At 47.9% G+C, this 545,173-nt stretch overlaps 8 protein-coding genes and 1 long non-coding RNA gene across 56 annotated transcripts; 3 read left to right on the top strand and 6 right to left on the bottom strand.

Annotated features, from left to right (window-relative positions):
• Window positions 1-4,140: 4,140 nt before the first annotated feature.
• On the bottom strand, window positions 4,141-35,791 carry UBTF (upstream binding transcription factor). Of its 9 annotated transcripts, none has more exons than XR_005591605.1 (22): window positions 35,148-35,534; window positions 29,934-30,075; window positions 23,820-23,995; window positions 23,228-23,311; window positions 22,089-22,244; window positions 20,616-20,680; window positions 19,830-19,950; window positions 19,283-19,393; window positions 18,801-18,931; window positions 17,589-17,730; window positions 17,024-17,065; window positions 15,316-15,429; window positions 14,857-15,012; window positions 13,429-13,584; window positions 12,901-13,011; window positions 12,560-12,648; window positions 11,576-11,765; window positions 10,894-10,941; window positions 10,386-10,454; window positions 9,729-9,878; window positions 7,464-8,745; window positions 4,141-7,170 (listed from the first exon to the last, which is right to left on the bottom strand). XR_005591605.1 is itself a non-coding variant. In XM_039516666.1 (22 exons), the coding sequence occupies exons 3-22, from the start codon at window positions 29,989-29,991 to the stop codon at window positions 8,632-8,634; spliced, it is 2,283 nt and encodes a 760-aa protein (XP_039372600.1). In that variant the 5' UTR covers window positions 29,992-30,075; window positions 35,148-35,406; window positions 35,630-35,791; the 3' UTR covers window positions 4,141-8,631. The 9 variants fall into 9 exon arrangements, 8 of the variants coding, with proteins under 8 accessions (XP_039372600.1, XP_039372599.1, XP_039372601.1 ...); XM_039516666.1 differs by adding an exon at window positions 35,630-35,791 and having other exon boundaries at window positions 4,141-8,745; window positions 35,148-35,406; XM_039516665.1 differs by having other exon boundaries at window positions 4,141-8,745.
• A 16,797-nt stretch (window positions 35,792-52,588) lies between these two features.
• Window positions 52,589-97,570, bottom strand: SLC4A1 (solute carrier family 4 member 1 (Diego blood group)). Of its 2 annotated transcripts, none has more exons than XM_039516350.1 (20): window positions 97,425-97,570; window positions 91,143-91,250; window positions 87,859-87,955; window positions 78,782-78,867; window positions 74,443-74,620; window positions 73,422-73,557; window positions 72,679-72,820; window positions 72,140-72,221; window positions 71,495-71,679; window positions 69,736-69,946; window positions 68,810-69,016; window positions 68,516-68,664; window positions 67,605-67,799; window positions 62,517-62,669; window positions 60,860-60,952; window positions 59,820-59,986; window positions 58,884-59,137; window positions 58,161-58,330; window positions 57,108-57,281; window positions 52,589-56,821 (listed from the first exon to the last, which is right to left on the bottom strand). In XM_039516350.1, exons 2-20 carry the CDS (start codon window positions 91,158-91,160, stop codon window positions 56,741-56,743), a joined length of 2,778 nt encoding a protein of 925 aa, XP_039372284.1. In that variant the 5' UTR covers window positions 91,161-91,250; window positions 97,425-97,570; the 3' UTR covers window positions 52,589-56,740. The 2 variants fall into 2 exon arrangements, with proteins under 2 accessions (XP_039372284.1, XP_039372283.1); XM_039516349.1 differs by having other exon boundaries at window positions 97,429-97,570.
• Window positions 97,571-102,579: 5,009 nt separating this feature from the next.
• On the top strand, window positions 102,580-130,126 carry RUNDC3A (RUN domain containing 3A). 4 transcript variants are annotated; one of them, XM_039516628.1, is made up of 11 exons: window positions 102,580-102,845; window positions 113,130-113,245; window positions 113,717-113,850; window positions 114,259-114,344; window positions 114,987-115,076; window positions 119,995-120,075; window positions 121,909-122,074; window positions 122,617-122,774; window positions 123,191-123,319; window positions 125,913-126,019; window positions 126,812-130,126. In XM_039516628.1, the coding sequence occupies exons 3-11, from the start codon at window positions 113,821-113,823 to the stop codon at window positions 126,952-126,954; spliced, it is 990 nt and encodes a 329-aa protein (XP_039372562.1). In that variant the 5' UTR covers window positions 102,580-102,845; window positions 113,130-113,245; window positions 113,717-113,820; the 3' UTR covers window positions 126,955-130,126. The 4 variants fall into 4 exon arrangements, 3 of the variants coding, with proteins under 3 accessions (XP_039372562.1, XP_039372560.1, XP_039372561.1); XM_039516626.1 differs by lacking the exon at window positions 102,580-102,845 and adding an exon at window positions 106,717-106,889; XM_039516627.1 differs by lacking the exons at window positions 102,580-102,845; window positions 123,191-123,319 and adding an exon at window positions 106,717-106,889.
• A 782-nt stretch (window positions 130,127-130,908) lies between these two features.
• On the bottom strand, window positions 130,909-149,426 carry SLC25A39 (solute carrier family 25 member 39). 5 transcript variants are annotated; one of them, XM_039516629.1, is made up of 12 exons: window positions 149,232-149,426; window positions 142,172-142,280; window positions 141,423-141,482; window positions 139,420-139,464; window positions 137,327-137,436; window positions 136,381-136,448; window positions 135,109-135,233; window positions 134,221-134,394; window positions 133,541-133,650; window positions 132,876-132,957; window positions 132,468-132,548; window positions 130,909-132,355 (listed from the first exon to the last, which is right to left on the bottom strand). In XM_039516629.1, exons 1-12 carry the CDS (start codon window positions 149,262-149,264, stop codon window positions 132,237-132,239), a joined length of 1,116 nt encoding a protein of 371 aa, XP_039372563.1. In that variant the 5' UTR covers window positions 149,265-149,426; the 3' UTR covers window positions 130,909-132,236. The 5 variants fall into 5 exon arrangements, with proteins under 5 accessions (XP_039372563.1, XP_039372565.1, XP_039372566.1 ...); XM_039516631.1 differs by having other exon boundaries at window positions 149,239-149,426; XM_039516632.1 differs by lacking the exon at window positions 149,232-149,426 and adding an exon at window positions 143,219-143,301.
• LOC120392119 lies at window positions 135,682-157,077 on the top strand. The gene is made up of 3 exons (XR_005591601.1): window positions 135,682-135,868; window positions 151,170-151,314; window positions 156,955-157,077. It is a non-coding gene; the product is annotated as an uncharacterized LOC120392119 (long non-coding RNA).
• A 7,848-nt stretch (window positions 157,078-164,925) lies between these two features.
• MAPT (microtubule associated protein tau) lies at window positions 164,926-255,500 on the top strand. Of its 22 annotated transcripts, XM_039516302.1 has the most exons (16): window positions 167,108-167,552; window positions 176,390-176,491; window positions 209,078-209,167; window positions 213,385-213,471; window positions 217,632-217,718; window positions 221,011-221,076; window positions 225,551-225,640; window positions 229,564-229,619; window positions 231,186-231,383; window positions 233,219-233,348; window positions 234,710-234,763; window positions 235,914-236,179; window positions 241,149-241,241; window positions 244,977-245,058; window positions 245,502-245,614; window positions 250,858-255,500. In XM_039516302.1, exons 3-16 carry the CDS (start codon window positions 209,095-209,097, stop codon window positions 251,071-251,073), a joined length of 1,611 nt encoding a protein of 536 aa, XP_039372236.1. In that variant the 5' UTR covers window positions 167,108-167,552; window positions 176,390-176,491; window positions 209,078-209,094; the 3' UTR covers window positions 251,074-255,500. The 22 variants fall into 22 exon arrangements, with proteins under 22 accessions (XP_039372233.1, XP_039372242.1, XP_039372241.1 ...); XM_039516299.1 differs by lacking the exons at window positions 167,108-167,552; window positions 176,390-176,491 and adding an exon at window positions 164,926-164,971; XM_039516301.1 differs by lacking the exon at window positions 176,390-176,491 and having other exon boundaries at window positions 167,107-167,552.
• A 4,079-nt stretch (window positions 255,501-259,579) lies between these two features.
• Window positions 259,580-439,374, bottom strand: KANSL1 (KAT8 regulatory NSL complex subunit 1). 6 transcript variants are annotated; one of them, XM_039516588.1, is made up of 16 exons: window positions 439,262-439,374; window positions 428,636-428,754; window positions 396,823-398,212; window positions 309,395-309,536; window positions 292,223-292,327; window positions 285,607-285,722; window positions 282,467-282,662; window positions 278,859-279,024; window positions 273,442-273,624; window positions 272,839-273,000; window positions 272,419-272,570; window positions 268,323-268,441; window positions 265,639-265,696; window positions 264,822-264,934; window positions 262,739-262,973; window positions 259,580-261,740 (listed from the first exon to the last, which is right to left on the bottom strand). In XM_039516588.1, the coding sequence occupies exons 3-16, from the start codon at window positions 398,127-398,129 to the stop codon at window positions 261,498-261,500; spliced, it is 3,297 nt and encodes a 1,098-aa protein (XP_039372522.1). In that variant the 5' UTR covers window positions 398,130-398,212; window positions 428,636-428,754; window positions 439,262-439,374; the 3' UTR covers window positions 259,580-261,497. The 6 variants fall into 6 exon arrangements, with proteins under 6 accessions (XP_039372522.1, XP_039372524.1, XP_039372525.1 ...); XM_039516590.1 differs by lacking the exons at window positions 428,636-428,754; window positions 439,262-439,374 and adding an exon at window positions 413,084-413,159; XM_039516591.1 differs by lacking the exons at window positions 428,636-428,754; window positions 439,262-439,374 and adding an exon at window positions 412,347-412,796 and having other exon boundaries at window positions 268,323-268,438.
• Window positions 439,375-443,657: 4,283 nt separating this feature from the next.
• Window positions 443,658-496,235, bottom strand: CDC27 (cell division cycle 27). Of its 6 annotated transcripts, none has more exons than XM_039516704.1 (20): window positions 496,050-496,234; window positions 486,873-486,948; window positions 482,480-482,627; window positions 479,363-479,488; window positions 476,201-476,298; window positions 474,952-475,106; window positions 474,630-474,844; window positions 473,678-473,792; window positions 468,316-468,449; window positions 467,144-467,243; window positions 465,223-465,430; window positions 463,723-463,895; window positions 460,976-461,128; window positions 459,199-459,407; window positions 454,607-454,724; window positions 453,249-453,377; window positions 451,484-451,558; window positions 449,500-449,680; window positions 444,756-447,086; window positions 443,658-444,442 (listed from the first exon to the last, which is right to left on the bottom strand). In XM_039516704.1, the coding sequence occupies exons 1-19, from the start codon at window positions 496,074-496,076 to the stop codon at window positions 447,004-447,006; spliced, it is 2,523 nt and encodes an 840-aa protein (XP_039372638.1). In that variant the 5' UTR covers window positions 496,077-496,234; the 3' UTR covers window positions 443,658-444,442; window positions 444,756-447,003. The 6 variants fall into 6 exon arrangements, with proteins under 6 accessions (XP_039372638.1, XP_039372639.1, XP_039372641.1 ...); XM_039516705.1 differs by having other exon boundaries at window positions 463,723-463,892; XM_039516707.1 differs by having other exon boundaries at window positions 443,659-444,442; window positions 463,723-463,892; window positions 468,316-468,431.
• Window positions 496,236-505,706: 9,471 nt separating this feature from the next.
• Window positions 505,707-516,118, bottom strand: LOC120392005. The gene is made up of 6 exons (XM_039516275.1): window positions 515,178-516,118; window positions 514,371-514,520; window positions 510,594-510,767; window positions 509,874-509,951; window positions 507,657-507,701; window positions 505,707-505,986 (listed from the first exon to the last, which is right to left on the bottom strand). The coding sequence occupies exons 1-5, from the start codon at window positions 515,914-515,916 to the stop codon at window positions 507,673-507,675; spliced, it is 1,170 nt and encodes a 389-aa protein (XP_039372209.1). The 5' UTR covers window positions 515,917-516,118; the 3' UTR covers window positions 505,707-505,986; window positions 507,657-507,672.
• Window positions 516,119-545,173: the final 29,055 nt, after the last annotated feature.

Raw genomic sequence — 545,173 nt, 5'->3', positions numbered from 1 at the left:
TAGGGGATCCTCCTAAAACCAATTTGCCTGCCCCTCTCTCCAAGGGATCTCCCCCCCTCCAGTGTCCCCCTAGAAAAGGCACACACCCTTCTAACCAACTCCCCTGCTGCTGGGTCTTCCAGGCTATGATTTGCAGTGAGATCTCTCTTTGCTGGGTCCTCCCCTCCCAGCACCCCTGCAAAAAGCAAGCTCCCTGTATAACAGCGACACAGTTTCATTCACCTTGCCGGGTAAGAGTTCTTCATGGCTCTAACAAGGTGCCCAGGAGAACTCCAATGACATCAGGAATCATAATATTAAAAAACGAATAGGAGAACACTTCAACCTCTCTGGTCACTCAGTAACAGACTTAAAGGTGGCAATTTTTCAACAGAAAAGCTTCAAAAACAGACTCCAATGAGAAACCGATGAGCTAAAATTAATTTGCAAACTAGATACCATTAACTTGGGCTTGAATAGAGACTGGGAGTGGCTGGGTCATTACACAAATTGAATCTAATTCCCCATGTTAAGTATCCTCACACCTGCTTGTCAACTGTCTGGAATGGGCCATCTTGATTATCACTACAATTTTTTTTTCTCCTGCCGATAAAGCTCATCTTAGTTAATTAGCTTCAACTCCCACCTTTTTATGTGTTCTGCATGTATATATATCTTCTTACTATATGTTCCATTCTATGCATCCGATGAAGTGGGCTGTAGCCCACGAAAGCTTATGCTCAAATAAATGTGTTAGTCTCTAAGGTGCCACGAGTCCTCCTGTTCTCTTTGCAGATACAGACTAACACGGCTGCTACTCTGAAACCATTGACCATTGTAAGTTACAGTGGGCTAGGATAATAAATGCCTGGGGCCCGATTCTGCACTGCCCTGCACCATCTGCAGTCATTTACCTCAATGCACTACTGGTGGGAAATGCCACCATCCTACTCCAGTGTTTCACGCTCCCTTTGCACTGCTGCAGAGGACCGGATAAGAGGCAGGGCCAGGGGGAAGCTGGCCCCTGGTGTATGCTGAACAACAGGCAGGCAGGCAGGGCAAGGTACACTTTACCACAGGGATTGGATCCTCCTCTGAAGGTTCACCTCTTCCACCGCTTAGCAGGGCTGATTGCACCTTTCGCCATGAGCAGCCTCACCTTAGTGCCCAGAGCTGCACTTCATCCAAGCGAGATCTCCCCCAGGAGCTGCCCACCATCAGGGAAGGAGAAATTCAGTGCTCGGGAAAGTGAGGAACTGGTAGAAACTCTTCGGTAGCTGTGACCTGCTAGGTAGGGCACAAGCTTCCCCCTTTCATCCTGACCTACAGCACCCCCCAATTCCAGTCCTGCCTCCCACCCAGCTCAGTTGTGGTCCCTCATTCCTGACCTGCAGCTGCCTTTGTTCTTCCAGCCTTGGTCCTCTCCTGAGCACAGACTCTGGGGGCAGCCAGCCACTCAGCAGGCCAATTCTGTACCAGTGGAAGCGGGTCTTACCCTAGCAACTGTTGCTAGGCAGCCCATAGCAGAAAGGGTGATTCTGCTCTGAAAAGTGATTCTGAAAGTCGCGTTCCAGGTTTGGGTCTCAGTCCCTCCAGAGCCACAGTGCACAGCTGTCACGGAAAGATGCTTTTGCTAACTGCCACCTCTGCAGACTCCTCCTGGGATCTGGGAGTCAGGCTGGGTTCTTTCCTCCATGCTCATCATCACCAAGAGCAGAGCTTCTGTCCTTAGTAACACCTGTGCAGCCCCCAGACTCTGGGTATAAACACAGAGGAATAATTTCATTTACTGTGGAAATGCAACCACCTCTGGGTTGGAGCCTGGCCGCGGTTTAACAGCACACGGCCATTCTGTGTAACAGTTTAGGGTAAGAAATAACAATTCTCGTATTAAATTGCTAATGCAGGGGGAATTCAGCAGGTGCAACGCAGTCACCTGTTCTGGAATTTGGGCAGGCTTCTGGTTTAACACCCTGACCCTTGCCGGAAGTCCCACAGGAACTTCAATTGTCATAAGTGGCCAGGGGGGAGGGATAGCTCATTGGTTTGAGCATGGGCCTGCTAAACCCAGGGTTGTGAGTTCAATCCTTGAGGGGGCCATTTGGGGATTGGTCCTGCTTTGAGCAGGGGGTGGGACTAGATGATCTCCTAAGGTTCTTTTCCAACCCTAATGATTCTATGACCTTTGTTTAAAGCTCCTCCAAAAAGCCAATGGGCTAAATTATGTGTTGCCCTGCACCATGTATAGCTACTCACATCTGTGCAGAGTCAACATACAACAGGACCAGGTCAGAGGGGGAGTTTTATACACCCTCTTTGCTTACACAGCACAGGAGAATGGAGACCCAAACCCAGCCTCTGGAGTAGCACAGCACCTTACACCTTATGGAAGGCCAGGACAAAGCATCCCGTATGGGTTTTGGAACCCATATGAACTGGTTGGCGTATTTAAGTCTGCAGCTGCGAGGTATTTCACAGCATGCTAAGGAGTTAGAACCTTTCTCTAATCTTAAAACAGTCCTGGATTGGCCGACAGCTGTTTTACCTTGCTGAAAAGCAGAGGCTCCCCTGGGTATCAGCATTCCAGGGATGCCCAGTTTGAAAATCATTTGCCTAGTCCAGTGGGTCTCAACCTTCCCAGACTGCTGGACTCCTTTCAGGAGTCTGATTTGTCTTGCATATCCCAAGTTTGACCTCACTTAAAAACCACTTGCTTACGAAATCAGACATAAACAGACAAAAGTGTCACAGCCCCACTAGTACTGAAAAATTGCTGCCTTTCATTTTCTCTGTATGAAATGTTAGTAGATACCCACTTCGCTAGTGCTTTTTCTGTAGCCTGTTGTAAAATTAGCCAAATCTCTCGAGGAGCTGATGTACCCCTTGGAAGAAATGAGGATCAGGGCCCCGTTGTGCAAACACACAGAAGAGAATCGTTTGACTTCACAGGGGCTGCTTACATGCTTCAACATCCACAAGTGTTTGTAGAATGAGGGCCTTGTACTGTAAATTCTTTGGGACAGGGGCTGTCTCTTATTAAGGTCTTAATTACGCAAAGATGCATGTCCTTAGTTTTAAGGTCGGGACCAAGTGATCAGAGGCAATCGGGGGTGGGGTAGGCACTGAACATTGAATTACAATCTACAGCAAAGAAAATCTCGCTTTCCCCACACGCTTTCCCCTTCAAGGTCAAGTGTTCTCCGGCCACCAATCGAAACACACACACACACACACACATAGTATACAGGCTTAGCACTGATACACTTTTTACTCTTATAGTAAATGTTCAGTCACAATTTGGTTTTTCACTTCAAAGGAGGAGTCATCAATCTGAAAAGGTTGAGACATGATCTAATCTGATCTTCATAAAAGCCACAGAATTTCACATATTCAAACCTCTCAAGAACAAATTGGGAGAGTCCAGCAGAAGGCAATGCAAATGATCAGGGGGCTGGGGCACATGACCTATGAGGAGAGGCTGAGGGAACTGGGCTTATTTAGTCTGCAGAAGAGTGAGGTGGGATTTGATAGCTGCCTTCAACTACCTGAAGGAGGTTCCAAAGAGGATGGAGCTCGGCTGTTCTCAGTGGTGGCAGATGACAGAACAAGGAGCAATGGTCTCAAGTTGCAGTGGGGGAGGTCTAGGTTGGATATTAGGAAACATTATTTCACTAGGAGGTGGTGACTCACTGGAATGGGTTCCCTAGGGAGGTGGTGGAATCTCCATCCTTAGAGGTTTTCAAGGCCCAGCTTGACAAAGCCCTGGGTGGGATGATTTAGTTGGGGTTGGTCCTGCTTTGAGCAGGGGGTTGGACTAGATACCTCCTGAGGTCCCTTCCAACCCTGAGATTCTAGGATTCTAAGTATTTTCAAATCTTTTGCTAGATTGGCGTCTGTCCAGACCCCATCTCTGAATGCTAGTGTAAAACAAACAGTAATAGGGAATTATGAAGTTCAACAAAGTCAGAACACGGGAAAAACCACCTCTTACACAGTTTTTTTTTTCCCTAAAGTTTTTTTTTTTTTTAATAGTAATGACATGAGAACAGAAACATTATTTTTCACTTCATTATACGAACCCCACCCCTCCCAAAAAAAAAACAACCCCAAAAAACCCTCCACAGTTTTAAGTCTGTCCAGGCTTGATTGCTAAGTCCACTGAGCAATACAAATTGAAGTTGGGTTTTGTTTGTTTTCATTTTTTTTTTTGAAACCTACAAAAACACTCTTTAAATATTAGAAAAAAAAATGATTTTTTTTTTTGTAATTCACAAGAACGTCCATCTAAAGTATCACTGGTTTTTGTGGCAGTGCAAAAATGCACTCAGCTTCAATTCTCTTACAGTACAAACCACTTTTCCCTCCCCTGTGACTTTTAAAAAAAAAAAACTGTCAGTACTGTAAGAATTTTTCATTTTTATTTTTTTTTAAACAGAAAAATTTTTTTGTATTTTTTTTTTTGTACTAAAAACCACATCCACTAAAATACAACAGCGCTGGGTACAATCAGCAAAATGAAATCAGTTTCCCCACTGGGGGAAAAAAGAAAACAGAAAAACAAAAAGGAGTTGGGGGAGGGTCGGGAAACAGGGCCAAGGACAGACAGACGGATACAAAACAGCAGGCAGGAGGTGTGGGGGATGAGACATCATGGGCACGTTGCATCAGCACACGCCCAGTGAGAGGGGTGGAGGGGCAGGAAGAGGGGGTGAAGAACCCTACATTTTCATCAGCACTTCACTCCCTTTGCTAGACCTACAAGGATTGTCTGTTACTCTTTGGGGAGGGCATCCTGTGAGCTGGCTGAATGACACCCCCCAGCAAGGACCTCCCCAAGATCTCACTCTCACCCTACTCAAGTCAATAGCATGACTTCCCATTGGGACTTGGGAGCCCCAGGACAGTTTCAACTCGGATGGGGAAACCCGCTGCACCCGGCTAGAAATGGGGATCTTTTAATCCTAAGAACCCTCTGGCTCCAATTCAGAAAAAGCACTCGCTTAAACCCCATTGAAATGAAACGTGTGCTTTCCTGAATTGGGAAAATTCAAACAAGGAACCCGGGCGAAGGGGGGTTTGGAGAACTATTCAGTTCAAACACACCCTGGCATTGTAAAAAGGCAGCGTTAAAATAGACTGGGCCCGATCCTGCAGCCCATACCTGCGAGTGTCACCTAAGCAAGGACTCTAGCACTCTGGCCCAGAAAGCATCGTCTGTGTCGAATCCCTAGCAGAAAGGGAGGGAGGGTGTCTTCTGTTGGGCACAGACCCACTTAGGGTGGCCACGGGTCCCCTTCCTATGCTGTGACTCACTTGATTATACCCACGCTGGGCGTTCTGTCCCCGTTTCCATATAAAGCCCCCCCACCCAGTGGAGACCTGATTCGACACACACAACCCACGGCAGCTGCCCTCTCTTCACAGGGCGTGGGGGGGCGGTTAGGGGTGGTGTCACCATCTCCACCCTGAACCGTTGTGGAATCCAAATCCTACCGCACAGGATAGTTGAGGAGCCCCACGCACGCCGTACTGGGGGGCAAGAGGGGGACAGACAGGCCTAAAGTCAACCAAGAGGGGGCTCACCCCACCCCCATGCTCATCTGGGAGAAGCGGGGGAGGGAGCAGGGCTGCGATGGAAAACAGGGGGATGAGTCATGTGGATACAGTCCAAGGAGCAGCAACCTCAACCAGTTCCCCCAAATCTGCTCCAACTCTCCCCCCCCTGCGGCTAGATATCCAGGCCTCCCAAATCCAGCCATTCCCTGCTCTGCCCACACCCCTCTGTGGCCCCCAAACCTGACACCCCTCCCAACACATGCTGCTAAAATCCATACCCGCTGCCTGCCACAACCCCCACTGACACCCTGCTGGGAGCTTCACCCCTCTGAGGCTGCACTAATTTTCTCTACAACAAACTCATCACATTTGTGGGCCCCACCTCCAGCCCCTCAATTCAGACTGTGACGAGGGAGAAGAGACTCCCTAATACTCTGTTGAGATTTGGCTATGCCCGATACAAAACACGGGGGAAGGGCTCCCTAAATCCTTGAAACATACGGACAGGAAAGGAAGTGAGAGCCCAGAATTCCTGTTCCACGCGGCCTCACTTTCCATGCTCACCGGAGCTTTGCTTTGGGAGCAGGCGGCGCGTCAGGGGAGAACGTGCCCTTGGAGGGGGAAAAAAACGTGACAGCAACACACCGACCCGCTGCTTGGATCTGTTACTGCTCAATACTGTCACCGTCGCCCTGCCTGGTGCTGGGGAGAGGAAGTGGTAAAGAGTTGTTGGGTGAGGAGGGAAGGGCAGGGCTTTAAGCGGGGTGGGGGGAGTAATGGAGACCCAGTTTTGTTTTCCTCAAGTGTCTCTTAGTAAGTTGGGCTCCCCAGTCTACATTGCGGGGTGGGGGGGCCAGAATGCAGCAAGATGAGAGATGAAATTGCTGGTGCTGTGAATGCATAAAGGGCGAGGGGTGAAGGAGGGGGAGTCTAGTCCCAGAAACACTGTCCTTGCATTCACTGGCCGTAACAAAAACCTGGCAGGAACAAAATCCCAGAAACTGAGCCATCTCTTCCAATCAGTGGTGGATTTTGCAGAAAGGGGGCAGGAGCAAGGGTCGGGGAGGGCAGATGGCCTGGACGCCTGCTGCCCAAATGTATCCACCCCTCACGGTGAGGGGGGAAAGGGTTTAAAAAAAAAAAAAAAAGACACCAACATTATTTAAACACTGGATTTTTCTTCCCCCGTCTCAGTCACTTTCTACTCCCACGCTCTCTGGGTGAAAGCGCCCCAGCCTCGCCCAACCCAGTGGAAAGGTGCAAGAAACTGGGACCCCCTGGCATGTGGGGGCAAGGTCACTCTCTGATCTGTAACAGCCAGTGACCCAGAGAATGGACGCGGAAGGCAGCAGGGCCTTTGTGGTGACACACACACACGCATGGGTTATTTACAGAACCACTTACACACCCGTTTAAAAACCTCCTACAGACAGGGATGAAACGCTAGTCACAGCTCTCCACCGGAAAGGGGATATTGATACCAGTCTATATATTCATATATAGCCCGTTATATACTAATATAGATATATGTGTAGCTGAGAATCCTGTCCTAGAAGCCGCAGCTTCCTGGTAGCTCAGATCTCAGCCGCTTGGGTCTACGGATAGGTTTTTCTGGATCAAGTTTCCCCAATGTTCCTTAAAAAAATAATAATAATAATAATAATCTGAGCCGTATCATCGGAGCTGGTAGCAAAACAGATTGGGCAGATGGGCCCCGGAGGTGTGAGATGGGTGGGCGTGGCCCCACCTCTATCACAACCAATGTGGCAGCCCGGCTTTGGAACGGGATGGCACAGCTGGGCTCCTTTGGCAAGCACCGTCCCGCCCCTATTGCAGACACACGCTTCTCTAGGCAGGGCTGATGCCCGCTGGGAAGTTTGTGCCAATCGCGCCCACCTCCCCCCCCAAAAAACAATCTGCACACCGACCTGACGTTGGCGCCGCTCACGTTGGGGGGGCGGGGTGGAGGGGGGTGCGAAGCCAAGCCGTGCAGCTAGCCAGAGACAGAGATTTTGATTATAAAAAGATGCATCTTTCTTGCTTTATAAAAGAAAAAAAAATAATACAACACGACAACCAGCGACACAGATGATCTCTCCCTGCAGCCGAACCCTGCTCCCGTGCCCGCCCCCTCCCAGCTGACAAATGCCCCGTTCCAGTACAATAATTGGTCACTTCATTGTAAAAAAAAAAAAAAAAAAAAAAAAAAATTCAAATCTGGGATCCGCCTGCCACCATCTTTGCCCAAATGCTGGTTGAATACGCCGGATCAACCATGTTTCCTTTGGGCGATGCAATGATCAGCTCCCAATGGTATGCTCTGTAACAGTCCCCTAACTCCCCCAACCCAGTGCCAGCCCTTCCCGCCCCTGAAACTGGGCAACATCTTTTTAAACTCCCCCCACCCCACCCAACCCCAAACACACACACACAAAAAATTTCTCCCCCGTCCCCAGAGGGAAATGCTGCGTGGTAAGTTCATTCCAGGAGCTCTTAAGTGCAGTGGGACTTTGCTCTCCAGGAGCTCCGGGTGCAGCTTCAGACTGTACAAGGCCGTCCCCCTCCTCCGGCTGGAGAGGCAAAGGGGGAGATCGTCCCGACGGCCGAGTCCTGAGCCGCTCGGCCCGCGCGCCGCCGGAACAACGCTCTGCGCCTCTTGCCACAACATTTTTGTCGCTGTTTTGTTGTTGTTTTAAAAAGGATTTTTGTGGGGTGGGGGGGTTGTATAAAGTCCGGAGGGGGTAGCTGGAAGTTGAAGGGGAAGGCGGGGGCAGCTGGGGGGCTCTGAGGGGTAAAAATCCCCCTCCTTCTCCAAAAAACAAAAATAAAATAAAGAATCGAATGCAAACTCTATGGGGAAAAACAACACAGAATATCCCCTTCTTTCCCCCGTAAAACAAAGCCTTTTATCAGCTGCCCCCCACCCCCCATTAGTGTGAAATTCTTTAAGAGGGAGGGGGAAAAAAAATTAGCCACAGTGATTTTCCCATCCCCCTCCCTGCAACCATCAACCCAGATCTCCAGCCGGGATATTCCTGGTCAGGGTGGGGTGGGGAATTACTGAAAGTCCGGCAAGAAGGTGGCGCTGTGGGCGTTTCAGTTGGAGTCCGAGTCGGAGGAATCGCCCGAGGAAGAGGAGGAGCTGCTGCTGCCCTCGGAGTCATTGTCATCTTCCTCTTCGTCGTCGTCCTCTTCGTCGTCGTCCTCATTCTGGGGCGAAAGGCGAAGAAAGGGTTAAGAGTCTGGGGAGAGGGGTGGCTGGGGAATGGCAGGGTCTGTCTGTGCTGGGGAGACAGGCCCTGGGACGGTGCCTTGTGGCCAAACCCCACCGCACACGGGTTCCCCACGCCAGCGCCGCACACAGATGGAACCGCTGTTGCATAAAGTCCCACCCAAAAGACGGCAGTACAGCGGCCCGTAGGTCCATCACGCCACGGCTTGCATGCCAGCAGCCTTGCCCCGCTCAGCCCGCGGAAGCGGATGGCACGGCAGGAGGAGGGATGGCCGTTTGCAGCACTGGAATGCTGTCCTGCCGCAGGTCACCCTTTACAAGCTGGTTTGACTGAAACCTGGCCCATGAAGTCGAAAGAATAAATAAGATTTCACAGCAAGCAGGCTGCCTGTTATTTGGAAGTGGGGACTGGAAAACCCACGCTGCAAGATTCGGTTTTGCTGCTGCTGGTCACTAGATCTCTGAGCTCTCAAACGGCGGGAGGGAGCGAGGTTAAGAATCGGGGACAGGCAGCACGGACCCCTGGGGTCCAAACCCAGCCCTGGCACCATTGACCAGATTCGGACTTCATGGCCGCTGGTGTAAATCCAGAGTAACTCCATTGACTCACTCCATGTTTACACCAGTGGGACGGAGATCAGAATCAGGCCAGATATCTTCAGCAGAAGACACAGTTAAGACATTGTAAATGGTTCTCTAGGGAGAGAACACGGCATGGAATGTGCTGCGGGTCGGGGCGGTGGGAAGCAACGGGCATAGCCCTGGCCCCTTGGCTTGCCCCGAACTCTGTGTCCTGGGGGTGTAGCTCCCTGCGCTGCGGACGCAGGTCAAACCTAAGGCCAGATACCCAGCCACTGTGAATGGGTGCAGCTCTTCTGACCTCAGCGCAGCTACGTGTGTGTGTGAAGTGAGCAGCATGGCACAGACGCAGCATCCCGCAGCGTGCCTCAGGCAGCCTCACCTCATCCCCATCCTCGCTCTCCTCCTCGCTGCTTGACTCTGATGAGTCCCCGCCTTCCTCGGACGAGTCCCCGTTGTCGTCATCGTCGTCGTCGTCGTCATCCTCTTCCTCCTCCTCCTCCTCCTCATCGTCATCCTCCTCCTCGGACTCCTGGGGGTCAGACGGATGTGGTGGGCGGATCTGGCCAGGCCTCGTGGCCCCCACCCCTCCCTGGAATCCCCACAATGGCAGAGTCCCAGGCCACGGAAAAGCAGGGCCTTCGGCTAATGGGTTAGGGCCCTCAGTGCAATAGATTCAAGACACCCAGGGATTACCCAGTGCCTCATGGGATCTGTAGTTTGGGTGCCACGTGTTACCATTCTCCACTCCAGGCTCAGCTCCCTGGCTGGACTACATCTCCCAGGATGCACAGGCTCCCTGCATGAGTACCATGGTGCATCATGGGAGATGTAGTCCTACCACAGAGTAGGAAGCACCTGAACTGCAATTCCCAGACTGCACCATGGTGGCATTTCTAAAAACGTTTCCGTCTTTTGCTCTTGTTCTCCAAGCAACCCTCTTCGGCCCCTCCAGGTGGCAGAAACACACCAGGAAGTTGCCGGGGCCCAGGGAGGAGTCATGCTACTGGCCCAACCGGGGGAGGACGAGGGCACTTACCAATTTGATTTGCATGGCGGGCTTCATTTTGGGGTTCGGTCCCCGCACCTTTCCCATGCTCTTGCGCTTCTGTGGCAGAGGGAGGGAAAGAGGAAGAGTCAAAGGGGCCACTCGGGAGGCTCCTCAGTCCCTCCCAGGAGGTCGGAGGTTAAAGAGTCCATGACCATCACTCACACCCACAGAAAGACCTTGGGTGGGGGGGACAGCCTTTATAGTCTATTCCCAGCTCTGACCCTGCCCTGCTGGCTACCCTTGGGCCAAGTAGCTTCCCCTTCTGTGAGCTCCGTTTCCTCCCCCGCCCTTGGTTCCCTGTGTCTATTTAGGCTGGAAGATCTGTGGGCCAGGAGTCTCCCTTACGAGGCATATGGACAGCCCCTAGCAGGGTTCAGGCCTCACGCTGCTACTGGAACATAACCAATTATGGACTTTGTTCCCTCAAACGAAGGCTTTTTAAACCATCAAGGAGAGCTCACACCCCCCACTCTCCCCCCGTCGCAGGGGTACTCACATTTGAGGTGTGCTCTTTGTAGGCAGCTCGCTCCTGCGGTGACAGGCTCTGCCGAGACAGGAGACTAAAATAACCACCTGGAGGAAGGCCAGGGGGACGGAGCTACGTGACTGCGGGGGCGTTCCCAGCTCCAGGAAGGGGAGTTGTGCCGGAAAGGGGATGTGGGTGGAAAGCGAAGACCCCTGTGCCGTTGGGAGTGCAACGGCACCGCCCCTCTGTCCAGAGGGGGAATTTCCTTAGCCTCCTCTGCTTGGAAAGCATGACAGGGAGTTGGGGGACCAGAGTTACAGCTGGATCTGGAGCCACGGCCACTCTGAAATCTCTCTCGGGCTCCCGTGCTGGGAGAGGGGAAGCGACCTTGACCCCAGGGATAGCATCTGTCATAGCCACAGACATGCGCCCTATGGCACGAATGTTGGGGGGTTGGTCTGGGTGCACAATGTACAGAGAGAAGCTAAATGAGGGACACCTGAAGCCTCATTTCCCAGCGGTGAGGGGTGAAGAAAGACCCAAGACACTTGGGAACAGAGAAGGGGAAGGGTCAGTGGGGGACACCAGGGATGGGGTACCACAAAGGCCACGTACCCCGAAAGCATGAGGACTGGACATCCCAGGGGCGGGGGCGGGGACAGGAAGCCATGCATGGAGTCAGAGCAGTTCTGCCCCCTGCCCAGCTGCTCACCTTGAGCCAGATTTCCAGGTGCATCTTGTACTGCTTCTGCTGCTCCTCAGCCATCTTCTTGTAATAGTCCTTCTGGCCCGGGGAGATGCGCTGCCAGCGGCTGCCGATCTCCACCATCCGCTCCTTCAGCGGCAGGTGGTTGAGCTCGCCGTTCGATAGCAGCTCCTGGGAGAACTTCTGGTAACCGTTCCTGGGGAGAGGGAGAGCAGGGTCAGAGAGCGGCCAGCCCCCCACCCAGCGAGGGCCCATCCCAAGCAGAGCCGGGAGCAGCCAGGCAGGAAGAGGACCACACCCAGAGTCCTGACCCCACATCCTTTTACTCTGCTCACTAGACCCCACACTCGTCTCCCAGAGCCAGAAACAGAACCCGAGGATCCTGACTACCCCCCGTCCCTCTCTTCCGACCACCAGACCCCACCCCACATCTGAGCCAGGAACAGAACCCAAGAGTCCTGACCCCCAATCCCTCCTCTCTGATCACTGGACCCCACAGTCCCCTCCTAGAGCCAGGAACAGAACCCAAAGATCCTGACCCCTTGTCCCTCTTCTCCAACCACCAGACCCCACCCCGCAGCCGAGCCAGGAATGGAACCCAGGAGTCCTGTGCTTCTGCTCTCATCCCCAGAATCTACCCACTCCCAAAGGTGGGACCAGGACCCAGGCGTCCCAACTCCTGTTCTGCTGCGCTAGCCATGAGCCCGCTCCCTCCCCTGAGATCCAGGAACAGATCCCAGGACTCCCTGCCCTACCCTGCTCTAACTATTAGACAACACTTCCCTCTCAGTTACCTGGCACTTGACTTTGCTCCACAATGAGCTACGAGCCCCTGGCAGGGTCGAGCTCTGTCCCCTTCCAGCTGTCTGAGCCCCAGCTTTGCCCCCCCTGGGCTGGTCTCTCATGCAGTGGCAGGACGACTGGCCCGTTTTCCACGTTGTGTGGAAGCAAGATGCCCCCCACACTCCCCCGGGAAGGATCGATACTCACATGGGGGGTTTCTTTGGCTCTCCCTGGAATTTCATCTTCTTTGAGGCGTTTGCAGAGCACGGGGGGGCCCTCATCTCACTCAGCTCTCTCTGGAGGAGGAACAGAGAAGGACAAGGTGAGGCCAATCACCGGCTCAGCATACACCTCTCCCCCACCCACCCTCCAAGATGAAAACTTCAGGCAACAAGGCGGTGGGTGGATCCAGCCACTGGGGCAACCCCCTGCCTGAGATACAGGAGTCAGGGATGCAGAGTATCAGAGGTGGAGTAACAGCCCCAGAGGAACCCCACCGCCCTGGCCGCAGAACAGATTCCCTGACCCCGGGGAGCGCAGGGATGCACCTCGTAGCGCTTCTGGTCCTCGGCCGCCTTCTTTATCCACATCAGCTTCTCCTTCTTCTCCATGTTGTTCCAAGTGGCCTCCATGGCCTTCAACGCCTTCCCCCGGTCGTTCTGCGGCACAGGGAGACCCGGCAACGCTCGGGTTACGCACCGGACTCTGCTCGACTCGGTCACCGAGCGCAGGCAAGTCGCTTCCTTCCCCCGACCCCACAACATGGCGATGTTTACGCCTCCAGGGGACTGATATTTCTAGGGGCTGTACAATGCAGCACAGGGCCGGTTCTCCTCCATACAACCCCCCACCCCCATCTCCTTTGCTACCGAGCACCCCGGAGCACCCAACCCTGTTACGAATCGCCGCGGCTAAACCTATGCCCGTCCCAGAGGGGTCAGATCTAGCAGGCTGCCCCGAGACAGAGCCCGCAATCAGGGAATGTCCTGTTCCTTCTCCAGCAGGGGGGCGTGGAGGGTGGGGGTGTCCCTGTCTCCTCTCTCTCTAATCCCCCCCCCGCCCCCCAAGTGCCTCACCTTGAAGCGAGCCAGGTAGTCTCCGATGACGCTCTGCTGCCAGATCTCCTCGGCCGTCTTGGGGGACTCGGGCAGCTTGGCGCGCTCCTCCTTGTCGGAGCCGTGCTTCTTCTCCGACTGCGCCTTCATGGCCGCCTCCCGGGCTTTGTACTTGGCCTGGGCAGACACACAGAAGGGTGGTGTTTAAGGCCCAGGTCTCTCCAGCACAGTCCCCCGGCCTGGCTCCCCCCTCGGCAAACGCCTGCCCCTCCCCCTGCCGTCCTAGCTATGAAATAACCTGGGTGCCTGTGAGCTGGACCCCCCTGTACTCCCATCCCCCCCTCACTGAGACGAGAGGGGGAGCGGTGTCTGGGCTATTAGATCTGTGGGGGGCTCCCCGGGAGCGGGGGGGGTTTCCCAGCGCTGTTCGAGCAGCAGCCTGGTTGGAACTGGCAGTGGAGGGTGTTTTCAGCATAGGGGGCGGGGGGAAGGGGTGTCACACAGACCAGTAGGTAACTGCCCCTTTTCTCCTCTCCCCTTCGCTGTGCCAGGCGCCAGAACACATGTCCACACGCCTTCCCCAGGCAGTCTGCACAGAGCAGCGGTCCCCAAACTTTTGACCTGTCAACCACCCCCCTGGAGCTAGGGCCAGGAATGGAGCCATGGCTCGGGAGAGAGGAGAGGGGGTAAGGGGGCCGAGGCTGGGGGCAGGCTTGGGACTGGCAGCTGGGGCCCGGGCATGGCCTGGAAGCCGGGGTCAGCAGCTGGGGCCAGGAGCAAAGCTGGGTGTCGCTCCCTCTCCCCAGTTCTGCCCCCCCCAATGTTCCTCTGTGCCCACCTAGGGGGCGCGCCCCATCGTTTGGCCACCTCTGGCATAGAGAAAAATCAATCCCACGCTCAATAACCCTTCCCCTCCCACACACACACACACACACACAAATCTTCCAGCCAAAGCGTAACTTCCGACACACACACCCTTGGGCTGTGAGCTAACCCCCCTGGGGCCGGATGGACCACCACTCCACTCCCCCTGCCTCCCCCCGGCCAGGCTTTTAAATCCAGGCTCAAGACCTCTCCGGGTTTAATCCCGGCAAGTTCTCATCTCTTTGAGCTGCTTGTTTAGTTCTGGTGTCTCATTCCACACAGCGGGTCCCGGGCTGCATGGAATCAAAGGCGCTCCCGAGAGAGGCGAGGACCCCACTGCTGAGGAGCGGGGCAGCCGCCAGGACCCATTCGTTTGTGCCACCCGCTGGAGCCTTGATTGTCACGGTGGAGAAAATCACAACAGCATACAGCCAGGTAGGGAGTGACCAGGGCCTGAACTGCTGGCGTCCCCTAGAGGGGATGGATGCTACCGGCATCCTCTGGGGCTCTTGAGAGAGGCGAATTAGCTAGAGGTGCCGGTTGGTAAAACAAGGCATCTAACGAGCGTGTCATTGATTTAACAACCTTCTTCTTCTCTGAAAGGTCGTTCCACATCCGCGCCAGCAGCCGGGTCAGTTCGCTCTCGGAAAGTTCGGGTCGCTCTTCCTGCAGCTGCTTTCGCTTCTCCTCCGAGAAGATAAACATAGCAGAAATGGGCCGTTTGGGTTTCTCAGAACCTGCCTGTTGAAGAGCACAAAGGGTCTTGGTGTGGGGTTGAGTTAAAAAAAAAATTATATAGAATATGAAAAAAAAAAAAGGGGGGGGTACAAAAAATCCCGCAGCAGCTTCCAATAGTCAAAAAAAAATATCTGAATTTCTTTATGTTCTTTATTTTATTGGTTTAATTTTTCCCTGCTGGCTCAGCAGTTACTATCCAGAAGTCTTGAAGCTGGTTTAGAAGTAACTGGCTCTGTCCCTCTATTCTCACGACACGCACACGCACCCCCTGCACCGCAGCCTGCCTGCGCCAAAGCCAGCCCTCACCTTGCCAGTATCCGGCGATGACTTTTTGGAAGCTGGGCTGGTGGCACCTTTCTTGTTCGCTCCCAGCATCTTCTCTTCCCCCAGCACCCTCTGCTGTTCCTCCTCGGGCAGGCTCTGCGTGGCAAGCAAAGGCAGGTGGGTCAGAGAGAGCACCAAAGAGGCGCGGGCGAGTTTTCAAAGGAGGAACAATCCAACCAAAAGGGAATGGAATGACAACAATGCTGCTGCTTTAATCTTACTAACGCCTTTGAGGATTTCAAACCACATGGGCCTCAGATTCTCCTGCTCCAGAATCTGCCTACTAGAGAATCTCCATTAGCTGTACTGGGCCTATGACACAGTGCGGGATTTCCAGTCATATCCACTAGAGGGCAGTGGTGCACATAGTTAAATGTATATGCCCATTTTAGAGCTGGGGAAACAGAGGTACAGAGAGGATGTGACTTGCCCAAGGACACCCAGCGAATCTGTGGCACAGACACAAACAGATCCCAGGAGTCCTGACTCCTGGGCCTGTGATTTAGCCACTAGACAACGCTTCCCTTTTATGACTCCACGGATAGAGGGGAAAAGGACACCCCCACCTGAAATGTTTGGTGCTATAGGTACCATTTTCCAAATGCTTTGGCACCTTCCTAGAGCACCGGGTTTTAAACCAGCGAACGTGTCCAGAGATTGGTTAAAACACCATGTGACAAAATGGACCCATCCTGAGACAGCTCAGCACAGCACTTCGGGGTGCTGGGCTCTCCCACAGCACGGACAGATACCAGCCCCGACCTGAGGCAGTCCCTGTCCCACCTACTCAGACAAAGAGGGACCTTCTCTCCTCCCCCAGAGAGAGGAAGCTTTATCCTGGGGGAAGTGGGTGGGGAAACAGACCTGTTGGTTTTTGCAAACAAAATCATTGCGTCCATCCAGACACAACACAGGGGCTAGCAACTCCCAGATGTTTTGGAAAAAGTAGCACCCGGGTCAAAACAAGGCCAGGCCCTGCCCTGCCCTGCCCTCCCCCACCAGCTGAATGAAGGCTAAATCCCCACATGCTGTGAAGATGGTGGAAACATGGTGGGGGAGCCGGAAGGGGGAGGGGACCACCCCCATCCCCCCGGATTCTCTGTCCGCTCACACCCATTTACATTGGAGCAGCTCCTCTCACTCCGCTAAAGCTCCTCTGTGCAGGAGCCGGTGCTTTCTCCGGAGCTGGTCAGAGACTGGGGAATGAACGGCCATCCCTAGAGCAGCCTGGACATTCACCAGAACAAAACCCTACCAAAACAAACCCTCCACTGCCCACACCATCCTCCCCCAGGAACAAACCACACGTGACAACTGTTAATCAAGTTGCTTCACGCATGACTGGAAGGGGCTGGGATACTGCAGTGATAGGGGGTGGGATAAGACCCAATATATAAAGGAACAGACTTCTGATTTACATCCGCCCCAGCGAAAGGAGACAGCTGGAGCTGCACCTGGGGAATACTGGGATACCACCGTGCCGTGCCTGCCTCTTTAGCCCGTGCTGCAGAGAAAGACAGGCCCTCGCACACACAAAGCGCTCCCCCCACCCCACCCCAATTGTGCAACACGATTAGTTGCCCACACAAAACAAAACAGACGAGCCGCGTAATGAAATGCCAAGGGAAGGCTGGCCGGGGCCCCCTCCCGGAATGAGCTGGGCCACCCGCCGCGTCCCAGGCGCACCCACCTCCAGGAAGCGAAAGAGTTCGATTTCGTAATCTTTCTTCCTCTGTTGGAAAAAGCAGCAGGAGGGGAGAGAGAGAGAGAGAGAGAGAGACGGTTACTAAGAGACATCACCTCCATCCCCACGCACCAATCGAACACCCAGCAAAATCACAGGGGATCTGTGCCTTGGCGTCAGAGCCAGCGCCGCACAGCGAGAGCGCCGATTCCCTCGGCCCGAGTCTCCGGCACCGACCTCGCCCACAGTCAATGCTCGGGGCTTCTAATCCCATCTCCCAGCTGGAGGATCTCTAAGCACTTCACAACTCTAATCACTCCTTGCTTAAATCTGAGGCTCGGAGAGGGCACGGGACTTGCCCGGCGTCATGGGCAGAACCCAGGCGTCCGGTTTCTCCCGCTACACTCCGTTCAAAAGGGCAGCACCCACGGCAGGTGGGGCTCAAACCCAGATCAAGGATTTAACGCGGCCACTCGAACTGCCAATACAGCTGCAGAAACCGGCCGTTTCTAGCTGTTCTCCCCTTCCCCAAACTCAGCTCCGCTGACGTGCGAGCCCCCGGCCTGTTCACCTGATCACACTTTTTGTGGTACGCGTCCTTCTCCTTCTGGGAAAGCAGCTTCCACTGCTGGCTGCACAGCACCATCCGCTCCGTGCTGGGGACGTCCTTCATGTTGGCCATCAGCTCCGCACAGTACAGAGAGTAGCTGTTCCTGTGAAGCAACAGTGGCTGTGAGTCGCTCGGGGTCGCCACCCCTTCCCCGCCCCCACGTTTCAGATGAGAGTCCTGCCCACACATGGCCATTGAAAATTCCCCAGCAGCGCTCCCTCTGGGGAACAACTTGAGGGATTCCAGCCTGCTTCCTCAGGTTCACCTCCTGTCCCAGCCTGCCGTGCAGCATTGCTGTGCACTGTTCAACAGCTGCCGTGCTCAACTCCAGAGGAGGCTGCATTTCAGTGGTGCAGCGAAAGAGAAGGGAAGCAATAATCCCAGCCATACTGGCCTCCAAAATCTGGAGCAGCCAGTGTGTCAATTCACTTGGGACTGGCTGGATGCTGCGAAGTCAGTGCCACTGAAGGCCAGATACAGGCCCATGCCCAGGAGTCACGTGATTACTCAGAATCCGAGAGTACGTCTACACTACAGGCGCTATGCCACAGCTGTGCCATTGCAGTGCAGGCGCGTCCTACTTGATTTTCCGTCCACTGCAGTTAATCCACCTCCCCAAGCAGCGGCAGCTAGGTCGACGGGAGAACTATTTCATACACCTAGCTGCAGCTAGATTTTTTTCTACATCCCTGAGTGATACTCAGGTCGATCTAAATGTTAAGTACAGAGCAAGGCTGAGCTCTCGTTTAAAAAAATAAATAAATAAGGCTAGTCCTCGTGGTTGTGAAGAAAAACTTGAAACTGTGATCCGAGCGCAACATCCGCCTGAATCTGCAGAGAGCCTGGAACAATAGCTCAGAGGAGGAGCTCAATGGGGTGTTAACTCCAGGACTCACCGCCCTGGAGCACCCTGCCAGTGCCCACCCAGCAGAGGGCTCTGCAGGTAGGAGGAGAGCACAGGGAGCCCAACGGTCCCCCCAAGCAGATACATCCAGGTGCTGGAGTGAGGAAGGGCCCAGTGGGGCCAAGCCACGGAGGGTGGGGCCATGAGTACGAAGCCAGGAGGGGTGTGCTTAGGGTCCCAGATTGCCTTCTTCCAGTCTTGCTTTCCCAGGAAAACCCCAGATCTCCCCCTTCCCCATCAGCCCCACCCCTGAACTGCGCGGGACTTACGGAGGGGGCTTGGTGGGTCGCCCGTCAAACTTGTCCTTGAGCTGGCGTTCTGCCTTGGTGAGGGTGGAGCGCGTGACGCCTTCCTCGAGGTTCATCTCCGGGTGCTTCTGGATGTAATCCCGCATGATCTCCTGTGGACGGCAAAGCAGCCGGCGGGTTAAGGGGGCCGAGTCGACGCCCGCCAGCACGGGAAGGGGAGGAGGAGAGAAGCCAGTCACCTCCCTACGCCTTTGCCCACCTGCCCTCGCTTTCGAGAGGCGACGGATCCCAAGCTCTGCGGTGGAAGGCTCTGAGCTACCTGGGCTGTGGGCTAGCCCCACGATGAGTGGAAGGAGAGGGGCCTGCATCCCTCAACAGCAACCCCTCAGGCTGATTACAGAGAGAGGCTGGCCGGCTCCGGGAACGCCCCTCGGCCGGTGGCCGGGAGGTGGCGCCCGTCGGGCCGGGGAGAAGATGGAGGGGAACTGGTGACTGTTCCCTACCTCGTACTCCTTTCGCTGTTCCAGGGCCTTATGAATCCATTTCAGCCTCTTTTTGTCGGAGAGTTGAGACCACTGCTTGCCCAACGCGTCCTTCACCTCCTTCGTGGTGGCCTGAAAACCCAAAGCCAGAGGTGAGGGCACAGGGGTGAAATGGGACGGCGGGGCAGCGAGCCGAGCTCGCGGGGACGTGGGAGGGGAGTCGCCTTTGCGCTGGGGATCTCACTGCTTTGGGTCGTGCAACGGGCCTCGGCACTTCTCTGAGCCCTGGGAAACAGAGCAATCCTGGGTTTGCTCACTGCACTATCTTACCCCTACGCGCTGCGTCCCTTCCCTAGCCACAGCGAAACCAGAGCTCTGCCCTCTCTCTCGGGCACTGGGTCTGCTCCCAGACACACGGCGCCTCTTCCTTACCTCTGTCCGGACAGCACAGGCCTTCTGCTTGGTGCCTCTTCCTTCAGGCCCCCTCCCATCCCCGGCTTCTCTCCCCCCCCTTCCCATGGTGTAAAGACACATACACACACAGGCCGCATAGCCCCCAGGAACTCACATCCGGGCGCACTTTCAGGTAGATTTTCTTCTCGTGATTGTACCACAGCTGCTGTGGGGTCTTGGGTTTCTCCGGGATGTCCGACTTCTTGGCGTTCTGGATAAGATCTGGGTGGTCTTCCCTTCACGCAGCAGGGACAAGAAGAGGGGGGGCGAGCGTCAGAGGCAGTGAAAGGAGGAGACAGACCATAAGACTCTGATCAGCTGGGTTCCACCCTGGAACATGTTGGCCCGGAACCTAAGACGGCTACACACCGAGGCCTAGAACCTCAGAGGTATTTAGGGTCCTCGCATCCATTGATTTGAATGGAAGTTAGCAGTCTAAATGCCTTTGAGGATCAGGGCCCTAGCAGCTTAGGAGAAGAGCCCAAGAAGAGAGTCAAGGGGGCACAGGAACTGGAGCTAGAAGAGATCGTGTCCATACTGCAGTGGGGAGCCAACGTAGGATCCCTTTAATGTATTTAAGGACCTCATCAACTTGGCCCCCACCGTTCTCTTGGAGGGAGATGGATCCATAGGTGGTTCCCCAATGTCTGCACTCTAGGGCGGCTTTGTCCGAGAAAGCCCGGGCCTTGGTCTGCGTCCCCCCAGCTTGGGAGTCAATGAAACCATTCAGATCCAGCCTTCCTTTCCCTTTGTTCACCCCCGTCCTGTTCCTCCTCGTTGTTCCCCCCACAAAGGGCTCCTCCCTCTGTGGGTGTTACATGTACACGCTCATCATCTCCCATTCGTCGGGACGAACACGGCTAGAGATCGCCCCGGGAGACGTGGCCGGTGGGTGTCCTACCTGAATCTTGCCAGGTTCCGCTCAAACTCCTGCTTCTCCCGCTGGAAGTCCTGGATGTATTTCGTCTGGGAGGGACAAAGGAGCCGGGGCGTTAACAGGGGAGGGGAGCCAGCGGAGTCCTATGTTCAGCTGCCCAGCAGAGGAAGGGGAGTCCCGTGTGCTGGGAGGCTGGCGCCCAGTCATCTCGGCCAGCCCTGAAGATGAAGTGTTTGACCCCAGCAAGGTGCTGAGCACCCTGGCTTCCACTGGGGTCCATAGGAGTTCAGGGCTCGCAGCTCCCTGCAGGATCGGGTCCGGAAACGGCAGCTAGGGGCTGAGATTTTCCAAGCTGCCTAAGGGGGTTAGAGGCACAATTCCCATTCATCCCCTAGGCAGCTACAGAGAGATCCCAACCTGGCCGTTGTCTAGAGCAAGGCAGACCGGCCTGGTTTCAGCCCAGAAGGCCCTGGCGCCAGGTAGTCGGAGGGGACGTTTATCGCTGTCCCACGTCACGTCGATACGCGGTTTAGCGCCGAGACCTCTGCGGGGACGGGCGAGGGCTTAAACATAAAGCGAACGGCGCATGCAGCTGCCGCTCCGATGGAAAGTCTGACCCAGCCGGGTGGGCGGCCACTGGGTTGTGGCATGGGATGGATTGAGCTGGGGCTGGATAGAACCAACATTTCACGTGAAGATCTGAAACTGTCCCAGCAACGGCTCAGTCCCTAACCTCTTCCGACTGCAAGGAAAACCTTCCCCAGGGGACTAGAGCAGGGCAGTGTCACGGAGCCCACAGATGGGCAGCCTAGACCCAGAGCTCTGGCCGAGGCGTGCCGGGCGCACATTTATCTTACTACGCAGCTGACCCTGAAGCCTGAAGAGGATCAATCAACGTTGTAACCGTTTTGCTGCCGACCATTTCAGTGGAAAAATTACGGGTGGAGCTTGGATACCACCCATCTCCCCGCCATACACCCCACCCCATACCTCAACAGATCCCAATCGCTAGGAAATAGAGTGCAGGGGTGTGTGGAGAGAATCTTAAGAGCTCAACACATTTAAATATATAATACCAGCCAGCTCTTTTTATAGTGCTTTTCATTCAGTGATCTCAAAGTGCTTTACAAAGGAGGTCAGTGTCATTATCCCCCAGATGGAGGAAACTGAGGCACAGAGCAGTGACGTGACTTGCCCAAGGTCATCCAGCAGGCCAGTGGCTGAGCCAGGAATAGAACCCGCGGCTCCCGTGCCTCAGTCCAGTATTCTGTCCATCAGATCGCACTGCCTCCCTGAACACGCCCTGTCCTAAGGACTTGTTGCCCACCTGAACCCTGATCCTGCATGGGCAGATTCCAGAGCCCGCCCAGCACCCCCCTTCGCAACTGCCTACCCGGGGATCTGGCTGCATGGAGCACAAGATCAGAGCCTAAGTTGGGGGTGTGTGCATGCGAGGGAGAGAAGCTCCCAAATCCCCCATTCTATAGCTCCACGTACCTTTTTCTTTTCGGGGAGCTCCTTGTATTTCTTGGACAGGATTTTGGTCAGATCCAGGTTGCTCATTTCAGGGTGCAGCTTGGCGTACTTGGCTCGCTTCTCCATGAAGAAGCGGAAGTAGGGTGTCAGGGGCTTCTTGGGGAAATCGGGGTGTTTCTGAGGGAAAGAGGACAATTACAAACACACATCCCTATGCACAGCACGTCCCTGGAAGGGGACCGATGGCCCAGCGGTTCGGGCCCCAGCCTGGGACTTGGGAGACCTGCTTCTGCCACAAACTCCTTGTGCGACCTGGGGCAAGTCACTTAGCCTGTCTGTGCTTCAGTTCCCCATCTGTGACCAGGGCGGGGAGAACAGCACTGCCCTGCCTCACGGGGGTTGTGAGGATACACACACAGCAGGCTGTGAGGTGCTCCGTGCTATGGTAATGGGACCCATACGAGCATCTAAGGCAGATAAATAACAATCCTTCAGATTTATCAAGGCCACAAAGGGGGCTCCTCTAGGCTCCCCAAAACCATTTACACACAGTAATTAGGCCTCCCGGCCCCTCTCGTGAGGAGGGTCCTAGTGTCATTTTGAAGATGGGGAAAGGGAAACTGAGGCACAAAACGGGGACAGTGGCTTGACTCATGCCGAGAGTCTTGACTCCCATCTTGTGTTGTAGCCACTAGACCACGTTGCCTCCCCGAGCCAATTCGCGGCCCCCCTGCCCTGAACTGAAGACACGGGTTCTCAATAACAGACCCATGCCTGTTGTGCCTAGTTCACACGGTCGTTATACATGGCTAGTACCCAGAGCTCTCCACCTCCAAGGTGCTTTACGAACGTGAGCTAACTGATCCTTAGCAGCCTTGGGAAGCACGTCAGTGTTGTCACCGGGCAGGATGAAGCCAAGTGTCCCCCACTGAGTTAGCCCTGGAATGGCCCATTAGATCAGTTAGTCTATTTCCCTGCCAGAGAATATCCCAGACGGGAGACGTGACGTGTGATGCATCTTCCTGGCCTCCAGTACGGAAGACAACTCCCGCTCCTCCCAATGATGGTTAAGGCAATTCTGCTGCCCCCTGCTGAGATCCCCCAGCCTGGACAGGGTGGGACACGAGACCCCATTTGTTGGCCCCGTCCCTATCACCTACCTTGAGCTTTTTGCCCTTGTAAGGATTCTTTACGTGTTCCTCAGCATCCATGATCAGCTCCGTCAGCGTTCGGAATTTCCTCACCTGCAAGAACAGGCGGGGATCAGTCCCGAGGACAGATCGAACAGCACCATGGTGATAACAGAGGGACAGATCACAAGCCGGGGGAGGGAAGGGAGCTTTGAGATCTGTTCAGCGCCAGACGCTTCGAGGCTAAACCCTACAACGCTCGACACTTCAATAGCAATGCTGTGGCTCACCGTCTGAGCCCTCCCCCAAGCAGGGGGAGACAGGTCAGTGTCACCCCCATTGTGCAGAGGGGTATAGGGCAAAGAGTGGGGGAAGGGACTTGCCACTGGCTGAGCCAGAGCTGGGGGAGAAAGTTAACAGAGATGATTGAAAAACCCAAACCTTACGGTCGGGTAATCAGACTTTGGCTGTTTAGGTAGGGGAGGAAGGGGACTCGGGAATTCCTGGCTCCCACACCCCTGCTCAGACCACTCACTCCCCAGCGCTACACGAAGCCATGGCCGGATAGCACCGAGCTTCAGGCGAGAGCCCAAGGTCGTCGCGTTGAACGCGCGGAGGTTACCTCGGTGGAGATCTCCATCCACTTCATCTTGCACATCTCGCCTGAGAAGTCCTTGAAGGCCACTTTGTCCCAGTCCAGATGGGACTCGGTGGTTTTGAATTTGCTGCCGTCGTTGGAGGGCAGGTTGCCTTTCATGCACTCCAGCAGGGTCAGCATGTCCTCCTGGGACCACAGGTCTGAGCAGGGAAGAAAACAAAGGATTGAAACCACATAGCAGCCAGCTGGCCCTCCCTGAGGCTGGAGGACACGCCGCTCTGCGTGGAGGCATTTTACTGAGCTCCCGCGGAACGACAGCCCTTTAACCCAACGCAGCCACAAGCAGGACAGCACCGCAGCACCCAGACTTGCAACCAGCATCACCTTTATTAGAGCAGTGCAGCATGCGGAGACGCCAGATCCCAGCATGAAATTCTCCACTGGGAGGCAGACAGACTGGTCTGGGTGATTAGGGTGATCACCAGCTATATTTCCATCCTCTTCTACAGGCCAAAACTTCCCAGCTCAGGCAGAAATTTCACTCAGCATGCGCCAGAGGGTTCGGTGGTGGTTGTTTTTTTAAAAGCAACAGTAGACAAGCTGGTAGCTACTGCGCTGCAAGTGCTGAGGGCTGTTTCTTTGACGCAATAAGGCAGGAGCTGTTGAGTTTACCTGATGGCCGTTCTCTTTCTGAGGGATGTTTTTATCTCTCTCTGCACGGCAGGCTGGCAAACCTGGGAAGCCCCCCCCCCCCCACCCCCCATTAAAAAGGGATGCCATGGGGCACCGGAAATCCGTGGGTCCAGAACTTCCATAGGCTCAGAAAAGCTCAGTTTATGCCACCCTAGAGCCTAGCAGAGGTCCACAGTAGCAGATGAAGGACCTTTGGGCTGGCGGGATGGGGCTGCGGGACAGGCAGCTGGCACCCGCTGAATGCCCCCCGTGCAGGGAGCCCCTATGGCTGGAGCAGGGGCCGTTCTGGAGTGGGTCAGCTAGAGGGGCGCCGGGGCCCTGGCATTCTCACAACCCGGCTACTCTGCCCCCTGGCAAAGCTCCAGAGACGCCAGTTAGCGCAACCAGAACCAGCCCCTGCAGCCTTCTGAACAGGGGAGGCACAAACCGCTCCTCTCTGCCCCCCGGGCAGAGATAGATCCCCCCACTAAGAGTGTCTAAGGGCCAGCCCCGTTGCTCTGTGGTTACTGCATTGCCAGGCAGATGCTCAGTAGCTGCCAGCCGGCCTATGGGGGCAATCAGCAACCCTGCATGCCGCCCACTGGAAGCTCCCAGGGAGGGAGGCGAAGGGAGCAGCCGAGCGGCAGGGCAGAGCCTGGAAGGTTTGTTTCTAACGCTCCCCCAGCACCTGGGCTGACAGAAGTCAGAGCCAAAGGGGGGAAGAGACCCACGTAATGCAGGTCCCTGGGGAACACGGCTCTGGGTCACCGAGATCGAATTATTTACGGCTTTTCTTCCTGACCTTCAGCCCACATTTTCCTTTGCTCGGTTTTGTCCCATCCCCCCCCCTCCCCTCCCCGGGCCCTGAAAAGAGGCCGGCAAATACTTACTTGAAAAATCTACGCAGTGTAGGGTTATCCCAGCTGAGCGCCCCAGAGAGCAGGGGGGGAGGGAAACATCAACATTAAGGGGCTACAATGCACAGCCTCAGAAGTCAGTAGATGAAGAGCTGCCCTGTGTGCTGCGGGGAGCAGGACCCCTCCCTCCCCCCGAATGCAACAGGGGACTCGCTCATCCACATCTGCAGAGAGCAGCGTGTTACACACCAACCCGCGTGCTTTAAAGCAACTGGTTTAAGAGTGACTGTTTCCATTCTAACTCCTGCTTTCGTGAACGCTGACCCTCGAGGCCGCCTGCACACCCCACATGCCATTCACAAGAAGGCCGGCTTGGACTCAGAGCTTGAAGTTAGGACGTACGTGAATGAAAACTGGGAGAGACTGCACCCTGGAGAAGCAGACAGCTAAACGTCATTATCTTCCTTGGTGGTTTCTCTCAGCAATCAACACACGCACAGAACTCCTGGGTTAGGCAGGAGATCTGACCACATGATCAGAAGGGTCCCTTTGGATCTTAGAATCTATGGAGAGATCTCTAAATCTGGCTGAAGAGATTGAGTAATTCTTCTGCTCTGCTCAACCCTGCTAAGGCCTCAACTGGGATATTTCTGGGCATCACACTTTGGGAAAGATGTGGACAAATCAGAGAAAATCCAGAGGCAACAAAAATGATAAGAGGTCTAGAAAACAGGACCTATGAGGAAAGACTGAAAAAATGGGGTTTGTTTACTCTGGAAAAGGAAAGGGGGGGGGGCATGGTCAGTCTTTAAGTACGCAAAAGGTTATTATAAAGAGGAGGGTGATAAATTGTTCTTCTTAACCACTGAGGACAGGACAAGAAGCAACGGGCTTAAATCGCAGCAAGCGACATTTAGAAGTTAAGAAGTTTTTCCTAAAATCTAACGGTCAGGGTGGTTAAGCATTGGAACAAATTACCTAAGGAGGTTGCTGAATCTCCGTCATTGGAGGTTTTTAAGAACAGGCTAGACAAATCCGTCGGGGATGGTCTAGCTCAGGGGTAGGCAACCTACGGCACGCGTGTCAAAGGCGGCACGCGAGCTGATTTTCAGTGGCACTCACACTGCCCAGGTCCTGGCAACTGGACCGAGGGGGGCTCAGCATTTTAATTTTATTTTAAATGAAGTTTCTTAAATATTTTTTAAAAACCTTATTTACTTTACATATAACAACGGTTCAGTTATGTATTATAGACTTACAGAAAGAGACCTTCTAAAAACATTAAAATGTATGACCGGCACGCGAAACCTTACATCCGAGTGAATAAATGAAGACTCGGCACCCCACTTCCGAAAGGCTGCCGACCCCTGATCTAGAGCAGCCGTTCCACCAGGAGTCCGAGGCCCCCAGGGGGGCCACCAAGGACGGCCAGCATGAGACTCATTGGGGCCCAGGGCAGAAAGCCGAAGCCCTGCTATCCCAAGCCCCACCACCTGGGGGTGAAGCTGAAGCCTGAGCAACTTAGCTTTGTGGGGCCCTCGGTGGCGTAGAGCCCAGGAAATTCCCCCGTTTGCTACCCCCTAACGCCGGCCCTGGCTTTTATACGCAGAAAAACAGTTGCTGTGGCATAGGTGGGCCATGAAGTTTTTACAGCATGTTGGGGAGGTCACAGAAAGGAAAAAGGCTGAGAACCTCACGTCTACATAATACACAGTCCTGCCTCAGTGCAGGGGACTGGACTAGATGACCTACTGAGATCCCTTTCCAGTCCTACATTTCCAGGAATTTGATCTGGGCAGCCAAGTGGCAAACAAACCCAATATATATATTCACATACAGTAAAGTTAAACAGACTAAACGCAATGAGTAAATGGAAGCTTCCCCACCTAACAATACTTAGCCTTTACATACCAGTGTTTCCTCCCCACATTCCTCCCACTGCTTCTTTTTAAACTTCCTTCCCCTCCTTTGTTAAAATCCTTGAGTCACTAGGGGAACCCACAGGTGCATAATTCTGGGACATCACAGCTACTGGAAATCTTATGGAAGTCCCACTTTGTCCACAAAGTTGCATTCTCGGGCAAGCCAAGCAAGTCCTAGAGGAGTCTGGATTTTTACAAAGGGGGCAAGGAAAGAAATAAAAACAAACACAGGGTTTTGGTATTTCGCTGCCAAGTCGTCTATATTGTTTCTATATTCTACAGATTTGTACTTCGGGTCTGACTCAAAGCCTGCGGGGAAGCTGCCTATCGATTTCAGTTAAAGTTTGATCAGACCCTCAATTCAAAACCACCTTTCAAAGGCTTTTGATTTTAAGTGAAGGGTTGCAGAATTTTAACCCCCAACATGGGATAAACCTGAGGTTTGCAAAGCTCCGTATGGGATAAGGACACCTAATTCCCATGAAAATTAACGGGAATTACAAAGTTCAGAGCTCCTAAGATTTTCAGAGCTGGCCATCCTGAACATTTGCTGTTGGGGTTTTTTCTTTTCCCCAAGTTAAAAACAATCTGATCTCTTTAGCATTTGGAAAATTAACAGCTGGGAATTTTGTCTACCATTTTAATCAATTACATGTTAAAAATATATTGGTTAGACTCCAAATTCCAGATCAAAGTAACATTTACATTCATATGCTGCTTTCAATCCGCACACACCGTTCCCATCAGCGTCAAGAGTTTTATGCGAAGAGCCAACCACGGTCCTTAATATCACGCAGCAGCCGTTAACAGGACAACAGTGAGGCCTAAGCTGACCCCATGTGTACCGCTTGCTTCCGGGTTTCGGGGTGCACCGTAATGGATTTCCCTGCTCCATTCTCGGGAACAGCCAGTTTATGGAAACTACAAAAATCCTGCACTCCTCTCAACAACCCAAGTCACATGGACACAATGCCACTGAAATCAATGCACCTGATTCTACTAGGGCATTGAAATAAACTTACCTGACTATACCAGGGCATATTTGGTTCAGAAAGCAGGGTCTCTGTACGTCCCCAAGTCCCTGCATGCCTTAGATTTGTTGCTGCAGAATCTCCCGTTAGACTCCATTCACCAACCACCTCCATTTTGGAGGCACACCGAGCGGGAGGAGGGCTGTGTGTGTATGTGATTTTAAGGTAGGCTAAATTCTGTCTGTCAAATCTTGACAAGTTCCCTTTCACAGCCTCACTATACCTGTTACAGTCGATCAAATGAGCTACCTGACAGACCTGCATGGCTCATTAATATGCATTTTGTGTAGCTACGTTATCAGATCCACACACACCCCGCCCCCCGAGCAAACTGTGCAGTCATCGCCTGGGGTCTCTGGCCTGTGACTGCACCCTATACCAGATGCTTCAAAGGAATGCAGCTGCCAACTAAGCAATGATGTACATGGGTTACCGGGGGCGGGGGGATTTCTGCTGCTCCCTCCAGGTGCTGATCCACACCCTGAAGCATGGTATGTGATCTTCCATGTCGTTAGCTTAGTTTGCACAGCTACGACTTCTGGGCTCCGATCTGGCAAATCTTCGAGTCCCCCAGGATTCAATGGGAGAAGTCAATGGGAGCCTTGGGCATGTATGCAAGAAGTGGACGGGAAAAAGTTCTTTTATCCTTCATGGTGGGTGTGGGTCCGGTATTGGTCTTTATGTTTTTCCAAGGACTTTTTAAAGCGCCTCAAGGCAGCCATTTGCAGGGCAAAATTAACACAGGAAGCCTGATTTTGACCTTATCAGTGAGAATTATTACTATTTCTTTGCAGTATCGTAGCATCCAGGAGCGCTAGTCCTGGCCAAGGCTCATGTTGTGCTAAGGTCTATACAAACACGGGGCGGGGAAGCACCTTTTTCTAGTCAGATTTGTACGTGTGTGGGGCTAAAACCACTTTAAAAATAAAAAAAAAAGAAAATTGGATGATCTAGGAGGTGGAGGCCTGAGTCAATCCAGCTCCAGTGCAAACAGTTGCAAGGTTTTTTACCCACGAAAGCTTGTGCCCAAATAAATCTGTTAGTCTTTAAGGTGCCACCGGACTCCTTGCTGTTTTTGTGGATACAGACGAACACGGCTGCTCCCTGATACTGAACTCCAACAAAGTCAATGAAGCTGCACCCGATCAGGTCAGGTATGGATCTGATCCCATGTTTTGTTCGAATGTTACAACCATGACACAAACCAATAGAAGTTGGCCTCGATTTTGAATTTCCTGGCTGGCATCCATAAATTAGTCAGCCAGGCCCGTTTCTACAACCACACCTGCATGGAGTGGGGCTGGAGCATCAGCTTTAACTCTGCCGGCTCTAGCGGCCACTTTAAACGTTCAATAATTTTAGTGAGCGTCCCCAGGAAAGGACTCGCAGAACGCAGGGTCTGAAGGTCAAATCCATGTACAGATTAGGTGCAGTCTATTACATCACAACCAAGGCACCTCTCTCATTTTTAAACGTTGTTGCACAGACTCGCCCGAGTGCTTAACTACACACACACACACACACGTAAGTCGTCTCATTGGGATTACTCATATGCTTAGATCCTTGCAGGATTTTGGGGGGTGGGTACACGGAGAGGATCTCAAAGCACAGATCCCTTTCAGATGGGGAAAACCTGGGCTACAGGGCTGCTCTCACCTTGGTTCTTGGGAGCTGTCATTTCCAAGTCTGTAGGGCAATCTGCTTCTCCGTTCATTCTCCACCTGTCTGACCCAAGGGCGATCCCTTTTGGGTCTCTCCTGCTGTCTCTCAATCTACCTTAAATCAACCACGCTTCACTCTAAAAGCAAACAGAAACCGGAGCTATAAACTCTGGTTGCAGAAAACCTGTCCCCCCTGGCCACTGGACCAGCCCAACGGTGGAGCTGAAACCTCTTCTCTGAATTAAAATGGGACGCTTCTCCCAATCACACCAGAGCCAGGAGAACTCGGCTAACTGCACCCCCTTTACCTGTTGCACCACTGAAAAATTGCAGCCTGGTGCCAAAGGACTGGGTAGGTTAGGGGTGGGGTAAGGGGTGCAAGGGCCACTCCAGCGGAGAGGGAGGAAGTGGGAGTGGGACGTGCAAGAGCATGGAGGAGTGGGACTGCGACCCCCACCCTCCAGTAGACTCCTCCCATGTCTGGCACTGAACTCCTGACCTCTTCCTCCTCTCCCCTGTGGGAAGAGGGACCCAGAAGGCCAACCCCAGAGACAGGGGGAAACAATGGGAGCCCGACCCCTTTTTACAGACCCATAAATCGGAGAGCCCAGAAACTCCTCCCAACATATGGGGAGTGGGAGCTGGATCAGGGGCATGGGAGAGATCCGCACGTATGGGGGTCAGAAGGATGGGGGAGCTGAGATCGAGGGAGGGGGCTGGGCTGTGATGAGGCAGCAGAGGGACCCCCAGGCAAGGGGAGGGAGAGGGCTGGGCTGGGATTGTGGGGGAGAGGAAGGGGCCAGGGTGGAGGAAGGAGCAGGAGGGGAAAGACAGACACAGCCAGGCAAGGGCCAGGATCACGTTGGGGGGGCAGAGGGATCCCCTGGCGGAGGGGGGGCAGAGAAAGCAGAGGGCTCCCCAGGCTGGAGGAGGAGCAAGCTAGGATGGCAGAAGGATCCCCAGACTGGGAGGAGGGGCTGGAATGGGATGGGGGGAGGACGGACGGATCCCCAGATAGAGGAGCAGGAGCAGACCAGGATGGGGGAGAGTAAAGGGAATCTCAAGCAAGAGAGTTGGGGCTGGGCCAGGATCATGGGAGGGGGACACCAGAGGGCTCCCCAGGCAGGGGGAGGGGCAGACCAAGAGAAGGGGGAAATCCTCAGGGGCAGATCCCTAGGCGCGGGGAGAGCAGGCCAGGAGGCAGGGCAGATCCCGGGGGGGGAAAGCAGGCCAGGATGGGGCAGGGGGCAGATCCCCAGGATGGGAGTGGGTGAGGAGCAGGCCGGGAGGGACAGATCCCGGGCGTGGGGAGGAGATCCCGGGATGGGAGGGGCAGGAGCAGGCTGGGAAGGGGGCGGAGCAGGCCGGGCAGATCCTCAAGTGGGGAAGAGCATGCGGGGGCAGATCGGGGGAGGAGCTGGCTGGGAGGGAGAGGGGCAGATCCCTGGGATGGGAGAGGGAAGGAGCAGGCTGGGAGGAGCAGAACCCCGGAGGGGGTGCAGGCGGGAGGGCAGATCCCCGGGTGGGAGGGGAGGAGCACGGGGCAGAGCCCCAGGATGGGAGGGGGAGGAGCAGGCCAGGAAGGGGGGCAGATCCCCACGCAGGTGGAGGAGCAGGCCGGGAGGGGGAGAGCAGGCCGAGAGGGGGAACAGATCCCGGGATGGGAGGAGGAGCAGGCCGGGGGTAAATCCCCGGTGGGGAGGAGCAAGTGGGGGGGAGAGCAGGCGGGGGGGCAGATCCTGGGCAGGGGGGGAGGAGCAGGCTGGGCGGGGGCAGATCCCAGACAGGGGAGGAGCAGGCGGGGGCAGATCCCCAGGATGGGAGGGGAAGGAGCAGGGTCCAGGGCGCGGGGAGGAGCAGGCGGGGAGGGAAGATCCCTGGGATGGGAGAGGGAGGAGCAGGCCGCAGGGGAGGAGCAGGCTGGGAGGGGACTGATCCCAGGCAGGGGAGGAGCAGGTGGGGCAGATCCCCGGGTGAGGGGAAAGAAGCAGGCCGGGAGATCCCCAGGGTGAGGGGAAGAAGCAGGCGGGGGAGATCCTGGGATGGGAGGGGAGGAGCAGGCCGGGAGGGGGGCAGATCCCCGGGATGGGAGGGGAGGAGCAGGCCGGGAGGGGGCTGATCCCCGGGGAGGAGCAGGCCGGGAGGGGGCAGATCCCCGGGATGGGAGGGGCAGGAGCAGGCTGGGAGGGGGCAGATCCCCCGCGGGGAGGAGCGGACGGGGAGGGGGCAGATCCCCCGCGGGGAGGAGGAGCAGGCCGGGATGGGAGGAGGAGGAGCAGGCCTGGAGGGGGCAGATCCCGGGATGGGAGGGGAGGAGCAGGCCGGGAGGGGGCAGATCCCGGGATGGGAGGGGAGGAGCAGGCCGGGAGGGGGCAGATCCCCGGGATGGGAGGGGAGGAGCAGGCCGGGAGGGGGCAGATCCCCGGGCAGGGGAGGAGGAGCAGGCCGGGAGGGGGCAGATCCCCGGGCAGGGGAGGAGGAGCAGATCCCCGGGCAGGGGAGGAGGAGCAGGCCGGGAGGGGGCAGATCCCCGGGCAGGGGAGGAGGAGCAGGCCGGGAGGGGGCAGATCCCCGGGCAGGGAGGAGCAGGCCGGGGGCAGATCCCGGGATGGGAGGGGAGGAGCAGGCCGGGAGGGGGCAGATCCCGGCGGGGAGGAGCGGACGGGGCAGATCCCCGGGATGGGAGGGGAGGAGCAGGCCTGGAGGGGGCAGATCCCGGGATGGGAGGGCAGGAGCAGGCTGGGAGGGGGGAGATCCCCGGCGGGGGAGAGCGGACGGGGAGGGGGCAGATCGGAGGAGCAGGCCGGGATGGGAGGAGGAGGAGCAGGCCTGGAGGGGGGGCAGATCCCGGGATGGGAGGGGAGGAGCAGGCCGGGAGGGGGCAGATCCCGGGATGGGAGGGGAGGAGCAGGCCGGGAGGGGGAGCAGATCCCCGGGATGGGAGGGGGAGGAGCAGGCCGGGAGGGGGGCAGATCTCCGGGCAGGGGAGGAGGAGCAGGCCGGGAGGGGGCAGATCCCCGGGCAGGGGAGGAGGAGCAGGCCGGGAGGGGGCAGATCCCCGGGCAGGGGGAGGAGGAGCAGGCCGGGAGGGGGCAGATGGGAGGAGCAGGCCGGGGCAGATCCCGGGATGGGAGGGGAGGAGCAGGCCGGGAGGGGCAGATCCCGGGATGGGAGGGGAGGAGCAGGCCTGGAGGGGGCAGATCCCCGGGATGGGAGGGGGAGGAGCAGGCCGGGAGGGGGGGGGCAGATCCCCGGGATGGGAGGGGGAGGAGCAGGCCGGGGGGGGCAGATCCCCCGGCGGGGGGAGGAGCGGACGGGGGGGGGCAGATCCCCACGTGCCCTGCGCAGCCCCTGCCCAAGCGCAGCTCAGGCCAGCGCCAGTCTCCTCCTCTTCCAGGCAGCGGCAGCCGGGCGGGACCGACGCGCGAGCAGCTGCGCCTCCCTCCCCCACCCCCTCCGGGGAGAGCAGGCGGCCTCCTGCGCCGGGCGCTGCGGCGTCACCCCCGCCGCCTGCCGGCGCCGCCGCGGCCCGAAGCGGGGCCCGCTCCCGACCCCGCAGGACCGCGGCCGCCTCGGAGCCGCTCACCGGGCACAGCGCGGCTCGACCCCGTCTCCCGCTCGGCTGCGGAGCGGCGCCGCCCGCGGCTGGGTCCCGCCTCGCCCGGCGCCCGCCAGGCGGGGAGACCCGGGGCCGTTCGGCCCGCGCCCCGATCGGACCGGACCGGACCCCGCCGCCCCGCTCCGGCCCCCCGCCCGGACTCCGCAGCCCCGCTCCCCGCCGGGACCCCGCCGCCCCGGTCCTCCGCCCCGCTCCCCGACCGGTCCCCACCCCGGAGGCTCGGGCCCTCCCGGGACGCCTCGACTCCGACCTCCGCCCCCCTTCCCCGGCCGCTGCCTGGGCCCCCGCGCCGCTCTCCCCGCCCGCCTGGTTACCGGGCTCCCCGCGCGGCGGGCTCCGGCAGACAATGGCTGGCTCCGCCCGCCGGCTCCGCGGCTCGCCCCGCTCCGGCCCCGAGCGCGCCGCCGAAGCCGCCACGGACCCACCTCCCGAGGCTCCAGGGCAGGGGGGCGGGGGAAGGACTCGCCGGAGCCGCTGCAGCCGCAGCCTCGCCGGAGCCGCTGGGGGCAGGGGAGGAGGAGGCGGGGAAGCGCCGCCACCGCGCTGGATGCCCGGCTGGGGGCGTCCGGGCAGCTGCGCGTCCTTCCCCGCACCGACCCCCGGGGAGCGCCTCTCCTCCGCCCAGCCCACCCGCCGGCGTGCGCCGGAGCCCAGAACCACCCACCCCAGCGGGGGGCCGGAGCCCCGCGCCCGGCCGGCGGGGAGGGGAACCAGCCTGGGCACGCACCGCCCGCCGGATGGCGGCCCGGGCGGGGATGGCGACCTCTCCAGCCCCGGCGCGGAACTAACCGCCTCGGGGAGGGGAAAAATCAACCGCCCGGCCCTGGGAGCCTGGCCCCGAAACCCAGCCGCCCCCCGAGCGGGGCCACCCGGCCACCCCACGTGCGGTCCCCCCCTGCACGCGGAGCGGCGCCGCCGGGCTGCAGCGCGCACGAGGCGGCGGCGCCGGGTTCCCCCTCCCCTACCGCCGCGGCGGCTGCTGCTCCAGGGGGGTCCGGTTCTGCAGCAGCCCGGAGCGGTAGGAACCCGGTTTCCACCCCGCTTTGTAAGCGCCGATGCCCGGGCAAGCCCAGGCTCATGGAGCCGCCGCTTCCTGCATGGCGATCCCCGGGCCTCTCCCTGCTTGCGAGCGCGTGGAAAATCCGCCTCGATCTGCCCATGCAGCCAGCACAAAAATCTCCCCGCTTCACCACACACACAAAAAAAACCCCAAAATAAACCCCCCAGCCCCGGTACCTTCTCTGCCCCCCGAACCGTCTTCTCCTTACCGAGTCAGCCGGCCACCAGCCGAGTCTGCAACCGAGGGGGGAGCAGCAGCTGCAGCCAACCGCCGCCGGAGCCTGTGGAGGAAACAAAGCGCCTCCTCCAGCCCCAGATGGCGAACCAGAGCGTCGGCTAATGGCGAGCTCCACATGCGCTCCTGCTGCAGCAAAGCAGCCCGGTGCAGCAAGCGTTGCCTCGGATCGTGCCTTCTCCCCCCTCCCCCTGATCCGTCTCTCCCACCCACCCTCCCTTGCAACAGGGGGCTGCATCGGGCGCGGTGACTGCTGGAGATCGTGGGTTGCTTCTTTTTTTCCAAAATGCACCTACCTGCAAATCAGCCAGGCTGAAGAAGGAACTTGGGGGCTGCTTTTTTTGGGTGCTTTTAGCTGGGGAGCGCTGGTTGAATGCTGGCCAGCTCTGCAGCGCTGGCCCCGGGCGTGGACTCGCTCCAGTCCCCGCAGAGAGATTGCACTTCCCCCGCCTCCATCTCTCTGCTTTTTTCTTCCAATCAGCCGGGCTCTTTTCGCTCCTGGATCCTTAGCCAACCTCACAGCCCTTCACAAGTCTCCACTTTTCCATCTGCTCCCTAAACGGAATTGTCAGAGAAACCGTTCTCCTCTCCTCTCTTTTAACTCTCTCTTCTGGCTCTTACGGGGCTGTGGGTCTGTCTGTCTGTGTGTGTGTGTGTGTGTGTGTGTGTGCGCGTTTATTGCTCTTTGCTTTTGCAACACTGTAGCCAAAAGAAGAGGAGGAGGAGGAGGGAAAAGGAGAGACAGGGAAAGAGAAGGGAGGGAAAAAAAACAGCTTACATTTGCAACAATCCTCTTCTGACGTTTGCAACAACAGCACCAAAAATTCAAATGGTCGATTTCCTACAACCCATCTCGAATAGCACGAAAAAAGAGGGTTGTTGGTTTTTTTTTTTAAAGTTCCACCTAGGCACAAAAATAAAATTCAGATTTTCTTTGTAAAGTTCCCAGGGAGGGGACAGACATTTGCACCAACGCAAAAGAAGGAACCTGAACTAAACTGCAAGTGGCTGCGTTGTAAACAGGCTCGCGGGGAAGAAGGAGACGGAAAAAAAAATGGGGAGTTTTGTTGTGTGTCTCTTGCACCAGGAAATGCACAATCGAGAGTGAGATTCACACTTTCCTCCCGGACCGGGTGAACCGGTGGATTTGTTAACGCTACCGTGAAATTGACACTCTTGTATATTTCAGAGCCTGAGTGGGGCGGGTGAAGGGAGAGTTTTTCATCCCCCCCCCCCCCAATTTTTTTTAATCTAATTTTTCCAACTCCACCTTTGTTGTTATGGGCGTCATCTGCTGCTAGCCAATCCCCTGTCTGGGATCTGCCTGTCAAATTAATGGCAATCCCAATAAGCAAGCGGCTCCTACAGACCAAAAAAAAAAAAAATTGCAATTAAGTGTTGCCAGCTCTCTTAGGGGAAAAGGGTGGGTGGACCTGCTGTTAGGCCCATAAACGTGAAACGAGGAGGGTGCTAGATGGTTTTGCTTTGGCTACCAGGGATTCCCATAACAGGATCTGCAATTGCTTTTCTGCCCCGTTGCAGCAGATACTTTATATAGTATGGGGAATGTAAAGGGGATGTCAGCACTGCTGAGTTTTGTTATCGCAGATTAATGTAGATTCGTTTTAACGTGGTGGTAGCCAGGGAAGAGTTAAAATACATTGATGTAAGCCAGAGAGAAGTAGGTGAGGTAATATCTTTTATTAGATCAACTTCTGTTGGTGGAAGATACAAGCTTTCGAGTTACACAGAACTCTAGGTTTGGGAAAGGAACCAAAATATAAATAGTATATTTAGGCCTTGTCTTCACTAAGGAATTTAGAATAAAAATCTTACCCTTGTTAACACCACACTGGTGGGGGAAAAAATAAATTCTACAATTCCTTGGTGTAAAATACTGCCATCGGTTTTCAGCATTCACTTCCTGCTCTAAAACTGTCATGTCCTGTCACTGAGGTGCTGCTGTGTTTCACCCAGAGGCCTTTCAAAGTGATCATTTTGGGTGAAACCTTAAAAACGTAGGTCTTGTCTGTTCTGCACAGGGCAGGCCAAAATTTAAAATGAGGCAAAGGCCTAACCCCTTTCTTGGTGGATGCCACTTGTGTAAACACACATGAACCTGCTCGTGTGTCTGTGTGTGTGTGCACCTATAGATGAAGAATGGCAGACGCACATCTTAATTGATACCAGAGCTGGTCTGGAGATGGGCTTCCCATTCATGATCGGTTTAGAAGCTTTAAAAAAAATTCCATTCACAAACTGGGAAGAAAAGTCAACCTCAATTTTCATAAACCAATAATCTAAAAAAAAAAATGGATCAGATAAATTGAAACATGTTATTTCACTTTAAACCTTTTTTAGTCTTTTTAAACTTTTTTAGTATAACTGAAATTTCTAACTGAAAAATCATTTGGAGACAAAATGGAACCTTTACATTTAGAAATTGTCGAAACAGAACATTTTGTCAATGTCTAAACTTTATTCAAAAATGTTTGGATTTGTGAAATTCATCAAAATCCCACAAACAGCTTCAATTCCCACAAACTGAAAATTTCTGACATCTGACACCAGAGTTCATTATAGGCATGAAAATGTGAGTGCATGATATGTACTAGCAAAAAGAGGCCAGGCCACTGAAAATTTGGCCCTAAAAATGCCGTGGAACTTCAGTTAAAACAGAGAATTCCACACAATATCCTTTGGTCAAAATTTCCCCTTCTTCCACAGTTTTGCTGCATGTTACAACGAAGTTGGCTGGTGGCTGCATTTTAGTAGCGCTCTCTCTACCTATAGATAGATAGCTATGCAAAGAAAGTTGCCACAGGAATGTAAGATTCATTTCATTTCTTGAGTATTTTTAAAAAACTACCAGTTTAAAAAGCATTTTCACACTCATTTCGGCCATTATGCTGGCAGGTGATAAATGGTTGTGGATACTGATGTAGAGCCTGATTAAAAATATGGCAAAACCAGCACCATTTTCCATCATAGACTACTAGGCCGGTACCTAAATCAGCCAGATCCAGGGCCCCCATCCTGTACAGAGCTTCAAGCTTCATAGGACTCCCCCATGCAGAGCTCACTACAGGGTCAGGGCCAAGAGTTTTTACTTTTGGTGTCCATAACTCCACTGCTGCAGAATGGATCATGGTGGGCCATGGTGCCCCAGGCCCTGCAGGGGCCCCCACGAGAATATAGTATTCTATAGTATTGCAACTTTATTTTATGGAAGGGGCCCCCGAAATTGCTTTGCCCCAGGCCCCCTGAATCCTCTGGGCAGCCCTGATGGTGGGTGAATCTAGCTCAGAACCAAGAAACTCCATAGTGCGATTATCTTTGTTGCCTGTGGACGGCAGAGAACTAAACTACCAAAACTTTGTGTCGTGGGAAAGTGGTTCTTACTACAGGGAGACAAGGCCCTCAGAGTATTGATTGGGGAATTACTTAATATTTGTACAGTGCTTCGAGAATGCAAAGTCCTATATAAATACTCCATTTACCGGGGAAAGGAAGAGCTGAAATTGCTTGAGGCAGATACTGTGTATTGTGGTAGCACCCAGGACCCCAAGCCATGTACAATCATAGAACAAAAAGATGCTCCCTGCGCCAAAAGAAAATCATGCGAAACTTCAGATACTCACGTGGTTGCTTAAAATCTGTAACATGTTAAGGAAGTTTCGTAAGCTTGTCGCCACAGGTCTCTTTTGAGGATATAGGCCTACTGTTCCTAGACCGTTTGATCAGTGTGGGTATTAGCGTAACTGCTGTCTGCGAAACTTTACTGCTTTTCTTAATTAAACGTGAGGGTAGCATGGCCTAGTGGATAATGCAGTGAAATAGGAGGCAGGCTACCTGGCTTCTGTTTAAAACTGCCACTTTCCCCACTATGCAGCCTTGGGCACGTTACGTCCTCGTGCCTCTCTTTCCCCTTCCACTCTTAGCCTGTCTTGTCTCTTGAGACTGTGAGCTCTTCAGAGCAGGTTGTCTCTCTGAGTATGTGTTTATTTGGTGCAGAGCACAACAGGCCCCGGTCTTCCTGGGAGCCGCTGGGTGCAACCGAAATATAAATATTTATAACAATAACTTTTGTACCCAGCATTATGTTGTAGGCTGGTAAGGACTAGCCCTTGCTACTACCGATAAAGCGTCCATTTGTACACCCGCAATATTAGAACATAAGAACGGCCACTCTGCGTTAGACCAATGATCCCTCTAGCCCAGTACCCTGTCTTCTGACAGTGAGCAATGCCAGGTGCTTAAGAGGGAAAGAACAGAAAAGGCAAACACTGAGTGATCCAACCCCTGTTGTCCACTCCCAACTTCTGGCAATCAGCGGTTAGGGACACTCAGAGCCTGGGGTTGCATCCCAGCCCATCCTGGCTAATAGTTCTTTTTTGAACTTTGTTATTGTTTTCTCCTTCACAACATCCCCAGGCAATGAGTTCCACAGGTTGACTTTGTGTTGTGTGAAGAAATACTTCCTTCTGCTTGTTTTATGGGGTGACACCTAGTTCTTGTGCTATGTGAAGGAGTAAATAACACTTCCCTGTTCACTTTCTCCACACCAGTCAATATTTTATAGACCTCTATCATACCCCTCCTTAGCCATCTCTTTTCCAAGCTGAAAAGTCCCAGTCCTTTTAATATCTCCTCATCTGGAAGCCATTTCATACCCCAATCATTTTTGTTACCCTTCTCTGCACCTTTTCCAAGTCTAACCTGTCCAATTCTAAGGGTTCCTACATTACTCATATATTATATTACCCATATATTGTACTGTTCCTACACAATTGTAAACAAAGGACTGATCCTGCAATTTGATCCATGCTATTGGACTCCAGAACCCATGTGGCGTTCTACTGACTTCTTGGGGGCTACCTGTTGGCCCAAGGCTCTACCCATTTGGCTCCATTTATAAGATCAGGGCCAAAATTTGGCCAGAACTATCATCCAGTTTGGCAAACATGTATGTACATGGCTAACTTTATTTATGTGAGCTGTTCCTAGAGTGACCAGATGTTCTGATTTTATAGGGACAGTCCCGATTTTTGGGTCTTTTTCTTATATAGGCTCCTATTACTCCCCACCCCCATCCCGATTTTTCAGACTTGCTGTCTGGTCACCCTAGCTGTTCCACAGGGTTCACTGGCACTGTTCATGTGTGTACATTTACTCCTACGCGTATGTGTTTGCATGATGGAGGCCTATGGGTTCAAATAGGGTGACCAGCTGTCCCGATTTTATAGGGACAGTCCTGATTTTTGGGTCTTTTTCTTATATAGGCTCCTATTACCCCCCACCTCTTGTCTTGACTTTTCACATTTGCTGTCTGGTCACCGTAGGTTCAAAACACGACTCACCTAAAGCCATCCTATTTCAGTCTTTGTGGAAACAGCTCGTTATACATAACATCGAGGCCAACGTCAACATTGCTTTATGGCAACCCCCAACTACTTGGATTTCAGCTCTGTGTTTCATTGAACATTAGAACAGCCACACCGGGTCAGACCAAAGGTCCATCTAGCCCAGTGTCCTGTCTTCCAACAGCGGCCAATGCCAGGTGCCCCAGGGGGAATGAACAGAACAGGGAATCAAGTGATGCAAAGTGACTGAGTATCAGCAGAGGTCGTGTCAGTGAGTACAACATTGATACTGTATTTGCTTTATATATTCATTTTATGCAGTCTTGGGGCTGATTTCCCCTTGCCCTTTAAATTCCGCTGAGAGCATAACAAATCTGGGCCCTACGTAGTTGTTCCATTTTGCATTGTTTGCTCTCCTTTTGGTTCGATGCCATAATCCTGCTACAGCACAGAGATGCCTACATTTTGCCCAGCTGCGGGCACATCAGTCGCTCCTCAAATCCAAAGCGACTTTGCATAAACCAAAGCAGGCTGCAGCCACCCTGCGATTTAATACGAGAGCGCTTGGCGCAAGATGGAGCCATACACGCTTGGAATGGTCGTCTACAATCACAGCAGGAAAGGTCACGCAGCGGTTTATCCTGTGACATTACACGGCAATGACTTTATCACTTCGCTTTGTACTAGAGGGAACCGCCTGAAGCTGAACAGATTACTGGATGGCGGGGCCCCCATTTACAGATGACATTAAAAAAAAAAATCTAAAGCTAGTGGATTTATAGAAACATACCACATGTCTCAAATCCTCCACGCTTTTGTGAATCGGCTGCTTTCTGACTGAGGGAAGCAGGGGAATGAACTGATTTTCCAAGCCATTCAGAAAGCGGCTTGATTCTACAACAAATGAAGCAAGCAGGCTGTCTCGGTATTGTACCAGCGGGCATCAGACGAAACGACAGGGCCTGCATCCTGAATTGCTTGGTACAAGGGAGAGCAAATGCTGGAAAGGAGGATGTTGTCACGGGGGGGAGGGGGCATAAAAAGGCTCTTGGAAACACATGACAAGGGGAATCATGGCAGCTGAATGCCAGGAAGCTGACAAAGGCATTGTAAATACTAGTGTATATGACGATGATGGACATCAACGGCTACTTCCAAAAGCGAATAGCTTTGTCGGATAACTCCTGCAAGACTTCCTTCTTCTAAAGAAGGAGGGGCTTGTGGTTAAGCCACTGGACTGTGACTCAGAATTTGCGGCACGTCGTCTTTCTGGGACTCGGTTCTATAAAGTGGAGCAGCTAAGACTGCAGCTGGCTGTCTCGTCGAATTCGATTGTAAGCACTTTGAGGCAATGGGCTGTCTCTGACCACAGGGTACCAAGCACAGCGGGCTCTGATTTTGGTTGGGCCCTCCCGCTGGGCTACTAAATGATAATTCATAAAACATGTGACCTAGCTGGCCAATCACACCTCAGAAGACCTCGGGAGCAACTCATTTGCAAATCGTTCATTGGCTAATGATTTGTAGACCTTTTTGTGGCGAGATACTATGGGCCCGATTCATCGTTGCCCGGCACCTTTGTGTGGTCACGTACAGCAGGGCAAAAGGGGTGTCGAATGGAACGTAGGGCTGGAAGGGAGCTCCTGGGTCATAGGGTCCGATCTGGTAACATTTCGCACTCGCTTTGTACTGCTGGAAATGACAAGGGGGAGATAGAGACCATTACAAATAGACTAAAGGGGAAAAAAACACAATTCGAGTGTAAGAATAAAGTCCAAGGGTTTGTCTGCACTAGAAAGTTGTACCTTTTGAGGACAATTCCTGTGCTTTTACCAGGGACTCCACGGCTCTTTTTCCACCAAGTACATTATTGGAAGGACAAAAAAGCAGACAGAAAACACGCACAAACCAAGCCAAGTTCCTAGAGGCATGCTGCAGCCTTCGCCCAGGTTGGCATCAGTCTTATGGGGTCCTCGCCGGCCAAAGTCTTTCCAACTCTTCTGCAGGGGTTGGGGCCTCTCTTGGGACAGAGAGTCCTGCCCGTCTGCTGCATCAGAAGGGAAGCCCCCTGCTCAAGGCCAGCTTTTTAGACCCCAAGCCCTGTCTTTGCTGGAGTCTCTGGAAAACCCAGTGTGGGCCAGTTTAGGAGCGGTGCTTCTCCAGAGCTGTTGACTCTCCCCAAGGTAACCATAAGGCCCCACAGATCTAGAGCCCACTGCCCTTGGCCTGCTGTGGATACCGACCATGGGAAGTCCTGCCTCAAAGGGTCTGACAGGCAGCAGCCCCATGGCTCCTGATTGGCTCCCTGACCTATATAAACCCAAGGGCATTCCAGGAAGTGTCCACAGTGTGGTTCTCTTGTAGCTGCCATGACGGCTCCTGCTGTGGGACTCCTGGCTTGGAGCTCAGCTTATTCTGGACTTTGAATCCTGACCCGGACCCTGAAATCTGACTTGGACTCTGACCCTTGGTACCAACCCTAGCCTGGAACCTGACTATGAACTTCTCTGCTACGCCCAGCCTCAGGTTTGACCGTCCGTCCTGACTGCTCTTGTTAGGATCCTGATAGTAATCCCCCACCCCCTTGTATTTAGTCCCTGGAAGAGCTGTGAAAGCCCTCCCCCGTGGAGTAGAACACAGTCACTGTATTTTTCACTCCAGGCATCCGATGAAGTAGGTTTTAGCCCACGCAATCTTATGCCCACATACATTTGTTAGTCTCTAAGGTGCCACAAGGACTCCTCGTTGTTTTAGTCATACTGAAACCATTCCTAAATGCCATACAGCGGTCCCCAAAGATATGCCATGGGATTGCAATAGTCGTCACACTAGTTATATTGGCATAAAGGGGCTTTATACGGGTATTGCCCAGTCCCACAGGGAATAACTTCACCAGTACAAGTCACCTTTTATATCAGTATAACGGCTTCCCGGCTAGGGGCTGGAATAACTGTTCTGTTTGGTTTTTTTTAAAATGCCCTATCCATAATAGTTACACTGGTAAAACTTCAGTGTAAACGAAGCTTTTATCTAGCTTCATCTCTTCTGGAATTTGATTGTGAGCTTTCTAAATTCCCGTAGAATGGAATAGAGAATAACATCCCTTCTCCCAGAGGTTAAAAAGAAGAGAGGACATTCTTTATTTGTGTTACTGGAGCCCTAGTCATGGACCAGACCCCCACAGTGCTAGTCACTGGACCAACACAGAATGAAAATGCATACAGGGCCAGGTTCTCTGCTCCCCCGCATCAGACGTGGTCAGTTACACTAGTCTAAAAACCCCACTATCCTTTTTTACGCGTACTTGACACCGGAACTAATAATCGCTGTGATAGACCCAGGCCAGCTGGGAACAGCAGAGTGGTAGAAGGGAGATCTACTGGCCACTGGATAAGCAGTTTTCTGTTCTCTGAGTGACCAGAGCAGGGGCTGCTCCAGGCTAATGAGAACACCTGACTCCAATTAACCTGCTAAGAGTCAGGTGAGGCTGTTAAGCACCTGACTCTAATGAAGGCCCCTCTGATGCTATAAAAGGGCTCACTCCAGTCAGGCCAAGGGAGAGCTACAGGAGAGGAAGTGTGTGTGTGTGTGTAGCAAGAGGCGTGCAAGAAGCTGAGAGTGAGCAGGGATCCTGCTGGAGGACTGAGGAGTACAAGCGTTATCAGACATCAGGAGGAAGGTCCGGTGGTGAGGATAAAGAAGGTGTTGGGAGGAGGCCATGGGGAAGTAGCCCAGGGAGTTGTAGCTGTTGCACAACTGAACCAGGAGGCACTCTAGACAGCTGCAGTCCACAGGGCCCTGGGCTGGAACCCGGGTTCCCCCCCAAACCTCCGAACGCCTGATCAAACACAGGAGGAATTGACCTGGACTGTGGCTTCTACCAGAGGGGAAGGTCTCTGGGCTGTTTCCCGACCCACGGGGTGAATCTATGAGGCAGGCAAATCTACCAGTAAGCGCAGGACCCACCAAGGTAGAGGAGGAACTTGGTCACACTGCACACAGGGCTGGGCAGTGAAGAATTGGGCCCTGTATGATTGTGATGCAGTTTTCATAGAGCCCTTTTGGTTGCATCATTATTAAAGCTCTTTTCTATAAGAGAAGTTGGATCAGTGATAAACTAAGACCAGCAGATCATTGGCTGAAAAAACATCCGTCAACGCCAAGTGATTTGTTGAATAACAAAGTAGTAAAAATCTTGCCCTGTTTGTGGATAGTCTGGTCACAAAAAAAGGCTAAATACACCGAATGGATTAACAGCAGGATTTGATCTCAGGAGAATGCCAAGCAGCACCAGTCAGGATCCAAACCCTATTGTGCTAGGGTCCATCTAGATGAAGTCTCTGCCTGAAAAGCTTACAACCTACAAATGTGAATGGCATAGAAGGGGTTGAAGAGAATCAATTATTTCCTGCAAATAATTGACCCTGCCCTAGTACAAAGTGGTGAGACAAGACATGGAGCTCGCTGTGGGATCTGCGACACGGGGAGGAGACTCTCCCTGGGGTAAAGGAGTTCTGGCTGTTATGATTAATTATCTGTGATCTGCCAAGCAACCATTCTTCCCACTCCTCTTGCAAGGCTCCTTCCTACCTTCCCCTCCTGGCCAGTAATCTCTCCCCCGCCACCTCCCTTTCTCTGAAGGATTGTCCCACGTCGCCTTTGCCTTTCGTGTGCATTGCCTCTTGTCCCACTCACAGCCCCGTCCCTGCAACCTGATCTGCTTCTGCTAGCCTGGACTAGGGGCCAGGGGAGCAGATTGGATAACGGGATCAGCGCTGGGGCCGTAGCTGGAGCTAAAACAGTGTTTCTCAAACGATTGTACTGGTGACCCCTTTCGCAGCCTCTTGGTGCGACCCCCCCCCTTATAAATTAAAAACACTTGTTTATATATTTAACGCTATTATAAATGCGGGAGGTAAAGCGGGGTTTGGGGTGGAGGCTGACAGCTCACGACCCCCCCTCCTGTAATAACCTCCCGACCCCCAGTTTGAGACCCCCTGAGCAGAGCATTGATGGCACTGGGCAAGGAGCTGAAATGTTGTTAATGGGCGATTCTGCCAGCAGGGGGGGTTCAGCCTCCCCCCATCAAATGGCTGAAAGTCTCCTGCCTTTCACAGCCTTTCTAATGGCAGTGGCAGGACTTAGTTCTTCTGGCACCGCTGAACTCCTGCCTGGTCTGCACAGAGAGGCAGCGTCCGCCTCCCCCTTTCCTGCCCCAGCTGCTTCCCTCCCTCCTCTGGCTCCCTTCCTGACAGCACGAGAGAGATCCTCCTACTCCCTGCCTGGCTGCTCTCATCCGTCAGCTGGCCTGCAGGGCTCCATGCCAACTTCGCCCCAGGCTCCGCTGCACATGCGTGCCACCCACCCTCCTGCTGGGCCCCAATGGGAGGGCTGGGTGGGACCTGGCAGCAGACAGGAGGTGGAGCACAGAGCCAGGAGGCAGGGGCATTCTGGTCTGGCTGGCAGAGCAGAGCCAGCGCTAGGCATGAGCAGATGAAGCAATTGCTTAGGGCTCCAAGCAGCTCAAGGGGGCCCCCTATTAATTATTACTGCATTGTGTGGGGGGGGTGGAAATATTCCTGTTAGGGTCCCCAGTGGGCTAGTCCCATATCTTCTGGCTGCTGCAGGCAAATGTCCCCACCTGGCCTCACGTTCCAGATCTTCTCCGTCAAGGTGCCCTCTGTAGGACCAGGAAACTCCCCGGAGCTTAGGTGACCTCCAGCCGGACATGAGCTGGCCTCTGAAGGGTGGATTGGCTTCTGCTGCTGGCAAGGGTCAGAGAGACATCACTTCCCGGGGAAGGGCGCGCTGGCGAGTCTGACTGTTAGGAGGAGAGAGAGAAGCAGACACAGGGATTTCTGGTGGGGGGAGCGGGGGAGACACTGACAAGCATCTGAATCGATACACAGTGGTCTCGATGGGGAACAGCCTGGCTCTCTGGTCACAGATTGGGTCTGACCCAAGGTCCATTTAGCCTTGCAATATCCCAGCTCTGAGAGTGGCCAGCAGCGGCTGCTTCAGAGGAAGGTGTATGAGAGAGTCTGCCCCTGAGCTTAATTTTATCCTGCTCTCTACTAGTTAGAGATCGGCTTAAGCCCTGACGCACAAAGTTGAATACCCCTTCCAGAACTGTTATCGTTAAAATGGTGGGTAGAGGAACAGGTCAGCTCTGGGACAAGAAAGGTGCTAATTCAAAACAAACAACAACCCCTCTCTGAAAAGACAACCGGACGGTTGCTGGGTGTAGAGATGGAGAAATTCTACTTCACGCCGATGATCATTACAATAGTGTCTAGAGCTCCGTGGTGCCCGGCGCTGTACGGGCACCTAGTGAGAGACCACCCCTGCCTTGAAGATCTTACAGTCTAAATAGTCAAGCTGGACAAAGGCAGTAGTATTATCCCTGTTCTACACCGGGGGAGCTGAGGCACAGACAGAACAAGATCCTGCTCCCGCCAAGAGGCTCGTGTGGCTGGACCCCAAGCACGGAAGGTGACTTCATGGTAACGAAGGCAGGGTCTGTGCTGACCAGCCCGAGGCGCGCGCTGCCCGCTTGGCTCTGCATCTGCTCTTCTCGGCTGATGAATTCGGACTCCAGAGGGCCGCCCCTGCATGGCCCAGGCGGCGGGGCCTGCAGACCGGTGCAGGGGTTTGGCAGAGAGGCTGAGGCTTGGGGGATACCCCAGGCAGAGCCCCTGGCCCCAAGGGGGATGGAACGCAGCAGCCGGAGCTGGAGGCAGCCCCAGATCCAGGCTGACCTCCTTGGGCTTTGGCGGGAGTCCAGCGTGGAGGGACATAATTAAGCAAAGTCTGTGCGGTAGAGAGGCCGGGGGGCTGCATGAGCTCCCAGTGCAGGGGAGAGAGGCGCTCGCTCGCTGGCTCGCTCTTTCTAGGTCAAGGTTGAAGGAAATAGCTGGAGCGTTGGAGAGGGTGGGGGACAGCTCCGAGCGCATCTGTCGGCTGTATGCAAGCCGGCCTCCACCGCCGCCAGCCTCCGACACCCACGGGGAGTTGCCAGACCCCAGCCAGAACCTGCCCCCCTCCCGCCTGCCTGTGATGCCTGCCGCAGAGGCCAGGGGGAGGGGCGCAGTAGGAAACCCTGAGAGACACGAAAAGGTCCGAGCCGGAGAGGTGCTGAGCTGCTGTGTCTCCTGTTGAAGTTAGGGCGAGCTCAGCACTTTTCAGGATGAAGCCCAGGCCTATTAAAACTCCAGGGTCCCTTCCCCTTCTAAAATACACAACCGCCCCTGGGCTCCTTGGTCCTTTTTTTTTTTTTTCCTGCTCCGAAACCTCCCTTCCTTAGATTCCCCCCACCCCAGCCCCCTTTGATCTTCCCTTCTCAGTTCCCGCCTCCTTCTCTCCCTTGCACCAACATTGGACTCGACTTCCCCCGACTCTCTGAGTCTCACTGCTGCGTCGCGTCCCCCCCCAGAACTCGAGGCCTCAGGCACCACTGGATGTGTATAAAGCCACGGGTGGGCGTCCTTCCCTCTAGCCAGGGGGAGCCCCACAGGAGGCGAGGAGGGTTAAGGGGCTGGGATAAAGGCAGACCCTTGTTTGATGCCTGCCTCAGGCACCCCAGCCCTGTCTGACTTTGGACAAGTCACCGACAGGCCCTCTCAGAGGGCCAGAGAAGCCCGGGGCCACTTCCAGCTTTCGAGGCCCCCTCGCCATAATAAACATTAAAAATGACGACACGTGAAAACAAAATAAGGCACCAACAAAAGAGTGAGACCTAATTTGAATATTTTTGTATTTAACACCTGCTTTTCTAGCCTTTTTCTGTGCAAATGCACTAATTATTGAGGCCCAATCTAGCTGTCGTGCAATGTCACCGTTGATCTTAAGCATGGCGAGCCCATTCAAACGCTCCTGTCCCATAGCTGAACGGTGACAGTTCTTTACCTGCTTCAACACGTCGACGGTGCATTCACCTGAAGCCACTGATGCAGGCAAAGTGACAAAAATACGCCATATTTATGAACATTTTTAACTCTTTAATGTGACAAAATCTATATCCGTTAACACAAAAATGATGTCTTTTACCAAATCGCCTCTCTTACTTGCTTAAATTTCCGGCTCTAAGCTGAGAGCGCGTGTCGCATTTTGGTCCGAGAGGGATGCGCATAAAAACAAGTGGCGAAACTTGTCAAATGCCAAAAAATGAACAAGTCTAAATAGGAGGCCCCCCCTTTGAGCTGGAGGCCCAGGCCAAATGGCCCTCCCGGTCCCCCCCTCTGGTTGGCCCTGGTCACCAAAGGTCACATTTTCCCAAAATGACCTTGGCATTTAGGACTTGATCTAGTCGCCTAAGTCACTTATGGAAATGGGAAAATCATTTAGCCCTTGGCTACGCGCCAAATGCTTGGCTGGTGTAGCTGTCCTGGCAGAGTCCCCTGCTGTAGACACACTTGTATGCAGAGAGAGGGAGTTTTTCTGCTGGCAGAGTAACACCCCCGCACCTCCCGCAGCTGATGTTAAGCTATGTGGCCAGAAGCATTCTTCTGCCAGCATAGCTGTGTCTACTCCAGGGTGCTGCTGGGTTGGCTGGGGTGGGGGGTGGAAGTTGCACAGTGGAGTGTAGACTTGGCCTTAGGAATTTTTGACTATTTTATCCTTAATTTGTCTGTGCCTAAGCTCCTTGTTTGAAAGATTTTGGGGTAATAAACTCTGCCTCTCCTGCTCTGTCTGGTCACACAGATTTTGTACTGGTATAACTATCTCTGCGAGGCGCATGGCGGTGTTTACCACTAGAGTTATGCCGGTATAAGGTATGACCTCTGGTGTGGACGCGTTAAGTTGGTATAACGGAGTCCTAGACCCGTTTAGCTCAGTCCCCTTCCCATACAGGAACCGCTATCCTGATATAAGCACCTTTATACCACAATAACTTCGTCCACACGAGGGGTGTTCTATGGCTTAAACGAAACTGGACTAGTTAAAGCTGTTCATGTTCGGTGTGTGGACAAGCTGTAACCGGGTCGGCCGCCACCTGTGCTCCCCCTCACGGCCTGGAGTCACTACGGGCAGCCTGCCTCAGTTTCCCCTCTTGGACTGTTCAAAAAAACTTCATCCAGCCTTTTCTCTTATTTATTTTGAAAGTCAGAAATATCCTTCCTTGGGAACTGGGTTTATTAATATAACATAAACTCCAGATGAAACTCACAAACCCCCAGCCAAAAGTCCGCACGAAGCGAAGGTTTCTCTCCCTCCTTCCTGCCTGAGGCCTTTCCTGCTTTGGCAGGCCTCGGTCCTGCTTGGCCGGAGTCCCTATCCTAAGTCCCAGGACTCTCTGCTAGAACATGCTCACCCCTAGCAATCTGAGCCCTGAGAATCCCCCCCAGTTCTTGTGTTTCACAACGAAGCAGGCTCCCTTGATGTCCCCGCCAAGCACGGGACCCCATAGATAATTCAAGAATTACAATCGTTCACCTTTCCCGTTATCCTTAAAGACATGCGGTGTTGCTTTTTGTTGGTAGGGCTCCATTTCCTGATGTTCTTACTAGGCCTTGCAGCAAATGTTTTTCTAGCGAAGGCCTCTACGTTTTTAATGTGAATAGCCCCTTTGAATGGGTGCACACTGCGTTCCCTAAGGAGATGACCAACCGTTTCTTGGACCTTACACATTCCATATAATCTATCTTCATGTTTGTTCATTAGAAACAAATGATTACTTAAGCCACGATGGCCGGTTACAATTTGAAATAAAGCCACTTTGCGCCGTCTCTCGTGGCCTGGGAGTAGATGAGCATTTTCCCTTCCCTTGCAGCGTCCAGCTGCTTTGTGATCACTCTGACAGAATATACCCCTGTGTTCACGCTCAACAGGCTAGTTTAATAATCTTTGTAGAAATTAGGCCTTGTAAGATATCATTTGAAAACTCATAACTGGCTGGTCTGTGTTGTCCTGGTGAAATGTGTGGCCACATTGTATGGGAAGACATAGGCACCGACAAAACCCACCGGCAGTCCCCCTATCGGAACCTCTCCCTCACCCCAGCACCTCCTGCCCGCCGGCGAGCCCTGCCGATCAGCGCCTTCCCGTCCCTCCCTGTGCCTCCTGCCCGCCACAATCAGCTGCTTCACGGCGTGCAGGAGGCTGCGGGGCGGAGGAACGAGGATGGGGCGTGCTTGGGAGAGGGGGTGGGAAGAGGCGGGGTGGGGGCGGAGTGTGGGGCAGAGCCAGGGGGCAAGCACCCTCCGGCACATTGTAAAGTCGGCGCCTGTGTGGGAAGATATAAGGTTCCCCTGTGGGATATTAAGACGTTCCAAACCCCACAGCCCTGTCCAGGGAGAAGTCAGGTTTGTGCCAAACAAAGGAAGGAATGTGTGCTTGCCTTAATTTGCATTTAAACAGTAAATTGATCAAACAGGGAGGGAAAACAAAGGAAATTCAAACAAGTGAGAAAAAACGGCAGGGAACATCCTTCCAGGTAGACTTTGTCTCCTGGGTCTCAGCTGGAAATGTTTTTCAAGTGGGGGGGGGCTGAAACTGTAAAAAGGAGGGACAACCCCCCCCCCCATGATGCTCTTCCTGCCTATCACATTCCCTGCCGCTGAGAAGACAAAAGGGAATAGCTGTTGGACTCTGGGGGCAGGGTCCTGATGTTGAGAATTCGGTCCGTAATCTGCTTGAGCGTGCGGTGAGACAGTTTGCTTTGCAACTAAGAGTTTCTTAAGTAGATCCCAGTAAATGTTTTATCTTTATTGTTCTGACTTTTATGCCTCATTCCTTAGACTCACCTCAAATCTCTTTGTAGTTAATACATTGGTTTGACTGTTTTGTCTGATCCAGTGTGTCTAAACTGGAGTGTCTGGGTATTGTATTTAAAATAATAAGGTGGCATATTATTCCCTTAAAGAAATAAGGGACTTTGTACTGTCCAGGAGAGGGCCGGGCAGCAGAGACGTACATTGCTGGGGGAAGTTCTGGGACTGGGGGCATGCGGGGGTTACCCTGCAGCATAACCCAGGCTGGTAAGTGACTTGCGTGCTGTTTGTGAGCAGTCCCGGTGGGAGGCTCTGCAGCAAGGCACTGTAACAGGGTTACAGAGCAGGGGTGACACAGTTATTCGTGAGTCACACTCTAAGGTATGTGTCACACTCCTTAGTAATCAGGGTTGGCTGGTCCCAGGCCTTTCAGCCTCTAGGGGCAAGACACCCTGTTATACAAGCCCGTGGGCTCAAAGTCCCAAATAAATTTGCTCCCCCAAATAAATATGCTCAAATAAATGTGTTAGTCTCTAAGGTGCCACAAATACTCCTGTTCTTTTTGTGGATACAGACTAACACGGCTGCTACTCTGAGTCCCATGGAAGTTAGGCATCTAAATACCTTTGAGGGCTGGGCTAAGCATTTCAGGACAGGAACTGTCTCTCACTAACACCACGTTTATTCTAGGAGCCCTTTACCGTGGCAGGGATACCAGCATACTGCATTGGCCAATCTCTCCTACTGCCATGACAGCTATGCCAGTAAAACTGTGCTCTGTACGCAGCGTGACCGGATGTCCCCATTTTATAGGGACAGTCCCAATATTTGGGTTTTTTTTTCTTATATAGACGCCTATTACCCTCCACCCCCGTCCCGATTTTTCACCCTCTCTGTGCAGGTCTAGTTAAACCCACGCCCCCATGAGCAAAACAAGTTAAACTCATAAAACAGCAGCTCTGTTCTGTCGGTCAGGGATCACCCCTCTGCACTGAGCTACGCCGGCAGAGGTCTGTAATGCAGACGTAACCGAAGTCTGTGCCCAGCGCTCAGCACAACAGGGCCTTGGTCTCGTTTGGAGCCTGCGGGTGCTGCTATCAAGTAAATAACATTGTGGTGGAGAAAATCCTACGATGGAGGGTCTGCAGCCCCAGAGACAGAGAGCTGCCAGGGCCCCGGGAAGTTAGGAATTAAAGCAGGTGATTATCTTTGTGCAAGTATTAAGCTGTTTTATTTGCACAGAATAAGCTCCTTAAGAATGAACTGTTTTTGTTCCGTGTTTTGTACAACACCTGGCCTGATTCCTGGCTGGAGTTTCTAGGAGCTATCGCAATACTGTTAATTTTTATTACAAATAAGAGAATCTGATGGTAAATGCAAAAAAATGTTTTTTCTCCGGGTGGTTTTTTCATTCAAATTTATTTTTTTTTCAAAGCATCATACAGAGGGCGCATTATTTTTAATTTCATGAAAAACAAAAGCACGCAACAGTCTGTTCAGTTCTGACATACAGGTGACAAGGCTACAGAATAATCCCAACACAATATATCTCAGGGTAGGTTTGGTTTGGGCCACACGGGCCAGACAACAATGGTCCCAGTGAGGTACCGTGCAGGCCGGATTCTCACACTAAAGTCAGCTTCGTCATACGTTCCCTTTCTAGCCTTTTTTTTTTTTTTTTTTTTAAACAAGGGGCAAAGCCTCCGCTCATGGTCTAATCAATGTTAAATAGACAGAATTCTGTCACGTGCACAGACGCACAATCTCTTTCTCACACGCAAATACATTCCCACACATGATCACCATTTCCTCTCTCTCCCTCTCTCACGCACACGCTGCTCAGTTCCAGATCTGGCTCGCATACTGCCACTTAGACATCTGAGCCAACCGGGCTCACTTGCCACCTTACAGAGGTGTCTAAGCAACTAATTGCCTGTTCAAGAAGCCAAATGTAGAACCGAGAGCACCTTAGTTGAGTTTATCCAGTTTGAAAATCGGACTTACATTTAGTATCTCTTGCTACCAGAGCCAGGCAGCAACAATCCTGCAAAACCCCCTTCCCCGCGTGGAAAAGACTGTAACATGCACACGCTCTAAGCCCTTTAGTGAGTTCCAGTCACATGATTTATTGCGCAGCTCTGGGATCTTTGGGCCTGACTCCAGTTCCAAGCCAGCGTGACTCTTGATTTCAGTGGCATTACACAGGGTGAAGCTGGAGTTACACAGAGCAGAATCAGACCCTTGCTCTCATTCTTTTTTTTTAAACACAATTCATGTCCAAGTGTCTCTTTTAAAAAATGTGCCAAAGATCCAGAATTCTTAGTGACTCCAGCATTTAATAAACGAGGTAGGTGGTGCTGCCACATTCGCCTCACACCCTTACTTGTCCCCACTCCTTCTTCCAGTGCATGGAGGGGCTTCTCCTCCAAAGAGGACAATCCCCCCAGAGGCCATTTAAAAACAAGGCGCCTGAGTCTCCATTTCCTTACCAAGTTTTATGCTTACATAACTCTGCCGACTTCAGCAGTTATTCCCGCTTTAAACCAGAGCAAGGGAGAGGAGTGTCAGGACTGAGAACTATCGGCTGGAGTCTGCAAGGTGCTATCAGGCGTTGCTCAGCACTTTGCACGGTCCAGCCCTATAAAGGAGGCACCATCTGGTTTAAAAAAAATAAATCATAGAGGATGTGATCCAACACCCAGCAAAGTCAATGGAGAGACTCCTATTGGCTTCAATGGGCTTTGGGTCATGCTCGTCATTTCTAAAGCACAAATTTCTTCTTTATGTTCCCAATAACCCCTGAGATGATTCTGCCTGAAAGAATTTTCACCACTTATCTCTATTTATGCTCTTTTTTGTTGTTGTTTTGATTTGGTTTTTGCATTTTGTGAGTGAAATTCACAAACAGCCAACTCCTTAGTTTAACCTCATTTCTTCTAGTCAATTTCACTTCCTGGTTCTCATGCCCTAGCAACTGGGCTGCGGGGTCAGCTTCTAATCTCATTGGCACTGGTAAAAATCCAGTTCATCTCTACTGATGTCAAAGGAGTTGCTCCAGATTTGTGTTGGTCTAACAGATCAGAATCTGACCGGGTTGCAGTCGCAGCAGGGGAACGTTTCAATGAAAACAAAATGGAATTTAAAAAAGTATATTAATATTAGTTTAAGAACAATAAAGTGGACATGGTGGTCCCTAAATCTGTCTCTACAACTATCCTTTAAAAAAGCCTTTCTAGACTATCAATTGGTACCCGCAACTTTCTGCAAGGGGGATTCTTGCAAGCATGCACATACACCCTTCCTCATCCCCTATCATTCGTTTACAAGGCAGAAGCACAATCAGCATATCTTTAAATACATTTTAAAAAAATAAATTACAAACATCCTTTATCACTAGTGTAAAAAATACAGGTCATTTCAGCCAATCATTTTTTTTTCTTCCTTTTTTTGCTTTTTACATAGACTCTAACTACAAAAGCAACACAAAACTCTTTTTTTTTTTAGATCTGTTTTATCATTATTTTCTTAATGCCAAATAGACAAATTTATCCTCTTCCTATTTACATACTGAATTCCCTGGGACAGACGATAAATTAATACAAACAAACGAAAACCAGCTGGGATCCCTATAGTCAGTGAAGCGCTGATGATTTAGATCTGCTGAAGATTTGGCCTGAAGTCTTTATTCTACACTACCTAAATCATACAAACAAAGGTTGGGAAGCTTGTGCTGTTTCGCAGACTGAGGGCCCGGTTCAGACCTGCCTTAGTCAGGTCTGATTGGCAGAGTTACAAGGATGCAAAATTGGAGGGGGGCACTCAGAAACGGGCTCTTAGCACACTGAAGGGCTTGACTCTGGGCGGGATGCTGAGAAAGGGCAGAGCAGGTGCATTGCTCTGCACAGCTGGAAAAGGATCTGAACAGGGGCTGGATCCCGTAAGGTGCTGAGCACCCTCGACTCACACTGTGCTTGTCGGAGGCTTAGAGCCCTTCTTGGGACGTCCCACCCACGCCACTGTCCAGATGATTTTTGCTGCAGTAAGGAAAAGCAGCACCCGTGTCAGGTTATGTTAGGGATCCAATCCAGCGCTGGTGTAAGTGAACACGACTCTAGCGGCAGCTGCACCTGCTTACACCCCACAGCACTTGGCCCAAGGTCAGCGATGTTATATTGTGTCAGTCAGAGGGAGCCGCATTCTGGGGGATTTGAACACAGCTTAGTAACTTGGCAGCATGGGCCAGGCTACGGATTCAGCATCTGCCTGGAGCTAGTGGTCGCTTCCCTTCCCTTCCTTGGGAGACCTATGGGGCCTGGGGGTGAGGACGTTGGAGCACCTGGGACTGGCCTCATGATTTATACCCAGCCCTACACTGACTGCAAAGAGGTTCGTTAAAGTAACGTGTTATAGGAGCTAATTACAAGCCATCCGTGATGACAGCGCAGAATTCTAACCCCCGGAGCTGGATACGGTGCCAGCCACAGCCGCACTTCACCTGCATGCAGGGGATCCTAGGGCCAAAGGCGAACGCTTTGTCCCCCTCCAGTAACATTTTTTTTCAGTCCTGGCTGCACAGTGAACCCTGAACCAGAGGAGCCTGGTTCAGTTCCCAAGCAAGTGCCCCAGAGGCCACGGAAATGAGTATAAAGGAGGAACATGAACAGCGCTCTGAGTCCTGTCTGAGAAGAGTCCTCAGACCAGTTAGCACCAAAGTTTGCTCGGGAAAGGGCTTGGAAGCTGGTGGGAGGGAAGGTCGGGGAGGATTCACCCCAGTCTCAGGCTTCTGGGCAAAACCTGCCTGACTTCCCCTCTCACCCATCCCCGCCCTCCCTGTGCAGAAGGCTGCAGGATGGATCCCAGGATCACTCGGCTAGCCCCATCCCTCCACCGTGGCAACCTGGATTCTGTTAGCCCAAAGCCACCCCGGATCGATGGGCACCAGTGATGTCTGTGATGCTGGTGATTCTCCCACGTCCTTGGCAAGCTTGTTCCTTCCCATCAGCACTGGTACCCGGTGCTCCCTCAGTTCCATGGTCACAAGGCGATTCTAAAGGCTTGTCCTCACTTGCCTTCTTCCTTGGTCTCTTTTGGAGCCAGCTTCTTCATCTGGGAGGAGAAGCAGCCCTTCCTAGCCGTCTCCTCCTGCTCTGGCCGAGTGCTCCCAGCTTTGCTGTGTATGCTCTGGGCTACATACACCAGCACGAGGGTCTGCAAAGAGCCCTGCCAGCGGGATTAACTCTTCAGTAGTCTGTAAAAAAAAATAATCTGGCAGGATCTCATTACTACCCGGGGGCTGAGGCAAAGGGGAGCACCAGACCACATGCACGGCCAGGTGAGCAGATAAGAACCAAGATTCCCTCTTCCCCAGAGAGTCGGTGCTTTATCCCAGCTGGTGGATACAACTGATCAAGCCATCAAAAGAAAACAAAACAAAAAAAGAAATATATTCCTGGGTTACTTAGCTGCAGAACCAGTGCTGAGTGGAGTCCACATGTCAGGTTCCCGTCTCTAACAGTCTGGATGCAGCTTGGAAGCATGATTTGTCCTCAAGGTCTGGTTTCGGAGTCTTGTCGAGTTGCTTTGTGGTCCTACAGAATCTGAAGCGGATCTAATGCGTGTGTATAGCTACATAGATTCCTTGGCATGTGTGTGTGTGTGTGTGTGTGGGCATGTGCCCACATGCATGTGTGCTTGTGCATACAGTACATACACACACACACACACACTCATTTCTTTGAACCCAGACTCTGGGCTCTCTGAAAAGCCTGAGAAAGGAATCCCCTGTTCCTTATATGGAGGACACAAGGCAGCAGGTGCTCAGATCGGCATCTGCACTTCATGGTACACATCCCGGCCTTCCGTCTCATCGAAGGTCACGTCGGCATCGTCTGCGTCCAGCTGGAAGGAAGCAGGGATACCATTAGGGCTCTCGTGGGATGGGGGGTAGGACGGAGAGAACCAGGAAGCCCTGACGGCCTGCCCGGTTGCGTGGCTATCTTCTCAGGGCATGGCAATGGGACTCACATCTTGGGTGCTGGAGAATGGGAATGGAAGATCAAGTGCTGTCCAGAAAGGAATTGGGACGCGCCCTCCTCTCTGATGATCCTCTGCATGCTCCCCACCCCCATGTCCTCCCCTTCCCCCTTGGAGCAAAGGCTTGGGGTGCAGGCCAATGGATACCTACACACTTGAGCTCGATGTCCTTGAAGATCTTGGGGAGCAGAAAGCGGCGCAGGGGCACCGTCAGGATGAGGAGGAAAGGCAACGCCAAGGAGGCCGGGGTGGACTTCACCGCCCACAGCGTGGCCAGGCACACGATCTGGGTGAGCGTGAAGATGTGCATCCGCCAGGTCTTGACCTTGAAGGCAAAAGCCGGGAAGAGTCAGAGATGTCCCGGTGGCCCTCACCCCTGAGACAGCACCCACCCCCCACACACGTGGGCAGAGCCGCGACCCACTTGATGCACAGGACCCCACGAACCAGCAGGAGAGTCTAGCACCAGGAGCAAGCACCTCCCCTCTCTGCATGCCCCACACTCAAGAGCCATGCCCTGGAGAGGAATGGGGTGTCTCCCTCCTGCTCCCCAGACCTGGGGAAGCGGGGGGCATCTGCAGCCTGGGACGGGGGAGGTGAGGGTCTCTGGGGACAGGAGGAGAGAGGAAGGGTTTCCGTGCGGGTGATCTGGAAAGGGAGGTCCCAAGTGGGAGAGGGAGGATCTTTCCTCCTTTCAGATAAGGCAGTGCTGTGATCCCAGCAGCGGGCCTCGAGGCTGGCCTGGCCAATGCGCCGCCCCCCACCGCACTGTCAGTTAGCGCACGAGGGGCTGGCTCAGATCATGCCCCCTTACGCTCTACATTCAAACAGGAAGGGCCACAGCCAGCCGCTGCAAGACTTCTCCAGCCGCCAGGCCCTGTGTGGGGAGCTAGGTTCCGTCGGGCCCTGTGGGATCCAGGCACAGTTTGTTATGGCTCGTTAGGGACCCCCAAGCCCTGGGGCCTCCTGGGAAATTTTCCCTGTAGTCACATAAGCCTGCAGAGCTGCAACCAAATATGAGCTCGGGGCGAAACAGGCCAGAGCGGTGCGGCACCGACACCCCTCTTGCCTGCAACGCACCTGAGAGTGGACAGCATGGGAGGACCTGCCCCCCCTGCCCTTCCTCAGCTGGGAGAGCCTGTCCCCACCCCACCCGGCCAAGGAAACCCCCCCACAATGAAGGAGAGAGGAGCAGCGCCCTCACCCGTTTGACGTAGGGCTCGTCGGGGTGGTACTTGGGTGGCATCAGCAGGAGGAGGATGCGGTCGTAGAGCTGGATCCCGTTCAAGGAGGTGACCCCCATGTAGAGGAAGATCCCGAAGAGCACAGCCAGCGGGATCAGCTTCAGGATGGGCTCCATGAGGATCGAGAGACCTGCCGGGGAGAGAGGCGTCCCTGTGAGAACGGAGTGGCCTAGGAACGCCAGCTTGGCTGGAGGGTGAGCCCTCCCTTCATGGGCCAGCTAGAGAGCTGCCGAGAGCCCAGGCCGGGCCTCAGGGCCAGCACCGGCCCAGCGTTCCTCTGCATTGTCCCGTTTCTCACGTGCGTAGGGAAAGGTCCCAAGAGACGCCTTGTGAGCCACAGAAGAGGCTGCAGGAAAGCAAGTCTCCTTTGCCCCCCCCCAGCATCACCCTCATCCCTGCCCTGGCAAGTTCTAGCCGCAGCCAGTCCGTCCTTGGCTGCTTGCTTGAGAGGGAGGCCATCCGTGGCTGTAGTTTTTGCACTGCAGATGCTGGTCCTTCTAGGAACACGGCCACGACCCATTGGAAACCATCTCCGCAAACACAGCCATGCTCACCGCCCACAGGGGCTGAATCTAAACAAGCCACCTAGAGGGGCCGTGCTCCATTATCCTATTCCCAGCCCGCTTGAGCCATCCAGGCTGCTGGGATGGTGCCCTCCTGAAAGCCCGTTTAGAAGGACTCACCTACAAGGACGGACACCAGGAGCCCACTGATCCTCTGCTCCTTGACCTCCTGGACTTGGGCCTTCTCCCCAGGGGTGGTGGTCTTGGCCATCACCGTCAGGGCGTTGGCGTGAGTGATGGTCCTCACCGTGGTGGCACTGAGCCAGGGCATGCCAAATTGCGCGGCGATGCCTCCCATGCCGACAATCAGCAGCAGGTCCAGATGGAAGCCCGAGCCCTTCACCAGCTTCCTCTCGGGCTTGCTCACAATCAGCCTGGGGGAGAGGGTGAAATAGCATCCGCTGTAATCCAAGGATTGCGCCCATCCGTCCCTCCTCCCCCTGCCAGCCTCCCTGCTCTGACCTCCCCCTGAAGCAGCAGAAGAGAGGACAACCCTTCCTATCCTCAGCTCTGCAGAGGGATGGAGCCCCCACGGTCTCTTCAGCAGCCCCCATGGGCTCTTCTCTTTCTTTTCTTCTGCCGCTCCATCCCTTCTTTTCTTCCTCTTTCCCATCCCTTCCTCCTTTCCCTTTCACTTGCTCTGCAGTGTCTCCATCTCTCCACCACTCCTGTTCGCAGCCCCAGTCTCCAGGTCTCCCTCTCCCACCCCTCCAGTCCCTTACGTCAGAGGTTCTCAACCTTTTTCTTTCTGAGGCTGTCCCCCAACATGCTATAAAAACTCCACGGCCCACCTGTGCCACCACAACTGTTTTTCTGCATATAAAAGCCACAGCCAGCTTAGGGCAGTTGCAGGCAGGACAGTTGCCCAGGGCCCCACGCCACAGGGGACCCCGCAAGGCTCAGGCTTCGGCTTCAGCCCTGGGTGGCAGGACTTGGGGCACCAGGCTTCAGCCCCATGTGGTCGGGCTTCAGCTTTCTGCCTTTGGCCCCAACAAATCTAATGCCAGAGCTGCTTGGCGGACCCCCTGGGACTCTGGCTGAGAGCCACGGCCTTACGTTGTGATCTGCGACTCCAGGAAAATGAGGATAAAGACCAAGAGGGCAGGAAGGGCGGCACCGAACATCATCCAGATTGGGAAGTCTCTGTTTTTCCCCAGTGGATGGATGAACCATCCCCGGGCCGTCGTATTGGAGACCTCAAGGCCTTTAGGAACGCTAAGTTTCTGGAAGAGAGACGGAGAGAGATGAATGATCCAAATGCCCGAATCCGGAGCCAGGCAGTGGCAGAAGGGACAGAGCACCTGGGAGTCTACAGCAGAGGCTGAACTTTGCAAAGGGCCCTGAGAGGTCACCAGCATGGAGTGGAGACTCCTCTAATGCCTTTCATCTGAGGACCAAAACGCACCCTGCAGAGCAGTTAATTAATGCAACCTCATTAGCTCAGCCCTTGGAGGTTGGTACCAAGAGGTGAAATGACTCACCGATGATCACATGGCCAGCTGGCGGCAGACATAGGAATAGAACCCAGAAGTCCTCACTCCCAGTCCCCTGCTGTAGCCATGAGGGCCTGAACTGCACTAAAAATTTAGGTCAGCGTAGATCTGTCAGTCAGGGGCTTGAAAAAATCTACCACCACCACCCCCGAGCACCATAGCTACGTTGACCTACGCAGACACAGCAAGGTTGACAGAAAACCGCTTCTGTTGATCTACCTATCATTGTTCGGGGAGGTGTTGTTCCCACAGCACTGGAGAAAACCCTTCTGTTCCTGTAGGCTGTGTCTACACAACGGGGTTATCCCAGCATAGCAGCGGCGCTGGAGCTATGCTGGTATAGCTCCCCCTTCATCATACTCCTTTCTCAGACACAGGCTTAGAAGCCAGGAGTCCTGAGGGCCTGTCTCCCGCTCTAACCACTAGCCCGCCCCCTGTCTACCGTCAGTGAAGTCTGCAAAGTGGATGGAAGGAACGACACATCCAGACGTGAGATCCTGAGCATTCTCAGGCCAATACCGACCACTCACGCCGAGTCTCGCCCCCGCAAAAAGCCATGGCCGCATGCATCGGTGCACCCGCCCCCCTTCTCCGCTCCCTCACCTGGGTGTCTGTGGTGTCCTTGATGAAGAAGTCGGCCAGCGCCATGATGAAGATGGAAATGGGGACCCCAAAGTCACCAATCACACGCCGGAGCTAGGGAAAAACAGCCATGCGAATCCAACAACCACCACGTCGCTGCTGGGGGCAGGGGCTGGGATACAGGGCATTTCACCTCTGGGGGGAACTGGTTCCAATCTGGCCCCAGGCGTGGGGGGACTGGCTCGCCCAGGGGGGCCTAGGAGATTGTACGCAAGGCTTCTCACTTCCTTGAGACTAATCTGGGAGCAGCTCAAGGGGGCTGGCTGGCTCACAGTGGGTTTAGGAATGGGTCTTGGGGGGCTTTTGCCTGTAGGTTCAGCCCAAGTTGGTGAACTGGCGGCACTAGGGAATGGAATAATGAGCCTTTCACCTTGAGGTCAGGGGTTCAGATCCGATAAATCCTCCTTTGCCTGCACCTATCTGGTGGGGGACCGTGGCGGCTGCCACCCAAGCCCTGGCCATGACTTGCTGGGAAGGCAGCCTGTATGTCCCTGCTGACGAAAGCCAGGCAGGAGGGAACTACTCGGTGTGAGAGGGGTCTGTGAGTGGAGTCCCTCAGGAAGGAGATCAGAAAGCTACAGGAGGAGGCGGCTTGTCTGCGTAGCATCCTGGAGCGTGAGGACCATGGAGATGTCTGGGATGGAGGATGCTGGCCAAGTACAGATGAGGGCAGAAGCACCAGAAGAAGGAGGGGAACTGGCTGCTCTGGGAGAAGGAGACAGAGACTGGCTGCTTTCGGGTACGAGGCAGTGGACCACCTCCCACCCAGCTCCTTTGTCCGTCGAGGTGAAGAACCAGCCCATGCTGTACTGCGACAGGAGGCGAGGAGCAGACCCCACGGGCAGAGGAGGAGCCATTCGCCCCCCAGGCTCCCAGGGGAGTGGACGCATCCATCTGCAGACCTGACCCAGGGCCTCTGTGAACTTTTAAGCGTCTCTGGCGGCTGGGTGAAATGGGTGTGGTGGGCCTCAGGGTCATGCCCTGATCCCAGGACATACCCCGGCTCAGCCTCCTGGCTGGCAGGCTGAGCAGAGAGGCTGAGGACTGAACGGGGCCTGGGCTGTGACTCATGGGTGGAGGATACAGACAGGCACCCTGGAGATCGCCATGGAAACGCCCGGCTGGGGATGCCCGCAGGTGGCAAGCTGGCCTGGCTGCAGTGAATACGATCTCCCCAGCAGCATGGCTGCACTAGGGAGAGACCTGACATCACCAATGCCCATCTCCTGGCCACAAAGGCTCCATGCCACTTTAAACCCAAACCAGCTTGGTTAGTCCCAAATCCTGCCTCCTCCCAAGCAGCTGGGCTGGGCATGGCGGGGACCCTGGGGCGAGGGAGGGATCCTTCCCGTCTGGTGATGGAATCTCTCTGCAAACCGACACTAGTGCAGCGGGGGGGCATCAGGTGTAACCCACTCCTCAGGTTAAGAAGTCCCAGCTGAGGCCTTGGCCTTCAGGCCAAGTCTCAGTGACTTTTTGCACTGGGAGTCCCAAGTTCCAGCCCCACAGTTGGCCGATGGGGGTGGGTGGGGCTCCCCCAGGGGCCGTGGGGCTCCCCCAGGGGCCGTACGAAGGAGCCACGGCAGGAGGCCGGGCCGGGCCGGGCGCTGAGACCCACCTTGCCGGGCAGGAAGGCGCTGTTCTTGAACTTGCGCAGGAAGAAGGCGATGAAGAAAGTGCCGGCCATGAGGACCAGGGAGAGCAGGGCTGTGTTGGGTTTCGGTTCGTCGGCCGACCCGTAAACCTTCCGCAGGGGGTGCTTCTGGAAGATCTGGGGAGGGAGCCGGTGGGTCAGGGAGGCAGGACGGAGAGCAGGTGGCAATCGCAGGATGGTCCTGAGTCCATTTGTCTAGAGGCCCCCCCACCCTGAGCCCTGCTCCCCTTTCAGCCCATCCATAGGGCAGTGGCACCCTCCCCTTCCGGGGCTCTGTGCCAACAGCATCCTCCTCACTGCCAGGAAAGGGCAGGGGAGTGACAGTGCCACCCAGTGGCGGGGTTGGGTTATTCCCAGAGCATGAGCCCTTTGGGGCATGAACCCCAGCCCCTCTTTCCTGCCTAGAGCTGACACTGTCAGCACCCCGATTTCTGGGCATCCCCGGGGGATGGCTCACAGGCTCCATGTTCTCTTGATGCCCGTGGGGTTGCGATGCAGGGGAGGGGAGCTGTCCCAGACAGTCAGGGGGTGTGGGAAGGGCTTGATGGGGGAAAGAAGGGGAAGTGAAATCCCAAAGGAAGAGGCATGAGAGAGATTGGACTCTCCCCGCTTGACCTGCCTTCGCTGCCCCCGTGGCAGGGATGAGACCCCGCAGCCGCCGAGGAGACAGGAGGCTGTTATGACATGGGGGCAGGGAGGGGACTGCGAGCGGAGGGAGGGTTTAGAGGGGGGTCCCATTCCCACGCCTCCCCCGCCCCTGGCTCCCTCTCCCCCACCCCAGCCCTTCTCGGGGTTTTATTCCAGGAGCCCGTTCCTCCCCCAGCGTTAAAGGAGCCCAACAGCGTGGAGCGGAGCGTGGCTCAGGGCCCAGCTGCACTGTCCCGGGTTCAGCGCTGCTGCTGGCGTCCCCGATGCCCCTCGTGGGCTGGCCACCTGCCAGCTGGCTGCGCGCCGTGAGCCGCGCCTGAACGCAGCACGGGCAGCCGCAGCCAGCATCAGACTTAGGAGGAAAAAATCAAACGCCCGGCTGGGGTTTCCACATAACCCTCCTCCGGCAAATGCTGTTGAAATTAAACTGGAGCGGGGCACCTAACTCCCCTGGGCCCATCGAAAATCCCAGCTGTCGGGCATAGCTAAGTGGTGACCAAGAGAGGGGGCTTAATACCTGTCCCCGTGCACCTGCAGGGCCAGAACGCACGGAGGGGTGGAGCTGGTGGGGAGGGGGGTAACTAGAAAGGATGAGATGAAACCAAGCAATGTAACCAGGAAACCCTTCCTGACAGCGAGCTCCCTAAATCCGTGGAATTGCCACCCTCCGGGGAAGTGGGGGAGCCCCATTGCATGGGCTGATGGAGAATGCAGGGCCAGAGATAATCCTGTCCCAGTAAGGAGGGTGGCCTAGCTGTGTCCCTCTGTATCTCCCTCCTCTCCCATCTGTAGGGCGCTCTGACACACAGCTGCATTGTGCTGCTGCTTGTGTTTTAGGAGCACTCCTCTCGGGTGTCTGATGCACTAGCCCTGCTCCCGCAGGAGGGACCGGCCTGTCAGGGTGTGGGCCATGGGAACGCCGAGGGAACGGCAGCAGCTGGCAGCGTGGAAGGATGGGAAAGGGGCGTTATTTTTAGCATCAATATCCTCCTTGTTTCTTTTGAAACAAAGCTCCAGTGAATGGGAAACCAAAGGGACAGTGACGGCTGTGAGTGTGTGGGTTTGTGTGTGTCACTGTGTGTCCATGTGCTCTGTGTGTGTGTCCGTGTGCTCTGTGTGACTGTGCCCATCTGAGTGTCTGAGAGTGGTGGGTGACTGTGTGTGTCCATGTGATGTGTGTGTGTCTGTGTGTGTCCAGGTGATGTGTGTGTGTCTGTGTGTGTCCGTGTGTTGTGTGACTGTGCCCATCTGAGTGTCTGAGAGTGGTGGGTATCTGTTTGATTTGTCTGTGTGCGTCCAGATGATGTGTGTGTGTCTCTATGTGTCCAGGTGATGTGTGTGTGTGTGCGCACACGTGTGTTGTGTGACTGTGACTGTGCCCATCTGACTGTCTGAGCATGGTGGGTATCTGCGTGATTTGTCTGTGTGTCTATGTGCTGTGTGTGTGTCTGTGTGTGTCCAGGTGATGTGTGTGTGTCCATGTGTTCTGTGACTGTGCCCATCTGTCTCTGAGTTGTGCAATTTCTCGGTGTGATATGTGTGTGTGTGTAAATGTGAAAAGAGCCTCCTCTCTGGGAATCAGCCGCGGCCTCAGGGGGCAGCCAACAAGGACAAGCTGCCACAGCTGGCTCCCTCTCTTCCCCTGCCCGCTGCGGTTTCCAGCCATCGCCGGCTCTGCCCAAACAGACCGAAAAGCCCGATCTCAGGCCCGTCGGCCGTGCAGCACCGGCTGCTGTGGGGTGGGGGGTTCTGAGACCCTGGGGGACTTGGCTGCTCTGGAGACCCAATAAATTCCTGGGCGGGGGGTGTGTGTGTGTCTCCCACAGCATAAACGGGAGCTGGGGTTTATACGTTGCAGCCTAGAACTAGCATCCCTGGGAGAAACCCAGGCACAGAATGGCGGCGGCGGCGGAAAAGCAGCTTATCAGATGGGCTCCATCTCCATCTCTCGCCTAGTTCCCCCTCTTGTTGTATCTTTCTCTCTCCTCCATTCGCTCACTGTTGCTCTCTCTCTCTGGGTTTCTATGGAAACTGTGTCTATGTGACCTCACTTCCTGTCACCAAATTATTTTTTTTGAACGGGTCAGTAAAATGTGGCGAAGATGCCAGCAAAGCTTCATAGAATCACAGCAAAGAATCCTGTGGCACCTTATAGACTAACAGATGTTTTGCAGCATGAGCTTTCGTGGGTGAATACCCACTTCTTCGGATGCAAGCAGTGGACACAGAATCACAGAATATCAGGGTTGGAAGGGACCTCAGGAGGTATCTAGTCCAACCCGCTGCTCAAAGCCGGACCAATCCCCAACTAAATCATCCAGGTGCAGGGTTTCAAAAAGGGCTTCTCTAGAGCAGGAAAACGAGCGGTCACTTAGCGCCTGCAGCCGGCAAGGGCCGTCCCGGTTAACGACGTGGCCGAGAGGCTAGGGTGATCACAGCCAGCTAACGTGGTTAAACACGACTAGCACTGTCTACACAAGGCAGTACGCTGTTTTGGTGATAACATGTTAGCTGGCATGTGTAAAAAGCCCCTGACTACATGCAAATACCAGGCAAACATGCATATATGCTTCACAGACACTACCAGCATGCCGGTCTGTTACACACTCATACGCCCAGACCTTATACATGAATGCATTACATGCTCACACATGCAATCTGCAAACACACTACGCACATGCCCACAGCCATGTTGTAGCCACACGATCACATCCGGGTCTGTTACACATCCCTAGAGACGTGCGCATCCCTCCACCCACCCACCCATAGACAGACCCAGCAATCACAAGTAATCCTGTCCACCAACACAATTGTTACAAGGAGGAGGGAGAAGAATTGTTCTTCTTAACCTCTCAGGATAGAACAAGAAGCAATGGGCTTAAATTGCAGCAAGGGCGGTTTAGGTTGAACATTAAGAAAAACTTTCTAACTGTCAGGGTGGTTAAGCACTGGAATAAATTGCCTAGGGAGGTTGTGGAATCTCCATCATTGGGGATTTTTAAGAGCAGGTTAGACAAACACCTGTCAGGGATGGTCTAGATATTACTATGTGATAGACCCAGGCCAGTTGGGAACAGCAGAATAGTCGAAGGGAGATGTACTGGCCACTGGATAAGCAGTTTTCTGTTCCCTGAGTGACCAGAGCAGGGGCTGCTCCAGGCTAATGAGAACACCTGACTCCAATTAACCTGCTAAGAGTCAGGTGAGGCTGTTAAGCACCTGACTCTAATGAAGGCCCCTCTGATGCTATAAAAGGGCTCACTCCAGTCAGGCCAAGGGAGAGCTAGAGGACAGGAAGTGTGTGTGAGAGAAAGGATGTGGTAGCAAGAGGTGTGCAAGAAGCTGAGAGTGAGCAGGCATCCTGCTGGAGGACTGAGAAGTACAAGCGTTATCAGACATCAGGAGGAAGGTCCTGTGGTGAGGACAAAGAAGGTGTTGGGAGGAGGCCATGGGGAAGTAGCCCAGGGAGTTGTCGCTGTTGCACAGCTGTTACAGGAGGCGCTCTAGACAGCTGCAGTCCACAGGGCCCTGGGCTGGAACCCGGAGTAGAGGGTGGGCCCTGGTTCCCCCCAAACCTCCCAACTCCTGATCAGACACAGGAGGAATTGACCTGGACTGTGGCTCCTACCAGAGGGGAAGGTCTCTGGGTTGTTTCCTGACCCACAGGGTGATCTGTGAGGTGAGCAAATCCGCCAATAAGCGCAGGACCCACCAAGGTAGAGGAGGAGCTTTGTCACAACCTAGTCCTGCCCTGAGTGCAGGGGACGGGACTAGATGGCCTCTCGAGGTCCCTTCCAGTCCTATGATGCTATGAATTATATCCACATGTGTGTAACTCCACCCCAAATCCCACAACCATGCACCCCACCCCATATTTCATACGTGCACAATCAGCCACTCACCTATGCACCAGAGCAAAACATTGCAACAGCTTCTCAACACACCTGCAATCACATATGGCTTAAGTATGCGTGCACACACACACACACACACATGACACATGCAGACATTCCCCACCCCCACCTGAACTTAGCCATGCGGACCCTATTGCCAACACAAGCTCCTTACCCACCCAGTCTCACACTCATGTGCGCACACATGTGCAATGAATGTAAACATCATCTCCTATCCCATGCACTAGTGCGTGCATATTGCCTGATGCACCATCGCCCATGTGACACACATGCAAATAACTCTGGGGAAAATGGTGCCCAGCTCTGGGAGCAACGAGAAGGGGGGCAGAGGTGGCATAGCCCGATGGAGCAACCTGCCACCAGGCTGGGGATGGACACAGCGGACAAGGGGACTCAACCCGCTCAGGAGAACCACCCTGGGTAGGTGAGATACAGCAGGGTCTGCCTCTTGGAACTGAGCTGCGCTGTGGCCTCCCTGCCCCGCCGTTACCGTGATGAGCTTGGCGAAGGTCTCGTAGATGAAGATGAGGGAGATGAGGAAGGAGAAGATCTCCTGGGTGTAGCGGGAGATGTAGCGCACCAGGAAACTGCCCTCGAAGGCCACCACCAGCAGCACCAGGAGGATGAGCCAGAAGCCGATCCAGACTCGGCCCACGATGTACTCCATGCCGTAGCTCTCACAGAACTGGGGGCGAGGGGAAAGGGGGAAGCAAAGCAGGCCTTGAGTCTCCTGGGGTCCTTTTTCTTCCCCTCCCGCGGCCCACCCAGCTGGCCTCATCTCTGCTTCTACCCGAGCCCAGACAGGGCCCAGGCCCACCATCCCCGCCCCCATAAAATCCTTCACACTCTTCTTCCCACTCCCGATCCCCAAGAGACTCTGTCCCCCCCTGCCCCTTCACCCCAGCTCCTGCCAGCAGCCCAGCTCAGCCCGGACAGACCAGCCCCTCCTGAGCATTCTTCCCACCCCATGCCCTCCTGCCATCCAGCCTGGGACCCTGCAGCTCCATTGACCCCGGCTGGGCAGCACGGCCATGGGCACTGCTGGGCTTTGCTTTGTACATGGGCTCATGGCTCCGGTGGTGCCGGGGATGGGGGCTGCCCCAGAGAGGGAGGGGCAGCGCCTCCTGCTGGGAAGGGTGGGTTTGTGCTCCATCAGGCTGGAGTGAGCCTCAGGCAGGGGGAGCAGGTATGAAGGTGGAAGGTGGAGTCACGGGTCACCCACTCCCCGGGCGCTGGGGAGCGGGTCTCTGGGAAGGTCTCTGACGCAGGGGACGGGCTGTGTAAGGCAGCTGGGGGGAGAGCTGGCCTTGCCACACCTTTCCCTGCAAAGCCACATGGAGGATCAAGCTGCGAGGGGGGGGGAGCACATGCAGGGCTAAAGGAGGCAACCAGGGCATCTACCTTAAAAAAGGCTTCTTCAAAGACCAGCAGGGGACCCGAAAAGCCGACCACCAGCAGGGGCTGAGCGCCGAGGAGGCAGAAGATGATGCCCTGTGCAGCTGTGGAGACCAGCAGCTCCGAGACCCCGATCAGGTTGCCTGTCTTTTCCCCTAGAAACAACAGCGCAAGTCAGCAGAGAGAGACGGGGACCCTGACCCCACCGGGGCACTCTCCAGAGGGGGCCTGGGGCTGCCTGACAGGGCTCCAGGGAGCCATCCTGATTCCCTGGGCGGCCCGCAGCTGGGTCCCACTTACCCAGCAGGCCCCCGAAGGTGATGGCGGGGGAGAGGGCTGCGAAATAAATGAAGATGACGGCGGCCAGGCACTGGGGATTGAGGGCGTCCTTGATGTCGCTGAGGTATTTGGGGTAGCGGCGCTTGATGTCCCGCACCAGGCCTCCGAAGGGCCGGCCGGTCCGCCGCAGGGGGTCCTCCTCCTCCTCCTTGTCTGCCAGGCCTAGATCTGCAGGGAGACAAAGGCACCGGTGGCCAGGTTGGGGTGGGGAGGTGACGCCTGGAGTGAGGGGGAAATTCAGCCTCGGTCTTCACTCTCTCCTCGCTTCCCCCAGTGAGCCCCCAAACGTGACCCACCACTGGGCTGAGAGGGGGTGTTGGTCCCTGATGACCACTTGCTGGCAGGCTCACCTGGCCCCAAGATGCCACCATCTCCAGAGCAATCGGGCTCAGCTCCATGTTCACTCAGCACCAGCCTGCAAATCCTGACCTCCAGGTGCTGCCCTCTCCTAGGTGGATAATGGGGCTCCCCCCCACATGTCCTCGGTATCAGGCTCCCCCACCACCCTGCCCCCCACAATGCACCACCAAACCTGACCCTGGGCCCTGCCCCGGGTGGACACTGGGATTCAGCATCCATGTTTCCTCAGTCCTGGGTTCCTTCCACGCTGCTCCCCAGTAAACCACCCCCTCCACCCCAGCGCTGCTCCATTCATGCATCACCCTCCCAAAGGATCCTTCCCATGGCCTGGCAGGACCATCGCGGGCAGGGACCAAGGCTGGTGGCTTTGGTCTGCAGGAGTTAGAACAACCTCCATTGTCCTACTCAGGGGTCCCGTTGCTTTTATTTTCAATAGCAGCCATTCCCAGCGGGGCACAGGCCTCAGGAGCTAGAACAAGAGGCTTCTCCAGAACCCACATGCTGCCCCCAGACGGTGCCCTACATACCCACGTCCTTTAAGGTCTCCATTTCCGGCTTCTTCTTGTCCGGCAGGTACCTCGTCCGCAGCAGCTCCTTCTGCATGGGCACCAGGCTCCTGAGGAGCTGCTCGTTCTGGATCTCACAGGGCGGGAGGACGATGCTGCAATCCAGAAACTCCTCCATGCCCTTTATCAGGTCCTGGCGCCCCTCCGCCAGGTAGGCGTCCCTACGGAACCCCTGCCAGGGGAGAGGGAGGCTCAGGAGGGCAGCGAGACTCCCCGCACGGGCACCGCCTTCGCCTACTGCAGACCCCTGGGACCGCCCCATCAGAGTGGGGCACCCTTCTGAACCATCCGGCCAGCTGGGCTCCCTGTTGCCCTATATCCCATTACAGCAGCTCAGGGCAGGTCAACGCTGAAAACGCTGTGCTGGTGCAGCTAACGCTTCAGGGAAAACTCTGCCGCCGACGGGAGGGCTTTTCCCATCGGTTAACCCGCCTCTGCGAGAGGCAGCTGCTGTGTCGGCGGGAGGAGCCTGCCTGCGACAGAGCGCTGTCTACACCAGGGTTAGGTCGGTCTAGCTGCATCCTCAGGGGTGCGGATTTTTCCCACCCCAAGCGACGTCGTTATACGTTTATAGTGCAGACCTGGCCTCAGGCCAGAGGGCCTGGAGCAGCTGGTTAGATCCACGCTTGGCGTGCTGGGGCCTGGAGCCGCCCCTGCAAGTGGGGCAATTTGCCCCGGGCCCCACAGGGGCCCCCACGAGAATATAGTGTTCTATAATATTGCAACTTTTTTTTATGGAAGGGGCCCCCGAAATTGCTTTGCCCCAGGCCCCCTGAATCCTCTGGGTGGCCCTGCCTAGACCGGGCAGACGGCCCCTGCAGCGGAGAGGGGCAGCCAGGCTCGAGAGGTGACAAACCCCCCTGGGTTAGGAACTGGAGTGAGAACTGGGCTCGGGCAGTCTGGAAAAGCTCTCCTGGGAGAGACCCCGGACAAGGCAGAACGACTGAGAGGCTGGGTAGGAAGGGGCCCAGAGAAAACCACAGCTTAGGCAGAGGAACAGACCTGGCTGTTCCGTACGCGGCCCTGGGCCAGAGCCCAGCGTAGGGGGGGAGGTTGGGTTCCTCTCCCGGCCCCGAGGCAGAGGGGGACACAGGCCCACTGCAGGGGTGACGGAGCCCAGCAAGCCCAAGACAGGCCGGGGAAGAGTCCCAGCGAGGGGGGAGCGTTTCTGTTTCTGTTTGTGTTTAAAGACATTTTTGAGGCTTTTCGTTTTGCTGCCTGGGCTCCCGGAAGGGCGGGTCTGAAGCTGGTGACCCGGCCGGAGGGCTGAGCGATGGACAGAGAGACGGCCGCAGTGCCGGCCTGCCCATCGTCTGGGGGCGCTAGCCCAGCCAGAGAGCTGCTACCCCACAGCCGGCCTGGGCCACAGCACCCAGCACCTCCCGGCGGCGCTGTCCCGAAGTCTATTGCAGCGGATGGAAAGACCCCCGCTGACTTCCATGAGCTTGGGATCAGGCTCCTCGCTCCAACTCCGAAAGGGCAGGAGGCAAAGTCTCTTCCCTCCAGCGCTGCAATGCCTCCCCCTGGCTAGGATGGAGGCATCACCCTGAGCAGGGAGGCCAAAGGCCATTAACATGCGTGTTTGAGACGGGGCCCGATGTGGCTGCCGGGGAGCAGGATGAAGGGCACTGATATCCTATTCTGGATGTAGATGGGGGGGAGGAGCCGCTGCCTGGGGGTGCCATGGGCAGCGATCCCCAGGCCCCGGGAGGCCGCCTACCCTTTCTGCCATCATGGTGGAGACGGCCCGTCCGATCTCGTGGTAACTGATGTGCGGGGAGTCGGGTCCCAGCACCATGAAGAGGAACCTCACGGGGACGGGCACCTGCAGGACCAAGTCCAGCTCCACCGCTTCCCTCAGGCGCACGAAGGCCAAGGTGGGGTGATCCAGGAAGGCGGCGCGGCCTGGAGAGAGGACGGGATGGCGGGGGGGTCACTGGCGGGGCTCGGCACAGAGGGCAGGCAGAGGGGGCTGGAGGGTGGGGGCGGGGCAAGGGAACAAAACGGAGAGGATGAAAGAGAGCAGGAGGGGAAAGAGAGGGAGGGAGAGAGAGAGAGACGGCGCAAAGTGAGCAAAGTTACATCAAGCCAGACACGCAAGCAAAACAGCGTTTCAGCTGGGCACAGAGAGAGCTGCCCAAGCGCACGAGACAGCAAAAGCCAGAACGTGGGACCTCCCCGCCCGCCGAGGCCGCCCGCCGAGGCCAGCCCCCCTCCCTTGGAGCTGCCCAGCTCCAAGCAACTCTGGTTCCAGAGCAGCCACCTGGATCTCGCCTCCGGCTCAGCCCTCTTCCCGTGGTGGAGAGCAAGGGGCATGTGGCAGGGCTCAGGAGCCACAGGGGACGCAGGAGAGGGTCGTGCTCACCTACGAGGACCAGCGTGGCCTCAGCGTCCTCTGGGATCTTCTCGAGGAGCTGCTTCCTGAAGGTGTGCCCCCGGGGCCCTTCCTGCAGAGACGCAAATTCAGAGATTCTCATCCCGCCAGGGGCCACCCCCGCCAGGGCACGGGTGTGTCGTCAGCCGTGTTTCTCTCCATCGCGCTGCTGAGCCCACCTGTGGCCATGCCCACGGCTCGCGTCCCAGCTGGACCAACAACAGCACTGAGAGCAACCCCCCTTGAGATGCCCTCATGCCAGAAGCTGTGGCCTCTATCTGCACATGGCAGGTTCCTACTGTGCTTGCGTGTCAGCCTCAGGTTCTTGGGGTCCCTTGCTGCTCCTTCACTCCACACACCCAGTTCCCTCCTGGTGGGACTTCACCAGCTGCAACCTGGGATGATGCATGAGGCCCTTCAGATGCATGATGTTGGTGGGTCCCTCTGCCCCCTGCTGCTCCACCCCTCCCCCCCATAAATGGCTGTTCTGAGATTCTCAAGCTGGAGGCCCGTTCCCACCGTCTTCTTGCCTGTTCTGTGCCCGTGAGCGTCTGCATCTCAATCTGGTGATATTCCTCCATGAGAGGTTGGGACGTGACCTCGTCCTTGGTGTCCTTTCGTTCCAGTTGGCCTGGGGAAAGGGTCTCCATGGATTCAGACCCATCTGGGTGGCTGCAGAAAGGAGGAGGAAAAAACCCAGACCTTATCACACTGGGCGAGACACTGCCCAGGCAGATGGAGGGGTTTGTTCTACCCCCGGCCACCCCCCGCGTCCCATTGACCAAATTATTGTTAATTATCCTCATTAATATTGATTATTTCATTGCAAAGGAACCTCCAATACTACAAACACCTCTTAGGATTTGGCCCCAGGAATCACTTCACCAGCTACTGCAATGCATCCACCTCTGGGATGGGACATGGCGGCTGATTAACAGCACCCAGTAGTGCTGCACGGTTTAGCAAAGGAAGCAGAAGACGACTGTTGTATCTTGGGATGTGTGGCCAGGCAAAGCCCCCCCAATTCCTCTCCCCCGCCCGTCTTCCCACAATCTTGCACGTTGCATCGTCATTTGCACCTGCGTAAGTGGGACTGGCACTTGTGCACAGGGGCTTGCAGGATGAAACACTCCCCATCGGAATAGCCAGGGTGCTGGGATTCCCCTAGCGCCCCTCCCCTCCTCCGACTCCCTCCTTTCCCAGCTCCCCCAGAAAGAAGTCAAGGCCACAGCTCATCCCCTCGCGGCCCTCCGGGCGGCAGGGGACCCAGTACCTGTGCTGCAGCAGCAGGGTTCTCAGGATCGCCTCTCTGTCCTGTGGTTTGAGCTGCCCTTCATAGATCATTTGGTCTATCAGCTGATTGGTGATGCCTGCCAGGAACTTCTCAGGCAGGTCCAGAAGGATAGTGCCTGGGGGAGATGGGCAGAGGTCACTAGGGCTGAAGTCCTCCCTCCCTGCTCAAGCCGTTAGTCATTGCCTCACCCAGGGCATGGGATTCCCCGTCTCTGTCCACCCCCCTGAAGTCCTCCTTCCCCTCCCGCTTTGTTTCTTCTCTCACGTTGCGTCTCACACGCTCTCTGTTCCCCCTGTCTCCGATTCTGCACCGGCAGCAAAGGAGGTGTGATGCTGGGGTGCCTCCGGTAGCACTTTGCCCGGGAGCAGGGGAGGACGGAGGTGCAGGGAGCGACAGCATCAAGCCCTCTGGGTCGATCCTTTCTTGGCTCTGTTCTCTTCTTTCACTCCATAGTCTCTCTCTTTCCTTTCCAGTTCCCACCGCTCTCCGGCGTACCAAACCGTTGTATCTATCTCACCCACAACATGTTCCACCCGCCTGCTTCAGGGCACAAGCCAACTACTGGCCAATGAGGGTCAGGAAGGAATTTCCCAGCTTATTCCAGATTCCGTGACTGGAGCCTTTGCACTTCCCTTGGAAGCAGCTGGCGCTAGCCCCTGGTGGAGGCAGGATATTGGGCTCACTGGCCAACTGGGTGCAACATTTCCTATCAACGGGGCCAAACTGGCTGCTGGTGTAAGCATGTGTCTCTCCAGTGCAATAGGTGTCGGGCTTCTCGCTTACGGCACTGACAAATATCATCCGGATGCTACCCCTAATATTAAACCAAAGGGCCAAGATCCGGCTCACTCTTCCTAGGTCACCCCTGCTCCATTCTCTCGCTCCTTCCCTTGTTCTTGGCTCTTTATTATCTTCCTCTCACTGGCTCACTGTCCATTTCGCCCCTACACCCCTGCCGCTCTGTACTGTTGTTTCTGATCACCGCTGCCCCTCTCCTCACCTTTCGTGAAGGCCTTGCGAACCTCCAGCAGGCTGCGGAATGTCAGGTATGAGAGGTGCGGCCTCCCCCAGTGCCCCGCCTCCTCAAAGTCCTCCTCCAGCTTGATCCAGTGGCCGGCCTCCATCCAGCGCAGCTCGTTGTTTCTGTCCATGACCAGTTCTTGTAACTCCACATATGCCTGGGAAGGGAAGAGTGGATGGGACACAGCCCTTGGAGAGCAGGCTGGGATTCGGTCCTGGGGTGGGAAGCCAGCGAGGTGGCCACAACATCCCCAATAAGCCAGTGGCGATGAGTGTGAGTGTGGTGATTGATGCCTGCCTGAGTATGCAGAGAGCCTGAAACAATAGCTCTGAGAGGGAGGATTGCAAAGTTCTGCCAGGCGCCACCCACAGCCCAATCTCCACCTGCTAAAGCTGTCAAAATGAGAGGCCAGTAGCATAGATTGTGGACATCTTGTGCAATCTCTGGGTTCTGCAGCTGGGATGTCCCATTCTCCTCCTTGGGGGTGGCTCCCTGGTGTGGGACTCAGTCTAGTCCCACTTAGTTTATCGCTTCTTATGGCTGCTTATGTATGCAGCCTGGCTCAGTTGTCCCACTCCCTCCTTCGCCCCCACCCCCACCCCCACCCCCTAATGGGCCCCACTGTAGCACTCCATGGGGCTCCCTTTCCTGGGCCACTTCTCACGGGCATCAGTGCATAAGGCTGACTCTAGCTAAGCAATGCCAGTGGCTGACTGAGTCCTCATGGTCCTGGCAGCCTTGGGCAGATTTGGGGTCCCACACATGGGATGCCCCTCCGCCCCTGCCCTGCTCCGCAACAGGAGCAGAGCAAAGGGGATCTTTCCAAAGGAGAGTCAGATGCCCGATTCCCATGGACGGCCAAGGGGAGTTGGGTGCCTTCAAGCAGCTGCATCAAGGGGATGCAATGATCCATCTCCCTTCCCCACTTGCCCTAGGAACTCGAGGTCCCATGAACCTCTAAGCTGCAGCGAGGTCTAGCTGTAGGGGTGTGGGGCAGGGAGGTTAGCACCACAAGGACATGGACCAGACAGTAACACGTCCTCTAAACGAGGGGACAAGCTTACAAAGACTCTAATCCCCCCATCCCCGGCAGTGCTGAGAAGTGCCCATGCTACACACTCACCCCAAGCTGTGCCCACCCAGGCCTTGGGAGGTGATCAACTTCCCTAAACACCAGTGCACCCCTCGCCTCGGAGTCCACAGCAAATCAGCCCCAGGAACCCAGTGGCTTCTGGGCTCATGGCGTTAGTCCAGTGTATGGATTCATTTGCAGCGGGAGGCCAGCCTGGACTTTCCCAGGCCCCTGTTGCTCCCAGGATCAAGCCAGAAAGGTGGAAGGCACAGAGCTCTCCTTAGAATTCAATCCCTGGCTGATTTGATCCCCCATAAGATCAACAACCCAGGGTCCAGCATTCCCTCAGCTGGGTTTAGGCAAGTGACAGTGGGCGATTTAATTGATGGCTCCGGGAACTAGCAATGCAATAAGGCTGGGGTGGAAATTCTGAATGAGATGGACCCATGAAGAGCCCCTGGGGAGACAAGTCTGGCTAATGATTATGTTACGCAGGCTTTGGTGGCTTTGATAGGTCCGCCGGGATAGCCAGGGCGGATTTGTCTAAGAGCCAATGGCCAGTAGTGGCTCCAGGCAAAGGCGCAAGAAACTCCCTAGTTGATTGTCGTGAGATAACCTGCCCAAGGTTCTTCCCAATCCCCAAGCAGTTCGGGCCAGATTTTCAAATCAGCTGAGCAGAGGTGCATGCTGGGTGGTGAGAACTTTGTAAACTTTGGCTCTTATTTAGGTGCCTATGTGGGAGCGGAGCGCTTAGGAAAGCCCTGAGCTCTTTGGAAAATGTGGCCTTAGTGGCTGGCTCTGGCTTGAAGCAGGAGCGTTGGCACCCTGTGTCCATGTGTAACGTAAGGGTGCATCATGCTCTTGTTATCCATAGAAATGGCTGGTGCCTTTGGAACTCCCAGCAAGTTCTTGGCCTCAGGGACATCTGGTGGCAGTCAGTTCCACAGGTGAGTTAGGCCTTGTGTTAATTTAAAATGTGTTGCCTTTCAGCTTTGTTGGAAGGCAGAGCGAGGAGCTAGGTGGGGAACCACCACCCTGGACGCATGGCGGGGAGAAAGATCTGCTGCCTGTTTCAGAGTGAGTGAGAGGAGCAGACATGATTGAAGTAGGAGGAAGGCTCAGCAAGAAGGTGGGGGTGTTCCCCCATCCCCAGTGGTATCATCTCTCCCCTCCCCCAGGTCTGATGCAAACTCTCTGGACCTGATCCTCAGCTGAGAATCAGGCTGTGTACTCCTGCAGCCCCTCGGAGGCGCTCTGACCCCTCTGCTGTAGGGTAGGACCCAGAGTACGGGGCTCCCCACTGAACGCCTAGGAAAGCAAGAGGCGGGAGTCGCTGCAGAGTGGTATTGCTGGTCTATTCCCAGCATGCTCCCTGACTCCCATCACCAAGGCAGCGTCACCGAGTTTTCGTTGTTCTGTCTAACTCTCTCTAAATCCCTTCCATTTTCTTATTTTTCCTTGGGCAGGGAATTAGACGTGATTTCCTGCTGGGCTGGGCTGAATATACAGGGGATTTTTTTATGCAGCTGCTGGACCCAGACAGACCCTGTGGTTCACTCTGGCTTTCCAGCTCCCAGCCTGGCCTGCCCAGCGTTCATGCAGAGGATTTCTCTATGGCCTGGCCTGGCCTGGCGTCTGCACTCCTGGAAGGGATGGCTGAGCGCACTAAATCCCAGTGACGATCCTCCCAAGTCTGATCAGAACCTCTTGGTTCTTCAGCTCAGGCCCAGAAATGGAAGGAGAAAAAGGGGAGAGAAAGGGGTGAAATCTCCCCACCCCCAACGCAGTTCACCTGCCCCCCACCACCCTCAAGTGCTGGCAGAGCTCTACCTTGCTGGCTGCCGCATAAGCAAAGCGGCGTCCCATTCCAGGCAGGGCATGAGCCCCCATCACCAGCACCCACCAAGCAAACCCAGCTCTGGCAGTCAGTCAAACTGGGGGACTGGTGCTGCCTGCGCCCTCCCCAGACTGGCTGCCTCCAGCTCCGTGGGCACAGGGGCAGTTCAGACCAGTCTGAAAGTGCCTCAGTAACTGGAAATGAACTGTCCCAGCTGCCCAGGAAAAAAGGGCTTTGAACTGTCATGAAGCGGCTGAGTGATGGCTGGGAAAGCAGCTGTCCCAGAGCTGCACCGGGTGTGTTTATAAAGCAAACAAGGCCTTGGACTCCTTCCTGCTCCGCCTGTTCCCCAGGGAGGGTCTCCCTCCTGCTCCGCCTGTTCCCTGGGGAGGGTCTCCCTACTGCTCTGACTGTTGCAGGGGAGGGTCTCCCTCCTGCTCCGCCTGTTCCCCAGGGAGGGTCTCCCTCCTGCTCCGCCTGTTCCCTTGGGAGGGTCTCCCTCCTGCTCAGCCTGTTCCCTGGGGAGGGTCTCCCCACCTGCTCCACCTGTTCCCCAGGGAGGGTCTCCCTCCTGCTCCGCCTGTTCCCTGGGGAGGGTCTCCCTCCTGCTCCACCTGTTCCCTTGGGAGGGTCTCCCTACTGCTCCGCCTGTTCCCCGGGGAGGGTCTCCCTCCTGCTCTGCCTGTTCCCTAGGGAGGGTCTCCCTCCTGCTCCGCCTGTTCCCCGGGGAGGGTCTCCCTCCTGCTCTGCCTGTTCCCCAGGGAGGGTCTCCCCCCCGCTCTGCCTGTTCCCCGGGGAGGGTCTCCCTCCTGCTCTGCCTGTTCCCTAGGGAGGGTCTCTCTCCTGCTCCGCCTGTTCCCCAGGGAGGGTCTCTCTCCTGCTCCGCCTGTTCTCTAGGGAGGGTCTCCCTACTGCTCCGCCTGTTCCCCGGGGAGGGTCTCTCTCCTGCTCTGCCTGTTCCCTAGGGAGGGTCTCTCTCCTGCTCCGCCTGTTCCCCAGGGAGGGTCTCTCTCCTGCTCCGCCTGTTCCCTAGGGAGGGTTTCCCTACTGCTCCGCCTGTTCCCCGGGGAGGGTCTCTCTCCTGCTCTGCCTGTTCCCTAGGGAGGGTCTCCCTCCTGCTCCGCCTGTTCCCTGGGGAGGATCTCCACCCTGTTCCACCTGTTCCCCGGGGAGGGTCTCCCCTCTGCTCTGCATGTTCCCTGGGAAGGTCCTTGGGATCTCGCTCTCTCTCTTCCCACCCCAATCCCACCCTCTCCTCTCCCTCCTTCTTCCTGGCTCCCAGAGCGTCCTTCCCGCTGGGTTCAGATCAGAACAGGGTCTAATCTCTCCCCATGGGGCCGGACTGGACGACGGCCCTGGCCCCCCAAGGAGCAGCACCGCACAGGATCCCAGCATGGCAGGCCACTCACCTCATGTGTCCTCCGGCTGGAGGTGGATGGGTGGCCAGCCCCCGCTCTCTCTGACGCCTCCCGGGTCTGATCCAACGAGGAGGAACCTGAGTGTGGAACAATCTCACAGTTAGCCAGGCCCCGAGCCACTCACCCGCCTCGGCGGGAGGTGGTGTCACCCCACCTTGCCCCCCGCCCCCATCACAGGGGGCCTGTTTTCCTGTCTCTGGTGCCTCTGGTTTCCCACTCGTGCCGGGCAGACAGAGCCAGAGCAGGTGTGGATGCCGAGCTGTGCTTTCCCGGTCACAGCAGCGACTGGGGCACGGGCTGAGAGGAGAGGGCTTTGGTGCAGAGGTGCGTTCGAGGAGCGCCCAGGACACGGGCTCCCCCAACACGTGCCTGTACCCCGAGAGGGATGCCCTGAGCCTGCCGCCGGGGAGATCCAATATCACAGCAATACGAGGAGCGAGGATGGAGATGCCCCAGCAGGACCAGATCACATTCTCCAGCGCCCCGGCGAGGCGAGCTCCAACCCACGGGAGTCTCCCTCCGTTCTTCTTGGGGAGACAATGCCAGAGCCGCACAGATCTCCCCAAACTACAGTTCCCCTGGCTTGGTTCCCTCCTGCCCTCCCTTAGACCAGACCCCGTGGGCACCTGGGCGCTCCCTCCACACCTTCTCCCCCACCTGAGATGTGCTGGGCCAGTTCCCGCGTACCCCTGAGTCACTGCCCCGGGTGTGTACAGGTGAGAGGAGGCCTTGCAGCGCGTTTGGGAGATCCCACCTACCTGAGATCTCAGCGCCCCCCCGGCCACCATCCAGGCGGAGAGAAGGGACAGGCTCCCCGCGCTTCCATTCTATAAACCTCTGCCCCCGTCTCGCTGGGACGGGACGCCCTCCGGCCCCGCCCCCGAATTCCTGTCCCAAGTGACTCTTGTGTTCATAGTAAATTGAAAAGCACTCTGGCTGTGCTGACAGTAAACACGGGGCCCCGTGGCGCCCTCCTGGGGAGGGGGGATCGGCCCCCGGGCCTGGAGCAGTTTAACCCTCAATGGGAGCTCCTTGTTCCTGAGGGACCTGTGGGGCTGGGACCGAATTCGCCATACATCTCCCGTTTACCCTCCCCGGTCCTGCTTTGGAGCCCGTCCCCCACCAGACAATAGGGGGCTCTGTGGAACGCCACCCCTGCCACCCTTGTCACGCCTCAGCCAAGCTGCCGTCGCCCCCGGTGGGAAGCTCTGAGTTCGAGTTTTGCCCCGGACCCCTGCGAGGCAGAGTCCCACGCGTTAGGCCAGCCCTGCAGGAGAGCTGCTGAGGCCTGCTAGATGGCTGTGCACCCTGCCCTCACTTAATGCCCCCCCATTTATATCCCTGCCCCCCAGCTGACAGATGTTCTCGCACGGCGGGGTGACCGTACAGGCCGGTAACCGAGGGGGAAGCTGCTGACACCTGCAAGTCCACCCAGCTTCCCTCCCTGTGGCGAGTCCAGAGCAGAGGGTGCGACATGAGCCCCCAGGGCAAACCCTCCATGCGTGGAGCCCTCTCGCCCCTGTGGTCGGGGATTCACAGCACTCGCCCCCCGTCATGATGCCACGGGCCACAGCCGGTGGCTGACGCGTCATGGACGCCAGCCTGGGGCTGCCTCCTGCTCCAGCTGGGTTGGTGGAAGGACGGGGTTAGGGAGTCAGAGCCCTTTGCACTAACCAGCCACCCCCAGCCCTCTGTTCAGAACCCCCTCGGGCAATATTGCAATTGCTCGGCTCCCTCTAAATACACTGCAGTCACACACAGCTCACACCCGCACAGAGACACACAGCTCATACACACCTCACACAGAGAGACACACAGCTCACACCCCACACACAGCTCACACCCCATATACAGCTCACACCCACACAGAGACATATAGCTCACAGATCACACCCAAACCAAGACACGCAGCTTACATCCACACACCTTACACACAGCTCACACCCACACAGAAACACACAGCTCACACCCACACAGAGAGACACAGCTCACACCCACACACAGCTCACACAGAGAGACACACAGCTCACACCCACACAGAGGCACACAGCTCACACCCCACACACAGCTCACACCCACACAGAGACACGCAGCTTACATCCACACACCTTACAAACAGAGACACACAGCTCACACCCACACAGAGACACACAGATCACACCCACACAGAGACACACAGCTCACATCCGCACAGACACGTAGCTTACATCCACACACCTTACACACAGAGACACACAGATCACACCCACACAGAGACACACAGCTTACATCCACACACCTTACACACAGACACACAGATCACACCCACACAGAGACACACAGCTTACATCCACACACCTTACACACAGAGACACACAGATCACACCCACACAGAGACACACAGCTTACATCCACACACCTTACACACAGAGACACACAGATCACATCCACACAGAGACACGCCGTTCACACCCACAGAGAGACCCACAGTTCACAACCATGCACACCTCACACACAGGGATGCACAGCGAACACCCCTGCCAAGACACACATCTCACACACAGCTTACATCCCCACACCTTACACACAGACACACAGCTCGCACCCACCCACGCCTCACTGAGACAGAGAGACACTGGGATGGGCATCCACACGGGCACATGCACAGTCACACAACTCCCACAGAGTGGCTGGCAGCCACACAGATATTCACGACGACGCAGGGACACGCACCCGCACAGCTCCCATGGACGCATATAGCCATTCACACATCCCTCCTTCAAAGGGAGCCGCGTGGTTCACCACCTGAAACTCAGCTCCCAACGCACACAGGCCACACACAAATACACTCCCAAAGAGGCGCACGCTTGCATAATCGAACACACCCATCGACCTGGAAGCTGCCTCTCGCTGGCTGGTGACAGTAACAGGTCAGCCACAAGTGGCTTCTGTCTTTAGTTAAAACAAGCCTTTTATTTATCATCAATAACCAGGCAATTATAGGGAAACTGACAGCGATACCTCCCTGGGTCATTGCCTGGCAGGGAGAAACTCACACCAGGCGGTTCCAGGAGCCACCGCAAGGTCCCTCGGGACAGTTTTAGGCTTTGCGAGATCAGCTCAGAGGCTGGGGCTGGGAGGGGAGATTGAGCCGTTGCGCTTGGAAAACCCAGGCCGGGTGATAAAGGCAACACGAACTCCTGCAGGCCAGGGTGCAGGGTGGTGCTGGGCGAGGATGTCACTAAGGTACCGGGTAGCGATGGATGGAGACGGTATTGGAATAGTGCCACCCTGGTGCAAAACGGCGATGGATGGGGCTGGCACTAGGATGCCAGCAGCCGGGTGCAGAGTGGCAATGGAAGGGGATGGTGCCAGGGTGAGCGTTCTCTTGGTACTGGGCAAACCTAACACAGGCAGGATAAGCGACTGCATTACCTGATCTCCCTCTTTCCTCCCATACGGGTGCCTCACCATTTTCAGGCCCCCGAGCCTCTGCCGCTCTGGGAAGATACGAGTGGGTTTGGGAGACCCCCTGTTTGGCCTCAGCCAAAGCCCATGTGTGCTTTATGAGAGCTGAATCCAGAGCGCAGAGTTCGGCTCCAGAGCCGAACTTCCCCAGAGCAAGCGGGAGGTTCGAACCCGGGTTTTGGCTCCATTAGAGAGGGTGATAGCGGGGCAGTCACAAAGTCTGGATGTGGATCAGGATCAGTCACTTCCCCACAAGTCTGGGGCAATCAAATCAAAGGTGTGTGCCCCACACACCTGTCCCATCCACAATTCTACACCCATTCAGGCATCTTGCGCACACAACCACACACGCAAGGGAGCTTTCGAGGCCGTCTTGGTGCACCCCCAGCTGCTGTGGAGGGAGTCGGAGGAGATGCCTCCCATCAGTGCAGGATCTGATTCCAGGACCAGCCTGGACTTTAACCAAGGGCTTTGATATCTGGCTCCCTTTTGTTTCATGGTCTGGGATTCAGACAGTGTCCCTGCTTGTGTAACCCACTGGTGAGGTTGGGTTGCAGGTCCCGCTCTGTGTCGTCTGCACAGGGCTTGCGTCGGTCACAGCTGTAGCAGCTCATGGTTTTAGCTCTGGAGAGCCCTGGTGTGTCGGCACTGATGGCAGATGTCCTACTTATAAAATGCCAGGCCCTGTCCCTCTTCTCTGGAGCCCTTTGCCCATGGCTGAGTGACTGCTTCAGGCTGGGAAACTTATCAACAGGGACAGCTGCAAGCACCTGCGAATGTGGTCTAGTGATCTGAGCACGGAGCTGGCAACCAAAAGCTCCTCGCCGGGCTAAGCTCATCTCTGCCACTGACTTGCTCTGTGCCCTTGGGCAAATCACTTCACCTCTCCGCCTCAGCCTGCAGAATGACAAGCTGCCTCTGTCAGGAGAGCTTTGAAGGTTAATTATGCCTGACCCTGAACAGTTCACTTCCCCTTGCTGCGCCTCGGTGTCCCTTCCCACCCTTTCTCTTGTCCACAGACGATAAATTCTGACTCTTACTCCGTGTATGTACTGTGCCTAGCACAATGGGGCCCTGACGCTGGCTGGGGCCACTAGATCCTACCACAGGGGTAGGCGACCTATGGCATGTGTGCCAAAGGCGCCATGCAAACTCATTTTCAGTGGCACTCACGCTGCCCGGGTCCTGGCCACCGGTCTGGGGGGGGCTCTGCATTGTCATTTAATTTTAAATGACGCTTCTCAAACAGTTTAAAAACCCTATTTACTTTACATACAACAATCGTTTAGTTCTATATTATGGACTTATAGAAAGAGACCTTCTAAAAACATTAACATGTATCACCGGCACACAAAAGCTTAAATCAGAGTGAATAAATGAAGACCCGGCACCCCGCTCTGAAAGGTTGCCAACCCCTGGGCTACCGCAATGCCGGTGAAGAATCGTACTAGGGATGAACAGAGCTGCTGCGGCGAGCCCCCAACAGATGGCACTGTGGAGATTTAACCGGTGGGGCCGGTTTCACCGTCTAGGCAAAGCTTGCTGGGCCCTGCGTTTGAGTGTATTTGTGGAGGAGGGGGTGCTTGGCAGTGAAACTACAAAAACTCCTGGCTGCCTCCGCGACCTGCCCCAGCCTTTGCCTGGCACCCAGGAGCGAGCCGGAGAAAGTAGTGGGAGAGGTGGGAATCATTCAGGCCCCACGTTCTCACCGGGCCAGCAGAGCTCAGACTGAAGCCCCGGCCCGTTAGGTCTCCATTCTTGTGGCCAGCTGAATTATTGTCCTCCCGAGACGGGAGCACATTCGAAAGCTCATAAATACTGTCTGCGTGAGGAAACAAGGACGGCGCCCAGCAGCCGCCGGTGCCAGCGCGTCGTCACCGATATTTAACGGCCAAAGAGGCCTGTGAGCGATGATTCCAGCTGTTTGAACTGAAGACGGGGCAGGGCGTTAATTTAGAAATGGCCTGGACGGAGCAATTGAACTGTAGCATCCATTAAATAGGACTTAATGTGCCCCAGGGTTTTGTTCACTGCGGGCTCATTACAGGCCTAAGAAGGAAGTGCTGGCGATTTCGTTACTCTAGAATTAGAATTGGAAAAGGGGCAGAGACTAAAAAGAGTGGGACTGTTCGGCTTAGAAAAGAGATGACTGGGGTGGGGGGGGGCATAGGCGCCAACTCCGGGGCTGCTCCAAAAAAAGAAAATTGTAGGTGCTCAGCACCCACCAGCCAGCTGCCGATCAGCTGTTTGGTGGTGGGTGGGAGGTGCTGGGGGGGCGGGAAGAGGCGGAGAAAAGGTGGGGCTTTGGGGGAAGGGTTAAAGTGGGGGCGGGGCAGAAGGGGGTGGAGCACCCACCCGGAAAGAAGCAAGTCGGTGCCTGTGAAGGGAGGGGGATATGATAGAGGGCTATAAAATCGTGACTGGTGTGGAGATAGTGACCAGGGAAGTGTTATTTACCCCTTCACCCACCACAAGAACAATGAAATTCACAGGCAGCAGGATTAAAACAAACATTAAGCGAGTCCTTCGCACAACGCACCGTCAACCTGTGGAACTCCTCGCCAGGGGATGTTGTGAAGGCCAAAAGTATAACAGGTTTCAAAAAAGAACTAGATAAGCTCATAGAGGCTAGGCCCCTCAATGGCTCTTAGCCAAGACAGTCAGGGATGCAACCCATGCTCCAAGTGTCCCTAAGCCTCCAACTCTCAGAAGCTGGGGCTGGTCGACAGGGGATGGATCACTCGAAATTGCCCTGTTCTGTTCATTCCTTCTGAAGCATCTGGCGCTGGCCATTGTCAGAGGCAGGATACTGGATACATTGTCTGACCCAGTCTGGCCACTCGTACGTAACACTGTGCCCTTGGCCTTTCATTGAACGACCACAAAGTGCTTTACAGCTGTTAATTAATTATAAACCTTGTGACATTCCTAGGCATCTTTCCACCCACCATAAGAGTGCAGCCACCTCTGGGGCGGAACACAGCCGCTGATTAGCTCTGTGCAACAGTCGAGGACCAGAAGTGATGACGAGCCCTGTATCCAACAACAAACAGCTGCAGGAAATGGTGAGTAAATGTAATCGCCCAGGCTAGTGTGCAGAATACGCCTTAAGGAAGGTGCCAGGGGATCATTAATGAGCACAAAGGGGCAGGAGTCCAGTTTTATGTCTCATATAAAAGATGGTCCCTCCAGCACACGCTGACATCACGCTTGGATATTGGCTCCAGCACTGCCTACTGGACTCATCAAGCCACTTCCTGCAGGTCTCCCATCCAAGTACTGAGCCAGCCTGGCTCGACTTATCCTGGGAGATCTGACTCAGTGTCAGCACAGGGAGGCGAAGCTACGCAGCTAAGAGGCAGAACAAGCAGCTGGATTTGCTTGCAGCATCACTTCTGCCCAAAGGGTACGTCCCAGGACCTGCCTAGCACAGAGCTTGTTGCCGCTCCCGGAGCAATTCAACTGCCGAGTTCCTAGGCTGCAAGGAAGGAGCCTGGCAGCTCTGCAGAGTGAAAGCCATTGACCCCAGGAATAACGTCAGAGCTGCAAACGGAGCGTGTTGTTGACATAACAGCTGGGAATTACGGCTTTCCCATGCCAAGCAACTAGTCGTTACAAATCCGAATATACACCTCTCTCTAGGGACGCGGAGGACCCTCCTCAGCCCAGGATCTGAGCATCCCCGCTGGATTCCATCCTCCCAGTTTACAGGAAGTCTGTGACCAGGCTGGGAAAGTCTCCTGAGCCCTAATCTATGCTCTGTCCACTAGACTATCCTGCCTTCCTCTCCCTCTCTGTTTGTACACACTCACCCAGATGTAGTAACAATCTCCTGACTGACTGCATTAATCACGCCCCGGCGATCGCCTCCCCTGCACTCTGTCCACCAATTCAGCTCTGCCTTGGCTATTTCTAACCCTCCCGCTCTTTACGCCCATCTATATGGTCCCTACAACGGAGTTATTATCCACATCGATTAATACATCGATTGCACAGGTAGAGCTGGCCAAATTCTTCTTTGTGGATTTGTGCAACATTCCTTGTGAATGTAACACTTTTTTCTGCAACATCTCTATATCGGGGACTATGCCAGACAGGGAGAGCAGGGGGGGACCACTTGAGACTGCAGGGATAGGAAACCGCAAGGCAGGGAGGCTGGGTGGTGGACAGGCAAAGGGAGGAGAAAGAGAACCACCAGCCCTGTGTATACACACGAAAATGATAAAAGATTTAGGAAATCTGATCTCTGAGGAAAGGGTAAAAAACTGGGCATGTTTCGTCTTGAGAAAAGAAGATCGCGGGGGGGAACCTGACAACATATTTGCAGGCTATCGAGAGGACCAGATCAATTGTTCTCCACATCCACTGAAGGTAGGACAAGAAGGAATGGGCTTAATCTGCATCGAGGGAGGTTTCAGTTAGATATAAGGGAAAACGCTCTCACGGTCAGGGTAGCTGAGCTCTGGAACAGGCTTCCAAGAGAGATTGTTGGAATCCCCGTCACTGGAGCCGGTTTTTAAGAACAAACCCGTGCCGGGAATGGTCTGGGTTTACATGGCCCATCCTCAGCTCAGGGGCCTGCACTGGACGACTTCTCAAGGGCCTCTCCAGCCTCACGTTTTGTGCTTCTGTTATGCTCGCTCTGTGTACAGTGTCTTCTCAAACAATACACACAACCTCAGAACCAGAGCCATATACACTGAGGGCTAGTCTACACTTACCTGCCGGGTCGACGCGGTGAGTTCGACTTCTCGGAGTTCGAACTATCGCGTCTAATCTGGACGCGATCGTTCGAACTCCCCGCGCGCTCCGGTCGACTCCGGTACTCCAGCACTGCAAACGGCGGTGGCGGAGTCGACCTTGGAGCCGCGGACTTCGATCCCGCGGCGTCTGGACGGGTAAGTAGTTCGAACTAGGGTACTTCGAGTTCAGCTATGCTATTCACGTAGCTGAACTTGCGTACCCTAGTTCGACCCCCGCCCTTAGTGTAGACCTGCCCTGAGTATACAGCATGTCATAAACCTTATACCCTGAGGTATATATGCTGCTGATGCACTATGCAGAGCCCTCTACTCTGATATATATACAGCATATCATAACCCTGTACCCTGAGATACCGGCGCCCACGCCACCATAACAGACACAGTCCCAAGGAATGTAAGATTTCCCAGATACTTGATTGAACCATTGCTCACTCTAGCTTGAGATCCCATCTCCAGCGGTAGCCAGGGCCCGATGCGTTGGTGCCCTCCACAACGCACCTAGCTCACTGGTGTCCCGGAGTTCACCACCCCTGCTGGACACGGCCCCCGGCAGTGCAGGATATTCCTAGCACAGCTGGCCCGTCGAGCTGGGCACCCCAGGTCCAGCAGTGGCCATGAGGGCATCAGAACCTTTCACAGTTCACTGAGCTAATGGGGTGACATGGGAGGGCTGGGAATTCCTTCCTGATCTCACCCCGGGGTCGCCCTGAAGCATGTGCCCTGGCGACCCTCCCTTACGTCATCACCTCAAGCTGCATTGCTACAAACAGCTGTCAGTGATGCTGAGAATGTCCCATCGCAAGGGAACCCTAACCCTCCGTTAACCCTTAATGAACTGTGAGTCTTCGGGTTACTCACTGCCTTGTTCATCGAGTGACATCTCTGATTGCTTCAGCTCGGGGTCCCTGTAGCCCTCTTCATCCAGCCTGCGCCTCATCTCAGCTTCATAATCCTCCTAAGGGGAGGAAGGAGAACGCGCTTCATGGTCACTAGCCGAGCCCGTGTTGGGCAGCACAGCCTGGGCGGCTGCAGCCCTGGGCACCAGCTCCGAGACACAGTGTGGGACCGGTGCCAGATCTATTCTGGGCTACAGAGGGATGCTCTGATGTGATTCCCCACAGGGGATGGTAGCACGGTGTGAAGCAGGGTGTCCGTGCAGGGATTCCCCACGGGGGATGGTAGCAGGGTGTGAAGCAGGGTGTCTGTGCAGGGATTCCCCATGGGGGATGGTAGCACAGTGTGAAGCAGGGTGTCCGTTCAGGGATTCCCCGTGGGGGATGGTAGCAGGGTGTGAAGCAGGGTGTCCGTGCAGGGATTCCCCGTGGGGGATGGTAGCAGGGTGTGAAGCAGGGTGTCCGTGCAGGGATTCCCCATGGGGGATGGTAGCACGGTGTGAAGCAGGGTGTCCGTGCAGGGATTCCCCGTGGGGGATGGTAGCAGGGTGTGAAGCAGGGTGTCCGTGCAGGGATTCCCCACGGGGGATGGTAGCACGGTGTGAAGCAGGGTGTCCGAGCAGGGAGTCCCGCGGGGATGGTAGCAGGGTGAAGCAGGGTGTCCGTGCAGGATTCCCGTGGGGATGGTAGCAGGGTGTGAAGCAGGGTGTCCGTGCAGGGATTCCCCGTGGGGGATGGTAGCACGGTGTGAAGCAGGGTGTCCGTGCAGGGATTCCCCACAGGGGATGGTAGCACGGTGTGAAGCAGGGTGTCTGTGCAGAGATTCCCCGCGGGGGATGGTAGCAGGGTGTGAAGCAGGGTGTCGGTGCAGGGATTCCCCATGGGGGATGGTAGCATGGTGTGAAGCAGGGTGTCCGTGCAGGGATTCCCCACGGGGGATGGTAGCACGGTGTGAAGCAGGGTGTCCGTGCAGGGATTCCCCACGGGGGATGGTAGCACGGTGTGAAGCAGGGTGTCCGTGCAGGGATTCCCCATGGGGGATGGTAGCACGGTGTGAAGCAGGGTGTCCGTGCAGGGATTCCCCGTGGGGGATGGTAGCAGGGTGTGAAGCAGGGTGTCCGTGCAGGGATTCCCCGTGGGGGATGGTAGCAGGGTGTGAAGCAGGGTGTTCGTGCAGGGATTCCCCGTGGGGGATGGTAGCAGGGTGTGAAGCAGGGTGTCCATGCAGGGATTCCCCACGGGGGATGGTAGCGCGGTGTGAAGCAGGGTGTCCGTGCAGGGATTCCCCACGGGGGATGGTAGCACAGTGTGAAGCAGGGTGTCCGTGCAGGGATTCCCCGTGGGGGATGGTAGCACGGTGTGAAGCAGGGTGTCCGTGCAGGGATTCCCCGCGGGGGATGGTAGCAGGGTGTGAAGCAGGGTGTCGGTGCAGGGATTCACCACGGGGGATGGTAGCAGGGTGTGAAGCAGGGTGTCCGTGCAGGGATTCCCCGTGGGGGATGGTAGCAGGGTGTGAAGCAGGGTGTCCGTGCAGGGATTGCCCGTGGGGGATGGTAGCACGGTGTGAAGCAGGGTGTCCGTGCAGGGATTCCCCACAGGGGATGGTAGCACGGTGTGAAGCAGGGTGTCTGTGCAGAGATTCCCCGCGGGGGATGGTAGCAGGGTGTGAAGCAGGGTGTCGGTGCAGGGATTCCCCATGGGGGATGGTAGCAGGGTGTGAAGCAGGGTGTCCGTGCAGGGATTCCCCACGGGGGATGGTAGCAGGGTGTGAAGCAGGGTGTCCGTGCAGGGATTCCCCGCGGGGGATGGTAGCACGGTGTGAAGCAGGGTGTCCGCGCAGGGATTCCCCACGGGGGATGGTAGCACGGTGTGAAGCAGGGTGTCCGTGCAGGGATTCCCCGTGGGGGATGGTAGCAGGGTGTGAAGCAGGGTGTCCGTGCAGGGATTCCCCGTGGGGGATGGTAGCAGGGTGTGAAGCAGGGTGTCCGTGCAGGGATTCCCCGGGGGGGATGGTAGCAGGGTGTGAAGCAGGGTGTCCATGCAGGGATTCCCCACGGGGGATGGTAGCGCGGTGTGAAGCAGGGTGTCCGTGCAGGGATTCCCCACGGGGGATGGTAGCACAGTGTGAAGCAGGGTGTCCGTGCAGGGATTCCCCGTGGGGGATGGTAGCACGGTGTGAAGCAGGGTGTCCGTGCAGGGATTCCCCACGGGGGATGGTAGCAGGGTGTGAAGCAGGGTGTCCGTGCAGGGATTCCCCGTGGGGGATGGTAGCAGGGTGTGAAGCAGGGTGTCCGTGCAGGGATTCCCCGTGGGGGATGGTAGCAGGGTGTGAAGCAGGGTGTCCGTGCAGGGATTCCCCGTGCGGGATGGTAGCAGGGTGTGAAGCAGGGTGTCCGTGCAGGGATTCCCCATGGGGGATGGTAGCAGCATGTGAAGCAGGGTGTCCGTGCATGGATTCCCCACAGGGGATGATAGCAGGGTGTGAAGCAGGGTGTCGGTGCAGGGATTCCCCATGGGGGATGGTAGCATGGTGCGAAGCAGGGTGTCCGCGCAGGGATTCCCTGTGGGGGATGGTAGCGCGGTGCGAAGCAGGGTGTCCGTGCAGGGATTCCCCATGGGGGATGGTAGCACGGTGCGAAGCAGGGTGTCCGCGCAGGGATTCCCTGTGGGGGATGGTAGCATGGTGTGAAGCAGGGTGTCCGTGCAGGGATTCCCCGTGGGGGATGGTAGCAGGGTGTGAAGCAGGGTGTCCGTGCAGGAATTCCCCGCGGGGGATGGTAGCACGGTGTGAAGCAGGGTGTCCGTGCAGGGATTCCCCATGCGGGATGGTAGCAGGGTGTCAAGCAGGGTGTCCGTGCAGGGATTCCCCGTGGGGGATGGTAGCACGGTGTGAAGCAGGGTGTCCGTGCAGGGATTCCCCGTGGGGGATGGTAGCACGGTGTGAAGCAGGGTGTCCGTGCAGGGATTCCCCGTGGGGGATGGTAGCAGGGTGTGAAGCAGGGTGTCCGTGCAGGGATTCCCCGTGGGGGATGGTAGCACGGTGTGAAGCAGGGTGTCCGTTCAGGGATTCCCCGTGCGGGATGGTAGCACAGTGTGAAGCAGGGTGTCTGCTCAGGGATTCCCCATGGGAGATGGTAGCAGGGTGTGAAGCAGGGTCTCTGCAGGGTTTGCCCTGAGGAAGGCAGGGAGCAGCGGGGCAGGTTGGACTGACTGGGGCCGTGACCTAATCTGGCTCTGAGTTTCCACTACCTGGCCTGGATCCTCCATGGCTTTTTTGCTTATTGTCCCTCTCCCGGCGTCCCTTGCTCTGTCCCAGCAATCAGCCCGGAGGCAGCATCACCCGATCGGCCCCAATCTCTGAAAAGGCAAAGGGGAGACACGCATGTCAGGAAAGGCAGGAACAACGTGGGGTAGGCCTGGTGTGGTAGCTCCTGCCAGGACCCCCCCGCTGCCCCTGCAGAATACCGGATTGCAGGGATCGTTTATGGCAGCCCCTGCTCCCCATAGACACGGCTTACCCCGGGATCTCCTGGCCCTCTCTGCAGCATCCCAGAGCATAGGCACAGTCGTGGATCCATGCCTGTTCTGCAGGTGCCTGGCTGGCTTTGGGAGGAGGGGCGCTATTGTGGATCAGGCACTGAGCTGGGACTCAGGAGAGTGGGGGGTCCGTGCCTGGCAAAACCCCATAGGGCCATGTTTTCCAAAAGTGCTGTGCACCCCACCCAGCGGAAATCCGGCCCTTCATCTCCCTGGGCCTCCATTCCCCACCTGTGCAGTAATAATCCATTATCTGCCTGGTCTCGTGAGAATGTCAGGCCCAGATCTTCAAAGCTATTGAGGTGCCTAATTCCCAGTGATTTCTATGGGAGTTAGGCACCGAAATACTTTTGAGGATCTGAGACTAAGCTCCGTCTCTCAATCCGCCTGTGCAGCGCCTGGCACGTCGGGCCCTGGTCTCAGGTGGAGCCTCAGAGGATTCGTGTACTAACGCTCTGAATCCTTTGTCAGGGCTGGCGGTGTGTGCCGTAGGAAGCGTCTCTATCCCTGGTGCCAGCTGTCCAGCCCCGCTGACGGCCACCCCCGTGCAGATGGTGTTTGTGTTTCCATCTGAGCTTTCCGGGCTTCTGGAAACTGTTTATTTTGAGGTTTGCGATTAGCACATTTGGGGGTGTCATGTCCCTATGCCCTCCTCCCCCTTAGCACAGAGTCGCACGCAGGAGTCACTCCCTCCCGTGACACAGCCCCGCTCCCAAATGCCAGGAGTTTGCTACGCTGATGTTTAAGGGAATAACAGGGGAAATGAGGCGCAGTGGTTTGCTCAGGGTCACTCAGTGAGCTCCCAGTAGAGGTAAGAGCAGCATACCAACCCACAGCTCCCCAGCAGGAACCCACCTTGGGCCGCAGGGGGATTGAGTGCACCCAGGCAATGGGTTTAGGCCGTGTCTGCACTGACCTCCGGACCAGGGGCCAACGAGGGCTTGGTTATATGCAGAGTGGCACTGGTTTAACTTAAAATGGGGTTTGAAACCAAGCTTGAAACCCAAAGGCTGTGTGGACGCTCCAACTTTGGTTTAAACCAGGCTTATTTGATTTCGTTTAAGCTGATCAGGAACAGGTTCAAGCTAAACCAAAATAACCCACAGGTGTGCACCAGTTTTAAAAAGCGTTTAAATTAAACTGCTGCAACCTCTGTGTGTTGAGAAAGCCTTAAAGACCTGCCCAAACCAGCCTGTGGAACCGCAAACCCTGAACTACAAGGGAGTCGGGATTCAAACCCAGCTCTCTCATTCCCTACCAGAACTGCCTGTAATAGAAGGGGGAGGAGAGCCAGAGCATGGGGCCAGATCCAGTAGCAAATATCAGGACTCCAGCTCATTTCTCTAACAACCCCAGATGCAGCACATCCACAGGCCTCTCCCGCCTCCCCCCGCAAAAAAACAGGGAGAGTTCATATCCCAAATGCTGATCTAACCTTGGGTCCTCGGCACATCGTAATCCCGGCTAAACTGGTTTGCAGCAGGTCTTAGCCAGCCAGCAAGCACCAAGGCTACAGCGTACAGTGATGGTCTGTTTCTACGCACTACATAGGGTGCGCCTGTTTCCTGGCTGATCGATACATTTTGTGAATGTCGGTTTCTAACGCCGCTTTGGCCCCATGCAAACTGGCTGCCTGGCCTGTCTTTGAAGCCGGTTTCTCAACACAGCCGCACCTGGTTCAGCCAACAAGCTGCAGCCAGGCACACCCTGCTCATGAGTGAGATTCAAACCTGGGACCACCCAGCACCAGACGGACGGCGCAGCCTGAGCGAAAAGCGGAGTCCTGGAAGCAGCAGGCGGGCGCAGTAGCGGGGGTCAGCCACTAGAAGGCGACACAATCACACACCAACCCACTGTCTCACCCTTGCCTGAAGGCAGAATCTTGCCTCCCCTTTTGCCCTTGGCCTCGGTCCATCCTTTGCCAGATGTACTCAGGCCACTTGCAGAGCTCCTGGGAGCGGCCCGCCGGGCCGGCGCTAAGGGTCTGGGCCCCAGCTAGGCTGGCGTTACCCGTTCCAAGCGTTAGTTGCTCCCGCCTGTCTCGGAGACGCAGGAGCAGAGGGTGGAACTGGGCTGTGTCCGAGATGAATTTTCAGAGCCCCTCCCCGGCACTGCAAGGGCCCGTCGATTCCCTGTATGGCGGTGCCTGGCTCTGGGAAACCCCCAGTATATGGCCTGGGTCAGATAACTGGGCTTCCCCGTGCCGGCTCTGGCTACCAGCCAATAGGAAGGAGTTGCCCATGGGATCAGTGTAGGGGGGAGACTGGAGGGTCCCTGTCACAGGATGATGCAAGATCACTGCAACCTCATAGGGGATGGGGCGACAGGGGAAACACAGGATAAATATCCCGGGGAAATCACTGAAGACGTGGCCAGCCTGGTAGGTGGCTGGTGAGCTAGAGGGAGAAAGGCGTAGGGAAGCATTTGAAGTCCAGCCTGTATTGCCTGCCGGGATAACCGTAACCCCAGCAGCTCCATGTGCCGCTGGGGATCTGTCACGTGTGTGCAGACAGGACCTGGGTCATAGTGCATGGCGTGAGCTCACGCGGTGACACAGGGTCTACACCCAGGGAGCCTGTCAGCTCATGAGCGCTGCAGGGCCGGCAGGGCGAGGCAGCATCCTCTTGGGCCGCGCTTTGTGGCTAAGCTTAGAAATCCCCAGGGCTTGCAGGGAGTCCACCCAGCCGATGGCCCCTTGCCGTCTGAGCCAGCGCCCGTGCTGGGCGCTAGCGGGTGCTGCGCGGCTGGAGATGCCGCATCAAATCTGGCCCGGGGTGATCGTTGACGATGCCCTGACACGTTTTCTTTTTGCGAGAGCGGGCGGTTTGAGCCCACTGCCCCACTTCTGACTGTGACACGCTAGACGCCCACAGATCCTTCTGTCTTTGCCCTGAAGCTCTCACGTGGCCTGGCTGTGCACAGTAGAACAGCTCCATGCCCCACCCCAGAGCTGGCTGCATTTCAGCAGTGGGTTTGCAAAATGCTTTGGAATAAAAGACGTTCCAGGCACTTGGGGGGTGGGGGGGGCTGATGTGTTTTGCACCATGCTGATAGTCCATCTGTGCAGTCAACCCCCACTCCCCTCCCTCCCCTTCCCAGTGTGTACCTGGGTCCTTCCCTAGTTATTGGCAATGTCCTCGTTAGCCCGTTAGTAGCCCAGCTCCAGGAATCCCCAAAGGAGGGGCAGCTTCGTGCCAGCCCCCCCCCCCCCGTCCCCGGGAGACACGCCAGTTAAACCACAGCATGAGCTGTGCCCAGCCAGAGCCCTGATTGGGTCATGGGTGAAACAGCACAAAACGAACCGACAGCAGGAAAGGGCGGAGAAGAGGGGGGGAGAAGGGAATGGGGGAGATGGGGGGGGCTATCTCTCCCCCTCAGCAGGGCTCAGGTGCTGGAATGATTGACATCCCTTGACTCAGCAAATTACACTGATGCCACAGTGTATAACAGTGACCCACAGTACAGAGTCTGTACCCCCTGCCTCTGGCCCCAATATGGCACTGAGACCCCCCCTGCTGCAGTATAGAGCCCTGTGACCCACAGTATAGAATCTATACCCCCAGTGCCACAGCATAGAGCCCTGTGACCACAGTATAGAAGCTATACCCCCAGTGCCACAGTATAGAGCCCTGTGACCCACGGTATAGAATCTATACCCCCAGTGCCACAGCATAGAGCCCTGTGACCCACAGTATAGAATCTATACCCCCAGTGCCACAGTATAGAGCCCTGTGACCCACGGTATAGAATCTATACCCCCAGTGCCACAGCATAGAGCCCTGTGACCCACAGTATAGAATCTATACCCCCAGTGCCACAGTATAGAGCCCTGTGACCCACGGTATAGAATCTATACCCCCAGTGCCACCATATAGAGCCCTGTGACCCACGGTATAGAATCTATACCCCCAGTGCCACAGCATAGAGCCCTGTGACCCACGGTATAGAATCTATACCCCCAGTGCCACAGCATAGAGCCCTGTGACCCACAGTATAGAATCTATATCCCCAGTGCCACAGCATAGAGCCCTGTGACCCACAGTATAGAATCTATACCCCCAGTGCCACAGTATAGAGCCCTGTGACCCACGGTATAGAATCTATACCCCCAGTGCCACAGCATAGAGCCCTGTGACCACAGTATAGAAGCTATACCCCCAGTGCCACCATATAGAGCCCTGTGACCCACGGTATAGAATCTATACCCCCAGTGCCACAGCATGGAGCCCTGTGACCACAGTATAGAAGCTATACCCCCAGTGCCACCATATAGAGCCCTGTGACCCACGGTATAGAATCTATACCCCCAGTGCCACAGCATAGAGCCCTGTGACCACAGTATAGAATCTATACCCCCAGTGCCACAGCATAGAGCCCTGTGACCACAGTATAGAAGCTATACCCCCAGTGCCACCATATAGAGCCCTGTGACCCACGGTATAGAAGCTATACCCCCAGTGCCACAGCATAGAGCCCTGTGACCCACAGTATAGAAGCTATACCCCCAGTGCCACCATATAGAGCCCTGTGACCCACGGTATAGAATCTATACCCCCAGTGCCACAGCATAGAGCCCTGTGACCACAGTATAGAATCTATACCCCCAGTGCCACCATATAGAGCCCTGTGACCCACAGTATAGAATCTATACCCCCAGTGCCACAGTATAGAGCCCTGTGACCCACGGTATAGAATCTATACCTCCAGTGCCACTGCATAGATCCCTGTGACCCACAGTATAGATTCTATACCCCCAGTGTCACAGTATAGAGCCCTGCGATGGCTCCTGCCTCTCAGCCTGTGCCCTTCTGGGCACTTCACAAGCAACAGCCATTGAACAATCAACATCCTCATGGAGAAAACGCACCAAGGTGGCTTCCCCCTCCCGCCAAGCCCTGGCACGGGGCTGGGGCGGCTGCCAGAGAACCGGGTCTCCATGCAAGCTAAGCCGAGCTGGGGTGATTCGCAGCTTCCCCCCAGCTCTGGGCTTCGAAGCCAGAGCCACGAGGTGTGTCAGCCAACCAGCCCCTCCGACCCCCAAGCCCCAGGGGGAAGGCCGGGCCGCAGGAGCTCAGCAGTTGGCTGGTTTGGGATGAAGGCAACAGCAGGCCACTGGGAATGCTCAACTTCCCCCGTTCTCCTGCTGAACCCCAGCCCCGGCCCCGCAACTCCAGCAGGACCCTCCGTCAGCCCCGGGAAGGGCATCAGGGACTCCAGGCCCAGGCAGGCTGACCAGCCAATTCCGCTTCTGTGGTTCCCCTCCCTCCCCTGCTGGCCTGAGCTCTTGGCAGGGCTCTGGGACCAGCCCCCCAATTTCTTTACACACCAAGGGGCAGACTCGGGTCTCAGTGACCCAGGCACAGCCCCCATGTTCATAAAGTCACGGCTGGGGTGACCAGCTAGCACGTGTGAAAAATCGGGACTGGGGTGGGGAGTAATAGTCGCCCATATAAGAAAAAGCTCCCAGTATAATTGGGACAGTCCCTATAAAATCGGGACATCTGGTCACTGGAGTCACAGCCAGCACCGTCACTGAAGGGCAGCTGCCTGAAAGACGCACCAGCGGGGAACCCCGTATCCAACAGGAAATATGGGGGAAGGATCTGAGAGGGGGGAATGGCCCCGCTTGGCCTCTGACTCGGATTAGGGGCTAACACTAGCCAGGCTGGTAATTGGTGCTGTGAATCTACGGCCAAGGACTTCTAAGCAGCCTCCAAACCCCACAGCATTCCCGGGGTGAAGGCGCCACACAGACTTTCCGACCTCTGAGCAGATCATCTCCTTAGCCGATCTCAACCCCCCAAAGAAACCTCTGCCAGCCCAGCTCCCTCCGGAGATACCAGTGAGCTGCCCTCCTGGCCCTTCTCCCCCCTAAGCTCCCCCAGGTGAAGACACCAACACCCCTCTCCGCCCTCTTCCCCCCCCCGACTCCACCCACTCAGCCACGCTCCCCAAACAGCTCCGTCCCCAGGGCGAGCGAATGAGCGAACTGACCTACCGGTGCCCGGTGGGATCCTGAGACGCCTCCAAAGCCCACCAGCTGGGTTCTCCTCCTGGAGCCCCTGGCTCAGCTGTGGTCACCTGCTGCCCAGGGAGATGGTAAAGAGACGCACAATCTAGCTGGAGGCGCTTCAAACTCCTGAGTCATGCTCACCTCCCTAATCTCTCTGACCCACCAGCCCGGCGCGCTCCCCTGCCCCTTAGAGATTCACCCTCACTGCGGGCCCGTAAACAGCGCTATCTGGAGAGACCATCTTGCAGAACCTAGCCTTCTCCTCCTGGCCACGGCCGCCACCTTGCCCAGCCCCCGGCCGTGAGCCTCCAGCTCTCTCGCCCGCTACTAACTTCATTGACTTTTTCAATTAGGTTTAATGCACTTTTTTTTTTTGGTGGGTCGTGTTGATGGCCTGGCTCATGTCCTTGCAATATCTTGTTTACCAAATTCTGGGGATTCCCTTTGGGGAAAGCCCTGGGTGGAACCCGTCTCGAATTTTGTTGATTTAAAAAAAAAATTGCTTCTGGTGAGGCATCTCCCCGGCTGACGTTACGGGAGGCATTTGAAGCCAGGGCTCCGGTCCTGCAGATTTCACTGCACAGGTGTCTGTATTTACTGGCCCTGTCCATACCACGGTGATCCATGAGTAGCCCAGTGGCATAGCATGCGCCCAGTGCGCTTGGCATTACACCCGGTGTTTGGATGTGCAGTGCTCAGTAGCCCACTCAGGGCCTGGCCTGTTAACATCGAAGGAAACACTCTCATTGACTTCACTGGGCTTTGAGGGCAGGTTCCAGGCACATTCTCCATGGATGCATTTGAAACATTCACTGGCACAACAGGGTTGTTCTACCTGGATGTACCGGCTCTGCAGCCACAGGTTCTAGGTATGTCAAGGCAGAATGTACCCAATGTATTGCCAAATAGCACATCCTGGTAGAGCTCACCTGTCATGCTGCTGAATGGCCCAGCCGCATCCAGGTAGGACACACCGGCCAAGCGTTCTAGATGTGTTTTACCTGCCTGTATGGTAGCGCAGAGCGCGTGATCTACCAGGATGTGCCTGGAGAATGTCCATCATCATGGCCGGCGTGTTCTACCCGGATGGATCTAGAACCAGAGCCTTGTGTCATCTCTGATTTTGCAACCTGGAATCTGCCATGGGAGCCACCCTACACTGCAGGTGTAGGCTGTGAGCTTTCATTTCTTCTTCCTGAATCACCTTTCCAGCCCTTGTGGTTGTGAGAAACTCGAGAGCAACCCGTGTAGAGATGGCCGAGCTGCCAGCTCTCCCCACAGTGCAGTTATGGGTGCTGAACTACAAAATCTGTGGCATGCTCACAGTGTCGGGGAAGAGCAACAGGAACTGTATTTAATCTGAAAATGAATAACAAGAGATCAGGCTGCTGATCCCATCCTTTATTTGCATGTTCAGTTCAGCAGAAACCTGCACAGAATGTCCAGCCCGCTGCAAAATCCAGGGTTCCTCGCCACAGTCCGCAGCCCTTCTTGCTGCAGAGAGCGCTGGGCATTGCTGAGACCATGCAGCAGCATGGCAGGGGCATTACAATCTGATGTACCCAGAACGCTCCACTGCACAGCCGGTGTGGACTGCCCACACGTACCCAGAATGCTCCACTGCACAGCCGGTGTGGGCTGCCCGCACGTACCCAGAACGCTCAGCTGCACAGCCGGGGTGGGCTGCCCACATGTACCCAGCATGCTCCACTGCACAGCCGGGGTGGGCTGCCCACATGTACCCAGCATGCTCCACTGCACAGCCGGGGTGGGCTGCCCGCACGTACCCAGAATGCTCCGCTGCACAGCCGGTGTGGGCTGCCCGCATGTACCCAGCATGCTCCACTGCACAACCGGTGTGGGCTGCCCGCATGTACCCAGCATGCTCCGCTGCACAGCCGGTGTGGGCTACCCGCACGTACCCAGCATGCTCCACTGCACAGCCGGGGTGGGCTGCCCGCACGTACCCAGCATGCTCAGCTGCACGGCCGGTGTGGGCTGCCCGCACGTACCCAGCATGCTCCGCTGCACAGCCAGTGTGGGCTACCCGCACGTACCCAGCATGCTCCACTGCACAGCCGGGGTGGGCTGCCCGCACGTACCCAGCATGCTCAGCTGCACGGCCGGTGTGGGCTGCCCAGAACTACCCAGAATGCTCAGCTGCATCCCTCCAACTGGCATCTCAGCAGAGACCTTGTGGACCCCAAATGGCCAAAGCATCAATGCGCCGTAGCGCTCATTCCCAGCGCCTGCCTTTTCGGCCCTTCTCGCAGCAATAGCCGAGTGATACAAACCCCACCCAGCCCTCCTCGCCAGTAACGCCAACCACTAGGTTCTCTCCATGCCACCGTGGCCAGGGGACATGGCATTATAGGCAGAGGAAGAGGCTTCTCCAGCTCTGCCATTGACTGACTAGGGAACCTTGGGATGCTTCTCAGAGGGATCAAGTTGCCTTTTCTGTTGATTCCAGGCTATTAGCCTCCCTGGGTGTCTATTCCAGATCTGTGACATGCCTGGGGCTGGTGTGTGGTCCATGCTTGGGCATCTGACTATGGATCATGCCTAGGGTGAGAGAGGCAGCATGGTGGCCCCAACAGGGCGCTGGCCTAGTACTCCACTCATAGAATCACAGAATCTCAGGGCTGGAAGAGACCTCAGGAGGTATCTAGTCCAACCCCCTGCTCAAAGCAGGACCAACCCCAACTAAATCATCCCAGCCAGGGCTTTGTCAAGCCTGACCTTAAAACCTCTAGGGATGGAGATTCCACCACCCCCCTAGGGAACCCATTCCAGTGCTTCACCACCCTCCTAGTGAAATAGTGTTTCTTAATATCCAACCTAGACCTCCCGCACTGCAACTTGAGACCATTGCTCCTTGTTCTGTCATCTGCTACCACTGAGAACAGCCGACCTCCATCCTCTTTGGAACCCCCCTTCAGGTAGTTGAAGGCTGCTATCAAATCCCCCCTCACTCTTCTCTTCTGCAGACTAAATAACCCCAGTTCCCTCAGCCTCTCCTCGTAAGTCATGTGCCCCAGCCCCCTAATCATTTTCATTGCCCTCTGCTGGACTCTCTCCAATTTGTAGTGGGGGGGACCAAAACTGGATGCAATACTCCAGGTGTGGTCTCACCAGTGCCGAATAGAGGGGAATAATCACGTCCCCCGATCTGCTGGCAACGCTCCTACTAATACAGCCCAATATGCCATTGGCCTTCTTGGCAACGAGGGGACACTGCTGACTCATATCCAGCTTCTCGTCCACTGTCATCCCCAGGTCCATTCCCATCTGTGCCCTGTGTCACCTTGGGAAAATCACATCCCTCTTTTCCGTGCCTCAGTTTCCCCACCTGTAAAACAGGGTCAGCCCCTCCCCACCTCTGCACACCCCTTTGAGGCTGGTGATTGAAAAGCACAGGAGCACGTCAGTGCAAATTGTTCTAGATTTCGCAGGCTGCCCTGGAGTGGACGCACCTCGGAGGCACAAGACACTGCAGGAAAAACATGCTTCAGCCAGCAGCTGATGCCAAATCGAACGGAACCTGGCCAGCGGGATGCTACTCTGCACAGACTGGTTTTGCACCATCCATTTATTTTAAGCCGCATGGACAACCTGAGTCTGTGAAACACGTAACAAAGGCTACAAAGCAGCTGTCTGCTTTCTGTGCAGCCCCTTGCGGGAGCTGAGTTCCAGTGACGCCCCAACCCCTCGTTCTATCTCTTACAGACAGGAGAACAAGCCAGGATTGATACGGCGCCTTTCCGACAGCTTGGCAGGGGAGAGGTGGGTGGAATGTGGGTGAGCTCTGTGCCTGCGCTGCCTGGGCGTGGGGGCCGGGTGGGTGTGGCAGGGCTGTGCACCCATGCCGTGCCTTTGTGCGGGCAGGAGATTGTGAGCTAGCGTGTCAGGCTACGGGGACCGGTGACTCGTTAGTGTGAGTGACCTGGTGTGAGGGTGTGCGTCGGGGGCGTCCACACGTGGGTGTGTGTGTGGCTGTGGGTGCCGGGGGGTGAACGAATGGGGGTGAGTGAACAGACCTCCCCTGAAATCAAGAGAGTCCCAGTGCACCCCAATATCACTGAGCTTATTGCCAGCCCCAGCCCAGCCCCCTGCAACTGCAGTTCTCTCGCGTCCCCTCAAAGTGGGTTTTGTTGCACAGCGCTAGGCATAAGCAGACGAAGCAAATGCTTAGGGCCCGGAGCGGCTCCAGGGGGCCCCCATTCACTTTTGTAGTATGTGCTGTATGTGGGGCAGCCCCCCCAAAATATGGACTAGCACCGCCTCTGCGTCAGCGACTGGCTGTCACCTGGGTCCAGTGCACCGTGTGAGCCACCTCTCCGCCCTGGCTTGAGTCTGAGGAGGAGAGCACGGGGTGTATGCCTCCCAGCTGAAAGGGCAGAGCGCAGGAAACAGAGAGGAGCAGAGATCGGGCACGGAGGGACAGCGGCAGGACAACCCCAGTGCCACGAAACTGTACAGGAAACAGGAAACCGCTCGGAGCCCTGCGTGTTACAACCCACACCATAGTGCCGAGGAATAGGGTCTGGCTCATACACATGGGTCTTTGGGACCCAGCTGCTTTCTTTCCATTCCATCGGGGTGCAAAGGATGGGAGAGACGACATGCCCACAAAGGGTTAAGTCAGTGCAGACACCCCATCGGGCATCGCCAGTGTCACCCTGGCCCATTTGGCTCCGGGGGTATCAATACACGTGTCAGCATGATCAGCCGGCTGGTCGAAGGTGCAGTGAATCAACAGCCTGCTCAGGACAGGCCCGGACGGTGCAGTGGGAAAAGCCCCAGCTGGCGTCGGAGCCTTGTCTTCACTAGAGCACGGATACCACGGGGGTGTCCGCGTGGGCATGCGACGGCCGGGGTACTCGCAGGAAATACCCCGCGGAGACAAGGCACCAGGCGCACAGAGGGAGGGGTGCTCTGTCTGCAGGATCCACCCCTGCCTAGGGATGTTTGCCCCAGTGTAAATACATCTCGGTGGTGCAGTGGGTCCTGCCACAGGCTGGCTGGCCCTTTAAGGGGAGCCGATTCAGCCCCACCTGTAGCAGATACTTCCCTTGCCCGCAGGTCGAGAAAATAGGCCATGTGACTCAATCAGGCCTCTGGGATAAATAAGAGAGAGAGCGAGAGGGCAGGGCTGGGTCCTGAGAGAAGCTTGCTGAAAAGAGGAAGGGGCCTGTAGCATTGTCCATGTTCGGCATCAGCCCTGAGAGCAGGAGTCTGTTGAAGTGGGCTGGGAGGTTTGCTCCTGGATGCCGTGTAAACACACCCTGCAAGACCAGAGAGCAGCAGGTTGGGTTTGCCTGTTGAGCTCTCTGAGCCAAAGAGAAGGTGGCCCTGGGGCGAGGCAAGAGTCCAGGCAGGCCAGAGGACAGCCTGACCTCCAGGTAAGAGGGACTGGGTAGATGCGCTGTTATTTTTGAGTTCCCTTTTGGCTGTGGTTACCCGAGAAGGTGCAGCCTTCTAGCTAATGACTCTGGTGGTGGGCCAAGCTGCAAGTCTCTGTAGCTGAGGAAGGATGGTGGAGAAAAGAAGGCTGGAGAGGAAGGCTGGGCGGGTGGTTAGGGTGTTAGTCTAGGATGTCTAAGACCTGGGTTCAAATCCCTGGTCTGCCAGAGACTCCCCATGTAACCCTGGGTGGATCCCTTGGCTTTTGCCTGGGTTATGTAGGAGGTGAGACTGGATGATTAAGAATAGTCCAGTCTGGCTTTCAATCTATGAAGCCAGGCTGAAATGTGGAAACTGAGGCAGGGCTTCTATGGAGTCCCCCTTGGCCACAAAGGGATTCCCTGGAGCTAGCAGCCCTCTCACAGATACAGATGTTTGTGCTGAAGTAAACTACTGGGGTGAGCTTAAATGATCAGATGGCTCTGTGACGGCTGCCAGATTAATTCAGGGGAGTCCTATGGCCTGTGTGAGGCAGAGGCCAGACTGCAGGGTCACAGTGGTCCCTTCTGGCTTTGTAACCTCTGAACTTCCATGAGTTGTGGTTTTGGGGGGTTTCTTAAAGTCCCCAACTCATGAGTCATGTTTACATGAGAAACTCGGCCATCACTTTTTTTTCTTTACCAAATAAGATTCTAGCCTAGCCCCCTGCCCCTCCCCAGCTATGGAGAAAAGCTTGCAATGCCGGGCTGCAAACAATTCTGACCTTGCTCATCACTTAAAACATCACAACTTTAAGTTGCTCTTGTGCTTTTTGAAGGGCTGACTCCTGACTTGTTTTGGATGCTTGGGGTGATGATGCCGGGTGTCTGCAGCAGAGACTTGCACGCACAGTCACAAGCCTGCTGCTACTTAAGATCGGTGGGAGGGAAAGACAGAGGGAGGGGGCAGGAGAGAGGATGTTGGTGCTCCAGCCCTCTCCGTTTGGCAGCTCAGAGGGGCACCGGGGAGGGGGTTGTGTGTACATGCACTCAGTGCCCATCTGACTGTTTCACAGCTGGGCTTGGAGGCTGCATCAGGAAATCGAGGGGAACAGAAACCGGCCTGCAGTGTGGGAGAAATGGTGACTGAGCCGAAGGGAGGTGGGGAGGGGTGTGTGTGTGTGTCTCTCTCACATGAAATGGATGCAGAGGAAGAGACAGATCTGGTCACACAGGACATGTGCATTCCGAGACCTGCTCCTGTACTCGTGCCATGGGAGGGGAGCCCTGTGCTCGCAGGGTTGGGGGAATGACTAGGGAGGTGGCAGGTGGCACTAGGCAATGTGCAGCCTGCCCTAGAGGGGGGGTCCATGTTACCACAGAGGAAAGTGCTCTGGCAAATCAAAGTTGTTTCTGGGTTTTCTAAAAATGCAATTCTCTCCCCCACCCCCTGGGGGGGGGATGCTTCCGTAGTGCTAACCACTAGAGACCCTTCCTTCCCAGAGATGGGTATAGAACCCAGGAGGCCTGATCCTGCCTCTAACCACTAGGCCCCACTCTCTGTAGTCTCTCCAGACCCCATGCCATGGCAGGTGTAAGAACCCGCTGCCAGGCCCTTCTGGAGCCCTGGGTTTCAAATGACAGGCACCTGCATCCAGTCCCTGATCGCCAAGCTAAACCAAGGGCTGCCACTGGATAGATTCATTGGCTGAGCCTGGCTGCGGGAAATTGCACCTTTCCTGCGGGGAGGTGGACAAACTCCCTGCCCATGGGCTGGTGGCCAGGCCAGGCGGTGAGGCTTGCTGGGTGGGGGGGCTGACTGCCTTGTGCTGCAGAGACAGACAGAGCTCTGCGATTAGCTTTATCTGTGGGGAGAGTCCAGGGATCCTAGCTTATCTCTGCGCTACCAACCTCCCCACTCCCTCCATGTCACCAGGGACTCTGCCAGGTCTTTAAAAAGGACGGGGAGACCTGGCAAGTGCTGCTAGGGATGGTAACACTCCGTTAACCCTTGCTGTGCCGTGCTGCCCTCCCACACCCAGCCGGGATCATCCCTTGAAAGCCTTGAGACAGCAAAGCCCTTAAGCACCTGCCTACATCCCATTGATTAAGGCCCTTGTTCAGCGCCTCACTAGAAAGGGGCACATGGGGCTCCCCTTGTGGTGCCTAGAAACTAGGTTTGAATTTGGGAGAGCGGGGGATGAAGAAACTCTGTGCCCACTGTGGCGCCTCTCTGCAATGTGTTCTCAGCGCCCTGTTGAGCGCCAAGGGGCTTTGGAGCGTTGATCTCTCCCTAGGGTCCTACTGGCTGCTCTGAAAGCTGAGCACTGCCCAAGTTCTAATGCGCCGATCCTCCCGACATCCCCGTGACGTAGGGAGAGCAGCGCTGCTAGCCCCGTGTTCTAGATGGGAAACTGAGGCACCAAGAGGCTAAGACTTGCCCAAGGTGTTGCAGGAAGAATCCATAGCAGAATACCCCGCTCCCAAGTGTCTCACCGAAAAACCCCTTAAAGAGACGCACCCATTTGATTTCTCTTGGGCGAATGGCAGCCACTAGCCCTTTGCCTGGCCCACCCTCGCTCCCACTGGGCAAACCTCCCTGGGAGTCAAGGGGCACCAGAATCAGGCCCATCACACACAATGTGCTGTGCCCACTCTGAGCAGCAGGGGGCAGAAGCTTCTCAATTGCTGTTGTAGTCACCTTATTCTTTGTATGGCATTCACAGGCCCCGACTGAGATCAGCGCTCCAGCGTGCTAGGTGCACACAGTGAAAGACCCTGCTCTGAAGAGTTTCCAAAGAAAGACCTGGCGAAGGAGTATTAAGAGCAGGGATAGTCTTTTTGTTCCATTTGTACAGTGGCTAGCGCAGTGGGGCCGGATCCAGGACTGGGGCTCCTAGGGGCTAGAATACTTAGTAACTGTCTGTTTCACAGATGGGGAAGGGACTGTCCCAGGGAGCTTGGCATGGCACCCACAGGGCCTGGGTTCCAGGCTACTCCTGAATGGCAGTTCATTTTCTCTTGGTCTGAAAAGCTTTGGTGACTCAGCTCGGTCTGAAGTTTTGGTGATGTAATCGAAGCTTGGGAACTGGAGCCTGCGTCCTATCCATCCTGTGAGTGAGGAACCCTTGGGCATAATCCACGCATTTGCTGAGGTGCAGAGGGTGAGCGGGTGGAGGCCATTTCTGGCTGCTGCAGCTTAATCTCCAGCTCAGCCGTCCCGGTGTTGGAGAATCTCCTGCTCTCCATGCCACGCAGACCCCCAGGCCCTCTTGTTCAGCCACGTGCATGTCAAAAAACGGGATTTGCCCCCCTGCAGAATTTGGATTTCTTAGTCATTCCCTCCATGGTGTCAAGGTGGGCCGAGTCTCCAGAATCTTGACCCCCTTAATCAAATCCACTAGGAGTCGAGACCTGAGCCTGCCGGATCCTGGCTCCTAAAGGATCGCTCAGGCCGTTGGCCTGGCCCTGAGCCTGGAGAACACACAGATGGGCTCCATTTACCTACCTCCCACTCCCCATTCACGAATAAAAAACTCTTCTTGAGCAACAAAAGAGACACATTCTCATTCCTTTGATGGACACCCCCCACCCACCCTTCCGGAGAGTGGATCCTGCTCCCCTGAAAGTCTGGGCTCGGGGGGCTGATCCCTTCCATCCTGGGGAAAGGGCCTGATGGAGCCTGGAGCCTGCCCCTGCCTGGGGGCTGGCCCTCCCTACCAGCGCGTCATGGGAAGGGGGCTGGACAGGGGGAGGGCTGCTTGGAGCATCAGCACCAGGGAGAGCTCCCTTTCCTTGGGTTTTGTGATTCACGCCATCAGCAGGGGGTGGAGCCGCTTTTCGGGAGGAGGTGGGGGGAGAGGGGGAAATAGACCCCAGCCATCAGGGGTGGGTGGAGGTGGGGGGCCCCGCGCCGGTGATCTGGGGGCAGAGGAGGGGGGCTTGGCTGACGGATTGGATGGAATCGAGCTGTATCCAGTCTGCCAGGGCTCTCGGCCTCTCCTCCAAGAAAGCCTCTTCCAGGAACATCGCCGTGGAGAGGAAGAATCTCATCACGGTCTGCAGGTGGGGGGGCTGCTGGAGGGGAGGGAGGGGACCCCTGGGCAGCTTCAGGTGCGGGGATGATGGGGAGGGAAGAGGTGGAGCTGGGGTGGGGGTGAGATGGGGATTGGGGTGGGGTGGGATCATCCCAGGTGCAGCTTGGAGGCAGAAATATGCTCCCTGGGTGGCTGATTTATTTATTTTTGGAGGGGGGGGTGAAAGAACGGGCGAGAAGGGAGGGGCTGAGGAGGATGCAGACGACTGGCTGGAGGGGGGGTGATGCTGGCTGGGAACTGTCCCTGTGGGGACAGCGCTGGGCCATCACATTAAGCATCAGTGTGTTACTGAGCAGTATTCTGGGAGGGGGATGTTGCAATGGGGGGGCTGCAGCTGGTGGGGGAGGTGAGGGGGTGCTAACAGGCTGTGCAGTGCTGTGTATTAAGCTATTAACTCCTAGGCACTGGGGGGGTGATGATTGATCATTACTAATTATGGGGGGAGGGGATGATCCAGGATGAACAAGGGAGAAAAGCAGCTTGTAGGAGGAATGGAGGTGGGGGGCACTTGCTGTCCTGTACCCCCCCACCCCAATGGCTGGGCTGGGTGAAGCTGGGACCCAGGCTGGCCAGGTGTGGGCTCCAGGAAGTGACGTCATGGCAGGCCGGGCTCAAGCAGGTGGGGGAGGGGGTTGTCATAGCAACACCCTTTCTGGAGCAAGGACTCTGGGCTGAGGGGGCAGTGCCCCCCCAGACCCCAGCGGGCTGTTTGGGGGGTGGCAGGTGTTACTGCCCCGCAGCCCTTGCTCTGGCACGAGTGAAATATCCGTGTGGGAAAGAGGGAGGGATGTGGCCTGCTAATGGGCCGCACCCTGGGCTCTGCCCCCACCCCAGCCTGTGCTGGGCTATGGGCTGGCCTCTGCCCCCCCCCCAGCTGGGCCCTGGGCTATGATCTGGTCTGTAACGAGTCCCAGTTTGGCTTCAGGGCGAAGTGACCCACCTCTATCCCCGAAGGGGGAGGGGGTACAACGTTCTCCACTCAGAGCCCCCTGAAAGCGCCTCCCGCCCAATGCGTGGTGCTGGGTGACCCTGAAGACCTTCATTCACATCCATCGCCATTTCCCCCCCTACCCCCCCCACACATCCCGCTGCGGGAGCTCACAGCTGGCGCTCTGGGTCAGCAGCCCGTCAGGCCTGGAGAGCAGGATGGTCCCTGCCATGCTCCGGCTGCTGCACGGGAAAGGGCTGTCCCCTCCGAGGCCATTCCCCAGGCCAGGCTCCCCTTGTCTTCCGCGGGAGCTCTGGGTCTGCAGTCATTCCTCCAACAGCGTGGGGGCTGGTCCCTGGGGGAGAGATGGGGCCCAACCGCACCTCTCACAGTGGACCCCCGCACTTGGTAAAGGGGACAGGAAAAGCTTTGAAGCAGTCAGGGCCCCACTGATTCAAGCACTTCTTTTGCGTGTGCCCGCCCTGAAGAAGGGATGTCTCTGTGAGCAGCAGGGTGGGGGGACTTTTTCTCCCCCTGGCCGCAACAGTGCTGCTGGTAGCTGGTCTTGTTGGCTTTTTCCAGGAGCAGAACCACCCAACCCTTCTCTGGGAGTCCGTGGGGGCAGTTTCACTGTCACTGGGGAAGGGTTCTGCCTGTTGGCACTGTGGTAGGTGAGTCCCTCAAGCTTTACTGGTCCCTGTCAGGCTGGGCAGGGCTGTTCTCCTCATCGTAAAGATGGAGGCAGTGAGCGGCTAAGTGACATGCCCAAGGCACAGGGAAGCTGCAGCAGAGCCGCAAAACAAACCCGGCTCTCCCAGGTCCCAGGTTAGTCCCCTCACACCGGGACCATCTTTCTTGCTCCCTCCCTGCCAACCCCACCGCATTTTCAAGCTGGGCCTCCCACTTGACTGGCAGCTGCTTTGACAGGCAACTGCCCCTGTCAAATAACAGGAATGGCACAACTGCTGGACTGAGATGTCTTGCCTGGGGAATGCTGCGATCATTAACAAAGGGAGTATCAATGTGGATGCTCCTGAATTCCAGTCCAGGATCTGGCCCTGCTGGGGGACCTCGACTCATCTGTAAAATGGGGATAATAAAACCTCTGTCTCCCAGGCCTACAGAACTCAACACTTGGGTCCCGGTGCACTAGGAGGCATCAGGGTTAGAGTCCAGCAGGGTGTGATCCTTGCGGTTCGATGGCTTTCCCAGGTAGTTGCCTCTTTGCAAAATGTGTACGTCTGGTGGTAGATTTCGTCTGAAGTGATTATCTGATGGCTGCTGAAGAGGAGAGGGGAGTATCAGTCTAGTTCCTGCTGAGCCAGGGACCTATGGCCAAGACAACCACTGCATTGGCTTTTAATGGGTCCTCATGTGGGCCGTGGGTTGGGTGGGTCGCCAGGCTGAGCCCTGCTTTCTTACTGGGGCTCCTTTGCGGTCACATGGGTGGGTGTCCTATGTTGTACCCTACTGGGCTCAATAGAGGAGGGCACCCCCCAGAGCGATCAGCCTGGCACTGAATTAACTGACAGCATATGAGAAAGGAGAGAGGGAAGCCATCTGGCTCCCCCAAGTCATAAGACTCAGAAGTAGGTTCCTTCTCTGGGATGCTAAAGAGGCTGTTTGAGATCTGCTTGGATTGGCGTGGAGAGGCTACCAAGCGAACATTGATAGGATCTGTAAGAAATAGTGTAGCTCGTCGAAGAAGAGACCAGGAGCCCTTATAATAGATGTGATAGTAACATCGCTGTGGTCCAGTGAATGGGATACTGGCCTGCTGGCAGCCGGAAGAACTGGCTTCTATTCCCAGCTCTGCTACTGTCTGTTGTGTGACCTTGGGCAAGTCACTCCCACCCTGTGTCTGTAAAATCCCACCCTGGGGCCAGGGGATGGATTGTCTCTTACCAACACCATGCACTGGGATTCTGATTAGGGTCGCCCAGTGCTATTGAGGAGAGAGCGGGAGAGGATGGATGTATGTACGACCGTTGAATGTTTGAGTTCAACAGCACGGGACCCAGGCCAGAACTTCCAGGCTGCCACTGTTAACCTTTGCCCAGGATGAAAACTGGCCCCTCATTCCGGTTCCGCTTTCTGCCTCTGCAAGCAGTGCTAATACCTCGCCTCTCACTCCATGACACCCCGTTGAGAGGGGCCTTGTCCAAGGCCTTTTGAAAGCCTACATCAATTAGGGGCAACCAGTTCTCCTCTCTCCACTGCTTTTATTAACACAGTCGAAGGACTCTAAGATGAGTCAGACCCACTTTTCTTTTTGCAGAAACGGTGCTGGTGAGCTCCAGCCAAGCAATTCCCTCGACTCATGCGGACTGTCCCATTGACATCAATGGGGTTACTCGCAGGCTAGAAATTAAGTGCTTACTTAAGTACTTTGCTGGGTCAGGGCCTAAATCACTCATCCTGCAACTAGATCCATGCAGCTGCCTCCAGGGCACCCCACTGCCACCAACAGGGCCCATGTGGGCGCGGGTGTCTAAATTACTCCATTCCCTGGGAGGGACTAGCAGGATGTTCTCTGCAGGGCTGTGCACTCCTGCAGCTCTGATGTGTAATTACAGGCTACCGCTACCAGTCACTTAATGTTGCATCCAGCTCCTTGGAGAAGTGGCACCTTTATTTTGCTGCTTTTACTAATGTCAGTTTCTCTCTATAACTGTGAGCACCATTTTCCCCCTTTCCTCCCCCCCACCATGAGCACTAGAGAATTGGTTTGATCAGCTCAGGCCTGGGCTCCTTGGGGGGCTGGTGTCACAAAGGATGCCCTGATTCAGCAACACAAGCGGCTGCCTCCAGCAGCGTGGCCAAGCAGACCGAGATGAAAAGCTCCATTGTCCAATCCTGTTAGTGTCTTTGTTCCCCCGCGATGTATTCTAGCTCCGGTGAAAGGCGGCCTGATGTCCTTAGGCTGGAGTGGGGGCAGGGGAGCGATAGGAGGGGGCTCTCGTGGGGTAGGAAAGCCCAGCCTCCCTGTGAGATCAGGATGATGCTATGCAGCACCCTAAGGAAAAGCACAAGGCCATGAGACTCAGCAAAGGGTGGGTCAAGTGGGCTGGGCTAAGGAGAGCTGGGTTCGGGTCCCAGCTCTGCACAGCCTCCCTGGGTGACCTTGGGGGAGTCACTCCACCTCTCTGTGCCTCGGTTTCTCCATCTGTAAAATGGAGATTAAAACCACTCCCCAGTCTGTGAGCTCATTAGGGCAGGGCCTGTCTCTCCGTTTAGGTCTATACAGCACCTAGCACAACATGGCCCTGATCTCCCCTGGAGCCTCCAGGTGCTACCAGAATATAAATAATCATTTTCCATAGGCAACTGTGTGTGAAGGGGAGAGGCTGGGATGGGTGGTAGGTCACTTATTTGCAGTTTACAAACTACAGATTTCCAGTAGGTAAAATGGCCTAGTTTAACATGGTGCATGATTAGCCTTTGGAACTCACTGCTACAAGATGTCGTCTAGGTCAGTAACTTAGTAAGAAGGGCTTTTAAATGAGTGAGAGCTGCATTGGCAGGACAGTAGCCAACAGCAAAATGGCAGTTATGGCACTAGGTACAGCCCTTCGACAGCACACGAGAGAGCCTGAAGCACAAAATAAGCCTCAAGCTCCTTAGCACGTGGGTCACTTTTACTGTCCCCATCTGCAAATGGGGAAACCAAGGCATAGAATGAGGAAGCGACTTGCCTAGGTTCATACAGGGGCAGAGTGGAGACTGGAACCCAGGAGTCCTGATCCCAGCCCCCTAGTCTCCCCACCAAAGCATATTTTCCCAGAGCTGGAAACAGAACCTAAATCGCTTGACTTCCAGTCTCCGGTTCCGATCACTAGACCATGCTCCCTTCCAAAGCTAGGGCCAGACCCTCGGCATCCCAATTTCCAGTCTCCTGCTCTATTTTCCCCACCGGCCTCCCTCCCACACTGTGTCTGTGTCCGTCTCCCACTCCCAATGTCACTTTGATTCAGTGTCTAACTGACAGCAGTCTAGCAAAAGCCCTTTGCAGGGTTTGAAATGTCGATGATGCCATCTGAAACCAGGAACAACTCCTCCCTGCCCTGCTCCTCCGCTCCCCTCAGGGCACTCGGGTGGGATTCCACTTGCTCTGTGCTGAAAAACAGGGCCCTAAGAAGGCCGGAGGATAGCTGGGTGCGTAGGTGTCTGAAGAGCTGTCTGGAAACAGCAGATGCCTCAGTGCCGCGAGAAGAGGCAAACAGCGTGATGGGGAAGGAGAGAGCGCTCCTGCTGGCAGACCATTGGCATCCATTTGCAGGTGCCCACAAAGAGTGGGTTGATGACAGGGTGGCCCATACTAATCATAGATGTGAGTGGAAAGCAAATGTCTTGGATGCAGGACTCCTGGGTTCTAGTCTGGGCCCTGAAGGGGAGCCTGACGCAGTGATGGGGAGAGGGGTGCAGGACTCCTGAGTTCCCTTCTTCACCCTCAGTGACTTCTCCTGTTCTGTGCCTCAGTTTCCCTATCTGTTAAATAGACCTCTTTAATTGGAGGCCTAATTCACTTGTGACTAAAGCACTTTGCTGAGTGATCCTGAGCTGGAGACGGGCATGGGCTTCTCCTATCTGTCCACAGGAGAGCATGCTGCCTCTGTCCACGTGCAGATGCTGTGTAACAGCTTCCTCCACCAGGGAATTGCACCACAGATCATGAAATCACATCATGGCAACGATGGATACGCAAGGAGGAGGGTGTGTGGAGCTGGTGTCCCCAGGCGGATGCTCCCAATTGGAGATGGTGAATCAGTGTTCTGCAGGGCTCCATCGTGCCAGGAGCTGTACATGCACATATTGGGAGAGACCCACCCTCAAAGCGCTTTCAGGCAAAATAGACACGGCAAAGGGAGAAGCAATAGTAGCCCCTAGTTCTTATATCACACTTTTCATCAGTAGAGCTCCAAGTGCTTTACAAAGGAGGTCAGTATCATTACCCCCATTTCGCAGATGGGGACACTGAGGCACAGGGAACAACTTGCCCAAGCTCACCCAACAGCCCTGGGATTGAACCCAGCTCCCACGACCCCCAGTGGGGTGTCTTATCCACTAGGTCACACTGCCTCACCCAAGGTCATACAACAGGCTTAGTGGCAAAACTAGGAATAGCCCCCAACTGTCCTGAGTCCCAGGGCAGTGCTGGAGCCTCCAGACCACACTTCCTTACTAGCTTTCAGAGATTCTCCCCGAGGGTCCCCCACAGGAAACTCTTGTCTGCCTCCCCTGCATACCTGTCTGTGATTTTTTTCCCCCCTCCCCCGGTAGATTTTCCGTAAAGACCCTGCTGGAGAAATACACCACGGAGCCCATTGACGATTCGTCGGAGGAGTTCATCAACTTTGCTGCCATTCTAGAGCAGATCCTGAGTCACCGTTTCAAAGGTAACGGTGCGTGTGCTCGCGTGGACTGGCTGGGCTCCCTGCAGGGCATTCGGGGGGGGGGGTGCGCACGTGTGTCTGTGCATGCATCATATTTACACACTTCTGCGATGGGAGACATGCTTATGGTAGGTGTGTCCACAGGCAGAAGTTTGTACATGTCCACTTCCGTGCGTGTTTGTGCACATCCGTTGCGTGCATGTGTGTGCAACTGTTGGACGCATATTTGTGTGCAATTGTCTGCATCCAGGTGGGCAGATGTCTACTCCTATTGACACTGTGTGTGTGTGTGTGTGTGTGTGTGTGTGTGTGTGTGTGTGTGTGTGTGTGTGTGTGCAACTGTTGTGTGCATGCATCTGCTACGGAGGATGTCTGGAGCCTCCAGCATTGGCCAATGTTTAAGGCAGGCTGGCCCCCTGGACTCCAGGGACCTCTCCTGGTCACAGCCCCGCCATCTCCTCTTCTCTGCCCCAGGTCCCGTCAGTTGGTTCAGCTCCGATGGGCAGCGCGGCTTCTGGGATTACATCCGCCTGGCCTGCAGCAAGGTCCCCAACAACTGCGTCAGCAGCATCGAGAACATGGAGAACATCAGCACTTCTAGGGCCAAGGTCAGCCAGGGCCCCCGCTGTCTAAGCCAACAAGCTGGGCAGGTCCTGTCAAGGGAGGGGCAAAGCAGCAGACACAAGGGAAGAGCAGAGAGCCCATCTCAGTGGGCCTAGCAGGGTCGCTGGGCCAAAGGGCCCCTGCCACCCTTAGGCGACCTGGAAAGGGGCACCAGCTAATGGGGCAACAACCTCTGTGCCCATCCTTCCCAGAGGGGTGTCTGCCTGCTGCATTGGAAGGGGACGGTCACAAGACAGTAGCTAGTGCCCAGAGACTACAGTGATGGGCACCCTGTGCTGGATGGATGGGTGGGCGTCCGTGAGAATGGATAGATTAGGTGGGTGGATGGATGGGTGTCGACACTAGCGGCAGGTGCCCCTAACCACCCAGTGCCGTGGGCTCGTCTGTCGCAGGGCCGGGCCTGGATCCGCGTGGCGCTGATGGAGAAACGCATGTCGGAATACATCACCACGGCCCTGAGGGACACCAGAACCACCAGGTGAGCGGCTTCCGCACACAGCAGTGCGCCATCCCGCTGGCGGGGTGCAGACAGGCCGCTTCTCCCACAGCCGGGGCGAGACCGAGGGAGCCCAGTGTTTGCCCGTCTTGGGGCTGCGTTGGTAGGAAGAGCCTACGGGCCACATCCACAGACCACTGTAGCAGGAGAGGCTACTAATCCCCATCGTACGTTGCTGCTCCTTGACTCACGTTTCCCAGCCCCTGGGGCAAAGGAGGACCCCATCCCTACTCCTCCTTGCCCCTCACTGGCTCGGTCCACTCGCCTCCTGAATGGGAGCGCGGGAGCCCGTGAAAATGCCCAGGTGAGATGCAGGCACCTCGCCCTGTGCCTCAGACACATGCAGCACAGGCCTCCCCGGGGGCACGGCGTAGTAAGAGCAGCACCTTTCGCATTTGCGATGGATTTCACGAGCCAGCGCAGGGGCACAGGCATGTGAGTGTGATCCCTGGGCTTTGTATGGCAGCGCTTGGCTGGGTCTCCATGGCAAGGCTGCGTGAGTGTGAACGGACCCCGTGGAGCTCGTAGCAGTGGGCAGGCATGGCTGTGTGGGAGCATGTGTGGTGGTGCTGGGTGTTCGGAAGCCCCCTCCCCAGGGGTAACGGTGTCTGTCCTTCCCTGCAGAAGGTTTTACGACGACGGGGCTATCATGCTGCGAGAGGAGTCTACCGTGCTCACTGGGATGCTGATCGGCCTCAGCGCCATTGACTTCAGGTAGGAGGAGCCTGAGAACAGTTCCTCTTGAAGGGGGGTATGATGGAGGGTTATCAAATCATGACTGGTGTGGAGACAGTGACTAAGGAAGCGTTATTGACCCCTTCACGCAACACAAGAACAATGAAATAAATAGGCAGCAGGTTTAAAACAAACATAAGGAAGTGCTTCTTCACACAATGCACAGTCAACCTGTGGAACTCCTCACCAGGCAATGTTGTGAAGGCCAAAAGTACAACTGGGTTCAAAAAAGAATTCCCCATCAATGGACCTATCCTCCATGTGCTTATTAGCCAAGATGGTCAGGGACACAACCCCAGGCTCTGGGTGTCCCTTAACCTCCAACTGCCAGAAGCTGAGATTGGACAACAGGGGATGGATCATTCAATTGGCTGCTCTGTTCATTCCCTCTAAAGCATCTGGCACCAGCCACTGTCAGAAGACAAGATACTGGGCTAGATGGACCATTGATCTGGCTCAGCATGGCTGTTCTTACGTTGAATCAAAATCTGAGGTATTTTTAAAGCACCCATTGCGCAATACCTAGAGCAGGGCTGAATGACCACCTTAGAAAACGCAGAGGGAGACAGACCGACCGACAGGGGCAATGCACATTTCTCATATCGAGATCCAGGCACTCTGTTTTTTGTAATTCTAATGAAATCCCTTGTTCAGTGTTTGTAGAAAGTGGGTCTGTGTGCGATTCTTTAGCCCTGATAGAGGAGCCCTGGTTGGCTATGAGCACAATCAGCCCAAAACCTACATTAAAAGAATGTTATTAAGGTGGCAAAGAAGTTAGGAAATGCCAGAATTAAGATTGCCTGTTTAACCTTAGTTCAGCCCTTTTGTGTGTACGTATTATGGTCGTCTTTAATGATGTGATCTCACACTATTTTTCCCACAGGACCCCGGCTCATTCAGTGAGCGCCAATCAGCTATTTTGTTTTCTGACATCCACGTACTGCATCCTATTCAAACCCCGCTCTGAAGACAGCATTATTCATTTCCTCCTGGGTGTTTTGCCACTAACGCCTCCGAGCGCTTCACGAGTGTGATCCTGGCAACACCCAGGTGGGATGAAGGGTGTTGTTTTCCCTGTATTACAGCTGAGGAACTGCAGCACACAAATTTTCCAGTCGTTTTGGGTGCCCACTTTGAGACACCTACGATGTGATTCTTTTTGGAGTATTTGGCATTAGATCGCACTTTACATGTTCACAGCGCAGCTCCCACTGCCTTCCGTTGCAGCTGATAATGTCCAGCATTTCTGTAACTCAAGCCCCAGGGTTCTGAGTCAGGCCCCTGCAAAAACACGAGGATCTCATACTTAAACCCAGCTTTTCATTAATTAACTCACTCAGCATCACACCGGAAACAGGGCAGAGGAAGGGACAGAATCTAATTCTCCAGAGCAACATTCACCTGCCTTTAACCAGACCATCTTTTCCCTTCCTGCAGTCCCCTGCCTCCTTCACTACCCACCTTCCAACTTCTGCAACCAATGAGGCAGGGCCCCTATACACCATAGCCTCCTTTGCTGAAAAACTCTGGTTCAACCCCAGAGCAGGCCCCGTGCACTGGAGAAAACAGCGTGATCATCTAATTAAAAACAGCAGCATCACGCGTGTGTCCAAGTGGGCTGAACGAAGGTTGCACAGGCAACCTGAATTCTGGCATTGCCTAATATTGGAGTGCTTGACTTTGTAACTTTAATAATGGTGCTCCCGGTGGAGAGAGAAACCGGGAGTGGAAGTTGGCGTGGAGGACAGAGACTGGTACTGGGGGGCAGAGGAGGAAAACTGGGACTGCTTGGGAAAGCGACTAGGAACCAGTGGGGCAGAGGGAAGGAGTTGATGTGGGGAGACAGATCTGACACCCCCACGAGCCATCAGCAAGTGGGAACCTTTAGATCCACCACAGATCTCTGCAACTTGAGTTACCAGCGTAACTGACAGCAATAGTAGGTTGTTATCCTCTCTGTATAGCTGCACTATAGTGAGATGGAATAATTTCCCAGTGGGTTTCACAGATATTTGCTGACAATGGAGGAATGGTGGGTCTCTGGGATCTTGGGTTCCATTCCAGGCCCTGGAGGGCAGTGTGCTCTAATGGCAGTGTGCTCTTCTGCCTCTCCTCCTCCCAAGCATGACTCCATCTGCCCTGTCCTCTCCAACATGGCCCTGTCCTGCCTGTTCCCCACCCCAGCTCCTTCTCTCTGTCCCATTCTCCTCCCTGAGCCAGTCTGTCTCCGCTCCTCAGGGTTTCCATCCCAGCCCCAGTCTTCCTGCCTAGCACGTCCTAGTCTCACCCCTCCAGGTTCTTCACCCCAGTCCCAGTCTCTCCCGCACTCCCAGTGCCTGTCTCCTTACCCAGCCGTTCCCAGTTTCCTCCCCCAGTTCCTTCTGTGCAGTGCGTTTGCCCAGCCAGTCCCAATTCCCTCCCTCCCAGCCCCTCATCTGATCTCTCCCACCCACCCCCCGGGCTCCAGTCACTGCCACCCTCCCCCACGTTCCGAGTCCCCACTGGCTCCCAACCTTCCTCCCTGAGCTCCTTGTCTAATCTGTGTCCTGCCCTCCCCGCCCTCAGCTCCTTGGCCCTGTCTCTTTGCCCAGCCAGTCCCAGTTCTCCCCCTTCACCTCAGATCCCTGTCAGATCTGCCTCCCCACCTCACCTCCTTCCCTCTGCCCCACTGGTTCCCAGTCTCCGTCCTCTGGCTCCCAGTCTCTGCCCCGCCCCTCCAACTTCCTGGTTTCTCTCTCCCACACAACCAGCCAGGTTCCTCGTCCCCAAGCTCCTGGTCCCAATCCACTCCACCCATCCCCGCCCTGCTCGTCTGGTTCTTGTCCCGCAACGTGCTCCTCTATGCCTGGGGCCAAGCAGGACGGTCTCTGAGAGCCTGGCTCCCTGCTCTCAGTTCAGAGATTCCATGGCCAGATGGGACCATCTCATCTGACCCCCTGCATAACACAAGCCAGGGAGCTTCCCCGAAATAATCCCTAGAGCATAGGCCTGGCCTGGACCCACAGCTGCAAGGGCGAGGAAAGTCCTGCGTCCCTGCCATGCCCAGCACGGATGGAATCTCTGTGGAATTGAGCTGCTCAGATCTAATCATTCTGTACGCCGCATTTGTGAACTGCACTTCGTCAAAGGCTTATCACTGGGCCAAATCTGGACGGCTTTTCACCAAAGGGGCAAAAGATCCATCCCTGCCACCTGGGCCCATGGCCCGGCTGCATTTCGTGTCCCTGCACCAAAGTACGGGGTTGCAAGAGCTTTTCAAAGAGGTCACCAGAATTTTTTAACAGTGGCAAAACCAACATATTTTCTCCTGGCCTCATTCTTGGAAATGGCTGAACTGGTCTGGCTAGACCCTTCCAGCCCCACTCCTGCCTGGCTTCCTGCTCCGGACTAAGGACACGGTATGTGTGTCCTCACCTACACTGTCTTCTATTGCACACCCTGCTAGGGAATGTTGGTACTGGAGCAGCAGGGATCTCCCCCCACAGCCAGTGCTCCTGCACCCCACCCCTCCCATAGCACCCCCTGCTGGGAGAGGCTGAGAATGGAGCAGCAGGGATCTCCCCCCACAGCCAGCACTCCTGCCCCATCCCTACAGCGCCCCATGCTGGGAGAGGCTGGTACTACAGTAGCTGGGAACTCCCCCCACCATTCAGCGTTCTTGCACCATCCTCCACAGTGGGAGAGGTTTGGGTAGGTTGCACAGAGGCCTGTTGGTACCGATGGGCAAAAGCTCTGCTGTTCTCTACAAGCAGTTCCTGTCCCAGACCTGACACACTCACTATACCTAATACACCACTTTCATGGTATTTATCCAAGAAGGGTAGCGTGTGAGGTCTCCACTGAAAGCTTGTGACTTGTCAAGACTCATAATCATTGTGAGTTGCATGTATGGGTTCCACCCTTAAGGAATGATATAGCTACATTGAAAACTATGCCTTATCATCAGCGGGGAATCCTATGTGACGGCCCATTCAAGCAGGAGGGGGTTGTCACCCATCCCTGGTCAGCCGGAGCCATAATGCAAGGTTCAGTTGTCTATCCTTGCCTAGAGCAATCAATGGAAAGCCACCAAAGACAACTACAAACAACCCAGGCCCCCATGGAGGTAAAAAGAAACATTAGAGCAGATGGGATCATGGTGCCTGTCAGTAAAGACAAAAGGCTGGTTTGGTGTTTCACAGAGTGGACAAAGACCCTCCGCATCCTTTCACTGAGGAGACCCCTTCTTGAGCGGAGTGTTTCACAAAAGATTGGCTTGTGGGTCCTGGGAAGCCAGCCAGCTCTGCGGCAGACTGAACTTTGGGATGGGGCGGGGGGGAACCTATTGTATTAACCAGGAAAGGAAGCGATTCATAAGTGTAGGCCCTAGTGCATGTTCTGTGATTTGTTATGTATTGTAACCCTTTTTCTCTCTCTCCCGCTCTTGTTCCCTGGTGGAACCTCTAGTCTTTCTTAAATAAACCTTCTTTGGTTTTGTTATATGTGCTGCATGCCATACAAGAGCAACGATCTAAGGTTAAACCGGGGTACACTGTTCTCTTGGGGGCAGATCTGGGATTTCTGTGAGTAACCCGGGGCTGGGTGTCCCAGGAACGCCTCAAGGGGGCTCAGGGGCTGGGATGCACTTCTTGTGATCTTGCCAGGCAAAGACAGGGCTGGGATACACCAGAGGAGAGGGCTTGAGTGGCTGACCGGCTGGTGATATTAGGCAGCTGATGCCCAGCCAGGCCCAGGCATCAGGGAAAAAGAAGGTGACTCTCAGTCCTGGGTACCCCAAGAACGGTGTCAGGGTAGTTAGATCCACAGGAAAATGTTTCCAGCTCTGACCCCAGGAGTTCTGGGGCAATGTCGATCGATCGGTTTTGCCTGAACTCCTTTTTCTCATTGTGTCTTTCAGTTTCTGCTTGAAAGGGGAAGTAATGGACGGGAAAACCCCTGTGGTCATTGACTACACCCCGTATCTGAAGTTTACACAGAGGTAACAGCTACTGTATCATCCACCCAATGAGCCAGCCACTGTCAATGTGGGGGGCCCAGCACCCTGGAGTTCCGCTCAGCTCCCATTAGTGGCACCGACAGACCCCAACCACGGTCAGTGCCCCAGGGTGCTGGGTGCTGCACCCTGCCCCAAGGAGCTTACAATCAAACAGACAAGTGGTGGGAGGGGAAAGTGGAGGCCCAGTGAGTGGAAGTGACTTGCCCACAGCAGATCTGGGCAAGGAACCCAGGTCTCCTGAGTCCCAGATGGTGGTGGTAGGCACTGGACCATGATGTCTGTCTTATGGGAGGTTAGTCAGCTGGGTGCTAAGACCAGCCTCCCTCTCCTATTGGCTCCAGGTCGCTTTGTTGTTATGTAGATAGATTTTTACAGCCCTTTGCCCCTCCCACTGTGCATCACTGCACACGGAGGGGATGCTGCGTCCTGACGCCCGTAGTTATCACAGCCGAAACCCCCCGCCAGGAGGGTCTGCAACTGCGTAACTGCATCATGCAACTAAGAACCCCCAGGCTTGTATTTCCAAGCCGATAGCTACCCTGTCACTAAGGATTCTGGGTAAATGTAGTCCCGTTTCCTGTACGAAGCACCACAAACGCTCTCGCTAGGGGGCCATGAGAAGACCCTGTGCCCGTTGCTACGGCGCCATCACATACATCCACCCAGCACCTAGGAGAGGCGCTGAAGAGCAGGTCAGTGAGTATTGCAAACCGAGAGGAGGTGCAGAGAAATAGTCCCAAGGGGTCAAGAGAGAGAACAGTTGGATTTCAGCTTGGAAAAACAAGAGCTGGCACGTTCCGGGGGAAACGATCGAAGGCTGACGTTCAGTGGCCGGGGGAACCGTGGGAAAGAGCGATGCAGAGAGAGCACTAGGGGGCGACAGAGAGCAACGGGCGAATCAGGAGATTCAAAGCCCTGTGACAGCCAATACGCTCTTTGGGACAGGGACTTTCTCTGTGTTTGTACAGCCCCTAACGCAAGGGGCCCCGTCACGGCCGGTCCTTAGGCACAGTGCGGTTAATAATCAGGCCAGTGCTGTTTTCAGGGTGTCTCGAGGCAGGAAGGCGATTAGTGCCTTGCTGGAGCGACGTTGCTGGGCACCCAGCTCTGAGCACTCCATAGGCTAGAGCCACGGCAGGGATTCGACGGGCCAGAGGGAGCGATTTAGGGGCAAGGCTGAACTATTGGGTTACATTTCTGTCTCTCCAGAGCTCCCAGAGTGCTTCACATGGCACTGGGCTGAGGGAACCCGCCCACCACTCAGCACAGGCCTGGGGGAGGAAGGAAGCAAAAACGCCCCCAGGGACAATGGGGCAAACATTAGGAAACAGCGGCACGAGATCTTTCCCGAGTGGACAGGGCCGTCGGGACGCCCTGGACAGCTCCCCGTGCAGCACAGCGAAGGGAGCTCAGTCCGGCCTCTGCAGGATGGCAAAGTGCCAGGCTCTGACCCTATTACCGTGATTCCATTTGCTGCACTAAATCTGGGCTGGAACCCAGGGGTTCGGGGATTTGGCTCCAAACCCCAGCTCTGATCTGCTTGCCACAGTGGAGAGCTCTTATTAGCTGGCAACAGTGCCATGTTCTTTAGCGTCTCCAACGCTTTCACTCACTCCCCAGTCCTTGCCAAGCCGTCCAGTCAGGCAAAATCAGCCCAGACAACAATGACTCGGAGCTGTGCCGTCCTGTGGGTTTCGTGCCCCAGTCCACTCGCTGAGCCTCACTCCTGCTCCCAGGACCCCCCTGACCCTCCCCGCCAAGTCGGGGCAGACAGGGAGCTAACTTCTCCCGCTGAGCCCCTGGTTCTCTGGGCAGCTACGATTACCTGAGCGACGAGGAGGACCGGAGGAGCATGGAGAGCAGCACGAGCGAGGAGAGCTCCCCCGAGCACCCCTACCAGCTGCTGGTCACCGACGAGGACAGCTGGTACAACAAGTGGCGTAAGATGGAGCAGAAGTTCCGCATCGTGTATGCGCAGAAGGTACCCGGGCATCAGGCTGTGAGGGGTGCGGATTAGGGGTGGGGGTGGGGGGTTTTGAGCCTCACTCCTAGATATGTGGGGCTAGAAGGGACCTCGGGAGGTCATCGCGTCCAGCCCCCGGTGTTGAAGCAGAGACAAGTAACCCCGGGGGAGCCCTGCTGCTTCCTGCACAGCATCTCCTACGCCCAGCAGCACCAGTGACCCTGGCCGGCCCCCGCACCCACCTGCTCCCTCCCCAGCAGAATGGTGCTCCCGCTTCCCCTCCGGGCATGCTGCTGGGGGGTACGGCCCCAGCCCTGCTGCCTGGGGTGGAGGCTGCTGCTCCAGGAGTGCAGCAGCCTCCACGAGGGTGGTCCTGGCGTGCATCCTCTATCGGTCCGTGCCGCCAGATCCCTCCCCTGGCAGAGCTGGCCTGGGCACAGTGTGCCATGCCCACAGTTGTGCATCCCCAGGCCCAGCCCCCACCAGCGAGCTCACTCCTCACTGCAGCCAGTGCAAGGCCTGCCCTGCCCCGCCGGGCCTGATCCCTGCCTGTGCCCCAGGGGTACCTGGAGGAGCTGGTGCGGCTTCGGGAATCCCAGCTGAAGGACCTGGAGGCAGAGAACAAGCGTCTGCAGATGAGGCTGGAGGAGGTGAAGGTGCAGAACCAGCTGGAGAAGAGGGAGCTGGAGGGCGTCATCTTGGAACTGCAGGAGCAACTGTGAGTCCATCAGAAAAACCTTGCCCCATGCAGGGAGGGGCACTCTCCTCCCCTCCCCCCAAGCTCCCTGTGCCCCACACTGGGAGAGGCTCTCTCCACCCCTCAAGCTCCCTGTGCCCCACACGGGGAGGGGCTCTCCCCCCACCCCCATCAGCTCCTCCTGGCCCACTGGGGGAGGGGCTCTCTCCTCCCCTTGCTCCCCCCAAGCTCCCTCTGCCCCACGCGGGCAGGGGCTCTCTCCTTTCCTCCCCCCATCAGTTCTCTCTGCCCCAGAGTTCCCTCCCTGCCATGTTGTATGTGGCTGCTAGCCCTGCTGGGAGGTGAGTAGGGCTCTGTGTTCCTGGCCCCATCTCTTGGGGCAGGCCCTGGCCCACTGCGCATCACATCCTCCCCTCCTCCTCCTCCTCTGCCTCCAGGACGGGCCTGATCCCCTGTGAGAACACCCAGCTCTCCAAGGAGATGGCCACGCCGCTGGCGAACCAGTGGCCGTCGCTGGGGACCCTCAATGGGAACGAGAGCGGGTCAGACGCCAAGCTGTACAGGAGGTGAATCCCCAGGGAGGAGACACCGAGGAGCCGGGCCCGGGTCCGGGTGGGGGGCAGCGTGCAGGGCAGCAAGAGGAGACGCTCAGGGAGGCAGGGGCTGGTCCCTATGAACCTCCCACCTTCAGATGCTGCTCTGAGCCGTCTGCCAAGGCTGCATGGGGGTGCAGGGTTCCCGAGGAGAGGGGGGTGTGTGTCCATGCAGGGGAAAGGGGGGAGTAGCTCACCATGCAGAACAGTGAGGAGGAGGGAAGAGCTGGACGTTCTCTGAAACCAGCCACAGCTCCAGTGCTGGGATCTGGGCTCCGTTTCGGAGGAACCTTCAGGCTGGTTCGGGTTTTATCCGACTCCATGGCCCTGAAGCTTATGTAAAACCCTGCTCCCCTGGGAAGGGATAGGGGAGTTGGGTGGTGGGTATAGCCCAGAGCCAGCAACCCCATCTCCTGCCAGCAGAGGAGAGAAGTGGGGCCTGGCAGGTGTATTCCAACATCCTTCCCAGCCCGGGGGTAACTCGGGGGCTGGTCTAGTCATCCAGGGATGGAGGCCAAGGGGCCTGAGGCCTGACAAACACCAGGGAGAGCCTCCGAGACTGTTAGGCCAGATGGGACCATTATGACCATTTAGCCTGACCTCCTGCAGGACATGAGACCCTCGCCCTGTCATCAAGCCCCTATCTGGTGTCTGAGCTGGAGCAGAGCTTTTAGAAAGATCTCCCGGTTTGAGAATCCAACATGTCCCCTGATAAGTTGTTCCAGTGGTTAATTAACTCTGTGTGTGTGTGTGTGTGTGTGTGTGTTGTCTAGATGGTTAGACAGAGAGGAGCCTAGATGGATGGATGGTCAGATGGAGGGAGGAGCCTGGAAGGATGGAGGGTCAGACAGGGAGGGAGGAGCCTAGATCAGTGGGTCTCAAACTTTTTTACTGACGATGCCTTTCATATCGCAAGCCTCTGAGTGCGACCCCCCCCCCCCACCAGGGGCAGCTCTGTGTCTGCCGCCGAATTGCCGCCAAAACCACGGGACTGGCGGACCTCCTGCAGACATGCTGCCGAAGGCAGCCTGACTGCCGCCCTCACGCGCTTGGTGTGCTGGTGCCTGGAGCCGCCCCTGCCCCCCCTTATAAATTAAAAACACTTGTTTATATATTTAACACCATAATAAATGCTGGAGGCAAGCGGGGTTTGGGGTGGAGGTTGACAGCTCGCGACCCCTCATGTAATGACCTCGCGACCCCCTGAGGGGTCCCGACCCCCAGTTTGAGAACCCCAGGCCTAGACGGATGGAAGGATGGAGGGTCAGATGGAGCGAGGGGCCTGGAAGGATGGAGGGTCAGACAGGGAGGGAGGGGCCTAGACGGATGGAAGTGTTGCCGGCACAAAGGCCTGAGGCGACAGCAACAGTGGTTCGTTGCCCGGAGTGCCTCGCTCCAATTAGACACACCAAGGTGGAGAAGCAAAAACCAGGTTTATTTGAGCCCAGATAAGGTGCAAGGGAGACAGCAATCTCAAATCCTGCACACCGATACAAGCGGTTTCCCTCTCTTTATACATAACTTCAGCTAAGCATTCCCATTACCCCCACACTCCTCCTCTCCCCCCACCTTTCATTCCCATGCAGCAAATACACTTTGCAATAGCAATCACATGAAGCAGTTAAGTCATACTTGGCAAAAAAACCACCTTAGCTCGTTAGCAACTCTTCTGTGATCAGTTATCTGTACTTTCCCACCGTGGGGGCTACGTTCTCATGCATATAACTTTAATTACAGCACCTGCTTTCCGCCTATCTTATTTAGTATTGGCTACATCTAGTATCAAGCAACCTTGCCACTGCCAGTAATTAGCACATAACACAAAAGGTTACAAAAGTTTAGTAAGGCTAACAAAAGCACTTTACATAAAGGTACTTTGGGTCACATAGGCCCAAAGCCATCCTCCCGAGTTACCTAGATTTATGCCTAGTGACACCAACAGAAGGATGGAGGGTCAGATGGGGAGGGAGGAGCCTAGACAGAGGTGTGGTTGGATGGACAGATGTGGGGTGAATAGGGTAAGATACCCAGCTCGGGATGTCTCCCTTCCAGGACTCCTCATCCTCCCCACCCCAGCGGTGTGTTGCATTGCCTCTCGGGCAGGCTGCGAGCTGTCTGCTGGGGGCAGTGGGCTCGGGAGATTGATAATCTCACCCTCTGGACAGATGTGTTTCCACTCCTAGTTAGCAGAGACCAGGCAATAGGGCCCAGCTGCTGTGCGGTGACTTACTGCCTGAGAGCCGCCCCGCTGCAGCCATGCGTAAAGTGAAGCGTGTGCTTGCCCGGATCAGGGCCTAGGTCTTGGTTCCCAGGCTGCTCCCGGAACAATGCGACCCCGCCAGGCGCAGTGGGGCCCCCCAGCCTGTGGCCGGGGAGACTCCAGAGGCACCCAGCTCCCCAGCGCACAGGGCTCCAGGAGAATTTGCAGCGCACCGTGGGAACTGAAAGACCCTCTGACACGGTCACCAGCAGCCGCAGGAACTCCCGGGGGGGATGCGCCGGCGGCGGGGTTTTGAATGCTGCTCAGGCTCCTCCGGGCCGGGAATAACGGCGCTGTCTCTCGCAGGCACAGCTTCATGAGCACGGATCAGCTGTCGGCGGAGATCAGCCTGAGCTCGGATTCCCAGAGGCTGGGGGAAGGCAAGCAAGAAGGAGAGCCCTGGGGGCCATTGGGTAAGCCCACGGGCCTGGGGAGCGGGTCGGTGGGGGGAAAGGCAAGCCAGGGCTGGGAGGGAGAAGTTACCTATTAGTAGACACCTGGGTTTGGAGCACCTGTCTGCAAGAGGGAGGGGCTGGTACGAGAGGCCTGGGAATTTAGAGGTGAACCTGGAAATGGAACCCCGGCATCCTGCCTCCCAGCTCCTTGATCTAACCCCCAGCCTGCATTCTGCGGTGATCAGCCACAATGGAGCTGGAGCAATTTACACGGGAAACAAGGCGTACGTTTAGGGTAATTCTCCACTGGAACAACTTACCAAGGGTGGTGGTGGATTCTCCATCCCTGGCGATACTTATATCCAGACTGGATGTGGTTCTAAACCCTCTGCTCTTGGAATTCCTTGGGAGGAGTTCTCTGGCCTGCGTCACGCAGCTCGGGCAAAGTGATCGCAATGGTCCCTTCTGGCCTTGGACTCTAGGAATCTGTGTTCCTGTAGGAAGCTGGCTTGGGGCAGTTCCTGTAGGATGTAGAGGTTAGAGCCAGGGGAATTGGGAGCCAGGCCTTGCGGGAGGGTTCCCTGGCTTTCAGAGGGAGTGGGATCTAGTGGTGAGAGCAGGAGACTGGGAATCGGGGCTCCTGAGTTCTAGTCCTGGCTCCGCTACTGACTTCCAGTAGGACTTTGGACAAGTCATTTAGCACCTTGTCCACTCTCCACCAGGAAAAGCGCGCAGGGATTTTTGAACGGCCTGGGTTGGGCAGGGCCCCTGCTCTGACCTGCCCTCTTTCAATTCCCCTCTGCCCTCCAGGGAAGGACCCCACCCCATCCATGCTGGGGCTCTGCGGCTCCCTGGCCTCCCTCCCAAGCTGCAGGTCCCTGGCCAGCCTGAAATCTAACGAGTGCCTGGTGAGTGACAGCAACGAAGCCAGCCCCACCCACAGCCCCAGTTGAGACGCTGGGCGGCGCCACTTGTCCTGGGATCGGCGGGTCCCACCGGGGAGCCAAGAGGCGAACCAAGGAGCCGCCACCATCTCAAACCAACGGGACCAAAGCGACAGGCAAATGGACCTTACTGAACTTCTTGAGGGGCTGGGGTAACCAGCCCCACCCTGGCTGATTCGCTGCATCCTTACAGACGCGGGCCCCATTCCTACCGAGGGACGCTTAACCGAGTACTTAATATCCTACGCGCGTACGGAGCCGGAAGGATCCCGACGTGCTTTGTGAAATGTGCTGCAGAAAAGCAGCCACCTCTGGGGTGGACCAAGGCAGCCGTTTAACCGCCGTGCTGCACAGCAGCTGAAGGACAGGGCGTGAAGAAGGATCCTGCACCTGACTGAAATTGCAAAAGTGGGAGGAGTTGGGGGGGGCAGGACATAAATCCTGCACCTGGAGCTTTCGCTTGGCTGGAAAGGGTGAAGCGTGGAGGCGGGGTGGGGCACTGTCACACGGCCATGGCCTCCCCTTGGGGCACGCCCTGGCCAGCGTCCCACCCTGGGGACTTTATCACTGCTCTGGAACCAGCTGATTGGGGCCGAGATGCCTCCTCCCAGCAGGACGCTGTGTGGCCCCCCTAGGCACGTGAGACACCCAGAGCAGGGAGCTGGGGGGCTGGGAAGGGGAGGAACTGTCAGCTCGTACCTGCTTCCCTCAGCCCGGCATCACAGCCATGGACTCTTGTGCCCTTCTGCCACAGGCCGGATGCTTTGACAAAGTGGCTTTGCAGCCCAGGGGGCTGCCTGCCCCGTGGAGGTGAGACCCCCAGACAGCTCCCTCCTCCGGTTTTGCGTGCCCCGTCATGCCCAGCAACCATCCCCGCCTCGGTGGGGGGAGGGGATTCTGCCTCCTCCACCACCCATGTCCTGTGTGTAGGAACCTGCTGCTGCCATGCGTGTCTCGCTCCTGAGCGCCCCCAGCCGGGGCATGTCGTGCACCCTCTGACGGGGAGAATCGCCCCAGTGCCCCCCTGACGTTTTCTAGCCCCGGCTCGGGGGAGGCCGTCGAAGCAAACAGACAATAAATGCAGATATGAGCTGGGTCTGATTTGGAGTGAGGGGGGGCTAAGCCGGTGCCACGGTCAGTCTCCCATTGTTTTCAATGTAGATGTAACCCCCCGGGCCGGGCATTGTAGGGGCCCCTCAGTGCCCCCCCTGCAGACACATGCGTCTCTTACAACCCCAGATAGACGCGTTCTTTAGCTCAGGCTAAGAGCAGGTGCTTGGAGCTCTGGGTCAATCCTGGGCTATTTGCCAGCTGGCGGTCAGTGCAGATAGAGCGAAACACCCACACAAAATGCCCTGGCACCCGCTGGGGCTCCTGTAGCTGATGGAAACTGGCTCCCTAACGAGGGAGTTGCGGGGGGACGTTACGGTGAGACTGAGTCATGACAATTCAGGCAGGGTGCCCCAGGGGTCATGGAGGTAGGCGCATGCACCCACCCTCCAAGCCTGGCGCAAGGGTGCCCAGCTCCTCCGCCACTAGCCACCGCGCCCCTCTCCATCACAGCCAAGCCATTCAGCTGCAGCCCCTGATTTTAGAAGCCCCCCACAAGGTACCTTGTGGCCTGATTTTCAGAGAGCGCTGAGCCCCCGTGCGACTGCTCGCAAATGCCTGCAGTCAATGGGAGCTAGCGGTGCTGAGCACCAATGCAACCCGGGTTCCCCGTGAGCTCTCACGCTGGGTCCCTGCAGCCAGCAGCCATTGGGGGGGGGTGTTGCAGCAGCCTGCGGAGGTACAGGTGCAGCTGCCCTCATGCCTAACCCTAGCGCTACACCGCTGGGCGCCATCCTCCCGGGGTTAAGCGGACGTCTGCTCAAGCTGTCCCGGAAAGACCTCAGCCAGACCCGCGCGCCTGGCTCTGCACTGAAGCCGGCTGCAAACAGCGCTGGGCCTGCTAGGGGCATGTCCGAGCGAGGGGCCCATGATGCCGTTGGAGCACAGGGAGAGGCCTGAGGACCTGGGCACGTTCGTGCTTGAAGGCAAGGAGCTGAGGCGCTCGCCGTGTCAGGTCAGGGGCTTCACCGACCCAGGCTCCCTCTCTGGGGTTTTCTCTGATCCACCCCAGCCTTAGGGTGGGGCCTCTCCTGCCCGGGTGCCCACGGCATTCCTGCAAGGGGGGGTTTGGCTCGTCTGCCGCCTAGCGCAGCTGGGGGCACTAACGGAGGCTCTTTGGTGGAGGATGCTCTGGGAGGCAGCTGGGGTGAGGGGATGAGCCCCGGAGGCTCAGGGCCTGTTAACCGCTGGCTGCTCTGCGAGGCTCAGGCACAGCGTACTGGCAAGGGGGGGAAGGAGAGGGCCGACCCTGGGGCAGCAGCCTTCAACCCCCTTTGTTAGCAGGGCCGAGCAGGGCGCTGCTGAGAGGAAGGCGTTTGCAGAGAGCCAGGATTCCTCTTGCTGTGTGCGGGGTGGGGTGGGGGGTGAGCCCCTCGCATTACTCTCACCTCAGGCAGGAAGTAATGGAGGTGAGGTCCGTGTAGATACAGCAGAGCGGCAGGTCAGGACTCCAGCGACCAGGCACCGCAGGGATAACCATGGGACAAGGTAGGGGCATCACTGCTCCACGTTCCCCAGTGCCAGCTGACCGGGGGAGGCAGCTGAAAAGGAGCCACGCTGCATCTACAGCTGAGCAGGGGCCACAACAGGAACGCACCCAGGGCAGAGAGCAGCCCAGCTCTGGGCTTGGGACTCCTGCTTTTCGGCCAAGCACTCCCCCGGCCTAGCCCCTTCCCCTCCAGGGTCTCAAGGCACTTCCCAGCGCTCAGGTGACTGGCAGTCTCTCCTGTGAGACCAGGCGGTATCACCCCACTCACTACAGCAGGGAAACTGAGGCACACAGGGAGGCTGGGGCAGAGCTGAGATGACAACCAAGATCCCCTGAATCCCATCCCAGTGCCTTAACCACAAGCTGGGCCGCCTTCTCCTACAGATGCCTGTGTGTAAAGGGCCCGAGGTGTGTTTGCCCCTTGGAAAGCAGCCTCAGCCCCAGCAGGATTGTGGCCCCCTCCAGGTCTGAACCCCACCACAGGGTGGGGGCGTGCGTGGCAGTATCACAGCTTTGCTGCTGAACCTCGTTTGGCTGGAGGCAGGGTAGGGTAAGGCTGGGGGAAGCAGGCACTGATCCAAGTCTGGCCCTGGAAAAGGGGAGAGGCTTGCTCCACTGAAGGTAGAAAGCCCCCCCCGTGGAGAACCAGGGGGTGGGGCGTTGGTTTATTCACCCTCCCGGATTTCCTCATAACTCTGACAACAGCTTGAGAACCCACAGGCAGGGCGGGCAACAGCTCCCCCCGCCCCCCCACCGAACAGGCAGGGAAGGGCATGGCATTGCCACCCTCACGAGTGGGGCTGTCTTGCAGGACACACACACACACCCCCGCTTCCCATGCATCATGGCAGCAGAAAACAGGTGGTGCTGGGTTGTGTCCTGCTCCACAGCCCCTTCCCCCACCAGTGCAGGCACAAACACCCCTCGTGTCCCCCGCCCACCCATTGGCAGTTTCTTACAAAAATGCTCTCAGTCCCACCCCACTGAGCTGGCTGGAGGATGGGACGGCCCCCAGACCCCACAGCGCAGCCTGTGCAGAAGGGCTCTCTGGGCCCCAAGGCCAGGTGAGGAGAGAGCGAGGGACGGGGGGCTTTGGAGTTCCCCTCTTTGGGGCACAGGCAGGATGCAGACACCCCAGCAGGGAGCCTCTTGGCTAATGAAGGGCCAGAGATTAACCAATCAATTCCCACCCTGCAGACACTGTGACAGGAAGTACCCCCCCCAAATCACACCATGATGCAAACAAGCCCTCCCCAGCAGAGATCAATGGCTGCTCATTGCAGGAGGCCAAATCCTAGCCCCCCCCAGCAGCTGAGGTGATGGAGGGAGAAGAGGCAGGTGGGGCGAGGGTTTTCAGGCACAAATTTCACATAAAATGTCCTTTATTGAATGAAGTCGGCACGAATCCCCACTCCTGCAACCAGCCAGCAGGCACGTGCGTTACCAACAGGAAGGAGGATGGCTACTTGTCCGGCTACTGACCCTAAGAGGAGGGGGGCGCTTTGGCAGGGAATCTCTGCCCTGGAGATTTCATACCTTTGTCAACAGCAGGGAGGAGGTGGAGCCCTGGAGGGGCCCAGTGGGTGGCGTCCATTACCAGCAGCGAGACAGAGCATGGGCCGCCTGGGGGGCTGAGCCCCAGAGCTCTGCCTTCCAGGGGGCAGACAGGAATGGGGAAGTCCTGAGTGGAAGACGCCACGGTGCTACCTAGGGGGGACTGGCCTGGAGTCCAGGGCCCAACTGTCCTTTGTATTGCTGCCCCGCAGGAGGCGGCCTAGGGGAATGGGGTGTACGGAGAGGGCAGGAGGTGGGTTAGGACCCAACCCAGCCAGCAGCGCTGTGGAGAGACGCCGAGCAGGAGGGGCCGTTGCCCTTCCTGCCCCAGTCGCTCTAAGTCTTTGGAAGAGAAAGGCTCTTGGTCCTTGGCAGGGCGTGGCCTGGGGAGCCAGTCAATTCACACAGGGGATCCCCTCGCTTGGGCTGATCTGCTCCCCACCAGGCTGGGCAGGGAGGGGGGCCTCTGCCTTCGCCAGAGGACAACTCCCTCGCTCCCACTACAGCTGATTTCTGCCCCCCTCAAGGGGCCAGCGCAATCAGATGCCAGGAGCAGGGCACCCGCCGCTGGGGGGGCTCGTCACAGGCTGGAGAGCGGCCCCCGGCAGCGTCCAAACCATGAACGTGTCAGTTGGGAAGGGAGGGTGGAGGTGAGATGTTGGCAAAGGCAAACAGGCCTGACCCTTCTCAGCTGGGAAGCACCACGGTGCCCACGCTGCTCTGACAGCCTCTCTAGCTCGCCCCCGAGGGAGGCAGATGGGAAACCTGCCGAGGTGGATGCAGGAAACACAAGGAGCGAGCGAGACTAGAAGGCACTTGGACGCTGCATATCCCGGCACAGGACATGTTGGGGGGAGAAGCTGTTGCTAGCAGGGAGGTCCGTTCCCAGTGGATCTCAGCAGGAGCTGAGAGGTAGGGAGGCAGAACCGCCCCTGTGGCCCCCAGGAAAGGGGGCTGGATGAAATGAAAGGCCCTGGCTTCGGCAGCTGAATCCCGGCACTGATCTCTGCAGTCACCTCCCGCTTGCTACCTCTGGGGAACTCCCCCACCAGCCAGGGGCTGGCTCCTCTGCCTGGCCCTGGCCCACGGTGTCCTTAGTTTGGAGGCCGCACTGCGGGGGCGCTGCCCGCCCTGGCGCTCACAGGCTGCTGAGCTGTCGCTCCTGGTTCAGCTTCTGGAAGAAGGTCTTGCCGAACTCGTAGGTGCTGATCATGATGGCGCAGGCCGGGGCCACCTTGATGACGCGGGGCAGGAAGCCTGCGGGAGGCAGAGAGAGCAGCGTTACCCGCTCCCGCTAGCGGGCAGCCCTGGAAATGCGGTTGCTCCCCACCCCTCATCCTACAGCCGGCCCGGCTGCCGTTCTAGTTACCTGCGAAGAGCCCACGGGTGCCAGACTCAGCTCGGATCCTCCTCAGCAGCAGCCAGGTGGATGAGGACTTGGAGGCAGCCACTGCGGGGCAAAGGCAAAGCGGAGGTATGAGGGGAAGGGGGTGCTGGTACCCCCCACTCACCCTAGGGAAGGGTCTGCCCCGCCCTCCAATGCTTCCCCCCAGGGCATGAGCAGCAGCTGGACACTGGGTGTCTGCTCCAGAGGAGCCACCGCTCCCTCCTGCCTCTGTCCTGTGTGTGCGGAATCACAGCTCCCCCGCTGGGCAGCGAAAGGAGCCAGCCCCCCGGATGGGCCGTTCCAGACGGATTTTCCGCTGGAGCCAAAGGCTGAGGCTGCTCAGAGTCCCACGTTCCCGGGCTCCCGCCGGGCTCCCCAGGAGCCCCTCACCTCGGAGCGTCTCCATGTCCCCCAGCTCAATCTGTCGCTGGGTCTTCACCACGTCGAAGGGCAGCGTCAGCACGGCAGCCACCTGGAGGAAGGGGAGAAGCTGCCCATCACTCCCAAGCCCCATCTGGGGACCCCAGTGTCTCCCCCTACAGCACTTCTCCCTCATGCCAAGAGCCGCTGAAATCAGCCTCTACCATCCGCCCCTTGAGCGCTCAGCCCTCCTCCACCCATTGTCCTAAGCAGGTTAGAACCTCCGCCCACGAGGGGCCGAGTCTCCTGGCCTCTGGTGTAACAACAACCCCCCGGCTCCCACTGCATCCCCCTACTCCAGGCTGGTCCCTGCGCAGACATTCCTCTGGGGCAGGTCCTGCCTGTGCCTTGTGCAGGGGCAGGCAAAGGCATCCGAAAACCAGTAATGGTCTATCTGGACCCAAGCTGGCCAAGGCTGCTGGATCCGAGGTCCCTGCATTTCAAGGAGGGGAACAGCTGACCCCCAAATAAACTGCACCCAAATAAAATGCCCTGAAACCCTTCTGCTTCCAGCAGGGCTGTTTCCCCTGGTTAGAATCCCAACGTTCTGGGGATGGAGGTAGCCCAACGGGCTCCCTTCAAACCCAGGCAGAAACACGGATCCCCCAGGCCGGAACAGAAGCTCCCATACTCACAGTCCCCGAGACGGCCCCAGCTGTGAAGCTGACCATGAAAGTGGCTTCGTCAAGCCGGGACTGACGGCAGAGCCATTCCTTCACCAGCTCGTAGTTAAACCAGTAGAGAGCTGAGAGAGACACACCAGTGCCACGGGTTAGAAGCATCAGCAGCCACCTCCACTGCTGCTCCTGGGGCATTGCCCTTTGGCACTGAGCCCCAGCCCTCGGGACTGACCTCCTCAATCTATCAGCCCCAGAGCAGATACGGCAAAAGGCAAACATCCCCCTGCCCAGCCCAGCCCTGACTGGAGCGAGCACACGGGAGAGATGGGAGGTCCCTGGCCGTTCGGCTGACACCAGGAATTGGCAGGCCTGTCAGTACCCATTGAGAGGCTGCTTTTCCTGGCACGAAGGGCCCTGGAACTGGGCTGAGACCCACCAAACTGGTATCCCAGCTCAGGTGGGGACGGGGTCTGAAAATCCTTCGCTCTGGAGTCACCACTGTCAGGTAAAAAAAACTTTGCCCTGGACAAGTGCCCCTGCTATCGGCATGACACCGACTGCAGATGGCAAGAAGGGAATTCTTGTCCTGGGCCAAACCTTTCCCTACGGCCCCAGCTCCAGGTGGGGGAGACCAGCCCCAGTGCGGCCCGCAGCCCCCTCACCCGTCCCCAGCACCCCTTTTCGGTGTGGTATACCTGAGAAGGGAACGTCCCGCAGCACCGTGGGCCCCCAGCCCCTCCAGAGGGACAGCCAGCCGTCCTGGGCCACCGAGGACTGGATGCAGACACGCAGCTCGCGGTAGCTCAGCGGCCGGGACTGCATCTTAGTCCGGATGAGTTCCAAGGGGCTGATCACCGTCACCGCGCCCACTGAGGGAGGGAGTCAGAACATCAGCTACCGACAAGCCAGCAGCAAGGCCAGGCCTCTCTCACCCCCATGTGCAAACAGGCCAGTCACCTGCAGTTCCTAGAATGGTGAGAGCACGTGGGGCAGGAGTCCAGGGGGGCCAGCCCTGGCACTGGCCCATCGGGTTTGGCAAGGAGCTGTCTGCTGGGATCGCTTCTTGTTTACAGCACGTTACACCTGGGAGAGCAGCTTAAGGCTCATCCCAGCATGAGGATCTCACTGTGATTCAGTGCAGCAGGGGGTAGGTTGAGCCTCTCCCGCTGCAGGGAGCTGGGGAAATGAAAGCCCAGGGTGGGGCAGGGCTGTGCGTGAGGTCACCCAGGGAGTCCGCGACAGAGCAGTGAATTGATCCAGGAGTGCTCTAACCATGGACGCGCAGGGCCCAGGGATTCATAGATTCCCAGGCCAGAAGGGACCCTTGCGATCAGCTCGTCGGACCCCCTGCATAACAAGAGCAGGGCTCTTGGAAAAACACCCGCTCTTGATTTACAAACGGCCAGGGACGGAGAATCCAGCTTCACCAACCCGGGCCAACTGTGCTGACGGTTAATGACCCTCGCTGCTAAAAAAACAAGGCAGGCCATTGTCCATTCGGAATGATTCTTTACCCCTGGGCCAGTGAGGAGGGTGGGGGGAGAGGCTGCAAGGTACATGGACCCTGAATGCAGAGTACTCACGCCTGGCGAGGGCACCAGCCACCAGGGGGACATGGGCCCCTTGCCTGCCCATCCGGCAGCGCAGATAATCCCGCAGCTGGTCGTAGGTGGTGAAATAGATCACGGTGGCCGGCACCGCCATCACCCTGTCAAGGAGAGGGGCCCGTCAGCATCACCCGCCAACTCGCGTCACGCGCCATGCCGAGTGGGGGGGCAGATTGCTCCAGGCATTATCCCCCCACACATCCCAGCTGGGCCTTGACACAGCCCCTCCCATTCTCCAGCAAAGCAGTGGGGCCCATCTCCCAGAGAGCAATGGGAGGGGTGGGTTTCCGTTTGCCTGCACACAGAGGAGCCTGTCAAAACGCCACATGCACACAGCTCTGCCTGAAAGGTCAGAGGGCGAAGGGTGGCTGTCTGGGCGAGTGTCACGGGGTGACTGGCCCCTTTAAGAGGGAGCAGGGGAGGGGAGGCCAGTGCACCTGGGACTAATTAGCTGCTGCCCAGCTGGGCTTAAGGGAAGGCACCTGGATCTTATAAAGGGGAGAAGCAGCAGGGGAAGGTTGGTCTCCAGACAGCTCTCAGCCTGGCTAAGATCAGAGCACAGCTACAAGGAGCACGAAGACCCTGCTAGTGACCCAGGGAAGGCAAGGAGGGCAGCAGAGGGGGTTTCCTTGCTGACCTCTCTGAGCCAGGGAGGGCTAAAAACGGGCTGAGCTCCAGCTAGGAAGGGCCGGGACAGGTGATGAGCTCCAGGACCAGCTGAGGACACCAGAGCTGGGTATGAACTTTTGTGTTGTGGTGATGGGCTTTGTGGAGAATTGTTTCGCGCTGTTTCTGTTGTCAAACCAGCCCCAGACAGCGGAGGCATTCGCTGTGACACAGCCCTTCCGGGGTTTGTTAAGGAGCCTCAGAGGAAACTGAGGCAGGCCTCTGCAGAGCCATGCTTGGCCAATGGGGGGTGATAGAGGGCAGGCACACCCTCTTACAGAGAGGGAGTGGAAAAGGCAGGAAGGGGGTCTGGGGAGGCAAACAGTCTGCAGTCCAGGGATAACCAAGGATTCTGGGTCAGTGCAGGACAGTCACCCCCCACCCCCTGCAGTCAGAGACCCCAGGACAAAGGCCAGGAGCTACCAGTAGCGCCAGCGCCCGGGTTGTGTGGGCCCTGCAGGAAGACTGGGAGTGCACAGCCGGCTAGCACCGCAGGCAGGGGGGCCCAGGTGTTTGCATTCGACCTCCCTTAGAGCAGGCATGCAGCGGGGAAGGGCTGTAACACTCGGTGCCCAGACTCACAAGGTGGGTGGCAGGCCGCTCCACAGAGACCGAATGCCCTCGTAACGCGTGATCTTCACAAAGGCATCCTGAAAGGAAGAGAGCACAAGGGGGTTACAGAGTAGGGGGAGGAGGCTTCCCCCATGCTAGGGGCAGCCCTGTAGCCTGAAAGGGAGACCAGATTCCCACTCCAGAGCCTACCCAGGGGCTGCGTCTTTCCCTCTCACTCCAAGCTCTGCTGCTTCTCCAGCCTAGCCCTCATCACAGGGTGCCCGGCCCCTTAGGGGATGGGGGGGCAGTACAGCTGTCTGGCTACCTGCTCCCCAACTGGGCTTAAGGGAAGGCACCTGGGCCTTATAAGGGGGAAGACAGAAGGCACCCGTGAGCTCTCTCAACCCAGGGCAGGTACAGGTGCTGCTAGAGGAAGCCATGGCAGGGGCGGGCCAGGAGAGCAGGGGGTACAAGGCTGAGCCCTGGCTAGCGCTCCGGGACGGGCTGGGGACGTCCGAGCCGAGGATGAACTGGTGTCGTGGTGATGGACTTTGTTTTGGGCTTTGAGGGCTGTTTTGAACGGTCTGTGGTTAAACCAGGCGTGACGTTAGCCACGAGAAAGCCAGTGCAGCATTATTAAGGAGCCCTGAGATAAAGGGAAACTGAGTCAGACCTCTGCAGAGCCATGCTTGGCCAGCAGGGGCACTACAGGACAGGCAGGCCCTCTTACACATTAACCCTTTCCCCTCCACAGAGCTAGAGCCACCTAGGAGTGGGGTGGGTGAAGCTGCTCCGAACGCCCGGCCTGCTCTCCACCTCCAATCACCCTGCCAGGCGGCCCAGCGGGTCTCAGACCAGGGTGCCCGAACTGCCGCATGCAGCCTGGCCATTGAGCCACCGGCCTGACCCTGCACTGGCTTTGGCTCCCCTCTGCCCCGCCAAGGCAGCCAGGTCCCCGGCAGGAGAAGAGCCTCACCAGGGTGCCGGTGAAATGGGTGGGGGCCTTGTACCAGGCGGTGCAGCTGCTCCCGTTCTGGCATACGTACAAGTGGTCCATGAGCCCATTGCAGTACACGAAGCATTTCCCTGTGGGAGGGAGCAGGGGAGACAGAGTGGGGTTAAACTCGCGCCCAGCCCACTTCAGGCTCTTCCCTTCCCCACCCCCAAACCCCCTCCCTGCTCCAGGCTCTGCCCTTTCCTTCTGCAAGGACCCTCGGCAGGGGGGCAGGGCTGTACCCCTCAGGGCCCTGCCAGCTCCTCTCTGCCCCGTTCCCTGCCTCCCCCAGAACTCTGCTCCTCTTTCAGACTCCCTGAGCCCCATGGGGCGCTGCCCCTGCTCTCCTGCCAGCAAGGAGTGGGCGCGCTGCTGGGCAGACGGGGCAGCCATGGGGAGGGAGAGCTTGTGGGGAGCTGGACAGGTCAGCGGGGGTGTAGACAGCTGGAGCAGCCAGGCCAAGGTTCATCTCAGACAGGGTGCCCTGGGGTGGCCAGGCCTACCCCAAGCCATTGTTACCACAGGCCTGGGACACAGGCACATTTACTGGGGGGGGGGCAGGCGCAGGCAGGGACTTGCCCCAATCCTGTCATGCAGAATAAAGGCACCAGAGCAGAAGTGCGGCGAGGCAAAAAGGGCGAGTCCTGGGAAACTGTCCGACTCCATCACGTTCCCCTGATGCGCTCGCCCTAAAGCCGTCCTGTCAGCCTGCACTAACAGCCCGTCCTGGCAGGAGGCCACCTGCCTCCACGAATCAGCGTCAGCCCTGTCACCCTGAGGGCTTGGATGAGGCGTCCTGGGGTCTGCCTGGCTCCCTTCCCCAGGATCCCATTCAAATCCCCTTCCGTGCCTAGTGGCCGCCGGAGAGCCAGACCCAGATTAAAGCAGCCCTCTGCCAAACGCCAGGGACAGTCGCCCCAGGGATGGACCTCAGAGCAAGCCCAGCAGAGATGGGAGCCTAGCGGGGGGAGAGGCAGCAGTGGGCACGGGAGCCTGGTGTGGGAAGCTGCCAGATGGGCAAAGGAAAGGCAGGTGGGGACAAGGTAGGCAACCTCGCTAGAACCATCCCCACCACCAAATCAGCATCCCCAGACAGCAGCACAACCAGCATCAGCCACCCCTACGGGCCAGTCTGATTTCCATGCCCAGGGCATAACTGCGGGCGGCAGGTTAGGCTCAGCAGGGATCCAAGCGGGCAGCAGGGCAGCCGGAGGGGAGGACAGACGAGAGACGGACAGAAAGGCCCACGTGTGCTCCTGCAGGGGAACCGGATAGTGTTGAACCCCCAAGTGGCCTGGGACAGCCAGCTTCCAGCACGTGTTTCTGACAGAGTGCTAGTAACCCTTCAGTGTGTGTGTGGGGGGGAGCGGGGGCTGCCCCCTGCACTCCATCCAGGATATTGGGGGGGGGGAAGGGCACGTGAGGGGCTGCTGCGAGGTATCATCGGGCAGAAGAGACTCCCCTTGAACCAGCAGAGGCTGGATATGCCCAAGGGGGCCCCTCCCATCGCAGGTGTCCCTGTCCTGCATAGCTATGCCAGGAGCGGGGTGGTTACAGAATGGGCCATGGAGTGGGAGCGGGGGAAGAGTAAAATCCAGAGGCCCCTAACGCAGCCACGACTCAGCAAGCCAACAACTCCCAGGTCCTGTCTCCAGGGACGGGAGAACCATTCCCAGGCCCCACCTGCCTCATGACAAACAGCCTGTGGAGTCAGTCTCAACTACCTCCATGCCTGGGAGGCACAGAGGTGAGGGGACTTACCCAAGGGCATGGAGTGAGTCAGTGGCAGGGCTGGGAACAGAACCCAGGGTTGCGGCTCCCAGTGCCCCCTCCTCTAACCATCAGACAGCACCTGACCCCCAGAAGACTCAGAACTAGACTCCATTGCAGTAGGGATGGAAGGAAGATGGTGTGGGGTGAGCAAGGGTGCACAGAGCCCTGCACTGCCCCGCTCTGGAGACTGCAGCTATGGGGAATAGATTCTCCCTGGGGTGGGATGGAGCTATCGAGGGTCAGCAGCCACGGGAGGCTGTTAGCAGGAACAGGGCGAAAGGATAATACCCAGAGATACTCACATTTGGACTGGTGAACGCTCCAGGGCACACACTCTACTGACAACACTGAAACACACAACAGGGACACATTTAGCGACAGGCGGGGACACCCTCCCTGCTGGCAGCGGCCAAGCTCTCAGGGGCGGGGAAGGTGGGTGCTAGCAGTGCATGGTCTGGGAAGGCAGAGACCCCCGTGCCCTGCTATCAGCAGAGAGCTGGGATGTGGGGGCTGTTCTGGGGCAAGCCACTCGGGTTTGGAAAGGGGGAGGCTGCTGACTTGAGCTGGGACGAGATCTGAGAATGCTCCCCCCCACCCCCCCGATAACACAAGTCACTTTCGCCTGCCCGCAACAGGGAGGCGTCTCTTAACATCTGTTCCATAGCCCCCCACAGCTGAGCAGTCGCAGGAATGTCCAGGATCTATTTAGCAGCATGACTCTGGCAGTCAAGTCACCTGAATGTGGCCCCATATAGATTCCAAGGGACCCCGTTCCACCAGACTAGCCCGCTGTCTCTCTAGTCCAGGGATCGGCAACCTTTGGCTGCCGTTTGCTGTTCCAGGCCAATGGGGACTGCGGGAAGCGGCGCGGGCCGAGGGATCTGCTGGCCGCTGCTTCCCACAGGCCCCATTGGCTTGGAACGGCGAACCTCAGCCAGTGGGAGCCGCGATCGGCCGACCCTGCGGACGCTGCAGGTAAACAAACGATCCCGGCCCGCCAGCGGATTTCCCTGATGGGCTGCGTGCCAAAGGTTGCCGATCCCTGCACTAGTCCCCTCCACATGAGACTTCCAAAGTGCTTCACAAACAAACAGACTTTCTGCTCCCAAGTTTTATAGCTTGGGGGGAGGGAGGCTGAGGCACAGGGAGGGGAAGTGACTCCCAGAGGGAGGCAGCGGGAGCAGAACCCAGGAGTCCTGACCCTCAGGCCCCTGCTCTAATCCTTACAGAAATCCCCCCCGCTGACAGTCCGTGCAGGTGTCCCAGGCCTGGCTCACTAGTTAAAAAAGAACCTGGAGGCAAGAGGCCGGGCTAGGGATTCTCACGCAGTCTGTGGGCGACAAACTCCTGCTGCGGCTTGAAAGGGCCTGGCTGCTCCTGGAACCGTCAGCCAGGGTTAGTTCAGGCTGGTGGTGATTAATGCAGAGCAGCCCCGCAGGGCAGCGGCCAGGACAAGCCAAGGCCTGGGACGGGCTCCTTCCTGTCAGGCTGGAAGGGAGGGCAGAGCCAGGAGGAGGGAGCCCGGCTTCCTGCTTCACTAGCAGCCAACAGCTAATGACCAGTCCCTGGTGCTGTGGAGCCCTTTACATGTGCCAGGCACCCCACCAACCAACCCACCCACCCACTTCAGGGCCATACAGGACATCCCAGCCCAGCTCCCCGCAACACACTGGCTCTGAGGTCCTATGGGACACCTGAGCCCATGTCCCCTCTCCCCTAAGGCCACACAGATGTGAGCCCAGCTCCCACCCGAGAGACAGGATGCTCTTAGGCCCCTGGGGGTGGCACACTACTGGGGTGCTGTTGTGGGAACGCTGATCCCACTCAGGCCAGCTGCACAGGTTCAGTGTGTGTGTGTGTTGGGAGGGGGATGTCAGGATTGAGCCTCCGGGAGAGGGCCTAGGAAAGAAGCTCCCAAATGGGGGAAAGAGGTGAGGACCTAAGCAGGGATGCAGCCTGAGGGTGCCTTGCCAGACCCCCTCTGCTGAACCTGTGTCCCCATCAGGGGGGCACCAACCCAGGTGACCACAGCAACAGATCTTCACTGCTCTGCTGCCTGCAGGCAGTCCCTGCCCAGACTGAGTAGCCAGAGGCTCCTCCTCACAACTCCCCGTGGGGCCTGTATAGGGGACTGGGATTGCTGCAGTTCAGACACCTGCCAGGCAAAGCCGGGGAGAGAAACAACCCAGGGCCTGAGCTACCGCATTCCGGGCTCGCTGCCGCAGAGGTCACGGGCTCGGAGACTACCCACCTGGCCTCCAGCTGTGGCGAGAAGGCAAGATTTCTGCCCTGGGCACTTAGTTACCTTTAGAGAAGGGCGTCCTCTGTGCCTGCAGCCGGATCTTCACCACATCCAGGGGAGTCACTGAAAGAGAAGGCACCTACTTAGACCTGGGGCCAGTGCAGGGCGGCTGGCAAAAGGGTGGTGCAGAGTGCTTGATCCATGAGTGAGCAAATACACCTCAATGCCTCCCCCCCGAAAGACAGATCTGGAAATGGATTTAATATTGACAGGGAAACGGGGGCTCAGCATGAGCGTGGGCAGAGCTCAGAGTAGAACCCAAGAGTCCATGCTCCTCTCCCGCTCGCTCTAACCACCAGAACCCACCCTCCTTCCCAGAGTTGGGACCAGAACCTGCTCTTCCTCACACCTCCTTCTGGAGCCCAGGGTCAGCAGAGCCCATGGTGCCCAGCAAACAGCCAGAGTCCAGCTCGCCAAGGAGTTTTAAGCCTCTTAATGACCAGGCCAGATTTTCTGGGAGAAACTTTAATCGGGGGATGAGACACAAGGAGCTGAGCTGGGATTCCAGGGGGAGGGCTGCGAGGAAAGGGAAGCTGAGCGGTGGAAGAGCCCATGGCTGTATCAGCAGAAGCCCCAGAGACTGTCCCAAGTTCAGAACAATGAGCTCACCTGCCCTTTGCACACTTATCCCCATCCCCTTACACACGTGCACGCCCCCCGACCTCCCTACGTGCATACCCTGAACTCGTGTAGAAATCCTTGCACCCTCCAGCCCCACTCCTCGCTCAGCCATCCCCATGCTGACCCCTTACCGAAGAGAGATGTGAAGAGGGCCCCGGTCCCAGATGCCAGCATCTGCTGCAGGGGGGTGATGCCCCCCGTGGGGCTCACTGATGTGTTCTCAGACATCATGCTGCCCACCTGCGAGACACAAAGGGGGCAGTGGCGCTGTTACAGGCAATGCTGTCTCCAGGCTCCGAGCTTCATCCCAGAAGACTCCAGCTAGAGCCATCGGCTCCCTTGGTACGCTGGCTGGGTGAGCCCCAAGGAGGCGGCATTTCAGAGCAGATAGGTTACCGCCGGCCCTCGGGAGGGAGATTAGTGCCCCTTGAGCAAGTGAGGTCTGAGAGGTCCCAACATCCCTGCCTTCCTGGGGTCAAACCCAGAGAGCCCTTTTGCCCCTGTGCAGCTGCCTCGGCATGCTGGCTGAATCCCCACCCCTCGCTGGCAGCATTATCCAGGCACGGCAGAAGGGGTGGGGCTCCTTCTCGCGTGTGCTGCTTATATAATCGTCTGCCCAATGGGGAGAGACAGCACCAGGTGCAGTGCCGATAAATCCTGCCAGCACCACAGCTGGATCCAGGCCTGGCCTGATCTGAGGCGATGAACCTAAGAAGCCAGTATTAGGAGCCACTGCAGGGGAGACCCAGCAAGGACTGGGAGGGGAGCAGGGTCAAAGGCTCCGAGCTCTCCCATTCCTCTAGCAGGCCTGCAGCCCTGTGAGGAGGAGCCTCGTGCCCTCAACGCAGGAAGGAGGGGCTGGGTGGTGCAAAGTCAACAGATGTGGAGAAGCAAGGTGCAATCCCCAGGAACCCTCCTGCAGTCCCAGGGAACTGGTAACAGGGGTACGTCCACCTAATCCAAATAGCTAATTCCCTCCCGGCCCAGCCCAGAAGTGCTAGGGAGAGGGGGCAGGGGTCTTTCTTCAGACACGGGGACCAGTTCAACCACGTGCATGTTTGCAGGAATGGCAACACTTAGTACTTTGGAACAGCAAAGCCCTCTGCAGCAGTGATTTTCAACCAGGAGTACACGTATCCCTGGGGGTACACAGATCTTCCAGGGGTACATCAACTTACCTAGATATTTGCTTGATTTTCCAACAGGCTACATGAAAAGCACTAGCAGAGCCAGTACAAACTAAAATTTCATACAGACAAAGACTTGTTTATACGGCTCTATATACTATACGCTGAAATGCAAGGACAATAGTTAGATTCCAATCGGTTTATTTTATAATGATATGTCAAAGTGAGAGTCAGCAATTTCAGTAACTGTGTGCTGACACGCTTTTGTATTTTTTAGTCTGATTTTGTAAGCAAGTTGTTTTTAAGTGAGGTCAAACTTGGGGTATGCAAGATAAATCAGACTCTTGAAAGGGGTCCTGTCCTCTGGGAAGGCTGAGAGCCACAGCTCTACGGCCATTAACTAACCCTCCCACCAGCCCCACACCTGGCAAGGCACTAGCCTGCTGCTTCTATGTTCCAGAACATGAAGCGTGGAGAGGGGAAATGTCTTGCCTAACACCTCAGAGGAAGCTAGTGTCAGAGCCAGCAATGGAAGCCCGGAGTCCTACCTCACAGCCCTGCGCCCAGACTACATTCCTCTCTCACTGCACATCAGGATCTAACCCCATTTAGCCACCATAAGCTCCAGCTACTAGCTCCGAAACACAGCAACACGGAATCAGCCTGTGCTTTCCGATTCCAAACTTCCACCATCCTCCAGGGGGAAAATACCCTCGTGTGTATTTAACCTGAACTTTTGTTCTCATTTCATTTCCGGTACCCTCCATACCTTTCCCTAGGGCTACTTAGTTCCAGGTTCCTTTTGGATGCTGACCCCAAGCGGCGTTCCCGCCCTGCTCAGCACAGCCACGCTGCCTACAGCCCAAGCATACCCCTTGCCTGGGAGTTGCTTTTACTGGTAACTCAAATCACGATTCCAGATCATAAATTTCTGCTTGGCTGTTCTTAGGGCTTCCCTATAGGGGAGCTCCCCTATCCTGGGCCCTAGTTCCCTCTGCCTGAGGGAGGCTGATGTAACCTTACAGTGACTCAGTGATAATTACGCTGCACTCTTGCATAGGGCTCAAGCACCTGATAGAGAGAATTCCACAGAGGCGCCCTCGATCCCTAAGCAAGGTCCTAGCATCTGCTATCCTATTACAGGTACCATGCACACTGCGAGAGTCGTGCATTGCTCGTCCCCCCCCCGGATTTGTAGGATTAAAGGGAGTAATGTCCTAGGACCTCCGCTTAGATGAGAGAATACCCTACAGCAGTGGTTCTTAACCTGGGGTGCATGCACCCCCTGGGGGTGCGAGATGCCCTCTCTGGGGGTGCGAGACATGCCAGATTTTTTTAGAAGGTAAATCATCAAAAACACAAATTAAGCACAGGCACAGAAGTACAACTACTTTGTTTCGTCAAACCTATGTATTTATTAACAGTAAAGATTTTTTTAACGATTACTGTAATGTACTAACAAAAAATATCTCTAGGTTTAAGGAACTGGCCTACTTCAATGATGTTTTGCTAAGGGGTGCGAGAACCTATTTTGAGAACCAGAGGGGTGCAGGCTGCGGTAAAGGTTAAGAACCACTGCCCTAGGGTCTCATCACGGTACTTGGAATGAAGGGCCACTCGTTCTCCAGTGACTGCAGCACAGGGGCTTCTGTGCTCCCCGCACACAAGCAGACTTCATCCATGAGAGCTACCCCCAACACCCTCACACCTTATGCCAGGCTGGGGAGAATGCAACGCTTAACTGGCTTAATCACCTGCTAGTCATATATGCCACAACACAGCACCCTCCACCCATGTAACAGGGGAGCAGAGCAGGACACAGGGCTTCTCCAGGACACAGGGAGGCTTCCCCACCTGGTCATCCTGATCTCCTGGAAGCCCAGACTTTCTGCCACCTGCCTTGGGCCAATATAATGAGTCCTTACACACAGCCTCCTGCTTCCCTCCCCCTAGGGTCTGACCTGCTGCCCTTTACAGGGGCCTTAACTCAGGAAAAAGTGCTCCTAGTGAGCATGACCTTGGCCAGCTGTTTACTATTAGAAAGGCACTGATGTGTCTGTAAAAGCTGGCGCAGCAATCAGTGCAAGCAGTGACATGGTAGGGCTAAGATTTTAAATGCAGGAGATTCCACAGATAGGACGTGGACAGTTTCTTTACAGAGGGCCCCTTCTTCCTCCTCGCCACTCCCTGCGTGTCAGCGACTCACACCTGCTGACGTTACTGACAAACAAACCAGGTCTCATCCCCACTGGCACGGCAGAAGCCAGTCCAGAGTTCATTATCAGCCAAGTGCCCACTGCAGGATCAGGATCAGGATCACCCGCATGGAAGTCAGAGGCAGGAAGAAATCGGCTGGCTTCTCATATCCCAGGCATCTCCGGGGCGAACAGAACAGGGAAACCCAGACTAACAGCCTTCATGGAGTGGCTCTCCAGTGGAGCTCCACAGATTATTACCAGCTGGCCCAGGAAGGCTCCTCTGTGTCAGTTAAGTGAAATAAGGCAGTGCCACCACCCTACATAGCTTCACCTGCACCTCTGTGTTCAATCCGAGCTCTCCCAAGCTATGCACGTTACGTGTCTCTGGTAGCGCCCACAAAGCGCTAGGTGTTTTCGCAAACATGACACAGGGCTCACGACAGACAAGGCCTGGGATAAAGCAGCATTACATATAACTAAAGAGGACGCTGTGGAGATCTTAATGGTGGGATTTTCTGCCTTTTGTGCATTTCAGGCCTGACGCAAAGCCGGTTAAGCCACTGCAAGGTCTCCCACTGACTTCCATGAGGTTGGGATCAGGAACTTGAAATCTCAGCCTCTGTGATGGCAGCGAAGTGGGGCTGTTTTTAAAATAAAAGTTTCTTTTCTTTTTTTAAGTGAGGGGAGGGGGGAAAAAGGCAGTGGTGTGGGGGCAGTGGTGCTCCCCACCAATCCTTGGCTCATAGAGAAGTCCCACTATTCACCCTGGCCTAGTCGCAGCTTTAGAGGCAGGGGCGGCTCTAGGCACCAGCAAAACAAGCTGGTGCCTAGGGTGGCAAAATCTAGGGGGCGTCCCCTGCGGCCGGGGGGGGCGGCAGGCTGGGCCGGCGGACCTGCCGCAGTCATGCCTGCGGGAGGTCCACCGGAGCCCCAGGACGACTGGACCTGACGCAGGCATGACTGCGGAGGGGGCGCTCGTCCCGCGGCTCGGCTGGACCTCCCGCAGGCATGACTGCGGCAGCTCAAGCGGAGCCGCCGGACCCGCGAACCGTCCGCAGCCGTGGGAGGTCCAGCCGAGCCACGCAGGACCAGCGGTCCCTCTGCAGTCATGCCCGCAGGAGGTCCGCTGCTCCCGCGGCTCCGGGGCGCCTCCCGCGCATGACTGCTTGGGGCGGCCAAAAACGTAGAGCCGCCCCTGTTTAGAGGGGACAGAAAGATTCATGGCAAGGCTTTGTTTGCTTCTGCTTGAACAACAGGGTTATGGAGTACATGACCTGCAGACACCTGTATGTGTGTAACTGGGGCTACGTCTACACACGAGGCACTTTGCTATCCTGGCAAAGGGCTCCTGCTGCAGACACAGCTATACCGCAGAAGCAGAGCTTTTTCCTGGTAAAGTAAAACCAACCCCCAGGAGTGAAACAAGCTACACCAGTAAAAGGGGAGCTTTGCTTATAAAGCTGCATCCGTGCTAGAATTCTGCCTGCCACACCCCTGACCAACAGAGCAACGCTGGCAGAAGTCTGTAGTGCGGACGCAGCCCCGAGACCATACGTGCCCCAGACGAGGCCATTCCATTGTGTGCACTCCCGGGGCATTGCTGTAGCAGGTTAAACCTCGGCTACCCAGCCAAGCTCCCCTAATCCTGGCACAGCAGCTCCCCGTGAGAGCACCATACAGGGAACAATTGTCTTTTGGACTGGGAGTTGGGGGGGTGGGGGGAGGAGGGAGACAGGCACAGGCATTGCTAAGTGTGTGCACAGTGATTAGCACTGTGGTTATAGGCATTTGTTACAGCCCAACCAGGTCTGAGCCCCAGTGCGATAGGCACTGAATGAACCCACAGTAAATGATAATCCCTGCTACAAAGGGCTTATAAGGGAGCCTTGAGGCACTTATCATAATAAATAATAATTAATTGATTGAATTTTGCAATCCAGCTGGTCTGAACTAAGAGCATAAGAAGAAGTAACCAGAGAACATGAAATGTTTACTCCACAGTCAGCATCGCTCTGATCAAGGAGCAAATCTGCCCCCTTATCTCCACCTGGGCACCACATGCCACCTGCTCCCTTCCCCTCCTGAACTGGCTTCTCTCCTGTGGTCTAGCATCAGTGTGTCTCTTCCCGGACCCCAGCTCCTCACACTAGCGTATTGGACTGTTCTCTTAGGGGCTAAGAGAAAATCCAGCGGGTTCCTTGCTCCAGGGCTGGGCCTTGCGGTCCCCTCGCCCCACTGCACCACCTCCTCACCGGGAGTCTGGAAAGGGATCCTCCTGGCTCCCAGCTCCAGGGTCCCTGGGCTACTGCTGCCTTTCCACTCCTGGCCCCCGGCAACCTAGTTGCTGTAACTTTCCCACGTCCCCCTTTCCACTGTCCTTGGGTCCTTTCCTAGGGTCTAGGACCCCTCCCCCTACACTGTGCCAGGCACATAGCACCCAGGCTGTGTCCTCTTCTCCTGGGGCCTAAGAGCCTGTCTCGCACTTCTGGCCTCCAGCTCCCCAGGCTAACATACACCTCCACCCCCACCCACAGAACAAGCTCCTCACCTGGGGTCTAGGAGCCGAAGCATCCCCTCCAGCCCCACCCCAGGCTCCCCCTGCTGTGGGGCTGGGCATGGAGCTACTGCAGTCCCAGCTCCGACTATTCAGCTCTTCTGGGTGCACAAACATGCCAATCAGCAGCAGGAGCTGAGCCAAGCAGAGAGCAGCATGGGAGCTGCACAGGGACAGCCAGCCCAGCGCTCCCATGAGTGGCACCGGCAGCCTCCTGTGCCCACTGGTGAGTCCCCCAGACTGCCTGGCACCCTTGGGGCTCAGCAGCCTTTGCAGACAGAAATTAATTAACCACTTCCCCCCTCCTGGCAATGTCACCCTTAACCAACAGATGGGGAAACTGAGGCACAGAGCAGGGAAGTGACTCAGCCCAGCCCACACAGGGAGGCAGCACCAGAGCCAGGAGTAGAACCCAGGCATCCTGGCGCCCAGTACCCTCCAATCTAACATTGCAGCCGCTCCCCACACCCCGCTTCTCTGTGTATCCCATGCTGCTCCCAGGGGTTACCCCCTCCTGGCTCCTGTGTGTCCTCCCCCTCACGGAGTTACCCCCTGCTCCTGTGTGTGTGTCTCCTGAACGCGGGGCTCCCCCGCCCTGCTCCTTGTCTCTCCCACCCTGCTCCTGTGTGTCTCCCCCCCACCCCCCAGGTGTTCCCCCCACTCCTGTGTCTCCCCCCTTCCCCTGGTTCCCTCCCCCGCTCCTGTGTGTCTCCCCCCTGCCCCCCAGGTGATCCCCCCACTCCTGTGTCTCCCCCCTTCCCCCCTGGTCCCCTCCCCCGCCCCCCAGGTGTTCCCCCCACTCCTGTGTGTGTCCCCTGGTTCCCTCCCCACTCCTGTGTGTCTCCCCCGCCCCAGGTGTTCCCCCCACTCCTGTGTGTCTCCCCGCCCCCAGGTGTCCCCACTCCTGTGTATCTCCCCGCCCCCAGGTGTCCCCCCACTCCTGTGTATCTCCCCGCCCCAGGTGTCCCCACTCCTGTGTATCTCCCCGCCCCAGGTGTCCCCCCACTCCTGTGTATCTCCCCGCCCCCAGGTGTCCCCCACTCCTGTGTATCCCCCCCCCCAGGTGTCCCCTGTATCTCCCCCCCCCCCAGTCCCCACTCCTGTGTATCTCCCCCAACACCTCCCACTCCCGTGTCTCTCCCTCGGCCCCCAGGTGTTCCCCACTCCTGTGTCTCCCGGTTCCCTCCCCACTCCTGTGTCTCTCTCCCCTCGGCCCCCGGTTCCTCACCCGCTCCTGTGTCTCTCCCCGCTCCTGTGTCTCTCCCCGCCCCGGGGTTTCCCCCGTTCCTGAGTCCCGCCCCCGGGCCCTCACCTCTGACCATTTCAGCCACGTGATTTTTTTCATCCGCCGACGAATAGAGAGGCCGGTGCCTGCGCCTTTAAGGCCCCCATCGGCCGCCCCGGGGGCACGGGGGGCCCCGGGCCGGGATCGCCGCCCCGAGGGTGGCTGGATTGGGCCGGACCCGCTGGGCCGCAGCGAGCGGCGCTTCCGCTCCTGTCTGCGGGCAGCGCGGGAAGGGGCGGGGCGAGGCGCAGCGCGGCCGGGGGCGGGGCTTGCACACACACCGCCTGGGTGTGCAGACAGCGGGGCGGGGCTTACACACACACACACTCTCGCCTGGGTGTGCAGACAGCGAAGTGGGACTTACACACACACACACAGATGAGTGTGCCAGAGATAGTGAGGCTTGCACACTCACCCAAGGCTTGCAAATAGAGTAGGGCTTACACACCTACACACACCAATGCTGCTGAGTGTGCAGACACAGCAGGGCTTACACACACTCTGGGTGCGCTAGAACAATTTTTATAGTGGGGAGGGGAGGGGAGGGGGGTCTGAGAGCCATTGGACCGAAGTGTAAACCTTGTATATAATGGAAACCATTTTAAACCAGGGTGTGTGGTAGCATCCCTAGTTCCAGCACCTATGACACACCCTGCTGAGTGTGCCCAAAACAGAGTGATTTACACACCCACCCTGCTGAGTGTGCCTGAGACAGAGGGAGTTTACACCCCAGCACACACATCAGAGATCTTGCTCACACCCACACTCTGTAGAGAAAGGGGTTTACACACATACATCCCCTCATCCACAGATGTATCACAGAGTGTGATTGGAGACAGGTTTACCACACACCATGCCACAGAGGAGAGGAATTCACAGCTCCTGAACACACAACAGGCCACAGGGTCTGCCAGAACCAGCAGGATTTACACACAAACACCTCAGCGTGCCAGCCCGCATCCCCCAGAGCATGGCAGAGGGACTTCCACATACCCTGTGTATGCGTGCACCACAGTCAGCCAGACAGAGAGCAATTGACTCGACACAACTGTGACTAACACACCCCATGCCAAAGAAGGAAGTTGCTCTGAACCCCCACCCAATGGGAAGCAAAGTAAACCAACCCCAGCGAGTCTCAGTGCCTGCTCCTCTCGCTCCCCCTCCTGTCCCTCCACACAAACCCCATTCACAGGGAGCTTCTGCCTCCTGGGAAGGGGGGAACTTTGGGAAGAAGGATGTCGGAGTTGGTGTTCCTCCAAAATGGAGCTCTAGGCTGAAGGGGCTGCAAGAGGAAATAGGTTCTAGTCTCATCTCCTCTACTGACTGACTCCTGTTTTCTATGGAGGCCACAACCCTTCTTACTGGTAAGGCCTCGTATCCTGACTCCAGGAGAGAGTCAAGTATCATTTCCCCGTTTTACATATAAAGTAACAGAGAGGCTGCATAAGGTCACTTCAGGTGGGTTCCTAATATGCTGGCACCGAGTCTCATCCACCCACTTGTACTGCCTTTCAGAATGAATATGCCAAATCTATGGGCCTGACCCTCCTGTTAGTCACCACTGTCCTAACCGCTAAACCAGGGGACCTCAAGCTTCATTGCACCGTGACCCGCTTCTGACAAAAAAAATTACTACACAACCCCAGGAAGGGGGACCAAAGCCTGAGCCCACCGGAGTCCCACCGTCGCTGGCTTCAGCCCCAAGCCCCAACAACTCTAAAGCCTGCACCGGCGACCCCATTAAAACAGGGTCACAACCCACTTTGGGGTCCTCACCCACCGTTTGAGAACTTCTGCACTAGATCATACATCTGGCCTCTCTTAAGTGACTGTGAGGCCCTTGGAACGATTGTAATTGTTTAAATTATTTGTACTGGAAAACGGCGTATTAAGACACGAATTTGGACGTGGTGTGTATACTTGTTTTATTGTTTATATTTTGATTAATGGAGATTGTCCCTTCAGAGCAGGGTGCAGCATTCGCTTGTTTGAAGGATACTTGAAAACAACACATGGAGGAGATTGCCAGTGTGTCCAGAGAGGGGAAGACCCTGCTGGTGTGCGCTCCCAAGTGCTCAGAACTTGATTGAATCAACAGAACATTGAGAAGGTAAGACTCATTCCTGAAGGAGTAACAATAGCACTTACAGAGGGGCCGCACGTCTCAGGGCTTTGTTAATGAGCTACAGAGCATATTCGTTCTTTTTCTCATAGTTGAAGCTGGCGACGTCGGTTAGACCCAGGTGTCTGCACTTTCCATTATAGCCTCCCACCTCCAAGAGAGGGTCCTCTAATTGTTAGAGCCCTGGGAGTGCCGTGTCTAATGGTTACAGCAGCTGAGTGGGAATGGAAGCCCTTCCTGGAGGTGCTGGTCTCAGCTCTGGATTGCAGGTTTGCCTGACTGGGCAAGTTATTGTTGGGGATAAGTCAGTGCATAACAAGCTAGACTTTTGTTGTGCTAGGGCTGTGGAACGGACCCTCCCCTTCTCCTGAAGGCTAGCAGATGGGTGTTATCCCCATTCATGGTGCAGAAGGGAGATTAGGAATCTGCTGCTAACAAGCATGTTTCTCGGAGCTGAAAAGCAGGCATTGGCAGCCAGCTGAGGCTTTTTAAAAACAAACAGCAGAGCATGCTGGGAAAGCAGAGGCATCTGGTGCCCTTAAAATACAGACTGCATGGGTAGGGTAGCTGAATATGAGATTAGGAGGAATAGATAGAGCAGTGAGGTGAACAAGGAAATTAAGGCTGGAAGATGTTCACTGTTTTGATATGTTAGTTGCTGTATTGGGGATGGTCCTTAGACGCATGTTGCTTTTCATTTGGCATCCTGGAGTGCATGTTAGTTATGTTTATATCTCACAGGCTGACACATTCCTTGGTTTGAAGGAAAATCTCTTTAGCTTTTCTTCTCCTGGGGTTTACTGCTTCCATAGATGTGCTGCTCAGATCATGCCCCAGTGTGGCCTACGAACAAAATCAGGAGGGGAGTGGAAGTCAGGACTCCTGGGTTCCTTTCCTGGCTCTGGGAGCAGAGTGTGATCTGCTGATTAGACTGAGGGGAAACTGAAGCCCTGAGAAATGTTGCCCATACAATGTAGGCAACTATTGGTCTTGTTGATCTTGACTGTGAATATAAACCCAATTCAAGGGGACATTCTTGAAACATCCTGTTGAGCGATGCAGTCACACTCACTCCATCCTCTGAGTGGTGCCCAGGCAATCTCAGGACCTGGGCATGGAGCTCCTGTAAGAACCTCTTCAATCTGCCTATCGGCTCATCTCTGTTTGCCTAGGTAGGGACCTATATCCTCCTTTAAGCACAAGGACCATTTAGAGCCATTCTTTCTCCAGAGACACCTTCTTTCCAAGGGTTCAGCATTTCCCGCTCCAGTCAGAGAATTCTGGGTGTGTGGTTAGGCTGATAGAAACTAACTTATTCTGGTCAATGGTCTGGTCTGGTCTAGAGATATGTGGACCAGGGGCCTATTCCCTTCTCTCTGTAGTACCTCCTGTATGTGTGCAGCTAATTGTTGGGAAAGTTCCTGCCGCAGCTGCCTGCATTGTCCTGGTGCTTGGAGGGAGGGAGAGAGAGTGTGTGTGTGTCTGACTTCTAGAAAGTGCTTTGTTGAGACTGTTGCTCTGATTGGATATGCAGATTGTACCTGCCATTGGTAAGTTTGAGGGGATCAGCAAGTTCCAGAGGTTTGGAGCTCTCTTTGAGCTGAAGGGCCTGGGAAGGGGATAGCTTGTGTGCCCTGTAAGTCTGATGTGTTGTGGCTGGCTGGGGTTGGAGGTGAGCTCTGCAAACGCCCCAAATCCTAGCTTCCCGGTGGAGTCAGGTAGGTGGTGACTGGCAGGTTCATAGGGAGTGGGAAGTGGAAATGTTCACTGGTTCCTCAGCCTCATGCTGCTTTTTTTGGTCTTGGGTCTAGGCCTGGGACCCAATGTGCTCCAGGCAGTCCTGTTGAGCGATGCAGTCACACTCACTCCATCCTCTGAGTGGTGCCCAGGCAATCTCAGGACCTGCCTCTATCCATGGAGCAAGATGTCTTTGTGGTGTGTCCTCCTGAGATGCTCCTCCCAGCTGCCTGAGCTGGCCAGAGTCCTCTGTGAACTACGTCCCTCATCTCCTGTTTCTCAAACCTAGTTAGCATCACGTGGGACCAAGTGGGGTGGCAAGTGGCTTGGCCACACATGGGTGGGGAATGGAGGACTATATGCCCCTATCTTCTGCTAAGGGTTTGTGATTGCTGTGTCCAGCCAATGTACAAGGACTGGAAAATGGGAGGGATCAGCAAAGAAACCTACCTTATTGAGGGGTGAGGGTGAGGAAGCAGGAAGAGAAAAGAAAGAGTGGAGATGAAGATGAACCTAGCGAAGGAAAAAACAAATAGCAAAAGTTTTTTAAATATAAATAAAAAGAAAAGAAGAAGAGAAGAGAGAAGGACCAAAGAGGAGAGGAGATTAGGGATATCTTGGGCATGGGCACATATAAAAATCATTTATTTTTTTCTTTTCTTTAATGAGGCTAAAGGCAGGGGAAAGGTGAAGAGGGACTGAACGGAATGAAGATATGGGGGTAGAGGGTAGGGTATATGTAGTATGATCCTTAAACAGCACAACTTGAACAGCTTAAAAATCAGGGAATAAATCTTAATCCTAATCTTCAATAAGAATTATATTGTGAAATTGCAAGCCATTGGATAATGATTTTTTTAAATTTAAAAAAAAACTCCTGTTGTTGTACTTGACTGAGATTAGCTATTATATATCATATATAAAAAAAGAAAAATGTGACTACAATCCTGTTACAGGCCTGTTAGTTTAACATATAGTGTATGCAAAAAGAAAAAAAAAATTTTAAAGAGAGAGTGGTTGACCTTGAGGAGGCCGATGGCATGGGGGACAAATTACAGCATGGTTTTTATGAAGAAAATGCCAAAAACCAACTGATCTTTTTTTCTTTTTTTTTTTTGGATTTTTTTTTTTGAAATATGGAATGATATATATCTATATTGATAAGCTTTGATACGGTACCCACATGAGAAATTACTGGTTAAATTGGAAAAGAAAAAAAAGAATGGAATCAAAAAAATGGATAAGGAGTGGAGGAGAGAGAGGAGAAGGGGAGGTCAGAGGGTCGTGATTGGTGGGGGGTGGGGAGGGGGTTAGGTCCAGTTTGGAGTTTTTTTTTATTTTTTTTTTTTGGGTTATTTTTAATCTATGTATCGCTATGATGTAAAAGTATGGAAATGAGGATGAAGGATGAGTGTTGAGAGAGGATGGGAGGATAACCAGTAAGGATCGGGATCGAGATTTGGATGGATAGATGGAGTATAAAGATGAGAGTTGATAAGTTTAAGTAATGAGAAGTGTAAGGTTATGCATTTAGGATGACTAACAAGAATTTTAGTTATAAGCTGGGGACGACAGTTGGAAAGAAACGAGGAGGAGAAGGAACAGTGGAGAGGAGAAGGAATAGGATGACTATGAGTAGGCAATGGATGTATGTGGGTAGGCAATGTGGCGTCTTGGGATGCATTAGGCGAGGTATTTTAGAGAGAGATAGGTGGGAGAGAGTAGTTATATAAGGAGAGTAGGAGATATTCATTGGGAGTATTGTGTGCAGTTTGTGTGTGTGTGTTTTTAGAAAAGAATGCAAAACTTGTGTGAATGAAAGAAGAAGGGAGAATTCGAATGAAGGAAGATGAAGGAAGGAAAGAAAGGAGAGAGGAGGAGAGCTCGGTTTGTTTTTAAGAGAGAGAAAGAAGAATAGAGGAGATATGATTGCACTTTTTATATATATCAGAGATAGGATAAAATATATATGAGGGATTAATATAGACAGTCAGGAAAGTGCTAAGAAGGGGGAGATATAATTTGTCAGTCAGTAGAAATTAGCAGGAAATTAGACAACCATTTTCTTTAGCAAAGAGGAGTACATTTAAAGAGGGGACCTAGGAACAGGAGGAAATGACTGACAGAGAGAGAGGACCTGGAGGTTTATAAGATTAATTTGATAGGATATTGAGATAATATGATTTATTATATAAGTATATAATAACCACACTGAGGGTCAAGGTTTGCAAGTCAATGTAGGGATATTGTTAGCCTTTCCTCTCCAGCCTTTTCTCTGGGGTCTGGCTGGCCAGTGGTTGGGTGGGAGCTGATGGGGTTGGGAGGGGTTGGGAAGGTTCCTCAGGGGGGTTTTCCTGGCGGCAGGGGGTTTTTGGTTTCTGGGAATGGGGGGGGGCAGGGTCTTTGGGGGTTGATTTGTTGCTTATTGTGGGTCTATGCAGAGCATTTCAGGAGGCAAATTCAAGTGGAGGAGTGAACAGGAGTGGGTGTGTCAGGAGAGTGTTCAGAGTGGCAGGCAGCTTGCATCTGGATGACATGATGGAGGGATGATCTTTATGATTCTTGATCTCTATGATTCTTCTTATACCTTCCCCTGCCTTGGGGGGAGTCCTTTCTAATGGGGGGGTGGAGAGGGAAGGCCACTCTTTGTGATCCATTCAGTCCTTGGTGTGTCAGCTGAGGCTGCAAGTGAGGGGTAGCTAATGCCAATTGTCAGTCTGCAGGTGTGGGATCACTTCCTCTGGGATGTGGAGTGTGATGGCATCAGATGGGAACATGACTCTTCCCAAGGTCACATTTGACGCTGGTGTTTAGAGGTGAAAGGTCCTGTATCCTATTCCCTGACCTAGCTGGGCCCCTGGAGTCTTGGTATTGCAGATCCAGCCGGGACTCAGCTGTGTGTGTATCCCCGTCTAGAGAAGGGGCTGAACAGACTGTCAGGGCTGTTTCCCCTCCAATCTCAGAAGGAAAATCAAACAGAATTAACCCCTATGATTAGTTCTGAATTTGAAATCTTAAGGTGCAGGTCTCAGATCCGCCCCCCTCCCCCAAAACACTCCTCCTTCTTGTGACACACAGCCTAGCGAGAGCAAGAAGACACCCCATGTTGGAGATGGCTTATTCTGTGCTCTGTGTTCCATAGTCAGAAAGTGTAGCAGGAGACTTGGCCAGGTCACCCCTTGTCAACAACTAAACCTCCCAGGACTCCTTGAGAGGGGTCTGTGACTCCGGGCTGTCCAGCCTACCTTAAGCCTTGATAACTGGTAACGTTCTCCCTTGTCCTCACCTCCTCCTTTCTCTTCCTGTTAGATGCTACATTTTCCAGCACACGTTACCTGCACCCCAATGTTCTCTGTAACGGACGCTATATATTATTACCTGCTGTCTTGCCACTTAATACTTTTTACAACACGTTTTAGGACACCGTTTGTACGTAACATAAAGATCCATTGTGCTATAGCCGTTCACCAGGTGTGGGCATTGTAGCTCTGAGAGTACACACAGCAAGTGCTCTAGAACTAGTGAGGTGAACTAATCTCCAGCGTCACTCCATTGGTATAGCTTCGGTGGAGTCCGGGACAAATTTGGCACAGTGTAACTCTGAAGGGTGCGCCTGTTTCTGTAGAAAGTGAAGGGCTGGTTTGATATCCAAGTCAGAGTTGCATTATTTAGGGATGACAGCAGATGGTGCTCAAAACCGTTTTAAAATCAGGCTTGATGTACAGACACTTCTAACAGCTTCTTCACTGCAAAACCTACCCTTTGGTAGTACTGGGTTATGAGCTTGCTTGGTTTATTTAAGAGCCGGATTTAACTCCTCTCCCTAGGACTTGTGTACACTTGATAAATAAAGAAAATACACTAAGACAATACCTGTCTTCCTATTGTTAGTTTCCACTGCAAGCAGGAAACGGATCTCCAAGACACCAAAAATCTGCTACCACTTGGCCAAGGGGCAACAATAGGAAGCCAGAGGATTTGTCGGGTTGGTATTGGAGGAACCTGTTACAAGATAAGCATGATCAGTGTGCAGCTTTGTTTCTTTGTAATGAATCTCATTTTGGTAAGAGGTGCTCGCCTATTTGAATCCTGGAGAATGAAGTCCTGTGTCTACAAAACAGGTAACTCCATGCAGGCTTTCTCCATAGTGCCCTGTGACGTGGAGAGACCACATCTCTAGGGATGAGAAGGCCCTGTCAGTCACTGGCCTCCCTGTGGAGGCTGTCAACAAAGGAGATAACTCATGCCAGCTGTGATGGCCAGTTTCCAAACCCAAAAACCACCACCAGAAATTAGACTGAGATGCCACAAACTTGCTTCGTATAGGCCATTGAACAGCAGCGAGAATAACTGTCAGATGCTACCAAGTTGAGTAAATGGAAATCAATGGGATTTTGCGTACTATCCAAACTCATGATACATTTACTTTGCCCTTCTGTAGCACCTTCACTAAGAGGGTGTTTTTTGGTGGTGGTTGGTTTTTTTTGCTTTCTTCAGTTGAATAACTCTCTCAACACCTGTATGTGGCAGGAAACTATTATCCCCATTACGTATATGGGGAAACTGAGGCATAGAGGCCTACGGACTTGCCCAAGCTCTCTCAGTGATGGCCAAGCCTGGAAACTCGTAAACCCCAACCCTGTCGTGTAACCACTAGATACTGCCTCCTCTAGGTATACAAGTGCTAGATGCACTGAAGTGCACTATGCAACAAATGACTTAGAAGTGCAATTTTTATTTTAATAAGAACCACACTGGCCCTTCTAGCTTCTGTTATCAACTGGCAGGCTTAATATCATCTCTACAGTGCCCTGTGCACTACCCCCCCCCTTTTTTTTTTAAGGTAATATTTTGTTAAAAGTAAGGTCTTGTCTCCGTTCAAGAAACATACAAGACAGAGTGCAAAGGCATGACCTGGCTTTTGGTGAACAACAGGTTAACTCCAACTCAGCTGCTGTCCTCTCCTTATACAGGTGCTCAGAAAAAAAGAGCAATACATTGGCATTTCTTGTGATCCTTATCCCTTGAGGAAAAGACCTTGCTGATGCTCTTGTTTTCTGCTTAGTCATCCTGCCTGCTCACAGCCTGTAGTGTTGAGAGGGAACCAGGTTTTACCCCTTGATTTCCCTTTAGCTTCAGTGGGATTTCTAGAGGTATAATGCAGATTTGTCTCTTTGTTCCATTTGCCTTTCTCTGAAAATAAAATGTAAATTGATTCTGTGAGTTCAAGAAAGCTGTGTTTGGGCTGCAAATGTGGTATCCCCAGTTCCCAAGCTGATGGAAATGAAGGCTGCTAAATTTGAAATCCCCCTGTGGAAGTATTGTGCATTAAGCTTCAGACCTGGTTCACAGCTCAACTGCTAGAAGAGGGCCTCACCCGCCCTGATTGAACTAACCTCGTTATCTCCAGACTGATTCTTGCCTGCATATTTATACCTGCCTCTGGAAATTTCCATTACATGCATCTGACGAAGTGGGTATTTACCCACGAAAGCTTATGCTCCAATACGTCTGTTAGTCTTTAAGGTGCCACAGGACTCATTGTTGCTTTTCACAGATCCAGACTAACACGGCTACCCCTCTGATACTTGAGACCTGGTACAGTTCATACAGTGTGAAATCCAGCCTGGTTTTGCCCTGCTCAGAGCAGGTCTAGGTAGCACAGGGGTGAACACTAGTAGCATTCCAACCATTGCTAGTGGTAGCACAACAGTGGGAGGCTTGGTGCAAATTGTCAATGGGGTCATGGCGCTAGACTTTTGAAGGTGTGCAGCTCCCCCTGTGACACTTATAACCGGATCTCAAAGCACAACGTGCTGAACTCTTATGAAAATCTGGCCTGTACGTTGTCTTTGACAGCATATGCACATTACTCAGGTGCATCCTTTTTAAATACGTTACATGGAGATCGTCTGCTATCCCCTGTTAAGGAAAGGATTCTGGCAGGGAGTGAAAAGGGGCAGTCGCAGATGGAAGTATTTCAGAAACCTCTATCTTGCTTCCCCTTGCTAAAAACTATTGAAAGAGGTTATTTGCATGGTGGCTGACACGAGGCCTCTTTAGACAAGATGCGAGTGACTCTACCAGAGTTGCAGTGGTTTAACGTAATTTAAACGGTTGAAAAATGTAGGTTGGATGGAACGCTCTTAGACCTAGTCTGTGCTAGAAAGGGTTTGCTAGTGTAGCTATAGCAGCAAACACTCCTAGTGTAGATGTACCAGGAAAGCATTGTTGTCACTCTTTTGCTGGTATAGCTTATACCAGTTCCCTGAACAAAATAAGCTGTACCAGCAAAACAACTTTTGCCAGTATAACATGGCCTATGCAAGGGTTTCTGTCAACACAGCTCTCAGTTGAGGGTATTTTGATTTTCAGGCTGTGTGTGTGTTTGGTGATGGTTTGTTTTGTTTTTCCCCTGAACAGTCCTCACTGAATAGCTGTGCTGGCAGAACTTTTAAAGGTAGGCCAGGCCTAGCTTTGGGTTCAGCTGGGTTTATTTTGGTTTAGTTTAGGTTGATTAGCAACAGGCGTTAACACCCTTCAACTGAAAAAAGAGCGTCCACCTGGGTTAAACTAAACTAGTACACCGCTACCTCGATATAATGTGACCCAATATAACATGAATTTGGATATAACGCAGTAAAGCGGTGCTCTGGGGGGGCGGGGCTGCGCACTCCGGTGGATCAAAGCAAGTTCAATATAACGTGGTTTCACCTATAACGCGGGAAGATTTTTTGGCTCCTGAGGACAGCGTTATATCGAGGTAGAGGTGTACAAGTTTGTGTGTAGACAAGGCCCGACATACAGTGCAGTGTCAGCATATGAAACTTACATTTTAAAAAAACAACTTGAGAAATTTATTACAAAAATGATTGCATCAATAGTTGCATTTATAGAGCCTTTCATCCTGAAGGCTCCCAAAGCATTTTCCATATTGCATTGTGTACAGGGATCACTTCACATACCTATTTCCCCGCACTGAAATGGCCACATCACAAAAACACCATTTGTCCTCTAGGCAGAGGACCGAGACTCGCCAAATTAATTTCACAAAGGCTATAGACTGGCTATCAGAGGACAATTTTGAGATCCTGCTGAACTAGGCTAAGAATAAAGAGAATGATGCAGAAGTCAATGGTAATTTTTCCTATTATGCAAACTATAATAAGTCATTGTAATAAGTCAATCTTTGCCTTTCTGTAGTACCTATAGCAAGATCTCAAAGCAGTTTCAAAACATGAAGCTGCACAACTCCTCCATAAGATAGGTCAGCATGATTATCCCCACTTCATGGATGGGGAAGCTGAAATACGGAAGCAAAGATCCTGGTGAATGGTTTTCTCTAACGCTTACTTCTAGGGTGAAACAGTGGCCTTTTTAATAGCACACAGCTATGCTAGTCACAACTCCGGCAGAAAACAACACCAACAAAAAACTAAAAATCCCATATTCAGTTTGAAACGTAGGGGCAATTTAGAGAGACAGAATAGAATTGCCCAAGTTGGAATTTGGCCAGTGGACCAGAGTTAACAGCCATATAGTTACAATACATATCCTAGGCCCTTTAGTGACAAGTGGTTATGAACTGATTTTTGTGTCTCATGTGAAAGATGGCACTCTGAGCAGCACGGGAACCCCTAATGCCATGTAGAGTCGATGGCTCAGTGCTGACGCAGAGGAAACTGTTCCCAGAATTTCAGAGCGGTAGCCGTGTTAGTCTGTGTCAGCAAAAAGAACGAGGAGTACTTCTGGCACCTTCGAGACTAACGCATTTATTTGGGCATAAGCTTTCGTGCATGCGTCTGATTAAGTGGGTTTTAGCCCACGAAAGCTTATGCCCAAATAAATGTGTTAGTCTCGAAGGTGCCACAAGTCCTCCTTGTTCTTTTTGTTCCCAGAATGTGGGCATTTCCTAGAGGTCTTCCTTACAGGTACTAATGCAACCCTGCTTAGCTTTCGAGATCTGATCATCACAGTAAAAACGACTTCCCTCTTGGTCCCCAGATACCCTTAAAGGGAAGGAATAACCGTTTGTCATGTGACCTGCTCCTATCAAAGTGACTCGCCAAACTACAACTGCCTTCACGATCTCATTTCTCTATCTGAGTGAAGAGACGATTGGGTCTGCTCAGAACAGGGACAGACTGAGGCAAGGAAGTATTTGTAGCTGTTCTAGTGGCAACTTACCACCCCCTCCCCCCCCATTTTTTACAGAGAGGAATTGTATCTATCTTTGACAGTCCAGTAGTTGTTTGGACACTCTTGCCTCTTAGAGTTGCCCAGCTGTATTTCCACTTTCCTGCCCGTGGATGCAGAGCTGGGCTTCCTTGAGTGGGACCCAGTAGGACTTGTAGAAGGGTTCAGAAGTACATGCTTATCCTTTTCACCCAAAGTTTACAGCAGGGGTCGGCAACCTTTCAGAAGTGGTGTGCCGCGTCTTCATTTATTCACTCTGATTTAAGGTTTTGCGTGCCAATCATACATTTTAACGTTTGTAGAAGGTCTCTTTCTATAAATCTATAAGATATAACTACACTATTGTTGTGTGTAAAGTAAACAAGGTTTTAAAATGTTTAAGAAGCTTAATTTAAAATTAAATTAAAATGCAGAGGCCCCTGGACGGGTGGCCAGGACCCGGGTAGTGTGAGTGCCACTGAAAATCAGCTCCCGTGCCATAGGTTGCCTACCCCTGGTTTAGAGCATCATTAACTGTAGTGTGTGAACCTCCCAAGATCCAGATAAGGAAAGACATTGTCATATCCCGCTGTAGGGGAAGGGGAAAGAGGGATCTATGGGCCCAGGTCTTGTATTTCCTGACAGGAGGAAATAGAAGGCCTTCCAGGTCCCTCTTCTGCCCCGATGGCTGCCAGTACCCTGTTCAACTGCAGGGGTGTAAAGCGAGACTCTGCTACTCTTCTTGGGCATGAAGAGACGGGTATCTTTAACCAATCCAGTTTTTTAGTGGAAAAAGACTCCACTGAAGAAATAGTCTGCACTGAAGTATAGAATAGTCTCCACTGAAGTAATTAAAATATACCTTTAACTAAGAACATGTGGTTTTGTGCCTTTAAGAAATCTGTTCTGAGAGTATTTGTATGTTGTACCCATGACTGGGCAGTGCCAGGAGATGTGCTGATTAACATGAGTTAATTCCACTGGGGGATCAGAATCACTCTGGGACTTGCACTGCTCCTGCAGTTCCCCAGACATCACCAGAACTCCCTCCTGCTGCTTCAGTGCCGTGGCAGGGTCCTTGAGCGTTGCCAGATCTTTGAGAGATCCCCTAATGTGCCTTAGTGTTTGATCTCTGGTGCTCTTGTAGCATGCTTCCAGTTCCAGAGATGTCTGGACTAGTGATGAAGGCTTATGGTGTACCAGCTAGAGAAGTGATGCAAACACATTGCCTGGATAAAAAAACAGAGTTTTTGTTGCACCTTAAAAACATAAATTTATTTATTTAGCATGAGCAGCTGTGAGCTTGCTCACTTCTTGGATGCATACAGACAGAAACACATAGAGAGGAGATATACAAACAACAGGACAACAAAAGGTGGAAGAATGCAGTAGGAGAACAGGAGGGCAGAGTCTAATTGAGGAGAGAGAATCAGGAGGAGGGAGGAAAAAAACTTTTATATAATGATAATTAAGATGGAGGATAGAGAGAGAACACCACAACTGAACAACCATTCTTCAATTGGTCTCCCATTCCATCACCATTTAATTTATTCACATTTTATGACATCTCTAAGTTCCTATGTTCTTCTCTAATTATCTCTCTAAAATCATCTAAATCTATCTTCTTTCCTGCTGCATCTCTTCATCTCAATTTCTCTCTGTTGGTGTGCATACTTCTGTTCTCGTTCACTGTTCATGTTCCTTCTAATGTCTTTATCTGTGTGTTCCATTGTATTCCTCAAGCATCTCCTTAACTTAATCATTCATGCTTAAACTTGTTTTTTTTGTTCATATTGCCTGGATAGTCTCACTATTATCACACACTGAATTTTACGAATAAAAATTAAGGGGACTATTTAGAGCCCCATGTTTTGCAGAGCGTTATTGACATGTGTGTGACACTGTGGATAGTCACTCGGGACAGGTAGTTCAGCCACCTCACAACTGCTACATACCTAGGAAGTTGCCTCATGACAACACTGATATGGTTACTTCATTTTTCTAAGCACTGTCCCACTCTAAATTGCTCTTGGTAGCAGCTCTGTGTAACAGATGGAATGCTAATCTCACAGCAATGACGATCTGTACTTCATAGGCTCAGTCTTGTCCCTACTATGAGGAATCATAGACTTTATAAATGGGAAAGACCTATTAAATCCACCAGTCCGTCTCCCAATACAAGTGTCCAAAGGTCAGAACTGAGCCCAGTGTCCATAGGAAAGAAAGTCCCAAACCTCTTTGCTGGGGGAAACATTTTTGTGCAACTGCACTTCAAAAAGCCAAGCTGCTCTCTGATGCACATATGTAGCTCTCATGAGAACCTAGTGTAAGTATACAAGGGCTGAATTTTGGCTTTGAGTTTAAGATGTGTATCGTATTTGTACACTGAGGAAGAAAATATGAAGTCTTTAGTGTGGATCTTCTACAATATGCAATGCAAGATCACTATCTTTAAGTTAATGTCCTTGATTCTGAGCAACGTTGCTTCCCTCCCTCCCCCAATATTATAGATCAATGTCGCTGAAATGTCTTGTCCTTAAACGTTCATGCTAGTGAACAGCGCTGGTTTAGCAGTGCTGGAGACTCAAGTTTCCTAGACACATAACAGAGTTGTCAGGGCAGTTGCAGGAAAAGTTTTCCAGGTTGGCCTTACCCTATAGCTATCTTAGGTACTCATAGGGCAGTGCTAGTATCTGCATGTTACAGATGGGAAACCGAGGCACGAAGAGACAAAGTTAGGAACCTAAATACCCTTGAGGATCTGGGCCTAAGTGACTTCAAGGTCACATGGGGAATCTATGGCAGAGCAGTGAGGTGAACATTGAGGGGAGTGTGGAGGGTCTCCTTCCTTGGCAGTGTGGGGCACAGGTCACTCCCGAGAATCATCTGGGTACATCTCAACTAATCAGTTCTCTGCCACGGCAGTGGCCTTGAGCGTTAGTGCATCTTGCTGCTTTTGGATTCTTGGATTCTTTGCTGCTTTTACAGATCCAGACTAACACGGCTACCCCTCTGATACAGTGCATCTTGGTTCCTCCTGTTCTATGCCTAAGGCATGTAATGGGTTAGTCTCCAGAGAGCTGTAATACTTTGGTTTAATTTTAGTTATTGGGCTTGGTATGGTGGTGGTGGCTAAGTGGTTTTACGGGCCTATGACATACAGGAGGTCAGGCCAGACGATCTTCTGGTCCCTTTGGCCTTAAACTCTATGAACCTGGCTCTCCTAAATCCTGTACTATCACCCTAACTACTGGGCTATCCTTCCTCTTTGAAATTAAGCAGTGTGTTGGTTGGGAATTTGTTGTATCAACCAGTCAAGGTACTAACAAACTTCAACAGGACTTTATTTTTACAGTGGAAACCTCTTTACCAATCTGCGGCTGCACCCTCTGTAACTCTCACCCAGCCTCCTCAACTCCTCCCCCCTCCTTCCTCTTTCCTGTCCTTTCAGACTCCTAACAGCCAGTGCTCCCAGTTCTAATAATTACAGCAGCATCTAAACACCACAGAATTGAATCCGAGAGTCCTGTGTTGGGAGTCGCACCAATGTTTGTATACCAGGAGTGACTACCTCATAATTACTGAAAGAGTAGTATGAGCTCATCCTTCAGAGATTGCATGTGAGGGGGTGGGGTAGCTGTTTGTAGTAGGGATGCTTGTTCACAGGGAACTGAATTTAAACCCTTCTCACATTGGTAAGGAATGAATTCAATGGGACAACTTATGCAAAAAGTTAAGTACCTACTTTAATTGTTACACACACTTGGGGAATCTGTCTGTACAATTTAGGACTTCTGTGTGAGATTATGAACTTCTTGTATGTGTCTTTAGTAAGCTTTCAAACTCTATTTTGAAGGTGCACTCTTTGATCTTCTCTGTTGTCCTTTGACTTCCATGTTGGAGCAAAATTCCAAAGGGGTAGTGGCAAAGTACTGACAATCTAGGGTCATTCAACCTGGAAGTATTAGAGGGGTAGCCGTGTTAGTCTGGATCTGTAAAAGCAGCAGAGAGTCCTGTGATACCTTATAGACTAACAGACGTATTGGAGCATGAGCTTTCGTGGATGAATACCCTCTGCTGCTTTTGTTAGCCCCATCCTTTGCTTTCTCCACGCTCCCCAGTAGTTCATTGGCTTGTGGGATAAGGAAAACTAACTTTACAAAGCTTTAGTGTTTTGCACATGTTTGTGTTCAGGAAAGGATCTTTATGATGATGATTATTCAATTTTTTTTAAACACAAATAGGCAACAAGCAAATTCCACCGCATGGTTGAGAGACAACTCGCTCAGGTTGTTGCTCTTGAATTTAACAGTGATTCCCCCAGTGGAATTATTGCCTTTTATTACTTATCCTTTGTCTTTGGATTTAGTGGAGAAGCTGCAGGAGGATTTTTTTTTGTTTTTATTTATTTTTAATTAGGGTTGGAAGGGACTTCAGGAGGTCATCTAGTCCAATCCCCAGACAGAATTTTACCCCAGTTCCCTAAATGATCTCCTCAAGGATTGAACTCACAACCTTGGGGGGGTAACAGACCAATGCTTAAACCACTGAACTATCCCTCCCCATTGTATGAGACTAGCCCAAGGTGTTAACTTTTTTATTTATTGATTTTTTTGATAATCATTAAGGTGCAAATCAAGAGAGAGCATGTGATCTAAGAGCAGATTTCTGATGGAGGTACTGAAAAGAGAATGTATAATGAGAAATAGCAGTGGAAAGCCAGTGGACAATGCCCCATAAGTCGTTATATCATGATCAGATCTTTTTTAACCATAGCCCATTGTATTATATATATTTAATTGAGGAAGAATACTCTAGTCTAGTGGCTAACAAAAAGCTAAAAGACAGGATCCCTGGGTTCTGTTCCAAGTTTGCCTTCATTTCAATGTGTGAACTTGAGATGGTTTTGCCAAATTGGTAAAAATGGATAGCTACCTAAAACCCAGTCTATGCTATGGCCTTAACTGTTTTTAAAATTCCAAGGGGTTTCCTAGGTTTGGAGATAGGAGGAATTGAGGGGCATCTAGTACAGTGAGGTTGGGTGTCTTGGAACACTTAGAGGAGGGAAGGCGGCAGAGAATAGTGGTGGGGGTGCTTGGAAGGGGAAGGGGCAGATATTGGGGGGGGCGATAATTGTGGTGGTGGGGCACTTGGAGGGCAGATAATTGCAGGGGGGTCGCTTGGAGGGGCAATGGGCAGATAATTGTGGGGGGGTGCTTGGAGGGGGACTGGGCAGATAATTGCAGGGGGCGATAATTGTGGTGGTGGGGTGCTTGGAGGGGGAAGGGGGCAGATAATTGCAGGGGCGCTTGGAGGGCAGATAATTGCAGGGGGTCGCTTGGAGGGGAATGGGCAGATAATTGTCAGGGGTCGCTTGGAGGAAGGGGCAGATAATGGGGGCACTTGTAGGGGCAGATAATTGCAGGGGTCGCTTGGAGGGGAATGGGAGATAATTGCAGGGGCGCTTGGAGGGGCAGATAATTCTAGGAGGGGTTGCTTGGAGGGGGAATGGGCAGATAATTGTGGGGGGGTGCTTGGAGGGGGAAGGGGCAGATAATTGTGGGGGGGTGCTTGGAGGGGGAAGGGGCAGATAATTGCAGGGGCGATAATTGTGGTGGTGGGGTGCTTGGAGGAAGAAGGGCAGATAATTGTCGGGGTCGCTTGGAGGGGAAGGGCAGATAATTGCAGGGGGGTCTTGGGGGGGGCGCTTGGGGAGGAGGGGCAGATAAGGGGGGGCGCTTGGAGGGGGAGGGGCCGGCTGAGGGAAAGCGGGCAGGCAGATAACTGGCAAGTCTCCCTCTGTTGGGTAACAAGGGGGCGGGGTTACTGACTGGGGCCGTCCCTCAGGCCCCGCCCCCTCATGCCTCTCCCCCCCTCAAGGCGCGTGTTCCCTCCGGAGAAACATTCTCTGCCCTCAAAGGAGCCGGGCGGCGGCAGCCTCGCGCATGCGCTTCTGAAGGGAGGGGGCCAGTCAGTGAGTGGGGCGCGGGACGTTGTACGCTTGCGCTCCGGGGCGCCCGCCCGCGGCGACTCGGCGCATGCGCCTCCCCCGCCCTTGCGAGTGCGCGGAGGGGAGGAGGCTGTGGTCGTTGTCCGCCTGCGCGCGCCGCTGCTCCCTCTGGCGGCGCCCCAGGGCCCGGGCACTCTCTCGGCGAAGGTTCCGGAGCCTGCGCTCGCCTCCGCCTCGCGCCCGCGGCCCCCCTCCCCCCGCCCTCGCCCGGGCGCGCGCGCTCTCCTGTCACTCCCCCTCCCCCCTCCTCCCGGCTTCGCTGCGCGTCTCCAGCGAGCTCCCCCTGCAGCAGCCGCAGCGGCAGGTAAGCGCCCGGGACTCCCCACCCCAATGCAAACCCCGCCCGGGGCAGCGGGGGCACCCGCAGACCTTGGGGCAGGGCACAGGTGCATGCAGTGGGGTGTGAGGGCAATGCAAGGCAATGCAATGCACGGGCTTTGGGGCGGGGGGGGTTGCATGCAATGCAATGCAATGCAAGGGGTTGGGGGTATGTGCGCATTGCAAGGGTTTTGGAGTGGGGGGAGGCAGGGGTGGAGGGTGCGTGCAGTGCAGTGCCTTTGGGGGGTTGTCATGCACTTTCTGCATTACTCACTTTGCTGTCACCATAGTTTAAAAAAAAAAAAGACAGGGAACCTGTACAGGTTTTTAATTTGCAGAATCCAGCTGCCTTTCTGGTTGCAGAATATGAGATTTGTGGTCCCTCCCGCCTCCGAAAAATCCCAATGCGCCACCTATTTAAAAGAGAAATCTATTTTTCAATTTCCAGTAAAAAGAGTGCTTTTCTGTTGTACCTGCTTTCCCCCTCTCCCCCAGTATTCAGTGGAGACTTTGCATTATAAAATGGGGTAGGGGTGTGTCTCCGCTGGAACCTAAAGGGTGGGTTTGGTGGCATGAGAGAGATGTTCAGGGAATGGAGGTTTCTGTCACTGTTTCCTTTGCTTGTGTATTAAAACTCAGCTGCAACGTTATTTGGGGAATAAATGTGCGTGTTATGTGCATAACTTGGCTTTTTAAATTGCAAAGGGATTTTTCTTAAAAGCCGTCTTCTCTTTCATGTAATTCACACGGATGCTTTATTCCCACCCTGCTGCAAGTTGCAACCACTGTTGCTGCTCTAGGGTTGCAGGTGCATTTTATAGGGGAATTTTTATTTTTTCCATCCTTCCTACTTTTCTCTACATTCTCTCCCCCCCCCCGCCCCCATCTCATTCCTGCTGGCAGGTTTGGTTTCCTGTTTGGGAGACTGCTTTTGATTGTGGGGGTGATGGCAAATGATAGGTTGTCTGTGGGTACTGCAGTAGGTGTGGATCTGGAGAGAGAAAGGGTGGGCTTTTTTTCCTTTTCACATCTGAGGTGCCATATTTTGCAGTTCATCATATCTTCAACATTATAGAGAGGATCCTGTTTAATGTGGGGGCACTTAAAATGACAATCTGATTTTTTTTTAAAGAAGTGCATGGTCACCATCTCCTTTAATCATAGAATTAGGGCTAGAAGGAGAGCTATTTGGGTCATGTAGTCTAAGTTACGTTGCTTTGTTTCACAGCAGAGGTCAGTATTATGTGATTTTTACGTTTCATAATTCTAAAATCTTGGTGTCACTGGAGTGTGGGGAAAAATGCACCTTATCTTTCCCCCTGTATTTTAAGTGTCAGTCACCTTACTTGATGTAATTGATAACGATAGTAACAACCATGAGCAGGGACACAATAGACAGACAAATCCCTTCTAGGTATTGCACTTCTGTCTGCTTTCTCTGGAAGATACAGAGACATTAGCCTCACTAGGATTTTCTGCATAATTTATTTTGTGCCTTTACGGGCTTTTTCTTAAGAGCTGTCTGAAATGGGTCTGGTAAAAATTTGAGTATATTATATGGCATCTGGTCACGCCCCTGCTATGGCAGCATATATGGATGCATAATACAATTCTCATTGATTGGGCGAAGGCTGTGGTATATCCCTATAGTTAAGGTGGGGGAAAAATCCTTTTGTCTACCAGTATTTGCATTCTTAGCCTTTAGGGAGGTAATTTCTCTAGCATGCTGAAATTGACATGCCATCTCCTTTATTACCTATTTTATTTTTACCCTGCAAATATCTTTTGATCATTCAGAGTGCACAGAATTACACTAGTCAGGGGCATGATTCTCCTCCATTTCTGGACATTGTGTCACACAAGGTGGTTTTCCTTCACTTACTGAGCATCTCCCTATTTTGAGTTTTCATCTTACAAACAGGAAAACCCTTGACAGAGATTGGCACCGACATTGCTGTAGTAAATATAATGTGTCACACCTAGTCTAGATTAGACACCTAGATTAATGAGTTTATTTGATCAAGGAATAACAAATTCTAATTGTATTCTGCTCACTAAGAGAGTGTGAGGGTTGAGGTAGGGAAGAGGAGTGGTTCTAGATACATTAGTTGCATTTAAAAAAAACCAGCAGTCCAGCCTTAGGGCAGCTGCCATCATTCCAAAGGGGGTTTCTCCTTCCATTTGCTTACCCTGTGATGGGCACAACTCCATTTGCAACCAAGACTGATCCTTATTTATGAACTGACAAGAAGAATGTGCTGTAAGACTGATCTAAGCTGTCTTTACTTAGCAATCTATATGGACCATGCTTCTTAGCAGCTCTAACTTATCTACCTGTGCAGTATACAAATTGATTGTTTAATAACTCTTCAAATGGAATGAAAAGAAACTCACTAAAGAGATCCACTTTGTTCCATTTAAAAGCATGCTATCAATTTGAAAAACACACACAATTTTTTTTACCTTGGTTACTAATAATTTAGATTATAAAAGCTCAGAATCTTAAGTCTAATTTATTTTTCACTATGCAGTTGTACTCCATTTTTTTTTCTCTTGGTGGACAATGAAAATGAACTTGTAAATTTTCATTCCTATTTAGAGCCAGCTTCATTTTCTAGTTCTAAATATTGCAATAATCACAGGAGGAATGTTTGTTTAAAAACCTTTTCCACTGGAATTGAAAAATAAAAATCCATGGAAACACTTTGTAAAATCCTTTTCCCCCACCCCGGTATGTAAGGACAAATTTGAGTTGGCAGTTCAGTTGTCTGTACATTACATGGAATTTTTCTAGATGAGCTATTAGATAGCTGGGAAGGTAATCCATGCCATGAACAAATATAAGTGTTGGGTTGGGTTTTCTTACACTTGTCCTTGGTGGGTTAATGATGCATGAAAGCTGGTGTTTGAAAAGAAAGATGCATGTGAAGGTGGCTTTTGCATTTTCTCTAGAATGACCAGATAGCAAGTGTGAAAAATCGGGACAGGGGATAGGGGGTAATAGGAGCTCATATAAAAAAAAAGCCCCAGATATTGGGACTGTCCCTATAAAATCGGGACATCTGATCACCCTAATTTCCTTCTATGCAGGGATTTGTTTCCTAGCTGCAGCATAGGTGGTTTTCACCCTTATTGAACTCCCTTTGTCTCCTCACTCTTAAATTAGTTTAGCCTTCAGGGTTTAAATTTAGATGGGACACAATGTTTGTCATTCATTGTGAGTGCTGATCCCACAACACACGGCTCCATCCAGATCTACAGTGAGCATGATTGACAAAGGTTCCATCTTTTTATAAGGTATTATTTGTAGTATAGCAGGGCCCATCAGTCCCAAACAGGCCGAGAGATTTAGAGAGTTCAGTCTATTCATTTTACTGAAGGGAAGGTTAAGGAGCGACTTGATCACTGGACATAATACCTCCATAAGGAGCAAGATATCTGATACTACAGGACTCCTTAATCTTTCAGACAAAGGCACGGCAAAATCCAATGGCTGGAAATTGAGGCTAGAAAAATTCAGATTAGAAACAGTGAGGGTAATTAATCCTTGGGATAGTTTGCTATGGGATATGGTGTATTTTTTCATCACTTGAGGTCTTTAAATCAGAGCTGGATGGCTTCATAAAAGAGGTGATCTAGTTCAACCACAGGTCACTAGGCTCTACGCAGGAATTTGAGTGTTGATCTATGGCCTTTATTATGCAGGAAGTCAGACAAAAGGATTATAATGGTCCTATCTGAAGTTAAAATCCATAATGCATAAGAAGGCAGAGAGTTGCCCCAGAGTTTACAATCCAAGACTTTAGTTACACTAGAAAAACCAGAACCCATAATTCTCAATGGGTGCAACACCACTCTTGGTAGCAGTGGTGGAGACTGTAGTGTAAGCAGGACTCAAGCATTACGTCACTACGTCCTCTGACCTCAATCAGAAGTGGATTAGATGAGAGAGTGGTAAAAATACTAGAATCCTTTCTGTACTATTGCCGCTGCTCCTGGCTTGGAGCAGCACCTCAGGAAATTAAAGTTCCCAATTTTGTCAGTGTGGGTGCTGCCTAAATGTGCAGTAGTCGTCCTTATTTGTGTTGTGATAGCTCCTAGGAGCCCCAATTACGGACCAGGCACCACGTTGTTTTAGCTGCTGTACCAATACAGAATAAAGAGGATCCCTGCCCCAAAGAGCTTACAGTCAAAGCATTAGTGCTGGTAGCATCAGCTCTCTTGGTCCTTGTTAGGATTATTTTAAAATAATCCTAAGTGTCATGGACCAAGTTTCTGAGTTAGCAAAGAATAGTTTAAAAAATGAAAGCATGAAAAGGAGATCTGGGGAGTAATGACCAGAGTAGGTTTTTTTCACTTCATCATTTTAATTTTTATTTTTAAAGAGATCTTTTGCATTGGGGAATTTTAACATGTAATTCAGGGAGAAGTCCAGTGACACAGTGAAGCATGAATACAGCCACGTGAAAAGCCATTGGTGGCGATGAAATTTCCTGAACTTTTTGACTAATTACCAACATGAACCTCGAATTCTCTTGTGTTGAAAATATGTAATATTGGTGTGGAATTTTGTGTTGGGGCTGCTAGGAAGGTGTGTCAATGCCTCCTGCCAACCCTTCTCCTCAAGGGCTCTCTCAATTCTGTCATTCCCCTTCCCCTGTGTGCCCCCCCCCCAGTCTGTTTCCATTTCTCCCCAGTTGTGCTGCTAAATTACAGCTTGGAGGAGAGAAGAGGCTTTGAGGGCTGCTGGAACCCTGTGTTTTCTGGGAAGCCCTGTGTCTCCTGCGAATGCATGTGGTTCATGCCTCTTCTGGATGGGGCATGAGGTGGGGCTGGAGGGGAAATTTGATGTTGCCTGCAATTGTGCTGTGGTGCCATACCTGTGAATTGCTGTTGAGCCCTCCTGTGGCTGAAGGCTGAATTGGCAGCTCAGTGCAGGAGCTCTGGGCAACTGGCTGCTGGGAGGTGGGAATTAATGGTCTTTGCATGCCACTGTGAACTGTATTGGCTGGATGTACTTTTCCTGGGACTGGGCTTTGCAGATTTTTAAAGAGGGTGTTCTCAGCCTCTCTTCTGTCTGCCCATATGTTTCTGGCACTAAACCCACACTTCTCATTATCCCCTGAAGAGAAGGAACAACCAACCTCACTATTCAACCCCAGTACACGATCTCTGCGACCAAGGTTAGCTTCGTTTCCCCCCTCTATTCTCCATCTTCTAAGGTACCTTCTGCTTCTAGTATCCCATCCCTCCTTCTGGCAAAGGTGTATTGACCAAACCACGCTGTTCCCTGTTTGAGTGTGTAAAATGCAAGTTCAGCATTTCAGCAGTGTCTCGGTGTTTCCAAGCGACTCTTCCTTAAAGCTATTTTTGGACAGGTGACACTCTGGCTTCCCCTTCCGCTATGGCTTTTGGGAAGGGAAATGGGCATGGATCTGCTCATCTCCTCGTGCGGGTTGCTGTCAGGTTAGCAATGAATAAAATAAATAGCTGCAGTGAAGGCTCCTCTGAAGCTGGTTAAGGGGCCCAACCTTGTTCCCATTAAGGTGAATATGGAGCAGACTCAGGGTGTGCGTGCATCCGTCTGTCTGTCCATCCTGCTTTGACAACCCGCCGCCCCTTTTCATTTCATGTTTACAAAACCAAATGGCAGATCCTTATATTATCATTCATCCAGGTCTCATCAGTTCTGCTTTTGGAAATGTTTGAATACTTCCTAGCTGTCGTGGAAGACTCTGTCCTAGTATTCTGTGGCCACTGGCAGCCCTGTTTTATGCTCTGGCTTAACGTGGTGACTTTTTTTTGTTACTTTGTAGTACTGGAGAGGAGAGCAAACTGTGGTAATTAAATCCACCCTTGGAAGTCTGGGCTTCCTTCAGGATTGCGGTCTGCTGAGTGCAGATAGAAGTGCCATTAAAGGAGTGGGGGAGGGGCTGCTATTTACAATGTTGGTGAGCTGGATTGTGGGTTGCTATCATCACGGGCCTGTTTTGCACTTTCATGTGAAAGCCTGTATTCATTGACGATAACGTTAGCGTAACAAATTCGCTGGGGTTTTTCAGCTACATGTAAGTATTCCTGACTGAGTTGTCTGATGGAGGATTGTGTGCGTGCGTGCACCCATCTCTGTGTATGCGTTGGGCACCCCTATTCATTACTTTGGTGAAACGCTGCTAAGGAACATCCAAGGCCAAATCTTAGAACAAAATCTCCTTTCATTTACGAATGGCTGAATATTAGATCACGAGGCAAAGAGGAACTGTAATGTCTTAGGAGGGTGGAGGCGAGTGCTAAGCGTATTTTTCTAATGGTCGTTTCCCTGTCCTCTTCCCTCCCCACTCCCATTTAAACACAGGTTGGAAACATTGTAGATTAATCTGCCAGTCTGGATCAGAATACATTTATTTATTTGAAGGTTTAGTTTCGCAAACTTGTTCATTGAGCGGGCTGGGCTACCCACCCTCAGAGAGATTTTTGAAGAGCTGTTAGTCGTAGCTGTGACAAAACCCTGGCGCTGCTTTTTCTGTTAGATAACTGTTGTCGAGGGTTTTGCATGACTTCTGTGCTGGATTGTCTTTATCTAATGGACTGTAAAGGCAGGGAGTCCTTGGACAAGTGCTGCTTACTTCCATGAATGTTGAGGCAGACACTGTCAACTGTTGCTACAGTATGTCTATGTATGTACCCAGTGGGGTCCTGATCTTGGATGGGACCGCTAATTGCTATTGTAATATAAAAATACAAATCTAAGTGCCATCTCTGTTCCCATGGCTCTGTATTTTGACCGATTTTTTTTTTTTTTTTTTTTTTGGTCACCTGTTTTAATACATTCACTAGCCCATGTTTCAACACAGAGCTACTGTGTTGAAACATGGGTTAGTGAATGTGTTAAAACTCTGCAGGTATATAACTTTTTTTCATTCAAAGATCTTGAGGTCCTTCGGAATCCTAAAAAGGCTAATCCCACAAAACAACTTCCTTACACACATTACTAATGAAACCTGAAATTAACACAGGAATAATTTTAAAACTCTCTAATTTACTCCTCTCTGTTTAACTATTTGCATTTCAATTAGCTCCATGGAAACACACTGGTCAATTTAAGCTTGTACAGTTCATTTCACTTTGTGCGGTATTCTAACATTCAGGCTGAAACCCTGCAAGGGGAATGTTTTAAATCCCAGCAACCTGTTGTCATTAAAACATAAAACAAAACAAAACAACGAACCAAACCCATGAAAACGTTTCTTTTAAGCTTGTTAACTGACCTCTTCTCTCTTTCTCCCTCCATGCCAGCTTGATCCTGGGTTGGGTCTCCCAGTCATTTGAGCTCTCTCCTGTAGATCAGGACTTCAGAACAGAGCCTGCTGTCATGGCTGGGTAGAAACTTCCTCACTTGGGCTTAATTAAGCTTTCCTGAGTCCTACCAGTAGTCCTCTCTGGTTTCCTTTGGCCTCTTAACTGTGTCCCCCAGAGACTTCCTTGCACTGCTCTATGCTTTTCCTAAGCCCTGTCTTATTGGTCTGCCAACCCCACTCCGTCCCTGTCCCTTCCCATCCTCAAAGTGTAAGATTCCTCCCAGGTGTCTTTCTCTGCTCCACAGCTGAATTCCCAGTCAGAGAGCAGCTTTTCTTTCTCTCTGCTCATCCAAGATTGCTCCCTGCCACAGTTCTACCCCCAAAATAATCTGATTGGTTGGGAGGGAGGGACTCAGTTTCGACAGTGTCCCCTGTCCAATCCCAAAGATGTCCCTTACATTTTAAAAAAATTTAAAACTACATTTACAACTTTAATGTATTTTCTTTGCAGTGCACTCACTAAAACGAGACCTGCATGCGCATCAGAAATCAGTCCACTGATCTTTTCCCCAAAACTGTCTGACATGATGGTTAATAATGAAGACTAGTATCCATGATGTTGTTTTGCTTCCAGTTTCTGATGCAGAGTATTTAAAGAATGCAGAGGAAGCATAAGTCGATGAGATGGCTGTGGGACTTACAGCCAAGCTAAAGGAACCCCCAATGTAGCTGGCTCTAAATGATCTCTTCAGTGGTAACTTCAGTGGCCATGAAGGCTGACCCCCTCCTCCCATGCCCGCAGTTGCAAGGTTTTTTTGCTAAAAGTAGCTTGCAAAAGATGATCAGTAGAAATGTTTGTCTTTTCATTTAATTAAAAAAAAAAAAAGCCATCGAGTTTAAGGCTGGAAGGGACCACCAGACCTTCTAATCTGATCTCCTGTATATCACAGGCCACACCCCACCCAGCAGCCATACAGTAAACCCAACAATGGAAATGAGACCCACAGGAGACTAGGCTAGTATGTATAGGACAGTCTGTACCTTGGGGGAGTGTCCTGTAACCCCGATATTCATCATTTATATATAATTGTTATATTTCATCTAAAGCATGCCATGTTAAGGTATCCTGGGAAAGGTTTATGATCTGCTGAAAGCCATTGTTCTATCTACATATGTATATCATTAGTGCATATGAAGTTATGAGATTGTATTGTATGGTTGTCCCTAAAATATGCTGTGAGTTGGGGTATCACCCAGATATTAGATCCCCAGAGTCAACAACAAAGGAGGTAACCAATGCCTGGGCAGGTGTCAAACAACCATCACTAGCCATTGTCCAGTCAGTGAGTTGCAATTCAATGACTCACCGGCATGAGGCCACACAGGGGAATTGCTCAGCCTTGCCTGGGGACTCAGCAGTGCTCACCAGACATGCCTGGATTTATGTTCTCCAAGCACATGGAATTGAGGGTATAAAACAGAACACAGTGGCCCCTTGCTTGGTTCTGTCTCTTCCCCCACCTAGGCTGAAGATCCCAAGAACACTGGAGCTGAAGAGCCTGGTCTTCAGGCTAACAGGGAGAGTCTGCATATGAAAGATTGTACCCAACCTGCAGTATCCAGTGGGGTGAGAGAGATTGCTTAGTCTAGATATTGCTTAGTTTAATAAGGTTGAGAATTTAGACTGCGTGCTTATCTTTTATTTTCTTTTGGTAACTACCCTAACTTTTGCCTATCACTTAATATCCATCTTTTGTAATCAATAAACTTATTTGAATGTTTGTCCTTAGCAGGGAGTTTGACTGAAGCACTTGGTAAATCTGCTCTGGTTACAAAGTCTAGTGTATGTCCACTTTCCTTTGATGAAGTGGTGAACCTATTAATAAACTTGCATTGCTCAAGAAAGGGTTGTGAGCAGTGCCAGGCGGTATATTCCTGAGGTACAAGTCTGGGAGCTGTGGGGATAAACTTTTGCCTTCCTCTGTATGATTCATGAGTGGCTCTGGGAGCATTCATGCAATCTAGCTGGGTGTGGGCTCCACATGCGGTTGTACTGAGTGGAATCAGCACCTGGAGGGGTTTGCTGCTTTCACCAGTAAGGCATTGTGAGAGATGGCCCAGATTAGTGAGTTAAGGGGGCACAGTGGTCCCACAGTCACAGGTTGCAGCCCAGGGATCCCATCACAATGTGCCACAGGCAGAGAGTAGGAGGGACCAAGGTGCACCAGTGCCCTAGGTGCCTGTAGTGACAGGGAGAGGTTTGCGCATTGGCCTGCTAAACCCAGGGTTGTGAGTTCAATCCTTGAGGGGGCCATTTGGGGATTGGCCCTGCTTTGAGCAGGGGGTTGGACGAGCAGGCATGTCTGGTGAGCACTGCTGGGTCCCTTCCAACCCTAATAATGTATAATCTATCTAAATAATTGTGTGATATACCCAGATAATCCTGGCAAACGACCTGCATGTGAATGCTGCAAAGGAAGGTGGAAAAACTCCAAGGTCACTGCCAATCTCGCCTGGGGGAAAATTCCTTCCCGATGTCACATATGGCAATCAGCCAGACCTTGAGCGTGTAAGCTAGAACCAGCCAGCCAAGCACCTGAGAGAAAGAAAATGCCTGGTGCCACCTCAGATCCTTGGCCCACCCTGCCCAGTGTCCCATCTCCAGTCCAGTTGTGGCCATCCCTAATGCTTCAGAAGGAAGAGATTTTTAAAAAAGAAAATCCCTCCCAGAGCGCGCGCGTGTAAATTCCTTTGTGACCCTTGCCAGTGGCTGGCTGAAACCTCGGCACGTGAGCTTTAGGTACACAAGATATAAACCAGAAGTGAGCCCTACCTCCCACCATCACAAGCAACCTTGTGATACAGTTGCGCTCACACATTCATCAAGCTCTCTCTCAAAACGAATTAAGGTGTTTGCCCCCACAGCTCTGACTGGGAACCTGTTCCAGAACCTCCCCCCTCTGATGGTTAGAACCTTCTTCTAACTTCCAGTCTGAGTTTGTTCATGGCCAATTTATATCCATTTGTTCTTGTGCCACCGCTGTCCTTTAGCTTCAATAGCTCTTCACTCTTCCTGGTATTTACCTCCTTAATGAGAGTGATCGCATCCCCTCTTGCTGCCCTTTTGCAAGACTAAACTAGCTAAGCTCTTCCCTTCTCCTCTCATACGACAGGCCCCCCATTCCCCTGATCATCCTATAGCTCTTCTCAGCACCTGCGCCAGTTTAAGTTCACCTTTCTTGAACATTGGTGATCAGAATCGTACAGTGTTCCAAGTGAGGTCTTACCAATGCCTTGTACGGTGGCATTAATACTTCCCTATCTCCACTGGAAATGTCTTGCCTGACACATCCCGGGATCACATTTACCTTTTTCACAGCCACATCCCATTGGTGGCTCATAGTGATCCTGTGATCAACCCACATGCCCTGGTCTCTCCCCTTCTCTGTTACTTCCAGATGATGAGCCCCCAACTTGTAGCAGAAGTTCTTCATATCCTAGGCGTCTGACCTTACGCTCTCTACTGTTGAATTTCATTCCATTTCTGTCACTCCAGTCTTCAAAGTCATCCAGATCTTCCTCTGTACTGACGATGACACCGTGGGAGGCATCAGCAGATTTCATTAGCACCCTCCTGCTTTTTGTGCCATGGTCATTAATAAAAACATCAAATAAGAAGATTGATCCTAAGACCAATCATTGAGGAACTCTGCCAGTAACCTCTTTCCCGGCTGATGATTCACCTTTCAGCACAATCTCTTGCCTTCTCCCTTTTAGCTAATTCCTTATCCATCTTACAATGCTGATACTGATGCCCATTTCCCTAATTTAACAAATAATTTCCCATATGGTATTGTGATCAATTTGTCGAAGTATGAATATATTCAATTTGCTGCACTTCCCGTATCTAAAAAAATCAGTTATTTTCTCCAAGAAGAAAGTCAGGTTAGTTTGACATGATCTACCTTTGGTAAGTCAGTGTTAGATTACATCCCCTTTACCTCTCTGAATCTTTTAACCCTTTTTTCCTTCACAATTTGCTCTAAAACCTTGCATACTACTGAGCTCAGACTAACAGGTCTGTAACTGCCCAGGTCACGTTGTTTGCCCCTTTCTTAAATATCTGTGTGATGTTAGCTGTTCTCCGATCATTGCACATTTTCCTACTGTTTTGAAACTCAAAGGCAACTGTGCTGTACTCCTTCATGAGAATGCAACTGGCCATACGCAGAAGGGAAACTGACGTCTCAGTTTTCATTATTCAATGTGAGAGAAATGCAAAGAGCAAATCACTAGCATAAATAGGGAAAAGTAAATTTAGGCTTTTTTAAATTATTTCAGATTGAAAATTTGATGGTGGCAGCTGTCACGCCAGGTAGAGAAATAAATATATATAAAAACTTTATCGGACAAGGTTCCTTTTAAATGGCATCCCTTCTCCCACCAAAGTTGAGTTGCCTTTAACAAGGGTAAAGTGTATATCTGTCCTGTGTGATCCATATCGTTTGGATGAGATTTAAAAGTAGAGGTCCTGACTACTTGGAATAGTTACAAAAAGACAAATGGGGTCTTTTAAGAGAAGAGCCCTGGCTTTGTTCCAAAACAAAATTCCACCCATCCTCATTTCTCACTGGGATTCTTCTTCACTTCCTGTTCCAAATAGTTGTGCGGTGTTATGTCCTGTTAAACAGCTGATGCTGTTTCCTGTGCCTGTCAGTAGTAGCTAAAGTGACCCTTTGGAAAATGTAGTTCATACACAGTATCTATTTGTAAATTACTCTGAGATCTGTTGGGGTGAAGGTTGTATTAAATGTCAATTGTTGGGTTTTTCATGCAGTGTAGTTCAACTACATACATAGGCGCCGACTCTGTGGGTGCTCCGGGGCTGGAGCACCCACAGGGAAAAATTGGTGGGTGCTCTGCACCCACCGGCAGCTCCCCAACCTCCCCCAGCTCACCTCCCCTGACCATGCTGCCGAGTCCTGCTTCTCCCTCTCCCTCCCAGTGCTTGTGCCATGAAACAGCTGTTTCGCGCTGCAAGCGGTGGGAGGGAGGGGGAGAAGGAAGAACGTGGTGTGCTTGGGGAAGAGGTGGGGCTGGGGATTTGGGGAGGGGTCTAATGGGGCGGGGCCATTGGGTGGGGTGGAGCCAGAGGCGCGAGCACCGGCTGGTGCCAAGGAAAGTTGGCGCCTGTGACTACATACATACTTTTATGTCAGTCTGGGAAACTCTTTTTAAGGTGAATTGAATCTTGGTCTTCTGTATTTGAAAAGAATGTGACTGTCAGCTAGAATGAGTTGGGTTTGTTAAACACTGAAGTAGTTGTATGGAAGAAAAAACTGTATTTCTGATTTTGGTCAATCCGGATTTAAAAGGTCCTGACCGCGTTGAGTCACTGACTCATTTGGCCTGAGGTAGTGTGGAGGCTTTTCTGTTACAGATTTCTTTTGAAATATCGCTGTGTGGCAGTCCTGTCTTCGGTGGGGCACACCTAATTAGCCAGGCGCACTGCTCCTGAAGTGCAATACGGAGTGCAGCTGGTGAAGTCAAATTAGACGAAGCCAGCAAACCTATTGCCTTCTCTAGTCACTGTAGCTTCTCTCTACACTCAAGCAGGAGGCCAGCTCTCACTTTTGGCCTCCAGCCAACCAGTTACATGTGGAGTGAGTCTCTGCCTCTTTCCTATTCAGAGAGTGAGGAAAGCTGCGTTGGGCGACCCTCTGACAGGCAGGGCGAGATGTTGGGGACAGGAAGGTTCTGGAATACTCTGTGGCTGCCGGGAAGTGGGCAGCTGGAGAGAGGAGCGGGATTGAATTGCGACGGTCATGGGTAGCTGCCTCCCCAGGAGGAGATGGGTGGGGAGAGAGGTGCTGGGTAAAGTCTGAGAGAAGGTGCGTCAGGGATGGGAGCACAGAGGAGAACTTGTCACCCTAAAGCAGAAGGGTCTTACTTTCATATGTAAAAATATGTCCCTTCTCCTCCCATCCCCATTTTGTCCAGTAGACAGTAGGAACTTCTGTGGAGGGACTCAGTCTGTTTTGGGGCTGCATGGTGCGACATTCCTAGCACCGAGGTGTTTTACATAGGGGTCTATAACTACCGGAATAAGGGAATCTGGGTTAAGCACAAATGTAGCCAGGAATTTTTGGAGTGCAGATCAGCAGCTCGCCTGCAAGGCGGTGAGTAGCAACATTATGCTTGTCTAGGCTGTGAATTTGCTTGGCCTGGGTTTCTGGACAACAGGCTGTTCCTGGCCTGAGTTGCATATTGCCAAGTGAGTGTGTTCTTTGTACGTGCATGTTTTGGAAGTTAGACGGTGACAGGTGAAATTTAACGTGAGATGGGTTTAAAAGGATACAGGCTCCTGCTGTGGTTTCTGTATCATGATCCCTCATGATCGTGTATCTGACATTACGGTTAAAAGAGCACCCTCAATTTAAAAATCACACTTCTGTCTGTGTTATTGTAAGTGTCACAAGGAGGCAAAGATTAATACAGCTCAGATCAGAGAGAAACTAATATTGCTATAGCTCCTCATTTATGTGCATGATAGCCCTCTGTGAATAGTCAGTTTCACTTCTCCCCCTTCATAAATTTTTCCCCTTGCTGAAAAGATCTTGTATACATCAATAGAGCAGCAGAAAATCCTTTTTTTAATCTTTTAAAAAGGAATTATTTAAATATTTGAGGGCATATTATTTGAATTATTTAAATTTAAACAATTTTTTAAAAAATTAGATTAATAAAAATGAGGTGGAGGTTGTTCCTTCAATAATGTTGACCTATCTTTTAAAACTTTGAGAGCTGTGGATGAAAAGCACTGTATCAGTGCTAAGTATTTTCAGATTCTGGATTATGGGCATGATAGGATGAGTTAAGGGTGTTGGTGCCGGTCTAGACTCTTGTGCTCTTGCTGTGAATTTCTTTTGTGGATTTGAGAGTCTGACCCTGAATCTTAAACGCAGGTTTTGTGGTTTTATAATGAGAGAACTGTAAATCGCATGCTGATCTGCTTCAAAGCTTATAAAGCACCTTGTGTGGTTGTGGTGGTTTTTGATAGCTCATCAGACACACAGATGCAAGTGAGCTCAGGGCTGGGATTCACTCCTGGCCAAATTCCACCCTTGGATGTGCATTTACAGTTCCAACTGATTTCATTGCATCCAAGGGCAGAATTTAGCACCAAGTACTGTAGTTTTTGTCCTCAGTTTTTTTTAAACATGATTTCACCCACTATCTGAATATCCTGGTGAATTATTTTGCTCCTTAGCTATTTTAGATTATATAGAAGTAACTTCAAGAATAAGCATCTCAAATTGTGTATTAAATTATAGGGATCTTGCACACTTTTTCCCTGCGTGTCCTTGTATACTTTTTTCACACTCAGCTAAGCAAGAGAATCCTGCGTGATGATGGAGTGACATGATCACTTGCAGTTCTGAACAAAAGTGCTTCCCTGATGGTGGTGACATAGTGGTTTGAAATAGATTAGTATTGGGAAAGTCTCATTAGCAGGTAAAAGCCATATGTGTACCCTGCCTAGATGAAACTGTATCTATATTATCTGCTGGCTGTTCAGTGGGATGTGTGGAATGAGTTTGAATCTCATTCCATTCCTAGTTTACAGGAGTCTTCATCACGAAAACTGCTATCACAGTTGGTTCTGAAAGATCCTGTTATCGGCAGTCTCAGCAGAGACGCTAAGAACTATCTCTCTTCATCCTGTAGAATTGGTCCTTCCATAGCCTGTGTAAATCATGCTCTCAGAGCACAGTCTGGGGACTGCTGCTCATCCCATGTCTGTTCTGAGGATAGAACCTGGCATCTTTCACCAGCGCTAAATTTACCCCTTGTTTCTTGTCTCAGGAAACAACTCCATGGCTATGGGTGTGGTCCGAGCATTTTCTGACACTCGGAATTAAACAGTCTGCATCTGTGCTGCTGTGGTATGCCTAATAGAGCCCTTTCTCAAGCCTCAAAGAACCAATTTATTTCAGTCATTGCTTACTGATACTGGGAAGAGTCTGTGACCCTATACACAAAGCATGAATGGATCCTTCGTAACCTGAGACGTGGGGAAAACAGTATTTTAAAGCTGGAAGTAAGGCTCTAAAGCGGGCTGCTCTTTCATACATACAGCATGCATGACAGCAGAGCTGAATTTAGTGCTTACAGGGCTAAAAATCCTCAAAGAGCCTGATTGCAATATATATAGCTATTTTAAATAGCTACCTGAAGAAGAACTCTGTGGAATTTAAAATCTTGTCTCTTTCACCAACAGAAGTTGATCAAATAAAAAATGTTCTCGCCCACCTTGTCTCATATTTAAAATATGTGCATCTAAGTAATATTGAGGGTCTGGCTTGAATATACAAGCACAGGGAAGTTCTAAATTCACTCTGACCATATTGGCTATTGCTTTAGTATACACTTGCATTCAAAAGAAGAGACAGAAGCTCTGGGGGATATAATTTTCATTGTACCAACTGCAGCTAGTCCACGTGCTGAATAAATTGCATGCAAAAAATTTTAGCTGAAAGCCTTTTATTTATAAATTTATTTATTTATTTTAAATACAAAACCCACTGTCAGGGTGGTGGTTTTTTGTAAGGTCAAAAAACATTAAAATGGCCAGTTTTTAGTTTAAAAAAAATAGTAGTAGAAAAAATCAGTTTGGTCTAAGACCTCACTTGCCAAGTTTCTTTTCAAAATTAAGAAGCCCCCTGATACCTTCAATTTGAACAGCACATGTGACTTCAGACATCTTAAGGTGGGAGTCTCAAAATGTGCATGGCCAGAGTTGTCTCCAAGTAGCAGGATTCATGGCTGAATCATTGAAGTATCCAGTATTTAACATGTCAGCTAGACTTCACACGCGTCAGGTGCCCTGGGAGGTGGGGCTAAGAGGGAGAGTTGAGGTTATTGAACTGACCGCATTTCTAGATTGTCCAGTGTTTGGGGACACTTAACTGTGAATTGCCTGTTTTCTGGTGTTTCATTTTTAAAAATGGCATTATTTTAAGATGTCTTCCCTTTGCTATCTGTAATTACAACCTTAACACCCTCTTAACAAAGGTGAAGTTTTATGGCTGAGGGGACAGTATACAGTGAAACTTGCCTTAAGGAACCAGCAGGTTGCCAAGTAGAAATTAGTGTGTACAAAAAAAAATCATAAAAAGCTTTAGGACTTTTTAAAGTTGTTGATTACCATGGGTGTGTTTACTGCATGCTTCTTTCTCCTAAGACATTTATGACCGTCCCACACACATGCACAATGGGTCTCCGAAGCCCCTATTATATTTATCAATTGTAGTTAAATAACTATTTCCTGTGTATTTGGGGCATGTTGCCTTAACCTGAATTACTCCTGGTGTCTGTCTTGTCAAACTTCAGGTAATCAGAGCTTTTAATCTAACTCTTAAGGGTCTGATCCTGTAAGGTGCTGTGCTCTCATTTTGCACTGATTGCAGGGAAGGGTGAGGGTAACCAGCACCTGGGATCGTGGGTCCTGCAATCAAAGAGTAAAGCAGCGGTTCCTTTATTTAGGAATGGCAGTTTTATTATTCCACATGAATTACTCTGTGGTCCTGATTCATAGTAATTCTGCTAGTCAGGATCTATAAAATAGACACCATGGAAGCCAAGGATACTCTCTTTAATTGTCTGATCATCTAAATAGCCGAAACTCAAAGGAAGGACCATCTGCGAAGATACGGTATGCTTAATCTTACATCAGTATGGACATCTTGTAAATATAAAATTCTTATTGGCTCTGCCCTTTGTCCTTAGTTACTTGAAGACCTTCTTGTCCGGTGCCTTGGTCTGGTTTGGATTGGGTCCTCTTGTTACAAAAAAAAATAAAGGAGCAAATACAGTTTCTGATCTTCATTGAACTAAATGATTAGTTATGCATGCATACCCTGAAGTGTGATCCCATTGTCCAATTTGAACAGCACATGTGACTTCAGACATCTTAAGGTGGGAGTCTCAAAATGTGCATGGCCAGAGTTGTCTCCAAGTAGCAGGATTCATGGCTGAATCATTGAAGTATCCAGTTCTAACATGTCAGCTAGCTCAGTGACTTTGCTGCTGTTATCCTACCTCAGCTCCCACCTCTTGACTAGCACTGACCCCTCTTCTCAACCCCTCCACCCAGTCCCACTGCTGGTCTCATGGCTTCTCCACAGCATCTGTAGCCTGCATTTCTCCAACTCATTGACACGCCATGTAATTAAGCATCAGTTGAAAACCTTGGGTTTTTTACCTTCTACCTCCTGTGTTTTTTCTATTCATATTGATAAATATTGAACTGTTAATCACCCAAGATGCTTCAGAACATTTGTCTATGCAATAAAATTGTAGCATGAGTGAGTGTGTGTTATAAAACATTGAGAACGACCTACTGTTGTTTGCCCCCATTTAGAATATAGATATAAGCTAGGATATCCAGGATGCATAGTATGGTTTTAGTTCACTCAAATCTCAAACCCATACTGGACAATTAAATGCCGCAGAAAAGAAGCAGATAGCATCTTATCCAAATTAAGTCTTTGTGAAGTGAGTGGTGGATGTAGGGATAATGTTCCATTAGAGCACACAAGGCTTGGGGTGTTACTAATTGTATTTCTTCCCAGGCTATTCTGAGTATAAAATATCTGTTATCAATTGTTCTGGTTCTCCCACTGCCCCATTACTGCATTTGATTAAAGTGTACGTCTTAATTTTGAGTCTGTCATTCGCTTCTCCATGGGGGCTGGGCTTATGCTGGATAGAAATGTTGGACTTTCACTAAAAGCTTAGCTGTAAGTGCTGCTCTTTCTCTTAGGAGAGCCAGCTGAGCCTGCCTACTAAAAAAATATGTGCAGCCATTTGCTGTTTTGGTTTCTTTCCATTAAGGCAGCCTGCAGACTCAATCGTCTGTCCTCTGAATAGATGCCAAGAGGAAGTCAATTGCAACCTCTGAGTGGTGGGCCAGTTAGAAACGTAGGCTTGGTCTATGGTAGGTACCGCCTCTCGGGGAGGTGGAGTACCTGCACTGATGGGAGAAGCTCTCTCGTTGGCATAGGTAGTGTCTTCACTAAGCACTGCAGTAGTGCAGCTCCACCTCTGCAGCACTGTAAAGTGTAGACAAGCCCTTAGAATGAAAATACAGCCACATTTCCAACCTTTGGTAGCACTTCCCTTTATCATTTATTTACCATTAGGGATATTACTGCACGAGCAGCCAGTGCTAAATCAGGTGTCTGATGGGAGAGGTGTCTTGGTACTTACTAGGGACTTTTCTGGTGTTTCTGTCTGCCAGATGGGCTTTGGAGTCAGAAAGTCTATTGAGTGGGTGCCTCAATATTGTACATTCAATTCTGACTCGAACCTGGTCCGAGGTTCATCCCAAAAGTTAATACCATATGTCACAGCTCTTGAGAAATAGACCTTCCATCTTTCTTCCCTAAGCCATCATGCTCCAAGGAGGCACTTTAGCATACACTTGACACATGCAGAGTCCTCAAGGTCAATCTGAGCATATGATATTTTTGTAAGTCCAAGGCCTGGTTTATATTGTAGCGTAAGGCAAGAAAGCTTCTAAATGTCTGTGCCAAGGTCAGAAGTTCCCTAAGAGCCTTACTATTGCTCCTCTACTTTTCGAGGCCTGTTCCTTCGGTGCACTAGCAGCATTCTGGTTGGAAAAGTGACGCGCTTCCTCTGAGGAGACTTGCACGGTAGCCGTGTGATCAGTGATACCCAGGCCACCCAATTCTGCACCTTGAGCATCCAGTCACTTGCAGGAGTTGCCTTTGGCAGAACTGACCCCCATAGTACTCAGTATATGGGTGTGGGGGGGAGAATGTATAGAATCCCAGAATTCCTGCCTACCCCCTCCTTGATACACACTCAAAACATCCTACTGTGGGCTATAGCCGATCAGTTCAGTGGTCCCTCTAATACTCTTTGAGGTAGTTGCCTCTGCGCTCCCTGCTAAATAGGGGTTTTTTTAGGGGAGGGGAGGCGGAATGCAGCCCCCACTATTAACAGCACTATCCAGCCACTTACTCGTATTTGCTTCCTCACCCACAACAGCGGTGGCAGCAGGGCTGTTTCTATAGATTTATGAAACCACTGCTGCCTTGGTTAGACTTGAGAGGTTGTCTTTGAAACCATACGTGCTAAAGACTGAGATTCAGATTCCCGTTTGCTCTGGGTGAGTGGTCGAGTAGTTTTCATGCCTTGGGCTGTATCTCTTCAGGTCTGTGCGACTGGCCGTTAGAATTTGGTGCCAGGATGGTATGACAGTAGTCTAAGCAGATATATTGGGCGGATTCCTAGCCGTGTTCAAACAGCTTAAAGTATTGTGGTTATATATAAAAACCAACCCTGTGAAGGTAGCTGAAATGCTATAATCCTTGCTCCAAGAATTCACTCACATGGTTAAACTTTAACACCCCCCTGCCCACTTTGCACTTTCCACTCCAGATGGAATCTGAAAACATGCATAATTGCAGTTTTTTCTTACATTGTGGCTGTCGGGCTAGGGAATCTTTAATATTTAATATCTTCAAACATTATTGCAGCTGTATTAAAGAAATTTTACGTAGACTATTCAGTTACACTGCCTGCTTCATAAAACACACGGATAGTTTGTCAGCAAAGTGAAATGAAAGATAGTTAAAATCAAAGTAAATAATAAGCAAGCACTAGAACAATGGGGCCCAAACTTTTCATCTTTACCGGTAATGAAATGTGTCCATGCCCTGCCAGGCCGGAGCAGAGCCGAGGCTACAGCTGTGGCGGGAGGCGGGGCCGGAGCAGAGCAGGGCTGGGTGGTGCTTCCTCCCTGCCCCCCATGGGGACTGGTGTCTCCCCCCCCCAGATGTTCTGCCACACCCTGCTAGTGGGGCATGCCCCACAGTTAGGGGCCACTGCACTAGGTGGGAAACAGTTTTCCCATCCTATGGAAAATTGTTGAGAATTGCATTTTTTTCCCCTTTGCGCATCAGGACAAAACTGAACCCTTTCAAAAAGATGAGGCTGGAGGAGCCCAATCCATCGCCAGTAGCCTTGTGGTTAGGGCACTCGTGGGATGTGGGAGCCCCAGGTTCTGGTCACTACTGTGCCTGCTTCAGAACAGAGAGTGGAAGCTGGACTCCCAGATGAGTGCGCTAATCCCAGGCTATTGTCTGTTCTGGGGCGCTCTCTGATTTTGAGCAGGAATTCTATTCTGGACCCGAGAAACCTTCTTGATTAAAGTTCAGTTGAAACTGATTCATGCCTGCCAGACCTCTTGGGGTTTTGATGAATCAGCATTTTCCATCAAAATAATGTTTAATCGAAACATTCCTGACCCACCCTATCAAGCACCTAGGGTGACCAGATGTCCCGATTTCATAGGAACAGTCCCAATTTTTGGGTCTTTTTCTTATATAGGCTCCTATTACCCCCCCACCCCCGTCCCAATTTTTCACATTTGCTCTCTGGTCACCTTGCATTTCAGTAGCTCGTTCTGTAGCGTTCCAGATGTGTGGGCTATAGCTCCTCCCAACCAGCAGATGGAGATCAACACTAGGACTTTGGATGTCATATCCTCATATAAAGGTTGACCTATCTCAGTCTTCATTTCATCTCCAGCAGGTGGAGCTGCCTGCATCTGGGCTGGTATAGAACAGAGGTTCTCAGCCTTTTTCTTTCTGAGTGCCTCCCCTTCCCCCCCCTATAAAAACTCCACTGGCCACCTGTGCCACAATAAGTGATTTTATGCATATAAAAGGCAGGGCTGGTATTAAGGGGTAGCAAGCAGGGCAATTGCCGGGGGGCCGTGCAAAGCTACGTTGCTCAGGCTTCAGCTTCAGCCCCGGGTGACAGGGCTCAGGGCCCCAGGCATCATCCCCATGCAGTGGGGCTTTGGCTTTCTGCCGTGGGCCCCAGTGAGTCATGCTTGGTGGACCCCCTGAAACCTGCTCGAGGCCCCCTAGGCGGTTCTGGATCCCTGGTTGAGAACTGCTGGTATAGAAGACTTCGAAGAAAGAGAAAATTCTCCCCTTTGCCCCAAAATGTGTCTCAAAACTCTTTACAGATTTTACATGGCGTAGCTTTTGCCTGTCACAAATGCAGCCATCTCTGGTGTCCGATGTGGCCAATAGCACACAGCAATGCTGCACAACAGTAGCGTCAAGTGAAGACAGCTCCCTGTAGTGTAAGCATAAAGACTGATAGCAGGGCTGCTTTCAAGGGGTAATGCCCACCAAAAAGTCACAAGTTGCATATTCAGTGCTCTGGGCTTTAGTTTACTCCTGCTCATTATCGAAGTTACACTCATGAGAACTGGGGCATTTGGGCTGCGGCTTAAACCCGCCGCAAACTCTCTCCCTTGTCAGCTAGCTCCTGTGTTTTAACATTTGCTTGCTTGGGGTCATCCACGGGTTGGCTTGTTGGCATCTCATGATGTCTCTCAACAACGTGTTTGGAGGCATTTTTCAGCCAGTCGCATGCTGGCCTGCCCTTCAGGAAAAAGGTGCATGGCTGATTTTTGTCTGGCTACCAACAACAGGGACCGGCATTGGAGAGCCAGGTTGTGCTTGGCCAAGTCTCAGAGGACCAAGTCCCATGTGTCTACATGGCATTTTGGACTGAGCCTCCAAGCCCGGCTTGACAGACTTGGGCTGGCCGGGCTCAAGCTAGCGCTCAAGAATAGTTGTAGAGACAGCGCAAATCCAGTTCTCCTGGTGTGGTGGGTTTTACGTCGTGTTACCCCCTCAGGCGTGAAATGAGCACTCGCAGCTCGTTCCTGAACGTAGGTTAATAGGGAAATGGCAATAACCACAAACAAGAAAACCTCTGGTCTTGCTAGATTGCAAATATCCTCAGACCAGATGAGACCTGATGGGACTCCTTTTATTGCTGAACGTTATTAGGCTACTTATCTTAGGGAGTCATAAGAGGGACATCCTTGAGAATGACTCTGCATGACGAATAGGGAAGAAAACAGCAGCCATCAGTTTGCGTGGATGGATGTCTCTTTTTGTTTCTTTAGGCAAAATAATCCCTTAGAAAAGCAATTTCTTCCTCCTGCCTTTGTGATTTGCAAGCTAAGGTAAAACAGGCCTTTGCTGAAGCAGAACGCTGTCATGTCATTCTGAATGTCTTAAGTCATAAACATCACGGAAGCAGGTTGGAAGGATTTTTTTTTTTCACAATAACATTAATTTTTGTATGATGTACATGAGTTGTCCTAATGATAGAGATGTTCAGGGTAAATCTTTAGCGGGGGAGCGACGCATATTAATCCTAAACAGTGATTTGCATACTCTGGCATTCATAGAATCAGACCTCGGAGAGGAAGAACATTAGCTCATATAGAGCCTGCTGCTGCAGACTCATGCTTAACTTTTAGCATGTGACTACTAGTCCCTTTGAAAACAATAGTTCTTCTCACATGTTTAAACACCTGCCTAAGAGTTTGCAGGAGTGGAGTCTGTCTGTCTAGGTCTGTCTGTCTGTCTGGGTTACTTATACGGCCTCCCATCACAACAGCGGTCTGAGCAATTTGGTCTCTCTCTTCCCTGGTCCGGGTTGGATTGTTCCTTACAGGATATAAGGATATCAGTGTGTAAAGCAGTATTTTCAGGCAGGGCCGGTACCCTAGCTATTCTGGGGCCCTCCTGTGTGTGTGTGCAGGGAGGGGAGGAGGAGGAGGGGCAGGGTTGACTTGGGGGGCAGGGGGAACCACCCCCCAGCACTCACCGGTGGCTGGGTCTGGGTCTGCACTTCCTGCCGCTGGTGAGTGCAGGCCCGGCCATGCTGCAGAGCTCAGGGGAGTGGGGGCGGGGAAGGGCGTGGCACAGCTGCGCAGGGCACTAGGAAATGTGGTGCCCCAAATTTCCTGGTGCCCTACACAGCTGCGTACTTTACATATGGGTAAGGACAGCCCTCCTTTCAGGTTTACAGTCAGGAGGGTACGAATATACACTGCGGTATATATACTTTGTAATTTGGGACAAGATTTCTTGTGGCATCAGGCAAAGCATTTGATTGTCATCTTGCTAGATTTGTGTGCTAGATTCATCCTGGTGTCACTCAAGTAGAAATATATTTAGGATAAATTTGACCCTCTGTTTAACTGCATCTGCTATACACTGGGCCTCAAACTTTTTTTTACTGGCAACCCCTTTCACGCAGTAAGCCTCTGAGTGCGGACCCCCCCCAATAAATTAAACACACTTTTTAATATATTTAACACCATTATAAATGGTGGAGGCAAACGGGGTTTGGGATGGAGGTTGACAGCGCACGACCACCCATGTAATAACCTCATGACCCCCTGAGGGGTCCCGACCCCCAGTTTCAGAACCCCTGTGCTATAATGGTGATTCTGCCATATGTGCTAATGGGTTTTGCCTGAGGTAGAGATTGGGTTATGAGAATAACCTGGCCGGGGATGTTGCAAGCAACAGGTTGCCGTGTGTGCATATTTATGTACACATTACAAATTGAAGTACACTCTCAATGAGTATTGCTTCCAATTTAAAATCTCCTAGTGCAGTTCTTCATTCAGATTTTTCAAGGACACTTATAGATTGAGAATTAACCAAGGTCCAACTTATAGCCGGAAGTTATCACTGCACTTTGACATCACAGAGTTGCTACGACATTCAGACAGTTAAGTCGTGGGGAGCCAAAATGTTCTCACGTCTAGTGTCAACTGCAGGTTACCGGGTGGGAGTGATTTTGTTTTCTGATAACAAAAAAATGTTCCTGAGAATGCGTAAGTAGTTGGGTGGAGGCAGTACTGGGCACTGCTGAGTAATGAAACTCTCTTTGTGTTCCACTGCCAGTTCTGAGTTCAGGATTGCACTGGGGGAAATTATAGACCTACTTCATGTTAATTATTATGCAGCAGGATGAGGTAGACATTAAGGTTGGATGTGAAATGAATGTGAGTGAGAGAATCAGTTCTGAGCTTGGTTTTTATACCAAGGTTCAGAAAGTTGAAGAAATGCCGGATGTAAATACAATATGTAACATAGTGCTCCGATGTATATGTATATACTGTAATACTTAGAGGTAAATACTATATGTTGTGGCTAACACAAAGACTGTGCCATGTACTTCTGTGTAGTGAAATTTAAAACAGCTGGTGGGGTTGCCTGCTTTTAACTGAATATGCAAAATGTGGATGAATTCTAAGATCTTGTCCTTCAACTTCAAATATTTTCAAAACTAGTGAAAATCCTTCTCCCTTTGTTTGTGTACAAAGGGGAGCTTTTGCCTTACCTGTTAATATTCTTTCTCTGACTTTCTATAGCAGGCCAGAAGCTTCAGTAAAAAATCCTTCCAGGCAACAGGTGGAGCCAGAATGCTAAGACTTTGTCATACCGTCACATATAAGAGTCCAGCCGTCTCTCAGCCATCAGATGAATATTTCAGAAGCAGTATCAAAGAAATATTAAACTGACACTGCATTAGTGACTATCACTGAATAACATTAGTGATAGTAGCAACCTGAGCATATAGCGACTCTGCATTGAAATTCGCAGCAGTAAAGTAGTTGTCCATATCTTATGTGGGAACACACACACACTCATTCCACTGTTGCCTGCAAGACACCTGTGCAAAGGCCACAACTGCAAGCCTGTTCTATAAAAATGTGGACAGAAGTAGCAAATCTCCTCAAAAGGAGCATCCCTTCTTTCTGCTTGTGAAAAGCCAACTGAACAAACAGTGAGCTTTAAAAGATTCCAGTTCTTCCTTTTCTGCTGCCAAATAAGCCCTGCTGATCAGTTCCTTAATCCGGAGGCCCTTGAAAAGCATGGTTTGGAGTTTTATATCAAATTGTTTGTTTTGTTCCCATTGTAACAATCACCATTAAAACTCTTGTATTAAACACACAGGAAAAGAAGAAAGAATAGTTAAAGCATTTGATACATAAGGCAAAGCTTTCATTTAACAATTTTCCATATTCGTATTCCCTTTATTCCTGCTCGTCAGTCTCCTAGATGGTGTTAAAGATGGTATTAAAGGTCCCCCCCCCTTTTTGGGGGGGAAGGGGGAGAGCCAGTTTTAGATGGTATTGGATTGTTGTTGAAGTGTAATCTTGTTCCCTTTCAAACAAGGCAGAACTTTCAAAACCCACACAAAGGGAGACTGAAATGGCAAAGATTAAAATAAAAAAAAGTTCTGCCTTTGTTAATTACAACTAACTGCTGGGAAAGTACAGGCATAGTACAGGGTCTTTATTCGCTACTCTGAGACCTGGCAAACTTTCCCAGCGTTTGGCTACAAGCATTGTTTGTAGTTTGCCTTTTTTCTTTTAAATTTCAGCAGTGTTACAAAAGGTGGCTTTGTCTTGGCTGGTTAACCCAGACTCAGTTAGAAGGGAAAAAGAGAGAGATTGGTATGAGGTGAAATAAAGTCAGAGAAGGAAAATGACACCCTACTTAGGCAGCAAAAGGGACCTGAGGGTCACACTGCAGGATGTTCAGGGTCCAGCTGAGCTTTGATCAGGTGATGTCGGCCAGTTCCCTCTCCAGCCTGACTTGATCAGGACAATAAACGCCCAACAGGTCATGGCAGCCATGTTTATTAAGCACATTTCCAGCTCAGCCCCTGAAAAGCCGGTGACGACCTAGCCCCTTTGAAACTAACCACACTGAGCAGTTAACCAGTGACTTCAGTTATAGACACTGCCTTCTGTTTCTAGCATTAGTTCGATTTGTTGCTGTAGCAAATATATTTTTTTTTACATTACTGGAAAGCTGGGAGATCCCTAATCCGTTCTCTTAGCTTAAATATAGCTAGCAGACCAGTCTTTCTATCTCCAGCTTTTGCCTATGTTAATAAACAGTTTTATTTTGTAGACCATGCTGGACTCCGTGATCTTTCAGATGCTTTTTACGCTGTAGAATACAAACCTCTGCATGGAATTCCTCCTTCCCAGCACCTGACTCCCATGAGTTCTGGCTCTGCTGATGCAAGGCCCAGTACTTTACAATTAGTTGGCACATCTCATGCTCTCTTTCGTAGTTGAGGCGAGATTCTACACAATTCTGAAGGAGATGAAGGACTACTGTGCTGTTTACTCATTTTCATATTTAATTCAATAAAAGCCTCTGTTTTTTAAAAACGTATCTGGAACTCCCTGTCTGCTACACTGGAGCACTGCAGAATCCAGCCCCTTATTGCAAAATTTAGGTCAAACCTGTGATGGAGCACAAAGGACCTTCACTTTGGCTTTTTAGAACTTGGAGATCTGGTGACAGCCCCATCACTAACCCTTCTAGTCAGAAAATACTCCCTTTCTCAAAGGCTCATCCTGTATTCAGAACCAAACACACTAAGAATAGCTGCATGGTTGTTGTTGTTTTTTTTAACATAAATGCTCAAGTCAAGTAACATTTTTTAATCTCTCCAGTCTTTTGGCCTCAAGAAAAATATCCGCAAATAAATCCTTCTCCATTCTCTGGCTGCAGTTCAGGCACTGGCACCCGGAATACTGTGTATCACCAAAAATCCCACTGGTACTAGACTTCTTCCAGAATGGCCTCAAAGTGAGCTCCCTGAGAATTTTATATGCCTTTGCTATAACAGGCATCATGAGCACTAGTCAAAACTGGAAGTAGTTTTGAAACCCAATTTGAGTAGATTAGTCTTGAGGAATCTCTGAGTGTGACAGGTCTCCAGGACCTGAACCCAGAAATTTACTTCTGACTGCACTAACGCAAACCTCCCTTTAAATCTTTGTAAAAAATCTCCCTATTCTTTGTCTAAGTGTTGTTTCTTATGGTCATCACGTTGGCAAGAAGGGTGTCAGAACACAGAGCGCTTTCAATCAAACCACAGCATTTCACTCCAGCAATGTTGTCCTGAGGATAGACCCAGCTTTCATGCTCCATTTAAATTCCACCGTTCACACATCATTCTTTGCAAATCTCAAATATCCAACGAGGAAAATTTGGCATGTGCCAGATATGCAAAGAGCATTACAGATCTACATCAGATGCACCACGACCTTTAGAGCAGTGGTTCCCAAACTTGTTCCGCTGCTTGTGCAGGGAAAGCCCCTGGCGGGCCGGGCCAGTTTGTTTACCTGCTGCGTCCGCAGGTTCGGCCGATCGCGGCTCCCAGTGGCCGTGGTTCGCTGCCCCAAGCCAATGGGGACTGCGGGAAGCGGCGCGGGCCAAGGGTCGTACTGGCTGCCGCTTCCAGCAGCTCCCATTGGCCTGGAACGGTGAACCGCAGCCACTGGGAGCCGTGATCGGCCGAACCTGCAGACGCGGCAGGTAAACAAACCGGTCTGGCCCGCCAGGGACTTACCCTGCACAAGCGGCCGAACAAGTTTGAGAACCACTGCTTTAGAGGATCCTCCTCCTTACGTTAGTTCTTTGTCTTGTGATAGCATCAATACAGGGAAGACGATCAAAATTATCCATTTCTAGACAGTGTATTTCAGAAACCTGCAAGACACAAAGCTGAATCACATTATCCCTGTTAAAAACATACTTCCTAAGTACATTTCCTAGACTGAGTGATCATGTGCCTTCTGTGAAGAAATATGCAAAGCTGTTACTTGATCATCAGTGCACATGATCACCAGATCAATGTGCAATCCATAGGAGAAGAATGGACTGTGAATTATGGCTCAGGTTTGTAACTGGGCATTGGTAGATATTTAACTAACTAATTTAGTAACATTGCGAAGACATGAAATAACAGCATATTTAATTGCTCACCCTGTTAAGGAAGCATGGTCTAGTGGATGAAGCACTGGATTGGAACTCAGGAGACCTGGGTTTTTTTTTTCTGGCTCTGCCACTGGCTTGCTGGATGACCTTGGGCAAGTCACTTCACTGCCCTGTGTCTCATCTTCCCAACCTGTAAAATGAGGATCTACTGATTAAAAAATGCCATATCAGAGCTAGGTTGTATTAGTATTGTCCTAGTGCAAAGTATCTGAACTATTTGCCTTAAGTAATTTACAACAATTTCTCATTATCTAGAGAGCCCCATATCTGTGGTCTTCTCTTATATGGAGAGGGAAGAACTTTCAGGGGTGTAATGCTCCATTTCCCAGTTTTGCAGTCAGTTTGACATTGTCTGAGTCCGCCTACTTTTGCTGTCTTGTCCCATGGATTGTCAGTCGCGACTGAGTAAATAGAGTCCTGAAATAATCGCCATCCTGCTTGGAGGCAGCTGCTGAACCAGGTCTAAGCTAATTAGAAATGGCAGATTCTGTTTAGATAATTCTTGGAAACACTGACTACTTGGCACTTCATTGCCATCTAGACCTCAGCTCTAATTTCTTCTCTATCTGTTTAGCAGGTGCAGAGAGAAGGGACACCTCTTTAGTGGTTTGCAAGGCTACCTCTGAATTTCTGCCCACGCCGCTGTGAAATGTATACTAGGCTTGTGGTCGTGCCCTTGGCAGAAGAGTGCGATATGCAGTAATTGAATGATGGGTCCATCCTCACCCCAGAGTTAAAATGATTAACTGCTTTGGGAAGCCCCAACTGTCTTGCTCATGGGTGACCCTAAGATCAGAAATAGGTGCTCACAGTGCGGCACTAAAGCCAGTTAGTGCAACCCAGCCAGCAAAACGAAACAATCGGTATTGCAAAGCGTGCAGCACTCCTGAGTGACCCTAAATTAACAAACCAAAACCTGTGTGCATTCATCCATGAAAGTTTTGCCTTCCGTCGCCAAGGAAAACTAAGCTTCAAACGTGAGGGGTTATTAAACAATAATAAGGAAGAAAAATGATTTTTTAAAAATGAAGAAAAACACCATGACAGTATCTCTTTAAAGCACTATTGGTTTTCATTTCCCGTTTGAACATCTCTCCCTACTCCTTTGAAATGAATTAATCTTTCTCTGAATCTTCATAGCTGTTCCAGTTCCTTGACAAGATAGATTACAAGGAGTATCAAGATATCTGTTCACTGCACTTTAGACAGTGCCTACAATTAATGAGGCAGTTGTTCATATTCACTTATCTGACAGTTTCTTGGAAACACTTTTCTGAAAAGTGTACAGAGGAGATGAAAAGGAAGTTGCTTGTGAATTATGAACAGCTTTTCAGGCTGACTTTAATTCATGACACTGCCATTTCAGTTTAATTTAATAATTCAGATAGAACCTATTCCCTCGGAAATCCTATTTCCGTTTGATTGGTTTTCTGAAACTACCCCTATCCAGCTCATGCCGGTTTAATTTTCACATTTGCATAACAAAATAGGACACATGTAGCATTCACTGATTAAAAACAGAGCATTAATTATTAGCGTGACCAGCTGTCCTGTTTTTATAGGGACAGTCCCGATATTGGGGGCTTTTTCTTATATAGGCTCCTATTACCCCCCACCCCCTGTCCCGATTTTTCAGTTCACTTCTATAAAGTGCGGCAAAGAAAAGTCAGCCTGCTTTGCCGAATCAAGGGGTCTGCACTCCAGAGCAGAGTGAGGATTCTGTGACTTCGTACAGCTGGCCATGACTTATGCATGATTTAACACTATGCAAATAACACTGCCTCAGTAAATGCATCCAAGTGAATAACCATAATGCCCGCTGACATCAGATATTGGCACTTGGCAGAGATACGTTTAAAAAAATCATCTATGGGAGTATAACATTTATTACTGAACGTTAGCGTACATTGTGCAGCACCAAGGGTCAAGTTTTTATTCAGCCTGTTGGGAGTGAAATATATTCTTTGTCAAAGATTAGAGGCGGCTTTAGTGTTGTTATAATGTAGGGATCATTAATCTCCTGTCGATCAGTGGTCCAAATTAAGTTTGAAATGGTAACCAATCTTTCATGTCATTCATTATATCTTACCAAATGGACATGATCTATTGTCCAGAAAAACGGTTCTCTGTTTCTGTGTCTGAGGCTCACGGATGTGAGTATGGTAATAACATATACGTGTATAGTGAATCTGATCGATTAAATTTGATATGGCAATTGTTACCTGTCTCCATGGACTCTTGAAACATATGTGGTTACTGATTCACCTGTCTTCTGCAGTGCAATTATGATAGCCTTTACTACAAATAATTTCCTTCTCCCCAGAGTGGATGTAGCAGAGAAACGTCTATATTCGCTGTCTTTGTTTTAGTTTGAACGTAAAATCTTAGGCTTGTGAAAATTTTAACTGGTGGTTTCCATCCAATTACTAGCTGTCCACATCCCTTGTTGGCAACCTCATAGTATACAGAGGTGGAGGGTTAAATGGACCATGCATGAAAATAGCCATTCATGGAGACTGAACTCCTTGTTCCCTTATTGTAAATGGGGAATCATCATCAAGTGGGTGTGTTGCTAGTGGGGTCCTGCAGGGATCAATTTTTGGTCCTACACTATTGAACATTTTTATTAATGACCAGGAAGAAAACACAAAATCATCACTGGTAAAGTTTGGAGATGACACACAAATTGGGGGAATGGTAAATAATGAAGAAGGCAGGTCACTGATTCAGAGTGGTCTGGATCTCTTGGTAAGATGGGTGCAAGCAAGCAATATGCATTTTAATATGGCTGCATGTAAATGTACTAGGGTGACCAGATGTCCCGTTCTTATAGGGACAGTCCTGTTTTGTTTGTTTTTTTACTTTTTCTTATATAGACGCCTATTCCCTCCCCCCCTCTGTTTTTTCACAGTTGCTATCTGGTCACTCTAAAATGTACACATTGAGGAACAAAGGATATAGGCCATGATGATTTGATTACAGTGTGTGAGTATCTACATAGAATATCAGGGTTGGAAGGGACCTCAGGAGATGATCTAGTCCAACCCCCTGCTCAAAGCAGGACCAATCCCCAATTAAATCATCCAACCAATTTTTGCCCCATAGCTCATAATGGCCCCCTCTAGGGTTGAACTCACAACCCTGGGTTTAGCAGGCCAGTACTCAAACCACTGAGCTATCCCTCCCGCCGTGTGGATCAGATATTTAATAATGGTCTCTTCAGTCTAACAGAGAAAGGTAGGACATGATCCAGTGGTTGGACAAACTCAGACTGGAAATAAGGTTTACATTTTTAACAGAGAGAGTAATTAACCATTGAAACAATTAACCGAGGCTGGTAGAGGATTCTCCATCACTGACAATTTTTAAACCAAGGTTGGATGTTCTAAAAGCTCTGCTCTAGGAATTACTTTGGAGAAGTTCGGTGGCCTGTGTTATAGAGGAGGTCAGATTAGATGATCACAGTAGTCCCTTCTGGCTTTGGAATCTATGAATTTATTAATGCTAGGTAGGTTTTTATACCGCACTCATCACCATAGTATCTGAGTGCCTTCCAGTAGTGCATTGAGCAACATAACTAACATCTGTCACATTTGTTCACTACTGAGGCGCTGAGCAGGGTGGGAAAACGTGGCCTGCTGCTTCCCAGTCCGTGCCTGCACTGTACATGTAAAGAACGGTTGTCGGCACAGTGCTCTGCAATCAGGTTTTCATGCATGGCTATTTAATGCCATATTTGCATATTATTGCCGTGTGCCTGCGTTTAAACTGATTGCTCAATTGAGACTATCCTGGTACTCTGTGGTAGGTGAAATATAATCATAGATAAGTAGGCGCCAAATTGCCTGTCAGGTGAAAACTAGGATGATTGTGAGCAAGAAGATTTTAAGTATTAAAAAATACCAACTCCTTGCAGTAATTCCCCCAGCCTGACACCCAGGGAGATAAACATTCCCATATGTTGGATTATGACTGTTCTTACTTGGTAATCCTTCTCAAGGATTAGGATTGGTTGCAGGGAGAAGGAGGTGAGAAAGGATTGCTATAGTGGCATCAGTCAGTGCTGCAGTAGTGAAGTCTCTGTGTTTATTATAACCCCTATTTTCCTATTCATAGAATCAAAGATGTTACAGATGGAGAAGATTACAGGTCATTTTGTCCAGCGCAGGATGGACAAAACAGAGTCTACCAGTTGTTAATAAACCTGCATTTTCCAGAAGTGGGTAACTGGGTGTGTAGTGATAAAATAATGTGCTTTCACTTCCCGTAGCTTGCTCTGGTATTACAAACACACACTGTTTCTCTTACCTCAGTGAGAACTATAATTTAGTGCAGCCTTAGGATAAAACATTATAGCCCAATCCTACCTGTGCTGATGCTTTTTCTCTACATAAGGCAAAAATGTGGGTTTACAGCTCATGAGTTTGTTCAGGGCGGCCAAAGAGTCCAATTTATGATTTGCACGATCTGACACAAGACCCACAGTTGAGATGGTGCCCAGCGTGATACACTGGACCTGACAGCTGGTGTGGACTCATTTGGTGTTTAGTTTTGTAATCACACCAGTTATTTTTCCAAAAGCTTCATTCCATCATTTGCAGTTTGTTGCCATTTTTACAGCTATAACTTCCCAAATGCTCAAGTGTTTCCATTATAACTCCCTCTTTTCAGTCACTCATAACATTCCACAAATACAGCCTATTGGGCTGACCTGTTCTGGTCTGGATCTGTGCCAGAGGGTAACTTTTTGGACAAGTTTCAGCAAAACAATTGGAGCCGGTGGTTGTGAATGAGGAGTGTGGAAAGAATACGTAACTATTTTCCTTTGAAAAGCTCTAGCACTGATGCTTGAGGGTAGAAAATTTTATTGAGAAACGCCTTTGAATGTTTTCATCAAACCTGGATTTTGATTGGCAGAGCTGTGAGAGTCAAAAATGGCAGTGTGTGCATGCTCAGAAGTTTATTTAAAAAACACCAATTCTATTACTTTTTATAATCTGCTTCATTCCAAAAGAAGGTGGGTGGCATTGTGCACATGTGTGTGACTAATGTTGGCTTCATATGAAAATATTATATTTCAGTCGACCTTTAGGCATCATATGGAATACTGCCTCATTCAATGTATATTGGTTTCTATCTATAGGTACTTATCTGCCCTCCTTAACTATGGTATCTGAGTGTCTCATAATCTTTGATGTATTTATCCTCACTACACCCTTGTGAGGCTGGGTAGTGCTGTTATCCCCGTTACACAGATGGGGGAACTGAGGCACAGAGCGACTAAGTGACGTGCCCAGGGTCACGTAGGCAGCCTGTGGCAGAGCAGGGAATTGAGCCCATATCTCTCCAGTCCCAGGCTCATGCCCTACCCAATGGGCCATCCTCTCTGTCTGAGACTTGTGCAGTTAAACTCTATGTGGTTAATGCAGAAATTTTTCCACGATGTTGAGAACGTTCTGACAGACAAATAAACTATCCCTACATATTGGGTTCTCCATGGTGCATTAATTTTCTTTTGAATCTCCCCTGGTTATCTTGATAGTAAGTTAATGACATAAAGCACAGTAGAAACTCTGAAGTCCTCTTTGGTTTGCAGACGCAGCATCTTGAACTATAATCCCATGAGATCTCACAAATTAAGGATGGTCAGGCCAGGTTCATAGTTGGATAGAAGACCCCAGAGTGTACTGGAAGTATTAGTAGTGCTTATTCCATAGATGGCACTCGAAACAATGCCCCAGCATGAAATTAGGGTTCATTTTGCTGCTGATGGTGCCGTCTGTTTGATGACCCACAAAATCAAGTACCTGCTGACTTCTAGCCAGGATTTCCTGCCACTTTTCACAAGAGCTGGGATGTCGATCTTTGTATCCTAGCCAAATTCCACCTTGGGTAATCGTGTTCTGCCTCCTTAAATTTCCTCTGCAGCTTGAATTGGCTGTGATAGCCTTCACTTCCTGTCCGGAACATCAGTGATGCTGGGTCCTATTAAAGAATTGCTACGTTCAAGAAGCCTTTCAGCGTTGGACGTTTGGTCCCTGTGTGCAGAATGGACATCGTGTTTTGGGCTTTTCTGGGATGAAGGGCACAGTGTAAATATACGTGGTTGCTGCTCCTGCTGCTTTGGCATTCAGCACTCAGTGCTCCTAGCGCTCTGTACAAGACACGTCTTCCATGAGTTGTTTGGCGAGACTGGGCCAGGCTCAGCCAGAGAGATGCTATTCAAACACTTCAAAAAGAGTTGCTCCTAGTTACAACAGGACTGAGTTTAACCCACAGTGCAGCAGAAGAGAACTTCATCACTCTCTCTGCAGAATCCTTTTAATAAGCATCTCTCTGCACTGCCCTACACTTTGACGGCTGATCCGTCTCCATTGCCTTTACATATATCATGCTTCGGCTGCCACAAACTGCTGCCATTTAAACAAAGCAAACAGAGGAAGGTCACTCTCATCTGATAGGCAGAGTGGGGCAGTCACCTGTCCTAGGCCAGTGACAGGTTTCTATCTTGTAACCTTTTTTTATTGTTGGGAAGGGGAGATTATCCAAGGCTCTTGGCTGGGAAGTTGTTTACGTACCAGTTCTTAGCCCCGTGATGTGAATGGCTAAGCTATTTAACGTGACTTCTGGAAGTTTCTAAAAAGTTACAACTCCCCTCTCCCTCAGAAGTTTTAATTCCTGCCACTCAAAGAACCCGCTTTTGTCAGCGGAGAGATACTGAAAATAATCATGTGTGTTTATAAAACAGCAACAACCGAACAAAAACCCCTCCCTCAAATTTTAAAAATAGCGGTTTGTAAAAGTGGCGTATACGGAATACATGGCGGGATCGGGTGCGGTAGAGAGGTTGTTGGCACTTTTGCAAATCACTCCAAATAATGCTTCAGCTGTTGTGGGCAACACCCATCCATCCCTAACTCAGAGCAATAAAACCTTCGCACCACAGCACCGCACTGTTTTCCATATTAGCTATAACCCACAGCTGCCTCTTCCCCCAGAGGCAGATCCTAACTGTGAAGTACACAAAGTTTTGAAGAACCCTGAAGTGCTGTCAAGGGTGGGATAGGCTGTTTGTTTAGATAAAGTGCCTGCTTGGCAGGAGTGGATCTGTTGGAAACTGATAAGACCCTGAAGAGCGTGCCTATCCGCTGCATAGGGGGTGCTGCCAAAGCTTAAATACTCAGAGACATCACTACCCTTATTATTCATTGTGGAAGCCTTTGGGTCAAGGTAGGGCTGCTTTCACTTACTTTTAAAGAAACTTGACTCTCTCTTCAGTTAGCCGAGACGGAAACGGTATTGGGAGGCCTTACTTTTATGCTATTCTCTGTCATGGCTTGTGATACGTGAGTGACTTCAGCACCACGTTTGCTTAAGGAATCGGTCCTGAAATGGGCCATTTGTTGACTAGAGTCAAGTAATTTTTTTCAGTAAATTCCATTAGTCATTGAGACAGTTACCTAATTTGAGAATGGCGCTGGAATTTCCCGGTTAGAATGAGATGCAACTTGAACACAGAAGAGTTTGGTGTGTTTGCTGCTTGTTTTGAACTGAAGGAATGGAAAGTCATGGTTACGTTGCAGAAATTTGTAGGCATCAGATGTCTGAGTGAGTGTGTGCACGCCAGAGTCGTCAGTGCTTACAGTTAATGAAGTGGAACAAACAAAATAGTGGGAGAGGTGGGTGAAATAATCCAGCAGAGATGTGTAAAATATATAGTGCAGGTTATTGCGTTCCTTCCTCATGTATATAATTGTACCAGTCTATGACCTTCATATTTAAAATTTCGCTGGGAGAAACATAGCACTGAAAGATCATCCCGTAGTACGGTGTTCTTCCCTGTTTCTTCACCGAATTGCCGTGTTTCTCTGTTCCGCGTGGTGGCATTAATGGATGTATTTTTCTCTGATGAGGTTCCAGATGGAAAGCCACGGGGACTGATTTCTACTGTTATGCACAGAATAGGTGCAGTATCCTAGGGCCTTGTGGAAGTGCACGTTTCCCTGTGCATTGTTTCCACTGAACAGTTCTCTGCAGGGAAGGCTGGCTTTTGTGACCAGCACACCTGTCCAGTGGGAACAGGGCTAAACCCACATTTGCTCTTGCTCTGGAGCACTGCCCCCCGCTTTTTCTTGGCCTATGGACAATGGGAATAGGCTGTCCTTTCACACCCGACCATCTGGATGTTGGAAACAGAGGGAGGGTCACGCTTTTCCACCAGCCTTCACGACCGTGCCAAGTGTTCTTCTCCGCTTGACTGTGTGGGAGACGCTCCTTCCTTCTCACTAAGTGGGAGGCCAGTTCTACTATCTCAGTATTGCCACTCCCCCAGAATTTAAAAAAATCATGCACCAGACCCCATAAAATCATGAGGTTTTAAAAAATGATTTGGGGCTTTTTTTTCTTGCCTTCTGGTGTTGGAGCCATGGAGTTCAAATTACGTTTTTCTCTGCATCCGTTAGGTCTAGAGGCTTTTTTGTTTTAAATAAAACCCTAAGATTCACAAGTAATCACATGATTCCAGCAGCTGGAGCTTTAAGATAAAACACCTAATAATAAAAGTAACTCTTCTTTCTCCACGGCTGAGAAGGCAGTATCTCTTCTCTTCTCCCTAAAATGGACACCAAAGGAAAATCAATTTGACTTTAAATTCTGATGTAACAGTCTTTTCAACCACCTGAACTCAGAGGTTCTCAAGCTGTTCCATGGTGTGAACCCTGTCATTTATGGGGGTTGCTTATGAAAACTTCCCCTCCCATTTGGGACTGCATAACCTCTCTTTCCTCCTTACCTAGCAGGCAGCTAGGCTGGCTGCTCCTCCTCCTTTCTAGTCTCTTTTAAGTAATGAGGAGCCTGGACACCTGTAGATGCCATTGGAAGCCAGGTGGAGGAGCCAGCACCATGTGACCAGACATCTCTCTGCAGACCACCAGCAAGTGCTCTGTAGGCCACCCATGGACGACATCTATAGACTTTCTCTGCTGGTACTGATTCCTGTCTTGCGATTGCTGTTTTGCCATTACATCTTTGATATTAAACGTTGTATTGTGAGTGGAGGATCTTTGCTCACAGCAATGCTTTCCACAGAAAAAGCATACTAGCCCTCGCGCCTGTCTGTCTGACTCCAGCCATGAAGCCTTACCATCCTGTAGGCACCCTAATCTGGAATTCACAAGGGCTTGTTTATACAGGGACACTTAGGAAAATTAATCCAAACAGACTAAGGCTATGTCTACAGTACAGAGCCTACGTTGGCGTAGGAAGGAAGGACAGAAGGAATTTTTCTGCTGGTGTGGGAACACAAACTCCCTGAACAAATTTAACTCTGTCAACAGAAGCAGCCTTCTGCCAGCATAGCTGAGCCGGCATAAATTTAAAGTGTAGACAAAACCAAAAGGTGTGAATTCAAAGCAGATTATTTTTTTGTGTCCCTGTGAGGACATGCTCGTTCAGAACTAAAATGATTTTAATTCAGTTTAACTTAATTCCCTTTGGAAGGCTGAATTTTGAGGCCACTTTAATTTTGAATGAGTGTGTTCACACGGGGTTTAATGCAGTTTAATTGATCCCCTTTGAATTCACACCATTAGTTAATTTGGATTAATTTTGTTGAGTGTTCCCATGTAGCCAAACCTTAAGAGAAACTTTTGCCTGGATGCCGTGAAGACCTCACTCAGCATTTGTGAGAGAGGGGAAGACAGTCTGGGGAAAATGTCACTGATTTTTTTTAAATAAAGGTTGGCTAGAAAAAAGGGAGAATTAAAAAGAAACATGCAGTTAGAGTTTAGATACAGGGCAGCTAATTCATGAGCTTTTCACTTCTGGGTCAACAGGAAATGATGGAAAGGTGATAACACCTGTGGCTGTTCAGTGAAATTAGTTGATGGGTCTCAGGTCAAATGCTAGTAGACATATTTCCTCATCAGAAATGTCTGTCACAATTGGTATTAATTGATCCTCTAGTTGACATAGAGACCAAAGCCTGGAAGTCATGCAGAGCTCCGCGTCGGCCTGTAGAGGCGCTCCTTCCAGGGGGCACAATAGCAGGCAGCATGTAGGAAAAGTGCCTACCACGTCATCTTTGTTGGGCCTGTTTGGATAGATGATTCCATCTGGCATTATCCACACCAGAAAATTAGCACAAATTAAAAAAAAAAAAGTATTGAATTGCAAACCTCATTTTCACCTATGGCAAACACCAGTTTGGTTTTGTGAACTGCATTTTTTTTTTTTTAATATGGAGATAGGTATATCTCATAGAGCTGGAAGGGACCTTGAAAGGTCATTGAGTCTAGTCCTCTGCCTTCACGGCAGGACCAAATACTTTCCCCCCAGATCCCTAAATGGCTCCCTCAAGGATTGAACTCACAACCCTGGGTTTAGCAGGCCAATGCTCAACCACTGAGCTATCCCTCTGCCCGTGGTATGGTAGCTTAGTAGTTATATTTTATCGCTTACATGCTTGCCAGTCCTAAAAAAGCATCAAAATGCAGCCCACGGTGGGCAGGATATAATCAATATGATTCCTGGAGCTCCAGAAAGAGAGTGGCCAGATAATTAGAACTGTTTGTTTGTCTTAGGTGGGCAAAACTCCATTAATGCTTTTTTAATCAAGGGCAGAGAGCAGGTTCTGACTTTTCTGTCCACTTCAAACACCAATTCTTGTGGCTTATCACGGTGAGTTTTTGCAGAGCAAGCTCTTGAAGATTTTCTGTGCAGTTCAGTCAGATGATTTTGTCGTTGTTTAAAGCAGAAATTAAATTGCATAGACATCTTCCTAGAGGAAAAAAAATGTTGGAGAGTTGAGATCCCTCACTCAGTTCTAAAGATCCAGTTAATTTATTGCCAGCCAACAAAACCATGTGAGCTCACTTCCTTACTGCCAGGTAACCTGAGCAGCATTGCTGGTATCAGCTCCCTCCCATCCAGTTGTGGTAAACATGAGATTAGGTGATTAATCACTATCATTGGCTGTCATTAGAGCAGCTGTCATGAAATCAACATCACTTTTAGTGAAAAGTTGTTAGCAGAATCATGGTCTCCGCTTAGCAGAACTGGATAATTTTGTCAGCACCCATATACCATAAATTAAACGGGATACTTGTTTTCCTTTGCACCTTATTCTTGGCTCTAGTCTCTCACAACCGCTTCTTGAGGACGTACTCCTTACCCCTGAGTGCTTTGGAGAGGGAGCTCTCTGGGGCTATAAGGAATCCATGGACTTTTCCTGAGACGAAAAAGAAGATTTTACTTGGACTTTTCCATTCTTGTCGCAGGAAGGCTCACAACAAATACTTGGGAATTCCTGCTTCCCAATCCTATGCCTAGACCACTAGACCATTCCTGGCTACAAAACTAGGAATGTTTATTAATATTTATTTGTATTGTGGGAGTATTTAAGAGCCATAGACTGGGGGCTTCATGGCGCTTAGGTGCTCTGCAAATGCAGAGCAGAGAGATTCCAGTCTAAGTAAATCTCCTATAGTCATACAAATGCTTTGTTACCACCTTAAATCTTTTTCTTTTCTTTTCTTTTTTTTTAAATCACTTGTACATGCTTCCAGCTTATTACTCAGAATGGCAGGCCATTTGTCCTGTGCAGCACACATTCATGAAGACAGAAGACAGTGGTCCTTGCAACAATGTTGTGTCTGGGTGGAAAATGTTTTTCTGCTCTCTCTTGTGTGTTAAAATCATTTTAATTCTTTCACACCTGGATTTGCTCTACTGAGTCTGCCCTTTTCTGGGTCATTTAGGGATGCAAATTAGCTTAATTGGCAAATGCATTGTTCAGATCACCGGGGCAGAAATAACTTGGTAGTAAGCCAGGTAAAGCACCCCCCCCCTTCCTTTTGTTGTTGGCAGACACTTCAGCACCGATTCAGGTCATCCAGCTCTGAGAAGATTTCAGGACTTGGAGAGAGATTATTTTATTTTTTAATTTTGCCATAGGACAGAATTCTTCAAATTACATCAAACAACAAAAATACAGGAGGGTCGAGGAAGCTTTTTATTAACTGTGCAAAAAATGTGTGAAAATCAAATGGAAAAAGAAGAACTCTGCTTCCTATAATGCTCTAGATCTAAGGATCACAGTGTGCTTTGCAAGCATTTATGAACAGAGTCTGCAAAGGTCACTGTTTCCTCAGTTATACATAGTAGAATTTGTTTTCCTTTCTTTACAAAACCAAACCAAAACCCCTCGGAAATAACATTAAGGCTGCAAATTCAAGCACTCAAAAGTTAGGAAATGCCAGAATCAAGCATGCCTGTAATACTTTGACATGGCCCTCTCTGAGTATGGATTGAGATAGTCTTTCATTTATAGATATACATGCATACTGTTTTTCCCACAGAATCCCTGCCTCCTTCAGCGTACAGGATGAACTGTGCTCAGTGAATGAATCCGGGTTGTGTATTCAATGAGGCTGTGGTCTGTAGACCTCTTGTCTCCTTTGCTGTAGAAATTTGAAGGTGTGTAACGTCAGAGACAGGAGACTGGAAGAAAAGCCAGAATGATCTTGCGGTTAAGTCATTTGAGCTCAGTTCTGCCACTGGCTCTGCCACAAGACGTCCAGTCTATCAAGCAGGTTGCTGCGGAATTAGTCTGTATTACACCACACAGTCCCAGTGCCCCAGACATAGACTTGAGAAAATTGATAGACCAGACAATGAGCCGTGATGGGTCCTTTCCCCTGGAAGTTATTAAATTGCTTGCGTAACTTCAGTGATGCATTGGGTATGAAGTTGCTTGTGTCCTCAGTCTGCTGCATGAAATTGGCGACACGGGCTTGGTATTTTGTCTCTTACGACTTGTGCAAGAATGATTAGCTCTTCACGTTGGTCACAAAAATCAGCTTCTTTTCACAAATGCAGTTATTGCTCTCTGTTGGGATTGCAGTTGCTTTGATCTCTATGCCTATAACTTGATACAACTGTGGGTTTTTTTTGTTTTTTTTTTAAAGAGCATTCCCCAGTTGATGTCAGCCATTTCAGAATCCTAGACACCATCTTAATGCTTTTTGCTTTTCTTCTTGCTGTTCTGGTAAATTTAAAGGCTGTGGACAAAATTTGCTTCTGATAATAGGTTTAGAGGAGCTTGATAGGGAATAATTCTGCATTGGAAAAAGAGTCTAGTAGTCAAACCTTTATCCAGCTGTAACTTATATGAGTCAGTCGGGGGACCACTTTCTTCAGCACAGACCTTGAGCTGTAACCTGTCTATGATCATAATAGTGTGCTTTTTCAAGTCTCCCTTAAAAAAGTGAATGAATGAAATAGCTTGTTGCAGTAGCTTAAAAGGCAGCTAGTTATTAATGGCCATCTGATTCTTCCCCCCCCCCCCAATAAAAAATTGTGTTCCTGGAATTAAACTGAGGAGCTGAAAATGCACCACAGAGCAATAGGAGTGCAATAATTTGAGTGCAGGGGAAGGTGCATTGCATGAGGTTTTGTGTAATAGTGTTAAATTTTTTCCCCTTTAGATAACTTTTGCAACAGGATGGCTGAGCAACGTCAGGATTTCAATATGATGGAAGACCATTCGATGAGCCAAGCTAAGCAGATCCCATCAGGTGAGCCTTATCAGATGGGGGTAGTCATGGGAGAAAGGGAGGACCTTCCCTCACAGGCAGGTTATTTTTCTCTCCAGGAGAATGAGGATGACACAGTTGGGAGAGATCTCAGTATAAGGAGATTGAGGTGAGATTGCCCATAGAGTTGACGCCTGGGAATATATGTGGTTCAATTAAAGGTTAGTCTAAAGTCTAGGAAATGGGACTGTTTTGTGAATTACTTAGGTGCCGAGACATCATCATACAGTAAATGAGCTTCTTTGTCTTCTGGGAGATAACAAGATACATTCAGATACTTAATAGCTCAAACCGAAGTTTGGGGTTTGGGCTTGGTGACGGAATCGCTGGGTGAGATCCTCTCCCCTGTTATGCTGGAGGCCAGATTTGATGATCATCATCATCTCCATCTGCCTTGTGCTCTCGTTCCCATTCAGAGGTAAGTATCAAAAGAAGAAAAAACACTTGAGTCAGTAGAGCGTGTGAAATCTGTAAAAGGCTGGAGAATCTAGCTCGGGGTAGGCAACCTATGGCACACGAGCTGATTTTCAGTGGCACTCACACTGCCCGGTCCAGGGGGCTTAATTTAATTTTAAGTGAAGTTTCTTAAACATTTTAAAAACCTTATTTACTTTACATACAACAATAGTTTAGTTCTATATTATAGAAAGAGATCTTCTAAAAACGTTAAAATGTATGACTGGCACGCGAAACCTTAAATGAGAGTGAATAAATGAAGACTTGGCACAGCACTTCTGAAAGGTAGCCGACCCCTGATCTAGCTGCTCATAGAAAAAAGGTAAAGGCTGCTTGGGAATTGAAAGGAGGTGAAACAGGCTTCTCTCAAGTCTGGTATAGAAGGGGTCGGGGTGATTTGATTTTGTTTTTTAAATGTAGATTAATGGCTTCTTTAATAGACTGAGGCACAGGACTGAGATTTCCCATCCCTCCATGTAGCACCTCAAATCCTCCCTGGTATACTAGTTCTCTTTGTTCATACTTAGAAGACTCATGTCCATGGATGTGTAGATGAACTACTTCCTGTTCTGACACTGGCTTCCTTTTACTGCCTCTACACATGGTTATAAACCCTTTCGCCCTTTACAGGATTCAGAAAATTAAAAAGTCGCTAGGGCAGATCTCTCAAACTTGTACCTACCCTGTTTATGCATGATGGCAGCCATCTTTTCACCCGCTGGTTGCTGGAAAGGTTCAGGAGTCTCTGGATAATCACTTAGAGATATTGAGACAGAGGCATTTGGGGCGGGATGAGGAATGGAGCGTTGATCGTTCTAAGTGAGCTGGCAGGAATGCCGAGGGCGCACTCTGAGCATTTAGGTGGGTCTGTTGCAGACAGAGTTGGACAAGCTGGTTTAAGTTAAAACGAGAATCTCCTTGCCCCTGGAAGTGAACTCTGACCCATTCTGCAGGTGTGAAATGACGTCACCAGCTTTCCTTCCCAGGTGATGTCCTCAACCTATGGCCCATCAAGTGGGCCCCGCCTCTACCTTCAAGAGACCCCACACCCAGCCGCAGCTTGGTGGTGATCGTTATCATGATAATTGAATGGTCAGTGGGGCCTAGTAAAGAGGGTGCCTGAGATGCCGGGCCCCACTTTTGCCCATACAGAAGGGGAGGAAGGTTTTAGGCTTCTTCTGTCTCTGCCTCTATTCCCTCCACTCTCCAAAGAAACTGCTCTGCTTACCAGAGGGGAAGAGGGAGGGGGCTTCTGCTGGCATGTAAACATGTGAGGAGGTGGAGTTTGGGGTGGGAAGGGAAGGCCTGGTCACACCGAGCCTCTGGGGGTGGGGGTGTGTGTGTGTGTGTGAGACACACACACACACAGACTGGGGTCCCCTTTCCGGGCAAGACTGGCCCTGGTAGAAGTTTTGGATATTTTAATGCATCTCATTGACAAAACTGCACTCACCTGCCCCTCCAGTCTCTAGGCTGAAGCTGGCACCTCATTTAGAGAGTGGAACTTACGACTTTCTGCCCTTTCGATCTGAGCTGCTGTGGCGAGAGAACCATTTTACAATGGCTTTCAGTGGGCTAAAGGATATAGTCCCCCTGTGTGTGCAAAGGATCAGGTACAGCTTTTATCAGAGCCGTCTTGCTGTCGTCTTGTGAAGACTGGAAGAGCAGTTTCCCCGTTGCGTAGTGAGCGGTGTTTCCCGAATGCTCTGCTTCATCCCTCTCTGGGGAGGATGATGGTAAGAGAAAAACATTGCAAAGCTGAGAGACGTATTTTACAAATAGACCCTTGGCTTGCGTTGGGGTCCAGGGCTCTGGGACGTCACCTAAGCAAGTGCTAGTGGCAGGTCTGGATCTTGTAGGGTGCTGTTCCCAGGGGCCTCTGTTCGTGTGTTAGAAATTGGCACATTTCTGATGTTAGTAGCATGCACGTGAATGGCGTCATTTATCAGTGTATCTCAGAGGTCTTTACAGACATGGGGTGGTGAATCCTCACCCCCTACTGTGAAATGAGTATTATCTCTCATGTGTGGGGAGACTGAGGTACAGGGAGGATAAATGCAGGCACAGACCTCGGAGGTCACACGGTGAGTCATGGCAGGAGGAGAATCATCAATCATGAATGCCAGCCCCCTTGCTCTAACCACTAATCCCTACTCTCCCATCTCGACCTGGGAACAGCCCTCGACTGCCAGGCTTCCGCCACTCTGCTCTAGCCACTTGTTGCCTCCCCGTGTCTTTTTATGAACATTCGCTGAGGGAAGGATGGACTACAGTATGTGTCAGATACAGTGGATGTCTGACCTCACCAAAAATCAGATCCAGAGAGGATTTCCCCTGCCCTCTAGGCATACCCAATACCATACCCAATACCAGCCAATGGGGTTTTCTTCTTTTGTCACAGCCGAATTTGCTGTCTCCGTCCCTTCGCTTTGCCTACCCCAACCCTCCTGCTTCTCCCCTACTTGCCTGATCCTTGAAGAAGATGGGCTCATCTCTTTCCCTCCCCCCGCCACTCCCCAACCTCCTGCATACTGTCTGGCCTGTGTCGCCTTCTCCCTGCCTCCTGTCGTCTCATTAATACACAGATTCTCCCTATTTCCCCTGGAATCATTTGTCGCTTTCCTAGTGACTGCGGTTGTAATAATGCAGCAGCATTCGTGTGCATTCTGTATTCACGAGTCAGCTCAATTGATGATAAAAACAATGCTCCCCAAAGGTGCTGCCAGCGGACAGCTTCCTTCTCTTGGGTAGCGAGCCAGGACAACAGAGGAAAAAGCTGGGAATGTGGAGAAGTGGGTAGGTTTTATCCAAAAGAGCTCCTCTCACCCCGTATTTTAGGCCTAAATTTTCACAAAGTCTTTCCCCACGTATTTAACAATCCGACTCTCAAACCTGTGTAGTCATGGGGACTGATAGTACTCAATACTCCATTAATGTGGAGCAACATAGTTCTGTCTTGTATCTGCCTCAGGTACAGTTTGCGTCAGGCAAATGGGGTCCCTATGTTATGGACAGAGCCTGTGGCATATTCCAAGGACCGTTCTCTCTTCCAGGCCCCTCAAGGTTGGCCCTCTTATCTAATCAAATCAGCAGCCTTCTGTCAATGCCATAGTTTCAGTTCTCATGCACCGGAGTCCAAGAGACTTTGCTTGTGTTAGCTTGATAAAATTCTTCGTAAATCAATTTCTCCAGTTCTCGTTATTTTATTTGCTGGAACTCCTTGCAAAGAGTGTCCCTGTCCTTTTTGCTTGTAACCCAGGCCCAACATCATAATCCATATGGAGCACTGAAGAATTCCTTGCAAGTGCTTTCCCTCTTTGCATTGATTTAAAAACATGAATTACAGAAGAAAATAAGCTATTAGTTCAGCAGACTGCTCTGAGAGGGCGCCTATGCTGCACTAGAAACATCAATGTGAACTACAGTGACTCACTCAGATTGATGTAATCCAACATCTGTGGTCTCCAAGGAAAGGTTTTATTGATTGATTGATTGAGCTTTGCTGTTTCTAGATGTGCTCTGCATTGGATTGGTTGCTCAGCAGATTTCACTTTTGGCTTTTTTTTCGGTGCTCTCGCTGAATCTGTACCTGGCACTTAAACACTCTGTGAACATCGTACTGTAATTGCCAGCTACAGCCATCCAGCTTTTCAGATAAGGAAATGGGGATGGGCGAGGTTAACGGAAGAGCCCGCTAGACGTAGCCAACGATCTGTTCTGAGTGCTCAATGTATGTTTTCCAGGCTATCCCCTGCAGATACCAGTTGACGATGGATCAGATGAGCCCATTTCCGAGACCTCTGACGCTAAGAGCACCCCGACTATGGAAGGTGGGAGCTCTTTGTCGTACTGCTTTTAAACGGTAATGACTGGTGCTGTTTCTAAGCATTGCTTAGAGATGCGCCAGGCCATTTTCTGAAGGGGGGTTCCTGAAGAGGCATGGCTGTCTTGTGTCTCCGTGCTGCCAGATAAATGCTCTTTGTTAGTTTGATAATCACGAAGGAGAATTGCCCACACAGACACCCTTGGAAGATCAATTCCAGTTCCATTTCCTCCTCCAGGGATTGCACTCCCAAATCAGCGTGCCCGTTGATGGCTGCTGAGTGTAGCCCATCCTGAGAGGGTAATTACCTCCACCGACTCGTGTCTGCAACTCCCTATTAATGTTAATGGGCACTAGCCAGCCTTCAGAAGCCATTATTAAGCCGCTCACAAGGCAACACAGATTCTAACGTAGACACGCAGACTCCAAAAAAATCATTAGGAAAAATGTCTGAGCGTCCTAGTTGCCTTTCCCTGGTAAACGACCCTGTAGCCTGCCAGGAAGAGTTAGATTTACATCAAGCCAACGAGTGTTCTCCGTTTCCAATAGATATTTACACAGAAATGTCAAGCATTGGACAAGAAACCAAGCAGTGTTCCAAGGTGTCACACATCAGCTCGGAGTCTAGGCATTTGGTCCAAATCACCTCTCAGGCTAACAAAACCTAGGTTCATATTAGAACTTTTGGTTGCAAGATGTGTCTCCGCTACTCCCAACGGGAGTTTGGTGCCAAAAGACCTTTAAAAATCTGGCCCACAGTCTTTAATATCCTACAGACATTTAAAGATTGCAGCATCAGTGGTGGTGGGGAAGCCTGCAGAGATCTTTCAACTTGAAATTCTATTTATGGGAGGCTGTTTGGTCGTGTTCCTAGAGCATAGGACTGAGCCATGAGACCTGGCTTTTAATACCGATTCTGCCAGTGACTTTAGCAAATCACTTAGTTTCCTGTCTGTAAAATGAGATAGTATACTTTAAAAGGTGGGCATAGATCTTTGAGGTCTTTGGATGGGAGGAGCTATACAAAGGTGCAAAGTATTATTCATTACATAAGTTCCCTGCAGTTTACAGAGATTATTATTGTTTATTTTTTTACTAGACCTTGACTTGTTCAGCAGGGGCACCATTTCAGATTTTGGTGGTGGGGGGAGCAACTTTAACCGTGATTTCTGGGGCTACGTAGGCACTTGAAAACTCTAGTTTTCGGCAGATAATTTAGCAATTAGCTGACAGGAGCCCTGTACCTAATTCCTTTATAAAAGAAAGAAAATTAAATATTAGGCCCACTCAGCTCTAATAACAACACGTTCTGACATCTTGTGGCAAGTCACTTAAGGAACACTGGTTAGGTTTAAAATTTTAATGTATATTCTTACTTTATTATTAACTTTGTGGAGAGAGAGACCCCATCAGGACTCCTGGGTTCTATTCCAGCTCTGAGAGGAGAACAGGGTCCTAGTGGGTTACAGCAGGGAGCAGATACACCTGGGTTCTATATAAGAACATCAGAATGGCCATACTGGGTTTAGACCAAAGCTCCATCCAGCCCAGTGTCCTGCCTTCCAACAGTGGTCAATGCCAGGTGCTTCAGAGGGAATGAACAGAACAGGCAATTATCAAGTTGCCCTGTTGCCCACTCCCAGTTTCTGGCAAATAGAGGTGAGGGACATGCAGAACGTGGTGTTGGATCCCTGCCCACCCTGGCTAATAGCCATTGCTGGACCTATCCTCCATGAGCTTACGGCCTTCACGACATCCCCGGCAAAGAGTTCCGCAGGTTGACTGTGAAGAAATATGTTTTTGTTTTAAATCTGCTGTCTATTAATTTCATTTGGTGACCTCAAGTTCTTGTGTTATGAGAAGGAATAAATAACATTTCCTTGTTCAGTTTTTCCACACCATTCATGATTTTATGGACCTCTATCATATCCCTCTTGAGTTGTCTCTTTTCCAAGCTGAAAAGTCCCAGTCTTTTAAATCTCTCCTTATACAGAAGGTGTTCTGTACCCCTAATCATTTCTGTTGCCCTTCTCTGTATCTTTTCCAAATCCAATATATCTTTTTTGAAATGGGGTGACCACATCTGCACAAACTATTCAATATGTTGGCGTATCATGGATTTATATAGAGGCAATATGATATTTTTCTCTTATTATCGATCCCTTTCCTAATGATTCCCAGTACTCTGTTAGCTTTTCTAATTGCCACTGCGCATTTGAGAAGATGTCTTCAGAGAACTCTCCACAATGACTCCAAGATCTCTCTATTGGTAGGTTCAGCTAATTTAGACCCCATCATTTTTTATGTATAGTTGGGATTCTGTTTTGCCAAGTGCATTACTTTGCATTTATCAACGTTGAATTTCTTCTCCCGTTTTGTTGCCCAGTCACCCAGTTTTGTGAGGTCCCTTTTTAGCTCTTCGCAGTCTGCTTGGGACTTAACTATCTTGAGTAATTTTATAAATTTTACCGCCTCACTGTGTACCCCTTTTTCCAGATCATTTATGAATATGTTGAACAGCACTGGGCCCAGTACAGACCCTTGAGGGACATCACTGTTTACCTCTCTCCATTCTCACCTTTAATTCCTACCCTTTGTTTCCTATTTTTTAATTGAAGTGTGTGGCAGTCCTTTCAGGATCATCTAACAATCCTTAATTTACTTTAATGATAAGTCTTTTGTAATCTTAATCACCCTGCCTCTGTTTATAAACAAACACCCTGCCCCAGGCTGTGCTGCTCCCAGCTTCTGAACTCATCACATATGACACTCAAGCTGTTGCAGTTAAGAGCTCTGTCTGGGGCTAGGGTGAGTAGACCTCCCCTACCAAACTCGGGGGTGGGGGGCTAGGGCCCTCCCCTGCCCCCCTAAATGGTGCCCCTGTTGTTCACCTGAACATTAACAATCCCATAGTGCATGCTTCTGAAGGGCAAGAGTTTGCACCAAAGTACTTGGCCAAAATATTCCCCTTATCCTCCTATGTGGTGCCCTCCATCCTAGAAGTAGCTGCAATTCATTGGTGTATTTGCTCCTTTGTACGCACCCCAGGCCATACAATTTGGTATCTGTCAGAATGACAGCACATGGTTATATGTAAAATAAAATAGATACATGTGAAATAAAGCCTAATACGCTGATGTGGCATAATGCATGGGTCGGGTGGATGGTGTGACTCCTGAGTTGCCACATTTTTTTACAGAGAACCTAATTTAGAAATGTTCTAGAGACAGACTAATATTTGTAATTGGTGCCATTTGTATTCCTCTGCTTGTAATGCCTAGCTGCCATGCATGCACCTATCCCAAGCCTTGGAAGGAGAGGAAAATACTAATTTTCTTAGTTTCTAAGCTTTATCTAACAGAAGCTTTATTCTGAACTGGACTGTTGTACTTTTAAATGTTGATGTCTAGTGACCGGCCAGAGCTGTACTCCATTGGGAATGAGAACTGCCAGCACTCCATTGTAATACAACTCTAATTCTCAGCCTATGTGGGTCAAGAGACTGGCCCGTAAAATTCTAGCTGGTCCAGGACTGGATATTGCTATCTTATGCATCAGGACAGTGTTGTCATAAGGAGGAAAACCTCATTTGGTGGGGGGAAAGGGATGCCAGAGGTTTGCCGTGTGAGGAAAGTCCCAGCAGGGATGAATTAGTGGGCACAGTCCAGCTGAGGTGTTTAATGAAAGATGCATGTATGTTATAATAAAACATCCTGACTGTGGGCTGTTGTCACCAGCTGAGCTCTGAGCATCACCTCTGTGCAGGCAGCATTGCTGAATGTGCAAACCAGGCATTCTCTGCCCTCCTGCTCTGGCCATGTTTTAAAAAGACAGTGCTGATAGCCAAACTATTTTATTTTTTGGATGGGTAAGTAATACATGGAGGCATGCAGCTTGTGTGACAAAGGAGGTGATGGATGTACAGCGTGCCTAACAGATGGTCTCTCTGTGTGTGCGTGCGCTGTGCCTGCGCTTTTGTTTCCCATGACAAGTATCAATTTCATCCTGCTCAGGCGATAGGAAGGAAACCTGGTGAGCACTGAGGATGGTTTTCCTTCTGTGATGCATCCTTCAGTGCTAATTTTTTTTTTTTTTTTTTAAATAAGCACTGACCTCTGAAGGGGTTTTGTTTCAGTCAGGCTGTGCGAAAGCTGCTTTGTTTTTCAGATGCCACAGCGCCCTTAGTGGAGGAGAGAGCACATGAGGATCGGATTGCAGCTCGGCAGCATGTGGAGATACCCGAAGGAACCACAGGTGAGGCCTCTGCACGCCTTCTGGTGAATGAGGAAAGAGTTTTGAAGTGTGGCTGGCAGGGTTGGCAGTTTCCCGGGAAAAACTAGTTTAGCGCAGGGTGCTGGTAAATACCGGTTTAAACCAGGAAACCGGGAAAATGGTTGCATCGATGTCCAGCAAGTTCAGCAAGCGTAGAACGAATCTTTTCAAACTTTGGATACAGCCGTTCCAAACTGAATAATCTATCCCCTGTTTCAAAGTTGGTCTTCTGCTACAGAATGCTGCCTGGTCAAATGGACCTGGACTGGTAGGTGGCAACTGCATGTTTCTGCATGTTTCTGATTGCTTAATGCTTCAAGCCTACAACTCTGCATTATTGTCACTCTCATATAATCAAATGATTTCGACTTCTGTTTAAACAATATTGAAAACCAAAATAACCAACCAAAATGTATAGACATTCTGATGCTCAGTGTTATGATCACGTATATTGATATTACAACCAGGGCAGTTTTGCTTTTTATTTGTACAGCCCTAAATTCATCTCAAATCTAACACCTTGTGATCACAATTTGCATATGTAGCTAAAACTCAGCGTAATGTGGTGTGCATTGACGAAAGAGTTTTTAAAATAGTCTCAGTTTAAAGTATTTTCTAAGTAGTATTTCCCAGGGCGCTATAAGCCATGATTTTACCTGGTAAAAAAACACCTCTGTTAAATACCATACCATCCCTGGTGGCTGGACAGTCTTTCTGGATGCTTATAGAGCTGGAATAGGCACTGGAGTTGCAACTTTGTAGTAAAACTACAAACATCTCATAGGCATGGGTAGGTTCCAATAAGCACACACAGGTTTGCTGCTTTACCTTCTCCTACTTGAAAATCCAAACTGGTCAGGTCTGTCTCTTGTTCCCATCCCGGAGAGCAGCAGGATCTTTGGGGAAGATGTTTCAACCTTTTCTCCTCTCCTGGCTCAACAGCATCATCCTCTTTTGTGTGGCACACCCATGAGTTCTGAAGGAACTCATGGATGAAGTGACTGAGCTGGTAACAAAAGGATGCAGTCTCTCATTTAATTGATGACTATACCTGAGAATTGGTGGGGAGCCCCTGAAGGCACTAGGTTTGATCCTTGGAATTGCAGACTAGTGAGCTTTACTTTTGGTACCAGGTAAACTGGTTGAAAGGTGATTAAAAATAGAATTTATAAAAAATTTAGAGAAACACAGGAGAGAAGCAACCCAGCACGGCTGCTATAGCAGAAAAGCGTGCCTCTCTAGTCTACTAGAATTCTCTGAATGTCAGCAAAATAGAAGATGGACATAGTTTACTTGAACTGTCAAAATGCCTTTGTCAAAGGTCCTGTCTGCAGGCTTGACATGGGATGAGAGGTTAAAGTACTGTCACGAGTCTGAAATTAGTGAAACGCCCCCCCCCCCCCCAAAAAGTATCAATAAATGGTTGGTTTTCAACATTGTAGAAGCTTAACGGGTTGCCCCCAGGTTGTGTATTAGGACTGATGTGTAATATATTAATCATTGGGGAAAGGGGAGTGAGTAGTGAGCAGGCAACATTTTAAAAGGGTCAAAATTAAGTAGGTTAGTCAAGACTGACAGAAGACTGAGCTAATCAAGTTAAGTGAATGGGCATCATGAAATGACGAATGGAATGCAGCACTGATAAATGGAAGGCAGTGCACCTCTGAAAATATAGGTTGAACTGTCCCCTGATGTTACTGGGTTCTCAGCTAATTGTAGCTCTTCAGGAAACAGACCTAGGCATCATTCTGGAAAGCATAAACCTCTGCTCAGCATGCAGGAGCAGGGCAAAAAGTAAACAAGGTGTTATTTTTTGAGTATTTGTCCACATGGATCCCACTCTAGGTGCTCATACACCCCATGAATGAGAGATTGGATTCTTTTGGTCAGCAGTGTCCTTTGGGGCCACATATGTGCCCTGCATGATAGAATCATAGGACTGGAAGGGACCTCGGGAGGTCATCCAGTCCAGTCCGCTGCACTTATGGCAGCACTAAGTATTATCTAGACCATTCCTGACAGGGGTTTGTCTAACCTGCTCTTAAAAATCTCTGATGATGGAGATTCTGTAATCTCCCTAGGGAATTTATTGCAGTGCTTAACCACCCTGACAGTTAGGAAGTTTTTCCTAATGTCCAACATAAACTTCCCTTGCTGCAATTTAAGCCCATTGCTTCTTGTCCTGTCCTCAGAGGTTAAGGAGAACAATTTTTCTCCCTCCTCCTTGTAACAACCTTTTTTGTACTTGAAAACGGTTACCAGGTCCCCTCTGTCTTCTTCTCCAGGCAAAACAAGCCCAATTTGTTCAATCTTCCCTCATAGGTCATTTTTCTAAAACTTTAATCATTTTTGTTGTTCTTCTCTGGACTTTCTCCAGTTTGTCCACATCTTTCCTGAAATGTGGGGCCCAGAACTGGTCACAATACTCCAGCTGAGGCTTAATCAGTGCAGAGTAGAGCGGAAAAATTACTTCTCGTGTCTTGCTTACAACACTCCTGCTAATACATCCCAGAATGATGTTTGCTTTTATTTATTTATTTATTTACTGCAACAGTGTTACACCGTTGACTCATACTTAGCTTGTGGTCTACTGTGACTCCCAGATCCCTTTCTGCCGTACTCTTTCCTAAACAGTCATTTCCCATTTTGTGTATGTGCATCTGATTGTTCCTTCCTAAGGGGAGTACTTTGCATTTATACTTATTGAATTTCCTCCTGTTTACTTCAGAGGATTTCTGATGCTGTACCCTGCCTCCCCCAAGGGCCCCAAACCACCTCGCAGTTCCTTTCTATTGCCTGGGGTAGTGAGATGACACTTGGCAGTGTCTGCCAACTACCCCAGAGCTCTCAGCTTTTAGCATTAGGTTAGTGTTAGAATTAGTCTGAGCTTCGTTATAATTAGCCAGTGGGCAGTAATAAAGAATTAGATATTTTTGTGGCTGATAACATCCACCCTTGGGGCTGAAAAAGGGATATACATTCTCATGCTAACCTTCCTTAATTGCCCACAAGCGTTTCCTGCACTTGTCTCTGAAGTATCTGGTACTGGTCTCTGTCATCCAAGATAGTGGCTTAGGTGAAGCACTGCTGTGATGGAGTAAGGCAGTCCCTCAACTGCAGTTAAAAGGTAACTGCCTTCAGGTACATTATAGTCCTGTTATTAATGCAGTCAGGCTGATGGACAGGATCAGTAAGGAAGCAAATTTGTTTTTCGTGGCAGCCGTTTAAATTTAACTTTTGTAATTTTCCCCCCCTTTATTTAACTGTGAATCAGCTGAGGAAGCAGGTGTGGGAGCTACTCCTAACCTGGAGGATCAAGCTGCAGGAGATGGTGCTCAAGGTCAGTGGAATATTTGCTGCTGGGAAATAGTAAAATCCAGTTGGGACCCAAAACAGAGAGAGCAGTTGCCAGTGGGTTGGGATCTTTCTTCTGCAGTGCTTCCCTTCTTTGCTATACACCCAACTATCCAGTTCTCCCTGCCGCTGCCTGTCTCTAGCCAGGTATGGTCAAGATGCTTGAAGTATCCCCCCCACTTTTTCCATTTTAGGGGGACACCACAACTTTTCATCCATTGCCCTTCTTCTCTGGATGGTCACAGCCTGAGTCCTTGTCCTCTGTCTGGAATAGCAGACGGTTGAGTATCCTCCGAGCTATGGAAGGAGGAATCAACTTGCAAAACACACACAGAGAGGACAATATGAGTCAGCCAACGGGAGATGCTCATACTCTGAATACTGACTCCTTCATTCCCAGTCACCTTTTGCAATATACCTCAATGTCACTCTCCTGTGGAATGAGGCACGTGGGTTGATTTTGAACCCTGCAGTGCTGACCTCGAGGCAGTGGCTTATCTAACTTTATAATCGCCACGTCCAATTTTTTTTACTTGAATTGTGACAAAAATAATGCCCACTGGGAGTCTGGTTGGCACATTATTCTCAAACTAGTCTCATTATGTACTTTGACGTATTGAGAGTAGTCTCTTCTAGCTTCCGTTACACAGACCATAACAAAGCTAGCCGCTGTGCAGTGTGTGGACGTACAGTATAACTGGGCATCTGCTTAACCGAGCTAAAAAATTATCCCTTTAATAGGGGGAGCTACATCGGGTGATTTTGACTATGCTGACTTCAGACATAACTGAAAACTTCACGGTGGGATTTTCAGAAGCGTCCAGTGGGAGCAGAGGGAGGCTAATGCGCTGAATGTTTTTGAAAATTCCACCCCAGTCTAATGAAACAGCAAGTGCAGAAAGCTGAATATGTCGTAGATGGTTTTCATGCTCACGCTCTCCATCTTGTGCCATTTACATGATGCTTGGTTTTTCAAGCTGAGTAAATCCCATTTTGCAAGATCTTTTCCTTGGTGGCATATACATGACATGAATTTCTTCATCTGTTTGGTGTATATCCTTCCTGCTCCATGCCTGCTGCTACTCTCCAAATTGCACACAACTTGTCTGGCTGAGAGAAGTACTTTCAAACTTAGTGATGTTTAAAAAGTAAATATTTGTTCCTGTATCTTTCAACCCAGGACAGAGTTCACATCTTCAGCTTCCATGTAAATATGAGTTTGGTTATTCTTATCCTACTCCCTAGCAGAAGTTTGCCCATAACTCTATCACAGGATCATCATGCAAGTCTTTGTGAGTGGCAGTTCTTATGTGCAAGTGGACACGGCTTAGAATAGCAGAGGGTTCTGTCGGTGTAGCTTGAGGTCATTAGCAGAGATGTGATGGGAGCGTTGCATATCATCTGCCCACCTCTGGCCACTTCTCTGTTCTCACCAGATGTTTAAACTTTCCCGCCCCGTACTGAATACCAGGTTTCTGCACAGTAAATTGTTACTTCTCTGAACATGGGGAATGATGCTTTAAAAGAGGCACTTCCATTTTATGATACATTTTCCTCTGGGTCAGATATAATTGTGATAAGTGCTGCACGCCTGTGGCCAGACATAAATCATAATTGGTGACCTTGGTTTTGTTTTGCTGTGGACTTTGAAAACTGGCTCTTCGGCATGAAGAGGGAAGAGTAGTGATGTGAGTCTCAAGTTTCTGTGAGAGGGGCAGCCTTTTAAATCTTCAGTTTTTTAACCATATCATTTGAAATGTTACAAACTCCTTTGATTACGTGTTGCACTCTGTATTTAGAACAAGAATTGCATTTTGGAAATGTCGCTAACGAATGTAGTGGGCACGTCTCTACTTTTGTGGTCCTTACGGTATGTTCCGCTCACCTGCAGAGCGAGACTGGGTAAATGAGCACTGCTGGTTAGCATACTAGCATGGATGGAATGCCCTTTGGTTATCAAAGGAGCTCGCCATGGCCTGACACGAGTTTTATTGCCAGTACTAATTGGTATCTAATTTGGGTCTGTCTTGGATCATGAATTTGAGGACTCTGCAGTGATGATTTCGCTTAAGCACTTAGTTTTCTTAGACCTGTGTTGACAACAGGCTAATTAAGTTGTGATTTTTGCTTATCCCGTTTTTAAAAAATTTTCTTTAGAATTTGTTTTTCATTGAAAGGCTGCTTTTTGATTTTAGTACAAAAGTTTCCCTAACCTAGGCTTTTGATTTAGCAGGCAAAGTCATGAGAAGAGCTAGTGGCTGGAAGCCTGAAGCTAGACAAATTCAGGGTAGAAATAAATCACGCATTTTTAATTAACCACTGGAACAGTTTACCTAAGGGTGTGGTGGATTTTCCATCACTCCAAGGTCTTTTCCTCCCAATCAGATGTCTTTCTAAAAGAGATGCTCTAGCTCAACCAGAATGTATGGGCTTGATGCGTGAAATTCTCTGGCCTGTGTTATGCAGGAGGTCAGACTGCAGGGGGAGCTTGTCTTCATGTGCAGTGTTACTGCAGCTCTGCCTCTATAGCCCTTTAATGAAGACTCTATAATGCCAACGAGAGCTTCTCCCGTCGACATAGTTAATCCACCTCCCGAAGGCCTGGTCTACACTGGTGGGGGGGGGGGGGGATCGATCTAAGATGTGCAACTTAAGCTGCGAGACTAGCATTGCTGAAGTCGACGTATCTTAGATTGATTTACTTCGCGTCCTCGCGGCTCCCCCGTCAACTTCGCTTCCGCCTCTCACAGCGGTGGAGTTCTGGAGTCGATGGGGAGCATGTTTGGGGATCGATTTATCGCGTCTAGAGGAAACGTGATAAATTGATCCCAGATAGATCGATCACTACCCACTAATCCGGCGGGTAGTGTAGACGTACCCCAAGAGGTGGTGGAAGTTCTCCCATTGGCCGAGTGCTGTCTGCATGGGGAGTTAGGTAAATATAACTACGTCACTCAGGGATGTGGATTTTTCACACCCCTGGGCAACATTGTTGTAGGTCTGTAGTGTAGGCCTGGGCTAGATGATCATAAATGTTCCCTTCTGGCCTTAAAATCTCTGCATCTGTGACTGTAAGCTCTGTTTTTTTAAAGGTTATACTGTCAGCTGCTCCAGAACGGGTGTGCAATGTTATGGTACTAATTACTCTGCAGAGTGGGCGGAACATACAAAATCAGAGTTTGTTTGCAGTCGCAGCCAGGTGTTTCCGTTGTGTGATCCATCCTCTCCACCTACACCCTGTGCTTTGATGGTGTAGACAGGCTACTGAAATAAAAAAGAATTCGAATACTTGTACTGCACTGTCTAGTTTTTGGTAAAGATGTAGCAGAAGGAGAAATGGTCTCGAGAAGTGAAGATGGTTAGAACTCTGGATGGCTGAGATGTGGCAGCTAAAACTAGCCTTATTTAGTTTGAAGAGGAGAAGAGCTGGGAGGGATTTAAGTTTTGTATGTAACCTGAGGGCTTGTCTACATTGACATTTTACAGCGCTGCAACTTTCTTGCTCAGGGGTGTGAAAAAACACCCCTGAGTGCAGCAAGTTTCAGTGCTGTGAAGCGCCAGTGTAGACAGTGCACCGGCGCTGGTAGCTACGTCCCCTGCTGCGACTACACAAGCCATGTTAAAGTGCTGCCACGGTAGTGCTGTAACGTTGCCGGTGTAGACTAGCCCTTAGAGTGGGGAGACTATCTACCCATTTTCATTCTGGCCCGCACAGTGTTGTGGTTACACAACACAGTTATTGGCAGATTTATTTAGAACAAATGAAAGCGACACTTCATTTGACACGTGGTCAACCTGTGGCACTCACTGCCACAAGACCTAATTAATTGTCCAACGCTGTAACTAGATAGAGGCTGGATAGTTTTGTGGCCTATAAAATTGTGCAGTTATACAAGCAAAGAGAACGATAATCAAATGTTAGCTTTCATAGCATACTTGGGACCGCCTCTGTGGACAGAGGCTGGGATAGAATCTATCCACCATGGTCACAGAGCATAGCTGATTACACACCAGCATGTTACTGGGGGTGGAGGGAGGCTCCTTCCTCTGAGACTTTCAGTATGGGAGACAGGAAAACAAACACAGGATTTGCCATACCAGATCTATCCAGATCTGGTATGGCAAATCCTGTGTTTGTTTTAGTACTCTGCCTCTTCCTAGCAATGGAGCAGGCAGGCAGAGATGATGGATGATTCAATGTGTATCATCAAAGCAAAGTGGAGTAGCTCTGATTTTAAGCCTATCTACAGGGACACGATTCCTTTAAAACAAAGAGAACTGCAGAATTGAATTTTCCACTGCAAGTGGCAGTGTAGGACTTGATTGCTTTTATCCATGTCGAATGGTTATAAAAAGTCTTTTAAGTCTCTCTTTTGTGTTGCAAGAATGACTTTCCATTGAAATACTTGTGCTAATTCTTTGCCACGCTTGACATCCTATCCTCCCTCTTCGCTCCCCAGAAGAGCTGAGCTCCCCAAGGCTATGGGAGAGTGTGGAACCTGGAATTCAGGAGCACGTGGCAAGTGAGATTCAGCCAGAAAAACAAGCAGGTGAGGTTCTTCCGGCGACTGACGTCCCTTTATATGAAATGCAGACTGGAGAACAGGCAGCAGCAATTCCTGCCAGAGCTGAGGCCACGATACCAGTCCCCCCAGGCACGTATGAAGACTTCAGAGCCTTTGAAGAAAGCCAGGAGGCTGTCTCCAGAACTGCGCTCTGGGACCGTGGTGGAAAAGAGGACGTTGGCGTGGGTAAAGCGTTGGCAGATGAAGCAGGTCATGATGTGTGCACAGAAGAATTTGCTGCATCAGCAGTTTCGGAATTCTCTCAGAGTGCTCCAAGAGCTGGAATGTTCTATCATGAGAAACTTGCTGCTCAATTTGATAAGTGGCACCCGGGTGTTGATGATGTGGGGTACGAGCCAGTTGACAACTCCCATATTCAAGACAGGCCATCTCCTTTATATAGCAGAGGTAGATATAAAGAAGAGGCCGCTGGGCATGAAAAAGATGAAGACCGTGACATTGATGAAACTATTCTGCAGGATTCACCTTCCTCGTTAGGACCGCAAGACTCTCCACTGCTTGAAGCAGCCGAGGAAGCTGTGAAGGTGCATAGCTTTCCAGCAGAAGGCCAACCCAAAGATAACCTGGCAGAAATATCTAGAGAGACTCCTGTTACTGAAAGGGAAGGTCATAAAGCAGGACAGATCCTAGATGAGAAACGGCAGTGGTTGTCAGGGGAAGGATATGATGATGTCACCAAGATGGAACCCTCTGAAAGTATGTACCAAGTGGAAGTTGAAGCTAATATAATTAGGGAGGGAGAAATCTCAGATTCTCCACTAGATGTAACCAAGTTTCCCGATAGGTTAAATAAGGATGTGGCAGATAGACGTGTTTCCTTGCAGCAGGAGATGGGGGGAATGGTGCAGGCCATGGAAAAACAAGAGGCACCCAAAAAGAAACCTGCAACTCGCGTGTCAGAGAAACAAGTCAGTCGGGTTCCTCATTTAAAAGGTGTGTGTGTGTCTGTCTCTCATTTTCCTGCCCCACGCTTCTTTCTCCAATGACTTGCTCAGGGCAAGGCTGCTAAACCCAGTCCTGGCACCCCTTGAATCCTGCTGCTTGACAGTTGTCCCCGGATGTTGGCTCTGAACAAATCCAGCGTGCTGCTGCTTTTCACCCTTCGTTTACTCCCGGCCTTTGATGCATTCGCATCACACTCACGCTTTGGTTGCACGTTCTCTTGCATGGACGCTGACACGCTGCCATGTGCTTTTCTCCCTTTTCATTTCAGTGTCCTTGGATTTATCAAAGCTGCTAGGTAGACGCTTGGATTTCATCCATCACTCTAAATATTTATAAAAGAGAAGAGGCGTTTGATCGATTTTGAAACTTTTTCTGGGCATTTCTGACGTAGCGTTCGCACAGAGCAGGCTATAGTTTCATAGCCGTTGTTAATAAACCATGCTTCGGGTCAGCTTTTCTAAAGGTGAGGGGGGAGGAGGAGTACCGCGAGTGAGACTTTGTCCTCAGTTTCCAAGCCCAGTACTGTGTGCGCCCCCGACAGTTCCAAAGAGATGGCTGAATCTTTGGTGTTTTATAAGAGAGACCTATGTGAGGGGAAGCCTGTTAGATACCTAAGTATGTCGGCTGAGAAACCTTGAGCCATTTAACTGCTTATCTGATAGCATTGCGGTCAGGTAGCTTTAATTTTAGATGTTCAAGTTCATGCAACAGTGTTAGCTTAACTGGCCTGAGTAGGTGCCTAAATTCAGCTTGTTCGGGCACAAATGCCTTTGCTAGTATACCAGGCACATTTCTTCTATATTGAAGAACTATTTCTCCTCTCACCGAGACCCGCAGTCCTAAGGAAACCTTGGGAGGTTGCCTGTCCAATGGTGAAATGCGAGTTTTTCACTAAATTGTTTTAATAAGCAATCAAAATGGGATCTGTAAGAAAATCTGTTCGCTAATTTACAAGCCTCAGCATCCATGTTTTAGTGCCCAGGTGTTAAAACACAAGGCGAGTTCTTTGGGGCCACGCCAGCCGTAGACATCCATAGAGTTCCGATACTCTTCCGCAGGAATCATTTGCCATTGACACACAGGTTTGCATGTCTGTACGGGTCCCGTACCACGTTCGATGCCTACACGCTGGCTGCCTTGGCACAGCTAGCCCGGTCAGCCTGAATGTTCAGCCCATAGTCTCCTCCCTCATGTGAGGCAGGAAATGGAGGATGGAGGCTCCTGCCATATGGACTGTATTGTGGGGATCAGCAGCTGCTGTTAATCCTGTTAAACTTAATATGCAATCAGAGAGGCTTCATTCACACCTCATGACATTAGCAGAGGTTGCCATCACTAATGCCAGTAGTTAATGGGTGGAAGTGCACAGCCTTCCTCTCTTTGAAATGTTTCAGAGTTGCAGCCGTGTTAGTCTGTATCTGCAAAAAGAACAGGAGTATTTGTGGCACCTTCGAGACTAACACATTTATTTGAGCATAAGCTTTCGGGGGCTACAGCCCACTTCTTCGGCTGTAATGCATGAAAGCTTATGCTCAAATAAATTTGTTAGTCTCTAAGGTGCCACAAATACTCCTGTTCTCTTTGAAATGAAGTTGACTGTTTTCAGACAGTTCGGGTTACAATATGCTTAAAGTATCAGAGGGGTAGCCGTGTTAGTCTGGATCTGTAAAAGCAGCAAAGAGTCCTGTGGCACCTTAGAGACTAACAGACGTTTGGGAGCATGAGCTTTCATGGGTGAATACATGCATCCGACGAAGTGGGTATTCACCCACGAAAGCTCATGCTCCAATACGTCTGTTAGTCTATAAGATGCCACAGGACAATATGCTTAAAGTCGCCGGCTTCTGATTGAGTAGCAGGAACAGAAAAGGGGCTGGGTATTTCCCTTTTCAGCCAGAAATACCTGGAGTTCTTCTCTCTAAGGTACAGCTCAGCCTTCATTGCGCAAGGCACCTTTGCTGCTTTAGGAAAGGGAAGGGCATGAGGCAAGTTATGGAAGTGGATAGTGGGGGAGTTCAAGGTCACTGCTAGAGCTGTGTTTTATAAATGACCTTGTACATTTCGTTATCAGCCAGAATAAATTCCCAAAGTTTAGAGAAGATACAAGAGCTGCTTTTCCTTTCACATTAAGAAGAAATGTAGCTGCTGATGGGAAAAAAGTGGATTTAATAGTTAGCACCCTAGAGTGTAGTACACATTTTACTCTTTCTATACTTCTAACTCTTTATTTGCAAGACTGCAGTGTCTGTTGTAGTTCGTAGGTTAATGGCCCAAGAACCCCTGTGTGTTCATTATGTATCTAATTTAAGTGGCTTTCATTTGGCTGATAAAGGCTCAAGGGATATTACAGGTTCTGAAATGGAATCCTAAGGAGTAATGTCTGCCAGTCAGACAGAAAACTGTACATTGGGAGAGATGACGATTACAAGCGGATTTGAATAAAATTGCTTTTTGAAGTAATATGTTGACAAGTGAGTTTGGAAACACAAGAAGAAGCAGTTCTGTTACTTAAGGTCGTCAGCACCTGCCCTTGGAGGTTTGAAGCATTCGTGAGTTTTAGTCTTTGGATGTGATGCTTAAACCTTAGAGCAAAGGGACAGACTTAGGCCTGAGAATAGAGCTGTTCAGAAAGAACCATTAGAACAGTGTGTCAATCTTCTTGTCATGGATGGTCTGGTATAAAACTTGCTGCATGTTTTTTGATGCTCCCAGCAGTTACTCTAACACATCTCCTATATTAAGGCTAATCTGTAACACAGCAAGAACACACTTAAAAAGAGGAAGTAATCTGATAAGGACTGTTTTTTAATAGATTTAACTGAAATGAGAAGAAAAGAGAACATTAATGCATGTTACGACAATGCAGGCATTATAAGCTATTGGGTATTTATTTAGCATCCCCAAGAAGAGGAACATAACTCTCTTTATTTACATTTCATCAGCTCGTATTGACAGTAAAGACAAAGATGGAACTGATACTGAAGAGAAAAAGCCTAAGGTAAGATGACAGATATGAGATATGATGTAAGCCTTCTGTGCGTGTTCTTGACTCCATCTACACCCAGCTGCTTTTGACCTAAGTCATCTATTTGTTAGGAAACCTTGCCATTAATTTCCAGTTTTCTTTTCTTTTAGTGTGTGTTTGTGTGTCGTCCCGTCCCCGCTCCCCCCGGGCCTTTGGAAAATGCAGCCATTTTAAATCATGAACCTTGGAAGAATCAACTCGTAACAAAATTGTGACGTTTAAAATTAAACTGCTGGGTTTTTTACTATTTCAAAGAAAACCCCAGCGTACATGGCAGGAGTCCAAAGTGTTTAACTTTCCAAAAACTATTACTCTAAATAATTGGGTCCCAGTCCTGGAGTCAGATCCATGCAGCTTCGGGGGTAAGCCTTGTGGAATAACAGTTGCAGATTTGGGGCTTTGGTTGGCGAGCCAGCGGTTCTGAACTTACATAACTGCCCGTTTTGGGAACAAAGAAAGAGCAAGGCTGGGAATTTGTTCTTAGCAACCGTTAAAAAATTGTCCCTACCCAACAGAGTGTTGTGTTCTGAATTATACACACAGTTTAATACTGGGAAATTCCATAAGACTGGAAGAGTGCTAATGTTATGCCAGTATTCAGAAAGTGCAAAATATATGACATGGGTGTAGGAGGACTGACACCAGTCCCAGACAAAATAATGGAGAAGCTGATCCAGGATTAAATTAATTAAGAATTAAAGGCTAGGAATATAGCTAATGCCATTCAATGTGGTTTTATGGAAAATAGGTCTTGTCAAACAAACCTGATTTCATTCTTTGAGGAAATAACAAATTTGGCTGATAAAGGTAATTGCATAGATGTAATATACTTAGACATTTGTAAGGCATTTGACTTAATACCAAACGACATTCTGATTAAAAAATTAGCACTATAGAATATCAATAAAGCACAGTTAAACGGATTACTGGCTAACTGGCAGATCTCAGAAACTAGTTGTCAGTGGGGAATCATCATCGAATGGGGTTGTTCTTTCCCCAGAGATTGGTAGTAGGCCTGATGCTATTCAGCATGTTCATCTAATGATCTGGAAGTAAATAGAACATCACTGCTGACGAAAATTGGTAGGTGAGAGATTGGCGGAATGGTAAATCATGATGACGGCAGTCAGACAGGGCGATCTGATAGCTTGGGAAGCTGGGCCTATTTAAACAAAAAGTGTTTTAATACAGTCCAAGTACAAAATTCTACATCTAGGAGCAAGGAACGCAGGCCATGCCTACAGAATTGAGGACTGTATCCTGGAAACCATGTCTTAGGGCTTGTCTACACCACGCAGCTTTTAGCGACAAGGCTGTATCGACACAGCCTTGTTGTTAAAAGTCAGCCTGTGTAAACACTCTGTCGGTACTTTGTCGGCACTTTTGCCGACTAAATACTTCCAGCCCCGCAAGCAGCATTAGCTTTGTCGGCAGGAGAGCGCTTTCATATTTGACTTTAACCATCATCCCTTTTCAGTTTGCTTTTTCCTCATGCTGATTTTTTTTAATTTTATTTTTATTTTGTTTACTTGTTTGAAGACATCCACACCTTCCTCTGCCAAACCCCTGAAAGATAGATCCTCCATTACCCCCCAACGACCCTCCTCTGTTAGTACAACCCCTTTGAAAAACCCCTCCAGTCCTGCTGAGTCCTCAGTACCAGCTTCCACTCCTAAACGAGTCTCTTCTATCACATCCCGACCTGCCAGTACAGGAACGAAAGAAACAAAGCCAAAGGTAAGGAAATCGGTGAAAAAGAAACCGAAGCGACCTTTAAAAAACGATGAGTTGCCCATTCCTGACTGATTGATTCCTGCCAATGCTGACTTAGATCAGCCTGTCTCTCCATGCTGAAATAGGTTCTGAGTGTGTGTGTAACGCTCTCCATGTTACTTAACGGAGGAGGTAAATTGGACTGAAAATTCTCTGAACTGAGACTGTGAATTGCTTCAGTCAGGAATGGCCAGACAACCGTTGTAGCTTGTTTATGGGGTGGCTGGAGCACCTGGTGTTAACAGTGTTTATTTAAAAAAAACCCAAAACAACTAAGTAGTGTGTTATCATGAAATCCGTTACTGTCCTTGGTTAGGGGGTGTTGTTTGGAGTAATTCTTGTGGAAATTTTATAATTCAGTGTTGTACAGAGCAGTCACGTGTCTCTGATCTGCTGGGAGGGTCCCTTGGTTTGCATTAATTTAACGCTGTTTTTTAAAACCTCTCCTCCAATGTGCAGAAGGGTTTTGTCTTGTATTTCAGTGAGGCATTGACTTCTTTCACATTGCAACAACATTGTGTTGGTATTTATGGGTGCATTGACATAGTCTTCTTGTACATATCTCATATATTGGAGTCAGGTCTTCCATGCTACAAAATTATGCAGAAAACACAATACACAGCCCTGTAACAGGGTTGTGGATCATTCTATGTATATTAAAAAAAAAAGACTTTTAGAGTTTCCATTCATATAACTTGTTAGAACCTGAAGGAGAGGGAGAATAGAAATTGTATATCTTGAATAATAGGATGAGCTTCAGTGCTAAAGAATTTGAAGCTGACCAGTTCTGATCTCCGACATGCAGGCGTGCATTGCGTCAGGGCTGGTGTACGTTTTTAAAAAATGAAAATTTTACATTCATAGTAAGAAATAATGCTTAGCGCTCTCTCTCCCCCTGACAGAGAGAGATACAAACAAACAGTAACAACATACTCAAGCTTTCTTTATTAAAAGCAAGAGCAGTGGTTTGAAATTGTTGAACTCTGACCAAGAGCACCTTAGCTTTCTTTTTCACACTTTTAATGGAAGTTTTCATGCCTAGTCCTGCGTCAGACAGGGAGTAAATGGTGTTGAACCCATTTTAGGAAGCTGCCCTGCAGGATTAAAGGGGTTAATAAACAATAAACTGCAGAGGAAATAGGGAAGAAGGATATTTTGTTCTGCTTTTGACTTTTTAAGCACCAATGACCAGCCTGAACAAGCTTTATGTCTGAATTGACCCAGCAGGGTTAACTTTTCATAAACTTTTCAGCACCCTAAAAGAGCTGTTGAATGAACGTAAACCACAATTGATCAGAAATGAGGAAAGGAAGCTTTTGTTTTAGGAACAGGTGAAGGACATGGACTTGCTTTTCGGCCAGCCCTGCTAATTGGGACGGGTAGCAAAGCATTTCATGGCACTGTGTAACTGAAGTGAAGAGCTTGCATGGGAAAGTGGCATGCAGCCATGTGCTTCCCTGTCAGTGTAGGTGCTGCCTCAGGGCTTCCAGTCACTGGGCTGGTGCAGCCAGCGCATCATCATGGGGCAGCATGCTAAGGGCAGTGACTCATACAGCCATTTTAGTGATATATGTATGGAGGTCTCACTGGAAGTTGCTCATCCGACCCTCCGAACCTCGTGGCAGAGTCCCGGGATGGTGGGGGCAGGAGCTGAGGAGTGCTTTGCAGGCCCTCTGCTATCTGAGTGAAGAGAGTAACAATCTTGAGAATGTCCCTTCACTGGGCGGTTGGTTGTTTTTTTTTTTTCTTGTGGGTTTGCAAACCACATGGTAAATGTTTGTTCCCGATTCCGCCTCCAGGGTCCGGAGATGAAAAGCGGAATGAAGATGGCTGCTCCCAGGTCTGCAACACAGCCTCAGAAAAGCCCAGCCAACGCTACCCGGATCCCGGCAAAAACGCCCACGGCCCCCAAGACGCCTCCCAATGCTGGTAGGATGGAGTGTGTGCTGCATGCAGCAAAATCCCCAATGGGCATTCAGCACGTTTACAGGGAGGCAGGAATCTTCTCTTTCCAGAAAGCACTGGGATTGTCCCTCCCTAAAATCACTGACCGGGCCAGACTTCGTGTGCACATCTCTTTTTGAGCATACTGTGTCACAAAGCAGCCTGTCTGCACTCAGCCCCCTTTCTCCTGCTGCAGGAGCAAAATTCTCCTTCCCGAGCTACTCTGCAATGTCAGGAGTCTAGACCCATGGGGAGATGTGGAAAGATGAGTGTTAGATGGACTGTGCTTTTTCTTCATGGGTATGAGGGCATGAATAGTGTAGCCCTGGCGGAGCCTAAAAGTAATAGGTGATTTCCCTTGTCCGGGAAAAATGATCCATCTGAAACTACCCTCTTGGGTGCTGCAGTGTCCAGCCAAGACTCCATAAGAGCTGGAGAAAGAAGGGGGGAAATCTGGCCTGTCAATCTAGCAGAGGGTTCAGAGTGAATTTTCTGTAGGGATCTTCCCTGTGGTGAAGTCCCCCAGTATCTGGAATGCTGCTGGTGTGAGACAACCTATGTTGCCTCTAGTGTACTGGGAGATAGAGCAGTAGCAAAGTGGGGATGAATAAATCTTGTATTTCATCTAGCTCTTGAACAGTGTGGTGGTATAGACGTCCCTTTCAGTGAGAAGAGGATCCTTTTATACGGGTACAGTTAGGTAGGGTGGGTCTTCCTGTACTTTGGGGAGCCCTATAGAATAGCACCTAGGGTTCATTCACTAGGGTAAGATAGATTAAGGAGTGTGGGTGTGGTAGCGCTGATTTGTATAACATCCATCACAGTTTTGTGTGTATTGAGCTATGAATAGTTTTTGTGTAATAAGCCAGGTTGGTTACTGCTCTGTCTGCTTCCTTCATATAATCGTCTTGGTTTAGGATGACAACTGCACCTCCTTTATCCTCTGGTTAGATCCCTCTGGGAGTACCATTCCTTGGATGCGCTCTGCTCTGATTTGGAAGACTTGAGCTGCTCCATTTTTTACTCCAGCTAGTTTTTCTTTTTTATTTATTGATAGATCTTTCAAAAGGCCGGTCATTCATTCCTGAAAGGGGCTATTAGTTGGGGATAGAGGCAACTTTGTAAATCATTTTTATTTAGGATTCATTCTCCTAACAGTGATGGGGGGGATTAAGCCAGTGCTCTTGATGCTTTCTGAGGATGCTTTCTGCTCCAGAGGTCACAAATTACCTTGAAAATCGTGTGTCCTGCTGAATATTTCTTCTGTTTATCCAGACACCGCTAAAACCTTTGTTAACGTTTGAAGCGTAATGGATTTTACTTAAGTTTCTTTAACTTTCTTTCAGCTGGCAGGAAGGAGCAGAGAAAGCCGCCTACCACAGCAGCAAAATCTGACAAAGGTAAAATGTAAGGCTTTCCCCCCCGTTCGATCTTGGAAACAATCAAGCTGCTCAGCGGCCTGAGCTGTTTTAAAAATATTTTGCAATGTCAGTGTTTTTCCTTTTTCATATTTTTTAATTACAAAAATTGCATCTGAATATTTTTGTTTGTAGCCTCTCAGGCATTGAGAGGTTAATGTCACCGCCCTGTGCAAAGCTAGTTTTTCATGATCTATGTTCAGAAAACCAGCTTAATTTTGTGTGTTGGGACCGGGCTCCCATTCGCTGTTAAGTTGAAATTGCAGAAATGCAGCTTCCCAGCACTGTTCCACTCCTGTTGCATGGAGCAAGTCAACAAAAAGTGTTCGTCTCCCCAGCTCCCACACTGGTCCTGAGTGAGTGAGATTGAGAAAGAGAGAGTCTGGGTCCTGGTTAGTTCAAGAGGCAGATTAGGGGTCAGGTTACCTGGGTTTCATTCCATACAGATGTCGGTAAGAACCATGGTGGATATTGCCTAAGAACGCTGGTTGGGTTTTGAGCGTGGGTCAGCTCGGATGTAAAGCGCCAAACAACCATTCTATCATTCCTGCCTCAGCCGTTCATGCTGGGTGGCTGTGGGCAAGCTGTCCCCCAGCCCCCGCTCTGTGCCTCAGTTTCCCCATCTGTTAAATGGGGGCAATGATGTTGACCTCCATGTAAAATGCTTTGAGATCTGCTGATGGAAAGGCATGCAGAAGAGAGAGGTTTTATTTTTAACTAAATGTTTGCAAAGTGCCTTGAAATCCTTAGATAAAAGTGCAGTTCTATGTACCTTCCTTCCCAACCCCTGTGATCCCCCGTGCTGTGCCTGTCCCTTCGGGATTCTCCTCTGTAGAATCGTTACTCCGTCGCCTCGATTCACTGGTGTTTGTTTCTAGCTAGCCCCTCCCTTTGTAAACCAAGATCCTCCCCAAACTGTGACCTCCTAGGGGGATGGTCAGTACTAGTCATCCCCTCGCTGGTAAGTAACAATCGGAGCAACTAGTGAATGTTGACTCCGTGGGCGTTCCGCGTGTCGAATAGCAGGTGGGCGTTCTTGGAGCAGATTGATCCATTCAATAAACGTTGGCAGCACTTTGCACAGCAACCTGTGCCTCCACCCTGCTATTACATGTGTGTCTGCGAATTTCAGGTGAACCAGCGAAGTCTGGAGACAGAAGTGGTTACAGCAGCCCTGGCTCACCCGGCACCCCCGGCAGCCGTTCCCGCACGCCCTCCCTGCCAACTCCCCCGAACAGGGAGCCCAAGAAGGTGGCAGTGGTTCGCACGCCACCGAAATCCCCTGCTTCTGCCAAGAGCCGCCTGCAGACGTCTACCGCCCCCATGCCTGATCTGAAAAACGTCAGGTCCAAGATTGGTTCCACTGAAAACCTGAAGCACCAGCCAGGAGGTGGAAAGGTAAATCCTATATCTGCTTTCCACGTGGATGTCGGCAGATATTGCATGGAGTTTTGGCTTACAGTGGAGAGCTCTCTCTTGATTTATAATAGAAGAGCCGCTTGCGGCCTCTCGCCTTGAAGCAGCAGCAGTGGATGACAGTAGCTTGCCTAAGTTCCAGCCAGTATCTGGTTTAGTATCTGGGTGGTTGTGCTGAAATTGCTGGCCTGGCTTAGTGAGCCAAGGGACGGGGCGTAGGCTGCAGAACCTGGGCTCCGGTCCAAGCGGCAGCTCACAGCTTAGAGCACTAGTGCGAGCCCTGCTAGCCGGGCCGGGCTGTACCCTTAGGCACTTTTCTCACTCAATATATTGATCGAGCAGTTTGTCCCTGGAGCAGCGGGGTTCCCATCTGATCTGGGAAGGCTCACAAGCTCGGGATCAAGTCTTATGTGACTTTCTCTCCGGTCATGTGCATGAAGATAGTTTCCTACTATCTTGTCTCATTCTGAAGGTTCTGCTGCACTTTCCTTTAGGGACCATGGGAAGCGAAGATGCTATCGAGTAATGGGTAATGCCTGTTTTTAAAGCTCGTGGACTCTTTCTGGTGCGTTCACTTTAATGGGGTTTTGCGGTTGCCCGGGACACACGGACTATAGGAGCAGTGCATCAGCTAGAGGTGCCCTTAAGGTCTCTCCAGACTGTATTCTCAATATCCCCTTCCACCATCATGCCAACCTCCCGCATGACACAAACTACTTCATAGGCCTCCAACCCCAGGGCCAAATTCTACCTTCAACCTTTGCACCTCTTCCACCACAGAATCATAGAATATCAGGGTTGGAAGGGACCTCAGGAGGTCATCTAGTCCAACCCCCTGCTCAAAGCAGGACCAACCCCAACTAAATCATCCCAGCCAGGGCTTTGTCAAGCCTGACCTTAAAAACCTCTAAGGAAGGAGATTCCACCACCTCCCTAGTGAACCCATTCCAGTGCTTCACCACCCTCCTCGTGAAACAGTGTTGCCTAACATCCAACAAAAAGAACAGGAGGACTTGTGGCACCTTAGAGACTAACAAATTTATTTGAGCATAAGCTTTCGTGGGCTTACAGTCCACTTCATCGACCTCCCCCACTGCAACTTGAGACCATTGCTTCTTGTTCTGTCATCTGCCACCACTGAGAACAGCCGAGCTCCATCCTCTTTGGATCCTCTCTTCAGGTAGTTGAAGGCTGCTATCAAATCCCCCCTCACTCTCCTCTTCTGCAGACTAAATAACCCCAGTTCCCTCAGCCTCTCCTCGTAAGTCATGTGCTCCAGCCCCCTAATCATTTTTGTTGCCCTCCGCTGGACTCCGTCCAATGTGTCCACATCCCTTCTGTAGTGGGGGGACCAAAACTGGATGCAATACTCCAGGTGTGGCCTCACCAGTGCTGAATAGAGGGGAATAATCACGTCCCTCGATGTGCTGGCCATGCTCCTACTAATGCAGCCCAATATGCCGTTGGCCTTCTTGGCAACGAGGGCTCAGTGGGAGCTGGTCCAGTGGGAGTTGGTATCAGAGGGCGGAGTTTAGACTTGTGTCTGGAGCGGTAAAACAGCTGATGATGAAACAGTGAAGGGGAGCAGTGGGAGGGAGCGCGAGCGTAAATGTCCGAGCGAAGTAGTTGATGGAAATACAAATAATTAAAACAAACATGAGCCTTTCCAGCTGCATGGTTTCTTTTATAGACCTCACTGTATCCAGTTTACAAGGAGAACCCCACAACAATGGGGGCTGTGTAGGTGTGCGGGGGAAGGGCGTGTGGTTGGGAGAAGCGATGTATTAAGTCTGGGCTGCCAGGCAAACTAAAAATGGTTCTTTTAAATAACCTGTTGAAAACAGAAAACAATTGTTGACCCTCAGAGAGAATCATCTTTAGGAACCAGTCGACAAAGGAGTTTGTTGTCTTCTGAGGGGTCTTGTTTTCACTCGAATTCCAGGCCACCTCCCTCCCCTGTACTTAGATTTCTTCCCACTGCTCTCAGCCTGTTGGATCGGGGTCCTGATCCGTCCTAGGCAGACAATTGAGGGACTAGATACCACTGTACATCTCATCAACATAGGGCAGTGAAGAATCCCTTCTCCCCACTTCCGAGGGGTGAATGCACACTGGAGGGCACTGCTGGCCAAAACCAGACTTGCTGCATCGGGAGAGGGATAGCTCAGGGGTTTGAGCATCGGCCTGCTAAACCCAGGGTTGTAAGTTCAATCCTTGTGGGGCCATTTAGGGATCTGAGGCAAAATCAGTACTTGGTCCTGCTAGTGAAGGCAGGGGGCTGGACTCAATGACCTTTCAAGGTCTCTTCCAGTTCTATGAGATAGGTGTCCGACAGTAGGTCCAATTGCAAGAGCTTGCATTTCTCTGAAGGATGGAGCACTGTGTACTGTCCTCAGCGGCTGGTTGGGAGCCATTTGTGTGACCATATAGGAGATTTGCTGAGTGACTGGGTAAATGTGTGACATCGGCATTTAGATACAACATTGGTATGTCACCCGAGTGGCTTTTTGCAGTATTTTAGGTAGCATTTTTTAAAAGGAGCATTTTTTGCCATCGCTGGCAATTATCAATTAAATAGTCACGTTCTGCATTTTTATTACAATGTATTAAGTGGCTTTTGGAGTCAGTGCTGGTTTGTGATGCCATCTAAAATTGCAGCCCTCCTTGACGAGGCCATCAGTACCAACCATTCATGCCGAGTACTCAGAGCAGAGCTGATGTGCCACACTAGAGACGTTTCCCCGTTCTTCCAACAGTACAAACCTTTCCCGCTGGCTTCTGGCACGAGCAGCCGCATTCCAACCGCCTGCCTTAGGACCCGCAGTAAACTGGAACTGGCGGACTTCAAAATTGCAATAGTTCAGTGGGTTCAAAAGTGAAAAGTCAGTTTATTGTAAATTGATTAAAGTCTGTGCTTGTTGTAATAAGCCATTTCCGCTTTGAAGTCAGTTATCTAACCCTCCACCATCATCCTAACGAGTGACCTTCTGTTTCCTTTTTTACAATAAGAATAAGAACAGCTGAACTTCAAGATGGTTTCCGCTATGTGTGGGTGGGGGGGGAATAGGTGGTGGTCCTCTTGGGATCTTACTGCTGTTAAGTTTGCTTGGGTCTTATGATCCCCTTAGTAGGGTAAATGTAGCTACAGTGTCAGGAACAAATGGAAGAAGTTTGAGCTTTTGAAAGGCAGCGTAATCTAGTGGATGGAGCCCAGGGCTGGGAGCCGGAAGTGGAGAAGGTGTTTATTGACTGGTAAATGTTTCAGGTATTTCCCTGTTAATGGATAACTAGTGCACTTGGAGGAAAGGCAGACAGCAGGTAGTTAAGGAAAAACAAACGTCAAGGGAGAGAGACAGCAACATCTAATTGGATTGGTTGTGTCAGACATGTTATGTGTTCATTGGACTGTCTGTGCAAGTGCACTGCTGCAGAGTCACTTAATGACATGCTGTTGTTTTAAAAACCCATCCAGACTGATTTGTTTCCAGATTTGCAGAATGACTAATCATGCTAAGACTAAAAAAAGATTCATCAGCCCCCAGTTTCTACATCCCCATCATCAGCCCTTTAAAAAGGAAATGTAGAAAGGAGCTCTGGGACGCAGCTTTCATGGTAGCAGCAATAACCGGCTACAGCAGGCCAGAAGCTTTGCTGAAGTGTGCATCTGCAGAATGACCATGGAACAGAGAACACAGCCCACCCGCGTTTGTGTGGATTTGTAACTCTCGCCCAGGCAATGGAGTTAGTGAAGTGGGGATTTCTTCTGCTCTTACTAAACAATAACTTTCTCATAAAGTAAACTGAGGGCTTGTCTGCACGCAGAGTCGTACTGGCATGGTTAAAGCAGAACAACTCCTCTAGTGTGAATGCAGTTATACCGGTATAAAGGTGCTTATAGATTCATAGATTTCAAAGCCAGTAAATACCATTTGATCATCTAGTTTGACCTTCTTATGGGGAGGGGGATAAACTGTGGTGGTATAAGGTGCCTTTATCCCAGTATAACTCTGTCCACACTGGGGGCTGTATTGGTATAACCATAGCTGTAAAAACTCACATCCCAAATTAAAATGGTTATACTGGCACTAAATCTGTCTGTAGATAGGTCTCAGTTAGTGACAGGCCAGGCACTCTGAGCATAATAGTATGTAAGTCACCAGTAGATTTCTAGCTTGTGTACGTGTGCATTTAGAAAGTGTATAGCTGTAGATATGAAATACAGAGTCAAAGAGGCAAATCCTTTAGCCTCGTTTGTCACGGAGCTGGGCTGCCCATTTTATCTAGAATTTAAGACCTTATAAAGTGCAAAGACGTTGGTCTCCGTTCCTTTGTAGCTCTTTCTGTCTCAGATGTTTGAATCCCTCTGAACCCGTGTGTGGGGTTTGACCGTATTTCTGGTTTGTGGTCTTCTTTGCTGGCTGTTTCTGCCCCTTCCGTTCTCAGTCACTCAGCTCTGAGCGAAAGCGAGTCCGCTCTGCTGCAGCTTCTCCAGTCTGGCGCTGTTTGGATCGGGGCGGCTGGGGGGTGGCTTCAGGCTCATCTCTCCTCTAACCCCACCAGATTAGAGCTGGGGAATTTATGCAGAGCCCAGCGGAGTTTTCATTTTCCTCACTTGGAATTCGAGAGCACTTTCCGACCCACTTATTACTTGGCATGTTTCCCTCTGAATGTGCTGAAGGAAACTTGGACAGCTGGGTTTTTGCATGTTTTTCTAGCTTGTAAACTGGGGCTACCTATGCTGGAGACAAGCAGTTTTTATCTCACTCTAACCAGGCCGCTGTAGAACCAGTAACTTGAGTAGACAAAGCAGGATCGAACCAGCCCATTGGCGCTGCTCTCTCTACTGGGTCGTGCTCTGGGTTGTTTCACCCAAACAGCATTTGGGTGGTTTAACACAGAGTTGATCTCTGAATGGTGGTGGTGTTACTCATGCTCTTTTCTGGCTGTCAAGGTGCAGATAATGAATAAGAAGCTGGATCTTAGCAACGTTCAGTCCAAGTGTGGCTCAAAGGATAATATCAAACACAGTCCAGGAGGAGGCAGTGTGAGTACTTTCACACTTTCATGCACTATAACAGACCTTACTAATAGTGGCATGATTGTGTACACTAAACCTCCAATGCTATCTTCAGCGACCAGGCGTTCAGATAGCTATTGGTGATGTGCAATAAATTAACTCATTAACACGGAAGACCTGGTTAGATAAACTCGATTGAGTCCTGTACATGCATCGTGTGAACTGATTTAATTGAAAATCCTTCAAGAAGAAACAATGTTCCATAAGAAAATATCCTGTTAACCCAGAGGTTTCTAGCTACCTGGAAGTATAAGTGCCTTGTTGTCTGCAGAATGGAATGATTGTACCAGACAGAAGATTAGGTGGATGCTAACGCTCTCTGTGTGCCAGTCGTTGCTATGGACGGTAGCTTAGGAAGTGCAGGCAAACTGAGGTCCCCTAGTTCTGCAAAGTGCCATCTCCAATTGCAACACCATATAAAACACGTGAAAGACCCAGTCACTGCCCGAGAGCTACGTTCAGACTCAGGCAGTGGATGATACATGGGTGGCAGGGTCCTTTTAAAGATCATGCATCTACTTGTTTATGACAGTGTCTCCGGCATGCTTTAGGCAGTGGCCTGAGAGGACTGGTCAGAGTTTTGCTGGACTTGCTGATATGGACAGGGGGATGCTCCAATTTAAGCTGTTAGCTTCAATGGGGGCACCCTTATAGTGACACTGGCAGCGTGGTAGGGGCCCACTCAGAGTTACATACAGTTTGCAAATACACGCCCAGCCCAAACGTTTTACCTCTACTCGTACAGTCCCAGGAACGAGGAACAAAAACTGTGTGTTGAGCTCCCGATTGCACTGCTGAAAATCTGGAGTAACTTAATGGACTTGCACCATGTCTCTGAGGGCACAATGTGGCTCCAGGGGAATAAAGTCAGGAGAGAATGACAGAGCCAAGGGAAAGATTATCACAGAGATGGGTGTCCACAGTGCTATCTGTGACCAGCATATGGGAGCTGTCTTATGCTTAGGGACCTACCAAATTCACGGTCCATCTAGGTCAATTTCACGGTCATGGGATTTAAAAAAATCATAAATTCCATGATTTCGGCTATTCAAATCTGGAATGTCACAGTGTTGTAACTGTAGGGGTCCTGACCCAAAAGGGAGTTGTAGGGAGGTCACAAGGTGGTTGGGGGGGGGAGGGCTACCCTTACAGCTCTGCTGCTGCTGGCGGTGGCACTGCCTTCAGAGCCCAGGTCAGAGCTGTGGCCAGCAGCAGCGCAGAAGGAAGGATGGCACAGCATGGTCTTGCCACCTTTATTTCTGCGCTGCTGCCTGCGGACCCGGGTCCTCGGTCTGCAGCCGCCACTCTCTGGCTGCCCAGCTCTGAAGGCAGCAGCGCAGAAGGAAGGGTGGCATGGTAGGGTATTGCCACACTTATGTCTACGCTGCTGCTGGCTGCCGCGCTGCCTTCAGAGCTGTGCGCCCCGCCAACAGCTGCTGCTCTCCAGCCATCCAGCTCGAAAGGCAGCCCAGAAATAAGGGTGGGAATACCATGCCCCCCTAAAATAACCTCCCTGCAACTCCCTTTGGGTCAGGACCCCCAATTTGAGAAACGCTGGTCTCTCCCGTGAAATCTGTATAGTACAGGGTTAAAAGCACACAAATAACTAGATTTCACGGGGGGAGACCAGATTTCACGATCTGTGTCGCGTTTTTCATGGCTGTGAATTTGGTAGGACCCTACTTCTGCTTATCAGCAGCCTTCAGACCTTTTCAAAGCAATTGACTTCCTTTTGTTTTCTCCTCTCCGTGGCTCCCTTCCCTCCCCCAGGGGCTGGGCTGGCAGAAGGATCTGGCCTCGGGGGTGGTGGTTGTGCTTTCTCCGCATCGGGCCCCACCCTGTCTGATTTTCCCCAGTTTACATGGTGCTGCTCTGTGTACTTTGTGAGAGGCCAGCAGTCTCTGCTCTTGCCACTGATTCACTCTAGTATGGGCAATTGAATTCATGTTTCTTGCCAGTAAGAACTCAGCTAGTTAATGAGAAATGAGCTGTTGCTATAGCAACATTCATCTTTTTTTTTTTTTTTTTTGTAACCGTTGGGCACAGACACTCTACGGTGTCATCTGATAATCCAGTGGGACCTCCTTTTTCTGCTCCACCAGAGGGATGCATTAGGTGAGGGGTGGTCTGAGCATTGCTGTGGGAGCCGGGTACCCCTGAGATCTAATCTGGGCTCTGGCATGGATCCCCCCCGGCAGCTTGCTTTGTGCCTCTGTATCCTCCTCTCGGAAATAGGGTTGACTTTTCTCTGCCTCCAGTGGGATCATGAGGGTTGGTTAGTTAATGTCTGTAAAAGGGTTGGAGAGAAGGGCAGAGAATTTCTATTTATTATTTGTAAACTGCTTTGAAGATGGAAGGCTCTGTAGGCCCAGAGCTCAAATATGTTTGGTTCGAGCTTGTATTCTTTTATTGGTGACTACTGAATTTAAATGAAAGGTGTTGAAGACTTCCTGGGATGTGTGGGGGAGCCGTGGATACAGAGAGCAGCAGCTGCTCGGGTTCTCTGAGTCATCCTTTTCTTGCCTCTTGTGTGGATTGCAAGAGCAATTTCCCTGTGTCTGTCGCTATTCCCAGCTCTCTCCTCTGTGAGGCCAAACCCTAGGATTCTCTTTCTCCATTTCACTCTCCCTTGCATGTAGAATGTGGGCTCTGGTATCTGCGTGCAAGAACCACATCAAAATAAAGGAAGGCTTGTTATCACTATGGTATTACTGTCAGATAGTTGTCTTTTAAAGTAACTCTCAGGGATATGGGGATGGGTTTTCCCTTCTGTTTTCTGCTCATGTCATTGGGGGTGTGTGTCTGTCTGTCTGTCTGTCTGTATCTATCCCAGGCCTTTCTAGAATATGATCTGTCATCAGATTGTTCAGTGTGATCTTTCTTACAGCTACAAACCCAGATTTATTTAACTGCCCGTTGTGTGTATTACAAAACTACTGTCTAGTTTAACCAGTTTAAATGTTTCCAAAGGCTGTTAACCGCATGTCCCCCCCAAAAAAATTCTAGGCGCTCAGTGTCATGTGATGAGAAATCTTTGAACTTGTTGGTTTAAATGGCACCGTTTAAATGAAACGATGAGATGTACACATTCAGACGTGCTGAAAAAATTTAAATGCATTGCAAGTAATATTGTATTATGTGGTTTTGTGTATTAAAAAGTATCACTTTGCGACTTGTGCTTTTTAAAGAAAAACTTTAATTCCATTACAACATTTTTTCAGAAACACAGATTTCAGTCACTTATTCTATGCACATTGATCATTTCTGTTCTTTCAGTTTTTGTGGACATAAACTTTAAGTTTTACTTCAGAAAAGGTATTTGTTTGTTTTAAATTTCTCTTTAGTATATCTTTTCTGGATGATCTGAATATGAAACTTAATTAAACAACATTCCACTTTTTTCCTCTCACTTAAGCACTTTAAATGCCTTTGCTTCCCCCCTCCTGTGGAGGACGGATGATAACCTTGTGCATGCTGAACACGTTGATTTTAGAGAGGCCGCTACACATGGGCTTTAATGATTTCACAGTTTCTGGTGGCAAGTTCTTCTGTAACTGCGAGTGTATTAATCTTATGGGGGTTTACCTGCACTTTATCTCAAATCCAAATCAGGTCCCAGTGTATTCTGTGCTTTTTTTTTTTAAATCCTCGGTGATGCTAAAAATGGGGTGTCCTTTCCCTTTTTCTTTTTGATACGAACAGGTGCAAATTGTTTACAAGCCTGTAGACCTGAGCCGTGTGACATCCAAGTGTGGTTCCTTGGGCAACATTCATCATAAACCAGGTATTGTCCGACTTCGTAGTGCCTGAGCTTTCCAGGGTTTTCTCTGAAGAGCTTGTAGCCTACATTTTAGACATGCCAAGTGAGAGCGATAAAGAGCAGAGAGGTGGGGCTGGGCTGACGATACAGGGACCAGATAGCAAGTGTGAAAAATCGATATGGGGTGTGGCTAATAGGTGCCCTAGGACAAAGCCCCAAATGTATGGACTGTCCCTGTAAAATCAGGACTTCTGGTCACCCTAGCTGAGGAGGAGCTTAGACTTAGAATGGCCAGTGTGGGTCCCATTTAACTATCATCATTCTGCTCATCCCCTATCCATCAGCACATCTCGGCGCCCAGATGTGACCACTGTTAAACAGGCAGGAGCGCACAATAGATGCGTGACTCCGGAAACCTGGCTTTCGTTCTCTAGCAGCACTGAGCCCCACTCTGCTCTCTCTTCCAGGTGGTGGCCAGGTGGAGGTGAAATCGGAGAAACTGGACTTCAAAGAGAAGGTGCAGTCGAAAATTGGGTCATTAGATAACATCACCCATGTCCCTGGAGGAGGGAATAAAAAGGTAAGAAGCTGCACGGTACCGAGCGCTCCTGCTGTCCTCTCTCAGGTGGGCAGGCACTATGTGTACGTGTCGGAGTGAGTATGGGGGCGAATACAGATCAATGTCTGGACACAGCAGCTGTCACTGGGTTTATCCAACTCCTGTTTCATACCAGCGTCCTCTTCTCTGAATGCTGGGTGTGTTCTCTGCCGCAGCTCCCCCTGATTATCCAGCCTCCCCCGTTCTTGAAGCCACTATAACATTTTGGGGAAAGAGGGTTTGCGCTGCAGCTGAAATCGGTCACATCTGAGTGAAACCGTGCTGCTGTCGTCCGCTTGGAGGTTGCTTTTCAAAAGGTGTAAATTGTCATCCGCTGGAAGTTTCGGGCTCCGATACAAGCACAGGCTTAACTTTAAAGTCAGCTGGACTTCAGCGGGGCTGAAGCATGTGCTTAAACGCTGCTCTGTGTCGGGGCCTGATCCATCCATTCGTCTGACTCATTCGTGCCTCTGAGTAACGAGTTCGGTTTCATGCCGGTGACCTGTCAGAATGGCAGCAGAACTGCCTGCCGAGCTCAGGGAAACGCAGCCCTGCAGGGGTAAGTGAGACACAAATGATCACTCTGGCGCTGTGCAGATAAATACCAGGACGTTCATTTTGCCATAGCGAGATGTTCACAGCGTAGCAGAAATTGACAGTTGGCCAATCACTTCCTTTTGGGGGGGATCAGGAGAAAACCATGAGAGGTGTGTGGCTTTAATGCAAGTGTGAGTGGTAACTTGCAAGCTACAGTCCAACTCGGCCCAACGTGTGTGGTTGAAACTTCCTCTCAATAGACATTCTCCCGCATGTTTTTAAAAGCCCCACGCCTACCCATACTATTAGTGTCTGTGATAACGAGCGGCACGTTACACGCACGCTCCGTGCTCAGCCCCAGTTTGTAGACTAATACAGATCTAAGTATTTGGGGCATTTTGAGGTCTTGGGGCCTTTACTACCAGGGTGGGGTGGAGTGGGTTGCATTTGTATTCAGTTTTTTAGCCAATAGGCATTTTACTATAAACAAGACATTTTAATTATATATTACATGACTATAAAATTGTAGGACTGGGAGGGACGTCAGGTGGTCATTTAGTCCAGTCCCCGGCACTCATGGCAGGACTAAGTATCATCTAGACCATCCCTGACGGGTGTTTGTCAAAACAAAACAATATGATCACGTGATTTCTTTTTATTCGCTTTCCTAGTTTTTCTGTTGTTCCCTAAATGTCAGTGTCATTGAATGGGCTTACGCCCCGAGCTTTCCTATTGTAAGATGTTATAGCTTATAGTTGGATTTGCATCTTACCTGGTTTTTTCAGCCTCAGCTGCAAAGTATGAAGCAGACTGTTGGACTGGGAAGCTGGCATTTCAGGGAAGCAGTCTATTAAAGACTTGACTTTAATTAGAAAAGAGCAAGTTTGTTGACATTTCAGAGAGAAGATATTCTCTTTTGGCCTCAAACTTCAGTCTCCCAGCATGGGCTGAACAGCTGGGCTATAGGGCTGCTGCGGTATTTGACATCTGAAAGTCTGGTGTGTGTGGGTGGGGTGGGGGGAGGCTTAGTCATTCGCTTGGAGGATATTGATTTGAACAGTTAAACCCTGGACTAGGCAAAGTGCTTATGTGCAGTCTTATCTTTAAGCACACACTAGTTCTGTCAAAGGTATTGAGACGACTCCTGCTTAAAGTTAAGCACCGGCATAGTGCTCTGCCGAATCGGGGTGTGACACTGCCAACAAACTCTGTAAAACGTGTTCAGTGGAAAAAAAATATTTTTGCGGTTAGCACATTGTGTGACTACGGCAAATACATTATGTTTGTTTATAATTTTATGTATTTATACATTTATTTTTATTTTCATTGTTTAGACATGAATTGAGAACTTGCTTGGACTGTCTGTGTTGATTTTCTTAGTGCTGAATGCCCTGCTGTGCCATTACCGATTCCCCACGAGGGGTGATGCATTGGTGTGTGCACACTCCCATGCGGCTGCATATCAAACAGTGAGATTTAGTCAGTCGAATAATGATCAAACCTCATGAATAGCCAGTAATAATAAATGGCATTTTTAAAGGATCCGGATCTGTGTATACACAGATACCATATTTTCTTTAAGACCTAAAGTAAATTGTTCATTAAAACAAATATACATTGAAGATACTTCATAATTTGCTCTTTGTTTATTAGGTAAAAATTAAAGTCTTGTTTTTAAACACAGCCTATGGCTGAAGGCTTGGATGATAGTGCTTGAAATGTTCTCACAACAACGTGAAGGGCACCAGCATCTGAAATGAGACACCGAATACAGCACAACTGGGTGGATGAATTGGGCAGGAACCATGCAAGGATGCTGGGATGGGGGTGATGTTTTGTGGATTCATTAGTCAAATTTGGGGACAGTGGGACCCAGTATTCGATTTCTCCGCAGTAGGAGTGAACCAGGGGAAGGTTGTTATTGTCTTGCTGATTGTTCAACCTTTTTATCAAAAACTTGACGAGATGGAAAGGTTCTGTTCAGCTCTGTGTTCCAGCACTTGGTTTTTGGATGCATTTTGTAAATGTCTTGAAAAGCTTTCTAGCTGTCAGCCTCTTCCAGCAAATGCACTAGCTTCTCTGACTGAGGAATTACTTGGCTTCCCTACCCTTCTCTCACTGCCATTACACATCGAGCTGTACTGTGCCACTCTCTTCCTTGCTCAGCTTGAGCATCTTTTCATTTCTTTTTATCTCCTTGTACAGTCACTGAGCCATAGTTAGAAGCTTTTGCCATTTGGAGCAATTGACAACACAACAACATGGCTTCTCTAATCCCACGTGGTTGTGTATCGCAGTATTGTAATTTAGCCACAGGCCTCATTCAGTCATGTGATCACGATACTGAAATTCACACCTTCTGGGTACATCTACAGTGCAAAAAACAAACCTCGGCAGCGAGTCTCCGAGCTCGGGTCAGCCGACTTGGGCTCGCGCTGCAGGGTTCCATATAACAATGGAGACGTTCCCGCTCGGGCTGGAATCCAGGCTCTCAGACCCTTCCCCCTTGCTGGGTTCCAGAGCACGGGCTCCAGCCCGAGCGGGAATGTCGACACTGCTGTTTTTAGCCCCGCAGCACAAGCCTGAGTGAGTTGAGCCGAGCTCGGAGACTCAATGCTGCAGGAATTTTTGTTTGTTTGTTTGCAGAGTTAGATCTGCAAAAGACCAAAGAGGGTAACATGCGCTGTACAGGCCTGGCGTAGCCTGCAGAGTCCCTCTCGTGTCCGTTGGCCGTTTTCACCCTTTATCCCAGAGCTGCTGGCTGCCAAATCCCAATATGCAAAGTGCCCTCTTAATCCAGGGAGGAGCTGCTTGGACCAGGATCGAGCGGCACCTGTAGTCTCTTTAGGCTGCATCTCCATTCAAGGGACAGCTGCAGTTGGTTCCATTGTAGAGAAATTAGGCATGGCCCTGGCCAACTGCCAGGATGGGCCTTGGCTGGAGCAGTTTGGGGACCCACTGCTCCGTGTGACGGTTTCTCACCTTAGCGGCTGTTAGGCTAGGAGAGGATGGGAACATCAACTGTGTTTTAATTAGTACTTGGCCATGAGAGGTGGGAAAATGGATATTTGGAAAACGAAGCGGCTTCCGTCCCAGAGGTCCTCCCCACAGGAGTGACTCTCCGAAGTTACGGGGTGAGACATCCAGACAGCCGAAATACTCCCCCAGATAGTCTACATTTGCTTGGTGAGTGCGAGTGTGTCTACGCTGCATGTGTACACGGGTAGGAATACCCAAATGCTAGCTGGACTCCTGGGTACGTCCTCACCTTGTGGGTCCATGTGTCACATCCTCACTGTTCCCTCTAGCTAGAATCAAGGTAGCCTGGTATGTGAGCAGTCACGTCTCTGGCTGCAGAGTAGACATCCCCTTAGCGGCTGCAGGATGTTTTAGGACCACAGGATGGTTCGGGACGCTGATTCTTGACAGCTGTGTTCAGGTGCGGTAAAGCTTTGCAGTGCAGACCAGGCCTCGGTGCTGCTGCTACAGCTGTGCCTTCGATTGCACTTCTCCCTAGGAATCTGCTTTGGATCGTACTTCTGGGCATCTCCTTTCTCATAGCAAATGGGATTTTCCTTTTCCCGCCTGGCTCCACACCTCCTGGCCCTGTCATTCTTTTTCTCTCTCTGTGAGCTCAGGGAATTTCCCCTCTCTCCTTTGATGCGTTTTGCAGGCCTATTCCTCCCCTCCCGTTCCTTTGCTGTCGGTTTTAATTCAGTTCATTTTGTCGCTGACGCCCTTTTGCGCCCCACTGATTTCTCCACCTGTAGAGAGAGAAGGGCAAGGACGATGAGCGCGGTGCACAAAATGGTGTGTCCCAAAGAGCAGGGCCTCAGGCATTGCGCCCTGAGCCCGCCATCCCCGAGGAGAGCCCGCTCCCAGACTTGCAGCCAGATGGCGATGCCAGTAAGTAGCCACTCATCAGCTTCCACCGTAGAGGGGGGGGTTTGGCGAACGCTAGCCCGGGGCGCGGCGCCAGAGCCCGTCTGTATATGCTCGGTATCGGCGCGCTCAGCCGGATCGTGTGTGTGTGTGTGATGGTGACAGTCGTGTAATGAAGAGCCAGCGAAAGAAACTGGACACTGGGTGGGGGCAGGTTCTGGTCCTTCCTCCCCCTTTGAGATTTGCCGGCTCACCGTAACTTGCAGCAGCCCCAAGACACAGCCTCCCAAAGGGGTGCTTGGGGTCAGGCTGATTTCCCCCCCCCCCAGCTCACTTAGCTGTCACCTGAACGTAGTGAATAGGAGCAGACCTGCAGTGATGAAAAGCCAGAAGCGTTAGCCCCTGTACTGCCCATCAGTTGTCTCTGGTCCCCTCCTCGGCGTTCAGCAAAGGGGACTCCGCTTTCGGCCCTGCTAGGCCGGGGTCTGAGAAAGTCACTGCTCCGTTGAAGTGAGGCCAGAGCAGGCTCGTTGAGACCCAGGTTCTGCCCTGGTTTTCCTGCAGGCACCTCCCTTTGCCTGAAGGCATTGGGCCGTTATTGGCAAATGGTTCCTTCAGGCTGCACCCCCCTCCCTGTCACAGGGCTGAACATGGAACAGAAGGTGCTGTGCTTGTCCTCCATTCACCCGCTGCCTCCTCGCCGCACCCCTGGGCATGGCCGGTGGGGACAGAGCATTAACTCACCGTTCACCAAAGCCTCTTCCCCCCCCGTGTCGGGGCTCACCCTGCGCCTTTTCTCTGTGCAGATCGAGTCTCACAAGCTGACCTTCCGCGAGAATGCCAAAGCCAAGACTGACCACGGAGCCGAAATCGTCTACAAGTCCCCCACCATCTCCGGAGATGCCTCCCCCCGTCGCCTTAGCAATGTCTCCTCCACCGGCAGCATCAACATGGTGGACTCCCCCCAGCTGGCCACACTAGCTGACGAAGTGTCTGCTTCCCTGGCCAAGCAGGGCTTGTGATCGCCTGGCCGTGGGCGGAGAGAAGAGAAGAAAAGAAAAATCAATCTGGCCTTCTTCCTCTGTTCCTTTTACAACTACTCCCCCCACCCTCTGCCCCCCAAATGGGTAACGATTTAACCTACTTTTACTGTCCATTCAGCTCTGGCTCCAGGACTTCAAAATCAGTAACAGCATTAGATACAAACCCTCCTCTTCCCCAGGTGATCTTAACGCAGTAGAAAGGAACCTGATCACCCCCACTCCCCCAAGGGAGTTTGGTTTCTGGAGAGGTTGGTGCTGCTTAAATTTAACGTCAAGGTACAAGCCTGTTCCCCTAGCGCCATCTCAGTCAGACTGATCCCCAGCCCGCCAAAGATACCGTGAGCCCGGCATCTCCCCACCTCTAACATCATCCCCGGTTGCTTTCCAGCACCCGCCCACCCACCCCCTGCTTAAAACATGTTGAATTGTCCCAGCAATTTCCTGGGAGCAGACCGCCCCCTGCTGGGGAGCATGGGGCACTGCACTCACCACGGAAATCTCATGTGTGCAGTGTTGTAGCCGTGTCGTTCCCAGGATATGAGACACCAGGATGGGTGAGGTAATAGCGTTTATTGGACCAGCTTTGGTTGGTGAGAGACACAAGCGTTAGAGCCACACAGCGCTCTTCCCTCCGGTCTGGGAAAGTACTTGGTGTCACAGCTGAGTAACTGCGAGCACCTTTCCTGGACCCGAGGAAGAGCTCGATGTAGCTGGAAAATGTCTCTCTCCCACCGCCAGAAGCTGGTCCAGTAAAAGCTAGTACCTCACCCGCTTGTGTGTCTGATGAAAATCTCAGACTAGTTAATACTATGTAGAAACCCAGAGACAGTCTGGGAGTCCACCCACCTTCCCCAGGGACTTCTTGGGGAGGGAATGTGACAGCAACACCCCTTTTCTCCCCCGGAATTTGGCCCCAAAGCTACTTGGATTCCAGGTCACAGGCTGGGACCCAGGATCCAACTCTCTCTCCTCTAATTAAAAGGCACCAGCGTTATTCCTTATACCCAGCAAAACTGACTTTCAGGTCCTGGGAGCCCACAGCTTCCCGACACTCGAAGCGAGTGGCACGTCCCGAAGGGGGGAGGACTAGTAGCCACGGCAAACTCGCTGTTCTCAGAGCTGCTTCCTTGGTCTAGGCAAGGAGCTCGCCTGCTCTCTGGTTTGACTAACGTGGTTTTAAGGCTCCTTCTTTTAACTCGTATTAATGACAACAGCTGGCGACTGTTTTCTCCCAGGCTGTTCCTCTTACAAAAGGATTTCAGCCTTCAACCCAGGCTTCTAGGGGCAAGGCCTGCTCCCACCACAGCTCTTCTCCTGGGCTGAGGCCTCTTACCCTACTTCATTTGATGGCCTTGGGCATGTATCCAGTTCGCTGCCTCTTCCTCCTATCCCACTCCCACGCATGCCAACGTGTGTCCTGTGCACTGTGTGGTCTGGGGCGCAGTTCCTCTGCAAGGCAACTCCATGCTGTAAACGCTGGGTGAGTGGGTTGGGGGACCTCTTGTAAGAAACAGTGGAGTGCCGGGGCCATTCTGACCCATCTGGATTCCTAAGGAATAGTGCGAGGCTGGGGCGATGGCTGGAATTTGTTCCCCTCCCTCAGTACCTGTAGCCTTTCTGTTCCTGCCATGGTATGAGGCTAAGGCCATGCTTGTCTGTGTCTGTCTGACCAGTTGATGTGGGCTTGAATTCTCTGAGGCTGGCCACACAGATTTCTCAACTTCTGTGTCCGTTTCTGAGAAGCTGCCTTAGCCGTTGCAAAGTGAAAGTTCTCTTGCCCTGATGTGAGCTGAATGAATAGAGGACTTCCGTGTTCTGTGCTGTCTTCCAGTCGAAAAGGGAGACGCTTGAGTTAGACACGTCTGGGACAGCTAAGAGCTGCGGGATTTGAATTCTCCATCTTGTTAGCGTAACAATGCCTAGACTGAAGGCACGTTTCTTTGGTCAGAGCAATGGATAGAGGGTGGCAGAGCCACGGACAGATGGAAATAGCATCACTATTTCACCTAGTGATTTTGGAAGAAAATCTTTACGTCCAGGAGATAGGATGTGTAGAAATTGGGCATCCCTCTTCTCAAACCCAACTGCCTGCCCATAAATCCCTCCCACCCTCCCTTATACTCCCAGGTGGCCCCTGCATCCTTTAAGCTCCAAAAACTGGCTCCATGCGGTGGTAATGATGACACTAGGGCCTATCAATTGATTTAGCAAAGGGATGCTCTTGAAGTGTGTCCCGGGTGGCCTGGTTTTGTCGGAGTGGTGCATTTCATGCTGGAGCTGTTGAGTAGATGAGTCTAGGATTTTTTCCTTTGGCATCCCCTCGTGTTGTATAGTGGGATTTGTCTGTATATGCTTGGAAATCACCAGGGTGATGATTGTTCTATAAGCGTGTGTTGTAAAATTCAGTAGGTAGGTTTTGAACTGCCCCCTGTGCTCAGTACTGAGCTAGAATTCAGCCAAAGCGACTCTCGCTGTTGTCTGTTTAATCAGAAAAGGGTGAGAGCAAATCTGGCTACAGCCAGAGACAAATGCAGTAGAACTGAACTGGGTCAGCACTGACCTGGTAGCAGCTCAGGATGGGAAATGTGTTTCCAGAAGCTGGAGGGTTCCGGCCCCGTGAGCTGTGTATGTTTTCTGGGAATTCGGCCTGCAAACGAGAAAGACGACTGTGGAAGTTGATCATGGAAGGTGATTGCACTGCTTAGCTGGTGGAATTGTCCTGCTAGATAATTGGAGGTGGTCATTGAGCCCAGCCCTTCGTCCTGTGCAGGACTGGACCGTACGTGTCCTTGGAGGCTTTTTTCCAATCTTCCTTAGATGCCCCAGGGGGTGAGTCTGCCCTGGCTTCCTATAGGTTATTCCATAACCACTGTCAGGAAAACCTTTCCCAAAGCCAGGTGCTGGCGTTAGCACCCGAGGGGGTAGGTAGTGGCGATAGGAGTTCTGCCAGCCTGGTGGTGACTTTTCTCTGGATCACATTTCAACCCCTGAGTGCATTTTAATGGACGTTAAACTTTAAAAAGGAGGCAGAGCGGATCCCCTCTTGTTCCACCCACAGGCCGCTCAGGATAGAGTTCGGTGGATTTTCAAATCACAGAAGCCCTTGCAGTCCCTAGCACCCCTGTACTGCCCCTCCTTTGCAGATGGAGAAAGGGAGGCAGGCTGGGAGGAGCGATTTGCCCAAAGTGTCACACAGTCATTGGGATTAGAATTTGGGGAGTGCGGGGGTCACACCCGTAAAGCCTTTGATTTCACAGGAGCGACATTTCCTCCGTTACCCAGCGACCCGCTGGTGGGAGAACCAGAGGGCAGCTCTGTTCCTTGTTCTGCAACTCCAGCTGCTAGTTCCCACCCTGTGCAATGGCTGCCTTGAGGCTGTGGCCATTGACAAATGGTCTTTGATCACAGGGCGCGTGGGCACAAGGCTGACACCCCAGTAGGGTGACCAGAGAGCAAATGTGAAAAATCAGGACGGGGGTGGGGAGTAATAGGCGCCTATATAAGAAAAAGACCCAAAAATTGGGACTGTCCCTATAAAATCAGGACATCTGGTCACCCTGCTCCCCAGGGGCGTAAGCCAGAAGCAGCTTTAATGTCTGGAAGTGGTGTGTTAGTCACAGCCTGTGGCTGCACCGTTAACCTGTGCAGAAGATGGGCCGAGCTTCTCGGGGGTCTGTGCGAGCTTACCAGACCGTTCATGCCCAGTGGTGTGAGTGCAGCGGCCAGGGCATGAGACACTCATTGCTAGACATTTGGGGGGGGGGGGGGGTCTGTGATACCATGCACCTGGCTTGGGGGCTGTGCATCAGAGGGTCACGGTCACACCCTAGCAGGATGGGGCTGCCTGAATTCTAGCTGGGGATTAAATGAAGTACCAGGGACCAGAGCTTCCTCGTTGATAGCGGGGGGGTGTCTTCCCTTGAGCAAGGCTGAATGAGGAATTGTAATTGGAAAAGAAAATGCCAGGAAGTTGGGTGACTTCTTGGGCCTTTCAAGTGTCAATTATGGAAGAGTAGGTGAGCTGCTACCAGCCCTGCTGCCACCTTTGCACACTCTCCTCTTCTCCAATGGCCACAGCGCCTGGCCGAGCAGCTCTGTCCTTCAAAGAAAACTGCCCTTCACAATAAAAAGAGCTGAGTGCTGCTGGGCGGGGCCGGTGGAGCCCTGAAGTCAAGCGTTAGATGCTTTGGGTTTGCACCCTTCTAACCCTTTGTTTTAGCCACTTGTTTACACAACCCTGAGTGCAGATTAAGGTTAAAACAAGAAAATATCCGTCTCTTGCTGCTTTTGTTGCTAGGGCAACCTATTCAGAACAAGCATGAGGTCACTGGCCTTGGCTGCTGCTTGCCAGCCCTTCCCCTGCTCTGCATGCAGTGCCTCCTAGCAACCTGCTGCACCAAAGAGGCTTAGAGCTTCTGGTCTGAGACGTGCTCCTGAGCTACCTTTCCTTCCCCAATTGCCTGGCTCAAGGGCAGGGCTACATGGGGTTCAGGTGAAGCTAATTCTGAGGATGAGATGGCATTAAAAAGTCAGTATTAGGGAAATAGCACAGGCTGAGGCTGCTGCTCCAGTGGAAGTGGGGATGTACCCGCCCAGTCCCCCCACTGCCAGAGCCTTAGTGTAGCCAGCAAGGTGCCGGTGTAGGGCTACTGCTGGGCTCGGTGGCAGGACTTCAAACAGCTGGGCCCTGTTCATGTGCCTGGCGTTTTACTGGGGAGACCTGCATCAAACAGCCCTTTGCCAAGGTGAATTAGCCCAGGGTGAACTGCAAGGTGCCAGCAATTGCCCCGGCTACCTCTGCACTAGGGTGCTCTGGTTTAGAGGCACAGGGATATTGCATCCTAGATTGTATTCCAGTAGCGGTGCTTGTTGCAACCTCACCTCCTGTATGAGGAGCAGAGACTGCCCTGAGTTAGCATCTAAATAAAGAAACATCCTCTACCAAGCATTGAATTAAAACAGGGGCCACACTGCCCCCTACCAGCCCAAGGTAACAGCAGGATTTGGCGCAGTGTGAACGGAGCAGCCTGCTGCTCTTGTACCAGAACAGCGGAGCCAGCAGGAGTCTTGGTTCTGGGGTATGGCCTGACCCCCCAGAGGAGATGAGCTAATCTGAAGGCAGGTACCACTGTGGGTAAATTGCATTCCAGCTGGCTGCTGGGCAAAGGAGGTCACGACCCTGGTTTCCTTATAATTATTTTCAAAGTGAGCTGAAGTTCATTTGTAGATTTTTAAGCTGTGAATCAGTTCAGCTCATTTGGTGGGTGGCACAAATTTGAGCCTGGAGTTTCTAGCCCATGAGCAATGGTCTGATTTCTCTAGGGTGCAGCACAGCCAGGTGTGGTGGTCATTCTGATCAGTCCTTCAGGAACCAAGCGAAGGTTGCCTGTAGCACTGGCTTAGCCTTGAACTTTGAAAGGGAGATGCTAGCTGGGGAGTTGAGGGCAAGCAAGTCAGTCTAGTGGCCAGCACTTATTTCCACAGGGGTCTCCATGTTCACTCAGTGGAGACATACAGCAGGAGTTTCTTTATTGCCTAATGGCAGCTGGCTGCTTGCTGAGGAGGGCAAGGGTCACGTGACCGCCTGCATTCACTGTCAATAGTTCCACTTAACTGGACTCTCTGATTGTAAGAACCTGTAAAGTCTGTGGTTATCATTGTGGGATGATAGGAACCCTGGGATATCTCTGTCCTATGTAGAGGAGCAACTGGGAGAACCATTTTAACCCTTTTCCGCTTCTACTGAAGACTGGGCACCTGCTGTGCTGTGAATCTAAAACTCTCCTTAGCCAACTTCCACTGAGACCAGTGTGGCCAAAGTCCTGTCGTGCTGCCCAGGCAGAGGTGCTTGGAGTTGTGACTTTTGGCACAAGCAGCACCCAGTTACTTTAGAATGTAAAAAGCTGGAGTTTAGGAGTGGGGGGTTTTAGTTTTATTAACCCTTAGAACCCCTGGCCTGAACATCATTTGGGGGGGAGCTTACAGAAATCTGCACTCAACCCCCTTCCCCGATGTTTCAACTTGCTACTGTCAGAGTCCTGCAGTCATTGCTGTGTCTAGAGCTGCCCCCTGCTCTGCTGTCAGCTCTCGTTACCCTCCAGCTGGGGCCCAGCCTTCCTTTACAGTGCTCAGACGCATCTCTTCCAGCAAAGTAGCTAGTCCCAGTTCCCACCCTAACCCTCCAGTCTCCAACAGCCCAAGGCTGGCCTCCCAGCCCATAGAACATGGTCATTTTATAGATGTCACCTAGCTGGGCCTTAAGCCAGGGCCTGAGATTTACTGTGACGGGATGGTACATTGATGTACTGACTGTTCCTTTGGTCTGAAAAGGGTTAAAACTGGCACTAGAGAACCATATTTCTGAACTCCAAAAAATGCTCCTTACAGGAATTTGAAGTGGCAAAAGGACAATTCTGGTATTTGCAATCCTGTGATTCCCTTTTTAATTTTGGGGGAGGGGGTAGGAGGGCTTAATCTCTGTATGATCATCCTAGCTTAGCTTCCTGTTTGTGACTGTCCATAGTGGTGTGTGTGTTTTAACAACTGGTTTACACTGATTGTTGCTGTACAAGTGAATTTGGAAATAAAGTCATTACTACAATAAAATGCTGCCTTAGTGGGTCTGCTTGTGTGGGAGGGGATGGAAAGGCTGGGTCTGTTCGCCCCCTGTGGAAACACTGCTGGTACTCGAGACAGCCACTACATACACATTGGGCAGAGCTGCAGGGGAGTCAAACGTCCCCTCTGAACAGGGCCATGCAAAAGCCTAAACTTTTTCAGACTGTGCCAAATCTTCCAATACAATGGGCACAGCAGCAGCACTTAAGTGTGGCTCATCTGCTCCGTTGTCACAGGCACCTACCCAAAGAGACGCTTTCGAGCTGTAGGCCATGTTAAAATCATGCTGCCTAGGTGAGAACCAAGCACTTGCCACTGACAAAGGTGAATGTTCCATCTCTTAGGAGCCAGGCTTCAGTTAACCTTCCAGGGCTCTGAGCACAGCAAGGGTTTGATGATGGGGGAGCAAAAACGACAGGCCAGGTCCTGTGAGATTTCCAGCCCCCCCAGCTTGAGGTCTCATGGGATTTGGAGTCCTGGGCTCTCAGCCACCATCCCTTAGCCAGGCTGCTGTGGGCTGGGCTAGTCACAGCTTTGGGGTTTAAGGAACATTTTCCTGTGCCATGGGACCGCCCACACGTGGTTGGGGGTTGTTTTTTTTTAAAGCCTTCCTCCGAGGGAAACCTGGGGTTGGATTTTGGGCAAGCAGCCAGCTGAAGTTCTTCCCCTCCCAGAGGTCATTTAGTTGTCAACTTTTGGCAAGTGCTTAGTGTAGAAATTTGCTGATTTAGCTCCAGATCTATAGCCAGCATCCCCAGGGCGTCTTGTTACAAGATGGGGGCATACATGAGCTAGGACCTGGGGAACCACCCCAACCCCACACATGGCAGCAGTGCTGACTGGGGGGGTCAAGGGGCCCTCTAACCTCAGCCCCTCTTTCCTCCCCCCCCCCCATCACTGGCTCTTGCTGTGGGCACCCCCCCAAGAATTGGCAAAGGATCAGTGAGGTGAGTGACTGTGCAGGGCTGGTTAAAATAAAACCCATCCTCCTCCTGCCCCAGGAGCACCCGCAGCAGGGTCGAGTTCTTTGTAGCCACAGACCCTTTCAAAAAAGGAGTTTAGGCTCTAATCACTCACAGGCACAGCAGTCATGCCCTCTCCAGCCAGCAAGGTTTGGCCTCAAACACCGAGGTTGAGATGTTTATTTAACAGCAGCACTAGTGATAGGGAAGGACAGATCATACCGCATATGCCTCAGGCAGGTGAGCCTTAGCTTGAACACACCTGCTGGAGAGCATGGGGCAGAACAAAGCAACTCAGGAGGTTTTACTGGGGAGAGAAACAGGAACCCGTCAGGGCTTAAACAGCTTCTGGACATGGCTGGAAAAAACATTGTAACAGCAATGTGACCATACTAGGCAGCTGCTGGAGCTCACCACTGCCAATACATGGGCCCCTCCTAAGGGAAAGTTCTTCCACAACAGACACAGACATGGGGTGGGAAAGGTGAACTGCAGAAGGAAACAATGCCCTCTACTGATTGCTCCTTTACCAGGACAGCTGGCAGCTGTGACAATCCCCCCCTCACATTTGCTGAATGTTATTTTACCTTAGAAAGAAGAGCCTCCAACCAAGCTGGATGTCCCTGCCTCTGGTGCAGGATTCAGATTCACACCACTATGAAACCTGAGCTGCTGCAGTAGCTGCCTTTGGTTATTTCTGTGGTGTAGAGAGGTGAAAGACCATATTACCACCCTGCAGTGAACTCACCTGTGCACGCTCCAATGCAGACATGGAAGGTGGACTTGCACACTTCTGTATGTAAACAGAGAACTTCAGAGCACCCCAGAGAAATTCTATTCCTGGCAGTCATGCTGCTGACCCCACTCCACCTGGCATGTCACAGAAGGGGCCTTGCACAGCACACTACATTTTTTAATTTTTTTTTAATCTTTTCTTTTTTTTTTTTATAAGCACATTTGTGCTTTGCAAACAGAATCAGGACATTAACAAAGATCAGCTTCTCAGAAGAAAAGCGTTTCTATAGAACAAGGACATTACACAGCTCAAAGCAGGAAAAGAAAAATATTTACAAAATACAAGGTGGTTTTTTTTGTGGTTTTTTTTATAATGCTAAAAGGGTTATTCAGAATTTTCAACCTTATAAATAGAAAAGCACTTATGCAAAGGGATATGGTAGCATTTTTTTTTAAAGAAACGATGACAAATCCTTTAAACTAGAACAGAACCAAAAACACTAGATAATGTTGAAAATTGTGAAAAAACCCCAACCATTAAGCAGTTTAGCTACTATTTCTTTACGATTACAAAATGGAAAAAAAAAATTATGTCCTTTGTATTTTTTTTCCTTTTTTGGTGATGTGATTATACATAAGACAGGCACAATGCTAACAACAGGACAGGGACCAATAGCCACACCGCTAGGGTCAGAGAACATTACAGATGGGAACGGTGTGTGGGATCCAGGAGTCTCTAGAGGAGGGGGCAGCGGTGGTGCCATTTTAAAATAAAATACCTGTCAAACTTTATGATCATCAGACCAAAAAGTCCTGAAAATGAAACTGACTCAACATTTGTTTTCAAAGTGTGTGTGGAAGTGGAGTTAAGCAGTGGTGAAAAACAAGTCCTGATCTTTTCCTAAGCGAGCTGGACTTCGAGCAGCACGCCACTTGCTTTTTCTTTAAATAGATCAAACCAATTTAAGTGAAACAAACATTAGCAGCCTATGCACTGCAGCCTACAGACTTCATATGGTGAATTGCTGAGTCCTACTCCTGCCAACTGAACACTCCTCCTGGCATCTGCAGCTCATCATGGTTTCTAAGCAGTAACAGTAACAGAAGTGACATTCTGATGGCCGGCTGCTAACCTAGCCTGACATTTTCTAATTGTGGGTAAAAAACCACAAAGGGAAATTAAAGTGTTGGTAACACAACTGCATTTCCTGCATCAAAGCATGTACTGGTGCCAGCAGCAAGCTAGATCCCAGCAAAAGGAGTCCTTAGGGTGCTGGATAAACTCTGCTCCTGCTGAAGCACCAGAACATGCTGGATTGACTCCCACTTCCCTGCCCTTCACTCAGTATAAACACAAGGTGTGAACTGAACAAGGCTGCTTCCGAAATCTCACTCTCCCACATGGAGCTGTGCATGAAGCAGCTAATGAGGGGCCTTCCTTTCCTGAAGTGACAGGAAGTCTTGTCCTCCATGAAGCAAACAGCTGCTCTAAAAGCAGGAGTGGCGAAAGGAAGAAATGAAGGGCAGTACAGTGCAATGCAGCAGGCAGCCTGGGGGAATCATGGAGGTAATACCTGGAACTACAACCTAGGGAACAAAACGACAGCGGATGGGGGTGCAGAGACTGCAGATCTCAGCTCTGCATGTGGGGAGAGAGAGCTAGTGCGGGAGGTTGCATTCCAAAGACATCACTTTTCACCACTAATTTCACTCCACTAAAACTTTTTGGGGAGGAGGCAGCAGGCAGCAGAGAGTAAGAGAAAAATCCCCGACATCTGCTAGTCAGCTAAATTCTGTGCTCTAGAATGATACACCTAAGGGGGAGGGGCGGAAGGGTGTCTGGCAGACTGCTCTCCTCCCGAGGCTTCACTCTGCTGGGAGGAAGCTGGGGTGCTCTTATTGTGTGACAAGGAAACATGGAAAAAAAACCCAAAAACAAAACAAACAAAAAGAAAACAGTTTCTAAACTCCTTAAATTCACTAAAAACTGTGAAAATTCCCGGCAGGATGTTTGAATATCAAACGCAGATTTCGGAAGCTTTAATGCCAAGAGTTAGTTGTGTGTGTTGGTTTTGCTCCTGTCCGGCTCTATCTGTGTGCCGGCCGCTGAACTGCTGTTGCTGCTGCTGAGGAGGCCACGGCTGGGGTCCGGCTCTTGGGGCTGGGGAGGGCGGGCAAGGGGAGGGTGCTGTCCATCTCCCGGGATGACTTGCCGCCCGATGTGCGCCGGGTGCAGCGCGACAACCGGTCCTGGGGATCAGCTTGGTCCTCGCACTCTGTCTTGGGGTTGTAGGAGAGCGGGAAGTAGCGTCGCTCCCAGGGCTGCACAGCCTGCAGGGGAATGAGGGGCAGAGCTGTTCACAGGGAGCGCAGACAGACACCTACGCAGAGGCTGTTTGGGTAAACCCTCTGTGGCTCAGAATAGTCCCCCTCCCCCCCACCCCAAGTTTCCCATTCATCCTTGACCTATGGCAGCCCTGGCCAATGCTCCCTTTAAAGGTGCTTCATATATTGTGCAGGTTCAGCGACTAGCATGGGGAGGTTCCCCAAGGGATCAGCTCCCCCCACACTGGCACAGACTGAGACCACAGCAGAGCCAGCACCCAGCTGTTAGAGTCCCGCTGGGACCAATGAACCCCATTATGTTACAATATTGACGTGGGAGCAGAACATCGCAGTGCTTGCCTTTACAGGACAGAATGAACCCAAAGGAGGCTTTCTGCAGTGGAAGTGCGGGAAAGTGTCAGTTGATCTTATTGACCTTTGATGGGTGTTTAGTTTTTCTAACACCTGCATTGATTCTTCTCTCCTTAAAACTCTCCAGCAAGCTGAAAAGCCAGTAGAAGAGCATTCTTGTTGGGAGGTCTGTGAATTGAGACCTTCCTTGGTCTATGTGGCCTATTAATGTGTAAGGGGGCCGGCTAATGTTGTCCAGTGATACTTCCCGTTTTCATCAATAAAATGTCACTTTTTTTCACGGTATGTGTGTGGGAGTTAATCTAGTTGTGGTCCTGGCTGGCTGTGGGTTGCTTGAGCCTGCTAGAAAAACAGGCATACGGGTGCTTCTTAGGGCACGTAGACGGAGGATGAGTGCCCAAAGGAAAAACTGCCAAAGCTGAATGAGAGTAGATTTTGCATTCAGTTCAGCAAACTCAATTTCACACACAGATTCTCAGCAGTTTTCCCACAGTAAGTAAATTCCACAGTGGAAAAACAAACCGAGTTTGAATTTCACATTTAGCCTCAAAAATAACAGCTTCTCAGTAACGTGTACGCATCTGGACCCTTCCACCAGCCAGAGGGGACGGAAAGTCGAAAGAGCCACCCACCTGTTCGTCCAGACCAGACTCGGGTGTGGAACAACGGGTGTCCTCACTGGACAAGAGCCGCATGGAGTCACGGGAAACAGGCGTGAGAGGGGCAGAGTGCAGTTCGGGGCTGACGGGACTGTGTGGGGAGAATTCAGAATGGGAGTGGCAGTTGCCCACATCGGGGGACGGTGGCTGGGGAGTGGAGGGGTTCCCCAGCTGAGGGGTTGTCCGACCGTCTGCTGATCTGTAAGACCTGGAATTAAAATAAATATGTATTTTAAAATTCTCATTTTACATTTCACTACTGCAGTCTGCTGTCATTCTGCAAACCCTTCATTCACTGCCAGCTCACTTCTGCCACATCACGCCCTAGAACAATTGATGTCACTACATGCAAGGCAATCATCAAGATGTGCACATACCAAAACTGAGCCACTGTTTGGACTTAGCACTGCAACTGTCTGGTCTGACCCTTCCAGCCAACGATCACTGTTTCACTGCATCACGTCATACTCAGAATAATCTCTTTGGCACAGTTGTTATTGCAGGTTTTTTTGGGGGGAGGGGGAGAGGAGGGGGGAGAGGGGCTGTTTCTGTGGAGCACATGCCTACTACACTTCTGAGTGCTGTACCATTATAGTAGTAATAAGAAGCCACCCCACAGTCTCGGACACTTAGGTCAGTTTTCCCAAGTATTCCCCTGACAACTTCTGTACACTAAGTAACAAAAAGACATTTGTTCAAATAGCTAAATACTGACCAAAATATAATTAAGCTTGACATCCTTTGGGGAGGATAGGAGCCAAAACCTACACTTTGGAAAGGGAACATAAAAATGAGGAAGCTTGTCAAAGACTTAAAAGTTAAAATTGAGGGATTTAAAACCCTTCATTAAGGCATGCGTACATCTCAACAAAAAGAGAATCAATCAGGAAGTAAACCAGTGTTTGGTTAAATAGTGAGGTTCAAAAGGGCTGTCTGAGCGAAACTTGTCCTTCAGAATATCGAAATCCAACCCTAGTAAAACGAATAAAAAAGGAGCATAAGCTATAGCAGGAAGAAAATCAGAACGGCTAAGATTGGCTTTTTGTTCTTCAAATTCTTAACTCAAAAACAGCTAAGAAATTCTTCAAATATATCAGAGCCAGGAAGACCATGAGATCATCAATAGGAGGGTCTGCTTGAACAATTAAGGATGAGAACAACATTACAAAGAAGCTAGACAATTTATCTGCATCGCTCTTCACCGCAGAGAATGCTGGGATATTATCTACCCCAGACTTACTCTTCTGGTAATAAAGACGCGGTACTCAAGAAATGGAGGTAACAAAAGAAGAGGTACTGAAACAAAAACTGATAAACTAGACAGGAATTAGTCATCAAGTCCAGAGGGTACACTCCAGTGTTCTGAAGTTACTCAAGAAGGAAGTGGCTGAGCTGGGGAATGAATGTTACACCCAGTAGGCTCTGTCTGGAGAATTACAGACCAGTAAGTCTTATTTTTGTATCTGGTAAATAGGTTGAAATGATAGTTAAAACAGAATTAACAACCATCTAGATGATAACATAATAGGATCTAACTACCATGGTTTCTGCAAAGTTCCACATAATTTCCTCATACATTTCTGACATCAGATGGGGATAGACCATTTGTATGAGGACATCCCATTGAGAAAGCTCAGCCCCAGAGTTGAAGGCATAATTTTACTCACCATCAACATCACAAATGGTCTTCCCCAACTGACAGCTTACCAGTTCCACTGTCTGTGTCTCACTGCAGAGACCCCATTCCTTCCCACAAGTCCAATACCACTCTGCCCCTACTGTACAAAGAACCATCTTAGATTCTCCAGTACTACTGCCTTTCAGGAGATGAACCTCTGTAGATCACTCTTTTGCACTCTGCTCCCAGATATCCCCTCTCTCTGTAGAAAGAGGGCATTTAGTTACGAAAGAGAAGCTGGAGCGAAGGGCAGCCTTCCCACACAAGGCTCACATGGCAGAATTGAGGAGCAGTAGTCTGCACCCACTGAACATGCGTTACAGTGGCATCCGAGTACTGGGTGCACCACAGCTGCAGAGTGCAGGCTACTAGGCTTACCTGCTGCCTCGCCGCTGAGGGGGGAGACTGGTGCTCCAGAGCCACCTTGCCCGCTCCATCTCTTCACACTTGGCATGAAGAGCAGCAAAGGCTGAATCAGACAGGTCCTCAATCTGGAAAGGGATTGTCACATTAGTGAGAGATCTTTTACACTAAGGCCTTGCCCACTCAACAAAGTTATACTGGCATAAGCCAAGGTGTGGATTTAAGCTGATATACCTGGAGGACCGCAAGAGGCCCTTTTTTCGGTTTAGTTTATGTTGCTTCAGAAAGGGCTTGAGCTAAATGGAATTCCAGAATTAAGAGTGTCCACACAGGGGCTCGTACTGGTATAGCTATATTGGTTTACCTAGTATTGATATAATTATACCAATGCAAGTGGTGAAGCTTGTGTGTGTAGACAAGACCTCAGGAGTCCCTAAAAGGCTAAGGGCCTGCTACCGAGTCACCTCATGAGAGAAGCCAGACTCCTGGCTTCAACTGATACACATGCAACAAAATGAACTCGCTTCTTCTATCTCAGCAGCCTCTTCCTTCCCCACCTTTTGCTGAAAAGGAGGATGGACTGATCAAACACTTCCTACTGGTCTCTTACTGCCTAACCAAGACGCCACCCTCCATATACACAAACAAAAAGGAGACCCCACACCTCTCTTCTGAGGTTCTTGTTGATCCTTCAGCATCTGCCTTCCAGGTACTTCACACACTCTTGTGCAGGACATCCTGCTTGAAAGGAAGTTATATGGCTACCACCAAGTCCATCCCAAGGCATGGGAAGCTCCCAAATTAGTTACAGATATAAAGCAACTATCATTACCTCCTCATTGTCTTCATCAGGGTTCACTTTCAGAGCACTGATATCCACTTCACGCCAGCTGCAATACACCATTGAAAACAAGGTCAGTCACTGCCATGGTAAAGCATATAACACATCCATGTAGTCTTGGAGGGACTAGAGGTGAGAGGAGCGGTGAACACACCTTGTACAAGTGTTAATTTTGCCCCCCTAGTGACTGGTGGCCTACAGAAAGGATAAAAACCTACTACTATTAGTGACATATTCCAATTCAAGTAGTTCTATTCTGCCACCTAAATTCCCCCTACAGTTTCAAATGCATACAAAATTTTCCACTTGCGGTACTAGACCGCTCCATTAGTAGTGAATGTCAGAACTGGCACGGCCAAGCCAGCGCTATGAGGCTCACCTTCTCCCTGTCCTGCCTGCTCTTCATAAGGACTCTGTGGATCAACGGCACTGGGGGAAATGGGTACAACAGAGACCCTGACCAAGGGAGCCTCTGTCGATCCCCCAAATGGAGTAGAAAATGTGGCACTTCCTGTTCTTCCTGGATGTAAACAGGGTCCAGCTGGGGACCGCCCCCATCTCTGGAAGATGATGCTGATCACCTCCAGATAGACAGACCACGTGTGGCGAGAAGATCCTGCTCAGGCAATCTGCCAAAGCATTCCTGGCCCCCGGGGAGGTGTGCGGCTACGAGATGGATGTTGTGACGTACACAGAAGTCCCAGAGCCTGAGGGCTTCTTGGCAAAGAGCAGACAATCTGGCTCCGCCTTGCTTATTGATACATAACATAGCCACTGCATTGTCCATCAGGACTGGACCACCCTGTTTCAGACTCCTTTGCCAACTTTTCAAGTTTAAATTGGTAGTGACTCTTCTAAGAAGGGTCTGGTGCTCTTTGTGGTCTTGGGGGGGGGTGGTGGGTGGTGTCTGCCCATTTGGGAGGGGCCCGCCACCGCTTCATCCGGAGACGAACGACTGCACTACAGAGGAAGGGGCGGCTTCCCCTTCCCTCTCTGGGGGACGGCTCCTTAGGTGTCGGAGCCTGTTGTGCTGCCGTCGCGTCGGCTCGGCACCCTGTTCTGACTTTGGTGCCGGCGGCGCTGGGGGCGGTTTTTCTGAAGTGCTCAGGGAGGAATGGTGGGAGTACAGGACCAGCATGACAGGCACGCCCCACGGGTTCCAGTATAGCCACTGAGCAGGCCACTGTGCCTGCTGCCACCCCACTGCTGCGGATGCCGTGCTGGCCTTGCAGGTCAGCGGGGATCCCCCCTTCCTGAAGGAGCTGAACTCCTGCTCCAACTTGGACCATTGCCCCTCCGGTGACCAGAGCAGAGCTGTAGAGACCTGAGTCTGTCGACTGACCCTTGTTGGCAACCGGTAAGAAGAGGGCGAGAATCAGTGCCTGCCACACGAGCAGTACTGGGGAGATGGAGTCTGGTGCCGCAACCAGGAGTGATCCTGCACCCGAGGGGACTGACACCTGGAAGACTATGTAGGCGGTGGTGACCTGTGCTGCTCACAGTACCGAGGGTACGGGGACCAATGCCTGGACTCCAGTGTCCCATGCCTCATTTGGGGGGGGGGGGGGGGGGAGCGAGGGGGAGGGAAGAGCACGTCCTCAGGGACATGAGCCGTCTGACTGGATACCGAGGTTGTGGTGCTGGGGTCCTAGGCCATGGTGATAGGGATCTACGCCTGTGGTCCAGGGAGATGTTAGGGTCTTAGCTGAGTCTGGCGCGGCATCTGCAGTGCTGCTACTTGTTTGGCCGCCAGGCCCACCTCATGCAATGAGGGCCCCGGGAGAAGCCGGGGTCCCCTGCCACTCCCAGGAGTCGGAGGCAGATCCCTGGCTGGGCTAGGGGGTCTGAGCACAGCGGTACCCCCGTGAAGCTCCGCGGCAGGCACGTAGCCTGACTTAGGTCCTGTGCCCAAAACCCTCTTCCCCTCTGGTGCTAGGGAGCTTCTCTTCTTTTGCCACTTCTTAGGCACCGGTGTGGGAGAATGGTGCGCTCCGCACTGATGTTGGGGTTCTAGGAGTGAGGTCCGAGCAGGAGGGCTCCGACACAGGACCAAGTGCAGCCTCCATGAGGAGGGCCCTCAAATGGATCTCTCGCTCCTGGGTTCTAGGGTGAAAGTTCTTACAGATCCCGCACCTGTCCTTTCTATGGGACTTCCCCATCTTAAAACTGCTGTCATGGGGGTCACTAATAGGCATCGGCTTGTTGCCTGAGGAGCATGGTTTGAAGCATGTCCCGCTCCAGGGCAAAGACCCAGTGCGGACTCGGCTACCAAACCAACCTAACACTTAACTTAATGGCTAACTAAGCATCTACAAACAGGGTAAACAGTGGGTTGTAAAGAACTGCTAACGCTCTGACCAACCAGGGGCGTAAAAAGGAACTGAGAGGGCGTAGGGCTGGCAGCGCCTAATAAACTAGCGCATGAGCGTGGCACTCAAGGAGGTGGTGCAGCTGACTCTACGGCTACCGCTAAGGCAAAAATCTCTGACTGCGCATGTGGGCGTGCTCAGAATGGAATCGACATGAGCAAGTGGAAAATCATTTTCCTGCCCAGCACTAGCAGCCATTCAGAGAGCTCCAGTGGGGCAAAGTTTCTGACGATGCTACACTTTCGACAGAGGAAACGGGAAGGGGAAGCACTGAACATGGAGGCTGGGGACGGACTGTAGACATACCTCGGTGTGAGGATTTCTTTGTATTGTAGTTTCTCTACACGAGTTGTTGCAGCAACAGACATCGGGATGACAATGTTATTAATATCAAAGGAACTTTCGCCTCTCCTCCTCCTCGGCTGCTGCAAAACAAAGATAAAAAAAAGGTGAGGAAAGCGAGGGGGGCCTCAGGTTTCAACCTGGCGGGGCTGCTTCTGTAATGAGCATCAATCAGTTTGATCACTGAAAAGTTTCTAACGTGAATTGTGCGCTAGTGAGGGATGCCAGATTGACAGCACTGGAGACTGAAGCCACGTCCATGGACCAAGAACAATGCACACTGCAGAAATTTAAGTTTCAATACTTCCCAGAATACCTCACCAAGGGCTGCCTTTGGAGCTAGAGGGGAATTCAGTCTCCTTGGTCCATCTGACATTTCTGCAGGGTGCGCTGACAAGGAGCCCAGCAAGGGCTCAAACATGGAGAAGGTTTGTGCAATACGGATACCCATCTGCTTTAGTGCCCTCTCCCGATCAGGGAGGAGAGCGCTTAGCAGGGGGCCTGCCCTACAGATAAAGAGGGCTTCACTCAGCAGAGCTGTCAATCCAACCCTTTCACCAGCAGGTTTTTTATTATTATTAATATTAAATACAACCCTCATGCATTTAACAAGAGGAGCCAGAACGGAAATTCTAAATGGGAACGGCCATCGCTCCCATCTATATTCCTGTTCCTTTCAAATTCCACCTTACACACAGAGAGAATTCCACTTGTCATAATTGAGCTCACGTATTTCAAAGGGAAACAATGACTCTTTACAAAACAATTTTGAACTACAGCCATAGCTCCTTAGTACACTTTTCAACACGTGCTTCAAGAAATTATATTGCTATTTAAACCTGTCTCCATCCTGGTTTTAAGAGGCTTAAGTGACTAAGGCATGAACAGCAGCTAAGTGCCTAACTCCCACTGAAAGTCAATGGCAGTTGGGTGCCTAATGCCCTTTGTGCCTATGAAAATCTCTCCCAACTTAACACTGATCAGGTCTTTCACAAAGTGGTAAAACATTTGATTCTCAAACTGCTCAACTCAACTTCATAGCCCCTTTACAAAGAGGATTTGCAATTTACCCTTTTATCGGTCTCCTCCATTCCCCATTACATGGAACATGTGGTTTTTACTGTGAAAATTAAGTCATGCAGGCAACTGTAATTACGCCGGATAAACAATACAACAAACTAACAACAGCCGGGTAATATGCTTTGAGGTGCTTAGATTAAATGTGCTGCAGAAGCACAAGCATTAGTGGATTAATGATCCTCACACAGTCATATAAGGCAGCTCAACAGTACTGGACCTACATGAAAACAGGATTTGCTTAAAACAGTCATGTGACAAACATCTGGCGGTTTCTATTGTTTACCTCCTCAGAGCTCAGTACTGAGGTGTGAAGCAATGTTGACCAATCAGAGAGCATATGCAAATTTAGATTAACTGACTGGACTAAAAGTCACATTTATCCCCTGGATCTCTCCTGCCCCTTTAGAATTTTAAGTTTAAAGGTAAAAAAAGTTTTACACTTTGGATATTTGTAGACAAAAATGGAGAGATTTCTATTTCTGATGGAAACATTCAGAATATACGAGAGCTAACAGGCAGACTGAGTGCATAGTATACCTGAACCCTACAGCCTTTGAGGACAAGATTCCTAGTAAGTCTAAGGACTGGGGGGAGGATCAGAGAAGACTGCCACCGAAATGGACATAAATTCACCACTTGTTCTGAAACGTGCAGGTCTTTCCCACACTTTGTACCATGAACTAAACGAACAATTAAAAGAGAATGCCCAGAATTTTCAGATATGTCAGCTCATCAAGCACTGACATAATGTGGCAACATGGTGATGTAGCATCTCCACAATTCTTTAGTCCCGGGGAACATTTAAAGAATTAAGTGCAACTCTATGACAGCAACAGCCAGGACAAAGAGTCAGCAGCAGCAGCCAGCATTAGGAACGTTCTGATTAAGCAAGCCACCCCTCAAAAGCTTTCCCATTCCTCAAGTACAGCCCAGGATCTGAGAAGGGAAAGGGATGACCTCAGTGAAAATTAAGCAGCCTTCACAGAATCCTATCACAGAAGTTAATGGGTGCTCCCTGCCTCTAGCACACCCCTAAATTATCTTTGGAGGCACAGATGTTTCTTTGGCCATGACTTTATCCCAGCAGCCAGAGATGGCAGGGGGTAAACCCAAGGGCAGATGGCAATGGTCTGATGATGTGCAAAAGAAAAAGGCAGGTCAAGAATCTAACTTGAATATAATCCTTCAGACAGACTGCTTGATTGCCTATGCATTCCTTGCCCTGGAATTTATTTGTAGAATACCTCCTGCAATAAAAAGGTATCATAGAACTTACTATTCCATTATGACTATCAATAAGAAAGACACGAGTTAGTTCACAGTGAAATAAATTGCTGGGCCTTTGTCACTTCCTAGTGGCCAGGTATCCTCCTCACAACAATTCCCAAAGCATGCCTCCTCTACAAACTCACCACAGGTCAACTTGGCTTTATCACCAATCTGTGACAAATGGAGAGAAGAGACGGGCAATGTCAACGGCTGAGGTGAGCAAGGAATCCAATCACAGGTAACACAAGGAGTTTTTATGCCACTAGGACACAGTTGTAAATCTCTCTTCTCTAACTCCAAAGCATCTACAACATTCTAACCACGCAAACTATTGCGGCTGGTAGGATGCTTTATGAACCCAAAGCAACTAGCTCTGTCCCAGCAGTGCTACAAACGGTACATTCGATCTGAGACCTCTATATGCCCTAGCCGGTGGAAGTTTGCAACAAATGCTTGGGACCTGTATTTGGAGAGGATTGTTACTGCCTCACTTGGAGAGGCAAGCTGCTGGCACCAATCATACAAGTTGGGTCAAACAAACTTGGTTTAGGTCTCTGTTAAAAAGGTTAACCATAGATGCTAAATGTTTTGCTAATTATCATCTGTTCTAGAACATTCCCTGTCTGGGCACGATAACTTGAGGCAGTGAAGGAAAGGTCAATTCCAAACACCTCATTCTCAAGTTCCGGGGCCCATTTCCAGTCATGCACCAAAGATGCTAATTACAGAAACGGACAGAGGCCAGCTGTCCTTGCGGATGTTGCTCAACAGTTCAGCAGAATTCAATACTGTTCAGCATGAGGTCAATATGACGTCAGGATCTGGGAATGGATGGAATCACGTGGTTCTAATCTTTCCATTCAAGCTATTCCAGCAGTTAGTGCTGGGTAAAGGTTCCTCTCCTCTTCAATGGCTTTCTAATGTGAAATCCCCAAAGGGCTATATCCTGCTACCACTTCAATATTTTTGCAAAACTGAAGGCGATCACAAGGAGACAGGGACGTCAGGGGCTGCTGTGATCTATCTATCTGACTGGGCACGAGGAAAGAGGAAACCTGAAATTCCTGTCTCTGCTAGTGATTCCCTGTGTGAAGCTGATCAAGCCTCTTCATCTCTCCACTTAAATCTCCCTACCCGTAAAAAAATGGAAATAACGCTGGCCCACCTTTGTAAAGCAGTTTGAGCTCTACGGATGAAAGAGCATTGTAAAGTGGAAGCATTTTGCTGATATCAGCATACTGACACCCGGCTATGTGCCTCCTTCCCATCAGATTTAATCATGGCCATCACCAGGCTCTCTCAAAGATTGGCAAAGATTGGGACTTGGATTAAAGCTGAAGCTCAACCGACACAAGACAATTACAATTATTTGGCAGAAGGAAGCATTGAGAATATTGAAAAATCTAATTACTCCACCAGTTGAGGAGGATCAACCAACCAGGGTCAATCTGAGAATCTTACTAAAATTATAATTTGCTTTTAGAATCCCAGAATTCACTAGTAACCAGCAATACTGTTAATCTATGGCTGACTCTCAGCTCCGGCACTGGGAACCGAACCGCTGAGTAAATTCAGACACTAACACTTGAACTGTTCTTTCTATCCAGAGTAAAGGGAAATCTGGATTGCTGAGAGCCAAGCAATCTCCAGAGCAGGATAGGAGCTCAATAACCCCTCCAGATGCATGACCATGCCCTGATCAGATACTTACAGACATGCCAGAGGTGCCCTGTGAACTTGTGCTGGCAGGAGCAGAACTTTCAGAGGATGTGGACAGCTGCCGCACTATGGGGCTGTGGGGCATAGAGGCTGCAGCTGCTGATAGGTAGCTTGGGCCTCCGACATCCGTGTGATGCTTTAACACTACAGTAGAAGGAGAAAAACGGACAATGACATTAGCTAAAAAGGTTATACCATGTGCTTCAAAGTGACCATCATTGAGGTCCGCTGTGCATGAAGTAGAAGCTTCCTCTGACTGCAGTTGCCAGCTTTACAGGCCCTGGGGGAATAAGCTGTTAGAGCACACAGGGGATAGCTCCAGAAGCAGCACACTCCCCTTCGCCAAGGGGAAAGAGGATGGGGATGCAGCAAAGCCCCAGCTCCCCCGTGAGGCCTAGCTGTGGGAGCCTACCTTCGCGTCTCTCAGGTGAGGAGTCCCACAATTGCTTTTTGTCATGTGCAGGACGCAGGATAAGTGAGCGCTCTGGCGCTCTCTGGGCCTTGGACACAGCCATTAGATCGTCTAAGGGCTGTCTGTGTGCCTTGTCTGGTTGGATTTTGTGATGTGAGCACTCTGAGGAGGGGAACAGAAAAAGAGCTATGAAACGTCTGCGTTCCCCTCGCTTTCTGCTAGCACAGGAGATATACCCAGACACAGCCAACACCGGAGATCCAGATGGGTCAGGGCTCCAGCACCGCCAGGCACTGGGGGAAATGCAGGTGGAGCAGTGAATCCCTTTATTTCTGCCCATGCCAGGAAAACACTGACCGCACAGGGAGCAGCACCTATGACATTTTGGCGCAATTTGGTTCACACCTGCACGCACCTCATCTCCATCCCAGGTCTTGCAATATAATCGCCACATGCCCAGTCTACACCTAGCCCTGAAAAGGGCAATCGTACACACTTTTCTTCTTCACTGCACTTGTTTAGGACATTCAGGACCATTAGCAGGATTAGTTGGGAGTTTGGCAGACACCCCTGTACTTGTTTGAGAAAAAAGGGGATACTTACTGGCTGCTGTGAAGGAGTTGACCAGTTTGTGGCGGTCCTTGCGAGCAGGGTCAGACAGGCTACTGGCCGACACGGAGGCTCTATGCTTGAACGAGAGCTTTTTGGGAGGTTTGATTTTCTCATAGGGCTTGCTCTGCCACTGGGATTTCAGCATATTCTGGAAGTGCAGGCTCATCGGCACATCTGCAGACAAGTACAACGCAATAACCCCATCATGCTAAAATTCAAAATGCAATAGTATAATCCTCTCCCTGTGCTACCACCCAGCAGAGACCACAATACATCTATTCTGAACTACGATTCCAGGCTGTTGACTCCACCCTCACGCTCAAGGGGAGGTTGTGATTTTGGGAGACAGTGCCTCCAGTCTCAATCTCTGAGAGTGAAGCACATTCTTCTGTCCCAGACAAGGAAGGGGACCAGGCACCGGCCTATCCCACCAGGACAGGACAGGAGTCCAGTGCCTTTCCGCATTCATGCTCACCAGCCCATCGTCCTCTGCCTGCCAAGAAGCTGGAACATAGCAGCAGCAGCAGCACACCAAAACTTACACTAGGAAGGGCAGGAAGTGGAAGATGTGATTTACATCCTCAGTTCAGGGTCAAGACATAAGAAGGGACCCATCCTTTTCAAGGACAAAGGCCTAAAAAGGAACCCACTAAATTTGTTAGTCTTTAAGGTGCCACAAGTACTCCTGTTTTTTTTTTGCGGATACAGACTAACACGGCTGCTACTCTGAAACCACTTGGGAAAGTCATTTAATGTATTGATTGTCACCAGGGTAGCCAGCCACTTTAATTCTATAAGCCACCAACCATGAGGGCTACTAACCTCTCTCCTAACCCTAGCAGTTCAACACAGAGAAAAAGCAGACCCAAAACAAGTCAACCAGTTAAATGCTAAATAATATGGATCAGTGTTATGTGCTATCCAGATGATTGATCAGTGTTGTAAGTTACCAGAGAGAGCACCTTCCAAAGAGGCACTCGGAGGTTAAAAATACCCTGATGCTGTTCTCCAGGGAGAGTTTTACAATGGGATAGCTTATCTGCCAAGACAAGATACACAGCAATGTCTTTAGCATAGGCATTAGCTGTGTGGAGCAGCTACCTACTTCAGAAGCAGGAGCAACCCTGTGAACCAGCTGGATTTCAAGGACCGTGCAAAGCAAAACTCACTGCGCTCATCTATGTTGGAGGTGCAAAGGCATGGATGACCACCATGACCTCTGCATTTGAGGAACAGTCACCTGTTCCTGGTCAGTCCTAATTGAGGGAAGGTATTGCAGGCTGTTGCTGCAACTCAAGAAGCCCAGAGCAGCTGGGAGGATCGAGTAGGGCATAGCCCAGGCACAAGGTGGGCATAAGCCATCAACACATGGTATCCATCCCTCAAATGCTGCCCCAACGACAAGCAGCAATTTCTTACGTGGCTTGTGGCAAAGCTGTCTCTCTCATCCAGATTATATTCTGGTAAACCCCCTCCCCCCCGCCCCATGTCTCTGAAATGGAGGCAGTAATTACTTATCCATCTATTGTGGTTCCACAAGCCCATGGGTACACAAATGCGCAAGTACCCTCCAAGCCCATTTCCAGCACATACATTCCACCCCACCCCTGGATGTGTACACACACCCGGGCATCCATGCCTACACACATGCAGTCTCAACATAAAACTCCTGCCCCACAACTATGCACACACACACACACAGTCCTGGCATAAATCCATTGGCCCAATCCAACACATACTGCAGGCTGCTCTCCTTTTCTCACAACCACCTCCTCCTATGAAAGTCACCACCATAACTCTTCAGGAGACACTGTCTGAATTAGCAGAAGCCACCATTGAAGGAAACTGATGAAATTATATAGCACTTCACTTGCACAGGCAAGTTAGGCTTATCAGGAGATCACAGCTGCCCCTCTCTGGCTAGCAGAAAAAGTCACTACCAGGCTCTGGCCTTGGGATCCCAGGTGACCCAACTTCCCCCTTATCAATGGTTGCTTACAGCCTCAAACTTTGATTTGGTGGCCAAAAATTATGACACATGGTAGCAGAACATTCTGCATGACATGTCTGTTGTCTTGTGCCTCTGGGGCCTCAGCCTGAACAGAAGAGAGTTGTCTATAAGGCAGCAACTTGGTGTTAACCATGAAGAAAGAAGCTTACATCCAAGGCCACTAGGGACTACGTAACATACATTGTCTGCGTCCCATCCAGCTGGGATCCTGCCGTATCAGTGGCAGAACACCTGCCCCTCGCTTCCATCAAAAAGGAAACAGCTACTGCTAGGTACCTTGTTGTCTCAGGGACGAACCCCATCACCACAACTGAAAGTTCAAATACTGAGGCCCAGAGAGGAGCCACCACAATAGTGACATGAGAGCAGGAGGGGCCAACATTCCTTCCTCAGATCTCAAGGAGACACAGCGTTTTTATAGTGTCTTGGATGAAGCAGCTACGATCAGAGCTGAGCCCCCTTCCTAGCCCCTACAGGCAGGGCTCTGGAGCGGAGCCCAGAGCTGGAGCGCGGAGCAGCTCCGGAGCAGTAGGTTTTTGTCTGGAGCTGGAGCAGAGCCGGAGCACAGCTCCAAAGCTCTGACTACAGGAGTGACCGGCTGTTTGAAATCTCTATATTCCATAGATTAATTATTTCAGACAGTGTCTAATTGGAAGAGAGGAGATTTCAAGCAGGGCTTGAATCTCAGAGGCCTCTGCTTGAATCCCCATAAGAATTCCCATCACCCCCTATGAGTTGGCATGGTAGCACAAGCAGAGGCTGCCAATCTGACCCAAGGGCAGGGGCACCCACAGGGTGCATGGGTAGGCTGGACAGCAGGCCAGAGCCAACTGGCAGCAGGGTGTGGGCTGGAGTTTGTTATTAATAGCAGGAGCTTGGGTTCCAGGGAAAAGCTGCTAAAGTGGTGTTCAAATAACCTGACAGTTAAAGCTTCTGGTTTAGCCTATTTGTTAAGAAGCCAGGGAAATAATGATGTGATGGCAGCTGTCCTGCCATCACTGACGCTGGAGAATAAATGTGTTAGCAGAGGCATGCCCCATGCACAACCACAAGGAATAAAAAGTAGTCTTAAACAGGTAGCCAAGAAGGCTGCATTGTGGATTTACTAAACCGATTTGCTTTCATGGACACAACATGTACTCTCTTCACTCGTCTCTCCCTCCTGCAGATCATTCCACAATTTATCCCAAGGCTTGGAAATGTACTTCAATTTTTAAAAACTGATCTGCTCCTACAGAGAGTATTTGATTTAATAGGGCTTCGCGCTGGTTGCACTGCGATCGCATTGCATACTACACACTTTCTCTTTCACTGAACTCAGTGCTGCAGGTCTCTTTGGGACCAGCAGATGGCAATCACACTGTGCATTTTTAACCCAAGTTAACATCCTTGTTACCAAGGTTATTACATCATCTGAAAAATTCCCAGACTGAAATCAAATGAACCAGAGAAACTGAAAGGACAAAGCACCTATGAAGCAGCACCCACCACATATATGACCGCTTCCCAAAAGTGTAACAGGATCCTCCTCCTCCTGAGGTGCCTGGCAGTGCAGACCGTGGCACACTATGCCAGAGAAGCCCAGCTCTGGGTGCCACAGTGTTAAAGGTGCCAAAGAGAGCTGGACTCAAAATGAGAGCTTGAAAGACACTGCCAGTTCAAGCCCAGATATGGACAAAAAGTTCCATCTTCACAAGTTCCTCCAAATCTTATGTATGCAAATGTACCATATCTATGCAGCCAATTCAGGAGGGCGTTATCGTAATTTTGATGGTGGGCACAGTGAAAATTTGAGAGAGACAGAACAGCTAGTCTGGTTGATGACACTCGTCTTAATTCTGTGACCTTGAAATCTCTTTCTCAGCTGGGAAACTGATGCAGACACCCAGAATATTAACCAGATTTCCCTGCCCCAAACAGCCCACCTTCTTTCAGGTTCTGAGAAGATTAAAAAGCCAGTCTCGGGCGTAATCAAAGGCAGTCACATGTATCTGAGCACTGAGGGCAATCTAAATTAAGACAAAATGCTCATGTTTTAAATGTGTTAGTAAACATGCTTGAACCCAGTTTTAAACAAGACTTTGCACCTAGTGTAGACAGGACAAGTCATGTTTAAAAATGTTAGCTGGTTCGGGTCAACCCTATAAATATGGGATTTACTGAACTGCATCCGACTGTTGGTGTCTAGCTGAGGCAGATGACTGATACATAATAGTTTTTTCACCTTCTTCTGAAGTATCTGGCCTACTGTGCAATACAGTAGATGAGGGAAGAAATTCCTTCATGATTCCTGCAACAACACGTTCACGCCCTGAAGCATGAAACTTAAGTTACTCTCATCTTAGCACCCATAAATACATAAAAAGGCTTCGGTCACAAGACTTTCTGCCCTTTTTGTAATCCTCTAACTCTCTCTCTTCCTATTTGTGACTTTAGTGCTTGTGAAAAATGCTCAATTACTGTCCTCACTTTAACTACCCCCGTTTTATAGATAGGGGAATTGACTCCCACAGAGATTCAGTGACTTGCCCAAGGTCACAAAGGGAGCCAGCTGGCAAGCCAGGAACTGTACCCAGATCGGAGTTATAGTCCAGCAGCTTAACCACATGGTCAACCTGAACTGAGAGCCTTGACGTGAAGCTCTCTATCCACAGAGCAGGATCAGCATGGGAAGCTGCAGTGTAAGCTTCCCCCCAGATGGCCACAAGCCATTTATTGTCTAAGGAATATGCCACTAATGGAGAGACCTTAGAATACAGACTCATAGCGCACAAGAAATTCTGTAATGGGAGTTACAGCCTCTTATTACCCAGCTGTACACTAACCTCAAATTCACACTGTATCGCAGATTTGCTGCTGGCGTCGATAGAAGAGAGACTTCTTCTAACTAAGACAGTCTCGTCTTTTTATATAAATGGTCAAACTCAAATACATCCCCCAACTGGTTTACAAAATATGGTCAGTGTAATGCTCAAACTCTGATGCAAGGCTCCCAATCATCAAACTTTATTTGCTTTGCACTCTATTCCCACAAAGCCAGACTCCAAGGCAATGTTCTCACAAGGACTGAGTATACAGGTGCATGCTCACTGCAGTGTGGACTCAATGTATACTGCTTTCCTTTCACCTTTCCACTCTGGTGAGTGCCATCCCCCATAAGCCACTGACAGCTGCACATACTTCATTCCAATGGACGTACCTAGCACATTCCCACTTTCTACAGAAAGTGACAAATATCTAAAGTTCTGCAGCAGAGCAGAGTGGGCAGGTCCACAAGCGGCTGGATTATGGCAACACCAAAGTTACCCAGGCGCTATTATTCATTTTACACCCTTTGGTATTTCTCTCCCTATACCTCACAACTTCACCGTGTGTTTCATTAAGTGGCTGTGCTTACCATCTGGGAATGATAGAACGGGGTGAATACAGGAGTCCAGCTGGGAGAGGCGCTCCAGCAAAGGGGTTTCATACTGGATTTCCGGAGATATGGAGCTTCGAGTGCCACAGATGGCACACAACGGGTTCACATCACAGCTACATCGCACCGTGCTGTTACGATGAACCTAGACCCCAAGGGAAAAAAAAATTCAATATACTCAGCTCAAAGAGGCTGATCTGTCTACACCCACTCATTCCACATGCAACTCTTAAGCAATTTGCTGAAAAATCCTGGAGGCTACATCCTTTTTACACCGAACAAGAGCCACTGGCCTTGCCTAGATTAAGAAAAAAAACCCTCAACCCTAAAATCAAGCTTTAACAACCAAAAATCCTACTGAACATCAATATAAGATACAGTTTAACACTTTTAGCAATAGATCAATCAGCTAAAATTAGCTAAAGATATTTGACGTCACTGTAGACAGTTTAAGGAGGTTTTCAGTCAACTTAAGATAGCTCAATTCAGCTAACTCTATGGGGGGAAAAGCACCTTTCTTTCTAGCCTAGACAAGGCGAGCATGAGAAATGGCTGTGCCGGCGGTTGACACTTATGGGTAAGTCTTGACAAAGAAAAGGGATGTTTTCAATCATGTTAGCTCAATTAAGCTGGGCATTTCAATTCATAGATGTTAAGGCCAGAAGAGATTGCTATGATCACCTAGTTTGACCCCCTGCATAACAAAGGCCACAGAACCTCTCATCTGAAAGGTCTGAATCAACCCTATAATTTCAGTGCGAGTTACGCCATACATTTTCGAAAGGTACCCAAGTCTTGACTCAGAGTTCAAGTAATGGAGAATCCACCACATCCCCTTGGTAATGTTCCAGTTGTTGGTTAACCCCTCTTAAAAATATGCGCCTTGTTCCTTCCCACATAGATACCTATGGGCAGTGATCAAGTCATCGCTGAACCCTCTCTTAAATAAGCTAAAGAGATCAAGCTTTTTAAATCTCTCACTATAAGGCACGTTTTCCAACTTTGAGTCATCCTTGTAGCTCATTCCTAAACCCTTTCCAATTTTTCAGCGTCACTTTTCAAATATGGACCCGAGCACCAAACCGTATTCAAACAACGAGCTCGCTAATGCTGTACACAGATGTAACTCCCCCTTCCTCCCTTCTACTTGACATTCAACATATACATATGTTCAAGGGTCGAATTAACACTCTTAGCTACAGCACTGCACTAGCAGCTCACGTTGAACTGGTTGTCTACCATGACCCTTAAGTTCCTTTCAATGTCACTGCATATCAGGGCACAGTCTCCCATCTTGTAAGCATGGCCTACGTTCTTTGTTCTGAAAGGTATGTCCTTGCATTTGGCTGGATTAAAACATGTAATTAAAATGAACCCACCTCCCCAAGTGAACCAGATTACTCTGTATACCTAACATGTTCCTATCAGCATTTATCACTTCAATTTCAGTCATCTGCAAGTTTTACCAGCAATGATTTTATTATTTTCTTCCAAACCACTGATAAAGGTATTGAATAGCATTGGGCCAAGAACAGATCTTTGCAGAACCCTCTAGAAATACTCACAAGTGGATGACCCAGAACTCTTCTGGCTCTGTCAATCAGATTGACAGAGCCAGAAGAGTACCCAGAAGCCACCTACTACAGGACAGGCCTAAAAAAGAAAACAACAGAACACCACTAGCCATCACCTACAGCCCCCAACTAAAACCTCTCCAGCGCATCATCAAAGATTTACAACCTATCCTTAGAGATGATCCCTCACTCTCACAGATCTTGGGGGACAAGCCAGTCCTCGCTTATAGACAGCCTCCCAACCTGAAGCAAATACTCACCAGCAACCGCACACCATACAACATAAACACTAACCCAGGGACCTATCCTTGCAACAAAGCCCGATGCCAGCTCTGTCCACATATCCATTCAAGTGACACCATCATAGGACCTAATCACATCAGACACGCCATCAGGGGCTCGTACACCTGCACATCTACCAACGTGATATATGCCATCATGTGCCAGCAATGCCCCTCTGCCATGTACATTGGCCAAACCGGACAGTCTCTACGCAAAAGAATAAATGGACACAAATCTGACATCAGGAATCATAACATTCAAAAACCAGTGGGAGACACTTCAACCTCTCTAACCACTCAGTGACAGACTTGAAGGTGGCAATTTTGCAACAAAAAAACTTCAAAAACAGACTCCAAAGAGAAACTGCTGAACTTGAATTAATATGCAAACTAGATACTATTAACTGTGGCCTAAACAAAGACTGGGAATGGTTGGGTCATTACACCAATTGAATCTATTTCCCTATGTTAAGTTCTCCTCACACCTTCTATGGGCCATCTTAATTATCACTTCAAAAAGTTTTTTTCCTCCTGCTAACGATAGCTCATCTCAATTGATTAGACTTTTCCTGTTGGTATGCATACTTCCACCTTTTCATGTTCTCTGTATGTATAAATATCCCCTGTCTGTGTGTTCCATTCTATGCATCCAAAGAAGTGAGCTGTAGCTCACGAAAGCTCATGCTTAAATAAATTTGTTAGTCTTTAAGGTGCCACAAGTACCCCTGGTTTTTTTGCGGATACAGACTAACACGGCTGCTACTCTGAAACCTTTCCATTTTACTTACCCAGAAGATTATATCATTAAAAAAAAAAGTTAGCTATGATATCCCCCCTATACAGAAATGGACTTCACTTCCCATTCTTCTCCAGTCCCACATCCTAGCCACCTTCCCTCCAGGGGAGGGCTAGACATTGCTCTCTCCAGAGTTTGGGTCAGCCACAAGAGAGACTGAAGAGTGAAGCCTCGCTTTCCCCACATAGCTCACCATGGAGTAACAGCTCCTTTCACTGCTACGGTCAGCAGTAGAAACAGGAGCACTGGAGGAGGAAGAGGGCGAGGGAGGGCAAAACCATGTGGAAGAGAGTATGAAGAGTGAAACAATACAGGAACATAAGACATTCCTATGTTTCGGGGCTGAAGATAACAGTCAGTCCAGCAGCCCAGGTGAATTATTACACATATGGAAGGCATAGAGTGTTGTACACATGGCACAACTTTTAGGAAGCAGATAACAATGCCTCTAATTAAGGTTGCCTGACACTTTCCATTTTAAAATTGCTTATAACTTTACCAAACTTCTAATAGTTTGGATTGAAATTTTCCATGTTGGGTATCTGCCTCTGACTTTTTAAAGTTTCAGCTAATGTTTCATAAAAGGTGCTCATGGTAAGATTCCTCCCCAAGTACTTATTACCTCCTCTTCCCTGACACAAGAGTTGCAATTATCACAATAAATTAACAGAAAGGTTGTATGGTTTCCCTACAGCATCTACAACAGCCTAGAGCCTCAATGTCTTCTGCTAATTTTTTTTTACATGTCTTAGATCAACCTTCATAAAAGCAGCAAATACTCGTACATTGGGGGGAAATAAGAGACTATTTCATCTTTGTTTTTACGGTGGTGTAAGTACACCACTAACTACTGTTCTCTCTAGGGTCACACACACTTCCTGCCAACGGACCCCACATCAAATAAAGATGAGCAAGACGACACCAGTACACACTGACCTTTTTGGAGAGGGGTATGATGTTGCTAGGTCGAACGAGCCGTCGCTTCTTGCAGCTTAGTACTGGGCGGGTGCGAGCTGCTACACAGGTTCCATCAGAAGGAGAAGAGACCATGTTCAGTCGCTGCTTTTTATGCAACAGCTCCTCAACATCTGTGCCATCTCCCTGAGCATGTTCGGCCAAGCCAGACTGAAGACTGTCCAAGAGAAGAAGAGATTTAAACATTTTTATTCATTTGAACTGTGCGGTGAACAGATGCCACCCAAAGATCCTAACTAGGTTCACAATTCTGACCTCCACTTCAGGTGGAAAAATTGAAGTATTTTAATAGGGCTGTCAAGCGATTAAAAAAAAAGTAATTGTAATTAATTGCACTGTTAAACAATAATAGAATACCATTTATTTAAAATGTTTTCAGATGTTTTCTACATTTTCAAATATACTGATTTCAATTACAACACAGAATACAAAGTGTACAGTGCTCACATTATATTTATTTTTGATTACAAGTATTTGCACAGTAAAAAACAAAATAAATAGTATTTTTCAATTCACCTAATACAAGTACTGTAGTGCAATCTCTTTACCGTCAAAGCTGAATTTACAAATGTAGAATTATGTACAAAAAAACCTTCATTCAAAAATAAAACAATGTACAATTTTAGAGCCTGCAAGTCCACTCAGTCCTCCTAGTTGTTCAGCCAATTGCTCAGGCAAACAAGTTTGTTTACAATTGCAGGAGATAATGCTGCCCACTTCTTGTTTACAATGATACCTGAAAGTGAGAACAGGTGTTCTCACGGCACTGTTGTAGTCGGTGTCGCAAGATATTTACAAGCCAGATACGCTAAAGATTCATGACCTTCATGCTTCAACCACCATTTCTGGGGACATGCGTCCATGCTGATGATGAGTTCTGCTCAATAACAATCCAAAGCAGTGCGGACCGATGCATGCTTATTTTCATTATCTGAGTCAGATGCCATCAGCAGAAGGTTGATTTTCTTTTTTGGTGGTTCGGGTTCTGTAATTTCCACATTGGAGTGTTGCTCTTTTAAGACTTCTGAAAGCATGTTCCACACCTCCTCCCTCTAAGATTCTGGAAGGCAAATCAGATTCTGAAACCTTGGGTCCAGTGCTGTAGCTATTTAGAAATCTCACATTGGCACCCTCTTTGCGGTTTGTGAAATTTGCAGTGAAAGTGTTCTTAAAATGAAAAAGATGTGCTGGGTCTTCATCCGAGACTGCTATAACATGGAATATATGGCAGAATCCGGGTAAAACAGAGCAGGGGACATACAATTCTCCCCCAAAAAGTTCAGTCACACATTTAATTAACACTTTTTTTAGCGATCAGCAGCAGCATGCAAGCATGTCCTCTGGAATGATGGTTGAATCATGAAAGGGCATACGAATGTTTAGCATATCTGGCACATAAATACCTTGCAATGTCGGCTACAAAGTGCCATGCAAAATGCCTGTTCTTACTTTCTAGTGACGTAAATAAGAAGAGGGCTGAACAAGAAGTAGCACTGAGTGGACTTGTAGGCTCTGAAGTTTTACATTGTTTAGTTTTTGAGCGCAGTTATGTAACAAAAACAAAAAAAAATCTACATTTGTAAGGTGAACTGAATAACATTATTTTGCTTATCATTTTTACAGTGCAAATATTTGTAATAAAAATATACACTGATTTCAATTACAACACAGAATACAATATATATGAAAATGTAGAAAAACATACAAAATATTTAATAAAATTTCAAAACTGCGATTAATCGCAGTTAATTTTTTTTGAGTTAATCGTGTGAGTAAACTGCGATTAATCGACAGCCCTATATTTAAATTGTTGGACACTTTTCTTTTCCTCCTATCACCTTCCAAGTTAAAAAAAAAAAAAAGGTGTTAGTAGTCTTTGCTCTGCACTTTCCTAACTAAAATCAATGGTGAGAATTACACACCATTCCACCAGGATATTTCAATCTCGACCTCAGAAAGTCCCTTTCTATCCAACCCCACTGCTCTATCAATGAGTGCCTCAATCCTGGCATGCAGGATCCCCTGAAATTCCAGTCCTGAATCTCTTGAGATATTGGCAGATTATCTGTAATGGGCCTCAATGCCACTGGGTACCAGGCTGAGAAACAAATTCATTGGAATGGATGCTCAGAATCTAGACATGAACCCCAAAGCTGGTCTCCACTACAGAATTGTACCACTGCAATCTTCACCAGTGTGACTGAAATGATGCAATGCTGACATTAACCTTCCTGTTTTAGATGCATACAGAATACAATGTCCACACATAGCACTTATCTTAATTCCAACACAAACACCCCACCCAGCTGGCCAGAAAGTTTTCTCCTCATTAGAACACAATGCTTAAGTTTTATAAGTGAAATACACTGCTCTCAAATGTAGAGCTTTGATGACAGAGCTAACTGCAGGCATACCAAGGTATTTTGTTACTGTGCTGGGATAATCAATTGCACTAATGCAATTGAAACACCAGCGCTTTCTATCTACAATGTACCGATATAAGAACAAAGGCAATGGTGCTGGAAATACCTATGAACAACTGCAAGCACTTGTGAATACTGCATGCATGGCAGGGATTTCCAACAGTGCTTGCAATATTAAAATTCTCTAGTGTAGACAAGTTTCTAGTGTCTGCTTTCACCTAACATTAAATCCCGCTATGTTCTCTTAATGACAACAGCGCTAATGTAGGATGTATCTGAAGTTTAACTAAGACCTTGTATGCAATTGCTTGAACCACAGAAGTCGCAACGGTGTTCAAAAAAACAACAACCTGTTTAACAGTTTTGCCAGGACTGTATTTTACATCATACTTGTTCCACAGTTCAAGGCAGGGAAAGATTCTTTTTCTGAGAACGGTGTTATGCCTAACTACACTTCCATCTGTCTAACACATTGTTTCTGAGTGCATCTGTAATTCGATTGGATGTGGGACTCAAGCCATATCACAACCATGAGAGGCTATAACCATGCCTGAAAAAGGTTTAACTCAGTTACAAACTCTAGAGTGGGCCAGGCCTAGTTCGTAATGGAATACCGCCAACATCACTGGAGGCATAACCCCCCACCCCCACCCCAGGCAGCCCATAAAAGCATCTTACGTGTTAATAACTCCATTGACAGGTCTCAGTGCTCCACAGGGTTTGGAGGGAAGGGATTCTGGAGTATTTCCAGCAGATGTACCAAGACTCACTACTGGCTGGGAAATGGAAGCACCCTGCAGAGGGAAAAGAAAGGACAATGGATAAAGGTTTCTCACATAGCCCGTAAATTTCCCTCATCCCTACCTCTGCACCCCCCAACAAAGACCACAACAATGGGCTTCCACACAGAACTTCAATTCCAGGAGGCTTCACAAACCAGCACATGCCACAAACACAGAATTGAGACTGAGGAGGCGAATTTTGCAAGGTTTTCCTCCTCTGCCAGAGCTGCTCATCTGCACTTCCCAGTGTGCAAAACCAAAAGGATTTCCAGTCTTCTCAGGTAGCTGCAGGCATGCATCAAAGACTGCCTTAGTGGCCATGAGCAAAGCAAACCAAGAAATGATAAGGTCCTATTAGGAAGATTTTAACATTATGCCTCACCGTAGTGTAATGACTACCTGTACAAACTACCCTCAGACTCCATGATCTGCAAACCGTTGGAAGTTCAGTGGCTTTAGATCATGTGAGCTGCCAGAATCACTGCGAGGCCCCTTCTACATTAAGGTAAAAGGACCAAACACACAAAGGTATCTGTATTGTTAGGCACCTAAACCCCTTTGTAAATTCGGCCCCAAACATATTGTTAAACACTTTAAACTCTTAACGTACATAAGGTAGTTGGGTTTTACACGTGCTGGAAGGTTGTCCCACTACAGCTACTACAAATGCCTTGCGTGTAACTAGCATTTTAAATGTGTTAGCACACACCATTTTTCTAAGTGCAGTTCAAACAGGATAAAAAGCAGTCAGCCCATGATACCCTGAAGATCCCCAGTAATAGGCTGAGAAATCCATCTGAAGGTATCAGGAGGAATTTCCTTTTGGGAGGAGATGACCTATTTTCCCCATGCTCATCTGGCCCCTCTTCTTGAATCTCCTAAAGTCTGTTTTTGTAAGCCCATGAACTCTGAGGCAGAAACGCCACTGAAATCCCCCTGGAAACTCAGAGCAGCTCTCTCTCTGAACTTCTGTGCAGCTTGTCTATTCATTTCCAGTAAGGGAAGGGGTGAACTGAAGATGGGTGGGGTGGGGTGAGAAGGGGGGAGTTAGGGTGGGGTCCAGGAGGGAATGTTCCCTGAGCCAGGGGGCGGGATTGCTCCTTTAGACTAAGGGGAGGAAAAAAAGAGTTGGTACCAACGAGTGTGCTGCACCTTGACGTTTCTGGCTCTCTCTGAGAGCACAGCAACAGGCTGCCATTTCACTCAGACCTGCTGTTGGCCTGGCATAAAGTCACACACACCGAGCCCTTGAATGGAGACTCTTTGTGTTCTTTGTTGATTTGCTTACGCCAGGATAAAGGTAATTTAGATTGCGGAATGGATTCTCTCCATGTATGGCACATAAGGGGAGTGGAGTGGAGGTGGCAATAGCAGCCGGCTCTGCACTCTAGGCACAGAGGCAGTGTTGTTCCAAGGAGCCTAGATTAGGAGGAAGCAGAACTAATAAAGTTGTCTGAATACAGATCTGAAAAAGTGGGCTGGAGACCCTGGAGCAGCTGGGAACCCAGGAGGAGGAGGAGGAGCGTCTAAAAAGCAGGAACAATTCTCTAGTAATCCATACTTCAGGTTGCATTAATCACATATTCGTGTTTTTGCAAGGGGGGGAGGGGAAGAGAAATCTGCTCTGTTAGGCCTATAGATGATGGACATTCACTGCAGCTGTGGGTATCTAGGGGCGCTGGCAGTCTTCCAACACTGTGCAACTGGTTTGTAGCCTTTCCTAGTCTGTTTTTTAATCTCTTGCTGCTCTACCACCACTAGGAATGGCCCATTTTGGGTGTGAAAATCTGGAAACATGGACACTTGCCAGTGCTGGCACCACTGCAAGAGTCAGCCATACCGTAACCCCTGCAAAGGCCACCTCTTTGCATTTGGCACTGGGAGTTTGCAAGCCACTGGGGTCTCACATGGTGCTGCAGAGGCTACATAACATTTCATTCCTATATATCCTTGTAGATCGCAGACCCACTCTAATCTCTTTGTTTAAATCACTCCTCTCAGCCGAACAAGCTTCTGATGCTTCCCCTCTGCTGGGTACAAAGCCCTTCCCTGCAGCAAATGCATCACCAAAGTCTTCAGGTCCCATCTCCTTCTGCTGGCAAGGAGGGATCGTTCACATTAAGAGTATGTCTACACTGCACCTGAGAGCAGCCCAGGTAGACAGACTGGTGTTAGTGGGGCTTGCAACTACTGCACTAAGAAGAGCTGTGTAGATATCAATGTCAAAGCCATGTCTACACAGCTATTTTTAGTGCATGACCCCCACCAAAACAAGTCTGTGGCCACAGGCTGGGAGGCTCACAGCCAGATGCAATGTAGACATACTCCCAAATGTCTGAACTAGCTAGAAGGGCTGGCGAGACATGGGGTGGAACAATTTCCTCCCTACACTTGTCTTCAGATCCTAACACTATCCTGCAGATCATCAAGGGCTTAGCTGGTACTACTTCAGGATTGAAAATGCACTGTCTGAAAATATGAATGATGCGAAATCCTGAAGAGGAAGCGAACAGAAGGAATTTCTAGGTCATGTGTGAAAACGTCCCCTTCCGCTGCCAGTATAATGAGTTCCTCCTAGGGATTATCAGGCAACATTCCACACATCCTACTGAGGCTATGGCTACACTTGCACTTCAAAGCAAGCGCTAAGTGTAGTCAAAGCACCAGCGCTGGGAGAGAGCTCTCCCAGCGCTGTCCGTACTCCACCTCCCTGTGGGGAATAATGTACAGCGCTGGGAGCCGCGCTCCCAGCGCTGGGGCTTTGACCACACTGGCGCTTTGCAGCGCTGGAGAGGGTGTTTTCTCACACCTTGCTGCAGCGCTGCAAATTTGCAAGTGTAGCCATGGCCTCAGTGTCAGGACATGTGATCACACAACACACTCATTCCACTGGTCAACATCAACTGGGACATCCTGGGGCCCCACACATTGGCCAGAGGAGATGACTTTGAATGAAAGAAGAGACCCAGACACTTAGGAATGATTGGTGATGGATCCATTCTCCTGCCCCCTTTTATACAACATCTCTTCAGCAAGGAAACGGGCGCAGCCAAAGAGGATGGTATTCCATGCTGCCCTCAGGGTGCAAAGATAGTAATGCAGATCTCTGGGCCCTAGGCTGAACAGAACAGCTAGAGTGTATCTGAAAAAAGGACGCTGAGGAGGGGCGCCAGATAAAGCTGCTCTTCCGATAAGAGTTCCAGTGCAACAGGAATGTGCTCTAGACTTGTTCTCTAGCTCTGTGCAAGCCAAGCCTCTTCCTGACTCACCACCCCACCCTCTCTGTAACAAGTGTAATTAAGCACATGAATAATCCTGCAGGGGGAGCATAACTGCTTGGTGCCTAAAGGCCACGTTTCCTGTGGCTGACGCCCTCAGCATTATCTCCGACAGCCAGGCAGTCAGAACTAAACAAAAGGTAGGAGGCTGGTAGAGGATTGCACAAAAGAGCAGAGTGGGGGTGATAAGACAACTTCAAATGAGGCCCCTCCATGAAAGTGATAAGGATGAGTATTTTTACTGCCAGGTAAGAACCCTCCAGAACAGCAGACTGAGGTGTAGGCTCCAGCCGTGACCACACGCCTGTTTTATGCAAACAGTAATCTCAGCCCATGCTTCATTATTTCTTCACGGCTATTTTGGCTATTTTTACTGCTGTAGCATGCAGGAGGCCCAACCAAGGATCAGGGCCCCATTGTGCTAACACTGGACAAACAAACAAAAATTGATGTCTTTTTTTACTTGGAATGTAAGTTCTTCAGGACAGTCAAGTGGATACAAAACTGAGAAACAGTGAAACAAGGGAACAGTGAGAGGATTACAACCAGAATGATTCAGTGGTACCAGCACACCACCTGACTAACGAGACATCACAGCAGAAGAGAGTTTTAAGGACCTGAAGGAAGATAATGAGGTGGCCTTGTCAGCCCACGGATGTTTATGGGGAGCGCCTTCATAGGGTCAGCACGGGCACCTAAGTTTGGCTTTCCAAAAGGAAAACAAAACTGGCATTGGCATATTCTCAGCCTAAATTCCTGACTTAAACAAACTAGAACAAAATGAAGTCTTCCTACCACTGTTAAACTTAACTATTTATCTCAGTCTTCAATCTGGCATTGACTGATTCTCTCAAGTAACACAGAAGCGATCACAGAATTCTATTCTATTGTATCAAGTATCAGAGGGGTAGCCGTGTTAGTCTGGATCTGTAAAAGCAACAAAGAATCCTGTGGCACCTTATAGACTAACAGACGTTTTGCAGCATGAGCTTTCGTGGGTGAATACCCACTTCTTCAGATGCAAGTGTAATTAAGCACATGAATAATCCTGCAGGGGGAGCATAACTGCTTGGTGCCTAAAGGCCACGTTTCCTGTGGCTGACGCCCTCAGCATTATCTCCGACAGCCAGGCAGTCAGAACTAAACAAAAGGTAGGAGGCTGGTAGAGGATTGCACAAAAGAGCAGAGTGGAGGTGATAAGGCAACTTCAAATGAGGCCCCTCCATGAAAGTGATAAGGATGAGTATTTTTACTGCCAGGTAAGAGCCCTCCAGAACAGCAGACTGAGGTGTAGGCTCCAGCCGTGACCACACGCCTTGCATCCGAAGAAGTGGGTATTCACCCACGAAAGCTCATGCTGCAAAACGTCTGTTAGTCTATAAGGTGCCACAGGATTCTTTGTTGCTATTCTATTGTATGTCTGTTCCCCACCTATTACTAGGCAGTCATGAAAGACAGTAAATAATCACTGGTCATAGCAAGCCACTGCATGATCTAAGGTTTAAGAGTAGCAGCCGTGTTAGTCTGTATCCGCAAAAAGAACAGGAGGACTTGTGGCATGATCTAAAGCACTTTCTGTTATTCCAGTCCCATATCCTCACACTGCTCAGCTCGTGTAGCCCAATACCCTGCTATTCTGGTCCTAAGCAAATCCTGTTAACTGTAACAAATTATGTAGTAAGTTTTATGATGAGGTGAACCGTCATTCAAGGACTAATAAGAGATCCCTAACAAATGTATTTGAATCCCAGTCTCAAGGAAATCTAGTACAAGTTACCTGTAGCACCACCTGTGTGTTATAGATCAGACTGTCGGTAATTTAGTATTGTTGTCCATTATGGATTGGCACTGGTAATTTAGTATTGTTGTCCATTATATGTAGGTTGGCAAAATTAGATTTTTAAAAAAATATTTGACAGATTAAAATAACAGTTGATGTAAAGTTTTTAGATTTTTAGCAATTTAAATTTTCACTCTGTGGGCAATTATACCCCCATGTCAAACAATTATTTAATGACAGCAGGCATTGAGAGTTAAAATGACAAACCTCTGTAACCATTAAAATGCAAACTGGCAACATAATATGCCAAAATATACAAAGGAAATAACTTTAAATCAAAACTAATAAATTTCTCAAGCTGGATTTTTCTTATTTCACCTATTTATTAACACTAGAACTTTCGAAACAGGAGGTCAAAATAACTGGAAGTTGTTTATTTTGGAAGTCAAATTCCAAAAAGCTGTGGCAACAAGAAAACATTGGTTTTATTTAATATTCACCCCACAGAAGGAGCTCTCTAAACTATGGTTGCTTAAAACCGACTGCCTCATGCAGGCAGAAATATTCATCTCTTCTGTGAATTTATAAGTTAAAATAAATTAACTATTTTGGAGCTACACAGATAGCAACTCGCACCAACTGGAACAAGTGGCAAAATTCACGTATTCCTTGGGTGCCCCTAAATTTTGCTCCAGTTTGAAACTTACTAGACCCTATCAGCAGGTGCTCTATGGTCACCACCAGTAGGAGGAGCTAGAGGAGGTCAGTCCAAGTGTAGCTCCCAGTACTGTAAAGCAGTTTGCAAAATCTCATCTTTAATAAGGAAGGTATTTCCATAAATGATTACAGGATCAAGCTCGGCCAGCCTGCACTGCATGATGAAACCTGTAGTCTCTATGGCCTACGTTTCTATATTAAATAATAAATATTAAGCTCTTGATATAGTTCCCATCCATAGATCTCATAGTATCATTTATTCCCATTTTGTGGGTAGTGAAACTGAAGCACAGATTAATAGCCACTTTTTCTAGTTCACTAGTTTTGTGCCTCTCCATCTCTGAGTGTGCGATCAAGACGTTTTTGCTAGAGGGAAGAAGGTCTGAGAGAATAAGTTCATGTCTTTAGAGTGCTTTTCACTTGTAAACTACTATATAAATGTTAATGTTTATTACAAGGGTCTCTCAGGGGAACCCTGTTCTCAAAACTTGTCCAAGTCACCATATCTGTTAAATGCAGACCCCCTGAAAAACCCCTCCTCACAGCCATCAATTCTCCAATAAGCCCCACTAAGAGGCCTCATTTCACCAAACTATGCACCATGCCTTAAAGGGCTTCCAGACACCACGGTCTAAGGATCTGTCTTCCAGGACACACGCCCAAACCAACATGCACCAGTACTTGCAGACATGTTTCTATAGTATCTAGCTGTGTTTCTCTCCATCTTTGGCACTTACCAGTCTGTCAGTCCCGGGCTCCAGCTTAACTTCGGCACTAAGGGGATGGGATGCATCATCTACTGCAGTATCTGGGGATGACGCGTCACCAAGGACTATCAGCCCCTAGAGGAAAGAAAAATGTAAGAATTATTACTGTAGCATGGTGGATGGATTTCTTCAGTCTCATGCCTCTTCCCCTTCTTCACACTCCAGAAACCTAAACCACCACAACAGGTCTGTGTCTCCAAAGCATCATTCAAACAAGATGCCAAACAGAATCCCTGCTGCCTAGATTTTCATGTCATTTAAGTTAAACTGGTGCAGATCCCATGGCTTTGACTCATCCATAGCATACAGTTAGCTCCCTCTCAGGCAAGACTGCTGAATGCTGCCCCCTCCTCTCTGATGCACTGCATATATGAGGAGTCAGCTAGCTGTATGTGACCAAATACAAAGAGAACATTTCAATGGAGTGGAAAAAAGAGAATTGCTTCTTGTAATAAAAAATACAAAGTGGATCCTCTATCACAGCAAGACAAAGGGGAGGGCAAAGTCACAACCGTGCCAATGCAAAGGCAATAAACCCTGGCTAAAAACCCCACAACCAACAAGGAGCTCAGAGCAGATTTTCACCATGGATGCTGCATTCTCAGAGATCAATACAGGAAAGAAACACAATGATAGTAGAAGCCCTCTCACCAACATTCTATACAAAGATGGACTACAAGCCATCAGGAACAGTATCCCCGATAATGTCACAGCAAACCTGGTGGCTGAACTGTGTCCTCACCCGCAACTATTTCACATTTGGGGACAATATATACCTTCAAGTCAACGGTACTGCTATGGGTACTCGCATGGCCCCACAGTATGCCAACATTTTTATGGCTGACTTAGAACAACGCTTCCTCAGCTCTCATCCCTAGTGCCCCTCCTCTACTTGCGCTACATGGATGACATCTTCATCATCTGGACCCATGGAAAAGAAGCCCCTGAGGAATTCCACCATGATTTCTACAATTTCCATCCCATCATCCATCTCAGCCTGGACCAGTCCACACAAGAGATCCACTTCCTGGACACTACAGTGCTAATAAGCGATGGTCACATAAACACCACCCTATACCAGAAACCTATTGACCACTATATTTACCTACATGCTTCCAGCTTTCATCCAGGACACACCACACGATCCATTGTCTACAGTCAAGCTCTAAGATACAAGTGCATTTGCTCCAATCCCTCAGACAAGCAAACATCTACGAGATCTCTATCAAGTGTTCTTAAAACTACAATACCCACCTGCTGAAGTGAAGAAACAGATTGACAGAGCCAGAAGAGTACCCAGAAGTCACCTACTCCAGGACAGCCCCAACAAAGAAAGTAACAGAACGTCACTAGCAGTCACCTTCAGCCCCCAACTAAAGCCGCTCCAGTGCATCACCAAGGATCTACAAGCTATCCTGAAGGACGATCCCTCACTCTCACAGATCTTGGAAGACAGGTCAGTCCTCGCTTACAGACAGCCCCCCAACCTGTAGCAAATACTCACCAGCAACCACATACCACGCAACAAAACACTAACCCAGGAACCTATCCTTGCAACAAAGCTCATTGCCAACTCTGTCCACATATCTTTTCAAGGGACACTATCATAGGACCTAATCACATCAGCCACACCCTTAGAGGCTCGTTCACCTGCACATCTACCAATGTGATATATGCCATCATGTGCCAGCAATGCCCCTCTGCCATGTACATTGGCCAAACCAGACAGTCCCTACACAAAAGAATAAATGGACACAAATCAGATATCAAGAACTGTAACATTAAAAAACCAGTCGGGAGAACACTTCAAACTCCCTGGTCACTCAATTACAGACCTAAAAGTGGCAATTCAACAAAAAAAACTTCAAAAAACAGACTCCAACGAGAAACTGTAGAACTTGAATTAATTTGCTAATTGGACACCATTAAATTAGGCTTGAAAAAAGACTGGGAGTGGATGGGTCATTACACAAAGTAAAGACTATTTCCCCATGCTAATTTTCCCCCTACTGTTACTCACACCTTCTTGTCAACGGTTTGAAATGGGCCATCCTGATTATCCCTACAAAAGTTTCCCCCCCGCTGCTGCTAATAGCCCACTGTAATTGACTAGTCTTGTTAGAGTTGGTATGGCAACACCTTTTTTCATGGGGTGTGTGTGTGGGTGTGTGTAAATAAATAAAATCTTCGTACTGTATTTTCCACTGCATGCATCTCATGAAGTGGCTTTTAGCCCACGAAAGCTTATGCCCAAATAAATGGGTTAGTCTCTAAGGTGCCACAAGTACTCCTCGTTCTTTTTACTGATATTTAAATAATCACCAGCAGCTACAAATCCAGTAGGGCATGGCAGGGTGGAGAGGGTTGTTTTTATCAGGGTTCTAATGATATCTATTCTCTCCTGTTTTTTTCCCCTTTTACCCCATAACACTCGGGGCTTAAATCAAAGGCCAGAACTACTCTGCCTCTATGCTTAGCAGATGCTAATAATTCATCATGGCTGTACGTGCATTAGGAGCTGACAAAGATGACCTATTTAACATTCACGGGGGAGGGGGGAGAAGAGAAGAGGAGGAAACCTTTTGGTAAGATCTAACTGGGAAGCAAGCGGGGGAGGTGAGAGGTCAGGCACAAGGACAATATTGGCTCCTATATGCGCCGCCATCCCCCCCCCCCCCCAGGTAAACAGAACTTAAAGGTGACAACAAGAAAAAGAAACTGGAAACAAAAGGATAACAGTAGTGAAGGGACAGCAATAATGAGAACAGGACGACAATAAAGCTTGTGAGGGTGGTGGGAGCACATGGAGAGCCTTAAAGGCATAAATATACTACGAGGTGAAGGTAAATTACGACAATGGTCATCTTTGGTCATGGAGGTGACTGGTCCTTCCCTAGGACGCAGGCAGGGCTACTTAGAATGAAGATACCAGACATGGATCAGCCACTTGAAGGCCCCAGAGGCTACACTACATGTTGCCACACAAGCAATCAGAGCTCTAGTTTTCCAGGGACAAGACAAGGCCATTAAGGCCAGGGAAGAGCAAAAATGCCCCAAAGTCCAAAGAATAACTCTGTGGCCGTGAACATGGTCCCTTATTATTGCTAAGTTATTTATTTATTTTTTAACTGCACACTTATACTGGCTGCACTTTTCCACACCAAAACTCAGGCCCAAACTTTCCTGCCATCATTCCTCCCTCCCTGCACTCCTGGATCCTGTGCCAACACCTGTATCCTCCCAGAGCGCGCCACAAGCCCTTGCATGGACATTTACTGTAGCAACAACTGCATCTTAGCTGTATCAATGGCATTGATCCCATATCTGAGCCCTTCTGGGAGCCTAACATCATGGCTTGAGGGAATCAGATCTAGAACAGCAGTCCACTGGGTTTCCAGAAAATCATGGTGGCCACCCATAACCTAGTAATTAATTTAGGTAAAAATCATGTAATGAGATAAGCATGTTTAAATGAAAGGGGTAGATGGTTTCTGACTAGCAGTTCCAGCTGCCTCTATTCTTCCATCTTTCTCCTTCCTTATTATCCCTAAGGAAACTACCCAATGTCCAGGGTGGATGTTAATTTATTAATGGTTTTCCGGGCATCACAGGAGGGTGCTGGGCTGAGAAGGGATGGGGAGATGCTGGCTTCTGGAATTCTAGAAATGATTAAATACTGCTGTGGTTCTTCTCCCAGCCGCCCTAAATGCTGATCTACCCAAAGTGACCCATCATCTTTTGTCACCAGTTCCAAACCCACACGAGGTTGGGAACCAGCAGCAGGGAGGTAGGTCAGGTACAGGAAAACTGGCATGGACCTAGCAACAGAGAGACTGGCACTGGAGAATGGTGTGTTGGAAATCCAAGGGAAGTCGTCTTCTTCTCCTGGCACTCAGATTGTGTGCCCTTTGTTTTGCTCAGGGAAAGCAAAAGTGAGGAGGCAGGAAAAGTAAGAGTTATAAAGGGCTTTACTAATCTTCAATCCATCCTGAGTAAGAACACAAGTGGATGAGCAGAACTGTTCTGTGGGTTCTAGGAAAACTGCAATGATCAGGTCTAGCACTTTGGATATTTATTAATAGTAATTGATTTGCAATTTTTTTTTAAATGTCAGTCATTTCATTCTCAGTACCTGAATGGTGTCTCAGTTGAACCTGCCATTGTATTGTTGTCAGACTGAGCTTCTCTGACTAATATACAAAAGCTTTAAGAATGTAGCTCACCATGTGGAATGCAGGGGAGAGGAAGCCTTCTATTTTAAAATAAAATTTGATGTTTTAAAAACCTTCATTTAAAACTTTGAAAGTATCTCTTTTTTTTAAGCTTCCATATAGAATATTTATTACCAATTCCTACCTTATGTCCTCTCTCAGGCACTATATCTTGAATTGGGCTGAGGAATTGGCTAGATTTCTTTCATCAACACCCTATGTAATTTATCACACTATCAGAATGGCACCCTTCCTTTAGACAGTTGGGTGTTTTGTTTTACTTTTTCAAGCATCAATGATTTACTCTTCTTTGTAATAACAGGTAGGGATAAGATCATTAATTATTACAGTTAGGGTGACCAGACGTCCCAATTTTATCGGGACTGTCCTGATATTTACTTGTTTGTCCCGCGTCCCAACTGATGTTCAGTCTGGACGCGAATTGTCCCCGATATTTTGCACCCCAGTGCACAGGTGGAGGGGGCTGGTGCCACTGGCCCCGCCCTGACTCCACCCCCTTGGATCCTTCCCCCAAATCCCCACCTTGGCCCCGCCTCTTCCCCAAGCATTCCTCCTCCTCCCCGCACCCTCCCAGGCATGCGCAAATCAGCTGTATGGTGGTGCAAGTGCTGGGAGGGAGGGGGGAGAAGCAGGACAGAGCAGCCTGCTCAGGGTGTTGTCATTTTCTCTAACTTAAAAAACCTAGCAGTGTGAGATGCCCAAGAAGGCTTTATGAAATGAAGACAGACATTATGCAATTTACTTCATAAGCACATTTATTCACCCAAGCATAAGAAGCAGACCCAATATGTCCAAAATGAAGATGTGACACTGCAGCCCATATTCTTCATAGTTGTATTATGATGAAATTTATATAAGATGAGTTATGTAAGGTGTCACTGGAAAAACTATGATTTGCTGAATGATTATCCATTATATGCATATATCATTTTTGTATCGGAAAATATGAATATTGACTACGGATCTGTTTTTCAAATGTGCTTACTCTGGAAAAATCACGCACAGGTAGCCTTTCAGGTACAACAATGGTAAAGCTAGACACTGCCAACGGCTCATCAGCAAAGACAATGAGCTGTGGAACAGCTTAGCCTTCCTGTGCAGCGGTTCTCAAACTGTGGGTCGGGACCCCAAAGTGGGTCATGACAAGGGTGACCCGATGTCCAGATTTTATAGGGACAGCCCCGATATCTGGGGCTGTGTCTTATATAGGTGCCTATAGCTCCCCCTCCCATCCCCATCCCGATTTTTTCACATTTGCTGTCTGGTCACCCTAGTGACGAACAATGTTCCCTCTAATTTTTTCCCAGCCATGTGCGGAATAAATTTTGTTATGTGAACTAAGGTTATGTGCAGCTGTGCGCCACCAGTAGAAACAAAAAACCTAGATATCTCTCGGCTCTATGAGCTAAGATGTGAAAAAATTATCTACATTATATGGTTTTTAAAAAAGTTACCAGTAGGGATAATTATTCCAGCCAGCACAAGTTAGGCATTTTAGAACTCACTACTCAAAGATTTAAATTTAAGTGTAAGAGAGAAATAAAAATTATGAAATGCACAGACCAGGCAAAAAATTCAAGCAACATACTTTGAAAGAATAAAATTACAGAGAATGTGGGCGCGTTGCAGGAAGTACCAAGAAGTAACAACAACAAGTGTTGGGAGGTGTGTGATAAACAGAATGGGTGTGCTGGCTGCTGGGGAAGTTTCTGAGAGATGCTCTCCTCCTCCTGAACCATGTCGCTCCTCCCCCACTCTGCAGAGATGGGGTACATGGGCAGGGGAGAGACAGTGTGTGCGCGCGCATTGCTGGGGAAGTCTCAGAACGTGTGCTGTCTATTTAAGGCACTCACTCATCCGAAGGCTTGTTCAACCGTAGAGCTGCTGCGAGTCCTGAGCCCCGTCTCTGCTACCCTGTTCTGTGGAAGTGGGGTACAGGGGCTGGGGGACACCCTGACATCAGCACCCTCCTTTCCACCACCAGGAGGGGCCCAGGAGCAGCTGCACAAGTAATGTCGCCGCAGAGCAGCAGTTGGGGGGAGGGGAGGGCACCTGAACACATGTTGCTGGCTGGATGTGCGTGGCGCTGCCAATCAACTGCACAGCACTTTGCTCTCTCCTGGGCGGCCGCCCAAGCGCACAGCTTACAGGGAACACAGGCTGCGACCCCATTTTAATGGGCTCGCCAAGACTGGCTTAGACTTTCTGGTGCCCAGGGCTGGAGCCAAAGCTGAGCTGAAGCCCAAGCCCCACTGCCCAGGCCAACTCCGGCTTCAGTGTAGTAATTTTTGTTGTTAGAAGGGGGTCGCAGTGCAATGAAGTTTGAGAACCCGACTGTAAACTAGGGCTGTCAAGCGATTAAAATTTTTTATTGTGCAATTAATCACACTGTTAAACAATGATAGAATACCATTTTTCAATATTTTCGGATATTTTCTACATTTTCAAATATATTGATTTCAATTACAACACCGAATGCAAAGTGTACTGTGCTCACTTTGTATTTTTTTTTTTATTACAAATACTTGCACTGTAAAAAACAAAATATTTTTCAATTCACCTAATACAAGTACTGTAGTGCAATCTCTATCATGAAAGCAGCAAAGAATCCTGTGGCACCTTATAGACTAACTGACGTTTATAAGGTGCCACAGAATTCTTTGCTGCTTTTACAGATCCAGACTAACACGGCTACCCCTCTGATATCTATCATGAAAGTTGAACTTACAAATGTAGAATTATGTACAAAAAATTACTGCATTCAAAAAAAATATATATAATTTTAGAGGCTACAAGTCCACTCAATCCTACTTCAACCAATTGCTCAGACAAAAGTCTGGTTACAATTTGCAGGAGATAATGCTGCCCGCTTCTTGTTTACAATGTCACCTGAAAGTGAGAACAGACTTTAGCATGGCACTGTTGTAGCTGGCATTGCAAGATATTTACATGTCAGATATGCTAAAGATTCATATGTCCCTTCATGCTTCAACCACCATTCCAGAGGACTTGGCGTCCATGTTGATGACAGTTCTGCTCAATAACGATCCAAAGCAGAGCAGACTGACGCATGGTCATTTTCATCATCTGAGTCAGATGCCACCAGTAGAAGGTTAGTTTTCTTTCTTCTGTAGTTTCTGCATCTGAATGTTGCTCTTTTAAGACTTCTGAAAGCAAATTCCACACCTCATCCCTCTCAGATTTCGGAAGGCAATTCAGATACTTAAACCTTGAGTCGAGTGCTGTAGCTATTTTTAGAAATCTCACATTGGTACCTTCTTTGCCTTTTGTCAAATCTGCTGTGAAAGTATTCTTAAAACTAACATGTGCTGGGTTATCATCCAAGACTGCTATAACATGAAATATATGGCAGAATGCAGGTAAAACAGAGCAGGGGACATACAATTCTCCCCCAAGGAGTTCAGTCACACATTTAACTAACACTTTTTTTAAACGAGCATCACCAGCATGGGAAGTGTGTCCTCTGGAATGGTGGCCAAAGCACGAAGGGGCATATGAATGTTTAGCATATCTGGCATGTAAATACCCTGCAACGCCCACTACAAAAAGAGAACGTCTGTTCTCACTTTCAGGTGACATTGTAAATAAGAAGCAGGTAGCAGTATCTCCTGTAAATGGAAACAAATTTGTTTGTCTTAGCGACTGGCTGAATGAGAAGTAGGACCAAGTGGACTTGTAGGCTTTAAAGTTTTACATTCTTTTGTTTTTGAGTGCAGTTATGTAACAAACAAAAATCTACATTTGTAAGTTCAACTTTCATGATAAAGAGATTGCACTACAGTACTTGTATGAGGTGAACTGAAAAATACTATTTATCATTTTTACAGTGCAAATATTAATAAACCAAAATATAGTGAGCATTGTACACTTAATATTCTGTGTTGTAACAGAAATCAATATATTGGAAAAAGTAGAAAAACATCCAAAATATTTAATAAATTTAAATTGGTATTCTATTGTTTAACAATGCGATTAAGTATTGAGTTAATCTCACAAGTTAACTGCGATTAATCAATAGCCTTACTGTAAACGTTTCAGCCAGCCCGTGATGGCTGCTATGACTCAGCAAAGCCATGTGACCAGATCTCATGATACTGAACTCCATTTTGGGCAGCTGTATTTTTCCACAAATTGGGCTGGGAACTGGTTTTGGAACAAAGGGTTCCTGGCATACGGTAAAGCTATATAAGGTGGGGTGTGATATCATTGAGGGACCTCACTCCCCACACAAAGAGAACTCCTGGAAACACCTGAGGAACAAAGACTGAACTGGGGGAAGTGCTGGCCCCAGGCTAAAGCAATTTCTAGCCTGTGTATGGAAACCTGGCAGACTGCTTGTATCATAGCCAGGGTGAGGAACTGCTAATTCATATCCAACCTTTCTAGTGTTTTAGGCTTAGTTTGCGGTTTTGTTTATTTACTAGTTTATCTATTTTGATCTGTTTGCTATCATTTGTAAATCAATTAAAATCTCTTTTGTAGTTAATAAACTTGTTTTTTGCTTTATCTAAACCACTGTGCCTTTAAGTGAAGCATCTGGAGAAAATCTCGGCTTGGTTAACACATGCTTGTTGCATATTCCTCTCCACACTGAGGGAGGAGCAAATTGAATAATAAATTAACGGTGGGGGCTTTGACCAGAGCAGGACAGTACAGCTCTGGGGTCTTAGGCTGGGGATTATCTTGGCTGTAACCTCTTTATTGTTGCTTCATGTAGTGGCTGGTCAGAGCCTGCATGTAACTGCAGCTGGGTGTGTCCCTGCCTGTGTGAATGCTGGTGGGAGTGCAGGAGCAGGAGCAGATTAGTTTGTCACAGAAGCACAGTGTGAAAGGAGGTGAGTCAGAGGGCTCGGTGGTACCCAGGGGGAACCCATTACAGAAGACATTACAATTCTATCTGTACATTTAAAAAAATAAGTTACAAAACCCCCAAGTCTCAAGTTTGCTACTAGCTAGGCCTACAAACCTTTGAACTTCCCCATAAATACATATAGACTTAATATATTTGGTTTTTCCAGCATACAGCTTACTATGAAGTTTCAATTCAACCATCCAAATATGGTGAAAAAACACCTGACTGATGCTGAGCGGGCTTGACAGCACTACAGACCTTATAAAAATTGATATTCTGAATTTAACTGCCCTGTCTTCCACTATTTACTTCACAATTTTGCTCTATTTTGATGCACTGAAATTCTGCAGTTTCCTTTAAAAATGTGGATTCGGAATGGAAATCTGAAAGTTCAATTTTAAATGTAAGAGTAAAAAAAGGAATTCAGGACTCCAGCAACCATATTTTAAGCCTCATTCTTGTTCTAGGCTCAACCTATCATCAATATGGAATCAAACTATGTTGGCTAAGTAACCAAGAGATTCTACTGCTCCTCCGAATCACTGTTCAATTTTGTCCTTGCGTGGTTCCAGATCCAGCCAGATTTCCACAGAGACCATGACAGCAGTGTCAGCTGCTTGTAATCTATCAAATCCATCTGAAATCTCCGGCTCTCTTTCTAAAGTCTTTCATTGTGTAAAATGCTTGCTATGTTCTCCTCCCCTCCTTGCAATCAGCTATGCAGAGCCTGATGGCGGTTGCAGAATTTTTGACTGGCACCTTTTACACCATACATAACAAATTTAGGATGGTTTCACCTGAGAAGATCTTTTGCTGTTGTCTGAACAAATGGCAAAAGGCTTAGTCATAGTTTCCATTCTCAGAAGGAATCTTCTCCCAGTATTGTGTCCAAGTTGAAGATTTCACACTGAAAAGAATCTTAAGAGCTCAACTTTCTCTAAGTTGACGAGATGAGTTAGCCAGCTTTATATGTAGAACCATGTCAGATGCACTGCCCATCTTGATTAAGTTCAACTCACCCACTCCCCTCTGTAACATCCAATGATAGTTGATTCCACTCACTAGCCATGCTCTTCACTTTAATCATCTAGGACTGCATCCGCTAGATCAGCGGTTCTCAACCTATTTACCATTGTGGGTTGCAATCCACAATATCTATATAAAAATAAATAAAAATCACATACATACTGCCTGTATGGCCCTAGGGAAGTCACATGGGCCATAGCTGTGTGCTGACTGGACTGCAAGTGGCCCCTGGGCTGAGAACCACTGCACTAGATCCAGCTAGATTTCTAGACAGTTCCATAAACATTTGGGCTGTTTTAAATGCGGAAATAGCGCTATACAGCCAACTCGTACATACTGCAGCAGTGTTTTAAAAGGATTTCCACCAATGCAGCATATCTATATGAGGGATTTGCACTACTGATATACATCAGGGCAAAAACCCTAGTGTAGACAAGCACTTATTCCCTCAAAAGGTACAAGAATCAATGTTACTTTGACTTTCAGAAGAATAAAATTTGTCATTCACAGGCTCAAGTTGATACTAAAAACACTAGGCTCTAAAAACCTCCATATGTGACATTTTCATGTAAATATTTCCAAAAGACAGACAGCTAAGGGAGATGAGGGGGGAAGAGAAAGACAGGAAAACCCAATAAAATCCAAAAACTCATTGAGTTGCTTTTTTCCACAGCTCTGTCTATGGGAGCTCTCTGAACATTGTGCTGGAGGCAACAGAGACAAGAGTGATAGCGACAGAGATCTGGGAGCATCCTGGAAAGAGATTCCTTCTCCAAGCTCTGAGTAGCTCCCCAGAACAAATCACAGAGGCTAGGGCTTTTGCACTAGGGCAAGACTGGAGCTGAAGTGATTTGCTCAAGATCACACAGCAAGTCACTGATGAGACACTGAGTATTCAATCTGGTATCCTAGCCCCATGCTCTAACCAATCATTCTTGTTAGAGTAAAATACGTACTGTGATTCTGAACACACAACAGGGGTGGTACAAAAACATCAGAAATCACCATTACTGAAATAAGCCAAGTTTGACTCATTGGCGAAACTTAGTTTCTGCAGAACAAACTATTAACATGTCAACAGGAAGATGGTATTCAGCAGGGCCTGGGCTATAGTTTCCTTCCCTTCAGAGCACAGAGAAGATACTAAAATTGGTCAAATTCAAGAGGGTATTAGCCATTGCTGGCCAGAAAAAGCTCTGATACAGAGATTGTAGTAGCTATTCCTAATGAAAAGTTTCCTGTATCACAAGCATAAGTAGCTCCAACTCATGTTCTCTGTGGACAAGTGATCAGGCACATTCTGTGCTAGTCCTAAGCACTGGTAGCCTCTAGAACAAAAGCTGCCAAATTGCTCAATGTTGGCTCAGCAGGGATCCTACTGAATTACTGCACCTGCAACACTTAGTACAAGGGGAGAGAGACGACAACCTGAAGACAGAGCAGCTCCTCAGTAAATTACTTCATGGGCACATCCCATTTCCTTCTCATTTCACATCCTACATTTACCCAGAGAACAGATTACTCCTGGGGGAATTCTGTGCCGCTGAATTCATATGCTAGAGAACTAAACCTCTACCACCTAGAGGCAAATAAGAGAGAGACAGACACAGGGAGGGGGCATACTGACAGAGTCAAGAAGCAAATGTCCTGACAAGGAAACCCAGCCCCTTTGCTACTGCCAGCTATTGAGAAGGGGGAAGTGTTGGCATTTCTACCACAGTGCTGACTCTGGGCCCTGCTTAAAAGGTTCTTTCCCATCTCTCCTCTTTATCGACTTCCAAGTAGTACTGTATGACAAATCAGAATTTCCATCCCAGTAGCTCCCGCAAGTGAGAAGAGAGGGCAGAAAGCTTCCTCTCCCAAGAGCCTACTGACTGCCTGGGGAACAGGACCACTCCTCTTCTCCTTCACAGCCTCCCAGTCTCTTGGGCAGGGGGTGGGCGAATGGGGGATGATGGGGATAGGACATGTTCCGGCAAGGATAAAAATGTATTTAAAAAGTAATACATCCATTTTTAGATATATGTTTTGATTAAAATTAAATATAAGGTTTAACACACAAACCTATTTAAAATTAAATTTGAAGTTATAACAACCTATTTCAATAATTTAAAATAATATAAAGCCGTACGTTTGTTGCCAAGATTTAAAGAAACTTAAATCACTGGATTGGTGGAAGTCTCTGGCTAAGCACTTGGAACCAGGGCATATTAAGTACTAAGCCAGTTTTTGACAGCAGCAGCCTCTTCCACAGGTAGAGAGAGAACATGTTCTTCATTTATTCAACTAGTTCAGTCCAATGACTAGTTTATTCAAAGTTAAGAAACCACAAAGTTGTAAAGGAAGGAAAGCTTATTTTCCCCTTCCAATCTCTGAATAAAAGAGATGTGAGAAAATGAGAACCAGTTCAATTAGCTAGCCACAGATATACTAGCTTTGTTTAATACGTCAATTTTATATGCAAAACATCTTTTGACAAGCTTCCAGATAAACTTTTTTCCTTATGTATCCTGAACATCTGAGTGTGCTTTGCTTAATACAAACGTTCTAAAATGCTGCTTGTGCATATTTAATTGAATTTGAATGCCCATCCAAATAGAGTTTGACACAATAAGAAATGTAACATTCTAACAAAAAACTGTAAAAATTAAGAATCTAAATAATTTAAGTTGCGTTCCATAATTGCTAATAAATATTTGTAAATACACATCCTTCCACTCCACCACCATTTCTTTCCCCCCTATCCTCATTTTGGGCAGAACTGGGGGTGGAAATTCACTCAGCACTTCAAGTTAGAACTCAGAGTCATTTATTTTCCAGAAGTACTAAAATTAGCTCCCAATTTGAGAGGGGGGGGGGTGAGATAAAATTGAGGACGGGGATGCCCTTTGGAAATGCCATCTCAAGCAAAATAGGAGAAGCTGCACCACCACAGACATTTGTGCTAGTCTGCACAATGTAAAGACTATTAACTCCACTCCGATCACTCAAAAAACAAAGCCTGCTCTTCTCTAGGGCGGATGTCTGGAATGGGATGACAAATCTTCCATCTCTCCCATTTACTTCCTGCTTTCAAGTTTAGGAGCCATGCTCATGGAAAATTTTTAGTTTGCCTCTAAAGTTACATTTCACACAGACCACTAGAGCCTATGGAAAAGTACAGTGGAAGTTTTGTATAAAGTCAAGTATGACACTAACCCACAGGAAGCAAACTTTTGTCAGTCGGTTTCCAAATAAAAGCAGCTGCACTTAGACCTGAAATCTCCTAATTGTAGTATTTTCTTATTACAGTCTCTTCCTCCCGATTACCTCCTCTTTCAACACTTAAGAATCTCGCTCTTCTCTTTTTTGCCCCTTCACCCCATGAAATGCTACATATTTCTGCTGGATTCCCCCAGTGGAATCTTCCCCAGTTGCCAAAGCCCCATATGTTGATGCTATGGTACTTTAAAAGTTTGTACCATCTGATAGAGTCCAAAACACACTAATAAATCACATCTTTTTGGGCATGATCTGTTTCTTCCCAAGAATTCTCTTGCTCTGCTGGTCTTTATATTCACCCTCAACTACCCCCACAAGAAAAAACAACTTGCTATAATAGCTTTCACACAGGTTTCAGAGTGATAGCCATGATAGTCTGTATCAGCAAAAAGAATGAGTACTTGTGCTACCGTAGAGACTAATTTATTTGGGCATAAGCTAAAACCTACTTCATCAGATGCATGCAGGAGAAAATACAGTAGAAAGCTATATATACACAGAGAACATGAAAAAAATGGGTGTTGCCATACCAACTCTAACAAGACTAGGTGGGCTATTCTTAGCAGGAGAAAAAAACACTTTTGTAGGGATAATCAGGATGGCCCATTTCAAAACAGTTGACAAGAAGGTGAGAGTAACAGTAGGGGAAAAATTAGCATGGGGAAATAGTCTTTACTTTGTGTAATGACCCATCCACTCCCAGTCTTTATTCAAGCCTAATTTAATGGTGTTCAATTTGCAAATTAATTCCAGTTCTGCAGTTTCTCGTTGGAGTCTGTTTTTTGAAGGTTTTTTTCTGTTGGAGAATCGCCACTTTTAGGTCTGTAATTGACCAGGGAGGTTGAAGTGTTCTCCTGATTGGTTTTTGAATGTTCTAATTCTTGATGCCCGATTTGTGTTCATTTATTCTTTTGTGTAGAGACCGTCCATTTGGCCAATGTACATGGCAGAGGGTCATTGCTGGCATATGAGGGCGCATATCACATTGGTAGATGTGCAGGTGAATGAGCCTGTAATGGGGGGGGGCTGATGTGATTAGGTCCTATGATGGTGTCCCTTGAAAAGATATGTGGACAGAGTTGGCAACGGGCTTTGTTGCAAGGATAGGTTCCTGGGTTAGTGTTTTTGTTGTGCGGTTGCTGGTGAGTATTTGCTTCAGGTTGAGGGGCTGTCCGTAAGCGAGGACTGGCCTGTCTCCCAAGGTCTGTGAGAGTGAGGAATCGTCCTTCAGGATAGGTTGTAGATCCTTGGTGATGCACTGGAGAGGTTTTAGTTGGGGGCTGAAGGTGACTGCTAGTGACATTCTGTTACTTTCTTTGTTGGGCCTGACCTGGAGTAGGTTACTTCTAGGTATTCTTCTGGCTCTGTCAATCTGTTTCTTCACTTCAGCAGGTGGGTATTGTAGTTTTAAGACTGCTTGATAGAGATCTTGTAGGTGTTTGTCTCTGTCTGAGAGATTGGCGCAAATGCACTTGTATCTTAGAGCTTGGCTGTAGACGACAACAGATCATGCGATGTGGTCTGGATGAAAGCCGGAGGCATGTAGGTAAGTATAGCAGTCAGTAGGTTTCCAGTATAGGGTGGTGGTTATGTGGCCGTCACTTATTAGCACTGTAGTGTCCAGGATCACTTGTGTGGACTGGTCCAGGCTGAGATTGATGGTGGGATGGAAATTGTAGTAATCACGGTGGAATTCCTCAAAGGCTTCTTTTCCATGGGTCCAGATGATGAAGATGTCATCAATGTAGTGCAAGTAGAGTAGGGGCATTAGAACAACGCTTCCTCAGCTCTCATCCCCTAAGTCAGCCATAAAAATGTTGGCATACTGTGGGGTCTTATGAGTCCCCACAGCAGTGCCTCTGACTTGAAGGTATACATTGTCCCCAAATGTGAAATAGTTGTGGGTGAGGACAAAGTCAAAGTTCAGCCACCAGGTTTGCCGTGACATTATCGGGGATACTGTTCCTGATGGTTTGTAGTCCATCTTCGTATGCAGCGTTGGCGTAAAGGGCTTCTATATCCAGAAAACACCGTCCTGGCCACCGTGGAAGATCACCAATAGATTGTAGTTTCCTCAGGAAGTCAGCGGTGTCTTGAAGATAGCTAGGCATTCTGGTAGCGTAGGGCCTGAGGAGAGAGTCTACATAGCCAGACAATCCTGCTGTCAGGGTGCCAATGCCGGAGATGATGGGGCGTCCTGGATTTCCAGGTTTATGGATCTTGAGTAGCAGGTAGAAGACCCCTGGTCGGGGTTCTAGGGGTGTGTCTGTGCAGATTTGTTCCTGTGCTTTTTCAGAGAGCTTCTTGAGCAAATGGTGTAGTTTCTTTCGGTCACCCTCAGTGGGATCAGAGGGAAATGGCCTGTAGAATGTGGTGTTAGAGAGCTGCCTAGCAGCCTCTCGTTCATATTCCAACCTATTCATGACGACAGCACCTCCTTTGTCAGTCTTTCTGATAATGATGTCAAAGTTGTTCCTGAGGCTGTGGATAGCACTGTGTTCTGCACGGCTGAGGTTATGGGGCAAGTGATGCTGCTTTTCCACAATTTCAGCCTGTGCACGTCGGCAGAAGCACTCTATGTAGAAGTCCAGTCTGTTGTTTCGACCTTCAGGAGAGTCCACGCAGAAGCCTCCCTTTTTTGTAGCGTTGGTAGGAAGGTTTCTGTGGGTTAGTGTGCTGTTCAGAGTTGTGTTGGAAATATTCCTTGAGTCAAAGACATCAAAAGTAGGATTCCAGGTCACTGCAGAACTGTATCATGTTCGTGGGGGTGGAGGGGCAGAAGGCGAGGCCTCGAGATAGGACAGAGTCTTCTGCCAGGCTAAGAGTATAGCTGGATAGATTAACAATATTGTTGGGTGAGTTAAGGGAACCACTGTTGTGGCCCCTTGAGGCACTTAGTGGTTTAGATAGTTTAGTGTACTTTTTCCTTTGTACAGAAGCAAAGTGTATGCCGTAAATGGCTTGTCTAGTTTTTGTGAAGTCCAGCCACAAGCAAGTTTGTGTGGAAGGTCGGCTTTTTATGAGAGTATCCAGTTTTGAGAGCTCATTCTTAATCTTTCCCTGTTTGCTGTATAGGATGTTGATCAGGTGGTTCCGCAGTTTCTTTTGAGTGTGCGGGGCACAATCTCTCAGCACAGTCTGTGTGGTGTGTAGATTGTAATGGATTTTTTTTATCTTCAGTCCTTTTGGTATGATGTCCACATGTTTGCATTTGGAAAGGAATATGTCTGTCTGTATCTGTACAGGTTTTTTCATGAAGTTGATGGATTTCCACTTCATACGGCTAAATTCAGTGCCTTGCATAGCGACAGGTTTCAGAGTGGTAGCTGTGTTAGTCTGTATCAGCAAAAAGAACGAGGAGTACTTGTGGTGCCTTAGAGACTAACAAATGTATTTGGGCATAAGCTTTCATGGGCTAAAACCCACTTCATCGGATGAATGCAGTGGAAAATACAGTAACAACTCTCAGCACCAGCCCTGTTCAGCAGTTATAATCACTGGCTTAAGCGATGCAGCCATCTTCATGCTCTTTGTCACTCCAGATGAAAGAATTGTTCCTGACACATGTTCAAATTAATATTAGAACTAACCACATTTGTGCAATATGTCTAGTGGCAGCAGACACCAGACGTATTAAGCCTCAACATCCAGAACAACATGTAATACACATGCACACCCTGCTCTCTCTCTCTCTGAAAGGAAACAGCCATTGAGAAAAAATAAGCATCCCCAAATCCCCCCACTCCTTACCTTATTAGCGCGAATCTGCTTGTAAATATCTGTTTGTTGTCGGATTCGGTATTCCAGGTCTGAGACGTGAGCTTGAAGCCAGTTCCAGCGACTGACTATACCCGCTCGGTCTGCTGCCCATCTCCATTCTGACCGTCTCCTCCTGAAATGGGGAAACAAACACTTTTGACAACAACTCCAAACACACACTGACAAAGCTTTGTTGGGTGGCTCAAAGAGCAGATGCATCAAAAGCTTAACACTAAAATGGCATGAATGCCCATCTCTCATACACAATGTTAATCTGCTGCAGAACTGCAGAGACCTACTATGATAGATTACATTGTTTATGTCTGACATTTCTAAAACCTCATGCTTCAGGGCTTCCTGACCTGTAAGGAAAAAAGGAGACTATACTGTTAAGTTAAAATACAGATTAGAGGTGATGCTCTCTGTTCTCACCACTCATTCAAACCTTCAAGCATAATATGGATATCGAACCATTACATACTGAAGTGAAGCTAAACATATTTCACTTAAACCACAGAACAATTAGATGGCAACACCTTTTGGTCACATCCAACACAAGCTGATTTAGAGGTGCCAAACCGCATTTCCCAGGCCATGTAGCCAACTCAGTTACCCCTTATTTACTCTCTGTAAAAGAATCTCTATTGTCCAACACTAGGAGTAATACAATATTGATTTATACAAATGGTCACAAAAAGGAGGAATCTGATCTACAAGGCTGCAACTGTGTGGTATGCACTAAATGTTAAGGTTCAGAATGCCTCAGCAATTACGATAAAAACCATCACAAGATTTATTTTGTTTTTAAAAGTGGCTCTCCTCTTCAAGACATGCAGTTTTGTTCCCTCTGTTGTCCTCCTCAAGACACTCCCTATAAGGAAGCAGCAGCTCCTGGGGTGTTGTCAAGGACAGCTGGCATCAGCAAACTTGAGTTTTGTGCCTGATAACTGGTTCTGGTGTGTACAGAAATGTTAGGAACCTACTAACATGCATGGTCTCATCTCCGTTGCTGAAAGGCGCAAAATTGGACGATGCAGGTCAAAACACACCAAACTTGTTTGGCCTTTCCTTAACTTCACTATCCCTGCAATGAACACAGCATATAATACTGCAAGGGCATGCACTTCTCTATTAGACTGTGTAATCCACCACAGGATTTTATAATTAATTCATTCACAAAAACTGTTACTCTGTCACCACTACATACACAAGACAGAAGAGGAGGCTACTTACCTGTAACTGAAGGTTCTTTGATATGTATGGTCCCTATCTGTATTCCACTGAGGGGCTACACATGTGCACTATGTGCTTGGAGTCTTAAAAATTCTCAGATAGTATCCACATGCGCCCTGGCTTGCCTCATGCTTCCATCAGAGGCACTAAAGGGTGGGTCAGACTAACCACATCTCCAGTTCCTTCTCCATCGCAAATCTGGCAGATCTGTAGCAGAGGGGAGGGAAGGTGGGAAGTGGAATCAGATAGGGACCACACACACCTGTAACAGGAGGTTCTTTGAGATAAGTAGCCTCCTCCTTCTTCCAGCGATGGTCTCTATTCTATTCCACTTGAGGGTGATTAACAAGCAGTACCTAAGATGGAGGAGGGTGAGTAGTACAGGACCACTGTGCCAAAGGAGGCATCCACTCCTGAGTCTTGCACTAAGTCTTAATGTGTAGCAAAAGGTGTGTACAGAATTCCACGTGGCTGTTCTACATGTGTCAATGAGTGGCAAGTTCTGAAGGGAGGCCGAGGTTGAAGCCTGAGCCCTCATGGAGTGAGCTCGTACCTTGTAGGAGGTGGTAGATCTGGCACATGGTAGCAGAGTTTGAAACACTCTAAAGTCCATATGGAGATTCTCTGGGTGGAGATGGCCTGTCCCTTGAGCCTCTCTGCTACTGCAATGAATAGTCTAGGGCGCTTCCTGACTGGTTTTGTTCTCTGCAGGTAGAAGGCCAGAGCTTGTCAAACGTTGAGGGAATGGAGTCAACATTCCTCTGCAGATGCATGTGAATGAATTGACTGATATGAAATTGAAAAACACAAACTTTGTTAATAATTCGGGGTGTAGTCACAAGGAGACTCTTTGGAAAACAATAAAAGGCGGGCCTGCCATCATAGCGCTGAGTCTGCCACTCTTTGCATGGAAGTAATAGCAACAAGGAAGACTACTTTTATAGAAAGGAGGGACACAGAACACAACACTGAAGGTTTAAAGGGGGGCTTCATTAGTAGAGAGAGAACAAGATTCAGGTCCCATTGAAGAGCTATTGGTTGGATAGGTGGAAAGATTCTGATGAGCCCTTTCCAGAACCTAGCATTTGGATGAGGGTGGGGGGTGAAAATAGAGAAACCTTCCACTGGTGGTTAGAACGCACTAATTGACGCTAGGTGTACTTTAAAAAAAAAAACTGAGGGCGAAACCTGGTCACTTTAGTCACAGAATGTAGTCCAGTATGAAGGGATCCCCAAAAATTCCAGTACAACACTTTTTTGTTGAGCCAATTATGAAAAACGTCACCACTTGACCAGGTAACAATGCCTGTTGGTCTTTCCTGATGCTAGAAATGATGTTGTGTACAACTGAAGATAATAATCGTCCTAAGGCAGAGGCCCATCCAAACACCACGCTCTGGGGAGTAGAGAATGTGGATTAGGGAGTCTGATCTCGCTTTTGCATTGGGTCAGCAAATCTGGACAGAGGGGATGGGAATCGGTGGGTGGGATGACATGCAGAGAAGACTAGGGAATCAGAATGGTCTGGGCCAGCAGGGGTCAATCAGAATTACCATCGCCCTGTCTCTCCAAATCTTATGCACTACCTGAGGTAGGTGTGGTAGTGGAGGAAAGGCATAGTTGAGTTGGTCCGACCAGGGGATTAGGAGGGCTTCGCCCTGGATGTGGTAACAGAGGGCTCCCCTGGAGCAGTACACATTGTTTACCTGTGAAGCAAATAGGACTCTGACCAGAGTCCCCCACTGAGTGAAGATGTTGCGTACTACTGAATCGTGAAGTTCCCACCAGTGATTGATCGTAAAATGTCTGCTGAGTCCATGAGTACATTCTGTGTCCCTGGAAGATAGGCCATGGACAAGAGGGTTTGGTGGTTGATGCACCAATTCCAGAGACTGATTGCCTCTGCGTGTAGCATGGATGATCTTGTCCCTCCCTGTCTGTTGATATAAAAAACAAACAAACAAACAAAAAAAAAGTGGTGGGGGTATTTGACATGATGAGAACATGATGGGCACAGATGAAGGGACGGAAAGCTTGGGATGCCGTTCTCACAGCTCCAGGATGTTTAGGTGCATCCTGGATTCTCTGGGAGTCCGTGCTCCTTGAGCCACATGGTCACTGATATGAGCTCCTCAGAGATGTGTCAGTGATAATCATCTTGTCTGGGAAAAGGAAAGAAAGGGAACCCCCACACAAACACGATGTGGGTCTGTCCACCACTAGAGGGATAATAGCAGGTTGACGGAGACCGTCAGCATGGAAGCCCTGGAGTGGCAGTTTGGTGAGTAAACAGACTGGAGCCATGTCTGGAAGCAACGAAGTTGGAGTCATGCGAAAGGGGTCACATAAATACACAAAGCAATGCAGCTGAGGAGGGACAGGCAAGTTCTGGCTGGTACATATGAATTGTTCATTATGCGAATTACGTCGTCATTGATCTCCTGGAACCTGTTCACAGGTTAAGTAAGCTTGTGCTATGACCAAATTTATGATAGCCCCCATGAAATCCAGAGACTACGTGAGATCTAGGATCGATTTCTTGGTGTTGTCACTGACTCCAAAGGAAGAAAGATGACTAAGTAGCATGGAGGTTGACTTGTGGGCTTCTTGCCTGGACCCTCATGGCTAGGAACCAACTGTCAAGATACAGAAACACAAGGACACCATAAAGTCTGAAATAGGCCGCTATAATGGAAATAACTTTGGTGAAAACTATAGGAGCAGTGACTACCCTGAAGGGGAACACACTGCACTGGAAATGGTGGGTGCTCAACATGAATCTGAGGAAATGTCTGTGGGCCGGATGGATATCCATGTGAAAGTAAACATCCTTCATATCTAGAGTGGTAAACTGCATACCTTTCTCCAAGAATGGGATTATCGCTGCCAGCGTGACCATATGAAACTTTAACTTGTGGATGAAGCAACTGAGGTGCTGCCGACTGAGGACTGGTCTCTACCCGCCTTTCTTCCTAGATATCAGGAAGTTGGTAGAATCCTGATCCCTGATAGTCGGGGGGGGGAATGTGTTCCATCAATCCCCATTCTAACAAGGAAGTCACCTCTTGGGTGAGAATGCTGTCGTGAGTGTGCTCCCTGAAGAGGGACAGGGGTCTTGGACGAGGTACTGTGATAAACTGGATCATGCAGCCACGGGGGATGACATTCAACATCGACCTGTCCGTTCTTATTGCACTCCAGCTGTGGGAAGAGAGTGCTAAACAACCTCCAAAGGGAGGAGGAGGACTATGAGGGGTAGGCATAGTGGATGGTGGCTCTCAGGCGCACATCAGAAATATCTTATGGTTGGAGCTGTGATGTCAAAGCTGCGAGGGGAGCCCTGGGAGGTGAGACCTCTGGTTTTGTGCGTTTCCCCAGAGGTTCGTAAGGTGTCAGAATAGACTTAAGAAGACGTGTAACACTGAGTGAGTGGGTGGTTGGCGGTGGAATTTTTGCTTTGGGGCAGGAATGTAGGTGCCCAGCGAATTAAGATTGTCCCAGGAATCCTTGAGTGTGTACAGAAATGCATCCGTCTTCTAGTTAAAAAGATGGGATTCGTCAAAAGGAATGTCTTCAATAGTATTCTGTACCTCCCTAGGAAAGCCAAAAAATGGAGCCAAGACCCCCCTACACATGACTATGGCTACAGCCATGGCCCTGGAGGAGACATCTGCTGCCGACTAGAGGGGAATTCTGGTCACCAGCTTCCTTTTCTCAATAAGTGCCTGAAAATGTGCTCATTCAAGATGTGGCAGGCTATTAGTAAGTTCCTCAAATTAATTGTAATTCAGAAAGTAATTTTTGGCTAGTAATGCTTGATAATTCAGAATCGTGAATTGCAGGCTAGATGCAGAAATACCTTGCATGCCAAAAGTTCTAGCCACTTGCTCTCTGCCCATTTAGTTGCAGCCTGGACTTCTAGAGAGTTGGGGGGACGGTGAGGGGGGAAAAAAAGGAATTTGGAACTTTTTGGCAAAGGACCTAGTAGCACTTTTCACCTCCTTTAAAGATAGTCGAGCACATGGCAGGAGTGTGCCCCACAGTCCTAGCAGGCTCCAGAACAGCTTAATTGAGAACACAATTCTCACTGGTTCTGAGGTGTGGAGGACATCTAGCAGCTTGTACAACCTGTTATGGATTCGAGACCCCTTCATATCCACCCTTCTATGGTTGGAGACCAGACTGCCGTCCAGAAAATTTTCTAAATGTTCACAAATAACCTAGTCTCCTGTTCAGATTTGAGCTATGATGCTGATGGGTACGGTGGGAGGGGAGAACTGTAGCACATATGAGATTTTTGCCTATCCCAACCCATGCCAAACTTCATGATAAATCCTCTGCAAAAACAGTGAAAACCCCCAAAAGATCATGAAACTTGCATAGTATATATCTTCTAGTTTTTATTCAAATGTAAAAGGCACATTCTGTCAAGAATGACGAGATCACAATTGACTGCAATAACCGAGTTCCTAGATAGCTCTACAACTATCTTGCGTCAGCTTCTTGTATTTAATGGCAATCAACATACTTGCCTTTTCAGCACCAATCCTATTACAAGTTTCAAATAAACCAAGGCAATTTATGAAAATACATAACTAATGTTGAACTCGTTGGGCAGCAGTGTTGGTCTTTTTACTGATGAAATTCTGAATTCAAATGTCCTGTGTTTTCTATTATTTTACTTCCACAATTTTCCACTATTTTGATATAACAAGCTATGACAACCTCCTGCAGAGGTTTGTGTGAGAAGACCTGGACCTCCAATTTTAAATGCTAGAACAGGAGGAGGAATTTAGGATAACCTTCCAGCAGCTACAGTTCAGCCTCCTACTCTCTTCTTGTTCTGAGCTTGACCCACGATTGACTTGGAACAGAATAATGCTGGTAAATAATGGAAAATCAAGCCAGATTTCCATAGACTAACAGTGTCAGCTGCTTGTTATCTGTCACATCCCTTGGAAGCCATATTCAATTGCTTTTGTAAGTTTAGTCATTCTCCCTGGTGTCCCTCATCATTTAATATGCACGCTATGTTTTGGTCAAAGTTGGCCTCATACTCTGTGCAAATCTCTCACACACACACACCCACCCACCCACCCCTGGAGTCAAAGAAGGATGCCAAGGTGGCCCAATGCTAAGGCAGGCCACAGGTCTAACGAGTCAATGACATACATCAGAGCAGCCATAGGACTAGTCTGACTACACTGACTGGAGGAACAGTCCCCAGGGACTATTCTGCCATCCCAGCACTGTAAGATCACAACTCGCACTGGCTCATCTCTCAAGCTCTGTTATGCTCTATCTTGCCCCAGCAGGTGAGGCTGGTAGGGTAATACAGCTGTAAGCCACCAGGGAACTCCTTATCAATAAGGGATTTCTTATCTACCTCCTAATGGCAGCATTACATTTCCTTTGTACTACTGAAGTGGAGCAAAGGGGAAGTTAATGCAGGCAGAGAATCTGGTCCACTATCTGCAAAGTACTTGAGAAAAGATTGGCCCAGTTTTCCAATCAACTATACATAAGGCAAATTGTCATTGCAAGGTATTTTAATTTCCCACAAGGAAAGTCCTAAAGTATATATGTTATGTTTAAATGGTACACTGAATCCTTACACATCAGAAGTTTGGGATGTTGTGGGTTAGGGTTATTTTTTGTACTTCCGTTTGAGCAAACGGCAAAGACCTCCTTGTCATACCTCTCTCTGCATTCTGGATAGCATCTTCAGCACTGAGGGACACCATATTCTGCTCACTTCCTATATATGAGGAAGTAATACTCCTAATTATTGTAAGTGTCCTGTCTACTTGAGCTGCTGATGCAGTTTCAGATTAAGCAGACCACCACAATAAACGAGACAGCCAGATGGCTGGGCAGGATCAGTGTCACTTCAGATGGGCTACCTGATCTCTGTCTGAAGTGTTACAGAAACAACTGTACCAAAGCAAGGTGGACCAGTCAGTGCACACTGGCAAGTGCAGAGGCATTAAGGACCACTGTAGTGGGCAGTTCCAGCTTCCTCCACAGCAAACCGCTAATTAGTGTGTGAGTGTGTGTGAGATTTAATTGTACACATACACAAGACTGCATGTATTTCTGCTTCTACAAGTGTAATATTAAACATTTAAGTACAGAATTGAATGGCAATTGCATTCTACAGGAACATATTTTAGTATCAAAGCAGAAAGTCACTTTACAAGACTGTTCAATATCTTTCCATTAAGCTTAAATTAAAAAAAAAAAGAGCAGAAGGTAGAGACTATGAACGATGCATAGGAATTTGAACACGTGGGACTCTGTCAAGACTGATGAAGTCCTCGGAGATCAGGATTCCTGTGTACTTCAGTCCCTGCCCCCCCTTGTTCAGACCTCCTGAGGTCCCTTCCAACCTGGATATTCTATGATTCACTAGAACAGAGAGAGCAGGAAGACCCAAGAGACAGCAAGATGTCATGTGACTGCCAAAAAAAAAAACACAAAAAAAACAAAAAAACAGGTACCCTAGTTAAAACAGAAGCTGAGTCTCACTGTTTTGCAGAGTTAGCTCTGAAAGAAAGCTTGATTCTATGACTCCAGAAGAAATTTTGAAACATGTTTAAAATGTACGTACAGATTTGGGGCCTGTTCCCTTAAAAGCAGAGTGACAACACTTATCTGGATAGATTCTTTCCAGGATGTTCTTTTCCCTTTAAACAAGCACCAGACAGAGCAAGTGGAGTTGCACAAGACCAAGAGTCCAGAATGCAGACTGCTGCAGGACAGGAGTGGGTCAGGAAATGTAGCTAACCGGCATCCTCATGCGCCTGCGCATGCACACAGCTGGCAGTAGACTCAGCTTGACTGACAAGGACACCATCCTAGAAACTTAAGCCGATGGTACTCATTGTAAACAGTGTGCCTATGTGCAGAATTAGCAGCCTTGTGTCTCCTTGCAGACTAACATCACATCACTGAGAGGAATGGAATTAACATGTGTTGAAGTCCCAGCCCTTTTTCTTTCTTTAAATAGGGGAAGAGAAAAGAAAGGGGACAACCAGGCTGAGGAGGAAGGAAAACCACGAGGAGACTGGGAAGACCCAAGTGTTATAAATACAGCACTGGACGATTAAACACCATGACTTCCACGTAGGTTGTTTTTCCCCTCTTGAAAGGGTGTGGTCATATGAGAAGGATCATCTCTCCCTAACAGGTTCCTGTGATCCATGGCAGAGAGCCCTCCTGTCCAGTAGTTTGAGATAGGCAGGGAAAACCTCAATACGTAAACAACATTTTAGAGAACAAAGCAACAGGAGTGCATGAGGGATCCGCACCCCACGGCAGGGGCACATCACTGCTCTAAAATGAGCCTTGTGCAGCTACTAAAGCTATAGGATGTAGCTCTGCATTAACATGAAAAGGATTTTTCATTTAGGCAGAGCATAAACTGAGAGGAAACAGCCTGGAGGTCCATCCCTAGCTCAAAGAGGAGACAAGGAAGTTATAACCCATGTGAGCTGGTCAGACAAAGCAAGCTTTAGGAATACATCCCTTTGAAGACAGTATTAATTCTATTTTAGGGACTACAAAATGGAGGGGAAAGTGACTTGGCCAAGGTCACACAGCAGGTCACTGGCAGAACTGGGAAGAAGTTACTCACCTTTTGCAGTAACAATGGTTCTTTGAGATGTGTCCTGCTATGGGTGCTCCACTGTAGGTGTGTCTGCATCCCTGCACTTCTGGAGATCGTTGGTAGCAGTGTCCGTTCAGCCTGAGCATGGGCTCTTCCTCTCACGTTGTGCCTCGAGGCCAACTAATGCTGCACAGGCAAACCACCCTCAGTTCCTCCTCTACCATAAAGCCTCCACTGAGAACTCCAAAGTAGAGGGTAGACTGGAGCACCCTCTCAAAGAACTACTGTTACTGCACAAGATAACTTCCCTCTTCTTCGAGTAGTGCCCCTAGGAGTGCTCCACCACAGGTGACTCCTGAGCTGTAGCCCTGGTGAGAAACTGGGGCTTCAGAATTGAGTGCGTTAGGGATGACAACACTGTGGAGTCAAAGACAGCACTGGAAGAAGAGTCTCCAGTAACTGCACAGTGTTCTGCGAAGGTATGAGCAGATGCCCAAGTCACTGCCATGCAGATTTCCAAGATAGGAACTTCCTTGAGGAAGGTGATGGGGTGGAAACGGATCTCGTGGAACGTGTACAGATTCTGAATGGAGGTAATACATTGCAAGCACAATGATAATGGTTAATACAGTTCGAGACCCATGTGGAGTGTCTCTCGGCCAATGCCACTGTGCCTTTAGACCTTTCCACAATGGATAGAAATAGCTTAGGAGATTTCCTAAAGGCCTTCATCCTGTCCAATAAAAGGCCACGGCCCTCTTAATGTCTAGCGTATGTAGTATAGCCTTCCTGCTGTCACGGTGAGGCTTTGGGTAAAAGGCGGGGAGGTGAATGAGTGGGTTTACGTGAAAAGATGAGGCCACCTTGGGGATGAACTTTGTGGCCTAAGAGTGACCTTGTCTTTAAAGGAGGGAGAGAGAGAGAGAGAGAGAGAGAGAGAGAGACACCATCTCCCCTATTCTCCTTACTGAAGTGATAGCCACTAGAAATGCTGTCTTCATCAACAGGTATGTAAGTGAGCAAGTGGCCAGCGGTTCAAAGGGTGGTTTAGTTAAACTCTTTAAAACTAGATTTAGGTCTCATATTAGGGTTGGGAAAAAGGGTTCACTAGCCCTTGAGGAAGCTCTTTGTAGTTGGGTGGGCAAAAAACGAGTATCCCTCTATCTGTTGATGGAAAGCAGTTATGGCCACAAGGTGTACTCTGAACGAACTGAGGGATAGCCCTGTCCTCTTAAGACTAGTATGTAGTGCAAAGACTACAGGGAGGGCGAAAGATGCTAGGGTGATTTGTTTGGAATTGCACCAAACCTGGAACTGGGCGCACTTTTGCAGGTAAGTGCATCAGGTAGTTGATTTTCTACTGTGCAGTAGCACTTCCTGCACCTACCCAGAGGAGTGGCTTTCTCTATGTTGGAACCATGAAGGGGCCAAACCTTGAGCCGGAGGATCCACTGTTTGGGATGGAGAGTTTGTCCTTCACTCTGTGAGAGGAGGTAAGGAGTGGGTTGAAGAGGGATTGGTGGACACATGGCCAGCTGTGATAGGTACAAGTAACCACATGTGTCTCAGCCAGAGGGGATCAGTGTACATTTACTTTTTCCTCTTTTTATTTTTATCAGGACCTTCAGCAGCAGAGGAAATGGCCCGTCCCATAGGAGAAGGAGAGTGTAACCTAACGAGTATTTTCCCCAGTCCAGCTCTGGAACAACAGGTAAGTAGTGAACAAGTCTATCATTGGGGTCTTCCATTGATAGAATACGCTGTGGAGTACTGTTGGGTTCATTTCCCTCTCGTAGTTGTGTGAGCTTGCGACAGACTGTCTGCTGCAATATTCTGTACTCCTGGTAGATAAGCCACTGATATCAAAACATTGTGGCGAACACACCAATTCCATAGCTTTAGCACTTCCATGCACAGTGAGGATGACCTGGCAGTCCCTCGGTGGTTTATGTAGTATATGCATGCTATGTTGTCTGTCACGATTTTCAGGTGCATGTCCCTATTCAGTGGGAGAAAAGGAGCACAAGCATTTCTGACCACTCAGTTTGAGGAGGTTGATGTGGAGAGTCGCCTCCATGAGAGATCACTTGCCCTAAGTCTTGAGGTTGTTCAAATGTGCTCCCCAGCCTATTAGGGATGTGTCTGTAGTTAGAAGCAATGTCCGCTGGGGGCGGGTTGGGGAGGTGGGGTTGAGTGAACAAGACCTCTGTACAGACATTTGGTGGGTCTTTCCACCACTCCAGGGATTGTATGACCCTGGAAGGCATCAACAGAGGTTTGTCTAATCAGTCTTTATTTGGTCTGTAGACAGATCTGAGCCATGCCTGTAGGCATCTTATGTGTAGTCTGGCTTGAGATATTACAAACGTGCCTGCCGCCATGTGCCCAAGAAGCTGGAGGCAACATCTGGTCAACATTTGTGGGCTGGGCTGAATTGACAGAATGGTCAGGCTGTGAAATCTGTGTTGCGGGAGGAGTGCTCTCGCTTGTAGCAAGTCAAGATCAGTCCCTATAAACTCCAAGTACTGTACTGGAGTTAAGGTTGATTTTTGGATGTTGGTTTGTAGACCCAGCTTCATGAATACATCCCTAGTTGCCTTGGTGGCCTATAGGACACCCTCAAAGGAGCAGGCGAGTCAGTAGCCTAAGTAGGGGTAAATCATGATCCTCACGGTGTACAGATGAGCTGTACAGAGAGGCCCTTGGAAAATACTGTGGGAGCCGCTGAAAGGCCAAAAGGAAGTACTCTGTATTGGTAATGGTCCTGACCCCTAGGGTAAATCTGAGGAGTCATCTGTGGGATGGCTGAATTGATATGTGGAAATAGGTGTCCTGGAGGTTGAGGGCCAAGAGCCAATCTCCCTGTTCTAGAGATGGTATAAATCACTGAAAGTGTGACCATCTTGAAACTTTGTGCCTTCATGTATTTGTTCAGTGCTTGAGGTGTAGTATGAGCCTGCTTTTTCCTTGGGGATCAGCAAATATCAGGGAAAAAAGCCTTTACCTCGGAGATGTACCAGAATGGGTTCTATGACTCCCAGGCACAGATTACCTTCTATTTCCTGTCTGAACAGTCTCTCATGCAAAGAGTCCCTGAAGAAGGATGGGGAGGAATGAGAGAGGTGAAATGAACAGAGTATCCATTGAAGACTGAAGCACGTATACTAGTATAACTGAATCTACACTCGGAGTGTTATACTGCTTTAAATTGTACTGATTTACTTGGTGTGGGGTACAATTGTATGTACACAAGGCCTCAGTTAAGATAGTGCTTTATCTTGATTCCTTACCAAACCAGGCTTAAATCAAATTAAGAGCACCCACATAGGATTTTTGCACTGGTTTTACTAAATTCATTTTAGGCTGCTTTGCTCTACATCTATGTCAGATATATATTTAAATTTTAAAAAAAAATCTATTTACTTAAGATTTCAAATCATGTTTTCCTGAATTTGCAGGCAACATGAAACAGCATAGAGATGTACAAACTGCTCCATTCCATTCTAAATATTGAGAACTTTGGCATTGGAGTAAGCATCCTGGTTTTCAGAGGTGCTGAGCACCCACCCACAATTTCACAGAAGTCAACTTTGAAAATATGAACTGAAGTTAAAGGCCACCCCCACAAACTTCCAGTTCGCTGCAGCTGCCAGAGCTACACAGCCTGCTGTAGCATTCAAGTTCAATTTGCCACAGTCACGTCTTCATTATAAATGTCTAAATAATGAAGCTTGTATGTAAAACCAGAAAGAATGCGCCTCCTAAACTACAAATGTGCTAACACAGCTAACGCGGAACAAAACAGCACTCTGGCAAAAATTAGGACAAATTGCAAAGGACAATGTGGGCCATATAACACAGGAAGTTCCGAATGGAAACAGAGGAAACCAACATATAGGACAATAACCAAGTTAGTCAACAAATGAAAAACAAAATGATCTTTCTGCAAGAAATCAATTCATTCCAACAAGAAAATTATTCAGAAACCTCAGTATTTGAGAGTTGAAGGGTTAACTGATTGAACTAAAGGAACGGAGGGGGCTCAGAACAGGATTAGGGCCTCTAGCATTCTACCTGGAGCTTATAAACCACAGGATTGGGGGGTGGAAGGGGGAGAAGAGAGAGACATGCATAGTGTTTTTTTGTTTTTTGCAGAGATCTCCCATCAAGCACCAACCAGCTCCAATTCTTCAGAGCTTTTAAAACTGGATGTAAGTGAGGATATTCATTTTCTGAGTTGTTATACCATTAGCTTTAAATATAAGCCACCGGACAAAGAAAAAAATTAGCTATTCTTTTATGAAATTGATTAAGGAGCAGAGCTCACCCAGAGTAAATGCTGCAGCCTTCAGAAAGTCTATAAACCTATCAGGCAATCCATAAACGGTGTGCACAGTGCTGAAGATCTTCAGGTCTGAAGCGAAGATCACTTCACACCCATAAAAACCTGGAGCACAGCATCTTGGCATGCTTCCACTCAACCTATTGTATGCACTCACCATTTCATTTTTCTTTTGCTTTTTTAATAACTGATGGTATATGGTTACTTCCAATATAAGTACAGTTGAACCCTGTTATGTCGCCGGCCTAGGGGTTTGCCAAAAAGCATTGAGATAACCGATGATCGAGATAAACAAAAAAAAAGTCCCATACACCCCTCACCCAAAATAACCGGGCGGAAGGCGAAGCGGGGACCGGGTATGCAGGGCCGGGCGGGCGGGACCGGGAAGCGGGAAGCAGGGCCGGGCGGACGGCGGGGGGGCGGGGGGGCCGGCGGCTGGGGACGCAGGGCTGGGCGGCCGGTGAGCGGGCGGCTGGGGACGCGGGGAGCTGGGCGGCTGGGGCTGGGGAGCCGGGGACGCGGGGCCAGGGCAGGAGTCGCGCAGCTGGGGACGCGGGGCCAGGGCAGGAGTCGCGTGGCCGGGGAGGGATAAGACAAAGAGGGAGTTTGGCGGTTCCACTTCTAAAACGTCGACTTAATACGATTGGCAAGTTAACCGAGGTCGAGATAAATGGGTTCGACTGTATCTTTCTTTATAAACAGCAGTGGCTGTGGTGCCCCTTCAGAACTCATCAAGCCAAAAATGACATAGCCAATCAAATCTATCTGAATTGGAAGCATAGAAAAGTGCCTGGAAATAACGTATGGAAGTCACTCATGTTCTGATCTCAAAGAGCCAGCTAGACTAGAAACGTTCCCTCTACGCTGCACAGCAGCCTGTTAAGCGCCACTCAGGCTGTGGCAAGGAGAGGCGCCTCTCCCTGCCGGCCGCAGCCCAGCCCCAGACCTGCCACAGCCGGGGAGAGGTGTCTCCTGCGGCCCCAGCCCCAGCGCTGTCGCAGTAGGGAGAGGAACCTCTGCCCCCCAGCCCAGGTGCTGCAGCGGGGAAAGAGAGCTGGGAGTGTCCTCTCTCCCCGCCATAGCCCCAGGGCAGCCCGTACCCCAAACCCTTCATCCCCGGCCCCAACCCAGAGCCTGCACACCAAGCCAGAGACTTCACACACACCCACACCCAACCCTGATCCCCCTCCCATGCTCCAAAGCCCTTGGCTTCACCCTCGCCACATTAATTTTGTTACGTACATGCATATGGAAGTGTTGTGTCACACATCACCTCCATATTGGTGCACATAAGAAAATTCCTCTAATTTTTCCCACACACGTGTGGAATGAAACACAGATAGCTGGCTCTTCCCTCCCTTCCCCCAATAACATTACCTAACATTCTGTACCCTGGGTGCTTTCCTTAGGTGAGAAGCTGAAGGCTACAATCCAAGCAAAAAGCAGATACTCACCATTTACATGTTAGGGGCCACACTCAAGAGGTGATATGCAAGATGGAGCAAGCAAGATTTCCCTAGAGCCAGTAAGACCCACTAACCAATTTGTAAGTATAAAAGGAGTCTCTTATGGTGTAACTTACACACAAGGGAGCTGGAAGAAAGTGCTAACTTAGTTTTGGGGCAGGGCGAGGGGTTCCTATTTTAAACATACACCTTGCTAGATGCTTTTCTAGCTACATTCCTCACTTTTGGCCCCTTAGCAACACTCAGTCATGACGGCTGGAACGCAGAGGCTGTTTCTGGTCAGGATTCAGGGGCACTCTCAGAGCCTAGGACGGGCAGGCAAACTTTTTGGCCTGAGGGCCACATCGGGTTTCCAAAATTGTATGGAGGGACGGTTAAGGGAGGCTGTGCCTCCCCAAACAGCCAGATGTGGCCCAGCCCCTGCCCCCTTATCAGACCCCCCCTGCTTCTCGCCCCCCCCACCCAAGACCCCTGCCCCATCCACCCTCATGTCCCCTGACCGCCCCAGACCCACCCCCCCCTCCCCCCCCTCCTCTGATTCCGGACTCCCCCCCCAGACCTCTGCCCCATCCAACCACCCCTGGAACGCCTGCCCCTGCTGCTCCATCTAATCCCCCGTCTCCTTCCTGACTGTCCCCTGGGATTCCTGCCCCCATTCAACCCCCCCATTCCCCACCCTCGGACCACCCCAAATTCCCCTGCCCTCTATCCAACCCCCTGCTCTCTGCCCCCTTACCGTACCTCCTAGAGCACCAGGACAGGCAGCTGCCCGGCTGGAGCCAGCCGAGCCACCGCGCAGCACAGAGCACCGCGTCAGGCCAGGGCTCTGCAGCTGCGCTGCCCAGCAAGAGCTCACAGTCCCGCCGCTCAGAGCACTGTGCCAGCGGCGGAGTGAACTGAGACTGCAGGGGAAGGGCCAGGGCCTAATCTCCCGCGCCAGGAGCTCAGGGGCCAGGCAGGAGGGTCCTGTGGGCCATAGTTTGCTCACCTCTGGCCAAGGAGGAGCAGGGAATTACGTAACAGCAACTTGTGCTATGTCTAGCTTGTATAAATGGTGTTAGTCTTTCATGAATAATAAAAAAACATTGTGTAGGGAGGAGAAAAGTGATGTTTTAAGACTGGTTAATAGTTTAATATTACCCATTTTTCTGTATGTGAAAAATCAACCATAATCGGGGTCTGACTGCGTGACAACTCACTGGATGCAGATTCTTCAAAGCAAATTCATCCCTTCCCGCTCGAAACAATGGCATTTTCACTTTATTAAAACTGTTCCTCACACAGCACTTCAACACTAACATTTTTAGTTCTGTGATATTTTGGAGTAACAATGATAGAATCCAGCCCAGAGCAAAACCTTCTTTTGGACAAGCAACTGAAACAGCCTACTCCACCCAAAGCACAACTGTGTCTCATATCAAGCCACCCCCAATCACAAGCATGTGTTACAGGTCCCTCAAGATACCTTGTGCTTGCTTCATTTACGCTACGTGCACAGAGAACACCTTAAACTTATCTGGTGAGAAAATTATCTATTGAAAGGCCTTCCAGGGTCCTCTAAAGAATTTGTTCAAGTTGAGAGAAGGAACAAGAGAACAGAGCCTTAACACATACTTAGCTCAGATTTCCCAAGGCAGAGATGTATGAAGTCAAAATCCCAGTTTTACCCTAAAATATTTCAAAGAGACTTCATGGATAAACAGAACTGCTCTCCAATTTCCAAGACAGGACAAAGAAATTTGATGCATGAAATACTAGTAAGGAAGAGATTCCCCTGCAGTCTCAAAAGGATCCCTCCATTTCTGACTGTTCACCGCCTCCTCTTCCCACAAAATTAAGAGTTTATACATGCAGCTGTGAAGGAAACCAGAGCTCCATTACCAGAATAGCTTCCTCCTCCCTGCACAATTACACCAAACAATACTGGAGAGCCTGACTAGAAATATGCTCTGAAAAAGATTTCAGAAAGATACATCCATTTTGTTTCTTCTGGGACTAGAACTCCTAAGCATATAAAGAACGGAATCGCCCTGCCTCCCCAGCCCATTGACAGGCACAGAGGCAGGCCTTTGGGAACCATCATTTTATTCTTTCGTATACCCTGAGCTTGGAACTCTTACATAACAAAACCCTTTGGAATATGAAGTGAAAGTCCAACATAGCGATTATAAGGGAGACTAAGTTTGTGGCCCAAGGAGCCAGAGGCTCATGTTTCTCAGCCTGTGAACTGCAGACAGTTGCTTACATTGAACAGGCATAAGCATTCTTATGTGTGAAGAGTCTGGACTAGCCTGATAAACTTAGATCACAGGGACAAACATTTTTAATTGCAACCTCGTACCATTGCTCCCTCAATGAGACCAGGGAAAACCCATAAGGTCAAAAACCGAAGCTTCACTAAACAGCAGCCATCCTGCGGCTTTCCATTGAGTGGGAGTATGGAGCACATCTCTCCCTCCCCCCTTCCCCCCCCCCCCCCCGAGCCTATGCCAATGAGCTTCTAAGGGCTTGGCTACACTTACAAATTTGCAGCGCTGCAGCAGGGTGTGAAAACACACCCTCTCCAGCGCTGCAAATTGCGGCGCTGCAAAGCGCCAGTGTGGTCAAAGCCCCAGTGCTGGGAGCGCGGCTCCCAGCGCTGTCCGTTATTCCCCACAGGGAGGTGGAGTATGGACAGCGCTGGCAGAGCTCTCTCCCAGCGCTGGCGCTTTGACTACACTTAGCGCTTCAAAGCGCTGCCGCGGCAGCGCTTTGAAGTGTAAGTGTAGCCAAAGCCTAAGGAAGTAACATCCCTATCAGATTCTTGTCAGAACAATTTTTTGCTGAACCTGGAGGTCTCAGGACCAACCCTTAGGCCCCCTACAGGCACATGCTGTGCAGCTGCAAAGGAACAGGACAGATTCCCCAGCTGTTACTTTTTAAAAACATTGTCCTGAAAACTAGAGAAGTTATTTCACAATTCTCTGAGTCAGGCTTACAATTCACATCCTGGGGGAGAGTTGCAATGTTTGAGAAAAATGTAAAACAGTGACGTTAGTAAGCGAGAAGGAACTTTTAGGCACTAGAAGACGCCTAAGCCTGAACTTTGTGTCTGATTCTGGCACACTTGAGCAAGACTCTGCATCAGCTGTTACAGGTAGCAGCCCAAGCACTTCCAAAAGGGAGGGGCCTGAGGCATGTCATCAGCGGAATAAAAGGCATACACCAAAGAGACGCCTGCTACATGCAGATCTATGAACGCATGGCAAACAGTCTGTATGTACGTGTACACACACCCACACCCACCCCAAGAAGAGAAGATGCTATGCTGCAATGAAGAAAAGAGAATCCACAATACGCTTGTCTTTATTAGAAAGTTAATATGAGCTATAGCTCAAGCATTCCTTTTAACTTAGCCCCTGTCCCCGTATCCAAATTTATGTGGGGAGAGGGAGGAGTGTAGTAATATGACCAGAGGTATAGGGCACACGTAGAATGAGCTTACCTTATCAGCTGCTGGCACAGCCTCTATGTAGTGTGGGTGCAAGTTAGTGCCAGAACATAACTGATGATCCTCCGTTGTTTTCCCAGCATTCTCCTAGGCCCAACATGCAGGGGTCTTTTCTTGCCATGTAACTATTCCGTGCTTCCTGATCAGAAGTCAGTCAGTCACCTACCACTACATGGCCTGGTCTGTTTGATATTCATTCCCCACGTTAGCAAGCAACTTCCAATACCAGCAAGGCAGTCATACAACCTCTGGTACAGAATTCTGGGTTTTGATAATGGCACCCAAGAAGATACAGTCTCAGTAGCTTACTAGAAGCTGTAACTATCATATTGCTGGATCTCTGGTTAGAAACTTGCAGGGGCCACAGCATCATCCACATCCAAAATGCCAAGCTTTAAAATAAAAGACTGTCAAGCAAGGAATCGAACAAGTGGGGCTTTTGTGCTGGGAGAAGATAAATCAAATAGACGCTCAAGGCCAAGGACCATAACTTCCAGTATGGTGATTCCCTGAGCATGTGTCTGTACTACAGAGACAGACTGAGTCAGCAGCAGCAGCATTCCAAGCACAAACCCACATTTCACACTGGACAGTTCAAGGGCTCTGGGCAGGATTGTGGGTCAAGTGGACTGTGGGGAGCACACAGAGCCAGAAGATGCAGATCTGGAAGAAGAGGAACTGAGTCCAATGCTTCTACACCCAGCCAGCCTGACCGCCACCTGTTGTCCTCTGATGGATGAGACAGAAGCACCCGAACCAGCACCTCAGCCTGGTAAGATTCACAGAGAATCATAATGTGTTTGTTATGGATATTACACATTATACAGGGGCAGGGGGCATAAGTTAACAGCGGTAGAGACTGGGCATTAACAGGTTATGAGGGATATTATGAAATTGAGGGGGCTGGTGGCTTTGCTGTAATGGCAGTTTTAGCTTCAGTAGAGAGCAGAAAGAAGTTTCTCCATTTTCCCTGACACCCCTTCCACACCCCCAACTCCTCCCACACATGATGTGCAGTTCAAGATGGATTCCAACCAGATAGGACTTCAATCATGCAGTAATTTATTGCTGCAAACAGAATTGGATGCATAAAAAGCAGAATATTACAAGACTATTCTTGCAGTTGCAAGGTAGGCTTAAGGGTACCACAAGCACAGTTGCAACATGCATAGATATCTGCATTTCTGACACTGGCACTAGCATCAGAGTGATCAAGGCAGGTAAATTTGTAAAAGACCATTCGCGTAAGTACCAAGTGCAGAACTAAAACGTGTCATTTTAAAGCTCCAGAGTTTGGTTGCAGGATGGGGGTTTGTAAAGATATCCATGGCGATTCTGTATTGCTGCATGGAAGCACTACCTCGGCATCCGGTTTCTGTACGTTTTAATTTTGGCCCACTCCTGCATGGAATGATGCAGAAAATTTTTTAATTCAACAGAAATGCCGAACAGTCAAGTCAAGAAGGTTTCCAGGCAAAGCAAACTCCCCATGCTCCACCTCTCCCTCACACTCAGGAGATCACTAGTCCCTGCAAAATCATTAGCCTGCTCAGCTACCAGACGACTAAAAGATTTCCATGGCATAGAGGTTTTTCTGCCAGACGCCTGGTACGTGCGCCATAGATGACCCTACCAAAAAGTCAGGAAGCTCGTTCAAAAAAGCCCACAAATATTTCAGAGACATTGCCCTCCTTTACCACCCATGAGGGAACCAAAGCAACAATTGCCTGGCAAACATTTTTTACTACAGGACCAACTGACTTACCAATACCAAACTGATTAAGCACAGACCTGTAAAATCTGTGGCAGACAGCTTCATTTGGCAGTGGCAATCTGCTTCTGGTATGGTACGTCCCTTCTCATTTGCATGTCCTAGGCTGGAGTGAGCTCTTTGCACAGATTCAGGAAAGTGGCACCTCTCATACGCAAACTGAACCCACTTATGCCTGCCTAACAGTGGAGTCCTACTACTCCATTTTTGGTCCTTTTCCAGAACCAGTCAGCATAAGGAGAGTCATCAGCCATTAAAAATTGCATCAGCTGTGTCTACTCCTCCAGCTTCACATGAAGCTTGCACATTCTCCCTAAGCAGGCATGCCATTGCTTTCTCATGGCACCAAGCCACTGCCAACATGTCCACCACTGCTTTCTCATGTCCTGTTTCTGCCTCCTCTTGCAAAAATGAGAGTTGCATTAGTGCCAACATATGATACAAGTCATTGGTCCAAGCTGGATCCATGCCTTGCCACCAGCTGGAAAGAAGGCAGCAGACAGAAGTCTGGAGTGGGCCAAGCTGGAATAAGTTTACTTATTAAGTTACTGAGTTTGTGTCTTTTCTGCCCAGGATCTCCAGAAAGAAAAGAGAAATTTTGCACAATACACTGAGAAAGCATTAATAGAGTGGCGTGGTTACTGTGCCCCCAAAAGTCTTGACACCACACAAGCAAGAAGAGTGCCAGTGTGGCATTAGATTAACCACTCTCTGCCCACAGCACTCAAGTATTACTTTGTAGTGTGGCCACTCTCCTTTGAGAGAGGCTCACACAAGGGAAGTAACTCCAGGGAAGATCACTCAAGCTAATTCAGTAGGGTGGATGCACTCACTGATTAGAAAAACTGAAATCCATCTCATTCTTGACTCTCCAGTGAGGCAGAGACTCAAACCTGATTTGCAACTAGCCAAATTTGCAAAGAAAAGACAGCAGACTTTCAGGAACGCCAGTATTAGACAGATAAAACCCTGATGCTGTTCACACTAAACTCTGTTACCACAAGCACAAACTACCAACTTTTAACCAGTCTGTAACATGCGGGAATGAGGAAGTGTAGTGGGGTTGGGGAATCAAGGAGTTTCAAAATGATAGCAAGAAGCATTCCCGTTGAGCGCAGAATGAGACTCCTGAATTCAAGAGGACAAGGAGGGACAGAGGTAAAGATTTTAGAAAAATTCCGTACTTCCAGGAATATATTCTATAGTAACTACCTACAGCAGGTTACTGGAAACAGAAACATGCATGATGCTTTTTCAGGGCTTTAGCACCTAGGAGCTTAACTAGATTGTTAGAGGGGTCCACTGATTTATGGATTGGGTGGCTGCTTCTTCCAAAGCCAGTTATAGTTCACTCTCAGATACCACAATGAAGAGCTCTGTTCATGTTCCTGTGACTGAAATAGGATCACTGCTCCATGTCCCTTTACAGCCTCAAAGCACTGTGCAAATGTTAGTTTTTTTAAAGATTTCTAATGACCTTTAGATGTGATAATAGAGAGAAAAGGATCTGAATCCAGCTCAGCTGATACTTTCCAGCTTGCTCCTGTCCTTCCATATTCCTAAAGGCTGCCTCTTCTACCTACTCGCTAATATAAATAGTCCATTGAGCCTTTTACCCTCACTTTCAGTGGGTTTTGAAGAATCAGCTCAAAACTGGGTCCCCATGGGTGGAGAGAGTGACCTTTGTGAAACAAGCAGGCATGACAACTCTAGGGAGAAGACCCCACAAGTACTCAGATGTTATGATTTGCTAATGAGATCAGCTTCTTCACAGGCAGAAACGAACAAACCCCTCTGGATGGAAACATCAGGTTCTGAAGAACTCTTCTATTCATAGTCTGTGCTCAGTATTGATCTGCACCAACAAGGGTATTTTTCTGAAAACTTAAATTCAGTTCAAATGTTGCAATATTCAGAAAGACAAAAGAGGTCTTCAGGCTGAAAGTGAAGAGCTATTTCCACTGTTCCCCACTGAATAGCCCAATGCTGAAAGGAAGTTCATGCACAGAGCCGAATGCGTTTCAGTGAGTTAGCACTGCTAAGAAAGGGCACCCAAACTTTACCCAATGGCGGGCAACACTGGCAGCCTGCCAAGACCCCAAAGGCCATGCGTAACTGGCATTAAAATAAAGCCGTTCACAAAGGCCCTCATTTTTAATAGCGAGAAGCCCTCCAACAGCAACTACTGGCTCCACCGTGCAATAATTAGTCTTAGAGAGAGTAGCCCAGGGGTCGGCAACCTTTCAGAAGCGGTGTGCCGAGTCTTCATTTATTCACTCAGATTTAAGGTTTCGCGTGCCGGTAATACATTTTAATGTTTTTTAGAAGGTCTCTCTCTCTAAGTCTATATAACTAAACTAGTGTTGTATTGTAAAATAAACAAGGTTTTCAAGATGTTTAAGAAGCTTCATTTAAAATGAAATTAAAATGTTGATCTTACACCGCCGGCCCGCTCAGCCCGCTGCTGGTCTGGGGTTCTGTTCACCTAGGCCGGCAGTGGGCTGAGCGAGGCCTGCAGCCGGAACCCCAGCTGGCAAGGGTCTGGCAGCCAGAACCCCAGACTGGCAGCGGGCTGTGTGGGGCTGGCGGCCAGGACCCCAGACCAGCAGTGGGCTGAGCGGCTCATCCCACTGCCGCTAAGGGGTTCCATCTGTCGACTGCTCCCAGCCGGGATCCAGGCTGCCGGATCCACTCAACCCGCTGCCAGTCTGACGTCCTGGCTCTGCCTGCATCCAGTGGGTACCTACCTTCTCCCTGGTTCTGGCCCATTCTCTTCCTCTCTCTGCACTGAGCTGAGGGTGGGAGTGCACTGAGCACAGGGCTGGAGGTGAAGGGTCGGGCCAGGAACTAGAATGAAGGAGGGGGCTCAGGGTTGGGGTAGGAGATTTGGGTGTGGGGCACTTACCTGGGCAGCTCCCATTTGATGCAAGGGGTGCAGGTGGGAATGGGGGGAGGGGGTGCAGGAGCTCCCGTTTGGTGCTCAGGGTGGGGATGTGGCAGGTGCAAGAGTCAGGGCAGAGGGCTGGAGTCAGGGCTGGGTATGTGGGGGGGGGCAGAGGGATGAAGGAATCAAGCAGAGGGCTGTGGGGGGGTGGGGTACAGGGCTCAGGGCAGGAGCCTGGGGTGTGCAGGGCAGAGGGCTGGGGAGGTGTGTGTGGGGGGGTGTCAGGGCTCAGAGGTCAGGGCTGGGTGACAGCCCCCTTAAGAACGACCCAACCCCTGCTCTTTGTCCCCTGACTACCCCCTCCTGGGACCCCTGCCTCCAACTGCCCCCAGGACCCCACCCCCATCTAAGCCTCCCTGCTCCTGGTTTCCTGACTGGACCCTACCCCCTACCTGTCCTGACTGCCCCAACCCTTATCCACACCCCTGCCCCCAGACAGACCCCCGGGACTCCCATGCCTATCCAACCACTCCCTGCCCTTGACAGACCCCTGGACTCCCATGCCCCATCCAACCAACCCTGCTCCCTGACTGCCCCCTCCAGAGACCCCCTACCCCTAACCACCCCCCATCCAACCACCCTGCTCCCTGTCCCCTGACTTCCCACCCCTTATCCAACCCCCCCCAGCCCTGGACCACTTACCATGAGGCTCCACGCAGAGCCAGATACGCTGCCCCGCAGGAACACGCAGCCCCACCCCGCAGGAGCACTGCATGAGCGGCGGCAGGGCCCCGGGGAGGGGGGGCCGGTGACTTGCTGCGCTCGGCCCGGCACTCCGGCCCGGGAGCGTGGACCCCGCGGCTCGCCACGCTGGGAGAGTGGGGCCATTTGCCCACCCCGTGCACACAGCTATGCTTCTGCTCCCTGCCCCTGCAGGGGGAGCGGAGGGCAGAGGAGAGTGGGGCGGGCTGGGCAGGATTTTTAATGGCATGCTGGAGCGTGCCATTAAAAATTGGCTCACATGTCATAGGTTGCAGACCCCTGGAGTAGCCTCTTCTCAGATCAAATTGGACCACTGCACTCTGGCCACCTGTAGTCTTCTAAAATCCTCCTTCGTGTTAAAGAGGAGAATTGACCTAGGCCAGATCAGCCAACAGAGACATTTAACTCCCAGTTAGGGAATTCTGGCAAGTTGCATCCACCTGGCCTGCAGCAAATAAAGCAGAGTAGAATCAAAAAACCAGACACAAACTAGAAAGGAACTGGTGTCCAGTCAACAATGCACTTGCACCAATGACTACATACATTCAGCTGGGGGTAAACTGCTGCAAGCCAATAAATTTGGTAATCCATACTGCTGAGTTCACACCGGATCACCTGTGGGGTGAGTCATGCCACCCCAGCTGAGGGCAACAAAATCCTTGGGTCTCGAAGACCTAGTTGAAACAGCTTGCCCCCCACCCCTACCTTTTTGATGCTGTAGCCAATGCCCTTGCCCCTGCTCTCTACCTTACTACCGAAGCCTAAGGCAGCTTCTCACTCCTCACTCCCACAGGAGCTGGCTCCAAGAACTCCATAGCTCCTTGGAGCAACTCTTCCCAATCCTCAAACTGATAGCAGTGCAAAGGCAGCAAAGGAAAGGGAGGACTCCTGAACTCCACACACATACCCATATACACCTTTTTTGATCTGGAACCGATAATGTGACTCAAAGGCCATCATCCTGTGATTTATATCCCACAATCCTTTGCAATTACAATCCCACAGGATTTTGGTGGGTCGCAGAACAATTTTTTTCTTGGCTATTTTATTAGTTGTGTGCCAAAATGTATTGAAAACTAGTGTCCGGGAACTCTATTTGATTATGGGGAAGGAAGGAACGAACAATAGCATAGAAATAGGGGGAGGCTCAGACCTTGAATTTATCACGGGAATTTTTAATGAATGTAATCCTAGTATCTACACATCTGGACACTAGGCTTATCTAGGTAAACATTACCACTTTTGTAAAGCCCATTTGATAAGGTACCTTCAGAAGAACCAAAACAAAATCACACTAGATTGAAAATGTTCTAGGCAGAAAAAAAAAGTAGTTTTAAAACATACACTAAGCGAGAGGAAGAAGGTTCTGTCTTTAAGCCTCCAACAAACCCTAAAATCCTCAGCAAGTGGGCACAGAACAAGCCAGCCTTGTTGTTGACTTCCACACAGTTTTAATACATACATACAGGGAAATACCACCCACCCTCAGGTTTCCTGAAGTTGCCACTGAATATGGGACTTTTTCCCACATCCAGTCCTTTGCTAGCAGTGATGCTTTACCCTAGAGGTGATGTTTAATTGGTGGGCAAGCAATTCGTACATATACAATCTGAAAACAGGCTTAGGATCTGCAGGTGCTACATAAAAGGAAGCCAATGTGTAAAGTCCAAAAATAAAATACTCACTGCCACTCTTCTCTTCAAAACTATGACATAGTACACATTAGCTCCTGTACTAAAGCAATTAACAACATTTCAAACTCCTGTTCCATAAGTTAAACCTTCAACCTTAAGTACAGCAAGATTCAAAAACAAAAAATGCCACTCCATGGCAGGCAGCTGTGCAACTTATTCCTGTGTGTCAGAGATGCTGAGTCATTCTACTGCTTGTCTTTACTTGCATCAGTTTTCTGTGGGGATTGCGGGGGGGGGGGGGGGGGGGTGTAGGGCATCCGTAGATTAACAGAGATCAGCTTTCATGAAAGCTAGGAAGTGGGAGAACTGCCTGTATTCAAAATGCAAAAAACCATGATTAATTACTTATTTATTGAGCACAGTGCCAATATTCATCATCATACAAACAGAAGACACTCCCTGTTCACAGGAGCCTACACGTACAGTTTTAGGATATGTTTACAGTGCTGCAGCTGTGCCACTGTAGCACAGACACTTCCTACATGGAAAAAACACCTTCTTTCCATCTATGCAGTTAATTCGCCTCTCCAAGAGGAGGTAGCTAGGTCAATAGAAGATGCTTCTGTCAACCTAGGTATGTCTACATGGGGGGTTAGGTTGATCTAGCTACAGCAAAGTTTTTCAGAGACATGAGCAACATAGCTAGGTCAATCTAATTACTAAGTGCAGACCAGGCCTAACTCAGGCCTACCACAAAGCCTCTCCTCTCCTTTCAATACACCACTGTGGCTACAAAGGAAGGTCAGAGCATCTGCATGTAGTTTGTGTGGTATGAGGAAGTTTGTGTAGAAGGTTGGTTTTTCATCAGAATATCTAGTTTAGAGATCTTGGGAGACAGGCCAGTCCTCGCTTATAGACAGCCTCCCAACCTGAAGCAAATACTCACCAGCAACCGCACACCATACAACATAAACACTAACCCAGGAACCTATCCTTGCAATAAAGCCCGATGCCAGCTCTGTCCACATATCCATTCAAGTGACACCATCACAGGACCTAATCACATCAGACACACCATCAGGGGCTCGTACACCTGCACATCTACCAACGTGATATATGCCATCATGTGCCAGCAATGCCCCTCTGCCATGTACATTGGCCAAACCGGACAGTCTCTACGCAAAAGAATAAATGGACACAAATCTGACATCAGGAATCATAACATTCAAAAACCAGTGGGAGAACACTTCAACCTCTCTAACCACTCCGTGACAGACTTGAAGGTGGCAATTTTGCAACAAAAAAACTTCAAAAACAGACTCCAAAGAGAAACTGCTGAACTTGAATTAATATGCAAACTAGATACTATTAACTGTGGCCTAAACAAAGACTGGGAATGGTTGGGTCATTACACCAATTGAATCTATTTCCCTATGTTAAGTTCTCCTCACACCTTCTATGGGCCATCTTAATTATCACTTCAAAGAGTTTTTTTTCCTCCTGCTAACGATAGCTCATCTCAATTGATTAGACTCTTCCTGTTGGTATGCATACTTCCACCTTTTCATGTTCTCTGTATGTATAAATATCTCCTGTCTGTGTGTTCCATTCTATGCATCCGAAGAAGTGAGCTTTAGCTCACGAAAGCTCATGCTAAAATAAATTTGTTAGTCTTTAAGGTGCCACAAGTACTCCTGTTTTTTTTCTGCATGTAGTATCATCACACTGTTACTTAACTTGTTCATATGTAACTTACCTCTTGTCAAGGGACTCCAGTGTCTACAGACAGGAAAAGCTGGGAGGGAACAAGTACAAATGATTATAGCATGTCCCAATGAAAGCAGACACTATTTGGGCATGATTCAGCTCTTGCATCTAACTGCAATGTTCAAATTCTGGATCCCAAATACAGTCTTACAGGGAAGGCTCTGGCTAACTCCCTACCTTTTAGTATATGAGGAATGTATACGTTTCTTCCTCCATCTACAGCAAAGCCACAATGAATTCTGTAACAAAAAACGCACATCTCCCATTCATACACACAAATAGGGCACAGTCTGAAAACAGGATATAAGCAACAAGGTGGCAGAGGGAGAGCAGCGTGGGAATGATCAAAGTTTGTCTATATTGGAAGTTATTCCTGATTATTCCTAATTTATTCCAAAGTAAAATTATCCACAGGAAGTCAGATGGCCTTATTTTAAACTAGCTTAATTCCACTTTCAAAAAGGATTAAGGCACTCCTATTCTAGGGTAGGAGCATCAGGAATCGCTATTCTGCTTTAAAAATTAACACCCTACTATAACCTAAATTAACTTCCTAGCATAGACAATTTAGCAGGCCGTCTCCCCTCCTGCTGCATGCATGTCCTGCCTATCAGAGCACAAAAGCAACATCTCTCAGACAGCTGTTTGGGCCATGCTATGGCATAGTAATTTCTTCCATCAGCTGTTAGACACTGTCCTCTCCCTTCTCAGAACATGCCGTCCCATCTGAACTGGTCTGGAGGAAAACATGGTGACAGCACACTCCTCATTCTTCAGACAGAGAAAGAGCAAGAGCCCAACAAGGGCCAAATCAGAACCAATTCAATACACCAGTGTAAGTGCTGTATATACCCCCCTTCAGTGTCTGCCACAGCTCAGTTTCCTCCATTAATGGGAGATTCTATGGTGACAAAAGGGGGGGGGGGGGGAAGAGAGAGAACAAACATACATATGGAGCAACAGAAACCAACACACTTCAGGCTTCCAGTCATATGCCCAAGCTACAGGACAAAACTAGTTTTTCCCCATTTACATACCACCCTTTAAGCAGGACATTAATATACAACGTGAATATGGGTTGGAGAGGTTTGGGTCATTTGTACTGCTGACTTATCTTTGCCCTTCCTCATTTGCTGCATTTCTACTGACCTTTTCTCTTCATTCACTTACACACATTACAAATACTTCCAAGCACCCAAAATATTCTGCCTCACCTGGATTTTTCTCTATATCTGAACACATGCACACAAATACAGCTCTAGTCCCCTGACCCCATAAGCCTACAACCTATCCTCACTCAGCTCTGTTCTGCTCTACTGCCATGTTACTGGCTGTCAGGGTTAGTTACATTTTCAAGCTGTTCAGAAGACCCTTGTCAGTAAAAATCCTGCCCTTGCATCCGGTCAGGTGAGAAGTAAACTTCATCAGGGGCCTGATTTGTAACAACTAGTACTGCAGCATGCCAGTTACACTATAACAGGTTCCATTCTGACAATCTTTATAGCCTTACTACACCGCTTCCTTCACCGCTTTCTGTTGGGTCATGACTCATCCACATTCACTTGACAATAAGTTGGTCAGAAGGAATGCAACAGCCCCCAGGTCCAGAGCATTTGTCTGGCAACAGATCCTGAGCTTATATCGACTGCTCTTCTCTCTCCTCCCCACCTTGGCAGCTTTAGACCTTATCTCAGGTTTGGGTTTGTACCCGATGTGATTTCAGGCACCAAACTCTCAGCATGTGTGTTTTACTGACCAAAACGTTACAAGATAAACAGTAATATACTGCATGATACTACAGATCAAATCCAGGAATGGAAACGGAATACACTATGTGTGTGAAATCCATTAAATAAATACTGCTGTGGAAGCCTTAAGACATGCATTTCCTGACCTTGTAAATGTAACTGTAGTTCTTTACAATACATGAACATGAAATACAAAACCTTAAAAAATTCCAAGTGTCCTGTACTCAATGCCAACATTTCAAAGATCTCAATTAAGCTCTGGAATTCTCATCTCACTAAAAGACGGGTCATCAGCTTCACCTCTTCAACCATGAGCCTACAAACACACAAGGGCAGACCTCTGCAGAATCACACTGAAAATGGTGTTCCACTGAAAAGCAGGATCCTCCTCTGCACAGGAAATTGCAAGAGTCGGGTCTTTGTTGCTATTATAGTTTTGCTGGAGACAGATTTCGCCAGGATTGGTCTAAACAAGGCAGCAGCACGTTCATTAACATTGTTACGCCCATATATTTGCAATGGAAAAAAATTTTTTAATGAAAGCTTAGTGTGACATTTTCAAAAATATTTTTCAAAGACTAAAATGATGGAACACTTTTTTGTCCCTCATTTTCTTCTTGTCCTGACATTAAAGCAAAATCTTAAATGGAGTACTTTGCTGAGTCTCTCTCAATGAGAACTTTACAACCTCTCAGGCAAACTGAACTTGCAGCAGCCACAAAGCAGGAACCTACATCCCTGCTGAGGCCAAGTAGGAAAAATAGTGCGTAGAAGATAGCAGAACTTCACTGAAAGGCTAAAAATCTTAGAAAAATCCCTCTAGCTCAGTTTTTATCTATCTCTTTTATTTTCACCCCTAGCTCTTGCAAAGCTGGTAGTCCTTGGCAGCCGTGTGCCCAGTCCAAGTTTCAAAACTTCACAGTGAAAACACGCTAATTCTTTTTTTGGTATTGTCAAAAATAGCGAATAATGGGCTTGGTGTATAAATATGAGAATTAGAATGGAAATTGTTTTTGCAACCTTAACTACCTGCATAACAAGTGCAACCAAAACCAGCTATGATAGTCTTAGCTCTAGTGCAATTCATTCTGAAGAACCCCAAAGTGCTTTACAAGCTGCAAGACAGTATGCACATCTCTGTGCCTGGTTGCTACCAAACAGCACTGCACCCCAAAATGTGCATGTGTGCGTGAATACAGATTTTTGGCAAGGGAGACAGGACAAATCTCTAACACACGCTTGTACAAAACCAGTTTCCCCACTCAGAAGCTCACTAAAAACAAAAGCTGCTTTGACCAGGGCTTTGGAGCTGTGCTCCTGCTCTGCTCCGCTCCAGGCAAAAACCTGCAGCTCCGCGCTCCAGCTCCAAAGCCCTGGCTTTGACCCACTTAATCACTGACAGATTAAGTAGTTTTTGACATCCATGGCTAAGAACTGATTGACTAACCAACCCAAAAGTTTCAAGGAGGTACATATGTCAGCAAGCAGCTCCCTAACTGCCCCGTCTGCTCCAGGTGCCAACAATATAAAGTCGCCACCTCACACTTGACAGCCTGGAAAGAATTTGACACTATATAGAGATTGCTACAAATCTGACTTTCCTGTAGTGATATAGTTGAAGCAGCAAATAGGATAGGGAGAGGAGATGCAAGAAGGAGACAAATAAATCCTTTAATTACCAATAACTGCACACCAGAGAAAAGATACAACTGCAGCACAAAGTAAACAGTTGTGAAAAGTTGTTATCCTTGTTCAATAGCAGAGTCTTTTGTATGTGTGCAAACAAAACTGTTTGGTGCATGTCCTCCCACTTTGATACTGTAGAACAGGGGTAGGCAACCTATGGCACGCGTGCCAAAGGCGGCACGCAAGCTGATTTTCAGTGGCACTCACGCTGCCCGGGTCCTGGCCACCGGTTCAGAGGGGCTCTGCATTTTAATTTAATTTTAAATGAAACTTCTTAAACATTTTAAAAACCTTATTTACTTTACATACAACAATAGTTTAGTTATATATTATAGACTTATAGAACGAGACTTTCTAAAAATGTTAAAATGTCTTACTGGCACGCGAACCCTTAAATCAGAGTGAATAAATGAAGACTCGGCACACCACTTCTGAAAGGTTGCCGATCCCTGCTGTAGAACTTTACTGGCATGGTTCCTGGAGAACAGTGAATGGAGAATATGCAAATCAGGGCTATTGCTAAAGAGGTGAATTTATTCACATTCCTGAGCAGCAGCATTCCTGGAGCATAACAATTCGTGAGGCCCTTCTGCTGAGGTGTGCACATTTTAATACTCCACAATAAATCAATATTCCTTGATAAAGAAACCATGTTAAATATTGCCAGTGCCAGAATGGCAGCTCAGAACAGGGGTATTAATGTGGTGCTGCTGTGGAACGGTACTTCCCTGGACTATATCTTTTAAAACAAAAAAGTTAGTTTACAGATGGCAGAAGATACGAAACTGAGCTTCCCAGGATGCTGAAACCCTCTGCTTACCCCTATAACAGGTACAGAATCAGCTTACCCTATGCAGCCCTTAATTTGTCCTGAGCAAGTTCAACAATAACCTTCATACCTGTGCATGACGACACTACAAAATATTGATGTTACAAAACTTGCAAACTTAATAACGTGCCTCAATCCTGAAGGGAGGCTCAGTTTCTCTGGCCCTTTCAATCCTTGCCCTTTTTGTCCAGTTTCCCCAATAAGGGGGTCAAACAGTCTTCAGGGAGCACTGTCAGGTGGACAGCTGCCCAACAAGGCTTCAGATGGACCACCAACTAACTTCATATAGGTCACACAATAGCTAGTTTGTAATAAGTAACTTCTGACTGCTACTAATCTAAACTGCATTGAAACCAGTGATCCAGGAGTAAAAGGTTCGCATCAACCTCTGGAGCCATCCATTCAAAGAATAAGATTTCTTATACAGTAAAAGCTGTGTTATCCGGCCCCAACCAAAAGGCTCTAAACCGGCATTTCTGATCTTCACTGAAAGTCTGGTTTATAGCCTGGTTGGTGCGGGGCCAGCAGGCTCCCTACCTGGCTCCTCTTGGCTCCCCGAAATTGGCATGTCCCTGCTTCACTCAGGAGGAGGAACAGACACGAGGGGTTTGGAGTGTGGGGGGGGGGGGGAAGAGGAGAGAGACAAGGGCTCTGGGAGGGTGCTTCGGCGCAGGACGCCGGATCCAAGCGACGCTCACCTCGGGCAGCTCCCCGCAAGCAGCGATATGTCCCTGCTGTCCCTAAGTGGAGGCATGCTAGGCAGCTCTGCTCCCTCCAACACCCGAACTCCCTCCCTCTTACTTAACCGGAATTTTTTTTTTTTTTTTTTTTTTTTACTTACCAGCACCCCCCATACCCTCAACCATGTCAAATACCAAAGCTTTTACTCTATTCCCTCCCCCACCCCCCATCTCCTGCCCCTTTCCACTGGAAGTACTAGATCCCAATGTGCAGATAATCACAGGAAAGAAAGACCGAATTAAATACTCCCAAGTCTGCCATTAGGATTTGCAATCACCAATATAAAGACTTCCCCAGAAAAGCAGCAGCTGTTGGAACTTATCACAACAGAAACAGTACAGCTCTATGCCCCTGACCTGTCCAAAACAGCTAGAGCAGGAAGGATCCAGAAAGCAGAGGTTTTAGTTGCAGCACTAAGGCACCTTTTTTTTGGGGGGGGGGGGGCTGCTTAATGCTACAGTGGCGGTAACAGGAGGAACATCTTTTTAAAATGAAAAATATTTTAAAGTAACTAAAAGTTACTTAAATGATAAATATGATCAGTCACTCCACTGTACCAGGCAATTAGTAGGAAGAAAAAGTAAGAAACAATTGTAAAACTCCACCATTCTTTTAAGGAACAAATGCCACAGAGGATGAACATCCAAGCTTCTTCCTCATTTCTCATGAAGCACACGTAAGATAGAGGTCAAAGCTCAAAAATTTTGAACTCTGCAGGTATTTACAAACAGCGTATTAATGGTCTTAAAATAAAACAGCTGCACTGCGCTATAGCAGGGTTCCTGCAGAACTGTACAAGTTTCATTCTGAAATACTGAACTGGCCTCTCAGCCTCTCTTTCTCCCACCCAAAAAATATGTTAACAAAGGCTTTTCGAGGGAAGGAGAAGGCGTTTCAACCAAGTATTTGAATATTCAGGAATATGGCATTTAAATTAAATCCACAAAGGCAACTCTGAATTGTCAGTGTCGTGAATGTGTTTAGATTCTGTCGGAAGGAATCTATGGCCAGCCTTTGAATACAGAGCAAGTCTGAAAGTTGCCACTGTCCCTGCTTGCTGCTCCTTACTACACACAGCTTTCTGGTTAAACCACTCCAATTTAGAAGCCCAGGAGGAGAAAATGAGCTACTAGAAAACCACTGTGAAAGTGCAGGCAGAAACCTAGCTAAGTATTAATTACTTCAAGCTGCAACCCTATGGAAGTACATGGTTGGGGTGGAGGATTTATCGATCAATTTTATGATGTTAACTGTAAACACAGGGTTGCTGATGTGAATTCTTCAATAATGGCACCAATGCCTCCAAACCTTCTGCCCCTGAGGGGAGAAATGAACATTCAAACTGTTTAGTACCAAGTACACACGTTCAAGGATGTTTCAATGGAGAAGGAGAGGGAAGGTAGAAAGCGGCACGCATGTGCAAGCCTGCATCTTATGCCCACTCAATCATGAAACTGCCCTGATTTCCATGCCTTCGATCTGCTTGTGTCGCTTCAGTGCTGAAGTAAAAATGAGAACAGAGTTTTAGCTTGAAGCACAGGGAGGTCATTTTCAGTAAGGCCCAATGAAATATTCCAATATTTATCTGTCTAGTACACAGCCCAAGAAAAACAAAATTACCCCACAAGTTAATGTGGAAGCAGCAGCAAGAAATCTGCCTCACAAAGGGATATGATGGTTGTGGTGGAGGAAAGGGCTGGTTATGTTATTTAAGATTAGAGTTAGTGAAAGCTATTATTTTGCAAAGGGTCCCTTTAACAGTTAGCAAGAGCTTTCAGTCTCAGCTTGGTGTCAGAGTCTGGCTTTAAGATTATATTCCTTCTCCCTGCACCCCCAAACTTTGTTCAAAGCAATAGGAGCAGCAGATTCTTTAGGCTAAAGAGATACAGGAAGGGCTTTCCTAAGCACTATACCCAGATGTTCAGATTCTTTTCTTAACCTGTGCATTATATAATTGTTTAACTTTTGATATGCATCTCAGTCCCATGAGGGTTCTTTTCACTCCACCCAGAACTATCAGAAGAACGAGAGTTTAAGATACTGTACACACACACAAAAGAAATCCCGCTCCACCACTGTAAGTCACCCAGCAGCCTCGGATCGCCTCCTTACTCTAAAAAGCCCTAGACAAAGGATAAAATACACCATGTTAACAGTGAAGGTCATTTAGTCTAGGGAAAGGGGTAGCCATGCTTTTCTGGCTCTGTTCCAAGGAAGCTTTCATTTCCCAGCCCAAACCATTGTTCAAGCTAACACACTGCAAATAAATGCTTCTGACTCTCCAGAAAATGGGGTGTAAGAGTCATGATAGAAAGGTGTAACAGCATTCTTACTAACCCTGCTAGTCAAGGCAGCAGGGTAAAGAAGTACAGAGAGAATGGTGGTAAGGGCAGGGGGAGGAGGGAGGATGGGAATGGGATTACATGGAAAAAACAGAAGCTTGTGTGTGAATAGTGCTGTATTCAGTTTTGCCCGAGGCTAGAGGAAAAAAAAAAAAACACATGGCAGAAAGAAACAGAACATTTAGGAGGTGCTGGTGAAGGGGGCCTGTTTTTGTCACCTAATTGGGGACAAATGATGCAAGAAAACAGAAGATCAGAAGACAAATTAAGAAATTAGCAATTACACTCCATAGTGAGGGAAGCAGAAAGGCTTCCTGGCACTAGATCAGTTATGAGAAGTGGATCAGAGAAGCTACATTAGGGTAACTGGAATATTTGCTGGGCTGGTAACCTGGGTCACAAAAGCAGAGATGAATTTTGGTCTGAGTTTTCTGTCCTGGAACAGGGCACGGTGGACTGGCATAATATGCAAACTCTATGCAAACACCCAGTATAGGAGGAGCAGAGGACCAAAAATCTAGACACATGAATGTGTCAGTGGAAAGGAGGGTGGGGGAAAGCTAAGAGCACTAAACCTAGTAGAAAGTTTTCCCAACACATAGAGGCACAACTTTTGAAGTGCAAGACTGTTTGTTAGAATGTGGGACTCAACCATACAAGATCGAAAGACACTGTGATATCACCACTGTCCAAGAAAGGAGTAACCCCCGCGACCAGGTTGCAGAATCTTCAGGAAAAAACCCCACCATAGCTACCAATGAGGTGTGTCTTTTTTTTTTTGTAAAATACTGAACCTTATTTTTCATATACATCTCCCCTTTGATGTAGGAAACATGGGGCAGATAGACACACTTCAATCTGCCAACCTTGTATATTATTTATGTGTGTATACTGAACTCATCTCCACTGACTCCCTATAATGCATTTTATCAAAGAGGAGGACGGGGAGAACAAACTAGGTCCTAACAGGTCTTTCCCCATTTCTAAATTTCTATGATTAAGAAAGGTCACTGAAGTCAATGGGAGCTTCTGGGTCCTCAAAGTTTCTTAAAACCAAGCCACTTCTTTATATGCTTGTATATTAATTTAGGGCATCTAACTTTAGGTACCACTTTTGAAGGTCTTGCCCTAGATGAAAAGCTGTACAAGGTGCTCTTGTTCAGCCATCCTGGTGGGTGCAAGTAAACAATATGCTTTTTAATATGGCTAAATGTAAATGTAGACGTCTAAGAACAAAGAATGTAGGCCGCACTTACATGATGGGGAACCCTATTCTGGCAAGCAGCAACTCTGAAAAAGATTCAAAACTCATGGATAATCAGTTCCACGAGCCCACAGGGTGACGCTGTGGCCTAGAGGGCTAATGCGATCCTGGGATGCACAAACAGTGGAATCTCAAGAAGAAGTAGAGAGGCTATTTTAACCTGTATATTTGGTACTAATGCAGTGGCTGCTGCTGCTGAAATACTATGTCTAGTTCTGGTGCCCACAATTCAAGAAGGATGTTGATATACTGAAGAGGGTTCACAGAAGATCCATGAGAATGAGTAAAGTAGTCTACCATTATAAAGCATGTTTTCTAATCAAAGAGCTCAATCGATCTATGCAAGCTTTTTTAAAAAGAAGATTATGGAGTGACTTGACTACAATCTGTAAGTATCTACATGAGAAACAAATATTTAATAATGGGTTCTTTAATCTAGCAGAGAAACGTATAACATGCTCCAATGACTGGAAGCTGAAGCTCCACAAATTCAGACTAGAAATAAGGTGTAAATTTTTAACAGTGGAGGTAATTAACTACTGTAACAATTTACCAAGGGTCATGGTGGCATCTCCGCCACTATTTTTAAATCAAAACTGGATGTTGTTCTAAAAGACACGCTTTAGGAATTACTTTGGGGAAGTTCTATAGCCTATGTTATACAGGAAGTCAAACATGATGATCACAAAGGTCCCTTCTGGCCTCAGAATTTATGAATCTATGAGAAGTGCCTCTCACAGTAACTAGACTGGAATGTTAGTGGGAGTGCTTTCCTTAATGGGACTGCTCATTCGAGTAAGTGCTCACCAATGAGTGCAAGATGCATATGATCCGACCCTTATGGTATGTATACACTGCAGCTGGGACCTTGCTTCCCAGTCAGTGCAAGGAAGACAAACTTGCTGGCTGAGCTTGTGTTATCATGCTAAATAAGAATGGAAGTGTGGACACTGCTGCATGGGCTAGTCACCCAAGCACAAGCCCACCTGACCCCCTGGGTCTAAGCCTGAGTGGCTAGCCTGAGCCAGCGTCCACGCTGCTACTTTTCTACCTGGGCTGGGAGGCAAACTCCCTGTTGCAGTGTACACATATCCTAAAAGAGAAAGCAAACATTTCAGGTGAGAACCGAGGTATGGGGTGTCTGCCAGGGTGAACATTAATGGAAATAAAGTGAAACAGAAGTCACCATTACAAACCAGCCTTCTTGAAGGTAAGGCTCAGCAGAGGTCAATAACAATCATCACACCACCACAAGCAAAGTTTGACTTTGGTACAAGAACAAGACATACTGGTAGTGAGAGGAGATAGTGCGTGTCTGGGCATGGCTGAGGAGAGAAATCTTGCACTGCTATTGCCTGTACTATATCTACCCTTTGGGCAGAGAACTTCAGTCTCCACAGCTGTCAAATGGACATATTTCAATAGCACAAAATCCACTGTAAAACAAATAAAGAGGAACCCCCAAGTATTCTGGTTCAAAGGAGACCACAGCTATTCACTGTGAGCAGACGAGGCTTTAATGTTTGATACTCTCTGCAGCCAAGTAAGTAGAGCAGTGGTCCCCAACCCTTTTCGTCTGGCGGGCGCTGGACAACAAGCCACAGAGGACCGTGGCTGGCGGACGAGCATTCGCAGATATGCCGCCAAGAAGCGCCAACGTCAATAGGTGTCGCCGCCAAAATGCCACTGAGAAAAGGCGTCATCCAGCGGAGGCGGCACCGGACAGTACGCGGCCACGCATAGATGCCCCAGCGGGCCCCATGGCACCCGTTGCCACCGCATTGGGGACCACTGAAGTAGAGTGTGGGGTAGGTAATTCAAACCCATAGAGAACGTCCATGCCTTGAAAGAGGAGTATAGTGCAGTTCAAAGAAATCTTCAGAGCTCCCTCGCTTCTTCAGGGCTAAAAGCTATTCCACTGTGTGGTGATAATCCTAGCTAAATGCAAACTGTCTACTTTGCAAACAGCTATCTGCTGAGCGGGGCGATGCTTTACAAACTACCATCAGAGCCTAAATATTGGGAACATGTCACCTATCCTGTGTCTCCACCCATACAGTGTCCTCAAAGTCATACGTCCCAGCAGTGGCAGTTTGTTGGCTAACTGCCTATGCTGCTGCATGTGTTCTAGCAGCAATTTCAGATGCAACATCCATAGCAATAAATGGAAGAGACAGGGCATGCCAAACACATGCAGATGTATGTGGTAGGGCAGTCCTGCAGTGATGATAACCATGTTGGCATTTAGGTCACTGTAAAAAGATAACACCAATCAAGAAACACGTGAGAGTGGGTAGTTCACACATCTGAGGTTTCCATTTCAGTTTGGCTGCAGATTCATGACAGAAAGGTTTCTTCAGCCAAAGCTGCAGGCATAAAGAAAAATCAGAAACTTTAAATAAAGATTTAGATTTTAAACAGCAAAATGTGTAGGAAGCCTCAACCTCACAATAGATATTGCAAAGGTTAAAACTTGAGTTCTTGTAAAGCACAGAGATCTTGTGTGATACTTTGAACAGTTAGTATTTATTAGTACCTTACATCTTCGATACTCTGAACATTTTAGCAGTGTTTTTTTTTGTTTTTTGTTTTTTTGGTTTTTTTTTTAAACAGCTCTGCTTAATGTCGATATAAAGAATTTGGAAATTTCAAATTTCCAAAAAACATTTCAACCAGCTCTTTTGAATAGTGTACTCTTACAAGTATCTTTCACACTTAGTTTCAGCTTAGAACAGGTTCTTATAATGTAGTAAGAAATGCAATTTTGTTTAAATTAATTTATTTTAAAACTATACTGGATAGGCTGCCTCCAAAATCTTAGGGGACACTTCACACTTGGCTAAATTGCCTACTAAGTTGGATAGTTAAATCTTTTACTCAGCTCTGCTAATGCGCCTCAATTCTTACCAAGACACGCCCCCTCCCCCACCCACAAGGTCCACTCCAGCAGAGGCCCCCAATGATGTTAGACTGGGGAGACCTTTTCAGAAAGGGAACAAATGGTCCACAGGAGAATTAATCAGACCAAACTAATTTCACTTGCAGCCTTTGATACCAGGTTTGCAGCATTAACAATTTTTGCATTATTCCACTGACCCACAGAGGCTACTTCTTTCCCCTCTAATTTGCCACACCTCCTACGAGAATTTCAAGACATTTAGTCCTGTTTTATAGTATAAAATGTAGCCCGAGTGCTGGTCTAGAATTAAGTCTAAAACCACAATTAGCAAAAAATTAATTCAGATCCAGTCTGCAGATTACAAACACACAAATCTCAAAATGCAACAACATGGAGTTCAATTAGCAATCACAATAAGATATGGATAAGTAATTTCACTCTTTCCATTTGCCCATATATACAATTGCGAATCAGGGCCACCTCTGCACCAAATTCTATATAGAAGTACAAGACAATGATTACATCTCCCCCAATTAATCAATACTGATCATTCTTTACTCTCAAGCCAATTATAGTGATTCAAACAGGCCTGCCTGCAACCGAGCAAAAGTGGGGCCATTTGAAGAGATGTTGGGAACAAAGCATGTGCAGCACCCTCCAAAAATGTACTGAAACTAAACAAATACATTCAATTTACTGAACCTGAAGCATACATAACCTCACCAGAATCATGACTTGTGGCTTTGTCCACTTCAGGAATCAGTGTAAACACACACACACTCCACAATGGACAGCCTTTAGTTTTCAACCTTTATTTCTCCATTGATAGAGCATCAGCCTCTTCTGTATCCCATCGCACATTTTAAGACATTTGATGCAAGAGCCCCTCCACAGCTCTTGCTGTACAAAGCAGATTCTCTATATGGTGTCTGCCTCACCCAGTCTGTAGCACGAAGTCTCAGTCTCTCCTACCCAAAAGTATGCCTAACACTAGAGAGAGACCTATTAATTAATCCTTGTCTATGCAGGATCTCAAACTTAACAGGAAAATATTAAATTTAAGGTATAAGTGAAGGCAGCATGCAATAAGGCATCTGTATCCAAAACCCACATCCAGCTGGGAGTTTCTGCACTTAGAACTTGTCATAAACTGAAGGAGTGTCTTAGCAACCCCTCAATTCTCTATAGTAACTCAGAATGCTCTCCCCACCCCTGATCTAATGTTGCATCTCTGGCCACTGGTGGTATTTGCTACTAGCAGTTGCAGATAAGACTGCCTACAGCGGCATGCGGCCTATCATACCACCCTCTCCAGTCAGTCTTGAAATCAGTTAGGATTTTTTCCCCCTACTGCTCCCGTTGGAAGACTGTTTCTCCATCAGAGGAGTGAAGTTCTGGAGCAATCTAATTTCAAGCCTCAACATGTTGATGGCCAGCAGCTTCTCTATGGGGGAGCCAAAAAGGTAAACCTAAAAGATTAAAACAGTAACAATATGCTGCACTTCTACTTCTAGAATAGTAAAAATCATTGAGATGGGGTGAAATTTGGAGCACTCATAACCGCTATACTTTGGGAGAAATAAGCCTTTGGCAGCCTGGCCGACACAGGAAACCATGCAGTTTCAGGCTACAGGGGTGAACCATCTGGCAGCCATATCATGATATTCTCATGTGACATAAAAACATCAAGGAGACTAGGTGCTATACAGCACTGGTATATACCATCATCTCCTCTTTGGTGGGGGGACCCTCATACTCCAGAGACTTACTACACTGTTTGCCTTTAAAAAAAAAAATGCAATCTTTCACTTTTGCTATTTCAAAAGGGCAAAGCTCCAATCAATGAGTATGACATTAAAGATGGACATCCCAAAAGCTTCATTAACAGCTACAATTCTACAGTCCTTTGAAGGATTAAGAAAAGGAATTCAAACCAATTCCAGGATGGCTCTGTGGTTAAGAAGGCACATGAGAAGAGCATTTTAATTCTCTGCTGTGCCACTGCTCACTGCATGATCCTGAACATGTCACTTCATCTCTGAATCTTCGGTTCCCCATCAGTAATAAGGGGACAGTAACATTTACTTTGCAGGGGTAGCTGTTCTGAAGCAGCGGGGACCAGGGGCAATGGGGGTTGGAGCCCCGTGGCCAGAGCCTGCTGCCCACCACTCCAGGGCTGGAGCTCAACCCTACATTCCCAGGAAGGTGGGGAACTCACTAGCTGCCTCCTCCCTCCTCCAGCATTTGTCTCTCCAAAGTGGGGGCAGGGTCCAACCCCTGCTGGTGGCCCTCAGGGAGGGACCACCTCCCCGCACCTCCCCGCCCAGGAGGCATTTGAGAAACGCTGCCACAGGGGAAGAAAGAAGAGAATGAGTGTTAGCAGGACCACCGGTGTTTGACTAGAGATGTTTGATGGGGAAGAAATTGCTTTAGCAGCATGCACCCCTAGGAAGTGGATCAGAAATGGGGAAAACTGACCCAGTGATTAAGGACTTTGTTGTTGTTGTTGATCGCTTTAGAGGATGCAGTAGGGAAAGGCGAAGCAAACAGAGGTGGGGGGGGTGAGGATTAGGCATTTCTACAAAGAAGGAAATGCAGAAAGAAAAGAAGGTGATTAATTCTTTGTCTTTCTTAAAACCAAAGAGCAGAAACAAGTGGTCCAAAAAAGGTGGCTATACTTCTACTTCTGAGTGCCAGCTGTATGGGCCAATACGATGCAGATGTCTTGGTCTGTGCTAGCCTCGACAATTCTGATACAGATCCAATGGATTTTGAAAACCTTCCTCCCTAACCCCTCCTCCTGTTGTGGGAGCTGGGGCAGGAAGGAGCCACTGAAGAAAAATTGCAGAAATGCTTATTGCGGCTCACCTGAAGAGCTTGGGAACCAAGCGTTAGGTAGTAAAATCAGGGTCTCTTAAATTAAGTTTCAATTCCGAGACCTAGTGAAACCTTACTAAGGTTTGCAAACTACCCCCCTCCGCTCTTGATACATTTTACAACTGATCATAAAGGAGAACAACAGAGATCATATTGAAGGTAGGGCCCAGCACAAGTCTTCCCAACATACACCAGATTTACACCTAAGTCCATGCTTTAGTATGGTACCTTGGAAGAAACTTTTTACAACTAGTGTTGGCAACTAACCACTTTTCGGGGATCATAGAATCTCAGGGTTGGAAGGGACCTCAGGAGGTCATCTAGTCCAACCCCCTGCTCAAAGCAGGACCAAACCCAACTAAATCATCCCAGTCAGGGCTTTGTCAAGCCTGACCTTAAAAACCTCTAAGGAAGGAGATTCCACCACCTCCCTAGGTAACCCATTCCAGTTCTTCACCACCCTACTAGTGAAAAAGTTTTTCCTAATGTCCAACCTAAACCTCCCCCTCTGCAACTTGAGACCATTACTCCTTGTTCTGTCATCTTCTACCACTGAGAACAGTCTAGATCCATCCTCCTTGGAACCCCCTTTCAGGTAGTTGAAAGCAGCTATCAAATCTCCCCTCATTCTTCTCTTCTGCAGGCTAAACAATCCCAGTTCCCTCAGCCTCTCCTCATAAGTCATGTGCTCCAGCCCCCTAATCATTTTTGTTGCCCTCCGCTGGACTCTCTCCAATTTATCCACATCCTTCTTGTAGTGTGGGGCCCAAAACTGGACACAGTACTCCAAATGAGGCCTCACCAGTGCCGAAGAGAGGAGAATGATCACATCCCTCGATCTGCTGGAAATGCCCCTACTTATACAACTCAAAATGCCATTAGTCTTCTTGGCAACAAGGGCACACTGATGACTCATATTCAGCTTTTCGTCCACCGTAACCCCTAGGTCCTTTTCTGCAGAACTGCTGCCCAGCCATTCGGTCCCTAGTCTGTAGCAGTGCATGGGATTCTGCCATCCTAAGTGCAGGACTCTGCACTTGTCCTTGTTGAACCTCATCAGATTTCTTTTGGCCCAATCCTCTAATTTGTCTAGGTCCCTCTGTATCCTATCCCTACCCTCCAGCATATCAACCACTCCTCCCAGTTTAGTGTCATCTGCAAACTTGCTGAGGGTGCAGTCCACACCATCCTCCAGATCGTTAATGAAGATATTGAACAAAACCGGCCCCAGCACCGACCCTTGGGGCACTCCACTTGATACCGGCTGCCAACTAGACATGGAACCATTTATCACTACATTGGAGACAAGAACAAGAAACATATGAAAGCAGCAGAGAATGGGGGAAGAAGTGCAGTGTAAGACAAGACTCCGCCACTGTGGCACAAGAGAGGGAACCTACAACACACCACATTTTACTCCCTTTCTCACTGTGTTTCCTAAAGTCACTTTAGAGAGCTGCTGCAGCTGGCTGAAATTTGGAATCCAAATGTGAAAAGACAGAGCCAGTAGACCTGATGAAAGACTGAGGTGATTGGCTTCCTCTGTCTGGCTAACAGGTGTGGACTCTGAACCTGGACTGGTGACAGAATCTCAAACTCCACCTCACGCCACACATTTCTGGGACAATGAAATCACTGTCCAAAGCAGAGGCCCACAAGCACTGTAACTACAAATAATCCCTCCCCTCAAAACAGGAACATACAAAAGCCCAACCTCCAGACAGAATGCCATCACATCCCCTCTCCACCCCCTCCTAGAAAATGCTGACTCATATGCACTGTAAAGCCCAAGGTTTAAACTGATACTCTAGAATTTACAAGGTCACAGAGAAGCATGAAAGCCCCAAATGATTTTGTCTCTGCAGCTGATGGCTCTGAAACAGAATGAAAGGAAAAGAGGAAGTGAGTCAGTTCAGACACTTTTCTGCAATGATTATATAAAAAAGGGGTTGTGCAAACTGATTTAATAAATAGGTCAGTGAAATGTGCAAGCAAATGAAAAACAGATGGCATTAAAAAAGGAGAGGTGAGAGGAAAAGGCCAACACTGTCTAGGAAGAAATGTCCAAAGAATTCTGAAGTGGAATCCCTCACTCAGCTTTATCGTTAGGGAGACCCCCAGGCTCTGATAAAATGGATCTTCACCTTCCCTTCCTATCCTCATTTGTCAATTTATTTTGAATTTAAATATGCTCACAGCTCAGCGCCCATTACACTGCTTGCTTCAAAGAATCTTCAGTTCAGAAGTGTTAAAAGAATTCTATGGAGTGGGAGAAATGGCACATTTAATTACGGACTGCCAGATATAAATTTAAGACATACTACCCTCAACCCACAGTGGAGCTTCCACTGATGACTACAGGAAGTTTGCACAAAGATCAAGGGTAGGAGATGGACTGTATGTACTAAGCAAATTGCCCCCCGTACCGTAGTGGCCCATATAGCTGGCACGCAGATGTAAAAAGTACAGCCACCTTTGGATCACTTATTTCTGCCCTTTGATTCTTTCCTTAAAATACCTTCATTTCCTTCTTTGTAGAAATGGCTAAATCTCATCCCCCACCGCTGTTTGCTTTGCTCCCACCCTTTCCCTATTGCAGCCTCTAAAGTGACCAACAACCACAACATAATTCCCAAGATGCTATTATGATGCATCCGACGAAGTGGGGATTCACTCACGAAAGCTCATGCTCCAATACATCTGTTAGTCTAGAAGGTGCCACAGGACTCTTTGCTGCCAACCACAAAACAGTTACATTGACTTTAGCGTCATCATCAGGCTTTAGCATCAAACGTTTCCAGGACTGGGGAGTTCAGACCTCTCTGGTCATCGTTTCACACTGCCTGCAGCCTGAGGAAGGCAACAGTGCATCAATATAGACTTACTCATATTGAGGCGATTCTTTTTGTCACCATGAGAATTAGATTTTTGTTTCTAATAAAGTGAAAAACAAGTTCTAAAGAATCTGAATACAACATCCAGGCCACGTGAACAGATCACATAGGTCATGGGGGCTAATGGCCTTACTTTAGTCTATGCACTTTTCCATGATGCTCCCTGTGTCTAGAAGAGCCTCCCCATCATTATGCCATACAACTTCCACTCCTCTCCTTCAAATTCACTTATTTTTCTGCTAGCATTTCCACCAAAAGCCACTCTCCCCTGCTCTTACTTGATTTCATAATTCTTTACTTTAGTTCATAATAGCAGCTTGGGAATTATGATATGCCTAATTTAAGTGCATGATCACTTGGCTTTTGTGCTGCATCCCCCCTTCCTCAACATTTTGATTGCTACCTTTCTTCTTACATGCCTTTAAAGTCCCTAGCAACACTAACAAACTACATACAGAAAACCATTACAACTTTTAGATGAGATTACAAGTTTGGCTGATAAAGGAAATAGCGTTGCTGTAATAGATGTAGGACTTCTATAAGGCATTTGACTTGGTACTACACAACATTTTGACTCTGAAACTAGGACAATACAAACTATATCGCATGCATTAAATAGATTTTAAAAAATTACCAACTGATTGGTCTCAAAGTAACTGTAAATGGGAAAACACTAAGTAGATGCGTTGCTAATGGAGTCCCACAGGGATTGGCTCTATGTCCTGTGCTATTTAACATTTGTAATCAGTCACCTGGAAGAAAAAATAATTACTGATAACACAAAGATCAGGGAAGTGTTAAATAGTGAAGAGTCTAGGTTACTGACAGAGCAATCTGGATTGCTTGTCCAAACTGGATGAAAGCAAACAATATGCACTTTAATATACCCAAATGTGAAGCCAGACATCTAGGAACAAAGAACATATGCCATATTTATAGGATGTGGGGGAGACACTACCTTGGGAAACAGTGACCGAAGAGAATGGCCTTGGGGGTCATGGTGGAGAATCAGTTCCACATGAGCTCCCACTGCGGAACGGTGACCAAAAAGACTAATGCAATCATTGGATACATAAACAGCCATCTCGAGTAGGAGTAGAGAGGTTATGTTACCTCTGTATTTGGCACTCCTGGAATACGGTGTCCAGTTATGGTGTTCACAATTCAAGAAGGAGGTTGAAAAGCTGGGGAGGGTTCAGAGAAGAGGCACAAGAATAATTAAAGAACTGGAAAACATGGCGTATACGAGGTTCTCACAAGACCAAATGTTTATCTGATCAAAGAGAAGGTTACGGTTGACTTGATACGTCATTAAGTACCTACATTGGGAACAGAAATTTGGTAGAGGGACAAACAAGATCCAATGCCTGGAAGCTGAAAACTAGACAAATTCAGAATAGAAATAAGGTGCTTATCTTCACGGTATAAAAAAAAAAAAATTAACCACTGGAACCCAGGAGGTTGTGGTATATTCCTCCACCACTGGCAGTTTTTTTAATCAAAACTGTATATTTTTTTCTACAAGAGACGACACTAGTTCAAACAGGAATTAATTTGGGAAAGTTCTATAGCCTGCTTTATGCAGGAGGTCAGACCAGATCACCACACTGGTCCCCTCTGTTTTTATAATCTATTCATCTAAAACCCAGAATAAATAAAAAGTTTGTCAGCCCTACAGTTGTCTCTTCTGTCCAACAATTTCTTATTCCCGTCTTACTGCCAGTTCTCGCCATGTGATGGTATCTCTCCATAGTGTCCTTGTGCTCTATTTTCTTTACTTTGTAGTGTACCCTGCTCTGTCTGTACCAATTTTCTCCTGGTCTCATATTCCCCCTCTTCCTTTTTTATTTTCATTGCATTCTTTAATAGGGCCTCCCTATCCGTGTTCCCCCTTATTTCCTTTTGCTCCTAGTACCTGTATCTTCCTCTCCCACCTTTCTCTATATGCCCTTTAATTACTTTTCCAGCTCATACTTTAGAGTCCCCAAACTCTTGTCCCCCTTTCTAGAGCTCCCCGAAACACTATTCCTTTCTCTACTTGCCCCCCGCCATTCATATTCCCATATCAAATCTTCAGTATAGGGTGGATTTACATGAATATTAGCACCTTCCAGTCCAGAAAGCAAACCAGCCAACCACATATGCATCTCGGTCTCCGAACTCCACAAATACACACACATAATAATGTGTGCTCTACCCACAACAGAAAGCTGGCTCCCTGCAGGCACCCTTTCTCCTCTGTCCTCTATTCCTCCCAACCTTCCAGTTTGAAGGTCACAAATGGAGAAAGGTTGAGAACTTGTGCTCTGAGATCCCCTGCAAAATAATGGCTTAGCTTTTATTAAGGGGTGCAAGACTAGATGTCCTGGCCAAATTCTGATCTAGGGAGTTATATTTTGCATCCCTAAAATTCAAGCAGCTATGGTATCAATTCACAACAAATTCAATGGATATTAGCCACAAGATGTATCCTACTCACTACCTCTATTTTCAGTGAGCGGAAGATCAAAATTTGCTGGGACTTCCCAAACTTATAATAATTTTCAGAATTAAAAGATAAACACAGGCTAAAAATACTAAGACAAGTGGAAGTGATTGAAACTCCTCTTTCAGGCTGGCTGCTAACCCAAGAAGGCAGTTCTAAAGTCAAGTCAGATGGAGGTCATCTCAAATGTTAGAAGTTTTTTGTTTTGTTTTAAGAAAGCTTACCCTGTGCAGAAATAGACGGGTAAGCCCTTCCATTACTAAAAGAGTTTCCTACTTGTCCCCAGTAAATCCATTTGTTAAGCTCTATTCTCTAGATCAGGGGCAGTCAGACAGACTGACTGCAGGACAAATCACCAGACGCATTTGAACAGACCCTGAAATCTTTTTGCTTACTTTTTTTTATTTTCTTCTCCTCTGGAGTCTGGACCTTAACTATAACTTGACCAAGAAATTTTGACAAAATAATTGACTACTCTACTCTAGATCTGGTCTTAAACTACCGTCTAGCTAGGTACTTAGTTTAATTGAAGAGGGGAGGAAGACAAAAAAAAGGGGAGGTGGATGGCTCAGTCTGACAATGAAACAAGATTTCTCATCTCCAAGTTTCTGATAGATTCCAGTCCAGACCAGTAGCAACCAGAGTTGTCACTTGACGCCTGTTTGGCACCCAGTTTGAAACAAAATTTGTTCTCAATTGGGGATAGTATTACAAAGTCTAACAGTGGCAGTGCATGATTGTCTGGCACAGCTCGAGATGTATGTGTGCCAACTATCTGCCTAGATAAGAGGTTCCCAAATATTTTTTAAATAAATAAATAAATAAAATAAATAAATAAAGGTAGTCCTATATCAGTAAAGTTTAGTAGCTGCTGGTCTGGATATTTGTAGTATGCTGATGAGCATGGTCTCAGAGCATCTCTAAACATACCTGAGCTTCTTGGATATATTGTCTTGTCCACATTACAGCCCGCCATGCTAGAACACGGATATCCCTAACCTTGCCAGTCAATGTGTACTGGCAGAGTTAGATTTTAGTCAAGATAAGGTTAGACTTGAGCATACCTGAGGCCTTACGTTGCTAGAGGACAAGCACACATCACAAAAGATAACAATGAAAACAGCACTCATGGGACTGCTTGGCAATCTCCACAGAAGAACCCAAGAACGAATGCCTTTCACCCCTCTAGAAGTGGTCTCTGCTAGTCAGGGTTTAACAGAGATTGTCAGGCAAGGGGGCAGAGTAGGAAAACTTGCAGCAAGAGTTGCTACCAGTACTGTATCTCTTTGGCTGATAAAAAACAAAAATATCTCCAGAGCACTCAAGCCAACACTTCATCAGCACCAAGTCTTTTCTTAAGACACTCCCTGCAAACCAGATGATCCACACCAATACAGCAGTGAAAAGTGACTCAAAATACCCCAGCTCCCAATCCATGGGTGAAACCCACTAACTCAAATGTCTTATGGGTATTGGAATTGCAAATGCAACAATGGAGAGGTGATATAGCATGAGGGCAGCAATGTTCACTCTCATACAGCTAAGGATATGCTCAATTTTTTTTCCTCAAGAGTATGAGTAGGAGAGGAACCCTCCCCAAGTGAAACATTCACTTTCACATCTAGTGGGTCTTTTGTCCCAGTGTGGAGACCCCACAAAAAGAACTTCTATGTTCCCTGTACACCTCTCAAGAAAATTCAACAGGAGATGGCTGGCAGTAGGGTGAATACAGAATCAAGTAAAGTAGCTTGGTTAGTACAAGTTTCCTGGTTAGGTTCAGATGATGGAATGAGTCAGTGCTTTGTATTTCAGAAATTAAGCCTGTTGAAATTAAGCCTGTTGTAACAGAAGATCTAAGAAAAAGGATGTTTAAAAAAAAAAACCCAAATCCCTATATGAAGGAGATACTGTACTCTCTTTCTAAATAGCTAAATGGAGGCCCAGAGAGGTTAAATGACCTGCACGTAGTCACAGTGGCTCAGCGCTCAACAAATATTAGGAATCCAGATTTTCAGCCTCACAGTAAGTAGATCACACTTCTTCCCCAGAGGTAGAGTAAAGGTGAAATTGTGTTGATGCTAGGGAAACTCTCACTTTTGTTAACAGCTGCAGCTGGCCGTGTCAGCTGGCACAGGCTATAAGGCTGTTTAATTGCAATGTAGACCTTCAGGCTGGAGCCCAGGCACTGGGACCCTCCCCAACTTGCAGGGACCCAAAGCTCAGGCTCCAGCCTGAGCCTGAACCTGAACATCTACACCACAATTAAAACAGCCCTGTAGCTCAGGCCTGCAGCACTCCTATTTCAATTCCATACAAGAAGGTTTATAGAGAGGTAGCCTCCTGGAACTGACAAAACAAAAAACAAAAAAACAAAAACACATAGGATTGCCTGTCCCGCTCAGTGGAGGAATAAGAGATATGACAACAGCCCACTAAAAGGAGGAAGAAGGAAAAGGAAGGAAGGAAAAAGGAAAACAGGAGAAAACTGAAAAAGCCCATAACTGAGTTACATACATTCACCTCTCCAATACTTAATACTCAAGGACAAATCACCACCCCTTCCACAGAGGGATCAGCCACTCCAAATACCCCCCAATACTATCCATTTGCTCACATACTGCCATATTGGAGGCAGATCCTGACAGGAGGAGGCAGAAAAGCTGAAAAACAAATGGATATGTACTTCTAGTTTTTTTACCGTTTCAATTCCCAAAATCCCAAAGGCTGGATTAAAGTCTAGTGAAAAAAATAACCCAACACAAAATAGGAAAACCATCACCACCAAGAAGTCTCAGCCCTCTCCCACACCATCCCCAAAATACACTTAAAGATTAAAAAAAGACAAAATATGCCATAAAAAAAATAACCATCATGGTACTTGAGGGCAAAGGAAAGAAATCCCATTGCTCTCCCATCTACTTTACTAGAAAGACCACATTGGTTAGCATGTTAATTTCTAACTGGTGAGAATCTTTTACATTTCCATATTGTTGACTCAATTGAAGTTTGAGGTGAAGGATACAGAAATTTGACCTGGCTACTTGTTTTTCTGCAATTAGTACAGTCTCTCAATCTTGAATTTATGACGTTTCCCACACTGCCTACAGCAACTACAAAATAAATAAATAAAACACACACCAAACACCTAGAAATTTTTTTAGTGCCTTCTACTGGTCTCTCCTTCTGTGACATGCTGTTGCTAACCAATGCATCCAAAGATGTATCTAGAGTTTATGCTCATACCTACAGTTAGCAGCTTGCTTCCAAACTTAAGTAAACTTTAACCAAATTTAAGTTGAAAGCTTAATGCTACTAAGTTAGTTAATGTTTGCAGAATTGTTTCAAGATGAAAGCTCTACATGTGCTAAGCATCATCAGGTCTAAGGAGACTAAGCTTAGCTCTGTTGTAGATGTATTAAAATTACACACAGTGGCACAAATTAAAAGTGATCGGATCCTTTCCAATGCAGGTCATTCTGAATCTGTGTACTGACATGAAGATAGTCATCACTTGGCTAAGTAAAACGTTTGTGCACACTCAATCTACAAGTTCAGAACAATGGAATCTGAAAAGCAAAACCAAAATGGCTAAAATGGAAAAGTGCTAAATGGCATGATACTGGAGACCAAAAAAACTGAACCTTCTGGGGGAAGTGGGTACTTAAAACTTTTGAAAAAAGCATGGAAGACAAAATCAGCTGCAGTATGGCTTTTTCAGTGCAAAAGGCTTCTAGAGCACAACTGAGAAAATATATTAATAAATTCTGAAGAACTGGCCAAATTGTTCTTGGCTGATGGATAACCGAATTTTGAACACTTTCACAAAATCAAAAACGTATCTTCAGATTTGCAAATCCAGAACAAATCCAGCCCTAGAAACAACTGTCTATACAACAGAATGGACATATTGTCTGGCTCTAAATTCTATGGAACAGTTTGCTTCGTTTTTCTGTGCACTACAATCACAGATTACATTCCACTACTAAAGAAGTCTTTTGAGGAAGACATTATCTAGTAGGAAAAACTGGAGTTCCTGGAGGACAGGAGCGCCGAAGCTCAATTGCTGGAGGCTCTCCAGCTTCTATTAAAGCCTATACATGGACATATATTATGGCGTACTGGCAGCAAGGCTAAAGATTGATAGTCTGGAGAGTAGAGAATAAAACTAAGCACATACCCTCAACATGACTAGAACTGCAGAGGTCTACAAATAATAAGATGATCAAATGCACTTTGAACTGCAGTACCCAGACACAACAGGGTTGGATGGACAAAGTAAGAACCCAGGAAGCAGCATACTGCATCGGACCAGGTATTCAATAAGCCCAGTATCCCATCTCAAAAGAGAAGCCAGAAGTAATTCTGCAACAGACAATTACAGGAGCTAGCCCCACAAGGCAAAAACCTTTTCCCAACTACCCCAGCCCCCACTAGTTAGACGCTGGTGTATGCCACAAAAATGAAGGGGGTTCTCTTTTCCAAAATTAGAATAATTAGGAGCACTGAAAATTTTTTTACATGTGGAGTGAAAAGATTGGCACTTTTCAGCTTCAGAGACAAAGAAGGGGTTGTGATAAAGGCATGCAAAACAACATAGCAAAGAAAAGGAAGATTGGGATATCTTGTTCAGCCTCTCTCATAATATCAGAGCAAGGGGCCAGCCAGTGAAATTTAAATGCAGCCATTTCAAATTGATAAAAGCAAATACTTTTTCACACAATTCACCATTAGTTTTTGGAACTCTCTGCCACAAAAATGTTGAGGCTAAGAATTTAGTAGGATTAAAAAAAAAAAAAAAAAAAAAGATTACCCACTTATATGGCTAATATCCGAGATGGGCCCCATCTATTCCTCCTATATCTTTTTTGAGGTGGGGGATCAGACCTGAACACACCACACCTGATTGTCTTTTCAATCATTTCATTCCTTAGTCTCCCTAAGCATGTTCCCATCACCACCACCTTTTTCTTGACCATTACTACACAGTGGGCAGTAACACTCTCTTCTCTAAATGTTCTGGTTTGTGTGACTTCAGAATCACTTAACTGCAAGTCTTCACTGTTTTGAAGAGGTGACTGTGGGGATATTTTCAACTATAAAAACTGCTCTCTATTTTTATAAACAATAAAAGATAAACGAGTAGAAACATTTGGATACAACAAGATCTGTCAAATCAACCAACAAGATAACATGTATGAAGGCCAGAAACTTTACATGGGGTAATTTTCCATTCACCATTAAATACATCTCCTTGCGTCTGAAGTTTCTAAACAAACCAATCAAAACAGATGAGTATCTTCTTTCTTCTGCTGGAAGCAGACTCAAGCGTAACAATAATTTGAAAGACAGAAGCCTGATTAAGTAGGCTGGTGGGTTTGTTTTTTAAATGAGCAAATATTTTTTAAATCAAAATTACTTCCTGCTACTCCCTCCTACCTTCTTTTGGTTGCTTGCTTTTTTTAAAACCTAAAGTCAAGTCACAGTAGGTTACTACACTAACTTTTCACCTTTAATTACCTATTTGCAAGTTCTCTCTCTAAAGTTTCTCTCTGCTCCCAGAGCAAATGACATGTATTTATTTGGTGGTTCCGCACCTATAACTGGTATCTGCTCCATACAGCCATGGCACTGTTTAGTACCACTGGTAGACATGGGACTGGAATTTGAGTGGATGCTGAACACAAACAGGCCCAAGCTTAGTTAATATTATCTGGCTTGCTGAAGTTATACTAACAATAGTTCACCACCCAAAACCAGACATTGAACAATTCTATGTTCTTTGAGACTGAGTAGAGTACACTGACTGGATCAATCCAGAAATGCTTTCACCATACTCTTGCAACATTCAGGCTTTACTTCCAATATGACAATTCCACTGACCACATTAAAATGAATTTTGTTCTTCCTCTGAAAGTCAGTTATCCCTTCAAGAAAGATACATTTCTTTAAACAGAGGGTAAGTGTTCCACAACACAGAAGGTGACAGATCTACAAATGCATATGGTCCTTGACAGACAGCAATTCCTTGGTCCTGCTTTGAGCAGGGGGTTGGACTAGATGACCTTCTGAGGTCCCTTCCAACCCTAATCTTCTATGATCTATGATCTTGGCTTCTGCCTCTGAAAATTCATCATCCTTCTTAACCACTCTTCTGTCCAGATTTAATGGGAGCCTTCATGTGGTTATTTTATGTGACTTGGGAAAAAAGTTTAAATGAAACGGTGCATATAGTCCCAATGCTGCTGGTAAGTGAAGTGGAGTCTGAAGTATCTCTTCCAGCCCCTTTAATCAGAGGCCTCAGATCCTCCTTAGCACTGTCATGGTAACAATTTAAATTTTCTTAGGGAGAGGGATGTGAATGTTTAGTCAGTATCTTCACCAGCCATTGGTCTCCATTCCAATGTGCATGAAACCCATTTTCCATCTTTTGCCGTGTAACCAGCCTATTGTTCCACTGTCTTAAAATGTCTTTCATGGGTCTGTTCTCAGCCACCATTCCTTCTCCTGGCTCATTTCATGAGCTAACTGCTGGACCAAGGTATGAAATATAAGCGAGCAATAATTATTTCAAAGGACATTACAAGGGTCAGAGATAGGCAAATTCTGATTTTAAATAAAATTTCCAGGAAGCACAAGGATAGGAGAAATTAGGGCCTGGGAAAGAGTGAAACAAGTGAAAACCCTGCATCCCACAGTACTTGAAAGTATTTAAAAAGAAAGTTTCTTTAGAAACACTAGAGAAAGGTTTTCCTTCTTATGCTTAGGCTAGGCCTAATAACTAAGACAGTCACAAACACTGCATAATGATGGTTGGTTTGTTTTTAGAACAACTCTTCAGGTGACAAGCGTTTCACTCATCAATGGATCACAGATTCTTTGAGAATGAGTATCTACCTCCAAATAGCATATGAAGTTCTTCTGAATTAGTTCACCCCTGCTGGAAAGCCATGTGAACTAAGGGTGAAGCACATACATTTAAAAGACCACACACCCTCTTATCTCAAGAAGGGGCAGAGAATTTAGATTAGACCTCTGTCGGTCAAAAAGACAAGAAATGGCAATGGCTTGTCTGTAATGCCCAATGGTTTTATTTATTTAAACCTTTCAGCAGGGTTAGATTTAGCACTGGAAAACAGCAATATGTGCATGTTCTTATGGGCAATTTCCAATCTCAAATTCTAACACCCACAAACCCCAGGCTCACATTTGGCCCAGGAGGAAAGCTGTTGCAGTTAATAGTGCAGCATCTGTCCTACTGACAAAAACAGACAGATAAACTTCTCATTAAGTTGAAGGATCAGTTTATTTCAAGCATTTTACTCCTATGACAAGTTGTATGGGCCCACCACACAGAGCATAAACCACAGAAGCAAAAGTTGATGAGATAATGTTACTAGTAACACCAACTTCACTGGGGGGGGAAGAGGAGTCCTTGCTGGGGGTGTCACAAAGCTTGAAAGCCTTATGCATTGTGATGTGTGGCTCAATGGAGGGACGGGGGGAAAAGAGAGAGAGAACGAACACGAACAGGAAGTGGATATAACCTCAAGATTTGTCACAAGTGCTTCCTAATTCACAAGAGTCTCTCTTCCTAAACTTAAAAAAAAAAAAAAAAAAAACAAGGAGACCTACAGAACAACATGACTACCACTGCTTCCTAAACTGCAAGTTCAAGCCACGTGCATCAGTTCCTCTATTCAAGCAACTTTATGTCTGGCACTGTGTGTATTAACAAGCTGTCCAGAGGCTTGAGGGGAGTTTTAAGTAAGTGTCAGGGGCGTAGGTAAGAAATGCTTCGAAAGAAGTTGTCCTGACCCAGCACAAACTGCTGCACTGGTGGCAGTCAAACTCTACAGAACACCAGATATTCTGAAAGACATGTCTGCTTTTAATAAGTTCCACTCTCTGATGGAGAGCCATGTCAGAGTACTGAACACAGTACCAGGAGTGGCACTGGCTAATTGCTATTTAAAAACCCTACTTAGCTGTTCTTGTGTAATCTGATTCCAAAAGGGCCTCAAGACCCAAGGAAGGGAAAGAAGTGAACTCTTGATCAGACAAAAAAATTTTTTGTTAAAAAAAGGATTTTATTTAAAATATAATGTTCTCAGGGAAATGCCTCCTGTTCAAAAGATCCTTTGTAGGCACATTCAAGTGTGCTATTCTGCAGCAAACAGGCAACTCCATCAGTGTCAGAAAGGAAGGGACCTATAAACGGAAACAGCTAAAAAAACCGAGTGACAAGAACTGGGTGAATATGCAAAAATATTGTGACTAGACCTTAACAAAATAAGGAATTTAGACAGAGTGAAGATTAAGGAAAGAGCTAGTATTGTTTTATTTTCTTGCCTTTTTTTTTTTTAAAAAAAAACACAAAATTATGGTTTCTGATAATTTTGTAATCATGAAGGTTTGCAGTGAAGGAGGTAGAGTCTTCAAATCCTTGTAGGGCAGGGTGTACCATTGCTTGTCATACAAACATCCTGCTTCAGAGCACCTCGACAAGTAGTCAGATGATGAGAGTCATGAGTGACCTGAATACTTTGGGGCAGAAGGGAGCCCAGAAAGAAAGACTAGGTCAAACCACCTCCCTAAATCTGAGTTCATTTTTAGTCTAAAGCTGCTTCGCCTTCTTTAGAGGGGGAGAAGTAAAGCGGAATGAAGTGTGAAAAGCAAGAGCTTGGCTGGGAGGGGAGAAGGATATAATCAGTCCAAATCTTCTTTAGAGGCATGGTGTTTGCAAAAAGACTGGTGGCTGAAAGGTGACAACAAACAGTCAGAGCTGACAGCCCCCAATTACAGAGAGAGCATGTTATAAAATGGATACTCAAGTACTATGAAGGACAGCAATATACCCAAGCTGTCTTCCAACTTTATCACAGATTTCAATTTCCAAGACCCCCTGAATGAAGGGCTCCCCACCAAAAAACAAACCCTACTGTACTGCTATTTACACCTTTCCACCAGGATCGCCCATACACAAAGCCCTGGCCAAATTATTACATGAGAGCTTTCCATTACCAATTTCAATCCAATTCATTCATTTGGCTGACAAGCACCACTGAAGAGGTCTCATGAGCCAACAGCAATATCCGACATAAACAGGCGTTTTGGTTTTTCCTCTTCCCACTCCTGCCATGGCTTGTGGCTGCAACAAAGTCCATCAGCCTCAGCTGACTACCTCTCCAAAAGAATATTTATGCAATTGTGGTATTAATCCTTTGATTTTGATAAGCAAGTCTCTCTGCATTAAAAAGACCCTAGCTTCAGCCTTCCAGCCCTAATAAAAATAAAGAAGCCCGATAAAAGTTATTTACACAAATCAGGGAACAGGTATGTGGCAAAGAAGGCCCTCGTGGTTGAGAACAGCTAAGACTGTAGTCAGCTTTTGGTTGTGTTTTAAAATAGAAATGGTTTGCCTTCATAAAATCTTCCTGCAATAGATCTGTTTCTCTGAAAAGTCAGTTTCTGGTGGACAACACTTACCAATACAACAGAAGGAGGGTCAAAGGATGGAAACAGGATTAGCACAAGAATGTCTCAATATTCTGGAACCAAAGCGAAGCATTGCAACTATTACTGAGTTGAGCTACAAGTTCAAAAATACACAGCTCCGGACCAATGAAGGAGGCTAAGCTCTCTCAAGGCAACACTCTGGTACTGGAAGAAGGGAAACCAGCCAAGATTAATGAAGCAGCATTGTTCCTGACCAGCAGACACACATGATGCTGGCATACACTTCAAGAGGCAGCTTACTTGTTAGTTTAGGAGCTAAATGAACCTCAGTCTTAAGAGAAAGTCAACATACACCTTTATCTTTAGTACGGAACACCCCCCTTCGAACCTCCTCCCAGCTATAGAGACTACAGATACTTTTGTACAAAGTTCCATTTTGCTCTAAACAGTTGCCGACTCCAAACAAGATGGAACATTCTATACAGTGACTTTTATATATGCAGGTGGACATCAAGGTGTTGCCACTGCTTTTATCCACCAATCCAGGATTAATGGGTTGCACTCTAACCTGTCTTTCAAAAAGAGGTCAAAGAATTTTGACATCACCTGCTCACTTTGCCTTCCAAAGCTTCTACAAACTACAACACGTTATGGACTCAGAACCACAATTCTGGGAGAGATTTTTCAAAGTTCTCTCACTGGCAACTGGTTAAACTATTTCTACCACCTAGAGAGACTGATGAAGCATCTATGCAAAGACATATTGCTGGGCAACTACTAATATGAGCAATAAGTATGGTGCTTTGTTTATTTATTTTTTTAAATAGTTACTTGCATGCATACACCAGCTATAATGCCAGGGTAGCTATCAACCTTTCCAAGATTATAAGTTTATGAAGACTCTGAATGCCCCTTATTTATAAGCAAGTGATTACAGAAAGATTGGAAGAACAAAGGATTACATATTTTCAACAGAGAAAATAAAAGCGATCAGAAAAGAGGCTACCACTTTAGGTCACTTCTAGACAGTCATCCATTAGCTAGACCAGTGGGCAGCTTTGGGACTCAGGACTCCTGGGTTGGGTTCTACCTCTGGCCCTAACACTGACTGTACTGTAATGCTGTACTAAAGTTCAGGAAGTCTCACCACCTCTCTGTAGCTCTGTTTAATAAATAAATACTTATCTACCTTGCAAAGTAACCTGTTGGGAGGTTGTGTTCATTGTCTGAATAGTGCTTTCAAAACTTGTGTGAAAGGAGCAATAAAGAATATTCCACATTTATATTAGTCTTGTATAATTGCTTACAGATTCATCAGCAAGACAAATTCCACATCTGGGGAGCCAGAATGAAATCAAAACAAATTAATGGGTATTTGAACCAGATTTCTGGGTTTCACATGGAATGAAATTCCACAAAATGGAAAAGATGCTGTTCTTGAATTGCTACAAGTATTCCCTGCCCCTTAAACAGAAGCAGCATCTCCTCTGAGACCATTGAACTGTTTTAGAGGTTTCAAACAACCCAAGCACTCTTAAAAATAACTCACTTTTAAAAATTCCTCTTTCCAGCTGGCAAGGTGAATTACAGCAAGAATCTTTCCTTGTCAAGGACAATGCAGAGTTGTATCCAGCAGATATGGCTGAGCTGACAGGTTTGACATTGTTGAGCAACTCCTCTCCCTTCTGCTTTTACTAATGGAGTAGTAATGAGGATTCCCTAAATGATAAAACATGGGGGTTTGAGGCGGAGAAAAGCGTGAGGGGAAGAGAAAGAGACTAGATAGATGGTTTAGAGGATTATTAAATAGGCTACAAAGCTTTTTTCCCCACTCTAGAATAATAATTCAAATCCAGTCCAGAACGGCAATCAAATGACCTGGCAAGAAGCAGCTGCTTCATGGCCATAACTGACTTCAGGCTTTCTGGGCAGGGCTGCAAGAGTTTTTTGTCTTTGCTCTCCCTACAAAGCATAACCAGTTCCAATCAGCGAGAGGACTGTTTGGAATGCACCCCAGACAAACTCATCTAATCTACTGTGTGCGCATGATGGTGGGGTAATGTTTAATTTCATTTCCTCAATCCACCCTGACTATAGAAATGAAAAACAGAAGCTTGTCTCTTACTACCCTAGCAATCACTGCTATGCATGTCAGAGAGACCAAAGGCTGGTTATGCAAGTAACCTCTGAAATTAATCGATTATCTCAGGTCAGTTCCTAGTGGACAGGTATCAACATCACAAAGTGCCTGAACAATTGCTATCCTTGCAGATAGTCTCAGCAAATACAGCACAGACTAAACAGTTGTCCTAGACTCTGATCGCAGAAAAGACATATCAGACATATTATAAGGAAATTTAGGAAAAGAGCTGAACAACCTTGAGGCGTGAACGGTGGAAACAGAGACCCCAGAGGAAATGAGAAATTTAAACACCTGAATTTTTTTGTAAGAGAAGAAGTTATATTTCTATTTTCAGCAGTCAAAATAAACTAAAATAAAATTTCCCCCAATCAAAATATTCTGTTTACCTGCTAGCCCTTCCAACAGGGTAGTATCCTACTGTATGTGTTACTGCTTGGATTAGTCTTTGATAAATATTTATTCCTATCTATCAGATTCATTTAGGGAATTTTAGACTAAGCTTTTGGACCTCAACTTTATAAAACTGGAGAATTACTTGACTGAGTAAAGAGCACATCACAAGAAGAAACTTCTGGTAACAAAAGGAAACTAGTTTTCATGCCATTTTAAAAAAACCTTCTATTCTCAGTACTAGACCGTGAAGACATGAGTCTCCCAAAAGAATGCAACCTTATCAGTCCGTTATGTTCTATATTATAAGTCATAACATTGGCTTAAAAAGAAAAGGATTTTCAAAAATACTACATTTGGGGTTCATTTGCCTTCTGGTTTCTGAGCTTTGAGGGTACAGTAGGGTCACATTTTTATGCTCCTCTGCAAAAATGAGGGCTAGAAATATACTTTTATTTAAATGAAAGTTGAGATTCTCACATTCACATGACTGCAGAAGCTTGGTATTTATTTTCCTTAAAGCTCTATCGCCACAAGATTCACAATAAAATCCTCACAGTTGTCAATGATTTATTTGCAAGACTTAATGAACACAGGAGATGGATGAAAAGTAAATTCTACAATGCTGACTTTATACATCAGGCTTTGTTTTAGGTCATGACAGGAAAAAAACAAAATCCAAAAATATTCTGTATTCATACTTCCAAGGAATGCTGAAAATTCGAAGAATGTGAGACTCAAGGCAGCTGCCATCCAAGGTCTGATAGCCTTGTTATGCAATGAATAAGGTGATTGATTGCCATACACATTACTGAGCTTGGGCCTAAAAGGCATTGTGACAGACACCCAAATAATTGGTTCAGACTGATGCTGATACTGTCAAAGTGTTACCTGTAACATACAGAGATATCAAGAGCATGGAATATTTAAAAATACATTGAGAAGGTTGAAAGATATCTAAGCATTGCACAACAAAATGGATACAAAGATATTAAAATCAGAAACAAAGATCAACCAGTCCAAATAGACAGCCACATGGGCCTTCAGATCCTTTGGTTCTAATGTACGAATTCAGGCAAACCACTGTTTGCTGTCAGCAATCTCACACAGACATAAAAATAGGAAAGAACAAGGCTTCCCAACCTTACCCCCAAAAAAGCCAAACACAAAGCTACTGAAATAAAGCTAGATTTACAGAATGATTTAAAAAGACAAACAGCGAAAGTCTCTTCTGGGGCTCCTCCAGGAAAAGCTGAGGGCCCTGGACTGAGGAAGTCCTTTCCCTAAATTTTGCCTGCTCTTAGGTGAATCTTGGGACAGGGTAGCACCCTGATCCCAGCCCACTCATTACATATGGTGGGCACGAACACAGGACAATAGGCAGTCACTGAAACAGTACAGGCCTACACATTAAGGATGACTAAAGCATAGGGGCCCAGAACAACGTGAGCTAACACAAAATGAGCTGTAACTGATCAGACCAGTAGACTTTCAAGATTGAGATGACGGTGCAATACCAGATTCAAATGAAGGTGCAAGAAACCCCATGGAATAACCTGCCGACAGGGGGATGTTGACACCAAACATCCTCCACTGAGAGCCTTGCAGAAAAATAAATGTAAAATAGCTTGCTTTTTTAACAGTAGCTATGCACCAAGCAGATGTTTACACCAGGGCTTTGGAGCTGTGCTCCGGCTCTGCTCCAGCTCCAGGCAAAAACCTGCAGCTCCACTGCTCTGGAGCTGCTCCACACTCCAGCTCCAGACTCCGCTCCAAAGCCCTGGTTTACACTGAAGTAAGTGTCCATTGTGTTGCCATTAACCATTATATATGGTTAATCATAGAAGTGTAGGACTAGAAAGGACCTCGAGAAGTCATCTAGTCCAGTCATCTGCACTCAAGGCAAAATTAAAGTATTATCTAGACCATCCCCGATAGATCTTTGTCTAACCTGCTTTTAATCTCCAATGATGGAGACTCCACAACCTCCCTAGGCAATTTATTAGAGTACTTAACTACCCTGACAGAAAGTTTTTCTTAATGTTCAACCTAAACCTCCTTTGCTGCAATTTAAGCCCATTGCTTCTTGTGCTATCCTCAGAGGTTAATGAGAACAATTCTTCTCCCTCCTCCTTGTAACAACCTTTTATGTACAGTACTTGAAAATGGTTATGTTCCCACCCGCACCAGCCTTCTCATGTCTTGCTTACAACACTCCTCCTAATACACCCCAGAATGTTTGCACTTTGGGGGGGGGGTGGAGGGGGCAACTGTTTTACACTGTTAGCTCATGATCCAGTATAACCCCCAGATCCCTTTCCACAGTACTCCTTCCTAGGTAATCATTTCTCATTTTGCATGTGTGCAATTGACTGTTCCTTCTTAAGTGAAGTACTCTGCATTTCATCCCATTTACTTCAGACCATTTCTCGTTTGTTTGGCCGATCATTTTGAATTTTAGCTCCATCCTCTCCAAAGCACTTGCAACCCCTCCCAAGCTTGGTACCATCCTCAAACTTCATAAGTGTACTCTATGTCATTATCTAAATCATTTATGAAGATACTAAATAGAACTGGACCCAGAACTGATGCCTGCCAGACTCCACTCAATATGCCCTTCCAGCTTGACTGTGTGAATCACTGATTACTCCTCTCTGGAAACAGTTTTCCAACCAGTTATGCACCCAACTTATAATAGCTCCATCTAGGTTGTATTTCCCTAAATTGTTTATGAGAAGGTCTTGCGAGACAGTACCAAAAGCCTTACTAAAGTAAAGATATCCCACTTCTACTGCTTCCCTCCATCCACAAGACTTTTTACTCTGTCAAAGAAAGCTATTAAGTTTGACACCATTTGTTCTTGACATGCTGTCACTTATCAAGGATACAATTTCATTACAAAGGTCACAGATTCTGTGACTTTAAGAGACCTCCATGATTTCTTCGCCTTCAGCCCCTCCTACCAGCAATGACAGGGCTCCAGCTTTCAGCCACTTGGTCCCTTCCCCCTCCAATACATCGCAGGCCTCCATGAATTTTTGTTTATTGCCTGGGACCTGTTCGTGACTTTTACTAAAATAAACTGACAAAAATCTTAACCTTACTTATCACCTTATCTTCTAAGTGTTTGCAAACAGATTACTTGATTATTTGCTCCATTATCTTTCCAGGTACTGAAGTTAAACTGACTAGTCTAATTCCCCAGGTTGTCCTTATTCCCCTTTTTATAACGGGCAAATATAGTGCCATTTTCCAGTCCTCTGGAATTTCAGCCATCTTCCATGACTTTTCAAAGATAATCACTAATGACTCATATCTCTTCCAGCAGCTCCTTGAGAATTCCAGGATGCATTTCATCAAGCCCTCATGACTTGAGCAAGTTAAAAATTACTTGGGTTAGATGTCTTCTTTCTCTGACCTTCAGATCCTACACCTCATTTTCACTGGCATTCACTATGTTAGACGGCCAATCGCTAACAAAAATTTTGGTGAATACAAACAAAGCAGTCATTTAGCACTTCTGCCATTTCCACATTTTCTGTTATTGGTCTGTCTCCGCCACCACTGAGTAATTGGCCTACCCTGTCCTTGGTCTTCCTCATGCTTCTAACGTATTTGTAGAATATTTTCTTGCTACCCTTTATTTCTCTAGCTAGTTTAATCTCATTTTGTGCCTTGGCCTTTCTAATTTTGTCTCTACATGCTTATATTTGTTTATATCAGTAGTTTCCAGCCTGTTGGGGGTGCGGGAGGGGGTGCTGGCTCTGGGCTGGGGCTGAGGGATTCGGCATGTGGGAGGGGCTCCAGGCTGAGCCTGGGTGCAGGGGGGGGCTCCAAGCTGGGGCAAGAGTTTGGGGTTCAGGCCCCAGCCGGGCAGCACTTATCTCAGGCAGCTCCCGAGCAGCAGCACAGTGCAGCTAAGGCAGGCTCCCTGCCTGCTCCGGCCCCATGCCCGCAACCGACCGGCAAGTCTGACAGCAGTTCCTGGGGAGCAAGGAGCAGGTGGCTCCATGTGCTGCCCCTGTCCACAGGCACCAGCCCTGCGGTTCCCCGTTCCCCACCAATGGGCGATGCCTGCAAGCAAGGCCAGTGCATGGAGATGCCCCTGCCCCTCCCTCACACAAGCCACTGCTGGACATGCTGTCCACTTCTGGGAGCAGCACACAGCCAGGGCAAGTAGAGAGCCTGCCTTAGCTCCACTGTGGCACCTGACTGTTAGCAGCCGGCAGCAGGAGGGTTGGCACCCCTAGATCACGATCAACTGGTCAATTGTGTAGCTGCTGACAGTCTGACTGGATGATCATGGAGCCTCTGACAGTTGTCTCAATTTCAGTGACTGAGACAGAGATCAATGACCACTGGGTTATATTGTCCCCTAGTAGCTTTCTCCACCTTCTGAAATAGAAAGTTATCTCAAATACAACTTTGGTTGGAAATTCTGTGCTCTAATGACTGTGCATAGTAAAATTTAAATCAAGGTGCATGAGTGTGTAGTTCAGATCGTTCCTACCAACGTGTATTACTTTACATTACTGAAGGTCAGAGATTACTTAGGTCAGTCTCCTAACTTTGTTAGGTACTGCTGGAGTTATTCAGTCTCTATCCTCAGTAATTGTATCATCTACAAATTGTCACTTTCAGCACCTTTTCCATATCATTTTGAAATACTAAAAAGGGATAAACTTGAAATCTAGGCAACCTGGAAGAGTTTAGTGTAAGGTACTACATTTTTTAATTCCCCTACAAATGCATGGTTCTACAATTACAATTCTTGGTTTTGTTTTTTAAATAGTTTCACTCTTCTTCCCCTCATGTTTGTAAGAGACCAACAAACAGGAATAACTATCAAGAGGCAACTGGGGAACAGAAAGAGGGGGAAAGTTACACTATCTTTCAGTTATATTGTTACTTGTGATAAGAGTAGGTAAAAATTCAAACAGGTGTGATTCTAAAGTGCCCCTTCAAATAACACTGATAATACTAAATATCCTTTGATTTATTAGCCTCCGATCATTCTGATAAACTAAAATCACTTACACCTTCATTTTGTCTCATCTTATGGACTATATCCTTTCCTTAAGAGCCTCCTGTGAGGGACGTCATTTGAATGTTCAAAAAGCCTTTGATTTATAATGAGCCAGTTCCCCTTCAACTTAACTTTGACTCCCTCCAAGAATTCTAACTTTGTTCCCATCACACCATGTTCATCTAGGTTTTATGAAACTGATTGTTGGTTAAAGTAATTCACCTGCTACTGAAGTAATGCTCACTGATCTAATGCCTTCAATCACCACAGTGCCCTTTTAAAAGCTAGTGACAACACCAGTAGCCAATTTTAACAGACTATAAAGTTTGAGTTCTGATATCAATATCATTAGGACAGAACAACAAACCAAAGAGAAGAATTCAGTCTGAAAAAAAATAGAGAGAAAAAAAGCTCAAAAGGGGTATGAATGAAAAGGGAATGTGCCTGTAATGCTGACTGCCTAAATGAAATTAATCTCAGTTCAGTTCCCAGCAGACAGATGGCCACCTCAGGAAAAAAAAAAAAAAAATTAACTAGCTGTAACTAGTTCCCTATTGGTATCTTTAACGAGACCAAGGACAGAGTAATAAACAGCAGTCAGAACAGCTCAGAGTTGAAGGAGAAGACACGGCCTGGGAATAGCAGCATTGCCTTTGGGATATAGGGAAGTTACCAATTGCCAGAGCTGTCATTCCAGCTCCTATCATTAATACTACAACTCAGTTTTAAGTATTAGTGTCACTGAATTTATATTTCTAAACATGTTCACGCATTAGCTATTTTAATTAAGAATCCCTGACATCTTGGTATAGGACGATCACATTGCTCTAGAATATTTCTGCATGTCAAGAAATCCAGGCATTATTCATTGTGCACATGCATTCAATTTTAACATTCTTAAAATGCATTTGTATATACTACCCATTCCAGCATATCAGTAACCAGATAAATGCATCTGGCTTGTCCAAATCACAGTTTTGGAATTTTCAAAGTTATCACAGTATTTTCAAAGTTAAATCTTTAAGAGATCTGAATAAACTTGCTTCATTTGTAAGAGAATATGAAAATCAATTCTTGGATAAAATTCCATATGCTTTGGGCCCTACCAAATTCATGGCCATGAAAAACATGATGCAGACCATGACATCTGACCTCCCCCCCAAAAATCTGGTCTTGTGAGTTTACACCCTATAGTATATAGATTTCATGGGGGAGACCACCATTTCTCAAATTGGGAGTCCTGACCGAAAAGGAAGTTGCGGGGGTCACAAGGTTATTTTAGGGGGTATTGCCACTACTGCACTGCTTTCAGAGCTGGGTTATCGGGTGCCCAGTTCTGAATGTGGTACCTTAACAGAAGCAGCGCAGAAGTAGGAGTGGCAATGCTATACCATGCCATCCTTACTTCTGTGCTGCTGCTGGCAGGACCTCTGCCTTCAGAGCTGGGCTCCTGGCCAGCAGCCACTGCTCTTCAGCTGCCCAGCACCGCCATCAGCAACAGGGCTGAAGTAAGGGTACAGTACTGTAACACATCCTTCCCCCAACTCCTTTTTGGGTCAGGACGGCCGACAATTACAAACACCATGAAATTTCAGATTTAAATAGCTGAAATCATAAAATTTACAATTTTAAAAATCCTATGACTGTGCAATTGACCAAAATGGACCATGAATTTGGTAGGGCCCTACATCAATTATAGCATGACCGATGCACAGACGGATTGAAACAGATTTCTTTATTTAAAACACAGTTAGTTTCTTCTAAGAAGTATGTGTGCTCAAGCAGCATCCAGAGGTCAAAAATTAAAACACAACAACTCTTATTAGCACGTAGGATCCATGTCTTCCCAGATCAATTCGTAACAATTAACTACAGAGCTATCAAAGATATTCATCCATTTCCAATTCCATAAAGCTGTAGGATTCTCAGGCTTTTCTAAATTCCATGATTTTTTTCACAGTGCATCTTGGCACAGTGGGTAACAACTATGACCAAGATGCAGCGTCCCCCTCCCGATTACCTCCCAGGCTGCTATTTTTCCACTGAAAGGGTTAAAAATCTCTCCAACAACTAACTGAAATAGAGAAAGTGGCACATTCAAAACCTAGATTATAATGAGAAGCTGGGCAGGGTGCAGAATTTTCCTTCTCAACTTAAAATCTGTTTCAAAATGATACAAAAGTAACTGAAGTCACATCAGCTGGTCAGTGTTAAGCAGACATCCAAAAAACAAACAAACAAAAAAACACTAAAACTACAAGAAAAATATAAGTCTAAGTGAAGTTGCTATATGTATTCTTACATTTCATAGCTCTAGGCATACTGTAAAGGAAAACAAAAGTAGATCAAGCTCCACTCTTCACTTGTCAGCACTAATCACTGATGAGGCTATCACTAAGGAGGACAGGCATCTGATGTTCTTTCCTGTTCTTATGACTGGCCCAAGCTCAATGCACCCGAAACAATAGAGGAAAAAGATCCTTACCTACTTATTGCACTGTTGCACATCTCAATTGTCAGAGAAAAACTCAGTTCTCGCTTTTTCTTTGGGTGCAGCAAAATCAAATACTTTATTATTTCTCCAGTAATTACAGTGGAGGGAGAGAGTGTCCTAGGACACAGGGTCGCCCCAGTCCCAGACAGGTCTCTCAACTGGTAAACAATTACAGCAAGCATTTATACCTTTGTTACAAACAATAACTAGCAATAATACAGACAATAATGAGCAACAACTGCAGCAGTGCAATAAGTGCTTCCACACAATGCATTGCTTCACTGTGGAGAGGTGGTAGTTCCTCTCACTGCCAATGAAGGCTAGCACCATCCAGTATTAAACCCAACTGTCATATGCTCTCTTCTTCACTCAATGTGTCTACAGGTAGTGAACTATAAGCTATACTTGCAAAAAACACAATCAACTATAACTCCCTCCCGCTTTGGTTTTCTAGAATGTATCTAACCTAATGTAGCAACACAAACACAGATTTTTTTTAAATGCTGTTTTTTATTTAAATTGGATTTTTTTAAAACAAACCCATAAATAAATAAATTTGAGTGGCAATCTGTGTTTTAAACTTACTATCATCTATTAAAATTATTTTAAAAATAATATTAACCACTGCATGTTTGCTGCAGAGCTTTAAAGAAAGTCAAACTACTTAATTGGTGGAAGTCACCCCTAAGCATCTGAGGAACCAAGTTTTTTGAAGTGCTAAACCAGCTCTTGATATCAATAGCCTCTTCTGCAGATAGAGGATATTTTCTCCATTTCAGTTTAGTCACTGGACTGAATTAGTTGAATAGTTTATTCAAAGTTAAGAAATCAAGGGGAATTGAAAGAGCAGGAAAGCTTGTTTTCTCTCTTCCAATCGTGGAATAAAACAGGTGTGATAGGATGAGATCTACTACTTCTAAAATCTTGATGGGAATGGTGACAAGAAACAAACAGTTCAATTCTCTAACTACAGATAATGCTTCCCTTGTTTAATAGTTCAGTTAATTTTTTTTCCTTACGAAAATATTTGCATTTAAAACTAAGTAGCAGCACATAAGGTAGTTTTATTTAATTAAAAAATGTAAAATGCTATTTTTGTGCATTTTAATTGAATCTGAATTACTATCCAAACAGAGCTTGACAAATCACAAGTAAAAACATTTAATCCAGTAAAGAAATGCAGCATTCACTATTTTCTAACAAAAATATAAAAATTAAGAATGAGTGAGTTAAGCTATAATTGTATCCTGCTGGTTAGCAAATACAGCACCAAATTTAGTGAAAAGGCTATATATAGTTGCCAATCCATGTTTTAATGATTGTCAACAAATGACAACCAACCTTTCTTTAGGAAAAGAACTAACCAGTACAAATGCAAAACAAGATTAAGATTAATTACTTAAACCTAGGTTTCCTGACTGCTGATTTAAACCATGATTAAAACCGGTGAAATATATTTGTGGAAATGAATGAGATGCTCAAAGTCATATTGAGATCCAGAAGTCCTGTGAACAGATAAGAATTTCTAGTTCTGTTCTTTTGGTAAGCTGATTTGAACACATCACATAAGCAATACAGTCAGAGAAAGCAGCTTCAAAGAACCCAGTATACATCCCTATACATTGGCTGAAACTAGGCAGGACTGAATGCAAAGAAGGTGAAACCCTAGTGGAACGTGATTTCAAGACCCAAAACAGGGAAGTCTGACCCTTCACAAGAACTTAACTGACATGCTGGTCAGACCAGGGTCCATCTTGCCTGGTATCTTGTCTCCAACAGCAGTCCATACCAAAGCTTCAGGAGGAGTACACAGAACAGGGCAATTCTGATCTTCTACTCCCAGTTTCTGGTAGTCAGAGGTTTAGGGTCACCCCAAGAATGGGGCTGTGTCCCTGACCATCTTGGTTAGTAGCCATTTATGGATCTATAAACTTTTCCAGGTTGTTTTTTTTTAAACCCAGTTATACTTTTTGATATCACAACATTCTAAGGCAAGGAGTGCCACAGATTAGTTGTAAATTGCGTGAAAAAGTATTTCCTTGTTTGTACTAAACCCGCTGTCTGTTAATTTCATTCCATAATACTTCTCTAATCACTTTTTCCACACTGCTCATGATTTTATATATGTCTCCATCATAACCCTTCAGTAGTCTCTTTTTTAAGATGAGCAGCCCTAATCTTTAAATCTCTCCTCATATGGAAGTCATTCCATACCTCTGATCATCTCTGTTGCCCTTCTCTGAACCTTTTCCAGTTCCATGATATCCTTTGTGAGGTGGGGCAACCAGAAGTGGACACAGTACTCCAGCTATGGGCTCACCATGGATTTATATAGTAGCATTATATTCTCTCTTTCCTAATAATTCCTAACATACTGTTAGCCTTTTTGACTGTTGCTGCGCATTGAGCAGACATTTGAGAACTTTTCACAGCAACTCCAAGATCTCTTGATAACTAGATAACAGCTATCTTTAATCCCAGCTATACATACAATGATGGGTTCTTTATTTTCAACATGCATTACTTTGCACGTATCAATACTAAATTTCATCTACCATTTTATTGCCCAGTCTCCTAGTTTTGTGAGATCCCACTAACTCACCACAGTCCACTTTGGACTTAAATTATCCTGAGTAATTTTGTAGCAGCTGTAGACTTTGCCACTTCATTGTTCACCCCCTTTTCCAGATCATTAATGAAAATTAAACAGCTCTGGTCCCAGTACAAATCTATGAGAGACCCCAACAATTCACCTCTCTCCATTGTGAAAACTGGCCATTTATTCCTACTCTTCGTTTCCCATCTTTCAACCAAATTACTGATACATGAGGACCTTCCCTCTTATACCAGGGCTACTTAGTTTCCTTAAGAACCTTTGGTGAGGGACCTTGACAAAGGCTCTCTGAAAACCCAAAGTATAGTATATTAGCTGGAACACTCTTACCCATACCACATGCTTGGGTAAATGGGTACATGCTTGAGGCAAGAAGTATTCACAGACCTAGGCAATCTAAATTAGGGAAACAGCTGGAGGAGAGTGCTGTGTTAGAACACTATGAAATACCTTATGATATGCTGTTTTAAAGATGGACTTATCGGCCTAAGCCACTGGGTCTTTCCGCGGGAGGGAAAGGAATAGTTATTAAGTTTATTAAAACATGACTCCTGCCTCCTCCAAAAACAGAAAGAGGAGGAAATGAGAAGTGGTGTGGGGAGTAAGGAGAAGGCAAACAGTACATGGCAAAGTGTGATTAGTTTCTGAATCCATTAAAAATCATGCACGGACAGACAGAGCAGACCTCCATTTAGCTGAAAGGGCAGTTTTCCCACTAAACCTCAATGCAAACATCATAAAAGGCACAAGCAAATCTGATTTTTATTTACCATAGATGACTTAGGATTCACTTACTCAGGCATAGAGTGTCAATCCTTCTATTTGGCAAAACAGACAAACCAAGCAGGGCTGACTGGCAAAATGGAAACTAACTACAGGCAAATTCAAATATGGACCAAAATATTTTAATCCAAAAACCACAAAATACTTCTGAAACAGAAGCTAGCCACACTGCAAGTTACCCCCAAAACAGACCAAAAACCCATTTGGTTTTACAAGTTCGTTTTGTGTTTGGTAACATGCATGTTTTGGTTACAGTAAGGATTGTATCATGACAAATAGGCCAGGTTATGAAAACTCCTTATTTACTAAGGATACCATTGTGAAATGATTGACTACCCACATGCACATGTACCCAGAAAAAAGAAATTCTAGGAATAACTGACGGCTTATACCACAGAGCCCCAGACATGAACACGGCAAGCCAGCCAAACACACAGATTTATGAGAGACACTAAGTGTGTTTGACAAACCAAGGCCCAAACAAAAAAAAAGAGAAAGGAGGGCAGGGGGGAGAGAAAAAGAGTGCACAGATACATAACCACAGCTGGAGAGAGATGCTATTTCAGGTTACTAAAAATTCAGACAGCTGATAATGGAACAGGCCACTGGGGGAAGGGGATTCAAACTGCATCCAGTAGAAGTGTTTTTAAAATGGTTACCATATAAAATTAATAAGCCAATTACGAAAACAAAGTATAAAGACAACATAAAAGAGTGTTGCTTGGGATCTCAAAGCACAGGTAAAATATCATTAAATATAGTTTAACACTCAGTTTATTTATTTAACTAGTTTTGGGGTCAATGCCTATTTCCAGCTGCCAAGAACCAAAGGGCTGGCTATGGAAAACCTCCTTTAGGCACAATGAGTTGTCATGCTGTAGCATTTTCTTTAAGTGGCTGGTCAGAACTCAACCCAGTTGAGTTGCTGTATTTAGAATGTTAAGGGCTTTGACCAGTACAGGAACAATAAACTCTGAGAAGTCATATAACTGAAGTGCAAATAGAGAGTTGTCTAGGGCCATCAGGTCTTCACTTGTTTTTAATATTTAATACCAATACAGATTATATTCAAACACCCATCAATTTAAACTGTCTTGAAATGGGAAAGATGACTAGTGCATTGAAAGTTTATCTAATTTCATTGCAGTTTAAGTTATTTTCTATTGTGTCAATTCTAATCCCAATAGCATGTGAACTATTTTCTGCCATTCATCGGTGATGTGAAAGAGCCAATATCACAAAGTGCTGTTATGTCACAGCTCTTGCTTCATGTATATGATTATGAAACCTACAGAAAGCCCACTGTCTCCTCAGTGCTCCTTCTCCAAAGCAGCCACACTAGTTACAGCCAGTATCATGTAGTGTAGAATTTAAAAAGTCATGGCCTTATGAGCCCCACCAGACCCAGGAGGAACCAAGTCCAGCAGCCTGCCCTCAGCTACAGTATAAAAAACCCTGGGAAAGAACAGACTGACAGTGCAGAGGGGATAAAAAAGGCGAGAAGATAGAATAACTGGGTGCTCCTTTTTACTCTCATTCATTACAGAGGAACCAAGAGGACATTCAATGAAATTGAATGGCACCAAGTTTAGAACACTGGGTGTTAACTCTCCTTGTGCCACAGAAAGGTAAAATGAACTTAAACCAGCAGAGAGATTCTCCCTGCACAGAAGGAACTGCCACCAAAGTAAAACTGGCAAAGGTGGCACAGTCACCTATGGTGCAGAAGCATGGGGAGGGGACACAGTGGAGAAGAGCATCATTACACCTCATCCTCCACAATTAAGCTACAGTAGACTCCCAATGCACTTTAGCAGGGCCAGGCAACTAGAGATCAAGAAACCGTAACCAGCTCTTTGTGGCCACCACATTCGAGTGGAGAACTGGGTCACAAAGTATAATTAACCTAAGGAACTCACTTGTAGTGACATTTTTGTCACAAGTTACCAGTGAGGCCAAGAGCTCAGACTTCAGGGAATTAAATGTTTAAATAGATAGTCAAACAAGCCACACTTATGTTAGGATTCAAACACTCATGCTTCACAGCAGGGGTAGGCAACCTATGGCACGTGTGCCGAAGGTGGCACCCGAGCTGATTTTCAGTGGCACTCACACTGCCCAGATCCTGGCCACTGGTCCGGGGGACTCTGCATTTTAATTTAAATTTTAAATGAAGCTTCTTAAACATTTTAAAAACCTTATTTACTTTACATACAACAGCAATAGTTTAGTTCTATATTATAGACTTATAGAAAGAGACCTTCTAAAAATGTTAAAATGTATTACCGGCACACGAAACCTTAAATTAGAGTGAATAAATGAAGATTCGGCACAGCACTTCTGAAAGGTTGCTGACCCCCGCTTCACAGCCTAAGCCAAACTCTAAAGGAGGAGGTTGGAAAGAAACGTCTAAGGGCCATTAATTCCAAAGATGTCCGGTATAGGGTTTCTTGTAGTCCCACCTCCCCTCCCCCAAATTATTTGGGTAGTCACTACTGTCAGCCAGGATACCGGACCAAATGGGCCATTGGTTTTGCACAACAAAACAAACACTTCCAATCTCAATCCCACAGCTCAAAAAAGTTAGTCAGCCAAACTGCTGCTGTTCGTAAAGCTATTTTGCAATTAGGTGCATGCACATACTGCTCTCTAAATCCCATTTCTGGAGGAAACTATCTGTGACATTTATAGGACAAAGCTTTTACACAAAAATCTGGGCTCTCTTACCCAGATCAGGATTGGATTGGATAATGCAATGTAGCATTGCCAGCACTAAAGCAGCAAAAAGCTCAATATCTGTCATTAAGTTACAACCACCAGAGAGCTCACTAAACCTAGATGGCTCTGAATGCTGTATGGGCTGCTGTTCCATTACAAGTACCATATATACTCTATCATAAGCTGGTTCATTTATAAACCAACCTCCATAAAATGGATAAGTAAATATGGAAAAATTTTATGACCCATTCATAAGCGGACCCATAATTCAGGGGTCAGCAAACTTTGGCTCCCGGGCCATCGGGATAAGCCGCTGGCGGGCCAAGATAGTTTGTTTCCCTTGAGCATTTGAGGCCCACAACTCCAACAGTTACCTAGATCAAATTCTCCAACTACTGCATAAACGGAATGACCCAAAAAACTGTGTGAGAAAGGACAGTTTTGCACACAGCACCAAGTGACATGTCTCTTAAGAGTTCCAGTTCATATATGAACATTCTGAAGTTTAGTGGTGAGAAATTAAATGGTTCAGAGTGGGAATTTTGTTCCCCATGTCATTTCCATCAGATATATTCACAAGGTGAAGCAGCATAAATTTATCTGCTCAAGCAGAAAAGAATCAGATAGCAGGGACCCCCCTGTGAACTGCTCCATTACTAGGATTTCTCAAAAGTGTCATACTAATACTGAGTTATCTGTGTTATATTTGAGCATCACAGACTGAAGAGCCATCTGGCCAAATGCTTCAGCCACAAAATGTTACCCTGTGACCAGCAGAAGAGTCAAGAGAAACCGCTAGCATGATTCTCAACCTGCTTAATCATGATTGTGTAGCTAACTGCAAAAACAGACTACATACTGCCACAGTAATTCCACTAGCCTACTTTCAGAGCTATCACCTGGAAAAAGCCTCAGATGCCCAATTTCAACTTTTACATGGTCTGCTTGTGACAAAACATTGGCGACAAAACTACCTTGGTAACATAGGAAACAGAGTTGGGGCATCTGTCCTCCTCCTTTCCTCCTATTCAAAACAGACAGCATTCTTACCCCATCCCATTAATATACCACCAAACACTGCTGTCCACACCCACATCACTAGTCCCATAACAGAGGCTGGGATTCCATTATGCTCAGTTCTTAGATGTTCTGCTCGGGGTATCTGCTAATTTCGACAAAAAGACACCTACTGATCTACAGTAGGCTTTTGTACAGCACTCATCACCACCACACAGTGACCACAGCACAAGCTATTTACCAGTTATTAAAGTAAAAACTTAAGACATTTCAAAACTAATATTCTCTACGATGAGTAAGATTAAAGGGAAAAACAGTCTGCTGTTTTTTCAGAATCTCATTGAAGAATGACCAGTATATCAGAAGTAGCTGGCCTTTCCAATTTACACACAGCTGCAAAAGAAAAAAGGGGAAGAAAAAAAAAGCTCATCCATTTCTTCTCAAATTTACCATTATCAAGAGTGATGTCAATGTAATGCTGAATAAGTGAACTCTAGAGCCACTTAAATCAACCTCAGTATAAACTCAAATACAGTGCCAGTTCTGCTTTTACATCCCAGCCAAAATGCTGATTTGAATGTACATGCTTTCACTTGCAAAAAAAATTCTCCATTTCATTCAAAGATATAGCAAGTGAGACCTACGTAACATGTTTCTTTAAGAAGTCCCATTCTGCATTGCTATAGCATTTTTGCCAAAGAGAGCCCAACAAACCTGTGCTGCCTGCCAAGCTTTTGAAATCAGACTCACCATACTCAGAGCGGGCCCAAAACATACTTTGTGGAAAAATCTGCTGGGGGAGTGCCAGTTTAGCAAGAAAAACATTTTCCCCCAGCTGGAAATTGAGCACAGTATTGCAGCTGAGCTAGTACAACCAAAACATCTGCTGGAGGAAGGGAGAACAAAGGCAAATATTAGAGTGTGGAAAAAGCCAAAGCATTTTAAGTAAGGAAATGGACTCTCTAGAACACAGCTTGGCATTTTTAGAGACATAGCAAATACAAGCTATACATTTTAACATTAAGCACATGAACGGCCAGTTTTCACCTCCTGCCAACAGTACTAGCAGGAAAAGGTTTTTAGCAGGAGAAGACAGACAAAGTGTTTCCCTGCAATAAAATAGTCCTGATTCTACCATTAACCTCTCCTCTCACCAGAGGTGGGCGACCTACCATTTTGTGGCATTTTTACAGCTACCTGCTCCACTAACTTAGTTCCATGCCTGGCAATAAGCAGCAGTGTTACCCAACAGCGCTGTTCTCCTGTGCTCACCTTCTTGCAAGCTACCGCCACACCCAAAACAAAGCTGCATGTGGCTCCCAGAGAAATGCAACTGAAGTCATGTGTCAAACTCACTCTATTGAGAGAGCCATCATACTTAATTAGAATCTGTGTTAGGGTATAGAGTCATGACTATATATAATACACACACACACAATCAGTCTTCCACTGATATTAAAGTGAGGTTTGTATACTGAACAAGGGTAGAATTTGGGGACAACTTATACCTGCAAATCATTGACACTGCTATGGGTACCCGCACGGCCCCACAGTTTGCCAACATTTTTATGGCTGACTTAGAACAACACTTCCTCAGCTCTCATGCCCTAGTGCCCCTCCTCTACTTGTGCTACACTGATGACATCATCATATGGACCCACGGAAAGGAGGCCCTTGAAGAATTCCACCTGCATTTCAACAATTTCCACCCCACCATCAACCTCAGCCTGGACCAGGGATGGTCACAAACACCACCCTATACCGGAAACCTACTGACCACTGTACTTACATGCCTCCAGCTTCTATCCAGACCACATCACACAATCCATTGTCCACAGCCAAGCCCTAAGATACAACCGAATTTGCTCCAACCCCTCAGACAGAGACAAACACCTACAAGATCTTTATCAAGCGTTCTTAAAACTGCAATACTCACCTAGGGAAGTGAGGAAAAAGACTGACAGAGCGAGATGGGTACCCAGAAATCACCTACTACAGGACAGGCCCAACAAAGAAAACAGACCACCACTGGCCATCACGTACAGCCCCCAGCTAAAGCCTCTCCAGTGCATTATCAACGATGTACAACCTGAAAAACAATCCCTCACTCTCACAGACCTTGGGAGGCAGGCCAGTCCTCGCTTACAGACAACCCCCGAACATGAAGCAAATACTCACCAGCAACTACACACCACGCCACAGAAACACCAACCCAGGAACCAATCCCTGTAGCAAACCTCGTTGCCTACTCTGTCCCCATATCTACTCTGGCGACACCATCAAAGGACCCAACCACATCAGCCACACCATCAAGGGCTCGTTCACCTGCACGTCTACTAATGTTATATATGGCATCATGTGCCAGCAATGCCCCTCTGCCATGTACATTGGCCAAACCAGACAGTCCCTACATAAAAGAATAAATGGACACAAATCGGACATCAGGAATGGTAACACAAAAGCCAGTAGGTGAACACTTCAATCTTCCTGGTCATTCTATAAACAGATTTAAAGTTATTACAGGCGAGTCTCATCTTACGCTGAGGTTACGTTCTGCTGTCAGCATGTAAAGAGAAAATCGTGTATAGTCAAAATTACATTGAGTGTAATGGCAGGCGGAATCGCCCGCACTACAGGTACAGTATTTAAATTATTTTTCTTTTTTTTTTTGGTTTGTTTTGGTTTTCCTGACCACGCAAAGCTGAATTTGCGCATGTTAAATGCACTTAAGATGTGACTCGCCTGTATTCTTGAACAAAAAAACTTCAGAAACAGACTTCAAAGAGAAAAAGCAGAACTAAAATTAATTTGCAAATTTAACACCATTAATTTGGCCTTGAATAGGGATTGGGAGTGGCTGGCTCATTACAGAAGCAGCTTTGCCTCTCCTGGAATTGACACCTCCTCATCTATTATTGGGAGTGGACTACATCCACCCTGATTGAACTGGCCGTGTCAACACTGGTTCTCCACTTGTGAGGTACTCCCTTCTCCTCATGTGACATTATATAATGCCTGCATCTGTAACTTCACTCCAGGCATCTGAAGGAGTGAGGTTTTTTTACCCACGAACGCTTAGGCCCAAATAAATCGGTTAGTCTTTAAGGTGCCACCAGACTCCTTGTTGTTTTTAAGGGTAGAATACGGTCTTTATAGACATACACACACCTTTTAAGTATCAGAGGGGTAGCAGTGTTAGTCTGGATCCGTAAAAGCAACAAAGAATCCTGTGGCACCTTATAGACTAACAGACGTTCTGCAGCATGAGCTTTCGTGGGTGAATACCCACTTCTTCAGATGCAAGCCTTTTAATCACCATTCAGTGACAAAGTAGGTTTACCCTTATGGACTTTAGAACAGGCCTTCTCAAACTATGGGTCAGGACCCCAAAGTGGGTCGTGGCCCCATTTTAATGGGGTCACCAAGGCTGGTGTTGGGCCTGGGCCCCCGCAAGTCTGAAGCCAAAGCTCAAGCCCCACCACCCAGGGCTAAGGTTATACCCCCCCCCCTCCCCAGAACAGAAGCCCTTGGGCTTCAGGTTTGACACACACACACACACACGCCCCCTGGGGCAGTGGGGCTCAGGCAGGCTCAGTCTTCGGTCCCTCCTCCTGGGGTCGTGTAGTAATTTCTATTGTCAGAAGGGGGTCACAGTATAATGAGGCTGCTTTAGAAAGAGGAGAAACAAAAAGGGCAGATATAGCAATTGTTCTTTGTTTCTTTTATCCATCTTGAATCTCTCCCACCACACTCCTGCAGCAACTCAAATACCATTCACTCCCACCCTCTGCCCAACCTTATTTGTTAAAGTGACCAGAAATGAAACAGTTGTGTCATTAGGCTTTAAACATTCCACTGATGAATTTGGGGGCAGGGAGGAGGGGAGACACACCACAGTTCACAGGAGTTGTTTCATGCTCTCTACAAGATGCTGCAGATGCCACTGAATCAATTACAACTAGGTCAAAAGCTATCTTTGCAACCATGCAGTCTACAAAATTATTATTTTTTTTTAAACAATGTAGTGATTACGCAGCTTGAAGGACCTTCCAGTTCTCCAAAAATACAATAAGTAAGCTGGATCTAGCCCCCAACACAGATATTTTGACACTTTACCTCAGGTGCTAACATCACAAATAGCACTAACCAAACCAACGGTTCAAAGATTGTGGCTTCTCTTTCTTTTCCCAACTGCTTTCTTTTCTCCTCTTTAATAGTTTTACTTTCCTTCCCCCTCTTTGATCTATTTTTCCATTCCATTCACCAGTACCAGTAATCCCACCAGCTCTGACTTTTACAGGTCACCAGCATCCCGTCTGGTTTCCTTTTCTGTCAAGCCCCTTTGAAATTCTGCCCTTGCAGCTTTTCACCTTCTCTCGCCCCCTCCCTTCCCCCGCCACTTCATCTTTCACACAGAAACCACCTACTTTATACCATATCACTCCATTCCCTTATGAAGGCCACAGGCTGCAGAATTAAGGTTGTCTAAGTCATGTACAGAACTGAAAAACAAAAGGAGGATGACAGAGCAAGAGAGGTAAAAACACAAAAGTGCTACCTGAGGGAACAAGTGCTGCAGAGGCAAAAACTGCCGGTGTATTGGGAGTCAGAGACCCATTTTTCAAGTATGAGTACCTCTATATTAAAATCTATATTTAAATTACTGTCAAATCTCACTTGTGTCGACAAAAACAAGGAACCCCCAGTCAGTTATCAAATTAGTGCCCATAGTGGCGAGCCAGAAAGACTAAAGCTGTCATCAAATCAGAGGACAAGGGGCAAGACGCCTTAGGATAAACGATTCCAAATGGCATACTGTGCATTAGACAGGTTTCAGTGGTAGCCGTGTTAGTCTGTAACACACCACAACCACACACCACACAAGGAGTCCTTGTTACATTTGTTAGTCTCTAAGATGCCACAAGGACTTTTTTTTTTTTTTTAAACTGTGCATTAGGTACATAAGCCACAAGCTGATGATGGAAATTACTCTCAAACCATCACTCCCCATTGTAAACTAACCACTTCAACACAAGGAAAACAGGCTCTGGTGTAATCTGGGTAAATCTCCACATACAATGAATGCCACGAGTAAGGTTTTTGTTTTAGGCCTTCAACTCAAAAAGGAAGCTTACAAGAAATGGAAATTTGGACAGATGACTAGGGAGGAGTATGAAAACATTGCTAGTGCATACAGGGGTGTATAATCAAGGCCAAAGCACAACTGGAGTTGCAGCTAGCAAGGGATGTGAAGGGTAACAAGAAGGGTTTCTACAGGTACATTAGCAACAAGGTGGTGATCAGGGAAAGTGTGGGACCCTTACTGAATGGGGGAGGCAACAGAGTGACAGAGAATGTGGAAAAAGCTGAAGTACCCAAAGCTTTTTTTGCCTTGCTCTTCACAGACAAGGTCAGTTCCCAGACTGCTGCACTGGGCAACACAGTATGAAGAGGAGGTGAGCAGCCCTCAGTGTAAGAACTGGTTAAGGACTATTTAGAAAAAGCTGCTGGTGCACAAGTCCATGGGTCCAGATCTAATGCATCCAATTGTTCTGAGGGAGTTGGCTGATGTGATTGCAGAGCCATTGGACATTATCTTTGAAAATTCGTGGCTATCGAGGGAGGCCCCAGACAACTGAAAAAAGGCAAATATAGTGCCCATATTTTAAAAAGGGAAGAAAGAGAACCTGGGGAACTACAGACCGGTCAGACTCACTTCAGTCCCTGGCAAAATCATGGAGCAGGTCCTCAAGAAATCCATTTTGAAGCACTTGAAGGAGAGGAAGGTGATCCGGAACAGTCAACAAGGATTCACCAAGGGCAAGTCACGCCTGACCACCTGATTGCCTTCTATGCTGAGATAACTGGCTCAGTGGATATGGGGAAAACTGTGGATGTGATATATCTGACTTTAGCAAAGCTTTTGATACGGTCTCCCACAGTATTCTTGCCAGCAAGTATAGATTGGATGAATGGACTACAAGGTGGATAAAAAGCTGGCTAAATCGGGCTCAACAGGTAGTGATCAATGTCTCCATGTCTAGTTGGCAGCCGGTATCAAGCGGAGTGCCCAGGGGTCGGTTTTGTTCAACATCTTTAATCAGTGATCTGGATGATGGGATTACTTGAACCCTCAGCAAGTTCCTGGATGACACTAAGCTGGAGGGAGAGGTAGATACAATGGAGGATAGGGATAGGGTCCAGAGTGACCTAGACAAATTGGAGGATTGGGCCAAAAAATATCTGATGAGGTTCAACAAGGACAAGTGCAGAATCCTGCACTTAGGGATGAAGAATCCCATGCACTGCTACAGGCTGGGAACCAATTGGCTAAGCGGCAGTTTTGCAGAAAAGGACCTGGGGATTACAGTGGACAAGAAGCTGGATGAGTCAGCAATGTGCCCTCATTGCCAAGAAAGCCAATGGCACATTCGGCTGTATTAGTAGGAGCATTGCTAGCAGATCGAGGAAAGTGATTATTCCCCTCTATTCGGCACTGGTGAGGCCACACCTGGAGTATTGTGTCCTGTTTTGGTACCCCCACTACAGAAGGGATGAGGAGAAATTGGAGAGAGTCCAGCAGACGGCAACAAAAATGATTAGGGGTCTGGGGCACATGACTTACGAGAAGAGGCTGAGGGAACTGGGATTAGTCAGTCTGCAGAAGAGAAGAATATGGGGGTGGGGGAGGGAATTTAATAGTCTTCATCTACCTGAAGGGGGGGTTCCAAAGAGGATGGAGGCAGGCTGTTCTCAGTCGTGGCAGATGACAGAACAAGGAGCAATGGTCTCAAGTTGCAGTGGGGGAGTTTTAGGTTGGATATTAGGAAACACTTTCACTAGGAACGTGGTGAAGCACTGGAATGGGTTACCTAGGGAGGTGGTGGAATCTCCATCCTTCGGAGGTTTTTAAGGCTCGGTTTGACAAAGCCCTGGTTGGGATGATTTTGTTGGGGCTGGTCCTGCTTTGAGCAGGAGGTTGGACTAGATGACCTCCTGAGGTCTGTTCCAACTCTAATCTTCTATGATTCTATTAATGACCCTACATGCTTGCATGACAAACACCCTCCCATGTGGATTTTCCACCTCCAAAATGATTTCCTACTGACAGATGATAATCCGGCACTGCAAGCTTCCAGATACTGGAGAAGTGAGTGGTGATCACAGTCAGTGCAGCTCTCATTCTAGTGTCCCTTCACTGAAGGACTGGAGCAAACTCAGTGCACAGATCCAGGATCCAAAGTTCTGCAGCCACTACTCACTGCCCAAAACCTGCATTAGAGTCAGTCCTCATTTCTCGGGTCCAGAAGCAGTGCTGCACGGTCTGCAGCCCCTCAGTGACCACCACCAACCTTGAAATCTTCTTCACTGTCTTCTTCAACCCTATAAGCAGGTAATCATACGTGTGCGTTCGGTGCAAGGCACTCCTGCCCCTCAGAGTGTGTGTATGGGCTTTGAAGACCAGAGGGGCTGAACTGGAGGAGCTAAAGGAGATAGAGAGGTGAATAGATGAGACTTTCCTGGACACAGCAGAACTGTCCCATCTCCTCCTCCAACCCTTTTTTAGGAATTCCCACAAACATGCGCAGCACTTTTCATCTCTGATGGAAGCATGGAGTCTGCAGAGCTCTCTGCTGTTCTCATGAGCTTTCCAGTTCCACATGCAGGGCCAGTTAGACAGGCAGAACTGCAGGGTCTCAATGCGTGGATGAGACAATGGTGTAGGGAAGAGGGGTTTAGATTTATTAGGAACCGGGGAAACTTTGGGGAAAAGGGAAGCCTATACAGGAAGGATGGGCTCCACCTAAACCAAAATGAAACCAGATTGCTAGCACTTAAAATTAAAAAGACCATAGAGCAGTTTTTAAACTGAGGGCTAGGGAAAGCCGAGAGGTGCAAAGGAGCACATGGTTCAGACAGAGGCATTCCTTAGGGGAGGATCTACTAATGGAGATTCTCTATGTCCTAGTAAAGAGGAGAGAATAGAAAATGATAAAATAATGGTAAGATCTGATGAGAAACAGTCAAATGAAACAAAGAGTCTTATCCAATTATATCATGTAATGGCAGACAGCAAAAAAGTGACAAGTTTTTAAAGTGCTTATATACCAATGCTACAAGTCTAAATAATAAGATGGGTGAACTAGAGTGCCTCATATTAAATGAGGATATTGATATAATAGGCATCACAGAAACTTGGTGGAATGAAGATAATCAATGGTCCACAGTAATACCAGTGTACAAAATATATCGGAGGGACAGAACAGGTCATGCTAGTAGGGGAGTGGCACTATATGTGAAAGAAAGCATAGAATCATATGAAGTAAAAATCTTAAGTGAACCAAATTGTACCATAAAATCTCAATGGACAGTAATTCCACCCTCAAATAAGACTATAACAGTAGAGGATAGATTACTGACCAGGAGGGTGATAGGGACTGTGAAATGCTCAGGGATATTAGAGAGGCTATCGAAAATAAAAAAAACTCAATAATAATGGGGGGTTTCCAACTATCCCCATATTGACTGGGTACAGGTCACCTCAGGACGGGATGCAGAGATAAAGTTTCTTGACACCTTAAATGACTGCTTCTTGGAGCTGCTAGTCCTGGAACCCACAAGAGAGGCAATTCTTGATTTAGTCCTAAATGCAGCACAGGATGTATCCAAAAGGTGAATATAGCTAGACTGCTTGGTAACAATGACCGTAATATAATTAAATTTAACACCTCGTCCAATACTGTAGCATTTAATTTCAGAAAGGGAGACTACACAAAAATGAGGAAGTTAAACAGAAATTAAAAAGTACAGCGCCAAAAGTGAAATCCCTGCAAGCTGCATGGAAACTTTTTAAAGACACCATGATAGCGGCTCAACTTAAATGTATACCCCAAATTTAAAAAAAATATAGTAAGAGAAGCAAAAAAGTGCCACTGTTGCGAAACAAAGTCAAAGAAGCAGTGAGAAGCAAAAAAAAAATCTTTTAAAAAGTGGAAGTTAATTAAATCCTAGCGAGGAAAACAGAAAGGAGCATAAACTCTGGCAAATGAAGTGTAAAAATATAATTAGGAAGGCCAAAAAAGAATCTGAAGAACAGCTAGCCAAAGACTCAAAAACCAACAAAAAAAAATTTGTTGTTGTTGGTTTTTAAGTACATCAGAAACAGGAAGTCTGCTAAACAACCAGTGGGGCCACTGAACAATCAAGATGCTAAAGGAGCACTCAAAAGGACGATAAGGCCAATGCGAGAAACTAAATGAATTCTTTGCACTGGTCTTCACAGCTGAGCATGTGAGGGAAATTCCCAAACCTGAACCATTCTTTTTACGTGACAATCTGAGAACAGTGGCAGACTAAGGTGTCATTAGAGGAGGTTTTGGAACAAACTGAAACTAAACAGTAATAAGACATCAGGACCAGATGATATTCACACCCAAGAGTTCTGAAGGAACTCAAATATGAAACTGCAGAATTACTAACTGTATCTTGTGTACCAAATGACTGGAGAACAGCTAATCATAAAATATCAAGGTTGGAAGGGACCTCAGGAGGCCATCTAGTCCAGCCCCCTGCTCAGAGCAGGACCAATTCCCAACTAAATCATCCCAGTCAGGGCTTTGTCAAGCCGGGCCTTCAAAACCTCTAAGGAAGGAGATTCCACCACCTCCCTAAGTAACCCATTCCAGTGCATCACCACCCTCCTAGTGAAAAAGTTTTTCCTAATATCCAACCTAAACCTCCCCCACTGCATTTTGAGACCATTACTCCTTGTTCTGTCATCTGGTACCACTGAGAACAGTCTAGATCCATTCTCTTTAGAACCCCCTTTTCAGGTAGCTGAAAGCAGCTATCAAATCCCTCCTCATTCTTCTCTTCAGCAGACTAAATAATCCCAGTTCCCTCAGCCTCTCTTCATAAGTCATGTGCTCCAGCCCCCTAATAATTTTTGTTGCCCTCTGCTGGACTCCTTCCAATTTTTCCATATCCTTCTTGTAGTGTGGGGCCCAAAACTGGACACCGTGCTCCAGATGAGGCCTCACCAATACTGAATAGAGGGGAATGATCACCTCCCTTGAAGTGCTGGCAATGCTCCTACTTATGCAGCCCAAAATGCAGATAGCCTTCTTAGCAACAAAGGCACACTGTTGACTCTCATCCAGCTTCTCATCCACTGTAACCCCTCGGTCCTTTTCTGCAGAACTACTGCCTAGCCACTCAGTCCCTAGTCTGTAGCAGTGCACGGGATTCTTCCATGCTAAGTGCAGGACTCTGCACTTGTCCTTGCTGAACCTCAGAAGATTTCTTTTGGCCCAATCCTCTAATATGTCTAGGTCTCTCTCTATCCTAGATACCACTCCTCCCAGTTTACGGCTCTGCAAACTTGCCGATGGTGCAATTCACACCATCCTCCAGATCATTAATAAAGATATTGAACAAAACCGGCCCCAGGACTGACCCTTGGGGCACGCCGCTTACTACCAGCTGCCAACTAGACATGGAGCCATTGATCACTTCCCATTGAGCCCAATGATCTAGCCAGCTTTCTATCCACCTGACAGTTCATTCATCCAGCCTGTACTTCTTTAACTTGCTGGCAAGGATACTGTGGGAGACCGGATCAAAAGCTTTGCTAAAGTCAAGGAAGAACATGTCCACTGCCTTCCCCTCATCCACAGAGAGAGAGTTATCTCATCATAGAAGGCAATTCGGCTAGTCAGGCATGACTTGCCCTTGGTGAATCCATGCTGACTGTTTCTGATCATTCCTCAAAGTGCTTCAAAATTGATTCCTTGAGGACCGGCTCCAAGATTTTTCCAGGGACTGAGGTGAGGCTAACTGGCCTGTAGTTCCCCAGATCTTCCTCCTTCCCTTTTTCAAAGATGGACACTACATTAGCCTTTTCCCAGTCATCTGGGACCTTCCCTGATCACCATGAGTTTTTAACGATAACGGCCAATGGCTCTGCAATCACATCCGCCAACTCCTTTAGCACCCTCGGATGCAGCGCATCCAGCCCCATGGACTTGTGCTCATCCAGCTTTTCTAAATAGTCCTGAACCACTTCTTTCTCCACAGAGGGCGAGTCACCTCCTCCCAATACTGTGCTGCCCAGTGCAGTAGTCTAGGAGCTGACCTTGCTCGTGAAGACAGAGGCAAAAAAAAAGCACCGATTACATTAGCTTTTTCCACATCCTCTGTCATTAGGTTGCCTCCCCCATTCAGTAAGGGGCCCACACTTTCCCTGACCTGTGTGCTAATTTTTAAAAAGGGCTCCAGAGGTGATCCTGGCAATTATAGCCCATTAAGTCAGACTTTACTATATTTTCAACTAGTTTGCCCGGTACTAAAGAACAAAATTGTCAGACACATAGATGAACATAATTTGTTGGGGAAAAGTCAACATGTTTTTTGTAAAAGGAAATCACCAATCTACTAGAATTCTTTGAGGGGATCAACAACCACGTGGACAAGGGGGATCCAGTCGATATAGCATACCTAAATTTTCAGAAAGCCTTTGACAAGGTCTCTCACCAAAGGTTAAGCAAAATAAGCTGTCATGGGAGAAGGAAAGAAGGTCCTCTCATGGACTGGTAACTGGTTAAAAGATAGGAAACAAAGGGTAAGAATAAATGGTCAGTTTTCAGAGTGGAGAGGGGTAAATGGTGGTGTCCTCCAGGGGTCTGTACTGGGACTAGTCCTATTCAACATATTCATATATGATCTGGAAAACGGGATAAACAGTGAGGTGGCAAAATTTGCGGAGGATACAAGACTACTCAAGATAGTTAAGTCCCAAGCAGACAGCAAAGAGCTACAAAGGCTCTCTCAAAACTGGATGGCTGGGCTATAAAATGGCAGATGAAATTCAACATTGAAAAACGCAAAGTAATGCATACTGGAAACAATCCCAACTATACATATAAAATGATGGGGTCTAAATTAGCTGTTACCACTCAAGAAAGATCTTGGCATCATTGTGACTAGTTCTCTGAAAATGTCCAATTCAATATGCAACAGCAGTCAAAAAAGCAAACAGAATGTTGGGAATCTTTAAGAAAGGGATAGATAATAAGACAGAAAATATATTGCCTCTATATAAATCCCTGGTATACCCACGTCTTGAATACTCCATGCAGATGTGGTCGCCCCATCTCAAAAAAGGTCTATTGGACTTGGAAAAGGTACAGAAAAGGGCAACAAAAATTATTAGTGGTATGGAACGGCTTCCGTATGAGGAGAGATTAATAAGACTGAGACTTTTCAGCTTGGCAAAGACGACTAAAGGGGATATTAGAGTTCTATAAAATCATGACGGGTGAGGAGAAAGTAAATAAGGAAGTGTTATTTACGCCTTCTTATAAACACAAGAACCAGGGGTCACCAAATGAAAATAATAGGCAGCAGGTTTAAAAAACACAAACAAAAGTATTTATTTCTTCGCACAGTCAATCCGTGGAACTCTTTGCCAAAGGATATTGTGAAGGCCAAGACTAACAGGGTTAAAAAAAGCACTAGATAAATTCATGCACGGTAAGTCCATCAATGGCTATTAGCCAGGATGGGCAGGGATGGTGTCCCTGGCCTCTCTTTGCCAGAAGCTGGGAATGGGTGACAGGAGATGTCTCACTTAATGGTTACCTGTTCTGTTCATTCCCTCTGGGGCACTTGGCATTGGCCATTGTCGGAAGACAGGACACTGGGCTAGATGGACCTTTGGTCTGACCCAGTATGGCCGTTCTTATTGATGTCAGTAGAAAGTATGCACAGAGACCAGGTTACAATATAGCCTTCGTTACGTGGTTAGTACCTTATTGTTACATTCAGCAATCACTTGAGTGGGAAAATGTTAACCTTTAGGAAAAGCACTACTTTGCCCCTACTGTCGTCTCCTTCTCTGTCCCTTCCCATTTTCTCTTCATCAGTTCCCAATCCCTCCCATCTGCTTCAATTGCCAGCAATGACTAACTATACAGCCTTACAACATGTTGACAACCAATGAGATTAACAGGGAACAGGTGGAGTTCAGAGCTATTGTTCCAGGCTGTCTACAACAATGCATCAATTTATACTTTTCAGGGCTAAATGCTTTCCTATAAAAAAAGACAAAACAAAACCCACACACAAACACAGATTCTGCAAAACCCGAGTAAGTCAGATACATAAATACGTTATCCTGGCCATCTTTTACACACTACTGGCTAAGAATGTGAAGAGCGAGATCTCCATTGCCACAGTAGAATACTTCAGTCTGAAGGGGCAGATCCAACCCAAGAGCAATTTTAGACAAAAAAAATTACAGACTGCAGTACTGGATTTGAAGTATGGATACTCTAGATGCCCTAACTAGTCCTAGTTCCCTAACTTCACAAAGAGACCGTCAATTAGACCCCAAATGTCAGTAGTTCTCAACCTTCCCAGACTACTGTACCCCTTTCAGGATGCAGATTTGTCTTGCATACTGCAAGTTTCTCCTCACTTAACTTGCTTACAAAAATCAGACCTAAAAATACTAAAGTGTCACAGCACACTATTACTGAAAAATTGCTTACTTTCTCATTTTTACCATATACTTGTAAAATAAATCATAACCCCCAGGTTAAGAAACACTGACACAGTATATAGAACAATATAAATAAGTCATTGTCTGTATGAAGTTTTAGTTAATACTGGCTTTGCTAGTGCTTTTCATGTAGCCTTTTGTAAAATTAGACTAGTATCTAGATGGGCTGATGTACCCCCTGCAAGATCTCTGCATACCTCCAGTGGTACGTGTGCCCCTGGTTGAGAATCACAGTCATGTGTCATAATACTGTATATACAGTTTCACATTATAGAAATATATTGTAAACTACAATCCCTGCAATAATTAAGACAGGATTATGCAGTTCAAGCAAGCCAAACTTCACGCACACTAATACTGCCTCTTCCTTCTATGAAAATGGTATTATGTCAAAGATGATCCTTCAAAATAAAGATGGTGCGCTTTTTTTAACCCCTTCTTGCCTTACCCACCTCACCCCCAACAAAATTAGGCAAAGTTTCAGCATTACTCACAGTGGTACATGATGCTGTTCTGGTTCTGCTTTGGTCAGTTCCTCCTCCTCAATGTCAGATTCCCCTCCTGAGCTGCTCTCAGTGACATCCGAATCAAATGCTTGCTCACTGGATCTCAAGTTGGCCATCCCACTGGCTGTAAACCTCTCCAGTTCCTCTGAAATAGAGTCGCTCTTCAGGAAGCTGCTTAGTCCTTCCGACGTACTTGTTTCACTTGCAGCTTTCTTCAAGGCTGCTTCTGCCTTGCGGGTGAGCATCAGCTGGCTCCGATGCCTTAGAGAGTCCAAGTTTGGCAGTTTACTCAGAGTCTCCTCCAAGAAGCCACCCAGCTGTTGCTGGATGTGCCTCTCTACCTGCTTGGCCTGCACCACCTGCAGGCGCTTCTGCAGCCTGCGAGCACGGTTCTCAATGTCTGCCTGCCGTCGTAGCACTGCCCTTGTCCTCAAATCAGAGTCCATGGCACTGAAGAGACTAGCCGACAGAGGAGACTTCTGCTCCCCTGTCTTGCCGCTCCCAAAATCAGAATGTGCATCTCCACCAGACAATCTATTCTCTCCACCGCCTCCTTCAATCACCCGCTGCTGCGCTGCAGAATTAAGCGACACATTGTTTGCAGTGCTATTATTGCTAAATGGAGTTGTGCGCTCAGCATCAAGGCTTCTGTGTGGGAGAGTGCAATTGGTCAAACCCGTCTTCAAGTCCCCTGATTCAGAACCCCCTGCAGTGTTAGGGTCAACACCCTGGAGGGTGGCTGAGAGGGGAGCACGCTTCCCACCATTAAGTGAACTGGAGTTTTCATGGTCTGAATTGGTACTTTTAGCCAATTTCTTGGCCAAGCCATTCACAGGTGCTTGTGGAAGAGGTGGCTGACCACTAGTACTCATGTTTTTTAGATTTTCCAAAGAAAACTCCAACACTGGCTGTCTCCCCAACAGATCGTTCGTTTTCAAGAAAGACTGAGATAAGAGAGGGTGAGGTTTAAGAACTGTCTGCTTGTTGAAGACTCCTTGCAGCTTCAAAGGGTCTTTTGAAGGAACAGATGTTACATCTGAGCAGAGATAAGAGGCCACCAGTGGCTGCAGCTTGCCCAGCTCCTCCTTGGTAGGGTTATTTCGGAAATCTACACTGGGATCCTCTGCAGCAATGGCTTTCCTTTTGGTGCCGTTGGCAGTGAGAAGGATGTTGTTGGCGTTGCCGTTGTTCTCGGCACTGCCAGGTGATAAGGTGGAGGACGGGGGAGCCAGTTTGAACCGGATGTGGTGAGCTTCAGCTGCTGCGTCAGTGAGAGCGGGCGCCATCGCAGCCATTCAGCACCAAGAGACAGGAAATCCAGCCTCTCCCAGTGCCGAGGCCAGCTCCACTGCCTCTTACTGCCTCGCCTGAGGACAGCCTAAAAAAAGAAAGCAAAGTCATTGAATCAGATAAATAGTAAACAAAATGCTCATGAGCCATCTGACAGACAGACCTAGGCCCATGGTCTGCAACACTGCAAGATAACAGAAGCAAGCATGGTCTAGCGGACTGAACACAAAACTAGCAATCAAAAAAACTGATATCCCAGTGCTGGTTCTGAAACACCAATTTGCAATGAGAACTTTCTGGCAAGTCACTTTCGTCCAGTGCCTCAGTTTCCACATCTGCAAAACTGAGACAATACCAGACTTCAGGAGAAGTTACAAGGCCATGCTTTTGTTTTCTACAACTTTCATCTCTCTCCCTTTGAGCATTCTGCAGCTCTCCATGTTTGCCTAACTTTGTTGTAATTCAAATCAATAACAAAAACTATTGATTTCAGTGAGAGCAAAGTTAGGCCAACATTGGGCACTTTTTAAAAATAATTCTATTAGTGTTCAGTATACTACAGAAATTCCAAATTATTATCCTAGCACCTAGAGATTCCCCACAATGCTAGGCATTATATACACATAGTAAGAGATATCCTAGCCCAAAGAGTTTACAGTGTAAACAGACAAGTATTCTCAATTTTACACTTTAACTAAGGCACAAAGGTTAAGTAACTTGCCCCCAAAGATCACACAGGAAGTCTGTGGCAGAGCTGAGAATTGAATCCACATCTCCCAAGTCCCAGTCCAGTGCTTTAACCACAAGACCATACTACTTTAAAACGCCTCAGAGCTCCACATGGAGAAAATCTCACCCACAGAGTACTGAAACAACCTTCTCTCACCCCAAACAAGTTAACTGCCTTATATACCACTTCCACCATACATCAGTATCAGAAACCCCCAGCAGATTGTGCTACATCTACAGTATAGCCTCCACCAACGAGGCTGCATCCGTAGTAAATTACTGCTTAAATTTGCTAGCATAGGTGGACATGGCTTTGGGTGGAATAAGTCTCCACCCACACTGACTCCCAGTGGGTAGAAAAATACATTCCTATCTAGCAAAACAACCCCAGTGGCTTTCTTGGAAACCGTGTAAAGTTAGACCCTTTCAGGTTTCATCCTCTTGGGAACTAGCGGTTTTCCAAATTCAAGATTTAAACAAAAATACTAACAGTAGTTTAGGCTGTCTGACGTTTCCCCCCCACTTCAGGATGCACACTGAAACCAGCTGTTTACTTGGTCTCTCCCTTTCATAAGTTCTTGCCATATGACAGTTTCATCTCTACCCACCTTGATAGCGTACATCCCCACTTAGCAATAAAATCACTAACAGTGTAACATTCAACTCACAAGAGAAAGTATGAGTTCACAGAAGAGTGACTGATGATATTTTACTTAATGATCTTGCAGTTTTTCCTAAGACTGACAGAAGTTTCTGATCAACTAGCCATTTACTTAATCATTAAGATTTGTCAGCACTATTACACATTTTTGAAAGTGCAGGACAATTATAACAACTTAATTGATCTTCTATAGCTTTTGCTTTATCTTCCATTTGTTGTTATGCAGCAGATACAACACAAAAGCAGTGACGTGTTTATTTCAATACTTGTCAACATTAAGAACAAAAGTGAAAAGTTCAGAGCAATCCTAAATCAAAATACACCTCTACCCCAACATAACGCGACCCGATATAACACAAATTCGGATATAACACGGTAAAGCAGTGCCGGGGGGGGGGGGGGAGGGGGCTGCGCACTCTGGCGGATCAAAGCAAGTTCGATATAACGCGGTTTCACCTATAACGTGGTAAGATTTTTTGGCTCCCTAGGACAGCGTTATATCGGGGCAGAGGTGTATTTGTATCTAATAAATCAATCCCTCAATTGTACGTCAGTTTACATTAATAATTAACGTTATAATCACAATAGAAGCCACCTATAATGGACAAGGAATAATGATGTTATAAGTATTTTAAAAACCCCACGTCTGTACCAGTTACTGATTTCATTTTAGATTAAGATTATTTTTAAAAGGAGTCTGCTTTCCCTCTGCCCCATTTATGCTTTTTTAGATTTACTCATCTAGAGCTAAAATTAGTTTTGTTAATAGCCTGTTTCTGATTTGCTTTCTAGTTCTGCTATATAGAAGTATGCTGCAGTGTTTACATTATACGAACTGCTGTGAAGTTTTATTCACTTAAAAATAACCTTTCCCTGTAAACTGAGAAAAACCAGAGAAAGACAAGGTGTGAGAGGTAATATTTTTCATTGGACCAACTTTTATTAGCGGAAGAGACTAGTTTTTGAGCTAAAAGATATTACCTCACCCACAGGGTGTGTCTAATCTCCTGGGACCAACATGGCTACAAATAATATTGAAAACAAAAATCAGAAACATTTCTATTGATGTCAAGGATTTTGGAGGAAGGGAGTTCTCCTTTAAGATGATCCGAACTCTAGAGCCTAAACTAAACTGACTTTAAACTCCATTTGTGTTGAACACCTAGCTCTTATATAGTGCTGTCCACCAATACATCTCACAGCACTTTACACAGGAGGTCAATATCACCACCATTTCAGAGGCACTGAGGGAAGCAACTTGCCCAAGGTCACCCAACAGACCAGTGGCAGAGCTGGGACCAGAACCCAGGCCTCCTGAGTTCCAGTCCACTGTTCTAGCCACCTAGAATAAAAAAGTCCTTGACAGTTTGTGTATACAGGGCTAAGTATTTTGTTTCCTGTGTAGTTTGCTTACCTACTATGAACAGAGCCTATTTTACTTTTTTTATATAAATGTGCAATACATTATGTGTGGGCGATGCCCAGCTGTGTTCTTAAACCCATACTAAACCATGCTGAAAAACAGATTTCAGTAAACATAATTTCACTCCCTACATACAGGGCCAAATGCTTTCAATGCACTCAATGTACAAATTACAATCCTAGTTGTAGCAAACACTCCACTTGCAGTGAAGATGGGCTGTGGATAGAAAAAGCAGCTTCACTACAGAAGGCTTCTATTAAATTCCCTACCAAGGCCTTTACCCATGAGACTTGACTATTTAGATCAGCTGTTTATTCATAAACACTGCTGTCAAATACCTTCACTCACACTTCTGCTTTTCAGTTTCCCTAAAAAGTAGGTACACTAATCTAATTGGGTCCATTACTATAGCATCTGAAAGCCTGATCTCGGTATCAACCTACATACACACTTAACATCTTTCAGAGATAATTAAAAAAAATAGAAAAGTAAAAGACGACAACAACTGGGTCCTAACCATGGGAATCCAAGGCTCTGTCTACACACAAACTTGCACCAATTTAAGTTCAATAAGGGTAAATGTCTGCATGGACACTTACTTTGTATTAAAAGTAATTTGATTTTGTGCATTTTAAACCTGTTCCTAATCAACTTAATCAAAACCAAAATAAACCTAGTTAACATAGAAATATGAGTATTCACAGATTTAACTAAATCCATTTGAAAAAAAAAATCACAAATTAAACCAATGTATATCTGTTTAGATATACCCTAGGTTTACCCCTAGCTTTACAGGAGGAATGGAAAAAGGAGGGATGGAACTTTAAGATTTACAAAATGTTTCCAAATTCTCCTTGTTAAATAAATATACTTTCCATTCTTTGTTCCACTAATTTAAGAAGCCTCCAATTTCTCTTAAAAGTAATCTGCAAAAGTTTTATTTTAATCCAATTTTTCTTTTGCAAAATTTCCAGTGAGCAAAAGCAATAGCTAATAGGACTTATTAGTGATATATCTGAAACAAAAATTTCAGGAACCATTTCCCTCCTTAAAGATGACCTTCAACGGAAAAAAAAATAAAATAAAATAAGGGTGGTTGTGCCAAGAGAGAGGTGGAGCTTCTGCTTCTTTGACTTTTGGAATATTAAACCTCTTCTTCCTTGCTCTTGCTGGCTGATGAGAGAACAGAGGTAGGTGCTCCCAGTCCTCAACTGAAGGGGTGAAAGCATTTACATACAAAGATCTTTTCCCCTAACTGTCTCAGATGCTCACACTCCCTCCTCTTCCGCAAAAAAATAAAATTAAAATTAAATTAAACAGTAAAACAGTCATTAGAAGTCCCTCTCCTGAAAATGTTCAAGTTATACTCTTGTCGTATTTGCAATTCATAATTCTAATAGTTCAAGTCCTCCAGGAAAGACTAGATAAGACCCAAATTAGCCTATTTTAAAAAAGCCAAGACCTCTATATATTATGATTATCTTTTCTCCTTCAGAAGACCAAATTTTTTGGCCTACAGAGGGCACATTTAAAACTCTTAATAGTCCAAGTTGCAAATATCATGGTTTCTCTGCCACTGAGTCACATTACTAGTATTATATAGACAACTGAAAGAACCTTTAAGTAACAAATTCATTTTTAAAAACAATCTTCACCCACTTTGTTTATGGCCCTTGTGTTGTCAGCAGAAGATATGGCTTAGCTTTTGCAGTATATCAAAGCAGTAATTGTTAAGATACAGCAACAGAGGTTTAGTGAACTACTTCTCCCAACACAAAGCAGTACGTATTATCTCAGCGCTCAAGTATTTCCTCCATACCATCTCCATGAACAACAACATAGCAGCAGCTCTGCTACAGTTAATGTTGAGCATCACTTTCCGTTTAAAAGTTGACTATTATGTATTAACAGGAGTGTTGTAAACAAGACACCGGAAGTAATTCCTCCGCTCTACTCCGCACTGATTAGGCCTCAACTGGAGTATTGTGTCCAGTTCTGTGTGCCACATTTCAGGAACAATCTGAACAAAATTGGAGAGAGTCTTGAGAAGAGCAACAACAATGATTAAAGGTCTAGAAAACATGACCTATGAGGGAACAAACCCATTTTTTTCAATCTTTAGTCTGGAGAAGAGAAGACTGAGGGGGGACATAACAGTTTTCAACTACATAAAATGTTGTTATGAGGAGGAAGGAGAAAAATTGTTCTCCTTAACCTCTGAGGATAGGACAAGAAGCAATGGGCTTAAATTGCAGCAAGGGAGGTTTAGGTTGGATGTTAGGAAAACCTTCCTGCCAGGGTGGTTAAGCACTGGAATAAATTCCCTAGAGAGGTCGTTGAATCTCCATCATTAGAGATTTTTTTTTTTATTATTATTTTTTTAAGAGCAGGTTAGACCTTTTGGGGAAGCACTATTGAAAGAGTTACGGGTAAACTTTGTACCTCCAAGTTGGCACAGCTTGGACTAGAAGAGCAATATGTGCACATAGACTACTGTTGAGGCCCTAGTGGGCATCTCTTGTCATAGAAATTGGGAGGCTCAAAGCAATATGCTGTGGTCACTGGACTTGAGTTGCACTCAAGCTCTGAATTTGAGCCTTACCTTTGGCAATTTTCAGACAGATAGTATGTTCCTTGCTCTCTGCCTGCATTCTGCAGAGGCTCTTTTCAGAAGTTTTGCCCCAGGTCTCCACAGCTCCCCAAACAAGGGAAAGGAACCCAGAACTCCCCACCTTATCCATGCTGCTACCAGCAGTGGCGAAGGGTCTCCAGCCTCACTCACTCTCTCAAAGCAGCAGAACTGGGGGGGTAGAGGGGGAAGGGTTAGAGCAGTGCAGGAGAGTGGCGGAGGAAAGGAGGGAGTCACAGCTGTGCAGTGGGGAATATAAGGGGCTTCAAGCTCTGCTCCCCCAAAATTTCCATACTCCCCCACCATTTTTGTTCCCCCTTCAAATTATGCCCTTTGTTTCCTGGTTTTCAGAGGTTTGTGTTCAGCTGAGCTCGATATCCTAGAATGGCACAAGATACCACTGGGCAACCTTAACTCTGTTAATGAAGTTGGGGTTTTTTGGTTACTGATCTGTCCTAATGACTTGAATCACCATCTCTCTCCAATCCTGCAACTATCTTACAAACAACTCTTCCTAGATCCACCCCAACCTCAAATCCTACACAGCTGAAATGAATTCATCTCTCCCCACCCTTCATCATGGAGACGAGAGTGGCATTTTCCACCAAGACTCATAACCTTGGTAAAGTCTGACTCCTTCCTCTCCTTAATTCCTCCCTTTGCCCTCCCCCCTCTGATATATCCAGGATCCCACTAAGGCTTGGTGTACACTAGGACATTAGGTTGGTATAACTACATCACTTAGGGGTGTGACAAATCCACCCCGCAAGTGACACAGTTAAACTGACCTAATCTCCAGTGTAGACAGTGCTAGGATAATGGAAGAGGTGGAGTACCACCTATGCCAGGGGTTCTCAAACTGGGGGTCATGACCCCACAGGGGTCACAATGTTATTACATTGGGGGGGGGCCACAAGCTGTCAGCCTCCACTCCCAAACCATGCTTCACCTCCAGCATTTAGAATAGTGTTATACTTTTTTTTGTTTTTAAAGATTTTTTAATTTATTGGGATGGAGGGGTTGCACTCAGAGACTTGCTTTGTGAAAGCGACCACCACTACCGAAGTATGAGAACCACTGATCTATACCAACAGAACCCCTCCCGTTTGCATAAGTAGTGTCTTCACGAACGTGTGTTTTAAGTGTAGACATGCCTTAAGTCCCTTCTCTATACATTTCCAAAATCTGCCCCTTCCAATTCATCAAGACCCTGACCCACAACTTGGTCACCTGCTATCCGGACTCATGCGACCTCTTCCTACCTGGTTTACTTGACTCTTGCCTTACAATCCCTTTCCCATGTATCCAACACTCTGCTGCCCAAGTCATCTTCCTTCCCTGCCATTTCATCCACCATCATGCTAGAAGCCCTCGGATGGGTTTGCAGCTCCTGCATCAAAATTTTAAACTCATGGTCTTCACTTGCAAACGTTCACCTCTTCCTGCCTTGCCTCATCTTCTGTCCAACCACATGCAAACTCCACTAGCCTTCATGCTCAGCCTGAGGCCTCCTTCCACAAGGTGCCTCCATCTTTTCCCATGTTACTCCCTAACTTCTTCACCAGGAAGTCTTCCTCTACTCTTCAAAATCCACTTCCTTTACTTGGGAATGGGAGTCAGTGTTGGAAAGCCAAGATTTCCGCTGTGCGCAAACAAAAGCCTAAAACTAGCAATATCTGTACACTAAGAAGTTTACATGCACAGGAGCACAACATACATTAAAATCAAGTAACTTCACATTCCTGTGCTACATAAACCTCTCCTGCTTCCCCTCTACCTCTCAACTTCTCGGAGGGGGGCCATGTTATGCCCAAGCTAACTGTAAGCTTCTCAGAGCAGGAACCAGTCTTACTTGTCTACAGCAGGTAAATATGAATACTGAAGAGATTAATTCTGAGAGGGGGGAAAAAAAAACATTGTGAGAAGTGATATCAAATTTATCCAAAAAAAAAAAAAAAGGGTAGGTTAGATTATAGGTAGACATAAGGTTGATTGCACTACGTACATGATTAAAGACTATATTTTGTAAAATTTTTACAAATATGTGAATAGAAGAGCAATTTGAACCAGTGACTGCAAGAATACAACCTAAGCCTCTAACTCAAAGGTCTAGAAGTAGGCCTTTAAAACTTGTATGCTAAGACCTCTTTCCTAAAACAAGCCCACAGTCCAGACCCCTAGATACACATTTTGGGGGGCGGCGGAGGGGGGCGCAAGGGAAAGGGGGGAAATTTCTTTTCTAAAAAGGAGGAAAGAATATCTTGTCATCTTTCAACATTCTGTAATTGGGAAAGAAAATGATTACCAACGTAGAAGCATCTTTCCTGCAAATATAACTCTCAAAAAGCTTTAATTAAGAAAACAATGGTTTAAAAAAAACACATAGGATGATGGACTAGTTGTACCATCACATATGATAGGCAAACTGCTTGCCATGCTGTAAAATGATATACACTTCTACCCTGATATAACACTGTCCTCGGGAGCCAAAAAAAAAAATCTTACCATGTTATAGGTAAAAATGCGTTATATCAAACTTGCTTTGATCCGCAGGAGTGCGCAGCCCCGCCCCCCTGGAGCGCTGCTTTACCACGTTATATCCGAATTTGTGTTATATCAGGTCGCATTTTATCGGGGTACCGGTGTAGTTTTAAAAATCTCAGATCTCCCAAAGATTTGACAGTCAAGATATTAAAGGAAGTAGATATCTATGCATGAACCAAGACACTTAATATGCATACAACATCCCTTATCTACATTTAAAGGACAGTGTCTTCTAATGACGGTTGAGATTGAGTGTTTTATAACCTTCCATGAAAGACTCAATATTAAAGAGTGGTTCTGCTCTGAAGTGACTAATAATTGGATTGTGGGGCCTCAATGATTTGAGACTGTACGTACTCAGTGTACACGTAAAAGGAGTCAAGCCTGCAAATGAACTCTTGAGTCTGAAAGTCAACCTGGCCTCTTTCCTACTCAAGCATCACTAGTAATAGTGATCCTAAAAAACAGATTACGTTCTTAATGGCACCTATGCAGCTCCAGTCTTCAAATGGCATCATCTGTTATACCTGTCTAACCCCCTCTGTACTCAACAGGGCTTGCACAGGAGTCACTGATGGCATAATTTGGTCTACACAAAGTTAATTACAGACAAAAAGACGTACAAAAAGGAAAAAGCAAGCTTGACTATCACTTCCTAGAGGAAGTTTGCAGTCTGGCAGTTATGTACAAGAATTAACTTTTACTTGCAAAGTGACCTAGTTTGATATCAAGTCTTTGATATGGAATCCCCAACATTTTATCTTTTTTTTTTTTTAAAAAAGATAGAGGGAATCACTCTTCAGAGCAAAACCGCATCCAAGAGTCAAATGGAAAAGTGAAATGTAAGCAACAGAATGTTCATAAAAAATGCTTTAAGTATAAACAAAATATCTGAAAACTCAGCTCTTATTGTATTTACAAAACAACTGGAAAATTGGCATTCCCCACCACAGAAGACTCCAACACAAACCACAATGCACAGCGCTTTCCTCTACTTTTAGCTATATTCTGGGCAACTTGCCAAGGAAAGAGTCTTGAACTCAGGACTTAGATAAGGTAAGTAGGAACAAAAAGTGTCTTATTTTTTTTAAATATATTCCGATTTGTTGTACACATTCTATTGCTGCAGTTAAAGTAACACCTTTAACACATGCTCTTTTGAGAAAGTGCTAGGGTCAAAATATTAACGTTAACTTTCAATATTTTGCCAAAATGTGTCACCGTCATAGAACACTTAATGTTTATGCAGTGCTTTGAAATGTAACTAACTAAACCTTAACACTCCTGGGAGGGAGTTCCATATTTTCATCGTTTTACCAGTGAGGAAACAGTTTAAGTCACTTGCCCTAAGTCACATGGAAAATTAGTGGCAGAGAGACTAGAACACACAAGCTCCTGCCCTACACTCAATCCACTAAACTATACAACCTCTCTTTGGGCATTTAAGTGTCTTATTCTATAATAAATCAATAATCCAGTACACACATTATCCTGACCATGATCCAAAAGCTTTAATTTAGCAAACTGCTGCCAGACAGCCAATAAGTCTCAGCTTTAATAACTGCTCAGGATCTCACACTGAAGACAGCAATTCAGGGGGATCACCATCACAGCATCCAACAACACCAGGAAGTAAATTCCAAGCCTAGGATGCTGAGCACTTTCTTCTAGCAAAAGGAACCTGCAGAGTGTGAATGACAAGCCACAGTTACATGTGGTAACTGGTTTGTCACTTTTCATTTCTAAGGCAGAGAAATAAAGCAAGTTGAACAGAACTTTTCCACTCATTCATTGCTTCACTATGTCACTGCAGACCTCAATAAGAGGGCATAAAAATCATGAAGGGGACTCAATGAAGTTTGGTATAACTCAGTACAGAGTTCATAACAGACTTCATGCTACTAGCTTGACTAAAGTCTGGATCAGCTTTCAGTAAAGAAACAGATTTCAATAAAGCTATTTTAAACAAAATACTTTTCACCACTCAACACTTCGCAGAGCTGGTGGAGAGAGAGAAGTAATTCTGCAGCAACAAGTCTAAACTGAGGAGCTGACAAAGATACGGTCAAACAGGTCTGAACAGACCTGTAATAAGTACCCTTTCCTCTCTTTAGATTTGTTTCAGCCATTCTTTTTCCAATCTTTGTGGGTTTTTTCTTGTTCGTGTAAAAAAAAGTAAGATGTTTTCATCTTGGATTCACATAGAACAGTGCCCAAGCTCCACTCTTCAGTATTAGATCTCCTTAACCATCAGAATTTCTATTTTATTTTCTGCTTTCATTCTTAAAACTTCAATTATAGTTTGCCGAGAAACAAGTTATAAGAAGTTTATGTTTTCCATCCCTTCTTGGGGTCTGAACAGTTTTGCAGCAAGCTATTTGCATTGTCCCCCACCCTAATGTCTCAGTTTGAATGTACCTTGAAAAGAATATACTCATGGCATAATACACTAAGCAACTGCATCACCGGGACCCTGATGTGTGGCAAGTCTTTGTCCAACTGAGAAGAGACAGGAAGCCTTTTTCCGAATTGTATAACAAAGCAGTTCAAAATTACATCCTTAACCATACAGCCGCACAATAGTACAGGAGTCTGGAGAGGATTTTCTTTTTCAGGAGGAGGAGAATTCTAATAAAAGTTTTTGGACATGCATTCCAGATACACAGAGTATTTTAAGACTTGATGACTGAGGAAATGTTATTTATAAAATACAACAAAGGAATTGTACTTCACAGATCACCTGCCATTCGGATCATCCAAGTGTTGAGAGATTTTTTTAATGAGACTACAAAAACTCTGAACATAAAGAACCATATACAGAAACTCTATGTATTATTTGGTCGAGCCAGCACATTACCTAATATCCAGAAAAAAGTTAACAATGATAGTTTGTCATCAAAGGCCCAGCTGATGCAACAGCTTGTCTCAATCACACAGCCACACAGGGTTTGATTTTTTTTTTTTTAAAGTGTGGGAGATAAGACAGCAATGAAGTACATAAGCAAAACACTTAACCTGCACACCTTCAAAAAAAAAAAAAAAGTTAATTTTCAGAAGAGATTTAGAACTTTCTAATAAAAGAGAAAAAGAGTATAAGGCATAATCCCTGCAAAATTGATGTGGCTTCCATTATCCACCTGCCTTTAGGATGCATGCATGGAGAATGCCTGAATATATTTTTATTTCTTATTTACCTTATTAGACCATCAAGCCTGATCCTCCCTGGCTTCGCTGGTGAACTACTTGGGGAACACAAAGCATACATACTGTCAGTTCTCTTAAATGAAAGGATCAGGTGTTTAAACTCCAGAGACATGCTTTGTCCAAAGTGTTCATTGGGTGTTGGAATTATGTGTGTTAACAAAACCAGTTTTAAAACTGTGATTAAAGTAACTTCCCCTTTACAAAAGTTGTTCGGCTTTTACTCAACTTTTGTGATATTCTCCAGTCACTATAATCTTCTAGGGTGGATTTTGCTTGCATTTAGTATTGAAAAAATGTTACAGAAACCACAACAACAACAAAAAAAAAACACAAACAGTTCTCTCACCCTTTTTTGGCATTCTTTATACATAATAAAAAAGCATTAGAGTACATAAGACTTCCATCCTTCCCCCCTTTTCCAGGTCACCTTTAACTGCGTTGTAATTAAACCCGTAATATGGATTTAGTTTGCAGGGTAGACAGGGCCTAATATGGATTTAGTGATCCCACTGAGATGGTACAGTTAAGGAAAAACAAAAAACCCAGCCCCTTTTCCCAAATTAGGCTTTGCCTGTAGTTCACCTTAAGAGGTCCCACCTTCAAGTCAGGCAACTATTCTCATCTTAAAAATAATAAAAAATAAAAAAAAATTTAAAAAAATAAAAGAAGGCAAGAGGTCATCATCATTTTATATTTAAGTTAATAAATTTGTTGTTAAAAGTCACTACCCATAATACCTTTCCCATGTTGTATGGGAGGGCTTAAGGGGAGAATATACACAATGGGTAACTGGCATTATACATTCCCCTCTGAAAACAATGGTGGGTGGCTGTTTTTTTTAACCTTTAAAAAAAGGTAATGTTATTCAGAAGAGGAAGAGAAAAAAAATCAAATCAAATCCCCTTCATAATCTGAATTTAAAAAAACTACAGGGTAAGTGGGTGTTTAAATTATACTAGTATATCAACTGGTTTGTCCAGAAAGAAAACACTCTTTGACTAGTAGTAAACTAATTTATGACTAAAGTACTTTCCCAATTTCACAACACATTTTAACTTCCCCGAGGATGGGCTTTTTACCTTGTCTTATTTTTAGAAATACACATCATAGCACACATCACATGATGTGATGTAACTGCTAGCAAGAAAATGGCCCAAAAACTGTTCAAAATGTAGTGGTCAGACAAAAAAAGCCAAACACACACAATTCCTCACATACCAGCCAGTTTTATGGAAAGTTACAATTCAGACTGGTGGTGTATATAAGCGCCTATGTAAACATACTGGGCAAATTTTAAATGTACATAGATTTTATTAGCAGGAGAGACTATGCTACAATTATAAAAAAAAAAAAGTATTTTGATGACCTTCCGGAGTCCCTTCCAGTTCTATGAGATAAAAATTAGGAAATAAAATAGGTATATCTCCATATATTTTATTTCCTAATTTTTTTGTAGAAACATGAATGGGCAAATGTGTTACAGAAGATACAAAGAAGTTCCTTTAAAAAGATCCTGAGCAAATCTAATGCTAGGCAAATTCTTTGTAATCGAGCACCACAAATGCTCTAAACCTCTTATCATAAACAGACGTGCAAGAACAGAATAGTCTTTAAAAGGGTGAATACACTTATATGCTACTGTTTAGAGAAGAATGAAAAAAATTTTCAACAATCCAAAATTAAAAAACAACCCCACACACAACCCAAACTTTCAACTGGTTTAGTTGATCAAACCCATGTCAGAAAACAGACCACTGTAGGTCCCAAATGGGTAGATGGCAAGGCCTGTACACAAAGCTCTTATAAATAAATCAATTACTGCATTAAAAACCATGAGAAGGTGACAGACATCTACACATACCCCACTACTACTTTTCATACTTAATTGTGCATTTGGCCCTAATGTTATTGTGAAGGGACAAGCTCCTCATGCAAAATTATGCAAGGTGGAGATTATGCAACTTTCTTCTGTTTACTCGAAAACTCCGTTTTTTGTTTTGGTTCCCCCCCCCCCTTTATCTTAAGCACCCCTATCACCTTTGGTCTCTTCCAAAGGGATAGTTTTGGGTTGGCTTCTTTGCGAGGACAGACTTCAGATTAAAGCCAGTATATAATATTCCACACCACACAAGCAACAGCAGCACCACACCACAATGACTGCCAGCCACGTGACAGCGATGGCAACACACACGGGCGGGGAGTGTGAATGGAGCTGGGGGCGGCAAGGCAGGACTCGATTTTGGAACTTTGGGGTCCGCCGCATTCGAATAACCGGGCTAGGAACGTTCCATGCGCGGTCGTTCAAGTTTAGAAACAAGCCACAAAAGGCTGCAGCCCTTGTGCAAGATTTCAATTTAAAGTGGCGCCATCAAACCAACCTCCTCCCCGCCGCCGCCGCCACCTCCACGCAATGGATCCGCAGTACTTTGCTAGCCGCACGCACTAGGGGAGGGAGGCGAAATACACAGAGACGGTAGCACAAGGAGAGAGAGCTACAGAGGGAGATGTAGCACGCAGGGCTCAGCCAGGGCAGACCCAAAATACAGCCACTTCCCCCAGGAAGGCACCAAAACACCGCAGCGAAAACAAAGTCGGGCCGCTGCTCTCCCCCACCCCGCCTCCCCCGGAGGAGCCTGGCTGAGAGATCCGCTAGTGAGCCCGAGTACTTTACCCGACACACGCTGCCAGGAGCCCCGAGCCCGGCAGTGCCTGGCACGGGGAGGGGTGCGGGGCGGGAGCCGGAGCCAGCAGCCGGGCGGAGAAGTTCGGGCTGAGGCCAGGACTGGCAGAACCCCACATCAGAGCCGCTCAGAGGCAGCCGCGGTCGCAGATGGTGAAGGTGGAAGCGAGCCCCCCTTTCTTCCCCTCCCCTGCACGCGGCGGGAGCCGCGCCGAGGGAGCAGGAGCCATTTAAAGTTGCCTGGCTCGGCGGGGCCGGCGGTAGTTGCAGTAACAAAGGGGCAGCGGGAGGGAGGGAAGGAGAAAGGGCAGCGGGCGGAGGGGAGAGGGAGCGGGGCGGCAGCGGCACCTACCACGTGATGGAGCCGAGAGCACAGTCCGGGCGGATTCAGCCCCGCACAAAATGGGCGCAGTTTGCAAACAAGCGCCGACCGAGGGGAGAAGCGGAGCCGCAGCCGGCACAGGCAGCGCCAGCCCCGGCTGCAGCCCCGGCTCCCCCCCCCGCTCGGTCTTCCCCGGCCGCGGGGGACGGGGCTCGTCTCTTCCTCCCTTCCCGGGTGCAGAGCGGCGGCGGCGGCTGCAGCCCGGGCTGGGGCGGGGGGAGAAGCTGCCCCCCCACCCCCGGCTCGGGGAGCGCCCTGGAGCCGCCGGCTGCGGGCCCTCGCCTGCCCGCGGGCGCTGGGTCGGGCCGCTCTGTATCGCTCTCCGCCCGCGGTGCGGCGGCGGAGCGAGCGCGGCGGTGCTTCCCCCCCGCTCCGGGTGAGCGCGGCGGCGGCGCTGCTCGGAAAATGGCGGCTAGGCTCCTTCTCTGCCCTCCCCCTCCCTTTAATCGGAGAATGCACCGGGCGGGGGGAAGGGAGGCGCGGCGCAGCGCCCCCGCCGGCCGCCGAGCGCACTGCGCCCGCGCCGCCTGCCCGCAGCCAGGGGGCCCCGCAGAGCCGCCGGCCGGAGGGCGCGGGCAGCGCGCTCCCGAGCCGGCCGCCGGGCCATGCCTCAGCCAGGCGGGGCGGAGAGCCGCGGCCCCGGCCGGCCCGCGGGGCGGAACCGGAGCGGCTGCCCGGCTCCCGGGCCCGTGCCCCAAGGAACGAACCCGGGGAGTGTTTGCGGAGCACGGCGGTGGGGCCGAGGCCTGGCGGGCCCCTCTCGCCGGGCCCTGTACGGCCTAGCCCGGCCCTGGGCCCGCAGAGCCCGGCCACCTATTGTCCTGCTGGCGCAGTGAGGCGCCACTTGCGCTGCGGCGCCCCGTTGTAGAGCACCCGCTTAGCCGCCAGAGGGCGCGCCTCCGCAGGGCGGTGGTTTCTTACTCCGCATGCGCCGCAGGCCCGCCCTGCTCAGAACAGCAGCCCTGAGCAGGGGCGGGGCTGCGCGTGACGCAGAGCGTGCTGGGAAGTGTAGTCATCCCCTAACCCCAAGCTCTCTTAAGGCATCAGTTCTTTGCAAGCTCAGAACAGTCCTAGGGTAGCCCAGCCTGTAGCCTATACACAGTCCCAGGGACACACAGCATGCACTGTTGGCACCAGGGACTCTATAACGACTCAGTCAAGCATTCACCAAAACTATGCACCAACAAGAGCGAGATTTTTAAAGACTCTTAATCCATCCCAAAAGAAATTCTCCCTCCCAAGCAGGACTGTAGCAAGGCCAATATGGTACTACTGTAAATACAAGTGCTGAGACGCTGCTTGGAACAAGAAATTGAACTTGCCATTTTCATCAAAAGTCAGAGTCACATGAACGTCTTAGCAGCCTTAATGTTTTAAAACACCCTAAACCAGAGAGCGGCAACCTTTGGCACACGGCCCACCAGGGTAAGCACCCTGGTGGACCAGGATGGTTTGTTTGTCAGGTACGGCCCGTGCTGCTTCCTGCTGCCCCCACTGGCCTACAGCAGTGAACCGCTGCCAGTGGGAGCTGAGATCGGCCAAACCAGCCCGGCCCACCAGGGTGCTTACCCTGGCGAGCCGCGTGCCAAAGGTTGCCGATCCCAGGTCTAAACAAATCTACTAGTGTGACTACCTGTCTCTGCAGGGATGAACTCCAGGCACCACAATATCATGCTGCTATGCTGGTGCATCAGCATGTAATGACATAACCTTATCAAAATATTAGGACATGGCAACATGTGCTCTGTGACTAAACCATTAAGCATTGTACAACAGAGAGTCATTTAAAAAAAAAAAAAAAAAAGCTCAAAATAGTGCAGCTTATAAATGTTGCTGAAGTGTCTTAGTTCAATACTGTGTTTTCTGTTGGTATAAAAGAGAGAGAGAGATTTTCCTCGAGTGAGCTAAGCAATTTCAAGCAAAGACTGGTATGCTGCATAGATGCTGATTCAAATACACATCAGCTGAACCTTAATCACATCAAAATATATCTACTAAGTGATACGTTTTTATCTTGATTGAAAGTAAACGTACTACAGGAAACAACACTATACAACTACCTTAAAAATTGTACAGCAGGCAAAAACGCAGCTACTGCAACAAAACCCTTCTTAGTTCTGCAAAAATAAGTGCAGCAGTCTTGAAAGGCATATTAGAGATTTTTTTTTTTTTTTGGTGAGAACTTATTCAAAGCTTATTTAAACAGCTTCCTATTTAAGGGAAGGGAGGGAGATTTCTCTAGAACAGAACTTGAACAGTGTCAGTGTCACTGTCACATGTCAGAGAGAGAGAGAGAGAGTGTGTGTGTGTGTGTATTAGTGGGAGTGAGGGTAATACATTTAAAAAAACAAAAAGGGCACAATTTTAAACTTAGAAGAAAGGCAATAGTTAAAAATAGGAAAACATTTTCAAGAGGCATGGTTAAAAAATAGAAAAGGAAACAAAAGCTAAAATTAGTAAATATTAAAAAAGTTTATTTTTAAAACAAACAAAACCTCAGTAGAGGGGCAGCTGGGGAGAGTGTTATATAGTTTAAATGACAGGTCTCTTAAATGCCATATTTATCACCCAGACTATTTTCTTTATGCATTGGTTCCTTCGTTGTTCCCCCCCCCCCAATCTTTTGTCTGCTGTCTTTATAAAAAGTCTATACACTTCAGGGCAGAGACTCTGACTTCCTATATTTTTGTACAGTATCTACCACATCTGATATTTTAATAAAATGTTAGGTTTAGAAACTGGCTAATCCTTTGGGCCTTATTACTTTAATCATATCCATACAGGTACACTCTTCCGCCCGCATGGAGTCCCAATGACTTCAGTGAGGCTCCACATAGGTGCAAAGGCCTGCCCATGTGGCTCTGATTGAAGGAATGAAGCCTTTGTGTTTAACTCCTTAAATGTGACCCCAAAAAAGGATTTTCCCTCCCATCCCCATCATTTTACATGTTATGTCCATGGAAAGCCTTATTTTATTTTTAAATCCCTGCTGGTTTTTACATGATATTCAGGTCTTGTCACTTATTTTTTCCTGGAAGACACTATAGAGACAACTGATAGTACAACTAGTTTAATCACAATTATTAAGGAAGTGAAAGCTGAGTGATAGAGGAAATTATTTTTAGTCACTGTTTAAAACTTGAGAGGAGCTGGAGGAGCTTGTTTAGTTTTGATACCACTTATTTAGTTCAAATGCCTGCTAAACAGTTGGAATTAAGTTCTTTTAAAGATTCAGTACCCCGACCTTTCAATTAAGGAAAGAAAAAGCTCTTCTGGTCTTAGAATTTCCAAGAGATATCCAGCAGAAACAGGAAAAACAAAGACTTGATATTCCTGAAATCACTATCTGGTGTTCTATTCATTTCTTAAACACTACAATAATAAAAACATAAAATAATACAATAATCTCTTTTTGGGGGGGGCAGGAATGGGGGAGAATAGGTAACTTTTAAAACAAAATGACTAGTTTCCTGTGTTTCAGATGAACCGCTGGGATGGGGAGGGGGTTGGCTGTGTAAAAAGCTTCAGGGTGCTAGGAAACAGCTCTTGGGATGAGCCAATTTTAACCCATCTCTGCTGTCGCTGGAGCCCCCATTCCATCCACGTGCCTGAAACATCCTGCCACTATTCTTTGCTGGGTCCCATACTGTGCTTCAGGCCAGGAAGTGGCATATATCAGCATCTGAAGCAAGGGGTGGGAGCAACCTTTGGAGAGAAGGCTGTCAGCAGAGTTAAGTGAGAAGCAGGTATCTACCCTTTGCGGAGTACTTCTTCTTTTAGCATTTAAAAAGTGGGACTAGGGGTCACATAAGAGACGTGGAAGGGAGGCGAGCCAGGGGCTAAATTTAACTCTGCTTAGAACTTTCAGAATTAATCTGTTTCAGCTGAGGATTCTAAGGACCAATTCCTGCATTTACATCTTTCACACTTTTATAATGAGTTAATGCTAGGAGGACCAGACTCTTAGAAACATATTTTACAGGTCTGATTCTCAATTACAGTGCTAGATTATTTGGCCTTATGTGGGGAGACCCTCTTCTGCCCCCGCTGCAAATGAAATACCCACTGCTAGAGCAGTGCAGAGGGGCCTTAATGCAAAATGAGAATCGGGTCCTATGTGTTGTATAACTACACTGCAAAATCCACTACAACAGCCCCCTGCACTGCACAAATAAGGTACCCTGCTAGTATGCAACTAAACCCTGATACTAAAAACATTTATATACATGCTTAACTTTAATGTGGCTTTACAGCCCCTGCCTTCAATGGGACTTCTCACACGCTTAACTTTCAACATTAAGGAATCACAGGATCGTAGTGCATATCTTCATTTGCAGTGAACCCTGTATCGTAATTACGATACCACTAGCTGTGTAGCGGATGGAACTCAAGAACCCATCAAGAGACAGCAGGTTATAAAGAAATTAGCTTGGGACCAATAATCACACTCTTAAGTTATACTCTGGACTCCACCACTGATTCACTGCCCTATCCTACTTTACCTCTCTGCATCTCAGTTTCCCCATCTGTAAGTTGATTATATTTAGCTACCTCACAGGACAGTTGGGAGCAAATGACTATATAGTGCTTGACATGTTCAAAGCACTGTACAACTGCTAGGTATCAATGATGCTTCTTAAATGCGCAGATGGGTCATTAGTGAGCAATCAGAAGAAGCCTTTTTCTGAGGCCTGGTCTACACACAGATTTTGTACTGGTAAAACTATTTCAGTTAGGGGCGTGATTTTTCTACCACCAAACAGTTACACCAGCGTGACCCCTACCATGATGCAATATATATAAAAAAAAAAAAGTACCTTAACAGGGGATTAGTTGTTGAGGGCACAAAAAATTACAAGAGGGAAATCAGTGGGAGAATCTACTCAACACTTTATCTGTCTATACACAAATGCAAGGAAAATAAGGAATAAACAGGAAGACCTGGAGGTATAACATAAGATACATTATGACCTAATTGGCATCACAGAGGCTTGGTGAGATAAGTCTCACGACTGGAATATTGGTAGAGAGGTATACAGCTTCTTCAGGAAGGAAAGGCAGGGTAAAAGGGAGAAGGTATGCATTATACATCAAGAATATATATACTTGTTCTGAGGTCCAAGAGAAGGTGAAGACAGACCAATCGGAGTAAAGAGAAATGAAGTAAAAATTAGGGGTGACGTCATGGTAGGGGACTACTAAAGGCCACCAAATCAGGAAGAGGAGGTAGATGAGGCATTTCTAGAACAAGCTACAGAAATATCCAAAACACACAACCTGGTAGTAATGGGGGTGGGGGGGGAGAAAGAGACATTTAACTACCCAGACATCTGTTGGAAAAGTAATATGTCAAAACACAAATTTTCCAGTAAGTTCTTGGAACATCCTGGGGACAGCTTTTTATTCTAGGAAGTGGAGAAAGGAACCAGGGGGACAGCCATTTTAGACCTTGAATCTGACCAATGGGGAGGAATTGCTAGAAAATCTGAAGACGGAAGGCAATTTGGGTGAAAGTGATCATGAAAAATCTTAATTCTAAGGAAAGGAAGGCGTGAGAATAGCAGAATAAGGATAATGGACTTTAAAACAAGCAGACTTTAATACAATCAGGGAGCAGGTAGGTAAGGTCCCATGGGAAGAAAACCTAATGAGTTCAAGAGAGTTGGAAGGAGATAATATTAAAGGCAAAACTGCAAACTACCCCGATGCAAAGGAAAGATAGAAAGAATAATAGTAAGAAGCCAATATGGCTCCATCAGGGGCTCTTTAGGACTTGAAAATCAAAAGTGAATCGTAGCAAAAGTGGAAACATGAACATATTGTTAAGGAGGAGTACAAAAAAAATAGCAAAACATTCAGGGACAAAAATCAGAAAAGCTATCGCACAACACGAGTTATACCTAGCAAGGGTCACAAACGGCAATAAGACAAGGTTCTTCAAATACATTAGGAGCAAGACAAAGACAAAGGAAAGCATAGGTCCACAATTTAGCGGGGAAGAAGAGCTAATAACTGGCGATCTCCATAGAGCTGAGATGTTTCATGTCTATTTTGCTTCAGTCTTCACTAAAAGGATTAAAGGTGACCAGATGCTTGACAAAATTAATACCAGCAAAGGTGAAGGAATGCAAACCAGAATAGGGAAAGAACAGGTTAAATAACATTTAGATATGTTAGATGTATTCAAGTCGGCAGGGCCTGCTGAAATTCACCCTACAGTACTTAGCGAACCAGCAAAAACCATCTCAGAACCATTAGCAATTATCTTTGACAACTCCTGGAGGACAGGTGAAGTCCCAGAATACTGGAGAAAGGGAATTTTTAGTCTTGAGAAAAGAAGATTAAAATGGGACCTGAAAACAGTCTGCAAATATGTTAAGGGCTGTTAAAGGGAAGTGGATCAGTTGTTCTCAGGTCCAGTGAAGGTAGATAAAGAAGTAACAGACTTAATCTCCAGCACAAGAGATTTAGTTTAGATATTAGGGAAAACTAAACTATAAGGGTAGTTAAGCTTGGATTAGGCTTCCAAGGGAGGTTGTGGAATCCCCATCACTGGAGGTTTTAAAAAATGAGTAGGACAAACATCTGTAATGGGTTGGTCTAGGTTTACCTGATCTTACACAGTGCAGGGTGCTGGACTTGATTACTTCTCAAGGTCCCTTCCAGCCCTACATTTATGTGATTTTATAACCAGCATAAAAGGTGCCTTATAACATATAGCTTATTCCTGTTCCCGTACAGCAGGGGTGAGGAACCTTTTTTCTAGCAGGGGCCATTGACGCACATCAAAAAATCAGTCAGGGGCCACACACAGCCCCACGAGGAGTGGGGGCACGGAGGCTTGGGGCTTCCCCCCCACAGAGGAGTGAGCCACTGCTCGTGGCTCCAGCCCTGGGGGGGGGGGCGCACAGAGGCTTGGGGTTTCCCTAGGCTTGGGGCGGGGGGAGTTCAGGGTACAGGAGGGGGCTGTGGGTTGGGGACAAGGAGTTTGGGGTGCATGAGCAGGCTCAGGGCTGGGACCGGGGATTGGGGTATGGCTCCAACTGGGGGTATGGGCTCTGGGATGGGGCCAGGGATGGAACAGGGAGTTGAGGTGCAGGAGGAGGTCTGGGTACAGGCTCTGGGTGGGAGCTTAGGTGCAGGAGGGGGCTCCTGGCTGAGATAGGGGGTTGGGGTGCACGAGAGGGTGTGGGGGTGCAGGGCTCCGGCCAGGAAGCGCTTACCTCAGGTAGCTCCCGGTTGGCAGCACAAAAAGGCTCCCTGCCTGCCCTGGTTCTGTGCGGTTCCTGGCCAATGGGAGCTGCGGAGCTGGTGCTGGGGGCAGCACGTGGAGCTTCCCTGATCACCCCTCTGCTTAGGGGCCGCAGGGACATGGTGGCGAGCCGGCGCTCACAGCTCCAGCCCTACCCCTGCAGGGGTGGATTCCGAGGCTCGCAGCGTCCAGCCCACAGCGCAGAGACTTGCATCAGGCCAGACGAAAAGAAGCAGCAGGCCGGATCTGGCCCATGGGCCAGAGATTCCCCACCCCCTGCTGTACAGGAATTAATTATACCAATATAAGCACTTTTTATACTGGTTAACTGCACCCACACTAAGGGATTGTGCCACTTTAATTACACTGCGGTTCTAATACTGCTACTAACACACTGGCTGAGGTAAAGCAGTACAACCTTCATGTTTTAACAAGGCCACAATGTACTGCTTCTAGGTAGCAAGGGCAAGACACTGGTGATTTTCTCTTTTTAATGAGTCCAACCCTGGGTCTGCCCATCAATGCTGTTAGTTATAGAAGTCATAGATTATGCATCTTCCTAATTTTTTCAGGACAACATTTTGCTACATGATCCAACTGCCAGCCCCAGTGCAGGGACTGAAGAGCCACTGCTTCTTTTAGTGGCCAAGATAAGGTCCTCAGCCAGCAAAGTGGGAAAGTCAGTGATCTTTAACGTATCTGGCTGAGAGCTCCGTAGTCTTGGTCCTGCTCCTGTGAAGGGACTGGCTCCTGTGGTCGTAAGTCCCTCATTTTGTTTGACAGTTTCACTGTTCCAGTGGAACACATCTGTCATTAGAGGTCATGGAGGAAGAGAGAGCCTCTCAAGTAGCTAGGACCAGATCCATGACCTTGAAAATCAGTCCAGTGTCCTTGAACTGTACTCTGTATTTAAACAATGGGAAGCCAGTACGAAGAACGGCATATCAGGGTGATGTGTCCTCAGCAGTGTTGGATCAGGTACATACCTGGACTATTCAAGAGCTATACTGGCTTCCTAAGGGTAATATGAAAAAAAAAAAATTGTATGTGGGATAAGGTCAGATGATGAAGACCTAGCTAGTAGCAGTGTTCACACTGAGCTTTGGATCTATTTCCTACTGGTCCAAAAAAACTGCCCTTTAGAACAGCAGGGTACTGAACCAAGATAGGATTTTACAATGGCAGAAGCATCCTTGGCCATGTAAAAAAAACACCACCCACCCACCCCCAAAATCTGGGATTCAGATCGGCACAAAAGCAGAAAAGGCAGAAGTCTCCTACCAATGATAATGGTTCCAGTAGCAGTATAGGTTCAGACATAAGCACCATGGAAACAGAAGGACATCTTGACAGACAGAATCATTGAAGAAACAGGGAACATTTCTCATAGCAATGAGGAGAAAAAGGATGAAGGTTTCCAATCCTCTCTACATTCTGCCTTGGAAGAGTTTTTTACTAAACTGAAAGACCTAACTGATAATCAAGATTTCTAGTTCCAAGCCTCCAGACAGCCCATGTCTAAATCTTGCCCCTTTTTGCTGCACATCTCACCATCTTTCCTCTGTCCACACACCTAAAACACTGGCTCAGGCCCTCATCTCCCATATTAGGTACTGTAACTTTGGCCTTGACAAATATTTTACCACACCATCACCTCTCCATTATATCCATTTAAAATGCTGCTGCAAAAACCATTTGAATTCAGACCTCGACCCCCTTTGCACCCTCCACCACAACATTCAACACGAGCTACTTGTCTTTTCTTTTAAAGCACGTTTCACAGCTTACCCTCACCTTCCCTATCAGCTCATATATTCTGTTGGACAGTTGACCCCTGCCCTCATTCAACCAATACCACCAGCCTATATAGCTCGAGTCCAGTTTTTCCTCAAACATCTTCATGTTTTCTCCAACGCCTTCCCTTTCGCACAGGAAGAGCTCCCTGTAAAAATCTGCAAAGCCACTACATCAGCCTCCTTTGAATCTCTTAAAACCCTCCCCCGTTGCGATGCTTACAAAACACTCAAAAATGGTTAGGCAACTGGTATGCTGACTGTTGCTTATTACACTAATTATAATTGACAATTACCTTGTGTTCCCCACATCAGATTGTTGCCTTCACCTATTCTCATTGTACTTAGATTGTAAATTCTTTAGGACAAAGATAGTCTTGTTATATGCATGTACAGTGCATAAAGTAACCGAGTCCCCAATTCTGATTGGGGCCTCTAAGTGCTATTGCAATACAAGTTATGCTTATATAGGAAACTCAGGTATATGGAGAGACTCCTAACCTTGCAAAAAATACTAAGGTTGAGAAACAAGTATAAGTTAATAAAAACAGGGGTTACAGAAGAAAACTGAATTACAGAACTCCCTGGAAACACGCCACTTTCTAATCCAACTTTAATTTCTGCATACTGGCTTCCAGGTTTACTAGATATTCCAACAACAACAAAAAAAGGCATTTTCGAGAGTAAAAGAGCACACTATCCTAAACACAGAGCTGTGAGACCTTTGTCTGGTTCCACAACTATAAATATAGACAAGCTGCAGCTAAAACAGATCCATCACATAGTGGCATGATCATTGATTTCAAATATTTTTCTATATCATTACAACAGGCTCTCCTTGGGCCTCTCACATCATTGGATAAGTTTTGAGTTGCTTAACAGAGTCAAGGAGGAAGAGTAAATTCCTCATGCAAAGAGCTACATAGTCCAACTGAAAAGTAGTGCTTTTTTAACAAAAAGTAAACACTTTTAGTGACTAAACCAGTTAATTTGATGCTGAAGTTTACAATTTAAAAAAATCCACTGCTTGTTCCTATATTCAAGGAAGGTCTACAATTTAAAAAACTTTTTTTTTTTTTTTTTAATATGTCAAAACATGAGGGGAACGATTTTAACTTCTGACCCTGGAAACACTGTGGTATAAAGTACCTAAAATTGAAAATAATCAACTATGAGCCATAGTAATGTGTCTTTTTGTAAGGCGGGGGAATGATCGTGAAGGATATTTCACCACGATTGCTTAAATTCTGTGGCAAAGTTAATTTATTCTTTCTATCCACAGAATCTGGTCCCATTGTGCCACGAAGTACACGGGTTCTTGATTATAGTAAGCAGGTCAATGGTCTATCTTGTCTAAGAGTGGGAAATTCTGTATGTTTCAGAGGAAGGCATAAGCCCCTTCCCACTATTGCACCCATTTGTGGAATATGGATAAGTACATCTTCCTACAGGGGAAGATATAGGTAGATACAGGAAGTAGTATCTACTCATAGTCCACAAACTACTGACAACCCTGAAATTATCAGACCAACTGGAACACACAGTGTTGACTTTTACAGCACAGTGTAAGGCTAATGGACACAGTTCACCACTGTCTTGGCCTTGCACCTTGTATCATAATATACATTGATGTAAAGTGGTTGTACAATGCTACCAAATCAAAACAGCAGTATTTTACACTAGTTTTGCACAGATGTGACTGCACACAAGGTGGAGGACAGTACAGACGAGTGGTTATCAAACTGCGGGTTGTGACCCAGTACCGGGTCGCGGAATGTAAGGCACTGGGTTGCAGCGGCTCTTGTCAGCACCGCTGACCGGGCTGTTAAAAGTCCTGTCAGCAGTGCTGCCCAGATAAGGCAAGGTAGTCCCTATCTGTTCTGACACTGCGCTGTGCCCCGGAAGCGGCCAGCAGCAGGTCCGGCTCCTAGACAGAAGGGCCACAGGGCTCCGCGTGCTGTCCCCGCCCCGAGTACCGGCTCTGCACTCCCATTGGCTCCCCACCAATGGGAGCTGGGGGGAGGGGGATGACAGTGCCTGCAGGCAAGCACCGTGCAGAGCCGCTTGCACGCCTCCACCTAGGAGCCAGACCTACTGCAGGCCGCTTTCGGGCGCAGCGCAGTCCCAGGACAGGCAGGAAGCCTGCCTTAGCACCCCCACTGCGCCACTGAGTAGGAGCCGCGCAAGGTAAGCCCACGCCCCAATCCCCTGCCCCAGCCCTGAGCCCCCCCACACCCAGAGCCCTTTCCTGCATCCCAAACCCCTCATCCCCAGCCCCACCCCAGAGCCTGCACCCCCAGCCCAGAGCCCTGAGCTCCTCCCACACCCCAAACCCCTCTGCCCCAGCTCTGTTGAATCACAGGCATCAACAATTTTCTTCAACTGGATCGCCAGAAAAAAAGTTTGAAAACCACTGGCATAGACTCAGACCCCATCAATTTACTCAGACTTTTGTCTAAGAAGCAGGATGATGGAATGAGTTACGGGAATGTTTCTTAAGAAGCTTAAATTGATGCTGGTCAACATGTTGATTTTATATTGAGGGCTGTACACGATCCCCGAGATTGATGCAAGTCTTAAAGGAATAAAATAAAATTTATAAATAAAACTAACGTGTATCATCTTAGCAAAACTGGCATAGCTCAAGCTGTAACTTTACTGCTTTAACTGCTAATTATGAGGAGTTATTTCACTTTTGTGTGATGAAGGGGAAAACACATGAAGAGGAAAATGTGATCCTGCACCAAATGTAAAGCCATGGCCATCTGGGACACCAGAAAGGTGAAGCCTAGCAGTGTTATGGGAATGATGCTTTCAGTTTTTAAGGGTGGATCTACACTAGGAACTTTTGTATTCTTTCTTTAGCACCAATGCAGCTCCACTGATGTTGACAATGGAAGTATTAGCGTAGACATCAGGCAGGCATTTTAACCACGACGTTGCCTAGTCCTGTTCTGTAGAGTAAAATGATAGAGTGGTAAATGTATCTGCATCCATTCTACACAAGTGCTTCCACTTCTGGCAGCAACAGTGAAGCTGCACATGTGCTAAAAAACATAGAAAAGGTTTAGAAGCATTAGCTAGTTGTTAACAGGAATGGAGTATATTTCATCTGTTAAAAGAAAGTGCCTGGAGTAGCCAGCCCAAAATGAAAAAAAGAGTAGCTGAAAGTCTTCCAATACTTCTTTATCCTTACCAAAAGGAGACCACAGCCCCTGCCTCAGGCTCATAGCAACTTTTTTTTACTGATTTGACTTTCTACAAATACTGTCTTGCTTTTTCTCATCTTCTGAGGCAACAGAAAATCTGGGAATTTCGAGACAGTGACAGCCTTCAGTGGTTAATAAAGATTCATATGTTAAAAGTCTTCCCTGTTTTACTAACAACTCCTTAGATTAACAACAATACTTGTAAAAATCAGTTACTTTTCACAATTGACGCTGTTGGTTTACTTTTTGCAGGTCACTCTGATTAAACAATAAAACTAGACTGGCCAATTTCACTGTTTTTCCATCAGTTTCCACTTTCTAGTCTTCTGCCCAGGGCCAGCTCCAGACCCCAGCACACCAAGCACGTGCTTGGGGCGGCGTGCCGCAGGAGGGCGGCAGGTGGCTCCGGTGGACCTCCCGCAGGCATGGCTGCGGAGGATCCCACTGGTCCTGCGGCTTCGGTGGAGCATCCGCAGGCATGCCTGCGGGAGGTCCACCGGAGCCGCGGGACCAGCGGATCCTCCGCAGGCACGTCTGCAGGAGGTACACCGGAGCCGCGGGACCGGCGACTGCCAGAGCACCCCCCGCGGCGTGCCGCCCTGCTTGGGGCGGCGCAATTCCTAGAGCCGCCCCTGCTTCTGCCCTAGGACAACACTATTAACCTGTGTCTCCCTCCCACCCTCACCCACACACGCAATTTGTTCTTTCTGCTGCTGCTGCTCCTGGGAGTCAGAGACAAGACGCTCAAGTTCTGTGTGACTAAATCTCCCTCCTGCTGGCATGTGTGTGTATGAACTATAAGAAATCTCACATAAGGAGCTACACTCGACTCAGCAGCCGTGCTTAAGGATGGCCTCGTCTTCTGCACTCACATTTGCATTATATGCAATGATTTCGCATTAGTCTGCAATATCGCAATACACGTTTAGGGAAACCTATCATTTGTTGAGGGAATAAAGCAATAATGACAAGACACCAACTAGCTGAGAACTAGAACTATTAGCCAGCAGCAACACAAAAGATGGGTGGGTGCAGGGACGCTGCTTCTTCCCAGTAAAGTGCAAAGATATCCCCTTGGTGAAGCCCAGCCCCATTCCAAAAATGCTGGGAATGTGCTGAAAGTCCTAACAAGATGCTGTGCCTGCATCCTTCTTGAAGAGCTTTATTTTTATCATTATCAAATGCTTACTAGCCAGAGGATGTGAACCACTTGCTTCAAACACATCCTCTCACCCAGACCTTTCTGACTACTGGAAGGCAGAAGAAATTAATTCTCTCCTTCTTACACCTACCCCAGAGCCTCCTGATTCTAGCAAAGGGAGGTTGCCTTCATTACTCTACCCTTTCCATAGCCTCCATTTTTTGGTTCGCTCTCAGCCACCAAGAACAGGTCAGGTTACTTAACTCTGGTGTTATTAAATAACAACTTTTCCAAGCTGCAGCTTGAAACCAACATGTTTTGTCCATTTCACTGAGGCCTACTGGACCCTGAATATCAGCAATTAAACTGACCAGAATCTTCTCATATTACATCACACTCAAGACATAAGGCTGACTACACTTAATTTTATAAGCTGTTCCAGGATATCTGTATATAGGCACCACAGTGCATTACATACCTATGGCAAACTCTTACCTAGTTAATCCATTAATATATAGCAATTTTAAAATTGGTTAGTCTTTTTCAATATATTTTTCAAACACCTCTAGGCCTGCTTTTCATAGGTGCTGGTCACCTACAGCTCCCATCAACAGAAATTACAGGAGCACAGCACCATGGGGATGGAGGAGGGAGGAAAATCACACAGCTAAAATGTAGCGGCAACCTCCAAAAACTTGTAGCAGAGAACTAAAATAAATAGTATTAGGGTTTTATGTTGTTGATGATGTTGTAAATACATACACAGCATAGGAGTCTATACGGTTATGCTGACTAGCTGGTGATCAATCACTAGTGTAGACTTGTCTAAATATCCACATGAATGGATATATTAACTATTTTACTGTAAATTCCACCCTATGCAATCCCACTGAAGGCAGGGTCATTCATTTGTTGGCTTTCATGACAACTAAGAAAAATGCTTAGTTAGTATGGGGAAGGATTGAGACCCTTTCTCCTTTTATGACTGTTGCCCTTTTTGATTTTTATTAAATGCATACAACTTGGCCAAACACAGCTGTAATCCTTACACTATAATAATCAAAACTACTAATATAATGCTTTACTTTTTCAAAGCAGTGTACAAATATCAACTAATCCTCACAACCCCTTTTTCAGGCACATCAGTATTATCCTCATTTTACAGATGGAGAAAACAAGGCACAGAGAGGTGAAGTGATTTACCCATCGCAAACAGTTACTCAGCAGAAGACTAAGGATTAGAACAACCTATGGCACGGGTGCCGAAGGCGGCACGCAAGCTGATTTTCAGTGGCACTCACACTGCCTGGGTCCTGGCCACTGGTCTGGAGGGCTCTGCATTTTATTTAATTTTAAATGAAGCTTCTTAAACATTTTAAAAAACTAATTTACTTTACATATAACAATAGTTTAATTATATATTATAGACTTATAGAAAGAGACCTTCTAAGAACGTTAAAATGTATTACTGGCACGCAAAACCTTAAATTAGAGTGAATGAATGAAGACTCGGCACACCACTTCTGAAAGGATGCCGACCCCTGGATTAGAATTTTAGATTTCCTGGGCCAATGCTGAGTACATTAGATCACGCTGACAGGCATATGCAAAACACTGTGGGAATTACAAGCACGTGTAACAATACCAGGATCCGTGTCAGCAGAGCAAAGAGAATATTACAGCCATATACAAGCATTTGAAGGGCATACACAACAAGGAAAGATAGATTATTTTGGGGAGAATCAAGTACGAACCTAGGACCAGAGGGATAAATCTAAAGAGGCAAAAAAAAAGGTTGAATATCAGGAAACATTTCCTAACAGTGAAATCAGTCAGACTCCATTTAATAAGTCAATTAAAACTAGGATGAACAAAGCATTAGACAGAATACCTTAAGGATCAATCCTGCACTAAGTGGAGCAATGGGGGCTGTATTAGAATAAACTAGATGGGACTCAGTAGATGTGCTCCATTCCTCTGCAGTCTTTATTATTTCTAAAATGTTTCAAATGTCCCAGCAATATTCTGCCTATGTATAAAGTGTTCACCTCCTCAAGCCCCATCAAGTGTTTACAAAGTCAAAAAAATCAGAAGACTTGGTAGTAGCATACAGTCAGAGTGGCGTTGGCAATATGGAGACACTGTGTCAATTTTAATGCATTTGGCAATCTCCAGATAGATTTTCTGTCCTGCTTATCAGGTTTTCAGACTGAGTTGATTTACGCTCTGGAAATTACAGAATTAGTAGAAGTTAAGTTATTAAAAATATTAAGGAAGTTATTGCAAGGATATTTGGGTCCCACATTTTCAGCCGGGACTACCTAACTACTAATTTACAACACACAATGACCACCCAAATACGCTATGTCAGAAGGCCTTAGTTCATAGCGTCAAGAGTTGACATAGCATTTCTGGTAGCATGCTGAGTGATCCTGAAATACTTAACTAAAATTATAGTTATTAATAGTTTTTTAAAAGATTACAGTCACACTTAAAACACACACACACACACACACACACACACACACACACGCAAAAATAAAACAAAACACCGGAAGTTATTGCATTTTTCCAATTTTAGATAAAAGATTTTCTTCCTCAAAAAGAGATCAAATCTAGATATGGAAAGTGAACTTTTTTTTTAGCTATATTCCTGGATCTCCATTTTCTGGTTAAAATATTTCTCATGGCAGTGACAGAAGGGTCCTAGTTTTTAAACCTTTCCTGAGAATAAACAGCGCCATCAGAATTCTAAACAAGGACTTCAGATACCATGGTGCTTTTCACAATTCAGGCATTTCTGTACTGAGTAGAACTCTTAAAACAATGTACCATTATAAAAATTAAGAGATGGCTGGTCCTACCTTGCAGGACATCTTGATAGAATCCATAGTGTCTGAGACTCTTAATCTTTCCAGATCCAACCAAGTTCTAGTAGTTCTGAAAATCCTTCTTCTTATTTGAAGAAGTGGAACTCTGGTATCTGTAACAAAAAAATAATTAATTAGGGGAAAGAAATATAGCTCATGAACAACTTGCCTTTGGGGGGAGGGAGCGGGAAGAGAAATAATCAGGATTTAGGAAGAAATAGATTTATCACCACCTTACCCCAGAAAGGAAGAATATAGAGCAAACACACAAAGCGAACTGTGTAAAGATTTGTACTTGGAAAACTAGACACAACTCTGTAAACTTCTGGAGGACAAAACAGTTGGAAAGTACAGACAAAAATCTGCACACTATATAGATTAATGATTCAGGTAAAGAGAGCAAAGTAATGTCAAAATTGATGGTATTTAGGCACCTAACTCCCTGAGGCTCTTATGAAAATCTCATTTTAGGAAATTCCCTCCATGTTAAATTACACCTTAATCACTTACCACATTTGCGAATGCCTGCCACCCACTGAAATAGATTTATTTTTCAGGACAAGGACTTCAGGGGTGGGGGAGGGCAATAGTTTGCAACAACAAAAAAGTCAGATGGTTATTTCTGATGTGGTTTTGTTTGTCTGAAATCGTTCTAGAAACCCACCTTGAGAGTCTGGAATTTGCCATTTTTTTTAAATGTTTGGGTAAAATGGAGGATTGTAAAAATGGGAGGGGGGATATTTTCTACCCCATTTCCTAAAATTTACTATCTAAAGTCTTTACAGCCTCTATGCCAGGTTTGCCATGCTAGTGCCAGAGCCTCCTTCTCGCCTTCTTTGGCTCCTGTAAATTCCTTAGGGACCGCTGGGATTTTGCACGTCTGTGGTCACTGTGTTTCCTTAACACAAGTCAACAAACAAAACCCAAACGCCCGACGAGAAGCCACCACGGATGAAGAGCCTGAAAACTCATGCACGGCTCAGCCTCGCTGCAGCTCGGGAGTTAGAAACCGTCCTTGCGCCAGGCACTTGAAACCCTCTTCAAACACGACGCTAACCCAGCGCCCGTCTGCAACCCCCAGCCCCCTGGTGTGGATCCGACCTGCAAGGAGGCGATCCGGGAACTCAGCAGGCGGCTGGCCCAGGTTGGACCTCCTTCCCGGCCCCCCCCTGCCCGAAGCCCCATCCCTGCTCCAGCAGCTCCCAGCATTTGGCCTGCTCGTTTAGCCATCACCATTGTTGCAAATGCAACACAAAAATCTCTCTTCGTTTTGTGTGTAACCCAGCAGCTGCGGGTCTCTCCCTTGCTATTCGCGTGTAAGGTCTGGCTTCAAAGTGAATGCTCTCCCCCCCTCTATTCCACCTCCCCCCCAGCCAAACTCACTTTCTGGCTGTGCAATAATCATTCCTCCTTCTTCCCCCTCCCCCCGCCTTGGCCTGGTGAATTAGCGCTCAGCAATCGCTCCTCTCTGCCTGCCGGGAGCAGGCACCGCGGCAGGAACCGGAGGCGACCCGGCAAAGTTCTGGCCCTCCCCGCACCCCCCGACTCCGCGTACAAAGTTGCAGGACTGGGGCTCCGGGCACTACTTGGCCTGTTGTCTATGGCAGCACCGTAGGGGGGGATCGGTCCCTCTGCCAGCCACACGCTCCCTCTCTCCCGGCCACGGGCCTTTGCAAAGCCGCAGAGCCCCCCGCCGCCTTGCCCCGCAGCCCCTCTGCCGGCCCTGCCCGGCGATCCCCGGCCCATGGCTCCGCAGCTCCCTTTTCCCCCCGTCCCCGATTGCACCAGCTCCAGCCTCAGCTCCCACATCCCAGCACCTACCTGCACAGCTCAACCAGCCTTGAAGCGGGGATCTTCCGCCCTCCTCCCTTCCCATTGGCCGCGGGGAGGGCATGGGCCGCTGTGGTTGGAGGAGGGGGTGTCAGTCACGAGCAGGGGGCGGGGCGAGGTTGGTGTCCCTGCCCCTGCTTGTGTTTCCCGGAGATGTTGGCAGGAGGGGGAGGGCAGCATGGGGCAGCCAGGCAGGGCCCATCACCTGGATCAACCCCCCTCGCTCCCAACTCACTCCCCCTCATGCTTGAATTAGAGAAGGGGCAAACCACGCAGCTGCCCCTCGCCCCACAGGGCTGTGAAATGGGGAGGGGGGAGTCAGTGCCCTTCTCATGCAGAAGGATGGCAAGAAAGGGGGGACACTGTTGATCTCAGCATTGTCGGCTTTTGAGGGTGCAGGAACCACATTTGCCTCAGAGTCAGAAATCTCTGAAGGCAAAATGTCTCTGATATTTTGGAGCTGAGATTGGGTTTGATAGTCACCAGTATATGCCATCACACCAGGGGCAGCTCTAGGTATTTTGCCGCCCCAGGCAGGCAGGGGCATGCCTGCGGGAGGCCCTCCGGTTCCACGGCTCGGCAGACCCGCCGCCGAATTGCCGCCGAAACTGCGGGACCAGTGGACCTCCTGCAGGCAAGCCACCGAAGGCAGCCTGCCTGCCCCCCTCACAGCGACTGGCAGGGCGCCCCCTGCGGCCCCTGCATCACACCACTTCAGGACCCAAAGGGCTAAGGGAAATCTGGAGAGCGCCTGTAATGTTACAGCACACAGCTCTGAGCTGGGGAACACAGAGAAGAGAGAGATGGAAAAGCAGGAGGATTCCTGCAGTTAGGGTGACCATGTGTCCCTGAATATTTTTCAGCATCTGTCCCTGTTGGTTTTACAAGAAAAACAAAAGTGGATTTTCCTGTTGTTGCCACATAACCTGTTAGCAATTCCCCCAAAGACTGTCCCCCAGAAGAAACTACTAGCTGAGCCAGGGCGATTATTAGGCTAAGTGCAAAAGCCCCACAAGGATTGTCCACTACCATATCTGGAGGCCCTGACACAATACTTTCCAATGATCATCCACATCCACATAAACCAAGAGTAAGCGAAACCTGAGTGGTGATGCGACGCCATGCACCAGGTCGCAATGCCCAGATAAGAGCCGCCCTGTAGGGTGGGTGTGGAGTGGGCTTGCTTACTTTCCAGGAACTCCCTCACCCAGCCACCACCACCAGAACCTCTCTTCCTCAAACAGCCAGGATTAGGGTTGCAGTGCCAGAGGCACAAGGTGTAGTTGCAGGTGGTCAGTCCCTCCTCAGCAGTTTAGCAAAGTGCACCCATTTAATTGGGAGGCGTCATCTGCCCTGGTTTTTAACATGTTAAAATCCTAGTGCAGACAAGGCAAATTGCATTTTTAACTCATTAACCTGATAGGCTTTTCCCTAGGTATTACCTTGATCTGATAACATGTTAAAACTACAAGTTGCCTTAGCAACACTAGGATGCTAACACATATCAGAACACACACATTCTTTCCTAGCAAAGGCAAGCCCTTTGTGTTGTTTTTTCCTGTTATACTGTAAGTTTCTTCATTTTCAATTTCATTTATTCATGTTAAGTGTGATTTCTGCTGCTGTAGCAGTTTATTCAATAATAACATTTCAGATAAAGGGTAAGAATCCATGTCCAGGAGACCCAGGATAGGAAAAGATGATTTTTTTAGTGCATGTAAAATGAGTCTCTCACATTTTCTAGCCAAAGATTTTTCAGCTGGGGTATAAATAGCTGATAAACTTACAGCTTTCAAGAGGTCTCCAGTTGTCCCTCCTCCCACCTCTCGGGATCAGAAGACAAAGAAGGCCAACCATTTATAAGTATGAGAGCCTTTCTGAAATGTCCGACTAAAAATGCTAAATTGTTAAGTAATCTGATTTATTTTAGTCACTTCACAGTGCAATCTTGTGTTTTGTTTATGTTTAATATTCTTTGCACATAAATGGCCAAATTATTATAACATGCATTGCAGTAGGGAGAATCCTACCCAGGGCCTGAGAGTGATTAAATAATATTACTTGGTAGTCTACAATTTTCAAGGCACTGTTCAACTATTAGGTAGTTAAGCCTCACAACCCTGCTATGAGATGGGTATAAATATCCCCATTTGGGAAAACTGAAGCAAAGAGAGGATAAGTGACTTATCCAAGGTCAGTCAATGCTAGAGACAGTATTAGGGCTCAGTTCCTGGTTTCTAGCCCCATTCTCTATCCACTCGATCACATCTAAAAGAGTCATGTTTTTAACTTTACAATTGAGCAAAGGTGAGCTGTGCCATAAGCTCCACAGGAAACAAGTTCCAATTCCTTGGGACAGCGACACAGAAGGTTTGGGCATCCACTGATCCCCTTGCAATGATGGAACTCCAAAAATCAAGATAGTGCCACCCACCAGCCGAGTCTGACAGAGTCTAATATAGTCAGGGGCTTTGAAATGTGACTAGCTGAACATACCAAAATGCAACTGATGTGCAAAAAGCCTGAGATATTTCATTTGTGTAAAGTCCAAGATGACAATCATACTGTACAGGATGATATTCCTAAACTTAAGAGGGAAAGTAGAGAAAGGATACTTGTGCATCAAACATCTCTGATGTGGAATTCCCTTTCTGTTCTTACTTAAAATTGGATCTTCATTTTTTTAAATATGTCTTTAATTTTGTAGGTTACTTGATAAAGCAGACACCTGGACTATAGAGAATTTATGTTCCATCCTCTCCATAAACCATTCTGGAGGAATTCTAGGATAGAATGATGCTAGAATGGTACCAGATTTGAGGAATGTTTATATGTTTTAAGAACAGTGGGTTTGTTTAATCTGTTTAGTTGAACCATTATTAAACTTCTTAATGGATCGTTATAGAAGTGTAGCAATCATGTAACAAAGCAGCTTTTACCTTCTAGATACTGTCTTTAAAAAGCGTGACTAAGTTTAGTCTGTATGGATTTGTATGCAGAATTAGATCCTGTGCAAAAAACATTCTTCATTGAATAGAGATTATTCTTTGCCACGGTGAATAAAAGTTGTTTTCTTGTGGAGACATGAGGATCAGATGCTCTCCAGCTTGTTGAGGTAGGCCAGGACTGTTCTATTGTGTATCATAATAAGGTTGTGCTGATTTTAATCCACAGAACCAGGGCTTTGCAGACTGCTCTGAATTCTATTAGATTGGTGCTGTTCTGCCTCACTGAGGAGATCAAAATCCCTGGACCATTTGAGGTATAGTGAAATCCTGGACCCACTTAAATCAATGGCAAAACTCCCACTGACTTCAGTGGGGTCAGGATTTCACCCATAGAATGGACACCCCCAATTTATGGAGTTCACCCATGGAACTCCGTGATTGCTATTTTTCCTGGTCATCAGCCTTTCTGGGTGAGAGCCACATATGTTCAGAACATCACATTGCACACTATAGCTCTAGCAAAGAAGCAGATTGCATCTATGAAAGCAACCTAAAAGAAGATGTCTGTTAAGAAACAACTTTTTTTAAGAACTGCTCCAAGTGTGTTGATTTTTAATACTGTAGGAAAGGACATCTGACAAGGTGTCCATCCATGCTAGCATGGATGTACCAAAATCCTTGAGACCCTTAATGTAGGCGATCGGAATCTCACCCACCGAGGCAAGCCCCATGGAGAAACAGACTAAAGGCTAGAATCCATACAATGACCCTCCTGACCCTGGCAGGAGGTCTGGCAGGAGAAGCAGGATGATAATTAAGCCTGCCCTTTTGTTTATTTTTTGATGATTACTTTCTTCCTCTAAATGCAATAAAGAGTTTCTACGCTTTCTCCTAGTTTTGCTCTTGACTACCAGGGTCTTAAAAGGTGAGGAATTTTAATCTGAGGAAATATTTTAATTAATCTGAAAGGGAAATGTAGGACTTCTCATTACATATGGCACCTGTCTGTATATTTTTAAGGGAAATTGACCTGGCTTTAGACTTCTTTTTCCTTTGTCCTGGTGTTACATTCCTGTGACTTCCCCTCTTTTGTGATATTAGAAGTATGTGGAGGGTGATTTTGAACCTCCTAAAGAGATAGTGAACATGGGTGAAGATGTCTGTGCCATGAAAGCAAGCCCCAGATGAGAACAGTCTGTAACACCAAAAGAGAAGGCAGCTGGGAAGTGACACAGCCTAGGCAGCACTATAATGGAAGTTCTTTTCTCCCAAACAAAATAGTTTCCATCCCAAAGGATCCTGAAAACCCTATTGCCTGATTGATAGATTAGGAACCTAAACAGAATGGGAACCATCACCCAAAATGTTTGGCTGCTTGAAAGCAGTCATGGAGGCTGGAGCAAGAATGACATTACATTTGCTGTGTGTATCAGGGCTACTCTGAAAGTCTCCAATCCCATTTCTAGCAGAGATTGAGGGAGTGTCTGTCTGAAGTGGCCTGCAGCTGGTAGTGCCGAGGTACTCAACTCCTGGTGTTTTCTTGGGGAGGCTGGAGGAAGCACTGAATTGGGGCAGGCCAGGGCTGGTTGTGGGAGTCTGCTCTGCTCCCATTGAGGAACAGGAAGAGGACAGTGCCTGGGGTGCATTCAGCAGCAGTGGAAGCTGAGGCAGGCTTAGGAAGTAGCTTGATTGCAGTTAGTGGCAGTATAGAATAATAGGAATTAAGGTCTGGAAGGGACCTTGAGAAGTAATAAAGTCCATCCCCCTGTGCTAAGGTAGGACCAAGTAGATCTACACCATCTCTGGCAGGTGTTTGTCCAACCTGTTCTTAAAAACCTCCAGTGATGGGGACTCTACAACCTCCCTGGGATAGGTTCCTATTCCAGAGCTTAACTCCTTACAGTTAGAAAGCTTTTCCTAATATTTAACCTAGATCTCCCTGGCTGCAGATTAAGCCCATTTCTTTTCGAACTACTTTCAGTGAACATGGAGAACAATTTATCACCGTCCTCTTTATAACACCCCATAACATATTTGCAAACTGTTATCCAGTACCTCTCAGTCTTCTTTTCTCAGGACAAAGCATGCCCATTTCTCTTAGTCAGGTTCTCTAAACCTTTAGGATTGTTGATAATGTCTGAGGTGACCACAGTTAATGACTAAAATGACCCATAGGACTGGCTTAGGCACAGATTTCTAGGCTCCAGGAAGAGGCTTGGTGGCATTGGCAGTGACTTTTTACTGGGTGCTGTTGATTTCCTAGTTCCTTTTCCTTAGTGCAAACCGAGTGGCAAAGCCCAGAGGTACCATTATACCACCCAGGGATTCCCTCTACTCTGGATGTCCTGCCTTTATGGCCCTGCATACTAGGCTGTAACAACAGGCGCTTGGGCCCAAGCATTTTTTATGCCAAATCGAATAAGAAGCTTCCAAGAGGATTTAGAAGAATTTTCAGAGGTAATTTTTTTCAGAAAAGGGATTAAAAAGCTTAAAATCCCCAGTTAATTTTTTGGGGGGTGATGGACTCCAGCGTAAAAACATTAATTGGATACTGAATCATTTGGGGGCCTTTCCATCCTTATTGGTTTAAAAAAATACCTAAAAAAATGTATGAATTGAATTTGGTACCAAAAAATTATTAATTTTATATTGGGGACTTGATGCTTTTAAATCCCTTTTCTGAAAAAAATTACATCAACATTATTTTCAATGCCTGATGGATTTTGGAGGGCTCCCCCTACCCACTATAAAGAAAGAAAGAAAATTCAGGCTTTGACAAGAATTTTCCGAGGTGCATTTTTGCAGATTAAGGATTAAAAAGCACCAACTCCTCTGGGAGACCAACCAAACCCAAGAACTTGTTGGTATCAAATTAAATTTGGCTTGTCCAATAGCCCTTAAAAGGGATTTCCTGAGGTAATTACAAACAACCACCAAAAAAAAAAAAGGCACACTCACGGGAGGCCCCCTTAAGAATGACCTTTTGGACGGGGAGACTTCAAAATATCAGCAAGGCTGCGAAACCTCAAACAGCCTTTAAAAGCACATTTTGGAGGTAAAGTGTCTTTAGAGGAAGGGTCAAAAGGAGGCTTTGTCCATGTAAGCAGTTGTGGAGGCAGAACAAAACAGGCAGGCAGTCTGCAGAGCCCAGCCTGGACCAGTGACTCGCAGGTTTCATCTTCAGAGCCATTGTTTTGAATATGCACACCTCAGCTTAATGGTCATTTTCTTTAACACAGGCTCTGTGCCACACAGGCATTGCCCCATGCTAGGGGAAGCCTCAGCCACCCAGCTCTGCCAACTTTGCAAAGCAGCAGCAGCCAGGATCTGGGCCCTGCGAGTGCAACGTCTGTTCACAGCAGCTAGAAATAACGGAATTTATGGGGGCGTGGGGAGGAAATGGAGTTATTTTTATATGTAAAAAAAGACAGTTGAGGCAGCACTTCAGCCCTCCCCCAACCAGGGTAATGAGATAACTCAGAGCCCCCTTAGCTTTTGGAGGGTGGCGTTCCTCAGTCCATTTCTCCGTCTTTCTCCTTGCTCCCTCCCTTTCCCTCTCTTCGCCTCATGCTCTTGTCTGCCACAGGGCTCTTCTCAGCGACTTTACCCAGTGGCCTATTAGCCTCCCTGGCTGTTCACCTTCTATCCCCTCCTTTGCAAGGGCAGGAGAGAGTCCTGCTGCTGTCACTGCCCCCATCCGATTACCAACAGCTCTGGGATATTCTGAAAGCGTGTGTTCCCAGCTGCCACGGAACCATCTTGGGCCTTCTGTTCCTGGCCAACACGGGCCAGAGCCATCTCAGTCTTTCTGCTCCCAATGGCCATGGAACCTTCATCACCCATCTGCTCCCAACGGCCATGGAACACAGGGCCGGTGCAAGGATGTTTCGCGCCCCAGGCGAAACTTCCACTTTGCACCCTCCCCCCTCCCTGAGCCCTGCGGCAGCTCCCTCCCCCCCCCTGCCCTGAGGCGCCCCCAACACGGAATCTCCCCTCCACCCTGAGACGCCTCCCCTGCGGCAGCTCCCCACCCCTCTCCACCATGAGGGACCCCACGGCAGCTCCCCCCACCACCCTGAGGCACCCCCCCCCGTGGCAGCTCCCCCCCTGCCCTGAGGCGCCCCCCACCCCGGCCCGGGGAGCCGTGCGGCAGCTCCCCGCCCCAGCTCACCCCTGCTCTGCCTCCTCGAAGAGCACTCCGTTGCTGCTTCACTTCTCCTGCCTCCCAGGCTTGTGGTGCCTGATTGGCACCGCAAGCCTGGGAGGCAGGAGAAGTGAAGCAGCCACAGCATGCTCGGGGAGGAGGAGGCGGAGCAGAGGTGAGCTGGGGTGGGAAGTTCCCCTGCATGCCACCCCCCCCTTACTTGCTGCAGGCGGCCCTCCCCGCGCCCCCCTGCCCCGCCGCCTAAATGTCAGTGGCAACCGGGGTGGCCGAAGATCCGGCTGCTGCGGTCACCACTGAAGAAAATGGCGCCCCCCCAAATCCCAGTGCCCTAGGCGACTGCCTAGGTCGCCTAATAGGTTGCACCGGCCCTGATGGAACCTGCTAGTCCCAACTGCCACGGAACCTTCGCCACCCGTCTGCTCCCAACGGCCACGGAACCTGCTGGTCCCAACTGCCACGGAACCTTCGCCACCCGTCTGCTCCCAACGGCCACGGAACCTGCTGGTCCCAACTGCCACGGAACTTTCTGACCCTAACATTCCATCCCTTCCAACGCCTCCTGGCTGCTTGAAGAGCCAGAGAAAGGAACAGGTTCTCAGTCCCTGTGTAACTTATCCCGCTCTCCCTCATTGAACATAACTGTGGACTCTCATAGCTAGCACCTAAACTTTGCCATCCTGATATATTTGTATCATTTTACTTTCTGCATTATTTGATACACACATGCATGCTCAAGTGTAGAAGCCAGCCCTGCAGACTGGAGAAGCCCCATGCAAGTTTTGGGCACCCATGACAGTGTAGCCGTAGTCTCAGATGTCAGGAGGATTATTCTCTAGAATTCCTGCAGTTTACCAAGTGTTAGCTCCACTTGGATTGTCTCCAACACTGAGTGTACTGTCTGTATATTATGATTTTTGTAATCCAGTGACATTCATTTTTGCTGTCAAAGTGATGTCAATTCTCAATGGGAATAGAATGAAGGTGATGCATGTAGTAATATTGTGTACTGTCTCTTTAAGATTAGTCATGTGTACTCACAAGAAGGCCTCCCAGTGTAAGAGGCTGTTGGTGCAGCAGACACATGTGGGGTCTGCATGCTCAGAGTCTGTAGGAGCCTTCTTGTCATTGTACCTAATGGTGTGATTTTAACTTTATATCCCTGGTCTCACGCGGAGTTCCTGAAGTATAGGAAGTGCAGTGTACTCACAAGGAAGATACTCTCAGCTGCCTGCCCGTTAGAAATCACAGCACGACCCAGGCCCCAATATAGGCACCTGCCTCCTGTCATTGGGTGCATTGTTCATTATCCACCAGGTGTCTCAGTGACCTGTTCCTGCCAGCTACATGACAGGAGACTTGAGATAACCTATTTGGATATTCATGGCCAACAGAGTGACTCATCACCCCCTGGTACATAGATATCACAAGCGCTATAACTGTCACTCTCTGAAGCCCGGGCCTCCTAGGTGTTTTCCCACTCAGGGTGGCACAGCTATGTGACACCCACACACACCACTCCCCCAAAAGCTGGCTGCCAGGGCGGCCACCCTGATCACCCCCCACAAGGCCAAACCTGGCAGACGCCATGTACTGTACCTCTCAACAGCACCGTCTCTGACAAGAATGAACTCAATGGGGAGGAAAATACACAAGAACAATAGATTTAGAAATACTTACATTGTAAACTCTTTGGGGCAGGGACTGGCTTTTTGTTCTGTGTTTGTACAGCACCTAGCACAACGGGGTCCTGATCCACGAATAAGGCTCATAGCCTTCCATCTCTCTTCCTTATGTACAGCTGCACAAGCCTCAGTCCCTCTCCCACCACCCAGGCTAACTGCCACGGGACATTCCAGAATCATCTGATCTCAACTGGCACAAGACATTCTAGTTCCATCTTCCCATCCCATCCCGTCTAGTGCTTTGGTGAGTAACATGGTCTATTCACAGCTCCGCCACTGACCTGCTGGATGACCACAGCCGAGTCACTTCACCTCTCTCGTGCCTGTTCTCTCTCCCCCTCTTTGTCTGTAAGCTCTTCAGGGCAGAGATGGTCTCTCCCTAGGGGTTTGCATAGTACTGATCACAAAGGGGTCTCAATCTAATTTAGAACTTCTAGGTGCTACCATAATACAAAAGTATAGTTTGAACAGCACCGAGGCAAGACTCTGACATCCTGTGTCACATTATCCCTTAAAGCATCTCTCACTTGGAGGGGATTCACTTCAGCAAAATGCTAGCAGGTGAGAAGACAATGCAGTATCAGAAATTATCCTCAGGAGCAGCAATAAATCAAGAGGTATAACCAGGTACAATCTCTTTGTAAAGGCTGTGCAGATTAATTACCAGTCATCCGATGATATTTGTAATCTCATTGATATCAAACAATGCATACACCAAGGTGCCAAATTGCACAATATTTCTGTGATTGGTCTAAGAGTTAGAATGTTAATTATTCCATTTTAATAATCCAATGGGATGAATAGTTTGCTTTCTTCATAAGTTTCCAGTGGAAACTCTTAAAGCACTTTACACACAATGAATAAAATCTTGATAATCTGCCCTAGGGAACATGCAAATAGCTGTCATCCCCAGTGTTAGCATTGAGGAAACTAAGGCACACAAATTGTGCTTGCCCAAGGTAACCCAGCAAGTGACCCTGGGCTAGAATGAACAGCTTCCCACCCACTTCTTGTCTCTACTATAGCACAGTTCCTTATACAGGAATGATAAATTGAGATGGCGGAAGGCATTCACATGCATGAGCCTTGAGGTTCAAGTATATGTTAGTAAAGAAATAGGGAGACTAGAGACAACAGAAACAAATGAAAGAAGGGTATTTATTCTGGGGGAAGGACAAGTGAGTGCAGTTATAATTCTTAAATCCAATCCTAATTTCATTGTAGAGAAGGATGCAGGATCATGGCTTTGAAATTTAGACCAATACAAACACACACACACAAAAAAAGCCCCGTTTTTATTTTCTAATCCTTTTCATTGCATGACTGTGTCTTGAAGCGAATCCCATGATTTGCATTACATACCTGTAGTGGGTATCTACCTCTGACTGTAAACGATAGCAACTATTGTTATTGGTGTAGGGTGGGACCTAAGAGCCCCACTCATGGAGCAGGACCCTATTGTGCTGTGTGCTGTACATACACAGAGCAAAGAGCTAGTCCCTGTCCCAAAATGCTTATTGGCTCTTTCTTTTAAAGTCATGGTTTGGCAGAGTAGGCAGAGAAATGCAAGGTCTCTGTGAAATAGTTGGATGCAGCTACTGAAAGTCAGAAGTGACTTTGTGGCAAGACCCTAGTAAGTGGAATAGTGAATATAGCCTGGCTGTGCTCAATAGTATGAGCTGGAAACTTTGCTTGGGTCAGTTGTGTACAAGGAAAAGTTTTATGCAGTATAGTTGCAGCCATGTTGGTCCCAGGATAGTCAAGAGCTCTGTGCCACTCAAAAGCTTCTCACACCAACAGAAGTTGATCCAATAAAAGATATGACTTTACCCACCTTGTCACAAGGGAAGTGTGAGTTTTGTTTTACAGCTGACTTTTCTTATACAATTATGACTAATTTTAAGCTCCATTTTAGTTCAGACATGTTAACAGAGCAGAAAATGGAGCCAACAGTCAACGTATCAGTAGTGATAGATAAAGCTCCTTTGTTTCAATATAAAATTCTCCAGTGAAGATGTCTCAACTGCCTTTCCAGTAAAGCTATGTTAAAATAAGTAGCTTGATTCTTTTCTACTGAATTTGTGTTTGACACACACAAAGGGTGCGACAATCCTCAGCCACATTTGAGTGGTGGCTGACGTGAAGAGAAAATCCACAAAGTAGCAGGGAAGGTTGATATGGTGCGTTTCATAAAGGATTTTTTTTTTTTTAAAGTCATTGGCAAGACGTTAGGTTCCCAAATTTGTTATATTTTTGTTGAAAAGGGTATTTTAATATAAATAGTATTTTTAAAGTTTTGTGGGTATCAGTGAAAACTACTGAAAGGTTATTCCAGGCAACAAACACCAAAATATTTGAGAAAAAGGAAGTGAAGTTAACCACTCTAGTTTTATTGTTCAGGATGAGATACAAGTAAGATAACTTACATAAATGGTTAAAAGCCCTATTAAAATTAATCTTTCACTAGAGACAGTCATAAAGCAACAGAAGTAAGGAAAAATTAAGAGTTTCCAGTTTTCCTTTAAGTTCTGAAATTTGACAAAGTTGCAAATTAAACAAACTAAAGGGAATTAGAAGGGGAGAAATATCACACTAAAATTCAAAAACATTAATAAAAAAATTGGTGCACCTGTGGAACACTCTGCCACAGGAGATAGTCCAAGAGCTCAGTGGGATTTAAAAAAAAGGATTAGACATTGACATGGATAAAGAGAACATCCTATTACATTAGATAGGACATAAAAAATTAGGAAAATCTCTCAGCCATTATCTACCTGGGAATAAAACTTCTCAGATAGGAACATAATTGTCCATTATGGTATATATTTGCACCTTTCTTTGAAGCATTTGTTACTGGCCACTTTTGGTGTATGGATAGCGGTTAGATCCAGTATGCAAATTCTTAAGTTATTACAAGTGAATATGAAATGCAAAAATCTTGCTTTTTTTGCTACAAAAGTTCAATACTGGTGTTCATTTAATTTCAGCGAGGACTTTTCCCAGTGCTGCCCAATATGTAGTCTGCTTCAGGTCCAAATACTCGTCCGGCAACAAAATCCTTGCTTGTATTATAAGGCTGGTATCTACAATGCCGTATTTAAACATATTTTGTCTGCAAACACTAAACAATACTTTTGCAGGTTTGAATAGTCTTGTGCCAAAGTCAATACGTAATAGCGTCCATGGGAGCAGAGTACAGAATGTGTTCCCTATCAACCACAGGCTGCTCTAGCGTATCAGGTGGGAAAACAAAGGAGCGGGAGGCTTGGAGCCTTTACATTTTCGTCTGTATTTTGCCTCAGAGCAGAGGTAAAAGAAAACCTCCTATACAATTTAAAGTTGCCACAAATTAAAGGAACACACCAATTTAAAAAAGATGACTTGTCTGAAGGTGTTACACATTGTTGTAACAAACCTCAAGTTACCAAAATGGAAAGATGAGAAATATTTCAGGATTTTCTTTGTACATTTGACAGCTCTTAAGGTAGTCACTTCCCCCTTCTCCATGTGGGTCTTTCACATGGTTTCAAAGCTTGGCATCAGCGAATGGGTGATTTTAGGGGACTATTTGGTATTTTGGTCTGGGCTACCTTTCCTCCTATATAGATATATTATTTCTTCTCTTTCCTCACACCAAATGATTGCTATGTTAATATTGTGGCTGGAGAAGAAGCCATTGTCAAAGTTTCACCCCACTATTGCGACCCTTTAACTAGTCACCAGAGAATATACCAGCACTGTAAGCAGCACATGCTGGTGTGTCAAGAGCCAAAGGTTTCTCTTGATCTTGTCTCCTGCCCTGAAGGCACCTAGTAGTGTCCATTACCCAATAGATCTGATTAGTATAGATGGTTTAAATCTCAGTAAACGAGTACATTCACCCTTGTTATGAAAGTTCCACTGCCAAGTACTTGCAGATAGTTTCCATTAAAACAAACCAACCCCCCCAGACAACAAACACACACACACACAAACGCCACCTAACTCTTCAGACAGGTCAAGGACTGAATGGACAAGATGATCAACATCCCGCAGTTGATCCTTCTGGGACAGAGCTGAGGAGTGTGCCTGCATTTGTGCAGAACTCACAATGCCGCTTGTACTGGTTTTGTGCTTAAAGAGGCTGTCTCAGAGTGCCAAATCCATCAAGAAGAAAAACTCAGTTTCCTTTATTTCAGCCTAGTAGGTCAACCAGCAGCACACAAAAGCAGCCACAGTTAGGCCCCAACCCTGAAAACACTTCCCATGTGAGAAATCCCACTGAACTCAATAAGGAGAGTGTGCTTGTACGACTGGGCCCTCAGTGAGCAACTCATCCGCTCCTCCGGGGTGGGGGTGGGGGAGGGATCCATACATCAAGCACCTGATTATAAAACTGCTTTTAAAAGTAGTTTATTTGGATTTCCACATCCTTTAATGAATTGCAAATATATTAACAGAAAAGACTTTTTTCTAAGACTGTACAATTTATGAAATAAAAGTCAGGAAAAGCAAAAAAAAAGGAAAAAAAGACAAAAATTACATTGTTTCAATGCAAATAGTACACACCACACCCACGCTTTGCATTTTTGCATGTTTTTGTATTAATAAATGACAGTCCCCTAATTCTTCAGTGAACACATTTGCTCTAGTTTGGGTATCAGAGCGCGTTCACATTTCGCCTCCCTCGCCCCTCAAAGAGCAGATAAGTAGATTGATTAAAATAATGGTTTTCGTGCAGTTGGTTTTTAAGAAGGTACAATAGCAGCATGGTTTAAACGTAACTTGCAATTCTTGAGAAAAATAAAATGTAGGTGATGACGTACATCTAACGCAGGGGACAATTTAATATTTTGAGCACTAATGTTCAGTTTAGAATTTGCATCCTTTTAAAAATCTTATTTGAGATAAGAGCCCTTTGCTGGGTATTTAAAAATGAATTCCAATATAACAGTTTACAACATTTAAAGAACAAAATTGTTAAAAAAATTAAACAGCTATAAAGGAAATTCAAGGTATTTTTTTTCCCATATGGGGGATTTGCTAGTTTCCATCTCTTGCCCCCAAATAAAGCAGCATTTGTTTCAGGAAAATCCCCAAGTTAGCACATGCGCTTTGAAAACAGATAAGGAAAAAAAATAAGTCAAATTTGGGGCCTAAAACCTGGTCAGCGAGGCCTAAGTCAGGGGTCGGCAACCTTTGGCACGTAGCTTGCCAGGGTAAGCACCCTGGTGGGCCGGGCCAGTTTGTTTACCTGCCGCGTCAGCAGGTTCGGCCGACTGCGGCTCCCATTGGCTGTGGTTCGCCGTCCCAGGCCAATGGGGCAGCGGGAAGCGGTGCGGGCGAGGGATGTGCTGGCTGCAGCTTCCCACCACCCCGATTGGCCGGGGAAGGCGAACCGCGGCCAGTGGGAGCCGTGGTCGGCCGAACCTGCCGACGCAGCAGATAAACAAACTGGCTAGCCCGCCAGGGTGCTTACCCTGGCGAGCCGCATGCCAGAGGTTGCTGACCCCTGGCCTAAGGGCTTAAAACCAGAATTTCACAGCTCTCAAGTAGATGGGGCATGGAGAGAGAGAGAGAGAGAGAAAGAGAGAGACTCCTGCTTTTTGTTTAGAGAATGTAAATTTCAACTACCAAAAGGTAGCCAATTATACTGTGTAGCTAATATTCACACAGACTGTAGCTCCAGACTGTACGATGTGTTATTTCTTTGTAACTCACTCTTGTGGAAACCCTATTATGGAGGTGCAAATCTTGGAGTGCTACAGCTGCTTTAAGACTGGGAGGGAAAAGAAAGAAAACCATGCAGATATAGGTAACTTCATGAATACTACATGGGAACAGCAGGTGAGGATACTTTACTATAGTACAATTCCACTGGGGAATTTCAACCCTGGTGTTTTCCTTTTAAGGGATGGTTTCTCATGCAAGAGCCTAACTGCAATACTTTTCTAGCACCAAAGAAATCTTGCATCTAGTGCACTCTTTACTCAGCTGAAACACTTGCATGATTTATAATGAGATTTAGTTCATTTTCAGAAATAAACAGATTTACAGTATTGACAAAAGCACAAAGCTTCATCCAATATCACCTCCCATGTTTTAGAGATTTTCACTATGACTGAAGTTCAGCCTATTTTCACTGCTTGTCTACCCACTTCAGAATAATGGAGAATATTTTCTGTGCAGGTGTTGTGAATTTTTTTCTCCTTATGGTAAAAAATGCTTCTCACAACCAAACAGTAGGCGTGATAGGACATGTTTGTACCTAATCTAGGACAAGGACACTTAAAAAAAATATATATATTTAAAAAAAATTTAAAGTTCTACTAATGGTAACTAAAGGTCTTCTAAAAACAATATACATTAAAAGGAAAGGAACAGAACAAATTTTAAGACTGATCACAACAAATATGTTGCTGTGAAATTTGAATCATTCCCAATTTATTGTGCATAATTTGCTCTTTAAAAAACTGTTATGATATCATACACTTTCTTTACGGTCACTGCATAAAGGGCACCAATCTTTGTTGCAGAGTGCTACAGAGAAAGAGAATTTTGGATTCTTTAGTATAGCCTCGCTTTCTTCTCACAGAAACAGCCTCCAGGGCACTCAGTTCCTACAGATATAGAGTGAGAATTTTCTCCAAGAATCTTAAAGAATGGATTAAAAAAAAAAATAAGATAATTGCACATTTTTGCATCCTGCTCAGACAACACTTTACAAAATAGTTTTAAAAGGATACTGTCTTAGACAAATATTTGATGCATCTTACTGTAAGGTTTTGATTGTGTTAAGGCTTACACTGTCTTCCTGGCTTCTTTATCTACTTAGAAACAAGTTGTCACTGTGGCTTATATTACTTTTATCCTTTCAACATTACAATTTTATCTACACGTCTCTCTTTATTTTGCTCTTACAATAAACTTTTTATTCTCTGAACATCAGAACCGAATCCAAGGGGCACCTGAAGAAGAGGCAACACGTTAATGACTTGTTTCGCTGAAGTACTAAGTAGACAACAATTGACATTTTGGAAGTTAGATGAATAAATTAACTCTTGGCTAGAATATTAAAGCGTTCTGTAATAATTGCTATGGTGCAATGTGCTCCTCTGGCTAAGAACAAGTTTACACTAAGTAGGGACACCGGATATGTTATAATATTTTGACACACACTCTGAATCTCGAGCATATGCGCTGTATTTTGTTCACTGGAGACACTGTGGCTTTAAGGTCATTTACATTCCCTGGCATTTAAGTTACACTATAATATGCAAAAAAGTTTTTAACCTGTCCCATCCTACACTTAACGCTGTCTTTGAAGAACTTGGAAATGGAAGTTCAGCACTCTGCTTACCAAGAAAGAATCAAACTGAGACACGTTTCTGGAGAAAGTACTAAGGAAGCAGTTTCTTGTTCTATTCCCACATCTATCAGCTCACTTAGAGCAAACCACAAGTCTTTCTTCCATGATAGCTCTCCAACAAAGGAGGAGTTGGAAAAAAATATGTTTTTCCTCTTCAAAGAGTCATTTCATAAAGGTGTAAGAGCCAACTAGTCAGTCTCAGTAGCAGCTAAACATCGCACTGCCATTAATTCGGTGTATGTTTAAAATCTGATGAGTGGTGCACTCGTGGTGTCAGTGGAGAATAATGACAATGCTGGCTCAGTGATGTGAAGACCCAGTACGTGAAGGAAGGGGAGAACACAACAGTACCAATCACACACCCAAGCTCAGATACTGGCTTTTGGAGGTTAAAATTCATCACTTTCAACTGCATGGAGTTGCGTGTCATCTGCATCCGTCATGCTGCTCTCTTGGGATTCATCTGTGCCAACTTTAAAACACAAACAAGGGATTAGGCTCTTTGGTAGAAGACATGCACATTTTACATAAGCAAGTCCACCATATTAGAAAACAGTGGCAACAAGGCTCTATCATAGCTTATAAATATAGAGGGTTCTGCACTCCCCCCTCCCCAGTAACCTTTTCCCACACTGCTCCCCATCCCTGGATTGGCTTTTCTAATCCCGTATGCCACGTAACCTCTCTCCTCTTCAAAACCCAGTTCTTTTCACTCTCCCCTCCAGTGACCCACGCCAGCCTAACGAGATCTAAATAAAAGAGCTGAGAAGGGAATCAACATGCTGTGAATCTTGCAAAAACAAGCACCCTCATTATTTTAAAGCCTCCTTAACCACCTCCCGTCAATGAGCTAGGAGAGAGACTGAGTAAGATCTGATCCCATTACAAAGTGAACGGGGAAGGCCAAACTGATATACCTACCTGCCCTGCCCCACAGAGATTGATAGCTTGGATCAATCTTCTTATCCCAAAACTGTAATGTTTAAGGACTACTTAGTATTTACAATGGTAAAGTGTTCAGAGATAGTGAAATTGAAACAGGATGGAAACAGGTTTTACTGCCATACTCTGAGCCCCCATGCTGCAAGTGACAGAGTGAAGTTTACAGCACAAGAACTGACGTTAGTAAAAGATTCAGAAATTCCAGCTAATACAGACTTTTAAAAAAAAATGTAAAATCAGTTTATATGCAGATACTGTACCTACTCTGCCCTCATTCAGTCTGTACACAGGCACAGTCCAGAGCATGGCAAGGAAATGCATCTAACCCCTCCTAGCGCCCCGCCCCCCTCTCCCCAATATTCACGGTGATCAGCAAAGCAAAATGAATGTTCATCTGGTAAGAAGCAGCTCTCAACAAGTTCTGTCTTTGTTAAAATCTGCAGTAAAGCAAGATAAATAGCTCAAGGAGATGGTGACTTTCTAAGCAGGTTGATTGTGCCTACCTGTATTGCTTAAAGGTAAATTTTAGGTAGCACAGTTTAGACTATGGAAGTACCTTCACCTTTATCTGAATTTCCAAATGTTTTGATGCCAAGGGAAATAGCAGTCCTGCATAATACCCAGAGGTAAGACACGGTCCCTTTCTTAAAGCTTACTTTAAGAACCTTGCCTAGACCAGGACTTAAAGGTGTGTGAGACTGTGTTAGCCAACGTGTTTTAAAAAGCCTCTACAATAGGCTCACCACATGCTAAAATGGTCACTTGGCAGGTTAGACCTTTGAGGTATCTTTTTCAGTCTGTCTGCAGAGTCAGGAGGATTGCACTGGTTTATGTTTGGAAGGCTTTAAGTAGTGCCTGGTGAATTCAAGCTTCTATTAAAAAAAAATTAAAAAGGATCCTAGTACAAAATTTCTGTGGTGCTTATTTCCAGAAGCTGCAGTCACCTCTCAAAAGTTTAAGTGCTCTGTCTCCATCTGCTGGGTGTAGATGAACTATATACTAGAATGTTTAGATTAGTTTAGACAGAAGAACAAACCAACAAAAACATTTACCATTACAGGAAATAAAAAGCATGTTAAAAAACCAAGATGCTATGGTTTTACTGGAAGGTGTCACTGAAATCAATGGGATACACACCAGCAATACATCTGATAAAGTTTTCAACACAATTTTACAATGGACTATATCAATTTTAAGTTCTATAGTAACATTTTTGCCTAATGAAGAAAACAAAACGGTTCTTTTCAACAGTCTAGCCATCCATTTTCTAGTTCATGTCAAGCTTATCAATATTTATGACCATCCATACTTCTGGATAAAAAATTAGATGAGAAAGATTTAGGCCATTCCCTCGTGTATTTGTTTAGTGCCTTATTTTGCTTAGTTTCAAACGACAGGGCTTCTACAACGTTCCTTGAGAAAGAATTCCAACATCTAACAGATTTCACTATTAGGGGTATTTTTCCCTTGACATCGAACCCAAGTTTTCCGTTGCTTAAGTTATCTCATTACACTTATGCGGCTCTCAGCCTTTGAACAAAGAATTCCATTATTTCCTTGCTTGTTACACCCTTCAGATATCTGAAGGATCAGATGCCCCTTTACTAGAAGGTTCACGTTGCAGGGTGTATAATTATCTTGTAAAAAGTATTAACAGTATTTATATAAGTCATATCTTATAACAGTTTATTAGGTCCTGGTCCTGCAAAGATTAGTCCTTATACTAATATTAAATACCTAATCTCTTAAGAAATTTAACAATCTTTCATTAAGTGCTTATTACAAGTAGACCCAGCTAGATCAGCAGTAAGAGAATTGTTGGAGTCGCCACTTGCTGTGCAAATAGGTAAGCAGTTATAGTCTGGGCTTCTGCTTTACTGAGGAACATAAAATCTTTCTACTAGAAAACCAGTTAATTTGGATTTTGATCTGGAAACACAAACCTGACTCATATGGGTAACATTCGCTGATCTGTTCTTCTTGAGTTATCGGTTCCTCATCATCTGGAAGGTAACGTTTATCAATGGCCTCTTTGATCTGGTTGTTGGCTCCTTTAGGATCTAAATCCATTGCCCACGAGAAATTCATAAGGGCCAGATGAGTTTGACCCAATTTTTTATAAACCTAAAAATAAAAACATTAACACTACATTTTCCATTAAGTTGCTACTTGATATCATTTTATCCAACACTGGCTTGTAGCGAATAGTTATTTTTAAGTGGTATTCGTAATTCCTACTGGCATGTGAAAGACTGCTGGATGAATGGGACATTAGCATGCATTGTAAGCAGTTGTCTAGGAAGGAACCGAATGTCTCAAAGAACTCTGATACAGAGCCTGTCATGCCTCTTGGTGACTGGATAGAATCCATTCCAGATTGGCAATGACCAAAAGACACCATCATTTAATGGCTATTTGGTGCTCTACATGAAATGAATTTGTCTCAGTCCACTTCCTAGTTTTCACGCCAGATGTAGTCTCAGGTGATCCTCTTAAGGCTCTGCAGAACAGGGCTGAGGCACATTGTGGGGGGTGGCATTGCTACTGCCCATGCTGTATATTCTTTATCAAAAGAGGACTTCTATTACCAGAGCTATTAGCCAGTCATCTTTCACAAGCATCACTTTCTTTTAATTTAAAATAGGTTTGTCCTAGGAACACAAAAGTGAATCCCCTCCACCCCAAGCCCTTTAGGCAACAATCCCTTTATGCTATTGCCATCATTACACCTTTCAGAAGGAAGGTTTTATGCTTTAGTCTATCTGCAGTTAAAACATAAGGCACGAAGTGCACGATATAGCTCTGAACCACAGGGAATGGAAATCTCTGCAAGACAAAACTAACAGCAAGTGTAAAAAGGAAGCTGCATCCATTTAACCCAGTTCAACATTCTGAATATTAATACACTGTGAAACGTGAAGACATGAGTTTTCATTTAATTAGAAATAAATGTACTAAAAAGGAGATGGAAATTGACTTCTCTCAAACATCCAAGGCCCAACTAGGGAACACCACAGCAGGTCCAAAATGAGCAACATAAATGAATAGGGTGGGAAATTGTATGAAGTGGATTTTGCTAGCGGTGTTACTGTGCGGCTCAGTGGGTTAAGCATTAGATTTGAAAACCCCTAGACTCCCAATATCCAGAGGTTCAAATCTCAATAAGGCGAATTCAACTCTTCATTCTTCCAAAATAACCTGGTTCCATGTAGTTGCTGTGTAGGGATCTTTAGATGAAACAGAAGTCCTGCCTGCCCCGTGTAAGTGTTTTACATGCTATACTATTTTGCAGGCGTTCCTTATTCAGCATTTCTGATAACGGACTAGAATGTGATTACAGTAGGTTTCTATAAATGCATGTCTAAGATGACGACATGAGTTGAGATAGGGCTCTATCCCCAGATGAGGTAGGATTCTATCCAGCACACTATTTCTGCAATTGTATTGACCAAAGTCTCTGTACTTTTAGAGTCACATTTTCAGGGGAAGGTGCAGCAGGTATGCACAGAAAATCATGCACCTGTTTTCATACAGGCATTTTTGTATGAATCTGTTCCATAGTCCTTAGAATACACTGTCCTTCAAGGTTAAACGACAGTGGTGCAGTTATGGTGGGGACAAAGGATGGTGGCATGGTGAAATCGGGCTTCAGGCTCCAACAACAGAAGTAATTTTTTCAGAAACAGAGCTCTACTAGGACAAGCTCAAACAACCCATTTTGATCAAGAACTAATCTCAAATGCAGTTGCCAGTTTATATGTGGTGAGGCATACATGGCACTGTGGGAATTTTCAGAACACTGTCCAAAATGGAAGTAACTTCATGATAGTGAGAAAACTAGCACCTAGGCTTGTTTCTCTGCAACAATGGAAATCACAGGTATTTATGATCACAGCTATATTTCATAGAACTATGTTCAGTTTTTACCTTTCCTATTAAGAAGTAAACAAGAGACTCTTTGGGAACAATCTGTTTCAATTCTTCAAGTTCTTGTAAAGCAGACTAAAAGAGGGGGGAAAGAAAAGTTAAATGGTTTTCCCAGTAAGTGTTACCCAGTATCTGCATCACTCCACTTTTATTACATCATAATAAACTGGTTAATTAGAAAAACAAACAAACGGTTAGTTCATGAGTTTTTTTGGAATCCATCTTGTTAACCACATAGAAACCTCAGATTGCTACTTTCCTCTGTGAACAACGATTGCACAATCAAATGTAAATGTAATATTCTAGCAAATGCAGGCTGAATAAGAGTAATGTTTTAAGATGTAAATAATTTTTTTCTTCCAATCTGATATGGTTTTAAATCACTGGAGTGATTGTTTTGGGTATCTTTAGTTAGTTTCCTACTTGGTAGAAGAATTTCAGATTTTCCATTTTTAAACTAAGAAGTTTCACAATTTAAAATGTTCATCTGGGCTGAAAAAGGTAATTCCAGGGCTTCACTGACATCCTTACCATGAGAACACAAATGCAAAACACCAAATTAATAGGCAATCAAGTGATTTATATCATAATCTTTTAAAAACTGTTGTACAACAGGCAAATGATAACTTGTAATGGTAAAGTGACAGCAAGGATAAAAGATAGTACATAAATAAAAATCAGGCAATTCAAAGAAGTGCAAAATCACTGACACCTGAACAGCAGATCACTGATATGGTCTCTGCTGGGATGAGTGCGGAGAGTCTATGTTCTATTGAAGAATATGGGCTAACAGATGCTACTGTCAGACTGCTACCACACGAGAGTGCAGTTGGTGAGCTCAGACTAAATTTCCTGGCACTTCGGTTACATTAAAAAAAGTTAAGGGTCTGATCTTTTTAAATCCAGAGCTAAATTTCCTTCTTGTAAAATCTAAGGCTGAAGAAGGCTGGGCACTGTCAGTAATTGTATATGTACTTCCTTAGGAAAGAAGTGTTTTTGGAACACTTCTGTATCTTTTCTGCATCAGACTACATTTGCTATTTTAGATATATAAACATACAGAGAACATGAAAAGGTGGGATGATAATAGCTCATCTTAATTAATTAGCCTCTTAGAGTGGGGTAGGGCAACTCCCACCTTTTCATGTTCTCTGTATGTATATATATCTCCTCACTATATGTTCCATTCTATGCATCCGATGAAGTGGGCTATAGCCCACGAAAGCTTATGCTCAGATAAATTTGTTAGTCTCTAAGGTGCCACGACTCGAGTACTCCTGTTTCTTTAAATTAGTCAGAGACCACCTTCAAAAAACCAACCTCTACTCCTAAATTGAAAGCAGAAGGATTTTAACACACCCGACATAAAGATTATCCCTCAAGAAACACCTGTTATAAAGGACAGACCTCCTAATACAGTGCTGAAGTGGTTACCAAATTCGGACTTGGTTAACTGGAGTCAAGTAGCCCTCATGATACCAGGAGGCTTCCTTTCAAATAAAAGGAGCTATTCACATTAATGCCAGGATGACTACAACTGCTGCAGTATTACACTGGCAAAAAAGAGGCAGGTCTTTCAAACAGTCATAGCCAGTGTGATCAGACAGAGATATATTCTTGGAGCCAAGCATAGTTTCCATTATGAAGTAATAAGAATCAAGATTTGATTAACTTTTAATTCATCATCATTCAGACAGCTGCAGACCCTAAGGAATTTAGAGAGTCTTCAGTTTCTAGCATCTATGTCTTAGCATCCATGTCTTACCTTATATTTTTCATTTGCAAATAATACAGAAGCTCTATGGAATTTGCATAGTGGGTTCTTCGGATCAATGTTAATGGCTTTGTTTAGAGTATCCAAAGCCTTTTCAGATTTTTTCAGTGCATGCTGGACCTACAACAGAACAGAGCTGATGTTAATAGACTTCCTTTTTCAAAGAAATGAGGGGAAGGCAGGATCCGAGCAGACTACTCAAAAAATACGTTTGACAAAATGCAGTGCCTTTAAAATGCAATATTCAAACAGAGAGGCTCATTCTGGAGTCAGATAAGACTGCACAATTTACCTCTCGCTAGTAAGCTTCTTACTCCGAGCCCACAGACTCTAGCAGAATGGTAATTTGGCCATTACTACCAAACTAGTTCAATACCCCAGCCCTAGAACATAAAGGCAATGAAAACCCATCAACATAGCAGAATCAGGGGCCAGAAAAGCTTAACCAAGGGCTTTTATATACTTTGTTACCATACGGCAAGTGAGAAAAGTGTCAGCAGATGACCACATAACCAACCGCCTTGATACTGGTCTGCCCCACATCACAAACAATCATTAACGTATTAAAAACAGCTTTCTATATTAGAACAGAGCATTTTCTCTAGTTGTATAAATCCTTCACAGGCAGAGGGACAGACCTAAAACAATGGCTCAGTCTTTTCAGGCCTCTATACCAGTTTAAACACAGTAAGATCTTGGCCATATCAACTGTGCCGACTGCTTCCTATTTAACTGTGCTAGTAATTGACACAAGTTGCTTTAAAATCCCTACTCTTAGAATTAAGGGTCATCACATATATAGATATTTAGGAGATGAGGAGGAGCAAGGAGGCCCCGAGGCCCCAAACAGAACTTCATTAAAGGTAGAGTGGGGGAGTCCCGAGTGCCAGTTCTAGGGTTTGTACTAGCAGTTGAGGACCAATGAGCTAGTTACCAGTTTTTTCTCTGTGAATACTCAATTCCTTAAAACTTTCTCATATGAGGACTGATTTTCAGATCCCTACGCTACTTGTGCATGTGCCCACACTGTGAAAGAGCAAAAACTGCTCAAGTGTGAACACAAATGCTATCACCTACATGAGCACAACTGTCCAGTTTTGAGGGTGTAAATTTTAAACACACTTATGGAGGCAGAGATGATAGCATTGTTCCAGGACAAATACAGGTGTTTGTAGCTGCAAAAACCAGAAATGTGTGTGTGAATGCAATTTTGCATGCAAGTGGAAGAAGAGCAGGGCCTTTGCTTCAAGTTTGGTCCATAATATGCTTTTTCTATTGTAAACACACACAATAAAAAGCAGATTAAAAACAGAACAAGGATAGAATTACCGTAAATGCAATCTACTTACTACTCCGATGTGACATAGTAAGACTGAGCTCTGAGGATTGATATCGAGTGCTTTCTGGAAATGCATTTCTGCTAGGCTGAATTTCTCCTGTTTGTAATAAATCATTCCCAACCCATACCTGCAAGGACAAAACAAGTTTGTCAGATAACGTTTGATTTATCACAAACCAAGCTTTATTATTAAGTGTGTGCTGGCAGAAGAAAATGATCTTTGGCACATTAATTTGACAGATTAGATCAATGGAAAACAATGAAGTTCTTGTGATTCAGATATAGCCATATAAGCCTTTCCGCTAAAGCAGTTTGGGTAAACCTATATTGTAACCATAGCAGCACCCAACATATTGTTTCAAATTTTGGCATCTGAGTCATGTAATTCTACTGCAGAATTAAGACTATCTTCTGCTAAACAGAATAGGCCAATTCACTGTTTGTGTAAGCGGGAGCAACTCCATGGACGTCAATAGAGAGAGTTTATGCCAGCCATACCTTTAATGTCCCAGGCACTAGTGACTATGTTAGCTCAGAGAGTAAACTCTCCATTCACAAACTAGCTATAGTATCTGCTAATTCACAATTGGGTTTTGGCACCAGTTCACCCTGCCCTGAAGATGAATATGCACTTTAAACTGATTAGACAAGGAAATCTGATCTGAAGTTAAAGTGTGTGCAGAGCTGCAAAGAGAGAAGTAATAACTATGTACTGGAAAGTGGAATCTTTTGGCCAGCAGTATCCACTGGCTTGCACATGAAGTGCCCTTGCGCCCTTACACCCAAGGGCATCAGAGGGTGGGACTGGGCCAATCAGCTCTCTGTTCCTTCATCAATATAGAATTCAGGCAATAAGACTTTGTAGCAGAAGGCAAGGAAGGCGGATCCTGGAACAAATGTAGACCACATATCTCAAAGAACCACAGTTACTTTAAGGTAAATAGCCTCCCACCCACCCAACTTTGAGTGCTTGTCTACATGAATTCCACTCTGGGTGACTCAAGGAGGAACCTGATACGAGGAGGCCTAAGTGAGACCCTGGTGGGTCTGCCATGAGAGCGTGTAATTCACTTACCTGGCAAGCTGAAGCAACTGCCACTAAGGAGGTTCTTTGCCACAGCGTGTGAGAATACAGTGAGTGGGTGAGCAGATATGGCCGCTAGGTGTACTCTTAAAGCTAAGAGAATTCTGATCTCTTTAAGGAGAGGAGATCATTCAAAAATCCTGGTAACATCAGACTCTAAAGGGAAATGATGCTCCACCCAAATAATGAATCTTTTCCACTTGGCCTTGTGAGTCCTGTGGAGTCATAGAATCATAGAATCTCAGGGTTGGAAGGGACCTCAGGAGGTCATCTAGTCCAACCCCCTGCTCAAAGCAGGACCAAACCCAACTAAATCATCCCAGCCAGGGCTTTGTCAAGCCTGACCTTAAAAACCTCTAAGGAAGGAGATCCCTTCTACTGTGAATCCAAATGTTCTGGACATCTTTAGAATAAGATTACTCCATGTTGGTTAGCTAGCCATCCTCCAGGATGTGAGGTACTGTGAAGCTGGGCTTAGAGGCAATGTTAATGGAGGCTATCCAGAGAGAGCTTCATCATATCTTGGTACTGTAACTGCCTGGGCCAAGCAGATGCCATTAGTATCATAGATGCAGCTTTTTGCCTGAACTCTCTCAACACCCTCAAAGTCAGAGGGATTGGTGAGCAAGCATACATCAGTCCAACAGACCATGGATTGTCGTATTATATGTTCCTGGGTGGGGGTGACAAGTGACTCAGGAGTAGGCCAACTATAAAAATATTTGAACCCTGACAAGAGAACTGGGTACCTCCTATCTACTTTCTATGGTGTTGGAGGTATGCTGTCAGAACTCGCACAGCTAAGGTGACAAACAGATCTTCATTAACTGGTTATGTTAATGTCTTCTGTAACAAAGTACATAAGAAGTCTAATAATGTTAGATTTTTTGTGTATGATCTCTATCATAATCTCTAATGTTTCAGCTAGCTGTTCTTCTAAGGAGATCCTGAAAGGTCTTATCATACAGTTGTGTTGGCACAGCTAGAACTATAGCTGTATCAGGTGAGTGAAGAAATGGCAGCTGGAGTTAGGTTGGCAGAGCGATGTTGCTCCTCAAAGGCCTGCAGTTGCAGTGCTGGAGCAGGAGGGACCAGAGGATGCTGACAGGATTGAACTCTTGTAGATGCTACAGGGAAATGTGATCTGACCCTGGAGCGGGTAGAGGAGATGGGCTTTCTAATGTGCTGAGGACTTCAAAGAGCCCAGTAAGGCTAAGAGTGAGGACTCTGGGCAAAACTGTAAGTAGCCTGGGGAGTCCCCAAGAAGAACGTCCCTCCCTATTATCCCTGTGCCTACATTAACGTCCATGTGCCCTAGATGCCTTGTCAGCGGTATGGTAGACTGGAGATTAATTAAGAGACTCCTCCCTATTCTGCTCTGAGGCTGATGGGGAGAAGAAATACTTGGTCTACGCCACCTCTAGAGAACAAGTAGGAGTCCCTGTAATTTCTTTAGGGACATCTCTTGCCAGTGCCATATATACACACAGTGCTGAGAGTTTAGTAGAGCTCAATACCAATGTAAGAATTCTAATGGCTAAAGAAAACAGAAAGAGACACAGGACATTTGGACACTGCCAAATCCCTTGGTACCATGAAGCTCAGTGCAGAGTGAGTTGGTACCCCTGACATTAAATTAGATACCCTCAGTGACAGGACGGTGCCTATGAGACTGGTACTGATAAAGCCAATAGCAATACCACTGTTGGTGCCAGGAGACCTGAAGGTGATACCATGGCAACAGTGTGGGCAACTGTGAGGGGCTGTTTAGTAGCAGGTACCAACATGCACACTGGAGTCTTTTGGGGTGCCAGAGGGACAAACACAGGCCTTGTGCTACCCCTTAACCTCATTCAGCACTGAGTATCTATGCCTTTTTCTTAGGCGATCCCTTGGATGGTGACCTATTCTAATGCTTTTTCAAAGAGTGGTGATGAGCCCTACCCCTCTCTGATGAAGGCCTGAGAGCAAGAACTGCTGCAGCATGAATTAAACTGGTAGGAGCCCATGAACTGGTAGTAGAGCCAGTGGTCACTGGGGCACTTTTGGAAGAAGACTGCTCAGATTTGAACAGATCTTGTTTACCTGGAAAAAAAAGTTTCACACAAGCTTCTTTAGCTTTCATTCATTTTGAAAATGAACAAACTGAGTATTTGCTCATGATGTGCTGCTCACTTAAGCAAAATGAACATTTTGAGTGGCCATCCTTAAAGGGGATAGCCATCTCACAAAGCGCAAGGCTTTCTGTTCTACCATGAAAACTGAGTACTGGGCAATAGGGAAGGGGGATGGGGGGAAGCTAAAAAGCATTACCTATAAAGAAATTTAACAGACACTTCACTATCAAAACTATACTAGAACTATTCTAAAAGTTAATATGCAAGTCTACAAGAGCAAAGGACACTGCTTGCAGTTCTGTCTCTGAGCCATGGGAAGTCAGAAGGAATTGAGAGGAGGGTTGGGCCTCCTTCATCCTTTTGTGTCTTCGGAAACAAGAGGTGCCAGGGCATTTAGGGGATAGATTCAGGCATGGGCCAAAGGACACTTCTAGTCAAAAGATTCCCGTCTCTGGTTCATGTACATCAGGAGTGGAATACATACAAATAAGCAACCAAAGAATTGCTAATTCCTTGACTGTTAATTTGGTTTCTCCAAGATCCTCTATGCTAGCCCAGATAGTATGCTTTTCCTACAAAAAGTTGCAGATGGGAATCACATGAAACTTTTGTGACAAAATTCTGCCTATATTGGGGGCTAGCTATGTTCAGACTTCCAGTGATTGAAAACAACACTGACAACAGGATGATGCAGGATACAAGGCAGCTGGGGGGGGGGGGGGAGAGAGAGAGCGCGTGCACACGTGAGAGAGAGAGAAGGAAAATGATAAAAACAAAAAGCTCTTCACTAAGAATGTACTCTGCTTTAAAATCAGATAATCCTGACAAAGGCAAGAATTAGGGGAAGGAGATAAAAAACAAAAAACAAACAAAAAACCAAACAACAAAACAGTAAAGTTGCTTCTCCTTCCATGGAACAAGAAATCAATGGGAATACAGTAAGCAGATTGGGCGGCCTCCTTCTGTAAGGGTAGTCTCACCAAAAACTTTGTTTTTTCCTGTCCCCCATCTGCTACTAAGAGGATTCATATTCACTGCCTTGGCTGGCATAGAGCAGCACTGAAGAAATGGAGCAGTGCCAGTGAACAAAAATGTTTAACCAAATGGAAGTGGGACAATGCATTATATGTGATACCATGAGAACATAAGGCAATACAGTACGTGCATTTTTTTAATCAAAAAAAGACTAATTACTATCCAGCAACAGTGATGGTGATATCTGTTGTCAGATCTCTCTTTGTAACAGATAGAGATACTCTTTCATGTGATAAGTGGCAGAAATAAACAAGTATCCAAGTTGTTATAACAGAGTGCCTACACTTGCAACATGTAAAGGCAGTCAACAATAAAATACACTTCTTCCCTTGGTGCTTTCATTAACAAAAAATACAGAAAACTTACCATGCATTATAATGTCTAGGATTGACTCGGATTGCATTTCTAAAACAGGCTAATGCTTTGTCTAGTTCTTCTGTTAACACAAATTCATGCCCCAGGAGAGTGTAGGCATACGCATAGTTTGGATCAACTTGAATGGCTCTCTGGAAGAACTTGATTGCAATGTCATGCTCCCGTTGCAAGCTGAAACAGTTTCCTGCAGCACACCACGCCTAGTAAACAGCAACATTGCAAAGTCACTATCAAATCCCCTTTTTACAACATAAGGGTGATAAATAATTGATTTAAACTGGTATTCTTCTACTGAGCTGTGTTTTTAGAGTATTGGCATGCCTCATCCCAGCAGTGAGACATGCCAGCCACTGCTAAAATGAAACACATAATGGTTTACCTAGAGCATGATGCATACACGTATATAACAGCTTTCATCTATGGATTTCAAAACACTTTTATAAGAATATTAGTTAAGTCTCATTCCTTGGAGGGAGAGAGGATTGGATGGATTTTATACATAGTGAAAACTGGGATACAGAGGTCAAGAGCCCAAGAAGACACGGCAAGTCAGCAGCAGTTAAATACTAGAGGGATTACACAATATGGAGCTTGTAAGCAGTCAGCTATTCAGCTCTAGCACTAGCAATAACAGCGGGCTGGAGGCAGCTACAGTCAAGATTCATCACCCCTTTACTCTCTCCAGCAGAGTAATGGGGAACCCACCCAGGGCCAGCAAATTCCAGTAGAAACCCCAACTCCATCCCATACAGCAGCCTACATCACAACTTGAGGGATCAGAGCTTAAGAGTCCCCAGTAGCAACATCACCACCTCGTATTATTGGAGGCTGTATTTCTCTTTGCTCTCCAGACTCCTCTAGCTGCAGTTAATGGACATTTTACTTGATATTTACTATTCTCCACGTGAAGAATTGCTTGCTGGCAACGAACAGGTTTTCTGTTCTTGTTTTCCTCCCTTCTTCTCCCCAGGCCTATGTGCACCTCTCCTGTCCTGCTATCCTCCATAACCTTCCACCTTTCTCCCCAGTCTTCTAACACACTAAAAGCACACGTTAAAAGGTTCTTACCTTTTCTGAACTCTAATAAATGTAAAGAACAAAAAATTATCAATTCAAATAAAAGAACATTAATAATACATAAAGTGTGCATGTTTATAGGTTACAGTTCTCATTAAAATGGACAGGACATTTTGCACATAACAGCCTTACACTACCATGTGTCCATATAGTCACAACTGCCACCTCTATTGACAGCCTATTGTTTGATTCAGCGACAAATTTAAGACTAATGTGTTACATGTTTAGATGATATCTAGCAAATTTTAGGTGGTCAGTTAATTAAATATTAATACAGGGAAAAGGGTCTTACAGAAAGACATTAAAGTAGTAGCAGAGCAGGCAACAAAACCCCTGCAATCCTGGATACCTCTTTTCTACCTAGTAGAGAGCACTCCCTCCCATGCGTCGGGGTGAATAAAGGACGGGGAAATCTTTCTAGATGAAAGGGGCTAAGCAAATGAAAGTTGTAACTGATGGGTTAATGGATTTCAGCCTGTTCCATGCAGGCTGACATGCCTTTTTTATAATGGTTACAGGCATCCTCAATCCACCAGGTAATCCAGTAGCCTTTATACGAGACAGTTCTATTACACAAATATACCCGAATTAGACTAGAGTTTACTGAGTTTGTTCTGAGTCATTAATTATCTTTAATCTTGATAAGGAAACAACTGTACGCAGCAACATACACCACTACAATATATTATACCTCTGGTGAATTTTTATCCATGTCTGTTAAATCTTTTGATAGGACTGAAAGTGCAACATCCTTCTGAAGATGCCATAGCGTTGTAGAGTAAATCTCCATGCCTTCAACTCTGTAGTTTTCAATCCTTCTTACTTCAGAGAATATCCTCTCCGCCTAAAAACAAAAGAATTTGAATGAAATCCTCAAGAAGAGCACTAAGGACAATATTAGGAAGTTTCAGAGATATATAAAGCAATGGGGATGCTTAGTCTATCACCACCTATAAACACAAAAACCAACATGGAGAGCTTCAAATCCTGTGTCATTTCTAGCTTCTTATCCAAATAAAAGGAGAAACATAGTATGTTTACTTGAGACAAGCAGTCTGACTCAGATTACAATATCTTCATGCACTAGGATGGAAAGAGTAAGATAAAGGAGTAACATTGGTAAAATGAGATATATAAATCCATGGTACGCCCACACCTTGAATACTATGTGCTGATGTGGTCGCCCCATCTCAAAAGAAGATATATTGGAATTGGAAAAGGTTCAGAAAAGGGCAACAAAAATGACTAGGGGGTATAGAACGGCTTCCGTATGAGGAGAGATTAATAAGACTGGGACTTTTCAGCTCGGAAAAGAGGTGACTAAGGGGGCATATGATAGAGGTCTATAAAATCATGAGTGGTATAGAGAAAGTAAATAAGGAAGTGTTATTTACTCCTTCTCATAATACAACAACAAGGGGCCACCAAATGAAATTAATAGGTAACAGGTTTAAAACAAACACACAAACATTTTTTTCATGCAACGCACTGTCAACCTCTGGAACTCCTTGCCAGAGGGTGTTGTGAAGGCCAATATTATAATGGGGTTCAAAAGGAAGCTAGATAGATTCATGGAGGATAGGTGCATCAATGGCTATTAGCCAGGATGGGAAGGAATCCTTTGCACATAACAGCCAGAAGCTGGGAACGGGTGACAGGGGATGGATCACTCGATATCCTGTCTGTTCATTCCCTTTGGGGCACCTGCCATTGGCCACTGTCAGAGAACAGGATACTGGGCTTGATGGACCTTTGGTTTGACCCAGTGTGGCCGTTCTTATGAGATCAATACATTATGAATTTCTATTATCGAAGATTTATATTGCATAGGTGGATGGTCTTAACCACATTACCTAGCCATCCAAATACAGTACACTTTAGGACTGCATTGATACTAGATACTGGAGCATCTAAATGGCTGAAGGCCTTTCCAGACTTAACCCACTTTGCTGTTGCAGGTGTTTGTTTACTAAGTAAATGAAAGAGCACAGCCTGAGAAAGGTTCCCTACAATGCATAAGGGTGTGTCTGTGCCAGTAGTAGTGAGGTTGGTTCACTAGGAAGTAAAGTACCATATGGGGCTACTTTTTTCTATAAAGTGTTCAAAGGAAATACAGCCTTTGTCTACTCAAAAATTCATTCTTGATTTTATGTTACTATGCCAACTCAAGTTCCTTTCACAGATTCCAGATAATAGTACTCAAATCAGCAACAAGGGCAAAAGATAGGTAAGAAAAAGCTTTAAGAAACTGCTGGGGTCCATAGCATGGTCTTTCATGAAATATTAACAGTGTCTGTACATTCCAAGTGTGTGGACATGATCAGGATGCAAGCAAGGTCCAGGAGCAACTGTTTTTCTTTAAAACGACATAATACATAGTGCAGCGTTTACAAAACAAAAACTTAACTTCAGAAATCTGCTACATTCACCTCTTATAGATCCATTAACAGGTAAGGATTAGGATATTGGAAATGAAGAGGGATATTGGGCTTTTGAAAAAAAGAACTCAATTAACTGAAGTGCTAAGTTACATGCCTATTACATGTAAATGTCTATCACATGAGGAAATAAACAGGATTTATTTTAACTGTTTAAAAATTACAACTGCAATTTCAGAGACTGGAGACCATCCACAACAGAATTCTAACAGATTTTCCGTTTCCACCATTTGGAAAAACAACCTTTGAAGAAGTCAGTTACCGTCATAACTTAAAGAATCTTATGATAATATGTGCACCTTTCCTTGTGAAGGACTCCTTTGGGCTTCACAAACTATAGATGCAGCACAGCTGAAATAGTGTTACCTCCGGATGGAGGGCAACAGTCAACCAGTGCCAGGGACACAACTGTGGTGAGGAGGGGAGATTTTGGCCAAAGACACTGGAGCAAACCCGTGCGCTGACTAAAAGTGTCATAGGATCTTTAAAAGCAACAAAGAATCCTGTGGCACCTTATAGACTAACAGACGTTTTGCAGCGTGAGCTTTCGTGGGTGAATACCCACTTCTTCGGATGCAAGTGGTCATTCACCCGCGAAAGCTCATGCTGCAAAACGTCCGTTAGTCTATAAGGTGCCACAGGATTCTTTGTTGCTTTTACAGATCCAGACTAACACGGCTACCCCTCTGATACTTGATAGGATCTTTAATGTTTTTGCTGACTAGAAAGAATGCTGGTTTTTAACATCTCATAAGAAAGACCCACAACACAATAAATAGCATAGAACTCAATTTTGCCACCTCAAAGTGGAAGGGCTTCACTGATCCAGATTAATCTGAAACTGCTTGAGGCAGGATAGGTATTTCAAACCTGATGCTTACACAGCTATGCTATCCCAACTGTAGACTCGCCTCAGGTTTCACAGGAAGCCAGCAAATTCTGTGCAAAGCTATGCAAAACAAAAATTTAAAATAAAAGCATGCATCTGCTCTATGCCTACCTGCATATATTCTGCAAGCTCAAAGTAAGCTCTCCCAATTTGGCACAGCACCCAGCCAGTGTTGTAGTGGTGAGAAGGTAAATGGCTTAATATGTTTATCGCTTCTTTACAGTTGTACGAACACAAGGCTAAATAACCTTTCCCCATGTCACGAAGAAGGCTCATCAATCCTTCTAGGAGAAAAATACAATAAATAAAAGAGAGAGACAAGAGCTAAAGAATTACTTGCCTGGAGCTGCTGTTCTCTGAAACTACACATTATGGCAGACACTCTTCTGAGGTCCCTGTTCTTATGAGAACCATGCAGGGACTCCAAGAACAGAATTATGTTCTCCTGCTGGTTTTGCACACCAACTCCTGCATTGAAAACTAGGTAACACATCTGCCACCTCCTTTCAAGCCAAAAGGTAGAATAAACCTATCTACAAATTGGTTTCATAGTTAAGGGTGAGCTGAGTTTTATACTTAAAGTGGTTGAACCTGTGCTTTGTGTATGAAGAATAGAGCGTATCCTCCCTAAAATTACAGCACTTACTCTGAGCACAAAATGAATTTTCTGAGAATATACAAGGAAATCAGTTAACTAGTTTTAAGTTAAGAATTAAAAATGGGTCCTTTAAGAAATTTGGCATCCTATATCTGATAATTTTTTTGTACTAAATGATTTTTATAACATGGACTTGAGTGTCTAAGTCTCCCATATCGTTAAAACTTATTGAGTCTCATGCACTGAAAACATTTTGAAGAATATTTTTAAGTGATTAATAGCCATATTTTGCCCTTTTTTTTTTGGTAACTGTTCTCCATTTGCCATTGAAAAAGGAGAAATTTAAAGTTTTGTTACAGAGAATTCCATGAAAAACTGCTTTTTTTCAAAATGGCTGCCACCTCCTGGCCTCAATGTAACTGAAGCAGAGCTCCCTTTAGGAAAGCCAGTGACCCTCTGTGAAGCCAGGCTGCTGGGCCCGCCCTCTTCCAGGAAGTCATAAACAAGAACAGCAGAAGTGACCATTTAAATTGTTTGTTTTTTTAAAAGCCACTTGTTGCACCAGATCGATTTGGCTGGGTGGGCAGGGGAATGTAGAGGTGAGAAACTGATGGAAACTAGCCAAAACACCTTGGCTGCTTTGTGTTGGTTCTGAATGGCATAAAGTAGCCACAATGTACTTGTAGATCTGCCTCATAATGGTTAAAATTAGAGAGAGAGAGAGAGAGAGAGAGATTTAAAAGGTTGATACCACAGTAACTTTGTATTTCTGGACTATTGCTTGCAATTAAACGTATCCGCTTGTTATCAATAGTACAATTTAATACTTTTAATTTAAATGAAATTTGACGGTTACATATTTATGAAATGGCAGTTTTAGTTACTCAGAGACTAAAAGGCACTGAAAGGAAGAGAATGAACATATTTTACGGTGACCAGTCGTTTCCATCAAACCTTAAAATACAACTGGAAAACATTTGGCTCTAGTACATTCTGAGAGCTTTCAGACAAACCTGCTGCTGCTTTCTGTAGTGTGAAAGCCTGGATCTGTGGTGCGACAGTGGAGATTTTCCCTTCTGAGATGATGGACGAGTCCAGTTTGGTGATCTCCAAACTATCATTTATGTTTGTCTGGGTTATTCCTCCCTTATTTGTTTTACTTTTTGTCTTTCTGTTTGGAATTTTAGGTGGGAACTTCATTTTCAACTTTTTACTGTTCTCCTATAAGGAGAAAAAAAAAAGTCTCAAACCAGGGTTTATCTACAGGCAAATGGATTGCAAATCAAAGAATAAAGACATGCTTGTTTGCTGTTTTACTAAAATAATGGTGTCTAACAGATGTACACACACACAAAATAACTAAGTTAACAGTGATACAAAGTCTTAAACATAGTCATGAAATGTATACATTAATTTCAGCCATAATGTTGCACTAAGGTTATTGATTTGGTTTTACACTGCATCTTTATAAAGTAGCTTGAACGAAAGCAGTAAACTGACTTAAGTGTATTGAGGATATTGCACCTCTCATCCAGAGATCTAATTTCATTTTCATCGATCATGAAAGTAGGCCATCCCTATTTTTTCAAAGGCTGTGGATGGAAGGCCAGGGGAAGGGAAGAAGGGATATTCAAGTATTCTCTCTTATTCTGGAACTTACTATTGAAAGCAAAGGTTCAGCAAAAATAAGGATGCAAGAAATACAAAGAAAAAGAAAAAGTAAATATTAGCTTTATTTTCTTCTGGGTTTCACTGCAAGGTCCCCTCACCCTGCTTCGTCTTCCCAGTTTATTGGCTCAGAGATTATCTGAAGAGGGAAAGGTAATCCCCAAGGATATATACTGACAGGTCACAAGACAAGTTTTTGATACTTCCTTTGATTCACTTGATGTTTTAGTACTTCACTTTTCCTATACATTTCAATCCCTAACTAAAGCTCTCAGCATCATTGAATATTACAGTGATTTTTATAAGACCAACTACTAGTAGGACATCTATCTAAACCTCTACCTCTTTCTCTGCAGATAAGCAGCTACCAGATTGTTCTCACACAACAGCACTTTTTCCAAAGGTGCTGGGAGTAGTGTGAAACCAACTAGGAACACTTGTTTCTGGTTAGTTTCTTGCTGCTGCAGAAGCATTACCACACACCGCAGAAGCTGTTGAGGTACATTATTACTTTGGTGGATTCTCTCACTTTGAGGAGGAATACACAGCATCATAACTGAATTTTTGCAATTCCAGACTGAAATATGTAGATGACTTATAAAGTTTGTCAGTCACTAATTTGAGCCCAGCAACACTTCAGGATGAGTGTTCACTTGATACAAACACTTAGGTGTTAAGACTTTTGAAAACATCACACAGACATGCACGCTAACTGAAAAATTCAAATCATGTCATGTACTATAAAGTTCATGTTGTGCAGCCAAATGTATTTCACAAGGTCTGCACATTACAAGGCCAATTCTTCAGCTGCTCCACACATTACTCCAGGATTTCTCAAACAGGGGTCGCCGCTTGTGTAGGGAAAGCCCCTGGCGGGCTGAGCCGGTGTGCTTACCTGCCCCATCCGCAGGTCCAGCCGATCGCAGCTCCCACTGGCCGCGGATCGCTGCTCTGGGCCAATGGGAGCTGCTGGAAGCAGTGGCCGGTAAGTCCCTTGGCCTGTGCGGCTTCCAGCGGCTCCCACTGGCCCGTGAGCAGCGATCCGCAGCCAGTGGGAGCCGCGATCGGCTGGACCTGCGGACAGGTAAACACACCGGCCCAGCCCGCCAGGGGCTTTCTTTACACAAGCGGTGACCCCTGTTTGAGAAACCCTGCATTACTCAATGGGAGCTTTGTATTGAGTGGCTGAATAATCAGGTTATTAGTTAGCATAAATAGAAAGATAAGAAAATGGATACATTATTTAGGGTATACATCCTACGTTACCTTTGTTGTAGAGCTATCACTAGTAAATAGGCGAGAACTTCTCCGAGGCAGTGCATTAGGTGGAGCAGCAATGGTTGGGCTCAATACCTGAGGTGTTGTACTAAAAATAAACAGCTTATTAGAAGTAAAATTCTTAAAGTTATTATTATTTTTTTTACTAATTTGTATTAAATTAGCAGATGTATTGTACACTGGTGTGAAGGTGCCTCCATCTCCCTGGGGCAGATTTACGTACTGCTATATAACCCAAATTTTGATGTTAATCACTCCCTCCCCCCTGTTTGCGATCACTGCAGCAGTTTATGTGGTATTTCCTTAACCAGTAAGTTTCTATGCTAAATAAAATCAAGCTATCCTCTCCTACATATAGGAAGTAAGTCCTACCGGTGCAACGAGAGTTGAAAGTTTTGGCTCTAAGAAAGGGGAAATCCAAACTGGCAGCCAAGAATAACCAGGTGGATAAAAGTCTTGCCTGTCATTAGCTGGCTGTCTCTTACCATACGTCAGTCTGGGGACTTTTCTGCCACATAAGAAAACAAGGCCTTCATACCAAAATTAACTTCATGCTCCTGTGAGTCAAGACTGAATAGCCATTTGAGGCACATTCTGCTTAATGCAAATGCAAGTTAAGCATGTGCACACAAGGAAGAGAATACACATTACACATTTGGCAGTTTTCTGAACTGTTAAAGTGATGCATTTTAAACAAGTTGTTTATCAACATTTATTACTGAAATAAATATTGAGAAATCTACAACTAAGTTAGAAAGTTGAAATCATTCTCTCAAATGTCGTAAGGCATATAGTTTGGCCTCTGTGTAAGTGAGGTACTCTTGCCATGAGAACTCTGAGGTACAGTGCAAAATGTAATTAAAAATCCCTCTTGTAGAGAGAACTGCCAAGTCAGGATCTTCATACCGAATTGCAATTAGGCCATTCCACCAAGAACTAGTTGAATGGATTGCAGAAATCTACTAGTTTAGCAAAAAATACTGGTTACTATCGTAAGATTTTGTTTAAATAAGACCCACTTCACATTCTCTCTTTCTTCATCCAAATCAGGAATGACACTTCATACCATAGGTCAGATTCACTTTGTGCTTATTTGATAAGGACACAAGGAGCAAAACCAGGTGTAAAAGATGCTACTGAGGTATGTAATTTTTTAATACCTTGTCTGTGGGCCAGAACTCTGTGTTTGTGCAACAAGGACTGGAGTGACTTCCCGGCTATTTCCACTCTGTGAGAAGACAGACTTTGTTCCCGCTTGGCTTATCCTGGTGACAGACTGCATAACACAAAATTTCTACAGGTTTGTTATTATGTCACTAAACGCACTGACTACATCATGTCAGAAAATAACTAATTTATACCTATATAATATTTACAGTGAGTCGAGGGGAAAGATCAGCAGAATTCTTTTATTAAACATTCTATATTAGAGAATCAGCCAGCAAAGAAACTTCTCTCTCCACCTTTCTGGAGAGAGACAACTGAGCTCAGCAAGGCTCAGTGGTTTGAGCACTGGCCTGCTAAACCCAGGGTTGTGAGTTCAATCCTTGAGGGGGCCATTTAGGGATCTGGGGTAAAAATCTGTCTGGGGATTGGGCCTGCTTTGAGTAGGGGGTTGGATTAGAGGACATCCTGAAGTCCCTTCCAACCTTGATATTCTAAGGCAGCAAACCCCTTATATACAGGGGTGATATCACCAAAAAGGTGTGCAGTTTCCATCTGCTGGCAAGAAGAAGCCCCACGAATCAGGCCAGGACATGCAAAGTGAAAATATGTATTTTATTTATTTAGATAGTCTCCTTCACTGGATTAAGACGGACTACTTGAAGTGCTGTCAAACGCACAAAGTAAACAAACTGGGAAAGAGAAATCTCATTTTTCAGTAATTAGGTTATATTAGTAGCACTCAAAGGCCCCAACCAGCATTGGAACCTCATTATGTTAGGCACTGCACAAACAGCTTCCAATAACCTTAAGTGCTTGTTTATCACTATGTTTAGTACAGAATTAGTATTTCAATTCACATAGCATACCCTTTGCCAATAAGATTCTGCACATTTACTGCATATGCATTTGAGGCAGCTATGATGTTCACCTCAGTTACCAGAAATTGGTACCTCCAATATGATAAACTTGTCTCATTAACTTAGCATAACTGTGGATTCGGAGTGGCCTTTGTTCATACTTTTTCTAGCTCCAACAGACTGAGCATTTACTCTAAGTTACAATGGGAAACAAAGGCATATTTATAATATATGGAGTTCTACCTATCTCATAGAACTGGAAGGGACCCCGAAAGGTCATCGAGTCCAGCCCCCTGCCTTCACTAGCAGGACCAAGTACTGATTTTGCCCCAGATCCTTAAGTGGCCCCCTCAAGGATTGAACTCACAACCCTGGGTTTAGCAGGCCAATGCTCAAACCACTGAGCTATCCCTCCATCACTATTACTACCCAAAATAAGCCTTTCAGATCCACTGAAGTCATTATAATCAGAAAAAAAAATCCCCCCCAATATCACACATTTCCAAGTTGCTTGCTGCCTAAAACTGGGATGAGACAGCATTGGCTACATTAGTTTCTGATGATTTTATTAATAAAGCATCTGTCCTGCCCTTCCACTTTAACTAGTTCAATACTGGATGACACATTGCGCACCCAGCAAGAGTCCTTGTCCTTTCAGGCAGGATGTACTTGGATCCATCCTAATGTTTCATTTATTTATTTACATGTTCCTTAGGAAACACCTACTACAAGGCATGCACAGTCACAACTACTGAGTTCACAAATAGTTAAAGGTAATTTGAGGAGCAGAAATGAATCCGGTAAGCAATTATTTAGATTTTATAGAACATGCACCAGAATGCTAAGCCGTTTGTTAGAACTATGCTTATCGATGTTTGTTTAGATAGTAACATTAAATGCAACTCAAAAGCAGTGTGTCCACATGGATTAATGAAGTACACCAACGGACTGGTGAAATATTATATAGCAAAAGCAAGGGGAAAACTAATCAACAAATAGGGCTTTATCTCCTTAATATTTTAACCTACCACGTGGCTCGAGATGTATACAAGTTGTTTCACTAGAAAGATATAGTGAACCCAGATCATTTACTACAAGGAAAAGAAAATCTTAACTCCTGTATTTAAAAATTACAGCACTAACACCTTTACTTAAAACCACACCCTAAGAGCCAATAAACATTGAAAAAAGTATTTAAAGAGCTGTTACATTCATAGACCTCTAAATACAGCAGCAACAACAAAGAAGAAAAAGGCATTTGGGAGAATGCAGATACACAGACATGCCCAATACAAGGATGGTTGCCTTTCAATTCTGTTGTGGAAAACTGGTTAGAAGCCTAGAAATTGGTTTTAAGATACACAAGGATGGAATCAGTGAGACATGCAGGTTTCCAGAGAATTGTGGTAGCACACAGCAGAAGGTCCTGCTCCAACAGAGCTGAGATGGGAATGTAAAACTAAGGGCAGAATGAGCAAGTGAGTTAATTGGGGGAAGAGCATAATGCAAAACAGAGCAAAACCGATGGAGGATACCAAGGAAGAATGTGATTTAGCAGCGATGAAATGCCAGCGGAGGTTTTTCAGGTAAAAGGTAATGCAGCCGTGCTTGTACATATTGGTGAAAGTGTGACTCCAGTGTTCTGAACAAAGTGGAGAGACATCAAGAGGCCACAGAGGAAGACTTGGTAGCTACACCATTCAAAAGTGACAAATCCATAAATAAGTGATTCAGCAGAGTGAGTGCTGAGTTAGTGGGAGATGATCTAGCTGGTAGACGGACTTGTAGGTCAAGTTTCCAGGTCAAGGACTCTCACATTTTGACTGACTAATGGAAATAAAACACAGCAAGCTAAGCACCAACACTGAATTTGCCCAGAGCTCTGCAAATCTGCAGATATCCCCTTTACATCCGCAGAACATATTTGTGGATCGGAAGCAGATACAAATTCTATATTCTCAAGAAAGAAAAGGTGCCCGTAGCAAGTGGGTTAAGTCATTAGATTTTCTCTAATGCAAGGTTCTTAAACTTTCTACATCGTAGACCATATCTTAGAGAATCATTTCGGACACCTTGCCTCCCATTCATGATACCTATAACATCTCTATGGCCACTAAAGCAAATGCTTACAGGGAAAATGTTTAAAATAGAAACAATAGTTAGCACCATGCTATCAGGCAGCTCTCTGTGGACCATCACCAAGTATTCTGGGCTGGGCTGATTCATGAACCAAGGTGAGAACTGCCACTCTCATGCTTCCTTATGTGTGGTAATTTCAATTCACATACTTCCCGTTATACTTTTTTTTTAAAAAGTCTATTTGAAAACAACCCCTAAAAATTAATACAATAAAAGACGATATACAAGTGAACACATGGTGGACTTGATTGAGCCTTTAGGCTCAGCCCTGCACATAAGACAATGCAAAGCTACAATCACCTCAGAGTCAGAACTGTTCCCATGCTCCTCTCTTGCTGTAGGTGATTGCAAGGTTCATTTTATGGCACATATTACTGCTCCCTTGTCCCTGGCTAGCACAAGTGAGAGAGAACAGAACTATAGTTCTGTCCCGTTTGCAGGCTCTGGTTCTCAAAAGGGATGGGACTGTCTAGGTAGTATGAGGCACCCTACACCCAAGCTGTGTGGCTGTGTAAAGCTAAAGCAAGATGCTTGTCCTTACCACACAGCCCCGTAGTACAAGGAACACTGACATTTTTTAAAGGCTCAAAGTAAAAAATTTAAGATTTGTTTCATCCACGTGGGACAAGCTTTTAGGATCTCAGCCCTCATTTGCACCAATAAATAATAGCTTTAACCTTGATATGAAATAGCCACTCAAGCTATAGTTAACACAAACTGCCCTCTGCAACTTGTCGACGTTTTACAATTTGGTTAATATATAAGGCCATGTTTAATTCGCTTTAAAAAAAAAATATAGTGGTGTTCCTGTTTTGTTTAATTAACAATCACAATTATATCTTATTTAGTAAAATTCTTTTTTGTAGCATTAACAATATTTTTGTATTATCACAAAAAAGGCCTCAACATTCACCAGTAATTTGTCCAAACCCATTGTAGAGTGTTCTAATGATGGTTCGCCTCCATTAGAAAGACAGGAACCCCGAACAAAAGGATCATCAATAGATCTGGGCAGGAAATGGTTTTCTGATTCTGCAAAAATTCTCATATCAAAAATTTTGCATCCTGATTTAGGATGGGAAATTCAAAATCTCAAAAATTTTCATGAGCTAAAAATCTGAAAAAAATTAGTTAGGGTCAAAGTGCTTCATTTTGATGTTTATCATTATTTATCTGGTATTATAATTAGCTTAATTTTTTTGAAGGTGGCGGGGGGGTGTCATTTTGAATTGGAAGATCGGAATTTGTTTTTAAAGTTTTGAAACCTTTTCTATATAAACCCAAAGAACGCCTTCAGCTTGAATATTGCACAAAATTCTGCTTGCCCAATCTCAAAAAAAAGATAAAAGATTAGAATTAGAAAAGGTACAGAGGAGGGCAAGAAAAATGATTAGGAGTATGGAATGGCTTCCATATGAGGAGAGATCAAAAAGACTGGGACTGTTCATCCTAGAAAAAAGAGAACTAAGGGGGAATATAACAGAGGTCTATAAAGTGTGGAGAAAGTGAATAGGGAAACGTTATTTACCCCTTCACATAACACAAGAATCAGAGGGTCACCTGATGAAATTAATAGGCAGCAGGCTTAAAAACAAACATAAGGAAGTACTTCAAACAATGCAAGTCAACCTGTGGAACTCATGGTCATGGGATGTTGAAGGCCAACTTAACTGGGTCAAAAAAGAATTAGATAAGCTCATGGAGGACAGGGCCATCAATGGCTTTTAGCCAAGATGGTCAGGGACGCAATCCCATGCTCTGGATGTCCCTAAATCTCCGATTGCCAGAAGCTGGGACAGGAGAACAGAGAGCAGACCACTCAAATGTCCTGTTCTGGCCATTTTTATGTTAGCTGAAAAAGTTAATCAAAACCAACCCTTTTTTGTGAAGAGGTTTGATTTAGATAAATTGGCATTTCTGACAAAAACGTTTTGTTGGAAAATTCCTGATCAGTTCTAGTTATCAATTGAAAGAAACAAATTGGTAAGTGAGAAAAAGAAAAAGTTCAGAACTTGATAAGAGTATTTGGTAACACAACAAACTGAAATACTGACAATGTAAAGTGAATTTAGTAAAAGCAAATTTGTTATTTAAATATACCCATTTTTATATAGACATTTTTCATTCCCAATAAAGTCACTGAAAACATTTCCATGACTTAGAAGGACGTTATAAATGGTTGGCTGATAGAGAAAGTGTAATTTCAAATACAAAAAATCTGCAAGGAAAAAAAAAATCCACCTTATCAGAGCAACTGAGCTAATCTGTGATGCTTATATACTGCACTAGAGTTTAATTTTACATTCCCTTGTATTTAAGCTCAGACAGAATGGCAAACACATTCTTGAATGCAAGATACCTTCTTTGAAGGCGCTCCTGTAGATGGCACATCAATTACAGAAGATGAATTAGTGTAGTTTTGTAAATATGATCCATCTCCAGGGCTAGGGGTTTCTAGTGGCAAAATTCCAAAACTGAGAAAAGAATGAAATGGAGATGTCAGAACCAGGGCATCCTTGAAAAGCAGTATTATATTAAAAACATTTCAGAGGAAGCTTGATCTTGTTCCATTTGCAGCTGTGCCTCTGACTTCCCATGTAAGGCCTTGTGCAAGTCTCTCTATGCCTCCATTACCATCTATAAATTAGGGATAAGATTACTTCTTTTTTACTACCCTTTCTCTGTCTTGTCTATTTAAATTGCAAGTTTTTTGGGGACAAGGAAGTTCTCTTACATTTACAGTAGCTAGCACAAGAGGGTTCCGATCTCAGCAAGGGCCAACAGGCTTTGCTGCAATACTAATTAATTATTTTTAAAGGAAGAAAACGGCAGAGTCATGATCATGAGACAGAACATGTGAACCTATATGGGGGGGGTACCGTCCTTCAAATCAAAAGGTATTACAAATCCCTAATGCAGCTTTTACTATTATTAACTGTTTGTTTCAAAGTTGAAAAAGAAATTCACAATCCTTTTATTAGTGACTCTTCTATCGCAGACGTTGTACCAAGCAACACACAGAATCAAAATGCCACTCTTCTAAAGTCACAAACTGCTGGTGGCTTATTTAATTAGTTACTGAAGTTTGTTCTAAAAGTCTGATTTTTTATTTTTTTGGGGGGATGAAAAACTACCACTACTAAAACATGAATGGCTACTTTTTGTAAGTGGTTTGGCTTTTGTCTCAGCAGCATTATTTACCAAGTACTGCTTGGTGCCACACAATAGAGAGAGAAATACATGGTTCTTGCCCAAAGACACAAGGAACAATGGCACAAAGCAAGGTTTTAAATTCCCAGTCTGAGTCTTACCTTGGTGTCAATGGGCTCAGAGCAGCTGGTCCTCCCAGTAAACTCCGACCAGTTTTTGGTTTATTTTGAGCCTGTTTAGACAAAATGGCAGTTCCTGATCCAAGAGGGATAGCATCTGGTGAAATTACAGCCGAGTCAATGTAAGACATAGAGGAATCTGTGTTCAAGGAGGAATACTTTGAATTGGAGGATTCCAAGTTGAGTCTGTTCAATTCCTGAAATGGAAGACATCTTTTATAACATTCACTTGCAAGTATTTCTTAAGTCGTTCATACAAACTAGGACAACTGCTTCGAAGGTCAGAGGGTTGGGTGAAACTTACAATTGTGTCTTGTGGAGTTTCCATAAGGACAGTCTCAGGCTGTCTGTGGGATATGTTGTGATTAGACACCAATGTTGTGCAAGTGTTGGGCAGGCAGCTGCTGAAGTTCTGCAAAGACGTTAATTTAAATGTTTGGTCAGGGTCTGGCTTCTCACCTGTAAGAGTGAAGAAAGTTTTAACCAGTGTTATCCATGATCAAATATATTTGGCGCTTGGGTAAAAGCAAAATAGAAGGGACACTAGGTATCTTAAGAAAAGTGAGCAAGTTTTTGTGCGTTTGTTTTTAAAAGCACTACACTAGGGACTTTAAGTTATTTTGGATTTCAGACCTTACTCTACCTCCTCTATCCATTTCATTTAATCCCCTGGAGAATTAGATAAATTAATGGAGGATAGGACCATCAATGGCTATTGGCCAAGATGGTCAGGGATGCAACCAAATGCTCTGGGCGTCCCTAAGTCTCTGACTGCCAAAAGTCAGGTCTGGACGACAGGGGATAGATCACTTGATAATTGCCCTGTTCTGTTCAATGTGTCTGACTCATCTGGCAATAGCCACTGTCAGAAGACAGGATACTGGGCCAGACTGACCATTGGTCTGACCCAGTATGGTCAGTCTTATGTTCTTATCCTAGGCACAAAGTTCCTAGAAATCCACACAAGAATGTAGGAAGGCTTATTGACACATCAGTGTTCACTTATCTCAAAGAGAATTGGACAGAATCATCTACTAGCTGGTCCCTACAAAATTATCTTGGAAGATAAAATTCTGACTGAGTTGATCAGAAATCCACAACAAAAGTTGGAAATTAACCCAAAAATGTGTCTTGGAATAATCTGAATGAAAAAGAATGGTTAAAAAAAAAGTGTATGCTTTTAGATGTGGGCAAGTTTCTTCTTTAAGTTCTGTGGAGCTCTTATTACAGAAAAGAGGCTATCAGAGGTAAACTGCAGCACAATTTTTCCTCTTCCAGGGAAGATGTATTTGGTCCTCTCTCTCTCTCCTCCCTTCCCCCGCCTCCCCACAGCAGCTCATTTTTAGAAGTCACAATAGCCAGACAGTCAGGAAATGAGGAGCAGCTCCAGAATTAAACAGAAATACAACATATTTAGATGTGGATTGCTCTTGTGGCACTATCAAAGACATTTTAAGAAGTTTTTCAGTCAATTATTTGCATGAGAAAATACCAATTCCAGAGGGCAATTTTTTTTAAAGCATATCTCTTCACATTGAGTTCTGCAGACCTACCTATTTCACATAGCGATTCAAAAGGGGACCAGAGGAAAGGATTTAAACTAAGGCTCTTTTGGTAACATTCTGATCCTTTGGCAAGCCGGTCTGTCTTGCTGTAAGAGAATGAAAACAAATAGTTGAAGGAAAGTTAAAACAGCATTTACGTTGCACATAACTTTCAAAAAGAAGTGAGGGGAGAAGGAAACAAGAAGCTCTTTAGAGCTACTGTTATATTCTCATTTTGCGGACTACAGAAACAGTCAGTTAATTTAAAAGCTAGTCAATATTTTTGCATCTGAAATATTTAGAGAAAGTTTTAAGTTTACTCATTTTAATTCGTAATGAACTCTCAAAAACCATCACAGGCTTTAAGAGTTGACGAAAGTACAGCTTGATCGCTTGTAGAAGACCGGCATCTTGCTGTAATGAGTGTTCTCCACTTCCTGGCAAACAGCAAATAAACAGACTGTTTACTAGCTTCTGAGCCATTTTAGGTTGCAAAATGATTATTTGTATTCAGCATACTGGTGTCCAGTTCAATGTAACTTTGTGCTGGATAATAATTCGGGGGGAGGGGGGGGAGGAGGAGGAAGGAACATGGCTATTAAAAGTAACTTATTTTGAGGTCTTTCTTTTCTTTTTTTAGTAACTACTGATGCTATGCTTGACTATTAAAACCATTAAATGGAATATGGTTTTTGGATATTTTTTTTGTTTGTTTTTTTTTGTTTCTCTTAGGGAAAGCAGCAGGCTGACAATCCAGGTTATATTAAGCTTCAAATAATGCAGACACCAAAAAGAGAAGAGGTTCAATACTAACGAAGCCTGAAATTAACATTTAAGTGTGCTCAATCACATTGCAGCAATGCTATTAACTGTAATTAAGCAAAGAAACAACAAGATGTTTGGTATGTAGGGCTATCAACATTCTATGGTAGCAGAGAGTCTTGCACCCCGCCCCCAACACAAAGAACATTCAAAATATGCCTAATGTATTTTACAAAGATTTTTTTGTTTTTAAACATCTATACCATGTGTGACATTGCACCCCATATTCTTCATAGAAATAGTGTTATGATATGAATATGCCATGACTAAGACATGTTTTACGCAAGAGGGGTCATGTGAGATATCATTGAAACAGTTATGATCTACCGAATGTGTTTAGCCAATTTGTACGCATGTATCATTTTTGTATTTGAAGCTAGGAATATTGACCATGTATCTGGGTGATACCCACAACTAGCCCTTCAGGTACAACAATGAAAAAGTCAGACAGGGCTGATGGCCCATCAGCAGAGACAATGGACTGTGAAAGAGCTTAGTCCTCCTGTGGATGCTCCAAACAGCCTGCGAGTAATAGCTGCTACAACCCTGCAGACACATGTGATAATAGCTGCTACAACCCTGCAGACACATGTGACTGAGTCACCTGGCACCGGACCCCACCTTGGAAAGCCAGTGTTTTTCCACTGGAAGACAAACTGTTCCCGTCATACACAAAAGCTATCCAAGGCAGGGGAGTGACATCATTGTGGTTCTCCTCTGCCTCCCCACCCAAAGAGACACTGGGAAACACTGGAAAGAAGAACTGAACTGGGGGGAGAAGAGTTGAGCCCAGGCTGGAAGGATGTCTAGCCTGTGAGTAATAATACCTGAAGTTTCAAGCTGCAGGCCAGTGCAGCTGGCTTTCAAGAACCTTTGCAATCTGCCTGAAACAACATTTAGGGTGAGAAATTACTATTTGTAGCCAATTTCTTTAGTGAATCAAGCTTAGTTTCGTTTTTTGTTTTATTTGCTTAGTAAACTGCTTTGTTCTGTTTGCTCTCCCTTATAATCACTTAAAATCTGCCTTTTGTCATTAATAAATGTGTTTTATTATTAAACCCAGTTTGTGCAATTTCTAAGAAGTTGTGCATATCTCTTCATTGAGGAAGAGGGCGAACTTTTATGAGCTTGCGCTGTGCAGACTTTTCTATAAGGTGGAAGACAATATATCTTTGGGTCTGCACTCCAAGGGAGGTGGGCACCTGAGTGCTGGTGCAAGTCCTTTTAGCTCTGGGAAGACTCAGTTTATCTCAGTGTCTATCTCTTTCTGCAGGTGGGTGTGGCCCTGCCTGAGTGAGTTCTGGAGGAGGCTTAAGAGCCTGGCTCAGCAAGACAGGTTAAAGGGGACCCACGCGGGATTATTGGTATCTCAGTACATCAGGTGGCATCTTGAAGGAGGGCAACCCGTCACACTATGTTTAGAATATTTTACCCTTCTTTAATGCCTTTCATCAGAGGCTCTCAAAACACTTTACAAATACTAACCCTCCCAATGCACCTGTGAGGTAGCCAGTAGTTTTATGGTCCTCGGTGAAACAAGTATCCGGTTAACATTTGCAAAATGGCTTTCTACTGTGTAAAGACTTGCTAAATACAAAGGTTGGGGTTTTTTGTTTTTACTATTTCTTTTATTTTAATAAATTTATTGGAATCCTCCTTTGTGTCTATGGATGACGCACACTACCGGAGAGCGAAGCATTATTGTATAATCAAATTTAATATGCATGGTTCTCCTGAAAAAAAATCATTAAAAGTTAATTGGATGAAATTTTTGGAAGAGAGCCTCCAGAGAAGACAGCAATTCAATACAGAAATACTTGTGGAGGGTGGGCAGTAGTGATATATTGCTCAACAGGTGGCCACCTGAAAACTTCCTCCAAAGAAGGCTAATTTTTCTCCAACCAATAGGCCACATATTTTGGGGACAATGAGCACCATAAATAAATAAATCTCAAAACAGGTTCCTGTATTGCCAATTTATTCACCACCTACAAAAAAATCCAAAACAAAATAAAATAAGCCCACACACATTCCAAGAAATGTTAATGTGTATTTTCATGCAATTGGCAAACCACATGAGGGAGGCATCAGCCTTGCTCTATAGATTAGCATCATGTGGGTCTTGATCCTGCAATCTGCACTCTAAGCGATCACTTACATTTACAGTCACAAAGGGGCTCCACAGGTATCTGCCCATGTAGATCAGATTGCAGGATTGTTGGGGATACGTAACCCGAGAGCAGTTGTGACCTGTGGGGCTGTGCCACAAATATTTTCATGGCTAAGAACTGCCTCAGCCAAATCAAAATCCATTATCCAATAACCATCATCATAAAAAAGAAACCTTACCAGTATACATGTCCCAGTAATGAGAGGGTGAAGCATGCAGAGTCACCAAACTCCGTAACAACATCATCATGGCTTTTCTGTTTATTTAACACTCCACCAGATAAGATCTGCTCCCCTTCTGCCAGCCTTATTAAAAAAAACAAAAAGAGGCTTAACGGGCTTATAAGGCTCACAACAACGGTGGTAGTCCAATATTCCTATACTGTAAACAAACAAGATATGCTGTCAATACTAATGAGTTCCAAACTGGGCCCTCTCCTCCCTGACAAGAAGTCTCAAAATGTAGAGTATTGCACCCTCTGCTTTATAGAGACACCAGCAGTTTAAGTGCAGAACACTTACTCTCTGAAAGTCAGATACCTTTAAAGGGGTGTCAAGGAAAACAAGTGGATTTGGCTTGGTCTCCCAGCTACAGTGTACCATGTATGGTCTCTGGCAGCTCCATTCTTGTAATTTAACATGGGGCTGTCCAATGGACTTGGAATTTTGATGCCTTGCTTACTTACAAGGACAGAACGGGCAGGTGGAATCAAATGCCTGGCACAGTGTACTGCACATAGACATAACAGTACAATCTACCATGGATTGGTTTGTGCAGTCCAAAAGCAGGGATTTTAACATCACCGCAACTCTAATATTTTATTGGAAGGAAGGGACAGTACCTTTTTTTTTTTTTGCACGTCAGGGAGAGAGGGGGGGCTGGTCAGACTTGACAGTATCCCTTTGAGCTTGTCTGCACACCAACGATTGTACTGTTTTACCTAAACCAGTACAGTTTAAGTAATACAATCCCCCTAGTGTGAAGGCAGTTATGTTATTAAGATGCTTATTCCACTTCCTTTATGGGAATAAGCTATACCAGAATATAACTTTATACAGCTGTGATTGGCATGGGAGAAACAGAGCAAATCAGCTCACACTGGTCCCTTCCAAGAAGAGCGTTAAACTGATTTCTATTTCAACAGAATATGTGGCAATCAGATGTTCCACTTTACTACAGCAGGTATCATATCAAGAAATGTTAAAGTGGCACTATACTGAACAAAGTCAAAGTCTTAAATAAAAACAAAAAAGCAATTATCATTGATTTCCTCCCCATATTTACTTGCCCATTGCTGATGGGCAAGAGTTTTCCCCAGACCCCTCCACAAAACATCTTTCATGAAGCTTGGTTACCCAATGTGGGTGGGATCCCATGAGATGAGCTCCGTCCCATGAAAAAATATACAGTATGGTACAACCCAGGAAACAAATGTATCAAGTTCCGCCTACTGATTGCACTACAACAGAAGATAAGCATGTGCTTTATAGCCTGTTATTTAGCAGAAGTAGAGAATTCTCTATGCACCCATAAAAACAGCCATTAGGATTTGTTCTATCCAAGACTGCCTTGTTTCCTAGGACCCATTGTCATAACTGTGTTCAGCTGAAATATTCTTGCTGCCCGTCCAGTCCCCAGGGTCAGGCTTGGGGAGGGCACAGAAGGCAAAACATTTTTATGGAGGGCCCTGAATCTTGGAAGTCACTCTTTCCTATGGTCTGCAGGATCTAGTACAAGCTGCATCTGTTAAGTCTGGCTTTCTTTTGTGAATGGATGAAGGTCTAATTTTAAGAAGCCATACTGCTTGGTCAATATTTTAAATCACATTACATGATATGACATAAAAAAACCCAAAGTTAAAAACATGAAGTTTAAGCATAAGTCCAGTTTCCTACAGAGTCATACCTTCCAGAGGACAGCTCCCTCGGAAATCTATGTTAATATTCTACCCTTGTAATATGCTCTAGTTTTCTGTCACAGCCTCCAACAAGCTGTTTTTGAAAAACAGCCCTTCCTGTTGCTGAACCCAGACTGCTATGCTACCCTTTAGCAGCACATGGCAGCTTTCTTCTAATTATTGTAGGGATTCTCTTTCCCCTTCACAGCTGACTTTAGTCTTAAGAGGAAACCAATTCAAATGTGAAAAGAAACTTTCAGTATAAGAGACACTGCTCAAGAGCAGGCAGAAGATAACTAGAAGAATAGACAGTAAGTGAGAATCTACTTGATTTTTAGCCACTCTGCTGAAACTACCATCCAGGATGCCAGTTGCAATGCTGATTTTGTGATGTGGCTAGGAAAGATATTGATTGCAACAATAAAACTCATTCCACTGGAACAGCAAACAGATAAATATAGATCATCATTGATCCAGACCAGATCTGAACCAACAACTAGAAGCATACTTTGACAACCCCTCATTTTGAGCGAGGTCCCTCATTTCAGTCACAAAGTTCCCCGTGTTCCACACAAATTTGGTGTCCCCTTATTTTTATCGTTGAAAATTAATCAGAAATGCAAAGTCGTGAATCCGAGGTTATACAGTTGCTTACTCTAAAAGGAAGGAATCCCACAGCATTTTAAGTTCCCTGCATAAACATTATTTCTTCTCTGCCACCCCCACGTTGGGTCTTTGTCATATGTTGTGTCCCACATATGGGCCTCAATAGTTTGAGAGGTCTGCCTAGATGTGAATGGGAAAGGGGACACAGAAGGCATTTACTTTCTCCCCAACAAAGTCTGTAGCCTTACCAGACTAGTCTCATCTTATAAAAATTTAACTCTAAATGGGCTACATTCATCTGTGTGGAGAGCCAGCTCAAGGCCTATACACCACTTATGTCCCACTTAATGTCTATTTTGAAGACTTAAGGGGTACATAAGGCTTGGGTGAACTAAAGTTTCTATCTTCCATCTGCACCAACTTGGTGAACGGTAACAGATTTACTGTTTTAAGGGTTTTAGGGTTGTTTTTTAAAGTTCTAGATTCACTTTAGCAGCAGTTTAAGAAACGAGCTACAACAAACTAAGGTGGACGCACTGAAGAGCACAGTCCCAAACTGGTTTCAGAAGTGACTTTCTATACAATTTCACAACTCCTTTGTAAAGCACTCAATACCTTTTAGCAGTTTCTGCAATATGGGCTATTGTTCTTTAGGTCCAAATCTGAAAGCAAAATTAATTCCACTTGTGATAATCCTGAGAGATGAAAGACCAGTGAATTACCAGTTTATGCAACACAGTTTCCTAAAAAAACCTACCAAAATACTGCAATACAATATAAATTGATGACTTACTTGCTGAGGTCGACACAACACTTTGCCAGCAGATATTTACATTGTGGGGTGGTACAGCTATGTCCCTTTAGGAGCCTGTATGCTTTATATGCCTTTCCTGAGCGGTAGTAACATGTTGCCAGCAAAAACAGTGCTTCCTCCGAGTGTACTAAACAAATAAACAAACCAAAAAAGCTGTTATCTTTTGATCATTTAATATTTTTGTACAAGTGGTTGAGCGCCATAGGACTGCTGGCAACAGGATACACAAATAATGTGATTCCTACTGTGAGGGGAAAAAACAGGACAGATTAAAGTAATCAAGTGTATTTCCTTTACTAGCCACAGCATAAGAGATTTCAGCATCCCAAGATCTTGTAGCAATCATGGCTGCCCCATCTACTGCAGTGAATGAACACCAATCATTTTGGCCCCCACATCTAACAAATGATTCACTATCTTTCTTAACAAATGTACTTGCAGAAATAAAGTGAAACAGTCATTTCTAATGGAAGAGAATTATTGCGACAGCTTCTTGAACATAGCAAGTCAAGGATCAGGAAGGTAACTTCATCACAAAAGTACTTACTAATAATATTTTGCTATCCGTATCTAGATGCATCTTAAAACAAGGTGCACAATTTTTCCTATTATAGGGTGGGGAAAAGACTAGGTAGCTGGGTGGATTTCAATGGGACTTGGGTGCCTTTGAAAAATGTGACGTGTTGGTACTATTCTTTGGGTAAGGATTACACATCCACCCTTCAGTAAGTCAGACTGAACTCACAACAGCCACTTTTAAACTCATTTTAGTATCGTTTCGGTGGTTGTGTGGAAAGGGTCTTAATTAAATTATATTTTCATTTCTGTCACAAAGTATTTACACTTTGCAAAAATTGGGGCTACAAAGAGAGGATCCAAAGAGACATGTATTTGTAATACGGAAGGGGACTAGGACTGACCGTTTTTAGAAGGATCATTTAGAACAGAGAGGACTTCAAGGATGTCAAGACTTCACTTGCTATCAGCTCAAAAAATGTTGATCTTAAAAGAAAATCTTTAGCAAGAAGGCATCTTTCCCTCCCCCAAGTTGGCTGATGCTGCTGCCTCATTGTAAACCACTTGAACTAAGGACAGACTGACCAAAATAATCTGGAAATGATGCATCTTATGAAGATACAAAAAAGTTACCATGAAGTATTGAAAGCAGCAACAGCCAGACTGCCATTTATTTGATGTGCATATGCAACTTCGTTCTTAATATTAAAGAAAATTTAGGCAACAGATTAAAACAAAGATTTATTCATTATTTTGTTTAAGAGAAAATAGGTATGAAATGGTAGGAAGCGAGGAAGGAGAAGGGCTTATAGGAGGTCATGGAGGAGAAAGAAGCATGAAAGGGAGTGGAGCAGGAAATCTGAGTTGTCCTTAGACAAATGGACCAAGTTAAATAAGGAGATTGATTTGTGCAGCTGAGTGCTATCTGCATGGCATCAGAGAGTCACACCAGGTTTGACTGCATTATAGTGAAGGAATAGAAATCCAGATGAGTGTGTCTCTGTTGCATTATGTTCTGCTGTGAGCTACACTCAGTTTCTGATTATCACTACAAAAGTTTTTTTTCTCCTGCTGATAATAGCCCACCTTAATCGATTAGTCTCATTAGAGTTGGTATGGCAACTCCAATTTTTTTATGTTCTCTGTGTATATCTATCTATCTACCTACTGTATTTTCTACTGCATGCATCTGATGAAGTGTGCTTTAGCCCACAAAAGCTTATGCTCAAATAAATTGGTTAGTCTCCAGGGGCCCTGAAAAACACTTGTGGGGGCCCCTGTGGGGCCCGGGGCAAATTGCCCCACTTGCCCCTGCTTCTGGGCAGCCCTGCAGGACCATGAGGGGAGGTAGCAAAAATTAAATTTCACATTTAAGCTGAGCAAGTAGTTTACAAAACTAGAACAAGAAGTGTGGTATGCACCTTGCCCTATGTATTTTAGGTGCTAATATTTTTTTCCGCCCAAGTTTTAGGAAGTAGAATTTTAGGCACAGGTCTTTCAGGTTACAAAGCAAGAACATCATTCCCATTCCTGCTTTCCAGCCAATTCAATACATTCACCATTTCAAACCCATAGGAAGTTTCACTGCTCAATTTCACAGGTTTAAACAGTTACTGATCAGGTTATTGCCTATAAGAAAGCTTCTCATACTCCATTTTACAAGTCTCAGTTTCATACCCCATGAATCTTTGCTTTTTAATTTAAATTGATTCTATTCAGAACAGAAGTTAAAGAATTATAGCCTAAGTCAGGCACATTTGTGAAGTGATACCATGAGTCTTCTTGATTCTCAGGAACTCTTATCCTCTCTCTTCCACCACTGCAGAGTACTATAATTGATGTGGGGAAACTGAGGCCCTGAGAAATTAAGGTCCCATATTTCCATTAATTTTATGTATCCAATGGGAGCGGTCTAGGACCCAATTTTTCCAGAGTACTTTGCATTATACAGCACTTTATATGTTCAAAGCACAACTCCTACTGCCTTCAGTTGCAGCTGGGAGTGCTCAGCACTCCTGCAAATCAGACCCCAGAATATCAAGATGGGCACCCAGAAAATAAGGAATGCAAAATTAATGATCATCTATAAAAAGTTTGATTTAAGTGACTTGCTTAGCATCTCACAGGAACTCTGTGGAAGAAGCAGGGATAGAATCCAGTTCTCCAGGGCAGCATTCAACTACCTTAACTATGAGGCCATTCTTTATCTTCCTGCAATCCCCTACCTCACTCACTACAGACCTTCCAAATTCTCAGCAGCATGAAGCAGTGTGTCAAAACAAACACAGCCCTCTTCACACACAACAACTTTCATTTTTCCAGACAGATACATCCTATGCACTGAATGAGGCAGGGGTAATGTGGAAAAAATAGTGTGAATTCATGTAACTAAGACTGCTTCATAATATATACAGACAAGGGGCAAATTAAGTTATACAGGCAACCTTAACTCTGGGATTTCCTGCCTTTTCAGTTCTTGACTTTGCAACCTTAATGTTCTTTTAACATTGTATTTGTGTGTAATATATGTAGCTGTATACTGAATAAACTATATGAGGAGATGAATAATGGGTGGATAGATGAGAGAGAGAAGATACAGTCTGTAGGTAAAGTTTTCAAAAGCACCTAACAGGATTTGGGCTCCTAACTCACTTGACTTTTCAACTGTATATGTGAACTGTGCATTTAAAGTAATCATATATGCACAGTTCTCAGCAAAGGAAAGGAACTCTTAAGTAGAAGCCAGAAAGAAATGAGGCCCAAAGTCGTCCCATTTCTTTTACAGAACTTGAAAAGTTTTAGTGCAAACTGGCTTGCTATCTTGGCAAACTAATTATCCTTGAAATCCTTTCAGCAACTTTTTTAAAGTTTTGTGTATAAATCAAAACAATTTAAAAATTATTAATAAAATAATCACACACACTGGTCAGCCAAATTCAATTATTTAATAGTTTGTTATGTAACAAGATATAGGCCAGCACATGTGTTTGTAGCAAAGTATTGTGCTGCTATGCTGCAGACCAAGACTGAAAAGGAATTTTTGGACAGCAGCTCCTTGATCCAGAGAAGTTTAAATACATGGCAAAGGCGTTACGTTCGAGCTCAGAGAAAGGGCATAAGCCAGAACGCTCATTGTTTTTTTGCTGACCACTTTGTGTAGCAACATTGATTATGAAAGCCTCTATGTCCAGCAAGAGGTGAGGAGCTGCAATTGGAAACTGAATCTGGGCTAGACAAAAATAGCATCGTGATCCAAGAATAAAAAAAAAGGTATGTAAATACAAAGAGTTTCAGCCAGAAGCAAGCTTGGCAAATAAAGGTCCTGAAGGTACTCCACTTCTTTAAAAAAGAGTAAGATTTCAAGTCTTAAATCAAGAGTAAGATTTATAGAAGTATTTGTCAAATAAGCCATTCTGAAGAGGCACCATCTACCTGAAATATATTCAGTTCAATTAAAAGTAGTTTCATGTACCGTATCTACCCCGTCAAACAGAGATTTTTTTAAAGTCACATTTTAAAAAAAAGTTTCTCCCATCGCTATATGAAAGACCCACACAAACACGGTAAACTAATATACTACAGGGGAGAACAGTGAAACCCAGAGTAGTCCAGGGTGTATAGCAAATTGAAATGATAAAAAAAATTGTTTTTCCCTCTACTCTTATAGTAAGTTTAGGTAATACCTGAGATTGTTACAAGTAACATTTGATTTTTATCTTGGCTGTGTCTCTTCAATTGCAGGGAAGTTTTTAGAATAGAAAGAAATAAATCTTTATTATCCAAGTGAAAAAGAACAGAAGCCCTAAACATCCTAAGCAAACTTAAACCATTAATTCAATATTAGCGAGGCACGTACCTTCTGCATATAGTCTTTCTGCCAGAAACACTGCATCTCGATAAGCATAATGATTAAGTGCTTGCCATATAGCAGCCTGCAGAAGAGAAAAATACATTTTCTGATGTGTGTAAATGGATACATATGATTAAAATTCACAGGGAAAACCTTTTTTTAAAAATCCATATTAAACGCAGGAAATACCAAGGACCAACGTCCATTGCCAAAGGCCCAGCAAAATTAAATTGCCTAGTAAATGTTCAATATTGAAAGGCTACACAAGATTAAAAACCTTAAGAATAATTTTAAAATGACTGCCTGAGAGAGAGAGAGATGCATATAAGGAATGGGTCCATAGTACAGACTTCACTATATTTTAAAGGCATGTAAAGAGGCCTAATGTTCTAACTTGGCATACGTATTTCTCTAATATTACGGACACAACTGTCATGTCCTCCCACCCCCCTACCCCCAGTGTCTGTTGCTGTAATGTACACCTGTTTATGAACCAGATCCAGCTCTCACTAAAGTCAAGTGGAGTCTTTTCCACGGATGAGTGGAAGTGGGACTGTGATCTATATATGATTGAGTATTGCTGTAAGAAGTTACTACCAAAAATTATATATCTAAAGCAAAAGGATAAGAACATACTCAGGAGCCTATAGTGACACTGAGCAATCTACATTTGTTCTTCTGTTTGCAGCTCTTATATTAAATTAATAAATACTGAGCAAAGAAAGTTAATCTGTACCTACTACATATTAATCAAGTTATAAACAAACCAGTGCAATTCTGTGGGTTTTTACCAACAGCTGATTACCACAAACTACACTGAGACAGCTTAGAGATCATGCCAATGGCAACATCAAACACTGTATGATTGCTAACTATCAACTGCACATGATAGCAGAATGGCATTTTCTGTGAGGGTACAGCTGCACACATTCCACAGTGAGCCAAGATGAACATGGTCCATTCTTAGGTGGTGTGTGAAAAACAATGTCTTATTTCCATTGATTGGAGCTCTGAGATTCTATATAGGAATGCACAAACTGCAGTGAGATGTCTAGGGAATTGCGTATATCACAAAGATTGCACTTATACATTTGAACACAGACTGAGTAGTTTGTTCATCTATTGCTGAACAGTCACACAGTTATCATCCCTAGACCTTATCATTACCATTAGTCCTTTGGGTTTTTGTTGTTTTTTTTAAGTTAGTAATATCAGAGATCAGAATACCTCAAGTGATTAGTACTTTTCCTGTTTAAAAATGAAATATCAGTTTATTTTTATTTAACCTGGTGATAAACATTAGTGGAATTTTAGAACACTTAGTGGAGGAAAATCTGTGCCATTTTCTTGAAGATTTGTGTTTTGAGCCACTCAGTGTCTGTGCTGCATGCCTCCACTAACCTGGTTGAGAGAGACTGAGGAGTAATAGGTAGAAGCCAGAACAGCCCGGAAATAAGTTCTAAACATTTTTTGTTTTACCCAATTTAAAACTGATTTCCCTTCTAATTTTGGAGCGTCATACGTGCATGCAAAGGGCAGTCTAGATGTGACATTAATAGTGTTACTCAGGTTGCTGCCACTACTTAAATGATGTATTTACTGTGGCAGAGCTGGAAAGTTCCTCTAGCTGTCCTCTCAACAGGTAGGCCAGGACTACAGTTCAGAGCTTTGTTGGCATAGCTACGTCAGTCAGAGCTGACATTGCTGACACTGGATGGGGAGGGCCAGGGCTAAGGTGGCACAAAACATTTTCTGTCTCAGGTGCTTCGCTGGCTGGTTCTTGCTCATAAGCTCAGGGTCTAACTGATTATCACGCGTGGGGTCAGGAAGTAATTTTCTCCCCAAGGTCACTGCCAATCTGACCTGGGTTTGGTTTTTTTTTTGCCTTCCTCTGTAGTGTATGGGAGCAGGTCTAGATAATCCTAGCAAGTAACATTTATTACATACTCATTTCCCTGCCATCGCAGGGGCCTCAGGCACTTGTGCACCTTCTTTGCCTGTGGCACATAAATGGAGTCGCCTCTGGACTGTAATACTTTGGCCTGATTTCAGTTGCTGGGTTTAGTGTGCGGATATTGGTGACCTGTGCTATATAAATGGCCAGCCTAGATGATCGGGTGGTCCCATCTGCCTTTAAACTCTACAACTCTAATAGGCACCACTATGGTGTCATGTTATTAACCATAGGGACTCTATATTCAGCCTACACAGTAGAGTTTTGAATAACTATGTAGATTATTATACAGGAAATTTCTATACGAGATCACTAACCATTCACCTGTAGATACCTCCAATACATTTAAAACTCAACCATTTTTAAATACCTGTGAAAGCCATTTTTGACTGAGTCTCTTGGTTTGATTGATATACTGCAAGTACAGTATTTTTCAGTTTAAAAGCCCAGTTCACAACAGTATTGTTGTGTATCCAAGAGAAGCTTAGTCACAAAGTTTGCCTGAAGCGATCGTCTTCTGTTTTATCCTGAACCAGTTCAAATTTTGTTTTACACCTTTCAGGAGGCACAACCCGGAGACCTTCAAGTCACCTCCGCACCTTTCAGACTGTGCATGGGGCAGACCTGGCCCCTTGCATCAATTAGAGCCGCACCAGAGTTCCATTTTCCTCCTGTTACCTGCTGTGCCTCCTCCTTTACTCAATCAAATGTCTATATCTGAATGACAACAGGTCATATCTATTTAGACCTTGGGTTTGTATCTTTGATGCTAAATAAGTGATTATTGAAGAGTTTTGAGTCAGTATACTTCTGGCAACCTGCTCTTGTTTGAGAATTATAACCTTGCCCGAGTCTGGCATAGGCTGTAAGCGAGTGACTTTTGGTTGTGTTACAGTTCTATCACATCTACATTATAAAATTGATACCACAAACCGGTTCAGCCAACCACCACTGCTGGTTAGAGGCCCAGGATTGGAACAGCAGGCCTGTAGAGTGTGTTAGTATAGCTCATACTCTACAATGACAGTCATTCTGAAATCAAAAAGAAGCAAGTTTTATGGCCTGAATCCATTAATGGGTGACAGTCAGATTGGTGACTCACATGTTGCTCTACAGATTAGTGTAAGAGAGAAAAAGAACCACCATGCTACAACACAGTAGGTTTTACAAAACAAATTTAACTGGTCTTTGGCTTCAGACTGCCAACAAGAGTGAGCAATAATTGTGGTGATAGTTCACCTTGCAGAAACAAAGCAAGGAAACTGTAAGACGGTCATTGAACATATTAAAGCAGTTGTTACCAAGACTAATGCAACAATTCAGCATGCCAAACTGAGGCAGTGCCTTCACAGAACCATTTTGGTGCTTCCCCCTGCAGCACACTGACAATTGCAGTTGTATCAGTGCATTCTAGGAGATACAAAGCACCAATTCACAGGGCACAGAACTGTTGCTGCAAGCAAGTATTTACCCAATAAAAACTACTCCTCCATTTGCTTTAGAACTGGCTGACCTAGTGCAGCTGAACTGTTTGTGGTTTCTCATCTACAACGGGGACAGGCCTTTTTAGGTGGCACCTGTTCATCCAGACCAGAGGTAGAGATCTCACCACTGTGGTTGCAACCAACATTTAAATGATTCAGACAGCTGATCTGCACGGACACAGGGCATGATACAGGGGTTGCAGGTTCAAAGTGTTCCAACCAATAGTTTATTGTAACACTTTCCCATAGAGTAGACCAGGGGTTCTCAAACTTCATTGCACCGTGACCCCTTTCTGACAACAAAAATTACTGCATGACCTAAGAGGTGGGACTGAAGCCTGAGCCCGCCCAAGCCCTGCCGCCCTGGGTGGGAGGCCCAAGGCCAAAGCCCAAGCCCCACTGCCTCAGGCAGTGGGTCCAAAGCCGAAGGCCAAGTGCTTCAGCCCCAAGCCAGGGGGCAGGGGAGGTGTCTGTAAATCTGAGCCCCACCACCCACACCTGAAGCCCTCAGGCTCTGGCCCTGGCCGGTAGTGCTCTGGCTTCAGCCCCAGGCCCCAGCAAGTCTAATGTCAACCCGGCGACACCATTAAAATGCGGTTGTGACACACTTTGGGGTCCCGACCCAGTTTGAGAACTGCTGGAGTAGACAGAGCCCAAGGGCTTGTTCACGTTCTTCTCTCTTCTTACCCACAAACTGTTGTTATAAATCTCAGAGAAGAACTCCAAAACTATCATATCAGCTGCTGTGCAATGAGAAAGCTTCTTCAAGGAAAAGACAAATGCTTTTTCATCCAGGGGAAAGAATTTGAAGCCTTCGCATGCCAACCCCACCTTTCCACCCAGAAAAGCTTATTCAGCATCTGGATGTTGCACAACAGCTAAACCAAATATCTAGGCAAAGGGAACAGGGGGCTCTGCATGGTGCGTGCTACCTGCATCTGCAGGCACTGTCCCCACAGCTCCCATTGGCTGCGGTTCCTGGTCACTGGGAGCTGCGGAGCCGGCGCTGGGGGCATCGTGCAGAGCTTCTCTGATCGCCCCTGCTCCTAGGGGCCGCAGGGACATGACAGTTGCTTCCAAGAGCCAACTGGACTTTTAATGACCTGGCAACCCTAGATTCCCCCCGCAGAGAGCCAAGCTGGCGCTTGTGGCTGCAACCCTGCAGAGGGATGCTGAGGATTGGGGCTTCCAGCTCATGGTATGGAGACTTGCTGCGGGTCAGATGAAATGAAGCAGCAGGCCAGATCCAGCCTGCGGGACGTAGGTTCCCCACCCATCTTAAAGGCTATGTCAAAAGCACTGTACTCTTGTCAACAAGAAGGGCCTGTCCACATTGCTGATTCCATGACCAATGTAGACAAGGATTTTTTTCCTTTTAAGAAAGACCATTATAGACTACCCCCAGCCTGAAAATCAGTCTAAAATTAAAGGGAAACCATGGTTTCATTGCATGGTTCTTGGAGGTAGGGAAGCAGCCTTACTGGCCAGGGAACCTTTGCTAACGATAACTGTACATGGTTGTTTCTATCATGTTATCAGCCACAATATTACTCCTGGGGGAATTCTGCACCAAAATACTAAAAATTCTGTGCATAATATTTTAAAATTCTGCATTTTTTTGTCAAAATAAAGCAATATCATCCAGCTAGTTTCAATTATTTTGGTAATTTATTTAAACTATAATTCAATGGACGGAGAATGGGAGTGGGGAACACTGGAGGAAATCACCAACCCCCCCGTCTAATAGTAATGTAGCTAGTATTCTAAGTACTAGTCAACAAATATATGCAGCCATATGCTCAGTGTTACATCATAGGCAACTGAAGAGCAAGTGAGGGCTGGGGACTCAAACCACAATTTATACTGGCTACTGACCATCTCCAATAAGGTCAGTAGAAAACAGTTCATGGAGCACATTTTGATAGGAAATTTTTTCAGTCCAAAAATTTAGACCAGTTCTAATCACTAAAGCACCATATGCATTTATAAGGCCATACTGTCCACTCTGGGAAATGTAAAGGAGCCTTACAATTTTTACACCTGTTTTATACTCGTGGGGGAATTCACTATGAACAATGGGAACAATTCACTAAGCAGGCAGGCTGCTACATTCTCCTCTGCCTGAGGGAACAGAGTCTGCCCCATGCCTATTTCTTCAGAAATACCCTGATGGTTTATGTCTCTACCGGCTGTTCTGGGTACCCAAACCAACCTGTCTGCACTGCCAGGTAGTGGGCGCATGACCGCTCTTGCAGCTTCCCTTTGCTTCCCCGTCAGAAGTCATTTTTCTGCGGGTAAGCAAAGAAATCTGCAGGGGCCATGAATTCTGTGCAAGCGCAATGACACAGAATTCCCCCAGGAGTACAATATGAACAGGGCCTTGGAAAGTGTCCATCATTAGATCTGGTTATGGCAGTCAATACCAGCTATTCAATATGATGAAAACACAAGGAACTGAAGCATCCAAGAAAACTGTTAAGAGCTGCGTTGCTGAAACTAAAGGTTTTTAGAGATGAAAATTAAAATGCACCTGTGTTATACGATAACACATGGAATATATAGCTTAATTTAGAATTGAAATTTGGACGTTTTAACTGACTTCATTTGGAGGTATAAAATGGTATGTCGTCTATTTAGGACAAGAGTCTGCCACCTTTACTCACTGCGAGTAGGATGTCAAGATCAGGCCCTCAAACTGGAAGCTCTTCAAGGCAGGCATTTGTCATCTTACATGTTTTTAAAATGCTACATATACAAATGAAACCACTACAAAGCTCTGTCAGGATTGTAAAAGTAACAGTTTTCCAAATTAAAAAAATATATAATCATCTGCTTTTGCAAGGTAGGGAGGGGATAGATGATTAGGGGGAGTGAAAGATCTCTTGAACGACCATCAACATGGTCGCAAAAGAATAAATGGACACAAATCTGACATCAGGAATCCTCCTGCTAACGATAGCTCATCTCAATTGATTAGACTCTGCCTGTTGGTATGCATACTTCCACCTTTTTTGTTCTCTGTATGTATAAATATCTCCTGTCTGTGTGTTCCATTCTTTTTGCTGTACAAAGGTACATGAAAAAAAAATCTGTTTTTACACATACACTAGTCGCTTGTAATGTTGATGAGTCAGAAATGATGCCTACTCTTACAGAACATATGCAAGAAGAATGGGATAACTGGGGAAAGAAAAAGTACCAGGAGTCCAGCCAAGCAACGAACACATAATCCAACAGCGTCATTTAAATCTGTACTGCAAAAAAGAGTCTGAATGCCATAGGCTTATTACATTAGTGTCAGAATGCCCCATAATCCTGTGGTTTTACTGCATTTATTACAACTGTCAGAATCACTGCACCATTGCTGTTTACTTTTAAGAACTGTGACTACAGATGACCAAAGTAGACTTCTAATGGAGGACAGAGTAACTAGGAGCCTACACAAAGGCTGCATTGAAAATGGCACAATTAGGATCTGCAATTCACACCAGTGCAACTCAGCTGGTGGTAGCAATGGTGGAGTCTGTAACTTAATCAGAATTCATGTTTTTCCAACCTTGTCATCCAACACTTAAACTGTGCCTATAATACAATCTCCGTCATTGCTGCCACCAGTAGGGCTGAGATAGTGGCAAATCATGAGTCCTACATGTACAAGTGTAGACATAATGACTGTGCATTGATGTTGCACTACCATATCAGCCTCTTTGGATAGCAAAAAAAGAAATCTGGTACTTCATCAAGTACACAGAATCCAAGTAGGTTTGTGTGATAACAAAAGCAGACTGCCATCAACAGCTCTCCCAAGTTAGAGAAGATGGCATTAAAAGTGTCTGCCCATTTTACAAACCAAATAATATACCTCAGATAAAATACTCCACATCTCTGCCATGGAAATTTCAGGATAGCAAATGTTTTCCACCTGGTTGGCCATAATTAGGACAGCAGAAAAGATGCTGATTACACGCACTTGTAAAAATGTTAGATATTGTTTGCTGTCATCCACTATGTCAGTGGGTGTTTGCTTCCTTTCCACACAGAAGCCTACACTAGTCAGTTTTTGCTAGAATTCCCAACTGTTGCTACCACCTGTCGAGCTCCAGAGATGGCAGCAGTGGGGAGAGTATTACTGGAAAAAGGGGTCCAGGTGGCTAGAAGTGTTTTTAGCACGTTGTCTAGAACGGTTCAGAGCAAACCTAAAGAATTTGGTGTAAAGAACACAAACTCCTTATCTACAAGGATAGTACCATCATTGCTACCACCTTGTTTAGACCAAGTCAATGGAGTAGGTGTTGTCTCTCACAAACAGCTACATCTTTTTTCCTTTTTGTGAGAAAAGGAAATAAAATAAATTACTGATACTTTCGTTGTGCTCAATATTGTTATTATGAATAACTATACAGTATGCTAAGCATCTTCCCAATGTGGGAGCTGGGAAAGGTTTAAAATTTACCGGGGGAAAAAACATGTTCTACAAGCAGCAATTCAAGACCTTTTAAACCCTATCTCCCAATTTATTTAGAGGTCTGGTGGAAGGGAAAGGGGAGAAGATAACCTGGGAAAGATTGAAGTGGGAGGGAACATAAAAAGGATGGCTAAGGCAAGTTAGATATGGTAAAGAGTGAAGGATGGATAACTTCTGACAGGGCATCACATCTGGAAAAATAGACTAAGATAAGAAGGGAAAATATACTGGAAAAACTGAGTTAAAGTTTTTTGGGTTTTTTTTAATCTAAATTATTCCCTCCTCTGGGTCTCTGAGGCATCCCATCTCTTTTAGACTGCAAGTTCCTTGGGACAAGAAATGTCCTTCATGTGTGTGTAATTCACAGAATGGAGGACATTTAAATAGTAAAACAGCAGATGTGGAGGATGTCTGAAACAGGAAAGGAGGAATCAAGGGGTTTCATAAGGGGTCAGGGTGGAGCAGTAGAGATGGGAGAGGTCTCTCTTGGAAGTGGACTAGTCACTATTATGATGGCCAATATCAACTCACTGTTTCCTTGTGCACCCTCCTCCCACCCGTCGGTCTGTATCCATCTGTTGTCTATCATCTTATGCTTAGATTGTAAACCTGTTGGGGCAGGGATTATCTTTTTGTCCTGTGTATGTACAGCACCTAGCACAGTGGGAGGGTCCCCATTCCCGACTAGCGCTCACAAGGGCGATGGCAATACAAACAGTAACTATAATAGGGCTGCGATGGGAGGAGGAGAGTCCCCTGGGATGGAGACCAGCAGCTGGCAGTGGTGGGTCCCCCCCCCCGGGAAGGGAAGCAGATAGAGAAGGGGGTGCCTCTAGAGATCTGAGGGGAGCCTGCCCTGGAAGTGGGGAGTGTCGGGGGGGGGGCTCTCTGGGCGGGGTGTGGACACGGAGGGGAGGGTCTACCTGGATCGGGGGGGGCCCATCTCAGGGGGGAGGGGGGCTCTCAAATCGCGGGGGGGAGGGGATAGGGTCCCACTCTAGGGGAGGGGTCGGGGCAGGTGCCCCCGCTGCAGGGGGCGAGGGCCCCACCAGGCTCCTGCCTTCCGGGGGGGCCCCGGGGGTCCCACCTCAGGCGGGCGCTGCGGGTCCCTCTGAGCGGGCTGGGGGCACCGCCCAGCCGGCCGCAGCCCCGCCTCGGAGGGGGTCCGCCTGGCCGGGGGAGGGGGTCAGCCCCTTGCCCCGGGAGAGGCCGGGCCCCGCTAGGCCGGGGCCGGGGCCGGGGCCGAGGCCTCGGTGCGGCTGCGGCTCGCGGCTCGGTACCTGGACGGGTTCCTGCAGCACCGTCATCCTGTCCCCTCAGCGCCCGCAGCGGGGCGGGCCCAGGCTCCGCCTCAGTCCGTGTCCCGGTCCCGGCGGCGGCGGCGGCGGCGGCTCGGCCCGGCCCGGCCCCTGCTCATTTAAACTCACAGCGACCGTTACCGGGGCAGGCACCAGGGAGGGAAGGAAGGAGGCCGGCCAGGCGCCGAGTCCCGCCGAGCGGGGACGGAAACACCCGAGGGGAGGCGGAAATAGCCGAATGGGGGCGGAAATAGCCGAGGGCGGAGCGGGCCGCCGCCGAGCGGAGACAGAGCGCCGAACGGATACGGAAACACCCGAGCAGCCGCCTTGGGGCCCGAGCTGACGGAGATAGCCGAGCGGGACCCGAGCGCTCCCTGCGGCACAGGCAGAGCTGTGAAGACAGCCAGGGTCTCGGGCGGCTGCGACTGCTCCGCCCATCCCTGCCGGTCTGCCTCGCCCGGCCCGATCTCTCCTCCTCAATGTCTCTCTCCCCCTTGTTTTCACCCCATTCTTGTCCCCCCTTTTTCTTTCTAAGGAATATAGGTAGCAGCATGACCTTTTTCTATGCAGCAGCAGCGGCCTCTGGTGGCCACTGGAACCTGGTCCATTACTGAATCCTCTCGAGTCTGAAAATGTCTCATTCCCCCTGGTCCTGCCCTGGAGCTGGCAGGCCCCAGAACTGAAAAGCTTGCTCTTCCAGCAGCATAGGCTGAGTGAGAAGAGTGAGGAGCTTTTGCTATTACTGCAAACTTGTCTACACGGGGAAATTGAAAAGCATGGCTATTCCAGAATAACTATCCTACTATCGCTGTTCTGGAATAATTCCCAGTGTGGACCAGAATAGATTCACACCTACCTTAACCTGGAATAATTTTCCCATGTAGACAAGCCTTTAGGAAGGGGGAGAGAAGCTGTCAGTGTTGAAGTGCTAAGAAGTTCAGGTTCTTGCATGGCAGGAATGTCTCTTTAGTTCAGAGGCGGATTCTTTTTCTGTTACAGACAAAGAGAATTGCAATAAAAGAATATTTTATTAAGGTTGCAAATGCAAGCACTCAGCAGTGAGAAAATGCCAGGGCACTGTTCATTCATTTGAAAAACAGGTTCATCTTAGTTTTTCTCTCCCCAATATGTGATCTCGTTTAGCTTTACCTGTTCCCTTAGCCTATAGATTAGGGCAGTAGATTAATTGCAGTTGACTCACACAATTAACTCAAAAAAGTAATCACAATTTAAAAAATTAATCACGATTAATCGCAGTTTTAATAGCACTATTAAACAATAGAATACCAATTGAAATTTACTAAATATTTTTGGATGTTTTTCTACATATTCAAATATATTGATTTTGATTACAACACAGAATACAAAGTGCACAGTGCTCACTTTATTATTATTTTTTATTACAAATATTTGCATTGTAAAAATGATAAACGAAAGAAATAGTATTTTTCAATTCACTGCAGACAAGTGTAACATTGAATAGAGCAGAGCACCACATGGGTGAGGTCTGACAACAACAAATACTGTAGTGCAATCTCTTTATCATGAAAGCGCAACTTACAAATGTCGATTTTTTTTGTTACATAACTGCACTGAAAAACAAAACAATGAAAAACTTTAGAGCCTACAAATCTGCTCAGTCCTATTTCTTGTTCAGACAATCACTAAGAGAAACAAGTTTTTTTACATTGACAGAAGCTAATACTGTCCGCTTCTCATTTGTGATTTTTATTGGTGAGATTTTTAAAGATAGCTACAGCACTCGACCCAAGGTTTAAGAATCTGAAGTGCCTTCCAAAATCTCAGGGGGCGAGGTATGGCGCATGCTTTCAGAAGTCTTAAAAAAGCAACACTCCGATGCAGAAACTACAAAACCCAAAACACCAAAAAAGAAAATCAACCTTCTGCTGGTGGTATTTGATCATATGATGAAAATGAACATGCTTCGGTCCGCACTTCTTTGGATCATTATTGAGCAGAACCCATCATCAGCATGGACGCATGTCCTCTGGAATGGTGGTTGAAGCATGAAGGAATATATGAATCTTTAGTGCATCTGGCATGTAAATATCTTGCCTCGCTGGCTACAACAGTGCCATGAGAATGCCTGTTCTCACTTTCAGGTGACATTGTAAACAAGAACTGGGCAGCATTATCTCCTGCAAATGTAAACAAACTTGTTTGTCTGAGCAATTGGCTGAACAAGAAGTAGGACTGAGTGGACTTGCAGGCTCTAAAGTTTTACATTGTTTTATTTTTGAATGCAGTTTTTTGTACATAATTCTAAATGTGTAAGTTCAACTTTCATGATAAAGAGATTGCACTACAGTACTTATATTAGGTGAATTGAAACTACTATTTCTTTTGTTTTTTTACAGTGCAAATATTTGTAATAACAAATAAATAGAAAGGGAGCACTGTACACTTTGTATTCTGTGTTGCAATCAAAATCAATATATTTGAAAATATAGAAAACATCCACAAATATTTAAATAAATGGTATTCTATTATTGTTTAACAGCGTGATTAATTGTGCAGTTAACCCCAATTAATTTTTTATCGCGTGATTAATTGTGATTAATTTTTTTAATGGCTTGACACCCCTTCTATTGATTAAGTATATGAATACAACAGAGCACATTTCATTTACCAGGGAGCCCACAGTGTAAATCTGACAACCTCAAATTATGATACTGATTTTACATTTACAGGGTCCCAGTTTTGCCAAACCCCAAACTCATGAGATTGGCTTAAAATAATGCGATTTAAAAATTAATAATTTTAAGGTCATTTTTATTTGTCTTCTAGGGCTGAAGCATTTCAGGTTCTTATTTTCAAGCTTGTCTTTGCAACCGTGAAGGCTAGAAACTTACCTTTTCAAAGAAAGCTGAGCTTCTAGGATAATAATCTGATTCTGGAAGCTGGGACTTTAAGAGAAACACCAAGTATCATGTGACTCATAATAAGCATCACAAAAGTTGTCTGTCTGGGGAACCATCCTGCAAAGTTCTGAGACCTTCAACTCCCATTGAAATTCCTTTGGGGAGTGTGTGTGGTGGTGCCATGGAATAGGGGGGAATTACTCTGCAGTGCTTTGGTGGTGGGCAATGCAAGGGCAGTGCAGGAGGGAAAGTTTGAAATGCTGATGCTGGGAGGGAAGGCAGGGGGAAGAGAATTAAACACTTAGGCACTTTGTCCCCCTTTCCCCCCACTTTCCATCCTTTCATCTTTCCGTCTCTCTCTTTCTTTTGTATCTCTCTCTACATCTGGAAGCAATTTATGCAAATTTATTTACATATATGTGATTTTGCAAATTTGCAATCATTTGACTACATCTATAGGTGCTTGCTTTGAGCATCCTGGCCAGTATGCATATAAAGGCTTAGGGATGGTATGGTCTTTTCAAGCCTTGCGCTCTCTGCTGCACCTGCCAAGAAGATGGCCAATATAACAGTGGTGTTTGTATGGTGGACACCTTTTTACTGGCAGATGGAATGAGACTCTTCGACTCATTGCACACGGGCCACTGAACGACTGGGCATTGCTTCAAACTGTGTGATACAGGGAAGCCTCTGAAGACTCAAGAAGCCTTTGTCCTCCGCTGCTAAGTGTGAGAGAAGAGAGGTGTCTTAAGGAGCAGGATGTGGGTTAATTCCTCCAGCTTCATCTCAGTCTTATCCCCACACCAAGTGCATGTGACTCCTCAAAACGAAAGCCAGCTCCATCTGCCTCTTCCATTCCATAGGGGATGGTTCTGAGTCTCCCAACATCCAAACCATCTTTGGTATGAAATGCTCTCTTATCTCAGACAGAAAGAGATACCGCCACAGGCTCTCCTTAGAATGGGAACCTATTTTTACCTCTCCTCAGAGCCCCCAGGACGTGAGCAGAGCAGCTAAGCTATAAAAGGGCACGGCATCAGCTATTGTCCTGGGACTCGCTAAGATCAAGCGGTGATTTTTATAGCCTCCTCCAGCTGTGAAGTGCAATTCTGCATGAGGGGCGCCGGCCGATGTTGACAGATCCTTTCTATAAATGCTCCTGGCCTTAAGACCACCCACCCTCTGGGAGCCTCAGCATCAGCAGTCGCGGGGACAGGTGGTGGAATGGAGTGACGGGGACCTGGGACTGGGGGCAGCTGCACAAACAGTTGGCAATTGACATTCTCACGATAGTCTCACTTTGCAATGCTGTTTTGCCCATCAGGACCTTCCCAAAGACCAACCAGGTGAAGATTAATCAGTAGCAGCCCCTAACACCCTAAGTTAATGATAGTTATTTGTGTCCTGCAGAAACAGAATAGAGCCCCATGAGGCTAATGGTGACCCTCCGTATTCCTCAGTGGTTTTCAAAGCCTGGAGTTTGTACTAATTATTTCTCTCCCATACCTCGCTCTCACTCTCTCCATTGCTGTCATCTTTATCTCGCTCTCTTTCTGCCCAGTGTCTATTTCTTTCTCTGCAGTGTGATTTCAGTCCCTAGAGTAGACTGAGTTTCAAGGTTTACTTCACAGAAAGGGTTGATAGTGAAGCCTCTGAGTTTCTCAGTGTAGGAGTCGGACATCACGGCCAGCAGGGCCTTCTGGCCTGACGTTTACTAGAGCTGGGCAAATTCCTGAGAATTTTCCCCCAAATAAACATTTGAATTTTTTGAACAAATTTGCTTTGTCCATGTCTGCACCCTTTTGAATTTGCTCTCAGGTTGTACTGGCTTGGAGGCTCACAGAGAGGAAGGCTAATGCAGTGGCTAGGGCCATAGGTGCTGACTCCGGGGGTGCTCTGGGGCTGGAGCACCCACGGGGAAAAATTGGTGGGTGCTCAGACCCACCGTCAGCTCCCCACCCTGCTCCCCCACCCCAGCTTGCCTCCGCCTCCTCCCCTGAGTGTGCCGCGTGCCCACTTTTTCTCCCTAGCTCCCAGCGCTTGCGCTGCAGAACAGCTGTTTCACGCGGCTGGGAGGAGGGGAAACGCGGCGCGCTTGGGGAAGAGGCGGGCCTGGGGCAGGGATTTGGGGAAAGGGGTTCAATGGGGCAGGGAGGGGGCAGAGTTGGGGTGGGGACTTTGGGGAAGGGGTTGGAATGGGGGCAGGGCAGGGGCGGGAAAAGGGTGGAGTCGGGGCAGGGGGATGCGAGCGGTGCCAGGGAAAGTTGGCGCCTATGGCTAGGGCACAACCTAGGACTTGGGAGACCTGTGTTTAATTCCTTGCTGTGCCACAGTCTTCACATGTGACCTTGGGCAAGTCACTTAAGCTCTCTGTGCCTCAGCATCCGAGCTGTAAAATGGGGATAATAGCACTGCCCTGCCTCACAGTGAGGATAAGTACATTAAAGACTGTGAGGCACTCAGATACCACAGCAGACAAAAGAGCAAATTCTAATCTTGTGCTCACGAAAAGCTTGTTTTAAACTTGCTTTTTACAAGCATTTGCACCAGACACCTGAGGACAAAAGCAACACTTATTCAATCAGCGATCAGACACGTGCCATAGCCAATCGCATCTAAGCAACTCAGCTTTAATTTCAAGTAGCTAGCCAGGGAGCAAAGGAAACTTGCAAAAAGTGCTGTCGAATAAGGAATGACATTGAGAGCATTGCCATCTTCTCTGTGTATTTTGCGAACAGAAGTGAAATTAGTCAAATCAATTGTTCATTATGAATTATTCATCAGCTCTATCATGGTGATGCTTGGCATATGGAAAGGTAGCTAGGTAGCTACCAGCTTAATTCGTATAGGCCGCTGAACAGACATTAGAAGGGAATGATGTTGGATGGCTGTCTCCTATAGGAAACACAGTCCTGGCTGCGTTCTGCTCCAGAGCTCAAGGGACATTATCCAGCCTCGCAGCAAACCCATCCTTCCTTGCTATCCCAGCACCTCCAGCTTCTCCTTCAGAATCTCCCCACCTGCCCAGCTTCCTCCAGGTACCCCCACCCACTCAGCTGCTCCTCTGACAATTACCCGCTTCCTGCCCATCCCAGGAGAAGTGTAAATACAACCATGACAGCCAATGGCCACCCCTAACATTGTCAGGCAGTCTCCCCATTTTGCTCGTTCGCATTAGTTCACAGTGAGCCCCTGCTTTTAAACTGAAGCTGCCTCTTTCAACTTGGCCTGACAGGTCATTCATCTTCATTTTTGTTTCTTGCAGGTGGCAATGAAATGACTCTCGGCCCATTCAACAGCAAAGGAAGAAAACTATGAATCCTGAAGATGGCTGGCAAAACGGGGGAGAGCGGAAAGAGAAGAGATTCTCCTCCCTTTCAGGGTATAAGAAAAGGCAGAACGGGGTTAGCCATGTGGTTGCCATATCTACTATTCTGTAGAGGGCCAGGAACAATGTCCAGGCTCCTAATCCAGTTCCCTGCTGTCAGAGCTTTCCCAAGATGCATCTGCAGAGTGAAACTGAATGATTCTTGACTGTTTCACCGCTGCCTCTGCCCGGTGTCCTGAACAGCAGCACTGACCCAGCCAGTCTTGTTAATTTCACTCTGTGGCTACTTGGCAAAGCCGGATGTAAATAGGGTGTGTATGCCTGATCACAACCCTCACTCCAAATCCTCTACACAGGTGGGTGAAGGCTGAGTTCTTCTTTCTCTGGGATGAACCCCAGCCTGCCTGACTACGGGACATGATGGTTTGGGGAGGGGGAAGCCCCTAGCCTGCCTACAGTGGGCCCCCGCCAGTGCCAGGTGAGCTGACAGTAGTTATGTGGATGGGCCTCTCTTTGTACCACCCCAAGCAGGGGGTGGAGCCACATCTAGCTTTAAACAGAGCATGAGTGAAATTCTTTCCCAACAGCTTCTATCCTTGTAACCAGCCTGCCCACAAATGCACGTGGGAGAATGAACGGGGAAGGCCGTGTGAGAGAATGTTTGAGGATTTGCTGGAGAACTTCTGGAGACTACAGAAGGAATAAGCAAATCTAAGCACGCACGGCACCTCTCTCCCCCTAGACCCATCTGTCCTTGCAGTGAATGTCGAGGCACAATCCAAGGGAGAGGCAGAAGAAAAAGAAGCATCCAGTCTGGAAATGTATCACACATCCATCACTCCACTTCCAGGACACGGTTGTCCTGGAGCTAGAATACCATAGCCACATGCTAACGTCAGCATTCAGTTCCCGGAAAAATAAAACTTTGAAATGAGATTTTTTTTTAACTTTCAAAGCTATAGAGAAAGAACATTCGTTCTTCTCACTATGTTATTTTAGTCTTCAATGAGTCATTTTTCACCCGTTTCCTTTTTCAGGGCTTCTCAGTCTGACAGGCTTGACTTAGATGCTCGTTAGTTTGAAGGATATTTGTCATTGCTTCTTTCAAACACCCACCTCCCCTTTGTATTTTGTAAAATATTTTCCTTCTTGCTTTGGGCTGGGAAATGTTCTTTTATACAGAAACCCTTTCCTTCCAAATCTGAAAAATATATGCAATCTGCATACAGTATATGAATTCAATATTCCAAACTGAAATTAACATATTCAATACATTTGTGTTCTGTCAGCCCTTACTCAGAGACAGTTATTGATCAATAATACAACACATTTGATTTCTTCGGTTGTATTCCATATTTTGCAATATGCTCTTCTAAAAAAATGCTGTTTTCCTATGACAGAATAGTTTCCTTTTACACCGCCACACCCCTAGACCAGTGGTTCTCAACCTTCCCAGACTACTGTACCCCTTTAAAGAGTCTGATTTGTCTTGCATACCCAAAGTTTCACCTCACTTTAAAACAACAAGGAGTCTGGTGGCACCTGAAAGACTATCAGATTTATTTGGACATAAGCTTTCATGGGTAAAAACCCCACTTCTTCTGATGCTTTTGTGAGTAAAAAAAACACTACTTAGGAAGACTTCCTTCTTCCTCTATTACTGGCTGTGAATTCTTCTGGTATAATGTATTTTCACTTGTGTTAGTCATTATATCTCTATTGATTAGGAAGTTACTAGGTTCCTTCGAAACTTCACTTTGTCTTGACAGAAGAGATCTACCACCTTCTTTGACTTTCAAGGGCAATGATGGATCACTCACAGCCAAGTTTGCATACAAGCATTTTTTACCCACAAAAGCTTATGCCCAATTAAATCTGTCAGTCTTTAAGATGCCACCGGACTCCTTGTTGTTTTTGTGGATACAGACTAACACGGCTACCCCCTGATACCTCACTTAAAAACTACTTGATTACAAAATCTGACATAAAATACAAGTGTCACAGCACACTAGTACTGGAAAATTGCTGACTTTCTCATTTTGTCTGTATAAAATTTTTAGTTGGTACTGACTTCGTTAGTGCTTTTTATGTAGCCTGTTGTAAAACTAGACAAATATCTAGATGAGTTGATGGACCCCCTGGAAGACCTCTGCGGACCCCCAGGCTTACGCATGCCCCTGGTTGAGAGCCACTGCACTCGACTTCACTGCTATGGAGGGACAATTCTAGGATTGTGAGGAGAGCTCTGTCTCCATGCTTGGAACTTCAGGTCCCAGGTGGCATTTAGTGGTGGAATAGCCCTTTGAATTGCAAATGGAGCCAATCCAATCTGGAATAACTGTGCCTGAATCAGTCTGGAAAGGCTCTGGGATACTGACATTGTGGCCGTGTCTACACTAGGAGAAAAGGTGTGTTTTTAAAACATGATCACTAACATTTTTAAATCCTAGGGTAGGCAGATCACATTTCATTTTAACATGTTAGCTGGGTGAGATAAATCAAGCTAAAACTACAACTTGCTCTATTTAAAAACATACCTGTTTCCCTAGTACTGACAGGGCTCCAATGTCACCATTTCAGAGACATTTTCTGAGTCTAAGCACATTTGAGCAGCTGTTTACAGGAGTCATTGTGCAGTAGCTGTAGATGGGATCTTTCTACTCCCTCCTCACTGGATACCCCTCCTGTTCCCCCTACTCTGAAGCAAGACCCCTCCATTTACTCCTGCACTCCCCTAGCTCCAAGGTGGGACATCCCTCCTACCACCCAAGATGGCATCTCCAGAAGCAGGGAGTTAAATAGACATTCAAGTTACCTCTGAACACAGACCTGTGGGACTCTCTTACAAAATATCATGGGGAGTCACCACGTGCTAGTGTCCCAAGAACCATGGCTGTGCTGGAAACAAACACTATGAACCAAATTTTGTTCTCACACACTGTTGCCAATCCAGAGTAACCCCTTCAGTGGAGTGACTCCGATTTACACCACTGTAACTGAGAGCAGGATTTGGGCCAATAAACGTTCTTTTAATTTTGGCCGTGATGAAAGGTAGTGACTTGACAGCCCCGGAGGCTGACCTCCTATATCCACAGAGCAGGGGCAGCAGCAGCGCAAGTTTTCCCCCACGGCAAAGTTCAACCATGGCGCACACCCCTTTTAGTGGAGAGAGAGAGGAGTTCAGTCTCCACTACTTGCCCTACAGATCTCATCTCCTCCTTCACACGTGGTTTTCACGGGTCCCCAAAGCTGGCTCTGCTCCCTTCCTGTACAAAGACCTTTTCCATCCTGCCTCCTTGTGAAATCTAACAGCTGACATCTTGCAAGCTGACCACATCCCCCATCTTCCCCCCACCCCTGAGTTTACCTTTAGTGAGCGAGGATGACATTTGATCTAGCTTTTAAAAGGACCAGAGCAAACAGATGACATTCAGGGTGTGGGTGAAATTTAATGGGTCAAACGACGCAGGGAAACAAAATCAAAAGAATAAATTAAGATTAAAAATGGAAGGGCAGACATGTGTCCTTTTATATACAGAGGTGATTGCACACAATAGTGTAGGGTTGGTACATTGTGGCTATGAGGACTCTTTGTTGTGGCTCATGTGAGATACAGCTGCGGACTCAGGACATTTTAGGAAGGAAGGGACATGGGTCAAGAATTCTTGCTGTTGGTAATGCTTAGTTGGATGGAAACATTTCAGAAAACCTGGAAGGCAAAACACAGAGCATTTTAATGTAATGACAATGGATGATGATAATAATAAGTCTGTGAAATAACAGAACCAACTCTCAGACGGAGCCAAAATATTCATAGCAATGCTTTCATGACATTACAAATAGTATTCCATTAACATAGTTGTGTTTGGAGTTAAATGTCCCCCTGCAGGGTTTGCCACTAAACATTGCAGCATTGAGCTAGTGCATGAGAATGCAAGAGAAAATGATTAGCAATTGCAGGGACACTGTTTACCTAGAAATCAGACTCCTGTCGGCAAGTTTTTGCTTTTTAAAAAAAATCTGTCTTCTGCTGTTTCAAGTAACACCTAAAACTGAAAAAGATTGGAGGGGAAAGAAGTACTTCTATTTCTTTAGAATTTGTTCATTTTGTGTATTTGACAGCACTTTGAGCAGTCGCTCTCTTTCGCTTTTGTTGGTAGGGGTCTTTCGCAAAGCAGCAGGGGAGAAAACATTTAAGAACACAAGACACTGAGTTAGTGAAACCACAAAGGGGGATTCAGGGGCAGCGGCAGCATCTAACATTATTTTCAACACTTTTTTTTTTAAACCAACTAGATTTTGAGTTAATAATGTCCCCCTAAGGAAAGTGACGCTGACTGGTCTATTTTCCTTGTGCAAACTGAGTGAAATGCAAAATAAACTGCATAAATGGTGAATTTTGCATATTCTCAGTTTTAATAAGGGGTTTTTCGTAATACAAGTAAGGAATTTTTTTTTAAACAAACAACTTTTAACATGTCAACATCCCTACAGTCGTAGATTTTAAGGCTAAAAGTGACCACTATGATAATCTAGTTCAGCCTCCTGCATAACAGGCCAAAGAGCCTCACCCAGGAATCTCTGTATCTAGCCCATAATGTTTGTTCGAGCTAGAACATATTTTTGGAAAGAGATCCAGTCTTGATTTCAAGATGTCAGGTGATGGAGAATTCACCACATCCCTAGGGGATTGTTCCTATAGTTAATAATTACCTTCACAGTTAAAAATCTATGCCTTATTTTTAGTCTGAATTTGTCTAGCTTCAGTTTCCAATCACTGGATTTCAGTTTGCCTTTTAGTGCTAGATTAAAGAGCTTTCTGCCGTTAGAAACAACCTTATATCGGTATCTGGAGACCATCATCAAATCAGCTCTTAACTGGCCTACAGTTACCTGGGTGATCCTGTTTACCGCTTTTAAATACCGGGACAACATTAGCTTTTTCCCAGTCCTCTAGAATGTCCCCAATAATCCAAGATATGTTAAAAACCAACATTAAGAGTTCAGAGATCTGTTTGGCCAATTCTTTAAATACTTTTGGGTATCATGTCCTGCAGATTTAAAGACACTCCCCCTTCTCCAGTTACTGATGGAATAGAAAGTATTTCATTGTCACTATAAAATATAAACACTGCTTGTTTCCAAATACAGAAGAGAAACATTTATTGAATACTTCTGCCTTTTCCACATCAGAATCGACAGCCATATGGCTCACGCTGCTAGAAATCTTTTTAAAAATAACACAATTTTGAATGTAGCTCATCAGCAGGAACTTTGGTTTTTTTTGTTGGTATCTTGGTGGTATTTCATTGCAAGGCCACCAGACCGAGTTGGCTCAAACATTTTAGGGTAAACAATGAAAGATCAAGACAAACTCACCCTGAAGATTCTTGTTTCAACCAGACATGATGTGCTTGACAAAAGCTGAGCAGGAAACAAGAAGAAAGGCTTTAAAAAATCCACCCAGATCAGAATGCGAGCCCTTGCTCTCTGGCACGCACAGCGCATCACAGCAGTTCCCAGACCTTTTGGGTAACTCCACCAGTTAACCAGAGGTGGGGACAAATTTCCCATAGAGATCGGGGTGAGATTTCCAAGTGCTCAGCGCCTCCCGCACCCCCCAGTTGAGGAGAGCTGCTCAAAACCACTCCGCTCTCAGGAGTTCCCATTGTGCCACTTACAGCCAGATTCTCAAAAGACCTCGGCACCCAGCATGCAGTCAACATGCTGAACACTCCCGAAAATCTTGCCCTGATTGTAGGTCTTTTGCATATTCCAGTCTCAGGGATCAGCAGCACCATTTAATACCAATCACCTTCCATTTAACTGAGTGCAAGTCAGTCCTCTGAGGGACTTGGGCTGCTGTAGAACAATCAAGCTCCATGGCGGGTGTAACAAAGCGGGTGTAACCTTCAGAAGTGCCCCCTTGTGGCACAGGGTGGCTCTGCAGCATCTTTGCCTCAGTTTCCCTCTCCTCAAGGTGCCCGAGTAATTTAATAAAGGCTGTCTTCTAGCCCCTTTACATGGGCTGGTTTAGTGTCATAAACAGTTCCAAAATAAAGTCCTCAAAGTCCAAATCAAGAGTTCATATATTTAAGGTCTATATAAATATTGTTTCCCACTTTTCATCAAGCCAGTCCCAGTATTTGACACCTGGAACCTTCCCTGACACTCCCAGCACTACCTAGCTAGAGTCTTTTCCCCCTGGTATCTCAGGGTCCCCTACAGGAGCCTTCAAACTCCCTACTGCCCGCCCATTCCCAGTTCCACACCTTCCTGTCTGGATTGTCTCCCCAGACCTCCTCCTTATGTACCCCAGAGAGAGGCCTGATTCGGTCACATGACCCCCTGGTCACATGACTTGCTTCATGTTCCCCACCTGGGGAGGACAGTAGGATGTGTCACAGGTTGGGCTGAGACCCTTCTCCCTTTAAAGGGCCAGCCACCCTATAACGGTGGGTTAGAGTACCCACATGTTCGTGGAAGGCAGGCATTGCAATGGTGCACCGGCGCCTAGTACAGAGGTTCATCATTAAAGTGATCCATGAAAGGAAAAAGGATTAGGCCCCAGTTCTGCAAACGTGTTTAACTGAGTAATCCCATTGAAGTCAAGACTACCAGAAACAAAAGGCTAGCGTACCGGTGCTGGGGCACCCATCTGTGTTTAAGAGTCGTGGTGCTACATGTTCCTACGTTCCATGTGATTCCTTGGGATTATGTACACTGACAAAATGTCCCACAAGCTTCCAGGCTTTCCAGCCTCTGGGGATTTAGAGGCCCACAGTAACTGCCTCACACTCACACTCATCCTGTCCACAAGGCTCTAAGCCAGGGTGAAGTGGACATCATGAGCCGAGTTGGGACAACAGCTGGAAATCTCATCCCAGCTTCCAGGTTTGGATTTCCACAGAGATCAGAAAAGGGATTTAAAAAACAGGGGACATGATTTGACTTGCACTTTGGCAGCAACATCAGCATCCCTCCATTTATTGCTCATCAGAAACCCCAGATGCATGGTCCGATCATGGCTGGATCTAGCAGGGTAATGGGTGCCCTGGAATCCAGGTCAATACTAGAAACATTTCCTGACATAATGATGTCAGTTAGGAGTGTGGGTTATTTTTACAACATTTTTATACTGACAAAAGCAGTATAGACAAGGAGTCAGTCTAGAGGAGCATTGCAGAGCGTCCCTTTCCCTGCTACTGAAATTGTTCTTGGGTCATTTTGGTTGGAAAGCCTGGGAGATCTTGCCCTGCATTTTGAGCTCATATGACACAGCACCAGTGAACTATTGAATACACAGGCACTTTGCCTCTGTCCTACTGACCCACACCAAACCACTGTCAGAGTCAGGGTTAGAACTGCCCTCGCTCCCCTGTCTTTGCACATGTGACCACTAGGCACATTGCATCCTGGGAACATTTTGTTGGAAATCTCTGGTAAACATTCTCCTGATCTCAAATTAGTTGACTAGGACAGGCATCAGATGGGTTTTCCCCGGTTTCTCTTTCCATGTGGTCAGAAGATACATTTAGCATCCCAGAGCAGACTGAAATGGGTGGGGTAGCCATGAAAGGAATCTTCTCCTCCTACCTTCATAGTTGATGCAGCCATTGGCATCTTCCTGTCCTGTCATCAATTGCTCCACTTCACTTTCCGTCAGCTTCTCTCCTAGGGGTAGAAGCAGAAGGACAGGTTGGTTAGGATGAGGACTCTAGCACTGCCTCCAGCTGGGGCTCATGCTGCTGTGGATTATGTCTCCCATGGCTACTCCCTGAGAGACACCCAAAGCCTCCCAGATGTCAGGTTAACATCTGGGAGAAGATTCGTCTCTTGGCTAATCACTGTATCGAAGGTTGACTAACAGAGCAGACATGAGCCAATGGGCTACATATTTGGAACCATTAGAGGAATCCAGAGAAGAGGAGCAAGGAATCCAGAGAAGAGCTGTCAGATAGTTGGGAACAACTTTGAGTCATTAACCAGCCTGGGTCTCATGAGAGCCAGTGCCCTGGATGTGAAAGGCTCTCTATCCTGGAGCCATTCACTCTTCTAATGCCAGCACTGTCATGTCCATATTAATACTAAATTGGGGCATTGGCTAGAATCAACATTTGGAAGAGGAAGATTATATCCTTGTCTTCCACAGATAAAAGGGTCACTCCTCTAATGCATTATACCTGAGCAAGGTCCCACCCATAGGACTTCACCCCAACCTTCACAGCCCGGATCTCTGCCACCTGGAACAGACCCTGCTACCCCAAGCTGCACGATTACAGGTCAACCATATCTAGCTTTGTCTCCAGCCCATACCCAGTGTGGCAAGCACATGGCGCAGTTCGGCACCCATGACGGTGCCATTCCCCTCCTTGTCAAAGACACGCAGGCCTTCCACAAAGTCCTCAAAGGTTCCCTGGTCCTTGGAGCGGGAGATGTGCTGCAGCATTGGGAGGAAGGTCTCGAAGTCCAGCATCTTTGTGTTCATTTCTGATGGAGAAGACAAAGGAGGTGGCATTAATTAAATAGTCTATGGCACATTTTATACCAAAGCACTTTACCAGCTATATATATATATATATATATATATATCTATATATATATATATATATATATATATATATATATATATATATATATATATATATATATACACACACACAGAGCAATCACTTTGCTACCTCAAAGCCATCTGAGGCAGAACCAGGCAGCTCTTTAACCGTATATGTGGGAGGGAAATAGGGATGAATCCTGTGTCCAAACTGAAACGATGGAAGCAAATTGATGGAAGTAGATTGGCAATTAAACACAGTAGAATTTGGTTAGGAAACAAGGCTTGCCACCTACTCTTGTGGGAATTGTCAGGCACACTCTAATGGCCCCAGGTGGGCAGAGACCGGAGCCTTTAGTCCCATTGACAAAGGCTTTTTTATTTGCCAAGACCCAGAGTCCAGGGACGTCTGAGGGAGTTGGGTTAGATTCGTGAGGCAGAGTAGAACCCAGCAGCTGATTTCCCTTTGCCCTGCACCATGCAGTCATCACCATGCAATAAAACACTACTAAATCCAAGCAGTGGAGAATCAGGGCCCAGCTCACTGCTCTGGCTCTGCAGGACTAACAGGAATAACAACTTGTCTGTGTCAGTCAAGCCAGGAGAACTGACTCAGAAAACACAGTGAGTTGATCTGCCAAGTCCGAAGGGGCTGTTTTTATGCAGTTACTTCTCTGATCATGGCCGGGTTTAAAAAAAAAGCACTTTCTAGGCAGAGAGGAAAGTCTGGGATATAATCACCCATCTCAGCAGCTTTGATCTAGTGTTGCAACTGTCGCTATTTTCCTTTGGGGGTTTCATCAAAGCCCCAGCTTCTGGAATCAGGAGACTGCATGAAAAGCTAGTATATTTCTAGTCCTCATTGTCATGGAGAGCAGCTTGAAAAGGTGACTCTCGTGCATTCTAAGGGCTCAGAAATAGAAGGCAAATAAAAAAGCACTCCCCTATTTTTTATTAAAAATGTCATGAATTTTGGGGGCCTGACTCATGTTTTATGAATGCTCAGGATAGGTCATAGTGGAGATCAGCTGGGCTGCCTTTGCTAACAGCTCCGAGGTTTGAATTTCAGGTGATGTGGGCAGAATGTTCTCAGCAGAGAGCTCTGGAATTCACTTCCTTTGTCAGTTTGTCAGAATCCGTGTTTTTACCACCAGGGCATTATACAAGGATCTGGCTTTCTCCTCAGGGGAAAGGCTGCCTACAGGGGTTGTGGGAATTAATTTGATTGACCTGGTCAACATACTCCTTTGTTAACTGGTTTATGGGTATTGTTCAGGCACCCAGAGAGTTTCCCAATCAGCAGGTTCTTATTAAGCAAAAAGTAAAATTAAGGAGCCACATCTCCAGCTGGTGTGAATCCACATAGCTCCCTGAAGTCAATGAAGCTACATCAATTCACACCTGCTGAGGATCTGGCCCAAGAACAATGCAATCAGGGGTGAGCCACCCGATGAGGGTAGTGTGTCCTCTGAGCCAGATCAAGGGTGATATTTGATGGGGGGAGGGGCGGAATTATCCAGGCATAAAGAGTCTCTGAGTCATTTTCTTTAAATTATGAAACAGCTGGAGCTCATTGGTTCTTCTCTCCGTGGGGCTAATTCCACCACAAAACTCCTGTTGTTACAGGCTAGATTTCCCCTTCAGGCTCCAGATGAGCTGTCCACGAAAGCCCTCCCAAGGGCATTGGCAGGGAGACAGCGGCTGCAGAATGGGGGAGTTTTATTCTAGCTGCAGGGAGCGGGGGAACCCGCTCTGGAAGGGGGTGGGGCGGAGGGTTAGGGTGACCAGACAGCAGGTGTGAAAAATCGGGACAGGGATCGGGGGGGTAATAGGAGCCTATATACGAAAAAGACCCAAAAATCGGGACTGTTCCTATAAGATCGGGACATCTGGTCACCTAACGGAGGGTCAAGGTGCAGAGCACTGACAACAGGAGAGACACGGAGCCTGGGTGAGTAAGAAGAGGGGCCTCAGGTGCATACTGACCCAGTAGCTCTTGTTGACTCATGATCTGCAACAAAATGAGCGATGAAAGATTTTGCAGCTGGGGGAGACTGGCTCTGACCCTCCTCTCCTATCGTCCCTGATGCCACAGGGTGGCTGTGTGGCTCTCCATTCCATCTCCTGCTGCCCCAAAGTGTATTCTGCCCTAAAGAGGAGACGTCAATGGAAGGGAACACCCTGCTCAAGGGGTTTAGGAGCACAGCCCTGTTGCTGTCTTTACAACCCTAGGGTGGCTGAATCAATTGCACCCTAAGGTGTCTTCATTAGTCTGGGTAAGGTTGCCAATCCTCCAGGATTTTCCTGGAGTCTCCAGGATATCAAGATTAATCTCTAATTAGAGATTATGTCATGTGATATAACCTCCAAGGAATAAGTCCAACCAAAATTGGCAACACAAAATCTGGGCCTTCAGCCACACTCAAGTGTATTATTACACGGGCAGAGTCCACGAGCCCAGAGATCAGGACTGGGACCTCGTGTGGGACTTTCTGTTGCAGACACGATTGTCTCAGAGGTAAAGTGTAGAATAGACACCTCGTGAATAGAAACCCACTTCCTCTCTGCCCCACTCCCCTGCCCGTGATCCTCTTTTCTTCCCTGTGCCTTGTCACTTCATCTATACCATGAACTGTGTGCTGGTGAAAGGTGTTAGACTGAAGGCCCGAGTGACCAAAGTCCCCAATCTGTCTACGAAACAATTCAGCACAAGCTTCCCTACCCTGCTGCCCTCCACCTTTGACCTGCAGGAACTGCATATAAAGGTAGAGTTGGGCAAAAATTTTTGCCAGAAAATGCGAACTCAGATTGATCGATACATTTCACCCATACAACCCTTCTGCTGTGTTTCTGTCCCTTTTGCGTTTACTTTCTGCAAACATTTGTGCAATCAGGTTTCACTAGCATGGATGCTCAACAGGGTTGCGGTCCTTGACTAGGTCTCCTATGTGCTACGACAATATAATGATCATGATAATAATACTCACAAAGAGTGAATTTTAAGCTGATGTGCACAAACGCATAGGTAAAGGTCATTTTAAATTTGCTCTCTGCGAGCGTTTGCACCGGAAACCTGATGGTAAAGGTGATGTTTGTACAATCAATGAACTGACCAGTACCAGATGACTTACACAACCAACCACAGCTGGAATTATGAATGGCAAGTCATGGAGTAAATGAAATTTGCAAGAAAATGTTGTCCAATAAAGAATAATGTAGAGAAAAATTACAACGTGCTCCCGGATGTTTTGCTAATGGAAGAAGTGAAGTTAGATAACTCAGTTATGAATTATTCGCTCAGCTCTGGCATGGTGACGAATGGGTATCAATGCTTAACCAAGAGCAAGAGAGGTGTATGGGTACAGATAGATACAGAGATAGGTAGGTAGGTAGATATAGATATGCCAGTTCATTACAGAACACTGCACAGCCATTAGATGGGAATGAAGCTGAAGGTCTATCTCCTACATGAAACATGGTCTACTTTGCAGCTATTAACAAATTAACGCAATCTCTCTCCACCTTGGTCTGGTTTCTCTTACCTTCTGGTTTGGGCTTGCCCAGCACCTTCAGGACTTCAGCATTGGTTGGGTTCTGCCCAAGAGCCCGCAGGACATCACCACACTGACTATAGGTGATCTTCATCTCCCCGGTTGGGGTCCTGTCAAACAGCATGAAGGCCTCCTTGAACTCTGCAGAAAGGAAGGAAGACAATCAGCTGTCATCTTCCTATAATGCCCTCACATCCTCCTGGTGAGAGGCTGAGCCCTAAAACTGGTCCTGTCCAGAGGGCTGGCGCTGCTGGACAGGGAGGGTGGGGTTTTGAGTGTCACCTTTTGGGATTTTCAACGGGGATAAAGTTTAACCAGTTTCTCCAGTTAAAGAGGCAGAAGCTCCTCCCTTGGGCAAGAAGAGCATCCTCAAGCACAACCGCATTTCCACTATCTTCCTCCTTGACTCAATTCTCCCATGGGCTTCCATGGCCCATAACCTTCACTCAGAACTCCCCCTCTCATCCCACCTCTCTGCCTGAAGCCATTTTAGCAACTTTCCCCATGTACTCCACTGTTCCAGCTCCTCTCCTGCCGAAACCCTCCTCCCGGTCTGCATCTTCTCATGCTTTGGTTACTACAACTCTCTTCTCTATGACCTCCCCAGCACTCCTTGTCCCCACATGTTGCAGAATGCTGCTGCCTGATGTCCCTCACGTACAAAGAAGCATGGGCCACGGTTCTCCCCATCCTCAAGATCCTGCTCATGACTGAGCCCTGTGCATTGCGGGCTACAGGACTGCCATTTCCAGGTTCTATATAACTCCCATCAGCCTAGGGCCCGGCACCTCCTTTTACCTTGGGGGATGGGGCTTAAATCTGGAAAGATCAGGATCTGCTTCCGCCTGTACATAATATTCTTCAGCCTCCTGGCCTGCTGTAATATTCTCTCTCTACCTCGTAAGTCCGCCAAGTGAGCAATAACAGTCCTGCACGCGTCTGTCCCAGGCTTCTGCCTCCAGTTTGTTTCCCTGTAGGCTCTCTCCACGACGATGGGGTCCCCGGGTGCGTCTAGCCGCAGAACGGTGGGCAGCCATTTCTCCAGGAACGCAATCAAGTCTCTCCCCTCCTCTTTCTCCGGTAACCCAAGAATCCTCAGCGTGCGGGCCCGGGCCTGGCTCTCCAGTAGCTCCACGCGGGTGCCGAGGTGGCTGTTTTCTCGGGCCAAGCGTTCCAAGGCCTGGGTGCACTGTTGGGTTTTCACCTTCTGGTTCTTGACCGAGGAATCGTTCTGAGCGGCTGACTGGGCCAGGCTGGTGACTCGCCCTTCCAGCACATCCATGCGAGTATTGAGACCCACGATTTTACCATCAAAGGCTGTCACGATCTCTAGGTTCTTGTCTGTTTTCTTCTGGATTTCGAGCAATAACGCTCTCAAGGAGGCATCGCCGCTGTTTCTGCTGCCACATGGGATCGGATGCTCAGGGTGTCCATGTGGTGACTGAGACACAGAGGCCCAAGATGTGGTTTCCTTGGTTTGGTCAAAATCCTTAGGCAGGATTTTTAGTTTGCTTGGTTTATTACTGGGCATCTTCATACCAACTGCAGTGCTTTGCCTTGCTTAGGATCTGGACTATAAATGCCCATGGCTTGGTTCTGTCAGCCGAGGAGCCCCTGCCAAACCGTGTGTCAATCCCTCACAATCCAAATCCTGCACACGTGTGAGCTTGATGTTGTTTCTTGACACCATCCACCTTTCCTTTCCTACATGGTGTGGGGCAGGCAACCCTGGAGCTGCTGCCCCTGGGTGTGACATCACAATAGCTACTTCTCTGCCCGTGGTGTTGTGCTGCACTGGCTTTGTGCACGTGAGTGAGCGAGTGATGTCGCCCTTTAGTGACTGGGCCCACAGAGCATATATAAGGGAACTGCTACTAGTGTCAGCTAAGGGCATTCTCCTTTAGCTCCTGCAGCCAATCCCTGTCTATTTGGAACAGAAGGAGAAGAGTTCTAGTCCTGTCTCCCCAAGATGAGTGTACGATTAATTTAGAAATTGTGTCTTGGATTCATTGTGGTTTGTACCCTCTCTGTGGGCCTCTACAGGGAAAATAATGGCAAACATCTGCTCAGATTGGATTCCATCCAGAAGTACATTAGAAGAACGTTAAGGCTGCGCATTCATCTATCTCACTATTGGTGAAACCCAAACACCGCGGTATTGGTACTTGGTTACATTTTTCACTGTCTCTTTTTTTTTCTTTTGGCATCACAGGGACCATTTGTAGGACTCAGCTTGAGACCTGATCTTCTTACAGTACTTCCACCAGCCTGAATTTGAACCCAGATCTTGGCGGTATCCAGAGGGGTTAATAAAGCCCATCAGAAGTGTAACCATAACCACAGCCCACCCCTGTCCCTATGGGGACATCTCTCTATGTGGCTGGGATCTGCTCGTTGAGAGAGAATCCCTGATTTTGAGCCAAGGCTGCATCTTTCAGCGTGAAACCGAAATGCTTTTTCTCTTGCTACCCGCCCTTCCCCCCCCTTTTTTTTTGCTCCCTCATCACAGAGCAGAGCAGGGGAACTGGGTCCATATATATATTTTCTCTGCTTTAGGAGAGCGTCCTTCCTTCCCTGGCCCTGGCCCCTCCTTCATATTCCTTCTTCTTATGCTTTTATATGTATCCCAACCTGTCTCCAGCCCTTCCTACCTCCCTTGCCACTGCCACTTGCTCTGCTCAAGCCCCTCTTCTCAGTGCTCCACAGGGCTCGCCCCATCTCATCCTCTGGTAAGGAGGCGTTGGCACCCTCCTCACCACCTAGCGCCGTGTGTGCTGTTAGTATTACTGAGTAGTACCAGCTTGTGCATTCAATCAATGACTCTGCGTTCTGATTTGATATGCACCTTCTAGCCACAATAAAACAGCACGAACCAATGCCTGGATGGAGTGTAATGTAGTGATTAGAGCAGAGGTCCCCAACCCAGGGAGTGGAAGGAACATTCGGGCCCCAGGGGGTGAGGAGGGAGCATCACCCAGCCCTGCTCGGCCCCCAGCTCGGCTTCCGCCCCAGCTCCCGGCCCCAGCCCATGCCTTGCCCCCAGCCTTGGCCTCTGGCCATTGCTCTGTTCCCAGCCCCAGACCCTCCCCCAGCCTTGCCCTCAGCCATGGCCTCTGACCCTGGCTCTGTTCCCAGCCCCAGACCCTCCCCCAGCTGCAGCCTCAGCCTTGGCCCCCTTACTCCCATCTGTGCCCCCATCCCTGGAGTCATCTCCCAGGGTGGGCACGGACGGGGTGGCAGGGGAGTGACTGTGAAGAGTTTGGGGACCACTGGGTTACAGCATGGAGAGCTGGGGATCAGGACTCCTGGGTTCCATGTCTAGCTTTCGGGTGGGGGAGTGGCCTTATCAGAGAAGGCCTAGGAGTCAGAACAGCTCTTGTAGTCTGCAAGGCAGTGTCGGCCACCGGCTAGAGCCAGCAGGTCAGGGTCTGGCCTCCTGGTTTCTACTGGCATCTCTGCAAGTGAGCGCAGGCTTGTGATTAAAGCAAAGGGCTACGGGTCAGACTCACTGGGCTCCACCCTTCCCAATCAGTGGCAACGCAGCAAAGGCAGCAACCGCTGGTTCGAAAGATGCCCGGCACTTACCTTCAATCTGGTCAGCACTGAAGTCAATCTAAAGGGAAAAGAAAACATAGCAGAGCCTTTAGAGCCCAATTCCTGCCCTTGTGTGCTGGGATGCGGCTGCGTGAACACCACAGCGGGGGCCAGCCGCAGACACTAGCCACACACCCCGCCCCGTGGAGCAGAGCGGTCACTCGGCAAAACAAACCAGCCCCCGCAGCAACCGGAAGAACTCCTCCTCTGAGCCCCGGTTCCCTGTCTGGGGCCAGGACCCGAGAAGCGCCCGGTAACATGCTTGGGGCGCAATCCTGGCCAGGGCTGAGAGCAGAAGAACAGACGAAGTCGAGGGGCCTCAGCACCTTGTGGCTCTTCGGCATTAGCAGCAGGTGAGAGTTGGGAGCCGGGACATGACGGTCCCGTCTAATCAAACCATTGAACTGTATGAGTCAGGGTTGGCAGGTGGCACGCTCTGCTTCTTGTTCTAATTTCAAAATGTCCTAAAAATGTGTCACTGGAGCAAGACCAGTGCCAGGGTTAGCCCACTGGGGGCCCTAAGCAGGAATATTTTGCACCCCCCAACACATACTAATAATTAACAGCTCCCGCTTGAGTTGCTCAGGGCCCTAAGTAATCGCTTACTCTGCTTATGCCTAGCTCCGGCTCTGAGCGAGATCACTGGGATGCAGGAAACTGACACCTGCTGCCCAGCTAGAGTGGGGCTTAATCGAGAGAAACCCAGAGACCTTTTCTCCTCCTTCAGGGATGTAGGAAAGTAAAACACCATCTCCTGCTGTAATTCTCATGTGAGGTACCTGGTTTATCAGGGTAAACCAGGTGTAATCTGCTACTGGGACCATGGGGCCCAGCCTGGGCACAAAATCTCAGTACATTGACACCATCTGTCCAAAACACAATCTAATTGCTCTCCCCGGTGTTTGTTAAATGACGGCTGGCACCTAGGATCTGGCAAACCAGAGGGTCAGGCTTCTGTGAGAAATCACAGCAGCCAAACGTGAGGAGTCAGAGACCTACCTTTTCTAAAGAGCCTTTGGCTGCATCCGTCTTTGGAGACACCTGAAAGGGGCCGGAGACCCCTGGAGACACCTGAAAGGGGCCGGCTTTTTCAGAAAGTGCAGAGCACGTGTCCTCTAAAAATCAGGCCCCTTTAAGGCATCTCGAGTTGGGCCCCTGAAATTGAGGCAACTCAAAATCATCGGTCCCTTTTGAAAACGTAAGCCAAGGAATTTTTCAAACAAACGTATAAAAATCAGTAGCCACCGTGCTGCCAACGGTGCTTGTGATTTTATAAGAAGTCTTGTGGGAGCTGGTGTTTTCCTTAAAGCCCCAGCTCCTGGAAGCATGTGTACAGAGGACAATCTCAGCTCTTATTTAAAAAGGGTGAGTTTCTAGCCATCATGATAGTGGGGAAAAGCCAGAAAATGTGACCTCAGTGTTGCCTTAAGGTCCCCAAATCAGAAAACAAAGAAAAAGACCCTCCTTTTTATTTTATTTAAATCCTCTGATTTTTATGTAAATCTCATTATTTTGGGAAGTGGGGGGTGCTGGCTCAGGATTTTTAAATGGTTGGGAATGGCAATACTAAAGCCACAAAACAGAACATCTGGGAACAGGATGCGGTGCCTGTCCCTCAGGGCAGACCTCCAGGGAGAATCTGTACTGTCTGACAAATGGTTTTGACCAAGAGATTTTTGTATATTACAATACAGTAGCCAGGTTGGGCAATGGGTGAAAGGGAGAATCCTGAGGCCCGTTCCTGGTTCTGACCTTGACTTGCTGGGTGACCTTGGCCAAGGCACTTCCCCACTCTGTGCGTCTGCTTCCACCAGCTGTAAAGTGTGGCTAATAATACCCAGCACCCAGGCTTAATCAGTGGCACCCAGACTTCAGCAGTGACCACCCAGATTTTTGCGTCTTCAATTGCTGGGTGGCCAGTGGGAAATGCTCTGGGTCACGATTTTCATAACAGCTCAGCAGAATGGGTGCATGTCGGGTGCTGGGCTCTTTTGAAACTCTGGCCCTCTGGGTCTCATTTCCAGAGGTGCTAAGGTCCAGCAGCTCCCATTAAAGTCAACAGAGTCACACCAAGGATTTGGACCCAGTAATGTAAACAGTCCGGACAGGATCAAATTCAGCCCTGGCACAAACTGGGACAGCTCCCACTGACCTCAATGGGAATTGTATCAGCTTATACCAAGGCTGAATTTGGGCCGTGGAACTGAACTTATGAAGGGGATGTTAGTCTGCTATTGTGCGTGAAGCCACTGACCCCACCTTTTACAGACTGTGTTTCTCCCCAGTTCCGATGTGCACGGGGTTGTTTTGCAGGGGAGTGATTTTACCCGGTCCCCACCCCACAACTTGGGTACAAAAAGGGAGTGAAAAAGTTTTACAACTTTTAAGGCCTGATTCTGTTGCCCTGCACCTCCTCTCGTCACAGACACCAGCGCAGAGCAGGTTTAAAATGCCACCATCGCACTCAACACCCACTTCGCTCTGGTTAAAGACAGCATGACATAGCTCGGGATAGCAGAGTCGGGTGACCAGACAGCAAGTGTGAAAAATCGGGACATGGGGTGGGAGGTAATAGGAGCCTATATAAGCAGGGGCGGCTCCAGGCCCCAGCATGCCAAGCGCGTGCTTGGGGCGGCATGCTGCAGGGGGCGCTCTGCCGGTCGCTGGGAGGGCGGCAGGCGGCTCCGGTGGACCTCCCGCAGGCGTGCCTGCCGCTGGCTTCGGTGGAGCCGCGGGACCAGCGGACCCTCTGCAGGCACGCCTGCGGGAGGTCCACCAGAGCCGCGGGATCGGCGACCGGCAGATTGCCCCCTGCGGCGTGCCGCCCTGCTTGGGGCGGCGAAATGTCTGGAGCCGCCCCTGCATATAAGACAAAGCCCCAAATATCGGGACGCTCCCTATAAAATCGGGACATCTGGTCACCCTAGAGCAGAGTCTCTGTCCCATGTCGGGAAGGGAAAGGCCCTTGTCTAGCTGCTGATACTGTACAACAGTGTTTACCAGGGCAGGGCCACTGAATACATGGCGGTGCTGGGTGCCAAGAACACGCACAGTGTGGCGGGTTCCAGCACAGCCAGCTGCTGAGCTGTTAAGCGCTTGCTGATATACACACCTCTACCCCGATATAGCACCACCCGATAGAACACGAATTCGGCTAGAACGCGGTAAAGCAGCGCTCCGGGGGGGGGGGTGGCTGCGTGCTCCGGCGGATCAGAGCAAGTTGGATATAACGCGGTTTCACCTATAATGCGGGAAGATTTTTTGGCTCCCGTGCACGGCGTTATATCGGGGCAGAGGTGTATTTTGATTTCATAACCCAAAGGGCTCATTCCATCTCAATCAGAGGTGCCCAGTGGGACTGAGTATTTTCACTGGCATCCTTGGCAGGCAAACATCTGGGTTTCTAAAGCTATGAGCAATGGTCAGCCAGGTAGGGTGCTCCATTCCATGTCCTCCTTAGCATGGGGTAGGAGAGTCCCATGGAAGGGTTACTGGGCTGTACCACCATCTCTTCAGGGACAGGAGAGGCTAAACCAACACATCCATCTATTTAAAAAACAAATCCAGTTGTTACTGTGGCTGGCCAGGGACCAGCAGAGAGGGAGCCAATGGCTGATCCAGTATCCACTGAAGAAAAAGGACTGGGGAGGCCACACACTGGCCCAAATGCTCAGCGGCCAGCTTACAATGCTGCTAGGAGCGTCTCGCAGAGCCTGCATAACTGGAGCCGATCAGGAAATAGGATTTGCCCCCAAGCCACACACACTGAAAAAAATTGACTTTTCACCAAAAAACAAAACAAATCCCACTTTTTTTTTTTTTTTTGCAACCAAAACCCAAATATTTGGGACATTTTTTGTTTGGTTTTCGGGTTTTCCAGAAAAAACAAAAACAAAAACAAAAAAAACCCACCCAAATATGCTGGAGGAAAGCAGCCATCCATTTTGTTGAAAATCGTTTTCCACCAAAATAAATAAATAAATAAAAGTTTCAGTGGAAAAGTTTCTGCCCAGCCCTAGGCCAAAGCACGTATCCTAGGGCCACCTCCCCAGGGAAGCTGATGGTTTACAAACGTTTGCTGTCCTTTCATGAGTATCCAGTTTTGTAAAGTGTACTGAGATCTGTGGATGAAACATGCTATTTAGTGCAAGGGATTGCCTAGGCACTAGTGCAAGGAGGCAGTAGTGCGCTAATGCACGTACTGGTGTCCCATGAGCCACTGGTTCTTTCATGTCGGCTGACTGACAGCAGTGGGCCTGCAATTCCACACAACCAGTTCCCATCACTAAGGCCTATGTGCCAATTCCTCTTTCCTGGTTTGCCTTTTCTCCCCTTCTCTGGTTTTAACCTTCAGTGTTTTCTCGCTTCTCCATTTGCCTCTCATGCCACCATCCTCTCGCCTTCCCCAACCTGGAGGATGATGGGAAGAGGCTGGCATGCAGAACCTGTTTGGCCTGCATGTTTGGCGGGTGAGCAGTTGACAGCACCTTTGGCTGGTATCACCCTGGAAATGCAAGCGTGTCGCCACCCCTGCCACCAAGAGGGAATCGATGCACAGGAACGTAGGATTGCCAGACTGGATCAGACCCCTGCTCCCTCTAGTCCAGCAATGGCCAGAACCAACTGCTTTAGAGGAAGACATAAGCCACCCGCCATGGACAATTATGGCATAATCTGCCCATAGGCGAAATTCCTTTCCAAACCCAGGCAGGCAGAGGTTGGCTCATGCCCTGAAGCAGGAAGCTTTTTTTTAAAAAAATCGGATATAACTGTGGATGCTCTTGTAAGCCATAACAATGCCTATTTCTTTTCTGAATCCTACTGAACTCCTGCCCTCAATAATATCATGTGGCAATGAGTTCCACAGGTTAGCAGCATGCTGTTTAAGGGAAAGTACTTCCTTTACTCAGCTTTGAGTACTTGTCTCTTCTCCCCACCCAAGAGTTCCCAAGACGATGGCACCAGTTGGAAACAGGTGGCTACATACTTAACCACATTACTACAGCTCCACCTTTGGAAGAGGTGGAGCTGTAGTAATGAGCCTCATTCCGTCAACAAAGACCCAGAGGCAGTAGCAAATTCTTGGCGAGATCAGCTGGGCCTGGGAGTTTGCAGGCAGCAGTGGGGGCTGGCTGAGCTGTCCCTCTTGGGAGAAAGGATGTTATTTCAAGGCTCAGTCCTAAAATCAGGGGGTCAACGGGTTAAACTGTCTCCATGCTGAGCATGCTATTATTAACCCTCTGACTACAACACTGGCTTAGAAATGTAACTGTATCCAGAAGAGCCACGGAAAAAGTGACCTCCCCTCGGAGAACAACGGAGAGAGGAGACTGAATAGAAGATGTTCTCATCCAGGAAATTGACTCAGGATGAGACGCTGCAGGCGCCAAAATACTTTAGGACTGAGACAGCTGGCAGCAGAAAATCTGTTCCATGCTGTTGGGACAGCTGGACAGAACCCCCTCAGGGCTGTGCAGGCACGGCCATCTCACCAAATCCAAATGCCGGCATATATCCCAGTGAGGACCAGGTTAAGTTACTGGGCACTACCCCTCAACTCCTGGAACCATGCGATTACATCAGAATCTCAGCTTTCCTTTGAGGGGGAAAAGATAGTTTCCAGCTTTTACGGTTGCAAAGGGAAGCTGGAGAACGTGACTGGGATGTAGCCACTGCATTGAACATCTGCCTGAGTTTGCAGAGTGCCTGGAATGATAGTTCAGAAGGGGGTGGGGAGCTGCCTTATGCATCTCAGTGGGGTGTAATTCCAAGCCCCACTCACTGCTCTGGGGAACCCGACCGATGCCACCCCAGTGAGGACTCTATGTGAGGCAGAAGATGACCGCAGCTGGCCCAGCCCATCCACTCTTAATGTGCTGCCAGCAGCAGGATTAAGTGTACTGGCCCCGCCCCAGGTTGCATGAGAGGGGGGAATCCATCAGTTCATTCCTGCACCAGGGCTGTGTCCAGCACTCTGGAGGCAGGGCCGCCCAGAGAGGGGGGCAAGAGGGGTAATTTGCCCCAGGCCCCGAGCCCCACAGGGGCCCCCACCAGAGTTTTTCGGGGCCCCTGGAGCGGGGTCCTTCACTTGCTCCGGGGGTCCCGGAAAACTCTTGTGGGGCCGGGCGCAGGAGCTTCTTCTGCTCCCGGACTTCGCCGGCAGGGGGTCCTTCCGCTCCCGGGCAGAAGGAGCCCCCGCTGGCGAATTACCGCCGAAGACGGAGCGGGACCCGCCGCCGAAGTTCAGCTCAGTCTTCGGCGGTAATTCGGCGGCAGGGGGCCCTTCCGTTCTGGGACGCGCCGCTGAAGTGCCCCGCAGACCCGCCCGGGGGGCCCCCCTGCCGCAGAATTACCGCCAAAGACCGGGCTGCGCTTCGGCGGCGGGGGGCCCCCGCCGCGGGTCTTCGGGGCACTTTGGCGGCGGGTCCCGGAACGGAAGGGCCCCCCGCCGCTGAGGACCCCAGGCCCCTGGAATCCTCTGGGAGGCCCTGTCTGGAGGGGTGCCCCAAACAGCACCTCAACTGCAACAGCCCTGTTGAACATCTGGGGTAGAGGACTCCCCTGGCCAGCCCACTGATGCCCAGGCCATACCGCCTAGCAGGGAGGAACCCTGTTCCAGGAGGGCTACGGGCCTTTATGGGTGCTTTGCATTGCACCAGTGTAAGGTGGACACAGGGCATCGCAGATCACCCCCAGGGCTCTGTTCCTGCACCCTGCTTCTTCCTGCTGGTGCAGTGCTGGCTGGGAACCCTTGGGGAATCGCCCAAAGCGGGAGCGGAGCCGGGGCAGGCTCTGAAGAGCAGCCTCTCCTTTGTGCATTATGCTCAGGTGCTGCCCCAGGCTGGGGTTTAGAGCCAGGGGCGATGTGGAGAGCAGCTGGATTTTGCTACTACCACAGGAGTCAGCAACCTGTGTTGTGTGAGTATCAAACACTCGGCCTCCTGCAAAAAGTGCAATGGGGTAATCACAGGCCACACGCGTCAGGACCTGGCGCTAATCCTCCTTCCAGTTGTTCCCCTAGCACCGCACTGGGGTACTGGTTCACTCTGGGCTAAGGGGAAGAGCGCCACCTCCTGGATCACCAGCATCTCTGCAGCACCTCCTGTTGCTCAGAAGCCTCCCCAACCCCAGGTACCAATCCAGCCTCACTCTGTTTTAGCCCTGATTCAGGAAAACCCTTAACTGTACGGATGTGCCTAAGTTAGGGTGACCAGATGTCCCGATTTTATAGGGACAGTCCTGATATTTGGGGCTTTTTTCTTATATAGGCTCCTATTACCCCCCACCTCCTGTCCCGATTTTTCACACTTGCTGTCTGGTCACCCTAGCCTAAGTCCCTCTGACATCAACGGGATTTAAGCATGTGCTTAAGGTAATGCACCTGTTTAAGAGCAGCCTAACCAGGGAGGCTTTCCTGAACCAGGGCCTCTGTTTGTTCGATTTGCAGCACAAAGTGCTCAGACGTCCCTGTGTACCCGAGAGCCAGATTGCAAGAGTTCTCTGTGGTGACATCTTTCCAAGTGACCAAAAAGCCACCCACAGCGAAAGGAGAAGCTGACGACTTTGCAGTTCCAGTTTTAGCTAGAAGTTGTTTCCACTGGGGCCAAATGGAGAGGGGTGAAGATTTCCCACTGCAAACACTGCAGTATAATCAAGGCTGTATTACACCACATCCGCCCCCCGATGACGCTGGCTATGAGGGAAACGTAGGGCATCATAATCGGAGCGGCAGCGGAGGTAAAACGTGTACATCTACCCCCAGGAGGGAGGGAGAAATCCCAGAACAACTTCCGCTCTGGTCATGGGCTGCCTTTTCCACACCGGATCACTGAAGCTTCTTGTCCACACTGAACTCTACTTTCAGGTGAAGTCTGATGGAAGGAACAGGAGTTACTACACCCACCTAGTCTGAGCTCCAGTCTCCTGAAGTGCCTAAATACCAGATGCCGCAAAGGAAAGTGTAAAAGCCAAAAATGCACCCAGCTATGCAGTAGTATCCCAGAGGGGGCAATTTCTTTCTGATCAGTTTATGGCCCTGAAGCTTGAGAACTCCTATGGCCTATTCTGTTTTACGTCACAGGGCCTGATCCAGCACCATTACAGTCAATGGGAATTGACTTCAATGGGAGCAGGATTGGGCCCACTGGAGGTACAAGTCACGTTCACGTAATGCATTTTGGCTCTGACCAAGCTATTTGCCTCCAGAAATATCCTGCAGCAGCGAGTTCCACAGGTTAATTATGCAACGGGCTTCACTTGATCCATTCTAAATTTGTTGTCTGTTAATTCAGCGTGGCCCCGAGGGCAAGATGCTGACTGCAGCCCCTTTCATCCAGGGAGACAGAAAAGTGTTTCACAGAGGGAAGTATCAGAGGGGTAGCCGTGTTAGTCTGGTTCTGTAGAAGCAGCAAAGAATCCTGTGGCACCTTATAGACTAACAGATGTTTTGCAGCATGAGCTTTCGTGGGTGAATACCACTGCTTGACTGCTTGCATCCGAAGAAGTGGGTATTCACCCACGAAAGCTCATGCTGCAAAACATCTGTTAATCTATAAGGTGCCACAGGATTCTTTGCTGCTTTCACAGAGGGAAGTGAGCTCCGGTTTTCTGCCCTGCCAGAACAAGCCTCGCTGGCTCGGTCTCTGTTACTCAGAAAAACCTGCCTGCTGCTGCTTAAAAAACAAAATCCAGAAGCACTTATTCTAGTTGAACGTTTTCTAAAAATGTCTTAAAAGCAACAGGCCAGCTGCAGTCCATCATTTTCCCAAACATTTTTGGCACATTTCTCCCTAAGATTCTTACGCCCATTTACATTAGGGTAACTATCTATTATGCAACTGTGCAACAGTTTGTGACTCATCTTCAGTCAGAGGGAGGCACACGGAATAAAGAGATCTGCTGCACTCCCAAAGCAAACAGGTCATTGTGTGTGCAAAACTTGGCATCTCGGTGTGCAGAATGGGCAACTGTGCATGCAGATAGATACCTAGTGCACATGCGGGTGCAAAGCACCTTTGTGCATGCAAATGAAGTCCTTGCATTTGCAGGCAGGTACTTGTACACTGGAACAGTGTATACGCAGGTAAGCTGTCTTGCACTTACCAATGCACATTTTGCTCATAAGCCTGGCCACAAGCATATTTTGCAAGTGGAGCTTAGGGCCCAGATCCTGCGTTGCATTCCAGGGACATTCAGAGCAAATCTGCAATGGTGGACTCCAGGGGTGCAATTGGTTAGCACACAGGCCCTTATAAAGCCATACTGGGTGGAGTAATGAGGTTATGAGTTCAAGTCTCATCTACAGCACCAGCCCATTCCTGATTCTGGGGCCGGCTGAGGACAGGCTCAGATCCAGCTGTCAGTTAGTTTCAGGGATGATCTAATTTAAGTCTGGCTGCCCATTGCCCCACCAAGCTCTTCTAGCAGCAGGGGACACCCCTTTTAATCTCTTTCTTTGGAGACTGGGAGTTTGCTAAAGACACCATATAATGCTAGAGGATCCCAGGCAGGGAGAATCCTCGGGGGGCAGAATCCACTGGCTTTCCAGATGCAGGGTGACCAGATGCCCCTATCGAGATGTTTTGAGCAATGCTACTGTAAGTCCGACAGATCCCAGTCGTCGGCGGGCAGTAGGGTGACCAGACAGCAAATGTGAAAAATTGGGACAGGGAGGGAGGGGGGGATGGGAGCCTATATAAGAAAAAGACCCAAAAACCGGGACTGTCCCTATCGGGACTTCTGGAGCTTAGTGCATGAGCCTCTGCCACATGAACTAAAAGCCACCTGGCTGTTAGCTTAGGCTGTAGAGCAGACTTATTCTAACTCTCTCTCTAAGGGGTCTCGGTGCCCCTAGATGGGACAGAGCGCCCCACCCAGCAGGTGGGAGGGTTACACTACCTTTCTCAAGCAGCCAGATACTGGGCCAGGATCCAGCCCGAGGTGGCTGCAGTTGAAAAACAGTTGCCCCGTTGGGAATTCTAAAAGGCAGCACCTCCAAACAGTACAGCTGTTCATCACAAACCATCGAAACCTCTGATTTGGGACTCAGGGATGGAAACCCTGGGGCAAGTCCCATGTGGCTTCCCCAAGAATTCCTGGTTCTGGCAGGATTGGGAGAGAACGGCCAATGGGAATAACTGAGGTGCTAGGAGCATAGGCAGTAGAGTAGGGGATCTGTGCTTCCTCCCCTGGCTGAAGCTGGAAAGTCCCTAGTGGCTGAAGGGTAACGCACAGAGGTTGGGCAGTGCCTGCAGTTCGGCTCCCTGAAAGGTCTGGCAGGTGTTCGTGGGCCAGCCCGCGCTCTGAGAGTGTGGAAAGGGGCTAGTACAGACAGGACAGCATTAACACAGCTGATCTGAAACTCCTAGACTCCCTCCTGCCCCCATTTCAAATCCCTCCGGGGTCAGTTCAGACTTTCCTCCCTTCTCCGTAGCAAGATTGAGTCCTGTTGTGTGAGAGTCCTTCGGATCAGATGATAAAATCCTAGGTCCCGCACGAGAGTGGGGGCTTAACTGTATCTCCTTGCCTGACGTTGCCTCTCCAACCTGATGTGTATGAGTCGCCCATCTGATTGCCACGCTCTGCCCCAGAGGTGGCTGCATTTTTACTGTGTGTGTGTGTAACCTGCAAAGTGCTTTGGGAAAATCACATGGAGTTTTAAGACTAAAAATCCCAAGCTTTTTTAAAACTCCAGAGGAACGTCTAGGATTGAATTTTGAGTCGGTTACATTTCTATACTTCTCCTTGTCAATAAGAAGGTGCAGAAGAAGCAACTCGTTTGCATGTGCACAGTGCAGCAGCCTGGGGTGGAGGGGCGGTGGGGGAAAGAGACACTCACAAAAGAACCACTATAGTAAAGCAAGGATGGAATGAAAGGAATGTTCCCCCCCACGCACACACACCTGCTTGCTCCCTCCCTCCTCTCCAGACTCAGCCACAAACAGAACTGAACTCTGCGATCCAGGGGCTAGCAAGAGAAAAGGAGCCCACTGACTTTGATGGCAGTTCCGGGTGTTAAGCACCTCTCAGGATTTGTCCACTAGTTATTTAGGGATCCCCCTACAGGGTCAAATGGGGGGATACTATCCCCATGGGAAGATTTTGGGGGAGGAATCCATTCCATTGGTGCAAGCCATTTGCTCCCCAGAAATAACCTGAAGAACCAGGGCTAAAGTGCATCCCTTCTCCAGCAAGACGCTTTAGGGAGTGGCAGGAGATTCCCAGTCCCAACTCCCTGCACCAGCGTGGACTCCAAATATTTCCCCCTCTAGTTCTGGCTAGAAGGGAAGGCAGCGCGGCTGGCACGATTCACACGGCACACTGGCTTGCCAAGCACTTGGCAGGTCCCCGAAAGGAAGTGGGCAGGAGACTGGCTAATTTCCTTACTTACCCTCACGCTCTTGGGATCGAAGGTGGGTTCCTTTGGTGGTTCTGGTGCCGGTGCCGGTGCCGGGGCCGGGGCCGGGGCTGCTGCTGGTGCAGGAGCAGGCTTGGCTGCCTCTTTCTTTGGTTCAGGTTTCTTGGGGGCCATGGTGCCGGGTTCTTTGCAAAGGAGCTGAGAAGGGTCTTCCCACCCCACAAGGCAACAGACCGAGGGACAAAAGGCAAAGTCTGCTCCTTCCCCTTATATACCCAGCCCGGTGCTCACTCCGGAGGGGCAGGCCAGCTGCAGGAGCAACTGCTACTTACTATAAAAGGAAGAAACTCCAAAGAGAGGGGCCCTGCTCAACAATTGCCCATTGTCATCAGCTCCCGGTGCACCGAGAAGCCAGCAGCCATCACCCCCGCATTGGAAAGGGGCGCCTGGCTCATTGGCTGGGGTGGATCAGGGCTGCTTCCTAAAAGATCATCAAAATCCAAAAATACAAATGGCAGGAAAATAGGAACAGGCCGGCTGATAAACCTGCCCCAATACCCAGGGGGAAAGTGTCTTTTTATAGGCAAGCCTGCGAGTGCAAATACTGCAGATTCCTTTTAAGCCCAGGATTTGCTAGCTGCCACCTCCCAGCCGCTCATTGGAATATTTGATCCCTGCCCCTCTGGTTCTGTCCTCTGCTGATGAGCCTTTTAAATATCCCTGAACGTTATCCGCGGCTTTTCTCTGTCCTCTTCCCCGTCCCCTAGAGTCTGCTGCTCCTAGGGGGTTTGGCCCAAGCAGGGTTGGGGCGGAAGGATCTGGGCTTGCTCAGACGGGTATCAACGTTTCTGTCGCTTTGCAGGGTACTCAAAGTCACATTTTTCCACAATAAACAAAATTTTAAACAAAGTGCTGGCCTGAGCCTCTATGCTTTATTACAGTAGCACTTAGAGACCCTGACTGAGATCAGGGCTCTATTGTGTTAGGTGCTGTACGTACATAGTGTAGAACAGTCCCTTCCCCAGACAGCTTACACGCCAAATAGACAAAAGGTGGGAGGGGAAACTGAGGCACAGAGCTGGGCGGTGACTTGCCCAAGGTTACCCAGCAGGCCAGTGGGAGAGCCAGGAATGGAACCCACGTATGACACCCAGTCCAGTGTTTTATCTACGATGCCTCTCTTGACCTCTGCTGTAATCAGGCATTGCCTCCAAGCACTTACAGAGCAGGGTCTGGCAGGGTGTCACCGTTTCATGGCTGGATTTTCCTGGTGGCAGTCAGTTACTTGAGTGAGTGGGAATACATTCCACCAGCTAAGCAGGCACATGGGAATCTAACGACCATGAGCCCAAGTTGGTTGTACTGTTATCTGGCCCACGGCTGGAAGAAAGGGGCCCAGCAGGGAAGCTAACAAGGCAGTGTGAGCCGGTAGTTAAGAGAAAATCCTCCCTCTAGTGCTGTTCCCTTGGCATGTACGTTGCACCAGTTTTGATGCCTTTGCGGTCTCTTGCCCCCACTGACCCGTCCAGAGTGCACCACACGGCACCATTTACATCCCTTCCGCCTCCCATGTGGCTCATCCCCTGTCCTCCCTGGTTAAAGTCAATAGAATGTCACCGGATTTAAGTCAATGCAGAATATGGCCCGGTGTCTTTCAGGCCCTGTCTGCTCAGGGCTGGCACTGCCATGCTTGACGTCTCTTTCCGGCCCTGGCTGTGGCCAGCATAACGCGGTGACTGTGGGCCGGGATTTGGTTTCAGTGCTCATGCTGGCTGGCCCCATGCTGCTATTGCTCAGCCCTCCCCTGCAAAGCTGCTGCGGTCTGTGTCGAGCATGGAGGCAAAACTGTGTTTGGCCGTAATTGTCTCTGTGACCGGGGTGCTTTACTCCCCGCAGGACAGCGCCTCCTCCTGGCCATTCTGGGGATTAGCCCTTCCAGGCCAATGCGCCTTCCAGCAGGGACACTGTCAGTCTCAGCTCTCGCTCCTGGAATCACAGGGTGCTCTCCAGCCAGGTCACTAGCTGGTTTCCTCTTCCGGGAGTGTGGATCAGAGTCCCTGCTTGCCTGCCACCTCATTCACTGCCCCAGGGGCTGCTCCCACAGTGGCAGGCAGGAGGAACCTGGAACCACCCTCTACTCCGGGTTCTGGCTCAGAGGCCCTTTAAACAGCAGCCAAGGTCTGTTCCCTGCACCTTGCTGCCTTTCCCTGAGCTTCTTCCTTACTGCCTGGCCCTCCCCACTCCTCTGGGTTTGGCAGCCTCTCAACTCCCTCCTCCCAGGGAGTAACTGTGAGCTACTTGTCTCTGCATCCCCCAAACACCCCCTCCCTCCTCCCCAGGGCCGCCCAGAGGATTCCGGGGGCCTGGGGTCTTCGGCGGCGGGGGCCCTTCCGTTCCAGGACCCGCCGCCGAAGTGCCCCGAAGACCCGTGGCGGCCCCCCCCCCGCCGCCGAATTACTGCTGAAGCGGGACCCGCCGCCGAAGTGCAGCCCGGTCTTGGGCGGTAATTCGGTGGCGGGGGGCCCCCACCGCGGGTCTTTGGGGCACTTCAGTGGCGGGTCCCGGAATGGAAGGGCCCCCCGCTGCCGAATTACCGCTGAAGACCGAGCTGAACTTTGGTGGCAGGTCCCGCTTCGGCGGTAATTCGCCAGTGGGGGGGGTCCTTCCACCCCAGAGCGGAAGGACCCCCCGCCGGTGAAGACCGGGAGCGGAAGAAGCTTCTGGGCCCGGCCCCGCAAGAGTTTTCCGAGCCCCCCGGAGCGAGTGAAGGACCCCGCTCCAGGGCCCCCGAAAAACTCTCGTGGGGGCCCCTGTGGGGCCGGGGCCTGGGGCAAATTGCCCTCTTGCCCCCCCCTGGGCGGCCCTGCTCCTCCCAGGAGCCAACTTCCCTGCACCCCCATCTCCTGCCAGTGTCCTGTTTTCATAGAAGCCCTGCCTATTCCTTCCCAGGTGAGCTTCCTTCCAATTAGTTTTCTCCAGCCACATTTGCAGCTTAACTGGCTGCTTGGGCCCACTCGGCCACCTTCCCCTCTGGCAGTGCCGGCGTGGAGAGTACAGCCCAGCCGGGCTGTGGATGGGACCCAGGAAGGGACTTTCTGAGAGCAGCCTCACCCTAAGCAGAAGTGCGTTGGGGCCCAGGCTGACGCTCTGTACGGAATCAAGGGATTTGCATTTTATAGCACCACCAACAGGGATTGGTTGTGCCCTCCACATATCTCAGTCAACAGAGGGTGGAGCAGCTTCCATGCCACACCCCCAATACACCATGGGGGTTTGCACCAGGCTGCACAGTTCTCCCTCCCTCCCATCCTGTGAGTAATAATTCCAATGAGCTCAGCCCACGGCTGGGAAACTCCTCTGAATTAGCTTTGGTCATCAGTTGCCTTGGCCTTTGGCCATGTCTTGCTGTGGTTCGTTACCCCTTCTTCCAGACGGCTGCCCCTTCCAGACTGGGGGAACAACTCTAGGGTGACCAGATAGCAAGGGTGAAAAATCGGGACGGGGTAGCGGGTAATAGGCCCCAAATATCAGGACTGTCCCTATAAAATTGGGACATCTGGTCACCATAAGCAACTCAGAGTTTTTCACCCTCTTCTGCAGCTTCCCAGGCTGGGGGTTGCAGGGAGGAGCAGAGGAACCATCCCGTTGCTCACAGGGAGGGTGGGAGGAGGTGGTGCAGGACCACCCTGAGGTGTTGGGCTCTTTAGCTCCTTCCTCTTCCTGTAAGAATGGTGTTGGGTTCGGGTGCTCAGCAGCCAATCAGAAGGGGTGTTCCTGCACCCCCACCCCCAACAGGGCTCAAATTTGCTAGACAGCTGGAGCTTCTCCTGACATGGCCAGACTGGCTCCAGCTAAAATCCCGCAGCTTGTGATTGCGCCTTATAGTTGGTAACACTGTAAAAAAACAGCATCACCACTTGCCTCCTGGGTCGTTCCAGTTTCTCTGGGCTTTTCTGTTCTCAATGTGGGAAATACGATGGTAACATCCGAAGTGGCAGGATGGGCCGGTGTTGAGTTTGTTAAAAATGGACTCTGGTGTGTAGCATTTTTGCCCGTCGTGTATTACATCAGACTCAGCGAGTCTACGAAAGTCGTTTGTGTCCAAGGTTTTCAGGGAATGCCTTTGCCTCATGCATTGCTCAACTTACAAAGATGTAGCAGAGGGAAAACCCTGCCTAGTGTTAGGTTTTATAATTTGGACAATAGTACATGATCATGTAAACAGGCTATTGCAGTGGAGTTTTCAGAAGAGCAGCCTTACTCAGGGCCAGATTTGCAAAAGAGCTTCTCTTGCATTTATAGTATCACCAAACCCCAGTGTTAAAAAACAAAACAAAACACAAGTCAACTCCCCCCCAAATCATTAGATTTAAAAAATAATGGGTGTGGGTTTCTATTTATTCACCTTCTGGGTTTTGAACCATCAGGGGTCACATTTTCAAGCTTTACTCCGAAGCCACAGGGGCTAGAAACTTACTTGTTTCTTTTAAATGGAAGGTGAAATTCTCATGGAATAACATGACTCCAGCCGCTGGGGCTTTAAGAAAAACACCACATATTGTGGGGCTCGCATTAAAATCAGGAGAGCTGGCAACATGGCTTAGGCACCGACACAAGTGGACAGATTTTCAGAAGAGCTCAGGACACTGGGGGCACATGGGGTGTAGGGCGCTTGTGAAAACCTGGCCCTGCAAGCTTCTGAAAAATCTCAGTACCACCAACCCCAAACAACAAGTCAGGCCCCAAAAATCATGAAATTGACTTAAAAGTAATGGGATTTTAAGCCAACAGATAAAGATGGATTTTTAAATTTACTGGCTTTGAGCCTTTAGTGCACACTCTGGTCACTTTTTCAAAACTTTTCTCCACAGCCGTGAAAGCTAGAAACTTTGTTTCTTTTCTCAATGAAGGCTGAGGGTCACATGAGCTCACAGGAGCTGGGACTTGAAGAGAAACGTCCAATATCACCAGCTTTGCGATCAAGTCATGAGTGTTGGCAACAGGGAAATCTGGCCCACAAAAGAGCCTTTCTTTAGGATGCAGCATTTGTTACACCACTAAAGCAGCAGGACCACCCCTAGAGGGAGCACTTTTAGTAACACCATAGAACAGGGGTTCTCAAACTGGTGGTCACGACCCCCCTCAGGGGCTCATGAGGTTATTACATGGGGGTCGTAGGTACATGCCTCCCAGCTAGCTATCAAGTCTGCTAGGAAAAGTGATATTAAAAAAACCATACAAATATCACTTTAAATTTGTGTTAAATTTTTTTTTAATTTATAAGTGTGTGGGGGTGTCGCACTCAGAGGCTTGCTGTGTGAAAGGGGTTGAAAAGTTTGAGAACCACTGGCATGGAACTTTGCTTTAGAGACTGCTTCTCGCTACAGGAGCTGCTCGGGACAAGTATATCTGGAGGCCGAAGTGCCTCAAAACGAAGCATGAAATAATGCAAATACACCGCGTAGTTTGCAAAACAAAATCCTCATGAGCTCAGAAGCCCCAGCTGCCAGTCAGGTTCTGTCGCAACCTCCCCCTCCCCGCCTTTGGTCAGTGCGGGAGCTTGTCTGAGCAGCCAGGCTGCAGTAATCTGAGGAGTCTCCTCAGAGGAGCAGATGTGTCAGAAATATCCCAGCCGTTGATGCCTGAGCTGCCCGGCTAGGGAGAGAAACTTTGCTTGTTTTGGAAAGAGCTAAACTGAGACCCACCCCTCTCCTTGTACACACCCGCATCGTCTGTGCTGGGACCTTGGGAGGTTGGACTGGGGGATCTCTGCTGGAATGTGCAGGGGCTCCTGTGCTTTGCTCCCCTCGCCTGCTGTGGGGGGTTGGATGCTGTAAAGGAGAAGTGGGGAGGGGAAGAAAGGCAGGTGTGTGGTCCCCTAGGGGTGGGCGGGCAGCCTTGGGCAGGGACGAGCTTTGACATTTAGGTAGAACCTTTCTCACCCTTGGGGTGGGGGGCAGGGGAGGGAGAGACCCACACGGCCCTTCTCCCCCTGGAGCAAGACGGGCCTTTCATAGGAGCCTCGAAGCTGCTTTTTCAGGGGGCAAATCTCACGTCAGATACGATGTTTCAAATGTCATTTCAGGGGGGAGAGGACGGAGGGCTCATCGTCCGGGCCCGAGCCTGGGCCTTGGGACTGCCGGGTTCAATTCCCTGCTCTCCCCCAGCCCCGCGTGACCTTGGAGTGTCGGATAGTCCACGTGTTCTCAGCTCCCCGGCCGTACGATGGGCTAACAGCACTGCCCTGCTCCCCTGGGGATACCTACAGTAAAGAGCGCATGTGCTCCGAAGCAGGGGGACACATACGTACCTCAGGCTGGGGGTACGCTGCAGACGTCTATCGGCAGAGCTGTGATCACCGACTGACAGAGCTGCGCTGGCAACAGCTCCTAGAACAGATGCAGCCGCACCAGCCAGCCTGGGCTTTCCCTGGGATAGCTCATTTCCCAAGCAGAAGTGACGGTGGTGGAATAAGCTACACCGGAAATGTGCAGCATACACACCTGGAGTGCGTTGTCGGTACAGCTAGACCAGTGTAGACAAATGGCCACCTCCGGCTGGCCTCAGGGCAGCCCGGCACACAGTCCGCACCTCAGTTTCCCTTCTTGGATTCCCAAATAAACTCCACTCAGGGTTTTTCCAGTCCATTGACAACAGCCCTTCTGAGGGGTCTGATTTATTGACTTAAAGTTCAACGCTAAACACAGAGATCTTCCCTCCAGCCTCCAGTTTCCAACTCCCCTGGTCTGGTCAGAGTCCTTCGTGGCTTAGCAAGCTACTCCTGGCCCTTCCGAGCTGGAGCAGTTCCTCTGGTCTCAGGGTCTCTCCTGCAGGAGCCTTTCTCACTCTCTGCAGTCTCACTACGGCTGCCTAAGCGTTCCCCTTAGCACCACCATCTTCTCTTTTTCCCCTCCTTCTTCTGGGTGAAGCAGAATCAGCTACAGAGCCTTTCCCCCCTGACTGCACCTTCCCTCTGCTCTTTATAGGAAATTGCCTCATTCTGTAATCAGGGTTGGCGTGGCCCCGGGCTCCCCACCCTGTCACGGCCAGCAAAGCACTGCTAGCGTACACCCGCCCTAAGAAAGGTCGATGCGCTGGCAGAGGTGGGTAACGTGACCATTTCTGGCCCAGAAGGTGGCACGTGGGTGGTTTCTCCGCTGGGAGGGTACAGAACAGCCTGCGCAATCAAATAACTTTCAAGCGGGGTGGTGAGGGAAGAGGTAGGTTGGGCAGAGAGCGTCCGAAGGGAACTATGTTCTGGCTCGGCTTCCCGGACTGAATCGTAGCCCGGCTCCATCAAGGTCTTAGGTGAGGCTTTCAAGCCTTCTTGGGAGAAGGGACGGGCCTACATGTGCAAGAATGCCACGCTCATCTCCGGGCTCCCTAGCTGCGCTTTGGAAACAGCTAGTCCTGCTTGGTTCAAAGGCTCTGCAAGACATTTCTCTTGGAGATGCTCACAATCGGGATGCCAGTGGGTCTAAGCAATTTCCACACTGTTCCCCTCCCGCCCCCATCATGCCCTTGTTTCAATATGAGCAAAATAATCCTTCAAAAACCCAAACAACCCTAAGTCTAGATACATTTAAATGTTTCTCTATCGTGACACAAGTTCATCCTTACGGCCCATCAGAAGAACTCCTGTTTGTCTCCTGTCTGGCCTCCCTGTGCGTGGCTTGCTGCGTAGAGGCAGCACTGGGTGTGTTTGACACCCAGCTGGCATTGTAAATAACGCTACGGTGCAGGGAATGGAGGATCAGGCCCAGGGTGGGGATATGGCTGCGGGTTGACCGGTTCCGATCAGTCTCACTTTTGGGGAGGGAACTCAAAGGGGACCGTGGGGGAGTCAGGAAACAAGCTCTGGTTCTGGACCCCTTTGTCCACTTGAATGGCTAATTCCTTTAGCGGAAAGGAACGGTCACTGAGGTACGGGTTTGGTGTCTCAGAAGGGAAGGGGTTAAACACCAGGGACCGACTCAAGTGGAGAGATTACAGCGGCAGGGGGATCAGCAAACACTTTCTACCCTGGGAAAGGACAGGGGGAGGCAATGCAAGGGGCGATAAGGTCAGGTAGCCACATGGGGGTGAAAGGCAGTTTCAGCCACTGCAGGAAGTGTTGGAGCAGAAGTGAAAAGGCATCTAGGATGATTCCCTCCCTTCTAGCCTTTGCAAAAGTCAAGGGGCCTCATTTCTCCCCCGCCTAGGGTGACCAGATGTCCCGATTTTGGGGTCTTTTTCTTATATAGGTTCCTATTCCCCCCCTCCCCTGTCCTGATTTTTCACACTTGCTGTCTGGTCCCCCTACCCCCACCCTGCACCTTGGGTGGTCACTTACAAAACGGCAAAGGGATTCTCAAGTGCTCAGAATGGCAGCGGTTTGCACCCTGCACTCACGTCACACAGGGATCATCCAAGAGGCAGGGAAATGGAGACTCAGATCCATGAACTTGCCATCTCAAATCAGCAGGGCCAAAGCGGTCTTAAGAGGGGTCAGGAGGAGGCGAGATTGGGGTCCTAAGGAGATGGACACGGGGGAGAGAGCAGATGGGAGCGAGGGGGTCGAAGGGGAGACGGGGAAGGGAAAGACAGGAGCGGGAGAGCCGGCAAGTGAATGACACAGATGCGCCAGCTGCAAGGTCTTGGCTCGATGAGGCTCCACTTTCAGGCATTTCAAGGGCATCAGCTTTGTGTGGACACAAGGAGAGGAATGGAGCCGGGGGGCTGGAACAATTTTTATAGTGTGGGGGGAGGGAGGGGCTGAGAGCCATTGAACCAAACCGCAAAGCCTGTATATGACAGAAACCACTTCAAGCCCCCCCCCCAGTACCCCTAGTTCCAGCACCTCTGAAGGAGCAGCTGCCCCACATTGAGAAACTGTTATTGACAAATTAGATCCATCTATCAGCAGCAAGAGCAGCTGATAATGCACTGGCCACGTGCAAGAGAGGACAGAGTCTTTCCCGTGAAAGTGTGTGCGATTAGAGAGATGAAACCATGTATTCACCGTGTGTATGTGTGTCTATGAACCAGCACTGACACCTGCTGGTGTGTGTGCATCTGAATCTGTGTGTGTGAGCACGCACGCCTTGAAACTGCATGCGTGTTCGAGCCTCTGTGTGTGTGTGTGGGGGGGGCTGGATCTGCATGTATGTGTCTGAGCACGTGCCTTGCGTAAGTCGGTGCTTAAAAAGCAGATCTGACCTGCAGAAGCAGCTTATCCCCTGGCAATACTGCCCCAGCCTGGGCAGATGGTCCCTGTCGCAGACATCATCCTAAGGGTCCTGCTTCTCTCAGACTCTGGCAACACTTGTACAGCTTGTCCTGCCACCAAAGGGTTATTAGTAAAGCAAAGTGACTCGGGTGTGAGTGCCTGTCTCTCTGCGGGTATATAAGCAAGCCAAGGTGAGTTCCTGACCGGAGGGCCCGGGCTGGAGGAGATGATGCCAGGGCAGCCACGAGGCAGATTAGCCTGCTGAGTGGCGTCTTGCTCTGGAGACGGCAAATCCCGGCTGTGATCCTGTGTGAACACATTCTATGGAGGGGCCATTGTAGTAATGTCTTCCCCATTCAGTGTGTCTGTCAAAGGCCTTGGCATGAAATAAAAGGAATGACCAAAGACCTAAATAAATGCTCTGTATGAATACACAGTTCAATCCAGCAGCTACGCTGGAGCTATTGTCAACATCTGCACATGGAGGAGGCTGGTAGCATCTGACAATATTAAGTTAGCTGTATCAAACCAGGGAATTTGTTCCAAACTGAATCATTCTTAATTGGCATCACTTGTCAGGGCAGAACTTCAAACTTTCCCCAAAACTCAGGCAGGGCCCTCTAGTAAGTGGGGTGAGTTTGGGGAGATATTAGGCTGTGTTTTGTTATTAAAAAAAAATCAGTGGAATAAAATAAGTCCCCTCTTGAATGGCTCTGGCTAGCCGCAACTCCATAATCTGGTCACTCTCTGGATGGAAAACTCCAAAATCTCACAGCCCACGAGGCTAGTTCTGTATCTCAGCTAACAGCGCCACCTGCTGGTTTCTGTCCCTGTGGGAGTTTTTCAGGTTTGTTTTTTTAAACATTAAAATCTCCTCTCTTGAAATCTAATCAATTACAAACATGATTTTAAAATAGCTTTCGGGGCCAGTTTCAATGGGGTTTTCTGCAATCACAATTCCCTCGTTTGAAATAAAATGTTTTTCCCTGCTCTGTTGCTGGGCGAATGACCCACACAAACAGGGGAAATTGACAAAAGCCTGTATCCTGCAAACACATACACAAGGATGGGGTTTTTTTAACAGTGCCCGGCGCTGGCCTAACTCTGCTCCCCCTGAAGTCAGGCCAACCCATAGCATGTCTGGACACCAGCACGTGAATAGCTTGAGGCATGTAACTACTCACAAGAGTAAAGTTACTCGGGGCTGATGGAATCAGGGTATGCTTGATTATTCCCCAAACTACTCTCACATGAACAAAGTCAAGCAAACTGGGGGAAAAAATATAGCTGAATCAATGTTTTCATCACACTTTCTTTTTTCTATTAATAGATTCCAAGGCCAGAAGGGACCGTTGTGATCAGCTAGTCTGACCACTTGTATAACACAGGCCATAGGATTTCCCTGAATTAATTCCACCTCCTCTACCCACCCAAACTGCAATATTCACCTCCACCTTCCTTCACCTCAGAAAATCCCAGATCCTCATGCAGTTCTAGAATCCCATCCCCCACTCCTTGCACCCCCACAGCACCCACCTGCAGCGCCACACACCTGGGAACTTCCAGGCACATTTGCTCCCCTCCCCCCATTTTTTTGCATCAATGGTAGGTAAATGCTTTTCGGACAGTAACATGATCTTAGGGTTGCTAGCGACCCCCCTTTCATGCCACTGAACAGAACTTGCTCCTATGCTGCATCTGGTTCTTTGGAGCCATAGAGGAGACCCTGATTCTGAGCTGTGCTCCAGCCCCTCTGATCGTCAGCCTTCAGTGGTCAGGAAGCAGCAGGATTAACTCACTGGGGAATCCCCCCCACCATGTGCAAGTAGGCTCTTGGGGCAATGGGGTATGTTGGAAGTAGGAGGGGTGGTGATCAAAATGCTCTCAGCTGGATAGGTCCCTGGGGCTGCTCCAGTTTACACTGGAGGCTGGATCCAGAATCCTGAATGGCACACAGCCACTTTTGGTCCCCGTCCTTCCACACAACCCAGCTCCAAATTAGGGCTCCATCTGGACTCTTAGAATCTGCATTTGCATCCTGGCTGTCACAGTTCAAGGCAACTGCACCTGTATTTCCCCCCTCAGGCTTCTGGCTCCCCAGCCGTCACCTTGCTTGGACGGAGACGGCGCCTCTCTCCCTCCTGATGCGGGTATTTCCAGCCTGCTCAGCTCCCTGCCTACAGTGTGAGGTCCCCAGCCACGTAGACAGCCTAAGCAGGCCTGCTTGGCTTTCTCCTCAGAGCGTAATTACCATAGTTACAAGTTCCCACGCGGCTCTTTCGAAGCAAGCACTTTAACTCATACGGTAAAAGCATTACAGAGAAAACATATTAAAGTCACCAAAGAACCTCCACGCCTGTTAAGCTCACCGGAGATCACCCTGGCTCCAACAAGGGCTCTGGCAGGGAACGGTCCTTCAAACACCACCCAGGGGTTCTTCCGTGATCACAAGTTCATAACAGCTGGTAGCTCAGAACAAGCATTCCCCCCCGCCCCTCCGAATCTCTGAGTCACGGCTTTATCCAGTTCTGTGTCTGATCTGCAGAGACTACGAATAGGTCAGCAGCCAGACAATGGGTTTTCCTCATGGCGATGCTAGAACTTTACTGCAGGAATAATGACTGGAGTTTACTAATTGCTAGTTAACAACACTGCATAGCCCTATTTCCTCAGACAGGATTATTATAGTTACAGTAAAAAGCAAGTTACAGGGTTTGTTGCAGGAATATTTTCAGACCACTAGGTGGTGCTGTAGCCCTTATGCACCAGAAAGATGCTGCCTGGTACCCACCCAGGAGTTAAGAGATTCAGTGAGTGGGGTTGATGGGTAGTAGCAGGTGGCTCAGGGGTTTTTAAAAGATACATGGCATTGCCCTCCTCTGTAACATTCAGATCCAAGAGGGAACAAGGTGTGTGTGTGTGTGTGGGGGGGGTGCCCTGACCTACGGTCCAGTATCTCTCGCCTAGCTAGTGGTAACTGTAGGGACATCCCCTTGGGAATTCAGGGATGCTCACAGCCTGGGCAGGATAGTTAATGCAAATCTGCCCCCCTCTTCAGAGGCATTCAGTGGGGCCACCCAGCTGCAATGTCCAGCGTTCACAATAAGAGTCTCTCCCCCACTCTCCTAAACTGCTCTGTCACACCGGCCTGAGGGTGGAGAGGACCCTGTGGGAATGTGTCTGGATCACAGTCCCAGAGAGCTTTTGGCAGCTATGGGACACTTGTACCTGAGCCCTCTCTTTCCCCCACAGCAGGATCCTGCTGTCTGCAGACATGCAAGCCCTTGCAGGAGCCATTTCCATCAGCCCCTAGGGTTGCCAACCAAGATCGGCCTGGAGTCTCCAGGAACTGAAGATTTATCTTTAATTAAAGATTATGTCATTTGATGAAACTTCCAGGAACACGTCCAACCAAAGCTGGCAAACCTATCAGCCCCCTTTGCTAGGGATTTCGCAGAGCTGCAGCAGAGTCACTGATAAATGAAGAATTCTTTGCTGCTGGGCATGGCGCTCTCACACCAGCAACTGAAATGTGTCTCTCTTGCCTTCCATTCCTGCCTCTGAGCCAGCCAGGCCAATATTTTCAAAAGCAGCCTCCAGTTTTGGGCATCCAGTTTGAGAGATCACAGGCCAAAGGTTTTCCCAAGAGTGCAGGGCCTGATTTTCAAGGGCTCAACACCCTCAATTGATTCCGCGTTTCCAAAAGAGCTCAGAAGAACCCAGCATGCTGAGCGCCTCTGAAAAATCTGACCACTGGTTTTGGTGCCGTCACCGGCGTGGCTGACCCAGAGCATCCCCCCCCACAAGCCACGTGTGGCACAGCAGGGTGCTTGTTGCCTCCCCAGAGCCTCCCATCTTTTCCAGGGATTCATGTGGTCTGGCCTTTGGGCTCTGTTTCCAACCCATTGCCTCTCTGCTCTGGGCTGGAGCTCAGACTCCCAGGCTGCTTCCCTGCAGCCCCCCTCATAAACTCAGCCTCTCTGAGCTACCCGGTGCTTAAGGTACACCTGGCTGAAAGGGGTCTTAGACCCCGCAAACACTAATTTTACACCTGCAGAGGGGAGAACTCATCTCTGATTGGCTGCTTCCCCCACTTCCCCGCCTCCTGCGGGGTGAGCAGCCAATGAGAAGTGCGGCAGGAAACAGGATGAGCTCTCTCTCCCGACAGACTCCCCCTCCCCGCCATGCTTTTTCAGAACCCTTTAAGCACTGGGTCTGTTTCAGTCTTCCCTGCCCTGGGATCAGGCCCTGACTCTCAGGCTTCTTTCCTGGACTCCCCTGTGGTTCCAGTGCCACACTCACCAAACCGCGTTCTCGGCCCGTTGGCGAGGCCCAGGAGTTTCAGGCTGTCACTTGGTCCCCTGGAATGGGACGCAAACTGTATTACATTGGTCAGCACTAAGTGGCACCACCTGTAACATACCTTACCTCAGCTTGGTCACAACCACCATTCCTGGCCGTGCATTGAAAGGATCTTGTAGTGAACACGTCTGGAGCATCTCTGTGGGAAGGAAGCTCTGTGCCCAGGCCATAGCTGGTACAGAAGCCTGGCCTGTTAGCAGCAGCCAACCATGGACCAGGTATACATGACACCCCCTTAGATGGGGAGGCAGCTAATTATGGCCAGGCAGGACTGGCCCCATTTCCCCTTAAAGGGGTCAGCCACCAAGTGGCAGGACAGGTGCATAAATAGGAGCAGCTGCACACCTCATTCTGGGGGTGGGGAAATCCCAGAGCAGAAGGATTAGGCAAAGTTACCTTCCTCCCAAGCCCCCTCCTATGGCTGCATCTCAGGAGAGGGTTGTTCTGGGCCTATACAGCTGGATTAGGGACTCCTTGGCTGGTACAGGAGTAAGGCTGTTCCAGCCTCAAGCGATCCCAACTCAGACTCAGCTGCCTGCTGAGATTGCCTCCTCCGGCCGGGTCTGCTGCCTCCTACAGGTTCTGTGGGGGTGACGTGGAACCACTGCTTCAGGAGACAAACCCAGTCGTTTTATCCCGGCAGCAAATTAATGTTCAAATAGCTGCACAGCTGCAATCTACATGAGGCAATCAGAATATACAGAATGAACCCCTGAGAACCCCCTTCTTCCCAGGAGAGCTCTGAATAACTGAGCCAATGACAAGGAATGAGGCTCTAAATGCAAAGCAGAGAAGAATGAAAATATACAGAGCTGAACAGGCCCAGGAAGAACTTTCCAAGGCGGCTGCAGGGCTGGAGTTTGGGGGCAGAATTTTCCCTGAAGCCTCCAGCTTGGGTCACTTGTTTGTTTCATAATAAATTTGTTCTTCTCTCCCAATATCTAAACTTTATAGATTATTAGTTGAGTCTTCCAAGGCCCTGGGAAAATACTAGCTCCATCTCTGGGAGATTAAAAAAAAAAAAAAAGGCTCAGAATATAAGCCCAGCATGCAGGGTAAGAAACAGATACAGAAAGTGAGACGAGGAGCAAAGAGCTAATGAAATGATAGCTATCCAACAACACATCAAGCTTACACACAGCAGAACAAGTTCTGTGGCCTAGCCTGCAAGCTGTGTTCCACCCTTGACAAGATGCTGCATTGTTGTTAGTTTTGTGATGCAATTTTCTTCTGGGGGAGCTGGTGCAAACAGCTGGAGAATTTGCTCTCTGCTTTAATCTAACCAGAGTCACTTCCTGGGACAGAGTTGCTTCCTGGGCACCAGGGTTTGGGCTGCGAGTTCTGAACGCCTATGTGCTGATTGTCACCACCTCTGTTCCAGGACTGATGTAGATAGCTTAACCAAGTAAATTACACTAAGAAACTACACAGGCTCTGTCAGATTTCTCCTCCAATGGGAATCCAATTTGCAGGGCCCCGACATCTGTTATCACTTGGCAGAGGGTTGACAATGCTAATTACAAACACCTGCAGGATGCCTCATATGTGGGAGCCCAGATTTTTGGGTGGGGCTGGGCACCTGCTACAGGTGATACGGAGTATAGGCTTCACATGAGCCATGAAAAGCTGCTTTAAAATAATCCGGTCACCTTGATTTAAAACTGGTTTTATAGCAGAGGAGGAATTGACAAACAACAACAAACAAAAAGTAGTGGTTCTCCTCCAGGCCCCACCCACAAAATAAAATCCACCCACTTGATATGCCAGAATAAGATTGTGTAAGTGTTCAAAATATGATCATGTATGTTGTTTGGGCTCAGCTTCCCTTCACTGGGGACTTGGATACACCCCTGGTCTCTGCTGGATTACTTTGACTTGGCTTCACCAGTAGGAGCCCGATGCCATGGTGGGCTCTGTGGCTAATGTGGCTAGTAGCCATTTAAAAGAAGATCTGACCAGGGAAAGGAACAAGTGGCAAAATCCAGTCCATGCACTCAGAATACATTGTGTAGATTTTCCTAATATGACCCTCCCTCTTCTTCCTTCACGTGTTTTGATCAACAGCAAAAGAGTTAACAATTTTGACATTTAAAGTCTCATCATTGGGCATCTGGGCACTGTGATGAATGGAGCAATTTGAGCCACTTAGAGCTATTGTTTCAGGCTCTCTGTAAATTCAGGCAGGCTTAGATTCATAGCATCATAGAGTGTAAGACCAGAAGGGAGCAACAGATCATCTGATCTGACCTCCTGCGCATCATAGGCCACTAAAAC

This window comes from Mauremys reevesii, linkage group 27, assembly GCF_016161935.1.
Source record: "Mauremys reevesii isolate NIE-2019 linkage group 27, ASM1616193v1, whole genome shotgun sequence".
NCBI classification, from domain to species: domain Eukaryota; kingdom Metazoa; phylum Chordata; order Testudines; family Geoemydidae; genus Mauremys; species Mauremys reevesii.
The sequence above is the reverse complement of the archived record's forward strand: the minus strand, read 5'-3'. Positions and strand labels throughout refer to the sequence as shown.

Bases quoted from the DNA above. Each gene is read 5' to 3' on its own strand.
- UBTF (XM_039516666.1), bottom strand. From the start codon at position 29,991: ATGAACGGAGAAGCAGATTGCCCTACAGACTTGGAAATGACAGCTCCC. The intron at 23,996-29,933 runs GTGAGAGCAGCC...TTCCCTGCTCAG, and splicing joins GACAGCTCCCAAGAACCAAG to ACCTGTGGTCCCAGGAGGAC. The intron at 15,430-17,023 runs GTGGGTGCGCCT...CTTGCCACGCAG, and splicing joins AACTCTTTCGCTTCCTGGAG to AGCCTGCCCGAGGAGGAACA.
- SLC4A1 (XM_039516350.1), bottom strand. The intron at 74,621-78,781 runs GTGAGTGGCCTG...TTCCCTTCCCAG, and splicing joins CCAGCCGGAGGACACATGAG to GCATATGTGGAGTTACAAGA. The intron at 60,953-62,516 runs GTGGGTCTCAGC...GTTTTTCCCTAG, and splicing joins GCGCCTTCCTGCCCGGCAAG to CTCCGGCGTGTGATTGGTGA.
- RUNDC3A (XM_039516626.1), top strand. From the start codon at position 106,783: ATGGAATCGAGCTGTATCCAGTCTGCCAGGGCTCTCGGCCTCTCCTCC. The intron at 106,890-113,129 runs GTGGGGGGGCTG...CTCCCCCGGTAG, and splicing joins AATCTCATCACGGTCTGCAG to ATTTTCCGTAAAGACCCTGC. The intron at 122,775-123,190 runs GTGAGTCCATCA...CTCTGCCTCCAG, and splicing joins TTGGAACTGCAGGAGCAACT to GACGGGCCTGATCCCCTGTG.
- SLC25A39 (XM_039516629.1), bottom strand. From the start codon at position 149,264: ATGAAAAAAATCACGTGGCTGAAATGGTCAGAG. The intron at 139,465-141,422 runs GTAACTAAGTGC...TGTGTGTTTCAG, and splicing joins GAGGACGCCCTTCTCTAAAG to TGTTGTCAGTAGAGTGTGTG. The intron at 135,234-136,380 runs GTGAGTCTGGGC...TCTCCTTGACAG, and splicing joins AGCGGCCTGCCACCCACCTT to GGTGATGGCGGTGCCGGCCA.
- MAPT (XM_039516294.1), top strand. From the start codon at position 225,679: ATGCAGACTGGAGAACAGGCAGCAGCAATTCCTGCCAGAGCTGAGGCC. The intron at 231,384-233,218 runs GTAAGGAAATCG...TTCCGCCTCCAG, and splicing joins CGAAAGAAACAAAGCCAAAG to GGTCCGGAGATGAAAAGCGG. The intron at 233,349-234,709 runs GTAGGATGGAGT...ACTTTCTTTCAG, and splicing joins CAAGACGCCTCCCAATGCTG to CTGGCAGGAAGGAGCAGAGA.
- KANSL1 (XM_039516588.1), bottom strand. From the start codon at position 398,129: ATGGCTGCGATGGCGCCCGCTCTCACTGACGCAGCAGCTGAAGCTCAC. The intron at 272,571-272,838 runs GTAGGCTCCCAC...CTTCTACTGTAG, and splicing joins CTCACCTGAGAGACGCGAAG to TGTTAAAGCATCACACGGAT. The intron at 262,974-264,821 runs GTAAGCCTAGTA...TTTTAATTCCAG, and splicing joins CCTCAGCGGCGAGGCAGCAG to GTCTTACAGATCAGCAGACG.
- CDC27 (XM_039516704.1), bottom strand. From the start codon at position 496,076: ATGACGGTGCTGCAGGAACCCGTCCAG. The intron at 486,949-496,049 runs GTACCGAGCCGC...TCTCTTCTGCAG, and splicing joins TGCTGCAGGAACCCGTCCAG to GCTGCTATATGGCAAGCACT. The intron at 461,129-463,722 runs GTAGGCATAGAG...TTTTGTTTTTAG, and splicing joins AGCTTGCAGAATATATGCAG to GCGGAGAGGATATTCTCTGA.
- LOC120392005 (XM_039516275.1), bottom strand. From the start codon at position 515,916: ATGAAGATGCCCAGTAATAAACCAAGCAAACTAAAAATCCTGCCTAAG. The intron at 514,521-515,177 runs GTAAAAGGAGGT...TCCTTTCTGCAG, and splicing joins TTTAAGCCCCATCCCCCAAG to AGTTCAAGGAGGCCTTCATG. The intron at 507,702-509,873 runs GTAGGAGGAGAA...TTTCCTGCTCAG, and splicing joins TGGCTGCATCAACTATGAAG to CTTTTGTCAAGCACATCATG.